The following is a 576,716-nucleotide window of genomic DNA, read 5'->3' as shown; positions in this document are numbered from 1 at the left end:
ACTTCAGTCAGCATAAACAGTAAAAATATAGTGCTTTCCTGTATACTAACACAGTGCTACTTTTGGGTCACACACATTTAGACTGATAGGAATATTTACCTAAAAGGCTTTAATTGCACAAAGTTTATTTGCTTTTCTGTTTCACTTTTTTTTTTTTTTTTTTTTTTAAATCCCATCTCAGCTTAAAACATCAACCTCAATGTGAGTGACATTGTAGCGAAAAGGCAAAACCATACTCTCTGAGAGTAAGCTCCTATTCCCTATTTAAATAAAGAACTTGTATGGGAATCATTACTGTTGCGGGCAATATTGTGACTCTCCCAAATTTAATAAAAATTCGAACGCCTTTTTACATGGGACAAACTTAAAGGTTTACCAGATGACCACAAGAGGTCATGATTGCTCCATGAAAACAGTTTCTCTGCAGTCTAGTGAAAAAGATACTGGTCTGTTATGCGTATTGGATTTACTCACTATTTACACGAGTTAAAGAACCAAATATAAAACTAGCACAACTGAGATTGTTTTGTCTTCTCCATTTAAAAAGGAAAAGAAGTTTCTGCAATAAATTCACAGCAATTTCCTAAAACAGGTACCTTTATCCTGAATACATCTTTTCTCACTTTCCTTAAATTTCTTTTTTTCATCATTTCCACATACTCATAGTTCAACTTTAACACAAGGATGAAAGAAGGGGATATTATTTTGGATATTTTTCTTGTTAGGAGAAACATCTTATTAGTCCAAAAGAATGGATGGTAAAATTATAGTTCACGTCCTTCCTTAAGTGACCTTTTGACCTTCTACAATCAACTCTGTCCCTTGTCCCATTCTTGACTTTAAAAAACAGTTGAAATATCATGGAAATGCTTCTCTCTACTTTTCTTTTCTTTTTTTTTTTTTTCTTTTTAATCTCACTAGCATAAGGAAGTAGAAAAGTTTGAAAACTGTTTAATACTCAGAGCCTTCCAGAGATTCTCTTACCCTGATTACACCTAAAGCTTTTGTCTTGTCCTGGCAAATGCTATCTTGCCAATTCAGAGCACTGTTCAAAGAAGATAATCTTATCTTGGCCCTTTCCCTTGTTTCCCTATATTCCTCTACCAGCTCTTCCTTCCTGGTCACACAGAATATTGCTACCAACTTCAACTTGAGAGGCATCGCAATCTCTCTTGGGTTTGCCCGTGGTGCATCTTCACCCGTCTCGCCATCCTTCTGCCCATGCTGCCAGTCCCTGCTGCCCACTCACTTCCCAAAAAGTGCTGCCACGGTTTCGTCCACCTGCTTTACATAGAAGAGCAAATCACCTTGTCTTCCTTCAAAAGCCTCCTCAAAATCCATTTCAATTATTCAAGTGGCAAAATATCAAACCCAATGTAGTCAGGCAACTGGTTTGCTCTTATCACTGCCAATTCTCCTTACCTTAGTCTTTCTCAGTCTTTCTCATAAGCTCATCTGTATCCAGCTGTAAGCTCTTTTCTGTATGTTTATGATCCCTCCATTCTAAGTGCTCCTAATGCACTGAAATCAAATAAGCACAGTTTAAGGGTTTAAGTGATGAAGAAGATGGCTTGCATAACTTAATGTGGAGACATGGTCACTCTGGGAATGGGTTTGAATGTCAGCAAATTCCATCTGGTTTTGAGCAACACAGTAAACAGTTTAAAATAAAAGTATTATCTTGACTACAGACTGTCTTCATTTGGGGCCTGTACGATTGCAGAGCATGTTTCCAAATCCAGTCATGGTAGAGACAACGTTAAATTTACTGGAATCAACAGCAAACTCCCCTTGGTTTTCAGCAGAGCTGGGATTTCATCCTCAGCTAGCTAGGCAGTTCAGAATCACATCAGCACAAAGAAATTGTTGCAGTGGCCGTAGTCTCATCTGGTGATATCACCATGGAAACCTCATCACAGATCAAAGCTAACAATCCAGTACCATTCAATTAGCACCAGTGTCAGGCTATTCTCACAAGCAGCTACGATTTATTGAAATACTAAAAGCTTGCAGGGCAGATACTGCAAAGGGAAAGAAAATCAATTCATTAATTTCATCTCACTTTTTCTAACCAGCATTGCTGTTAACTAACGTTAGAGAAATAGAGATTCAAGATGAAAAGGAACTATGTTGGGAAAATAAATGTACTGCTGATGCCCATTCAACTTGCAGTACAGAGAAAACATGTTGAATATTCTGCATAATTGTGTACAATTAATGTATGAGAAAAGCACAGAATTGTGGCTTACATTTGAAAGCTGTAATATACTGACTAGCTCTATCAAACAGATTACTTTCTCCTCACATGGAATTGGTTATTTCTTTTGCACTATATGAATCATAGTAATGAATCTAAATACTCTAACTAGATTACTAGACCTTACAAAATAAATTTTATGTTAACTCAAGAGGAATGTGATAAAAAAATACATAATCTAAGATTTCCTAACTTAAAATAGCTACTTCCTGTAGTGCAACAAAACCAACTCCAATGGGTTTACATCTTTATTGTCTTTCCCATGAAAACTGCAACGTATTTTACACAGAAAAAGTTATATTAATTCTTATACTAAATATGAGTGTTTTAATGTAAGATTTTGTATCTTCCACCTTCCATCAAATGAGCACTGTCTGCTAAATCATATGACGCATATGTACAGATATTCTGTTAATGAATGCCCAAGTGTTACAAAAGTATGTTAACTTCCATTACTCTGGTATATTGGTTATTTCCTAGCCAGGAAATAATCTAGCCAGGTTATTTCCAGCATGGCTCTGCAACCAGTAGTGAATCCAGACCCTTTTAGGTAGTTTGAAGTTCAGTATCTCCTGCACATTTCATGAAATGGGGAAAAAAAAAATAAATTACAGTTTAAACTCCTTTTTATTCACAAATCCTACACAAAACCTTGATTCCTTCTATGTTTAAGGGAACCCTCTCCCTGCAAATTTCTCTGTTCATGGCTTCAATCCACCATCAGCATTTGACCCCAAACATCTACTGATTTGACCCCGGACATTTCCCAAAGTGACTGCCTTTCTTGTGGCTGTACCTACTAGTCCTTTGTTGCATCTTCTCTCATCTGTTCTGTCTGCTGATTCCCTGCAGATGGCTACATAAACCCAGCTATGCTTTCTGTCTCGTTATATATTAAAGCCACAATCTTTCCCAGCATTATCAAGTTTTACAGGCATAACTGCACCAGGGGAGGTGGCAAAGAATTCCAAGTGACAAGGGAGAAGGGTGCTACAGAGACTACACTATACCCTGGTTTAGCTAGTGCCACTCTAAGAAATGGTGTTTCTATGCCACTATAACACCACCCTTCTCCTGCCATACATTTTGCCTCTGTTACATGACATGGCCGGCACAGACATGTCACATATGGCCTTACTGTGCTCTAGCTTGCTGCCACATACTATCGCTTTAGGCTGTTGCCTCTGCTTTGAGTGCTGTGCCTGCTACATCAGCTACATGTTACTCATATGGGTTCAAGAAGCCATTGCAAAGAGAAGGGTTGAAGTCCCATCTGTTAAATAATAATAATATAAGTTATTTAGCAATTTGAATTTCTAAGAAGAGCCACAATTTTACTTTTCCCCCAGTTTGCAGGGATCAGGTCTGAAATCGGCATGAAAGGCATGAAAAGCTGCAACAGGAAAGGCAAGCACAGCTAGGAGCTGAAAATGCAGAAAAAGGACTAGGCGTGCAGACCAACAAGTGACCAGAGATTTATCACTACAGCCCTACAAAGATGTGGGCTGAGAGGGGATTGAAGTGCCAGCCTTAGGCTGCACAACCGATCTTGCCCACCTGTTATGGCCAAGGATGGGAGCAAGGTTATATGGCCAAGGACTCATGGCCAGAAACAAACTGAGATAACAGCCAAGTCCCACGAGCTCAGGACAGAGCCAGGATGGGGCCAACAGACACAGCACAGCCACCATAAGCTCCAGCTGTTGTGCAGCCAGGAGACTTCTATTGCCTGCCCTGTCAGAGCAGAACCCCCCAGTCACAGTGGGGGTACCCCTGGGGTTACCTGGGAGCTGGCCAGGAGGTTCTGCTCATCAGTCAACTGCCAACAAGCATAAGCTGGGGAAAACCTTGCAGCCCTGTCAGTCAGTGATTGAGCAGGCAGCAGGGATGTTCTCTTTCAGTTGATAATGAACACAGGCTTTTGAGGGCTGCTAATGTCTATTAGGCTATGGGAGGTGTCATCTTCCATCAGAGAATGAAAATGGAAGGTCTGTTTCTGCAAAATTCCCCAAAGTAAAGGCAATAATAGTTGTGTGGCTACCCACTTCCAAGCCGGATAATTGTATTTCACGTTTATCTGCATTTATCTCTGCATCCTTCTCCTCCAAGGATGTCTGTAGTATTCCTGCACTCTATTTATTAGCTGCAACTGCTCCACAAGAGATATAACTGCACAACAGAGATAGGGCAACAAACTCTCTGCAGATAATATTTGACTAGCTTTCAATAACTGCTTTTATTTTAGCATTTTGGTTCCAGCTTTGTTCTTAGACGGGCTGTGTCACACCATGTTCTCTGCAAGCCTCTAGTGTACATTGCTACATAGCAAGGATAAAATAACAGCAATAAGAAAACCACTCCAAACTCCACATCAGCTTCACCTCAGATGCAAACAATGCCACCTGACAGCTACCCAAACATTTGGATGAGATCAGCAGCAGACTGAAGAGCAACTGTTGAAGTTGAATCCAAGGAAGTCTGATGTAATGGCAGATTGGGTTACTGAAAGAATGAATCAGTTCTTTAATCTTCTCTCAGGACTCCCTCCCAGTGCTCTTTAAGAGATGCATGGCACAGAGACTCTCTGCTTGTGGGTACCCAATTGTGAAATTAAAAAAAAACCCACCATTCTCTAACAAGCATTGCTTCAAAACCTGCATCTTGCCTTCTTGGGATCAATCTCATATTGACTCACCAACTTCATGATGCCCAATCTTTTTAGAAAAGCTCTGGGAAGTTCATAGCACAGGTCCATTAACTCAGGGCTCAGCCTGCCCCAAGCGTACCACAGAAGCACCTGTGCAGAAGTTTCCCTGGGAGCAGAGGGTGACTTTGGAGCTCTTCTTCCCCTTGCGAGAGCCCTCCATGGGACAGGGCTGTGACAGAGCAAAGCCAGCACATCCTCCTAGGGGACAGCCTGGTTGGATGAAGTGCTCAGGCCTGTGTACAGCTTGCAAGTGCTGCAGCGGTGCTGGGCACCGCTCTGGTGCTCTGGCTCTCGCCCTGCCACAGGACCTAACTGGTTCTGCTGATTCTGCAGATACCATGATAACTCCTGTTTGAAGACTACTGCATAAACATTTGAGCCATTCATTTCTGTCTAACTTGACTTCTGTGGATAGCCTTCAGGTGCCTTAATTCTTCATGTTTTATTCATTCCTGGAATGTCTTTATATTAATCTAGAAAACTACCTACTCACCTCATTTAACTTCATTTGTGTTGTAACGTGGGGGTGGGACATGGCATCCAACACATTAAGATGAAATGACAGACCTGCAAGTGGGAGAGGTTGTGACACAAATGTGCTCCTGGGACCCAGCATAATGTGGATACAATGCAAGGCCAGGATGACAGCAGGGACAGTGGGATGCAGGGGCAGACTGGGCGAGTGTCTCATTGAAAATGCCAGACTTGGTAGGCCTGTGTGAAAACACAACTAGGTAATGTAATGTAATTACTAAATGTAATGTTAACATATGCTCAGTGAATGAGCTCTGAAATTCTCTCCCTTGCATTCTTTCTGTACCTTCAATAAGTATTTTCAGGCTGTCACTCACATTTGACATGAACTCTCCTCATCGCCAAGTACCTCCAGTCGCCAACCCACCAAAGATGAACATTACAGTCAACGTCTGACACTGTGCGAAGATAGACAGATCCACCAGTGACTGTGGAGATGCTTGTTGAGCTTTAGAGTGTCCCACAGTAGGGGATACATACACAGGACTCTGAGCACATCACTTCTACCTTTCACACAAGTGTTCCCATTTTTGTTGTGCATTTTTAAGGATCTTAACTAGGGGTCCGTCTTTGATCTTCCTGGGAACTTGAAAAAGACGTGGAAGAAGCTGCTGGGATGCTGAATTTGCTTTAGTCCCTGAAACCTCATGAATAAATGCAGCAAACTATGTTTTTTGACAATCCAGTTATTTGATAGCCTTGATTAAACCTTTTTAGAATGACTGGAGGCTCTGCATGTTATTTATTCATATTTGAGCACAGAAACAGTCACTCATGCATAGAAATCCTCAGTGACTCACGAAATGACGTGCTCACTTATGCATAGCAGTCCTCAGTAACTCACACACTGACACACTCCTGCCCCGATGCACTTGGTAACATGCACAGTGACAGACTGGCCAAGAGCACTTATTTTAGAAACCCTCGCAGGCTCCCACAAGGGCCTCCTCTCCCTTGAAGCTGAAAACAAAACTCCCCAATGACTCCAGCCCACGCTGCCAAACATGCTCATCCACCTCCTTCTCTGAGCTGAGCCTGTTCTCACCACTCTGGCATTTCCATGCTGAGGGTTCCCCTAAGGTCGCTAATGCACTTATGAAAGGAAATCTCATTTTCACTACCTTCACATTTGAATATCTTAACACCAAAGAGCTGCTGTTCTGCTTTTTGTGTTTTATTTTGTTTTGTTTCATATGGAAATTTTACATTAAACAAGCGTAATATGACAACCAAGGGGCTGAGGTGGCTCAGGGGACTTGCTATAGGCTGTGAAGTCTTTTCTTTCTAGGCCAGTGCTCCAATTCATTGTAGGCTAATTTAGCTGGATTTAACTTCGGAAAAAAGCGTGCTTATTTAAAAGGCCTGAGCTCTCTGAACCTAATTAGATTTAAAATTAACTGACCAGTGACAAAAATAACACTATGCAAATAAACTCCACCAAGCAGCCACCTGAAAAAAAACCAACTGGAAGTAACATTCTCTTTCAGCTGGGTAAAGGCATAAATGAAACGCTCTGGAAACATAGTGACTGCCAGGGGCATCTCATCCATCTTCCAGCCCAAATCTGTTACACAACTAGCTCTTGTAGGAAGCCTGGAAGGTCTTCAAGCTCAGAGTGTATCAGACCAAGAGAAGATGGCAGTGACCAAAAGATACTGCTATCTAACTGCACTCATCCTCATGCAAGTAGCAAATTCATAGCCTCAGGGCCTTATTCCTTGTAGACAAATACGTAACTTCGTATAAAGCACATAGCCACATCCTAGCTGTGGATGGCATCAGACTGCCCAATGCATGACAGCAGCAAGAAATACAATAAAACAACCAAACAACTTCTCAAACACTCTGATGGTATGTCCAGTGACCCTTCAGACATGCACTCAATGCAGAGACTGCACATCCACAATGAGTTAGAGGGAATTCCATCTTCTTGAAAAGAACTGGAACTGGGCAAAAACTAGTAAAGAAACCAGATGCCAGGCCAGGATGCTGTTTACAGAAACTCCTTTTTTCTTGTCCTTCCTTTGCACTTTTACCTTAGGTACACCAGTGCTGTAGTTTTCCACCAGAGTTTTAAATAATACATAAATACAGTAAAATCATTGAAACAAACTCTTCAGCTCCCTCTTATACTCCATCAAAAATGCTTTTGCTCAGCTTTTTAACACCACCACACTTGGAACACTTATTATAAAATGAAAATATATTTCACAATACATCACCTGTTGATAAGCTCTAGCTGAGATACATTACCCCACAATAAATAAAAATAAGGAGCTTAGTGAACATTGTAAGCACATGCCTATTTATAGTGACACTTCAGTAACTCTAAATGTACCGGTACTTGAGAAGCAACAGAACTGTTATTACACCTTAGTACTATAAATGAAATCTAACAAATAAAATACAAGTGACAATGAATAGAAACTATTGCCAGAATATCAACTAACAGCAGAGGAACATTAACCAAATGGGGTTTTTAAATCAATCAGAATGCTGAGGACTGATGTCCGTGACTAGAAATGGTTCCAAGTCTTGTTATTCACAGTGCCATAAGCATATGATTCGACACTTGATTACCTGCCTTTAGACATTTTATTTATAATACTGGTATGATATAATCTACAATATGAAGTTCAGTATGTAATGAATTGCTGCATGATGCGATTATAAACACTGTGTGTAATTCTGTTCTTTCTCCATAAAGCTTTTCAAAAACATGGTGAGGGCAAATAAGATGAGAGCTTGAGTTTGTGAAAGAGGTGAGAAGAGAGAGGTCCTGCAATATCAGAGAAGTGAACAGGTGATGCCAAAATTCTCTTTCGGTCCTCTGAACCAACAGCTAAACCACTCAAGTTGCATGCCGCAAAGCAAACAATCTGCTCTTCAGCTTTCATGAGCTGAATAATTTTAGCATTTAGTTCAGCCAGCTCTCAGTACCACTGATATTAGTCTCATCTAAATGGAGCTAAAATTAGACAGGAAAACCATTCAGTTTGTATTTGCATAAGATTTCTACAACTGAATTCTACTGAACAAGGAAAAGCCATCATTAAAGGAGAAGAATTGCTATCTAGATAAGAAGTGACACAAAAGAGGAATGTGTCACACAGCTCAGTAACTGAGAAAAAAACATGGAACAGCTGAAACCCTGAATTTTTTAGCACAGAAAAAGATTACAGCCTCATCTAGGCCATAATCCAACTGCCTTTGAAGTCAACAGGATACTCCTGTGTAGCATCTTTGCCGAGAGAGCTGGTAAGCCTGGGAAAAGGTTGCCCGGAGCAGTTATGCAATCTGCACCCTTGGCAACATTGAAGATTCAGCTAGACGAGGCCCTGGCCAGCCTTATTTGATGTGGAAATTTTCAGCAGGAGACTTTGCTAGGTGACCTCCAGAGGTCACTTCCAATCTAATTTATTGTGTTATTTTAATAAACATCCATTCTAAATTAGAAGAGTTTCTTGTTGTCAATGTATGAGGTTCCAGCACAGATTTTCCATTGCTTAACCACTCTCACTCAGAACAATTATTTTCCTGAATTGCAGTCAAAATTCCCCTTGCTGCAGCTCGTGACTGTTGCCTCTCATGCTTTCACTGTGTGCCCTTGAGAAGAGTCTGTCTCTGTTTTCTCTATACATTCCCTTTAGGTCCTTGAAGACAGCAGTTAGATCTTTTCAGCCTTCCCTTCTCCAGATTAAACAATCTCTGCTCTCTTCATACATCACACAACTACAGCCCCTGAACCTTTATGCTCTCCCACTGTTCTCTCTCATACCGTGTGGAAAGTTTCATAACCATTTGCTCTTGTGCCAGAATGGACTTTTTGCTCACCCTCTGTGCTTGGCACACTGATGGAAAACCACCCTACCCCATTCTGACCTTTCATTTTGCCAGATACAGCACATTTTTTTCAGCCCATGTAACGGGCTTCTTAGTTTCCTGATCACCTTGGCAAAATTTCCTTCCACCTGGCTGTATAAATTCTTTACCTCAAACAAGGATAAATGGGTATTAACTGGTCCATGCTTATAAGGGGACTTGCGGCAAGTCCACAGGAACTCCAGCCACCCTTTCTCCTTCCTTTCTGTTTTAGCATCCTCCGGTGTAACACATCTCTTAACTTGTGTGGTGCGGCTGCATCTGTGCAGCCCCCATCTTAGATCAGGAATGAATTCAGGTGAGTAACTGTACCATGTATTCTATGTAATGTCTTGTGAGACCTTTTTGACACCACTAACTCTTCCCTAGCTCCACTGGAAACACCATCTTTGGTGTACGCTAGAGCCTTCCTTTCTTCGGCATGGACAGCTGGTGGGCACCTGGGCAGGTTTCATGGGACCTGGCTTTAGCTGTCTGAAAAAAGTGACCATCCTGTCCTGAGAGATGGCTGACATTCTTCAGGTGCCCATCTCTCTCTGCTGATGAGGGAGAGCCTGGAGAACAAGCTCAGATCCACAAGCTCATCATTACACAGCTGAAGCTAGGTGAATTAATCTCATATTCTGTGACCAATTAAAACATTCACAATTTTCATTCTCCTCTGTCACTTCCACCTGATAAGCCTCCAGCGCTGCAAGAGAAATTCTTGCCATTAGTTTTTAAGGAAGTCATCCGCTGTCTGACCTTGATTTTTACTCTTACTTTTTCCATTTCTGTCAACACAGGTGCTTTTGTTTATTTCTATAAGGTACTTCTCTCTTCTTCACACAAAAAGCCTCAGTGTCACACATGCAGCAAATTTATCATCATGTGCCTGCCTTTTGACAGGGTCAAATGGAAGAGAAATAAGATAATTTCTGACATTACAGTCTCATAATGAAAAAATACTAGTAGCTTGCTATGAGCCAAGTTCTTTTTCCATCACAAAGAATTACGCTTTACCCCTTTCGTGAGAAAATGAGTAACATCCATCTTGCACCATTCCCTCACCTCAGCAATCTTAATTAACATATTATACCACATTACATGTGTTACAGAAAACCCCATATTAGCTTTACTGAATCTCTTTCATCTGAAAAAAACAAAACAAAACAAACAACTACAAAACCCCCCAAAACCACAAAAAAACCCAACCAAACAAACCCAAACAAAAACAAAACCCTGACAAACTACCGTGATAAATTTCTGTTCAGTTCTTTGTTGAAGTCATTGAAAAAGTGTGAAAACATACAGCTTGAATATCATAGGAAAGATTAATAGATTTTAATAAAGAAGTCGACAACTGAGTGGGCTCCCCAAATCAGGATTCTAATCACTTAACAGCAAATTCTCTTCTTGTTCTTCTCTCTCTTTTTTTTTCTTTTCCCTTCTGATACATTTTCTAAACATTGAACACACAGAATAACCATTTAGAAATTTCTTGGGAAATAATATTTCAGGGCTAAGATTAATGATTTTAAGTATCACTTACAATAGCAGAGGGAAACGAAAAGACACACACACAAAATCTTTCCAACACTCAATTCAAGAGGACCCATTTTAAAATACCATATTTGAACGTGCCAATTCACTAGACATCAGTAAAGATTTTTGCCTCAAGTTCTTTTATTTGTTTCCCTTTTCTTCATATAGTTAAATCAGAAAGGATAAATGTCTACAGACAAAATTATCTTACATCAAACAAATATTGATGTGACTTTTAAGGTCAGTTGCTGCCAGGCCAGGATTTAAAAGCAAATTAAATTTGATGCATGCCATTTCAAAGGTCAGTTAGAAAGGTATATACTGCACCTATTTTACAATGTAACCCCCAGGGAGGCAAACATATTGAATTCTGCGAGGAGACATTGCAATAATGAAGATAATTACAGTAATAGGTAGGTAGGTAATAGGGGCTTAATTAGATCAGAACAAGCATGTTATTTAGAGAAAAAGAAATAGTAGTGTATTAAATTAAAAGTAAATTACAACAATTCAGGCCAGTAGTTATTTCAAGTTGATGGTTAACACGCTTTATTGTATCTTTAAAGGGATTGAGGCACTACAGCAAAAGGCAGTAAAAATGTTTCATTGTCATCCAGCACAGTCCAGTGTCACTGCACAGAAATGTCCTATCTCTCCCAGAATATTGCCATTTTGATAAAGGCTGTGCGCAGACTTAATTTCCTGATTTTCCTTTCTGATCTCAATAATTTTCAGTAGTAGAGAGATGACAGGCATCCTATTTTAGCACTCAAATAGCCTAAGGAATAAATAAGTGTCCCTCCCTGAAATGTGTCCTCATTAGAAAGGAAGAAGTTCTAAGAGATGAGCAGATGAAGGAGTGAGAAGGATGATTTTGAAGATGGTTTGTGTCCACATGCGCTGGTACACCATGCTGCAACGGTACTACTCAGCTTTATCACTGCAAAAAGAACCCCAACCTTCCCTCAGACAACTGTTCCCAATACTTCTTCTTGCTGAACTATTCCCATTTAAACTGCCTAAAAAATGTATATCTGACCAGGAGTCCCTGTGTAATCCATGTGCCCCTGCCCCGTGAGCCCAGAAAAAGGGAACGAGATGGAAAGAGATTGCCCAACATTTCATTGTTCTGCACCTGGACAGCAATTTATCTTGGAGGGATTCTGATTTGTTAGCATTCTGTGGCCCTTTGCGTAGGTGAAACTATCTTTATTAGATGCATGGCAGTGTAGCAGAGTAAAACAGGAGTGAAAAACAATGCATGCTGCAGGGCATGCCTTCAACATGGAACTAGCAACCAGCACAGCTGTGCGGTCATTGCATCATATATAATAGTTTATACATTTTACTTTGTGGCTAGCACAACTTAGGGTTAAGACCACCACCCGTATTTGTGCTGTCATGCAAGCTCTCAACCATACAAATATCTTTGTCAGGCAATGTAGAGGGGTCCTCAGAGAGTCTTGCCCTGTTTTTCATCTAAACAGGACAGTGGCCATCAAGCAAAACCATGACAGTTCTGATTCTCTGTCAGGTAACATGGAATGATGATAGTTCAGAGACACACATATTGTCCCCTTCCATGGCCTCTCTTACAAAAGTCATTGAAAACACCTTTAAAAATGAGGAGGACTCTCACCACTTCCTGCATGTATCTTTGAAACAACAATCTGCAATAGTTCCTCAGAGAGTAGTCCAGTATTGCTAATGGAAATTCTGTAAGGTCTAAATTGGCTTTTCTAATATCCTTTTTTTTTTTTTTTTTCCTCCTTATTCACTTGTATTACAGCCCTAGGCCACTTTGGTTCTGAAAATATTTTGCTGTTCATGAGTGGAGTGACTAACTCCTGCCATCTAGAGGGTGGTTTCTGGAATACAACCGAGGCAGATCCAGTTTCACAAGAGAAAATAAAACAACTGCTTAAAAGGCGTTCAAGTGAGACTAAGAAAAATCTTAGTGTCTGCCTATCTCCTTGTTTTTTTTTTTTTTTTCCTAGATTTTCCCCCTCTTTTTCACTCGTTTTTATGTAAAAATGCCCACTCAAATGAGAGGAAAATCATCATGTACGAGTCCTTTTTTCAGCAGCTCCACTCATTCACGAAAGTAGATTAGCTGACTAGGCTATTTATTCTAAAACACATTCAAACTTTCTGTTTGCAGTTTTCCCCAATGATATATCATGTATTCTCATTGTGTTCTTGCATTCATGGCTGCCTAAACCAGATCAGAATGGTCACAACCATAATAAAACAATATTAATGATTATTGACATTGACTAAGAAAAGTGAGAATGTGTCGAGGGTTAAGATCGCGGGGTGACAACAAAAACCCTGGCAGATGTATTGTTAACCTCGTCTCCTCCCCCCACTTCCCCTTTTTGCCCCTTCCTCTCCCCGCTTCCCACTCAGGACAGGCGATCGGGAGGGAAAGAAGGACAGAGAGAAGAGAGTTAAACATGTTTTACTAATGCTACTAATAAGAATAGACAAAATAATACAAAATATACAAAACCAATCTTGAAAGTCTCAGCAACTGCAGAACTGGTACCCGAAGTCCTGGATTGGACCCTGCAGCCAACCGGAGCTGGATTCAGTCTGTCACTAGGCCTCAGTTTGCAGGGACAACCAGCAAGGTCCTCTCCTAATGTCAGCCATAAGCAGAAGGGGAAAAGGGACGAGATCCTCGTGATCTCCCACTTTTATATGAAGTATTCACGTGAATGGAATGTTATACACAGTTGGTCAGTTTCTTGGTCACCACTTTCTCGTTGCCCCTCTCGTGAGATGTCCATCCGTGCTTATCAATAAGTTCGCATTCCATTGCTATGTTTACCAAAACGTGTCTGGTTCTGCAGGAGAATGCAGCTAATATGAAAGCTTTAGCTGACAGGCAAATTCACTAAAAGGATGTCGTGGTTGAGACGGACAAACGACAAAAGGAAAACTTGTTTTTTATCAAAACCAGGACAGAATGACACACACAAAAAAAGCTATAAGGTCTTACAAAATATCATATTTTCTACTTAGGTTGTTAGTTAAATAGTATATCATCATGGTTACTGAAAATAGTTAAAAATTACTTCTCTACATGCTTTCTTACGAGGGATCCATGCCCAGTTAAGTGATCATAATGAATTTTTGTCTTAGACAATAATGCTGTTTTCTGTGTGTCCCGCTAAGTTAATGTGAAGACTACATCTTGAAGGAAAAGCATGACAAACAAACAATTTGTTGTGGGAGATACAGCCCTGGTCTCACAGAAGTTACAAGTCTTCCTGGAACAGCAATGGTGGCAAGTGAATACCTGACTCTCTCATTAAGCCCAAATCCCATTCCATCGCTAGTAGCCAGCTTTCAGCAAGACGTGCACAACAAAGTACAGTGTGAACCAATACAACTGCCCTGCCTGAGTGAATGGATGGTCAAAGAATACAAGAAATAAAACAGCACCCTAAGACTTATTTATATGAACAATGTATTAAACCTTTCCTAGGTAAAAGACTATGAAGTACATGGGAATGTAACTGCTCTATGATCTTTGCATTCACCTTCATTTAAATATCTACATGATACACCATCCAATGATTTTCACAAAGGGGTTTCTAGACAATAAGCACAAGAGCAATAAACGTGCTTGTAGGAAGAACTTATGCTATTAAAATGAATCAAAGACATTTTCACGTTTCTGCTTGTGTTGTATGTCATTTATGAGGAGTAGTTAGGCAAGGGCTCATGGTACATACAAAGCAAAGGGAGCAGCAAGTCCATATAGCTGTCTTCACCACATAGGATCACAGAACGGTTGGGGTTGGAAGGGAACTCTGGAGATCATCTAGTCCAACCCACCTGCTAAAGCAGGTTCACCAGAGCAGATCGCACAGGAATGTCTCCAGGCGGGCTTTGAATATCTCCAGAGGAGACTCCACAGCTTCTCTGGACAGGCTGTTCCAGTGCTCTGTCACCCTCCATTCCTTTTCACACCTCGTGTAGTAGCTCTCCTGTGATCCAAGCAAAGCAAGCTCCAGAGCTCACAGCTACTGCGGAACTCAAGCGCGCATCCCTAAATTACAGACCTCTAGGCAGCTGAGCAGGGAAATGAGCAGAAACTGCTGAGAAACAGGCTGAGCTCTCCTTCTGAAAGGCAAGTCCATCTGTGATAATGTATGTCTTGCATAACCTCAGGTGAGATAGAGCTATGCACAGTATTTTTTTATTGATGTTACTTCCCTTTTTAGGCTACATTGTATTCCTACCAGTAAGATTATACAATACTTTATTTTGAAAACAGATACAGCCAGTGATGAAGGATTTCAGACATAGCTTTTCAGGTGCCAACCCCTAATCAATTACAATCACAACTAGTTGTTGCGGTTACTATGCCCTAATATTTGGTCTCTCTCAAATTAAAGCTGCAAGAGCTAAGAAAGCAAACAGAATGTGAGGATAGAATGACCACTAAACAGCTGTTCGCATGGGTGTTAGTGTTCAGTATAATAAATAAAGTTTTCCAATGATTTCCCAACCACAGTGAAACTGACAGCATACCTGAAGAGAGGGGAAAGATTACATTAACTAGGACGCCTAAATAACACCAAAATATTTTTTTTTGCCCTAATTCTCTTGAAGACACTGGCTTTTAAGCGCAGATAGAAGTTTTGGCACTTTTTTTTTTCCTAAGATTCCAAGTGCACGCAAATGCAGTTCGCATTATAACACCAAGTGCTCGGCACTGCACATGATACGGGTACTAACTATTCCTGCTTCGATAACCATATATATATATATATATACATATATACATATATATATATATTTTTTTTTTTTTTTTTTTTTTACGATGTCTCCTTCCAAAACTCTGGCAACACCTTTCCCTGCAGTGTGGACAAGGTGCCCTTTCCTGTTTCCCAACCATCCGATGTCCAACCCACAGACACCGCAGGTCTGTAAGGAGAATCACAGAATCACAGAATCACAGAATTGGCTAGGTTGGAAAAGACCTCAGAGATCATCAAGTCCAACCCTTGGTCCAACTTCAGCCCATTTACTAGATCATGGCACTAAGAGCCATGTCCAATCTCAGTTTAAAAACCTCCAGGGACGGTGAGTCCACCACCTCCCTAGGCAGGCCATTCCAATGCCTGATCACTCTTTCCGTAAAGAACTTCTTCCTAATATCCAGCCTAAACTTCCCCTGGCAGAGTTTAAGCCCATGTCCCCTTGTCCTATTGCTAACTGCCTAGGAGAAGAGACCAGTTCCCACCTGACTATAACTTCCCTTCAGGTAGTTATAGAGAGCAATGAGGTCACCTCTAAGCCTCCTCCTCTCCAGGCTGAACAACCCCAGCTCCCTCAGCCTCTCACCATAGGTCATGTGCTCAAGTCCCTTCACCAGTCTTGTTGCTCTTCTCTGGACCTGCTCCAGCACCTCAATATCCCTCCTGAACTGAGGGGCCCAGAACTGAACACAATACTCCAGGTGTGGCCTCACCAATGCAGAGTACAGGGGAAGGATCACTTCCCTTGTCCTGCTGACCATACTATTTTTGATACAGGCCAGGATACCATTGGCCTTCTTGGCCACCTGGGCACACTGTTGGCTCATGTTGAGCTTGCTGTCAATCAGTACCCCCAGGTCCCTTTCTGTCTGGCTGCTCTCCAGCCACTCTGTGCCCAGCCTGTAGCGCTGAAGGGGGTTGTTGTGGCCAAAGTGCAGGACCCGGCACTTGGCCTTGTTGAACTTCATCCCATTGGAATCAGCCCATTTTTCCAGTCTATCCAGATCTCTTTGCAGAGCCCTCCTGCCTTCCAGCAGGTCAACACTGCCCCCCAACTTGGTGTCATCAGCAAATTTGCTGATGGTGGTCTCAATCCCCTCATCTAAATCATCAATAAAGATGTTAAACAGGACTGGACCCAACACTGACCCCTGGGGGACACCACTAGTGACTGGCCGCCAGCTAGATGCAGCCCCATTTACCAGCACTCTCTGGGCCCGGCCCTCCAGCCAGTTCTTAACCCAGCAGAGAGTGCACTTGTCCAAGCCATGGGCTATCAGCTTTTGAAGGAGTATATTATGGGAGACAGTGTCAAAGGCTTTGCTGAAGTCTAGATAGATCACATCTACAGCTTTCCCCTCATCCACTAGGTGGGTCACCTGATCATAAAAGGAAATCAGGTTGGTCAGACAGGACCTGCCCCTCCTAAACCCATGCTGGCTGGGTCTGATCCCTGGTCCATCCTGGAGGTGCTGTGTGATTGCATTCAGGATGATCTGCTCCATCACCCTGCCAGGCACCGAGGTCAGGCTGACAGGCCTGTAGTTGCCAGGGTCAGCTTTGCAGCCCTTTTTGTGGATTGGGGTAACATTTGCCAGTTTCCAATCATTTGGGACCTCCCCAGTGAGCCAAGACTGTTGGAAGCACAGACTTGCTATTCGGGCATTTGCTTCTCTCCCTAGCTCCCGACGGACGGAGCCTCAACCACCCCCGGCTCCCTGTGTCCCTGTTTCCACAGCTTGCCCCTTCAGCCTCCGCTACCCGCTGCCGCCGAGGGGCCAGGGCTCTGAGGGGGCGCAGCGGCCGCGCTCGGAACCTTCCCGCCGCGCCGCGCGGGGCCGGCCGGGCAGCGCACCACTCCGCACCGCTTCCGGCTTCCGCACGGCCGCGGCACCCGGGCGGGCACGGCGCAGCCGGGCCGGGGGCGCTGAGGGGGCGGTCGCGGCAACCCGCGGCTACCCCGTTCGAGCAAGCGAGGGCGGCCGCTGGCTTCCGCGGAGATAAATGCCGAGAAAGACGGAGCACGGGGATTCAGGTTGGAAGCGTGTTGCGACACGGTTTGGAGGCCTAGGTAAAATACTAAAGCAAACAGAAAAAAAGGAAAGATACTAAAAAGCTAAAAAATTGCGGTCTGGGTATATTTGGAAGTGCTAGCCCGCGCGCGGCTTGTCACGTAACATCGGGTCACGAGAACGCCGCGGCCTCGCGCCCGCTGCCGTTGGGGCGGCCGTTAGCGTTACCGTTGGGGCCGAGGTGCGTGTCCTCAGGAGGAGATCGCTCGGGGACCCCGGCCGGCGCAGCAGAGAACCGAGAAAGATGAAATGAGTCATTAACAGTCGCGGCGCTTCCAAAATTATTTTGTTACTAGATGGGATCACTGACTGGAATGACATTACCGTGAAATACTGCTAATATAGACTTTTTTTTTTTTAATAATATTCTAAACGTGCAACATGATGAAACAGGTATTGCTGAGTCCTGAACAGAATCAGACATGACCCAGTGAATTTACCACGATACCTCTTTTATGAATATACCTAAGCTAGAAGCTATTTGATGGTCAAGTACAAGAAGTCTTGAAATACAGAGAGTCCCATTTGGGTGTTAGTATTTGCATGGCATGACAAGAATAACCCAATGGTTCCTTTGCTCCTTCTGCAAATGAATAGCTTCTTACAGCTGTTCCTTATATTCCTGGCAGCAGGGTGGTTAGTGTATCACGTAAGACAAAATAATATGATGCAAGGGAAAGTCGTGCTCAGCATGCTGGTGCAGTCTGCTTTCCTGTCTGCTGCAAACTTACTTTGGGAACTCTTCAAGGACAACCTTCAAGAGGGGAAAATAGGCATAGGCATTGTACTACCTCAATAGAATTTACATGCCAGACAGTGCGTATGTATTTTACATAGCTCAAACAACAAGTAAAATATGTAAGCAGTCTTTGGAGCTGTGGTGGGAGCTCTGCTCTCTTTGCCTGTGTTTACCTTAAATAAAATATGGAGTTTGAGAAACAGTAGGTGAAACTTTTACAGAGTGATACACTCATTAAGCCAGCATGCACTCAACACACTTTAGGGGTTTTCCTTTGAACTACTGCTCAGTTCATACATGGCCTCCTGATGTCTGAACACAGGCTTTCTGTGCCACAGCATCAACCCTTCAGCTGGAGTCACTCTTACTCCTGCTGCTGCTGTGACTCAGTCACAGCAGAGCATTTTGTTCCCGAGTAGAACACTTCAGTCACATGGAAAGAAAACCCTCTCATGCAGAAATGTTTCCAGTTCGGGAGCTTGGATGGTCTGTAGGACAGCACGTTCATTCCTTCCAAAGCTAAGGAGGGCATGGACCTACTGCATCCTGGACAATTTCTCTTACCTCAGCATCATAGGTGAAGAGGAGGGTGCCAGCAGGCCTGTAAGTCTCTGCCTTCAGCAAAAAAAGACTGTTAAAGCAAAAGGTTCACACAGTCTTTCTGGCAAGTAGTTCTTACATGAGTAGCTCACTGTGGGCATTTCCTCGATAGTTGGACTTGTTTTAGGTCCCCCAGAGGCACTTTTTCTCTCATGCACCCTTCAGGGGAACCAGACTGCAGATTCCACTGTGTCTTTTCTGTCTGAGCATTTGGTAATGGTAATGTGGTGCGTAAAATAAATTTTTGGGTCATCCATCAGCCTTGGATTACAGAAGCAGTGCCAAAAGTGGAGGTAGAACATACTGCAGAGGTATTTCAAATATTGATTAGTACCTTTAAAAGGTGTAATACCCTGATATGAAAGGAACTGCAGGTAAACAAAGTTTTTACTTTGATGTTTTCTGGCATAACACTATTAAACTCTATAGAGAAAATTAAAAGACGATCAATTCCCTAAACTTTAGAACTCAATGACAACAAACAACTTAAGTGGAACCTTGGAGGGAAAGAGTGTTAGACTGTTGATCTATAGGGTGTTATTGTTTATTGGATGGTGATTGAAAGCCTGGATTAACTTGATAGCTTTGTTAAAAGAACCTGACATGGCAGTTTTTTTGTTTAGTGCACCTTTCTAAAAACTACCTTGAAGATTTCTCATAGTGTGTCCTCTGTAGTCATTGAGAGAGTGTTTTTCATCAAAATGGCTTGTCATTTTGGTGCTTTCAATTATGAGGTAATGTGAAATAGTGAAGGTATAAATACTAACCATTAATTCGGTTGTTAAATCAGCATTCAAGCAGTTTGAAAATTAGTGTGAAACCTCATATTGGACTCCCAGTGTTAGAAATGTCACACTCTAGCACAATGACAGTTGCTGTCAGGCAGCTCAGCAGTATGATTTTGGTTACAAAATATGACACTAATACAATTTAAACATGGTGCAAAATGCTACAGGATGAGCAAACCGATTTATGTGTGCTATCAAAACCAAATTTTAGTATTTGGTCAGGACAATATATTTCGTTGTCCAGGAAAGTTAGGGTTGTTTGGTTTATTTTATAACACCTTTTGAACAAAGATACTAATTTTTCTTCCATGTTTAAGCTGCTACAGTTCACTGCCAGTTGATACTGCAGCTCTCCTTACCGATCACAGCATGTATGCCTATATGTCTGCATGGAGTTAGGGATGCAGCTGGGGAGAGCAGGTACCTCCCATTTCCTCACACCAGTGGCCCTTGGTAGCAACGCAGATATCTACTGGAATTAGCAAAACGTGGCCTGGGCAGAACTGTCCCATCACGTGGACCAATTTCTGCCAAACCCCAGGTCTGCAGTGATATTCTTCAAATCCTGTAAGTGGAGATGGAGATTTTAAGATGACACTTGAGTCTTAGTTATCAATTGTTTGTCAGTATATTTATGCAGTTTTGGAAATCAGAGGCAGAGCACAGAGCGCTGTTGAGGGTACTTGTAGCTAGAAGAACTGTAGATTAGTTGTACAGTGCAATGTATGTTAGAGCAACTTGCTAGACAGGCCAAGCTTTCAAAACAGAAGCATTGTAGTGAAGTACCAAAATAAGAGCTAAACACTTCAAAAATTCAGCCATCTTCTCATGTGCAGGGAAGTGTGGTTTGATAGCTACGGCAAGAAGAATTGTGTCCGCCTGGGCCATAGACTTGTGATTTTTTTTTGTCATTGGAAAGGTCCTTGCCTCTTCCTCAGCTGCTTTCTTATTCCCATGCTTGCTAAGCAAATACCCGTGCTGCTTCTTTACCTTCTTCCCCCATCAGCTCATGCTAATTTGGGTCTTGGAGGTCCTTGTCGATTTTTTGTTGTTGTTGTTGTTGTTGTTTTTTTTTTTTGTTTTGTTTTGTTTTGTTTTTTTTTTTAGTTTAGTTAGTTTTTAACCTGTATCTGGTTTAGAATATGACACCAACAGCAGTTACATCAGCAGAATTTTGGACTATGATAAAGATGGAGCATAAGGAAGGGTATCTGTCTTGATTGCCTGTATTAACAAAAGCAATTCTAACATCAGACCATACCTTTAATCTTCCAGTCATCCATTTCATGAAGTCAGGATAATATTTGCCTAATTAATTATAAACACAGAGTAAATTAAGCGTATGTGAGTACTGCACAGTTCATTGTGGAGATGACAAGAGAGCAGTGGTCTGATTGATTACCAGGTGGTCTTACCACTGTATTGCTTTAGTTACCTCCTAGAATGTTAAAATAAACACACTGTTGAACCAGATGCAATTAAATTAGCGTAAACCCTTCTTGGAAAACAGCAGTGTCTTCAAAGCAATGCATGCTCATCTCTTCATTATTGCTAATGTGCTAGAATGATAAATCAGCAGTACAAACATCCCTTTGTCATAGCTCTTAAATCTATAATAATAATGAAATTTTCTTTTCTAAGCCTTCATGGAGTGTGAAATTTACATTTTTGCAGTACACCACGATTCGCTTACCTGAAGAGTACTTTCTACCTGATTGAAGTAGTTCATAAGCATGAGAGAGAAGTGAAAATGAGCTGACTATTTTCCTTATTAAACAGACAAGGCAAACTAAAACCAAAGAGGCCCACCACAAACAAACCTCAAAGCATACCAGGTTTTTTAAGGTAAAACACTTCAAAGATAGTTCAGTTTAAGATAGCAAAGTCCTTTCCAGATCACAAGATTCTTTATGGTTCATCACATGACTCTTCCTACAGGACTGAACATCCCCTTGTTCCATGTTTGAAAAGAAACTTTCAGAAAAGGAAATGAATGGAGGTGAACACAGTTAACATGGGAACTCCAAGATGCGGTTTTAGTGCTGGATGTGTCATGCGTATCCATGTATTTACATACATGAGTTTGTGTGCATTCCTTACATACCTGTTTTTTTTCCATCACAGATAGTGAAAAATGCCTAAAAAGAAGACTGGTGCTCGTAAGAAAGCTGAGAACCGTCGTGAACGTGAAAAGCAGATACGGGCTTCACGAGCCAACATAGATTTAGCCAAACATCCTTGTAATGCTTCTATGGTAAAATAACCAAGAGTACTTTATATTACAATGCTTGATTTTAAGTTTTGTAAAAGCACTGATAATACATTTACTGTATTGAATGCCACTAGGATGCCATTCATTCTACCATCCTTCCTTTAAATTTAGGGTTACTTTTTCATCAGTGACATAATACTTGAATAAAACATTTGGTTCCTAATCAGAACTTAATTCAGAGTCCCTGTGGGGTGTATAAATTTATGTATTTTATCTAGAATAAAAATAATTACCAGTAATTTTTTTTTTTTTTTAGGAATGTGATAAATGCCAAAGGTATGTATTTTTCCCTTTCTAAAACCAGTCCTTTAATATTAATTTGTTTTAAATATTTTACAGGGTTTTTTTAATCCTTGCTTTCTTTCCCCCCCCACTATGTGCCTAGACGACAGAAGAATAGAGCTTTTTGCTACTTCTGTAACTCTGTTCAAAAACTACCCATTTGTGCACAATGTGGTAAGTAGAAATAATGAAGGGAAACATGCTATCCTCAGCCCCATTTGTATTGTTAAACTCTCAGCAATTAGAGTATCTTTGTCTTAAAAGTACCTTTGCAACTTTTGGAGGAAGCACCTTTGTTATTTTTGGAGTGGGTTCTTTTAAATCTGCTGTGAATATACTCCTTGAGAAGATAATCCTGCTCGATTACACAGTAATGCATATGCCTCTGACCTCCAGAAGTTTCCAAGTCTCGGTCATGGGCTTTTGTCTTCAGCAGTTGATCTTTAAAAGAATTTTTTGTGCTACCTTTTAGGATTGAGAACATCTGATTGACCATTTCCCTAGATTGACCCTGTGGGGTGTTGTTTCATAACAGCAGCAAAGTTAGAAAGGCTCTGACTGCCAGCAAGGCAGCAATAAATACTGCTTTTTGGGGATGATCTAATTTCTAATCATTTTAGTATCAATCAAAACGACTGCTTGCTTGCAGGGGATGTTTATAATAATTTCATACTTTCAGGTGAATTTTGTTGTTTTACTATTTCAACACATCCTTGCAGAGTTTGACTCTCAGAGCTGCTGACATCTGCAGCTTCCAGTATCTTTGTTTGGACCTTCAAATACCAAGCATTTCCACAAGCAAGGCTGTTAGTGTGCAATGGCAGCATGTCATCCTTCATACGTCTTCTTCCTGTCATCATGCAGTGAAGCACTAAAAACATGTCGTCAATCTTATGGTATATTATACATCTGAAGCTGACTCCTGTGTGTTGAATTTACCTTAATCTGCACCATGTTTCTGGAGGAAAAGCATTCCTAATAACAACCATAAAAATACATTGAGTCCCAGGGTTTTCCAAGACAAAGACTGTAAGAGCTATTTGGTGCTTAATTCTGCATTGATGACAGCCCCTATAAATCAAGAGCATCTTTCCTGGAGAAGTCCCTGAGGAATGGAAGCAAGGCAGCTGTATTGTGGTGCACCAGACCCAGTAATAACCCCAGCACCGCACTTTGCTCAGCTCAGCCCACCACTGGTTCTTCCTCACCCTCCAGTAGCCATTTAGTATCTGAGGTGTGATTTAATACAAAGCTCTGCTGATGCTGCGTACTGGGATTTCATTACATTTTCAGAGTAGAAATTGTTTTTGTCAGTTCTTGGATGGGTTTGCAGGGAGCACCCTTCTGTTGGTTTCTCTAAGTAGGCAATAACAGAGATGCCAAAGGGGTCTGTGGCAGGGCGGCTTAAATCAGTGCTAAAACCCCCTTGCAGTAACCTGGACTAGCTACAAGAGTTTTGTTGCTTGTGAAACTGCACACAGAGTGTGGATGTTTCTGGTAGAGCTCTTTATAGAGGCAAGGAGTAGGGGAAAGTTGTCACCCTAACTGTAGACTGGGGCTTTTTCTCCCACCCATCCCCTGCGTTTGAAGGGAGTTACTTTGTCTAGGAAGTAATCTCTTACATGATTTTAAAAAAGAAAGCAAAATAACAGCCACCACCAAAAAGCCACGTATCTGCAAGTGATTAAATCATCAGGTGCCTGTGTTTATTTCCAGAGGACCCCAGCCTTCCTCAGAGCACGTGCTGCTTTTATAGTGGGACAGAAGTAGCAGCAGTTTTAAATGCAACTTCTGAAGATGTCATTGCTTGACTTTAACTTTATTTTGTTCTTTGGTTTGTTTTGACATTTGAAATTTTTGCCAGTGCATCAAAACATGTAGCAAGACACCATATTGCCTCATTATCTCAGCACTGGGGCAAGAGATTTTGGCTGAAAACAGGCAATTTGATCTAAGGGAGATGTGTGCGTAGGTTTCAGCTTGCAGACATTTGTTTGCATTTTTACCTAGATTTACAATTAAGTACAGGTGCTTTGTCAAAGTACTGCTCTATATGAACATTACTTCTAATTAAAAAAAAAATATATAATCCTCTTTTGCTTGCCTTTTTTTATAAACAGGAAAAACCAAATGCATGATGAAGTCTTCAGACTGTGTCATAAAACATGCTGGTGTGTACAGTACTGGACTAGCAATGGTGGTATGTATAGAAAAATCACAACTTTTTTTGCACTGAGGTTATTCTATGCAACTCTATCTGAAAAAAAAAGATAAAACAGTTTGATAGAATGATAGCATGTACCATACCAAGATCTTTTTCTCATCTTACGATCACAAACTGATTTTTCCCTTATAATGGAAGCACAAATTCTGCATTTTCAGATTCAGCTCCTGCATACTCTGACACATGTGCTGGATGCTAGCAGACGTGTGTTGGCGACAGGTCCCAAGCACATGCACTAACAGCACTGGAGCTTACATGCCCCACAGCCAATTCCCAGTTGCCATTGAAATCCAGGATCATTCTGTAGAAACCAGTGGACTTCTGGTGCTGCCTTCTCAGTATTGCAGAGACCATCATACTCACAGAGAAGAATCTGTACCATGGTATTCGGGGGCAATTTTACTTAAAAAAAACCCAAACACCACACCAACAAAAAACCCAAACAAAAAACAACAAAACAAAACCAAACCCACAAAACAAATGGAAACAAACAAAAAAACCCCAACAAACAAAACCCAAAACAACAACAGCAAAAAACCCCACACAAAACAAAACCAAACCCCACCACATTTGGGCTTTTAGCAGAGATAATTGTAGGTTCTGGCCTTTCAATTTTTGTTCTTAGAAGGACACGTTACTCAGTTCTGGGAAGCAAGGTATGAGATGTTATAGCCTCTGGATTAAATGCTATATGGACTAAAATTCTGTCTTGTTTCTGCCTGCAGTTGGCCGTCAGCTTTTCTCAGTAACACATCTTCCCTTTCCAGTCTGAATTAAGTTCCCAAAACTCATTCCATGTGTTAACTGACACAGTATTTTCATCAACAATTAGTTTGGATTCACCATTGATTTCTTAGTATGTAACACAGTAGTTTGTTACCTAGAAGCTAAGGAGGCTTCTTAAATGCTACAATTAAGGGATAGTTGATGTGTAGATCTTGTAGTTTAATCAAAATGAAAATTAAACAGCCTGACTGATTTTTAACGAGTTATTTGATCTTGGCTGTCTACAGAGCTTGTGTTCTAATATAGCATGGTTTAAAATCCAAATGAGTGATTTCAACTGTAAGAATCTAGTGACATTTTTCAGTTCTTTTTTTGAAATGGCATTTTTGCCAGATTATTATAATCTATGAATCTCAGGTTTCAGTTGGAGGACACAGTTTTCATGCATAAGATTTAAGATATGAAATGTAAAAAACCCCAACCAAACAAAAAAACCCCCAAACCATAACAAAAAACAACAAACAAAAAACAAAGAAGAAAACCAAGTTATTTTGCATTATAGTTAATCCTGCTGATATTAATATCAAGCAAACAAGATGAACTGTGTAGTGGCTTGATAGGAATATAGATGCAGTTCATACTCTTGCTCAACTGGAAGGAACCCAATGAGGGAATAGATACTTGAATACATTCAGGGTTATAGAGTAAGAGTCTCTCTCTAGGTATTGCAGAAGTCTCAAGATAATATCTTTCTGTAATTGCAGGGTGCAATCTGTGATTTCTGTGAAGCTTGGGTGTGTCACGGGAGGAAATGTCTCAGTACACACGCGTGTATCTGTCCTCTTGCAGATGCAGAATGTATTGAGTGTGAAAGAAGTGTCTGGGACCACGGTAGGTTACTCGTACTTAAGAAAATCTAAACAATGCCCTGACATTGCTAAATTTATTGTACCTGTATTCTTAACATAGCATTTTTAATCTTCACTGATCACTCCTTGCGGTATGTTTGTTCAAGGCAAGGCATTCTCGCCATTTTAAAAATAGACCTTGTGCAGTGGGGAATATAAGTGACCTACCCAAGAACATACAGTGCACAACTCAGGGATGTTTATGTAAAGCATTAGCTGTCCTAGCAGCTGACTGCTTCACATAATTAAGCATCACATCAGATTGTTAACACACAATGTTCTGCCATTCCCACTCCATTCATCTGCACTAGTACTGGTATTTGGATTCCCAGTTCCTTGGCAAACAATAGTGATGTCCATCTGTGGAATCCTTTAAAGTGTGTATTTCAGTGTGCATCAGAGGCAAGGGGGTAGGACAGAAGGAGACAGGAAGAAACAGAATTTGATCGAAGAAAAAAACTGCCATAGTCAAATTAAAATGAAAAGGACTAGAAGTAATATTGCTTTATATTTATGCTGTCCTGTATTATAACGTACATGGGATTTTTCAATATAATGGATGGCAGTGTCTAATTTAGGACTTTGTTGAAGCATTTGTGACAGAAGGCAGAACTGGTCCTCAGTCAAAACTACTGCCTAAATTGTTTGCAGAGCAGAACTTGATGTGTATGCCTGTTGCTGATTATTTTGCCTTGATAAATCTTTCAGGAGGCAGAATATTCGCCTGCTCTTTTTGCCACAATTTCCTCTGTGAAGATGATCAGTTTGAGCATCAAGCCAGCTGCCAAGTTTTGGAAGCAGAGACATTTAAATGTAAGTTATTCATAGTCCATTTCACCAGAGCTAAGCAGAATCTCCAGTTGCTTCCTCTGTGCTCCAGAATACTTTCCATTGCTTGTTCCAAATAGCTTGCTTTTGCCACTACTGGAGGAAAGGGCCTCTGTTTCCTTTGTGCTTGGCCTCGATATCCAATTATTTAGACCAGACCCTTTGCCTCTGACCTTCCTCCATGCCAGATTTTATGTGGCAGTTGTTTCCCTGCCTGGCTCTTACGGGGCTCCCATGGGAAGTTGCCTTTGCAGGAGCCAGCAGTCTCTGAATTGACAGCGTTGGCAGTGGCCAGGTCTGCAGAAAAACTGCTGGAACAGCTGCTGCTGCTTTTTTTACTCAAAGCTCTGCAGGCAAGGAGCTCTCTTCCACTCTTCTGACCATATGATGAGTGATTTCTAGATACTTGTTTCTCATAGAAAACCGCTGCTCTAAATATTACTAACTATGTCTAGTCCGGCTAAACTTACCCAGATTGCTGTGAATGACCTGTATGTTGGTGAAGGGTTCGCATCTGTTGATTTTGCAAAAGCAGCAAGTCCTAAGAAAGGCCATGACTCAGGAAGCAGTCATCATCTGATGTAGTAAGACAGAAGTAAATAAGAGAGAAGAATGTAACAAAAATAATGTTCATCCAGCGCATAAACTCAGTGTTAGTTTCTTCACTGACCAGTGGATGTGTCAGTAGATGTATCAAATGTTGATATGTATCCACCTTCACTGAGTAAAGAACAGATAGCTGAAAACCTCATGTCCTCTCAAACCTTGAGTAAGTGTGTGGACAAACTGAAACTGGTAGTTAGAAGAGAACATGATGGCCATGCCTGACTATGTTAGTCCACTCCTCATATCTGGTTGAAACAGGGAAACTAAACAAACAAACAAACAAACCCACCAAAACCCAAACAAACCAAGATTATGCATGTTTGAAATTACCCATCATCTGTAGAAGTATTTCTTTTCTACCCACCATTAACTATTTGGTTTAGCCCATGAGACAAACGTTTGTCCCTTCCAAAACTCGAACACATGTATTTTGGTTATTATAACATTTTCAGTCCTTATTATAGAAATTCGAGGTGCTCTTTATCATGTATAAGACTGTTTTCTTCAGAACCGACTAATATTGTCCTAATTGATTTCTCCCAATTCAGAATATTTGTTGATTTCAACATTATAGTCTGTCTTTAGAAATCTCTCATCTCTTTTTCATCTTCCATCCTTTTTTTCCCAGGCAGCTATTTTTTGAGTCCTGATTAGCTTCTCTTGATATATTCTGCCAGAATATCTTCCTGCATATCAAGATTGAAGCAGCAACAGCTGTTCCACAAGAATGTGTTTTTTTTCAGTGATTGTTGGAAGCTTTTAAATCACAGATGTGGTGCCACACCCTGAATAGAGAAGTTGCTTTTTGAGGGATTTCACTGTGTTCAGCATTTTATGGCACAGTGCAGTTTTGGTGGAGAGGCAGGACTTCTGTCAGTGTATGCTAACAAGATTATAAAACCTGAACTTTTACAGAATACACAAACCACTCTAGCTGCGAAAAGGGTTCTGTTACTTTCCATCACTATCTGAGAGTTTTATTAAAGTGCAGATACTCCAGAAGTGTTTGAATGTATGTACTTTAGCATTTCCAATTCCATCTTTAAACTCATAACAGAGTGCTAATTCCCATGGCTGTCCTGTTCCTGTAGAGACCTCATGATACTTACTACTTCAGATTCAAAACCGTTTTATTGTCACAGAGGTAAAGCAAGGTCGGAGTGAATACTTGCACAGAGACTGATAAAATATATATTATTGCTTCTTGAGGAGCAGCATTCACCCAGCTTCACATTGCTGCCAGTTCCTGTGTGGTTGCCTTTACTGTACTCCCTCTAGTGGAGTAAAAAAAAAAAAGTTGGAAGCTTCAGGACAGGTTAGAGCACCGATTCTGCTCTTTACAGCTGTGTGCCTGTTATAATTCTTTAACTGCTAGATGGATTTTCATATGAAGTTCTGTGCAATGAAGTACATTTTCCAGAGGCCATGACAGAAAATACAAAACAAAACAACTGTTCTAGGTTCAGAAGTTTGCAAGCTTCAAATATTCCCAAATCCCATTTAGAGGAGATAAAGGTATTAAACAGTGCCATGGCAGCCTTTAAAGTGACTGTAAAATACTAGCACTCCTTCTTTTGACATTGTGGGAAAAGGAGAAGTAAGGTGATCACTTAATTCTAAACAGGTTCTGAACCTTCTGTTTTTACAACTTTGGAAACCAAGAAATAAACATTTTTCTCTCTTCAACTTCCACTTTTTGTGTCAAACCACATTATTGCCATGAGGCTTAGACTTGAAAAAATGTAGTAAAATGATTCTGTATGGTAAAATGACTGATTCGTGTTTCCAAAGTGCAGTTGTGTCAGGGAATTAAAATTAATGCCTCAATTACATTATTTCATACTTTTACAAGGTGTTAAAAACAGATCTGTGGTTTCCAAGTACTGCATTTTACATATTGATTTTCTCCAACAGGTGTTTCCTGTAACAGGCTTGGGCAGCATTCCTGCTTGCGTTGTAAGGTAAAGACAGTTGCACGTAGCTGTGATTTGAGACTTGTTCTCCTTAGCTTCAAAAGCTGGTATCAAGCCTTATCATGGCTTCCTCTGCATTATTAAAAACAAAAAAATTCAGACTTTTTGTATTAGTTTTTGAAGTCTGGGTGCAGACTTAGAAGATGAAATGGCTTTTGTCTGTGTATGCCTATAACCATGAGCCCAGTGTTGTGCATCCTTATGCCAGGTGAGGTGGTCTTCACTTTGTCCAGCCTTCTGTGTTTAAATTGGGGCTGTACCAAACCAAACAAATCAACCCTTGGTCTTGAACAGAATTCAAGGTTTTAGGATATGTTTTGATCCAGCATAGAACTAAGACAATGAATTTTATTTTTTTTTAAAGAGTCAAGTCATGGTCTGACCAGAAAACACTGCAGCCTTGATCTGAAAGAAACCATCTCCACAGCTAATCCAGTTTTACACATGCACAAGCTAATTTGTTGACATCAGGCTTGGTTTTACACACTCAGAAGTAACTCTGTACAAAAAGTTACCCCTGCTTCACCATCAGCGTTGCCCAGATTTCTCCAGGTGCTGGTTCATTGCTTGCTCTTACTCTTCATACCCTACATACTTTTCCCTGCAGTGTCCCGTGGCATTGATTTCATATTCCTGATCATTCCTTTCTCCAGATACCTTCACCCTGGTGCTCAACATTGTGAAATTTCTATCTCAAATTCTTGCCTTCAGGTCACTGCATAGTTATGTTCTGGCACACATCTCTGATTGTGTTTTATTTAAGCTTGTCAACGTAAACCAAAGTTTGCCAGGCTCCTTGCGGGCAGGAATGTAATGCAGTCCTTGAGTATGTTACTTTTTCTACTTGTTTATCAGCACTTTTGTGCAGCCTTTTCCCCAGAAAGCCATGAAACTAAGTTCAACACAGAAGTGGTTGCTCTGTGTATAGCATACAGACTCCAAGACTCCAGTTCCACTGCAGATAGAGCTCATTAAATTTTTATCCCAACCAGAAAATCCTACTACTATTAGACCTTTTTTTGCTTGCTTCTTGCTGAAGTGTATGCTTCTATGATTAAAACATTTAGCCTTTTCATTCTCCTTTCACCCCACAGGCTTGCTTTTGTGACGATCATGTGCGAAGTAAGGTTTTCAAGCAGGAGAAGGGAAAAGAGCCTCCCTGCCCGAAATGTGGCCATGAAACTCAGCAGACAAAGGATCTCAGCATGTCAAGTAAGTCTGCTTGCTTCTCTAGCTAACAAGCTGTACAAGTACCATGGGTTACTACTTTTCTGCATAGGAACACTGAGTGAAGTCCAATGACTTTCAGTTGTTTTGCAGAGCTTTGCTGTGTTTGTTTTGAGAAAAACTTTGTGTTTGTTTCCTACTTGTAGAATTGACCAGTTTCTCATTCTTAATTAATGAATTCCAAAACAGCAACAGTTTTTGTTTGGTTTGAGATTTCAGTTATAGAAAAATTGCAGAAAATCACTGCTGAAGCTTTTATTTCCCCTACAAAAAGCTGTCTGATGAATTTTGAAGTGCAGTTAGATGATATGCATACAATCTACCTCAAGCACTCGAATAAATTGCAATATGTATTATGTCTGCAGAGCACATCCAATTACAGGTTTTCTTGGCTGAAGTACCAAAGGTTTATCTTAAAACCTAAATTTTACTCTGGATGCCTTTATTTTTCATACAAACTTGGCTGCAGGGGGGAGACTGTGTGTAGCAGAAAGGTTTAGAGGGAGAGACTGTGTGTAGGAGAAAGGTTCTGTCAGAGTAAGAGTTACATCTGAAAATGTCAGATTTAGAAAAAGGCTAGCTGACATACACTCTTTGCTGAGTAGTGAAAAAGGGTGGAAAAGAATTTTAGATGCTCTGCTCAAATTGCTCTGGAGGGGTGAGAAGATAATGATTTTTCTCTGCCTGCAGCACGCTCTTTGAAATTTGGCCGGCAGACTGGAAGTGAAGATGCAGATGGAGCTTCTGGTTATGATGCCTACTGGAAGAGCCTCTCCTCCAGCAAGACTGGAGATGCAGGCGATCGTGAGGATGAATATGAGGAGTATGAAGCAGAAGACGATGATGAAGATGACAATGATGAGGGAGGGAAAGATTCCGATGCAGATACCACAGATGTATTCAGCAATTTGAATTTGGGAAGGACCTATGCTAGTGGGTATGCACATTATGAGGAGCCTGAAGATTAATTTTAGTATGCTGGCAAGCTGAAAACATTTGGGAGGACCCAAGCGATGCTTCACTCGTGTTGTGTACGTGCCAGTAGGGTAGCTCTATCGGGTACTTACATATCTAAGTTAGAGGGTAAAGAGTGTGGGACTTCTGCAGTAGCTCCAACTGAGAATTTTTTTTGTATAAACCGATATTGGGTTTGGGACTAGGGGGAAAAATCACAAATATTTCTATTCCCCTAAGCAAACAGGGGTTTTGGCCTCAGGTTTCTGAGTGTAATGGTTCAGTGCCACTTCCCTATCAATGCAGGAATGTGGGAAGGCTGTACAACTCATTTCCATTTGCTCATCAGAAATTATTTTTTTACAGTAATTGTTAACGGATTTCATAAAATTAATGTAGTGGTGGGTTGGTGACTGCATATTTTTCATCCGCACAATAAAAGTCAACTTCATTCTCTCAAATATTGATCTCCCTTAAATAGTTGGAAAGCAGGTTGTACACAAAGTGTAAATGGAGGCTAAAATAACTTGTTTATGTAGGTAAGGCAGATCAATGTAGTTCGCTATGTACTTGAATGTTACCTTTCCAGCATTTTTAGTATTAGATATTTATCAATGGAGTTATACGCAGGCATTACAACTGCATGCCAGATAATAAATTTTATTGCAATAAAAATGTTGGTGTATCCTCTCTGCCACTAAACTGTATATGACAATTTCTCATTAGATCCAAAGGTGCCTAGCCTTCAGCTCTTTTCCTTGCACTTGATACAAAGAAATAAGAAAATCACGAGGAAACAACCCTTGTGTATGAGTTGGTACGGTGAGAAAACACAGAGGGGGTTCAGGATGCTGGGGTCATATACTGTTCTGTGCAAATGTGCTGGTACAGGGTATGTGATCAGTGCATCAAAGCTGAGGTGACACTCGCAGAAGTGTCTGCAGTGATTCTGATTTGAAAGTAAACATAGTAATTGCCAGTCTACAAATCTAAGTGATAAAATCTATTTTCCTCCTGTAGGGGAATGCTGAGAGGATAGTGACTTTTAACAGCACAGACGAAGATACAAGGACAGCCACCTGAAATGTTACTCCAGCTTTATAAATGTCATGCTAAAATGCAAGTGAGCTGTGTCTTGTTATCTGTCAAATATCTGAACTGATTGTAGAATTACCTACTTTTGTGGTACTTTCTCTATGGTTTCTTAGCAGCTAAAGGTCATATGTTGGCAGAGTATACCGTATTGAGAATAGTTTTTAACAACGGTAGGATTGCCAAATGAGCATTTTTTAACAAAACAGGATTGAGGAACCTGGTCTTCATACTTCTCTCCTAAATGCTTCTCACACCAAATTCATTAAAGTTATGAGCTGGAATTCATCCACAGTATCACAGTATCACAGTATGTTTGGGATTGGAAGGGACCTCAAAAGATCATCCAGTCCAATCCCCCTGCTGGAGCAGGAACGCCTAGGTGAGGTCGCACAGGAATGTGTCCAGGCGGGCTTTGAATGTCTCCAGGGAAGGAGACTCCACAACCTCCCTGGGTAGCCTGTTCCAGTGCTCTGTTACCCTCACTGAGAAGAAGTTCTTTCTCAAATTTAAGTGGAACCTCTTGTGTTCCAGCTTGATCCCATTGCCCCTTGTCCTATCATTGTTTGCCACTGAGAAGAGCCTGACTCCATCCTCATGGCACTCACCCTTTATATGTTTATAAACATTAATAAGGTCACCCCTCAGTCTCCTCTTCTCCAAACTAAAGAGCCCCAGCTCCCTCAGCCTTTCTTCATAAGGGAGATGCTCCACTCCCTTAATCATCTTTGTTGCCCTACGCTGGACCCTCTCCAGCAGTTCCCTGTCCTTCTTGAACTGAGGGGCCCAGAACTGGACACAATATTCCAGATGTGGTCTCACCAGGGTGGAGTAGAGGGGAAGGAGGACCTCTCTCGATCTACTGACCACCCCCCTTGTAATACACCCAAGGATGCCATTAGCCTTCCTGGCCACAAGGGCACAGTGCTGGCTCATGGTCATCCCGTTGTCCACCAGGACCCCCAGGTCCCTTTCCCCTACACTGCTCTCTAATAGGTCATGCCCCAACCTATACTGGAACTTGGGATTGTTCCTGCCCAGATGCAGGACTCTACACTTTCCCTTGTTAAATTCCATCAGGTTATCCCCCGCCCAACTCTCCAGCCTGTCCAGGCCTCACTGGATGGCAGCGCAGCCTCCTGGTGTGTCAGCCACTCCTCCCAGCTTAGTGTCATCAGCAAACTTGCCGATAGTACACTCAATTCCCTCGTCTAAATCATTAATGAATATATTGAATAATATTGGCCCCAGTACTGACCCCTGAGGCACTCCACTAGATACTGGCCTCCAACTAGACTCCGCACCATTGACCACCACTCTCTGGCTTCTCTCTTTAAGCCAGTTTGCAACCCACCTCACTACTCTATTGTCTAGACCACACCTCCTCAATTTAGCTGTGAGGATGCTGTGAGGGACTGTGTCAAAGGCTTTACTGAAGTCAAGGTAGACCACATCCACCGCTCTGCCATCAGCCATCCACCTTGTTACATTCTCATAAAAGGCTATGAGGTTGGTCAAGCATGACCTACCCTTGGTAAAGCCATGCTGACTGCCCCTAATGACCCTCTTATCCCTGATGTGCCTTGAGATGGCACCAAGGATAAGCTGTTCCATTACTTTCCCAGGGACAGAGGTGAGGCTGACCGGTCTATAATTACCCGGGTCCTCCTTCTTGCCCTTTTTAAAGACTGGAGTGACATTTGCTTTCCTCCAATCCTCGGGCACCTCTCCCGTTTCCCAAGACTTGGCAAAAATGATGGATAGCGGTCTAGCAATGACTTCAGCCAGCTCCCTCAGCACCCGCGGATGCATCCCATCTGGACCCATGGATTTATGGACGTCCAGACTACATAATTGTTCCCTAACCCAGTCCTTATCGACTAAAGCAAACTCCTCCATTAACCTGGCTTCATCCGGGGTCTCAGGGGTACAGGGTTCCCCAGGACAGCCTCCAGCGGAGTAGACAGAGACAAAGGCGGCATTCAGCAATTCTGCCTTCTCTGTGTCTTCTGCCACCAGGGCACCCACCTCATTCATCAGTGGGCCTGCATTGCCTCTGGTATTAGTTTTATCTGCTATGTATTTGAAAAAGTTCTTCTTGCTGTCCTTGACCCCTCTCGCCAGCTGTAATTCTAGGGAGGCCTTGGCTACCCTAGCTGCCTTCCTGCATCCTCTAACAGCAGCCTTATATTCCTCCCAAGTGGCCAGTCCCTGCTTCCATGACCTGTAAACTCGCCTCTTCTGCTTGAGCATACCCAACAGATCCCTATTCAACCACGCAGGCCTTCTGGCTCCTTTCATCGACTTCCTGTGTGTGGGGATGCTCTGATCCTGAGCATGGAAGAAGCAATCTCTGAATGCAATCCAGCTCTCTTGGGGCCCTTTTCCTTCAAGCAGTCTTGCCCATGGGATTTCCCCCAGCAATTGCTTGAAAAGGCCGAAATTAGCCCTGCCAAAGTCCAGGGTTGCAATTCTACTTGCTATTCTGTTCCTGCCACACGAGATGCTGAACTCCACCACCTCGTGGTCACTGCAACCCAGGCAGCCCTCAACCTTTACTGCTTCGACCAGACCCTCTTTGTTAGTGAGGATGAGATCCAGCAGTGCACCTCTCCTGGTCGGCTCCTCCACCATCTGCATGAGGAAGTTATCATCAATGCACTGGAGGAACCTCCTGGACTGTGGCTGGCTGGCTGAATGGTCCTTCCAGCAAACATCAGGGAAGTTAAAATCACCCACAACAACCAGGGCCTGTGACTGTGAGGCCACTCTCAGCTGCGCATAGAAGGCCTCATCAACTTCCTCAGTCTGATCTGGTGGCCTGTAATAGACACCTACAACCGTATCACCCCTGCCAGCCTGTCCCTTGATCCTGACCCATACACTCTCAACTCGTTCCTCATCCGCTCCTGGGCAGAATTTAGTACATTGCAGTTGCTCTCTCACATAGAGAGCAACTCCACCACCACGCCTGGCTGGCCTGTCTTTCCTGAAAAGGCCGTAGCCATCCATGACCACATTCCAGTCATGTGAACTGTCCCACCACGTTTCTGTAATTGCCACCAGATCATAATCTCCCGACCGAACATAGGATTCTAACTCCTCCTGCTTATTCCCCATGCTGCGCGCATTGGTGTACAGGCATTTCAGGGAGCGAGCAGAGCGCACCAATTTCTCCCTAGGGGCACAGGAGGCCACCCGGTCCTCATCCATTTTAGAATGCTGCCCCACTGGGGCAAGCCCAACTACAACCCCACCCCCCTTCGAGCCTAGTTTAAAGCTCTCCAAATGAGCCCAGCTAATTCCTGCCCCAGCATCCTTTTGCCTCTGCGAGATAAGCCTTTCCTGCATAACACTGTCTGGACTGGAGTCTTATAAAACCAGCCATTATCAAAAAAACCAAAGCCCTGCCTGTAGCACCAGTCTTGGAGCCAACCATTTAGAGATTGAATTTTCCCATTCCACCCCACATCGCCACTTGAAGAGGGAAGGAGTGAAGAGAAGATCACTTGAGCCCCTGAATCTTTCACCATCCTTCCCAAGACCTTGAAGTCATTCTTCATTCCCCTCAGACTACGGGAAGCAACTTCCTCCCCATCTGTCTGGAAGACCAGCAGCGGGTAGTAGTCTGTCGGGTGCACCAGTCTGGGGAGCTCTCTAGCAATATCCTTGATCCGGGCTCCAGGTAGACTACAGACTTCCCTAAGATGAGGGTCAACCCTGCATATTGGGCCCTCTGTTCCTTTCAGAACGGAATTTCCTATTACAATTACCCTTCTATCTTTCTTATCAGAGGTAGTCTTCAGTTGTGTAGTCAACCGCCTCTTCCTATATGATCTTGTAGGCAGGCTTGGCACCACCTCCTCACCTACCTCTTCTTCAAGATCCAGGGCCTCAAACCTATTACGGAGGGGCACCTGGGGAGGCAAATCAGGCAGGGAGGGGGGCTGCCCGTGATGCCGAACTGGAATAAGCTTCCAACCCTCATCTTCTTTTAGGTCATTTACCTCTGCCCGACAGCGACAAGGGTGGGGCTGTCTCAGGACCTCCGCCTCTGTCCGGGAGGGCAGGAGGTCCATCTCCTTTTCGGGGGTACCTCCCTGGGGCCTTTCCGACCGGCACGTAAGGGTGTTACTCCACCAGTCGATCTCCCTTTCGCACTCCCTGATGGACCTCAGCGTCTCAACCTCCGCCTTAAGCTTCACAACCATGTCGAGCAGATCTTGCAGCTGCTCACACCTCACACAAGTAGAGTGCTGGCCTCCCTCCTCCGGCAGCAGCAGGCTCTGGCACTCCTTGCAGCCGGAGACCTGAACAGCCACCGTTTGGGACAGAACTTCAGTCTGCGTTGCCACAGTCTTTTTGAGACATGCTTTCCTTCTGGAGGCGACCATGGTCATCAGCGGTCTGGGACGCTGGCAACAAGTCGGTGGGAATGACAAACAACAAGTGCTCTCTGCAACCCGCTGCGCTAGCTGCCACACCCGCTGCGCTAGCTAGTTGCTCCTCTCTGCACCTGGTGGGCAGCAAATAGTCGCTGCCCTCCCAAAGGTTTTTTCAAGGCAAGGGGAGGAGGTGTGGTCGCCGTCACCGTGGGAACGCCCCCCGCCACGTCAGCTGCTCTCTCGCAATGGCTACCGGGGCTTCGGGGGGATCAGGACCGCCGGGAGTCACGCTGTCCCTGTACGTTTCCTTCTGGGCTTTCTAATCTCGGCTAAACCTCGTAGTCAGCTGAACCTCGCCGGCTCTGGCTCTCGCTGCGCTGGCTCCGATCAGCTGACTCAATCCAAGACAAAAACAAACTAACAGCACAACTTAGTCATGGCAGTTGAGATAAGAAACTGTACTGGAGAGAGGGACTTGACCTGATCAGTGCATGTCAAGTGTTTGCTTTCAGAACCAGAGAGGAAACCAGTTAATGCTGTGTCTGAAAGCCAAATCCCCTTCAAAAATTGAAACTCTAGGGCCATCCAGCTTCATGTGCCAGGGAAGACCTGCCCATCTTAAATTATGTACCTGATAGATGTCTTGATTAGTCTTTTGTATAACCAGACTCTAAGTGAGGGAAGTGGGATGCCTGCCAGTTCAACAGTGATTACTTATTTGTGAAATTGGCACCTGTGATAGAATTCGTGTTGAAACTCATGTGGTCCAAAAACTTCCACAGCTGAGTCCATCTGTGGCTGGTCAGTTCCAGCAACAATGGCAGTTTTTTATCTTGGCTGATGTTTCAAATGCAAAACAATTACACACCAATATGAAGTCTTATACAGGATTAAGGAAAGGATGCACATTTCTAGATGTACATAAAATTATAGTTGCTTGTGTGTCATTTAATAATATTATTACTTAACCACACAAAATTCCCTTTAAGGTTCTTGGCTATTGAATTATATTTTTCCCATATGAAATCTGCTGCTGTCACTGGCTGTGCCAAAGGCTGCTGACATAACAGAATTAATCATCATAATCAGAATAAAGAATTATTCATTTTCTCATTGAAATGTCCTTGCACTGATCCCTGGAAGATCAGTCCTCAAGAGCTAATGCGTGTTCTGATGATTGTGTAGTAAGAGAAGGCCACAGCACTGTCTGCAACAGATGCTTGGGATACCTGCTGTAATTTAGCAAGGTCACCGCTCAATCGACAGAGGCATTTGTTTGCTTTTTCTTTGTGCTGCTGTTCACGACACTGAAAATGTCTGTGCTATGAACCTGGCTGGAAATAGGGCCCAGCTATTAGACCTGCAATGGCTGGGCAAAACAAACAAGGTTAAGCTGCTTTAAAGTAATCTTGTGGATTAAAGCTAGAACAGACAAACACAATCACATTTTCTATAAACGGTCAATTTGTGACAGGACAGGCAGGGTATCACGCTACAGGTTGCACTTTCTCATCCTTCTCTGCTTATTTAGTAAAATTAAAAGCACATGGTCTGTTGAGGAGGGGTCCTCAGAGCTTGCTTTCATGTAAAGTGCATCATATCGGTTGTCTCAAGGTAAATTGTAGGAACAGGTTGAAATAGAATGGACACGTATCCTGCCTTTATAGAAAAACAGGTCTGGGACAAACTTTCACTCTCGTCAGCTCTGTTTTTTATCATTGCTACTATCCCACCTTGAAGTGTCTTGAAGGAATGCTAGTAGGGCACTGTCAGGGCTGTATGCTATCATTACACCGAAAATGTAAATTACTGCTCCATTTACTTGTTCCTCCAAATTCAGCAGCCACGTCAGCTGTTAACTAAATCTGAAGGTGAGGATGCTGTGGTACCAATGACATATGTTTTATTGCTCACAGGACCTCAAGCGAGTTCAGACACTGCCACAATCCACCAAGGACTTTCAGGTGACTGCTGAGCGGCTCCTGTCAAAGAGAGACAATTTTTCAAGTGACTGGAGTCCAAGAACTTAGTGCCTGGGCACACAGAAATCCCCTGTGCATAACTGCATGTTTTGAAGACTGCAGTACTGCACAATGTGCTTCCCAGTGGGACAGGAATACAGTCCCGAGATGGCACGTGACACTGACTCCTGCTTTCAAAATCCTGTGCCCGACTAAGGAAATCCTGAGCTGACAGGTGGATATTTTTAATATGTAAGCAAGAATACATAAATTACATACAGTACTCTGGGAAACCAAGATCTTCATGAAGTCTTACACTTTAAGTTTTTTCTACCTCCTTGTTGACTTAAGTAGAATTCAAATTTAAACAAACAAACAAACCCACACCAAACCAGCCAAACCACAGGAATATTTATTGTGCCTGTAGACCCTAAAAAACAAGAGCCCTGACCATCTCTGTAAGCTCTTTTCTGGCATTAGTTTGTTACGGCGACACCACTAGCTCATTATGAATTCATTGGGTGCTTATGTGGATTTATTGCATTTTCATTTATACTCAGGTGTGATTTAGCAGCTGTGACTGGGAGTCTTCTGGTCATTCCTGTTGCAGGTTTTGTTTTCCACAAATTCATGTGAAGATCATTGTAACATACTGAGCAGTTTCGATTGTCAGTTGATCAAGCAGTAGCATGCATTTTGCAGAGAACAAACTTCAGGAATGCTTAGAGTGCTATTTGTTCAGGAAAAACACATCTTAGTGTGTCTTACAAGACATCACACGCATCTATCCAGGTCCTGAGCCTGTTTTAGAGGAACCAATGGCAAAGCTCCCATTTATCCAAGTGGGAGGAATTTAATGGTCTTTAGTATGTACAATTCACCTTAAATTGTACAGAGGTGTTAAGGAACAAAACATGAGGATAAACTGAAATGAGGAAGATGGAGCAAAGCTTAGCATGAGGTTAATGTGCTATGATTAGCATTAACATATTTGTTTTAAGTTTCAACAGCTCCAGTGGAAAGTGCTTTCAAGACTGAAGGAGGAAGCTGTTTAAAGCAGGAAAAGATAAGATTCTACAAAACATATTTAACAAGATGTAGAAATGTAATTACTCATCTCCTGAAAGTCTGCATATAGTCCATAAATATTTGCTGAAAGCTCAAGGTAATTAGAACACAGACAGATTTTATCATCTCTGCTTTGTAGGTACATAAATAGAAAACACAGTAATTGACAAAATCACAGCCTAAGCCATCCAGTTGGCAGCAGCCCTCTGCAGCTTGGACTCTGTCTCTTACCCATGAAATTCTACAGCAAACATATTTTATAACTAATGACACTCCTTTATTAAGATTATGTGTACTGTAATTAGCTACCACACATCTGAAATTTGAAGCAGAGCCTAGTTTTATCTTTCAGCTTCCATAGCCTGAATAGACCAAAAAAAAAAATCAGCAGCAAAATGTTACAGACATGAGCATCATTCCATGGAAAAGCCTCTGATTTCCCCTTGCTAAGCAAACAATAGCCTCACAAGCTTTTATTTCGTCTTCTGCAGCTATTTACTTGATTAGCTACTCATACAATATGAAGAAAATTAAAAAAAATAAAAATCACATTTCAGCCTCTCACCAAATTCAGCTACTTCCAATAAGCGTTCAGTTTTGCTGTTAGCTTATAACCATCCCATTTTTAAGCAACACACAGTGTTTTCTGAAAAGGAAAGAGAAACAACTGCAAAGCGAGAAAACCTTTTGTAGCTATCTCTACTACTCTTTTCTAACACTAAATTATGCTAAAATGTTTGCTTCATTCTTTTTAACCTGACTTCTGAAGCCGTAGAATGTTTCTTTCCACAGTGACCCCCAAACTTAACCTTGCATGGAAATTCACATTTGTTTCATTCTGAAACAACAAGTACTCGGGCCTAAATAATATTTTGACTTCATCATGGTGTTACATGATACATGTTGTGCATTTTTACATTACAAAAACAGTGAGTAAATTTTATCTTAATTTTTTATCAGGGAGAATGCCCAAGATCCACAATTTCTTTAGCAGGTAATATAAATATTTTACTGCTCTAGTTGCCCGTTGTTCTGCTGTTTTATTTTTGGCATAGAGAAAGAGGTTGATTCTTTTGAAAGTGAATCACTGCAAGTCAGGCACATAAACCCTTAGGCTGCCTCCATCTGATTTAAATTCAGCACCTTATTTTGATGGCAGAGACAAGGATGAGTCTCTTAAAGATTTTCCCACCAGCACGGGAGATGTGCAAGAACCTCACTCTTGATATCAGCATCAATTCCAAACGGTGCACTCTCCTGCCAGTTCAAGGTGGTAACAACTGAAAGGTGACCTTTCACTAGACTGCTCTGGAAGCCTGCAGAAACACAAATGCTGCTCTCTCTACTGCTCTTGAAATGCACATTGGCTGGAAAAACAGCTACGACAAAGCTGAATCCCAACAAGAAGGTATTTTCACTCTGCTTTGTCCTGCATGATACTAGAGCGGGTCCACAAGCTTATACAGACATCATTATTACTGGTCTTTTCCTTAAAAAAAATTTTTTAAAAATCTCTTGAGTGTGGATATAAGGAAGAAACAGAAAGACAGCAACAGAAAAATAAACATGTTACACTATCAACAGCTGAAAAACTAAGCGTTGGAATAGGGAGATGTACAGACAACACCATATGCTCACAATTGGCTTTTTCTGCACTGTCCTCTTACGTCTGGAGTACAGGCCAATAAAGCATTATATTGAGCTTAACCTTGGGGTTTTGGTTTGCCAAAGAATCAACAGTTCCAAGGGAACACTATACAATTTCTTATGAAACCTTCAGTGCACACAACCACTACGACCAGATTTGGAACGTTAAGAATAATTCAGATGAAAAATTGCATTCTTTGTGTATTTTCCTCACTTTCTTGATGTTCCGTGTATTTCCAAGTAAGCTTCCATCATGACCTTGACATGCTAATACTGCAAAAACACAGTCTGATCTGCCATCAGAAAAAAATTCTAAGCAGCTGCCCCTCACCAACAGCCAGCCCGTAATTACCTGCAGCCTTTGCCTGTTGCTGTCAGATGAGCTGCCATGGCCCCTCTGACATTTGCAGATGCTGTGTGATCAAATACTCGGTTCTGCTGCTTCTTCTCACCTCAAAAGATAAAATGGTGCAGCATAAAGTATAAATAACATTTATCCTATTTAAAATGTGACAGATCCCCTATTCTGTGCTATTTTATTACATCTAAAGTGAATTTGCAGATGATGATATATATATTCTACTGACCCTGGATGTTTTATCATTAAAACACTAGCACTCTTGTTACAATGCTTTCATAATATATTAATATAACTATCTCAGCTTCTAGAAAACTGAAATATAACCTCACAGTCTTTTATGTGCTACAATTTGTCTTTAGTTATTAAAAATATATATATATTACAGCCATATTAAATTATTAACAGCAAAAGTGAGGCATAGCCCCTACAGTGCCTTTTAAACATATCTGCAAATTGTTGCTGTGTTGGAGGTGTTTGGTTCTGAGATAATCAGCTTGCTTCCTTCTTCATACAGAAAGTAAAGAGATCTTCCCACTTGCTCCATTGCTGGTCCTGTAAGCTGCAGCCCAGCAGGACAGCATGGCCTGGGGTGACAGGCGCTGCTGGGGCTGAGCAGCAGTGTTTGTCCCAAGCAGTTGTCTGACCTGTGAAGCTTCAGGACATGGTGTTTTGTTTCCAACAAAGCCCAGGTCCTTTGGTGAAATATCCTAAGGTGAAAACAAAAGCCAAATGATCTGTCACGTTCTTTACTGGACTAATTCTAGTGTTTGCAGTTTGTTCTAATATACAGAATATTGCCAAAGCACATTCCTGATAAACTTGAGGAATGGTTTTCCTGTAGCTACCTGTTCTAGCCCACCTGCTCCCTAGGAGCCTTACAGTGCTCTGTGGGCTATGCTCCTTTGCTTTTCTCAATCTCTGCACTTCTCCATCCAGCCAAAGAACCTCCTGCTGCCCACTCACTGTTAGGTGCAGCTGAACCACAGGAGTTGATGTCTAGCATCCAGCAGAGCACAGCTGTGTCAGGATGAGCTGGGTGGCCAGCTGTACTCAGCGCTGGTGCCACTGTACTCAGCGCTGGTGAGGCCCCACCTTGAATATTGTGTTCAATTTTGAAATGAAGAAAGACATGTCTTTCTTTTCATAAGAAAAGACTTTGAGGTACTAGAGAGAGTTCAGAGGAGGGTGATGAAGCTGGTGAGGGGCCTGGACCACAAGTCTTACAAGGAGTGGTTGAGGGAATTTGGACTGTTTAGCCTGGAGAAAAGGAGTCAGAGGTGAGACCTTATCGCTGTCTACAGCTACCTGAAAGGAGGTTGTAGCATGGAGGGTGTTGGTCTCTTCTACCAAGTAGCAAGAGAAAGGACAAGAGGAAATGGCCTCAAGTTGTGCCAGGGGAGGTTTAAATTGGGTATTAGGAAAAATTTATTCATGGAAAGGATTGTCAGGCATTGCAACAGGCTGCCCAGGGAAGTGGTGGAGTCACTGATGCTGGAGGTGTTTAAAAGGCATTTAGATGAGGATCTTAGAGACATGGTTTAGTGCTAGAGTTAGGTTATGGTTGGACTCAATGATCCTGAGGGTCTCTTCTACCTGAAATGATTCTATGATTCTATGAAACACAGCCTGTGAACTGGGTGAATGTGGTCTTTGGACAACCATCTCCTCTGTCTGAGCCTGCAGGACCTGGTGGGGGTTGCCTGCTCATGCCCACCTGTGCTCAGACACACGTCTCTGAACTGCAGCACGGGCTGCATCTCTGCATTCTCCCCCTTTCCTCACGTTAGTGTTCCTTCTGGCAGTAGTATTGACCATTTAGTTTGTGAGATCAAATACTTGAAGCTTTGTAAGTTGCTTTTGCAGTGCGTTAAGTGATGGAGAGCTCATGTACAACTCACTTGCATTTACACAGAGCTGGCAGCTGAGAACAGCAGAGGGCAATTCCTGTCTCAGGAGCCTCAGCCCAGGACCAGCGATTGGTTTGCAAGGAGCCATTTCTGCCTAAAGAATCGAGTCTAACCAAGGACCAAGGCAAAGAGCACATGCTCCAGCTGCTTGCAGAGCCCATGCTCCTTCGGGCAATGCCTCTGCACGAAGCCTCAAAAACCAAAGTCAGCAGCACACAGCATTTCTCTCTGCAGCTGAGCAGAAAGACCAACACAAAAATCCATTTGCGTGCTTTGCTTTTCTGCTCGTGACAGGACTTTCCACCTTCTGAGACTCAAAATTAATGAATATATGTAAATGTAGAGTTAGTGACTGTGGTTTAAAAAAACCTTAAGACAAAGGTCAGCTGTCTGTGTGTTTAGTGTAGGATATAAGCAAATGGTAATTTCCTGTCATTTAAATTAAGGGAGTAGTGCAAGTGATACTGGGAAAGTTTGAAATGTGTGGAGATAACAAGTATCTGCTTCCAGTCATTACTATACAAATACCAGAATACCCTGCATTTCTTCTGAAAACAGTTTTTCCTAACGCAGCTTTCTCATACCAAGAAACCTCTATTGCCATGTTAATTTGAAATTTACAGCACCCTGGCTGAACTGTTTCTGTTGCAACTACCTTCTGCAGGGAAAATGAAACTGATATGATGCTTGACCGAAGGAATACCTTTTGAAAATGTGGAAGATTAAGTAGAGGAGCCAGAAGACTTCCCATGTCTGTTGTATACTGCAATACATTTTGAGGTGTTTGTTGGAATTGCACACCATCCTTAGTCAGTGCAGGTTATTCTTGAGATCTGGCTAAACTGGTAATCCATGGTCCATTCTTATTTCTGTCATGGAAAGAGAAGTCTTTAATTTCACTCTTGCGTTCTGTTAGTCACCATGAGACGTTTCATTGTGGCTGACATGGTGAAAGCTGTTTGTCCATCTGTGCTTGAAAGCCGTGAAAGCACTAGCTTTTGATATAAATAAACACAAGTTCTTTAACACTCTGAAGATCCAGAAGATTCATAGAGTTGTCTGCTTTTTCTAACACCACTAATCCAAACATTAGGATGCCAGGTTCATGCCAGTGCACCTTTATTGTTAGAAGAGTAGCTTCTGATCAGATGGTCTTAAGTTTGTGGTCCTAAATATGACAGATCTTGCTCTGTGAGGAAAATATATCCTTCTTTCACTTGTCCAATTTAAAGGAAAACAGTCAGTTACTTGATATATCAACTCTATCACCGGCCCATTCAAAGAGGTAGCATAGTATTAATCTAGTTGCAGATGCATCCAGGTATTTACATGATAACTCAAGTACTACGCTACCTTTGTGATTTCAATTACCTACTTTTCATATGCCTGGAAAGTAACTATAAAATTATCAGCATAAAACTAATAAAGCAGAGAGTTCTATAAAAGTGGCAAGGGAGTTATTGCAATTGCTCTAGGCATTGTAACCTACTTCTGCCTACTCACAGATGGGAAAGGTTTACTCATTGTCTCAATCTTGTGTGCACAGAGAGAAAAGCAAAACATGAAAGCAATCCTGCTTCCTCTACAAACACAGATTTTCCTCCTCCTCACCCCCAGCAGCCAAAAAATCAAATCGGTTTCTTTGAAAGGAAGGGAGTCTTGATGGGACTATACTGGAAGGCAAAGGAGAACTTTATTAACTAAAATAATATTGCAGCTTGGGGGAGAAGAGGAACAGTTTAAAGATGTAGTGCATTTCAGAAACCAAACTGTAGCCATTTTAAATTGCATTTTTGTATTTGATCGATCAGGCAAATGTGTTACTGTGGAGATAAGGCAAAAGTCATCATATTGAGAGATGTTTTTTAGCCACTCGGTCATCTGGTTAAAAGATGCAGGACCCAAGGGCTTTGCTTGTTTATTAAAAGCATCTGGTTTATTTTCAGAAGAAAACTTAAAAAATCATTGCCTCAAAAACTGTGTGACAGAACTGGAAAAACAGAGTTACTGTAAGCCTGTGGAATGACAGGGGTCCTCACTCCACCGCTTACTAAACGTGGCTGTTGGTCACATCAGCAGTCCTGCTGACTTCAGCACAGCTCCTTTACCACCTGAAAGGTACTCTCTGGAGGGTGTCAGCTGCACGGTTCACATGTGTGGGTTTACCTTGTGTAAACAAACCTGACCTAGGTCTGAAGTTGTAAAAAAAAGCAGCCCAAAGGCAGTGGATGAGCCACCGGCTTCCCAAGGCCGAGGTGCTTGAGCAGCATTCAGCACGTGAGCCAGGTGGGACAAAGCTCCTTTGGGTATGTCCCTATGAGGTGGCATAGTCACGGGCCCGGGGTGCCCTAAAGCGGTGTGTGCGCAGTAGGGCCAACATCGTCCCTCAGCACCTGGCCTGACATTGCATTGCCTGACGTTGTGGCTTCCTGATCTATTCACGGCAGAGGCCAAAGCCTCCCCTACAAACGCACGAGCAAGGTCAGCACTCGCTGTGCATGCACCGCTCTGTCCCGGGGTGGGAGAGGAGAGGAGGTTTGCAGCACCCTGGGAGCATCGGTCTCTCTGCACAGGACTCATATATTTGTGCTCCAGGAGTGCACCGTACACGTCAATTTTTGGAAGCATCAGACTTGCTGCAGCTCTAGCGTGGGGGTCTTCTGTGAAATCCCGGGTTGAGGAATGCTAATCTTCACAAACAAACTTCTCGCTGTACTTGGGTAAGACTTCTCACTTGGGCAGAACTCCTTCTGAGGTTGTATCTTTTCTTGAACTGACAATGGGGAGACAGCCCTTACTCTGGGCAACTGCTGCTTCATAATTATGTTGCTTTGTAGATCCCAGTACACCAAATGCAGAGGGAAAGACGAAAAAGTACCTAAGTGTTTTCAGATGTGTTTCATCTCCCCTGTCATTTCATGAAACCTGAAGACAGAATACTATGAAAAGGGTATTTGAGGACTGGGTTGCCTTTCTTTTCAACAACCTACTGCCTACCTTTAATGTTTTCTGAGCTTTTGGCTGTAAAAAATGCACATGGCTGAGAGGTTTCTCTTGGTCGGTAGTCACTGTCACAAAGGAATTTCCTCGAGGCTCCTTTACCTTCCCTCCTGAGCTCCTCAGAGACCTCTGCTGCTGTCCCTGGCAGCAGACCAAGGAGAAGTAGCTTCAGTTAAAGCTCCTCTTGTAGCAACAAAACACCATTGATCAACCACGTTCTGTCAGTGCCAACAGCTTTTTGAAGCTGGCACTTTTCTAATGCCTGGTTTCTTTTTATTCAGGCTTCAGGTATGCAATATAAAGAAAACCTCCAGAGGGTTATTTTTCTTTATTTCATCCTTTGTGCTGAGTTTGAAAAGAAAACCTGCTGCAGCTGAGCACCCCAGAAAACACCAGCCCAGATCCACCTCAGGCTGAGCCTGGGAGGCCCTTTTCCTGGCCTTCAGGTCTGTAAGCAAAGCAGAAGAAATTATGCTGGAATACCAACTGAATAGCTAAACGCCTGGCAGAGTGATCAGGAACTGCTGAGCAATGCAATTACCATGTCAAGTAGGCAGTACTTGTGGGAGAAAGGCAACAGCACATCAAGATATACCCCAGTAAAAACTGGTGATTGATCTGTTCTGCCAGGACAGAGTGAAACGTTGTGCTTCAGTGCTAGAACTGTCAGCAAAGCATTAATGACTGAATGTTATAAACACTGTTTGCAGAATAATAATGCAAACTTCATTCTCCACTGGTTGGATATCTTATTTTCTTGAAAAAGTAGGCAACTCCTTGCAGTCAGAATAAAACATAAGCCACTCAGAAAACTACAGTAAATCCTAGTGCAAACAAGGTATACCACACTTGGCAGAGGACAGGAGGAGTCCATGATGTCCTACATTGCTCCTGGATCAACACATCTGGGTGAAGTTCTCTTCTCACAGGTCAGAGAGCCGCCAATGGCTTGCTCACAGCACTGGGCACACAGGCCCAGAGACATCCAAACTGAGGATACAGGCGCAGGACTGGTCCTCAGCTGCATCAGTGCAAATTAAGGGTGATTCCTTTTGCTAAACTGGAGGCATTCTGGATTTATACCTACGTGCTTACTGGCAGGGCTTGGCCTGTTACAGTGCAAGATCCTAATCTTACTTTCACCCCCACAGGATATTGACTTTAACAAAATACTCTACGCTTCATTTCTCAGCATTGCAAAACAACTTAATGGATCATATACTTAGGGGAGCATTTCCATTAATTTCTAGTTTACATTCTCATTCTTTCGCAACACCAAAATGTCAGTGGCTTTAGCCTTTTCAATACCATTTCCTCCAAGTGCACACAATGAAAAAAGAAGGCAAAATATAAGCTTTCACTTACCTAAACCCATCCACCTTTGAGCATGGAGGAAGAGTTATACAAAGCCTCTTCCACTTATCTTTCCTTTGAGCAGGCTAACAACACCACTTATTTTTTGATGATTGACGTTTGTTTGTTTAGTGTGATCCTGATTCTCTTCTTGCTCACTCATTTATCGAGCATAAAGGTTTGCTATAGCTGACGTCAGTTGCATTTTATCAGCATAAAAGCAGACAAAAATGTAAGTACAAGTGACAGAAAAGGCAGCTTCTGTAAGGAAAAATATGCATTTGCTGTTCCCAAAATGAGAGAAATGGAACTTATACTTGTCTATTTGCAGCTAAATTCCTTTGAAGCATTACAAAACCCCATGAAAATCTGGATATTAGAGACTGTATAATCACTTAGAGAGTTAATGTGCATAAACACATATAAAATGATTGTTTGCATTTTTCCTGCACAGCCTTTTTACTATATTACTGTATAAATCAGACCTATTTTATTTTCACTTGCTAAGTCTTGTACTCTTTTTAAAGCACTTCAGTGAATGAATACATATTTCAAGATCCTTACAGCCTTAAAAACAAATTTACTTGTATTTTCACGGAAATGCCTTCAAGAAATTTTTCTACAAAGGATATTATTCAAGACAGGACCAGGGGATTTAATGACTCGGGATATGATTTCCAACCTGTGAGGTGCATGACAAATCTGAGCATAAAAGGTCACATCGTAGAAGAATAGCAAGTCTTAACAGGAAAACTTGAAGGTCACCGGCCCTGTATTGTTATGGTGGCAACTTTGCTAATGACAGACACGGTTCTCTGAAGATCGTAATTTTTCCTGTCTTGCTCCTGCTGGTACCCGAGAGCACACAGCTATCGTTGCATGGATGAGATCACCAGAAGTCATACCCATGCAGAAACTAGGAGAAAAATCACCCCGGTCATTCAAAGCATATGGATCCAATGAGGCTTGAAAGCTGGGCTGAGTGCAGGGCTGAGGCACACTCCACTGGTAGCAAATGACTGTTTCACCCTGTGTAAGGGTGATCCTGCAAAATGTGGACTGCAAACGGTCTCCCTCATACCAAACGCAAGCAAAGATTGGGTTATACAGAGCAGGGCAAACCAGAGAGAGTGGTATGGGAGATGCTGCCTCAGTATTAAGCTCTGAATTTCGCAAGGTCCCGCAGGGAAATAGCACAGGCAGGTAAGGGAGAAGTTGCACGGCAGAGAAGAGAGATGTCCTTATGAATATTTTTCCTCTAACTGATTAGAGCCTTCCTGTAAAGACTCATTGTACTTCATGTTGACTATCACAGCAGACAAACACTGCCCCAAGGAGTTCATATAGTGCTAAAACGGGTGAAAAGTGCACATGCTCATTCTCTGTGCAAGGCTGAAGACCAACAGCAAAACTGATATACGCACATGGTTCTTGCATTAGACAGCAAAGCCCTAACCATGCTGGTTGTTGTGTACCCAGAGAGCTGCTTTGCAGACACACTGCGTCTTTTGTCGGCAGCAAAGCCTTTGGCACGTGGGACTGATTCTGGATGGGTGGATGGCAAAAAGGTAACACCACCCTCCGTGTAAAACAGACAGTTTGATGGTTTCCACTTGCTGCGCTTAATGTCAGCCAGGGGTCTCTGGGTTGCCCGTGTGCATTTGCATTTGATATGCGATATTGATATGTTGCGTTTGATATAGCAGTCCTGCAGGTGGACGTTCTGCCCTCAGAGACCATGAATGTTATGAACATGAGTGGTGCCAGAGAGGAGGGACCCCACAGCACCCAAAAGTGATTAGTTCTACTTCCAAAGGGGGAATTCAGTGAGAAAACGTGTTACAGCCCTTGGTCCTTGCCAATGACACTAAGGCTCTGGCTGTAATGTAGATATCTGTCTAACGGGCACTGGGCTAAGACCAACAAAATGCAATTCATACAGGCCACTGAACAGCGTCTGGTGTTAATGACTTTCGACTACCACTGGCCTGAGTTGCATCTGTATTTTATTAACACTGTGTACAGAGTGAGTAGAATTGCAGATGGAGTATAAAGTACTTTTTTTTTTCTTGTTTTGCCCATAATTGTAAATATTTAAATTGTACTTGTAGCTGTTTTATGACTTGACATTGACCTTAAACTCTGTGCATTTGCTACAGTTGAACACTGCAATTTCTACAGAGTGAGAAATCACACAGAACTGGTCAATGCTCTCTGTGATGCAAACAAAAATAGTATCATGAGCGTTCCAATTAATAAGTCTTTCCATTTTGTCTTCACGTTTTTATTACTTCCCCAGGTCACTTGAAATGAAATTGTCCTTCAGAGGTCAGGCTACAGCTGCTTTGCAGTCAGCATAGAGAGACTGCTTTAAGAGCATTAGAGCCCTGAACATGTTAGAGCAGTCCAGATGATTTGCATTGCCAAGGAAAAGGTTTCTGTTTCTGAGCTGTTCACCTAATATTGATCTGAAACTGTACCTTTTTTTCTTCTCATGAAAATGTCTGTCTCCAGAATTAAAGAAGATGTACTCCTAGCTTTGATGTGCCACTTCTCCACCAGCTCCCTTACGAGGCATCCACCACACTTTGGGTGGAAGTGATGATGATGGAGTCAATGAGCACTTTGGGCTGTGGGGCTGCCCTGGGTCTCAGAGGGAAAGGAGGTGGGAGACTCAGCCCCAGCTCAGGGATCAGATCCATCATCTGCTCTGCACCACACTCCCCTCATGGGAAGGAGGATGCTTCTGCTCCGGCAGCTCTGGAGCCCAGGAGCTTTTTGTCAACTTGCTGCTTGGTGTTGGCAGGCAATGCTGTGCAGGCTTCTGAAAGCTTGAATCTGAAGTGAGTGTTTTAACAAGGCTCCCTCACACCCCACCAGACAGGAGATGTGGTGTCTCTATATCTCACCCTTCTCCACCGTCCTTTCTGCAGTGACACACATCAGCAACGTGATGGGGACAGGACAGATGTTCACATCACCAGCAGGGATCCCTGCCTCTGGTGGTCTGAGCGGTGGCTGAGACCAGGGCACTGCCTGGAGCAGTGCTGCACTTCCCTTGGGACACCTGATGTCTCTTGCCCTCAGCAGTTGTGGTGGCCGCAGCCAGTGGCTTAGAGGGAGGCCAGGGTGCTGGCCCACATCAGGACTGTCTGTGAAGTACAAGTCGAGCTCTGGGGATTAATGAGGATGTGTGAAAACAGCATATGGCAAAAGTTAATGGAAAAGAGTGCCTCATTGCCTGCAGATACATTATTACTTTTTTAAAAGGCATTTATGAGCAAATAAAATGCATCTACAACTGGGGAAAGAGTATTCCCCCCACCCGGCATGTTCCCCTCCCCACCTTCAAGCAATCCTCTTATTAGAATTTTGACACTGCTTTTCTTTGAAGTGTAACATGTACTTTAGTTATATTATTTCCATTCATGCAGTGGAAATGAAACTTATGAGAGTGTTGATTTCTCAGATCCACTCAGTCTTTGAAATTTGCATTAGATTATTCTAATTACTTAGCCTCGTTGTATATATTTACACAAGCACTTTTGATGTTTAAACAGACCAGGCTATAATGAGATGTGCAGGGGGAAATATATACCCCAATGAAATGCTTTTTTCCTCAGACCACATCTGAAACTAGAAGTTTTTGGATAAAACAGTGGGTCAATGCCTTTGAGACCTGAGGGGAATGACTGTAAGGCTGAAAAGATGGAGGGATTGCAGCAGGCAGAGATGGAGAGGGACTGTGAGTGTGAGGGAAGGTGATGAGGACCTATCATTTTGTACCTTTCATCACCACTGTAACCTGTGCTCCTGGCCATCCTGACGGAAGAAATTGTCCAGCCTGAACCCATGATGTCCGTATCTACAGACACAAATTTCTGGGGACTGAGCAGAAGGAACATCTGCCAAATCCTGGCTCTACTAAATTCAGTGGGAACAGTAAAATGCCTTTTTTGGGGGACAGCAAAAGCCTGGGACTGTGGTGCAGTTGTGCAGGCAAGTCCTAGAGGACCTGTGCTCCTGCAGGCAGGAGGCAGCAGATCTGGGAAGCGTTGCAGCCATTTGCTCAAGTTAATTAATTTGGCTGGCTCTGTTAGATCCAGAATGACAGGCAACAGTGGAGACCAAAGCAGCCCTTACACAGCAAATGTGACCAGGAAAAGCTGGTGAGGAAGACCACATGAAGGACAACCAGATCTCTTGAGGACTAAAGAGGATTAGGAATCCTTCTGTTAGATGCAGGAAATTGCCAGATATCTCACATGGAGTTCAGCTTCACAAAGGCTAAGGGTCATATTTCTATTTGCATGTTAGTATAGAAAGAATATCTGCAATTCTTGAAGTAGTGTAAAGGAGGAATATTCTGGATGACCCTGTTGTTAACTTGGTTTTAAAATGATATCTGGAGCAAGTTATCCATTATCCAACATACTACCCTAAAGACTGTAAAAACCATGGTAAACTGTGTCAATGCAGTACAGATTTTGTATAATAGCTTGAGATGGTGAAGTTTGTAAGTACCTTAAAATAAAAGGAAGCCTGTTCCAAGAAGATACACTTCTATAAACTAAGCAACAGATGAGAGCAGACTTTCTAACTTACATGCTGAAACTGATCTATCCAATTAGACATGCAAATGTCATGTTTTGAATAAGTCTAACATTTTGAATTGTCATAAGTGAAAACAGCTTTCTCCGAAGTCAAGCTGGGTTTTTCAGCTATCCTAAGCTTGCAAACCGTGTAGAATCAGGGGGGGGAAAAAAAAAAAAGAACAAAACTAAAATATTCTGCTTTACTGGCATTCAGCGTTCTAAAGAGGATATTAAGATAACATTTTCCACTTCATAATCTTTTCACAAGCAAATATTTCTAGAAGCACAGCTCCTTCCCTACCTAGGAGTACCCGGGATGGGGCAGCCAGGGCCTTTTGCCTGGGCTGGAAGAGGAGGGTGCTCATTGCCAGTGCTGAAGGGGCAGTCACCAAACATGCTCACACTGTCCTCTGTGGAAAAAGAGGGATTTCATTCTGGCCAATTTATTTTGTCCTTATTCATAATTTTCAAGTTATAGGTTTTGCTGCACTGGTAATGAGATGCTGTGACCCATGTAAGGCACAGTCAGGAGAGAGAGAAGTTAATGATCCTTCCTCACCTTAAAGGACATGAATTTGTGAAGCAATAAGAGACACCAAGAAATTAATAACTTTTCTCCCCCACAAAAGTATGACGAGACATAGCACACACAGTTGGAATCATGGGGTTTTTCTATTAGGGGTAACTACTTCAAGATAACCGTTCTGACTTATGCCACAGGTACTGCTTCATCTCCATGTCTGTAGAGAGAAAAATGCATTTTGCTGCCTATCCAACAATAGCAGAAATGGCCAGTGGTGGACAGGTGTACAATACATTAGGGCTGAAGTTTGCTGCTGATGCCCTCCAAACCTAAGTGGGCTCTCCTGTCAGTTCTACCCTGAAGTCTCAGGGGTGCCTAATGTGGCCTTGCAGCTTCCTTGTGACAATAGATCAATTTTCCATCTCGACCACCATGATCTTACTCAGATATCCTAATTCTCCTCTCCCACTAACAGACAGGCACATAGCCTTGCATTTGGGACAACTACAGTGGGGTGCTTCAAAGTTCACATCCTATAGTAAAAGTAGATTTCAAAGATATTCCTCATTCAAATCCAGAAAATCTGACTAAAAACTGTGTGAACTTGTACTGCCAATTATCAGTGGAGACTTCCACGCATCAGGGGGCCAGCTGACTTTTATCTTTCAACTTCTTATGACATAAAGGATTTGGTAGATTGCTTTATGTTTATGTTTGACAGTGTAAATTAGATGGAGAGAAATCACGCCTCACCTCGCAACTTTATCATACTGTTATTCTTCTGGGAGGTGTTACAGCTTCTTCTACAGTTAAAACCTACAAGCTGCTAAAATTTCTGCCATTATTACATGTTACTGGACACAGAACACGTCTACAGTTATCAAAACTGTGATATGAGGCCAATGGGTATGAGAGATCTAACTAATCATGAAGCTCTGCTCCAGGTTGCTTTCTGGGTTCGTCACAGAGCGAATAAAAGAAACGTTCATATTAGCAGTTCTGGTCTCACCTAGGCATGTTAAAGCTGAGAATGGTTTTCACATTAAAGATACATGGCAATTATGTTTTGAGTTCTAGTTCAATTTTGGAAGCAAATTCTTAAAACAATAAATATTTATGACTAGTATTAAAAGATGCAATGAATGGACAAGTGCCTTGAAGCAGCTTCTGAAGTTATTTTTGCTCAACTTCCTTGCTGTTAATGAGGACAAATATGACGCCTATGCTAAGGAAGAGCAAAGTGTGTGATTTGATTGAGAAGTTTCCTAAAGCATGGATGTGTTTTCCTAAAAATAACGTGAAATGATATAAAAAAAATCCCTTTTGTCTTAAAAAGAAACATGAAAAGTGCATATTTCAGCATGCTTTCTGGCTGAGGATTTCTCAGTCTAGAAAAAACTGATGAGAACCATCAGTTTCTTCAAGGACTTGACACTGCATCCAATTTGTATTGCAAGTGACTGTAAAAGGAGATGACTGCAGCTATTATTTTGTTAGATTTAGTCAAAACATCTCCAGAAGAGGCAGGAGCGCCTGCTGGGAGAATAATTACATGGGCAACAGCTTGTTCACTTTATCTTTTGTAGCACTTTCTTAGCGGGTTTTGTGTGGCTTGAGCACTTGACTTTTTGAATTAAAGAATCCTTTCTGCCATTGTTTCTTTAGATAATTCCTGGATTATTCAGTCTCAGATGTGCATTCCAGGGATGCTTCTGTGTTACATAAGCTATTAGGGAATTAAAATATTTTCTTCAATATTCTCATTCTTACTTGACATGAAATTTTCTGCACCATAGCTGAACAAAGAATTGTCTATTCTGATCGCAATGCTTACACAGACCTTAGGCCCATTTTTGTTTTAATCCTGCTTCTTTGAGCAGGATGAATGTCAAAATTCGCAACTTCAATACAATTTTCTTTTGCTGATAAAACTGCACATATAAGTTTTGTGGAATTTTTTGTTTGTGGTTTGGTGGTGGGTTTTTCAGTTATTGTGGTGGGGTTTAGTTTTGTTTTTTGTTTGTTTGTTTGTTTGTTTTTCTAAAATGTAACAAGTTGTTGTTTAAAGTTTCCAAGAGCAACTTAGGTAGCAGGGAACCAAAGATCTGTTAGAATTTTAATTTGACTCAGCAGCTTTTGAAAAAATGTGTATGAGCCCCCAGAAGACAGCATGTGAAAGTATTACCCAAATATTAATTCTGAGTTGACAGGAAAATCGAAAGCTATGAAAGGAATCACATTAAAAACTAGAAGCTGTGCTTATTCAGCTGACTAAAAGGGGCCCGTGATAGCTGTGGGCGCCTTTTATAAGGCAGGTAGGCAATTAAGAAAAGGTCATAACAGCAAATTCGATCCAGCAAACCACCCTGCCGAGAGCAGCCTGACTGGTCCTCTCAGTTGCTGTTCCTGATAAAACAGACCAGCCTGAATATATCCTAAGCCAGCTCTAGGCTCTGGTTTTCTCTGGTGGGTACAGTAGATGTGTTTTTCAGCTCTCCAGTGTGAATGCATATACACAGCCATGTGTCTCTTTTCTTTAGATAAATTGAGATGAATATAAAGGAAAGAGGAGAAAATGAAGTAAAGGAGGTAAAAATTACCATATCAGAGCCTTTTGGTGCTGGATACAGGGATAAAAATATATTGTTTGTGACTCCAGTGAGAGTCTGCTGTTTACTACAATCTATTTTTTTATTGTTCTTAGGGACTTCAGAAGAACTAACTTTATTGGAATGGTGCTGGGAAAAAAACCTGCATCCTTGGCCAAAGCTTAAAAAAGAAGTTTCCTTGCTGTGGAAAGAATATTAGCATTTTTACAAACAAAGTTTTACAGAAATGAGAAACACATTTTTAAAGAAAAATTCCCTTTGATGCAAATCCTGTCCTATTTACCAGGTCGTTTTAGTATCTTGTGCTGACATACAACTAGCTAACTTGTTCTCAGTACTTTTCCGTAAGAGTCAACTTTAATTTCAAACTTGTACCTTTGAGCATGCTTTGAAACACATTTATAGAAAGTTGGGAAATCCGTGTACAAAAATTTGCCTTCAGGTCAACACAACATTACTGGCTGTTGGACGCTTAAGTTTCCTCTAGACTCAGTAATGCATTTTTCCAATCTCTATAGACATGAAAGACAGAAATGGAGAGAAAACATGCACAGATTTCACCGAGAGCAGAATGTTTTGAAGATCCAGCTCAGATATTTCAATAAGTGAGTCTTAGCTCAAACAGGTCAGTGTTGCCATGTGTCCTGTTTGCATCACCTGCAGCTTGCCTGTGTCATCAACAGATGCTTAAATGTCTATGCTTTCTCACGTTAAAAGGCTCTTACAATCCAACCTGACTCATTATTTCACAAATCTCTCTATAATTAGCAGAATTTGCTGTTTTCTTTTGTGTTTTAATGATTTAGAAAACACAATTCCAAAATACTGAGTGGCACAAAGACTGGATAAAAGCAACAAAAAGCAGCATCTGGGGCAACGTGAGCCTCATTAAAAATCTTTAAAATTCTGCTTTTCTGCTTATCTCTGTCCTGTTGTTCACTGAAAAGCGGGCCTTAGTTCGAATGTTAAGGAACATCTTTGATATCTCGGAGGTACTGCATTTGTGGTTTGTCATATTCCCATGTCATTTCTGGAAGATCAAGAGTAAAGAAAGAAATATGTTATGTATGAATTCCCTGGCGGAATGATATTTGAGCCAAGAGCACTGGAATAACTGTACCTCGTGCCAATAGCACTTCAGAATTAAATTGGAATTTGCTTTGTAAGCAATAATGTTGTATGCTAGCTGGAATCATTTGAATACAAGAAAATTTCTGTATGAATCAACCAATGAAACACCCTACCTCATCTTGTTTTTCAAGCTGTCTTTTTGCCTTTGTGAACCGTGTTACAGCAATGACCATAAATTATTCTCATGGACTTTATGCTTTGGCTTGTTACCTAGAAAGATGACAAAAACCATGCAATTCTGTAGGAAAACATGCACAGAAATCCTAAGGATTATCTAAGGTTGAAATCTTAAGCTTACTTAAGGTTTATTTTAAGCAAAATGAAAACTGTTTTTCTAATAAACCCCCAGCCTCTGATTAAATAAATCTGAGAAGATGATGTTTCAATGAGGCTGAAATTTCACAGCTTCATCTTTGATTATTTTCTTGCCTATTCTCACATTTACATTGACACTAGTGGAGTGCATAGTCTTTTTCCACATGCTTCCAAGAGGTTTGAGGACATGAGCAGGGGGGCATTTGGCCTGGCATGCAGTGATGGAGGAAGAAATCGGTAACAAAGTCCATCTGCAAAAGTTAACTTCCCCAAGATAAAATACCTCATTTATCATCATGGTCTAACAGTGATGTCACAGCAGGTGAAAGCGAGACCCTGTCAGCCTTGTAAATTTTTAGCTTCGTGATGCTCAGTGAAGCCAAAAGGGCAGAAAGGCAAAGAAAAAGTGGTACAAATGCTGTCAATAGATTTTACTGTTCCCAACTCAAATGAGAAGGGCACCCTGATACCAGACTTACTTCCACAGTCTGATGTCGCAGATGGCCCCAGAAGTCTATTTGGGCTGTGGTTGGTAAGCAGTGGTGAGGGGACTGGAGACCCAGGTTGAAGCACTTGGCTCGGCAGCCTTTACTGTCCCACCCGACAGGGAGGTGACCCTCAGATGGTGGGTGAATCCTTGCCCAGCCCAGGCAGGACACAGGCAGCTTTTGTTTGTGAAAGCTGCCTCTGGAGCACATGGGTAGACAATCCAAGCTGAAGTTGGTAGCCCCAAGCAAGTCTGTGTGGTAGCCCCTGCTCCCAAGAAAAAATGCCTACGGGCATTAGAAGTCAAGACTGGCATGGAGAGACAGGATTTTCCTCAGGGATTTTCAGGGACCTACCTCCACCTGTTCTCCAGAGCGGAAGAGTGTCAGTGTACTTCTGTTACAAAGTGACCAGTGGCAAACAAGTCTTTTTCAGCTGGGGGTGGAGAACTGCAAGCAGTGCAGGGTTCCCATCAGTGCTGAGTGAGCCAATACCCTGAGGATCGAGGAGACCCTCATTCGGTCCTCCTGTCTCTGCTACAGAGGCACTTGAGTCCACATGTTCTCCTCTGTTATCCCTGGCAGGCAAGTTTCTCCACCGGAAAATAAGAAAAAAGAAAATAAGATCAGAGTGAGAAACCATGGAAGGGAAATGACTTTCTTGCCTAGGGATGTGAAGATACTATACCAAGAATGTTTTTTACTGATATAAAACTATAATTGCAAAAGCAGAGCAGGCAAAAAGAACCAGAAGTCCCCAGAGAACGGCCTCTAGCAGGCAGAGGAATTACATTCCCCTTGTTTTCCTTTCCCACCAAGTCCAGCTGGACAATGTTACGAGAATCGTGTGAGTGTGTGCTGTTGGTTCCCATGCAGCGTTTCTCACGCATTTAGGTCAATAGGCTGCCCATATTCATAAGCATTCAAATGACCTAAAAATAAAAGAAGGAAAAATTGCTGTAGGAAAATGCCAGTTACCCACAGGCAATATCTAGATACCACTAAATCAAACTCATGTCATACTGTAACTAGGCTACATTTCACTTTGACAGGCAGCCTTGATTTTTTTTTTCGGATGGTTTTTACCGGTAACTAAGGAAAAACTTATAATAGAAGCTTTATTCCTCTTCATTTCAACATAAATTAAATCCTGAGTATCCCAAGAGCTCTCTTTACATGGTGGGAAAGCTCTGGTTTAGATTCTTATGTGATTAAACACTACATGTATAAGCAAAGCAATACACTTAATTAAAAAGCATTAATAACAAAATTCCATCACAGAAATTAATTCATATAGGCAGAAAAATCAGCTTTTATTGCCATCTAACAAGGATCTGCACAGGCATTTTTTTCATTCAATAAAAAAGATCATATTTTCTTTCTTGCAAACACAGTTTTGAAAACAATGCTGTAGAAATCACTGCCCCATCCTATACAAGGCAACACACCGCATCCAGGAGATTAAACACCATCCACATAGCAAAGAGAAATATGTTTAATCAAAGGTCAAATCAAAGGAATGGGGTGGAAAAACTTACCACTAACCAGCAGGAAGTAAGTTTAATTATTCCACACTACTGCTCATCTCATTGGAGGTAATGAGCTCCATGACAACTCAGCGGCAGGCAAATGGAGATTCTTTCTTCCAAACAGAAAATTCAGCTGACATAAAGAAGAAAAGGCATATGTTTCAAAAATAAAAGGAAAAATCAATGCAGGGAAAATTAACAGTCTAATATCTTCACATTTAATGACAAAGATATTTACTAGTTCCTTTGAGAAGTTACAATTGTAAATCAAGTTATGACAGACTAAAAGCATTAGTAAATTTATTCTCAAATCATAAGCTTGCCAAAAATCCTGCATCAGAAACTAAACTGTGAATCCACATTGTCTAAGTTGATTTAAGTTGGGATGTGACTGGATGTGGACTCCAGTCTGTGAACACCAGACCATGCCCAAGTTTCGCTGTTCAGGTATAGCCTAGTTCTCTAGCAGTCTTCTGTGAGTAACAACCACAAAGGAGATGTAAAAAAGGCAGTTTCAGGTGAAGCGAACTGTGAAGTATGAAATAAGCTTTACAAAAAGCCATCTCTGCTTCAAGAGAGTTTATTTTCAGAATTTGTTTCAACATGCACAGGCTTACACACATAGTTGTTTATACAGTTGTTTATCCTGGAATTTTCCAATGTTGAAGACTTAACGGTGATGTCAAAACCAGGAACCTGGTCCCTCAGGAGGGACACAAGGGATCCTCTGAAAGGCAATTCAGAAGAGGAGTCTAACTTGGGTGGTTTCTATTGCTCTTTACAAAAGGTCTTAACTGTTAATTAGGAAATGGAACTTTTCTCAGAAAGGAGTGAAAATACCTTCTTACATATTCATTTATTGAATTGCAGTATTCATTATTGCCCAGTTATCATGTACCAATTATTGCCTAGTCCAACACCTTACAAATTTTTATATATGTACAAATGCACACACACACACACATATATATATTATAAATCTGGAAAAGAAGATATGTGACAAGAATTTTGTACTAAAGATTGCAGCTGAAAACATAACCATGAAATGGCTTCTCAATTCTTCGGTCCTGTCATTCTTCTCAACAGGCTTCCTAAGTACTTGGGACTGTATTACCTTCTTGCCTTTATATTAAATAGTGGCATGACCAGATATCACTTATCAGAGAATACTCTTTCCCTAACTTTGATTCCTGAAAGAATCTACCTTTTTTTTTTTTTGGTGGAGATTTGCCTATGTAATTTAGAAATATGACCTCCAAGAAATGTTTAGAAAGGAACAAAAGAAACAGTGCTTTCAAATGGAAGGGGTTCTTTCAAAATGGAAACAACCCTGGAACAGGTTGCTCAGAGAAAATGCAGGCAGTGGTGCAAAGCCGTACACCCAGAAAATTGGTAGAATACATAGTGTAAGTAGATATTTTAAGCCCTTTATAGCTCCTACAGCATTGTTCATTTTAAGAAAGATGAGCAGGCCAGATAACTATTTTTTTTTCTAATGGGAAAAAAAAAAAGCAGCAGATATTGGGGCACAATATAAAAGCACTCAAATTTTAGGACCTTTAAAGGGTTGGTGCTCATTTTTCCACTTTCCCAAAACAGAGTAGCTTAAAAGAACACATTCTAAATTACCCCCCTCAAATTAATTTCCACATATCTACAATATATGAGACCAGTCAAGATAACATCATAACTGTAAGGCAAATAGACGTTCTATTTTAATAATGTAAAATTCTAATAACTTGAGAGTTTTTGATTAGAACATTGAATCTCTTCTGTAGTACCAAGCTCCTTCTACCAGTGGACAGCTGATTTAGTGACTATGCAGGCCTCTCCTGCATTCTTCAAATCAGAGGTAAGGGGACTTTCAGGATTGTTACTCAAATTTGATCTGTTTAAGGAAAGCAACAGTGATTTTTTCCCCATCTTTTACAGAATAAGTTTTATAGGTAATTGAAGTATCATTTTGGACACATTTATGTTGCAGTGCTGCTTGCTGCTGCTGTTGCATACTCTGCAACTGCTGTAGAGGGAAAAGAGATGCAGCTGCTCCATCGGCAGCAGCACTGCAGTAGTGACCACAAATGAGAAATCTCTCACCCAGAGCACAGAATGTGTGTATCAGTGACTACTGTGCACCTAAGCAAGGTTTATGTTCAGATATTACTATGTAATACCTACCAGATCCAAATCCACCTAGTGAAGACAGAAGAACACTGTTATTATTTATTTACTTGATTGGTTACCCCATTGCTCGTTAATCAGCCAGAAACCACAGAACGCTGGTCTGTGTCCCCAGCATTTGCTCAATCAGCATTGCAGAATCCGAGGCAGCGTGACTTTTTTCTCCCATCTGCGTGAAGAACCTGAAGCACATTCTTGTGCAGTAAACCAAATCCTTCAGTAACCTCTGAAAACAGTTTTAAATTGCTGAAATGATTGTCTTCTAATAGAACTATTTCTGAGAAGCTGCAAAAAAAAGCAGAGACAGTGAGATCCCATTTTACTTTCTCTAGATTTTTCTTCCAAGAGAAGAAACACAGCGACTTGGTGTGGACTGAAGCAGTTTTTCATGAGGACTGTGATTTGGGGTATTGTCATCACAGATTTGGCCATAGATACTTTAAGATTTTATATGAAGCACAAGAATTCCAGAAGCATGGATTTGATTTCACTAGAAGAAACAAAGGAAAAATGGCTTGAATTCACACTTAGAAAACAGTAGGCTTCGGATTTGCATGTTTACTTTTCTATATTGTCCTCTGTTAGCAGAAAGGTGCATTACTGACAATGTATTACACTTTTTGGGACAGCTGAAGAGGTGCCTACATCCTAGGACTAAAAAGTTTCCAGTCATGCTTACAGCACTCATTAAAAGGAAAAAAAAATTAAAAATCCACAGCCCTGGACAGCACTAAAGTTACAAACTAGTAAGGCAGCCTCACTTTTTCTCTGTGGACTGTTTTACACAAGCTATGCACACTGCTTGACATGATATCATCCCAGTTTTGTTTTTCTTTAATTGAAAATAAAGCAGCCCATTTTTAGCTTGGCAGATCTGAAGGTAAAACATCAGTCATATTTTGGCATTCGTGGCTCCCACCTTCATCATTCTGAACCTCTGGCCAGCTGCAATTCAACTTCACAGAGATAGAAAGATCTCTTGTGTGATACCTTTCGGCATATTTCATGAAAGCAGGTAGTCAGGAATGCTATTTGTGCACCTGTTGAGTGACAGACAGCCTTCTTTAGGTACTGGGGAAATTATGTGCTAACTCCTGGGGACAATATTCCACATAACACTGTGCTCAAGGAACTCCATGTTATTAATAATGAGATCAAAACCATACGCTGCTGGGTTTTGTACACATAATCTCTGCTTCACACCTTTCGTAAAACACAAATCAACAGATGGTGAGAACAAGAGGCAGCAGAGATGAGTAAAGTAAGCAGTGCCACAGTACATGGCCTGCTATCTATGCTTTTTCAGGCATCATCACAAAAGAGAATTTTGAAGGGGAACAAAAATGTTTTATTCTTCTTTGTAGATGGCAAAGCATGATCACTTCACATAGTGAAACAGAGCTGAAGAGACAGAACATTGAATGCATTTCCTTTTGTTAGAAACCTCACCAAGGCAGCCACCACGATCAGGGAACACCTAAGCACATACTGTTCTCCTGTGTATTGTATTTGCAAACTTCAAAGCCAGTGACCTGAATTCCTCTGTGGTAATCCATTTAGCTTGCATTTATGATGTTGTGCCTAATGATACCATCCCACTATTCTTTCAAGCCCTATTCCTCTCTCAGGAAAAGAGAAGCACTAGGAAGGATTTGTGTTAGGATAGGTATCACCACACAGAATTAAAAATCCTCCAGGCTTTTGCTTTCTCAGCCTTTTACTCAGAGTTACTTTCACACTTGGTTTATTAATGTTCTGTTTTGCCCATACTCCTCTCTCAAATCCGCTTAGTGCATAGGCTTCCACCAGTTATAGTGTTGTGTTTTGTCTACACACTTGTATAAGTGTGTTGGGTAGATAAATGCAGACATGTATAAAATGGAATGTCAGGAGGAGGGCGGAAAAAAATCCCCAACCAATCAACCCTTCACAAACTGTATACATTTTGGATAGTTAGCAATAGCGTATATATCTTTGTCCTTTACACTGTTGGAATATTTTGTATGTTGAGAGGCTGTTCCCAAAAGAGCACATCAGCTGGATGCATCACTTCGGGCATTTGCCTGAAGCAGCTGGTCAAGGGGATACCATAAAAGAGGACTGGACACAACCAAGGAAAAAGAAAGGGTGGGTGTGGCATCCGTGGATAATTTGGAGGAAACTGGTTGTATTGGAGAAAGAGACTGCATTTCAAGAAAGAAAAACCATGCATCTAGGGATCAGGAGGATAAATATTTTCTTCGGTTTGCTTCAGATTTACTGAATGCCCTGCAAGTGGATGAAAAACTCATACAGGGGAGTACATACGAACAATCTGGAATGTTTTTGGCTAGTTTCTGTGGGTTTGTACCTCTCTTCTGCCATTTATAGAACAATTAATTTCTGTACCTCTCCTGAAGTCTGTGCATCTGTCTGAACTGGCAGCACCACGTCCACCTTTGGAGCCAATGCAGTGACAGGACAGCACCTTGGGAGCCAGAAGCAGTGAAAAGAGCTGAGATCCCATGTCTCCCTATCCTGCAGACAGAGTGTTGGCACCAAGAAAGTGAGAAAGGCTGGAGGCCACCACATAGCTGGACCTACTGCCTGAGCAGAGCAGCAAAGGAGGCGGGTGGTGCCACCAACACAAGCAGACACCTGGTGTCTTCAACACGTGCTACCAGGAGACAAACTGCTCTCCTCATGGACACAGTGAGCATAGTGGCCATCAGTGAGAGTCTCCTGTGGCTAATTGAACCTGCTGGCATAAGTTTTCCTCCCCCATTTTTTCTGTTACGATGGCTCACGTTCGCTATCAATTTTATGTAAAAATTGGATGTAGCAGGTAAGGTAAGAGTGCCTCAAATATCTTAGTACTTTTGAAAGAATTAAACCTAGAAGAGAAATCTTACCTCATGTATTTTGGAAGTCATAAAATGTTACCTTTGTGGTTTTGCTTCTTTTTTCATGGAAACCAGACTAACACACTATTTTCTACCAACACAGAAGCCTGAATTAACTGAAGCCATAACTCCCTGGATACCCTAAGCAAATGTAAGGGCAGACTAGTGTCAAAACACATGCCTCTGTCTCTTTGGCAGCAGCCTGTGCTTGTGTCAGTGCAGAGTGACTGCAGAATCACAGCCTCGGCTTTATTCATCTTCCCTAGACTTGCATTGTCTTGCGAAGACAAAAGAGAAACTTCAGACCACAGCTTGAAGGCATGCCCTTATATGCTGCCTCCCCTTCCGCAGCCCCATGTGTCAGTCCAATTCAGTATTTTTATGAATAGTGTCATAATGTCATAGTTGGGATCCTCAGTCTCAAGCCCTGTAACAAGAAGAGAAGCAAGGCTGTCTTGTACTATCTTGTACCTTCCCCAGTTTACTCCATTTCCCCCTGTAGTCACTGAGTTTCCACATCTATACTTTTCACCAACAAGAACATCAGCAAAACCTGGAGATTTTTTTTTTCTGTCTGAAAATGAAAAACAACACAAAACATTCCTTTTTGTTCATTCCTGACCCAAAGGTGACATCTGTTCTCATCATGTTAAGGAAACAAACCACTAAACCAAACAAGAGCAAAATGCATCATACCTTTCTTCCCTAGGACAACTTGGGAAGTGTTGACTCCTCTCAGCACCGATGTCCTCCAGGAGAGACAACTGGCTCCAGGTGCTTGCAATTCCTCTGGCTAATCATCTCCTCTGGTGTGTCACATCCTACCACCTCTCTTGTGCTTCCAAACCAGAGGGGTTATTTCTTTCATTGTAGGTTACATACAATAAGGATTAACCCAACACAAATACAGTTAATGCTACATCCAGATTGTAAACACTATAGTTGGAAAATCCTCTGTAATGTCTGCTGTACTGGAAAACATATCTTCTGTATAGTATGGTAAAATGGGGATTCCATAGTTGAGAGTTTAAGCAATTTCTCACAGTCCCAGAAAGAACATGGGGTTGTTTGTTTGTTTGGTTTTTGTTTGTTTTTGTTTTGGGGTTTTTGTTTGTTTGGTTTTGGTTTTTTTTTAGCAAGCCTGGGTATTAGCTGGAGGAACATTAAAAATTCTGATTTATATTTCATTTTTTAAAAGTGCCCCTTATCAAAATTATCATTATGGCTCACAATCAGCACTAGTCTTTGCTCATATGACACCAATCTTTAGGATCCTTGAAGCAAGCTTGATATTAATCAAGGCTTTAATTTTACCCAGATCAGGCTCACTGACCTGAAAAGAAGTATTTCTATTAACATTAGTGGGAGCTAGATCAGAGTTAACTAAAAAAGCCCAACAGCTGTGTGAGCTTTTGATTTTAGGAGTGAAATAAACTAGAGGAACACAGTTTGGGTAGTATTGAAGTTTTAGGTTCCTGATCAAAAATCTCCTCGCAGGATTTCAGCCTACATGGCGTAAGACAGAGCTATGGAAAAATACTATAGAAGCTGGGAGGACTTTTATGCTGACATAATGGTTACATCAGGAATAATGAGTGAAACATAAGTTGCAAAAGCTTACAAATTTTAGCAAAAGTACTAATTCAAACAATAAGAGGAACCAAAATAGAGGAAACTGAAATAATTAGATTAGCTTAATTTTAACCATGTCTAAATAAAAACAGGCATGGAAATGTTCAGTAATTTTGTAAGAGGAGCAACCTGTGAATGGCAAAAAGCAGCGTTCTCTTTAACACGCACAGCTGGCAAGAGAAGAGGTAACCTGTTTGACATAAATTGTGTTCATTTCTCCTGCATACTGCCTTAAAAATCCAGTCCTGTTTTCTTTAGTAAAGCTCTGGTTCAGGTCTTTATTGTCACATCCACAACTAAAGCTTCCTCTTCCTGGTTTCGACGATTCTTCTTTTTTCTCCCTGCAAAACGATTTAACGCATCACAGTAAAAATTACCTTTCTGAGTTTCCATCTCTTTTGTATTCTCACCTAGTCTGCACGCCTCATCTACTTATTTCTTTTCCTAATGCATCAAACAAGCTCTGCACCCTGCTATTACCCACTTCTCTCGAAGCACATGCTGGTCAGTACTTGCTTGCAGCTGACCAAGGAGATAAGAGATGGATCTCCTGCTGCTGGTGCTCTCCAGCACTGCCCCTTCTTCCTTTATCATGTTACTTTTGGAAATGAAAAGCTTCCTCTAAAGAAAATCTACAAAGTCACTTCACATCTCTTCTTAAGGCTTACTGATGCCTGACAGTGACTCATTACCCCTGTGCTGTGGTTACTCCCTTTACACTTACTCCAAACTCTCAAGCTCAGCTGGATGTTACCTTTGGGTTTGCATCTGCTAATTTTCTCATCGCATACTCAGGTTACAAGATCTGCAAGGTGAGGCTGAGCTTTTTTTCTACAGCAGTACGTGACTGTTTTAGAAACACTTCATTACAAGATAAGAGGTTAAGCTTTTCAGAGGTGTGTGAACAAGGTCTCAGCTCACGTAAAGCCCAGGACATCTATGGCCAAAAACCAGCTTCCTCACTTGCCCCAGAAAGTGCTGAGCCTGTATTTAGCTCTGAAAACATCCCTAGCTCAGAAGCAGCTCTGTGAGCAGTTAACCACTGATACCTTTCTGGATCATTCTATGAGAATGAAATAAAGTCCCTAAAAGGACTTGGGACAAAAAGTGACAGTGCTGGATTACAATCTACTTTATTAGTCTGATATGCCTAAGGTTCGGTTTCCTCCAACTGCCTTCAGCCATCAGCTGTGAAAGCACTACTGAAGTGCTGCAGGGTCTGTCACAGTGAGGATCTCCTCACTGCACCTCTTTTATTCATGAGGAATCACCACAGGGCAATGGCTTGAAAAATAAATAGCTGTGTAGCTGTACACAGAATAAAATCTGTGCACCTGGTTTTCTTCCCAGAGCCAAACTGCATCACCAATCTGGTCACCAAGGGAGATGGTTGTGCTGTAGAGTGTGACAGTAGGAATGAAGAATGACTTTTGTGGGATAGGGAGGGCTGGACTTTTGGGTAGCCTTGCAGTCTTCTCAGTCTTTTGGGGCAGATGTTAAGGGGTGGCTGCAGGTATATAGGCAAATTTCTCACCAGGTGAAAGTTCTCATGTGAGCAAACAAGCTTTCTAATAAAATTCAAGACTTTTAATTTAAGTATTCTCATAATTACTTGTGGAAGACTCAATGCACAACAAATGACCACTCATATATCATTCATTGCCATCAGCAATTTTCAAAGAAACAGTGCCTTAGAAGGAAGTAACAAATTCATGCAACTAAAGAGAAAAATACTAGGAAGAGTATGTGTATGCTGCTTGGGTGTCATGATCACTTTAATTAGTCAGGGACTGACAGTAGATCATGCAATACTATGGAATCATAGAGGAAAAAGTTGGGTAAATGGCAAGGTCCGTGAGTGTCTATTGGAAGTAGATTTTATAATTTGCTTAAAATACCCTGTAAAGAAAGAAGCAGTTAAGCAGAGAAAAGAAAGAGGCAAATAAAAGGCAGGAGAAGGAGTGGAGCAAAGCATCATTGCTGAGATGAAAAAGAGGTTTGGAAATAAGAAAAGAAAGGCCAGCAAGAAAGGATGTGGCAGTCAGGCACGTAAGGCCACTTCTTGAGAAGCAATGACAAACTGCTCAATCTCAGCCCACTCAAAGCCCAACTCTTTCCTTTCAGACTGAAAGGAATGGATGGCAGGGGCATTTGGGAGCAGGAGATATGCCCTGTACAGATTTGGCAGACGCCACAAGATCTCTAGCCCACAGCACTTGCACATCCAGGTCACTGCACAGTGACACACTACTGACAGTCAACAAAGAGAAAACTATTTACTTTAGAGATTAGTCCCGGAAAATGGGAACGCACATCCAGGACCCAATGGCCTACAACAAAAGCAACACCATTTCTCATTACTGGGTTATTTCACAGAGTAATTAATCTTTTCAGCAAGCTTCTAGGCAGCAGACTCTTAGATTCATCTCCCCTTGTCCCTGCTGAACAGACTCACTGGGCGAGCAGCCCGAGTCATCTGAAAGAGCACAGCCTCTCAGAAATCATGGGATGCTCAGGGTGAGCCAAGGTGGCACAAGCCCTTGGAGTGCTGAATCCTGCCTGACCTCAGAGGAGACGCTCCATTTATAACAGCCTCCTCTTCACTTTCTGAGGCTTTAATAATCATAGTGCATTTCTTGCTTAGAAACATCTTAGTAATGACGTTATATTGCGGTGTTAAAAATTGAAATGTCATTTCAGGAAAACCTATAGCCACCCATGAAATAAAAACATAAACTACAACAAATAAAGAAGTCAACATGAAAAACTTCTTGGGAATAGCACAGAGGTATCTGTAAATAATACAAATGCAGGTTTAATAGAAAATAGTCACACACAGAAATTTCTGAAAGTAACTATGAGAAAGCTGATAAGGGAAAAAACATGAAGCTGTATGTATAAATACAGAGGAAGAACAAGGACCGTATGTGTCATGCTCGGAAAATATGGATTCTAAGTTTACCTCTAGAGTAAAGAATTTGATAACATCTGTATTAAACCACTATAAGGGGTTTCCCCTCTTTCCAAAATATCTTTTCCTGCAAATCTGTTGCTTTCAAGGATCTAAATACTAATCAAAACACAGCACTATAGTACTTCACTAAGTTGGCCCAAACACCACAAATAGGTAGTATTTGGAAAAGGATTTTGTCATGAAAAGCCGATTTCCCATATCACCTTTTTTCATTCAGTTCTTCCTTTTATGTTTGTCTAGAATTTCTGAAGATCCCTCTTTCTCTGTCAAAATAAACAACGAGATATTGCATGTAAGTTTTCCGAAGGCTTTATCTAAGGATATTGCAGGTCATTGTTTAGGGAAAAGTGCAGTCTTCTCGTCTGCCCTTAAAAGCTGGGCACTTGGCAAGACATGGCTGAAAACTCAGGGCCTGGTCAGTGCAATCACATTTTCAGAACAGGTTATGATTACAAAGCTTTAAGATTAGCATCCAGCACAGAAAGCATTCACTTGTACTTTGTAGTGCAGTCCAAGAAGCAACTAGCAGCAGCTTATTGGCTCAGTCAGAGCTGCCTGAGGCGCAGCCCAAGACCCGCAGCCAGGGCAGGTGGAGGGGCAGTGCCCAGGTTCACACCATGGCTCCCAGGAAGGGTTTGCATGTTGGGCTCTGCTTAGTAAATAGATTTACTCCTCTGTGTTCCACAGAGAGCAGAGTTCATAGCTGCACTGCTGAAGTGTTCCACATAAAATAAGGCACCATACACAGGGAAAAATTTGGGAGTCACTGGGGTCAGGACTGCTTTTTGTCATCTTTTCAGGCAGCTACAGAAGACCTCCAGAATTCCCTCTGCTGCATGACCCAGACTGAGGACTCCAGCATTAGAGACACTTAATCACACCTTTACCTGCTGCCTTTAAAGGTTGCATCAATCTTGATATTTCTTTCTCATAATTAGAGCGTTTTTCCTTTTTTTTTTTTAAACCAACTGAACTGGAGAGAGTTCTCCACTTTAGAATGTGGCTACCATAATATACCTCTGCACTGTACCACTGTGCATTGTTTATTTCTCCAAATGGCCAAGAGGCAGACAGCAGTAAAAAAGATCAGCTGCACAAACCCAGCAGTGACACAAATTGCTTAAGTGGAGACCTTCTGACCGATATTTTTCTCATGCTTTCTGATTTTGCCTGTCATCCATGCATCTTAATAGTACAGACAGATTTTAATGTGGTATAATCCATGTATTCCAAATTGTTCCCTGGAGCTATCCAGGAGGTTGTTAAGCAATACGATCATTAAAAGAGAGCGACAGCCTCGTGCAAGACCTAGCACTGGGGAACATCAAGACCTGGGGACTGCCTGAGAATCCTTCCTGATCCAAAAAACTACAGTAGCAAGTGAATGGAGAAATGAAATTAAACTGAAGAGTATCCCAGATAAGCCCGTTCCTTCTGGTTTGTTAAGTTGAATCACTTCTACCCAGTTTTTACTAACCACCTTGACCATAGGCCAGGCCTGATTAACAAACCAAGTGACTACTTTATACACACAAGAAGGAACTCAGTGGCTGAAGCAAAGCCCAGAAACCTGTTCTGGTTTAGCCATTGCCAGAAGAAACCTGAGTCCTCCAAGCCTGCGCTGCTCTCTGCAGCACTGAATGGAGCAAGGGTGAAGCACCAGCCTAGAGAAAGAGAAGGATGTGGTTCTGCATGACAGATCTTGGCTGAATATACAGCTGGGGTCTAAGGTAACTTTACAATACCGATCCTTGGTCATGCCCTTTTTCCTAGAGATCTGCTCTGACCCTGCCCCACTGCATTTGAACTGCACAAGAAAAACTGAATAGCTATATTGGCTTAGGAAATACTCCAGATCAGTTTGAATGCCCACAACAAATTACAAGCAGATGTAAGAAGGGTTAATACTGAATAATGCACATCCTAAACTATGCATTTTGTGAGATTAACAGAACAGAGTGGCTACATCCTGCAGGTTCAAGTATCTCTTCCCAACACATTGGTGCCTGCTAGACAGAGGAGCAGGCAGAGAAGGGATAGTGCCTAAATTTTCATTTTGCAATGGCATTCAAATTACAGCTCCTGTCACTATGTCACTAACAACTGATAATTGTTGCTAGCCCATGCAAACTAGAATTTGAACACAGAATATGTTATAGGGGTTTGTTTTGTTCTGCAGTTCTGCCTTTTTCTTTTTTTTTTTTTTTTTTATGTTTCACCAGACCACTGAGCTACTGTGAGGGTTAGCCCTTGCCAAGCTGTCAGTTTATTGGAGAAAAAACCCCACATTTTCCTCAAAAAACATGGTCAGGGGACCAGAGAAAAAATACAGTTATTTTTTGGTAACAGATCCAGCAGCCTGCAGTGAATCAAAAGGGAACTCTGTACCATGGAGACGAGAAATGGGGATGCCTCAGCAATATTACCTCCTCTCACTATCTCATCTTGAGATATTCAGCACCCTTAGCTGGACCTATGGACAGCATAAGCATCTTGGCTTGACTTTCGTCTTCTCCTCACATGTTCTTAAATGCTGCTCCATGACAGGGGTATGCCGAGGGCATTCTCATGACTTGGTGTGACTACTGGTCTTCAAATGCTGGAAGCAGTCAAAGCTATGGAAACATCAAGGCACAAGTGGGAACCATTTTCCATGGAGGTCAAAGCTGAAACAATCAGGCTTTGCAGCAGGCTAAGGCTGGAGAATGAAAGAGCTAATTCTGTGGACTTAAAGGTTTTTGTGATTCTTCATCTTCTCTGCGTGGCATCAGCCATGGCTCAGTCAGACTGAACAGCAACACCTAGAGCATGAGCTCTGCCAAGAGCCCAAGAGCATGTATTTGTCATTGCAGGGCCACAGTCAACGCCAGGGCTGCACACGGTCACCCAGCAGTACTCATTTGATCTGGATCAGGCCGTGGTATTTTTGGCAGATTAGCCAAAGTACACACCACAGAGTGCTTTTTATGCTGGTTTTGTGAGAATAGCAATGCCTAATCTAACGTAAAGCATGCTAGTACAACATGAAGCTGTTGAACCTGCTGCTTTAAACCAATGTGAACTGGCAGGGCGAGTTTACACTGGATCACTGCTGTGCGCCATGCAGCCAGAACCTCTCTGATCCTCATCTGAAATCTCTAAACTTGGATTTGTGATATAATCAATAGATGGCTTCAGCTGAACTCTTTAAAATGAATCTGCTCAATGCAATTGCACACCACCTGGTACACTGCTACTAACTATGTCAGTAGAGAAGAGTGTTTCAACAACAGCTGGAATTTCTCTAGCCCCTTTCCCTCTTGCTTCAGCAGTAGACAGAATCTCAGTAGGGTGAAAAAGAATGAGCATATGGTTAAACATTCTTATACTGTTTAATTTCTGTCCCTGGGCTTTTTAAAATGCAATTTGTGGTGCACGTTTTTTTTTTTTTTTTTCCCCAGCAAGGACCACTGAGATGGAACACGTACACAGGCTAAAGCTAAAAGACATCCAGTAGAAGAGAGGGATGCAAACAGGATGCATGTGTTGAGGGCCTGGAAATGTTCTATGGAAATATCATGCCTCCTAGGAAGATAAATATGCAGCTGAGAGGCAATGATGTAAGTGTTATGGGAAACAGCAGTTATGGGACCCGTTACCACAGCTACCTCAAGAAAAGAAAACAGTAATTCATGTCATGAAGCAATATTAATGAAAAGGAGGTTGTTCATGGTGTGACTAATGCTTGCAGAGACACTCAGTTCACATGCACACAGGCTACAGAAGCTGGCTGCTGTTCTTGCAGCCAGGGTGTATAAACAACGGGCAGTTGATTGCGGCTGAGGTGTAATCTCAGGAGCACAGATAAAGCAGCAATCTTAGACCAAATAATTAGATGAAAGAATTAGCTTCATTTTGAGGCTAAACAGCAAATGCAGTTGTGATTAATAAAACTCAGCAAAGCAAGCCATGCCATCATTTAAAATATAGTGACTGACGTACTGTATATCCATAGTAGCTGGCCAGGAGGGCAGGGCAAACCACAGGCTTGAATATTGAATTAAGTACCAGATTTCATATGAAAGACAAGGTGTAAGAGAATAGTAGTCAGGAAGTCTCTATTCTCTCCCAAAGAAGATCTCTCTAAAAATAACCCATAATTTTAAGGAGAGAGTCTCTAGGACAGAAGATTGAGTCTAGAAGTAAACCCTTCTGTGTCCTCCCGTCAGTTCATCCGAGTCTGCCCAAGCACAAGATCCACAACGTGGAAGCTGGTCAAGGCAGAACTAGAAGGAAGAGCTATCGAAATAAGCAGCAAATGCATCAAACTACTTCTCCAAAAATGGTGTCAGCCCAAAGCCACTGAGCAGCTGAGGTCAATCGACCTGACCAAATAAGCCTTCCTACTTTATATTCCTGGGTCATCTGCAACGTTGGGCAGAGTTTCTACTGTGAGAGAAGACACAAATCAGACATTCAAGCCTTTTCCACACCGCTAGGTACAATTATTAATGGAAGACAGGACCTCAGCTGCCTGCATGTCAACAGAACCAGATCCAGAGAGACTCATTGTCTTAAACATCACAACATTCCCACCTGAAAAGAGGAGAGGTCAAGAAAGAAGGTGCCAAAGTGTGACAATGTTAAATGTGCTGGGAATGGAATATTAGGCAGAATATTCACAGGCTGCAGCTGAGCAGAAATGAAATCCCCTAAACACTAGAAATCCTTTGAGGAACTAAGAGCCATTAAGCATATATTTGCAAGACTTCAGCTACTGCATAAGACTCTCACAACTTGTGAAGCTTTGAAAAAAAAAGGTTTACAAATAATGCTGTGAGGAAAGAACAGACTCAACAGCTGGAATTTGTAAAACAATGTAAAAGAAAAAGAATCTGTGAATGAGACACCGATTTTGAAATACTACATCCTTCAGCTACAGTAGATACCGTCTGTGCCCTCGGGCATGGAGAAGTTCTTTTGCAAAATGGACACATGGTCTGCTCACAAGAAAACATCACAAGTGCACCAAGCAGACACAGTGTATGTTGTAGCAGAAGCACAATGATGAGTTCGTAAACTGTGATGGACAGAAGTTGCAGGCACTGTTTCCAGAGACAAGCACTGCACCCAGATGCACTGCTGAAGGCTCTCCAGAACTGTAAGCACTCTGTCAACATACAACATCATCTCTCCACTAGGGTTTCACTGAGCCAAAAGACCCACACTCTGGGGCTGGCCATGCTGTCAGGAGAAAGTACCACAAAGACAGCTCCCTAAGTAGCTGTCAAAGCAAGATAAGATTTAATTAAAAGGGATAAAGTATAATCCAGAAAATCAGGGGTTGGTTACTTCCCGCTGAGGACACCAGCCATTTCTAGGCATGTCACCAACAATATTGGACTCCAGACTAACTAGTAACTCTTCTCAAAGGAGCAAGGTATTTACCTAGGACGGTCCTACTGCCAGTTCTTGATCTTTATTGTTTTGAAGTTCACAATGTTATAATTTATTAGAAGAGGCACTCCCTTTTCCCTCCTGTACTTATCATGAAGAATCTGCAAAAGAGTAATATGGAATATCTCAATTTTAACAGCTTTTGGCACATGTCTCATCTGAAAGAGGACTAAGCCCAAGATAAACTTTCTATTGTCCTTGCAGGTCACTTCCATGATTTCTGAAGAACATTTTTTCCCCAGTTGGTCCCAACAAGGTATGACACTAAGGTTTTTTAAAAACTTTTCTAATAGCATCTTATACTGGAGCTGTACAAGAAATGGCACATTAGTGATGCAAAAAGCTTCTAACTTGGTAAAATGCTGTTCTACAAAATGCTTCTCTCTCTTTTTCTTTTCCTTTTCCTTTTTCCTTTTCTTTTTTCCCTTCCTCCAGAAAATAGGCTCTGTATACTTTCTGACTCTTTATTGGTCTTTTCTGTTTCAAAGTGCAGAAATGCAAGGTATTTGTCAAAGCTTATTTACTTGCTTGCAAACCATGGAAATATTATGTGTTATTAAAATCAGGTCAACACTGATTTAATAGTCTCTCTGGGAACTTTTATGTTTAGTATCAATCTCTGCCACTGTCTTGCCTTGTTTAAGCTCAGTGCCTTACGTCAAAAAGGAAAGGAAAGCCCTTTACTGGAGATATTTGGAGTGGAGCCTCCCACACCCTCTCTGGAGTGCTTTGCAGAGATGGTGAGGAGAGATGAACGAAATGGTATGGAGACACACTTTTTACTTACATAGTTTGCGTGGTCCTGCAGTTTAAACCAGGGCAAGCCATCAAACTGGACATAGAGGTGAGAGCATTTACTTTTAGAACAGCAATTTCCAAGCTTGGGTTGCAAAATTAGTGTAGAAAAGGAAAGAGAATAGTAAGAGATTCTGTTAAAATGTTTCTTGTAACTGTCTAGTGTGAAAAGCTTTTGACACCTCCTGAGAATCAAGAGACAGGAATCCATCTAGGAGTCTCCCAAATGTGCAAGAAGACCGCAGCAGCCTTTCTTGCTAGGACCTGAAAAAAAAGAGTCACTTTAGCAATGCTGCAGAGCAGAAGAAAGAAGGAGAAGGGATATAGAACAAAAACCATAGATGGAGGTGCCTAGAAAGTGTGGGGACCACCTATGGTCACTCGTGCCCATCACTATCAGGCCCTGGTGGACCTGGCCGTCCAACTCTGCCTGGCAATGCCAAACTTGGCAGGTGTTGCTGTGGGGCCAAGGCTGGCATTTTGCATAGAGGAGGCACCGGCTTTTTCCAGATCCCACGGCCCTGAAAAGTTGTTAGCACATTATTAAATCTTGTGTCCCTCCTGCTGCTGGGAACCCTGCTATGATCCAGCACCACACAGACCTCTGCTTGGGGTGTGCTGATACCAGCCATGGTGATGTTCGCTCCTCTAAATTCAGCAGTATTCTGATAAGGCCTTGCTCACAAACAGATTAATCAGTCACTGACAGCAATGAAGCCTGGGAGGGGGACTAAGCTTTGAAGAGCGCCTTGGATAACATGCTCTGATATTATTATCTCTTTTAAAAAGTTAAAGTTTCTGAACATATTAATATATTTCAAGTGGGCAAGATAATATACTCTGCATGCTCTCAAGATGAAATACACACTGACTACATGTAATTTAACTAATTATGCAGCAACTATGCCTGCATTGATAAATTCTATACAAAGGTATACACCTGAATTAGCTATTATGTGGAACAGTAACTACATCTAAAATAGGCTTGAAGAGAGGTGTGTGAATACTATATTTGCCTTCATGGGATTCCTCAAGAGGAAAAATATTTATGAAATAGTTACATTTCATTAATTAAGCATCATGTGTTATCGTGGTGGCCTACTTTGTTGGTGTTTTTCTTTTTTCCTTACCATGATGTTATTGAAGCCAACTCACTCATGTTTGCATGTGGGAAACATTAACCTATTGCACACCAAGAAACTGGGTTTAATATTACAAAGATTAAGGGTAGAAAGGTTTCAGCTCATTTTTCTGTCTTCTTCCTTTAATATGGTATCACCTGTGATTACCAACTGGTTTGTTGTTACAGAAAAAGAAAAGCAGAAAGCTTAGATTAATTTTCTGCATTTTTCAAGCAGTGTTTCAGTAATGGCCCATTTAAATTTGCCACCAGTCCCTGTTACTGCCAGTCTAATAATGGAAGAACATTCTTTCTTACCCGCACCACTGGAAGCAAGACTAGATCTGAGTTTCCCAGAGGAACTACAATGCTACGTAGGCTTCAGTGGTCCAGCAACAACAGTCAGGATCCTGCAGAGAACCATCCATAAAATGTCCATCCCAGCAAAGACGGGCATAAATGCTTCAAGCAAAAATCCAGGCAGACTTCTCAACAGAGACCCTACAAAGACCAGAGCAACAGACCTTGGAGAAAGAAAAGGGAAGGTTTTGAAAGAAGCATCCAGAAATTACACACTACTTACTCATGCCTAAAAATTATATCTGAAGCACCTTTGTAAATAGACGTGTATTGCATCATGAACTCACACCTTCGGCCAGCCTATTTGTATAAATGATTGAGACCCTCAGATTGAAAGCTTGGTGTATGTACAACACACACAGGGACTTCTATTTGGTTTAAGTATACACACTTTAAAATTTTATAATACCTGTTCCTGGCTACCACTTTTAGTCTTACAGAACCATTGACTTCTCCTCCTCCTTCTGTTTCCCTATTTTCTTTCTGGCTTTAGGTGAGTGTAGGGGATAATAAAACAGATAGTGCAATAAGTGAAATATAGATACCCAAAGCAGTCCAAGCTGGCTATGCTTCAGCAGCTGAATTGTAATTTGTTGAACTCCTGCTGAATTTTGTGCAAGAGTATGCAGAAAGTGTGCTTCCTTGCTGATTAAGGAACATTTCACATGAACCAGATTAACTGTGTATGACACAAAGCAACCAGCATCAGTAACACTTTGGGAACATTTTGTTTCTAACGCATCTTGAAGGAAAATTGTTTGAGATTCAGCTGTAGAGAAGTCTATAAGCAAAGCTTTTACAAATGCTTTATATCAGTTACAGCTTCAGGAATGCAGCTAAATATGCTGGAAATGCACACACACAAAAATCTGTGCATCTGTAATAGGATTCTATGGCAGCTCTGACCATTTGGCTTTGATGAAGCAATATTTGGAAAGCATTAGGGAAACGCCTCAGGAAAAAGCTCCTTCTCCTGAAGTCTTAATTTTCAAAGAGCACAAACGAGACTCAGTGACTGCCAGAATCTGTTACCTTCAGTATCTGTGCTCCTTTTATACACTTTAGACTGCTGTTGGCTTTTGAAAGCTATCTTAAAATGGAGACTGCCTTGGAGCGGGAAACATTCAAATGCTTCAGAGCTTTATGCAAACACATTGCAGGGTCTTCCTTGGAGTGGACAGTGCTAGCCAAAGGTAGATATGGAATTAGAAAGGAGACTATTAAAATACTGAATATAGACACAGTAGACTGTAAAATTATCCAGTTCAGGAAAATGATAGAGCATGTAATTCATTAGCATTTTTCCACTGAATAGCTAGATAAAAGCTGTCCAAATGTAGAAGATCTTTTAACATCCCAGTTTTGAAAGCCAGTTCCAAAGCCAATTTTTACCTGCAATGAGATCAAGAAAAATAATATTTATATGTCTCAAAATCTAGGACTTCTGTTGTTATAAGTAAATTAATTTTATTGGGGGCTTTTGTCTATTATTTTTCATTTGCCCATTTTCCATTTCAGGGATGACTTCTCACTGAAACACCAAACCAGTTTTGACACCTACATTAGGTGTCAAATTGCAAAGGTGGTTAAGGACAAGGTAGACTGACCATGAAAGTAAAAGAGCTACTTTGCTAAGCAGGAAAAATTCACAAGAAAATTCTTCTTAGGCTGTTGTTAGACTCTTTGAAATTGCGTTAGTGGTCACTCTACTAGTCTTTGAAAAACTTTAAAAGATTGGTACTAATCAAAGATCTTTAGAATACAGTAGATCTATTGTAAAAATGAAAATTTTCTCCTGTAATATATTTCTTTTTTCTTCAGACAGCAAGCAAACAAACTACATTGCACTAATTGGAAAAAAAAAAAGAAAGCCAAATATTCCATGTCTGCACCCTGAAAAAAAGGTAAGCTCAAAGAGAGTGTTGTTACTTAATATAATGGCTCAAACTTCATACCATGGCAGAGTTTATCAACAAAATGCAAATCAACAATAACAGTTGGAAGATAGCAACTTGTTCAGGACAAATTAGAAAGATAAGTCAATTTGCTTCAGATCACCAGAAAGTCTTTGGGTTTTTTTAAGAGCCTGCTGGCAGCAGACCATTTGAGGTATTTGATTGTTAAGAAATAAAGCTTTCATACCATGATAGTAAGTTCTTTACTGAAATGGATTTGCCCCAAAGCCATTAAAATCAATGGAAAGAAAAGAAAATAAAGAAGGGGGAGAGAGGAGGAAGGTATTTGATCAACCAAGCAAAGTGACATGCACCTAGCTATTAACCAGTTGTCAAGCAATTTGGCTACTTTTACTGATTTCAGACACATATTACCATGACTAGTCAGAGTCTCATACCACCTGCGAGGCAGCCTTGACACTTGGCTCCCATTCTGGCCTGTGCAGCATTAAAAAAAAGTCCAACAGATCACACATTAAATTCTGTAATTATGTGCCAATTATTGTGCAAACCTACTATAATACTGTTTTCTTGGAGGTCATTAGAGAATGGTGCTTGATTCTAGAGATGCATTGAAATCTGCTGGGCTGATAACAGTAGCTGAGGATCTGGCTGTATGTATGAAGAATACATCTGAGTTCAGAGAGGGCAGATCTCTCCTCAATCACTCTCACAAGGACTAAAGTTTGTATTATAGATCTAATAATAGAAGCGAAAGAGAAGATTTCAGTAGTACTCTTGATAATAACAGCTCTGTTCACTTATTGGGTCAAGTTAATTTCTGAGCTAATTCTAGCTGAAGCTGTTCAGACTACAACAGGCATTAATTTAATCCATTAGATTTGTCCATTACCTGCTATCTTGGGACATCCTTACATTCTCACTAACCAGCATGAGAAGTAACACATACTATTAGGTAAGTAGCTGCTAATAACAGTGACTTTAGTGAAGTGAAAATACATGCTTACTGAATTTAAATTCATGCAGGAAAATATGCTGGCAATTGCAGCAAACAAAACAACATAGTAATTGTGCTATTATCATACTGCAATGGCTATGAAACCTCAGCATAAGGAACAACTGGAAACCTAAAGGAAAATTACAGATGCCACCCTTGAAGCAGAAATCTACAGAAAATTCCATAAGACCACAAAAGTACTCAAAAATATCTAGGAAGTATCACCAGGTACCTCATATCACCATTTTTCTCATACACATTGAGAAAAACACGCATAGAGCTTACCTCAACCACATAAAGAGAGGTCAATAAGAACTCTGCTCCAAAGCATGAGTGAACCTTTGAAAAAGTCATTTGAGTACTACAGCACATCTGTCATGAGACAACAGGATAAACTGGCACTAAATAGGCATCTCTGATTGTCCTATTCTACCCTGAACTTAAATTTTAATACACTGGTCTTAAAGAACTACAATCTATGCTTGAAAAACATCACATTATGCAAGAACTTTGTCCATAAACCTCTCTTCTAGCCTTTAAATAAAGCTCATAAACTTGGCTGAGCTGATTACCAGCAGCAAGCTTCCAAACTATGGGTGCCTTTTTTGTAGCTCTGTCACTCTTTGTAAAAGTTAGTTACAGATCACTGATTTCTTCTCACAAATGCTACCACAACAGGGGCAGTGCCTGCCAGGACTGATTGTCAGAAGAAAGAGTAGAAACAGAGAATTCTGGAATCAGGACAAAACAACAGAAAAGCAAAAAAGAGCAAAGATTTCTTACTATCTGCTTTAACCATGTGTAAAATATGTACATTCAGAAGAGCTGGAGTTGTAATATTTTGGTACCTGAAAATAAGGATTAGCATTTCCACATTAAAAAAAAAAAAAATCGAGTATATCATATTTCAGTCCTGTTTTAAAAGTGCAGACACTTAATCTCTGTTGATTTACTCAGCTAGCCCTTTCCTTGTTGGTGTTTGCTCAGCACTTGCACTTAGGTACAAAAGTGCCTATTACATTCTAACACTTATATTTCTAGGACTTGTGCTTTTCTCAAATACAGAAGTATCTCTCGTGTTTTTAATCAGAGACGTTTGCATGGCATGACCCACTTAGATCTGCAGTTAATACTGTCAGTATTTTATTTGTTCACTTCTCCAGGGAAAGCAGTTACAGAATGGCAGGACCACCCATCCAACAAAACACTTGCCAAGAAAGATACTGCAGAATCACTGTCTCTCAACACACTTGAGCTGGGCTGAAGAAAGCAATAGTAAACATGCAGCATGAAACTGCTCAACATCAACTGAAAAACAGTTAAGTAAACATTTCCATCTGTAATCTCCCTAACTACTTGAATTCTTGCTAAAGTTTAAATTCTGAGACTCAGTGATCAGTGAGGCTACACAGGCTGAACCAGCTCAGCATTTCTAGCATGCATTTTCTCAAATCTTGCCAAAGGAGTGCCATCTAAGGCTAAATACCTCTTAGATTTCTTTAAGATACGCATGAACAGTAAAACAATGAAAGAGTGAAATGACTTCCAAAAAGGATTTCAGGCCATTTTTTTGAGATTGACTGGAAGGAGTCAGAACTATACTGTGTCATGTTAGTCATTCCGAAGTCTATTTCCAGAAACATTATCACTTGATTGCAAGACACCATTGAGCTTTGTCAGATCTTGGTAAACTCAATGCAATTGTGAAAATCCAACAGCAGGACAAAGTAAATGAAATACAAATACTAGGAGAAGATATGCATTCTGGGTACAATACAGAAGGACACTAATTATGATCCTGTTTTGTCTCCCTTTTAATGGCCTTATGTCACCCAATTCTACCATTTGTGCCTTTGCCAGGGAGACTGCATGCTTAAAATTAGTCTATTTTTGGCCTACAAGGTCTTTTGAGTAACATATAATCAGAAAGTTTCATTTTGATAATGTATTACTATAATATATCATCACAGAGCTGCTATGCCATACACTGCTGTACTTTCTTACTGTCAGGTATTTTGGTGACACAGTCCTTCTGAAAAGCTGCTTCTGGCCAGCAAGTATTTCTAGTAATGTGTTCAATGGAACAAATGAAATGACGAAGATGAGATGCCAGATGGCTTCTAGGTGAACAAAGAAAATCTGATGGTAAGAGCAGTATTTTGATCCTCCTTTTAGTGTACTAATTCCTCTGTTTCGGTTCTGTGTCACATTGTTTCTGAGAAAGTGTTCTAGGATCAAGACTCTGCTTAAGAAAGGTGGCAACAGTAGAGTTGTTTCAAGTCCAGCTGGCCTAACACTATGTTCCTTTTCCGCCTTTCATTGTTCTCCTGTTCTCTGCAAGTGCAAAGTACACTTTTCTCAAAAACAGCTTCTTCCTCTTTGGCAACTCAGGACATTGTTCAATCCAGGGCAGTTGCTCCTAATCTCTACCAGACTGCATCTTGCTGCCTCTGCCTCAGAAATGAGTATCTGGAAGCTGAGCCAGTCCTTTTGCCTTTAGCAGCTGATCTAAGAGGAGATATTGCTTCTCCATGCAAACCTTGCCTCTTTTATTCTGTGATAAAACTTTCAGAGAGGGAAAACACTAAGATACAGTGTGTTCCTCAGTGTCCCCAGTAAGTTATTATAATTAGATTGAATATTTAACACTATTGATCTATGTGTGCAAACTTGTTTAATAAGTGTTTTGGCATCAGTTACACAATAAAAATCAAACCACTTGTATTAGTCAATTAAGTAAGCAAGCCCATTATGTACTTTCTAATTACAGTCTGTTTTAACAGACCATAATTACAGAATCAGAGAGGCAACTAATTTTGATCTTTTGAAAGTGGTATTGAAGCCTGGACAAACACATTAAGAACAGATCAGCTCTAAAACTGGTCTACTAACATCCATGTTAGTACACCCATGTTTCTGTAACTATTTCAGCATTTCCAAGAGTAGTGAAGTTGTTAAATATATTTTGATTTCACACCCACAGGTTCTTTTTTTTTTTAAAGATGCAAATATAGGACAAAAGTTTTCAAATGACTAAATATTTCCTGTGAAACAGCACAGATTGCAAAAAGTCTCTGAAAGAGTTGTTTAGAGAATAACTAAGTGGGTCAGTATTCATACTTCTCTGAAAAAAACTGATTTTCTGAAAAACCTGTAGAACAATTACCCTGTATAAAGGGATGGCATAAAGGAGGCTGGAATTGCATAAAAATAATGAAAGAGAAAAATATTGATTGTCAAGGTTTTGATGACTGCTTAACAGATATCATTCAAAACCATTAAATTAGCATCCATTTTGAGAAAGCAGAAGGAACATTTCCTATGGGAAGCTTATTCAGGAGAAGCAATATATTTTGTTTGAACTGTTAAAGCCCATCCAGGGATGCTTAGATGAAGGCTGCCTTACAAATAATTGTTTTGGGCACTGAACTGCAGCAGTAGCAGTTTTATGCTTGCTAAAGAATATAAATATCAGAAAGCACAGAAGTTACTAAGCTAGGTATGGGTGACAGAAGGAAAGGAAGTTAAAAACTTGCTGAGAAACTTGTGCTACCATCATCCTGCCTCAAATCAACAGTCTGGCAGGGGTTCATGGAGTGTCATTGCATAGAAACGTAGAACCAGTCAGTTGGAAAGACTGTGGAGAACAAATCAAGACAGCATTTGTTGTAGCTAGATGACAACAAGCAACATACCAGTGACAGAAAATTTCAGTGCCTGCATTTAGACAGTTCTTCTAATTTTATATGTTATCAAAAAGTACATGAAGATATGTCTATAGACCTAAAAAAGGATCTAGAAGCACTAAAAAATAACATATCTTACAAAGAAAAAAAAAAGTAAAAACCTCTTATAACTGCATTCAGTAAATGTTCTTCAAGAAGAAAATTCTCTTAGGATGTCCAAGGAAATGAAGGTTATTAAGCAACATGGAAGACAGGGCTTCATGTCAAGAACACTGAAGACAGTGGGGAAAAAAAAAATAAAAAGACCTGTTAACATCAGTGATCTCAAGATCATTCACAAAATACCTATATTTTATTAGTATTACAACACGGTATTTGGAATCAAGCTCTGAGCTGGGACTCACAGAGTGATCTAAGAAATAATTTTATATTTAATACACAGAAATGTTTTAAGTGCTTTCAAATACTTACCATTAAGCTTTTACTAATTTTTTTCCCTGCCTTTTTTCTTTCTTTAAGCAAGAAGTTATACATCCTAAAATCGTTTCAGCCAACTGGCTGCATATTGGCCAAAGTTATCTCCGTATGTCTTATTGCTCTGGCTTTGTAGCATACAGCTTTACAGCAGTTTCACAGGTAGCAGAAACAGGTGTTGTGAACAACCTCAGATAATTTAAGCAACAGTAAAGCAAGTTCATTAAAAGAATTCTCACAACACATTGAAGAACAACAGCAGTAAGTGCCATGAGACAAAAGTACTGCAGTCAATGTCACTGGACAGTCCTCCCTGCCGAATCAAAACACTGAAGTTAAAAATTCTCCAATGGAAAGTTCCAGAATTATTGGATTTGAACTATATATATATATGTGTGTGTGCATATATATGTTGTTTGGTTTTTTTTTCAGTCTAAATGAGCCCATCTGAATCTCTAGCAAATAGTTTTGTAACTGAAATAAATTTGAATATAGAACACAGTAAAGTTATTAAAAAAAAAAAACCCAGACCAAAGAACTGAGCAAGTCAATGGAAGTAGACTGCCAGAGGTGGACAGGCAATGTTCACAATTGCATTCAGCATCAAGTTACCTTCTATATTTTAAAGAAGGTTCCAGCTTCCAGGTTCAGTCTTCTTGAGACACTATAGGAGGAAACACTTGGATTAATTCAGTGGATTGTATACATCAAAGGACAAATTTCACTTCCATGTAAGTTGAGAGAGAAATTGTCTTTAACACACAGAAAGACTGAAATTTAACAGAGTCTACAAACGTTAGCATTTTTGATTTCTCTCTGCTCTTGTTTCTAAGTTTATTCTAAAAACTGTAAGTTATCAGCACTTTTCCCTGAGCTTTGTTGTCTGTGCAATACTATCCTAAAAAATGCCACTTAATTTTCTCCCTACTGCTCTTCTATTTGTGGAGCCCGATCCATGAAAATACCAATAAGAACAAAAGTGATACTTCAATGTAAGTGTTTAGGGCAAAAGCTGTGCTTAACACATCCCCCAGTTCTTTCCCACTTCAGTTAAGTTTTTGCTATCCACTAGCGAAAATACTAAACTTCATACATTCCTCTTTTCTTGACTAGACTTGACTTCATATTTCTCCAGGTATTTGCAATTAGATTTCTGGACATACATCAAATTGCCATTCCTAATTCAATATCTGAGCCTAGCTGGATTTCACAAACAAGATGGAAAGTCTCCATCTAGTAGACGTTCTCACAGCACATTCATACACCACAAAACCCAGATCTCTGCAAGACACTATGTTAACCTCATTCTTTTGATAGCAAAAGGAAAAAAAAAAAATCTATCTGAAAAGTTATTCTGAAAGCTGGGTAAAAAATGCCAGAGGATTCCTAAAGCTGGACAAAACAAACCGTCTTACAAAATACACAAGACAGAGTTAGTGTCAGCATATACGCAAGTGATTCATCTTAACATTTTGTTTTTGAAGTTTTGAGCAATAAAACCTGTTTGTAAAACTAGTGTGCTTCAAACTATTCTATTTCTTGCTATTGAATTCAGGCAAACTTAACAGATACACATATATCAAACTGACATCATATTGCAGGAGTTTCTTCCCTGCCCTCTTTTTTAACAACCCCCATCTTTCCTCCTTCCTATCATTTGTAACCCTGAAATGTCCTTTTTATTTGCTTCTGAGCTGCACTGAGGATTATTTTTATTGCTTTTTTTATTTAAATCTCATCCTAGCTCCTATCTGCCTTTAACTTTCACAGCTAGTCTTCATTTCAACATGCTTAAAAGCACCTTCTTCTCTCCTGATCCCAGGAAAGGCATCTGCAATCCCATCTGCCTCTTGGAACTACTCAGCTTTGCAAGGTACCAACAGCACCTACAAGTACACTGAGAAATGGCTGCAGACATAAAACTGTTTCTCACAAGCCTTTGCTGGGGAATGCAGGAGTTAACGCCCTCCCCTGTCTTAAAATCACCACTCTTCTTTGGCAATGTACACATCCCACCTGACGCAGTAAATATGGACAAGGCACAGATAGTCATTTAGTGAATTTTTTCCACACATCCCTCTGAGATAATGCGGAAATTCTTTGTGAGGTTTTTCATGACTCACATGATCTACTGCAGATACACGTTTTCTTTATTACACTACCTGAAGTTAAGAAAAAAACCCTTGGTGCCCTAACATGAAAGACCTACTGGAGTAAAATGAATATGTCTGTGAAGAAAGTGTAGAATTACAATTAATATTTTAAATAAATATTAGATCAAATATTAGCAAGCCAAGAGTCTGGGAAGAAAATCTACTGAAATGGAAACTGATCTATAACCAACCAAAAACATAGATCAAATAGAAGGAACAAAGTCACAGGAAAGCCTGTTTCAAGATAGGCTTAGAAGCATGAGGGAGTAATAGATCTGGTTTTTAACAGTCCTACTGCAGCTGCATGGGGAAGCACAGAAAGGATATTCACACTGTTAGTTCTGGACAACTGGGTTAGGTATAACTCTGACATCTAATTTTTACCTGCTCAGATCTCTGCGCAGTCATTGCAGGGGCATGAGAGCACAGACAGATGTTCAGCTTGGTTTATAGTAAACAGAACTGAGGAGGACAACTCCCTGTAGAAAAGAACATGGAGTGATGATACTTCAGCTGCCTTCACAAGCTAGCTTCCCAGCTAGATAAAACGAGTCCAGGGAGAGCTCCGGAATAACTGTGTCTGGTAAATGGGTTAACTTACTTACCACAGGGACCTGCACTTGCGTCACACAGACATATTCTTGATTCTTGTCTGTCTGTCAAAGTTAACAGACAGCCCCCTTTGTATAACAGCCCGTAACACCACTGCCTAGGACATCTCTCCTCTTTCATCCCTGTTCCCTTTGCCTGTTTTCAGGCAGGTAAAAAGGAAGGCATAGTAATTTCTTACTGGGACTGCAAGGTATAAAACTTATAAGATGCTCTCCTCATTATCTACCCATTCCTTTTTACTTTCAAGTCATATCATTTTAAGTTATAGATATTGGAGTAGTAGGAATAACACTATCCATTTTTCTGTGGTGGTCATTCCAGTGATCTCAGTTGTTATATGTACTCTATAAGGAGCAGAGATGTGGCTCCTACTTTAAAAACGTTGTGATCTAATAATTAAATCAGTGTCTATTAGAGATGGAACAGTGTGCACTGAGACATCTGCTGAAGCTAGTGGTGGAGTATATGAACAAAATGTCCTGCTGGGTGGTGCAGGATGGTCACTTTGCATCTGCTTGCTCCTGTGTAACCTGGTACTGTAACAGTACCTCCTGTCCTACATCCCACCCCTTCTTTGCAGGATACTGTAGCTTGGGCTAGAAAGAACTATAGTTCTCACAAGGCTTTACCACTTCAGGGCAAGGAAACTTCTCCAGAGACTTCCTGCATACCAGCTGGCCATAGGCACTGAAACATACTATATTTGCAGAGACAAATTATTCCTTTAGTTCCAATTTTATACAAAACAAAAAGCAGTAATCCATTTTCCTGTGATTTTGAGCAAGTTACTTACAAAAACAAAACAGATGGGAGAATTTCAGCTGAAGAGCAAATATACATCCTGCATTCAGACTTCCATAGTGAAATATTGTTATCCCCACTAAGTTGCTTCTACTATTAGTGGGAGTGTTTCCTGTTCTTGAAGAGCAATGTAGCTTTAGCTGAAACCAGAGCAGCACAAAGCACTCTCCAGTTCAGTGAGAGCAAACAGTGAGGTTCTTTCAGTAATAGCAGCAGCCGTGAACAATGGAACACAGGTGCAAGATGCTTAACCCGTCACAGCTAAGATACACAACATGCAAATGCAGGGGTAAGCTATTGTTTTTCTACCAACCAGGAAAGGAATTAAATGTATAAAGCTGAGAAGCAGCCAGACATGTGGCAATACTTGTGAGACACAAAGTTTGTGGCAAGGCATGTCAGAAAAGCGAGAGAAGTTGTTGTGTATGTTCAGAGAAATAGGACTTCGATGTAAATCAGTTTATTTAATACAAGTATGTCCCGGTAAAGTCTACCCTTGTGTCATCAATTTTCATCCCAGAAGTAATCCTAAGAGGTCATAAATATTAAGCACTTAAGTCAAAGGGAAACGTACTTGTTTTTGAATGTAAGCCTCTGAAGTTACTTTAAATTACCTTCTAGAAATATTAGAGTTTATACTACCCATGTGTCACTTGTATCTGGTACCAAGAGACTGAGTCGGAACCTCAGTATCCTTGAAACCAGATCTAAGGGTGATTTATGAGCCTAACAGCAAGATTTATAGAAGTCAGAAAGCTCTCTATAACACCTTTGTGGTGGGTAATAGAGAGGCAAGCAAAATGCAAACAGCACTGCCTCTTTCCTCCCCTGAAATCTCTAAGAGTTGCATCTGCTACAGAGAAGGAAACCCTTAGAGACAATTCCCTGCCTCAGACCCTCTGCCACTTTGGAGTTTTTTACTTTACTTGCCAGTCACAGGACAACGGCCCTGTGAGGTTGTCGAGGATTTTGCTACTTCTGCTTCACAGTCACAGATTCTTCCCAGCACAACTCACCACCTCTGCCTGTGGCTTGTCTGGTCCTTAGAGCTGGGTTTTGCCCCCCTCACTTCCAACACTGAAATTGCATCCTTCCTTCCCCCTCTTTTACTTTGCTGCGTCTCCCAAGTTCACCACACGGTCCTGGCAGCTGTCTTCTTTGTCACATCACTGGAATACCTGTAAGTTCTTGTTCATCAGCTTCTGCATGCAAAATAATATCTGAGCTCTAGGCAGCACTAATAAATAGCCTAGGATAAAGGCATCTGCAACCATCTCCAAATTCACAGAGATAAAGTCAGTACTGGAGCAATCTTCATAATAGCAATTTGACATTATCAGTCAGAGCCCACCAAAGAAGTTGTGAAATCCTTATTAAAGTAGGACTCTAACCAACTCTTTTTCAGAACTGGTATTGATCTAGACAGCCTGCTTGAGGAGGAAGATGGACTAGGTGATCTCCAGCATCTCTTTCAATCTTACTTTGCTATGATTTTCTGTCATCTCACAGAGAGATTCTCCAAAGGTCTTTAAATTTGTGTAGGCTAATAAGACAACTATTTTTAACGAGAGCCATGATTCTAGTCTCACTGCGCAACTTCAAGGGTGCTGAATAATGCTAGGTATGTTATTCGGATCCTGTGGAGCTTTCCCAAGTTAAAAAAGTACTGCAACCATTCCCTGCCTGAAGTTCTATCCAAATGGCAACATTGGCCATTAATGACACCGACAGCTTTTCCACCCTTTCTTCCTGCTATGAAAAAAACCCAAACAACTAAAAGTTTAGCACGGGCTCGTTGTTTGTGCTGTTGATTTTTCACTGTGTCTTCAGTGTATTTAGAAAACCACTAACTTTTCTACATATTTGCATAGGTAATAAGTTTGACCTTTCATGGAGATTTGTTTTTATTAAAATCATCTGAAATAAGTGAAGTTTTCTCCTTTTCAAAGTAATTGGATTAATGCAAATATTTTCAGTGCCTACTTCAAACTAGTATAAATGGTCTGACATTAAATGAGGCTTAAAAGTTCCCTATAAACTACCACTACTGTTATTAAATTTAATTAAGATAGAACAGGAGGCTGTTTAAATGGGAAAGTGTTGCACAAAAATGGCAGCACAGAAAAAGGACTCTAACGTTGTCATTAAAGCTAATTGGAAGCAAGGGTTTCTAAATGACAATGTAATTAACAGGCTAATGAATACCATATTATGATTGTTATTAACAATTAAGTTTGCAAATATACATGGAAAACTAGTTAGAGATATCACACTGTTAAAGCTATTACAAAGTAAAACTCTACAAAAAAATTATACAGCGCTTTATATGATGAACATACAATGCTCCAGCCACGTAGCAGTAATTAAACCTTCTGCCCTCTCACCCTCCTCTTCTGTCAAATTAAATGGTAATTATCACAGAATAGCTATAAAATGTGTGCTTTCAGAAATTTTGTCATTCTAAAATTCTGCATAGAGCTGACCAAAGTAACATTGTTTGATAAGGCAATGATCAAAGTTGGGGGAAGGTCAATGATTGCATGCAGCCTGTGCCCTGCAGATAAAAACAAGCCACCTTTGGGATTCATCACTGAACAAATATTCCACACAGTTGAACCATAAGGGTTCTGCTAAATTAGGCTAATATAGTTTTCTCCATAAAAGAACTTATTTCAGCTTTTTAACAGGAATATTTGTGCTGGCTACTTTTCCATGGACCCCTGCTAAGTAGCAGATGGAACAGTGCTGTCTCATATCTAGGAGACTGCCATTTGTGTGGCAGTTTCTCATCATGTCAGTGCTTGAAGTGAAGCTTTAAGGAACAATGAGAGTCCCCAATGAGGAGGACACCCTTACGAATGACATAAAGGTGATAAAATGAATGAATTACAGAAGATCCCAATGGTGGTTTACGATTTCTTGCTCCAGAAGAGTTCAGATGCATTCACAGTGAACACTTGGTTGAGATAATGTTACTAGAAGATACTACAGTCAAACAAGTACTAGCTGTAACATGCCTTTCTCACTGGGCATGGTTTACATTTCATTCTGTCGCTGAAGAATATGCCACCATTTTTAGAGCATGAAGGCTACATTTGCAAGTTTGGGCTTAGGCAGGTAATAAGCAGCCCCCTTGCCCTGAGTCTAATTGTTAATAGCTGACATTATTACTTTGGTGAGGAACACAGGCTGTAAAAAGCAGCACTTTGATTTTACAGGCTTTCCATAATGCAAAGATAATTGGTTAATAAGGCAGTAATTAAGCAGACTTGTGGCAGGTCTTTGCCTCTGGTTGGTTTCTGCAACATCATTGATTTATGTGCAATTTATAACAGGCTCTTGGCAAACAAGTTTATCTTCTGTTAACTTGTTAACTTGAAGGACTGAGTAAAAACACCTGTTTTTCAGAAAAGACAGACAAATATAATCTCAAATGGCTTAGCATATTCAAATAAGTTTATGTTGTTTTCCCAGAGACTACAAATGGACAAACATCTAGGCCTGAAAGGAATATCAAGTATGCCACATAACAAGAAAAAAATTGCTGGATTTGGATTATGGAGGCAACAAATGCCAGAATTACAGGATTTCATAAGAAACCTGAAAGTAAAAAGTGAAGTGCTGATTACAAACTCAAGACCAGAATTTTAAAGAAAGATTTTACTTAACTAGCAAATTCTAGATGTGAAAATATGACACAAGAGAAAGGTGTGATTACAAAAAGGAAGATGATAATAATCATCATCATCATCACTTTCCTGGAATTGTACTGAACTGATTTTCTTAGATGACTTTGCAAAGAACTTTATAAGCATTTTTACAAGTCAGAAGGTTAAAGTTCCATGAGGAAAAAGAATTTTGAGTGGCCAGATCTGAAGATTCAGATTCAGGCTTTTAAGCTAAAATATAAAACAGTATCATAAACAACAGGCAAACTATTGAATACACACAATTTCCTCTGCCTCTACAAACAAGCATTTCAAGATAAACATATATTTCATTCTTAATTGGTCCATACAAACAGACTGAAGCATATTGAACAAATTATCAAAACACATCTTCAACCCAAGTGGAAAGCAAGAAAACCAAAAACATCTAGAGGAGACAGCAAGAGAAACAAAGACAACAGCAATTTGTAGGAAAAATGGTTTACATAAACTCAAGGTTTATCTCATATCCCTTGACTCAAAAATTGTAATTGCTTCATATTCAAGATTCTTTTCTTCACAGTGACCATTGTGATCCAAAGAAAATTTTACAGCAACTACTCTTTGCCAAGACTGAAAAAATCGACATCCTTATTGTTATCCTTGCTTCACAGTATTTGGTGGAACCAATAAGCTCAGAGCCCCACTCAGTTATGTGAACAGAAGGAAACTCTTAAAACATCAGCAAAACCGATCACACTGAACCCTGAGACTGCATCTTGCAAGATAAGAATTAGATTATTTCAGCAGTTCCCAAAATCACATCCTATCTAAAGATGAAAACCTTTGGCTGGTATATACATTTCTTACCTGTAATCCCTTGGAAGGGAAAGGAATACCTTTGCTTTGAGTTTGCAATTGAAGTGATCTGAGCTAGTCACTTGATTCCAAAATGAAAGCAACAGAACACAGGTGTTAAAACTTTTCATTTATGCATACTGCCCTAATTTCCGAATCTCTCTGCACAGAGACATGTGTTAGCATCGAAGTTGTTACAACATGTTCAGACTTATGTAACACACTTTTTGATTGTTGATAGAAATATTTTTTAAAAATATATTAATGCTACTGTGAAGTATGGCCTAAAGGAATCTTTCTTAAAATTGGCAGCAAAAGCAGAACTCTTAATTCAAACAATTTTGTTTTGTGATCAAGTATTGATGCTCCTCAAAACCAGTGGAAATAACACTACCTGTCCAGCAGACTATAAAACGAATACTTCTCATCTTTACCTCAGAGTAAAGTATCAGCTTAATCATGCTATTGATAGAAACAGGATATGGTTTTATTCGAAGTAATCGCTTGTGGTTTTGTTCTGCTGCAGATTGCTTTAGTTATCTGCAAGAAATTGACTTCTGTGCAGTCCAGAAAATCCATTCACACACTGTTAGCTACAGCAGCTGCTGCCATTCAGCCCAGCTAGCTTTCTGGTAGACAAGACACTTTTCAGCAAATTGATAGCTACATGGAATTATGAGCATTATATCACATGTTCATAGACACAGAGTCGTCCCGTTTTTCAAAACACAATATGTTCCAGTGCAGTTGGCAATGTTGACCTCAGCAATGAAGTCACGAATATGTCAAGAAATGGAGAAAGCCCAAAGAGAGAGTAGGTGGCAACTGCCTTCTGCAAATCCTGTTTCCACCCCTCTTGTCTGTGTAGTCCCAGTTTTGAAGAATGGTGAGAAGGGCCAAGGGAAGATAGAGAAGAGACTATGTGTCCCCAGGCAGAAACTTTTCCCTAATCTGTGTCAATAGATATACATAATAGCTAGTCCGTGTCTGCTGGAGCCACCAGTACAACAGTTAACATTTCTATTTTCTTCATACTGTTGACTGTTCTGAAAAATCAGTGATACAAAAGTATAATTCACACAACTCTCATCCTTATAATTCAAAACTTTACTTCCTAGACAGTATCCCATCAGTTACATCTAGTTAATTTATGGAAAGTTCTTCTAACAGCCATGTAGCCTATGAAGGCTTGAAAAAATAAAAGCTCATATCCTGTAAAATAAGTGTCCATTGACTGCAGAAAAAAATCCACAGTGTATAGATGTAAGATGAGCAAACAAGTGAATTCTTCAACTCTGCACATTTTGGTTTAGTATTCATTAAGAGCCTTCATTCAACAATGGTTTCATTTATGGAAGTGCATTAGGATACTGAATTGTAAGATTCCTTTAGTCAAGAAGAGTAAGCTTATAAAGGTCAGCTCATGCAAAGAAAGAGCAAACATATTACCATACAGTTTCACATACTACTCACTATGAATAGCACACAGTAAATAAACAGTAATTCCTGGCCTTTATATAGTACTTTTCAGTTCCACATGAAACAACACTTGAATTTGTAGTACTAATTCCAAATACATAAAATAAAGTCATCTTAACAAAGTAAGTATTCATCCACAAATAGCAAAAGAACTTGATTTATGATACAGGCCTTCCATAGCAATTGTATACTCGTTTCCTCTCAAGAGGTTACGGACACTGGTGTTTCTCTGTCTTCACAGGTAGAGGCTGGGGTTGGAAGGGACCTCTGGAGATGATGTAGTCTAACCCACCCACTATAACAGGTTCCTCTGGAGTAGATTGCATGGGAATGCGTCCAGGCAGATTTTGAATGTCTCCAGAGAAGACGACCTTCTCACATTCTAAGGTGGATGAGGATGAAAAAAAAAAAAAAGATTGGAAAAATAAATAGCTATCTAAATTGCTAAAAATCCTAACCAACATGCCACCTGAAAATCCATTTTATCTGTTCACTGGTCTCTCTGGCTAAGAGACATTAAGATACTTTTACTAAACTGGAGCTTGTCTAAAAATTTACAACCTTTAGTGAACTGTCCTGAAACATTAAATCACTGAGCTACTCTTAGCATTTACCCTTTTTTTCAATTTTGAAAGAATCTCTTTCCATTTCCTTTCAACATGTCCTTTTGACCTCTCTTCTTTCTTGCAATAATGCTCATATATTTTACTAGAACAGTCTATTATTTTATACTGTCCTACGATGAACAGAGTCAAAGGCTCTAGAAAACCGATTAAGTTGGTTGTGGCTTTTGGAACACAAATATTTTTAAAGCTCCACAGATATAATGTGCATATCTGCTAAGCCTCCTTGCTAATCTACCACACAGAATTGACTGTTCTTTAAAGTCAGCGCTCTCTCCTATCCTTGTGGTTCCTAGATGTGAAGATCTTCCATAAATCCTCCCCAAGAAGTCCATGTTAATGGTTTCACCCACAGGATCATCATCTCTACTCTTGACAGTCACATTTTAAAAGTACCTTCATCTTTCTACATGACAGCAATGCAAAAGTGAACTTTTTGCAAATGAAAAATTATCTTAGAAAACTGACCCTTTCCTGTAAATATATATGCCATACATGCCAACTAGTATCCTATTGTTTATTTGTTATAACACCATAAGCCATTATAACAGCAGAGAATCAAGCCATAGAATATTTTGCTTTGGGTAGAAGTATAATTTCCACTCTAAACATCTAGACCACTGTTTGAAAAGTAAGTTAAGAGTTAATGTAAAGTTGTAACCTGTAGAAGAAAGACTAACTGCTGGAAGAATTAGATGTGCTGAAACATTTTAAAAGCTTAATTAAAAAGTTATCTACTGAAGCTACATTAATTATCATTTAATAGCATTCAATATACATTGGGTAAGTATATGAATAGGCAAGTATATGAATAAATTACTATTGCTTATTATTTTTTCCAATCCTCTGTTTGGGGTAGCTTTATAAGTGAAGGCTACATTTCACTGTCAGACAATAGTTTTTATTTTGCCTCTGTTTAAAATTTTTCTAGATGTATAACCTACTAATTAGTAGCAATAGACCATGTCAAGACCTGAAATGCAAACATGTGATTGAAAACATGACGGTAAATGTAAAAACACAGGCATTTACTTGCAACAGTTTATAGGATTAGACTAGCCAATCTGTCATGCAACATCCTATGATTTATTAAAAATTCCAGGCCCCAAATCTCAAAATATGTATACAGAAAGGCTTAATCGCTTCTGAAAGTGAAGCACAGATATACCTAGGTAAAGATTCATGAACCAAATATACATCTACTCAGGGCCAAACTGGGCATCCATATAATTAAATAGTTGTACTTCCCATGCCTCTGGAAGTTTTGTACAAGGGGCATTTACCAAGAGATGCAAAATAAGGTGTTATCATAATTTTTGGATATGTTAATATTTTGAAAATAATATACAACATTTCACTTATCAGGACACCACAACTGAAAAACACTTGGAGATTCTGTAATAAGATCTAAAAGTTTAACTTTGTTTATGACAGAGAACAGATCATGTCACCAGAAAATGAAAAGTAAATTCTCATTAGCAAGAAAAGCATAGGGAACAAACAGTGAACAACTAGGACCAACTGTGACCAAAATGGGACTCCTAGTTATGATCTGATGTGATTGACTGTTAGGGCTTGCAGAGCTCTTTGCTACCTCAAAGAGAGGAGCTGACAGACCTCGGGAGGACACGAGGGTATTGCTGGGGAAGAGCTTCTGTGTGGAGCTCTTTCCAACACTCCTGTGCCCTCGTTCTTCTCTCAGACCTTTGGTTCGACTCTTAGAGGGCTTCCTACCTTGCACCCCTTCAGAAACTCTGACTGACATGCTAGGGTCCAAGCTGGTAAAAAGCAAGGTGGACAGTGCTGGTTTTCAACATGGGGGCAGAAAGTGAGGGCACCACAGTCTGGACAGGCAGTCTCCCATTCTTGAAAACCTACCAGAAGAAACACTCAGAGAAAATGGAAACGGGATGAGGAAGAAGCCCACACGTTTTGTTATGGTCAAATTATGACAAATTATTCTTCCTTTTGTGACAGGATAACAAGTCTAAATGACAGAGGAGAAGCAGTAGCTGTCTTGACTTTAGTAAGACTTTTGACAGGCTGTCATGTGAAATTAATGTAAGCAAGCAAGGACTCTGCCAGCATGAGAGGGCATAACCTGTTGGCAAGGTGGCCTCAGGAATGCTGCTTACAGAGGAGCAAGTGCAATTGAAAGAAAGGAATACAGGCAGGTCACCCAGTATTATTCAGGTACTTGTGATGCAGCTTTCAAAGCTCTGCTGACAAAATCTCAGACAGTACTAAACAGAAGAAATGAAACATTTTGGAAGGGAAGAGCAGACTGCAAAATGATCTTAAAAAACTGGAGAAGCAGCCCAAACTGCAACACACCCTCACTGAGTGCAAAATCTGAATCATCAGCTGCTCAAAATGGCATGGGGATAACCAGCCATGGCACACCATGTGGAGAGGACAGCCAGTTACAAAGAAAAGCAAACAAACAAACAAACATGGGGCTACATCAAGAGTAGCCTGTGTACAAGACAGGAAGAAAATCTGCTGCTCAGCCAGTTAACAAATCACCAACAGCACCAAGAGATTCTGAATCGTTTGTAAAAATACCCAAAGCATAAAAATAAACTATTTTTACAAACTAACTCAGAGTCACTAGTTCAGACAGAATGGATATTTTAAAAATATCTACCTCCCTGCTCACTTGTCCTTAAATGGAAGAACATCACTTCTGGTCCTGAGTTAGAGCATGCAGTGCTCACTTGCCTCTGGTACTCTAAAAGTTCTTTTTGCCCACCTCTAAGACCTGGCTCTCTATTATGTGTTTTCTCATTCTCACAGTTCCCCTGCATTTGCCACAGGATTGTACCTTCGCTGTGCACCACTCTTGCATGCCATCTTATGCCACATCCGCGTGAAGTTCTTCAGCACACATGCTCACACCTTGGCGTAGAAGGATGCACTAAACAATGTCACAAAAACTTTACAACTCGAGTTTTGATCTGTTTTAACATAGATAACTCTAAAACTATTATAGACACAACCAAAGAACACTCCATATAAATCAGAACATCAGTCATCTATTTTAAGCAAAATACTAAAAGCTGAAGGGCTAATCTCCTCATTTGGAGCAGAGCTGGGAAGGAGAAAAAGTAAATAATGGAGTCCATTATAAGAGTTCAGATCCTAACAAACGCTTTTAGACTGCATGAATATCCAGTTTTACCTCTTGAATTACTATTTGCTTGGCACAGGAAACTTTCAGCTCCTGACCAATGTTTATGGAGAGTGAAGTTGCTTTGAAGTTTGCTTTGGAAGGGAAAAAAGATAGGTGGAGACTAGTGCTATAAGAGTGGAGCTTCTGATTTAATGTGAGCATGACTTCAACAACAACTGCAGAGTCAGGTGGGTAGAGAAATCTCCAAACAGAAATCACAATACAAATAACCACAGGAAACCAGTTTTTCTCCTACTCAGGTGAGGAAGTAGTTATTTTTAAATTATCAGATGAAATATATTAATATTTCTAGTACTTTTAAACACCCAAGTTACACTACCTGTTCCAATCACACGGTGGCCATTTACATTCCCTAGGCAGTCTCGAGAAGGCTACCTGTTTCATATATTTACCCTGCTTCTGAGAAATGTATAAATTAACAAATGAGTAATTGTAAGCTAAAAGTCCTATTTCAGCCAAAGTAGAGCATATAGGATTTGATTCAAAGTTGCTCAGTATCGCTATTGCTAATTGGGGTGGCTGGTGATGAAAAAGGCCTCTGAGACATTGTGGTCTCAGATATTATGAAACTATGAACTTGTAACATCATCAAAATACCAAACCACCTTTCTGTACACTGAGTGCAAAACTTAGCCCTTCCTCCTTGACGAAGATTAAATGGACCTCTTACTCCACTAGGGTGCCGGAAGAGAACTGTGTTCATTAGATTCTTAGGTCTAAGCATCTATTGATATGTGTAGATTAAAACTGATTTCATACAGTCCCAGCTGCATGTACTGTAAACCTAGGAAATCACGGAGTCTCCGCTGGTGTAAGTACATGCAAGGGTTTGCAAGAAAGTGTAGTATCAACAGGAACTCAATTCTCCTCTAAGCCATACAACATTCATTTTAAAGACAGAAAACTAGTTACGTTGGGAGCTGCACGAAAACAGATGCGCTTTGGTAAATCCAGTGGGAGTCACTTCAGAAGGAATCCAGTCATAGAAAAAGCAAATGACAAGATGTTGCCAATAATTTAGATATCTGGGAAGTGAGAAGAAATGTTATAGTTTTCCATATCTAAGGTTTTAGAGAGATTTTATTATCCTTTCTCACATGACATCAGGTCCACTGTTCTGGAGTATGCTTACACTGACTACTTGTCCAAGTCTTTCAAGTTCGCTACTTAGTATTTTCATGACACAAGATTTATGGATTACCATTACTATTTGTAGTTGCACTCTCACAAACTGATATATTTTTGAGGTTAATGTATTTTCCTGAGTTTAAACTTGATTTGTCTATTAAATACATACATGAAGCCTAATAACCACACATCAGTACTTGCATTCTCAATTGCGATGCCCTACAGTCTCTAACTCCCTTTTGTAACAGTAAAGTCTCAACTCTGTTCCAGTGAAAAAACATCTCTACCTATATTGATTAAAATTCAGCATATATGATTTTTATTTATATTTCAGATATTTCTGGATGCTACTGTTTGGTTACTGTACAAGCAGCTTCTGGAGACACAAAAGTAGGTGAAGTTAGCAACAATGAGTGATTTGAGCATCAACAAGGTTTTTCTACAGAAAGTTTCTTTTTTCACATTTTCAACTCTGCAGAGAAGATCATAATCTGTTGAGTGCCTTTCGTCTTTTATTTTAATGCACAGAAGCTTTGATCCAACCATACTGACAAGTTTCTGGCTTATTATCAGTTTGGACATGTTACTGAAGTGGCAAATCAAAGGGCTGCTGCTGCTTTACGCTCCATGCTAGGACACAGCCCAGAAGTCAGTCTTCGGTCTTTCTCTGTTTTGAGCAACATCTTGAGCAGATTGTGAATCCCCTTAAATAGTAACACTAACTGCAAGTCATAAAGCAGGGGTAGCCTGACATGCTGATATTAGGAAACACTGAAATTGCCACACAGCTAAAAGTCACTTCGCAAACTTTTTATCTCTGGGAAGTAGGGACCTTCTAGTTTCTATCCGGATGGGCCTGGCCATGGCTCTGCACAGCTGCAATATCACCCTCAGCAGTTTCTGCTTCTGTGGATCACTGTTCACACCTGCAAGCCAACCCCATTTTGGACCTTGATACTGAAAATCAATCTGAACTGCTCACTAAATAAATCGAGTTAAATGGCCCGACACTGGAAATACTGTTCACAAACATCTTATTGTTTGCTCTTTTCAGTGTGCATGAAGTATGTACAGATAAGTAATCAGGGAAATGGAGCAGACTGGAAAAAAACTGTACATTTCTGTGGCTACATGGCACTGTATGATTTCCTACAATTCATTTCAGTGACTCAGACTAGACAGGCACGAGGCAGAGGATGCAAGAATTCACAGTGAGCAGTGGAGGTTAAAAATGGGGCATCTCTATTCTTATGCATATTGAACATTTCTGTGTCCCACGCAGTGCCAGCAAAAGCAATGGCATACCATTCAGAGGAAACTGCTGCTTCTGAATAACAGGTGCTCTAGGGAAATGTAAGAAATAACAGATGAGAAAAACTGCTGGCCTGAGGAAAATAAGCTATCAAAAACCCCCAGAGCCAAAATGACAAATTACTAATTATTGATAGTAAATTTCAAAACACTACCTTTTCAACAACTAGTCAAAGTTTGGATAACTCCCAGTGCATTCATCCTTCTGTAAACAGTATGTCACATATTAAGATTCCCTACAGAAATCACATTGATTTTGTAATGTAAAGGAGTGAGCAATGTGTTGTGGGATGATATGGGAGTTTAAAATTCCACAGATGTGTCATAATACATGACACCCTAGTAGCCTGAAAGCAATGTGACAAAACCAAAGACAACCTTGAATTCAGGATGAGTCCTAATTTTAAGTTACATTACTTGAAGAAAACTCTTTCCTTTCCCTTGGATAAATGCAGTATATTGTTCAGAGTCTCTTGAATTGTGATTTCTCCTTGTCACAAAAGCTCTGAACATTAAAGGGACCCACTATATTACAGTATGATGAAACTATAAACCACTATTATTAAATGAGAAATATGACACATATGTCATGGTTATTGTATTTAGTATTAAAGAGAAAGAAAGGGAAATAATCTTGATGGAACACACATCATTACTTGGTTGCATTCTTTCATCTATCAGTCCTCTCTTTTGTATGTTAATTCTTTTTAGTAGGACTTATTTATTTGCATCGTCATATGGTTTAAGAGCTAATCCTCATGTAGTCCTGAAAGCTCCAACTCCAAATGGAGCTTAGCAGTTGGTATGGTTTGGCTTGGAAATACTATCTCTTTAAATAGGAATAGTTCATGTTTAGTGGCAATAGTTGATAAATTATAACATGTCAGAAATATTGTGCATGCCTCTGAAAGGTAGATTATTAATGTCTCTCCAGATGTCTCTCTAGAAATTAAATAGTGTTTTTGAGATGCCAGAACTTTTTAATAACCAATACAAAGAGTCTATAATTTGAGACACATTATCATTTAGTATGGAGGAAAAAAAAAAGACATTATCTATAGTCCTATACCAATCACAAAGCAGAAGTTGCCTAGATTTTCAGAAGGGACACATTCCTACCTAGTAACATGTTTAGTATGTGATGTTCTACTACAGCAATAACTCTGCCACAGAATCATTGCAGACTGGAATATTGGTTTATGTGTTGTTATGGCACTGGTGCAGGACAGTTCCTAAATTCAGTCATGTGTATGATTCGTCGAAGACTAGAATTTCCAGAAATACACCTCCCTAGTGGATATCATAGATAGATTTACATAAGTCTCTCATCATAAAAGTTCCCCTCTGTCCTCCGCTCAGGAGTAAGACACTCTGCTGCTGGCCACTGTCACTACAATCAAGGCTCACCTTAGCTCTTGGCATGCAGCAAGGGTGAATGCTGTTGAGATGACTGGGATGTGACTCCTCAGAGGCAGACGGCTGTTTCTCCCTGAGTTAGCTCCTCTGGCCATCAGGCTGGGAGTGGGGGAGCCAAAGTTGTACCTGCTTAGCAGCTCTTTATATCCACTCTGTCACCTAGAGGAAGAAAACAGTTCTTTCAGTTTTCACTAGGTTGATAATTGCGGGTGTAGTAGTTCAGTCCTGCAGCAAAAATTCAAACACAGCAGGAACACTATATAAAAAAATACTCCGGAAGAGACGCTATTCAAATTGCAAATACTGTCCTTTGCTTCTGCCTGTACAACTGGGTTCAGGTTCTCTAAAAATACACATCAGAGAAGACCTCAATTTCAAGATAGCTTTTTTTTTAAAGAACTGCTACCAAGACAGTAGGTGAGAAGAGTGTAGTGCAGTTCTATTTTTAAGCATTCAGTAATTTTGTTTAGTAATTTAGTTTAGCAAGGAAAGTTGGGTCTGAACTGGGCCGGTTAGGGACCATCCTGAAGGTATCTGGCTCTGCAAGAACTGTCATTTTTTTCCAGACTAGAGAAAATCCAGCATTTTTGTACAACCATCCACACCACATTGCTCTGGCAAACCCTACTTCCCTTCCACTTTTTCACTTTTGCTCCTGTAGCAATGCTTCCTCCCCTGGTGTTCAGAAACAGAACTACACTGTCTTCAGAGGAATTAATTTCATGCGAATGTGAGGAAACTTAAGAGCACAACAAACCCAAACTTCTTGTTGGCTGTCGTGCAGCCACACAAAACGTTTGGGTGATGCTGTTTTAAACCAGGATGGTAGTGTTTGAATTTTCCGTCATCCTCTTTTATTTTCAAAATGCCATTAATGCACCTTTTTCAGTTTTCTGTTTGCATGATGTAAGTTATTCGAGCTCTTTGTCACTGCACTTATAATACTAATTCACAATTTAGTAGCTCATTAGTGAGAATAATTGCCAATATCTTGCCAAATAGCCTGTGTCCACTATAAATGAAACTTGCATAAATTATAATAGAAATGGATATTTTGCTTGTAGGAGAGTATGAGAATAATTTATGCTATAAATAAACACCTTGATGTGGCTAGTACTGTTTAGATTACTATAAAATGTCCCTTATGTAATTAGGAAGCAAATTTTTGTGTAATTAAGAAAATTAATGAGAATTAAATGTTGAGGGAGTGCAGGTGGTATTGCCAATCTATTGTAACACACTAAATACTGACACTTGCATTATTTTTATATACAACTACTGTAACATCTAGGAACAGGTTTTATATTAAGCTGGAAAATTATATACTTTATCTTCAGAAATGCCAGCAAAACATTAAAAAAAGAACAAAACCAGAGCGGTAACTTAAAAAAAAATCCACTCTACATACAGTGTTTTCGTTTTGCAGTGTTCAAAGGGAACTGCTTGAAAAGTGATTAAAAAGAAATTGAGTGATTCTTCTCCTTTTCCCACAGAATATAATTCATGAATACCTAAAGCTCTGTTTGTTTATTCTCGGCTGTTTGCTTATAAGTTTTCCTAGCTGAGAAAATTCTGACAAATTATAGTATAAGAAAATGTGTCACATCAAAAAGCAAAGACAAACGGAAAACAATATATTTTCTTTCAGTTTTAAACAGTAACAAATGTGAGATAATTTAGGATCGCAAGTCCAAATATATATGCTCACATGTATACAAGCAATTATTTACTCTCATTCTCTGAAACAGTTGTGTTAACTAAAGAAACAGAGGCGTTTATGACCACTATTGTCTTAGAAGTGCCCTTATCACAAGACAGTTAATAAATGAGTATGTTCCTTCAGTTTAAATATTTATCTAGGCTGGTGTTCTTTCCTGCAATGCAGGTACCTCCTTTTTACCGATGTTTTTGTAGTGTGTCACAGCAACAATGCCAGCCAAGTCTGTACTTTTATTTTCTCTTTCAAATCCCACCCAGATTTCTAACAGCCGCTGGTTGAGGCACATTTCACCTCTCACGTCTGCACAACTGCTTGTAACGTGATATTAACACTCTAACCCAAGGCAGACTACATGGAATGTGAGCAGTTGCTTTTCTGCAGGCACAGATATGGTGTTATGTGGGAGAGCCAAGAGTCCCTGGGGAGCATCAAATTGTGAATTCTACTCTTTCATCTCGTGTCAAATTGCTGGAAGTTTCTTTGCAGTGGTAGTGACTCCAAACCAGATCGTCTACAGGAGCTAATCCTGGTGGCTGCGTTTCACTTTGGTGCCTTCTCTGCTGAACAGATGCTGGACCTGAGTGTTGGACCATAGGATGAGGTTCACAGGGGTGCTAAGAAATGGCAGCAAGCTGCCTCAGGTAATGAATTCATCATGTAGCCATCTAGAACTACTCTCTGGAAGCAGTTACAGTCCTTGTTTCTCTCTCTTGTATGACAGCTGTTCAAGATACAAAAGTCTTATTTAGGACCTTAAACAGATTTTTCTGAATCTGGCTGCAACAGAATATTCCAGCACAGGAAACTAACTGGTATTGTTCACCAGGTTTTATAAATAGTGTTCCTGAAGAAAAAAATATGTTATTTCACCAAGAAACAGGAAGGAAATGTTCAATTCTGGAAACTCATCTTCTCTTCAGTTAGGAGACACAGCATTTTCTAAAACCCTCTCATTTAGCTGCAGAATATTTTTACTGCCTTGCAGAAAGTCCTGTGCACAGAATAACCACCACCACCCATAATAACATAGAAGAGGACAAAAAATAAAACTTCACAGAGACGAAATACAATTTCGCTGTTCCCTCTGGAGTGCATGACATTTACATAGGTAAGTGATGGTTCCTGGAAACCTGAGGATGCTCCTAGAGAGCTGCTGAGTGTCATCTTCAGGACATTAAAGTTTAGCTCAAGGTAGAAACCTTTTTCATTGTGAGGTGACTAAGAAGAACTTTAGGATTAGAGCCATCACGCCCTCTGATTATCATGGGCACTAACCCCACACTTGTCTTACAAGCTAAAATCCACAACTTTTTGAGTCCAGTGCAATTCACAGAGTGCCTTTTTCAGCTCCTTTATGAAGGTTCTCTTCTGGTGCCACCTGGACCTATGACACTTCCTGTGGTCCCACAGCAAGCCAGATGCTGTATCTTTTGAAGAAACTCTTTTCTGTCCTGCCAATCCTTTTCAGTGGCTGTGTTCTTCTTTCCTGGTGTTGCCTTGAGGGGCAACTTCTCTTTCCCTCCTGTGGTGGCTGCCCCAGTAACATACTGTTCAGGTTGTGGAGAAGAGGAGGAGTAGGAGCATAAAGCTACAGTGTTTGCTTCCAAGATATGCAATTCTTCCGATCTCTTGCTGGGAACATACATTACAAAGAGAGGAGGCACTATGCAGAGCCAAGGGCACAAACTGTATGCCTTTATGGAAGCATAAGAGGCAGCATACTTAAATTTCGCTGCTTGGGACAGCAAACAGCTTCCTTTTGTATTTGTCAGTCACTTGCCTGCCTTCTGAATCACAGGCATGTGTCTTTCCCCACGTTGTGGAATTTTCTGTTTCGTTTTGTTTTTTTCCCGAGTTTGAAAATTGCTCAGAAATGGCAGTGGGAAATCCCTACTATCTGCTATTTGCAGTGAGAATAATTTCCATGCTGTATTATGTACAAATATAGTCCTACGTTATTACATAACAACTGAAAGCGAAACAAAATGAAGAGGGGGGTGGAGCGTTTGCTACTGTCACTGGAGCAAACTTCATTCTAACTTATGTGCAAACTTGCTCACGGCTTCTCCGAGACTTGTGAGTATTTTACATCTTTTAATATACTCTCGCTTTCCTTTCTTTCTTTCTGGTATTAAAAACATGAAGGGACTCATACTGCTTAGCTTCCAATTATTTAATTAGTTTTAAATTGTCTTGTAACTTTGTTATAAATATAAAATGCATAGTTTAAGTATTTTATTTAATCTTGTACCTGGCTTCTGTGTCTCTGTTTCTGCTGTGTGAGAGACATCAGCCAGTATGGAAAACTGGTGCTTGCTAGTGGAAATTTGCCATTGTTTTCTAAGAAATTCACAAAGCAAAAACTAGGAGAAAACAGATATTCTGCAGTGAGCCTAGTTAACATAACAGTGACAGAGATAAAAAGCTAGAGAAAAAGTTCTTTACCATCTTAGTGTATACACTTGAAAGAGCATTAAACGCAGGCAGGGACCTGAAAACCTGCAGTCAAGTGAAATCGTACTGAAAACTGTGATCCAGGGATAGCGTAGCTGAAAGCAGTATAACAGGAAGGCATTAGCTGGTAGTAAACCCAAGGAAACAAATAGATTTATGAGTCTGCTGTTAAAAATAGCACTTTCCACCTAATGAAACCAAAAAGCAGGAAGAAAAGTATGCATGGGGCAGAAACTTGTTAAGAACTGTATTGTTAAGACTTGCAAAATGACCTCTGTAAAAGTCATTAATAGGAAATTCTCCTTACTGTGCACAGCCACTACCTTGTGATTCCTTCTGTATGCAGCAGGTATATTTGTGCTGTTTACACTTAAGAGAGTCTGATATCACAGAACAAATTCCTCATTATAATTACCACCATATGTTTTGCTGTACTTTCTGAATAGCCAATAGCACAGCACTTCTTTTGCCCATTATGAATGTTTTTATTTCTATTTAGAGTCAGCAATTCATTTGACATGTACTAGATAAAGAAAAAGGTATCACTTGATAATCTTATCCTGGAAGAAGATAATTATAGATCGACTTAGTATACACAAACTATTTTTATAGATCAACAGGGGTATCAAAGTCATTCTTCAGGACCCTACTGGGCTGTTCTAAACTCTAAGAGTATGTAGTATGACTTTATAGCCTGTCACAATGATTTTCACTCTGCAAACTCAAACAGAAGTCAGCTTTGGCAGCTCTTTAGAGTGTAAAATTATACCCTACTGTATTTGAGAATGTTTGAATTATTTGGGAAAAAGGATATTACTGTCAAATTCATTCTGAGGCTTTCTCAATCTTCACTCAAAATAGAGAGGGATCATAGGGGACAGAGATACAGGCTGATGCGGAGTAAATAGGTAGTATGGATAACATAATGCTAGACTTTTTCAGAATAGCAAAAAGCCCCTTGTCACTTCACCTTGCAGTATCCTGGCTTTATAAGAACGTAAATATCTTCCAGGCTCTGGCCAGTAATACATGTGACACAAACCTCTCAATGTCAGGTGCAGGGTTCTGTCAGCCAAATGTTTCCCTGCTGTGCGCTCAGGGTGTTCAGCTTGCTGCAGCCACCACAGCTGGGAGAAGGACCATCTGGAGCAGCTCCTCTGTGAGACGCATTGTTCTATCAAAATAACCCATTTTGCATGAAGTTGATCACATTCTGCAGGTCAGCACAGTGTCATTGCTTGCAAAGATCAGTAAAGCAGAGCAACCCAACCTCAGTTGTTGGAACAAGCTTGTTAGTCTGCACAGATATACTTATTTTATTCCTTCTTTTTTTTTTTTTTTTTTCTTTTTATGTGACACAGTCTTGTTGATATATACTTTATTTCATTACTTCACCATTAGAAGCCAAAACCTGGGAGTGTGAATACCCTTGCATTCATGTTTTTCACGAGGTCTTTCTGCACACTAAAAAACTCATAATGGAAGATAGTGACATTAAAGGTAATTTTAACTACATGACTATAATGTACTGCCAATTCTCATCATTATAATACATGGCCAATTCTCAATGCCAAATTACAGTGCGTTAGGCAAAGCAAGAGCATCTGAAACATGTCCATTTGCTGTGCATGCATGATAAAATTTCTTGTTTTCAAAAGTAATTGCTCAGAAATGGAGGGGAGAAAGCCCTACTATCAGTTATTTATTAACAGCTGTTGATTACTCAGAGATGTGTATGAAGCAACTTTTTTTTTTTTTTAATAAGTAGTTCCCAAATTTAAAGACATTCTTCTCATGCAGCCCAGATTTCTGATTCCCATTTTACAGACTTCAATAGGACAGGAGTTCACGAATAAATGCTGATGTACTTGCAAGCAAGCTGATACATTTGTCTCTGCAAAGAATAACCTCTGGTAGAAAGCACTATTAATAGGTCCTCATGGGAATATATGCTGAGAACTCCTTTTTGAGGAGACATTCAAAGGGATTGAACTATGTTGGAGGTCTCCAGTACTTAGACCACACAGCTTATTCTTCCATAGACATAAGGACTCCCAATTCCCTATCATTAATCGCAGATCAATCTACCTTTGTGTGGCTTCTGTGCCAAACACTGAAAATCATCCACAGGTGCCCACCTCTAAGGTTCCTGCATGCTGAAGGCCCTTCTGCTTTTGCTGGGCCAGTGCCACTCCCAAGACAGGTGCTGTGATCTCATGCTCAGAGGGAACATCAAGGAAGAACTATAGTAGCAGGACATAATTTCATCCAAGTTGTCTGTACTGTATCACTGTAAGCAGAGATCCCACTTGGCCAGGGATGAGTGCCACCTTTCAGATAATATTCTGCATGACTCTGTGGAGCTCTAGTCTGGGATTTCCTCTGCATTCTTTAGCTGATCTGGGGTCTGTTCACCATCCATGAGAATTCAGGGGCAGCTGGGGCTAGACTTTTATATCATGCTGACAACACAAATAATTAAGGCACCTCAGCAGCTAATAAAAGCTTTCTGTCTTCCATTCATAAATTAATGTACTAATGTAAAATAAGGAGACTGATTCTTTTTTAGCTAAGAAATCAGCAAAGAGCAGCAGAAATATCTGGAAGCCAGCAGGAGATGTACTATATAATTAAACTGTTGTCCTTGCCAATAGGTTATTATCAGCAGGTAACAAGATATATGTATTGTTACAAACCATCTTACAGTATTTCATGCTATAACAGATGAGATATGGCTTTAGTGGCAGCATAGGGTATTCACTCAGTCATTGTTACCATTATAGCTACTGTATATTACAACTTCACAGTTTAATAGTTTATGAATTAACTCTAGTACCGATGCCTGAAAATTCTTTACCCAAAAATGACTCGGTTTTTTTGCCAGTTGAGGAACTGCTTTTAAAAGCCTGCTTTATAAAAATACCTGTAGACTAGAAAGGTTGGCCCTGTGACAGTTGAAAAAATCTTATAGCAAAGTTGCTAAACCAACCCACCCATGACTAGACTTTATCAAATATTCTAGGGTACTTTTTTGTAAATAAAATTCCAAGTGAAGCACATTTACTGTCTGTAATTATTTTTTAGTAGATGGATTGTCATATTCTAAACCACTAGCCAAAAATGGCTCACACTGCACCCTTCCCCAGCTGCAGTCTCTGCCAGAAGTCTGTGAATGTCAAGTGTTTAGTAATTCTCTTCCATAGAGTTTAAGCTATAAATAAGGACAGTGTGGAGAAGTTTATTGTCTCTGCTGGGGAAAGGACTTGAGCTCATTGGTGATGTCAGGTCACTGTCTGCTACAGATCCTACATGCACAGATACAAAATATGACCATGCAGTTGTTGAGCTAATGATTTTGTGAACAACTGGTGCAGTAGAAGATACATTTCATGTACAAGAATAACAACACTGGCGAGGTTTCAGTCCACATAGCTTAAATACCATATTAACTGTTAATATGTTGTTAACGGTTATTAACACAATACCAATTCTGATTCTTTTGATGCTGCACTGGCTAATTAAAGATTATGGCACTTGTACCAGTGGTGCCTGTCTCTGTCTCTGGCAAGTGACAAAGCATCGCTGCCTGTCTTCTTGTAAGGGGATGTGGGAACCTTACCTGCCCTTCCAGGATTAAGGTATTGCAGGAACATGGAAATCTGTTTTCCTGGCATCTGAAAGCTGCAGCTAGTTACTGTCATGAACCTTCCTGAGGAGGTAAAAGGTATCAACATAAGCACACTTGTTTAAAAATTACTAATTCTATCTGTTTGTATAAGCCATATAGACTTTCCCCTGAGTCACGTAGCCTCAGCTTGAATGTCATATCAGGCTGTGCCAAAGTATTTTAAAATACCAAACATCTGCATACCTGTTAAAACTGAGTGCACGCTTTTAAGAACACAGGAATGTGAGTCACGGGAACTCTCCCAGGCTAATCTGTTGTAGCCTGTAACAAAAAACCAAAACATATGGTTTATTTCCCTGTTAGTGTACTTTGGTAATGGCATAGTTGCTAGGTGGAGTTTTTCTTTATGCTGCTTCTTGACAAGGTAAACAGATCAAAGTTTTTCACATTCCTGAGGCTAGATTAGTTCTGGTACTAGTATTAACGTGATTAGTTGTACTCAGGGCTACCGCATGCGACATAGATCACTGCCAAGCAGCAGAGGCGATGGGAAGGAGGGAGGCACTGGGAGCCCACCTGGGATTTCACTGGTCCCTGTTCTCAGCCTGGGGTTTCCAACTGTCAGTCTGCCCTGTGATGACCAACACCAGATGCTGGTGACAGCAGAAGTCATCAGATCAGGGTTTACTTGCTGCATTGCTGGTTACAGCTTTCTCTCACTAATTTTATTTCATTAAAAAAGACTTAGTTACACTGGATCTTATAGTAGTTAGTTACACAGGCACAAGAAATGTGATTTTCACACTGGCTAGAATATGTATATATAAAATAAAACCCAGGAAAACCAGATATGCTGTATTTCATGTATTCTTCTTTTGTATGGCCCCATGTCTGATTTGCTGCACATTCCTTGCACCGTGTTGTAAATCCAGAAAAATTTTATCTTTTATTTTGCCCTGTCTTTATGGCACAAAAGTCCTGAGGGTTGGGAATTTTACTATACACATGGAAAAAGACTGGAAGAACCTGATAATTTTGGGTCCAGTATGTGATACCTGGAGATAGATTTTTAAGATTGTTTAGTATTCCTTAGGACTGTGTATGTTCACATACAGCCCTCAGCGTGTTGTATTGCAGCTATGAGACATCAATGCTTTTTTGAACTCACCTTTATTTCTTCAAATCACAGCATCTGCACTGCAGAAACCTGTATCTGAGCTAGCTGACTATAACAGTTTGAAATATGTGCTTGGGGAGCATGAAGCGTCTCATCCTAAGGGCAGATACCCAAAGCAATCTGAAGTCAAGATTTCTTGTAGGAGAGAACTCAGAAAATTATCACTTGTGAAAAATCTAGGTTAAGGAACTTGTCCAAATCACAGGGAGATAGTGAGATGAAGGCAGGGACAGGACTTCTTTCCTCAGGGCTGCATTCAGTTGCTTTTGTCATCAAGCCCATGCTTTGCTTTCTGTCATCTTCTGTCCTCTTTTTCTACACATCTTCCTTTGTCAAGGATGTTCATACAATTTTTTCATGAGCTTGGTCCATTTGGTGAAGAGAATCCACCTTGTCCATAAAACCTGTGAGAGAAAACGGAAATCGTTGCATCATACTGTGATTAAAGATTTAATACTTTTTAAAAAATTATGTATTCATGAGAAGACAGTGAGCATGGGAGAAGAATATGCTTCAGTGTTGATAAATCTCCCACTTCCGCTACACCCAGCCTTTCCTCCTTCCTTTCACCTTCACCCTGTCTTAATTTTTTACTGTGCTGTCCATTCAGTCATGATAGTCAAATTCCACTGCTCTGTACCAGCAACATCTGAGATGGAGCGTATTCATTGTGAAGAGGCTGCTGGAGACGAGATACACAGTGCCAACAAATCTCTTTTGCAATTATGTAAACTAAACCATATAAACTGACCAATTCATGCCTTGCCCAAGTTTGTGCAGATTTTCTCGGCTGCCAAACTTGAACACATAACTAAACGCACAGCTTTAATTAAATAGTTATAAACATTTTCTTTACATGAAAGAAATGCATATTTCTGCTAATTTGTTTTTGGAAATGACTGAACTACTCTTGATGGGACTTAAAATAACTAGCCTAAATAAGTCATTCAGTGCAGGAAATTTCAGCTCTAACAATTTCAGCTTGACCAAACTAAAAGCAACTGAAATGGAGCCTTATTGTTTTAGACCCAGCTGCAGAAGGCCCTAACAAAACTGTGGGCAATAGCTGCTTTACATATATATTAATAGAAATAGGACTGTGTTCCCAGCTCATATCTTTGGAATTATTGCTGTTTAATTTAATCTCCTACGAAAATAATGCTTATGCAATCACACATCTGTGTGCATTTGCATGTTTCTGCCTCCCTCCTCCATCACATTATTTTTTAATTCAAGGCTTAATTTCATTGAACAATTTGCACTGGAAGACAGTGTCTACAGGTCACCTCTTCCAGCCTCCCACCTGAAGCAGGGCTAACTAACATTAGAGCAAGTTGCTCCAATCTTCATTGATTTTTTAAATACCTCTGAGGATGGAGCTTCCACAACCTCTTCTAAACTGCCTCCTTCACAAACTTATTTTGTTTCAGATTGTGTTGGGACTACTTTTATAAATAATACTACTATTAATGTCCAAATAAAGTGTTCTGCCACCATGTTTTTGTCCTTTTCTATGTATCTCTTCAAGGTCTTGCTGTGGATACAAAACCAGTTATTTGAACAAAAAAAAAAAAAAGCTGTTTTCTCCAACAACCCTGAGACTTGGAACACTTGAAAGTGAATCTAGAAAAAAAAAGTTTCTAAAAGAGAAAGGAAATGTTCCAATCAGATTTCATTGTGTAATCTTTAAAATGATAATAAAAAGAGGAATGAACTGGTTAGACAGCTGCTGTAATCCTCATGATGAACACACTGCTTAAATGGAAGTGGTATAGTGGATTGCTGCTGACCTGACCTTGGTTCCAGGTGGTTTACCTCACTTGTTATTTTCTAATTGATTTTGTAAAATGAGGGGAGAACAAAAGTAAAATTGCATATTTGGATGGTACTGTGTCTACATAAAAGGCAGCTATTAAAAACAATTGTCATATCATGGTGTAGGAATAAGGGGAACTCTTCCAGCCCTAGAATTAGACTGATTTTAATAACTTCATTACTAGCTAATCTGGCTACAACCTCTCCTCTGAGTGCCATCACAAGTCAGAAAAAATTATCCTTTGATGACCATATACATTTTCCTGGGGGAACCCTCCTTATACTGCAGCATTCAAATATGACAGTGTAAGAGGGGTCTCTACTATCTAGATAAAAATAACACTTTTAAAAAGTATGCGTCTCATGTTTTCCATTAATTCAGAAGATTTAAAGGTGACTTGCAGATGTTACTTGCCAAATTTCAGCAACATCCTGCTTTGAACGTTCTTAACAGATGGGCTGAGAGCTACTCAGAACTCTATTGCAACATTATACATATATACACACACACTCTTATTTCTCCACTTCTAGGTCCCATATTGTACCTTCCTGATCCAGATCCTGTGCATCTGTTCTGAGTAATGTTCCAGCAGGCAGGATGCTGGGCACTGTGTGGCCAACACAAAACTCTGCTGGAGCATTGAGCAGGCTGGAGAGCCAGGTAAGTGTCATTTAAACATGACATCTTAGGAAATTTCAGCAAAGCTTTAAATGCCATTTTTACAGTAATAAAACCAGGTAATACAGCAAACAGTGTTTGGAAACATTCCCAGTATTTTAGATGAGATCACTAGCACCCTGTACTTTCCTGCTTTGTTTTTTGCACTCATTGTTGTTCACTTGTACCAGAATTACATAGTAATCAGGCCTGGATTTTTTCACATATGTGTTTTTCACAGTGGCACAGCAAGTTCTAGCAGACTTTCCCTCTTGCTTGGACTTAATGTCCATGTCTGTGTTGGTCTCTTCTCCCAAGTAGCAAGAGATAAGACAAGAGGAAATTGCCTCAAGTTGCACCAGGGGATGTTTAGATTGGATATTAAGAAAAAATTCTTCCTGGAAAGGGTTATCAGGCATTGGAACAGGGACATGATGGAGTCACCATCCCTGGAGGTGTTTAAAAGGCACATAGATGAGGCTCTCAGGGACATGGTTTAGTGCTAGAGTTAGGTTATGGTTGGACTCGATGATCCTGAGGGTCTCTTCCAGCCAAAACGATTCTATGATTCTAGCTGAACTTTCACAACATGCAAGGCTATAACCTCTGACCCTCAAGGATATTTAATACAGGAGGAAAATCCTTGTAAATGTCCAGGCAATAAGAGAAGTTGAAAATAGTTAATCATGATAGAATAGCCTACTATGAGGAAAAAGCTGAGTGGATTCCATCCACTGAGAGTATATTATTGTGCACTCTATAACAGTTTTGTAAAGATTATTTTTTATTTAAATATTTAGTGATCAATAAAAATATGAACTGGATGTTGCTTTTGTAGTTGAGCTATCTTCTCACTTATTTTGAACTGGGATTATTTATATAAAATAAAAACCGCAGAAGAGCTAACTAAGAATATTCCGATAATGCTAGAAGTTTCAGAACAGTTTCCAGAGATCAGCTCAGAGAGACATCACTCACTGCAGAACAGACAGGTAGTTAAAACATTACCAGATATTTAGCAACCAAGGTTCTGAGTTTGTTTTCCAGAAATCAGACTGGCCTTCCATTACCAACACGACACTGAGTAACTGAATCTCTGTCTGTTGGCCATTCTGGTATGAGTTATCTCCACATGCTAGAAGATGCCATAAACAAAAAGTTAGAATGGAGCAGCTGGTCCTTGGGAACTTGACAGGGAAGCAGTGAAAGAAGGTATTAATCACAGGCTCACAAATAATTACTTATCCTTAGTGTACCCAAGGGTCCTTCTGCATGCACTGAACTAGCTCCTATCCAGTGCTAGCTTGTGGGCTGCGTGATGCTCTTAAGTGATGTTGAAGAAGGTCATTGTTAAGGAGATTTCTGAATAAGAGTTTATTCCTCATATTAACCTTCAATATAAACAGTTACACTAACATAAAAATGGGAACAACGTAAATAAAAGGCGGTGACGTACGTGTCACCCAGTGTCTTGCTCCACTGATTCTAACAGCTCCCAGTGCAAGCAGAATTTTTTTGTTCTCTTAAAAGTTTCTACAATAGTTTACCATATGATTTGAAACTAAAAGTTGAAATTAAATTACACACTAGCTGATTCATTATTCTTAGTGCAAGGTTCTCTAGCTGAATTTGAAAGTTCAAAATTTACTTCTAAAAAGATCACTGAAATGCCACCGGTACATGTAATTCACTCACTCACTCATGAAAATGAAATAAATCAGCCCTGACCTTGGTTGTTAATTTATTTTCTTTTATCTGAAATGCCTGTTCCTTATTCAGCTGAGTCAACGAAAATGTGCCAGTTTAAAGCAAGTGTTAGGCCTTTTTATCTGTTGAAGAAATAAAACTCACTGCACACAACCTTTGACTTCTGTTGTTCAGGAGATGCACATCTGTAGAAGGACAGCACAATGCCACTGAGAGTGCAGCCTTTTCAGTTTTCACCATTCTCTCCTGTCTCTTTTCATCATCGTTGCATTAGGCACTTTTTTTTTTAAACACAATCAACTTTAGATCTGTAACAGGAACACAATTTCGGTGCTTTTATTATCTAATTCATGCTCATATTTGAATGTAGTTTCACATACAGTAATTTTTTTACATCTTTATAATAATCTAGACAGTTGTAAACCAGATTTATTCTGTTACACTGTGAACCTACCAAGGTTGCTTGGCAAATAGAAGCCTCCAAAATAGCTCCAGACATATTCACTAGCCTTATTACCCCTCAAAGGTATTTTTAAAACAAACACCAACCACATAATTCTTCAGTGTCAGAGTCAAAATTCATCAAAGTCATAAAAAGAAAGAAACTAGAGGTGAGCGTGGCAATTAGTGTGCAACTTAATAGGCATTTCTGTGAATTACTCAGTAACAAGTTTCTATCATCTTGGGAAGTAAGATAGGCTGTAACAGGGTAGACACGCTCACTATGTGAGAAACTCCCAAGAAAAGTGAAAGCAATCCAGGGAGTGTTGCTCTGTTTCTTTTCTGAACAAACTGCCTGTTGGAGATATGCCTCTAAGTTAAGCTTTGCTTCAGTATTACAGTAAGCTGCAGACTTGCCTTGTTCTGCCCTTATCCAGCATCTCCAGTCCTTCAGTCAATGAAACAGCCTAAGCCTGAATCAGGCCTCTTTTGCAAAGCTGAATGAAGATACTTTCTCTCCACAAGCTTTCCAGATGGTGGCAGGAAGCAAGGGAAAAACCATGGAACAGTCATTCCAAACCTGATGAAAAATACAATTTTCATCATTGCTGCCAAGGAGAAATGCGTGCAATAATAATATTTTCTGTTCCCTAATTCCAGAGTGAGAATAACAAACAAACTCTCTTCCATTGAGAGGACCATTTTCTATTTCAGAAAAAACAAATCCTTATATGAAGGTTAGTATTCCTTTTCTTACCTACTCAGCTCACCATCCATGCATTTAGTGTAAGATTAATTCAGTTACCGTATCCTGAAGAGGGATAAGACAATAGAAAGGAGAAGCCTCTATTTAAAAAAAAGGGAGTAGCGTAGAAAATTGTCAGAAGTCAGTATTGAGAAACACAGCAACACGCAGAAACAGCTGCTGGAGTAACTGCAGAAAAAGTTGGTCCTGCAGGAGAATATTCCAACTAAAACTCCAGTCCAGAAAAGCTCTTCAGCCTAAAATTAGTGACATGCTGAGAACAACTGTGCACTTCTCCCTCACTCAGGCTGCAAGATGATGAGTCGCTGGCAACCTCACCTTTTTTTTCTATTTGCCTTCCTGTGCATGTGTCAAGGACAGCAGGCAGAAATACTACGTTAGCAGTAGCATAGACTAAGTCAAACCTGCAGCCTTAGTTCTTGCTGGCACGCTTACTACATCTGCATTGTTACTTTCAATGAAGTTTGAAATATTTATTCTTATAGGCTGAACATCCTGGTGCAAGGTTTGTGGGTTTGTTTTGTTCATTTGTTTGGTGCTTTTTATTTTTTGTTTGTTTGTTTGTTTTGTTTGTGTGTTTTGTTTTGATTTTTTTTTTTTTTCTGGGAAAAAACCTTTATATTTGACAAAGTCTTAACGCAACAATCATAAGGTGTGTCCAGCACACACAAGAAAGCTGTTTAAAGGAACAGCTGCATGGAAACCTTCAACTTCTAGCTTCCTTGCTGACAACCTTGGTGCTGTACTTAGCTGGCAGGACGGATTAAATTGCATGAACAACAGTCGTAGCAGTTTTGCTTCTCAGCCCCTGTGGAATTCCCCTCCCTTGTTTTTGTCAGTATTATGTCAAATAAAGGAAGTTTTTCATGCACCTGAGGCAGGCACCTTCTAAATGTTATTATTAGCCTCAGCAGTAGCCATTGTAAACTCCTTTTCTACCTCCCAGCAGAAAAGATTTTGGTAATTCTACAACTTCTTGACATCCTCCCTCCTATCCTCTTTGTCTGGTGACTAGATCAGGGGCAAGGTAGTGGGGTGTAGTAAAGGCTTGAGCCTTGGAATATTGTGCAAACAGACTGCAATGCCTGAAGGGCCGTGCAGATGAGTCCTAATGTTCCTGGTGTATCTTGGCAATCCAAACTGTGCAAATCCATCTGTCATCCATGCACTGCAAAATTTTGTAAGCCGAGATCTCAGTATCCACTTAACTGATGTAATCTGCTCATCTACAGCCTTGGTGTTTGACCTGCCCACAGCAAACTGGTGAGCTAGGGATTAGTAGTAAACTATGCCCTGAGGTGGAACTATCTCTTTGGTACGCTGTCTTAACCTCTAGATTGTCTCTGAGCGGATTTTTATAATAATGACCTTTCCATGCCACTTAGTCATTTCACTTTCATATCACTATGCCTTGTTGTGAATCACCGTTCTTTCCCAACATTCACTAATAGTTTACTGTACCAAGAAATAATGGTCTCCTGAATGAAGTTGCTCCAGGAAAAGTTTATTCACAGCTTTTTAGCTGGAGGAAAGGGAGGAAAATGTCAGCATCACAACTTACTTGCAAACCAAAGCAGCTTCAAGCGGAAGTGTATTAGCACTTCTTTTTTTGAAGAAAACAAACTCCCTCTCCAAATGCAATCTAGAAGTTCCACTTCAGTCAAGACAGGTGATTAATGAAGTCCTTTTGGAGCAAACGTGGGATTTTGTTGCATTGACTTAAATCACAAAATCTAATAAATATCCTGCAGTGGAGGCAGGGAAGGAGGAATGAAAGACCTTTCAGTGCCATTTGTATGTACTGATTTAAAGAAAAACAGCTATGGAAATACAGTTATTTATTTGAAATTAATTCTGTTATTTATAAAAAACCTAAACAGATATATATATATATTTATATATATATATTAAACAGACATTCTCCATGCAGGTATTAACAGTTAGTTCTTGTCTGTGCTATCAGTCAGTTTCCAGCTAAACTCATAAAGCACAGGCTCCTATGAAAGTAATTGGTTCTACTGCAATATAACACAAAGTACCAGACCGTTTATGTCTCACGGTACTCTTTGCAGAAGAAGAATTAGTTGCCTTTATGTCTTGGCTAAATTCTTATGTGGATAAGAACTTTTCCTCTCTTTTGAGTCCCAAGTATGTGTTTCTTCATGTCTCCCTGTTGCACCTTCAAGCAAACTTTTCATCAGAAAACCTTGATTTGTATGCTTTGTACATATATAAAAATAATGAGATGACTCCTTTGACTTCCAATTTTCTCCAGAAGCCCTGTGGATAGCTACATGATTTTATTTAAAAACAAACAACAACAACAAACGTGCAAACACAATATTATTTACTGGACTATAACTTTGAGCCTGCAGTTATGCTATTTTTGTTACAAAGGCATTTATCACCTCACTATCCTGCTCCACATAGCCAGAGAACCGCTCCATTGTCCTGCTCGCTTGCTTCTATTCAGAATTCAGAGTGCTAAAGGGTTGTGCCATAATTTGGCTGATCTTAGACTTTCCCAGCATATTTTGGTCAGTTTATTCTTTCCAGGATACACCTCTCTGTGCTACTAAAGAGGTCTGATTTAAAAATTCTCTAGTAAATAATGTGAATTTCATTTTGCATTATGATATTAATTCAGAGAGAAGACTAAATAATATGTCAAAATTGAGATCCAACACTTCTCTAATTTGCTGTTGATTTGTAGATAAATTTGTCAACATAATTTGAGAGGTATGCTATGGCATTTTGGACTTATAAGTTATTTCTATCTGTGCAGAAGCAGTCTTTATTTGCCTTATGGCAGAATGTGCCTTTCACTTAATATAATTACTCAGTTAATTAGAAATAATTCATGCTTCCCCCTCCCAGCTACCATTTTTCTTTCAAACATAAATATCCGGGATGTGAGGTTTTTTCTATTGTAGACATCCCATGACTCTCTTTCTCACCTGTCAATACTATGTCCCCTCCTTAGATTAGTCAACAGAAGATCCTACCACACAGGATAGTCTGTCGGCCTCAAATTCCATAACAGCAAATAGTACATTGCCTGCCTCATATTTTTGTCAGCGTCAACAGATGTTTTTTCCTCTGCCCTGCTCCTCAAATCCCACTCATATCAGGTGTAATCAAAATTCAGTAGTATCTTCTACTTACCCATTCTGCCCAGCAGCTCCCCTTTCAGAGATTCCTAAGAATATGCTGGCAGCAGGCAATGGTTACATGCCCTTAAAAGTTTTTATTTATCTTATTTTTCATATCCTTTTCCATTTTACAAAGTGACAGGCTGCATGCTGTTACTAAAAGAGATTAAGCTGTGGTGTTTAAAAGGCATTTAGATGAGGTTCTTAGGGACATGGTTTAGTGCTAGAGTTAGGTTACGTTATGGTTGGACTCTAGGAAAGAGATCCTGAGGGTCTCTTTCAATCGAAATGATTCTGTGATTCTATGATATGCAGTTGTTGAAGAATCCTCTGTAGAAATGTCAGGTAGTAGGTAAAGATCTTTTAAAAAATAAATTTAAATAAAATCAACTTTTGATTCTGTTTTGAAACTAGGAGCCTCTTCTATTCTGTGACATTAGTACCATGACACTGGATAATAAACCAATGCAGTGCCTAAAGACCATTGAAACCTGGCCTAGGTGTCACTGAGATTTTAACCGCAAAGTGGTTTAGTAACCAGTCTCTCAAGAACAGTCCCACCGTGTAAGCCCTGAGGAGAAACTAACATAATTTCCAAGGAGCAGGATGCTTGTTCACCTTACAATCCACAATGGCATTCAGGAGAATTCAGTTCACTTTCTGAAATCTCCACAAATTCTATGCATGACCAGGGCCAGTAAAACAATATTACTGTGTCTCAGCTCCCCAGCAATAACAATGATGTAACAACTCCTTCCTTTTTGTATTTTGTCTAAATGGCTGAGGAGTTTTGTAATGGAAAACATTAGCCTTAATTACAGATTTACACTGTTTAGGGTATAGTACACTAGTTTACATCTTAAGGGACATTTCCAGTTGCTACCATTAGACAAAAAGTTGTATAGCATTAACGTAAAGTACAGCTTTCAAAAAAAATTTCAGCCTTTCAAAAATGCAGGCGACGATCTCAATGTTTTTCTCTAAAAATGAGTTCACACAGGAGCAAATAGCATCAGTTTGTTTCAGCCAAGTTATTATCTTTCTTTCTGATAGCAATCATGCTGACATTCATGTAACTAAATAGTATATACAGTTATTGGAATTAATTACTATTATTCACTCTACTTTCAAAAAAGACAGAAGTCAGATACACTGAGTTGGCTGCATGTGAGTGAAACTTTAACTACAATTTGGAAATGACTCAATAAGTATCCTTTAACTGAGCTCATCCTCTGACTGAATGTTAATCAGTATCCTCTGCAATTGTTAAACAAAATGATTATGAATGTGCTGTGACTTGAGAAAGTCACACCATTAAGAGATCATTACAAGTAAAGTAAATAACACAGCTTCAGGAAAACTGCTGAAGCTTCCTGGTATTTTTTTTCCATTTATTTTGATCTCCTGTGCTTGGCTTTGTCTACTTCTCCCAGCCTCTCCAGACCCATGTAGGACAATTAAAAACAAGTAGAAAATTTAGAAAAATTTGCATCTACCACATCACACCAGAGAAAGGAGGAATAGGCAAATTCTTCTTTTGCCAAAAATCTTCAAAAACATGTATGTACTGATTCTGACATTCAATATGCTGCTATCGGGTCTGAATATGACTATTGAAGAAAAATTATACCAGACCCAAAACATTGGTGGAAAACATCTAAACAGATCTCATAGCTCTATAAAAAACTGTAAGGCTTGTTAAAGGGATACATTAAACTATTCTATTTTGATCAGTGCATGAATCAAAGTGCTTGGTTCTGTTTCTGCGAAATTACGTAGTTAAAATGTTGGTTTGTACTACATTCACCCTTTTCTAAAAATATAATTTGAATATACAGGAGTTAATACCGTATGGGAAGACTCAATTTCAGAAAAAGAGATACGTACCTTTATGCAGATTGTAGAATGACTTTGAGATTAAAAATTACTTTATTGATTCACTCCAGCATTCATTTCCTGTTAAAGTTGAAACAAAAGCTTATCACAGAATACGCCCTTATTAAATATTTATGGTAAAACTTGAATAAAATACAAAGAAGATATTAAATTTGTCCTGACTTTGGGAGACATTTTCATTGACACCTTCATCTCAGGAGTATCCCCGTCCTCTCATAAAGGCTGGAACTCTTCAGTGTAACATTTTTCTAGATGTGATGAAGCATTTGGGTTCTAATATTCCTGAATGATGAGAGAAACATGGCAAGTCTCTGCCCTCACAATCCTGATTTATGAGAGAGATTGGCTTATTCCTCCAGCCAGAAACATAGTATGCATATATATGGGAGGAAGAGTGACATGCAAGTTGGAGCTTGCAAAGACAGGAGAGAGGAAGAGAAGAATTCAGGACTGTTCTCAATAATCAGCTGTGTATAAGAAGATGCCTCAGAGCTCAGTTGTGGGACAAGACACTTTGGATCAGGAGAGGAGCTTGGTTTTAAGTAAAAAATATATGAAGTTGTTATATTTACATGATTTTCCTCTCAGTTTCAAGTGGAAGACTCACACAACATCTGTGTTATCTCTAGAAGTTATTGCAAGGTAATTCAGTATAGAATACTTCTGATTACTAGCTTGAAGATGAAGGAGACCTTCTAGAGGTTTTATTCAGCACCATGACTTTGGTGGTGCTGGGGAATGTGAAAATAGCACCAAGAGCTAGAAGGTAATCTTCATAGGCTGAACTTAGCCCTTGCTCTGGTGTGAATGTGATTTTTACCACATCTGTTCTGTAACTGAATGGACACCTATGCTGATTAATTAAAAACTTTTTGAGAATATAAAATAGTCAAGCCATCATTATAGGCATTGATTTCACGCATATCCCTGAGTTTATGCCATCATTTCTCCCTGTAGGAGCCCTTAGCTTAAAGTCAATGTGTTTGTTTTCATTTCCTTAGCAGGCAGAAAGAAGGAACTGTGATCTAGAGAGGATCTAGGGAAAACCTAGTGAAGGGCTATGATGCACTGGCTTTGAATTCCCCACAGGGATGAGTAAATCCCAATGAAAATTCTGTTACAACTATCTGGTGCTATCATTTGCGTTTCCTGTAGCTGATCAGAACACAAAGCGTACTTCTCTATTCTAGTATTCAAATTTATCTTGAGCTTTGAGAAAACAATCTTCAGCAGTTGGATACCCTGAGGATATATAATCCAGGTAGCTCTACTGACTTTCCTGCTCTCTCTCTTCTATTATCCCATACTCAGAACCACTTGACTTGTGCATTGTACTCAAAAATCCTTATGCTACTAACATTTGTTATCTCAGTTAGGGGTTATCTAACAGTACCTGAACATGTTATAAATGTATGGTGATACAAAAGAAATGTCTAGAGCATGTATGTTACTGATACTTCTACTCTTCAAGGATCTCTGCAACTTTTGTGAAATTTTTCTCACGTTTTGCTTTTTCCTGTCTTTTTTCTTTTTTTTTTTTAAGGACAAAACCCTCACTCTTCCCTCCTCCTTTTTTTTTTTTTTTTTTTTGAAGGACAAAACCCCCTCTCATCTCCTGCCCTCATGTAATGAAAATATCTATTGGATTCATAAGATTTTATAGATGCCTGTAGATTAGTTTGCATAATTTAAATGACATGAATATTTCAGGTCTCATTTTAAACTGGATGCAATTTCAAGACACATGGGTCATAGCAAGGATAAGGTAGTTTTCTAGTAGTTTTCATCTGGCTAAAGATGAATGACTTGACAATAATGCAAATGTATGCGCTGTGCATATTTGACAATTTTTAACAAGAAACGAATAGATAATTTAAATACCAATCTAGGTAAGATATAGCACTGAAAGTGAACTGGTATATAAATGTCAGGAAGGATAACTCAAGCTCTGTGTTACATTTAGTAAAAGTGACTTTTCAACAATAAGGTGATCCAACAAGATAGACGGCTAATAGCAATCCTCTGTGCTTTCTAAGATCTCAAGGTTTTTGCCAGTATCTTTCCTAACAGATCAGTGCCCATACCACATCTAAATGATGGTGGCCTCCAAGAAATGGGACAGACTGATTTATCTCAGAGTGATTTAAGACACCTGTTTTGTACTGACTTAAATATTAGCAAGCAAAAAACACCCTTCAATTAAATCATGGATCTTAATTTTTATTTATGTTTATACTTCAATTATTTTCTAAAGAAAGGGTCCTTTTCTCTAGTTTGCATAACCACTAAAAACTTTTTGCAAATGAAAGAAAACTTTACTTTAAACTTACTACCTCATATTTCTAAGCAGAAAAAACCAATTTTGTAAGTTATACACTCAGAATCTTTATTGTTAGAGTATTTTTATCTGATAAGATGGTGTGTTATGCATTTTTTGCTTTCCAGTTTGATTTATATTTTGCTTGCAACTTTTGTCAGTCTCCATTCCAAAGAAATGGGAGTAAAAGCAACACACTTAAAGAATATTTGAATCTTGCCTTGTATGACTTAAATATGAGTAGCTAAATGATTTCTGATACAGAAGAAAAAAAGAAGCATTCACAAATGGGTTATTCTTTTTGCTCAGTATCCCTCAGATTTTCTGAAGGACTTGGAAGCACCTGTGGAAAAAATATGCTAGGCATTTGAGTAGTATGAATACCTCACTTACTGAAACTGCTAGGCTTTGAAAGCAAAAGGTAGAAAAGCCAGTGGCGGGGTGGGGGAGAGAGACAGCAACTTGCAGCCTCGATATCCAAGTGTCAAACAAATGATAGTATTAAATCTGGATTAACCAATTTTCAATAAAGACTTTGAGGTGACAGAGATACTGTAGAGTGGCAGGAATTGATAGTTCACTTTGGTTAAACCAAACAAATGTAATATTTAAAAAAAAAAAAATAAGAAGGAAGTTTTATTTTCTGGGATTAAAATGGTACTGGACCTGTTCTCGCAGAGGTATTGAAACCTTCTAGGCGTGTGATTTCAGGAGAAGGAGTCTAGTTCAGTAGTTCAGGAGTTCAAGTTTTGGAGAAGAGAGCTGAGGCAAAAATCAGTGAGCTCAGTTAGAAATGTATAAGTTCCTGATTTCAGGGAAGGAAAATGTAAAATTCTTCAGTTACACATTTCAGCCATTCTCTCTGCTATGTTGATTACCCAGTTTGCATGTTTTGTGGAAAAAGCACTAGAAACACTGGTAAAAGAGCCTTGATTCTTAGAAAAGGAAGTGTTCACATTGATGAGAATTCTGGTTTTGGTTAGGGAGTTGCTGTAATCTTTAAATGAGGAAGAGTGTGCAGGTACATTCATTCTGACCTGAGACAGGTGTAACACAACCTCGCTTTGTTCCCACATTATTCCCATGTGGAAACAGGCACCCAATGTTATCAGTTAAGTTTAAAAAAAAACAAAACAAACCAAACAGGAATGCTTATGTCAGCTGGATCCTTGTCTTCTCGAGGTCTCACACTGAAATACCCAGAGATTTGTTACTGATAGTAACAAATAATTACTGATACTATTTGTTACTATTGTTAGTTACTATTATTAGTTACTACTATTAGATACTATTTGTTACTGATAGTAACTGAGTCATACAGAATGCAATCACAAGACTTCAGTGAGGAGCTAAGACTTAAGGTCTTAAAACATTTAGTCAGGGAAGTTTCAGAAGGCAGGTGGCAGCTTGGGACTCATCTATGAGAATTCATGTGAATTTTCCTTACTACTTTCACTTCAGTTGCATTCTGCCACCTGTCTTCATGTGCAGTGTGCATGGTGCCTATTTTGGCTTTGAGACGTGAAGATGCTAGGCTGTATGTGAATGGCCATATTTTTACTTTGCTAGCTGGTCTTACAAAGAAAAGGAAGTAAATTAGCTTGCAATATAGCACTTCCATTCAGGAGAAATAGATATATTCCTTTGGTGGTAGACAAGTAGTAAGTAGTCCTGGTGGGAGAGCAAAGAAAAGCCTATGTAAACCAGCAGGGTATATTGCCTCCAGCAAACCCTGTATTGTTCAGGCAAATGGTATGGAACACAGTTATTAATTTCTTTGTGGTTTTGCTGGTTTGGTTTTCAGTGTGTGTGTGTTTTCTATTGTGCTCTTTTGTTGTTGTGGTGGTATTTTTTCAAATGAGAAAGAGAGGCTATGATTCTGAGGTAGATCAAACACTGTATCAGCCTTTGCTTAGAATGACACAGAACTAATTTGTTGCTTTACCATTCAAAAGTGATGAAAAAAACTTGCTTGAAAAAAGACTGTATTATCTTTAGGTTATCCTCCTCTTACGCCTTCCCGCAAGGTGGATGTGGCACATTTACTAGACTAGTTACCTTCAGCTGAATTAGGCATTTATTTCAGTGGGAGCTGCTGAAAGCAGTCAATTTTGAAAATGAGACTAATTTTGTTTTTCATTGATTGTTGTTCATCTGAAGATGTGTATGTTTCATTTGTGGGAAGTATTGATTTTTCTGGCAGATTGCATTATCTCCCAAAATGTTTCTTTTACTTAGACTAATCATAATTCTGTAAATTTTTATATTTTTATATATATGTATATATAAAATATATAATAGACTTTTTGTAATGTGGTCATGGGTTAAACTTACAATGTGTATTTCGTCTCTTACCGTTTATCTTGCATCTTGTATGAGCATAATGGAAACAGTTATTATCAGTTAATTACTGTCAACAAAGTGAGTTGCTTTTTGGCTTAATATCTTGTGTGATAAATCAATGAAGTAAGCAATCCCAGAGTGCAGGCCTGTAATATTTATCAAAGAGTTTACCCCTTTTCAATAACGTTATTCCACACATCTTTATAATATAAAGGCACCCAGGGATTTATTTGTGCTTTGCAGTATTGCCAGTTATTTTATACGCAACTGTTTTTAACATCCCTATGAAGTACTTTTTTCAATCTTTTTAAAAGCACTTTAGTTTAAATGAAGGTGCTGGCCAGTAGACTCATTTTACCCTGTCTGAAAGAAAATGTGAAAATTTCTGCATGAGTGCTGTGCTGCACTGTTAAGAACTATGACCGTCATTTATTCTTTTTTAAGAGCTATGATACAGAAACCAGCTTAATATGATTTAGTACTGCTTCAGCTCTCATTAGTTTGCACACACGCAACCTCTTCCATGCCTCTGTATGTTCTGGGTTTGGCTGCCAAGAAATTAAGGAAAACCCATCACCCATACAAATTAAAGAAACCTCAAACAATGACAACTACTGTATTGCATTCACCACGTGCATACACATAGAAAAAATGGTTGGGTGTGCAATGTCATAATTTTTTACATTCCACAAGATATATTCAGAATTTACATGAAAGTGGGAGGCTTCTGTAGTGTGAGCTAGAGCTTTTCCAATAACCAATTTTCCTGTATTCTAAAGCAAGAAACTAAGGATGATTGCTCAGCTGCTGTAAATCTTAGTGCATTGTTATTTATAAGTGATTTAGAGTAATATAAACGAGAAATAATTTCCTTTCCAAATTTGTTTGCCTTTCCTGTGCAGAAATATGGAACAAATCTATAGTAGAGATGCTTTGCTCTTTTTCTGAATCCCGATACTAAGTTTTTCTGACTTTTGATATGCTTGCAGTATTTCTTTTGGAAATTTCTGTGCTGCTTTCCTCAGCTGTTCAATAAATCTGTTTTTCCCAGTTTAACATTTTGGTGAAGTTCTCAGCAACTCTGGAAACGGAAATAACTTCACTGGTTTCAGTAAAGCTATGGCAATTGACACACATTAGGATTTCAATCTGCTGTTTAAAGAATAAAAGCACAAGAAAAGGTAGAATATTTCAGACTACATCCTGGCTGTTTACCTCAGGATACAGTAAATTCCAGTAAAAGTACCTCTGTAAGAGAGGTACATAGATTATAATTTTCCTTTTTTGAAAAAAGTCTGAAAGCACTGCCTCACCCTATCATTTTGAGAACTGCATTTTAGTCTTCTCTTACAAGTATGTTACAGAGCTCTATTAATATATTATATTATTCGCAGCCTCTAAGCTGAGTATTTTGCCAAGACTGAGACAGTGTTTGTCCAGCAGTGAGAACTATTTATGGTCTTAGGATTTCCAACTTGTATACATCAGCATGACATCCTTCATATGTTTTACTATTTAAGTTTGTCTTTGGCACTGGTTTAGATGTTACAATCCTACCCCTAACCACAGATATTTTATCCCTGATTGTATTTTGTTCCCTGTTGGATATTTGTTGCCATGCCATAAAAATATCACAAATAATATTTACAGGCAACGCCAGACAGCATATAAAGAACAGGACATATTTCGCTAAACAAACTCCAGCGCCGACTAGTTCTGCTGGCTCTTTTGTGTGTGTGTGTGTGTGTTTTTTGATGTCCTTTGCATTTCAGATTGCCTATGATTCAACTGCTTGCTTAACCAGAAGAGTATTTTCTGAAAGATCTTTTCACTGATTATTGCATATTGTAGAATCAGGGGAGCTTGTTTGGGGATAAATGGACAAAAGCCAACCTCTGTGCCCTACATACGACTTTTTTGGTGTGGACTTCCTCTTTGCTTTACTTGTTGCTTTTAACTCATTAATTTTGCCACTACTAAAACCTGGGACTTTTCTGTTTATTAATCACACTATTTGTCAAGCAAACCGAGCATTAATGTCATATACGCTTGCATAAGGACAACAATAAGTTGATCTTTCATTTTAAAAAAAAAGTATGCATCAGCTTTCTTTTCTGGCCGGATTTTGCCAGCTGACAAAAAATGCTAAAAAGAGATCCTGAATTGACAATAAAGGAGTAAGTCTAAAATACGGAGTAAGCAACATGTCTGATGTTCTGGTCAATCATGTAAACAAGGACCTCGCACCCCCATTTCAAGCAGAATTATTATTGGAAGATGCCTGCAGTCATGGAGTATGAATTGTTCTGGGAATATGACTGACAGATTGTTGGAAGCAGACAGACTAAAAGGAAAGCTCTTAATTTATAATATTCATACTTATATTCAACTAGTAATATTTATCCCTGAATACTGCAGCACCGCTGCTAGGTTTCACTCCTACTGTGACTGTAAGGTTCTTCGGAAAGCTACAAAATCTTTATTTGCACCAAGGACAAACTTCCTCTCAGGCCTACAGCCAAGTGTAGGACATCCTCATAAGGCAACATTATGAGCTGCAGGCATTAAGTACGTTTTTCAAAAAAACAGGTCAAAGGAAATATTTAACTTTTTACATTTCAAATTCTGATGTTTAAGGTATTGAGTGGAATAGCAATGGCTCTGTGACCTTTCGGCAAAATTTTCAAACAGGTATTGCGAACTTTACTTACTGGCATAAATGCCAGTTAGCAAGAGTGTATATGAGAAGGAAGTCCTACTGGAGGACTGTCAAAAGCAAATGAACAAGTATTTAAGCAAACCAAGAACACATAAATGCATAAGTGATTAAACTGAGTTTCCTGCCATGCTGATTACTGAGAATACTCTTTTGAAGGTCAACACTACTCACATACAAGCAGAACAAACCAGGTAGAATAGTACTCCACAGGAGACTTACCACTACGCAAAATAAACAAGGAAAGCTGTAGTTCTTGAGGGGAGGGGGGTAGAGGGGAAGTAATCAAATAGAAATAATATTTAAAGAATGCCCAGATCTAAAATGGCAGCTGCAAAAATACTTTTGCCTGTCTAACTCTGGCTAAATAAAAAACTTCTGAGAAGGCTCTTTAGCTTTGTCAAACAAAGGCTTGAAGACATAACAATCTAAGGCATGTCTTGGCTCTCATCCAGGTGAGCATTCAAGCATGTAATTCGGTTTAACACTCAGTAAATTCCACTGACTTCCTTTCTGGATCAGTAAGTAAAACCTAGAAAGAAACCTGGAAAGCTCGCTCTTCGCCTTCAGACTTTGAGGAGAAGAGCTACTGGTAACACCTGGTGGAGTTTGAGGGCTGATTTCCAAGGCTTCCATGGGAAGGGGAAAAGAAACTTAAATGGCTGTGGAATCATGATGGACTCCAGCATAATGATAACAAAGCAGCAACTTCTTAATGGTTGCTGTATCAGTGTTCAGAACAGAACTTACCAGAGCTGTTAAATATGGGAATAGTCTGTAGAAATTAGGAAAGGATTTAAAGTACTGATACTAGATCCCATCACAAAAAACCACTTTTTTTTCTATTGTTTTTATAATGCACAGTGAAATTGCTCTCAAGTTGTGTTTATAGGACTGCATATGTAGGTAGCATCTGTTACCAAGTTTCTTCTTGTCTGAGGGTACATTAATGTGGTTCCCTGATTTTATTTCTGAATTCTACCTCATTAGAATAAACACATTCTGACACTAATTCATATTCTTGGGTTTTGTTTGTCTCCCTTTGGTTGCTCTCTTTTAAGTGTCTGCAGGAACTCAGGAATGAAAGAGCAGAGAGAGCCTTCGGTGAGTCTGCTCCTTTGACTTGGAGCGTTTTCCAGCATTTACTCCATAACAAGGCACTAAGAACATGCCTTTCCTCTAAAACTTACTAATGATACATGAAAATTTGATTTCAAAATTACTTATTTAAGGTCTCAATACTGAAACATCTATGTAGTTCAGAAGTATTAGTTTCTTTATGGGCTCCATTCATTTTTTAGTTACTTCCACTAGTTTACAGAATCTTTTCTCTCCATGGCTTCTCTCCTGATCTTTTTTTTTTTTTAAAGCTTCTTTTTACAAGAATACAAATGGGAAATATATCTTATTTTCTTTCCAATCTTATAAATTCTGACATTAAAAATGCTCTCTATGATCTGAGCACAGAAAACGAGCTCAAATATTATGCACAATATACAACCTTACATAGATACAGCACTCTAGTTGTGCAGCTACTTGGTGATTTGTCCCCTTGAAAGGGATTGCCCTAGCACAGAGCAAACAGAGAACAGCAGAACAAGAGGTGTAGGATTAAATTTTGTTGGAGGAGGAGTCAGAGTTCTCTAAAGTATTCTTCAGTTATTGTGGCAAAGGAGACACTGAAGGAGAAGAATTGCAGAAACAATGCAAATGAATGGGTGTAGAGCTCAGCTCTGCATGATGTAGATGGTTCTTGAATACGGATCTGGAAAAAAACACTTTATACTTGAGATGTTGCTCAATAAAACTTCCAAGGACTAGAGAGAACAGGAGGTAATGGTACAATTTTGGAGGAAAATTTGCAGCAGTAGCAGAGAAAATAATAGAAGATTTACAGCTGTTTGTTGCATGAGAAGTGAAAGTTAAGAGTTGAGGACATCTATTTGTAGAACAGGGAAGAAGTAGAGACTGAATAAAATAGGATAAATAATGTGCAAGAGGACGTCTATTGCACCAGAGAATGAAGGTGAGAAATGGGCAGAAACAAAAATTGCATGCCAACAAACAAGAGAAGAACAACACATCATACAGCATACACACATGTCCAAAAAATAAAATTAATTAAAAAAAAAAAAAAGTGAGGGAAACCAAGAAGCCAAGGATGAAAAATGGAATATAGGGTGTCACAAGAGAAGACAGGCTGAGGAGGATGATTTGTTTACAGGAGTAAGCGATAGGAAGACTTGTGATGCCTATCAGCATTGTTGAGACTAGCCAGAGAGCCCAAAGGCAAAGGGAGAAAGGACTGACCAAGAAAAAAGCCGTAAGCTAGAGGTCAAAAAGTTAGGGATAAACTGCGAGTAACCAAAAATCAAGCATATTAGACTTTGTGGTGGTGGTGGTGTTGATTGTTTGTTTTTCAGGGAGGCGGGAAGGGATTTGCAACTAGTGGAAGATTATTCAGACATTCCAGGATTCTGAAAGAACTGCACATAATATTCTGGTAGTGGAATGTACTACTGAAGGTTGAGCCACCACTGTGATACAGTTATGATCAAACACTGGCACTAGTCAGTTCCCTATTTCCTGTGGAATGTGAAAGTATTAGAACCTTTGAAAAACTTCCCCTCTCCTCTTTTAATGCCAAGTATGATGTTATGGGGCATAGAGCATCTCTTTGCTCAGTTTGGGTCAGCCATGCTGGCTGTGTCACACCTCAGCCTCTCACGCACCCCAGCCTACTCTCTGGGGGTGGCAGGGAAGAACAGTAAGAACAAGAGAGGAACTTGAAAGTCCTGTTCAGCAATAGCTAAAACATTGGTGAGTTGTCAATACTGGCTTAGTCACAAGTCTAAAACCCTACCAGCTACTACAGAGAAAATTAACTCCATTCCAACCCAACTTAGTACACTAGCCTAGTAAAATGTTAGCTGAGAGAAGACTGCTGTCTACTTACTTGTCAAAGAAGGATCCCAATGAAGTAAAGAGCTGTTGTGGGCTGGAGAACAGTGTTGAAACCATATGCACACATAGACAAGAGGTGGTTTAGGACTTGTGGGTTCATGTTCTAAATTCTGTAATGAAAAATAAACATACAGTTCAAAAGAAGCAATACGAATAGCGTGCCTTTGTAGATAAAGCCAACTTGCTTAGGAACTAAACTTTCTTAGTTATAAGTATCACATCTCAAGCATTCACTGAGAAATTTATAAGCAACTCCTAATAAAGAAATTTAGATATATGATATGTAGCCAAAGATATGGAATTTTAGCTTTCAGTGCTCTCCTTCACATGTCATTTAAATATTGTAAAAACCTCTGAATATTTTCTTTTGACTAATAGATGATTGTTTTTGTGGCAACCAGAACAGCAAAATCAGCGATTGTTTCTGCCTTGGTCAAGTTCTGTCATTTGCTTATACACTTCCTTCTTTAAAGAGTAAACAGTATTACTGTGTCTTAGATTTTACTTGGTGGTAACTGCCCTTGCAGTGTTTCACTTTAACTTCTTTATGAGAAAAACACACTCCTTTCCCAAACAAATAATTGTGCATTTCATAAATCTCAGTTGCATTGCGGAATAACATATATGTGCTTACAAAGGCTTTAATCCTTAACCTAGAGTTGCAGGTTATCAAGACACAAGCTACAAATAAAAATGTATTATGTATTTAAATATGAGCTGCTCCTTTGTCCGAAGTTCAAGCTTCCATAAGATAAGGGTAAGTATCAGAGACATCATAAAGACAGAGAGGGATCGGTTAATGATTAAAGAGAGTAAGAAATGAGAAACTGACACTAGCAAAAGGAAATTTTTAAATTACAACAATGTGCGTTCAAGGCAGGATAATAATTTGTCAAAGCACGTAGGTGAGCTAACAGTCCTTACATTGTTGAATAATAACTTGGATGAAATAATGAAGGAATTCAAGCAGAAAATGACCCTGAATTGTTGAAAGGAATATGTTAGGTGGTCTACTGCACATTAAGAACCTCTTTTTCTATGAACAAATTTAATACCCTTTAGAGTATGCATCTAGTATATTTTGTATATATTTCACAATCAGTACAAGTTCTGTATTACTTCTAGAAACTGTTTATTTCAAATTACCAATGATTATTTCATTACTGTAAGTTAGCTACCATATTTAAGAAAACCAAAGATCAAGGAAACAAATGACAAACTAATGATAACCCTGGCCCATTATTCATTCGGTACTGTGATGTATTATTCTCCTCATCTTGAACATTTTGTTCTACAGCATAAATTTGATGATGCACTTGGACTCAAATCAGCTTTTTAAGGCCGTGTAATACTAATTATGAAACACAAAGCTGGTAAGTGCTTATGGATCCAACACAGGTCTTTTCTGTTTTCATTTGCAGCTACCTCATCTTGTTTGTTAAAAACTGGCTTGTAAAATGTTTCTAATACATTTAAAGTAATTTTGTTAAAACATGTTTTTAAAAATCAAGCATGGGATTAAAACATGTTTTCTTCAGCTGCAGCCAAGAAACCAGATTTTATATTGCCTAAAGTGTACTTTGAGTTTCCCCATAAGGCTACTTTTGAACTTCAATTAAATTAAAAGAAAAAAAAAGTAAAAGAAAGAAAATAGTATATATTTTTAAAGACTGTCAAATTGAATCAAAACAGTTAGTAAGGAGATTTAGAAAACAAACCAAATAAAAAAATCATGACAAATTTCAGATCAAGCAATATAATTGTGAAAAGGTTACAGCTACAACCTTTCTGTCATCCTATAAAAATAATTTAGCTCTTTTTATCATAGCCAAGAAGTTAATATTTCTTTCCCATTACAGTCATGAATGTTTGAAAAATATTATATTTATATATACTTAATATTTTGGTTTTAATACTCGTATATTTTAGATTTCCATTTTTTATGGAAACAGTAGCAGTAGCAGAGCCTTTTTTTTATACATAGTAGTAGGTAACAATAATATGGCATGTTCCATACTAAAATAGTTCAGTAGATGGATGTTCCTTGCTCTGGCCTTACTTCAATTTAGATTATCTATTTATCACTCATTTACATACTTCTTATTTAACGGGTTTTAGACACAGATGCACAGAGCGTCTTGCACTGCTTTGCATTATTGAGTGCAGAAATTTATGTATTGATTAGGTTACTATGCTATTTCAGCTAAATCTTTGCATTTTGGAAATAGAATACCTGCAATGTATTTAAATTTTTTCTATTTATGAGAGTAACAAACATTTGTTGCAAATACTCTTCAGAGTGACATGTGACACATGTATTACTTTTCTGGTTTTACCAGTAGATGCTTTAAAACAGGTGGCTTTCAGCAAGTTAGCTGCAAACCTACCAATGTATGGATTGACCTCCCATTTTGATATTTTTACCCCTGCACAGTACCAGGTCTTGTTGTATTATGTTGTCTGGTCCATTTTAAACTATCCACTTGCAATTTAGCATATAAATAACCCACTGCTAAAGAAACATCATTTGAGGCAGTTAACATAAGTGTCTTGCACATATGATAAGAAATAAAACATTGAACCAGAAGCACAGTTGCTGATAATTAACCTGTGCAGGAACTGTATCAGCTGAAATCAAAGGGCTTGTGATTTTGGAATGAAGGTTCCAAGGCTGTGCACAGTGAAACTTGTGCTTACGGTCAGTGCACAGCTCACACCTCATTTCCATTTGTCAGATTTCACTGTCAAAATTCTTAAATGCATCACTTCCAAGTATCAGATGCACATACACTATGTAAAGAAGCATAAATAGATATATAAATACTATATTTAAGATCTATACACATAACTATAGTTTTTGATGTATTCAATGCAGAGTTTCATATATATGTAACCACAACATTGTGGGTAATATTATAGCTGTAGGTAATTCAAAGAATTTGGGTGGCAATACATAGGCAGGGGAACGATCTCCAGGATGGAAAACAAAAGAGAAATTCTTTAATATTGTCCCTGTATTATATTGCGGTCTGCAGTATGAACAGAAAAATAAACAGAGAGCCCAGAATGAGTTCAGATTTTTGCAGTGTGTCTTCAGCATCTGATTTTCTACCAACTGTTTTGTAAAATGATTATATGTTTCTCAAAGCTACAAATCAGTTGGTCTTTTAATCTACACACAACAGGTAGTCTTGCCTTGATTGAATGTCTTGTCAAATTGGTTAATTAAATTAGTACTAAAGCAAAACACTGTGAAATCAGGTTGTGACAAGCTATTATCTTGGTTGTGTCTTTCAGAAAACACACCTGAAAAGTATTTGTCTGCAATATCAGCTGTATCTTCTGAACAGCCATTTCTCTTGCCTTTTAAAGAATGAGATGCGACTAATAATCTTCTTCCTATGGTAACTATAAAGTCGATGTTAATTAGACAGTAAATACAAATTATTTATTTTTACTATCCCAGCTGTTACTTGCCTCCAGCTGCTTTAGAGAGTGGATCCTCTCCTGCCATGATGTGCAGTCCCCCATTGCTTCATAGGCCACGGTCCCTTAAACTTTATTCTGTCTTTCTCTGACTAGAATCAGTCTGGCCAAGAATGCATCTTGGCCCTAATCTCTGCAATAAGCCTCAAGTGTTTGGAATTGATGCATTTAAAGACCTCAATCAACTGCCATATATCTTTGTGATGAACATGTTTAAACACATACACTGAGTTATGTATATGAGACGTGTCCTTCCATTCTCACTCCAGTTTACTGTCCTAGAAAAGTGGCCCTTCTTCTAGGGTCCACGTGCCCTATTTGTTCTCTTCAGACAAATCTCTTTGCTGAAGTCTGACATTTCTTCTCTCACTCTTCCCCTGGCAAAAATGTTCTGTCCTCTGATTCTTGTTATGAACCCCATTTTTTTCCTTTTCCAAAAACATGGTAATTTTTGAGCCTTTACTTAAGGCTTAGATGTTTATCAACTGCTTTTTTAACGAACTTTCCAAACCAATTGATCTGTCTCTCCCTACATTGTTGTATGTTATTTATAGAACAGCAGTACTGAAAGGCATCCAAATTAAGGATCCAAGAGGGGACACATTAAAACCGCAATTCACATTCCAAATACCTTGCAAAGGAGAAGGAAATCTTCCTTCACTCTTTAGTGGTTCACTTTGAGTAAAATCTTATCCATAGCAGAAAGAAGCATTCCTGTATACAAGTAAATAAATTTAAAATGACAAATACTATTTCTACAGGGCTTACAGTAGAAATTCTGTAGTAGCAGCACGGGAAATTTTCAATATAGGAGACTTTGAAATGTGTGGGGGTTTTAAATACCTTAAAGGAATTGTAATTTTACATTAGTAGTTGAGCCTTTCTCTTGCATTAGGTTCTTTTAATCTGGCCTTTTTAAAAAACACATTAGCTGTTTATACAGCGTGTGACTGAGATGTAGTGTTTATATAGCTATATGATTTTATGATTTGTCAAAGATACTTGCCCCACATAAATACCATTTATAAATATACATACATGTAAACAATGTATCTATAGTATCTAAATAATCTCTAGCTCTTTTTTTTTTTTTTTTTTGCATAAATGAAGTGCATACCTACTGCTTAGCTAGTGGTCACTGTTTTTCTTCTGTTCTAGTGCTTATTTACCAAAGACAGCAGCAGGTCACTGCAAATGGGCAGAAGTTCTGAAAGATTTGGAGCAGATCAAGACATCCAAAGTAAGTTTATAAAAATGTCTGAATTTCATATAACCATAGGAAAAGACATAATCTCATATTTAGCACTGTACTCATCTATGAAGTGACAGGGAGTGGGAAGAGGGATGGTGTTGGTATAATGCTCTTTCATGGGTAGAAGCAAAGCAATAGAAAGCTAAAAGGAATTGAAGTTGACCAAATACTGCAGCCTCTAGAATGAAATATTATTTTCTTTCTCACTTTTCCTGATAAAAGGGTCAGCGGGCTTGGGAGTTACCTCCTTTGGAGGAACTATTGTGGGACTCAATTCTGACGAGTTCTTCTCATGGGGAAGGCCGTCCTGCAGGTTACTGCCTGACTTGGACATCCCTGACTTGCTGGGTCCCAGCACCTGGATGGATTTGGCCTTTGAACTTGGAGTTAGTCCATGTCTTGCAGAGTTAGCTTTATTGTCTCTAAAACTGTTAGCTAATGTTCATGATTCTAACTCTTGTTTTCTTTTAGGACATTGATGTCAGCTTATATACCGCAAACACAGATGAGGATGTAAGTAAACTTCAAATGTGACCACAACTGGTCTATAATAATACGGTAGTTTCATTTCTTTACTAGCAACTTTCTCCTAAAGCAAGAAGTTTCAGAAATCCTATAATTTGCCTTGGAAGAAACAGTTCTGTTAGTTAAAGTACTTATGATAAATTATGCAGGCATGTATTAATTATTTTTGTTGAATCACCTTTTATTAAAATTAATCAATTGAAAGAGATTATGCAAAATCATCTTATCAGAACAAACACTGCTAAAATAATTCTGGTATTCATTTGTAATTTAGGGGAGGGAAAAAGTGGCAAAGAAAATACTTCCAAATATGATTATTTAACACCACGTGCTATTCAATGGAATAAAATACCGGAGAAGTGGAATATGGAGAGTAACTGTCAGCATTTACCTGTGCATTTCTCTGCTTTTGCCATTCATTAGCTTAGCAGCAAATACCTAGGTATTCTCAAGGATTTAGATTTATAATAGTTGGACATTATAATTTAGGTACTCTCAAGGATTTAGATTTATAATTGTTATGGATAATAATTTATCCTGCAAAGGATGAATTATGTTAATTTGTCAATATAATTCCTAACGCAATCTTAGAAACTGATGTAAAATATTATCATCTTAAATGCAGTTTCCGTACATTCAATCCTAAAGAGATTTTTTCACAATCTGTTGCCATGGAGCTCAGTTCGCACTCCATGGCACATGTTCATCCCACCAAGAAAATGAACCCAGCCAGTACCCCACTCCTAGAAGTCATCTTTGTGGTGGAACTCGATGGATTAATTGCTGTGGCAGCAGCCCTGCTTTTGAGACACTGCTTTCCTGACACAAGGACTGTACTGAACACAGACAATATGTGAATCTTGTATATAAGGAGTTAATAAAAGATTTCTTAGAAACAATGGACTGACTACCTGAGTGCAGAGCACTCTTAACTTGCATGCAGAATGCAGTAATGCTGGTGTGTTCAGTGGATCTGGCAAGCCTGAGCAATCACAGGCCAACGTGTCTGTACAGTTAGTCCTGCATATGACAGGAAAAAATGTCACAAAACACGCTTGTCCATATCCGCACACACGTTCTCTGAACTGAGCCAGGGAGGCTAAGCCATTGTAATGGCTGATTTGATACCTGGTAATGTCAGGAAGATTTTCTGAAAGTCAGACAGCCTGGGACTGATTCTTTGCTATATTATTGACTTGATAGAGAAATCAGTAGCTCTGCTTCTTTTTCTTCATTTGTGAAATACAGGTAATATCTACTTTCTGTTCTCCTTTACCTATTCCGAATTCTGATCTCTGAAAGAAAGTGCTAGAACTACTAAGAATAATACTAATTTAAATCTACTACTTTTAATTATATTCCAGATTTATTTCCTAATTAATTATTTTCCTATATTCTTCATCAAGACGCTATGTTTCACTTCATCTTAGTGAACTGGCTGGCCTTTATGTTGTTAGCTCTCACAGCCATTCTTTGCAGATATTTAAAAGTATTTGAATAATAAGAAGAGATCTCCAGTAAATAAAAATCTGCCGCTTTGTGGTAAACTTTAACTTACATTTACTTATTCCTCTTTAATAATGAAACTATTATAACTTCATGTTTTTCAGAAAGAATGCCAAGAACCTATAATGAGATGCTTCTTCTTAGAGATGAAAGTGATTGTTCAAGAATGTTATATCAAAAATTGCAGTAAAACACAGGATGTATTGAACATATGGAAAAATGGAAATGCAAGCTTAGAAAATAACAAGGTAAGTAACACCAACACACTGTGGAAAAAAACCCCTACAAATCAAAAGTGTTTCTTCACTAGCAGAAATACCTCTTTCATAATATAAAAGGTGGGATGGCACAGATGAAAGCAAGTGGGATCCAGTAACTTCTACGTATAACAACAAAAAAGCTACACATACAATGATGAAACAGCAGAATTCACTGCTTTTCTGAAAAACACTCACAATTCCTATTGAAACAAATACTTTTGACTGTGCATGCATACATATGTCAGGGTGTTTGAATGTGTATATAGAAATAAAGTTTGTAACTTCAGTATCCAAAGTCAAATATGCTCAGAGACATACAGGAAAGTATCCTAATTTTCTAAGGGACAGCCACTTGAATCTCTCAGTGAAGTGCGGTATCTGATTCTACTCAGAAAGCAAGCCAGGAGCTGCATGGAACATAAGTACCATGGAAGCTTTCAGCAATGCTTTCTGCACCCATTGACTGCATTGGAATTGTTCTCAAAAACAGGACAAACAAGGGTTAGTGCTCTGTCAGAACAAACAGATCAGTATCCTGCTTTACTATTGCATTTTCTTTTTCAGTCAAATTCCACAACATCAGCAAAATGCAAAGAATGTGAAGAGTATGAAGAAAAAAATTTTACAGAATTTATACAGAGTTTTGTAAAGGTTATACAGAGGGAATGCAGACACTGACCAAAAGACACAAGCTGGGAACCAAGATTCTTCCATGAACACACCTCAGACAAATTAGATTATTGCCAACAATAAGCTACAAAGAGCTTAATTTACAATCCTACTTACATAGCACAAGTAAACAAAGAATAATAAAATCCCTATTACTCACGATGTCTTCATAACTGAATGCATATAAATGATACTACTTATGAAATATAAATGAAAGGAATTTAACAAGGTTTAAGGCTTCTTCTTGCCTTAAAATGTCCTTATTTTTTTGTAAGTCCACCAGAAAAGAAATCCTTCCAAACTTAACAAACTTTCAACAAAATTCTCTTGGAAGATCTCAGGAGTATCTTCAGTGGGAACTTCCTCATGAACATCAGTTCAGGGCTGAGTGGGGTTTCAGAACAAAGCTCTTATTTTATTATTATTACTATAAAATTATCATACCCTGTTAAAGCATTTGGCTACCTTTATGATCTGAAATCTATCCTTTTACCATCTGTATTCAGATCATCCATCTTGTTCATATGGCAATGTGAGGAAAATAAAGACATAAAGAAATGAAAATCTTCCAAAACCTCGGCTTCTTCTGAATGCTTTCTTAGAGGTGGTATTTTCTTGGTCAACTTATACTGATCAAGAATCAATTGGATTTGTAAAAATGGGGGAGAAATTGTCAAATACAGTAAAGAATGAAACATCAGTTTAAATGACTGAGTTATCTGTACCATGGCATAGGCAGATCACTACCTCTGAAAGTGAAAAACATATGGGGAAAAACGGAGTGAAGTTAGAACATGAACAGAAATCATGGGGATTTCTGGGAAATTTACTGAGAAATACCTAGGGCTAAAGAAGCTTATTTTAACTTTAGCATACAAATTTCTTCTGAGTCTGAATCAGATTTTTCAGAGATGAATGGTGACTAACTATGGGGTAAAAGCTTTGAAGTCTCTGCCAGATGGTGAATAGGGAGGGAAGCAGTTGAAGAAATATCAGGAGTTATCTAAGATATGTGGCATAATCTTTAGAACATGTCCTCATGGACAAAAGAAATGAATGCCTTCATCCTCAACTGATTCATGATTCCATTTGTAAAAAGATAGGTCCAACAGAAACAGATAATAATAAAGTTCCTATCAACTGTGACTATATCACTGAAGAAGAGTTGAATCCTTCATCCTCCTCCTTCAAAATCTGATTTCCCTGGGGAACATAAATGGTTTTATATTCCAGCGGGATGCCTGCACAGTTCTTCGAAATTCTAAACCCAAGTATTTACTTAAGATTTATCTACAGCTAGTCTCTCATCATATTCTAATTCCTTGGGCTAGAAAAGAAAACAACAGCATGGTTTCACCCCCAGACTCTAATTCCATGAAGTCCTGAACCACAGAAACTTTGCCTCTTTGTTTCTTTTCCTAGTGAGACTCAATGCTCTTCTGGGCTTTCGACTTCAATATATACAGGTCAGAGTTCAATCACCCAGATAAACTAACTTGCTATATGTGGCTTAATACATCCTCCAGCAACCTCACTTTCTTATGTTTCACATCAAGCATTCTACAGAAAAAAAAAAAAAAAAAGATTACCAGCACTTTCTTTTGAGCAGGAGAATGTTAGTCAAAGTTACAAGCTTTAACAAAGTTTGCATCTGTCTGAAACTCTTCTGCTTTACACCACTTTTCCCTGTGCCATTAGCTTCTTCAGCACAAAAAAAGAGGTTCAGTTCTTGTTTCCTATTTTGTGGTTACGGTTTTATACAAAATACTGCTTTATTTAAACCTGGTGAAACAGAGCTGAGAATTAGCCAAAGTTCAGTACCCTAATTTCCTGTATCTTTCTGTAAGTGGCTGTGCCTTTCAAATTAAATAAACTTGCATAATATGTGATGTGGAAAACTATGTGATGCTCAGGGGATCAACATGCAGCATATATATAAATATATTTTCAATAAATATTAAAAAACATACAGATCTATGGTTTATTTTATATTGTGATTATTCAATCTTCCTATCGACATATAATTTCTGATATTTTGTTTGCTCTGTCCAGATGTTAAATTTACCATTATATAACCTATCTAATTATTTATCTATTTTTTTTCTAATAGAAAGGGTTTTTTAAAGTAGTATGTTATCTAATTTATATTTATGAATGAACATGCTCAGTTGTTTTATACGTTGATACATCAATAGTGTTGCTTTTGAATAGACACTGGTCAAACTGTAGTATGACATATGCTTTATGACAGAACATATTACATTATGAGAACTGCGGTTATGTTAGAATATAATATAAAAATGTATAACCACATTTGTTTATGATACGTAATAAAACAATCTAATAATAAACTAACGTTGCTTTAATACAATATAATCACACAGATTTCTGTGTTCATTCCATACTGTTCATTATCAATAAAATTCCTAACTCTGCCTAGTCAACCAATAGAAATTTGTATGTGGTTTGCATTGCACATTTGATCTACTTTGGCAGTTACATAGTGTGAACATTAACCATATAAAAAATCCAAATGTCATAATTTTTGTGGTACAAGCAAGTTAAAATGTTCCGTCTACACCTTGCGATAGAGAAACATTTTAATTTATACCTGCATTTCACAAAAATCAGGTATTGCTTTGTGGATCAAGACATTACTATGAAAAGTTAAAAGACTAAAAGATGTTTTGATCTGGTTTTCAAACCATTGAAAATTATTTGCACTGAGTGTTTTAGGCTTCTAGAACATGCAGGTTTACGACTAGACATCTACAGGCTCAAATACACCTATTTCTACCTAGTATTTTTGCTGTATTTTCTTATTCATGTCTTCCATTCCAAGGACTTTAAGGTAGAGGCATTATTTTTGTTATATTCATTTGAGTCTTCAGGAGTAATGAGATTTTATCAGCTTCTAACTGGAACAGCTTAGAGCTTATCCACTTTCCTGCACCAAACAGATGAGCTTCTTCATATACTGTTGCTTATTTTATGTGTGTATGTCTGTGCACAGGGTTGACCACCATATGCTGTAATCAAGAGATTTTCAGCTTGTGGTCCAGAGGGCACTCAAGCAAAAAGTAACCAAGCAAAACAAATCTATTGTCCACCAGAAAATGTTAAATGGTTATCAGAATAAAAATGCATGGGGGAAAAAAAAAAAAAAAAAAACACAAACCAAACAGACAACCCTCAAAAAACAACAAGTTCTAAGGACTGCATACAATTAAAATAAAAACATTTTAACTACTCTGAGACTGGTTTCTAATGCACTTTTTTCACAAGTTGTAGTTTAGGAAAACAAAGAACTGCAACTAACTTTTTCTATGTCAAATTGCTTTCTCAAGATAAAATTATAAAATACAGTGATAGTATTGCTGAAGGAACCCGCATTAGTCCCAAATACAGTATTCCTGTTGTGAGATGAACAGAAGCTTGCATCTTTGTTTATTCAATGCCTTTCAGAAACCAACTGTAGGGGGCTTTTCAAAATGAAATATTGCATGTCACTCATCGTTACACAACCTTAACAGCTGTGGTATCACAAATGACAGGTCTCATTAAAGTGACAAAAGAGAATTAAAGAGAAATTTTAAATATGGTTTCTAATATGGCAAAAACAATAATAACATTGTATCGTAGCAGTATGCTATTTGTGCCACAGGTAAAACTGAGCAATCATTTTATTTGAAAATTACCTTTCCTAGATCTTCTAAGACTTGTATATTTCCCTCAGTTATCTTGAAATCTGTAGTCTTGCAGTAATACAGGACATATTAGTAATCCCAGTCTGGGATATTTTGAGCCATCACATTCCCAATGAGGAAAAATTTTTGCTCCCACCAAAAATAAAAAAACCAAACCCCTAATATTTCTTATAATTGAAAGACTCAACTGTTTTTGAACGGAGTACTGAGAAGTCAAATCATTCTTTTGGCCAATCCCAAAGTACTCAAGTCACTTACTATTTATGCAGTTAGTAGTACCTGGAACTCCGCAGTCCCCTAAATCAGCAATACTGAATAGCAGGTGTTTACAGCCATCAACGACGACAGCTGGGAATTTCTTCTCGTTAACCTTAATTGTGACTTTATACATAACATTTAGCAAGATCATTTTTTTCTTCTTCTTCTTTTACTCACAAGATAACAAATGAAAGATTAATCTATATTTTCTTTATTTGTTCCTTTGGCAAGCTTGCTACAACTAATTCAAAGAAAATTAGGTCATTATGAATAATTAATGCAACTTTTTAGGTTACAAGCTTCCTGCTTTCATGCATCATTCAATATTTTAAAGTTTTTATTGATGTCTTCAGACAACATTTCTCTCTCTTACACTATCTGCTGCAGGACAGTGACTGGGCTTCATTTTACCTTACATAATCCTCCTAGCAGTAGGCATCAGGTGAAATCCCTTGGCTGTACTGTATTTTTATCACTTGATATAATTCCTTTTTAGGACTATAGCCTCTAGTATTTTATATCACTAATAAATTATGAAGATCTACCTGGGACAACTTAAACAGAATTCATTGAATTTCTTAAGTTATTTGTAAGTTTTAAGTTCTCAAGCTATGACATATAAGGTACAGATGTTAACTATTGCCTTAAATACTTACAGGGGGTTTTGACAGTTTAATGCCCCTTTTTTCCCCTCATACTCTTCTGGGATTCTCTAAAAGCACTGGTAACCCTGGATAGTCTATGTTTTGTTTCAGCAGTGGTGAAGGAATCTCAAGCAAGTAAACTTCCACAAAGCAGGCACCAGTTCTGTCAGTAGGTGAGAACAAGCTCTTCCAGATAGGTGCTTGTACAGGATCTCCATTGTCCAGTGACTGGTAGTAAGACCAAACTATGGAAATGATGCCTTGTCGTCCTCAACACATGGGAATAGGACCCGATCACTAACTGCCAAGGGCTCCTGAAACAGTTCTCTGCAAGTTGTAATTTCTGACTCCGTGCAGTGGAGCTTCTAGAAGTCCCATTAGCAACTGAGTAGGATGTTGATGATGGCTATCATAGAATATGAGTTTTGTGCAGATAATTTTCTTCTAGGCAAGTTGCCTTAAAATAAAAATTCTAAAGTCCTGCTCTCACGACTGTATCAAAGAGTTTTACATCTATACGAAAGGATGAAGAATTATTCCTTGGCCATAAGGCCCACTGGCACAGTACAGCTTATTTGAGGGTGACCACATGAATGTATGAATCTGCATGTAGTGCCAGAAAGCAAGGAATATTTTTAAAGTGCACTGGAATAAAGGGACAGGACAAAAAATGATAGCACTGTTGACAAATATGCTATAAGGAGTCATGAGGAAGGTGTAGAAAGGAATTTTTTTTTTCTCTGGCCCTTCAAGTTATTTAAACCGCTAGATATTAAAGCTGACAAGATTTGGAATTTAGACAAACAGATATCTGTGACTCCTCTCACTACGCTGTTAGCTACATTCTTCCAAGCCTGCAAATCATGACCAAAATGCCCATTCCACTATAACAAAGTGTACTGTATGCTGAAACCAGAGCATCCTCTCGCTCTGCCCAGCTACAAGTAGCATTTCAAGTGCAAACCATCTTGGTACTAGTGATTTCTAACACCTAAGAGTATTCTGTAACCAACACAATCAACAGAATCCTGGGAAACAGAGATAAAAGAATAACAGTTATTTCCTTGGCTGAATATCATCTCCATGGATGTTGTGATTAACAAATCTTGAAGTTCTGCAAAGCAGGGAGTAAGAATTAAGTAGCATGTGCATTCAGACACTATTTTTAACAGCAACCTGTTCCACATTTGTTTATGAACAGTATAAACCAAGGTCTGCCATACAAGCTTCTCACAGTAAAACATTTCTTGCTTTGTGGTAAAAAATGTTGTATGCGCTTCATTTTACAGCCTTCTCCTCCTTAAGGGTGTTACACTTCTAGTTACACTTTTAATTACACTCATCTCCAGCCTAACTGCTGTCAACAGTGATGCCACCCTAGGTTCTGTAGCTGAAGCAGTACCGAACAAGAGACATTAAATGTCTTGAGATGCATATTCACTCCTTTTTTGTGCCATGTACATCCCCATAGAAGAAAAAAGGTTTACTCAATGCCATTACAGTTAACTCCTTTCAGAATGCATCATTCTTGTGTTAGGGAAAAGAAACTTCCTTAACACTCTCACTGTCAAACTGCTTTAATTAAGCCCCTCAATACTCACAGTAGCTATGCCTAAGACAGTAAATACAAGCTTCAGTGCAGGCAAATCACCTTCAGTTATAAAAGCTGAGTGCTTAAGGTCGTCCTTGCATTCTTGGTCATCAGACTCTGAGTTTTGTTGAACAAGCCACTCCAGCAAGGCATGATTAATACCTCCAGGCAACCCTAATTCCGTATCAAAGCTTTCTGTTAATAAAATATGGTGTATCAAATAGGTGAGCTATAATACAATGATTGCAAACAGATCTTAGAATTACTCAGTGGAATGAAACAAAAGCCTTACAATACCTTTTATCCTCCGAAAAGGTAAAACAACATTCACCCAAAAAACAGCTTTAGCACCTCAGATCCTGTCAGACAGTATTCCAGAACAGTTTTTGCATAATAGTTCTGACACTGGAGCATATGTTGAAACTTGAACAGCACAGCTGGACAATATTCCTGCAAGGAAAAGATGTTTATTTCACCCAATATTCACTCACAGCTGTTGCTATGACAAAAGCATATCAAGATTGCTCAGGAATTTATTTTTGCTAAAGATTCTTATTAGCTGTTTTTTGGTTGTAAGCAGAGTTGCAAGTAAAATTATTTTTTACTTGGAAATATATTCTAATAGAAGCACTTATTACATCTTCAGAAATAATCTTTCAAACTAATTCTTAAGTTACAGATTTATTATAAGACTACTGCTGTACTTGTGAAGAGGATAACAAATGTATGTATATCAAAAATGTGTATTGAAGTAATTTGCATTTTTGTCATAAACTAGGAAAATACTGTGTGCTGATACTAGCACGTACAAACAGTGTATAGATTACATTCCCAAACTTTCTCAGGACTTCAGGGATACTTACAGTGTTTTTATTCTATATTCCAAAAAGAATTACTGGAATTTTCAACTTTGGCTATTTAAAAAATTTGCAACTTTAAGTTAGGCTCTCAGTTAATCCAGCAAAATCAGCTCAACAGTAAAAATCTTGGCTACATCTGAAGTAATTAAAAATTTTCCAAAATACATTTGTGTAAAGGCAATACAAGGTAGTGGTTTTGGATATTCTTTTTTTTACAGTTGCTCAAATACTGTCTGATAGGTACCTTTGGCAATACTTCTGCAACTAATTGTATAAACTCATACTTGTTTTGCAAATACAATAGTAAAACTCACTTTATGCTTAGGATTGTCTATATTTTCCCTTGACGAAAAGACCTGAAAGCTCCTTTTACTTAAAGTCAGAGACTTGAGCTATTTAAAATACATAAAAGTGATCTTAGAATTGATGGAGCTTTCAACCCCATGTTTACCCCATCTAAAAATACTGAAACGTTTTTCAGAATATATTCTAACAGGGAATGTTACTGTAAATCTTAGGTCAGAATTTCTGTAACTTCACTGTAAGCATCCCAACTGTCAGCAATTCAATACATTTCTATGAAGAAACCCTGTAACATCATGGTTGAGGCTAGAGAGTTAAATAAAGAATAGAAATATAAATAAATAAAAATGTTGAGAAGCAAAATAGATTAATCATATCTCAATGTGAATATGATTCAGATGACTATAATTTAATTTTCCATTTTGTATATTCCTTTTTTGTCCACCATCTCATTTATACTCTCCCTTCCTGCATTTCGTTCAGATTGGGTTTAGGCCAGGGTTGTCAAACTCATTTTCAGTGGGGGCACATCAGCTTCGCGGTTGCCTTCAAAGGGCTGAATGTAATTTTAGGGCTGTCATACATTTATACACTCCTAAAATTACATTCAGCCCTTTGAAGGCAACCGCGAAGCTGATGTGGCTGCCACTGAAAATGAGTTTGACACCCCTGGCTTAGGCTTTTAAAGTGATCTCTTAAAAGGGAAGGCTATACCTTTAGAGTTAGACTGTGTCTCCAGTACACTGACTTCAACTTGGGTTGTAGAGAATGGCAATATCCTGCTTTGCATAACAAAGAAGATGCAGAGCAGTAAGGTGACAATTCCATGGGCTGAAAAGTAGAATTTACAGAAGGCTGTGCATCTCTGCTCTTTTGCTGTCATCACCAGCCTTCAATTGCTGTGGACAGATTAAATTAAGACAGTTTGCTATCATGGATATATTGCTTCAATTCCTTCTTTTCAGATATTTGAAAGAATTTTATGAAATCCAGAAGAAAATAGAATCAGAGAGAATAACTGAAATGAAGCATTGTTAGCAGCTCTTATGCTATAAGGTTACATTTCAGCCCAAAAAACAATTCTCATGTTCCCAGCTATAGAGAAGTGGGAAACACATGAACAGCCTCTTGATCCTGGGATCAAAAGAATGGACCACTAATATGTTTCTTAATTAAAATAATTTAAAAGGACCTTTATACTTTGGCATCACTAGACAAAATTAATCAACTTCTTTGTATCTCCAATGAAAGAAATATTCTAACAACCCTTCTTTGCAACATAGAATTTATAGAAGTGCAACATTCTTTCTTAGGCATCCATGTAAACGTACATGAGAGTCAATGTTAAATGACAGATGAAAAATAAATGAAATACTAGAAGTTCTTGCCAGTTGTACACTAACTGTAATCAACTAGCAAAGTTGAGCACTGAGCATCTTTTAATCCCCTGCTATTGAAAATACGCAGCTAGCTCTCCAGCCTTCGCTATAGAACAGTTGCCAGGAGGTATGTGAGCTCAGAGGTGTGCAAATTACAGAGATCCCTAATCATACTTCACTGCACACAAATGACCTTTGAATTTATTATTCAAGCCTCGACATGTACTACTCAGGGCACTAAATACATTTGGGAGTTGCTGTGGATTAAAGATTGGCTGTGACAAACGGAACTTTTCAACCAAGTAACCAAAGGGAAAATACTGATTAAACAATGCTGCAGTTCCACACAGACAAAGCATGCATTCAAATAGCAATCCAAACTATATGGATTCCCCTGTGCCTCCATTCCCATGTGCATGCAATCCCAAGGAGGGACCAGGTTAATGAACAAACGTGTGCAGACCTTTCCTCCCTACAGAGCCATCACACTACCACAGAGGAAAACACAAAAGAGTTATGACTGTGAATGTTGTCTGACTATAAAAAGAAAACCTACTCTGAAAGATTTGTCTGTTCCAGCTCTCAACAGTATTTGAGGTTTACAATTTGCACAACAGACTTTAATATTTTACTAGAACACAGTTTAAAAAAAAACATAGTTGTGTCGCATTCTGACTCTTCACATGCTGGAAGATTTCCCAAATAACTTTTAGGATATCAAAAGGGATAGGCCAAATTAATAGTAGCAGTAAAGAGAATCAGAGCTTGACCCAGTGAACTAAAATAATCTCTTCTTGGAAGTGTTCAAGTGATACCAAGTTTATAAACAAAACCTTCTTGCAACACCTGCAGTTTTGCTTTAAAGCTGAGGCCATCCATAATACAATTATCATATGTATTTTTAAAAAAATAAAATCATAAGTAGCACTAAGAAAAATAAAAATAAAGAAGAAGGCATGACTGGGTTCCTGATCTCGGAATAGGAGGGACTGAAGAAACAAGTAGCAAAAGTCTGTCTTTAAAAATATTGTTTCTAGTGAACTTGTAAAATATCCAGCTCATAAGTGCCAGGTTGATTTGGAGGGTGGTATATTTCTTCCAGGACCAGCTCTTCAGCATGATTGTGTTTGAGAGCAAACTGCTGTTTGGATCTCTGTTCTTCTGGGATGGGCTGTATGGGACCAGTGTTCATGAGCAATTGCATTGCGTGGGTTATTTATATACATCTATTTTTCTGTCTTATTAAACTGTTCTTTTAGCTCCCCTCCTTTTTGATTCTCTCCTCCACCTCACTTTGCAGGGGGAAGCATGAGTGAGCAGCTGTGTGGTCCTCATTGCCAGCTGGGGTTAAACCACAACAGTCCTTTTGTTGGTCAGAAGTGAGGAAAAGAATGAGCATGGGAAAAATCTCTATCTATACACAACAGTTCCACAGAGATCAAATGGGATAGCTTCTTGCTTTCTAATCTGAAAATGCTTCTATCCAAATTTGGCTAGACCTCGAGAGCACAAACTTCAAACAAACAAACAAACACACCAAAAAAACCCCACACAAACAAAATAAACCCACAATAAAAATCCTAAGTCCTTAAAATAGCTTCTTTGCATATCAGGGTATTTGCCATACTTGTGTATGAAAAGATTCTTGCAAGCGGGCAAATACTTATGAGAAGCATAAAAAATTTCCTAAGTGTCAAGACTCTGAAACATTCCACAATCAAATATCTAAATTATAGCCTAAAAAGCCAAAAACATTTTGTATTAAAATTATATCTGTATTTGCATTGAAAAAAAATATTCTGAGGATTTAAAAGTCTTGAAAAAAAATTCATTAGGAATCAGATTTAACCACATATGTAACAGTTGCAATATCAGCCAGATAACTGGTCAGTTGTAAACAGTGGTTAATACTTTCCTGGAATACACTATTTTATAACAAAAACTCTTCATATGCAGATCTACTAAGTCCTCTCTCCTGTGTAAAAGGGTCAAATTCTGCAGTAGTGTGTCATTGACAGGCATTTACACCAACACAACCAAGACCAAAGTTCAGCTCAGTGTCTTATCAGTCAAGTATAAAGACCCATTTTATGTTGAATACAGTATTATATGAAAATTTATTTATGACATAAAATCAAGGCTAGCACCTATCAAACTAGTAAACTTATCATGTTAGATCTATTGAAAAATAGCTGGAAGGTGTATTATTTTTATTCAATATGCTTCGTGTCTTTTCCCAAATGGTCCACATTGAATACACATTTAAATGTAGGGTAGTTCAAGATTACAAGACCTCCCGACTTGCTTCTCTCTCATGGGTGTGTAGCAAACTAGAAAAAGTAGTATTACCAGCAAATGCGGCGCCCAAGTTATGTCACATATTTCATCAAAAGGGAGAGCTTAAGAATATCTGTTTGAGAAGACAGACTTTTTACCAGATCACAGAACAGAGACGAAAGGGCTCACAATCCATGTGCTTAGTATAATTTCATACCCTATGCCTAAGCTAAACAGAGGAATTTGTTAGGCTTCTGTTCCAGGAGAAAACAAAACAAAACAAAACAAAAACAAAAACAAAAAAAAAAAAAAAAAAAACCAAAACAAAAAAAAAAAAAAAACCAAAAAACACAAGCAAACACTGAAATCAGTGGTTAGCAAAGGAAAATCACTCACCCCACCCTCAGTGACTCCAGCATGGAACTATCATTTGCTGTAAATACACAAACCAGAAATGTAAAAGAGAAGCAGCTACCACCTGCTTTTCTTCTAAAAGAGATTTTGGGGGATGTAATCAGAGTTTAATATTTTCCTACGCTCCATGTTTCAACAGGGCTATGATAGATGTCGTATGAAAATACTTGTGTGTGCGTGTGTGTGTGTGTATGACGTGTTCTCAATCTTAAGGAATAGCTTTAAAGAGAACTATTTTTTTCCTATCATATTCTCTACATTTTAACTAGATTGCACATCTGCTTGATGATCAATTAAAATTGGAATAAATAATTTCCAATTTTCATGGTCACACCAGGATTAATATTTTGATAGAAGACTGCAACATTTTAAATGTAAAGATAGATTAGAAATACTTTCGTGTACTCTTTCCAGATTCAGTCAAAATTCCTCGACTCTCTTCGGTACTTAACAACAATATGGACAATTAAGCAAAATGGAACAGTACAAAGAAAATAGTCCACTGTGCATTAAAACACAGTCTAGGAATCAAAGACAGATTGATCTGTAATTTCAAGATGGTTCATTACTCAAATGTAAACAACCACCAACTGATACTTTATACCTGATGATGGAATATTTCACCTTGGCATACGCTGCTGTAGCTAGACACTGGAAAGAGATTATTTTGGGATCACACCTAAGACCACTCCCTTTTTTTCAAGTACTTCCCTTTGAACAAGTTGTACCTGAAAATACTTGAGCATATTTCATCATAAGATTATTTTCCAGTCACACCCCATTAAAAAAAAAAAAAAATGTTCAGCAAACATTCATTAAGCAAACAAGAAAAGCCCTTAGCCTTCACCAGCACTCTATTTCCCTCAAGCCTTATTTAAAGAATGCTAATTGAATGGGCAGCTCTGTGCAGCATTAAAGTATTTTTTCAAGATCTCTATTGAGAATTGCAGCATTTTAAAAAATCAATTAGTTACTTTCACTATGATTATAATTATTTTCTAGCCTGAAATCAGTTTGTAATATTTTTTTTCCATCAGAATGTTTTTTATAGTAGGAAAGAAGTTCACTAAGTGTTTTAAGTAACAACATGATGATTCATCACTTAAATTATTGGACTAACTTGTAGTGGTGAAGACTCAGAGCTACGTAGCTATGAAAGCAAAATTCAATGTTGCTGTTTGGAGGCAGAAAAAGGATTGTATTTTTGCAGGGCAGAAGAGATGGCATGGGGAGCTGGGAGAGCGAAAAGGCTGGGAGAAGCCAGAGGAGTATTGGGAGGGTACTCAGGTGTAACTGAGTAAGCCTGGGAGCAAGCAGCCAGATCCAGGGAAAGACCATTCATAAAAATCGAGGCTTAGGTCTTGTGCCTGAGGGACAATCTGAAAGGTGCAGAGAGGGACAAAGATTTTTCCTTTCCCCTCTCTTCAGCCTGCCTCTCTTCTGGCATGCTGTCTTTCCACTCCACCTCATCCCATCCAAGACACAGAACTCCCTCATCTGCCCTACCTCTAAAGGTACCTTCCTACCTTAATATCCACCTCCCATTCTGCACCTCCAATAAACTAGTTTCCCTCCCAGCAGCTTCTCTAACAAAGAAAGTGCAAGGACAGACTCTTGGTAATGTGGGTTGAAGATAAGATAGGACCAAACACAGAACCCAAAGCATCTGGTGATCCCAGAGAATGTAGCTTTCTGACGCCTTCCTGGCAGTCCTGAGGCAGATGTGGTGGTAGGGACAATGTCTGCTTTGGACTGGGGCTACTGACATGGGCTGCCACTCTCTACCTCATCCTCGCATAAACTGACCCTAAGCAGAAACAGATGGGGTCAGAATAGATTGTTCACACTGGAGCAGTCCATCTTTGCCATCTCAGGCACAATTATAAACAGGCAGTTTGCAGCACCCTACAGGCTCATAGAGTAGAAAAATGTTGATGTATCCTTGCCTGGGCAAGCTGTATGTATATACAAAATGTGGTTTCATGCTGAAATACTTTTAACTGTCCTCATTTTATCTTGGAACAGGCTGACTGTTAAAAAGCAGTAAATGCATGGAAATTTGATAGTAGCTTTATCACATTTCAGGCCTTGAAGGGAAACGTGCATACAAGCGCCATTATTATTAGAGGAGTGTGCTATCATAGGGAGCTCACCTAAGACAGATACCAACAGATGTCACACTCGCTTCATCAGAAATAAATAAGGGAAACCAAAACCCATTAACAATCATAGACAATCGTATATGCTCCCAAGTGCCCTTAACCAACACAGATCCTTAAGGCTTGAAGTCCAGCCTATGTTATTCACTTGACTTTGATAACCATTGAGGATCTCTACCCTGGAGTTTCCTGAATATTCCCTTTGATAGCTGAGTGTGCGTCCAAGCCCGAGTTCAGAGTTGCAAAGAGATCCAGGTGAATCCAACCTCTAAGTCAGTTTTTGCCCTCCTCCTAAGTCTTGCTACCTAGGGAATCAGCTGATTCACCCCAAACTAGAGCTAGAGATGTTTGCTAACAGGCAAATCATAGAAATGGTATAAAGGCTGTGACCTGAGACACAAGACTACACGATAACAGAAGAGTTCCCTCAACACCACCCTTTCCTGCAAAGTGAATCACTGCACTTTATTTTACTATAGTGACTGAAAAAGGGAGCTATATAATTCACTTCAGCAAGGAGGTTTCTATATTGAACTGAACAGGCTTTCCAAAACTAAGTTTGGATGTTTTTCTCTCTCACTCCCAAACACTTGACAATGTCAAACTTCTTTCTTAATATTTTGAAAATACTCTGTGAGTGGTTGCTAAAGCACCTTCTGGGATCTGAAGAAAGCATCAAATTCCTGTTAGGGCAATTTAAGATTTCTTTGGTTTGCTGTTTAACCAGGAAAAAGACTACTGCAACATAGCAAGACAATTAACAGGAAAGTTGGTTAGGAGGATGTGTAGGTTTAAGACTTTTGTTCCTAATTCTCTGAGACCTTGTTTCCCACCTGTTCAGCTGTGAGCTTTGCTCTCTCGTCCCCAGCACTTAGAGCTCTGCTTCATACCATGCCATTCTCCAGCCTGTCCAGGCACCGTTTCAGGACAGACAGAGAAAGAGCTTAACAAATCTGAAGCAGGAGTTAATCAGGCATCTGACCTGGGAGGTCCTGCAAATTCTCATTATTCAGTACTGAATATAATAGTTCACCGAAGGGGGAAAAAAAAAAAAAAAAGAGTGAGTGATAAGGAATTATTCTTCTTAGGGGGAATAAAAGAGACATAATTAACAGTAATGCCTCTACAGTACTTTGAATATTTAAAATGCTGTATACTTTACACACTTATAAAGTTGATTAAAAAAATAACAAGCACAAGAAAAAGTAATAAGAATGTGGTTTTCAGACTAATCTTAAAACTGAGGAGTCAGTCTGAATGTCTACAAATCATGGCCTGAATCTGAGACTGGGATTTCACTTCAGTCTCCCATGAATTTCCTCACTACAATACCAACAAGATTACTTGAACAGGGAAATGTATTTCATAATTATTACGTATTATTGTTATTATTGCTGCCCTTATTCCTGTAATTATGCAAGCATGTTAATGAATTCAGAATTCAAAATTTATAGTTATTACATATCTATTTTTTGCTAGTAAGCTTATTTCAAACATATCTGTGTCCAGACTTTCACAATAACCTTCTAAACTTCAGTATCAGTAGAACTCATAGTTCATTACCTGGTTTGCTAATGCCCAAAACTCATTTTACTCATCTGTGATCCAAATATTAGACATTACTCTCCTCTATTTTAAGACTGCACTACTTGCTACAGAGCCACATCAATTATAAATAGTAAATGGCCTTTCGAAGGTCTTAAATTTTACTTTTATCAGGGGACTCCCATTTAGAAGAAAGAACAGTGCTTCTTGTTGCTGCCAGTGTTCATGTTATGGCTAAGGCAGTCATAATTCTGAGTATTGGTGATGCTATTCTGTGAATTGTGACAAAACTGATTACAAAAAGAAGAAAATATGATGGAATAATAATGACATTACTTATTTTGTATAGAGATAGCACTGGGAAAGCAACCAGAAGCAGAAGCTTATTATGCTGTGCATTGTACAAACAACACAGGAGACAGTGACCGCCTTGAAGAGATTACGGTCTTGGTAACTTACAAAGATTGGGCAGTAATAAATATTGAGTACTACGATTTCCTTTCTTGATTTATTGGTGGAGGATGACTGTATCCCCCCTTACTTATTTTAGTTGATGAAGAAATACTTCAAATCACTAAGCAAAGGAAGGAATTTTTGGTAAACCTACAAAGTCTAAACTTCAAGCCCCTGTCAACATCTGTTAGAAAAAATGCCGTTTCTCATACAGAACAGTTACTGTATCTACTCACTTCTACTCAGTGGTAAATACCTGGGAGATATGCTTACAATAAATTGTTTAATGCTATCAGTTACGTTTCATGTTTTCCATGTTTAGCAGACTAGAAGAGGCCTAACACGAAAGGTAATAGCCCATTTCACACATCACTGTCCTAAAGAGAGAAAATCAAGAAAAAAGGAATATTTCTCAACTCAACAACCCATTTACATCTGTGAAAGTAAGTTTTCTATCTCTCTTCTGTTACCCCTAGCATTACAAGCAGCACTGCTAGTACAATAAAGGCCATATTTTGTTTGAAGTGTAAGTAGAGAAAGGTCAGATTTTTTTTTGTACAGGGAGTTCAGTCTTGTCTGTAGAGGAAAATAGCCAACACTGCAGATTACAATGTTGTTAGACTTCTTGAAGATCACAATGACCCCAATGAAAATTTTTTTTCCCCCCTATTTCATATTTCAGCGTTTTTCTCATGAACTAAAAGCAAACAACAATGTGAGCAGTTAGACCCCGCATGAGACTTTGTGGTCAGCAGAAACTTTGATAGCGAGCCCAGAGGGAACAAACCCAATCCACACATGATTTCTGATGCTTTTCATTCCTCACCACTGAATTTGCTGGTATCTCTTTAAATGTTGTGCAAATCTGAAACATTGGTTTCCCTCAGTTCCTAAGTCAGCATCTGTAATGACTTAATTGCAAACTTACTCTCTAAGGAGTTTTCTGTTGGTGATGATATCTTCCCACTCTGTTATTGCTCTTCTCACTCTATTCACTTTCTCACTGAGTAGTGACCACACCAATTCAGTAGTTACTGTAGAAACCTAAATAAAGTAATAAACTTCAGATCTTTTAAAAATAAAGTTTTCTATCAATTTCATCATTCTCTATTAAATCCAATTTATTTTGCTACAGATTTTGTTTTATCTCAGATAGTCCAAGTCTTTACTGGGGAATAAGGTTTATTGAGGAATCCGTCCACAGCAGAAGGCACATGTTCAACAGCTGGCTTTGGCCTGTCCTCCAAACACTTACGATTTCAAGCTGATGGGACAGTGTAAACAAAGGCTTTGCTTCGGGCACAGCTGGTATTTCCTTCTTTCTTCAGTGCCCAAAATATGATTCAGAGCAGAAGCTACTGCTACTATTTGGAACAGAAATAGCAGATAGGTCATAGACACCACTCATGGTCTAGAACATTAAAAACATGACTGCAGACAAATAAATGCATATGAAAGCATGTTTGTATCCCTTGGTTTCTTTTACTATTTCTGTCATAAAACAAGCAAAAAAAAACTGAAGGCTCACAGAGACTTGTCTCAGTGTGAGAATTTTCTAAGCTGACATTTGAAACTTTAGATCTTGTTCAAATTGTCAAACAAACTTATTTATCGAAAAATACATATAATGCTGATATTTTTCATCAAAATATATTTGGGGAAAAATGTCTTTGTCTTTTTTTTTTTTCAATTTGTTTACAATCTTTTAATTTATTAAATCATATACAATTGAAACTGAAATGCTTTCAGTGAAAATCTGAAAATGCACATGTCAGGACCATACATCACTGGAATGTATTAAATGAAATCAAGATTGGCATTTAATATTTTGTCACCTAACTCCCTTCAAAATAATTTTTGGTTGCTCGAACCTTAAACATGACTGAGTCTGCCTCAAGACTCACTGAAAGTGGTGGAACTGCTCCAGTGTTTCAGTGAGGCTTTGACCAAATTGCATATACTATAGAAATAGGAGATATTTTAGTCACTCAGACATAAAAAACCTGTTGTTTTTTGTTGTTGTTTGTTTGTTTTTTTTTTCTTTTTGAAATGGAAGCAACGATTCATTTTCTGCCATGGACAGCTCAGAGCATAGCCTAATTTCAGTTGTTCCTTGACTGAGCAGAAGTCCTCATTTTGTTCTTTATACATTGTACATTTTATAAGCAGAGCCCTTGTAGGCACAATTACAAATTCATTGACTCATTCTTATTGATATTTATAAATTCATGACTGAAGTTTTTGCATTGCATTTATATACTATGGAGACAACTCATGATTTTTCAATATCAAAAGTTTGAAGGGTTTGGCTTTTTTTAGAGTTTACTATTATTCAAATTCCTGTGCTCTCTGCTTCTAGACTTTCACTGATGCATCAATATAAGGGCACGAGGGTTCTAAATTAGCTTCTATAATCCCTGAACTGGTAGCTTCTCTTGCGATAATGGTACTTAAATACATCAATCCTGGTTTTCCTCTTATTTTTGTTGAAATGAAACAAGTAATGAGAAAAAGCCTTCCATCCCTAAAGAAGTTACAAAAGAACATGTTATACATCAGTAAGAAAGCATATTTATTTATCTGGCATTCTTTTATGATACAGCAATTGCTTAACTGAGCTATTGCCAAGTGCTGCTGGAAACAGACTGGCTATCTGATCTCTGAACTTTCCACAGACTTGGGATCTATATGCCTCTTCAACTGAGATCTTGATCAAGTTCATTCACTGGATGCCTGCTACAATGTAAGTTTTGCATGCACATCTGAGAGGTTAGTGAATGGTAAGTCCAGGTATATTTTTAGTCTGGTATCAAATCTGAGAGGAGATGCAGTAGCTCTCACTAGAGGGGCAGTTAAACTAACCTTCCACTGTTATGGACAATGATGTCATAGTTCCCTTTAGGGTAAATTCAAAGAGCTTAGCTCTACGCAAATTATACTATCCTCTTATGAGATCCTTTGGTATGAAGACCTTTAGACAACAGATCTCTGTCAGGAAGCAGTATCTTGTAGTTAGTAATCAGTAGGAAACAGCATCCTAACATCTGCCACCTGCAAATTATCCAGAGGAGACCTTCACGTAAACATGCAAAGAGGCCGGGTGGAATCCACATGAACGCTGCAAGATCTTGTGATGAACCTATAATTACACTTGAGGTCCATATCATCTTGCACCTGAACACTGGCAGACTGATGACAGACATTTAAGTTCACACATGGTATTGTACAGAGACAACAGTGGATACACGCTCAGACATATTGGCAAGTAATACTCTGTGAACAGTGTTACTGCTCTTTGTTCCTTCCCTCTGTAGATGTGTGTTGCTTTAGCTATGTTTTCAAGGGTGACATGTTTTCATTAATATACTCTAAGGGAAAAGTGTAGTTGATTCTGTCAAGCCTGCATTCAGAGAAAGCAGTTTACATGGACCACCTTAAGTCACCTGAAGAAAGGCAATCCTTTGAAACCTGGTGCAAACTATATGAACTCTCTCTGTACCAGAGAGGATCAAGGTTTTCAGCAAATCAGTCCCTTACTTTCTTACCCCCACAGCAATAAATCTGTCTTCAGGCAGATGGCTAATACTCATCCAAACATCTTACTCTTATATTAATTGAAATGCCTGTTCTCTCTGGGTAAGCAGAAAATAAAATACAGAGTCTGAAGAACTCTCCATTTTGCCCCCAGAAACTGCTCTTCTTTATGCTCTGTCTTGAAGATCACAATGTGTTCCAGGTTAAGGTTCTCAAACTTACAGTGAATCCTTTGACTCTTCCTTGTGCAGAGGGTGGAAAGCATATCACATCAGAGACAAGTTTGATGTTGTACAGCAGACTGTTACAGGTGATAAAATAACTCTGTAAATATATTGCTCACTTCTAATTATGACTGTGCTGGTTCTGTGATACCTTTCAAGTAGAGTGATGACATCCCAGAAATAATATACTTCCACGATCCCTGAATGAATTACAAAAACCCTCACAGAAACCAGAGGCCTTAGAACAGTCAAAGTGATCTGACTTGCTTGCAGGCCAGTTTTATCCTGTGCAGTTTTCCAATATAAAGACAGTAGGAATGAGATCTATCCAGCCTCAGACACTCTGTCCTGGTCACATTGATCTTCCATGCTTCTGAGTATCTGAAGCTCTGTCTTTTTAAACTGCCTTTAAAAATAAAATTATTGACATTATCTCATAAAGAAGAAAATCTTTGCGTTTATTCATATCCTCTAAAGATCTAGCCCAACATCTTGCCTAAAAAGTTCTCTTCATTTTTGCTAGTTGGAAAACACTGTCAGTCTAAACTAGCTATAATTTTCTTTGTTATTTCACTGCTTATTGTATTAGTCTATGAAGAGATGCTTTTTTGTGCATTGATTTTTTTTCTTCCTTGTTCAACTGAGTTCTGGCTAATAAGTATCTTTTCCATCTGGTGAGAACCTCAGAGGAGTTTAGACAGTAGTAAAGACAAGGGTCACAAGTTTAGGCATTGATTTTGTTTTTAAGGAAATAGTTGTCCTGGAGCTGTCTTCTAAAAATTAATACATGCCAAATATAGTAGCTGAGGGAAATAAGGAACATTTCTTGGACAACACCAGTTTCTCTTCATTTCTGTTTTACACACAGATGCAATGGTCTCTCACACAGTCAGCTGAATGCAATCCTATTGCCTTTGAACTGTATTTCTCTAGTATATTATAGAGAAATAATTTAAAGATAAAAGTTTAAATTGCCTTGTGGAAAAACACTACTGTCATGAAAGTGAAGGGAATCTTTAAAAAGGCAGGTTAAAAGAGCATTTTGTTATGCTCTGGAATCATCTTAATTTTTGCCATTTTAGTGCAGGTTCTTGCAATTCTTACACTTCCTGTCCTGTTCCCTCTTCTCAGAATTACTCCTTCCTGTGTGTTTCAGAGTCCTGCTGGGCTTCATCTTCTCAAATATCCATTATTTTCCACAAAAATCTGCATCACAGCATTTCCTTCAAATAGATAAACCTATTTTCAGAGCTTAATTAATAGAATCAGGATAAGTATATAGATCTCAGTAAGACAGATACTATACCAGAACTTCCCTTCAGAAACCTGATCTAATGCTTTTCAAATTATCTTTTCCTTTACTTTTCAAAAAAGTAAAAACTGCGATACCTTGAGGACATGAAAACTCTGGGAGTTTCACTCCCAGAAGCCCTCTAGCAGAATAGCGCCAGCCCTGCTTTAAGTCACTCTGTAAAGGAGCTCATTTTTAGTCTACACTGGTCGAATCCTTTCCTAAGATAAGTACTATATAGGTATTACAAATGCTAACCAGTGTTGTTGGGGCTTTTTTTATAATTTAAAATGCAATATGCAAATCTCCCATGTGAAGCCATGACAAAACTGATAACTATTGTGTTGATCAATGTTTTTTGATCTCTAGGGAGAAAGTTTTTTTCTCTCTCTAGAAGGAACAGATGTTACACACTCTTTTTTTTTTTCTTTAATGTATTCTTCTAAGTGCAATAATGGCTCTTTTGTCCTGACCTGTGACTATTCTATATGGGAAACAAGAAGAATCTGGGTGAGGTGTGTTTTGTCCTTGTCATGCTCAGCTGCCAGATACTCTCTTAGTACTGCAGCCCACACAGCCAGTTAACATTCATTGCCCCATCTCCAAAATACTCAGCTAACAATGGAAAGGAAAAATATTGCAAAAGTACTTACTCCCTGCTTCACCACCACCCAGCTCAAGATTATTTCACTCTTCTCTGTCTGTTACCCAACCTGCTTGATATAAAATAAAATAGAGTTGGTGCCTCACAACAACATATTTAAACCTTTTTTTTTGTCCTGCTGCTTTTATGGGGTAGTCCCCAGGCTTGATGGGGGTTTTAAAAGGGGACACACATTCCTGAAGAACACTGAGGCAAAGATGACTGCCTATGTTCCATGCAGGAGGAGGACCTGGGAACACCTCTGACAGTCCTCCTTGGAAGAAATTATTTCCATTTAGTCCTTGAAATTTCAGAATGCAAGGAACAACCTATCTGAAAGATACCTGGTATCTGTTCCTCTCTCGTCCCCAACTGGTGGTTTTATTTTAAAAACTTCTTACAGTTCCAGCAGCTGTGTGGCCAACAGTGGAAAGCTGTGTAAGTCTGAACCTGCACCAGAGATCCCTTCATTGCACTTGAAGAAAAGAAAGCCTAGGAAAGAAATTTAACAACAGCTGAATGTGCCAGCTAAAGGCAGAATCAAGTAAAAGGCAAACTCCCAACTTCAACTCGTAATTCATGTAATTCATGTCTCCTGAAGACCCTGCTGGAAGCACTGAGAAATTGCTTTCCTACCTATATAGCAGAGAGATCTAAAAATCAAAAAGTTATCAATCTCTCATACATCAGAAGCCACAATCATATAAAAAGGATATTGGCACCTTGATATATATCAGTTAAAAAAAAAAAAAAAAGCAGTAAGAATCACCTGCTGACTAATTTATTTTACAGCTGTCTTTGCTAGGCTGTCAGAAAAGAACAAGCTTTGTGGGTTTTTTTTTTTCCCTGCTCTCTTTGTTTGCAAATTAAGCAGACACTAAGGAAGCTGCAGCATCCAATCTGACAACATCCTGTCCCATTCTGTCAGCCAATTCTAAGAAAAATTCCACCTCCAACAGACAGCTAAAAGCCTACTACCATTTTCCTGTCATTTCTGGGAAGTTTCTCCTCTTTTGTGTGATCTCAACTTCTAACTTTTTACCTCCCCACTTACAATTCTAACAGGAGTATTGTCACCTTCTGACACGAAGTGGTCTGTGGAGCCAGTAAAACATTACATGGTGACCTACATATAAAACCTACAGAGCCGACAAAACAGCACAGCTGAATGCTTTGAGATGCCCGTGTCAGTTCTTGTAAAGGAATTATTGGTGTTACCACTTCGCATGGAGTTAATGTTTTGCAGAAGCAAAGGTGCACACATCATGTAGACCTGGAAAAAAAAAATAATCTCTGTGGTGAATTATTATTCACATTTTCTTACCTGAAATGAAAACCCTTGCTTGATGACCTGCTGGCACCTAGACAGAATAAGAATATAGGGTAAGACCTCATTCAGCCATCCCTTTTCAGAATCAGGTATGCAAGATCACAGAAAAGAGTAGGTCTTTGTTGACAGCTACAAAAAACTAAAATAAACCTTCAATGAACCTTTTCACATTTTGACAGGCACACAACTTGAAAGGAATGCTAGTGCAGCCTATTCTTTTCTGATGAAGTTATTTGTGTGACACCCCTTTTCCGGTTGTCAGCTTCTCATGTGTCAGAGACAGTACCATATATAGAGGAAGCGCAGGTTGTACATTTGTGGGGGATATAGGCAGCCTTCTTTGTTTTAATGCTTTTCAAGAATGTGTATTTCTTTTAAAAACTTTCATTGGATTTAGGGAAAATAAAAAACTATTTGTCAGTTCCTTCAACATGGTGTTTGTACTGAAATAGTAATTTTCTCTGTAATCCTAGTTTCTACAGCAAAATGTTACATGAAACTGATGAAAAACTAAGTGCCAAAAACACACACTAAACCTTGAAACACATACTACAAATTGAAAGGAAAGTGTTTTGTTATAACTTTATTGATTGCCACACTTACCTATTAACCCAGGTTAGACAGTTCTTGTTTTACTTTGAGCTGCCATCAGCAGAAATTTTTGTGCACTGGTCAGTCATACCTATTCTAAAAAATCTTTGGAGAAATCAGGCAGGGAAAAGAGGTTACCCAAAAAATAAAAATCTTTTCTGTATTACCATAAGTAAATGAAGATAGATTTCTACACCATCTCCATGAAATCCTTTCTAAAATCAGTGAGGTCTTGGAGAAACACACAGATTTAGTTACACAGTTTTAATGTCAAAATGGAGTCTCAGGGCTACCAAGTTCAGAAAAGATGAAAAGAATTTTTTTCTGAACGTAACTCCACTTTGAGTCCTCATTAATTAGTAAGGAGAAACACAGCATTGCCTGGATATTTGACACTAAAAATTCTTTACCAAAATTTCTGTAGTGATAGGATTGTATACTCTTTTTTCTATTACATTAGTAGCTTTTGTAGTCCATGTGTTATATTGGTTTTTCTCCTGAGAATATGCATGGCAGGTTTGGTATGACAATTTGTTCCACTGATTTTGAAGATAAGGTATAAAGGAATAGACAATGATTTGTTTTGTCAGTGAACCAAGGCTGAGAGACTTACTAGTCTTTCTAGAATCCAGAGAATATTTGAAGTGACACATTAGGTGATGCTTTTCTGGAACACATTTACTGATATTTTTTCATCCATAGTACTCAAAGTGGCTGTGTCGTGCTGGTAGTTAAACACTTACTACCCTCCATCTGCAAGGCAGCAGTGCAGGTGTTGAACTAAGCCTGGAAGGTGATGATACAGACCCTATGCAGAGTGGACAGCAGAAGGAGAACGAGAATCTGGAACCTCCCGGCTGCCTGCTTGCTCTGGCAAGCCACACTGCTTTCCAGCTATACTGGATTACCGCAGGGAGACCGAATGGGATTGTTAAATTGTGCACAGTTGAAAGAACTATGGGCCAATTACCCTCAGCTGCTGAATCTTCCAATATAACACTGCCTATCAGCATCAGTGCACACATTAGCAAGTTCCCAGGAAGAAGGTAGAGATAGATCTCTTAGCATGCTATCCTCTAAAAGAGAAAGCAGTGGTGAGGGGTGAAGAGTTAAGGCGTTTTGAGTATCTTACATCCCCCGACACGAAAAAAATACACACTCGAAAGGTAATCTGAAAAGGAGTATTCTTAAAGTAATTTTGACCATGACAGATAAAAACAGGATACATGCTGTCAGTACAATCAGTTCTAACTGAAAGTGCAAAATATGCTTTATCATAGAAAGTGTAATTCCATTTCACAGCCGAAGTCTGTCTCTCAGTAATTGAAAATGGACAACTAATTAACCTGCCATTTTTTAAACTGAAAGGTGTTTACAAGACAGTTGCTTCATTTAATTAAAAACTACATTTTTTAAAAAAGGAAAAAAATAGTCTTAAAAGTATGAGGTTTTAAGTTCAACTCTAGTTTTGCAAACAGAAGAAATCTCTGAAAATTACATAAAATCAACCAGAGTCTTTTTTTTGTAATGTTAAGAAGTCAAATGTTCTCATTTAATACCTCACAAGAATGTATCATTTGTTAACAGAGACTTAGTAGTCAGAAGTAGCATACACAACACAAAATAGATAGTTACTCCTGGCTGAATGTATTTGTGCTGGAAAACCAGAGGTAGTTGTTAATAGGCCATCTTGAAGAATTCCAGAAGTCATTTTGGTGGCTGGTCATATTCCAGGGTAGCTTTCTGAGGTCAAAAACATGTGTCAGCCACTGAGAAAGATTTGACAGCAGGTTACTTGGAATAATGTGTAAAAAGCAGTGGCATCCAGAAATAATAATTAAAAAAAAGTTTACCAGTGATATTGCATGCCCAAGTTCTCCAACCTGCATTGAGAAAGGTTGTCTTGTCCTTCAGTGTTCAGCTGATCTAGAAGATGAGACTTGAAAACAATCTGGAAGAGTCATTTGTAGAATTTGTGAAGCCCTGAATTCAAAATAGAGTTTCAAACTCGAAGCAACTTAGATAAGCATGTCAGTGATATAGGCAGCTCCTGAGAAGAGAGGTTCTAGACTACACATTGTGGAAGGGAAGGACTACCATTCCCAAAAGCTCAGAAAAATATTAATCTTGAACCTCAGACCACTGAAAAATGCACTTACTTGTTAGCATCTTTGAAGATACCTCACTTTGCAGAATTGTTAAGGGATTGCCTGTTTTATATTTAAGATACAGAAGTGTTATTCCAACCAGAATATAGCATAAGAGTTGGATCAAGACTTGCTGTGCAGAAAGCATACCACAAGCACTAGCATTGCTTTCTTCAGCAACATCTCCAGGGATACTTAAAAACAAATGTCCCGATTGATCTGTTATGAAATCCATAAGAAATTTAACAGGTTCCTACTCATTTTGAGGTTGCAATTTGGATTAAATCATGCTCAGGCATAAATGGGAGAAAACACAAACTATTCACTTGACGAACACTACATCCTTTCTCATCCCTCTCACCATAAATAAAATGAAGAGGTATTCAAGTCCTACTTCGAGACCTCTGTACCCAGCGGTAGTTACAGATACACCAAAAGGTAAGTATGTTTGACAGAAAAGGAGCTTCAGGGAAAGCAGTCAGCTGTATCCAGACATATGTCAGATCCTTTATAAAACTCTTGGGTATGCCAGTTCCATGCATTAATTATCTGCAATGGACAGCTGCTGCTCAGAGGTTCCAGCCTCCTTCCCTATCCCTCTCTCCACAGATTTTTCAGCAAGCCAGGTGATGGAAACAAAAGTAATTGTACCTGCTGTTATTTTGTTTCTCATCATAAGGCTCCAACAAGGAGCAAGAGCTTTCCCATGAACCAGCTACCAGCTGTAAAAAGATATGCTGCAGAGTGGACACTGCCAACAAAATCAGTTTGCCAATGTCAGAAAGTCAAAAGAAATGTAAAATGTCTATACTTAAACACAGACTGACTGACACTGAATCTCTCCATGTTTTTCATTTAGACAAAACACTTGCTCATTATATTAGCCCTGGCTTATTATTTCATGCAGAGGTGCCAGGCAAGAATTCCAAAAAGCTACATTTACCCTTACCCTCTGAAGCTCTCTTCCCTTTCAGTTTATATAGGCTAGGTAGAGATGGAGCAAGCTACATGAGGAGTTTCACAGATGGGCTTTCAAGATGGTTGTGCAGATCTTCAAGAAGATACCTTCTCAGCTGGTGCTTGTTAAGAGGCAGAATGTATGTATGTCAAACAGAGCATTACAGCACTGAAGAGTTTCTGGGATGCAGAGCAAGTCCTTGAAAGCTTTCTGCACATTTAACTAATTAGAAAAATAATTCCCACTGCTGGAAAGAAGATAGACTGGTGCTTTTCCCAGCGCTGCAAAGAAGAAAAGACTGCTGCTTTTACAAGTCTATGACTGGGTGAAAAATGCTACTGTTGACAGTAATTAATCTCCTACCAGTCCCACTTTGTCCAAGATGGAACACATGATCCCAGGAATCTTCATTTACCTGCACAGTTTTTTGGAAACTATTTTATAAATGCCACAACAGCAAAAGGTGAAATAGTGGAGTTATGCATTATAGAGCAGCTCCCAATATGGAAATAAAGCATACAAAATAAGCAAAGCATTCCAAATAGCTCAATGAAAGTTTGGGACAGACCAAGTCTGTGTCTGGCATTATCATTCTGAAAGTACAAATTTGCCTTGTTCAGCATCAGAGGCATGGCTTCTCTCTTTGCTTCTCAGAAAAAGTTCGATCTATGACGGCAGAGCTAGAATCAAGTTGCTCAGCATTTCTAAATATCAGATGTCAGGAAAACAGCTGTTGAATTACACCAGGTAATACAAAATAACCCATCCACTGCTCCTGCTCTCATACCTTATGGCTTGCAAGTGATTTTTTGGAAAGGTCTCTTAATCCTCCTACCTCAGCACAACTGACTCAACCGAACAGCTGAGAGAGGGGTCACTTAGGAAGTCCTATGCAAGTATTAAGCTGTTTTATAAGATTCTTAAATGCACATTCACCTTTGAACTTTTTTCAAAGGCAGAAATATCCTGAGCGGGAAGTTGAGCATTATAATTTTAAAAATCACTGAGCCCTTTCCTCTGGCATCATCCATGCAAAGGAAAAGCAATCATCATTTTATAACCTACTTGGAAGGGCAGTGTTGCTCAAGCACAGGCCAGCTCTGACACCATTTACGGTCAGTTGGAAACACGGCAATGTCCAGACCCATGAAATTTGCCATCTGATACTCACAAAGCCTGTAAGCCCTGCACTCGCTCCTCTGATCTGAAGAAAGGACTCAAGCTGTACTCAGGCACTGAGTTTTCATGCTCAGTGCTGATGTTTGAGTAAGCTTATTATTTCAAGAGGATTAACTTGGTATTAGTATTAACATTGTGGTTGCTCCTTAGATAATCTTCCTTTTCAGTATGCTGAGTTTCTATTTGTGGATTAGTCCTATTCTTTATTACCATTGTTGCTGTTTGGACAGTACTACTGAATTATTTTTATTAAGTCTCCATCTCAAAGTCCAGAGAATACCACAGTAAACCAATAACACAATAACAGTAAATGCATATACTATGGGGAGCACATGACACAAATTTAGTTTATGTCAGAACATAAACTAGTGTGATACTAGCAACAATTAAATAGTGAGATTCTTTTCTAGAGTTTCCAATGTACATTAGCACCAGTGAAACTATTAAACACAGTGTTAATCTATAAGTACAATACTCTCAGTCTGAATATTATAGTTGGTGCAAGTTACATCTGACAGCTATGGATTTACTGGCAGAGGACTAGACTAATGCCCTCCCATTTGCTGCCTTCTTCCACTAGGTACAATACAAGCCTGGTTATGAAACATGGCCAGATAGTTTGAGATGAGAAAATGGTCTTAAGAAACCAAAGTTCATAAGACTTTGATTCATTTAATGAGATTTACAGTTTGCTCTCTGCTCTTCCTGTTCAAATTCAGGACTTGTGATAAAAATTCCCTAACCATAAAAATCAAATACCACTGCCCTCCCCCCTTACATTCAAGTACTGAAAAGGCACTCCAAAGTCTGCAAATTCAGCATAATGTATATTTATTAATCAATAATCCATGTGCAAACTGTAAATTCTCATGCAAGCTTCTGCACAACGCTACAAGACATTTTGTAAAAGCTATATGGACTTTTCACCTTTCCTTCTCCTAACTTTTAAAAGAGTACATCAATTTCAGCACAACTTATTTCCCAAGTTAATTCTTCTGTGTAACTTTTGAATGCTTTATTTTATGGCATATGGTGATTCCTTTCTACTATGATAATACAACCTGAAATGAAATGAATACAAACTTACTTTCATGAATGCTGAGAAACTGGGGACCAGAGTTTGACAGAAAAGCGCTAACTATAACACAACTCATGCTAAATTGCAACAACTCACTATGCTTCATCTTAAAAGAAAAAAAAAAAACAAAAAAAATCCACCTTAGGATAAAAGACAGATTAGCAGAACCATGCTCAACTGCCCATAGCCTCTATCTGTTCTATACAGTTTCATGCTCTTTGATGGAGTCTCAAATCACCCTTTTAACGTGCTTCCTTGCAAGGAACAGAAGTCATCACAGCACTTTGATGAAAGGAGTCCTGAATTCAGTACTTGTATCACACCACTTCTGAGTAAGATGCTCCTTTCAGCCTTTTCTGATACTGTTTTTGTTTTGTTTTGTTTTTAATCTTCATTTTTGAGGGGAGGGGAAATTCAGCATCTTAGATATTTGGTCTAGTTATACTCCTCCTGAGTGTTACTACACCTGGCCAGGCTCTTCACCATGTAAATCCACCCTCCAAATGCTTCAAAAAGAAGCAGAGAGGACAATAATACCAAAAAAGTGACTGTCAATTATTCAATACCAAGTGCATGGCTATAAAAACACAATGCCGTCAACACCTCAGAACTAGGGAAGTAGTTTTTAGAGGTTAAAAATGTTATGTATTAGTTTCAAAATTAATGCTTCAAACCCAATTATTATAGAAAGATTGACAATATTTCCTTGTTTTATGAAACATCAACATAGACTGAACAAGAGGAAAACATCATCCCAGAGTTGGATACTATGACCACTCAAGTCTCTGAGTACCTGGCCTAACAATCTGGTTTGTTTTAGCATCATTTCTACAGGCTTTTTGGTACAAAGGCTCTTTCTCCATTATACAAAAGTTTAAAGTGGTAGGCAAAGAATGATCTTAATTTCTGAGCAGGGTGTGGCAGAATGCAAACCCCCCTCTCTCCCCCCACCTCCTTCAATATGGAGGGAGTAGGCACATCTCCCTGTCTCTGCTACTTGAGGCTGACGGCTTCTTTTGTTTGGCCCAGAGCACCCTGGCCAGGGCCATTAGGAGAAGGGAGTGCCGAGGCGCCAGTGAGCCGCTGGGCGCCTGTGACCAGTGTGGGGGGATGTTTGGAGGCTTCAGGGGCGCCCCACACACGGTGTGGGGGTGCAGAGAAGCTTCTAGAATGCCTACAGTCAGGTCTGATCAGCCAATAAAAACGGGACTCTCGTCGAGACTGAGCCAGTTGTTGCCGGTCTCTCGGAGCTACGAGCAAGATTCTGCTGCTGAGACCCCGCCTCCCCGGGATGGAGACCCCACTTGCCTTGCCGCCACGTGCGTAAGTAAAACACTCGCACAATTGCGAGTGTATTATAAATTTACACTCGCGGAATCGCGAGTGTACGCTTTACCTTTATCTCTCTAAGAATAATCCAGAAACCGGATTCAGGCAAGTGTGTACTCCTCTGGGACTCGAGGGTGGTTCCAGCATAGTTTTGGGTGAAGCCACGTGTATGTACTCTGTGGACCGCCTGTTGTACTAGTTGTTACCCCTTAATAATTTTCCTCAACTGATACCCGAACCTATATTTAAGTCACTTTTGGAGTGTTAAAACCCTGTTTCTCACTGGTTTAATAAAAGTTGTTTTGGACCCTGTTGTCCCTTAAATCAGCCTCGGGGTGCCTCCGTGACAATTTTGGCGCAGCGAGCAGGGTATCAGATATGGAGGAATTATTTAGAGGGTTGTTTAATGTCTCTGCAGTAACCTGGGGTCTTGCCGTAATGTGGATCGCGGTGTGTTTCAGTTTGGGTGTTTGCTTAAAGGTAGCACGGGATTTGTGTAAAATTAAGCAGCGAATGGAGGAAAACCTTTCGCGGGAAAGTGAAAAGTTTGACTCTCTGATACAGGACTTTTCTCGGCAAAGCATACGGTCGGATTTGTTAGAACAGAGATTTGGCTTGTTAGAACAGAAACTTGTTTTTTTGGAACAAAAACTTGAGTTTTTGTTAATTAATATGAGAACTTCCTCTAGCGTCTCCCCAGTTCAGGTGTGCCCCTCGGCCCCCCCGTTTCTCGACAAAGATACTGATTCTGAAAACAGTGTTGATGAAGGGGGGGTAGAAACAAAGGACGTGCGTCCTCTTATTAGAACTGAAACACATACGGATGGACGAGGCAAAAATCCACGCACGGCTACCCATAGCACGCCATATTCAGGACTGGAGCTAGGAGATTTACAAACTAGATTCTCACGCAAGCCGGGCGAGACAGAGACTGAATATCTTTGGCGCGTTTCACTTACCGGGGGTGATAGGATATTATTGAGTAAGGACGAGGCCACAGGCTTCTGGGGCCCAGGGGTATTTTTAAGTGATGGTCCGGATGGTAATCACTCCATCACATCTCGTGTAGCTTACTGGGCTGGCGGTATAGATCCCAGGGAACGTGGGGAGCCAGTTGCAATTGTTGTAAAAGACTTATCAGATCTTGCTGAGGGAGTTCAAAAGGCGGCTTGTATACAAGCAATGTATGAAAAGGGCCGGCAGTCCCCCCCTATGGCGGCGCCGGTGGATCCGGTCCACCTTCGGCTGCTTATTAAAGGATTACCGGATGCCTTAAAAATATATGTCCAGTCCCTTAAGGAGAAAATTCAGGGGGCTATTGATCGTAATAAGCAAAATCCCCGAAGTCCTCCTGAACATGTATTAACCTGGGCGGAAATTTTACACAATGTGGTTACACATGGGCGCGAGATGGGGTGGGTAGACCCAAGCGGCGGCCCGTGCAGAAGCCGGACGGTCCGGAAGACGAGCCGAGCCGAGCCTCTTCAGAGGCCGCCCCCCCCGTCCCAGAAACCGAAGCGTTTTGGCTGCCGGTCAGATCAGAGCAGCAGCTTGCAGCAGAGCAGCCTCTGGCGCCGCGCGGCTGCTCTGGGTGTGCCCCGAACACTGCTATATAAGCTTTCCACCGAGCACCTACAGGAGCTGGTGGAATACTTAGAGGGAAGATCAGAGAACAAAGAGGAGGCACCGGTAACCGTCCCCCTCCCTGAGGACAAGCGAAACATTAACCCTTTCGTATCCTCACAAAGGGAGCCAAAAAACTAGTAGAAGCGGATGGGAAGCAGGACCGCCCCACCCGCTTTGTATTTTCTTGCCAATGGTCCAGTGATAAAGAACCATACATACATATCCCCGTTGGTCCAAGGCGAATAAGTGTGAAATTTCTCATTGACACAGGCGCACAAATCAGTGTTTTGAACAGGTGGCAAGCTGACAAACTTGGGATTAAACCATCAAGGAAAGCCATCAATATAGTAGGGGTAACAGGTGTAGCAGAGAGATGTCCTTTAGCTCGAACCCACCTTTTGCTACCTGGGGAAAAACGGACAACAGCTGTGGAAGTTGCCCTGAGTCCTTATAAGGCAAACATATTGGGATTTGATATTTTGGCAGGTAGACGGTGGTGCTTACCTAATGGGGAGATTTGGAGCTTTGGAAACCACAGAGCGGAGGTAGCCCGTATTAGAATATTGCCACTTACCTCTGCACCCTTGCAGTTCGAAAGAACTACTGACGTTAGGATTTTGCAACTTGCTCCTGCTCTACCCACATCTACAATAACCTGTACTCCACAGTACCCCCTGCCAAATGCAGCAAAACGGGGCATTACGGAGGTTATTAATGATCTTGAAAAAAGACAAATAATTAGCCGCACCCATTCTCCCTATAATTCTCCAGTTTGGCCCGTTCGCAAGCCTGATGGGCGATGGCGCCTAACTATTGATTATCGAAAACTGAATAGTAACACTGCACCACTAACAGCTGCCGTCCCAAACATAGCCTCAGTGGTGACTGTAATACAAGCAGCAGCCCACCCATGGATGGCTGCTTTAGATGTTAAAGATATGTTCTTCATGATTCCCCTAAGGGAAGAAGACAAGCCACAATTTGCTTTTACCTGGGAAGGGAAGCAATACACTTTTAATCGGCTTCCTCAGGGGTACAAACACTCTCCTACTATTGCCCACAATGCCCTTGCTGCACTCATTGACACTGTACAGGTACCCTCAGGCATTTGCATATATCAATATATAGATGACATCTTAGTGGGTGGAAACAATAAGGAACAGGTGGGGCAAGTAGCAGAAACTCTTTGGAATTTATTAACACAGAACGGATTAGATATTCCACCGTCCAAGTGCCAGGGTCCCAGCCAGGAAGTTAAATTCCTAGGGGCTTGGTGGATAGGAGGAGCCATAGCAGTGCCTGATGATGTTCTGGCTACTATAGACAAGGGACACACCCCAAACAGCAAAGCGGACCTACAATGCCTGTTGGGTACATTAGGGTACTGGAGAAAACATATCCCAGGATTCTCAGTGATTGCCCGTCCCCTATATGACCTACTCCGAAAAAACAAGAAATGGAATTGGACTCTACAACATACAGAGGCCCTTAATGTTCTAAAAGATGAACTTAAAACCTATCAGAAATTGGGCCCACTACATCCACAAGACCCATTGAGAGTGGAATGGGGGTTTGCAGAACATGCCTCCTATTGTGCCATATTCCAAAGGGGTCCAACAGGGCCAGCTAGACCTTTGTTGTTCTCTTCCACTGCATTTAAGGGAGCTGAACAACGATATTCGGAGTGGGAGAAGGGGCTTCTCTCACTTACCAGAGCAGTTAAGGAGGCAGAGAAACTGTGTACGTCACAGGAAGTTATTGTACAAGGCCCTTTCCCTCTGTTGAATTCAATCCTTAAAGGGTTACCGCCCCCTGAGGGGGTGGCACAGAAAGCAACAGTACGAAAATGGTACGCCTATTTAGAGGGAGTTAGCCAATTGTTACTACTAAAGGAGGGTTCTGTAAAAGTTTCAAAACTTCAACAACCTGTGAACGCTGATCCGGTCCTGTTGAGCCTGCCTTATAAACCCTCTCCTATTAAAGAAGCACCTAAGCTAACTCAGGACTCAGACACACAAGGAGTCTGGTTCACTGATGCATCAGCCCATCGGGTAGGGACAAACTGGCAGTACAAGGCAGCAGCATTGGAGATTGCTACTGGAAAAAGAATAACAGAGGAGGGGGAAGGTAGTGCTCAAGTAGGAGAACTGCGTGCTCTTTTATTAGCAGCAGAAGGAGGAGCCTCCATGATTTACACTGATTCCTATGCAACCTATAAGGGTGCCACTGAATGGATATGCCAATGGGAATCTAACCAATGGGAAGTAAATCGCACCAGAGTGTGGAGAGCTGAAGATTGGCAAAGACTATTAGAAATTGGCAGGTCACGACCTTTGAGTGTGGGTTGGGTAAAAGGACATGCAAAGGATGGAACCCTCGCTGCCAAATGGAATCAACAAGCTGACTTTCTAGCCCAGATCAGGCTGGCTGAAAGCATACCAGAGGAGTGGGCACGGTTAGCTGAATGGTTACACCTTAAGCGAGGCCATTCTGGAAAAGCAGATCTTTATTACGAATGCCGATCCCGGGGTTGGCCAGTGTCCATGGGAATATGTGAAGCAATTCTCACAGCCTGTCCACAATGTCGGATCAGACTTAAAGCTGATCACCCAAATCAGGCCCCGGCCCTACATATCAGGCAGGACAAGACTCTCTGGAGCACGTGGCAAATTGACTATGTCGGGCCACTGAGACCCTCTAATGGAAAGAAATACATCCTGGTGGGGGTAGAGGTAGTATCAGGATTATCAATGGCCACTGCTGTCAACACGGCCACTGGAGATCAAACCGTGCAAGCGCTGTGTGGGTGGTTTGGTATCCTACCCACTCCTGAGAATATCCAGAGTGATAATGGCACACACTTTTCAGCTGCCGTGGTTCAAGACTGGGCTAAGGGAGAAGGTATTAAGTGGGTGTTTCATACACCATACTATCCCCAAGCCAATGGGATCGTGGAACGAACCAATGGTTTGATTAAGAAGTATGCAGATGTATCACGACACAACTGGGACAAGCGATTAGCACAAGCTGTCTTCCTTATCAATAACCGCTGGGGAAGCTATGGGAGCCCCAAAATCAGGGCGTTCTGTCCTGAAAAGCCATTGACAGACAGCAACTTGACAACCAACACAGAGGAAGAGCATTCCTCAAAAATACAAGTGGGCCAGCCTGTCATGGTGAAATTACCATCTATTGGTATTGTACCCATGACTCTAGCAAAACCCAGAGGGTTATATGCCTGGGAAGCCCTTGATGAGAATGGGAAAACCCACCGTATTAGTGCTCGGTGGATAGTTCCAGACTACTAATCCTGAAAGCCCGGTTCCTCCTCGAGGACCGAGGTCTGTTCTTGTGTTTTCTTGCAGGGCAAAGGACAATGACGGGGTGGAAGAGGATCCAGATGCCTTGGAAACGAAACGACACCAGCAATGACGGGGTGGAAAGGGATCCAGCTATCACCAGCAAGAGATGGAAGAGAATCCAGATGCAAGCCATTCAGAAGGAAGGCAGTCACAGGAATGGAAACACTAACGAACTGTGACTGATGTTTGGGACTCAATAATTACCTTGGGCAATTGTTGATTGTTCTAATTATTTCAATTCTATCGTTGATTGTTATTAATAACTGCGTTGCAGGGGTAAGTCAACCCATGAGATACGGTGATCCACAGTGGACATTAAGGCTCACCGGCAGAAGTGTCCCCTTTTTACTTTGGAGGCAAGAGGTGACTGCACCACCACTCCAAAGTATCAGACCATGACTGTAGTCACGGGGTGGATTGTGGCAGAATGCAAACCCCCCTCTCTCCCCCCACCTCCTTCAATATGGAGGGAGTAGGCACATCTCCCTGTCTCTGCTACTTGAGGCTGACGGCTTCTTTTGTTTGGCCCAGAGCACCCTGGCTAGGGCCATTAGGAGAAGGGAGTGCCGAGGCGCCAGTGAGCCGCTGGGCGCCTGTGACCAGTGTGGGGGGATGTTTGGAGGCTTCAGGGGCGCCCCACACACGGTGTGGGGGTGCAGAGAAGCTTCTAGAATGCCTACAGTCAGGTCTGATCAGCCAATAAAAACGGGACTCTCGTCGAGACTGAGCCAGTTGTTGCCGGTCTCTCGGAGCTACGAGCAAGATTCTGCTGCTGAGACCCCGCCTCCCCGGGATGGAGACCCCACTTGCCTTGCCGCCACGTGCGTAAGTAAAACACTCGCACAATTGCGAGTGTATTATAAATTTACACTCGCGGAATCGCGAGTGTACGCTTTACCTTTATCTCTCTAAGAATAATCCAGAAACCGGATTCAGGCAAGTGTGTACTCCTCTGGGACTCGAGGGTGGTTCCAGCATAGTTTTGGGTGAAGCCACGTGTATGTACTCTGTGGACCGCCTGTTGTACTAGTTGTTACCCCTTAATAATTTTCCTCAACTGATACCCGAACCTATATTTAAGTCACTTTTGGAGTGTTAAAACCCTGTTTCTCACTGGTTTAATAAAAGTTGTTTTGGACCCTGTTGTCCCTTAAATCAGCCTCGGGGTGCCTCCGTGACACAGGGTCAGTAGTAGATATCACAATACAAATAAAAGCAGCTAAATAATCTTGGGGAAGTATAGTAGCATATTCCTCTGGAGTTCACTTCATTATTTAGTGATGTTTTGTTTAACGCTGGCACATCTGAAACTCAGAACCAAAGAATGTTCAACTGGATACTGCTCTGACATGGCTACCAATAGAGGGCTTTTAAAATAAGTCATTTTATAGTCCCCTTATGTGGATTCAACAGACATTTATATGAGACTTAGCTGGCTCTCATGTAGCCAGCTTAACATCCATGCATTTCTAGAGGTTTTACACGGCTATGGCTTAACATTAGCAGAACTTCTACACCCATGGGTTCTGGCAATTCTGAATTTATACATTTGACTCCTGAAAAATTACACCACAGTCTACATAAAGTCCTAGCCTTAGAAAAATAAAGAGAAAATTCTATATGGCCAACGTAGAGTCAGGTTTTACAGTTAAGAATAGACTACCAGCAAATGCTGCCCTGAAGGGAAGCAGCAGTTGATAGAGAACACCAGAGACTTTGGGAAACAAAGCGGAGTAAAAGGACCCAAAGATGGCACTGACATTACAAACTGTCAAAACTCAGCAGCTTCACTGCACAAGGACAGTAGTTGCTAAAGTGAATAACTTTCTCTGCTGACAGGTGACTTCCTGAAAAACACGTTAGCATCTCACAAGGACAGCTTTCTTTTCCAATCTCCTTTTTTCCCTTCAGTCTCCCCTCCCTCTTACTACAACTCTGCTAAATCATCAGGGGGGCAGGGAGGCAGTAATAAAACAGTCGAGAAATTATACCAGTTTTATGTGTTCTTACCTTTCTTTTTTATCCTTGGAGAATATTTATATAAAATAAAGTTTCCCTTTGTTCTAGTAACAGCAGCAATGCAATAAAAGTATACAATGGTTCTACTTTGTCAAACACAGTGTAATATATTTCCATTCTAAAAGGCTGTCTACTTACAGTTCTCCACAAAGTCTTTTTTAATGCAACACATCTCATACAGACCATAAAATCTCTTGATTGTCAGAGCAAAGAGAACCTTCAGAGATAGTGTTTGTTCTTAACTAAAAATAATGTTTAATAGCTTAGCTTATTGTGTGGTTCTATTTCTGCTGGTCAAATCTTTATATCATTTCAAGATAACTCATTAAAAGCCATGATAAATTTACATTTCAGCTTTAAAAGACACAATCCCGATGCACTCAATCAATTTTTATTCAGACTTCTTCAAAGAAAGATACCTATACACATATGCAGAAGAAATCTGAAATAATTAAGCAGAAGAACAGTTGTGTAGAAACTCCCACTTCATTGAAAACCATTTTAATTTTGTCCCTACCTGTTTTTATTAACTGATCTGAAACCAAAATAAGTATGGCTTAAAATGAAGGCTAGTCCACACAGCCTTTTGTGAAGGCTTATTATGTTGGTTAAAGTGCAGCTCATATTGAACAACAGAATCTGTGCAGGAATAAATGCTTAGGAGCGCCTGTAGCCTGTTCAGGAAATGTCCTGTTTAAAAGTGAATGTAGCACCAAAGCAAAAGAACATATTGGGAACACAACTGCAGTAGCATCAGGAACGTGCTTGGTTCCATCTGTGAGCATGATTAAGTCCACACTGGCAACAACATAACTCAGGAAGGAGGTTTAATTTCACCACACAACTCACCACCCCCTCTGACTGTGTGGTAGGCTCTTATTTTGTCCTATCATGGAACCTGATTTTTATCTCTGACCCACCATATCTTTAGTTCTCAAAATTACTTAATTGCTTTGTGGCATGCTAGGAAGTTTGTACATTGATCTCCCTTAGCACAGGCTAGCAGTGAGAAAGAATCCAGTGTGCCCATACAAAGAGCTGTATTTCCATTTTGCAAGGAAACACTACCGGTAGCTGGTGATTAAGGGCTTATGCATTGAGGAGTAACAAAAAGTATATATATAAAAATGTTGGATCATATTCAGAGCATTTTATTTTGTGCAAAGAAACCCAACTTAAACTGTTTATACAGGAAAAGCTGTCAGGAAAGAAATAGTTAAGTATATACACCAGTAGCAAATATCTTCTAACCAGCTCCAGCTGACAGCAGCTTTAGAATATTTTTGTTGCAATTATCTATTCCTTTAAAGGAACCAAAGTAAACTCAGAATGTACCCTGTGCCAGTCTTTTCTCATTTTAACACCCATGAAACCAGAATGAACTCTTCTGTAACAAATCTGCTTGTGGCAGCTAGGTAGCAACACGGAATATGACCTCCTGTGCTGTGTTTTTCCTCCAAACATCCTTCTCAGGCCATGCTGTGGCTCATTTGCTTCCTGAAAGATTTCACGACCTGCAGCATTCTAAAAAGACTCAGGTGGACATTAGGAAAATCTTCCCAAGACTAAAGATAGAATGTCACTGAGATAAATTTGCCTGGATTTCGGGGGGGTGGAGTGGGGAAGGAGGGTGCATTTTTTTTTCGGTGGTATGCAGTGACCGACAGTAAATTAAACATCACTCAGGAGTGTAACAGGGAGGTAGATGGGCTCTATAAGCCCCTGTTTTCTATGATTCAATATGCTGTCCCATCAAAAGGAGAAGTTATTCAAGGGTGATTCACAGCTGCTTAGGAAGAACAAAAATAAGTCCAGTCTCAAAATTTATACACGTTATCTACATACTGCAAAAGATAAAGTGGACAAAGATTGAGAAATCTGGATTTAGGGACCCAGCCGTGAGAAATCTGTGTTGTTATATAATATTAAGTCCTACAAATTCTAATATCAGTTCAATGAAAAACTAGAAAGTTCCATGTAATGGACATACTTTTGTGGCCTAGAATCAAGTAGGTAGAAAATCAAACTGTCACCAGTGGCCCTAGATATAAACGATGAATGAGCTGTACTAATTAGCTTTAACTTACAAGTGCAAATCAGGTTAATTAAAAATAAGCTTTACTACCTACAGCACTGAACACATCCCTTTTCCTAATTCAAGTACAGATGAATGGATACAGCAAATTTGAACTACATGTGTTCACTGGGTTAATTAGAAGTCAGGCATTCATCTGTACAACCAGACGGAATTTTTTATTTCTACAAGGGCTGTTGGCAACTTGGGATTGAGAAAAAGATGAAGAGATGAAGAAGCAAAAAAAGTATCTGATGTCTGTTAAAGTTCAAGGTTCTTTTACACCAGGAAATCTAAACCACTGCTGACGTGAGAAATGTTGACTCACAAGCAGAGTATTTGTTCTAATTTAAGATGTTGAAGTAACCTAATACCAGTGCAATTTTACCTTCAATATGCCGAGCTACAAACTGCAGAGGTTCAGTAGCATAATTAACGCAGCCCTGTCACAGGAAGCCCAGGCCACAGACAGGACAGACAGCGGGACACAGTGCCCTCAGCAGCCCCTCTGCATTTATGGATGGTTGCTGAGACAAGTCGCTATTGTCCACTTGAGGAAAATCTATGCCCCAAACTCAGACTTTGAGCTGTAAGTAGTCTTCTTGTCCAGACACTGCAACTTGTCCTTGCAGACATTCCAGTGTGCAGCTGAAGCAGCTTTGCTGCGCTTTGTTCTAATCTCTGCACCATGGGCATTTGCCTGCAAGCATAAACCCTTTCCTGAATTAGTTTATCATCCTCTTGCTTAGGAAAGTCAGTAGCACTCGAAGTAAAATGACTAAGTAAATCTGTATCTAATTTTTAAGATGATCTTATGGGTAGAGGCTTTAATTATATCTGCAGAAGTACTGGATTCTCTCTCAGCTTTCCAAGAATATTCTTTTAAGATACTACAAACAATGTATTCTCTAATGTGCTACAAAATCTCTTCATAAGGGAACTGTGTGTCAGGAAAAACGTTAGGCAGACCTCCTCTGTTCGGGGAAGCACATAAATCACCTTGTTTGGCAAAAAATCAAGTACAGCCATGTCTTAGCAGGCCTCACAAGCTCTTCAAGTGAAACCTAAACCAATAGAGGCAGAAATTTGATTCTAATGCTCCTGCCTCCTTCCTCCCGAAGTGCACTAAATAGTGATTTAGATGCAAGAAAACACAATCTGCAGGACTAAATGTTTTTCAAGAATGGCCCCTCCATAACAACACAGGTCATTCTATATTTACATATTTACAAAGTACACACAAGGATGGGAATCCAGTATGAGACCAAGAAGCTGGCAGCTGTAAACCCTATCCCAGGCTTAGTTATTCCAGTGGGACTGTGCAATACAGTCAAGGATGACAAGGGTTCTGTTCTGACAGGGCTACAAACTCTGTGCTAGTTTATTCATAAAGCTGAGATTATTAAGCAATAATTCCTTTCATATCACAGCCACTGCTTTGCCTGTAAAACCAGCTGATTAACTTAACATATCCCAGAATGCAGAAAAACAGTGCAAAATATGCTTCATCATACCCTTCACTTAAAGGAAAACTGTTGGTAGCATAAAACAAATTATAAGCACTAAGTACAAGAGAAAAACAAACTTTATCTCACTGTTGTATTTTTAACAAAGATTTATCAGCAATCAGCATGACAGCAGGTTCCAAATCTTGCCATGCTGATAATAGGATGAGGAAATGAAAAACCTATTTGATTGCAAGGAAGGAAGGAAGAAAATTTTAAACAAAACTATAGGTCCCAAGTACCCTGCATATCAACAAGATGAATTTTCTTTAAATAATAAATAAACAGGCATGTAAAAGGCACCCTAATCTAACTGCAAGTACCCTAACCATGAGTATACTTAATTGTGTATTTATCATCAGCAAGCTAAAGCTGATAACCTAAAGATAACTAAAATAATGTGTGTGGTTTTGCAGCACCTGTTTTAAGGGAGAATCAAATCTTTTGGGCTTGAACTTCACCATATTCAGGAGACAGATCAGATCATGGGTTCAAATAAAGTCTTTCATCATCAGAAAGCACCTGACTTTCCAAATCAACTTCATCTCAGACTACATCAACTCAGCATTCAGTGCTGAATTTAGAGTTATACAGAACTCATCACTTTAATGTCAAAACAAAATCACCAGCTGGATTCCTACTTACAGCAAGTGACAGAGGCTGAAAACGTTCTGAAAATTCACTGTCAGTATATTCTGGCATTAATAGACATCTCTTTTTCTGATTTCTATTCTCACTCCTGTCTTGCTTTTATGTCAGATGAAGAAATATGCCACTGACATAGTCAGGTTGGTACGCGCAACTTTGTTTTGAAGGAAGTGAATGCACTAAAATCTAAGTGAGAAGCCTTATTTTTGTTCACATTATGTGTACTTCTAAAAGACAGAGAAGCTGCAGGAACCCACATGGTCTAGCCACTCTATCTCTAAAACACACGAGGAAATAAGTGTTGTTATTTTCTCAGGTGACAGAGTTATGAACACATGAAGAAGTGAGCTCTTTTGACATGCTTTACATTGTGGCTTTACTTGAAACAGAACCTTATTTGCCTTTTGACATGGAATAATTTGGAACTGAAAGATGGAAGAGTTTGACTCAGTTTGGGTATGCCACAATAGCTGACATCCAATTATGAGTGGGAGAAGAGGGAAAAAATATACATAGGAAGATGTTCTCCTCTTCCATCCTTTGGAAATTTTAACACACATTTTAACACTTAAAATTGAACTTTACTGTGTTTGTATTACACTTGAATGCTCGTTTGCAATCTTGTGCTGAGCAGTTCCATTCGAGTCTTCCACAATGGTGATACCTCCCGAAGTATCAGAGTATGACCAAGTATTTTGCTACTATTAAGACTCCAGACAAGGATTCAGTGTCATTACAGCCAACTGGTTGGGAAAAGCTAGAGGAAGTTGGTCTTTACCTCCTCCCATTACTGTCTATTCGCCAAATTATTTACTGAAAGGCTGTAGTTGTCTCCCTAAAACTTCTGCTGGAGACAGTCATAGGAAAAAAAAAAAAAATATATATATATATATATATATGTAATTCTCTCACCCGCTCCCTCTCTGCAACACACAAACCCACTCTGTGCACCTCTGTTCTGCTGCAGCACTTGGTGGAAAGAGTGGGGTGTGCTTTCAAATGGCAGAAGAGCAAAGGAACTCAACCCACCAGAAGCCACCTTACAAATCCTCTGTTGATGTGGAGAAGACAGGCAAGCATATTGCCCTCCTTGGAGAAGAAAGTGGTCACGGAAGAGGCAGAGACAGGCAGTGAAAAGCAGGGGCAAAAAATAGATATCCTGTACCATTGCACTTTGCTTAGAGCTAAGAGCTATAGTACCTTATATAGTGGCAGAATATCAATCCTGCCCAACTCCGTTTTCCTAGAAGAAATTTCCTTAGTTTATACAACTCTGGAATCTTCACTGACATGTAGGGAGGGGGTCTCTGAGGCAGATAACTGACACAAAAAGTAAAGAGTAAAGATGCCAAATTCAGACTTCAGGAGACTCTGCACTTCAGTTTTGGTTGAAACAGTTGGAAAGACACTGAAATATGGAAAAGGTGGAAATACCATTAGTACATCTCCATCCAATACTTTTCTCAATATAAAGAAATCTCAGTTAAGAGGGAGACAGCTACGAAGTAGAGCACGCTATCAGTCTGTCATTAATTATGTCCACTTCTGCTTCAGCATGAGAAAAGCATGTGACAGAGCGCTGGCAACAGTTTTTCTGCTTTAAATTAGCACTACACAATTCTCACTAGGCTAAATAGTTCAATAACATTTTAAATACACACATATTCACATTTATTTCTTAAAGTATATCCTGGCCAGGCAAGTTTTTCTTAACATTAATGAGGACTCAGATAGAGTTACACTGTCTTTATGAATGCTTTAAGCAGAGGAGAAATGCCAAGAAAGGTAATTAGGTCCTTAGTGTGAAGTTAAGTTGTTACACTGCAGGCATGCAACAAAGGAGAAAGTAAAAGTTCTAGACAAAATTAATTGTCTTTCATATGCAGTGGTCAAGGATATAAGCTCCATAGCACCAGGTAAGAGAAAGCTTCAAGCTAGTGGAAGCAAAAAATATAATGATTATAACTGGTAATTGTCATGTCCACCTCTGTACGTGAAACTGAAAGCAGGCAAATCACCGCCTTAGTAATAGCTCACTCTAAGGAGGAAGAGTCAGTATCAATATCATGTCAATATCATGTGTCAATTATCAGCCCAACTGTCCCGTGTCTGTCACTACATACACCTTTTTAAAGGGTTGCAACCACATTTTTGTCAGTTGTTTTCCTCAGCAAACAGGCCTGTCTGTGCTCATAACACATTCTTCCCTGGTTTTCACTGCCTTTTTATACAGTGTAATAGTTACATTTCATAGCTTAGGTGTCTGCTTCTTAATTTCTCTCTCCTCCATAGCTAAGAGCAAATTCTTCCATTACTTATAATAGAAACATGCATCTCCACACTTAAGTACAGAAACAGATATTGATCCATAATTGAATTAAATGAGAGTCAATTTTGCTTTGTTTGTACAGATAAGTAGAAATGAGAACTCTTCTGTGAAAAGCAGAGAAGTCTTTTAAAGACTGTAAGAAAAACAGTTCAAGTGGCCCCTCAGGACACAGTGCAGCTTCGGAAAATAATCTTGCACTGCTACACTCAACAGGATGTTTTAACACCTCTCTGCACAGGCTCCTTGAATTTCTATATGTGTTGTCTCAAGCTATTCTGTGGACGGAGAGTGCACAAAACCAAGGCTCTGCCAACAGGTACAATGTATTTTGTGGAAACCACATTACAGAAGCCACTTGTGGAATTCAGTGCACAATGTGAATATGCACTTCCCTTTTTCCCAACATGTCTGTGTTTTCACTTGAAACTATTGTCCACCGTAAATTCCTGTGTTTGGTTTGGATCTCTGGACCTGAGACTGCCCCATCCTTCATCAAAAATCCTCATGCTACAGTGCCAGTGCTGTACAACAAATATGGATGTGTCTATTAATGTTGGACACAGCATCAACAGCTTCAGACACTTTACACACCTGATTGCCTACACCTCACATGTGGTACATAAGTACAGACATGTGCAGTAAGTCATGCGCTTCTGCCACATACTGGGTTCATTGCACATATGTAATAAAATTACTTTATCTGATAGGGTGGCTAAGCATGTCACAGTGTGGTCAAAAGGAGAAAATCCCTGGCAAATGCTAACTCTAAAATACCTTAATTTTGGCATTACAACCCTGGTGGCATTGTGGGACTATACCATTCCCATTAAAAGTCACAGTGTCATACAAAGTCTCCAGACCCAGGACACCTGAAGAATCTTCTCATTCTCTGGTGAGGTCTGGTGACATTGCCAGAGCCCTGGTAGTCCATATAACTAAAATGCATTTCAGAATCTTGAGCCAAAATTTGTGTCACACATCAATAGAACCTAGTTAAGTACAGAGCAGGAGATTTTGAAGCTCTTCTATTCTTCCCTGCAGCCTCAAATACTTCAACTCTTACCACCACAGAGTACCCAATGTCTTCATTACGTCAAAGTCCTTGGTACAAAATTAAGACAAGATTGCTTCTAGGTAAGCCACAGTTTACAGCCATTTCAAGTGAGAAGAGAAGGATAGATAACACCATTCTGTTAAATATACCACCACATGGCAAATTAATTTATAACATATAGCTGAACAATGATTGGAAAAACAAGAATCTTAATTTGTGAGGGTGCCTAACTTGTACAGTAACTGTTGTCTAACTACAATGAATTGTTTGCTCTTATGCAGTCATGACTCATGGTCTGTGAATAATAAAAATCAATAGCATAAGAAACTTTCAATGCATTGCTATATTGTGCACTAGAATAAAAACTCTGGCCTCTAGCCCTGGCAAAAGTTCATCTCAGTTCAAGAATACAAGAATTAAGCCTTATTTGTTTAAGATCCCATGTATGTCAGGTTGCTACAGCTTGCATGTCACACAATAATTTAATGGACTGTGTGTGTGAAAGAGAAAGCACTGCTACACAGAGGTGTTTACTAAATTCTGGTACTTGAACAAACTTTTTATATAACTTTTACATTTGATATGTCACATGTGTATTCACTTGAGGCAGTATGTCCAGGAAAAGCGAAAAAACAGCATAATAGTGTTCAAAATCCATACACCTTGTCAGTCATCATTAATTCTGTAACCAGGCTTAGAAAGAACTGAAATCTGAGAACCACCGTTGCCTGAAGTGGCAGATACAGCTGTTCAAATCCCACACATCAAAGGGCCCTGATTTGGTTCCTGACAAAGAGGTACCAGGAAAGTGCAAATAACGTAACATTGTCCTCTACAGGGCTTGCTGAAACACGATACCCTGTTGTTAAGCTAACCACCTTTTACAAACAGCAAGAAAAAAAATATGCAACAGTCTGATCCAGAAAGGTCTTTGCACAACGTTAACTTTCCCTTGCCTTGATGTGTAAATGCCAAGTGAACTCCCACCATCACCCTCCAAAAGAAAAGGATTCATCCAGATACCACCCACAATAAGTGCTCCTGTGAACTCTAGAAACTCCAAGGGCAGGAAATCAGGGTGGAAAAAAAAGTTACAAATCTATAGATTTCGAAGCATTCATTAATTCCTAACAACAGTTTCCTTTGCCATTTTGTATTATTTGTTGGGCAAGGTGGATGTTTAAAAAATAGAGTGCAGATAGTGCCAAAGATGTAACATTTTCAATTTTTACTTCCTGATGCAGTATATTTGCGGTAAGAGAGCCCATGGAGCCCAGAAAATCAAGCTGAGCTGACAGGTTATGCTGCAAGAGCCGGCACAGCCTGTGAACCCACACGGGCAGTGGTTCAGCAGTTCAAGGAACTTAACAAATGCTGCCGGGTTTGTAGTCAAAACAACAATCCACCTATATATCCTTGAGTCTATCACAGGCAGGTTGTTCTCAGCTGTTCTCTTCCATTTTGTAAGAGGCTTTTAAAAAAGGAAAGAGAATCAAAGGTACTCACTTTTGCATGCCAATAGGTTACACGATGGAGAACCCCGAAGTTGTGCAGCTCGTAAGGTTTCCTTGCAGTGTTGTCGTCCTTGAGTGTGCTGTACAAACGGGGTTGATGCGGTCCCGCTTTGGAAACGCCAACTCCCTGCTAAAATGGCCCGTCCTCTGATGCCATGGGGAAGGCATGGACCCCCCAAAAAGAGCCACCCCCGCACTCCCCACCCCACAACCAGCCCCCCAAGCCTGCCAGGGTCTGAGGAGAACCCTCCTGCGCCTTCCCTCAAAACAACCACGCTGCAGCTGCAAGACCTTGTGCCACAATTTGCACTAGAAGAAGCTGATATTTCTTTAAATAGAGAGCACTTGGAGCTCTGACTTTTTAAGGTAAAAGGAGGGAAAATGTTGAAAACAGACCTCTCCTTTTTGCCTAATCTGTCCTGCCTAGACAGAAGCTCTCCTTCAGGGTTCCCCTCAACTCACTGGCAGATGGCGGTTTCCACACCACACAGCCCTCCCGGGGTCCCCGGAGAGCAGCCTTGTTTCTGCCATGGCCTCAGGGGCTCCGGTTGTGTGTCCCCAGGCCTCCCATAGCCTCCCGCCAAGTCTCAGCCTTCTTCAGAGGAGCTGCCTCCCCTCCACACATAATGCAGAGCTTCTGGAAGGTTCCTCTTGCCTGCCCACACCTTCTAGAAAGTTCTCTTGCCTCTGCAGGGAAATAGCCCTGAGGAGTTTCAGCAAGAGGGTCACCCCTGGGCATGCCCACCTGTGGGGTGCCCCCCCAGTGAGGAATTGTAAGATCAAGATATGGAAAACCCTCTGGGTCAGTCCCTAACAGACAGCAAGTCTGTGAGGTGGGTAGGAGAGCTCCCCACATGATGGCAGCCGCATACAGAGCCAAGGTGGTGCAGAGGAAAGTGCAATCGTGGCTCTCACTGTGAGTTTTTTCTTTCCACTTACCTGACTACCTCTCAGGCTACAATATAATTTACCAAGGTACATCCAAAACCCACCACTTCTCTAGATGCGAATGATGTTCCTGCCTGCATATGCTGTCTGTGATGAAGCGGCTCTGTGAGGCACTGAGGAAAGCGCCTGGAGCAATGGTTTTCCTCCACTGATTGATTGCCATCGGAGGGATGACACTCAAGGTTGTTCATTAGTGATTACATTTGCAATATATTTGTAAGGGCTGAGAAACCAAAAAAACCCAGTCCATCCCAACAAAAAAGAACTCTTCCGAGTTCAATCCCAAGGTGTTTTAATATTCCTAAGGGGAACTAATTTTGTTTGGGATGGCTGCTAAAACTCTCCCTTTAAATAGCTATTCCACTGCTTTTTCCAGTTCTTAGAGCTTAAATGACTGAGAAGCAGAGGTCATTAAAAGCAGGTTTCTCAGAAGTGCTGAATATTCACTATTTCACTGACAGGCAGCAACCTCTGAAGAGTGAATTTCCTCATTTATCTTTATTCTTTCGACATGAAAAGAACCCATTTTGGCAGGGTGCAGGCCAGGGGAGAATCGGGGCAGCCAACCTGCTGCTGTATATTTGAATGCCGTTGCTTTTTATAGCCATGCAGATGTGAAAACTGGCAACAAATTTCTTGTCAGCACTGCTGTAAATAGTCTGTGATTTCAGTGCAAGTCTAGGCAACTTCTTACAACTCCTCGAGACTCTGAGAAGTAGGTCCCCAAGGAGAGGAATTCAGTACCTGGTATTCCCGCTATAGATTTATTCCACAGTTTAATCTTACAATCTGGATGTTTAACACAATTTGGCTGTTCATTTTTTCTCCTGAAATGGTGGTCTTGCATTCTCTCCCACCGCTGCTCAGGAACACGGGGCTGGCAGGTGTCCAGCTGACGGCCATACCTGCTGTGCTCTCTGTGTAGCTTGCAGTAACAACGCTTTTTAACCTCTACAGGTTAAACCCGTAAGGCTAAACCTGTAAGGGTTTAATCTTTCTAACCTTTACAGGTTAAGAAGCTCGGCATTACAGCTTCGTACATGCTTTCTTTTGAATTAGCACATGGAGAAGGAACCAATAGAGTCCCTATATGAAATTGAAAAGTGCGTATTTTATTTACCTTTCATTTTGTTAACTTCCTTTCACTGAGTAAAAATTTCAAGTAGATAAGCAGTTTGACCAACAGCCAACATTCAATCTCACTGTCTTGTCAGCAAATGGATTAAGGACTACAGTTATAAATTACTTTTTTTTTTTTTTTGTTAAATATTATTCCAGAGTGAATGTTGTTGCTGGGTAAATGCAAGAAGTGCTTCCTGGTAATATTTTTGGTACTGAATTTTTGCAGACTAGCAACATTAATTCAGACTTACCGAGACAACCTCATGTTCACTTTTTTCAAACAGTTTTTATCTCGCTTTTCCATACCTTAAGGATTCTTGGAAATACCTTTTCTAATACATCTTAGGCTCCTCTTTGCTTTTTTAACAACAATTTTATTTTATTTTTTGCCCCTGAACAACACTGAGAGCTGGCAGCTGCTGTGACTGATTCAGATACCCTGAGTTTGACCATAGGTCTCTAATCTAAATTATTTCTCAGAACTCCCCATCTTGTCCCTTCCTAACTGGAGAGATCAGCATTTTTAGAGGACACTTCACATATTCCTTAAACAGTTGGATTTAAGAGATCTCTGGCTGTGGCCATTTCTCTCCTGCAATGTAAATGACAACTAGTCCGAAATTAGATAACACATTACATAAACCCATGCCTCTGTCTCCGCTTTAACATAACCACCCGACTATGTATTTCAACTTGCTGGTTTTGAATTGCCTGTCCTAAAGCTAGGAATCACCTCACATGGACATGATCTGTGCGAAGCTGGTCAAGCTTCAGCTTGTATTTCTCATGCTAAATGATTCGGATTCGGGAGTCAACACTGAATAAAAAGTCATGGCTGGTGAAGAATAGTATATGAGACCAGCGGTCAAATGATTTTATGATTTAACTTCAGACCAGCAACACATTATTGTTAAATTGATTTGATCATGGTATTGTTTGGTTTATTGTAACAGTAGAATACCTTCACAAATACGCTTTCTTGATGTTATCATTGCTTTATAACAACCATCTCTATCAGTCGTGATAGGATCTGACATGATACGGAAGAAACGCACAACTTTTTTTCCCATATCCATCTTTCTGGACTATCGTTTGTCTTGTTCTCTTTGTTGTGTTAAGTTCAGATATAAATAACCTGTTATAAAGTTCTCCGCAGGGAAAAGAAAAAACAAATGAATATGGAAGTAGAATAAAGAAAAGATTCATCTTATACAAACCAAGTCAGTTAAAAATTGGACAGTCTTAATGATACCTAATTCATCAATGAAAGAAATGCAAACATCTAGATTTCTTTGGGAAAACATATATTGATGTGTGGAATTCATCACAATTCCTTCAGCTGATCAAACAAAATAAAGCATTATTAGATCTAGATTGCAGTCTCAGAACTGTGATGGCAATATATTAGATCTTGCATCATTTGCAAAATCTCAATACAGTTAGCAACTTGGAAAACTGTGATCAGCAGTATTTTCACTGCTGAAGTCTACATCTCACCCTCAAGAACACATCATCACAATGATGGTAATCTGCTGTAAGATAAGGCAAAGAGAAAAACATGTGATGTCTCTGTATTCCCAGTGGTGCAGAAAATATGCATAGTTATGAAGAAAAATATATATTACTGTGCAATACACTGATCCCCTTATACTTTTGTCTTTTTGCTTTATTTCTAGACAGTGGAAGAGATGAAACTTATCAGCCAATAAAAACTGTAGCAAATACCAGACAAAGCAATAGAGGAGTTTAACATACCCACTGGCACCCCAAGGTAAAGCTCCTGTGACATGGATTGCTTTAGGAAAGCAAAGGTATGTATGAACATCCAGCTGCTTAAAATAGGAATAGACATAACCCAGTTCATGTCTACCTTGTGTGCTGAACTGGAATTTAAGCTGCCTTAATTGCTATTCATCTTCATTTTGGTGTTTCAATAATACATCACATTAATAGCAGATATTATGACACATTTCCTTGTCAAATGTAGTCTTGTACTGAGCAGCGCACTGGGAGAAAACAATTGAGGAAACTGCTGAAGCAAAAAAATAAAAGGTCTTTACTACTACTGAAGAGGGCCGAGCTTGCTACTCTAGTTTTTAACTTTTAAGCATGCTGATTGAAAATGCCAACACCCAAGATACTTAAAGATTTTTTCATTTGTTTAATATCTGATGTCATTTGTAATAAAATGTGGGTTTTTTTCCCCCAAATAAGTACATTAGGTATAAATTCTACACTCACCCATGCCCCTATCACAAATTGAAAATAAGGAGTCTCCCAGAAAAACCATAACAGTTATCTCTCACCTGCAGCTTCCCCTTAGCTCCCTGCCCTCCTCAAACAAACAAACGAAAAAACAACACAAAAAAACACAACAACAAAACAAAACAAACAAAAACACAACAAAAACAAAACAAAACAAACAAAAAAAAGAAGATGACAATTCATACCTTCCAAAACAAAACATAGGACAAAAGCAGAATACTGAAGAGTGACATACCTTGTGTTCCAAATTAATAAATTATTTGCTCAATTAACTGATTTTAAAATTCACATAAAGACTTCACCAAAATCCTGGGTTGTGTTGTGTTACAAATACCATTGTAAGAATGTTATTTACAAAGCATTTTTTTAAATTTTCCTGTTGTCATATTTATTGTTCTATTTGTATTTCATAAACATAGATTAATTCCATATTTGTGGGTGCACACTTGGTTCTTACAGCATATGTCACTTCAAAACTTTATTGGAGGACCAAGTAATTTTCTACTAAAGGGTAAATGAAATGTGAAGTGTGCACCCACAAATGTGAAGTTTATCTATGTTCATCCCTCCTTGGATGCAAGACGCATACCTGAGTTAAAGAAATGGAACAGAGAAGTCAGAAGAAAATGTGCTCTATTCCTGATAGATAAAATAAATGCGTATTTTTAAGAAGGTAAATGGAAATTATACCTGACATTTCCTGAACTGCATTTGATTATCCTGCAGAAGATCGGGTGGGTAGTTTCATATCTTTTTGGCTCATCTTTAGAATAGTTTTCTTATGGGTTCAAGGCTTTGGTTCTCTCGCTGGAATCCATACCATAACTTTGGCTTCTTAACAAAGTTTCCTGAAAACTCATGTTAAAACAAATTTTTCAGGCCTTAGAGAAGGAGGTGTTCTACTTCACATAGCCTACATGTGGAAAGGCTAATCTGCCATATTATCCCTACTGTGGAATAAAATCCAAATTGATTGAAAGGGCCTACATTTTATGAAAGTGCTCTAACATTTGCAATTGGATGGGTGTATCAAAAGCAAAGCTGTCACGCAGGATTTTCTCTTGGTGAATCTGATCCCTGATTTGGAGGTGTCCCCTTGCAGCGTGACTTGCACATAACATTTCCTGAGTCTGCATTTCAAGAGTACTCTATTGAGCAGTTCTGCAAGTGCTCAAAGGGCAAAGCTCATACAGTAGTTCTCCTAACCCAGTTCTCCATCCACATTCCCAAGTTATTACAGCAAACAAGAAACAAAAGTAGGAAGCTAGATTGTAAAAAAATCTGGCAGATCAAAACGAGGTACAAAAAGATTCAAGTGGTGTCGTATCTCTACTATTCTGGCAGTGCTTGGGTTTTATTGAAAGATGATTCAGGTTCAGAATCAGAGTTAACTTCACAGAAGGCACTTCTCACTATCTGGCTATCTTTTGTAACACCATCCTTTCTGAGAATGTGAACTCATATCTGCTTGAACAGATCATTAATCATTAACTAAAAAAAAGCCAAGAGGGGGCAAAGCAAAACAAAAATCTCAGGCTATTCAGCAGGCCAAAGGATTATGACAGCTTTTATAATCCATCAGTCTTTGGAGATCTTTAAATCCTCGGTGCTCAAACTGATGCAAGGGTTCAAATGTGGATTTGGCTGCTGCAGGTGGACCACACCTATGAGAACAAAGACCTGTTCATAGGCCCAGCACTAAGTAGCACTGAACTACTAGTTTTTTAAGTAAAAAAAAAAAAAAAAAAAATCTACTAAAGCATAGTCACAGTATGATGAATAATTAAAATATTTAAAGCATTTCATGATGTTCATCACAGAAAAAAAATAAGTAGCGTGAAAACCCTAGTCCTAGAGATGTGCATTATTTGTATAGAAGACACTCATACCAACTGTAAGCAGCAGTCAACTGTAAAATAATCCATAATTAGGAAATGTGTCTTTTAGGGTACTAATCATAGGAAAGCACAATTTTGAGTTAGCATCATTGTAATTACAAGTTAAATCCACTGACATGGTCACAAGAGCTTCCCTTCGAAACCTGGCACTTCATAGCAATCTATTTTTCCAGACACTTACACATGGTAACTGGAAGTTGCACCTTAAGCATAGGAATCAGTGAGTTATCTCTGATGTTCGTCTTGTCTAAGTCAGTATCAGGTATGCAGTCTGCCTCATGCTCTTGAAGAAAACAATTGGGTTTTTTTTTTTATTCTAAAATTCCCCTTTGTGTGAATGGTTATTCTGTTGCGTGTGTATGCAGACAGTTAGTAACTTAACAGGCATTTTAGTGCCTTAGTACTGCTAGAAGTCGTAATATTTTCTTTTTAATGATGTCCAAACAAACTATCTGTTAAAAATAAACTGCACAGTAGCACAGTGGGAAACAAACTGTAGCAGGCGCAAGATCAAAAGAAATTAAGTGCCAGAGCTCTGGCCCATGTGCTTGTAAAAACTGATTTGACTTAATAAGTTTAATGCAAAAGGGAAGTGCATTGTGTGGACTGCTTTTCTGTTGATTTTTTAAAAGTGTGGGAGCACATCTTCCCTGCTGATGTCCGTTAACTATGCTCATAAATACATAAACTGTCTGCTTCACATTTTTTTAAACTATTATCAGCATTTCATAGCTAAGCACACTGACTGGATTCACACAAACCTGCTAACAGCTGCTGCTTTCCACTCATATTAAATGCTCGCTTCTTTTTCCCATATTGGTATTAAAAAAGTAAAAGCCCTCTTTTTTTTCCCCCTTTTTTAAACAAAAAATCCCTCTGTTTCAACAAAGCATGGAGGTGGTGTATCATAAGAAGGTAAAGGTAGCTGTTGAGAGCACTGCTTAATATTACTTAATGGTATTTTGTGAGTTTTTTTGTCTCGGTTTTGTTTATTTTGTTGTTTTTGTTTGATTGGTTTAGGTTTTTTGGGGGTTTGTTTTATTTTCAGGGTGAAAATTAGCTTAGTTTGCATCAGAAGTTCCTGTAGAATAGTGTAAATATTTAACTTATCTAAACAAGCGAGAACTTTCTGTTTATATGAGGCCTTGTAATCAACCTCTCAAAGGTGTTTTAATCTTTGGATGTGAAACAGAGAGACACAATGCTTATAAATCATAAGAAAGTTTGCCTGGATGCATTCTTGTACTCCTTACTTTCTCAGTTAGGCACTGTCTTGGTCCCTTTGCAAGGGTATAGAAAGTGACATGACCATTTCTCTGCAAAATCATTTTGCCTGTATGAGAATGTATGTACATGACACCTGCTTGGCTGATCAACCACTGGTCTTAAGCAATCCTGTCATTTGTTCAAAGACATTTTTCATATTCATGTTGATAAGCTGGTAGTCTATTTCCATCATAACCGCTACCACGGTCATGAAGCAATAAAGTGAACTTCAAGCGTATCTGAGGTGAATGTTGAATGCACTCTAAAATGCAGAGCTCAGGTTAAAGACATGACCTTCCTTATCTGTCCTTGACTAGTTGGAGATCAGTCAGTTCCCTGATTTTATTACATCTGTTTATCTCCTGGACAAACTCTAACTCAAAAGGAAGCCTACAGAGGGTGGAAGCAAGGATAGGTAGCCCAGGAGGAATACTGAGAAATTGTCCGAGAATACAGGGATCAGATTAGGAAAGCTAAAGCCCTGATGGAATTAAATCTGACCAGAGATTTTAAGGGCAACAAGAAAAGCTTCTATAGGTACCTCAGTGGTAAAAGGAACACTAGGGGAAATGTGAGCCCTCTCCGGAAGGAAATGGGAGATTACCCAATTTATGAACATCCTTCTAACACATTCTTTGTCACTATTTCCTGATGTTTGGGTCCTGCTTGAAAACTATTAAGAGCCAACAATATTTCCCTTAACTTTGGCTTCTCTAACCTTTCCCTTACCCCTCCCCTCCCCCCCCAATATCAAAGAGAAACTACATTCAAAGTGTTGAGACTCTACTGTGGTTTAACCTACCCTGATTTAATTAGCACCAGAGAAAACAGAATTAAGCTGTTATTTATGCAATGTATTTTTTTTCTTTCATAATTGCCCAAACAGGTTGGAAACCAATGTCTCACTAGCAAAACCAGACCCCATTCAGATGTTTCTGAATCTTTTACTGCATATATCCCTCATAAAGAGACCACGTTAAAGGCAAATATTTGCTTTAGTGTGCAAGTTGCCTAAACTACAATAACTTACAGGAAACTGCCATCACCTTTTCTGTGTACTAAAATTGTATTCAGAGACCATGAACAAGCTCTCCTGTACGGGGTCTTGTATGAACAAATATTTTTTTGCCATTCACAGTTCTGAGCCAAAGCCCAGGAATGTGAATGCTTCCAAATCCTCTCTCAAAACTGGGTTCTTGGAGTTAGTTTCTCACCTGAAGTACCCCACTTCTGATCCTTCACTTGTGCATGATGACTTTAGGATCAGACTTTAAACTTTCCTCTGTTTCAAAATACGTTAAGATTAATACTGAGAGAAAATCTCTAAGGAGTGATATCACCCCAGGGGCGAATTCTGCTGTGGCAATCAGTGCTTGTGTGGATGACAGTTGTTCTAATTCTGTTCAAGTCAGCAGTTTAAACTCTTTTGTCCTGTAAGCTATAGCAATCAGAAAGTATTCTTGCATGGAAAATGGATATCCACATGCACTTTGCTGGGGAAAGATAAAACATGGCAGTATCTTGCCCTTGTTCTTATGCTGTCATTCTCACAGCCTTACACCTGCCCAGAACCATTAGGGCATGCTCCTAGGGGAACAGATTGCCACCGGCACATAATTCACCCTTTCCTTCCTCCAGGTTGTAGCCTTTGGTTTACACTGCAGACTCAAAGACACAGATGCACAAAGCCTGACAACCTGTCAGCAGACAGAACTGTCCCGACCAAGGCCGGCTGTGGACTGTGCCAACACCATTATCAGCAGGAACAACCAGCCAAGGCTTGAGCCCTTATGGCTCCTGACAGGAACAGCAGACTGAGCCTGGGAAACATCTTCCCTTTCCTTTTCTCTCTCTCCTTCTGTTTTTTCTTTTGCCCAGAAATAACTTTCACCATTAGAGGCAACACATGCCACCAGACAGACTACAGGCCCTGCTAAAGCTTTGTTCATCTCAATCTATCTTTGTGCAACATCCCAATAGCAAAACTGTTTTCATCTGCTAGAAATGTTCTATTTTTTAACTGATCTTATTTAACTGCCTTTTCCTACCCTACAGTACATCAAAAATATTTAAGTGTAAATATAATATGCATGTGTATACATACATATACACATATTAAAAAAAAACCTCAGCTACTCTTCAGCTTCTTATGCCAGTTTATTTAGAGTTAGTTTGCATCTTCTCCAATGCCAAAAATCTTTCCTGTATCAGAGCACGTGTACTTCTCATTTATGTACTGGGTTAGCACTGTACTTGGACAGCCTACACAGAAATGCATAGGGCCTGTTTATTTGGGCAAAGCAAGCAGCACACAGTCCCATTAGAATCTAGAACCTTATTGCCCTTAATTCTGTTAACAACAGTTGTCACAGACCTACTGAAGGCTGAGATCCACACAAGACCAAACAGTAAGTACACAGCAGAGCTCCCACTGACTTGCCAAGCAGAAGCAGCATTTCTGTACATATATGCTCCATGTCAACAACAGACAGCCTGGTGCAGACCACCTCAGATTATGGTTCAAAAACATTAGGTCATAATTCTCCTTAAAAATGCCCTAAAGTAACTTTGGAAGGGGAGCTGATGAAAATGCACTTCCACTATCATCCTACTTTATCATCTCATTACAGTTGTAGGTTGTTTTTTTTCCTCCTTTTCTCTCTTACATTGTTATGAGAAAAAAGTAGTTCCCAGTTGATACAGAAGATAAAATCTGTAAGCATGCAAAATGAGACAACGTATTTTTTAAGACCATCACTTTTATTAGTAAGAGGCAAAATTTCTAGGCTAAATGCTAACAGCTTTATAACTTATTACCATAATAATCATTAGTTCCTAGTGCTTTCTAAAGGTTATCAAGAACCTTGCAGGTAATTAACATCTCACTGAATTTATCACAGTAAAACAACTAAACATACTAACATATAAACAGAGAGAGTAAATTATGCAACAATCATAGTACTAATAATACAGAAGGTGAGCCACATTTTATTATATTCCCAAAAGAATGTCTGTTTGCTACACTTCAACCAATCGTGGAGAACTTACCTTTTACTGCGATGACAGGTCATAAAATAAATCTAGTTATCAACAATAGCTGAAAACCAAAAAAGCACAGAGGCAAGCCTTACATATTTCCCAAGGTCTAGAATTCTGCATTAGGATGATGAAGACAAAATCCCAGCCCAAACATACCATGTGGCCTTTTTAATAGTCTTCATCCTGAAAGATGTTGATGCCACCTCTGTTACACTGAATAACTCTCTATAGATCAATAGTTATGTGAAAGAGGCTTCCACGCGTATGTGAATGTTTTGTCTTTAATTAGAAAATGCAGGACCCACCTGGTTCTGAGATGAAAGTTGTAGTAAGACCAGAAACTACATGAACAATTAATTTATGGCCATTGCAGGCTTTTTACTGTCATATCAGAGCTTTTCTTAAATACTTGCTCCAAGCAGTGATGAGACCCGTGAATGGGCTTCCACTGACTCCTTTAGCTGGGAACCCACTCTCAGCACCACGCACAATCTGCCCTCTGGGTGATGCCATCACAATGAAAATGAAAAATGAATAATAAACAAAAAAGTCAGAAACATAAAAAATAAACATCACATTTATTTAAATAAAAATATACACACAGTGTACAATGGGCATGGCTTACAGACAGCAATGAAACAAAAATGCGAAGTCCTGAAATATAAAAAGAGTTTAATTGCTATAGTTGTGCTTCATTTCTCCAAACACACACACACAAAATGGACTGAAGTCCTGTTAATGCTTCTTATACATGTGCTTCAGAGCATGAGACAGGAACATCACAAGGAACAGCTACACAAAATGAAAACAAGTACCAAAGTAACTTGGAATTTTAGAAACTTTAAAGCCAGAGTAATCATAAGGAAAACAAAAGTGCTGAAAACTTCCAAACTACTTTGCATGCATGGGATGAGTACAAAACACCACTTCCAGTAATTAGAGATCTAAGTAAGAGCAGTATGGGCCAAATCTCACCGCTACAAACCCCACAGGTCCAGAGTGCCCTATTATCACACTCAGCTTTCTACCACAACTCTTTCTCCCTGCCAGCACACAAACCGGATAGATTGGTTCACAAGTGTCTTCTATTTTATTTATTCTTAAGTATTAAGTTTCATGTTTATTTGAGCCAAAGCAAGCTTGTAATCCCAGATCATGAGTATCATGCTGAAATGGCTGTTATATTACTTATTCAGTAGATGCTATGAGAGAAAGAGCAAACAAATGTTTGAGTGCTTCAGTGTAAAACTGAATGCTCTGGCAACACAACAGTCAATGTGTTGCATGATTAAGGAAAAAGACAATGTTCTAGAGACTGAAGTCTGGGAATTTTATGGGTTTTTTGGTGTTTTTTTTTAAGCCACGCAATTTATAATTTAGGTTTGTGTTTTGAAGAACAGCAAATTATTTTAAAGTACTTTGATTGTAAACATTTGCTTTTAAGACAAATAAGTGAAAAGCAAGATGCAAATTCATGTCTCATGGCATTGCCTGCACAGTGTATTTCTTTACAATAAAAAAGCATAAATATAGATATTACTGGTTTCAAGTTTACACAATAGCCAACTGACACGATATACCTTTAAGACTCTTAACTAATAACATACATTAATTCACGGAAGTAATTTTGCTGCATAGTTTTAAATGTGATTTCTTTCTTTATTATACCAGCTGATGTTCAGTGGATTTTCAGCTTTTTTTTTTTTTAATAAGCAGACCATACAATTTCCTGGAACTTGTGTTTAAAGTAGAAAGAAAAATAAGCTTATTTTCTGAAGCTCACCATAGGCATATTATATGGTGGGCTTCAAAATAATAAGTTGCACTTCTTTATACCTGAATGACTAGTCATGATTTAGAATACCATTACACTTTATTTCACTGCAAACAAGTGCATTTGCATCAGGATTGATTGATTTAGAAAGTTTGTTAATTTCCTTATTTCACTTACATAATGCCAAAATTCAGACAATACAAAAATTAACATTGCAACCGAGTCAGCTAAGGCTCTTTCTCAGTTAATATTTTGTTTCAGCTGTCCTCCTAAATTATTTGTTCTATATAACATATACACGGCTAGCATTCCATCAAAATGCACAGCTTCACATAGACAAAAATCAGATAACAATTAAAAATTTCCATTTCCTAATTGCTCTGTAAAAGCCAAAGTATAAACATTAATTAGAACATATTTTAAATTCCCCACAAGAAGGCTTGAGAAAAAAAGACCTTCCTGCTTAATAATTTCAGGCCTATGCATGTTAAGTTTTGTAACATATTACATAATCTCTGAGAAAAAGTTACTGTAACTCTCCTTTCCTTATGTTTTTTAGGATTTTAAGCTAGCTCTCTATTTAGACACTAGTCTGTGGTAAAAAACCCCATATAAGCATTGTACGAATATTCAAAGCTAGAAGCCCTTACTTCAGGATTCCTTGAGGCAGATCTTATTTCTACAAATAATATCTTCCATAAGACAGGATTTGGCTTTAGATGCCAGATATATTTTTGAATGTTCATACTCTAGCCCTTGAGAACTGCCCTCCTCTCAAAGCAGGTTATTTTATAGCTTACAAAAGTTTTAAGAGAGCAGATTTTCCGTGAATTCACCACCAAGATCAATGTGTTTCCCTTAATCCCTTGCAAAACAAATGCTGTAGCTTCCTCATAGAAATTTATTTGCTTAACTTTACCCCTCTGATATTCACAGCGAACTACAAAAATATGTGCAAGACCTGAGGGATGATTTAAGTCCCCTGTTAGTCATCCAAATAATGTACAGGGCTTAAAGCGGTTTCTACAAAGACTGAATATACTCCAAGTAACGTAACTGCCAATGTGCAGCAAAACGTCCTCTATTTCCTCACAAAACGCAAACCAGAAAAACCACTAGTTATGAGTCCATGCTGAGCAGAGAGCTCAGTTTTGATGCCATGGCCTTTGCCTGTGTGGACTGCAGGAGCGCACAGCAGGCAGCCACCAAACAAGGAAACATCTGAGCCTGTTTCAGTACTGAAGCAATAAGGCTCTTCAAGGGCACTCAGAACCGGGTCAGCGGGTTTTACAAGGGTCTCGTGACCTACAAAAAGATGTTCCCATCAAACACTGGCATTAAAAAGTTCGGCTTTATTTAGCACAAAACCCAGCCGACTCTTCTGTAATGGCCCAAGCCCAGTGAAGTTTCACTACAGCATACAGATTGTTTTTTTTTTCCTTAATTATCTGTAACAAATAATAGAATATTTAATTTCACAATAACATACTGGGAGTGGCTCTTAAAACATAAAGGACAACAATTAAGCACCTTTTTTTTTTTTTTCCCTGCTCCAAAAAATGTGGCTTCAATGTGGAAAACATCTTAAATATCAAGGTAACTTGATAGTCACTACAACATCTTAGAACACAAGTGGGATTAAAATGCTGAGGGATAATATAGTGAGAGACTATTTTCCTGATAAGAAGGAAATGGATAGAATTTCATATTTTGAAACTGACAGAATGCCTATGGGACTAAGAACTACAGGAACCTGCAGTACCCATGAGTGAATATCATCCCCACATAGACTTTTACAGATTGTTTCAGAATTACTATAGGAAGGCAAGCATTCTCTGCTGTGTATCTGTGGAGTTCTTTCAGAGGTGCATGAGGAATTTAACACTATTTCTAAACCGTACATGTAAGCTCTTTGAGCTAACAATACACGTGGCAGATAGTGAGAGCTACTGTGATAGTCTGACATAACAAAATGTTACTTAGGAAGATTTGCGTTCTATAAAGTCACAAACAAGTTTTGTACAGCTCAGTTACGTAACAGTAAAACACCCAAAACCAAATTAATGCACACATCTATCCACCCAATGACTAGTGCCTACTTCTACTGGTACATGACAGCAAAAAAAAAAAAAACAAACCATGCTAGTATATTCTTATCTGCCTGAGCTTATCTATGATGCAACACCAACGCTCCTGACATCTGCTGTTGGAGTAATACATTCCAGAAGAACAGAGAAGTCATTCATGATAGCACATTATTTAATATAAACAAACAACAAATGCACAAAAATACTATTTAAATTACCTAATTTACTTTGGAAAAAAGTTCCAATTAGTTAGGTAAATATATTGTATAGGTGAACTCGTGACTTCACTGAAGTCAATGAGCATTGGAACAAGGATCCCTTCTTGATGTTCTCCTACATGCCCCAAAGCCTGGTCTTGCAAATATACAAGATCAGTTTAACTTTATTCACATTATGGATAATTTTCATGTAATTACCCAATTAGAGTTTGCAGGATCAGGTTCTTAAATATGTATTTTTAATAGTACAGTTGTGGATTTATACCCAGCAATGGGCACTAATGGAGTAAAAAGAACAAATTATAACTTACGGTGCATCAAGATTTCTTGGACTTCCATAGGAGCAAGCAAACATTGACTTCTTTATCCATGGCAATTACAATTTCCTACAGATGCCCAAATTCCCAGCGCAGTTTCATTGGGGTAAGATTCTCACACTTCTGTTCTAGAGATTTTTTTTTTTTCCTCAAAATGAATGCATTACATAAAGGTCAGTAAGCAGTTAACACTTGGTGTTAACACTGTGTTTCTCTCTGAGAGGCAGGAGAAGGCAATAAATAGATACAATTAGAAAACACAAAAGTTATTTGCAAGACAAATTTCAGGACTAACACAAGCTGGCAGAAGGATTAACATTCATTTTTAAAGCTGATACTTCATCCTGGTGTGTCTGCATACAGCTTTACAAATTCAATATAAATCAGCTGCAGTGGCTAACTAGTCCTAATACAGCAGGTTACTCATAATTATAACACTTATCTTAGGCTCTGTAAAAACATACATATTTTTATAGCCTAAAGGTACATTAACTCCTGTATATACAACCCATTTTTCCAATCACTGAAGAAAATTTAGTTTTAAGGGTTTACAGTAAACAGGAACAAGACAGGTCAAATTCAGGTCACCTCACTTGAAGAATTAATCCCCCTGATTTCAATGTGATTTTTGTGAAAGTGAAATAAGTGGTGTTTGGTGTCGGTACAGAAAACCAAGAATGATACAGCCAAGTTAACTGCAAGGAACCAGAATGTAATAATTGAAATTGCAGACTGTAATCACTAAAAACATATTAAGAAGTTAACATGCTTATGTAAAGAAGCTACATGTAAATACCAAAATTATATTTAGCCCAGGTATTAAGATTAACATCTTTCATAAACCCTTCTGTGAAGGATTTAAACATTAGTGATCATGACTTTGGTGCTGTGCTGGTTCCAGAAAACACTATTTCCAATAGCAAGAGACCCCTTGAATCAAATCTCAGTTTTTGGTTCAGAGTCAGAATGCCACCTTCCAGTTTGCTAACTGTGTTCCTATAGCAAATGACATTTCCCTTTTTAATCTTTGGTCAAACTACTCAAAAAACTAATTCCAGTTGGCTTATGAGTCATATTAAGCTTCAATTTCACCAAGAAAAGTTGAATATATTTGGTTTTTTAGAATATTCAGTCCATTGCTTCTTCATGATATTTCATAACAACTGGAGGTTTTTTTTAATGTAAAATGATAAAACCTGATAAAAATAACACCTCAACTGGTTACACATTCCCAATTAATAAGTCATAGAGAGCCATTTTTATATGCACTAATTAGCATAGTGATATAAGTTCCTGATTACATTTTTGTTTAAATTAGGTGTCAGCTTTTCCATATGTCCCTTCTGGAGGTCTGTAGTACTTTGGGAAAGCCATCAGCTGTATCATGTTGAATGCATACTTTCTGCATTTGACATTCTTCAGTACATTCTCTATGCGGCATCCTTCTCTAGTGAAAGGGGGAAAAAGTACAACTTCATGAAACACAGAATAAATAAATATGCTTTATTTGTTCATTGCAGAGTTTCAGCAACAGTTGAAGTAAAAATAACAAAGATTCAACTCTACATTTTTGTTTTCCACAAGTGATGATACATCTTACAAAATTAAATCCAAGGCCAGGCCCAGTTACATTTATTGCCCTCTAGAAATAGGTGATAAGATTTTTTTTCCCCCTAATATACTTGCCCTTGAGGTTTAAAGTTTAGTTTAAAAAATGTAAATACTCTAATGATACATTTTGTTCTAATTCCAGAAATATATTTGCCTTTTAAACTTTCTCATACTTTTTTCAAATTGTTTACTATATATGTGCGAGTACACGTTGCCCTAAAAATGGATATTCTAGGAATAAGGCATTTTATTAAGTCTGGCCCTAGAGATTTGTGAAGGAAAGTTTCATCTCTGCTTCATTTCCTGCATGTTCAGCTTTGCAATGAAAAAAGAAAAACAGAAAGAATGGCTTTTCAAACAGCCCAGTCCAACTCTCTGCTTTATAAAGGAAGGATGTTTGTTCACATACAGTACAAAAGTCACAAGTGCCAAAGTGGTGCATCAAGACATAAACAGGACTCAGTTAAAAAGAATAGAAAAGTGTCTTGAAAGCAAAAGCAACTAAAGCAACAATTACAAACAGGTTAATTTCATTACAAAACAGAACTTACTCTATTCCATTTAGTTAGTTGACAGAAAAGGGTTAGTTGTAGCAAAGTAATAATCATTTGTTAAACAAAAAAGATCCCATTAGCTAATAACCGTGAAAGTAACACAATGGAAGTTAAATCTCACAAACCACCACCCTGTAATATTTGTCTAGGGGTTAGTTTGTGTTGTGCATTTTTTTTCTCTTTTTTTTTTTTTTTTTAATTTTTTTCAGACTAATGACTCTGGAAAGAGGGATTCAAGCATTCAGGATTTCACATCTTCTTGTATACAGCGACAGCATTGTAAGTGGGCTTTCTTTGAGCTAATTACAGTGGGAAAGCTTTACCATGAACAGAAAGAGCAAATCAATTCACTCAATGCATAGTATACTTCTTAAGAGTTCAGAAAAAAATAATGAAAACATAGTACATTTCAGACATTTGTATATTAAAGATGAATCCTTGGAGTCTGAGATTGTAGAAATAATACAGCATAATTCCTTTTTCTAAAGTTAGTTTGTTGCTGTTTGTAGAAAAGAAAGGAACACGAATGAAGTTTATTGATATTTGGCTAATAGCAAAGCGAGACTTAAAATAAGCCACACAACCAGCAAGTGTGAGCTGACAAGCAGCAAGGCGACAGGATAGAAGTGTCGAGAAGTTGGCTTGTTATCAGTTAGACAGCCTGTTTCGGGATCATCCGATTCATTCAGTGCTCCCTGGGTTTGTCTGCTGTTAAACAGGGGAAGTTAGGAACAAATAGAAGAGTATTTAAACAGCAAAGAAAGCCAACGTAGCTATTTTGACAAAGTGAAACTATATAGCATAAATCTATTTCATCAAAATGGCTAAGTGCTTGCAATATATTTATTGTGTTCTACAATCAATATGGGAAGCATGAAGACTCAGCGGCCAGTACATTACTAAGACTGCTAGGTCCCTCAGAGTAGTATTCACAAGATTAAATAACTTAAGCGATGAGCTAACTATGAGTAAAATGAGCATACACACCAAACAGAAATGAAAAGAAAAAAAATAGAGGATATAAAAAAAAAAGCAGCAAAGAAGAGATCACAAATATGTCACAATGCAACACTGACAAAACAGTGTCTCCATGACGTTCACACGTTTTTCAGTCCTGCTTCATTATCTATAATGAAATAGGCAGAAATAGAAAGGGCACATGCTATCTTTTTTAAAGAATTAACTATTCTGAAATAGTTTTAAATGCTGGTAAATTGACTTATCCAAAAATTCATCAGTGCTGGTGATTCAGTTTTGAAGTCAACAGCAGTTCTTTTTATTTAAAGGCTCACACCTACATTTCTGTGAGAAAATTACCTTGTACCTTGTTCAGTCAACTAGGAACTACCTGCCTATAGCAAACTTCTACTCAAGTGCTCTAAGTTGTGTGCTCACCTTCCTACCAGAGCAGCAAGGCTACCTTCAAATGATTGTCTATCTATTCTACTGTAGTCTTGATAGCTGCTCCGCAGGTAGATACTTTGACTATACCTCTTTAATCCCACTGAACTTACTTTCATTTGCATATGCTCAGGACTCTGTCCTTTGGATAATACTGATGAGATTTTTGTTTTTCTATTTACTATGAATATTCCAGAATAAAAAGATAACTCTCCATTTTGCTCTGTGGATTCAACATCCAAACATAGCAGATTACAACACAGTGCTTTTTCAGAAGCACGTGTCCCAAGTACGCTGTTGTTTCAAGAATGAAAATGCTGGCAGACCATAAAGAGACTAGGGCAGCAAAGGTAATATCACACAGTCTCAGGTAAAATGAGAAAAGTACAGCTCTAATGCCACTCCAGTAAAGACAGCAGCATCCACTTTATCTATCAGACAACCTGCTTTCTGACCTGTGTGTCAAAAGGCAATGTTGAGTTTCTTGAGGCTGGATAGCAAGAGAGGGGCAAGAACTGCATTTAGGTGGGATCCTGGGGCTGACCAAAACCATTCCTTGCACAATTTTCCTTTTAAAGAAGCCTTTCAAAATAAATTTTTAATTTCTTTCTTTGAACATTAATCTGTATGTTACACTAATAAAGACGATCCATACTATTTTAAACAGCAAAATTAAAGATAAAAATTAAAATCCCTAATATCTGAACCTAGGTCAAAGCAATTACTGGTGCCAGTGTGCCTGCTGTTTTTGGTCTACACTTCTGAAGTGTCCATGGATAGAATGCAAACACTATTTTTGACAAAATACTCTCATAAACTGTCAAGGAACAAAGCTAACTGTATGTTATGCTGGCTTCGTCAACACTGTGGCTTACATAGAAATAAGTAATTCTCTGTTCTGTATTGGACCACTCATTAAACACCTTTGTCTCAGGGCCTACCTCTAGAACATCATTCTCCTCCTGTTCACAATGGCAATGTTATCAGTTGTGAAGACTGTATTGCCCTTTGTTAATGTTGTCCTTTACCATATATTTCTGCATACTTTAGAAAACACATTACTTGCTATTTTTCCTTTTCCTTTCTTAATCTCCACAGAATCCCACAATTCTGCCTCTTCAACCCTTTTGCACTGTTCCCTCACTCCTTTTCTATGATTTGAGGTGAACCTGCTGGTTTCAGCTTACCCCCGTGATGCCTACAATTGAGAGTTCTAGCACAGCCATGAGTCCCTCCTGTTCCTTCCCAGTCCCAAAGCCATGGGTGCTTCTGCACTGTCCTGATGGGTGTCTTCCATCCCAGACTTCGCATGTGCACCTTTCTGAAAAGATCCACCTGGGCAGCAACTAAGTTTGGTGTTCAGCAAGTGTGTGCAGCAGGCATTAGCCGCTGTCAGGTACTTCACTCTGGAGAGCCGCAGCTTTGCACACCAACAGTTTACTCCAAGCAGGCTGAGTGACATGCTTGTGGGCTGCCCCTACAGGGATGAACCCTCCTACTTCTGTGGTGTGCCCTATTTTGTTTTGCTCCGTATCTCATTGACAGTGTGACTGTCTTTTATCTATGTTGCTACAAGTCCCATTAGCACCGGTGAGTTTTATGTAGATGTAATGATGGAAATACAGATTAAAGCCATTTGTTTTACTATTTTTTTTCAATAGAAAAGCCTACAGTACATTTGTTCTTTGATATGCTGAAAAGAATGATCAGTGTCTTTCAACATTAAAAGTACTATCTTACCCCCAGGAAAACCACAGTGAACAGCTGATGCACAGGGACTTCTGTTCCACAAATTAGTCACATCACTCCATACATGATTCAATAAGACATCCTCAAAATAGAACAAGAGGATCCAGCTCCATTATTAGCTACCTAAGAACAGGCTGAGCAGAATACCTAAACATGCTTTTAATTTAAGAGGAATATTTGATCACGGCCAGCTGCCTTGCTAAGCTCTGCTAATACTTTTCAATGCACTGCAGTGACAATGTCTTCTAACACGTCTTAAAGTGTTCTCCACAGTGACTAATGTACCTAGTTAAACAAAGCGAGGCCCTACACTCAGCTGTCAGCAGTGTGACAACTCTGCTTCCCCTGGCTCATCAAAACCTGTATAAGTTTTACTGCAAACAGCATGAATCCAGCTGGTGCCATGTCAGCTGGATTTATTTGGCTTCTGACTGACACTCAGTTCAGTTAGAACAGAGCGGTATCTGACCTTATTATGGTGTGACGTATAGCCTTAGCTTTGGATGCTCTATCACAAACCATACTCTAAGAGCTCTGCACTCACACCAAAGGGCAAAGACAACAACTCTTAAAATATCCAGTAAGTTTGTATTTCTCTCACACACACAATTTTAATAGGAATAGTGAAAGTTTCTAAATCCGTAACACAGTCACGAACAGCTCTCTATCCTATAGTATGTTTTTATTCGTTTACTTTCAAACTGTTCACTTGAGGCTTATAACAGAGCACAAATACATCATAACAGCCAAGGGTGTTGTAAGTTTAAGGAGGATATAACCATTTCAGTCTGCCTTCTATCTCACTTGATGTTTTATCATCTCAAACTCCTATTGGGATAATGCAGCATGCCTATCACATGAGACAAAGGCAAAACAGCAGGTATTTGCTATTGCCTTTTAATTCAGATGATAAATTGCTTGAACCTCTAAGCAGTGGAGCAGAGATAATGAAAATGGCATGAGGGAAGAGGATGCCTCACAAGAGTCCTTATAAAGTCAAGCAACACGTACGAGGGTGCATTCTACCTGTTGATTATCAGTCACACTGCTCAGCCAGCCCTGTACAAGATTCTGGAGGAGACACATCTTAACACTTTGGGATATATGCTTCTCTTGTTAGAACTTTTCTAGCTCCAGCTATTAACATTACTGGAAATGCTAAATTATCCTAAAGCAGTGCTTCAGGTAGTACAGATAGGCAGCTTTCTAGCAACACAAGGATCTCATGTGCTAGCAGTTACTTCAGCCTGAATTCGTGCCTTATATCACATGCACTTTGGGGAAATTTTCCTTTTTTGCAAACAGACTCAAGCAAGCAGTTTCCGGGCCTTCCGGTTTTTTTTTTTGTCAAACTCCAGTGCTGACACAGAGAAATGGCAAAAGTGAGATGTTTCTCTTTAATCCCTTCCAACAACAGCAGCAAAGATGCCTCTTCAAATAGAAGGGATTGCTAACAGCTCTTGATCTTACACAATTTTGCCTGCTTACCTGTTGTGTTTTTGTTTTTTTTTTTTAATTTAAGACTATCACAATCCAGATCTTTTAAGAAGCACCTTCTCTGCTTCAGCTTCTCAGCTTCTCTTCAGCCCTCTCAAATATTTTAAACAGAATACTGTCTGCTTTTTAGAGTGAAAGCAGATTAATTTCTACATTATACATATTACTATGATTAACTGAAATGCTCCAGAGAAAAAGCAACTGTTTTAACACACAGCACTACAGTTCTAGAAAGTAGCCCTAACTTTTTCAAAAGGGAAAGATGAGATCCTTGCGAACATCTCCTGGCCATTACCAAGATGCTGCAACACAACATCTGGAAAAATAAAATGTGATTGAGAAGGAAATAAATATCTCAGCCCAGTCCTGTAGGATTGCTGAATCAGAACAGAACTCAGAAAAAAAACATAAGGGAATACTGGGCAACAGTCCTTTATGTTGTTGATACAATGAAGCTTCCAACAATTTGCAAAAAAACTCAAAAAATGTTTCTGCATTTTTTTCAAAATGGAAGGTATAGGAAGGGAACCAGAGAAATTTTCTGTATCAGTGACCTTGACAATAATTATTTTTTCTGATGCATACTGTTGTCAATAACTTACAAATTTCCTCAAATCTAGATCATATTAAATAAAAGATACTAGAAATCCATTTTTGCTGCTCTATTTTGATTCAAAACAAAGAATTGGTACTACTGAAATTGAAGAGTGGTCTCATATCTAAGAATACTGATTAATTCAGTCAGTGATCTGGAGACAGCTGCTATTTAAACATACACCAACAATACAAACAATCTAATATGTTTATCAAATTGTCTTACTAACCTCCTCCCTTTTTGTTTTACCTTTTGTACCACAACTGTTCTTTTTACTTTTGTCATCATCCTCTGTTTCCCTACTCCTCCCTTCTCTCCCCTGTTTGGTTATAACACGTTAATTTTCCAATGTCATTATTTAGAAAGTAAAAGGGAAAGCACATCATATAACATCAGGCTTGTCCACTAAGTTTGACCAAGCAGCAGATTCATGATGTAACCATAATGACATGACACCTAGACCTTGAAAAACAGTTAATATTCCCAAAAAACAGCAATTTGGGATTTTTGTGCTTAAAACAATAGCAGTGTTACTATGGGTCCTCTGTCTGTACAGAGTGAGATTCAATTTTGAGAAAACTGGCCAGAAACAGCAGGGTGCTGGAGGCTCAGCTGTGGTCACAGGTCACCATGGTTCAGTAATGAGGAACCGATTAATCAACACACTGTTCTTGCAGGAATACTTAATAAGAGACAGGAAGACGCTTTCTGTGCACACAACCACATCCAGGAAAACCCTATTATTTTATGCAATCGCAGACATGGATACTTTGGAAGGAATGGTCAACTTAAAATTCAGTCTTCACAGTTACTGTCTTTCCCTCTACTATATACATGTTCTCATTAAAGTCAAACTAATTATAAATGCCCAAATTTCCCACTAAGTTTTATCAGTTTAGCTATTATTGAATTTCCTAGGTCAAGTGAAAGAGAGGCACATCCTACAATCACAGCCAATAAAACAGCACAACTCACTCCTGTTCTGGGCTGCAGAAACATCTCCCTCCAACCCTGCTCTGCAGCATCCTTCTTCCTGAAGTGACAATGTGGATTCCTACATTTGAAACGTGTATTCACAATTTATTCTCTGCTTATATGTCCTCTTTTAGATTAAGAGGAAGGCATTAAGTTAATTCTGAAACAAAATTTAAGAAAATACCCATACTTACAAAAAAAAAAAAAGTGCAGCATGTGCTTATCTATGATTTGCTAGTGTGCAATGATGAAACATCAGAGCACCGTTCGTTCATTCACATAGCAGTCTAGTAACAACAAAAATAGTTCCCAAGTGAAGTATTTTGGTATTTACCAAAATTAGAGAGTACAGCTAGAGCTCAATTATTGTTTGCCATATAACAAATTCCCTGAAAGTACAGTATAGGTGAACTGAGGTCAGCTTATGACATCAGACCATACCTGACAGTTTCAGCCCAGTAAGGTGGAGAGTCTAAGACAAATATTTTGACTTCTTGTTTATGAATGCGATTTTTGTTTCAACATTGGTCCGCACTGGAGGAAGTCAGAACGAAAATGCTGAAATATTAAACACTAGGTTTTTTAGTTTCTTTAGACAGTATTTTAGATAGATCTGAAAAATAGAAAGATGTCCAGCTTGGTACTTTCTGTCCCAAAACTGCTGGCTCACCAAAGAGTAAAAACCCTACTGTTTGTCCATGTTTACTTTTAACATATCATTAACTCTGAAGAAGACATGAAAGTACAGCTTCAAGCTTTATATCTAATATGTGTAAACCATATGCTATTTGACAATAAACATCTCCATCAGCATTAGTTTCAGCACCTCAGAAATCTCTGCTGATTGCAGTAGAACTAATATTTTCCTTTGTGACTGATACAGAACACCTGCAAGAATGTTTTTTCCCCTGACATTAAAGAGTAACTATGGGGTAAAATAGTAGCATTTACAAAATCCATACAGTGGCAATATAATAATAAAAATAAACAACACATTCCAGTTCGAAATCACAACCATTTTCCTCACTGCTGCTTTTAAGATACCTACATGAGCGCTTTAAACTCACCTGTAGCAGCTGCCCCCCACTGCAGCTGAACAACAAAACCAAGTTCACATTATGTGCCTGTGTCCTCCTATCTGCCAAAAGAGCTTGCCAACCAGAGGCCACTACATGGGAACAGTCCCTTGGTTTTGCAAACTCCCAAACTGCCCATGAACCACCTAGAAGAGTGTTAAAATCCACTAAAACTATGGCAGGGAACATTTAATAATTTCACTGTATTAAAAAAAAAAAATCACTGAGATCGTGTCCTAGAAATACCCTCCAGCAGCTTTTACTTTATAAGTATGGACAGAGGCTTCAAGTCTTGCAAAGTCATTCTGGTAACTGCGGGAGAGATTAGCTTCAGAACTGAGGAATGATGGGTTTGCAGGAGAGCTGCTTCTTTACCTGTCAAGACAGCTGAGTGGGTTTGGAAACACTATTTTCACCTCTATTATACTCCAAATAAAGGATTTGCTGTTTCATTCTATTAAACTATTTACCAATACCGCTGTGCAGTATTACACATCAATTCTACAAAGATTTCTCTTTTTATCAAAAAAATATGGTTCTAATAATCTTCCCAGACACTCTCGTATAAAGTATTTGGATTACATATATGTGACATTCTCAGGACAAAATTGCAAAATCTTTTCTGACAAACTACTTTTGCAAAGTTTGAAATTCAATCCAACTTGCAACCAATATCAAAGCAAATGTGATGTATGTCTTTGTGCAGGAAAACAATCGAACAAAAAACCACAACCAACCCACAACCCCAATCTCAGGTTTCTTAGTGATCTGAGCATGTGTGAAATAATGATAACCACATCCTTCAAGTAAGCTCTGAATACACCAGACATTTCCCTTCCATAAGGTTATAGCACTCGTATAATTGGCCAGTGAGTCACACTTATTTCCACTCTCTTTCTGCCACAGCAAGGGAGTTTTTACCAAGGGTATGATTATACATTTAGCTCACATAGCACAGAGAAACATAAACCCATGATAAATTTTCCCTTTCATATGTCTAATCAGGTTTTAAATACTTTCTGTTGATCATGAAAAAACTTTATGAATCAACCCTTTTCTTTTGGCAAAGATTTTTTTTTAGCCTTTTTTTCCCCATAGGGAAGATAAGTGGCAAAGCTGACTTAAGCAGCAGAAAAGGCTTGCTGTACAACTAAACAGTCATGCATGAAGAATGATGTGTAAAAACTGACACTGATTTCTAGATGTGCAAATGTATGGGTAGGATGAAAAAAAGTCACAGAGAACTGTTGGTGTAAACTGAGTATTACTTCGTTTCATCTGTAATTTGGATCATATTAAGGGAGGATGGTCTTGAACAGCAATAAGTATAAATTTGAATACTGTGTTCTATACCCACAATTTCAGTATATTAAAGGAAGAATGTGACTGCTTCTGACTGATGACACCAACTCACATAATCTCTTTGTGGGATTAAACAATGGGTGAGACATAAAATAAATCATAGGAAAGACCTGAAAACTATTCTTCCATTTCAAGTAAATAATGCCAGTTCTTAAATTACTTTCAACCAACATACTATTTTTTTTAAACACAAAACCAGCTTGAGATCTGATCCCAAGCATTCTTTGAGTGCCAGTATCACACACAATATGTGGGTGTATTAAGTAAGGCAAGTTAAGTGCACATGTTGATTCCTTGATCACAAAAGATGCCAATTTACTTCTTGACCTGAATTAAACTATCAAATATATTTATTTTATTTCCCTTATTTTGTATGCTTAAAGGAAAACACTTTAAGAATCACTTCAGGAAGACATTATCTCATGGTGCTCCCACTTTAGATAAAAGTTGCCCAATTTTCCAGAAAAAACCTGTCTTTTGAAATAACTTCAGTATCCCTAGAACACAACACTGAATGAGATTGTGCTGCAGGCAATTTCAGCACTTCCTATTTGACTCTAAGAATGCAATTCTCACAACCCAGTCAAGTCTGAAACATTAATCCTGTTATTACTCATGTTCCTGGTCATGTTTTTAATCACCACAAAAACCGATAAGGCTCATTCACATGTTTATAGTATTTGGCTTGAAAAACTGAGCCAGAGGCCAGGCAGTTGAACAGAAAAATCTACAGCGCAGCCAAAAAGCACATAGGTTGTTAATTAGAAACACTTCATCCCCCAAATGCCCATGACAACGGGAGGACATAAGGAATTCTGCTTCCCTTTTAATTTCTAACAAATGCTAATGCTCTTCAATTATCTTGTAAGGCATCCCACATTAATGTCATGGGGAATGATGCTGCCTGTCCACCCAGGGAGATGTGTCAGCAGTCACAGGCCTCTCTAGCATTGCTCACGGCCAATGAAATACAAAAAGTGCAGCTGCCTACTCTGGTCTGAGGGGGTTGCTGCTCTCCTTGTCCTTTGCTTAATGCGCCGTTTCGGTGGCTGTGGGACAGCACTTACAGGTTTCTAGTAACTAAACAACTTCCCTTTCTAGCATACATTTACTGCACCAGTAGGATCACAGCAGATACCAAGACTTTCAGACTGCTTAAAACTTCCTCTGCTGTGAACATAAATACATGTGGACAGGTATGTAATGTTCTTTTTAAAAATATCTCAACCATTCTCATAGTTTTACTCTCAATTAACCTTTACTAAAAACTAAATCAGCTTCACATCATCTCACTGGAGCCCAGCCGACACATGGAAAAGATGCTGGAACCACGCTTGTCTCATTTTATTACTATTTAATTCTGTGTTAGTTAAAAATAAATTCTGTAATGTGCCATTAGTTAGCTGCTACTGACAGCTTAAATACAATCAAACAAACACAAAAGCTGAAATTAAACAGCAAAAGTCATTTTTAAAAATTATCACTGCCAAGCTACAGGCTTCTCTTGTTCTCTGATTAAGACACACAGGGGGCAGAGTCGGTTTGTGCACGGTTTATCTACCACTAGATTAGTAATATCATTCCTCCTCTCTTAAAACACAGTTAAAGCAAACAAGTAGCAGAAGGGCTCTAAATGAGTTTCATTCAGTTTTGCTCTTTGCATGAGTATTTAAGGATGGCAGATACAAGATGCAAACACAGCTCAAGGCATGTGAGTGCAGGCCAGCAAATGCACTTGCCAGATGAGTATGCACATCAATGCAGACAGAATACTTCAGTGTATGAAATAATAAATGACATTTTCCCAGATATGGTATATTGTAATGAAATGTCTGCAGAACACTGTAGAAAAATTAAAACATGATAACCCATCCTAAAATGGAATTACTTACAGCTACTGGAAATTTCAGTGGAAAAATGACAGTTTTACATTGGGCCAATAATGTTCTCTTGAGTTCTGAATAATTAACGACTGAAGAAGTCACAGGTAACCTGAGGGCAAGGACAGACTTCTCTACCAAACTTTTGTTTCCCTAAAGAGGAGATATTTTATTTAGAAAGCTTCCTCTCCCTTTCATTCAAAGGATTAACTGCATATTTTTTACTATGGAAAATTAGCCATGAGTAAGTTCTTTTGAAAAAGTAAATACCTCAAATCATAACGGTGGAAAAACTAGCACAACATTTACTGAAACACTGGAAAAGTCTTCGGGGGGAAAAAAAAAAATCTATTTACTTAAAATGGTTAAATAGTTGCAGAATTTATAGTGTTTCCAAAATTATGTAAGCTAAAAATAATTACGTCCAGAAGAGCTGTCAAATTTAAAGTTTGCCACCAATATATGTAAACAGCAGTTTAGGATAATGGCATTCGTTTATAGCTGAAGATTTTACCGAGGTAGAACGGCTGGGAAAATTTGGTCACTTCATATTATGCAATAGAGCTAACCCAGAGTGGTGAGTCTTTGGGTCTTTAGGCCAAATTTAAAAGGCCAGGTTTCTCATATGTCTACAGAACATCCACAGAATGCCTTGAGAGACCTTAAATCGGGTGGTTAACCAGCCTTCATGGTGTGTACTGGGAATCTGAATTCTTAACCTAGATATTCACACTGTAAGTATCTGAGGTTCTACGATAGAAACAGCCTGTTATGAGTGCTGCAATGAATTCAAAGGGCTTTGGGAAATATTTCTCCAATGGTTAATTGACCAATGTTTTCCCCCCCACACCTTTACAGAGCTTTACAGGTGCCAGCCCACACTTGTGCCACCACTGTATCATTTACAAAATGAACCACGCAAGCCTCAGATTTTCTTTCTAGCACCATAAATACAGTCCAACACAATGGTTAACAACATAAACTTTCAAATTCACTTGACTGCAGACTATTTTTAAAGGGCAGTCTTGATTTTCCTCTGTAATGTCAATAAAAAAAAAAAAAAGGTTTATGAGCAAGTAATTGTCTATTTTTGACTGTTACAATGTGGTACAGAACATTAAGCTTTGCAACAGATTAAATGTCTTTTCATTTCTCTTCTGGCATTCCATACCCAATGGAGTATGGATAGCAAGTTTTTATTTTTGCCATAAAGGATCATTTGACTTTTTCCTCTCCATCGTAGTGTGTATTTCATTTAATAAACTTTATAATAAAAAGACCACTACTAAAACTACTTCGCTATTCAAGGATTACAATTCAGAGAGGGTTCATTTAGTTCCATTAGCTTTAACATCTGTGTTTTAAGTCGCAGATAGCTTCAAAAGTAGCTACCGAGGTAATACATTGCTTCATTTACAAAGGAAATTGGATGCTTAATGCATTTCACAATGCAGCAATAATAAAGCGGTAGTATTTGCATTAAGCAGCCCACAATAACAGCAGGTGTTGGTCCTATCTGGGAAAAAGTCTTTTGACTTCTACTGGCCCAGAGTGGGCTCCTTAGCTCACCTGGTTACATGTTACCATAGGGATCAGTCAAGTCCACACTATAGAAAGCCACATTTTGGAAGGTTTCTCACCTCATCCGTGCCTAGAGAAGCCAAATACATGGAGAGAAGATGCTTTTCAATTTAACTAATTGCCTGGGCTCTTAGTGCAGAACAGACTGGGCAGCAAGGACTGATCCCAGCATCACGAAGATCCACATTCCCTTCCATGCTTGCCATATGACAGGTGCGTTTGCTTGGGGCAGGGGACGGGACAGTGAACACCAGAGACCTCGTTCTGATAGCAAATTTCTAGCCAGTGTTTGTTGGTGCAGTTCCTTTGACTTTCCCAGAGCTAGTCCAGTTTTACTGCAGGTAAGGCTGTTTGTTGATGAAAATATTAAATGGATGTGGCACAAACCAGTATTTTAGAAAAGACATGTCCAAATTCAAATATGGGGGAGACAGTGGCTATTATTACCACAGTGCCCAGTGCAGACAGGATTGTGAAACACATTCGTTTTACTTTCCAAACAGTTTCAACTGTTTGAATTAATCTCTGTTTCAGAGGATCAGTCTCTTTGTCTGTCTTACTCATGGTTTCCAAGAATTATCACATCATGATAGCCACCACAATTACATTTTCTTCTTTTGGATATGTATTTTAGGTGGCTCTGATTCAAACCTAAGAGCTGAATTCTAAATGTTCTTACTATATTAATTGTAACAGCAAGCAAAGCAGAAAATTTCAGTTTTTAATCCACTCAAGAGACAAACAGTCTCAGTACAGAGCCATGTCTGGAAAACACCTGTACTATGTCCAAGCACTTGTATAAGTGTGCAGGAGATAATAACTATGAGTTCAAGTTCATTACCGCCTCATTTCGATTTTTACATTGGAATTAAACTTAAATTGAGAATGAAATGAATCTTGTTATCCCTATTGTGCTGTACAGAGGAAGATTCTTTGTGACAGCAGGAAGAATGATTGTCTTTGGGACTGAAAACAGAATTTGAGATACCTATGTCACAAAATTTTAAAAAATTCAGCTAGAACTACAAACACATTTCTAGACTACTGTGTTATGCTTGCTCAGCACCCTCCTAGCAGCGAACACTCACTGTCTGAAAGTGAGAAAAAAGGTCTGATTTGAAAAATGCTACTACACTCAAATTTCATTATCCGCCCTGAAACACCGAGAGCAATAGCTCTATTGCATTACATGAAGTGACCAAATTTTCCCAGCACTCCTACCTCAGTAAAATCTTCACCCACAAACAAGTATCTTCACCTGAAGATAGTAAAGCTATGAGGCAAGACAGAACTTGAAGGTTTTGGGTCTTTTAACTAAATTGTAATTGCCAGTCAAAGCATACGAAAGAATCAGAAACCACAGTGATACAGGGATTAAGTACTCTAGAAACTGTTTGTGTTGAAAAATATTTGTACATTTTGTATTTTTGAATATTCATTTCATTGAGTCACATAATAAAGCAGCAACACGTGACAAGATGTAGCGCACCAGTTCCTACATTTCTACATTTTCTTTGACTATGCTTGTGTGCATGTTGTGCACTATACCATACAGACCACCACACTCAGGAAGCAAAACTTTGCTGTGTGCAATGTTACCTTGTCAAAGCATGACCAGACGGTAATTTCAATCTTCTTTAGCCAGAAAAATACTTTACTGATTTCTAAACTAATCTAATCTAATTTAATTTAAAAATCAGCAAAACCTACCAAATTAAAGAAAAAAAAACCAGTAAAATATTTTTCTGGTTAAAATTATACAAATTACAGCCAGCCAGGCAAAAATCTTGGTCATAAAAAGTACTCTGTTATTTCTGTAGAATCAAGTGAACAAAAAACATGAGATCACATGTACCCTAAGGCTTCATGAAACAGCATATTTCTTCACTTGAAGAAAGAGCTGAAGGAAGTTGCAACAAGAACACAAGACAGAATGCAGCAAGGCAGGTAAATTGGGGAAAGCCAATCCTACAGAAACAAACCCAACATCCCTCTAGTTGCTGGTTCCTCTTGGACCACTTCCACTGTACAAAAGGGAAAACAAACAGCACAGCATCAGCCTTACAAGCACTAGCTCACTTTAAGAATGAATTCAAGCAGCATCTTCGCGTGACAAATGGTGTTATTCTGTGTAACAGAAATGTCAAACTATATTTAAAGCAACTGCCTGCAAATTTGCTGATAATACCGTTATAGCAGCAATTTTTTTACAGAGAACGACAACGCAGGAAGAGACTTTCTCCCCGAGGCAGCGCTGCAGTAGGAAAGCAGGAGAGGCCTTTGGTGGGTGTGATGTTGAGGGGGCACTGTTCACCTGCACTCGGGCAGTTCACACACCCCTGGGGCAGCAGCCAGGGGGAAAGAGGCTGTGACTGTGAGTGTGGTACAGCAGCATGAACCCCAGCAAGAAACAGTGGGGGAGAAAGAGAATTGCTAATGTGCAGAAGAGTGAACGTCAGTAAGTCACTGAACCTGATAAGCATTGCTGTTGCACATTGAAGTACAGCAACACAACTGTTATTTAAAATAAACCAGACAATGAGACTCTGTTTCAGACAAAGTAGATTCAAATTCAATTTCCAACAAAGGAAAAGACTCTGTGGTCATGAGTGAGTTGACATCTCTATATCATTTTCACTTTTCAGAGGGACAAAGGTGGCACAAGTGCACTTATTCATCTCCCCTTCTGCTTGTCAATTACAAGCTTTTTGAGTCAAGAACATTTGACATTAAGAAGTGTTTGCATATCTGCTCAAATCTCAGCTCTTGACCTACTTTGAATACATTTAACTAGTGCTTATTAAATGAAAGGCATTTAGTCCACAATGCAGCTCACCATGCTAGCGGTTGCTACATGGGTGAGAAAGTGGAGAATGCAACACAATTAAGAAATGATAAGGTATTAGAAAGCTCCACATTTTCTTCAGAAAACAAACTCATGTTACATCTTTTCTTATTGTAAGATTTAAATGAGAGAGAAATCTTAGAAATACCTAGCAACACAAACTAGTAGCAACAAAGAAGTGGGATAGAGCATATTCCAAGTGGATACTGATGACAACAAAAAACACTGAACATATCAGACATTTTAAAACTCACGAATAAATATTGTAATGAGTCAAAGCTGACTCTTCTGGAATTCCAGAATCAATTCATCGACCTTTGAGATGGAGATATTATTTTAACTGCTTGCCTTTTAAAGGCACTGTGATGCTACTTCGATAATTTCAAAACCAGCCAATAATGCCTTTGACATAGTGCCAGTTTAGGCATTTTTATTAGCTTTCCTGAGGCATTCAATGTAACAGCCATTTTATTAGCTGAAATCAACTTAAAACAGAGGTCACGCTACTCTTGGTTTAACTGAGCTAAAATGATAAAATAAAATTAAAACCAAAGTCCCCACCAACCAAACAAGCAAAGCAAACAAAAAAACACAAACAAACAAACCAACCCACATAAACCCCCCCCCAAAAAACTACACCAGAAAACCCCACAGAAAAAAAAAATAAGTCCCCCCCTGCCTCCTCCCCTCCCAAAACCAAACCACCTACCAAAACAGACTACAGGCATTGGCTTTTATTTCCTGGCTGAAATGCATTATGAAAAACATTCCACAACAACCTACTGTGGACACTCCCATGCGATCACAAAATCATACGACAGTTTGCTGGAAGTTGTTCTGCAAACTTCCTGTCGCTGATTACTTTGTATTCTGTAGCTGATCCACTGCCAACAGTTATGAATGAGTTATAAATGGATTTAAATTAAAAAAAAAAATCAACAACTTTGGAGCAGTGAGGAGTGTTTTTTGCAAAATGTATAGAAAATTTAACATTATTTTGACAGGAATTATATAGTTTCATCAGTCTTGCTAGTTTACCCAAGATGCAAACTCTTAATCAGATGATCTCAGAGCAAGATCTTCCTTATAAACATGTGACCAGATTGCTCCTCAATACTTTTTTTTTAGTAATTATTCATACCTGACAATGCCGACTGTTGACTGGTGTGGGTTTGTGGCTGAGGAGACAATTTTTGTTTTTTATAAAGCAAGGGGTAGCTCACTGATCTGCTGCTGCTGACTTTTTAGTCCCTCTTCCTCTATAAGCAAAGGTTACATGGAAGTGCTTGGTGTGAGGGGAAGGAAGATGCATCTGGGTATATTCTTACAACCTTTGCACACATTGACTGAGTTTAGCTAAATTCAAATGAGGAATAAGAAACCTCAAAGTTGATTATGTTCATACCGGTGTAAGGAAACGTACAATCAAGCTGCAGAGGAACACTGCCAAAGGGGGGGTTGTCGCAAAAAATACAAGTTGCTTATACATTGGAAAACCTGTTATGACGAACAAGAGGAGCTGAAAGAGTAGGAGATCCCTTATAAATGCCCAATCACGCAAAAACTTCAGTTGGGCCTCAAACAATTATTACCCAAGAAAATCTATAAGACATGAAAAGATACAGAAAACTTCTAACCACCCAAAAAAAGAGACAAAAACCCAGTTTCATGCTTCTTCACTGAGCTAACTACATCAATATGGTAAGCTTTAGTCCTGCCAATAACAGTATTTATATTTAAGTTACAAGTGTTGGTAATATTTCAGGAGTTATCGAAGCACTATTTTCTCTTTTAAGGAATAAAAGAGAAAGGCTACAAACAAATGACTAAAAAAGAACAATGATACCCCTAATGCCACAATACTGTGAAACCTTTTACACAAGGATAAATGAAGCTTTCGAGTACCACAGGCAGAGGTATCTCTTCCCCCATTAACAGGCAACCTAACTAGGAGCTCATAACAGAAGTTTCAGGGAGCAGTGATTCCCTTCCCAACTCCCTGATCTCCTCAGTGTATGGGACTTAACCTCGGCTAAACCTTGCTTGGGATCCCAGGACCCTGCACATATAGAAACTCTGCTACAGCACTTTCCTGAGGCATTAGGAGCACCTCCAACAAAGGAGAAAAGCCAGGTGCTTCTCCCGCTGCTGGAAGACAACATGGACATGGCAACATCCAGGTTGGGACAGATGCACAGCCAAACCTGTGCCCAGTGATGCTGGCATCTGGTATGTTCAGAATCACCATACAACCACAGCACCACTAAGTCCCAGGGTGGCAGAAACCGACTTTAACTGTTAAAACAGTAGGAATTAACCATGGAGTGATTCGGCTGTGCATTTTGTGAGGACTCCAAACTCTCCTTTGCATTAACTCCCTTATAAACACATAGTTCCTATTCATACAGATTATAATACAGGCTTAGGCTATTAAGAATGCAAGTTCCCCAGATTATCTCCCAAATTTATCACAACGATCCAGAGAACAGGATAGCAATATAATGCTTCTGGCTCCGGTTTTGAGGGTAGTTCCAGCCAACTACAGATAACATCATGGAAGTAGGAAATCCACAATAAGGACATAATAGTCCATATGGGAACTCATTTGGTCATGCCAGTGCAACCAGCTACCAGAACTTGGACTGCAAGGAAACACTGAGAGACATGTTGCTGCGAGGCACGCCAGTGCAGGTCTGCCAGTGGTTGCTGTAATGAGGAGGACACGGTTACAAAATGTCACCATATCTGAGCTATCACAAAGTAGCAATAAGAATCCACTACTAAATCTCACTCCTAAACTGAGCTGAGCAAAGCTACTGCCAAAGGAGTTCCTCAAAATATCATACACTACCGTGATGCTGCAGAAGAGAATGAAACAAGGGAATGTTCACTGGAAGGAGGAAATAGAGCAGCAGACTGAAGGAAAAACAAACAAAACCCAACAATAACAAACAAACAAAAAACCCAAACCACCACCACAACCAACAACAAACAAACAGGGAAGTTATGGAAGAAAACTCGAAGAGGGATGCTGGATGATGAAGAGATGATGATTGTTCAAGGAGGGAGCATTCCTACAAAAGAAACTAAGTTGGATGAAAGGATTAAGGATTTAAGCCTAAAATGACAGCAAAAATAGACCTATAAATGTCTGTTACCTGCTCTATACATAAGCCAACTAGAGCTATAAGCTGTAAACTATAAGCCAAACACTGCATCATCTTTCTCCTGAAGAAATGTAGAATCTTCTATTACAAAACAACTTTGCCAAAATAGCAACTAGTTGCTACTCTTCTCCGTGTCCCCTCCAACTTCTCTACAGTTTGTATGTGGCTGCAACTGCAGGAAAAAAGTTATGAGCTGTTACTGCTCATGTTACACTATTCTGAGAATAATACAGTTTTAGAGGCAGATAAATTCTTGAAGAGATTGAATTTGTGATAATTCTAACCAGCTATTGTATGCTATTACTACCTGCTTATTCTCATTTCCTGTTCTTATCTAAATTTTAGGCTTGGCAGTGTTGCCTTTCCTTAGAGATTTAGCTGTTCATGCATTACCACAATAATTCAGCTGTGGCACATGGAGTTTTAACAGATAATAAATATACGTACAGGACTTTTCCACATACTCTCTCACAAAACCTTAATAGAAGTGAATGATAATAGGAAGAAAATTAGTATTACTCACCCTGAGTTTCTGATTTCAGGTAACACTGAGCCTTTCTCATGGAAGTTCTGAATAAGCAATAGCATAAGCACTAAAGTACTAACTGAATGAGAGAATTAATGAAGTCTTCCATGGATGACTAGAGGAATCTCAAAAGTGAGCATCAAACAATATTTTGAGACTATGACTGCTTGCATGCTAGATTTGCCAAAGCATGGCAGGTGAAGTCCAGGAAAGTTATAGTCCTGTAACCTAGGTATGACAAACGTGACAGAAACATTTTACATTAGAAGGGCTTTTTTAAGTGCAAACTGTGCAAGCACTTTCCTTTAATTAATCAAGATGCAATGTTTAAAGTCACAGTTGCACTATTAAGGAACCAAACACAGACTGTGGCACTGAACTAGAAAGCAATTTGTTGGAGAGGGCTTTTTCATTTGGCTAGTTTTGAAAACTGAGCACAGTATGCACCTGGTAATTAAATACATATCTTTCTCACTGTCTGTACTGAATAATTAAAACATTCACTGAGAAGGAAGGCAGAGCTCAACTCCCTACGCTCTCATTTGGATCAAGATATGGCTAATATGGGGTAGTTAACAGATCATTCACCCTGTTGATATCACAGTGAGGAATAAAAAGTACAAATCAGAGCAGCAAAATCAGAGTAGGGTGAGTTTTTTATTTAAATTCCTTTAAATCTGGTTCTCAGTTGGAGAACTGTGTCACACACATCCTTAAGTGAAAGGGCAAGGACTCCCTTCAGCAAAAACACCACAGGGAAGCAAGGTTTCTTTCTTATTGTCAGAATGCTAAAAACCCAAACACAGCCAAACAGTTTCCTTTTCAAAGGAACTTTTTTTGGGCTCTAATACACTGCAGCTGGTAAATTAGTATGCTTGACTATTCAGTAGTTAAAAATTACTGTCAGGATCTGAGTCTTCTTGAAGTACCCAGCTTTCCAACATAATGATGGAGAAGCAAGCGCATATCAAGGACTCACCCAGCTAATGCTGGTGTCAAAATTTAGAGACAATACAGATTGCTTCTGATGGTACTGCCTTTTCCCCAGGGAGTGACAGAAAAACAAAGCATTTCCTTTAGAAATTCTGGTTTACTGCCTGTTGGAAAGTTACATGTTTCGGTGAGGTAGCCTGGGGTCACATGTCTAAATACTCCTTGCAAAGCGGCAGAGTTTTTTCCTGTTTTCCCTTGAACACTCCTTTCCTCCCCAGTGATTAACCCAAGATTATTATTATAGGCTGCAGGGGAAGGGCAACTATAATTAAATTCAAATAATACTTTCCATTAAGATTCTACTTTCAATTGTTAATCCAAGTAGTACCTCCCTGCTGAAGAGCAAGATTTGATATTCTGTACCAAGGTAATAAAAGTACTGGAGACATAGCTATCATAAGAGCCATCTCCTGCTAGAATCTCAAATCACCTCTTCCTAACAAAGACTTGTTAAAATGCAGAGGGTACACACTTTGAGGATTCAATCTCTGTTGGATGTCTGCGAGGTCAAGGGTTAGAAAAGACTTTTCCTTGCCGTTCTTCTCCCTGGCAGATGATAACCGCTGCAATACAAAGCAAAAGCAATGAGGCAGGGGGACTGTCTCTGCTCTTCTCTCTATATTGTGACTGAAGCCAATGCCCAAGCTCTTGAGAAGAGAAGAAAGACAAAGCAGGGGAGGAAAGAGCTACCAGAGGGAAATATTCAAGCAATAGTCTGTTGAAAGAGAGGAAGATAATAAAGTTCTCATGAGAGTTCTCAGGGCTCTGACCAGGCTGTTGATCAGAAAGTAGTCTGAAATTAGAATTTGGGAAGAGGTTGGAGAAATGAGATACAGGAGAAATGAAACTTCTGCAGTCAGCTAGAGAACATTCCCCTGCAAAACATGGACTTGAACATCTGATCCAAATGAAACAGAAAAAAAATGTGAGGGACTGTATTACAAAACTACTACCAATTTTACTTATTTAATTTGGCCATGTAGAAGCCTGAACCTCACCAATGACATTTCTGAGCCTGCTATGGTGCAAATGAAGTGTGTTTGGGTTCCCTCCCCCCTCTCCGCGCCCTTTTTTTGTCTTTTTTTTTTTTTTTTTTTTTTTTAAGTCTTAAAAAACCCCATAGAATTGCTTCAGCGACACATTATAAAGATCATTTTTGTGAAACTGAGTAGTCATATTAGAAAACCTTAGACCTAACACAGCCTGTTCAAGCTACTGTTTGATATTTTGTCTGCAATGGTTGTCTGCCATTCTCCTTCCACGAGGAGACTCAGAAACAGACTTTTATTCTAAGGTCCAACAAGGTGTCAACTGCACTGATTCTTATTGCATCTTGTGGCCATCTCACTCCATTTTGTTTTCTTTTCCTCTGCACACCATTGCTATTTTTAAAAAGCAGTAATTTAGTTTTAGAAAACAAAATTGATGGTTGGTTCAACACATCAAAATTGGACTTAGCTGTTACTTAATGCCAGGCCCCTTTCAATACATTAGGTAACGTAAATCTTTCCATCTAAAGTTTGTACCTCTAAATATAAATGTTCAGTTTCTAAAGAACCATTGAATGATGAAAAAAAATCTACACTGGAAGCCAGGCTCTCCCTTTAGAGTTTGTTTACACCGCACTAATACTCTCAGAAAAAAAAAGAAAAAAGGTCAGATTATTTGGAAAAAGAGAAAAATAGAAGGTTAGAGGAGAATGTGTTTCGTCTTCTATGTGGTCCCTCACATGCTGCATTTACTGCCACAATCTCTCAGGCACAGGGTGAAATCTGGGAGGTGAAAGATCTGCTGGTGGATCCCAGTCCCTCATCGTGTCCCTTTGCTCCTGTTTCCCAGTCCACATGTAGGCCTTTCCTGGCCAAGGTCTGTCTCAGCCTAGAGCTGTGGATTCCACCCAGAACATCTGAAGGTCCCTGATTAAAGAGCTATTGCACCTACTCCTCCTTCTCAACTCACACATCATTAAGATCATCTTTAAGAAAAGGTTCCCTCAAGCAGCTCTTTAAAAGGGAGCTATTTGCTTCATAATTGGGCCATCAAAAGTCCATACCTTGTCCCAGACCATCCATTCTTTGTATTTGTGATTCAATCAGATTTTTGATAGGCAATTTGTCTAAAATAATCCAAAATATCCTTGACTGTTGTTTCAGGTGAAAACAGTGTGTCCTACATTGAGTCCAATTTTGCATTTAATATCTGAAATATCTGACAGGCATTGTGCCCTGCTAAGAATGATTATAGGACTGAAAGTCTGAAGGCTTCACTGTTGACAGTGAATTTGTCATTTTGTTTGGTTTTAGCTTTGAGGCTTTGAGGAAAAAATGCTCAAAACCCAGGAGATTCTAAGGTTACCCACTAAGGTCTCCAAAAGGGGCCTTGTCACTGAAACATTACAATTAAATACGTTCAGAAAAAAAAAGTCAATTACAGAACTGCTTCATAGTGTTCTGCCTGCCAAGGTCCAACCTCCCTTACGTAGTCGTCAGCTCTAAAGACAAAACTGAGAACTGTGAGACAGATACTGCGATGAACTCGGGTAAAGCAGTTTTGTCTCTTCACTGCCTCTTGGAATATAGTTGACACGAATGACAAGAAAGAGTCACATATTGGTGAATGGAAAAATAAGAATATTGCTGTTCACAAAAAAAAAAAAGATGATTTGAAAGTGGCAGCAACATTATAAATATGATTCTAGTACGATGTGAACTGCAAGAACTTGATACAGAGGGGATAACATACTGATTTTCCTCATTCAGCACTATGAATGTCACTAAAATCAATGGAAATCACATACACGTACCAATAAAACTATAATACGTAGAATTATTTATGGAATAGCCGCTTCACATACACATCAGTTGCAGCATCATAATGGTTAGACTTATACCCAGAAGACAAAAACCATATATTATTGTAAGTGATACAGCTTGAATTCCTATCATCGTTTCACCACATTTTTCATAAGCCAGAGGGACAACTAATGGAAGGATTTTTTGCACAGTTTTTTTTTAAAGAAGCAATAAACATCATATTGTTTATCACTACAAGGCAGTGATTCCACTTCCAGACTAAGTGCTTAAACAGTGGCTACTGGCAGTATTTTCTAAAACAGTACTGTGCAACGTACATTGAAGCAAACAAACTGAAACATCTGAAATTGCCTCTGGTTTGCTCAAAATTCCAGGAACATTGAGAAGCTGAAAAGCAGCAGCACACACAAGTCCAGCATCTCCAAACATTTGGTGGCAAAACAAAAGAGCACTAATCCAAAAGCCCACGCTTCCCTTTTACACCAACCACCAAAGCTGTGTCAGCACTGGCAGGAAAAGAAAAAGCTTTGCAGCTACACAGGCACCTTCATAATTTTCATATCTCAAAATTACAACATTTCGGCTGCTTTTGAAGCGCCATTTACTTTTGCAACTCACTTCGTTTCACAGTACTCTCTATCTCCTACTGTTAACTCTTGAAAGAAACCTTTCAAAGATCAATCCAGTCTGTTAGGATTCTGGATGTTAAAATTGACTTTTTCTTGTCTACTTGCTCTTTCAAAATGCTTAAAAGTGATTTGTGGCAATCATCATAATGGGATTTGATGGACAGAGTTTAACTAAGTAATCTAGAGAAGATTCATTGGGGAAAACGGATAAAACTGTAAATTAAATGGTGAACAGATATTTTCTCTGTCTGCTCTTAAAACAAAATAGGTTCTTTTAGACATGAAAATCTTTCTAAAAGCTCCTACATGTAGTCAATGAAAAGCTTAGAAACGCCCAGCATAATCTTCCAAATAACACTTTGCAATAGTAATCAAATAAAAAGAAAAGATGAAAGGGCAAGCATCACGGCAACTACCAAACAAGTCTGGTGACCTTATTCACACAAATCTCAAAAACACAGCTGCCAAATTTCCCTCAAATACAATACAGGAGCTTTAGATGAAATGCTATTATTAATATATGTCTTCCTGTGGAAACTATGGCTTTCCCCCCTCCTCTCTTTTGCTGGGCTGCTCTTTCCTTCCCAGTTTGCTCTCTCAAATTGCCTTTCTCTGCCGTTCACCTTTCTCCGCCCGCCACACGCAGAGCGCCCAGCCGGAGGGTCCTGCTGTGTGGGAGTGGGAGGAAAGCCCAGCACTGCCCCCACCGCTGCCCCCCAAGCACCTCCAGCCCCAGATGGGCAGCGGGGAGGGAGAAACAATCCCTGCTGAATGTCTGGAGCACCAAAGATAACAAAAAAGCACCCAAAGACAGCTCTTAAAACTGTCTGATCAGCTCTCAATGGTGGGACCATAGAGCTGAGTACTATGTATCCCCATTTGACATTTTTATTCTTCTGTTCTGACTTTTTGGACTTTACTCATCAGGCCATGAGAAAAGAAAACTTTGCAGCTCTTTTTTTTTTTTCCTTTTTAATTAACCTCCAGTTGTATGAACAGTGTTATACAGATCTAGTTATTATCCCAATGCCACAGGTAATTTTGTGTGTTACTGCCACTACTTGGCAAGGCCCTTGCTTTAAGTCCCAGACAATCCTATCGTCAAAGTCAAAACTTATCACCTTCCATCCAACATAGCAACTTCTTCAGTTCAAGGTTGTTTCAAACTCATTTACAAGATATTGGCAGGATAAAACTTTTCCCTGTTTTAAACTACAGTAAAAACATAAAATTAAAATTTTTGTGATGGTGCTTCAAGCTCATATACCCATCTGCTCATTTACTTTAAGTTTTCTCCAGATTTTTTCATGCTTGTCACAAATTCTTTTGTGACTCCAGTTTACCGTTCTATGTAAATGTATCTAATGTGTTAATCTTCTCAGCTCTCAGATCAGTTATGTGATAGAAAAGCACTCAAAGTCTCTTACATTTTAGTCTACAAAAACCTACTACACTTTTGTAATAGTGAGTGAGTTTGCATGAATAGCAGGGCTTTAATTCTTTTTTTTTAATCCAGTTTATATCTGTGAAACTTTTCCAATCTACTACTCAATGCTATTCTAACATAATAATGATTTTATATAATCAGTTTGCCTGCGTGTTGTAATTTACTGTAACTTACTTTTGTATTTGGTGGAGACATAAAAGAAAAAAAAAACATTTGAAATGCCAACACAAATGAAATTTAACACAGAAAACTGAGAAATTTTTCATTAATGATAAAACATGTAGTTATGAAAGACAGCACACAAGAGTCATTCGCTCACTGAAATATTGGAGAGATGAAGGGATTTATGCAAGTTAATGACACAAAGAAAACAATCCACCTCTGTTTAATATATCACGCTACACTAGCACCTTGCAAACCAGCTCTGCTTCTCAGCCATCTCAGTCCTGCACACTCATTCTTTGTAGACATTGCCTTTTTCCTTTAGAACACCCATCCTTTCCACAAGAAAAAAGGACCCTACATGTGTGAACCTACAGTATTAATCCACACATTAAACACCTAATCTGACAATACTAAATATTAAGGTCAAGAATTAACAATCACAGACTTTAAGTGCCATGGGTTACTTAAATATGATCTTTGCAAATCCAACATGCAAACAATTTGTGTTTCACATTAAGTGTTTCTTTGGAGGTTGACCAGAACACTTTCTACTAGTTTTGCAGTGACCTTTCCTATAAACTATTCGAATATTTTGGATACATTTAAAAAACTCTTAGAGAAAATACAATGTAGTACTTATGAAAAGCCAATTATGAAAGTTTCTTTAGAAAACATAGCATCTGGATTCACTTTATGATCAAAACTTGTTTGCTTTATTTTTCCAAATATTCAGAAATCCTTACATCTTTTATTTACACATTTCTGCTAACATCAGCCTCAATTTCTGCATAGCTGTAATTCACAATGAAACTTTTTTTTTTTAAAGCACATTGAAGATTTAATCAGATACAATGGCAACCATCATCAGTCTAAATATACTTGGGTGTTTTTTTCTTTTAATGACATGAACTAATAAGACCTACCATCTGTAACAACAGCTTATGCTTCTTTCACAGTATTTGTCTAAATTTATGAGTGTGTAAACATTTCAAAACTATTCTTAAAATAGAAAATAACTTCTGTTTTTTAATAGGGTCATATAATGTTCTTAAATTCTTAAGCCTTATGAAAGCCTAAGAAATGGTTAAAATAACTCAGTCAAATTCTGCAGTTAGCAAAGTGACACTTCACAGGGTTTCACGCATCTATCTCAGAAACTCTTAATTAGTGGTAAAACATGCAGCGGCAAAGCCCTTGCTGGGCAGTTCTCTGCTGGGTCGGGCCTGGGGCTCATTGCCCACCTGCAACCAGCTTTGGACACCAGTCCCACAGCTCCCGGCCGAGCTCCCAACACAAGGGACATGCAAGAGTATCTCCACATACCTTCTCATACAATCCAGTGCCTGAATAAAGAAGTCTTTGTGAAGCTGGTGCTCGTCCCTCAGGATGGAGCACTGCTCCAGTGTCACCGACATGGATGTCCGGTCTTTGGCACTTTTGCAGCAGGTGAAACGGACTCCATTCAGCTTGCGGCAAATCTGAAACATGGGCAGACGTCAAAGGGTTGCCTTTTCACACCTTGTGTTCTCTACACACTAGACAGGAGGTGAAACTCCCACAATTTTGCAATCACAGACAACAAATACAGAAGTACAATAATTCTCAAAAATAAAAACTGTATTGCAAGGTAGTAATTCAAACCTGAATCATATGGCTGCTGACATGTGTGTCTTTGCAGTTAAATCAGTTATTAGCACTGCCTCGGGGAATTTCATGTTCTAAGGATTACACCCATGTTGGTCTGATACAGTGCTACAAAAGGTGAAAAGGTGCTGAACTAAAAGGTCTAAATTTATCTTTTGTTTATAAATTTGTAGCATTAACACAAAAAAAAAAAAATAGTACCAAAAGATTATAGCTACTGATCCATAGCCTATTTCCAATGTGTCCAAATGACATATTCTAAAAGCAGATCTTCAGGGCTTTCATCAGCAGGACAAGCCTACAAATAACCTGCCCACAGAGGAAAAAGGAGCCCTTATTGATTTTAGGAGAGCTGCACACAATCTTGTACTGCAGTAGCAACCAACTCTGTAGCCTGCCCATCCCAACACCCCTCAGGCAAGTGAAGCAAGAAACCAATGATGGATGCAGAAAGAAAGAAAGAAATCTACTATTCTTAGTCCTACGCATTTTAAGCAAGTTGCTAAAATGTCTACACTTACCAAGCCACTGTATCCAATTTCCTGCTCTTGAAATAAAAGCTATTTGTGTTAGCTGAGACTATAAAAGGAAAAGTTGTTTCATTTTTTCCTCACTTTCTGTGACAATCACCCTATTCAATTAAAGCTTATTTGTCTGGAGACCTAATGACAGTTGAAAAAGATGAAGAAAAACTTTGAAAAAGATGAAGAAAAACTTTTTAAACTCAGACATGTGAACATATAGGGTTCTTCATAGGTGTATGGATTCAGACATTTCTATGTACTGAATTTAAATATAGTCCTTATTTTCAACAGCTGAACTGTTCAATGCGTGACCTCAAACCATTAAAGCTTGACACAAGTGACTACCATGGAGTGTCTACCTTCATTCTACATTTTGACACAACTATAAGGAAGAAGGGAAATGTGACATATTTCAAGGACAATTTCTCATTTTAAGAATAAAACTGTGCTTGTGCCAGCCCATTACTTTATACTTTGGGTTGAAACAGTATTTCATTAGGAAAAGAAAAAATTGAAGGAGATCTGGTGTGCCTGTGTATGAGTCTACCTTTCCTTCGATATGCTTTGTCCTAAGAAAAGATAATACCCTCTGCCCAGCTGTGTTTGCTCCTAGCCCTGGACAATCTCAGCTGTAACAGCATCAAAAAAGGGAATAGTTATGAGAACAGGGTAAGGCAATAAATTACAGCAATTAGGCCTCATCCTAAGGAACTTTTCAAATGTTTACTCGGGATCTTGCAGGATGAAACTGGAACATGACCTTCATAATCTTACTTCAGCAAATAAGCACTTTTCTACCCATTAATTGCATTCTCAGATATTCTATTAAAATCAATGGCCCAGACAAGACTCACAGTCTTTAAGGTCTTTTGTGATATCACAGTGATGGTAAATCTCAAAAGTTGAATCCAGGGAATTAATTAACTGAACCTAACTGTGAACCAAAAAAAGTACAGGTTAGTAGAAGAGAATCTCTGAGTGCTTCTTCCTTCCCGTAATCCAAAATTATAAATTTAAGTCTGTTTCAAAACTTGAGAAGCTGCACTGGGATTTTAAAAATGTCCTGTAAGACTTTTCAAAAGAAATATCAAGTAGAGCTGATAATGCTGTGAAAGCAGTTAACTGCTTAATTGAAGAGATTAATTCACTTTACACTAGCCTCTTCTGAAGTTCATGAGTCATATTGTGACTATTCAAACTGAAGGAGTTGTAAGAAAAAAACCCAGATAATTACTCTGGATGGGTGATGGCCTCTCATGTGAAAGGGGGAGCTTGAATCCCACATCTGGGCTGACTGACAGCATACAGATCAAGTGTTGGCTACTGTGAGTCAGTTTGGACCTGAGCAGTATTCTAGGCACAACAAGCAAATGACCATAACCACAAGCTTATTTTGCACTGAAGTTCAATAGAAATGTTTTGATCATTTTAAAGTGGAGTAAATGGAAAACAATCTGTTAATTTAAATTAAAAAAAAATTTAAAAGTCTTTGCTTCTGATTTAAGAAGTGTGGGTTAACCTGATAGGCTGGCCCAGATAAATCCTCAGAGTAACCCAGTTTACTAAGCAGCAGCAGCTAAACAAAGTAAATAATTAAAATGGGTAAAAACAGTGATCTGATGCTCTAAAAATGTAATAAGGGACAATACTAAATACATAGTAATATCATATCAGAATGCACAGTTTATGATTAGTGTCCAGCTTGAATTTTATCCTAAATTTTACTCATTTCTTCCCCAAATATTCTCAAGATACAGGAGAATAAGAAATAGACATATCATTTGTTAGAGCCTTAGAAACTCTCCCTAATTAACATGGATTCAAATGATTAGGATTGTGGTTAAGTTTAAAGAAGGGATGATAAAAGCATATAAAACCATGAAGACTAAAATAAGGATAAATCAATAGTCTGATTATTTCTCCTGATATGACACAGAAGATCAAGGGTTCAGCTAAGGAAATAAAAATACATAACATTTAAATCTCTGTCCCATTATATTTAGAAAAATAAATATTTGTAATATCAACTTGCAAAAGTTGACTTTTAAAATGCAGATGTATTCTCATAGTCCATTACAACAGGGATCGCATGTAAGTGCAGATACATATGCACATGCATGTGACATTCATACATCTGCTGCAATAACCAGGTGATACCCTTACAGCAGGGAATCATGTATTTCCAATAAATAAATGTAACGTAGCATAACAGCATGTAGATCAACGGGTCCAGAAACACTCATTTCATAAGGTTACAGTAAGGTAAAGAGAAATAGAACACATGAAGGAAAAATCTGAAACAGTTGTCCAAAGAATGCTTTTTATCCATGAAAATATTTTCAGAAAATCCTGAATAGATGGTAGAAGACAATTTTCTATATCCAAATATTAAGTAAATTCTGTCATATTCTTTGAAGCTCATTTTACACTATCCTGTACAGATTTACCTTTTATTTATTCAAAAAAGCAGTGTCTCATAGTAACTGGTACTGCAAGAAAAGCTTCTATTTTTACTCACAAAATATTTATATGGCAATAGCATGCGATAATATTTATTAACCACAAAGTAAAATGTTATTAACAATATAAAAAATACAGCAGTGATATTAGTACAAAGACACAGTTAATATTGTCCTGTTCCTGGTCTTAATGAAAAGTCATGGAAAATTTTATTAATATTTCATATAAAATATTTATTTGCCTTGACGGGTAAATGCATTTCGAAGTTTCCCAAAAGACGAGGTCTTGTTTCGGTTTCAGTAGAAACCAAAGGCTCATGTCTCTGTTTGTATAAACAGGTAGAGCCACCGAAGGCACTTGTCTAAATATAACACAATTACCTGGCTGAATTTCACATTCCTGAAAAGCTTGTGCTCTTTATAAACACCTAAGGCTTGTTTGTTTGTTTTCTTAACATGTATGTGGAAAAACACAGAACTGAAAAACAAAAAGGAATGATGTGAACAAGGCAAATTATTATCCATTGTTCAATAAATATTTTTCTTTGTGTTTGCCTTGTGTCTGAATGTCTGCCCTTTGCATATAGAGTTTATTTTGTGTTACCATCAGTGGCCCTGGAGTGGCAGTCATAGTGATGCTGGCTAAACCCAAACACAACCACACCAAAAAACCCCAAACAAACATAAAATGTGATTGACTACAAGTTGTACTGATATAATTAAACACTTTTTTATAGAACATTAGTACCTTAATTATAGAACACAAAAAGTTGAGTGCAGCAATATCAAACAACCACCAGGGCAAGTAATCATGTCCTGAATACAAACTCAAGGCTTATGGACACTGAACAATGAAAGCAAGATGTTTTGAGTAACCAAATTTTATATTGTCAAAGAATGGAAATGATTTTAAACACAGAAGTTTTATACTGTAGCAGAATACTCTAATGTTTCTCTCATAGGAGGCCATAAATCTACATATATGCATGATCATCTACTGAATTGATTCTGTCCATCCTGGGGATGAGGGGATTCCTCTGCCTAAAAACAGACTCAGTCAGTTAAAGAAACAACGTGCTCCAAAAGAAAAATCAAACCTCTTTTAGCCTGTTACACAGTTCCGTGAGATGAATGAAAAAACCAGCATCTGGGACAAAAAAAAAACCAAGCAGCAGCACAGGTCATGGGCCGCCTGGCAAGGAGAAGCTCTGCAGAAAAGGGACTGGAAGACGTAGGGGACAAGAAAGTGACTGAGACCATCTCTCCCTTTAAATTCTAGTCAGTTCTATCAGTTCAGAAAGTGAAAGAATGAAAATATCTGTACTTTAAGTGTAGGAAGAGATATATTCATGAGTGGGATGAGAGACTGTCAGAATGGAAATGCTGAAGAGCCATTTCAGCACATCTACCTACTTCAATCATTGAGTTTTCCAATCTTACCCTCCAAACCCATGGCACTTAAAATATCAGCAGGTGTGTGAAAAGTAGTTCATCATGTGAATGTATTTGAAACAAGAGAGCTCACCGTTGCAGCCAGCCACATGATTTCTATATTCTTCCTCTTTTTGGCCTGGATATTTTGATGGAGATTTTCTAGCAATCCCTTTAAATCATTTTGTTCTTGAAAATGTGGCAGACCTGAAAAAAAGGAATTTTAAGGTTGCTCATTATGGAAAGGCTGATGAGAGGGTTGTGTTGCCTAAAGAATACCCACATTAAAGAACATTACAGCCTTATTTAGGAAGAGAGGATGGAAAGCACCAGCTAAATGTTTAGGGAATAAGCAAACCTCATTTCCTTCTTGCACCCTGTAAGATCTTCACCATGGAAAATTAAAGTGCCTTAGACTTTTATCTTGTAAATGGAAGGTGAAAACACTCAAATCTCTGTTGTAGTTCTGTTGATCAACTATTATAGACATTTAGTGGAAATAAATAGAGAAATAACTGAGTGTATTAAAACCTGCTTTGACAGGAGGATTTTTTTATTTTTAAGTAAAAACATTCTGCTTTTCAAAACAGAACATTTTATTTTCATTTTAAAGTGATGCTTTAGTTCCTAATATAGCATAATGGGGAAGATAAACAGCACTAAATATGCCCCAAAAAATTGTAGGGTATTTCTCAGTCTGAACCTAACAAGACTTTAATTTTGAAATAGAAAAAAAATCCAAAATTCTACCTACTTGGCCTTGGTATGGCAGCTGAAGTTTTATTAATTGTACATGTCTAGAGGGAATTCAAGAGTAAACATCTTAATTGGCTCTTTTGCTTTGTGTCTGTATATACTTTTTTCCTTTATGTTAGCTTTATGTTCATTAATATTGAAAATCAGTAGAAAGAACCAAAAGCTTTTTTTTTTATTTCTTCTTATGATAGTGACTAAGAAGAAATTTAATAATCGTTATCACCAAAGAAAGTCTCAGAACCAGTGGAAAAAAAAAAAAAAAAAAAGAAACCAAATTGATAAAGTGATTCATTTTTTCAACAAGAAAAAGTAGGATGTGTCAATCCAGTGGGGAAAAACCCTTACCCCCAGCCTAAGATTTATATTCATTTCAAAGAGTAAAAATGAGACAACTACCAATGAAGGTCAAAATCCATTCTCCTAACGTGATCACAGCTGAAATGATCCCTCTTATCAACAGGCTTTTACCTTTTATCTCTGATGAATTCTGTAGTTTCCCTCATTTGTGATTCCTAGTAAGAAGTAATTCAAATATACTCAAAAAGAACTATTCTAAAAATATGTAGGTTGTCTTTCCTACACTGTGCTGCCAAAAAGAAAAAGTGCAGAAAAAGTACAATGAAACTAGCTTTGTAATAATCTTAATGAGGATGGTTTTATTTGTGTATTACAATTCCTGATCATTCAAATTAGATAATATAGAGTATATGAAAATACATCACAACTTGCTAGACTATTACAGTTATCCTGCATCTGTCCCTTTAAAGCACATAACATAGAATGAGCACTCTAAAAAGATGCTTCCACATTATGAGAATGTATCACTATGTAAGCATTTTATTCCTTCAAAGCAGTTTTCCTTTGGTTCACAGCAGAAAATGCACCATCTCAGAGAGATGACTTCACTGTAGGTAATCAAGATTCTTCTAATTTATAATATTGCCAAATGAGCTGCACGTTGACTGGCTGTGTACAATTGCTTCAATTCCTTGTGCCACAAAGTAGTATTAAACTGTCATATCATTCTCTTATATTTTAAAGGGGAGAAGCTTGAAAGTACAAAACAGACTCAGACTTTATGTCGAAAATGCACATACTGCTACATACATTATGATGCTATGGAAGAAAATCTTTTGCTTGCAGGATCTCTATACCTTGACTGCCTCCCTCCCACAGGACAATACTTTGCAACATTGATGTTGCTGTGGGTGTTACAAATCAAACCAGCAACACCAAACACCACTTGCAACAGCCATTTCTCTGATTTTATGCTTTCAGCTGTTTAAATTGAGTTCTAAGCTGTTCTCAATTAATTATATACTACTAAACATCCATTATGTATTTTTGAACCCCTACCATCATTACCTAGTCTATAAAAGCAGGACTATTTTGGCACCTAAAACACAACTACATTTGGTTGGCATTTTTTGGTAGGAATCTTTCTGGGACCACATTGTTCTTTATTGTTTTTAAAATTTCCTATTAGAGAATTTAAGAATGAAGAAACAGGAGAGTGTCAGAACACATGTTCATCTGAAAGAAGAAAGTCAGTGTTTGGCATATGCAGTCACATGCAGCTGAAGACTTTTAATAATCAGGAACAGAGAGAAAGCTAGAATGTTATTGGCAATGGGAATTAAAGAGATGGGAGAAAAACTAATAGCAGAGGTGGGAGTGGCAAACTGAATTCTTTGAAATGGAATGTACCATTGGAGCAGGAGGCAAGTGAGGCTGCCTAAGGATGGCGGACACAATGGCCTGGCCAACAGGGCTTCGACTCCTCACATTCCGGCTTTATGAGAACTATTTGTAACTAACAATTCCATGAATTTTGCAGCACAGATTTGGCACTATAGGAAACTGTCTGGAAACGTGTGACAAAACCATCAAGGAGCCATCAAAACTGAATGGCTCTCACGTGCCTACAACAGGGCTGCTGCCAGCTTGGAGGGGTTTATCTTCCTAAGAACTTGAGCACAGAGGTGGAGACATGGGGGAGAAACCCGAAGCCCTCCCACAGCTGAAGCTCAGAGTGCTTCACTTCTTTCCAGGGAGCTGGTTTAAAAGGCACATTCCTCCAAGCCAAAAGTGTGATTCCGTATAACGGCAGGGAGCTACTGGGAAGGGCAGTGGGACCAAAAGGTGCTTTGTGGTCTGTAAAAACTTGGACAACGCCGAGACTCAGATCTTAGAGGCAGAGAAAAACCCAGGTGGCAATTAATAACCAGCAAAGATGAGATGAGTTTGACAAGTACAGTTCTCAAAAGCCTGCACAGTCTGGAGGAAGCCCAGACTCACTAATAATCCTTCTGGAGGAAGACAGTACAAGGTTGGTTTCTGTTAATGAAAAGCAGTCAATACTTTCTGCACACAAATTCTTGTTTTCTGTAATCAGATCCATTTATGAGGTACCAGATCTACCTTAGAGCTACCCCCAGATGAGGTTAGTTTTTCAGGATGCTTTCTTGGCACAATTCCCCTAAATCAATTACTAAGTGTATGAGTTTTTCTGTAGAAATCTTAGAACTACTAGAGATGTGGGTGGATGGAAGGGCATACTGCCCACCGTTTAAGAACAGAGCTTTCACTTCTGTCAAAATTATTAACGAATGGAAATTAACCTGATATTAAAGACAAGCATGTATACATATAGAGGGACACATTACACATAACTATGAGCACATACATGGAAATGGATAATTTGCAATAATAATCAACACAAAATTTTCTGTAACAGAAGCTCTGCATATAATTTGAACCAGCAGTATTCATCATGAGGAGTTACACACATTCTGTAGGATGTCAGGTCTTCAGATTAAAAAGATTCTCCCCCACAACTCCTCATCCAAGGGGAAGAAGAGACCTAAATCCAAGGTATTTAAAATGAGGCTGTACAATTCGCAACATTTGGGAGTATGGCAATAAGAATACTTTAATAGGATTAGATTGATAAAAATGGTATTTTCAGTGTTTGCTTTCAGCAATTGTAGTAACACAATAGTAATGTTTATGATACTGAATTTCTATAAAATTGGAATATAGGGTCTATTTTAACGGAACCATGCTACTAATGCCTGTGACATTATGATGTGGTTCATTGCTTGTATTTGCATCTGCAGATTTCTCAGTGGTTTGCCGTACCTTAATACATATTCAGAAGTAAGAATCGACGGAATGACTGAAACTCATGAAAATTCCGCTGAATATTTCTGTACAAATATAGTAGGTACAGACTGTCCTCTACTTCAAATATTTAAAAGCATATTATATTAATAATTTAAAAGTGCTGTTTAGTTCATCATTACCTTGTTCCACTCTCCCTGTAGTTTCTCCTATGGCCTTGGGCCTGCAATCACTACTTGATTCAGCAGGGCCGTCTACAGGCACTTTATGGAACAAGTTATGGGATTGAGGCCTAAATCTAAAAGCTGCACACTAATACTTTGCTAATATGATTTCCTTATAACCTTTCATCTATCAAACGTTTTCAAAGCTATTTGGGTATTGAATTATTTTGTACTCACAATCAGGAGGCATTTTTTCTGTAAACAGCTTGTAATATTCTTTTAGAAGTTGTAAGTTTTCCTGGTTAATGTTTTCCTGCAAAGTGGTATCTCCAAACCTATAAAAAGCAAAGTTAAAAAAAAAAAAAAAAAGCTGAATTATCCTTTAGAATTATTTCTCTGCATAAAGAAATAACTTCTTTTTTTTTTCCTAATGTTGGATGTACTAGATTTTGTCAAATGTATAGTTGCTAATCTCTCATGTGCTTTGGAACTAATATTTGGGAAGAAGGTGATTACAGATTACTCACGAATAATTCTTCCAAATATTTATGGAGAAAGTAATCCATTTACAGACAAACATTCAATAAAGCACGTATTCTTTTTCCCTTCACGAATCCTGTATAAATGCAAGGGGCTCTTAGTGGGAAAGAACACCAACTCCTACATCTCTTACTGCTGCTGTTGCTTAGATATATTAATTCCTACCAGAGCTGAATGATATTAAGGCCACACAAGATGGAAGACGTGCAAGTGTCAGGACGAAACCCTTCTGAAGAAATAATTTCTGCTCTGTTCTGAGAATATTTGCTATAAATAGTCAAATTGATTACTTCTCTGGGCCCTTTCTACCCTACACTGTTCCTGAGCTGCTAGTTATCTTGGTTCCTTGTCCCCGAAACCAATGAGAGAACCATTTCTCTGCTGCTGAGCGGTGATTTTGCTATTAAGCTTCACCGAGCGATGCCCCGCGGGTTCAGCAGACTTCAGCTGTCAGTGTTTCAGTTCGGGGGCTGCTCTGCGGGGCTGCGGCCAGGGCAGGCAGGTGCTCCGGGGCCCCTTGCAGCAGTCAGGAACACAGGACCCAAATCCTCACCATGCTGCACCTCACAGGAACCCCCAACAACATCAGGATGCCATTATCCTTATCCACGAACTGACTCCAGCTGTGGGGGAAAATATTTTTCTCCCCAAGACCAAAATCTCTGCAACAGCCAAGTTTCACATGAGGAAATAATTAAAAAATAAAATAAAATTAAAAAAAAAAAAAAAAAAAATCTCCTGATACCTCTACTATTTCTACTACGAGAGATATGATTCTAAACACAGGAGTCCCTTAGGCAGTTAGGGCCAAGTTTTTGGGACACATCTTCAGAATAGCCTTGAAATGAAGAAAATGACAGAAAAGGAAATGGATGAGTACAGACAGAGAGGCATGGACTGTTAAATGAGAAATTCAGGGAGACAAAAGGGGACAAATCACAAGATACCAAAAGGTCCTGCTACATCATGCAGAAAGGAATCAAATATTTAAATGGCATAAAGAGGGAAAAAACTTGGCTGCTTCCTCAATATCCATCGCAGCACTGCCACATGAGAGTATTTATTTTAAATCAGATATATTGTCAACTGTGCTTTATTGAAAGAAGAGATTCTTGCACCTAATAAAGTAACATTTTCTAGAAATTTATCACAAAACTTTCTATTCTCATGTTCATTTTCCCATCAAAAAAAAAATCTCAAAGACAAATGTGCAGGTCTAGGAGTTAAGCAATATTTTGAATGAAGTCTTATGTTTACATCTGCGAGTGTATGCAGAAAAGGTATTTCTGCATGGAATAATCTAACTTGATTTGCTTGAGAGATATATATATATTATATCTATAAATATAGATTTTTCTTTCATTTATTGCTTTCTTTGTGCACAGTAAAATCACAATTGTGAACAAGGCTGCCATTCTTCCTGCCACTCCCCCCGCAAGCCAGATGTCTCTTCACATTGGCTCCTCTACAAGTCCCCACATATCCAGGCTCTTTCTACATCTCATCAAATCTTTCTTCAGGACATTTGTAACATTCAGTCCTTCCTCTCTATCCTCCCATGAAAGCTCTTGCAAACTTGCTTCTGTGTTACTGCAAACTCCTTTTCTCGATCTTGGAAACTGTAAAGTGTCCAATCCACAACTGTCATGGCTGATTTTGCTGGTTTTGTGTGCTATCACTTTGGCCACGTTACTCCTCTCATAGCATCACTTTCCCTTCTTTATGGCATCAAGAATAAGCTATTTTTGTTTTCAAGTAGGTTTCAAGTTCTGTAACCAACTACTCAATTCTCTCACTGCTAAAATGCCAGTTTCTACTGTCTTCTGATTTAATCTATGTCTCCCATTTCTATTTTCTACCTAGATTTTCTCCCCCGTCACCACAATTTGGAGAAGACTTCCATAAACATCCACAAAGTTACCTGAATGGCATTCCTTAGGAGTCTTCCCTAGAAGATTCCTTTTACTTTGCTGTCTACAACGAGCAGGACATAAAACTCCTGTTGTGCTATCATCTAGGTTAATGGTTTTTCACTGTCTCCCTCCATTTCTCCCCCTACCCTTAGATTGCTTTTGGTCTTAGAGTTTGTACTGAATGCAATCTAAAGATAAGTAACTTGTCTCTTGGATGCAGCAAAAACAAAAAAACCAACCAACCACAAACAAGATAACAACAGCACACCAAAAAAATTCCAAACCAAACAAAAATAGTCCACAACAAAACATGTAGCCATCTTATTGCTGATAATCTTGTACTTTTAGCAGTGTACGAACTTTAATTTAATATGACTGACAGATACTCTTCTCTTCGGGGAGAAAATTAATAAGTTGGTGAAACTTTGACTAATATTGTCCTAATCAGTTTCCAGCATTCTTTTCATGGGAATAGTATTAACACAACAGAATTTTAACATGAACCTTCATGTTTCTACAAACATATTACCTATTAATAACCACCACTTCTCAACCTTGGAAAAAAGCCCTAAAAAGCTGAGAAAAATGACCTCTTTCTAGCTTATGTCTTATCCAGCATCTTGAACCCCAACCTTTAAGACAATACTGCCTGAGAAGGCCAAAGTACACGAACAAACTTCTACATCTGTAAAATAAAAATCCATTTTAGATCTGTATCCAAGGGAAACTTGGTGTTGACTTTGTGAAATAAAGTCCTGCATGTGGTCATATCTTCACTTGGACTTTTCAATTATTTGGCAATGCTTCACAGCTTGTGCTTATTTCCTTAAATACTTTTTTTAATGCATCATGTCAACATGAGGAGCTCCAAGAGCAAATAACAAAACTGATTTCTTCTTAATCCTGAGAGATATCGTGTACTAACATGGCATACTTGGATGGAAAATTATAAACATTTTTTTCTTACCTCTCCGCAAGTGTTTGCTGTTCATTGATTCCAACATTAAAGAGTACTGGATACATGCGAAGTAGCTTTCCTTCTTTAATCTCTTGTGGCAGCAACTCAAACATCTTTGCTGGAAGCTGGACCTCTATAATGTAATGTTCACTATGGAAAAGTAAAGGAGAAACTTATTTTCCCTTATGATAGGATTATTGATTGGTTTTCTTGAAATTACAACCTTCCCAAGTTATCGAGAAAATGCAGACTTATCAGGTTCCCCCTTCTTCCCTTAATTGTATTGAATCATAAAACGGGATGATTTAGCTTGCTTTTTTTAAGAGCATAATGAAGCTATATTGAAAAAGACAGGTATATATAATTCTACACTCTTGATACTGAATTCTTTACTGAAGTGAAAATAGGGCTAAAGATTAAAGCAGTAAATAAGTCTTCTACTATGAAAGTATCATTGATAACACCTCAAATCTTAAAATGTATCTTGCTGAGTTACAAAAACAACTGCCTTTTAGAAGTCAAAACTTGACCCTGTATCCACTTTAAATGTAATGTGGCCTTATGGAGCAAAAACCTTCCACAAAAACCCAGAGTAAAGTTCCCATTTTCTTCAGTAGCTGGATTTCCCCCCTGAGGATATAAAGCACCACTGTAACAACATTGACTCTGTGAAAATAATAATCGAAGACACATTACAGAAAGACAAATGCTACTTCAGAAGAAGGGATGTGATAGACAGCGGTTCTGCTTTTATGGTTGTGTTTGGTCTGACTTGATGAAAAACATGTTGCTTTGGCTGTCAGTCCAAATTCTGATCTTGAGGAACCCTCAAGCTGAATTTCACCTGTCTTTGAGGACTGATGCCTGACACCACGACAGAAACAACAGCATGCTGCTAACTTCAGTTTTATTAGCTTCCTTACTGTTATTGGAGCAATTAGTCTAATTAAAAAAGAGCAGACTAGAAGTATTCAAAGAATTCAAAACACTGAAATCTGGAGGATTTGTTTGACATTAATTTAACAAAAAACTCTCAGATTTTATGCTTCTACTTAAGCAAGAAACAGGAATACAAGCAGTAAATTTTATCACCATGTAGTTTTTCTCTTTTATGGTTAGACTCAGTGGAGAGATACCAGGGGATTTTGGCACGAGATGGATAAGGTGGCTGCTACACTTTCCAACGAGAAGGAAAAATCAGTACATAACTTTCAACATTAAAAGACCTCTCAGGAAAATAGGGTGGGGAAATCCAGTATGCTTAAGAGACTAAACAACAAATCGTCACCTCTTTCAGAACAAATTGTATAAATTTAGGTGTTAGATATTTAAATGTATATTATCTCACTAAAACATGCCTGCTTAAGGAATGTCTCCTTTTTTACCGTCTTCTCTAATATTTTTATTATCGCATATGAAGATGACAAACACTTGCAGTCCCATTAGAAGGCTTCTAATAATTAGCGCCACGCAACTGCAAGCCATGGACTACAGCTACTTGCAGCTGGTTGATATCACACACTCTTCATTCATTGCAATAAACACAAAACAAATAATTTGCTTTGTAACAGGAAAAAAAAATGCACCCACGGTCAGTCACTGCATCTCAGCTGGAAGGTGCTTTACCGAGCTCAGCTTTCAGCTTCTTAGATCCCTCCAGCGTGGCTGTAAGTGCCAGTCTGATCATGGCCTGTGTTGGTACCAAATCCTGTGATGCCTCAAAGTTCATATGCACAATCCAATACATTCTACCAAAGGATTTTATAAAAGTAAGCATTAACTACTTTTGCCTATTATAAAAGAACATGAGTGCCTGAACAGAACTTCATTTCACCTGGATGCTCAGGGTCAACCACCCACATGAGCAGGTGAGCCCACGGCTAGGCACTGCCACGCTCTTTGGATTACCACAGTATCACAGCATGTTTGGGATTGGAAGGGACCTCGAAAGATCATCCAGTCCAATCCCCCTGCTGGAGTAGGAACGCCTAGGTGAGGTTGCACAGGAACATGTCCAGGCGAGTTTTGAATGTCTCCAGGGAAGGAGACTCCACAACCTCCCTGGGCAGCCTGTTCCAGTGCTCTGTCACCCTCACTGAGAAGAAGTTTCTTCTCAAATTTAAGTGGAACCTCTTGTGTTCCAGCTTGATCCCATTACCCCTTGTCCTATCATTGGTTGTCACCGAGAAGAGCCTGGCTCCATCCTCGTGGCACTCACCCTTTGTATATTTATAAACATTAATAAGGTCCCCCCTCAGTCTCCTCTTCTTCAAACTAAAGAGACCCAGCTCCGGCAGCCTTTCTTCATAAGGGAGATGCTCCACTCCCTTAATCATCTTTGTTGCCCTATGCTGGACCCTCTCCAGCAGATTTGTTCCTGTACATAGAATCTCAGTCTTAAGCACTTCCCTAGAAAAGCAATTCCAAGCAAATACTCTGACTCTGCAAGATAAGAATTTGTAGCTTAATTTTATGTCTTGCATTTCTATAGTATTTAAGTCTCATCTTATCAAGCCACATCATATAACAAAGCTCTATAAAAATTGTGGGATTTTTAAACAACTAGTTCTCCCACTGTCTTCTCTTTAAGGGTGACTACCAATACTGTCTGATAGGAGCTGTCATCACAGCTCTAAACATGAACGGGGCTCCTCCATGTACGCCTTAAAGATTTTTTATTTATTTTTTTTGTTTGTCTGATACCGATTCCACTCAGTGAATACCTGCCAGTGAGTACAGTACAGCAACCATAGGCAATAACTCCTCTTCATAAAGACGGACTACTCCATCAATTCAAAATGCTAGAGGCAGCTTAAAGCTCGAGTCTCTTTCAAGCTCAGGACCTCCTACCACGACAGTTCCGTGCACCGCAGTGATGGCAGCAAGCCAGTCAATGTAACTGTTGGAGATTTCAAGATTTTTTGACTGCTGTGATTTACAAAGGACCTATTTCTTCTGTTTTATCTACACACCATAATTAGTCCTAATTATTCCCAATGTGTTGCCTATCATACTCTGGCCTTCCTGCTATTTATTTCAATCCCTTCTCAGAAGGCCCATAGGATGAAAGTGAATCATCCCGAATAATTAAGTAAATCAGTGGTGAAAGCCCCCTTCAGAGAAAACATATCTTTTCTAAAAGTTGCTGCTTTTAGCTGAATTTAATTTACAGTCTTCTTAAGAATAATGATACTATTAAGGAAGTGATTTCTGAAAAAGTAAAAACATTTGGAGCTTCAGACTAGAATAACAATGAAGTTGAAAACCCCATTCCTCCTGTGTAACAACTTTGTTAACCCTCTTATAGCCACAATTCATGACGTACTTCAGTTTATCTCCTGATATTCAGCAGTATTTAAGTGTGATGCATAATGTACTCGTAGCTTTATGCAAGGATTCATATGGCCAGTGCGATCTTCTGCAACTAAGATAGGCTTTATTTTTCAAAAGTGACCACTAAGTTTTGGCACCTGAGATTTTCAGCTTCCATCTTAAGACAATCAAGGCCTAACACTTAAAGGCTGGTTTCAGTTGTCACACCAAAATACAAGTTGTCATCACCTCAAAAATAAGGTTTCTTCAGTCACAAAAAATATTGACCTTTTTGCTTCTTTTTGATTCAGTATCTATATATGAAAAATGAAAGAGAAACTCTGCACAACCCAGACATTATTTTGATTTATTTGTATTAATAATTGGAACTTTCAGCTTTTCACCAGGAAAGTAACCCTGAGCACATATTACTACTAGTTTTACAAATCCCTACTACCTCGTTACATCTCCACTCACCTCATGAAAAGTAAAACTACCACACTTTCCACAGAACAGAACTTGGCAACAAGAAAAGCGTTGTCTGGTTTTCACATGCTACACGTTAAAATTACATGCCATGGGCTCCAGGAAACAAAGTTCTTACCGCCTTCCAGTTATAATAGGCAAAAAATCTTCTGATTTGGCTTCAATGACTTTAAACATTACTTTCTGCAAATCTGAAATTCCCACAGCCATGTCTTCTAGCATCCCTGCTTCTTCACCTGTGCGGAAAGATTACAGAGGTTATTAACAGAGTAGACAGATCAGTCACTGAATAGGTTATAATAAAGCAATATGGGGATTATATTTTCCAGTCTGTGCATCTCAAAATCACAGCCCTAAATCCACATTAAAGTAACCTATATAAAAGCAGACCGATTTTTTAGGCCACAGAGAATTGCCAGCAGTTCTAAGTGATAACTATGAGTATTAAGCACCTCTGAAAATCAGTCGGCTCTGTATGTGCATAGAATAACCCCAGAAAAGCCATTTTTGTCTGTTCTGAAAGTGTTTTTAAGGACTGCCCTGCTGATGGAGGACAAAGGTTTAGAGAATAATAACGAGTAGCATGCAAAAGGCAGTCTGACAGCAATCTCCAAGTGAGGACTATTCACTAAAGAGCTGCACAAATGCTAAATCCCACTACTCTGATAAAAATCTCTAATTTGTGGAAGGATTCCAATACATCTAGTTCAAAAGCATTTTGAAACATATGGCAGTTTCTCCCTCCAAATGTCCTTTTAAATATCTATCAAATGATGGCACCTGTAACAAGTTAGGAATTAAACAGTTTTCGAGCTATCACCAATACTGGCATGGTCAGGGCAGAGGCTGATAGAGTCATTAACTATTCAAATCTGCTGTTTGGGTTAGCTCTATAAATCTGTTATCTTGGGTCAGGCCAAATGCCTATACAAATAGAGACAGCTTTTATTAAAACCAAAAGTTTCACTAGCTGTACTGAGGAAGGAGTCTCCTGTATTTAAGACAACGTATTTCAGCACTTTGCATGGAATAATTAGCAGCTATTGTCCTCAGAGGAATTGTGAATAAAATGAATAATTTTTGATGCAGAATTGACAACACAGTATCTATGTGTTCATCCGTGCTATTATATGGAAGTCTACTGTCTCCCAAGGATAATACTTGTTTATTCAATAAGCCAAATTACTAGAAGCAGAACAAAGGTTAAAATAAGAATCTCCTGTGTAAACTTCTGGCCTGGATGCGTAAGGAACTTTGTCCAAGAACAATACTTACTATATGTACTAAGGAGTCCTTCATATTGCACAAGCAATCCAACAGTATGAAGCTGTTGTAAAAATCCTTGATCATGTAAACCTGTGTGCAATTTTATTATAAACCCACAGACCAATCCAGCGAGCTATAAAGACAACGAAAAAATGAGAAATTAACAGATGGACTGTCAGAGTTAAAATGAAGATTGCCATCATTATACACAACAAAAATAATACTTAGATATTTGAGAAACCAGCACAGATATTTCCATTTAGTGACTACATACATAATTTCATATACGATCGAGGCATTTTTTTGCTGTACAACACAGCAAAGTATTCCCCTATTTCACATTAGAGAAGCTTCATTTGTTTTGTGGGGCTGTGTGTTATTCACATTGACATGAGCAAGACCAGAATCTTCACTGACAGGCTACAAACACAAAAAGCTGTGAATTATGATGGATTTGAAAGCAGTTAGGCACCTAATGCAACCGAATCTCCTTGGCAGTTGCACCCTAACTCACTAATTTTGTCAGGAAAAACATATCACTTTAAGGGAGAAATTAGGCAAATCATTTAGAAAAAAATCCGGAAAATGGGATCTACAGGAGGAGGTCCAAAGTGCTTCGGTTATTTACCAAGACAAGGAAGAGATATGCTAATGGTCTTCAAACACACGGAGTACTGTTACAGACTGAAAACAAGTAATATGTTCCTCACTTCCAAAATGATCAGGGGGAAAAAAATACCTAGCTGGAATAGCAGCAAGGAATATTCAAGGTTAGATTTGAGAACTTCCACCTACAGGTGACGATACTGGCATATAATCTAGGAAGACTAAAAATAGCTTCATAGATCCTTCTTTGTGCAAATGGGGAAGATTAGGTAACCTATTCCAGCCCATTGCAGACCTACTTCTCTCACTCAATGATAAAGTCACTATAGATATCCATTTATTATTCATTTCTCTATCACATTATAAAATATTTAAATGGATGTAATGGAAAACATGAAAAAGTTGTATTAAATTGGAAAAAGAAAAAAGAACAAAAAACAAAACACAAACAGTGGCATGAACAGTATGCTTAGCCATAGCAACAGTAGGGGATAAGTGACACAAGACAACCTACTGCTTGGCTGAAGACGATGTCTCTTCTTAGGGTCAGCATCAAACATTGTGGCAAACCGCAGGCCAGTTCCTGGAGCAGAACAAACGCCATCGATTGCTTCGCCCTGGTCACCACCTCTCCCATGCAGTCCTTCAGCGTGATCACCAGGGGATACAGCTGCTCATACCAGTCACCTACAACAAGACAGGTCATCTGATCCAAAAGAGAAAATGTGCAATAAAAACCCTTGTCAGGATGGAAAGAGGGCTGCAGTGCCTGCATAGATCATCCTACACTTTAAGCAGACCCTGCAGCTCCACCCTAACAATTGGGGTACAGCAAACACCACTGGAGAACTTGCTCAGAGACAGAACTCCAGCTTATCCCCTGGAGCTAAGTCCTTGGCCTGAATCTAACTATATCCTGAAACAATGACTTTTCAACAGACCCAACTTCTCTGCAAAACCAGAATTCAAGTGTCATAAACAGAGCATGCAGGGATACATGTGAAAATTCCTTCAGCGGGGATGCAGGGTCTTTCCAGAGCTGATGACTTGCTCTCTAGGCAAATGAAGCGCCATCAAAAAATAAGGGGACAGGAGCCTATATTTGAGAAAAAAGTGGGTGCTGGAAAACAAAACAGAAGAATAAATAGATATCTGGAATAATATAATCTGTTTAATGTATAGGCTGGAAAAATAACAACCTTCAGTGCACATTCCCTTCTCTTTTTAGCTTCTCTGTATATTGTTCTCTTTAAATATTTAGAGATATCAAACTCTTTTTTTTAGCTACTTTGAGCAGAGTGATTTAGAACTATTTTGTGATACATTTTCCTCAGTTAAAACATATGTTAGGAATATAAAAAAAAAAACAGGCTGGTGAAGTATTTGACAAACTAGACTCCTTAACAGATTACAAATTAATCAAAGTGGTAACTAGGAATGGAGAAAAATCAGAATAGCTTACTCAAACTTACCCAATTACCCAAGCTGTTCCTGAATTTTTAAGTATTTAATAAAATCAGACCTGTATTGTAGTTGCATAGGGTTTTGCCTACCCCTCTAAGTTGAAAAAAATTAAAACCAAAAACAAACAAACAAAAATCACCCTCCTTCAGAATCTACATCTCAGTTTCATTGTTACAGTTTAAAATGAAAGGGAAATCAACTCTCCAGAGCAATCTATGTAAAAACAGGGAGTGTAACTGACTTAATACAGTCCATTGCTAACCCATATTTCCTGAAGATTAGTGTAATTAAAAATCAATGATAATTAAAATCTGTTCCATTTCAATTGTAATTACCACTTTTTCTCAGGTAACATTCTGAGCCAGGGCAACGAAAGACTCATTAGCAGTGCAGAAGTGCTTTACGCAGGAAGACATAGCTACCTCTTGCAAAGTCAGTTTGGCTATGCTCCAGAAAAATATGTAAATGATTAGAATTATAGCTGAGAAAATTGGAGAGAACTTTGCAAGCCAGGAGAAACTGCAAAAAAATAAGGCACAAGAAGGAGGAACCAGGAACAAGGACAGAGCAGTCACAGAGAACAACCTGGGTTCCCTTCCAAACATTATCTTTGTGGTCAGACAATGTGTGTTTTAACACAGGCATACATATTGACATGAGAGTAATACAGCCTGAAGAACCTTCCCCTGGAAAACTGCAGTTACGAAGTTAGAGCCATCACGAACAAAACAGAACAGAAGCCATCTCCAGTTTCATGCTCCAGCAAGAAGAAGTGATTTTATACACGTCGTTGACTAAGAGAGAACTGAAACACCATGTGCCAAGGTCCGGTGCACATATTCTAAAGAGATTGCTGAAAACCATGAAAAGCCTGCAGAGGAGAGCTACCAAGATTTAGAGTTTAATCTCTTTAAGCCTACGAAAAAGGCTAAGCAGCAACACGATTTCCCCTTCTCATAAGGAGAAAATAACAAGTACTAATTGGGGTGTTTATACTAGGGAACAAGAGTAAAAGAACCACCAAAGGCCAGAGGCTGCTGTGAGACACAGTCCAATTCAGAAATAAGCTAGACAGTAAGGTATGGCATGCTGGAAGTCAAACTAGACAGACCAGGCAACCTAAATTCTCCCTTCTAGTCTTGAATTATAGTAATTTATTAAATTAATCAATAAATATATGGCAAGGAAAGCAACCGCAGCAGAATGAGAAGATGTAATGCATGCTAAACCAGTGAACAGGGCTGTATGTGCTAAGAATAGGGTTTGTTGTTTGCTTTTGACTTGACCAATTAATGAAAAAGATCACACCTGGCTGCTTTAAAGTAGACCTGAAGGTACAGCTCACAGACACCTGTTCCATTTGCATGAGAAAGCAGAGCTGGATGCAGACACAGCCAAGGATCTTACAAGTACACTGACAGCCAGGGCAAGAGAGAAAAAGTTGAATTCCTACAACCAGCCACACTGTGTGAACCTGCTGCTACAACTTCATGTTATGTGGAGAGGGCTAAAGAGCTTTACTGACACTCTATCATAAAAAAGGGGGTCACATATTGGCCACAAGATCTTTTTCTACTGAGTTGCCACATAATCAGTCAAATCACACTGTGTATTTCTACGTCTTCGGGAACAGAACTTTGTGTTTCTCCTTACTGAACTGCATCCTGATGTTTCAGTGCTCCATTGCATCCAGATCCACTCTAATCCTGCTCCCACCGTGCTTAAAGCCTCTCTCAGCTTTAAGCACCTGCAAATTTTATAAGCATCATCCATATTTCATAAGCCAAGTCAGTAACGAAAACATTGAATAATACTGGACCCAGAACAAATGTAAGTGAATCCAACTTCATGCATTCTTCCAGGCTGGCAGTAAACAACTGATAACTACCTTCTGATTTTCCAAATTATTTTGCACATATCTTGCAGAAGCTTCAAAGATCATTTTCTCACAAGAATTTTGAGGGAGACTACATGTTTGGAATCCTAACTTATCAACATAAGTATTTTTGTCAGTAATAGTTGCATTAAGAAGGAATTAAAAGATTTGAAATTCTCTGGGCCATTTTTTCATTAAATGACATTGATGCTAAATATATCAAAAATAAATCCTACTGAGTATTTAATGTCCAAAAGAATACAGAGCTTTACTTACATAGGTATTTTGTTTTGTAGAAAATACTAAAAATTTGTAGGAAAGTTTAATGACTAAGGAAAGATTAATTATTTTATTATAAAGTATAAATAGAATTGTACTTGCCAAAAGAAAAGAAGATAAAACTATATCCTCATATGATTAAGTTATCTATAACAATCATCTACTCCTTGCTTACACTGAAAATTCTTGTTCACAATTAGTAAGGATGTCCAATACCCAGAAGGTGGAGCTAGTCTGCAAATCTAAAAGAGGACTTGCATTGTTTCCTGAAAACAGAATATTTATGAATGGACTAGTATATTCCCATGTTTGTCCTTTTATTTTAAAGCAAGCCTAGTGTGTTAAGATCAAAACAGAAGCTGTATCACAGACTAGGTCTCAAAATGGACAACTCTAGGAAAAAAAAAAATCTATATAGCTGCTCTATATTTGATCTGTTAAAATTGCCATATGTCACTTGTTATGCAGGATATCTTGTTGCAAATACTGCAGGATGAATATAAACCAGGGTCATTCACTAACAATGCTCAAAGCTTCAAATATCTATCAAAAGCACTTACAGGAAATAATGCCATTTCTAAGTCAGTCCTTCAAACTGAGAAGTACTGTGAAACTGAAGTTTATGAAAGAAAACAAAACAAAAAGACAGCACTGTATTTGAAGCTTACAAGTTCAGGAGAATTTGGAAAATACTCTTCTATGCAAGGGATAAATATGCCACATGAACAAAACTCATAAAGATATATTATTTGTAAAGGGAGCTTTAAAATCCTGGTCTAAATTCAGGTTTAGATTATCCTTATCTATCTTGCCACAACACTGCTGACATGCGAGGAACCTGCTTGGTTACGAGCCACTGCTTACACGTCCAAAAGAGTTTGGGAGAGATGCAAATGCCCTACAACTCCTTCATGAGAAAACAGGCAGCCAGCTCAGCAGCGGTTGTTGCTGTGCAGAAGAAGCCAACAGGCCAACCATGGCTCAAACCTCTGCTCCTACAGAGACTGATGAGAACTTTGTAGAATGACTTGGGAAAGGGAACAGAACAAATTATTGCTTTTGCGTTTAACATGTTTAAGGACTTAGACACATATTGATGCTTCAAGTGTCAAATTTCAGTTACAATGGCAAGATTTGCATCCTCAACACAATGGAAACTCTTTTGAAAAAGACAGAATAATTAGCTGAATGAGTAAACGTCTTGAAAAATACATAAGGAGCAAAACCATAACAAGATGACTACAGGATGACTGTCAGGTTGCTAAAATGACAAGGGCAGCCTGTTCTGTTTGGAATATTTAACATCCAAGCTAAAGAGTCAAAGCAAGGAAACTCAATTTAAAAAAATCACACTAGTTGGTCTTTGGAAAGGCAACTAAAACAAGGCATAAAAGCCAAACACATTAAAATGGGAAATGGAAGGATGAAATTAAAAGTAGTAATATCACCACTATGCAGTTAGTATGAGATTAAAACGAAAGTGTCTGCACAGCACAAGCACTGAGTAAAATACTCCACTTCCCCTGCTAATGGAGAGTTGTGAAAGTTCAGTTTCTGACAGGATTTGCCCTTTGGATGCTAGAAAACACCCTTCAGTCCCATCTTCTCTTAATCAACATGTCTGCATAGGCCAATGACCTGCCTAGCACCCAACTAGTCATTTCTACATGTTAATATTCAAGTCGCAATATGTCAAACTGCACGTTAAATTTGATGAAGTCTGGCAGAAAGCAAGCTCCTGCTCTTTTCAAAATCAGGCCCATAGAAGTGCTTATTAAAATGTGCCGGCAATCAAACAGGAGAAGCCCTGAGGCTTTGCAATAGCACTTGTATCTCCTTTCGCACTGGCCACAAAGAAAAAAAAAAAGAGTCTACTCTGTCACTGCTGTCTGTACCACCTAAAAATCAGTGGAAATTCTGGTGGCTTCAAGTCACCTCAAAATTTAAATGGTAAGAAGCTAAAATCTAAACAGGGAATTAAAAGCAGAAGAAAGCAGAGCATCATACTCTTAAAGGAAAAGAGGGTCCTAGAGACATATGGTAATTAATGTAACAGCAGCTACTCACAGCTTAACTTTGTACTGTACTTAATCACTTATTCTCGTAATACCCAAACATACAAATAATCCATTGTAGGACTGAATTAACAGAGGTCAAACAATGTAAATGAGCTGTCTTGACATCACAAATTGAAGGTTAGACAAAGTGTGTTTTAATGAAAAAGGCAAGTAAAACTAACTAACCAACCCAAAACAGCAATAAACCCCTCAACAACAGCGTGAAATCATTAACCACAGAGTCTGAATTCACTCACCCAGGAAAGAAACATTCTTTTCTCTCTCTTTTTTTTTTTTTTAATAAAGAGAGGTTTAAAAACTTACTTAATAGAGCTCATATATTCAACTTAGCATCATAAAAAGGTCAGTTTCCTACCTCATCTTGCCACCCAGCTCTTGGAGCCCACTTTAACTCCAGGATGAGGGCTAGGCTCTGTGAGAGAGGATGAGGTTTTATCCTCATAATTCTGCAGCACTTCTCACAGGAACATCAAAAACCTGCCTAAGACTTCCTGGTATTTCTACAGTTAACATAATAGCAGGCTACTTTGCACAGACTTGGTGTCTTGAGGAACAACTTTGAATTTTGGGGATTTACTGTTCCATTCTAATCATCTGAGATTTTCTGTGCTGTCATACGGATTAACAGTGAACACGGAAACCATCTAATCATGCATACACAGGTGCCTCAGCAGCTTTAGTCACAATGATAACAGAAAAACAAAGTGATAGCAACAAGAGACATAAACCTAATGCAAATCTAATATACTCAAAACATAGGAGTAATGGATAAACCTTGCTCTAGAAGTATTGTGCAACCAAATATTCTGATGCCTCATTATAAAAATAGTCTGTTGATTGGGTTAAATAGTTCTCTTATCCCTTACACATTTTTAAGTTTCTATCAATAGCTATTCTCTATTTGCTGGGCTACAAATAGCCCAGTTAATGACCCTATCAAAAAGAGAAGGATCATACAAAACTGAGAGGGAAAATAGAAAAAAAAGTGCAGAAATAAGAACAGGAAAAAAAAAAATGTAAAATGTGAGGAAAAGGAAGGGAAGAGAAAGTGTTCCAGAAGTATCTTTGTTTCCTCAGGATAAAAAAATGTCTGTTACTCAAGGGAATACAGACCAAGGGAGAATATTTCATCTTCTTCACTAAGTCATAATTTACAGTAAAAGTTCTTCTACTGAAGATGCAACCAACCAGAATGCAGTTTTATTTCACATTTCTACCAGCAACTGCATTGGGAGGGATGCCTGAAAGGATGCCATGCTCATCCCTAGGGCACTGAAATACAGAAAGGTTTAATCTAGATTTAGAGAGTTCTCATCAGGTATCAGGTTACTAAAGAAAAATTAACCCATATATGCTAGTAGCATTGTGTGTATGAACATGTTTTCCTTCATTCCAGCTAGGAAACATGGCACTGTTCCCCAGGTGCTCTTTGTTAGCTATGCTGAGGTTACCCTTGGCCAATTCATCTGCCCAGCAGCAAAGCTTATGATTCCATAACTCACTTCGGGCAAAATCCAGGTGCCATCACACTGCCAGCTTAAATGTTTCGGATAACGTGGTGGATTTTGCGTGTAGCAAATTAGGGAGCAGTCACGCAAGCAGAGACAGTGGAGGAATGGCTGGGCAGTGGTTCTGATGGGATGGTACAAGGAGCAGTGAGAAAACAACAGCCTCTTTTGCAGCACAGCTAAACAGAGAGATCTGTCAGGGGTCGTATAAGTGAAAGAGAAAACTACTGTGTTTCTCTGGCACCTCTAATTCTGCAGGACAGGCTTTCACATTCTGACTCCCATGGAAAATGAAAAAGCAAAAATGAAAAGAATTTAATGCTGTCAAGTAATTCCTCCAAGGCAAACCAGTCTAGAGCTAAAAGAATAAGAAAATCCTTCTCCTTTAAAACCCATCTACTCTTCCTGATTTATCCTGCAGAGAAATCATAATCCTGCAACTGATGAAACCATAGCATGTTACCTTGGTAACTGATACTCAAATTCAGTCTTAAGAATACACTCAAATGTCAGACTGCATGAAAAGTTACACTAAGAAAGGTATAATTCATGTTGAAAGGTAAGTACCAGCAAAAGATGCCACCAATATTTCTGACTACAAAGGTTCCCCACAATAAATGTAAGCACATTGGGGAAAAAAAAAAAAAGAATAAGATCACACAATGCCAATACTGAAGTTGCAAATATAAACCTACCTTGAGAAGCTCTGAACATAACATCTATAGTTAGAGCAGCATGCTACTGCCCCAAAACATCAAATTACTGTCATAAGATTTTCTACCATCTAAAATTAGCATGTGGTGCATTCTTTGATATCTTTTCCATTGTTATTTGCCTGACAGTTTTTCTGTATTAAAACAGACAGGTCCACTAATGTCAGCAAACATTTCACCCCACACTCTAATGCATACTTTTCAATTATTTGATCAAATCCTTGGTTATTTCCCATTTTTCTTGCAAACAGCAACACAACTTTTAGGATCACCTCCAGCACCAAAACAGTTTCAGATATAATGATCTGTGTCCATACATTTGCAGCATTAATGAAATAGCTTATACTCAAATTATGGCAAAATATATAACCACAAGATACTGCAAACTTTTAATGTATGTAATGTTTGTGAATTGTATGTAGCATAACATTCTGTAATATTAGGAAACTATCTATGGGTCTAAACACACTATGATTTTATGTCTAAGAAAAAGTTATGAAACCATACAACCAGGATTCAAATATAAAATGGTGCAGAATTAAGGCAGAAATTATAACCCTAAACTTAGAATCTCAGCATCTATGGGTGCTTCACAGTGCATCCTCGGGGCCTCATGTCAAACCTGAGAGATGCAGAGAAAAAACAAACATATAAACCTCACACTTTCACAAAGGAGTCAAGCATGAAAAATTCTGGCCCCAAAAGCAATGGTTTTGAAAACCACTAGGCAACCAACTTTGACATACACCTAGATAGTTCTTCAGAAAGCTCTATCTTTCAAGTAAGTCCTATTAAAAATAAACAAACCAACAACACATTTTAAAATGCCTCCATTTCTACATGATCTTGAAATCCTATAAGTGGTAAAGGCACTGCACGACACTCATGTAAGCACCATTAGGAAATCATGTTTTCCTCAAAAAGCAAAACATGAATACAAAGCAACCTGCCGCACAAATCTACAGTTTCCACGTGACGGGTGTCACAGAACCCTCAGCAAAACTGAACAGAAGCACTGACTTTGCTCTCACAGAAGGGCACTTGTACTGATTCAACAGAAATAGAGAAGGCCCTGAAATGAGGGAGAAGAGAATAATTTATTTTGGTGCCATAACTTGGTAATTTTTGCATCCTTGGGTCTGTCCGCTCCAGAAGACTACTCTTCAGCTGAATGAAGCACCTCTCATTTTCTAACCATTACAATTATCATTATTACCTTTCATTCCATTTCATGATTGCTTATCATAGTATTTGAAGTAACTTGTAAGGGTTTTTTTGGTTTTGTGAGCTAAAAGCTCTAACCAATATTTCATTTGCCTGTGTAGGCTGTGAGCCTGAACCAAAGCTAAGAGCACACTTCTCTACAACTACAGTGAAAGACTGAAATGGACTGGTTAAATACATTTATACAGAATCACAGCAGAGATGTTCAGGGCATTGAAGAGAGCAAAGGAAAAATCACTCTGATGTTGCTAAGCATGTCAGAAGACATCCAAAAAGAATGATTCTAAAGCATGCCTTTTTTCATGACTGGGGAGGGAGGGGGAAATCTCAGGTTTTGTTCTGTAACCGAAAGATCTCTTGACACTTGGAATACAGGTAAAAACCAGTACGTATGTGTCTATGTAGACACACACAAATGCACTGCAGTAACCTCAGTGAAGTTTGGGTGAAAGTGTACTACTACTTCACCTGCAAAACATTTTTAAGAGACATACTGGATTTCTGCTAATAATAGCAGAAAAGCTTGTTAACACTAGGGAAAGGAGAAGGGAATTAGGTGCAAGAATAAATATTCAATTTTGTTCTTTTAATCAAAATCAGTATGCTCGGGTTCACTTTCTTCAGGTGCTTTCAAGTTGTCAACTATACCAACCTCACTTTTGAATATTTGTACCTTCTTACATGAAGGAGGGTTGAAAAATGTAGAAAGTTATGTTGATACTTTGCACCGGCAAGCATTCACTAGAGAAGAAAGATGATATCATCTAACTCTCTAACATTATGGGGATACTCATGTGGTAGACAGAAACTCAGAGAAGCAAACAGAACAGAAATACTCTGGTCTCAGGACTATTTATACAAAATCAAGTCCAACACATTTGGCACTGAAAAGAAGCATTCCAGGCTGCCAGCACAAATCCCTCATGCTGGTAAAAATGCTGACATTACAGCTGCATTAAAAAAAAATAAAAAGTTTTAAAAAATCAATACTATAACCAAAATCTGTCGCACAAGCTCTCCAGCACTACAGAAATTATATACAGCTGAAAAAAAAGTTTTAATTCTTGTTATGTAAGAAAGGAATTACAAATTATTTCTAGTGATGTTAAAAACCTGATATAAAATCACATCATTAAAAAAAAACCCACACACATAAAGGGAAATATAGGACAAAATACACAATTAAAACCCCACAAAATTATACAGAACTCCATATAATAAAGTGGTTATGGGGTTTTGCTTTAGTGTTTTGGTTGTTTTTTGGTTTTTTGGGTTTTTTTCGATTGAAGAGTAACACAAGCATTGGTTCCGATTTCCTTATACTTGGAATCCCACCTCTATCACTAAGGAGCTGTTTCATCTATTGTAACACACCTGCACATCAGAAAGTCTCTTGTCACACTTACAAGACAGATCTTGACAAGTCTGTGCTTTCTCTAAAAGCAATAAGGAAAATAGCCATAGCAGATCAGAAGATTTAGTGGCAAAGACCAGCTGTGGACAAGTTTTCTTCTCATCGTATCACGGACTTGCTCTACTTAGCCCTCAGTATTGACACAGATTGACAACTGTATTAGGGAAAAACTCATTTTAGCAAATCAGAAAACAAAAACCAGTATTTCACTCGAAAAACGTAGAAGGGTTTACAAGAGAATGACACTGAAACAGAACGTTCACCTTTCCTTACAAGTTTCCTGTGGGGTAAGACACACTCCAATTTTTTTTTTTTCTTAAAATGGTATATTCAAGTAAAATCTAAAATAAATTAAACTGCATCAAAGGAAAACATCGTGGTTTGAAAAACTTTTCATCATAGCACAAAAAATTGAGCATGGCAAGCACTTTGAGCACACAATGGAGCTGTAATTTGATAAATAGCTTTCCGTCATTCAAGGCTACAACCGTGCAAAACCTTGCTATCAGCACTCTCATCAACAATACTATTGACTGTCTCTCATTTTTCAGTGACTCTTTCCATTTTCATTTACTCCAGACAACTTTTTTTTTTTTTAAATATTGCTTACCACCTGTGTGCAACACCTTGCAATCTGCTGCTGAAGGGTCATTTTCACCTTCTTTAATGTTGCTGATGTTGTCTTTCTCAAGCAGTCTGTCCACCATGGCAATAACACAGTTTAAACTCTTTCCCACATTGGCCCACACCCTGTCCTGAAAAGAGCATAATTATCACTGCATCTTACTGAAGAAGGAAAAAAAAGAAAGTATCAACTTATTATTAACACTTTAAAGTAGAGACAGAGATATGCAAACTACTGGAAGTATTATTAGAAATATTAGGTGTTGGCATATTACGACTTTTCTCATTCTTCAACCTACCACTAGTTTAATCCTTTTTCACTGACTTTTTTTCTCATAATGTCAATGACTGAATTGAAACTGTTTGACTTTTTTAGACATAAGAAGACACACGTGCTTCAAATTCTACAAAAAAATGCATTCAAAGTTATCTCTTTCAGGTCCAGTCACAGGGAAATGAGCAGTTTGTCTATTTGACATAATACAGTAAGAGCACAGACACTAAAAACCTTGCCAAATCACATCTCCTATGCAACTGTCAGTTTTGCCACAGTACTTGGCAACCACTTCCTCACAATTTAACATACACTCTATTACATTACTTACTTTGTTAAAACTGTTAAAGCAAATGTAAAATTAAAGGATTAGAATTAACAACTTGTTGTCATGACATGTTTATTAAGTAACAATTAAATTTTGTTGCACGCCTCTCACACAAACTGCAACCATCACATTTTATTTTTTATTATAAATAGGATAATTACAGAAGTAAGAGAGTGATAGATGGAAGGTATGTGAACTCAAATTGCTCAGCATGGCTGCAGCCACATAATTTTCCTTTCCTCATTCTGCTGGGGGACTTTAATCCCAACACAAAGAGTGTTAAACTCTTAATGAACATCTGGAGATACTGCACAAGCCACTCAAATAGGAGCCCTTGTTTCATTTTTGAAAGAACACTTCTATCTTTTTAAACTACTTATTAACTCAGCACTGAGATGATGTCTATATAATATTCACACAAACATTCTCCGAGGGTTTAGAAGTAACATTCATAAACACCTGTTGACAGAAAGCTCACTTTTATAACCATATACCTGGTCTTTTTTACATATGGGCAAGTGAGACAGAGGGAGCAAGGGCCTGTCCCATAGCTCTTCTCCACATAGAAGGTTCCTAGGATTAGGAGATATTCTTATAGGCAGACAGAAAAGATAAATGTGGCTGCTGTTCATTGTGATGTTATCCTGCCTGGAACAAAGATGGTTACATTTTTCCAAGAGAGCTGCTGAAATTCTGTAGTTTGGTAAGAACAATTCTCAAGTAGAAATGCAGCTTCTGATTGATGAAAATCAAGTGACTCCCTATCATTCTCTACGAGAAGAAACGCATCCACTTCATATTCTTTCTCATCCCTTATTATTCCCATAACATTTCGCTGTAGCCTAGCACACTTTCCACCTATCGTTCTGCTTCTTAAGTGGTTTATTCTCAATTTGCATAAGAACTACCTCACAAGTGATCATTTTGCAGTATGTGTCAGGTTAAAGGACAAAATACAGCCACAGCCTCTCAAGTAGGCATCCTTACAAACCCTCTGTGTGAAGTGAAGAGGCATCAGAGGAAAATAAGTCTTATTTCTTGATACACTGAAGTACTGAGACTCTAAATTGCAGCATGCTTCTCCCCTGTGAAGTTTTCCCACGGGTTCTGTGGAGCTAATCGGAAGACAGGTTTACTACTGTGGTGTGAAAAAAAAGAACAAGCCAACCAACAAAAAATAACAGAGAAACAAGGTGTGAAAAATGCAGTTGTGATTTGTGCTAAGATGTTTAATGTTTAAAGGTATAACCAAATGAGGCACGGACTCTGAACTTGAAAAAGGGAAAAAGGTGGTTAAGTTCTATGTATATAAAAAAAAATTAATTATGAAACTTGTTTAGGAAGTTATACTGATAGAGGGAACTAATATTTTAAGGGTTAAGCAACTATATTATAAGGGCCTACTAACAAGCTAACATTTAAACCACATAATTAATATCTATTTTAGAACTATATGTAACCAATTGTGCTAAAAAAACCAGGACTTCATTAAATGCTGAGATAAGAAGTTTTACAGCACCAGCTGCAACCTTGAGGAGACAAGATAGCCAAGATTTACAGCAAAAAGGGGGCACCAGTCCGGTTTCAGTCGGTTTGGTAGCTTGGGTTCCAGCCAGTTCCTCATAATGAGCCAAAGATAAAAAGTCCACTGTGACGAAGCTGAAGGAGCCTTCATCCAAAGACCCCTAAAGACCCTTCCTCAAATTCACCAAGTGACATTGCGCAGGCGCAACAGGGGAGGGTCAAGGAGGGGAATATGTAGATGGTTATATGAAACTCATTTTAATAAAAAGCGGGAAAGGTCATGAATATGTATAGGCGTTCCTGGGGTCATTATGAATATGTAATACCTTACTGTATTTAAACACACTTCTAATTGTTAAGAGTGTGCGTGTTGGGCGGAGCGAATCCCTCGCGCACCCAGTGCTGTTTTGCTTATGCTCTAATGAACACATGTTTAAAAAATACAATTAAGGAATTGGATTAAACTTTGTTTATCTATAGAAAAAGCGTAAGTTATTTATTTCAAAGGTCTCTGGCTCCCTCTCACTACTGCTTCTTTAAGCTCAAATGTCAAACAGGGAAGGTAGAAATCTGTTGGGACAAGGCAGACTGGGACAAGTCAATGGCACAGTGACCTTTGCTACTTCTCCTGAATTTCAGAAGCTGTTTAGGCCTGTACGGAATCCTGGCACATGTGGCTAGGTGTAGGTAGTTAGAAATGGCCATAGTTGCACTTCTCCTGCCACCTCTGCTGTGGCACTGGCAGGTACACATATGTACTCAAAATGACATCCACAAAAGCCTGGCCTTGGCTTCACAAGAAGCTGGGCACTTTTCTTATGCCATTTAAAAAGGAACCTGTAAAATAATTATCTTTCATCTTCCCAATTAAAAAAATGTAATAAATTACTGTCCACTCTGAAAGTCTCATTAAAAGCCAACTCAACTCCTTCGTCTCCTGCCATTGCACATGACTGGCTGTCATCTTCCTAAGCACTGCTGGCCAGTGGAGCCCCAGAGTCCGTCTTTTCATTTTCTAAGGATTCTCCTGCTTTCTAAATTCACTATCGAGCTCCTCAGTCATGTCTCGTCCTTCCATATATACCACTACAGTTGCGTGCTTTACTTGTGCCAAGTATGACACAGCAACTGCATTCCTGAGTGCTCTGAAGACACTGTCTACTCCACGTGGGTTCACAGCCATACAGCACCTTCAGTACTTTTGAGATATGCTCATAGACAAAGCATTATGTGCACAACTAACACCCTGTTGTGAAAGGAGAATGCTTTAGAATGGAATATATTGTACACAGGTCAGTATTTCAGACCTGTGCCCAAGTACCGGGCCAGTATTTGTACATAACTTATTGGAAATATCATTTTATCTGTGCTTTGTAGCTCCAAGCAGGTTAAACAATCAATCAGAAATGTAGAGCAGAAAAGGCTCCAAGTTGCAATGTGACCAGCTTTTCTTGTATTATACACAACTTGCTTTGCTCCCTCCTGCAGAGGGATTCCAGGATGGCAGAAGCAGCTGGCAAGAGAAGGGAATAGCTAGCCACAGGCAATCTAAAACTCTCAAGTTAAATATTTTTCCTTCAACAGTAGTGCTTTACTACTGCCTATGTGTAGTGGACCAATATAAATAGCTCAATCCGTACTCCTGTCAGCTGCACTGGGATGAATATTTGTATTTGGTATCAAAGAAAAAAGGTGCAAGACAGCATTGCTGTTGAGAAGGTGGCTTTGGGGAAAACACTGGTTACTCAATGAAAAGGTACCCTGCAGAGTTAAGAAACTGGGTGTTATTCCTTAAAGATATATGTGGATGTTGGGGAAGGGGGTGGATCTTGCCTAGTTTTTAAACATCATGCCTTGAATTCACTTTTGTAATGGTTGTCAGATAACACAGACATTGGAAGCGGATAGAACAGGGTCAAGCTTGAAGACTTGTTGGATGTTATTGATTTAGATTTCAGGCAAAACAGATTGAAATTCCAATTATAAAACGCAGTCTAGTGCTTGATAATAATGGAAAAGAAATAACAAAGGAAGATATAGTACCATGCATACAAAGCAACATATCCCTAAGGTAGTTTGTTGGTTTTTTTTCTTTTATAGTTTACTTTAAGAGTAGATTAGGGATTTTTTAAATTTTACAGGTGTTTATTCTTTCTCTTTCTATTATGTTAATAATAATTTCATCATTAAAATTCACATTGTTCATTGCCTCCCTTGACAGAAAGAACTGAAAAATAATGGAAGCCTAATGTTTCAAATTTAGAAAAAACCCCAACATTTCTCTAAGATTTATACTGTCTCAGTGACTCTGACTCAATTTAACTCAGAAAACACTTAAAGATACACTTCATTTTAATCAAACAGGTAATCTTACTAATTCAGCAGAAAATATGGATACACTTTAAACTTATGTGCTTAAATATTTTAACAGATGAGGGCCAGGCACCTGGCAGAAATCAACTAAAAAACAAAAACGCCAACACCAATAATGCAATATAGTAAAGCCACCTTCTCTGTAGAGACAGAAGTACTAAATTAAAGTACAACTTGAAGAAAAAAAGCCATTTTGCTGGTGCAAACATTTCTCCCTTTTATCAAATCTATTGTGATATTTATTTTTCTGAGTGTTTCAACAGCCCGGAACAAACATTTTGGCTTTTATTTCAAGGAAAGAACAACAATTATAGCTCCTCAGGTTGTTGAGAAAAGTTGAAAACATGAATTCAAGGCGCTAAACCCAGAAGACAAATATAAGAATGAGTTATTTATTGTTTCAATCTCATGACTACTTAATGCATGAGGTTGGAGATAATTGTCTTTTCTCTAGAAGAAATATATTCTTCTTCCTTTATTTGTGGTATGGATAAAAATTACAGTTCAGGTGTAAGGTACTGTAGCTCACACACGTTATTAATTATTCACAATACAGATTAATACGCTGGCATCCTTTATATTTGTGAGAATACAGTGATGAACTGAATAAAAATAGCTTGAGTTCAGGGTGTCTATGACAAAGAAGCAGATCTATTATGAACACATCCACCAAAATAATTAATTTACGAAATATCAGCCATATAAATAATACGTATCTTTGAAAGCAATACATGCTAAGAATGTTAAAATCTGAAAGACATGTTTAATTCTTCTATACAATCATAGACATCTTCTAAGAACAGAGTCTAAGGGAAAGCAGCTCTGTTTTGCTGAGAGTGAATTCATGTGTGTTTCAACTATTTATATTTAGTCTTGGGGAAAGAGAGGAAAAACAATTCCTTTACAACAGCGTTTGCTGTTCCAGTCTCCTTGAATCTGCCTAACTAGCAAAAGGAACTCAAGAGCAGAGAAAGACTATTTTCCTGTCTGGGCAAGAAGATGTTCATCATCTTCACTGTCATACGCACAATCAAGCAGTCACAGAGAAGTACACTGTACTAAAGAAAATTCTGTCAAGTTAATTTCAAAATATACAATGCATCTGAAAAAAATTATTTCACAGTTTTTCACTCCTCCTCTCCCCCCTGGCCCCAATAACATGTGACAATGGACACTAGGGCTTGCATTTTTTTAACGCTGATTTGGAGGGTTAAGGCTTGAATACCAACCAATTGACAACTTACCCACTCTTCCTCGTCGTACTCAGAATGATGGGGTATCGAGTCCTGTCTTTTCACCTGAGAAGGATGATCCCGAGGCTGTGCATCGCCCCCCTCTTCTGCACTGCTTCTAGGCACAGCTGGTTTCTTGAGGACACAGCCAGGTCGGGCTGTGTATAGTGCTAAAAGGGCACTTCTGACCAGCTGATCCTTAAACGAGTGCACAAATAACTCTGTCTAGGGAAAAAGAAAAAAAATCAATGAAAAGGTTAAACCAAAGAATGCAATGCTGCAACACAGCTATTATAACACTGAATTACCCTTAGGCAGAGCAGATATTTGTTTCAGGTCTGCCTAAGAGGCAGGAAACAAAGTAGACCAATAAGTAACAATTCAAGGGTTTTGGGGACATCATCACGTTCTAAAATCCCTTTGTTCTAAGGATTAACACAAAAGCACAGAATCTATCACAAAGATTGCAATATTTTCACACAATCCTAAACCGGAGTTCCAAGTTTTACCTGCAGAGACGAGGCCCTACAAGAACCAAGAGTATCCAACCACTACTCAATAATTTCCAAATAAGTGTCAGAAAAAACATGATTAACAAATTTAAGGATCTTCTTAAAGAAAAACACACTGCTCTACACTGCTGATATTGCAGTCTCTGCAAAAGCAGTGTTTCCAGAGAAATTTTGGCACCTGCAGGTATCAGCCCTGATATCGGGGCAGGTGATGATACCTGACTTCTAGCTTTATTTTATTTAAAGCAAACCTTGAAGCAGTTTTTTCCAGTCTCTCTGAAGTCTCTCTGATGTTATTTAATCAATGTATCATTTTTTTAAATCCTAAATACCCAAATTTAATTATGACAAGTCAGTGGGATTTAGTTGCCTTCCTATCTATCCAGAACATATTGGATTGTCACGTGCAGATTCAGATGATAAACCTGCTTTTGTGAACGCGATCTTAATTTAACAAGCATGTGGAAAAGTACATGGACAAGGGTCAGAGCAACCAGCCCAAACAAGTAGTCACACAAAGCTTGGAAATGCTAGAAATAAAGGTTGTCCAGCCAAGCTTCATTCAGCCCTTTCACGCTTCTTATGTAAAGCAAAAAAACCCCAAAGAAACAAGTTTTTGAAGCTTCAGCATCTGCCTTCCTGGAAAGCTGTCTCCCATTTTCTGCACTTCTTACTTCTGCTCTTAGCCCATTCCTTTTTGCTAGTACTTGCTTCCCTTTTGTATGCTTCTGCTCCCACTCATCTTCCTTGCTTTTCTGCCTCAATACTCCCACAACAGTCCACTGACATTTAGACCACAATGCTCTAAATAACTGATGATTTTCTTAAAGCTCCAGCCACTGAGGTTAGGTACCTGCTTGAGAAGTTTCTGCTTTTTGCCATTTTCATGACATTGAGGAAAAAGCCATTTTTGATCCTCAATGGTTGCACATCGAAAGGCTGAAAATTTGCTGCAAATATAGTAAAACTCAAAAGTCTGGAAAATAAGAACCTTATGGATATTTAAGCTAAGTTATGATTTTTTAAACTAGCATCAGGACTTCTTCCAGACCCGATTTGGGATTCTTCAGTGATTAGGCCTGGCAACACTATTCGCCTCCCTGGCTATTTTACCAGACTCCTCCTGTGTCCTTACTATCTTGGTGCCTGAGGGAAAGGGTGCTTAAACAAGAGATGATTTTCTCATATGTAGCCCTCCAGGACTGCCTCATAGTAGTCCTGAACTGCACTATAGGAGAATTTACGTTTTCTACATGCCAGCCTTCACATGGTGCATGCTCAGAGAGTCCTTGGAGAACATGGCTAGCAAACCCTATCAATCTTCCATAAAGAAGGGGCAAAGTGAGTCTTGCAGGGTCCTCTTTTCTTGCATAGTTAACAGCAGAACTTCTCTCAAAGACTGTTCTACAATTCAATATCAAGAGAGTCTATACTACTTGTCTGTCCTTAAAAATGACAACATCAAGGTTTTGCTGAGGTTTTGTACCCCCGTCCTCCCTCTAAAGTCTGCTTGAAATCATCTCTGGTCCCTGCATCAGGTGCAGTGAACTGAAAAGCGCTTTACATTTTAGAAAGTTGTAGTACTGGAAAACTTGAAGTGAGGAATGGTCACTATGACTGCAACGTATATTAGATAAGTATCTGAAAATTTTAAGTAATTTAATTTCAATATAAATATTTAATAGGGAAAAATATTTAAAAAAGCAAACTGACATGGAAGTGAACCTCTCTTTTGTATAGAGAATGAAATGGTTCTGTAATTAAATTCCATCAAAAGATCCCATTAGTTTAACAACAGTCTACATTTTAACTACATTTTCTTACAGCTCAGTACAGCTAAATTTGCAGAACATCACTATTTAGAAAATTGTATTGAAATCATATAACAAGTATATGCAAAGAAATGAAAACTTTGCAAATTCTTAAAGATATTTGACTAAAGAATATTTCTGCAAACAAAGATAGGCAGAGCTGGAAAATGAATTTATCAAGCCTTCTGCAAGCTGCAAATGCTGATAGACTTGTTGACAGCTAAAGGCTTCCTTAATCAATTAACAGAGAGTGTTGATAAAAGGTTAGTCTCAGGAACACACTACAGTAAATTGCAAATCACACATGGAGAAGGAAAACCATGCTTAATATGAGAAAATAAGCTCAATATAAGAAGCAGCAGTGGACTTATTTTATTTCATTTTCTACTTTAAATGCATGCAGCCAGTCCTTCCATTTGTAACACAAATATTTAACTGTAATTCACATTATTGATAGCTCAGATATAAGCACTGCTGCCTAATGATTTTAGAAAGAATTGTTCCACATGTCAATCTTAACATCGTCTTAAAATAAAAAGTTATATGCTTTTTAATAAACCTGAGGAATTTAATCACCAGGCAAATAATTTTTATGACTGCTTCAAAAGCTGTTTAATTTCTAAATTTCTATCCAGTTAAAATGTAGCAGAACAATTCTTTTTTTACATATAAAAAGTATGCAAAATGTAGGAAAGCAGAAACACCTCAAGAATACAAGTAGGCATCATGTACTTCTATCCAGAAGAGCATGTCAACCTACCTTAAATATAACCAGGGGCTTTCTGCTAGTCCTGTTCTGCACCAGATTGGACAGACAGATGTGTTATCTTAGGACCTTGAGATGATGCTTTGTATGGGGGATCTAACTGCAGCACCATGTGAGTTCCCTCAATCTGTGTTTTTGAAACTTAATATTGCTCTTCCCTGAAGTTCTATCTTGGTCTTGCCTTTTCTCCCCAATTCTCCTCCCTTCTGTACAAGCAGCTGTTCCTCCACATGAGTTTCCTCAGCAACGGTCTCACCCCTCTCTCAATTGTAATTTTTTCTCCTCTGAGTAAATTTGGGAATAGACAGGGAGGCAGATATTCCACCCTTCAGGCAGCAGTGGTTCAGACAACTGGATTCATCTCTTCCAAGAAAAAAGGCTGAGGTTAGATAGAAACTATGGGCTGTCAGGTGGGCTATGTCAGGGAACTTGTGATCATAACTAAACAGCAATTTAATCCTGGCCCTGAAAAGTCAATATGAACATACACAATTAAATCACCAGCTAGAAACTGAAAATATCTGTGACTTTTCCAAAGATTATCTTGTTTAGCCCTCTTGTGTAGTCAGACTCCACAACAGGCCATGGTCCCAGCAGAGGGTTGGTATCTCAGCTGCCTGCAGCCCCTCCAAAATCATGCACTCCTCCTGCCCAGACAGGCAAAGGTGGGAAGGGCAAAGCAAAGGTTATAGCTAATTTACAGATTCCTTCACAACCAGGTCTTGCATCTTCAGAACACTTTTTTGTTTGGCTTGCTTTACTTGCACACGCATTTTCCTTCAAACTAGTTGCTAATAGAACACCTCCACGTCTTCTACATGCAGCTATAAAGGGCCTCCCTTCAGCACCACAGAGAAAGGCACACTATAACTGCCACAACCTGCCCCCGCTTCCCCCCAATCCTCCCTTTCATTTCCAGGCTGAATTCTACTTTCCTATATATCCCTGACATTCACAGTGACTCCAATGTTCTCAAAGTTACTGTGGATTTACACGTCTGTAACTGAGAGCAACATTTATCTCCCCCCCGTGGCTCCAATGCAATTCCTTCACAGTATGTGGCCAAGTTCAATATTCAGATATGAAACTCTCCCATTGAACAATGTACTGCTGGGATAATAGTGCTCAACAGACCACAGGGGTTGCCAGTTCCCAATAGCTGAAGATATATTGAAATGATTATTGATAGTGTTATTAAGCCATATTACAGAAGGTGCAGCCCATGAAGCAATGGGAAACTTTTTTCAACCCCTCTGGTTAGAGCTATAGTGCTTAATATTTCTATAGGATGGCATATGCTTAAAAGTACTTCAGACTTTAGCTAATCTCCAATATCACTCTGTGAGACAGGTGGAAAATATTATCTTCCTTAGTTTAGAGCTAAAGTAATTTAGATGAGGAACAGTCTGCAGCTCCAGAGGAATATAATAGGAGAAAGAGGATTAAAATTTGAGACATCCTGGCTCCAACTTCCTAGCTGCTTCTTCCAGACTGCATCACACTATTATTCTAAACCTTATCCACAAACCTGCCTTCAACTACCCCCTACAAGCAGTAGCTTAAAGTATCAGAGAAATAAAATAACTGTTTATCATCCCACAAAATTGTTTACAGTAATCTATTTTTGATAAACCCCAGTATTTGGCCACTAGAGGATAACAGAGACACATGAAATTAAATTAATTATATCTTCAAATAAAGACAACCTTTATAGATTTCATTAATTCTCTACATGGAAAGCCTACAGAAATGCTAAATAATATTCTTTTTCTGATAGCAACATTTTGAAGCTTGTTTTAGTAGAGCTTATTTAACATTTCCTAATGCTATGAAAGTCAATTTAAGCAGGAAAAAAAAACCAGCAGTTGGAGACTTGATTATTCCACTTTCCATTGCAGTAAAGATTTGAATCTTACTTTTTCTGAAAGCATCTTTAAAGAATTCTTCAAGCTGTCTGGAGAATGTTGGCTTGCAGAATTAAGCAGCAGGTCTGCATGGCTTGATATGAGAGGCTGTAGATGATTGATGTTGCTGAGAACTTCTTTTGCCTTGGCTGTGTTTTCAGGTGAATAGTAAATACACTGGTATCCAGTACTGTAACCACAGAGAAAGAGTCACATAATGCTAAAATCATTTATGTTATCAATAACAATGCTTAATGTGCTAAAAAACTTACTGCTAGTACTGTAAGAAATGTCGGACACCTACACTTTACTGATATCATTAGAAATGTTCCTTCCTTCAAGGGTAAAAACATATCCATGCCCGAACAGTAGAGGACAATGGACTGCAGACCACCAGGCACATGACACAGTACTGTTCAACCTAATCATCCCTTTAAGTGATTGGTCTTAACGTAAGAAAAACAGATTTTTATTTATTTTTTTCTGGAGAAACGAAAGGTTTGACCAGATCAGATAATGATCAAAGAGCACAAGGCTCCTTATCTTTCCACTGAGCTCCCCACCACATTATAAACTATTATACCTCACTATATCCTTCAAAATGGGTCATTAATGTTTAATCGATCAGAGGTCCAGACTGCGTTTTGATTACCACCAGCGATGTCCAGGAAGTGGTGCTAACCAGAGTTAGGTCTAATAAAAGCCACATGTCTAATCTTCAAGGAAAGACAGAAAAACAGGGTGTGGGAATTAATTACTACAAAACCACATAAATGGCATACTGTAGACTTACTAATTTCCTTATAACTGTTCACAAACTACAGCAATTCTTTTGCATTGTTTCTTTTCCTTTTGAAGACTTGTCCCCCTTTTTTTTCCCCAACACCTACTAAGCACACAGTATCCTTTTATGTTATCATTCAAAAAAACCCATTTTAACCAGCACGCACACACCACTAGTTCTTCACAGTAGTATACATCTCCCCACCCAAAACTCTTGCACACAGTCCTTCCCTTTATAAAGCCCTGCTTCAGTCTTTCAGAAAAACTAACCAAAATCTTTTGCAGTTTCAGATGAACCTGTAATGTTAACACAGGTAAAAAACAGGGCCAGAGCAATCTACATACTCCTCATTGCTTCCATATGCATCTCCCTTCTTTCCTCTTGTGTCTTTTCACCATACATCCTTCAGCCTCTTCTACCCTTTCCCCACTGATTTAATTTCTTCCTAAATTTCACATAAAGATCGGAATTTTAGAACTTGTGCAATCCTTTGAACTTCATGCATTGCTTTTCATTTTAGTCTTTTTCCAGATCTCTTCACTCCCCCATTTCCCCTTTGTGACTTCTAGTGTCCCTTCCAGTTCCTGAAATGCAGTAAAGGACATACACACATTAAAAAGTCCAAATTAAGTAACTTCCATAAAACCTAAAAGGCTTAAGTCTTTTGGTAAATAAGTACAGATTCAAGTAATCTTAAAATTAAATCTCTTGCTTAGATACTTTACTGAGTTACAGTCCCAAATTCCACAATATCCCATCCTATTTTTCTGCCTTTCACCAATGCCTCTGAGTCAGCAAAACTTTGTCATGATTAGTTATGCTGCCAGTCACACCAAAATTACTACGTCTCCTCCCAGTCTGCTCCATGATTTGCTAGACTGCTGAGTCCCGAGGTCAGAATTCTGAATATTTCAGCAAAATGAATTGTATAAACTGTCTCTCCTAATTAATTGTGCAAAAAAAGCCCTGTCCCTCTGAGAAATGAGGAGATGGCCACAGCTCTGCCTTCAAGGTGGCAACGTCATCAGCAAAATGAACTTCCCAAGCCAGATCTTTCTCTCCATCCACTGCAACTCTCAACCTGTCAGGGCTCAGTAGACAGGGCAGGGACACAGAGAAATAGTCTATATTAATTGTAGTGAAGACATAAGCTTAAAAGTCTTGATACTACACAGCACTGATTAATCTTCTCTAATTCCCCTTCAGGCTTCTCCCTCCCTTCACCAACCATCCTTTTTGCATGCTGGATCTGGCTAACACCATTATCGAGCTCTCCAGGCACAGACACCCTCCTTGGACTCCCCTCAGCCTTTAATTCCCACATCTTTTTCACTGCTCTCCAACAGCACTAAGCTTCACTGAATATTGCAGCAGAAAAGCTATAGACAATGCCATAAGAAAAGAAAAAAGGAAGAGAGATACTTAACCTGTCGGTAGTTCTCGTTCTAATAAAGTCAATCATGTCTTTTAAATACAGGAAATTGTGAAGAGAGAATGACTCTTTCTTCAGAATGAAGTGTTCTATCAGGCCTCATTATTTGGCTAATTTTAAAATTTCACGAACACCAGAAAGCATGAGATGATTCCAAAGATTCAGTTTCTTTCAGAATTTGTGGACAACTTACATCCCCACCTCAATAAAGTAAATACTCTTCAGAAACAACATGTTTGGGAGTATCTAATGTTTCCATTTGTTGCACCTCGACACTGTTGCATCTAAGGCTAGGCTGAGATTTTCTGTGGCCTTACCTTTCATGAAAAGACATTACTACTTCCAATTCACTGAAATGAGTTTCCTTATAAATAAGGATTTTTAGAGCTTGCTGCCACACATAGTTACGGTACTTAGAAGAAGCAGCTGCCCATGTAACATACAGAGAAATGTTTTACCGATGTTCTAATACAGAAACTAGATTAAGAGAATTACAGATAAGAAACTTTTGCATTAAGGAAAAGGCCCCATGGGTAGGTCCCAGTGTGGAAATCAGCAGCACTATGAAAATCTACCTTTGATATGTAAAATATATTCTTGGTCATGTGCCTTTTGAAAAAGTCTATAATAATGTCTTCTGGGTTAAGTTTCAAAGCTTTCACTAAGCATATAAAATCACACTTAATCACTTCCATATATTGGCACCATCATTAACTAGGTACACATGGCTGTCAGTGGTCATTTCAGTTTTAAAATTGCTTTAATGACATTGTCATGTAATTTGAATAAAGATTACATTGACTACATCTGCAATTTTAACAAAGTTTTTGCCTGAGAAGAAATACTGCAATATGTTAAATGTCTAATTTTTAATGACACTCAGATCTGGTAGCTCCACTCCTGCTGTTAACTGAGTCATTTGTGTGATTGAGTTAAATTGTCACCATCTGGGACTGGGTTAAAATCTTTCAACAACGAACATTTGACCTCACATTTTTCACGGTCAAAACCAGACATTAACATCTAGAATCCAGTTAAAGCATACACAGCAAGAATATCTACTCCCACATAACCTTGAGCTTATGTACATTCACAAAGATACCAATTCATTGGCTTATTTAAGCATTGAAGGTATTATATATAAAAGTGGGAAGTTATGATCAAAAATAAATTGATTTAAAAGAAAAAAAAAACAATAATTCACTGCATTGGAAAATGAAACTAAACCATATGATCAGTGCTGAGGTTCAGAAAACAAGTCTGAGGTTGGAAGTTCAAATTTTATTTATTTTTTTTTTTAATTTCCTTAAGTTTCCCTTGCAAACTTAGAAAGTGTAACTTTGAATACTGAGGAAAATGAGATCATGTTATTAGTTCTGTCTAATCTATTTTTACTTAGAAAGTCCAAATCTTCACAAATCCTTATCAAGAAGCAATGGCTAAAGGTGTATGCACAGAACTTCTCTTGCTGCTCTTCTATTTCCTCTTCACTCCTAACTGACCCCTGGAATAACTCTATCAACTGGTGATGGGGCATGAGTTTCAGTGAAAAGGATGGTCACAATGCCCTTCACCAGCCCTGTAGAGACCCAAGCGTGTCAGATGCCACTGTGGCATGGATGAATTTCAGAGTGAATCTTCCTGAGAAGACTCACTCCAGGAAGGCTGAATGCCTAGGGAAAGCCTGCCACAGCTATTCAAAATCATTTTAGAGTACCTTTATACTGCTGGAAAAATTCAAGTAGCCTTTAACATAGGGAGAAAACTTAATCAGGGTGACTGAGCATGGTTCATATTAGAAGAAAAAAAGGTATTGTGCCGCACCACCAGCCTGAGGCTAAAAGGTGCCTTTTGGTGGAGCAATTTCCTGGCAGCCTGCTGAAGGGTACGTTACAAGAAAGGCTGGCAAAGCCATAGATCCACTCTCCTTCTTGCCACACCCAGAGCCCATACAGGTGAAAGAGCTTCTTACTCTCCAAAACATAGGATCCTTTCTAACCTTTGCATGCAGTCTCGCCCAACTCCACCTTCCCTCCTTCTTCTCTGGAGACACTCAAAACCTGCCTGGACGTGCTCCTGCGTGATCTGCTTTGAATGACCCTGCTTTAGCAGGTGGGTTGGAATAGGTGATCTCCAGAGGTCCCTTCCAACCGCAACCATTCTGTGATTCTTTATCCAGCCCCAGTCCCCTTTCATTTCTGCCCGCTTAAGGAAATGCCTCAGGCAACTCTGTGCAGAGAGCCTGGCAGTTGGAACATACTGTGATGATACTTTCATATCTCAATGAATAGCACAAACTTTGGCAGTTTCTCAGCAAAACTTCCAGCAAAAACGTTCATCTCCATGAAGTCAAATCTCTCTCACATACACACACAAAAAAGAGGCAAGTGAGGACAGAATAACATCTCTGTGAAAAGCGTTATGCATGACAGGCTGTGATTTCTCTTTGAGAATAAAGGTTAAAATTTGGTCAAACACAAACCATTATTATTTCAACATCTCTGGGATTTTCTGTGAAACAGTACCATTTCAGGTTCCTCAGAGAATAGAAATGGTTTGAAGGTTATAAAATTCAGGTAACAGGAATAATGAAGATAACAGCTTTAATAAAAAGGCTGGTACTTCACTGAAGGAGCACAACTCGCACCTTGACCAAAAGTCTAAGCTTTGTCAAACAAAAAAAGGTTCCTTTGGACAATTTGAATGCAAATCAAATTATTATGGCTAAAAAAACCCCACCAAAACCAAACAAAACAGAAAACACACACACAAAAACCAACCAACCAACCAAAAATCCCATCACCGAACAACGATCATCAGAAAAATCTTTTCAGTACTATTTCAGCTTTAAGCTTGTGCTAATTTAAAGCAGGACCATTTCTAAAAAACTTGCTAGAAATGGTGCACAATACCACAGTGAATCATGGCACCTAATGCAGCTTGTGGGACACCTCTGTTTTCCTGATGGTTAATACTGGGGCATCAAAAATCTTGTAATCTTAAGTCTGTGTGTTTTGGCTAAAGCACAGATCACGAAATTAGATTTTCAATAGTTAAAAAAAAAAGTCCTTAGCATACCTTGAAAGATATTTATAAACATTTCAAGCAGTGTGGCATTTTACGGGTATAAATTACAGAATGTCTGCCTTAAACATTCCTGCACAACTGAGCTCTAAAAATAATAATTTGCCCTTCCATTTGCTAGAAGTAGTAATCTATTACTAACAGGCCAACAGAAGAATGAATTTGAATAACTGATTTACTGTCTTCTCTAGCTAGAAATAGAGAAGGAAAAAAATAAAAAGAACAAACCAACAGAGCATCACACAAAAAATTTCTAAAATAAATATATACCATATACAGATAATGAATATCCTGCAACGAGTTAGCACACCTTAACCATCACACTTCATTTATTTGAATTTAAGTGCTACCACGCCTAAACAAGATTTCAAAAAGGCATCCATTGTTCTTACTGGTCTTACAAAGTTCACTACAAGCTACTAAATGCACAGACATACTAGTGTCACGCCTTACAGACATGCCTGATGTTTGAATTGGTAAGGCCCTTTACCTCTCTCTTTGGTGGAGATAAAGAACAGTACAGATTCTGACCAGGTTATAAAGCAGTGGACCTGTCTTCCGATCATATACCATTAAGTCCTGTTTTCCACCTGAAATAAATACGTTTTTCCCTTTTGAGACAATGTTTTTAGAAATTTACCTTTTTTTTTTTTTCCGCTTTAATATAACTAGCTTGGTCATAACAAGAGAAGAATTGCAAAACCACTGCATTTTAATAAATATTATTATACAATACCTTCCCCTCTTTTGTCTGCACAAACATATATATTCTACGCAATAGAAAATATGCCAAGCCTATCTTTAGATACACATTTTCCACATGCTTCTGTTTGATAAATTTCACAAAACATACGTTTCACTCTTGTTTGGTTTTGGCAACTGGAAATGCAATTATGCTCTTGCAAGGTGTGATATATAACCTTGCTACCAGTTAACAGTTCCTCCTGTTAATTCCACAAGTGTTTGAGCAAGGAATATTTTATGACACGCTGACACTGTTTAATATTTCAATAAATTGTTCTAATAATCATCCTGAAGGTCGAAGGCATGCAGAGCATTCTGTCATGTGCATTAACAAGGATGTCTTGAAAGCTACTGGGATTGACTTGAGAAATAATTTCTTCCCACATCTTTCTCTAGGTCTTTAACTCAGTTTGCCTAGAGGAAATACCTGCTAAATTTGCAATTTTTTTACTGTTCATTTTATATTCTGACTGATATCTCAAGGTGCCATTTCTTCCCTCAACCGAATCTTCAGAAAAGCTGCTCCCGTTGTAAAACAGAAAATTTAAATTGTAAAAGCTGCCCCTAGAAATGCTATCTGTCCTTAAAGCATACTCATGTAGTTAAACAAACATATGCATACAAAATAAAGTTGTCATTGCCACAGTAAAGGAAATTTCTCTGTGGTAAGAATCAGAATGGTCCTTTCGTATGTCTGTTTAAAGTAGACCCACTCTTGAATATCCAAATAAGTAAGATTATACTGAGAACTTGCTTTCTCCTGTCTCTCAACTCACCTAAGTTCTTCTAGTTGAAGAGGAAAAAAAAAAAAAAAAAAAAATAGTGGAGCTTTCTTTGAGGTGCCCTCATAGACAGAAGGGAAGATGAGTTTTAGAATTGTCCTCCTTTCTATTTAATGGGAATTCATACACTAAATGACCATTTCTTCAGGTCTGATAAGTGATTCACTAGAAATTGCAGTCCTCTGGTTTAAGTGCTCAGATGTAAGTTTGTCAGCCTGAGTCAGGGTCTCTTCTTACCTGACAGGACAGTAACATAGTAACCCTCGTCACATCATCATAAACACAGACTTTCGCTCTTCCAGGAGAACAAACACACAGAAAACTGCACTGTCGGAGTAAAGGTGCAGTATCCTGTCCTTGAAAGTTACCAAAACACAGGTGCTTCTGAGGGATGCAAAAAAGTCTAAAAAGCAGGGCAAATAGAGGTGACGCATAGGCACTTTGAAATAGGTATGAAAAGCCTTCATAAAACCTGCACAAAGCTTTACCCAGCGCTCCTGAATACAATCCTCTACCAACTTAGAGGTCTCCACAGTTTAAGTCATTGAAATAAGGGTGAAGGAAAATGAGGAGCGGCTGTGCTGCACAGAGTATCCTTTGCCGTTCCAGCCTTTTTACACACAACAATGCACAAGATCCAAAGAAAGGAGGTCTAGCCCATCCTCTTCTCCCCTCCCCTGTTAGGGGCAACTAAGAAACAATGGCATTGGCAAGTCATTCCTATGAGATGCTGCAGTATATATGTTCCCCCAGGAAGAACTCATGAAGGACTTGTTCTCTTCTCTTTAAGGCATCCTTCCTTTTTTTCTCCAGTGAACAGAAATTCCAGATAATAATTTCAAGTTTGCCTCATATCTGCTCTCCATTTGGGGAAATCACATTCTGCCAACGCACATAGGCTGCAGGACCATGCACTGAATATAATGGATTCCATTTTCTATGGAGATTGTGATGATTTCGATTAGCATACATAGACACAGTGCTGCCTGCATTCCCTTCCAAACGCTGTGCCACTGAATGCACAGGGCTGGCACAGGCAGCCCAAGCACTGAACAGTCACAGCTATGGGTGCTGCCAGCAACAGCTGTGGCTGCTCAAAACTTAATAGCCATAGCAACAAACCCAAATACATCCAATTCTTAGTCTGCAAAATATGTAACTAAGACTTCTGTACCTGTTCAGTGGTGAACAAAGCATTTGAGTACAGCAAAAAACTGAAACCCTATTTAAGGCCTTTACCTTTGCTTAAGTCTCATTTTGGCTTTCTGAAGAATAAGAAAAAGAACATTTATGTACTTCACAGGTACGCTAACAAGATTTTTTTTGTTCACATATGCCCAGGGTTGTCAGAAATGAAGATGATACCTTAAGCCACTGTTTCTTTACTGAAAAATTGTGTATAGCTACTTTCTACTTAGCACAAGAATTACTGAAGAGAAATCTCATTCTGAACTGTGTGTTTTCAAGCACTGATGTCCATCAAGCTTCCTGGAACACAGGAAGAAAATTTCCCAATTTTGACCTTAAAAGAAAATAGTGCTTCAATTTTGCCATTCAGTAAAGCAGGGAAGAAAAAGGAAATATTTTATGAATGAATCCTTGTCCTGTCCCACTAGATTTTAATCTTCCATGCATTCAGCAAGATAAAATGTTTTGTTACTCAATGAGCTCATAACATCTTAATGCAACTTCAATTATATTTTCCTAGCTACTTCAAATAATACTTACTTTCGTCTTTCTGCCTCAAATTTACTCAGCAGTTTTCGGAGACCACCATTCTTAAATCCTTGGAAATGCGCTGCCGGGGCTCCCACGGTGATGACGTCATACAGAGCATCTGGAACGGGAACAGATGAGCACAGAGATTCGCACGCGCCCACGCTCAACGTATGGCAACACTACGATACCTACTCTACAAGATGTGAGGACAACAAGTGTGTATTATTTCCAAGGAATAATCAATAATCTGCATCTCAAGGAGGCCCAAGAACTAATCAATCTTTCCATGTAGCCACCTGCACACTTTAGAAAGTTTACCTGATTTATTGCTACACCTAAATTATACGCCACAGTGCAGAACAGTATTCTAGCTCTGCAGTTTACAAAGCCGCCAAGTAAATTGGCCCTTTGTGTATTTCACTTTATTACCCCTTCTATTATTTAACTTGTAGTCACGCTGAGACGCACATATTTATGCATTTTAGAGTCAAAAGAGACCATATTATGATGGAATAGTCTAACTGCCTGAATAATACAGGCTACAGAATTCCAGTTAATGATTCCTGGTCTTCTGGTTGAATGAAGGCATCATTTTATTTATTTATTTTTTTAAAAGAGATCTAATCTTGATTTAAATACTTCAAGTGACAATGAATTCGCTGCATTCAGAGAAGTTGGTCCAATGACTAATCAACCTTACTAGTCCATTTCTTTTCTATTTTGAAATTCAGCTTCCACTTCAAGATATAATTACCTGTTTAATGCTAAATTGAAGAGCACTGTTCTATGACATATACTTAATTTTTATATATGCTTATAAGTACAGAGCAAGTCAGTAGGTTTCAGCTGAAAGATACCGGAATGGGAAATAAACTATACTATTGGAATTCTTGCTAAGACAACATCTGATGTCTTGCACCATATGTGATAAACCTTTTCTAGGGATGTACCTTACAGAAGTGGAGATGGAACACCTTTTTAAAAACAGCCTCTCACTTTGTGCCTGTGATGGATTGTCAGTGCAGAGACTAAGATTTAATTACATCTCCCAAACCACAATAATTATTCCTTCAAAGTTGAAATTTACATTTTCAGAATCTACATTTGCATTAAGCAGTACCTGTGTTGTGCCCAGGCTCACTGGAGGTATTAAAAATACAGGTCAGAATGCATCATTCTTACAATGTACTTCTAAAGGAAATATTAGAGGGCTTTTTTTTTGTGTGAATTATTTTATTCATCAAGGAAGCTTCCCATGTAAATTAAAATCTAATCCTCTCCTAAAATAGAACTTATCTTGCATTCTGATGATAAATATCCCTAGAAGCAAGAATGCTGTACAAATGATTCACAGTTAATGAACTATGTTTTACTTCCAGAGCTGAATCTCAAAGCATATTCACTCAAATTGATTTGAACCCTAATGAATCGGTGACTCTTCAATTTCCACTTAAAAGTAGAAGTGACATAATTTCATTAGCCTTAGGTGAGCTTCAAGATTCTTAAATAGTCCATTCTTTCAGGTCCTCATGGAGATTTATCCATAATACATAATCTTGGGCTATTAGAGGTCCACTGGTACTTGAGAATAAGTAGTTCCATTGCTTAAACAAGGGTCGCTTGAAACCAAAATAAGAGACAAACCCATCAGGTTAACTGAATATGTTTCGAGATAATTCACAAAACTACAGAAAGGGTTTATAAACCCTAGTACTTTTTCCAACTATGTTTTAAAAACAGTGACTCTATAGCTACTTGGGGGGGGGATTTACCTAGAAGGAAGATTTTGTTCAGCCTATGGTCCCCTCTCAGCATCACCAAGGAACAGCTGCTTGAGATGCAAACACACCCAGAACAGCTGAGCCCCATGCAAACCAACATGGGACAGTGAGAAAAAGAAATGTCTACAGCCCTGGTGATTGGCATGGAACAACCTCCCTCCCACTTTACAGAGCACAATGCACTAGGAAGTGCTGCAAGACATGGGAGGAATGTCTTGGGATGTGCTACATTTACATATCAGCACAGCTCCTGGGGAAGGACATGCAGTGTCAGCATGAGTGTGCTGATCCAGGAATGCTCCAGTAACTCAGAAGCATCATCACCTTGGATGCAGCAGGAGCAGCAGGCTGCTGCTGACAGCTCTCTGGAGCGGAGACAAAGCTTAAAATGCAGCAGTGGTAGGAGCTGTATCATATTGTCCACGTGCTCCCCCAAATTGTTAATTAATAACAAACCCTCAACCCTTCCTGAAATAATTGCTTCAGAATTTGAAGGAAGAAAATGCAAAAGATCAGAGTGTAAGGAAACCAAGCTTTAAATAGAGCACCATTTCATATTAATTATTCTGACTCAAAGATACCTCCTGCTTATACAAGTGAAACACTAACACCAGTTGCACACTTGCCAAAAAACAATTCCTTCATCTTACAGGAATATAAATTACCTGCTCATCACTCCTTCCAGTATAAAACACAGAGCTTTTGCAACATTGTGACAACCACATAAACCTAAGGTTTATCAGACCAATTTAAAGAGTTGAGGGATTTTTAGGTCAAGCACAGTTCACTCTAGAATTTGAAGCAACCTGCTTGCCTTCACAGGAGGCAGACATTGCCTCACACTGGCCAGAAGCAAAATGAGAATCTCTACCACTCAAACTTTTTAAAAATGAGCACGCTTAATGTATAAATAGGGACAAAACAAAAGCTATGGCAATATATAAATTTGACTTCTGTAGTATGATGAACAGCAAATTGTGCTGTTTATCAAATAGATAGGGAGACGGTTGTCCCATCATATAACAGTATTTTGCTCAAAGCTGTTCCTACTGCAAGTTTAAACACATAGGTATCTTCTATTCCACGTCAGTACACAACAACAACCTGAATCAAAGTTCAGTAAACCTGCTATTGAACATGTTGAACAAAAAAGCACATATCCATGTGCATATTTTAAATAGATGGAAATAAAACGTCTCCTGCATTCCCAAAATGAAGATACCTGACAGTGTAAGGGTTAATGACGAATTTATGACTCATCATCTTGTTTAATCACAACCTCTGTGAATTCTTATATGCCCCCTTTTCTTTTGTGCCTGTTGATACATGAAAGCACAGATGAGAAAGATCAACTTGATGTGGAAGTGCTACTTGTCCCAGAATGATTAGCAATTGCTACAAACTGTTCAAATGTATGTATCTAGTGCAAGATACAACTATTTAGTGCTTATAAAATGAAACTTAGTTCAGTAAACAGCTGGGACAGTGGCTATGTAACAGATACAGAAACTATTTATCCAGCTGAAGACTAATAATCACTTACTACTTTTTGTTATGTTTATACTGTACTGCTACCAAAATATCCTAAACATATTGAGGAACCCATTTTTTATACAGAGAAATAAAAAGATCTCCCCATAACTTAGGTGTCAGTCTTCCCAAAACAGGTGTAGGTAGAAATTCCCTGATTTTAAAACAAATTATTTCTGTATTAATGTGTTTCAATCTCTAGAGTGTAACAAGAACAGTGTTATCTAACTCTCATGTCAGTGTTGTGAACAATAGCTAAAGAAAAAAGGGAGTGTTTTATAATAATAATAATAAAAATCTAAATTTAGAAGATTATTCTAACTTTTATCTCTTTCTGTACCCTTTTCAATTATGGATTAACCATATGCCACAGGCAAACTACTTTTGGAAGAGAAAGGAGAAAAGTCATCAAACCCAAATAAAACTCTAGTAGTATTAGCACTGTGGGTGATTCAGTAAGTGGTGTACTCCAGTACACTTTTTTGTTTGGCAAATGAACATACAATACCCCGTTCCCAGAGAGGTTTTCTTGAAAATACATAAATTTAAGGTTCTGGCCACTTGAAGATATTACAAATATAAAAATGCATTTGAGTTAATTAACTTCAAAACATTAGTTAAATTAAAATTTTTGCTCTCATGTTCTGTCACTATAAATCCCCATCTTGATAAAATATTTGAAGGTACCATTGTTTAGTAAAAAAAATGATGAAATACTGAACCAATCCACAATATCTAAATTCAGATATCCCCCTGTGCCAACTTGGAAATGGATGAACATCAGCAATACACAGTATAACACTCCTATAATGATTGTCTGTACTTGCTATTTTATAATCTGATCAGATGCAGAGTGTATAAGGCAAAAAAACTTATAGACTGTAATTTTCATGTTTCTACAGTGACAGCAATTTTAATAGATCTCAATTTATCAACAAATTACTCACTGTACTATGATTTGCTCGTATGTACACACAAATATAATATTTTCTCTATAAAGGATGCTGCTGAAACTACATGCAAGCAGCAGCAACACATTTCTGTACTAAACAGACATTACAGAAAATTATCCCCCTTTCCAGAAGTTATTAGAAGTTCATAGTCTTTTCAGCACAATCAGTGAGATATTTGCACTTAATGCTAAGGAAATGCTCACGTGGCACAGCGCAGCACTGAATAAGGTTATTTAGGCAGAAGCAGCGCTGGGCTCATTCAGGCTTCCTAAGAAATAGGGTATATTATGTTCGGAAGTAACACTGTCCTTAATGGAACTGTGCTACTCACATCACCTCGGATGGTAAGTTCATCCCGGCAACTTCTGGTGTTCTATCACTATCTCTGTTGGCACAGTGAGGGGGGGAAAATACCTTAGAAACAAGAGAGGTGAGACTGGCTTTTACACTACACTGACATTGTGGAACACAATGAAAAATTAAGCTGATGCTCTAGAAGCACGTGAATCTTACAGAACGTTGTGCAGTGTGTCAGTATGAATCATTACACTATTAGGTCTGAGCTGCTACAACCGAATATTTTTAACCACGCATAGGTAACCAATACATTTTGGTGAACATATATTCTGCATTTGCTTCTCTATTTGAAGCGTAGAGAAAAAATGAGCACAACACCCCTGGAATTTGTCTTTTAGGAAAACAGAACAAAAACCAGAAACATTAAAAAAAAAAAAAAAAAAAAAAGGCAAAAAAACCAGACAAAGCAACCAACCAACACCAAACTTAAAATAAATTTAGTTAACCACTCCTTAGTTTTCTAAGATCTGCAGTCAGTATCCAGAACTCATGGCTTCAGAAGATGAGGCAGAGAAATCCCTTGCATAGCTTTAACTTTGGACCTGACTCCCAAGTTTCAGCCCCAGACTCAGAACTTCTGATTAATCTGGGCAGCAGTGTGTCTGGCTGCAGGTTTCACAATTTGTGGGAAAATGTGGAGGATGGGCAATCCGGCCACTTCTTCAGTATCATGGATTTACTGAAGTGTGGTCCTCTACAGACGGTACCTACTCAGCTGCTCTAGAAATACTCCAAACAACATCTAAAACCAAAAGCTTGGGTTTTAGAAGCAGAAAGCACAAGCCTAACAGAATGAAATCAAACCCTTCAGGAAAACAGGAAGGTTCCAGATATATACACAAAACAAAACGGAGGAAATAACCACACACGAAGATTCTAGAGCCTGTTATATAAAGTGAAAAATTAAACACACTGAACCCGTACAGTGGCACACAGTTGTAAGTAATGAATTTGGAAGCTTGGTTTTGATTTTATTAAAAAACCAAACCAATTGGCAAACTAAGAAAACAAGCAACATCTAGTCATACCAGAAACCCTCTGTATCAAGCCATACTGTATGAATCTGACAAGCCAATACTGTACAAACTCCTCTGATTGGCAAAACACATGCAACATGAAATGAATCTCAGAATTTTCTTTAAGTCACTATTACCTATGATATTCTTTTCTCCTCAGCATTCTTCCAAACCCATGTAAGCCCAAATCACACAAATTTACTGAAGAAAATATAAATCAATTTATGACTACTACTTTCTGCGCTTTTTATGTGTAGCATCTTCATGCCTGGCCTATAAATTTTAACAATACTGTTGTCAGTCTCCTACCATTAAGCGAAAAATCAAAAACGACCAAGATTCAACCCACTAAACAGAATACCTTTCAGTCCTCCTGTGGTTTTAAGGTTTCATCTGAAAGTATGTCCATCTAATGTTCACTCTAGAAACTGGACATATAAACTAAGATATTTGCACCTTAAAAAGGGCTAAATGGAAACCATACCTCTAAGTCACTAGTTTAATTATATTTCAAAGCGTACTTTGTCATACTTAGGGAATTTCTCCACAGCATATACTTCACCTTTCAGTCGAGGACTGTGCACATGCATTCTTTGCAGATGGAGATTTATTGGGATGAATTCTAAAGTTTTTTCTCCTTTACTACAGCTCGATTTGAAGGAAGAACCTGAAAAACAAAAGTTTAAAGAATCATTATCTTAAGCACCCAGCAGATGTTTTCTTTTTAATGCAAGGACAATACTTGTATGCTAGCAGTCTTCTTTAATTTACTTTTAATGTGTAATTGTATATTAGGAGAAGAATAGTTCACTAACTGAGTCTCAGCATGTATCCACACTGCAAGCAACAAAACCCAGCTTTTAATTCACAGAATAAGCTAATTTTTTATTCTAGGTGTCTGAAATAGGTCTGCAGTCTGCTGGAAACAATGCCACAGTTAATGTGCATTATGTTTATTTTGTGCTAAAAACACAGGGGTACAGAGCTATGATGGTACAGCATTTTCACCATGTAACTTTTTTTCCTTAAAACAAAGGTATTACATTGATTAGGCTATGAATTCTTTCTAGAAAGTTCAAATAAACATAAATTAACTCAAGAAAAGCTATGAATTAGTTTGTTTTTGTTTTTGTGTTTTGGTTTGTTTTTTTTTTTTTTCCTAAAAAGCCAGAATGACAAGAAGCACAATGCTCTGACAGAAAAAAAAGAATCTGCTCATATACTTCAAAAGTATGAGATATTGAGTAACACTATGGTGGTATAAAGGAATGTAATTGAAGTCTGACAGTATGAAAATGCAATTTAACTGGAGATACTTGATACAACAGATATATATATAAAATAAAAGAGTATAGATTAGGAAAAAGAGGTGGTGCTACAGTCTCACTCAGGCAGCCCAAAATTTACTTAGACCATTTTTTTCACCACGCTATCATTTTGCCAATTATTAATCATTTGGACTAAAATTCCTCTGACTCAGACAGGATTTAGTGGGAAAAAAAAGTCTTTGGAAAGGACCCATCTTTTCTTGCATAAAAGGGTAAAAGAAATATTTGAAATTCTTCTTTTCAATTTACTCAGTCAAGATTTGCTAGAAATTTTACTGTTGAAACTGCCACAGATTCCACTATAACTAAGCACTGAGCCTCGCAAAGCAAATCACATTGCCAGAGGGCACCAATGATGCTCCAAGACCAGCCAAGCCTGTTTAGGCTGCTATCTAGGCTCAGTAACTTAAAATAATTGTTTAACAGAAATTAAGGGCAAAGGTAGCAAGAAAAGCAAGTGACAGGAGTCAAAGATTCAGATGAGGTAGGAAACCTGGGGATACAGTCTGAAACCAGGAGTCACTGGTGCTGATGAAACCTGCATCTAGAAAGTAAAGAAAGACAAAATTACAGGAGCAGTGAAGGGAACAAACTGTATCAGAAAATAAATCTGAATAGTGCAGGTGAGGAGAATGTAAATAATTATGAAAGAAAACAGAAAGGGGGAAGATTATTTATGAGAATTCAGCTGAGACCAAGATCAAAGCTTAAGGAATAATGGGATCCGAGACAAGGAAATATTGTCAGACTAAGAGAAGACTAAAATAAGAGCAGATTACAAGGGATAGGTGAAAGAAGAGTAGGAGGGAGAAGAGCCTGCCCTCCCTGGAGTATACTGTCTTGAGCTGGAACAGAACACATGCAGCATTGCTAAGTCTTGTTATTCCTTTATTCAGGGAAGATCTGTGAAACAAGAATCTCCTACCCTCTAGTGTCAGAAACATATGGGATAATAACCACCCACTGCTGTCAGTTATTCTGTTAACCCAGGTATGAAAGATCCGTGCAGTGGAATTAATACTGGCAAATGCAGATAGAGATATCTTCCATTTGACAGTATAGTTCGGGGTGGTTCTGTGGTTTTTCGTTTTTTAATAACTTGCTAAATTTTACTTAAGGACCAAGAAAACTAAATTCCCTCTTTTTAAATGGTTGTTGCAAGATTAAACTCTTCCAAGTTAGGAAATACCAGAATACAGATGCAACCTCCATCTGACATCCACCTAAATAGGAACTGAGAAATAGACTTCAATGACATATCACATACTGGCTTTTCCCAGCTCATTGAATGCTATGGGGTTTTGTTGTTAACTTTAGCAGCAGTGATTTAACATTTTGTTTCCAACTTTACTTTGGTATCTGGGTTAAAATATATTGCTCATGCCTCTCATAAACACAGGATTATTAATTTCTTCAAACCTGTCTACTGCATGCATGGCACAGTTTCTAAGGGCGTTCCAAATATTTATAGAATAATTTAAACTGACTGAGTAAAAGGGTTATAATTTTATCCATTCTAATGGCAGAGAATAACTTAAGATCAAAGTCTTTAAGAAACAATGCATCAATATGAGATATGGAGGATCTCATTCTGCAGAGCATGCAGTAAAATGCAACATCACATTCCATTTTGGAAGCGCAGCTCCCACTGAGCTGAATTACATCCATAAGTGCTAGGTACTTCTGCAAAACAACCTGCATCTATTAACCACTTCTGAAGTCTGACTTGCCTAGTCCCACATAGGAACCTTGTGACAGAGGCAGGGATAGTGTCCAACTTTCCAGAGCAATATTCAATGTCTTAACCTAGAATGTCTTTCCTTCTTCTCCAGCTGCATGAATAAGAAGAGTTTTCAGTTTGATGACCAAAATGAGGGGGAAAAAAAAAAAATCGGGGCGGGGGGGGTGGGGGGTGGGGGGGTGAGTCATTTCAGGTCAAACTAAAATAAACAAAAAAATGTTTCAAAGCTCTATTCCCTCCCAAAAGCCCCAAATCTGTCCTTTAGATTAACTTGAAATTATTTGTTTTGATGTTACCTAACTCTTTTAGATTCCTGTTGTTATATTCACTTGAAATAAAAATACTTGACATCCTCTAAAATAGTCTCCCATTTTTAAGGATAAAAGTGTTCACCAAAACAATGCAATTTGAAATAGTTTTAACTTCCTTAAACCTCCATTTTCACTAAATATGCTGCTAAATCAAATTTGCTGTCTAAGGCTAATGCAGTCTCCTGACACTTTCACTGCCATCTCTCAATTTGAAAAATAAATGAATTGGTCTACTAACAACAGCATCTCTCAGAAGTAATATCTCTTGGAAAACCCAACATGTGATTGCACAGGAGAAATGTGGGAATATTTTGAAAAAAATTACTTACAGATGCTATCTCCCATTCTGCTTGCTGCTTAGGAGTGAAAAGAGTCCTCCCTAGCACTGACACAAAAGGAGATTGGAGATACTTGTTCCTTGATGACATATATGGAGTTGGTTGTTTATAATTGTTTGTGACAAGATACATGTAAAAAGCCCCTTGTTAAAGGAAAACAATTGTTCAGTGAGTAACAAATCAAAAATGCTAAACACGCTAACATTAACCCAGTTTTTGATATACGAAGGAGAGAGAAGAGTGTCACAATGAGCCAGTGTTTCCAGATCTCTCTGGCTGCCAACATGGTGGTGAAGCAGAGGCAAAACCACTCCACAGCTTTCCAAGAAGAACGTGGCCCATTGGCCTTGTCTTAAGGCTTTCCAAAACATCAACTCGAATTTTGCATCTGACGCCAGATAACAGAAGACTGATCTAGTTTAAGAAACCAACCTTGTCAAGTTCTCAAGGAGAAATACCGTTGATTGCAAACTAGCCCTATGAGGATGGGTGCCTGTTTCTGAGCAGATCCAGATCTCCAGAGCTCTGCAATTTTCAGGTTGTTTCAGACTAGAGGGAATTGGCTCAACCCAAACTTGGGCAATATGCTAACATAAAGTAAGGAGCCTACACAGGCTAAGCTATAAAGCAAAAATCTTTCCTGGCATGAGTCTCTCACAATGGGAAAGTAAACACCACACTGAAATATATCGACCTGAAAAATTTTAATTAAAGTTGCTCTCACATCTCCAACCTTATAATTTTCTACCTTGTGAGTACTTACACTTCCAGTCCCTACAATGTTCTCTTAATATTATTTTCTGTGGAACTACAGTTTGAAGTCAAATCTGTGTTTGTTTTGCTTTCTTATCAAACACTATAATCTTATTTTCTATCATTATGTTGTCTACCATTTGTAGAGAAGAACTGTCCCAAATAGGAATGGAAGAGGAATCAGGACATCATAAAACATGCATTGAATTTTATCCACATCCATCCTATTCCTTTCAGAAAAAAAAGGAGTAGGGACAAACTTCAGAGAACTTCACATGGGGATATTAATGTCTGTTTCACAGAGAATTGCAGTTACTTGTTGCAAATGATCTAGGAAGAAAAAAAATCTGGTTAAAGGCAAGTAACAGACAGCAGAATCATAAGAGTCTGTTCTAGATTTTGTTTTACTTTTGGGCAGCCAAATCCTCCATTGTCTATGGGCTCAAAATACAGATTTGGGGTTTCGGTCTGGCTCTATAAATGTATACACAAGACATGCCCCCTCCCACCTTTCTATTTATAATTTTTAAAAATGTTAGACCTCTATGAAACAACTTCAAATGAACACTCACTGCTCATATGATTTATCATCCAACTTAATTTGTGATTCTATAAGAACGAAAATATTATACTGCAGGGTTAAAAGTAAATATTGTCTTCATTAGAAGGACTGTGCTATTATTTGGCTTTAGAATGCGCACATAGCCCAATGATCACAATAAGTTTTTGAATGTCAAAGTAAGTTTTACACAAGATGCAAAATCAGGGTTTTTCCAAGCATCAACAAGTATCTGACCAGCAGTGTATTAGTGAGGGGGAAAAAAAAAAGTTAGTGAAGAAAAGAGATTTAGGTGTGTACCGAGTATTGGCCTTCAAATTAACACCTCCTCATTATTTCTCATCTTCACTACAATTATTAGGTTGTTTTGGTTTTCTGCTTTGTTTTGTTTCCAGAGAGATGTTCCTACTCTTTTTCCGTCCCCTTCAATAAGCTCAGGTAGCCTGGTCCACTAAGTTCTCTCAAACCACAGCTAAGAGAAGTCATTTAACATCACCACTTCTCAAACTCACTTGGCACAAATACAGGCCTTGCAGGATTTATGCATAACAGATTACATTGCCTTGTATTTTTTTAATCTCAAAAGGTAATTTCAATATTCTCCTGCAAGTGATAATTACTAAATCGATTCCTTCATAATCTATATTTATTGCCTTGCATATGATACTTCGTGGAGCACTTTCAAAATTTAATTAGCAAAACATTAGACAAATACATATATTCTTTAAAACACAGAAACATAGGAAGTATCGTACCAGATCAGGTAATCTGCCAAAATCACAACTGGAATATTTTCATGATGATAAGCAAGCATAAATACATGAAATTACACTTCTGCAACCAAAATGCAAGTTATTATACAACATTTTGTGTAACAGATGAGTTTCCCCCCACCCTCCCACCCCCACCCCGTTTAAGCAGGTGATCAACTGCTCCCAAAACACTTAGTTTCAGTTACAGACTGATTTTGGTCATACATTAAAGCAGGATGTCTGCTTCCCTGTGACCAAGAAAACTATGCCAGAGCAATCAGGTGTGAGAAATACCATGCTTAGTACTGCAATAGGAGATGATGTATAAAGGATAAAAGTACAGTTTTAATGTCTATTTTGGAAGGGAAAGATTTGTCTCTCACCCACTAGATGCAGCAGATTCATTCTAATAAAAGTAAATGTGCCCATTTATCTATAAAAAGAAATTATTCTGCTATGCTTTTTTATTTGTATAGTGAACTAAAACAAAATTGCTTCTTTTCTCAGTACACACAAAATAAGTTTTGTTTGTTTGTTTTTACAGGACAAGAAAGCTAGAGACAATTGAGAAAATACTGTAAATTCTCCCTAAATACCTACCTGATATTTCAAAAGATGTTATCAACATTTATACCTCCATTTTTACAAATGTTCATCTCCATAATGTATCCCTTTTTCAAAAATATTCTGGGTTGCAAACTGATGTATATGTAACACAATGCACAGTGTTTCCATACGACATGCACCACTACACCTACACACACACAATTGTGGAAATAAGGCTATAGTGGGAACTTATAGCGGTGAGAATATAAAGTGAAACAGCATATGTAAGCAAAAAAGAAATAATTTATTCTGAAGTATTTTCTTGTTCTTTTTAGGAGTAAGAATTACAACAGGAGGAAAAGACCAGCTGCATTATCTGTGTATTTGTCATTGATACCATCTTATTGAACTGGATGCAGACGCTATGATACATTAGAGTCCCTGACCACAGAATCCCAGCAGATATTAACTGAAAAAGCACCCACTTCACATGACAATACAAGACCACCGTCTCCGCATGAAAAAAAGCAAGGCACTATGTATTGCTATTTCTGGACTGAGGAGAGGCTGCCCATCCCAAAATAACTGTGCTTTTCTGGCACAATGTGGGTGATGACTACTACAAGGCACAGCTAGATCTTATCATTATCCTGTAGACTGTTAAATGTAACTTAAATTAGGTTTCAAGAAAAACTGACAAAACTACCCCTAAGGCTGGTTTCAATTGGCAGATGGCATTTGATACTAGCAGAGTAGCACAGTCAAGGGAATGTGCAATTAAAATACAACCCTCCCCCCCTTTTTTATTTTTCGCTGTGTAACCATGTACCATGTGAACTGTGAAAAACTGCAGGAATGCACAAAAACTTAGAGGATGAAATAGTGCACCTTTGACTATCTCAGAAATACAATTACAAATATTTCATTTTTATGTGTTTCATTTCTGCTGAATATGCCAGGATTTAATAACAATCAGCCTCATTTATTCTTAATTGCTCCAGAAGAGGAGAGGCTCCATTCATACCTGTGTGCTTCCCAAGCTCTGCGAGAGTGTCCTGGTACACGCGCAACATCTGATCACAGTGAGCAATAACACTTTGGCGCATATTGTCCCAGTGAGGAGCAAGTTCTCCCAAGTCTTTAAGCTCCTGATTTCTGTATCAAAATGCAAAAAGAGTAGGCGCTAATTAATCCATTAACATTCATCCAAATTAATCCAAAACGCATTTGTTAAAAAACATCAGAAGCGCTTCCTAATTGAAATAAAATCACTACCCTGGGATTGTTTTCATAAAACTTGTAAAATCTGCTGATTTCAGCTCTGTTTTTCAGCCACACAATAAAGAATGTCAAACCAGTGAATAATACAGTAATTTGTGTTCAAAACTTCTCTGTACAAATGCAACAGCCTGCAAACTGAAATATTATTTCTTCCCTGGAGATAAGAAAGCTCCCAGGCTCCAGAGCGCCCTGTTCACAGCAAGTAACTTTTTGTGAAAATTAAACACCATTACAAAGAACACAAAATACAGCTGTTTCAATACACCCTACTCTATGGATACTTCTTGCACATAATAAACACAATTCCAGTAGCATTTCTACAAGTGTTAGTTTAACAAACACACCATCCCTCACCACATTTCTTTAGTGTTAAAAACAAAATGCACAAACAAAAAAAAACCATTAGCCTCCTAAAACTTAATCTTCAGCCTTACAGTAGTGTTCATCAGGTTGAAATAGCGGTGTTTTGGTAACCAAACGTCACTGAAAATCCAACAGGAAATCCTTTAGCAAGTTATCAGGTTTCCTGTATACTCTTGAGATCTGACCTGAGTGAAATAGAGATCACTTTAATTTCCTACACAAACAAGCATAGTTACAGTACACCAGGCTTTCTGTTTGTTTTCCCCAGTTGCAAAGTCAGTTCATTCTACATCTGTCCCAGGGTGCTTTGGGAGACCTTCTTAAGTGAAGAAAGTGAAAATGAAAGATCTTCTGTCTTCAAACACTTGGAACTGTTTGGGAAAAAGCTCATACAGCACAATCAACTAATTTTCCTCATTTTCCTCAAAGTATAAAGCAGACTGTTTCACTGCAGTTCTTGGAAGTCTCAAGAAAAACCCAAACCAACAAAACAACCCCAAACCCAACAACTTCCAGAGGACAGCTCTTGCATATATAGAAAAATTACGGAGAAAAAAAAAAAATAGAAAAACAAGGGTAGAGGGATCAGAAAGTGAAGGATCAATGAGACTGCAGCACAGGAACATAACTCCCAAAAGTAAACTAACAGATTACAGGAATATCGTAGTTTTTAAACTTAAAAGTTTATAGTTTGTACTAATAATCACAGCAACAATCTTAAAAAAAAAATCCTGAATTTGTTTTAATAATACTATAATACTTACACCAGGACCTATTTCAGTGAATATCTTTAAAAACACACTTCAACCAGTAATCGTGTCAAGCAACAATTGTGCAACAGAAATAACTGATATTTTGATAGATATTGGTTCCACAGAGGGCAAATTTGGCTCCTGATTCACCTTTCCAGTGCAGTCATGGAATTTTGAATAGCTTGGCAGCAAAGCAGTAAGCTCAGAGCAAACTCTGTATTTTTAAAAATAGAGCTATTCATCTTGTTCCCCCACTCTAAAATCCCCACTCAAAGTCTTTACTTTACCAGGTGATTGCACTCATCACCATGACAGATCCTGTGCTCAGCATCAACTTCAACCCTTTCTACAGAACTGAATCCAAGCTTTGTCTACATCTTGCTGTTCAGCTAAGGCACAAAGGAAAATCCCACCCAGGCGCATGTCTCAACTGTCACTGTCTCCTGCCTTGATTACTTCAATATCTTCCTTGGTGGACTCGACAATCTTGCCCCATTTGTGTCTAACTAGAACGTGGATGTAAACAGGCTGCCTCATTCCTCCTCCTCCTCCACTTCAAACACTAGCTAATTAGCTTATTTCTGAGACTCTCTCAGGCACTGTTTTTCACATCCACTTTTTCCTTTAGTAGACTAATTAAGCCAGCTTTCACTGAGCACTTCCCACTATGGTTGAAAGCAGTTCCCCTGTTAAAAAAAAAAAAAAAAAAAATCAAATCTACTTATTACTCTTTCTTGAAAACTCTTTTCTGCCACTACGGCAGAAAAACTCAATACTGGATCCCAATCTGCTGAAAACACTATAGACCATGCTGATCAATGATCATTGGTGCTAACATAACTCAATTTGAAAGAGATTAAAAATTCCAAGACCAAGTTCTAAGCCTCCTCAGGATCCCACAGCACCACTAGAAATATCATGAACCTTCATTTAAGGCTCCTACTTAAAACCTCAACTTCTTTGACTCTGAATAATTTATTGATTGACATAGCTACAATTCATGGGCACCTTGTCCTCTGGGGGACTTGAGTTGTACGCAGCCTTCCCCTGCTGTTGAAAAGTGCAGTCACTGAGCAACCTGCTACAGGGACACACAGGTTTGGGGAAGATCCACACCTGGAATGAAACATCTGTGCTTTTCTTTTGGAACATCAGGCAACCAGAGAGTTGTAAACACTATGTGACTGGATACATTTCTACAATTACTAGTAATTAAATACCGTTGCCATTAGACTCAAAGTAAAACTACCTGCAATTTTTTTGTTCCAAAAAAATGTTCGGTGAAGCCTATTATCAAATGATAGTTGAGCGCCCAAGGCTCAGATTAATATTCTGCCTTTTGATTTATCAATTCATGCTTCTTTTTTTTTTTTTCCCCCAAGAACACCTTAGGTGCAAGATTCTAGTAAACTACTGAAAGTACCTGAAAGAGGCACAAATAATTTCTTGTATTATTCATGTTGATAATCTCTACTTAAACAGTCTCTGCTTTGTGCCATGCACTCTAGCGATCACAGTAACAGAAATCTCTTCCATCACTTTGGATATAGGGGATATAAGGATACAATAACAGTTTAGAAGTCTAAAATAAACTAATTCAATGCTGAATTGAGTAATGAGTACTTTGAACGAGCAGTACGCATCATGTTCAAAAATTACTTGAAGAAAGCCCTAACAGTGAAATCCTGTTCCAAATTAACTTGTTTTTGCAAAACTACCACTAGCTTCCACAGTCCAGACACCATCGTGGAAAGCATAGGGAAAACCTGTGGTCATTGACAAAAAAAATCAAAATAAATCAAAACAGAAGCAAGCTATCAGGACGAGCAAGCAAGTGAGAAGAAGGCACTCCCTCAAAGAACTTTTCTGAATCTAATTATTCTGCCTCAGAAAAAAGAACAGCAGGAAGAGCCACTTGCATCTTCAAGGACACAGCACAAATCTTCACAAATCGGAAGACTAAGTTGAAAAGATTACTGTATTTATATAAACAAGAGATATTTTAGAGGACATACGATAAAAGCACATAAACCACAAATTCTGTATGAATACAATGAAGTAACGCTATATTCATTCAGCAATTCCCAGTGAAGCAAATGACAAATACAAAATCAGAAAGAGGAAGAGCTTTTTGCCTTCACCAAGCAAAATTAGCTTCTGAAATCAACTTTCACAAAACATCAGAAGCAAAGTGCTCATCAGGATTCAAAACAAGATGAGACATTTTTGCAAATTATATTTGCAAAAGTTTTTTAATATTATAAAGGCGACAAAGTTCTGAATATTTATCAAACAGGAGCTTTGGAGTAAACATAAATCATAAGCTCTGAGGCATGCCTCAGTCACTAATAAGTAAAGGAAGCTTAGAAGCTTCCTTCTAAGGAAAGGATCACAGGAATTATTTTTCCTAACAAGTTTTACTTTAAACTGTACATGTCTATGGATAAGCATTTCTCTTTTTTTTTTTTTCTGGTAAAATAGAAGCAGATAAAATTACTCTCATTTTTCTGTACCACAAGTTACGGTCCTGTGATATACAGTCAATAATCAATCAAAACAATACAATTTCTTTCCCTGAATCAAAAAATCATAGCCTTTTTACTACAATGTTCCTAAAACAGACAAATTATTACTAAAGAGAATTTAATCCCTTCTGGAGAAACTACCACAAAAACAAATAAAAGGATATTTTTCTTTCAGAATAGTTTTCATTTAGAAGCTCTGGAAAACGGGAGCAGTTTTTCTCTTCTTATTTCAGGTTCTGGTAAGTCCAACCTGACAGGTAACTAAAAAGTAGGTTGTAATTATCTTTTGCATTCTTTCAATATTTAAAAACAAACATACACAGCAACAAAAAACCACAAACAGATCAACAAACAACAACAAAGCCCAAAAAACACACACCATCAAACATATTTGAAGTATTTTAAAACCTGTTTCTTCCATGTATATGTGGAGAATAGACTGGGATTCGCAAAGGTGTGAGAATATTTTATACTGTTCCCGAGAGCTGCATTTTTTGAAGTTCATTTTGCATTTCTATTTACCACCATCCCATTTTTATTATCTAAAAGTGTAGACAATATGTAAGCTAAATTAAATTCATTTCTTCCTTCCTGCCTTAAAACATTTTCCTTTCCTTGGATATTTTAGTATCCAGGGCTTATCTCTGAAAGATTCAAAATCTTCAAACAGTATGATCATTAGAGGTTAATTCTATGATTTCCACTTAACAGCAAAGGATAATTCTCCTGCATCGCATGATTGCAAAGAGACTAAAATTCAGTAATACTCAGAACGGCATCGGTGGCATTTGCACTTTCATCCTAAACTACATTTCAGTAACTAGCACTGGTGCGCAGAATTATTTTAGATGATGTTTTTCTTTGGTTGTTTTTTAAATTTTTCTGTTTCATCAGGAAACTGCAATCGGCTTATGACAATATTGCTTCAGGTCTATGATATAAGCAAAGATATTTTACTCTCATAGTTTTTTACTTATAATTTCATTGCTTTCAGCTTGGAATCATATATGTGGCAAGATTAATTGCATCATTAAACTGCATGATTACTGAAGTGTTTAACAAGTTTTGTGTGCTTCTGTTTTCTTTTTTCCCTAGTGCTTCATTCAAAAGTAACAGTGAGGATGTTTATGACACAAGCAACATAATAAAATTGTACAAAGTTCATTTTCATAAAATAACTTGTTTTGGAAAGGACCTTTAAGACTGTTGAGCCCAACCTGTGTACTGCCAGGTCCACCACCATCATGGCCTTTAGTGCCACACCTACATGTCTTTTAAACACCTGCAGTGATGGAGACTCCACCACTTCCCTGGGCAGCCTGTTCCAATGCCTGACAACCCTTTCCGTGATGAAATTTTTACTAACATCTAATCTAAATCTCCCCCAGCACAACTTGAGACCTTTTCCTCCTGTCCTATCACAATTCGTGTTAGGTAGTTACTTGAAGTAACGTTTTAAAAGTCCTTAAGTGGATAGAATATTAAAAGTTCCCATTTAAACGTGGTTGGTTCAAACAGCTTCAAAAGTCATGTTCAGTTTACTCTGAATAGCTTTTTTATGCTATTGCCTATATCAATACAAAGTTTTTGCAGTGTGCTTGCTCAAAAATAAGTCATGTAAAAAAACAACATGCAAAAGTCCAGAAAAATCAATGCCTACTCTGAACACATGGTATTTCTACCTAGGTCTTTACTTCACAACAGAAGCTGTATGTTAACAGGTAGTAGAAAAACACATCTTTCAGATAGTTTGAATTTCGATCTCACACTATAATGTTACAAGAAAGAAACTGGAAAACAGACAAACAGCATCGGTTTGCATAAGAAAAAGCTACTGCAGCTAGAACAGGGCAGCCCTTCCTGATGCAGGAGGAAAGGCTGAGTGCGCTTTGTATTCCGGAACAGGGGTTCAAGGAAAGTTCAGAAATTTATCCTTGAAATTTGTTTATGGGTTGTGACCACAAATGCCAGGGGCCAAATTCAGACATAAATAGGTGGAATTTCCTTTTAGCCAAAGCACAGTTTGGTCCCAAGGAACTCAAAGGAGCTTTAGTGGCAAATATAAAAGACTCATATACCAGTACAGCTAACCACACTGTCAGCCAGGAAAATCAGAACCACTTGCCTCTACCCTTGAGCAACTTTTACTTATGTTTCTTCCTCAAAGGTTTTCTTTATTTTGGTGAGTATTGAATAACCATAAAAACAAACAAACCATGGTGATTTTTTACTGTGACGTTATCCAAGGAGGTGAATGCTATAATATGAAATAACAGCAAGCAGCATTACTTGCATTATGTCTTTGGAGAGGATAACGCAGAAGTAGTAAAAGTGGTCAAAGTAATCCAGTAGCATTTAAAAGATATTTACCCATGGGGCAAATGAAAATCTAATAAGTGGTAGAAGTGTTCAAGTCAGCAAAATCTATTTTTATTGCTTACTAAAAAAGCCTTATACATTACTATTCTTAAACAAGATCGGGTCATAAATGCTTAAATACAGTATTAAATAAAAAAAATAAAGTATTATATGTGGAGAGTTACTGGCTGTGTGCTGTGAACAAGCCAGGGCTTGATGCGGCTGTGTTACATGGAAGGATTTCCCTGAGACACCAGAGACAAAAGGAAAGTAAACAGAAGCTGCTCTGCCCTCGACCCAGGCTGCAGGAGGGGCGTTGCCGCTGCGCATGAAGAGTCTGTGAACAGTGCCCTGCAGCCAATCACCATAGTGGGGGGGGGATGAGTGACTGTGAGTGTAACCAATTGTAGCCTGCACTTGCCGCATGGCCTTTTGGTATAGAGTATATAAGGCTTGGAAAAACGTGGTCTCGGGGACATTGATATTCAGTGTTGTTTAAGAGTTCATTAAAGAGTACGGATGGTAAATTCACATTGAATTAGACTCCTTACTCTCGCCCGGCCCGCCCGTTCGATCAAAGAGCTTATGCCGGCGTCTGGATTCGTCGAATTTGCTACCGCCACATTTGGTAGCAGAGGATGGTTCGTTAGCAGAGCATAACGCTTCGGATCTACATATGGTAGCAGAAGGATGGATCGTTAGCAAAGCATAACGCTCCGGATCGAAATTACTGCGGTGAGCAGCGTTCATAAAAACGGAGCCAAGCCGGGGTGTGGGATAGTGTGCTTAGTCCGGTATCAAAAGACGGGCACCAGTCGAGCTGGCCACTCGCATCCTACGTTAAGACCGCGCTGATAAGATAATGGATATTGAAACAGCCGCGGCACTGCTGACGACTATTCTCTCTAAGAGAGGTATTGAATCGTCACAGGAAAAGCTAATCACATTGATTTTTTTAGCTCAGAAGTGGGGACACTTTGGAGAAGTTCCACTTTTGTTTTCCCCAACGGAATGGAGATCAGTGGGGGACACTATGTGGGACAAAACTATCAGAGGGGAAGAAGAGAAAGAAATTAAATCTGTGAGAGAATTGTGGAAAACCGTATTAGAATCATTAGAAATTATGAAATCGGAACAACGTGCCGCCCTAAGAGCCGCGGAGGCGCTTGTCCAAGAACAAACCTGGACTGATAAAACTTGTCGTCCAAAAGAAAAGAGGGGCCTGTGGGCTACTCTGTGGGGTCTGCCTGCCGTTCGGGGTGGTCGCGGGGTCCCGGCTCAGCCAATACTTTCACAATCCGATCTGCAACGCGGATTAGAAACTGCGCGGCTCGTAAACAAAGAACCGGAAGTTTCCCCCTCCGAGTCTCTGGGGCAATGCGCCAAGAAGGCGGAAGTGCAACTAGTCGACTGTCCGGATGTGGGAGGCCCTGAGTGCCGCCCTCCTCCTACCGCTCCGCCTCTGCCCTGCCCCGAGCCGGACGCCCCCCCTCCCTCCGAGAAAAGCGTGGGGGCCCGGCCCGGACCGCCCGCGCTGCCGCCGCGAGGGCCGGGGCCGCCTCAGACTTTGCCTCCGCAAGCACCCGCGGAAGTTTTTTGTGAGCCTCCTCCTACATCATTGGGCTCACCCCAAGCAGTAGAGCAGTTAGCCAGCAAGTCTCATCTACAATGCAACCAGTTGTAGCAGCAGTTCAGCGATCAACAAATAAATTCTGTAAATCATCATACAATTCCTGTCATCGCTGTGGAAGTAAAGAACACGTCCGAACGAACTGTACTGCAGCAGTTTGGTGTGACAGATGCCAGTCTAACACTCATGCTACAAAAATTTGCCGGAGATCGGGAAACGGTCAAGTGAGCGCGAACGGAGTGCGCGCGAGGACACAAAGAACATCTCCGAACCTGTATCCCAATCAGCGACCAACTGTGAACCAGGCTTCTTTCACCTCAACAAGCCAAGCACCGCAGGAAGCCTCGGAGTTGATGTGGAGACAGCAGTAGATATAACATTGACCAATACTGCAATTCATAGAATACCAACGAATGCTAAAGGACCTTTATTTCGACAAGATAGTCTCATTGGAGGCCTATTGATTGGCCGTTCTTCTGCTAGTATCAAAGGTCTTATAGTAATAACAGGTATAATTGATGCAGATTTCACAAGAACTGTTCAAATCCTGGCCTACACTCTGCATCCGCCAATTTTTATTCCTTCTGGGAGTAGAATAGCTCAGGTAGTAGCACTGGAAAACTGCCTACCAATGCTTCCAGGAGTCCCTCCAGCATCCTCAACAGAAAGGCATGATAAAGGATTTGGATCGACCAGTCCTGCAGTTTGCTTCACCTCATCAATGACTCAGCGTCCCATGTTACGTGTGCAACTATTTCAATCTGATTCTACTGTTGTTGTAGAGGTAAATGCAATGCTTGATACTGGAGCTGATGTCTCCATCATTAGTCAATTCAAATGGCCACGAAATTGGAAACTTCAAAAATCAATCTCTTCCACTGTAGCTGGAGTAGGGGGTCAAACTACTCCAAATATAAGTGTTGATCCCATTTCGATTAGTTTCCCTGAAGGTCAATGTGTTACCCTTAGGGTGTATGTAATGGAATTGCCAAGCAGCCTTGAGGCGCTTATTGGCCGTGACGTCTTGGGGCAACTTGGTGCCGTGTTAACTACTTCACCTTTTCCTTAGTGGTCACTGGAAAGCAGTTGCCCAACCCTCCATTGACCTGGCTAACAGATAGCCCAGTTTGGGTTGACCAGTGGCCATTAACAGAAGAGCGACTGCAAAAGGCACGTGAATTAGTAGAAGAGCAATTAATTGCAGGCCATATCAAGCCTTCTACTAGTCCATGGAATACCCCAATTTTTGTAATACCAAAAAAGAGTGGAAAGTGGCGATTATTACATGACTTGCGAAAGGTAAATGATCAAATGCAAGCCATGGGTGCTTTACAGCCTGGATTACCATCACCTGTAATGTTACCAGAAAATTGGCATATTCTAATTATAGATTTAAAGGATTGTTTCTTTACCATTCCTTTACATGAGCAAGATACACAGCGTTTTGCATTTACACTGCCTTCAGTAAACAAAGCGGAACCAGCTAAAAGGTATGAGTGGGTAGTGCTACCGCAAGGTATGAAAAATTCTCCTACACTGTGCCAAATGTATGTTGCATGGGCACTTCAACCTATTCGTGCATCATGGAAACAAACAATTATTTATCATTATATGGATGATATTCTGTTCTGTCAACAAGCTGAGTTCACAGAAAGTTCCATAGTCCAAATTACAATCAAACTCAAAGAAAAGGGGTTGGTTATAGCTCCAGAGAAAGTTCAAAAGTCTGCACCTTGGAAATACCTTGGTTGGTCCATTTGTGATGCACAGATTCGTCCACAAAAAATTGAATTACATACTGATTTACAAACATTAAATGATGTCCAAAAATTGTTAGGGGACATACAATGGATTAGAAATTGCATAGGCATTACTAACAATGATATAGCACCTCTTACTTCACTTCTAAAAGGAGGTGATCCAGCTAAGAAAATAAGCTTAGAGTCCGTGCATCTCAAATGTCTTTCTGATATTATACAAAAAGTACAGACAAATTGGTCTAGCCGAAGACTTTCTGATCGACCAATTTCCCTCCTTATTAGCAATCTAGAACATCCGTGTGCAATCATCTGCCAGTGGCAAAACAAAAACGGGGAATTCCCCGTAGATGTTGCTACAGATTCTTCCTTTTGTGCCACTGTCAGATTGAAAACAGAAAATGATTTGCGATTATTAGAGTGGATTTTTCTCAGTGTCCAACCAAAATTCAGTATTCAAACGAGACCAGAAGCAATTGGAGAACTGATTCGAAAAGGAAGATCTCGAATATTAGAAATTAGCGGTCAGGAACCAGATGACATCAGTATTCCGATAAATGGAGCCGATTTAGAATGGTGGCTGAGACATTCGATGCCTATACAGAATGCATTATTAGGATTTATAGGCAAGGTACATTCACGACAACCAAAAGGTAAACTATGGCAATTCCTTAGAACAAATCAGTGGTTAGAGAGAAGCAAAGTAAAAGCAAAACCTGTTGAAGGCCTTACAGTATATACAGATGCAGGAAAACGAAGACACCAGGCAGCATGTGTCTGGCAAGAGAATAGTCAATGGAAACGGCATTTAATTGAAGGTTCAAAAGAGGATTCATTGCAGACTTTAGAGCTCACAGCAGTAATATGGGCCTTAAATAATTGGCTGAAATCTGCTTTAAATGTTGTCACAGATTCTTTGTATGTAGCAGGTGTAATACCCAGAATGGAAAATGCCCTGTTAAGACAATCGAATAATCCTCAATTAGGAAAATTGTTTGTACAATTGAGAGCTATTTTAAATCAAAGAAAAGAACCCTGTTGTGTGATTCACATCCGCAGTCATCAATGGAATCTTGGTCTAGGTGAAGGAAATCAAATTGCAGATAGTTTAGTAAGTTCAGTACAGCACATGCCTCCAACAGATAAATTCCAACAAGCGAGACAAAGTCATGAGAGCTTTCATCAGAATGCCAGAGGTCTCCAAAGACAATTCGATTTAACTTTAAATGAAGCAAGAAGTATTGTACAGGCATGTCCTCAGTGTGGAAGCCAGATGTTAGGTATAGGAATTGGTGTCAATCCTCGAGGTTTAAAAGCCTTAGAATTATGGCAAATGGATGTGACACATGTGCCAGAATTCGGAAGACTTAAATATGTGCATGTCACAATTGATACTTTTTCAAAAATGATATGGGCTACTGCTTTACCAGGGGAAAAAGCACTACATGTATGTAAACATCTTACAGCTTGTTTTGCTGTAATGGGTGTCCCAGAAAAGATTAAGACAGACAATGGCCCTGCCTATGTTAGCCAGAAAGTTAGAACTTTTCTAATGAAATGGGGAGTGAAACACGTTACAGGAATACCTCATTCCCCAACAGGCCAAGGAATCATCGAGAGAGCACATCAAATGATTAAAGGGTATTTGAGCAAACAGAAGCAGGAAGAGTTAGATTGTCAACAGCGTTTAGCAAAGGTGTTGTTTACCTTGAATTATTTATGTCTAACTGGAGATCATGAGGAGCCTCCTGTGATCATTCATCATTATCAGATCAGACTAGGAAGGAAAAACACTTTACCGGAATTCATGGTGAGATATCGTGATCCCACCACTGGATTGTGGAAGGGACCAGTACCTGTTATTTTTAATGGTAGAGGGTATATGTGTCTCTCCACAGATCAAGGTCCATTATGGGTTCCAAGCCGAGCAGTAAAGCCGGAGTTGAAACAAACTCAACCAAGTCAACTCCCTGCAGCAGAACCCTCGGAGGTCACAGAGTGAGGTGTAACCTTTGCATTGATTTAGCTGTGACATGTATGCGTACTATAGTTATATAAGTAGATCTTTAAACACCACTACCTCTTGAGTAAGTTTATCAACACCCAGCACATCGTTTGTTATAAGTTGAGTATCTTTAAACCAAAGTTCTTGGAATTTGTTTAATCAATCCATTGCGATATTTAAACGGCAATGGAATACCTCAGGTTTATTGCAAAGTGCACTGTTTATGTTGATTGTTGTTGTTATTTATATGTTATGTATAAGCTGTTTTTTTATCACATATCAAAAAAGGATTAGAACACACAGCTAATCAATCCTGGCTTGTCCAAAAAGAAAAAAAAAAAGGAGGAATTGTGGAGAGTTACTGGCTGTGTGCTGTGAACAAGCCAGGGCTTGATGCGGCTGTGTTACACGGAAGGATTTCCCTGAGACACCAGAGACAAAAGGAAAGTAAACAGAAGCTGCTCTGCCCTCGACCCAGGCTGCAGGAGGGGCGTTGCCGCTGCGCATGAAGAGTCTGTGAACAGTGCCCTGCAGCCAATCACCATAGTGGGGGGGGGATGAGTGACTGTGAGTGTAACCAATTGTAGCCTGCACTTGCCGCATGGCCTTTTGGTATAGAGTATATAAGGCTTGGAAAAACGTGGTCTCGGGGACATTGATATTCAGTGTTGTTTAAGAGTTCATTAAAGAGTACGGATGGTAAATTCACATTGAATTAGACTCCTTACTCTCGCCCGGCCCGCCCGTTCGATCAAAGAGCTTATGCCGGCGTCTGGATTCGTCGAATTTGCTACCGCCACAATTATAACAATTAATGTTATTTTTATAACCCATCATCGCCATGAGTAAGTATCAGTTCATTCACTGACTTTATTAAAAGCAAGATTCTGGTCTCCCACATGCTGTTCTATTGGCATAAAAAGATCATAGAAAAGCAACAGATGGGGTGAATAAAAAAGAAAAGCAGCTCCTACTGCAGGACAACCAACCACTGTAAACAACGCCAGGCAACCCTCTCAGACAGGCTGCTGAAGAGAGCATGTGTGGAAGCACACAGGACAGCATGGGGATGCAGCACAAGCTCACAGGGCCACTCTCACACATTAGCCCAGATGATCACCCATGTGCGAGACAAGTTTAATGGGGAAAAAGGTATATTCTTCTACACCATCTATTACCAGCAGAAAAGGAAGATATGCTTTAAGGGAAGGCCCTGGACTGCATGAAATATTACCTTTTCCCCCAGTCATATCAGTAGAACTTGCAGGTCAAGGCAGGCTGCCATTTTTAGTCCCTGCAGTGGGAATTTGGATATACAAAGGATTTGGGGAGCCTTTTCTTCTCTTTTCCAAGACTGTATGTACTGTAGTGACCCTCAGATGCCCCTCCTGGTTACAAGGCCAAACATGAGCAAATGTTTCCAACTTGCATTTACTTTGGTATCCTTTTCTTATGCCAACTAATTTACATTAATGTGATTTATATTCTCAGTGCTCCTTTTTAAGCACAAATGTCACTTCCCATTGGTTGCATGTTTGTCTGTGATATTAGCAGTGCCCAGATAGAAAGACAAACACACTACAATGTAGTTCACACCCTTGTCATGTGTTGTTTCTTTATAAAATGTTAACTTTTCAGAATATTTATATTGTTAACTAAATGTTGATGCTTCCACATTTAAGTCACATCCGCACTCCAATACACTCATGAAATCACTGGAGTCTTTAAAATTCTGAGCAATCAATTCTGTTGTTCAGTTACAGCTGTCAATTATTATCAGCCAAAAAGATCACTATGTTTTGCCTGTCTCATACTACAAATTAATATTTTTAGCTCATCACTTGCATTATTCCAAACCAGAAAAATAAAATTTAGTGTTTACTACCCCTACTACTTCTTCCTTACCTTCTCATATCCTCCTTTATGTGCAGATTGATCAGTTCTTTAGGAACATGGAAAGAGAGGGTGGTCTCAGCCATCTGTTCCCGGATCCGCATCCACTTGTTGTCAGAAGTAGGGAATCTATACAACTTACAGATGGGGTTTTTTAACACTGCAGAGAGGAAAAATTATATCATTACTGTACTGTGGTTGTATGACACTGTGAAAATTTATGACAGCAATTTCATCCAAAAATAATGTATTATTTCCCCCCCTTGCTTCCAGAATTAATTTTAGAACCATTAAAATTGTATTAAAACCGTTATTTTTTTATTTATTATAGCAGCATGTAAAGGACAAAGAATTACTGGTGTAGTATATAAATCACATTTTACCCACATAGTAGATATCCTGTGAATTTAGCATTTCAGTGTAGTGAGAATGTAAATTACCTTCTCTGTTCTTACACTTAAGATATAGTCAGGAAAAACAGAATGCTCAATTAAACAATGAACTCACACATAGTCAATGTCACCACTTACCATCTGCTAGAATCGCTCACATTGCTAAGAAATTACATGGCACAAGTGAAGCATCCTTCAGCGTTAAGCTAGATCTGATGCTTCTCGGTGATACGTACACACAGGAGTCATTAACACAAATAGATGGTGTGCAGCTACATTAAAATCAGCTGACACAGTCAAGAGGATGCCATTTTAGAGCCATTTTAAAGGCAACTTGATCATTGACATGGTCAAGACTGCCACTACACACTGTTACATACACTGTTCTTATATCACTGCTGTAACCTGACATAGGAAAATTAACCTACTCCATGTCTTGGGAGGTTTTGCTTAAAACCCACCACGTTGTTTTATCTTGAAGCTCTCACATGTTGGCTATGTTTCCATTCATTTGCTCTATAATAAAAAGTGGAAAATGTCTATTTTCTCCTTTTAATTTTTTTTCCACCTCCTACTTTTAACTGATTTTCAAGAAAAAGCAAACAGGAAAACATCTAAGAAAGAAAAGTTTTGTTTGACTCCATTCCTAAGCTTACAGAGAGACAAATGATTGCCATTTAACACACACACACACACACACACACACACACACACACACACACACACATCCACTGCTTCCTAACTCAGAATGACTTTGGACAGCCATCCAAATCCTCCAACAGTACTTTTCTATCAGCCTTCTGGAAAAATCTGTCTTGGATCAGCCTCCCATTGATCTGCCACTGAATGGTCTATAACTCAAAGGAACACATTTCCCATGTGCGCTGTGAGGAAACTGTTGCTGACAAAATGACACCTACTAATAGAAATTTCAGCTTCACAACTCATTGTCACCGTTATTGCCCATGTAAACTGATTTATAGAGAATGAAAAACACAGACCAAGTTATCGAAGGTACACAAACTGTCTTGTCTATCTAATTAAACTGTTCTTTAACAGAAGTTCTTCAGGAAAGGACTAAAATAGCACCACAGATTCACAGATATCTGCACTAAAATGGCTGTTGGCAACTCATAAAAAATGTTATAAATATTCATATTTAAGTAATTGCAGATGTATTGTTTTCTATTCCCATCAGTCTACTGAGATCTCTAATCACCAGTCTTGATGGGAAATCGGAAGTCTTTTTAGAGTAACTATGTTTTTATTTATTAGCGATTTTTACCTAAAAAACCAAATTCTGAGTTACTATTGTGAAATTATGATTGATAGCCATAGCATATTAATAACATCAATTTTTGTTTACTACTAAAACCCCAAATACCACAATGCTTAAACACCTCTACACGCATTTTACAGCCTGCGAATCCTCAGCGCACAGACTTACTATTGTCCACTACAAAAATGGATCTCCAAGTTCTGTGGCTGTGAACAACTTACACTCAGTGCCCGGGCTTTATTATATTACTTAATCAGAACATGCTGTAATGCTTTCCTATTTTCCTTTTCTTTTGCTGAGATTCTTCTAATTAATTAAATATTTTTTTTCAATACTACTGACAGCCTCTGTCAATCTACAAAGTAGATACATGGCACTGATCATCATCAATTAACAAGACACAGAAGGACAACCTTCAGAAGTCAGGGGGAGCACTCAAGAAACTTGGCTAATTCAGGTCTTCCCTTAATCACAAACCTGCCAAAACAGATTATAAGTTTCAGTTGTGGGGTTGGTTGGTTGGTTGGTTTGGTTTGTGGTTGTTTTGTGGGGGCTTTTGGTAGTACAACCTGTTCATTAGGAAGTAGGCTGATACTTTTTTAACATTTCAAGTGACAACGGCTCTTTTATCTATTTTACCTTTTAATTTCTACTTCCTAAGAAGTTATCCAAGGATGTTTTCCCAGGAACTGCCTTTAAATTTGCAGTCAGAATCTATTACAGAATTTATTACATTCAAAAAGCTACATTCGTCTGTGAGAACCTAATCCACATATGTATAGCTCCACAGTGTCTTTCCTCCCATTTCCCCACTTTCATCATCACAGTAAAAGAAAGAACACCCCCCCCACACACAAAAAGCCCCACACAAACAAAACCAAGCACACACACACATTAAAAAAAACCAAACACAACAAAACAAAGCCTAAACACACTAAACAAAAGAAATAACATGACTGCATCATGGTATAACATGGGCAACTAGGAGTCACTCCAAACATGTCGATCCTAACTTGTGACTTTTATCATTGTTAGAATTATTAAACTACTCTTCAGGTACTACCTCCAAGACTGAATTTTCAGATGGAGATAATCTCAACTGTGCTGAAAGTTTTAAAAAAGGGCCAGAACATCTCTCCATGGGTTTATGAAGAAAACTTCATTTACAAAAAACAGAGAAAAGTCTCAGAATTTTGTTTTCACAAGGAATCCAAACAAATCCTATTTGCAGTATTGCTAATGCTGGAGATTGTAAAAAAAAGCCACACAATATGATTTTCTTACACAGAAACAGCGAAATCGTGTGATTCCATCTCAGATGTGTTTGTCTTTCTAATTACAATAAGAACTGCTTTCTCATTACAACAAGTTGTCTACAAAATAAATCCAGAAGGCATGTAAAACCACACAAATATTAAAAACAGCAAAACTAGGTTTGGCTCTTATAAAAACCACTTATTAAAACGAACGCAAGTTTCATAAAGGTAGTTCTTCCTGAATTTAGACACTGATCATAAAAAGTGCTGAAAACAAAACAAAAAGATGAGATGAACTGCAGTGCTTAAAATGAGGGAAAAAAAAATCAAAGCCTTTCTCTATAGCATGAAGCCTAAAAGCCAATGTCATTTATTTAACCATCCGTATTTTTGGATATTATCATTTTTAAACTTAAAGACGTCTGTGCTTCTTATTCCATGCAATATCCTTCACACTGCTTCCCCTGCAAGTAAAATAAAGTAATAAAAGACTGAATACTGTGGTTTTTTGTTCCACTTCGAACATAGATCAAAGCACACCACTACCATGTGCTAATTTACTAACAGTGCTTCTATTTATATCTTCCTTTGTAGCGTAGGTGTATTACACATTCCATCTCAGGAGGATAATTTCAACTTTCTTAATTTTTACTTAATTTCAATTACCTTTATTCCTTTTTTTTTTGTAAAATGCAATATGTTTACACACAAACAATTGACGAACTCTCCAGTGTTGTAAATAAATAACTGAATTTTAAGACATATAAATTCAATCTCTTGGGGTTTAAATGGAATAGTGATAAGCTTCTATGAAATATGATGCTCATTCCCACTCACTGAGTAAGTGCCTCATAATTCACTTGAGGGCTGCTAGTTCCTTACATTAAGATTTAAATTACAGAAGAGTGCCAACATGCATCTATGCCTACAGGCTTGAAGATTCATATCGGGGTATTTTTTCAGTTTCGTAAGTTTTGAAGGCCTCATGAACAACATGAGACAGGAAGAATCAGAAATCTTTACAACAGTGTACACATGTACTAAGCACATACGTATAGAGAATATATACTGTACTATAGATAGCTCTGTATGTACACTGCAGGGAAAGTAGTGCAGGCAATATTACAGGCAACCTGATAACATCAACTTCTGCCACATTACTGATATTGTTCCTTTTCCCCTCAGTCCTTGTTTTTGATTGCCTCTAATCCTGCCACGTTGAAATCTGTCTGGCTTAAACAGATAATTTTTCAAAATTTTCAGTTAAAATGGTCCAGTTGCACATAGAATGAGGCCAGAAAAAACGCAGGATGGTCTTTGATGTCAGAATTATGAAAGTCCTGTGCTTTATAAATTTGAATTTTGACAGTAAATCTTTTACAGAGATGTGCATTTTACCATATCCATGGCTATTCATCCAGACCTGACAACAATATAGTCTTGAGAAAGAAATCCCGGTATGTAAAAACTCAAAACTTAAACTTAACAGCTCACTCATGCACCAAGGTCTACCTTTATTGACAATTCTGGCATCCTTCCCAGTTTCTAATACCAACAAAACTGTGCACATGTCATCCATACAGACTGGATGAATACGCTTCTGGGCAGAGCTGGTGTGGGGTGAAAAACACTTCAGGGCAGCACTGGTAACCACAGCCCATCTCCAGGCAACACCAAGGGCTTTGAGACACAAGAAGCCCAGGCAGAGAGACCTGCTGGGGAAGAAGTCGGACTGGTTGGCCAGTACTAAAAAAAACAACCAAACAAAAAAAAGCTAAAACTTGCCAAGAAAATGTGAATTTGATAGAAAAAGTGGGACTGACACAACCTGGAGGCAGCACTGGAGTGAGAAGAGGAAATCACAAGCACAGGAAACAGACTGAAACAAGGACTTATTAGAACAAACTTCCTCTGACTGAAAACTCTTTCCAATATCCTGCGTGCTGTCACTTCTTGTACGTGCATCTGTGGTTGTGCTCTTTCCTCTCAACTTTCAGAGGAAAAATTAAAAAAAAAAAAAAAAAAAAGACAAAATCCCCATAGCATGTTTGACTTCATAAACCCTTGCAATTTTGGGTGTGTTTTTTCGTTCTTGTTGTGTGTTTGTATACCAAAGTAATAAATGTAGAAATGTTAAGCACTGTCTAGGTATACTGTAGAATCACATGCAAATACTCTCGACGAAGCGCTCTAAATTTCATTATTCATAAAAATGGCATCTACTTTGGAAGTTCCAGCAGTTCCAACAAAATACATTTGCCAAACTACAGTACTTACCCATTAAAACAAAAACAAACAAAAAATAATTTGAAAAACCCTACAAAACAAAACCAAAAAAACCTCAAACAAAAAGACACAAAAACAACCACCACAAGGAAAAACTCCAATCAAACCCACCCAACATGGGGAGCGGGGAGAAAGAACTAAAAAAAAAAAAAAAACACCACAGTTGTGAATCACTAACATTTTGTCTGAACAGAAATGCCATTTCTTTAAGACCCACTTATCTGGGTGACACACAGAATCAGAATCAAAGAACAGCTGCACTGAGTTCAGCTGGCTCTGTACCTTGTCTCCAAAAAGAGCCATAAATAGATACTTAGAGATGGAAGATACTCTTCTCTGCCTCCAGCTATTTGCAATTGAGGAATTTCTGGAACCATATGTAGTTTCTGGGAAACTAGTCATTCTTAATGAATATCTCTTTCACAAACTTATCTAGCCTTACATTGAGCTGATGAAAAGGCAGTTTTGAAAAAGAAATTTTTCTCTGCTTCTGACCTAGTCTCAAATCATACGAAAAAATTACAGCATTCACACATACATGGAAAAACCTATTTTTCGGAGGTTTTTAGTGCTTCCTTCGGACTGCAAAAGTAGTCTAATAAGTCTCCTCTCCTATCAGTGAAGTCATATGAAGAAGTTCCACTCAAGGTTTTAAAACTTCAGTAACGTTTCTCTTCAACTGTATGCAACAAATACACAGAATTCTTGACAGTACTGTGGTTGCACAGATGACCCATATAACTTATTTGTGACATTGTTACTGCAGAGTAATGGAGATTCATAAACTTGGGCTAATAAAACTTTTACGGTGCAGCATATCAGCATGTAATATTTCTCAGTTTAATGAAAGAGAAACAGATCTGGTGGAACACTGTACACTGAAGCCCAGAGTTGACCTAGAATTGAGAATGCGTTGCCAACAGCTTCTGTCATTTTAGGACATTCAGCTTCCAGATCAAACTGAAATTGCCACTTCATCAGCTATGAGAGAGATTAATTCTCCAGGGTATTTAGTTGCAAATAATGCATAATTACTTTAACGGAATGTCATGCAATGACATGATGAAAACTTATGAGGTTAATTCCATGCCCACTGAAGTCACTGACAGTCTTGAAAATCATTGAACAGTAAAAATGACAGAGTGGGAGATTTTAGCAGTGTTTCAGAAAGCATAATTGACATTTCTGAAAGTTTTTGCCATGCTTCGCAGTAAAATGATACCATCAAACATGTACAAAACATTAAAATATTAATCTTAAAAATGTGTTCATCATTTGAAGAATCTTTTAAGAACTCTGCCCCAAATCTTTGGGATTTCTTCAGGATCTAACATAGTGTTGCAACAGTCATCTTCTATGCATATTAGAATACTTACCTGCATTTAATGAAGGCAAGTTGTCTTTACCACTTATGCCTTCAGGGGCTGTACATTCACGAAACAATGCACACTACAAAAGAAATGCAACCACAAATGTAACACATTCGGGTGTCACAAGGAAATTCATAGCAGTTTATAAATAGCAGACTGAAACAAACCATCACTGATGATATAACTTCCCAACCCTTATCATTTGCATTTCTCTTTTCATATTTCTGTTCCAGTACACTGCAACACAATCAGAATTATAGCAGAGGAAATGGCAAAACATGATCAGCTATTCCATAATAAAACAGGAAGGTTTCCTACCAATACAATGGCAGAGGTTAAAATAATTTTTGACAAGATCTGTGCTTTCAGGGAGGTTTCTTTTAACAATGCAGTTTTCCTACACACAGTGGCAGGAAGCAGTTTGTGAATTTTTAAACAAGAGAAAAGCAGGAACCACCAAAAGTCTTTAAAATGTGCTTATGGTTTGTGATAAAAGTAATCTGTTATACAAGTGAATTAGAAGATTCCTCCTTTATGATTAGTGAAAAAGTACAAAAACTTTACAAAAAAATCAACCCATGTAAACCTATGTTAATGTACTACAGGGTGAATATTTTTAATGCTACTTCCTCGCACAGTCAGGAGAAAAAAGGAAGGAAAAAAAAAAAGCACACACACTAACCCAAACACAGCAATAGATAGCAACACAAATACACCAATAGGCAGCCTCTAAAGGTGACAGGGAGCTCTGATCCTGGGGCTTCCCCAGTTTCTAGATGTTCTCTTGCAGAGCTGAAAGCAAAGAGCAAGACATAATGTACTCTCTGTGAACTGATGTCTCAGATTTAACTAACACCTTACTCCTTCACGAGAAATTACCTGCATGTAGTTTATCTAATGAGTCAGCAAACCTAATTCAGAAATTATTTCTCTGAATTCAGTACCTCTATATTCTCACAATTCCATCCTTACCATGAGCATATAAACCAAGACTCTCTGATGCAACACCAAGATGGAACTAATCCATAAGAACCAAGAACTCTTTTAAAGACCCCAGAAAATACAGTTCTCACAAGGTCAGTCTTTCTTGAGAACTATTACAACCTCCTAGAAAGATGCTATTAAAAGCTTCTGGCTCCCCGAAGCTAGACACAGCTCATTAATTACATCTCAAATAACTGTGAGATGTCTCTTTCCACACTTGGAAACAGACGGGAAAAAAAAAGAAAAAAAAAAACAAAGGAGAACACTGAAAAGACAGCTCATGTTGTATCTTGTAGAAGATTTATAGTACAAAACCAGAAAGATTTCACAGTGTGTGTTGGCTTCTTTGGAACTAGTCCCACTGGTCCATTGTTTTAAAAGGGCGCTGAGGTCCCTTGGGAAGAACGGTGAAAAAAGAACTGTAAAATCTATCCTCAGAGTCTGGTCCAAAAGGCATACTGTTTTAGCAGAGCAGAAAAGATGTTCAGAATAAGACCCTTCTCTCCAAAAATACATTCTTTTACGTTACTTCCAAACAAACAAAAAAATGCAGTCCTTAATTTTACATTCCCCACAGCATTATCTCAAGTCTCTTTTTTTCATAAAGAGCAGAATGCACCACAGTGTAATAGCAGTACACATGCTCCTTCGCAAGGGGATTCACCTCTTCTTTGGCTTGCCTGTCTGTCATCCTTTCCAGGTTTTCAGTATAGTGGGCACGGGTTGCACATAAAAATCCACATGAACAGGACTTCAAGGGCACAAAACAGAGGAACTGTCCAAAGGAAAAAAAAATCAGATCTATGGTGTCTTTATGGACAGTTTTTTTGATCAGGAGTGATTAAATATGGTCAGTTGAGGTGAAAATCAACTTTTCCTAAAGAAGGGAAGGGACTAGGAAAGTGAGGATAGAGTAGTACTCTGCACGTTTCCAAGAAGTATTCTTAGTTTAGGGAGATGAGGTGTACATAGTATTTTATTCCAGAAATTTTTGATTATGTATTTCAGCCGATTCAGAAATAGTAATTTAGGCACCTGGTACAGCTGATCATTCTGATTAACTTTGTACAATGAACTGGGGTTTTTACCTTTTGATCCTGGGAGTCTGTTGTGACGTGGTCCGTTTCTCCATCCTCTAGCTCTCCCATCTTCACAAGATTGACTTCAATGGTACCAACTGTCTTTCCACCATCAGAAGTCCTAGGAAAAAACCCACGACATTAGGTAATCTACAGCATCACATTCCTTGAATAATATTGACAAAAATATTGTCAGTAAACATTTAGACCCCTGTCTAGTCAGTATACCCACAGTCACCTGTATGGAACTCATTATTTCAAATCATAAAGCAAATTGTAACAAGGTATATTGTATTTTCTCCAAATTGTTTATAGCAATGAAAGTTTTCATCATGAAACTGAGGATGGGTAAGTGCTATAAATGGTGGAAGAATCCACAAACATTGAGAATTTTTCATTCTAAACATTATTCTGTCTGTCAACCATCAGGCTGTAAGGTTTTGCACCAATACCCCACTTATGACCTGCAATCTCACTGCACAGTACACTGCTTTGTTGCCTAACATGATCTGCAAAGAAAGGACAGGCTCAGTATATTAACAAACCTGCTGCTAAACCAAAATAAACTAATCTGAATATCACTTTTCCTTTGTAGCCCCTCTGCAGAGTAATTATTTAGAATCAGTCCCATTTCTTTAACTACATGGAAAAAGATAACAGCATTTCAGGTTAATTCCTCTATTATCGTTTCTGCAAATAGTTTACTTCCAATCATGCAAAAATAAATAGCTATTCAGATTTACATATCCAAACAAAGAATACTGCTTACTACCTTTGGGAAGAAACAAAGATATTCAAAAGGATACCAAATGATTTTTCAGCTTTTACCAGTAGCTAAACATTACTCAAAATACCAAGGCTAATGGCACAGTCTATCTCTCCTGGCTTATTCTGAACAGCTGGATTTTTTAAAAGGAAAAAAGGGTAACAGACCATTTAACAATAATGAGGAAAGTGTAACAACAACCACCACCAAGCAAAAATTGGCAAAAGGAAAGGATGATAATAAGTTTAGCAGAATTGCAAAGCACAGAGAGGAAGAAGAAAGAAAATAAATGGGTTTGGGGCAATACTGTGTATAATCTCAGAAGCAAAGATGAAAAGTGATGAAGCAGAACAAAGGGATGCATAGAAGAGGGACTAGAGGGCTGACAATAAACAAGAAAAAATTACTTTCAGAAACAGTAATATTAGAAAAAAGTGTTTCCGTTGAAAACTGTCACATTCCTAGGACAATCCTCGCTACAGGAAAACATCCAAATGCCCTTTCAACACAGACACCCTTCCAGAACGTAAAAAAACCCTGTCCTTACCTTAAAGGAAGGGAAAAAAATCCCACAACTACCCTTTTCCTCATTTCCAGACTAGGAGAAGCCTGTAGCCCACAACACCTGCCTGCAGGCTGTGGGACAAGGCACAGGTACCACCCTGGGCCCCACTGGTGTGGAAGGGGCTGGAGGGCTCCACAGGCAAATCCCCACTGCCGTGAGTACCCTGAGTCCCCCAAGCAGCATCGTCCCAACACCCAGTGTCTCTTGGGCAGGGCAGACCCCGCTCAGCTTTGTTGAGCTGCATTCTGCCAAGGGCAGGCGTTCCTGGAGCGCTCACTCATGCCCCAGGCGGGGGGACCCCATCTCTGCATTGGGATCCCACAATTTTACATAATCTATATTTCTGCACGCAGTATAAAGCCTTAATTGAGCCAGAGAATGCCAGTTCTTTACACAGTCAAGCACATGCATTAGTCTTTTATTAGAATCATAAAATAGTTTGGGTTGGAAGGAGCCTTCAAAGGTCATCTAGTCCAACCCCCCTGCCATGAGCAGGGACATGAGGCATGGATACTTATTTAGCATGCTAAATCAAAACTTTCATTTTTTTAGAGTAAAGTCTCCAAATATAGGTGCCCGCAAGTTTCAGATTTAAATAATTATTTTGGTTGCAAACCATTATGCCTTAGCAGGCAACTCAGTAGAATATGCTCATCTTGCAACTATACAAATTAAATATGTTCTTATATAAAACTTTGCAAAATACACATTCACATTTTACATGTGCCACTATTTCATTTGCTCCAAGTCAAATTCATTAATGACAATAAAGGACTGACTAAAAATGAACCAATTCCAGATAGCCCTGCAACCAAAGAAGCCTACATTAATTAACAAGGAACACAAAAGAAATAAAAGTAACGAGGAAGAAGGGTTCCATGTCCAAAGGGTGTTTATGAGCAAAAGTGCATAAGTTGTTCTCATAGATTTCAAAATTCTGAAGGACATTCCCCTGGCTTGCTACAGCTTAGTGGTTTGACTTTGTTTTCTCCTTCCTGCATCAAACTAGCACGCAAGCAGGCTACTGCAACAAATGGACTACAGCATTGTCAAGGAGAAAGGGAATATAACAGATCCTGGCAGATCACATGTAACTTTAAAAATCAGAGTAAATGTGTGGCTAGAAGACAGAAAATTTTTCAACAGCTGAACAAGTCCCCATCAAAGTGTCAAATGGACAAGCTCATCATCCAGCTGACTTAAACATGCAATAGCGCTTTGCTGTTATCCTGGTCTGAAAGAAAAACACTGCATTCACTTCACTTCCAGAAGTAAAATCCTACCCATCATTTTTTTAGAGAACACATTTTTCTCAAGGCCAAAGAGACCTGCACGTCTGAGACTGACCTACATAAAACAGACCTGATTTTCAATTACATCATGGCAAATTAAAAGTATAAAACAAATGTTGAGAAAAACAGAGCTCAATTTTCAAATGAACCAGTACCAGCCAACAAGGCATATCGCTCCAGTAAAACAAAATTGAAATGCCAGTTATGTTTTCTCAATCCTTGTCTCTCTTTCTTTAGAACACTAAATATTCCTCCTCGTTACTGTTACTACAGACGTGGAATCAGTCTGGCAGCGAGCACTGCACTGCTTGCCTGCATGAGCAGCGCTACGTATTTGGATGCTTTCTCCATACGTGTTTAAAAATACAACTTATCTAATTTCACTTCATGTCATTTTTTTTTCAATGATTTTCTTCTCAAAATACCTCTTGTTCTGGTCTAATACATACCTAATATTGCAATTTGAAACATATAGTATCTACAAGCGAAAGCAAAGCAACAGAATATAACTAAACAGTGGGACTGTTGCATTGTAGTTGTACTCCTTCCTCCAGTGTTCTTATCTTTCCACATGGAAATATGAAACACAATTTAAAAGAAAAAAAAAAAAAAAAAGCACCACAAAACCAGAAAACCAACAAACATACAAGGTTTCTTTTGAATGCTAGAGACACACAAATCAAAGAGCTCTATAAATGTCCAGAGAGAAACCGTCATTAGCTGTCAGACACTGTGTATTTATAATACCACTGGTGTATGAGAGTCTTCAAACCACAGACAGTTAATGCATTTAAAACTATCAAGCAGCATCCTGAGATTAAAATTCTGCTTGAAAGAAAATTAAAAGTGAGAAACAGAAAAGATGCAGTACGGAAAACAAAAAAAAAGCCTAGGGATCACTCTTCAGTAAGATAAAAACCTATATTATTGTACTTCGCATTAACAGAAACAGGACTGCAAACATACGTGTATACACGTCACACCAAAGCATGAGGAAAATAATTAACTGGTTTTAGGATACTTCATAATGCATTAGGATAGAATCAGCTTATTTGCTGTAGTTTAATAAAGCTGAAAAGCACACTCTGCACACACATGGTGCTGTGAGGACTGTCCTTGCATCAATTTGCTTACAGTCATGAGACAAGATACCTGACAGACCCACAGGACAAAGGATTACACCTTGGTAAACCTGCACAGGGACAGTGGGGATGGGGAATATATCAATAGAAATTTTTTTAATAGTGACACTGTGAAGAAGTCCAGATATAGCTCAAAATCTAGCAGGCTTACAGAGTTGGAAAACTGCTGGGGTTTTTTTAGCAGCCTGGGACTAGGAGCACCAATTGTTCATAGAGGACGTGCATTTGGAATATGACCAACGGAAAGGAGACAAAGTGTTGGAAGAGTGATTTCTAAACCAGATTTAGAATGCAGGATCATAGGATGCAGGCTTCAGTAGTAAAGCTGGCAATGTTTCAGTCTATCCCTGACTGTTCATTCCAACATGACTGCATACTGCAGTGCTCGCTCCACCTACCACAGCCATAACCCTGTGACAGCTTGCACTCACCTATGTTGTAGTCACCAAGGTCACATCTGCTCATGAACTTTGGGGAGATGATTCTGAGTGAAACAGTATGTTCCGAACTTAATAATGATACTTCTATCAGTGTTAAAATCAACACTGTTGCTCTACTCAGAGCCAGACCCAGAGACTTTCAAAGCCTTCACGCAATCTGCTCAGGTTTAAAACTACAATTACTTACTAATGCCTGTAATATTAATTTAAAGTTCATTACACACACGGATTTTGTTACCATCCCAGGTTCTTACGGACCACCAAGACAGTATGAGTTCCCTCAAACATGAAGGAAGGAGCTAGCCAGCACCATCACAAGCCGCAGGAACAACTGCCCACCTAAACACTTCTGGTGATAACAGGTTGACCCAGGCATCCGGAGACAAAGAAGGTACCAAGGTAGCAGCGGCAAAGCAGGTGAATTAGATGGATTAACAATAGCAGCAGTTTGCCTCCAATACTGTTCTCAAGTCTCACTGCTGCACATTGAATATGCAAATTTAAGCCTGCTAATTAGTTCCCATGGCCATACCTTTCTTAAAAAAAAAAAAAAAAGAAGGCTAAAGAACACAAAGAAAAAGAGGCAGACTGTGTATTTCCATAGCTGTGTTAATTATAAATGACAAAGTGACAGCCGGAAAAACAAACTGCATGGTTTTCAGTCTAGCAGGCAACCCCTTTCTCTAGTGCAATATACACAACAAACGCAACCAGTACAGACTAAAATACAAATCGTCATAAAATAATTTTCTCCATTGATGCAATGTATTTTGAAATATGCCAGCAATAAAATATTGACTTAAATGGAAATGTTTATTCTGTGAATTGGAGGGAGTCCGGAGGAAGACCACAAGGACAATCAGAGGGCTGCAGCACCTCTCTGGTCCGGGAAGACCTTACAGCAGCCTCCCAGTACCTAAAATGGCTCTACAAGAAAGCTGCAAAGAGATTTTTTTTTTACAAGGACATGTAGTGATAGGACAAAGGGTAATAGCTTTAAAGTGAAATAGGGCAGATTTGTGTCAGATAAAAGGAGGAAATTCTTCCCTATGAGGGTGGTGAGGTACTGGAACAGTTGCCCAGAAAAGCTACGGATGCCCCATCCCTGGAAGTGTCCAATGACAGGTTGGATGGGGCTTTGAGCAACCTGGTCTAGTGGAAGCTGTCCCTGCCCATGGCAGGAAGGGTTGGAACTAGAGGATCTGTAGGGTCCCTTCAACCCCAAACCACTGGATGACGCTATGAATTCACAGAGGAGCCTATTGCAAACAATACCATTTTTAAACAAGTCTACTGGTACTTCACGTTCTCCTGCATTCTAAGGTAAATAGACAAAGTTTTGCACTGTTTAATTCCTTCTTGGTTTTCATGATTTCAGTGTACTGTTGATTTAGCTTCATGTCAAAAAAAGTTCTGCCTCAACTCTATGGGAGATATGCCTGGCTTACAAAGCCAAGAATTGTTCACCTGCTTCCTGTGGTGGATGACATGACATGAAGCAGCCAAGAAAATTTCAGGATGGAGTCCAAGCAAAACTAGTTGTAGGCAGACTTGTACTGAATTTTACTAGGGAAAGATAGCAAAGATCTAGTATTTTATAGTCATAATTTGCTAAGGAAATTATAACTACATAAATGACTGCAAAAATTAGCATGCTGCTTTCAAATTCTCTCTAGTTAGACAAACATTGTGATGTAACTCCTGTTTAAGTGTAGTTACATGTCTTCTGGACCACTGAACTACAGGGTGTTTGGGAGACAGTGTGAGAAGGGAAGAAAGTTAATGGGCCTTTTTTAATGGAGTCTTGGCGTTACTTTTCCGAACTTTCTAAAAATAACTATGGTTTATCTCCTTTATTTAAAGGAAATAGGTTTCCTCCTGCCTAACAGTAATACAAATAAGACAGCTAAAAAAGCAGGTTGATAGATAAATATTGTCCAAGAAGTCAAAGCAACATAGAAAAACCAAGAAACAGTTATTACAAGCGGAAAAGTTTTCTGCACAAACAAGAAGGCATCAGCTACTCCTATGCATCTGACGGATCATTACTTCTATTAATTCAGCAAAAAATCCCAGAAGTCTGAATGCTATTCCCACCAGTAGAGAAGTCAGAACAATAAAGCAGGAGCAATTCTGCCCCCCTCATCCACCCTTCTCAAAAAAAAAAAAAAAAAAAAAAACAAACAAACGCATATTGACCTCTGATTTATTAATTTAAATGTGCACAATATTTAAAGGTTTGGAAGTTTTGAAAGCTACCACAGTATGAGATGTGTTTAAAGAAAGTCTGTAGAATACATGATCAGACATCCATAGACATATTCGCTCAGATACTCTGCATAATTCACATACTCCCATCCTCACTCTTGGTTTTGCACTGTTAGGTCCATCACTCTAAGGTTCCTGCTAACAGGAGGCAAAGGATCCGAGTGGTATTGATATTATTCCAGTTTCATACTGAAGTAGCCTACTTACACTTTTGTACTTACCTATGAAGAGAAGCATCTCGGACAGATGTACCTTAATTTCACAAAGAGCATAAAAAGAGCACTATTATCTTTGTCCCTGGCTCTTCTTAAATGTAACTTACAGGAAATCATACCAAAATCACCCAAGATAAAGAGGACCTTCCTGGAAACAGGGCAAACTACCACCACAGGGGGAGCAGCTAATGGAACTACTAATTGCTAGCCCTTTACAAAAGACCATAGACCTCAACCAAGGGAAAAAAAACACTTTACGCTGTTATTAAAAGAAAGACATGACAAAAAGATACTCTAAACTGAACTTAAAATGTGAATCAACTGAAAAAAAAATCAGTATTAATTACTAAAATAGAAATGTATGCTTAATTTTTTTTTAAATTGGATGCACTGCAATATATAGGTGATATTATGAAATATTCTGCCATTAAATATGGTTTTTGTTTTATTCAATAGCCCCTTGTATCTGTTCATTATCACAACCCTATGAGAGAGATTGAAAGCAAGTGGCATTGTATTACCATTGTAAAATGAAACAAATCTACAGAAGGCATTTCTGGTTTTATAAACTTCGTATTGGAAACTGCAATCCCAACTCTCCAGTAGCCAAATTCCTCTGTGAACACCAGTTGCGTACACTGGCAGCACCAAAGCAATTCTGTAAATTTACCTGTTCAGGTTTTGATGATTAGATATGGGTGCACGCATCTACAGTAAACACTCAGTTATCAGTTTAGCGCACCTTTAGAGGCAAGAATGGAAAACTAAAACTCATTTTACAGAAGTTTTGTAACTTGTGTCCCTAATCAATATTATGGCGCCATGGTGGGGAGCGAGTGGAAGCAGAGCACAGTTTGTCAGCAGTAAGGAATTGCAGTTGTATGCCACAAAATAACTGAGAAAAAAAATACAAGAACATTCTTTTAAAGACACTTTTACATTGTTACATTGTACCTCAGAAAGACAACACAAAAACCAAAACAAAACAAAAAAAACACCACACACAAAAAAAATCCACAGTGAAAAAGTAACCAAATTACACCAGTATTTAAAGAGCACAGCATAGAGCTATTTCCGGGTCCTTAAATATTCACTTCAGATCTAACAAACAAGTAACTTGAAATCACAGGCACTCCCTGGTCAACTCCCATCCAAGGTATATCAACAAGAACTAAACAGAATTGCACGCTCTGACAAAGCCCTTGTATATCTTCTACCCTTCCCAGGGCTACTAATATAATAGGACAAACAGAGGAAAGCAGGTTTAGATTACTCAACTACTCTGGTTAAACTGTCATTGAAGAAATGTGGATGATTTTTACTGATCTTGTGCTGCTGAGTAGCCATAATCAGGAAAGAAGGAAAAAAAAAAAAAATAATCGCACATTTAAAAGCTTAGGATATTTTTTTCTGAAGAAAAAAAAAAGCACACCACAAAAAAAACTCGAACACACACACACACACACACACACACACACACACACACACACACACACACACACAAAAAAACCAAATACCATTTAATGTATCTGCAAAATAATTTGAATCGGTATATCTGTCTTCTAGTGATAGCTGCACAAAGCAGACATGCCAGACTAAAAATACTAATCAAAAGCAAATCTCAAAAGTCACAGAGGTTCAGCTGAAACTAACTTGGCAATCTATCATCTATTGCTTATTAGTTATCTGTCTGAACTTTCTGTTTACAAATTAGATGGATTAGATACAAGATCTTTATTCTTTTCAAAGTTTCCTGAAACTCTACACTCTGTCAATCCGAGGGGCAAGCAAAGTTTGTCCCAAACAACAAAAGTCCCAAACAAAAAGAAATGTCTTTATCTAGCCATTTCCATATAGACTAGTCAACTGCAATTTTATCTGATAATTTTTCTTTGTTAGAAAACAAAGTTATCTGCTTGTTAGGCGTGACATGGTCTGTGTTTGGCAGAAGTAAAATCACAATAAAAATCAAGGCATTGTTAACTTTGCCCTGTTAACTATACACACACATGCAACTACTATTGTTATAATAGGAAGGCAGGTGCAGTAATAAAACCAAAATATTTCGATAAGTTTCCCTTTCAAAGAAATGAAATGTCCTTGACATGGTGAAATTACTACAACACCACTGAATGGGTCATAATTTGGACCTTCAGCCAAATCAAGGTTGGCTTCATGTGCACAGGATAAGGAATGTAATACAGCAACATTTCTACAGCATCTATGTACAATATTCCAGACAGAATATATACCAGCAGCTGCCAGGGTATCTTCTATTATATACCTCAGTTTTCCCAGTCACAGCTTATTACCTCCCAAAATTCTGCCTATGTAGAAACATGGTGAGTTTGGGCAGTTGTTTTGTGAAGCTTACCTGTACCTACCCAATAATGCTAAATAAGTCTCCACTGTGCTCGCAAAAATCAGCTCAACAAAATCTCTGCACTATATAAAGCCTAATGAATAAACTGAAAATCACAGCCTGAAAGGTTTCCCCTAACCTTCAAAAAGTTTTCATCTGTATCTTGATTCATATTAAGCCAACTAAGTCAGTATCACAGGTGAAAACTCTTTGTTTTTTTCCTTTAGTGCACAGCTATAAGAAATGTCTGCTTAGCCCAGCCCTAGTTTTTGAAAACTGGCTCTGACTCTCCTGCAGCTCCATAACGTGTCACTAGAGTTGCACATCACCCCCTCACTGTCATTTGACTTTGGCTGCATGTAACAATGAGTTTAGGAGACTGCAACCGATCTCATGTGAGAGGAGTCTTAAGTCATTAGGTCCACTGTCTTTAAATATGGCTAGTAACCAAACCAGCAAACTGTACAGTGTTAATTCTTCAAACCACACACATCAAATTAAACTGAGAACCTTATGCTCCTTTCTAAAGAGAACTTTGAAAGAACACCCCCTACTTCAAGTTCCCTGCAATGCTTCCATAGGTTATCATACCAAAAAATTACTAACTTTTTCTAACCTGACACATGGCAAGCTCCAGTTTAAAGAATTAGTATTTCATTTTGACTTTTTTTTTTTTTTGTGCTTGGTAGAAACAGAAGAACTTCAAGCTGACACCTAATATACCTGAAGTAATATGGAGTTTCAAACACAGTCAAGCAGCAATCATCAAATGCCATGGGTTATTAATTCAACATTGTTTACAAGAGAGGAAAACACTTACCTGAGGGTGAGGGTCAACTGTTGCTCCTTTGACTTCACCAAGTCTCCTACTCTAAAAGTTGTACAGCCCAGGAAGCTTCGCTATAAAGCAAAGAAGAAAAGTTTTCATTGTTACTTTTTTTTGTCTCACACTTAGAATTCTTTCTTTGGCACCTAGAAAAATATTACATTCCAGTATACTAGTTTGACAAACTATCCAGTAGAAATTTTTAATGCACCTGTAGTATGGTTATCGGTAAATTGTAAACTCTCCTTTTACAGGCAGGAACCTCTCTCATTAAGAATAGTCTGACAAACTGACAAAATAATAGGCTGTAAAATATACAACCACAGGAAAAAATTTCATTTAGTACAATGCATTTTGCATCTTTTTCTTTCCATATTTCTATTTTCTAGATTACAAGAAATGCCAGGTTTTCAGGGTTTTACCAAAGTTGTTCTTGCTACAGTTTCTCCTCAATCCTTAGGCATTACCATCTATGTATTCCAAATACGAATGTGCTTGCTGAGAAGGTATTTTTAAAATTAGTTCAGCACCAGTTGATTAATAGAAAAGTTACATTCCTCTAGTTTATGGCAGTGTTTGTAAATACTTTTCATTTCTATTGTAAGGTAGACCTATCCATCGCAGTAAAAGTGCAGAGAAATGTGCTAACAAAAGTAGAATGTCTAAAGTTAAGTTACTCTACACAAATATATATTTCTTCTATTAAAATCACCTTCACACAACATCAAGAAAATAGTGCAAAGAGGAAAATAAATTCATCTGTTCTTGCTTTTTGGTTATTTTTTGCCCACTGCTCATAAGTCACTGCACACAGCTAAAATCTTCTTTGGTCAACTTGGCCAACAGAAGTATTCTTGCCCTGGGAACAATGGGAAAGAAAATAACAGTCTACATCCACCTTGTGTCCATTTATCTTTCAAATACACAACTCAATACTACCTGCTCTGAATAAATTCTAATGAGATCGTAAGATTATGTTGAATTTTTGGAAAAAAAAAAGTACATTATACTAATTTTACACTAGTGTTGGAGTAGCAAAGTAAAATTCCATGGTACATTATATATGAACTTGGAATATACAAATTCAGAAAGAACCTAGTTGCTCCGAGTCAACACAGGCTGCATGCAGAAAGCAACTTTCCCCTTCAAGTAAAAAAAAAGATGATAATTTATTGCTACTGAGAGGTGTAACTTCCTCTGGTACAAGAACCCTGCAGCCTGTTTTCTTTCAGGAATGCCAGCTGAATGTTGAGTATCAAAATGCTAACAATAAAGCCCTATACTAAGATAGGTTTTCTTCACAGTATCACAGTATGTTTGGGATTGGAAGGAACCTCGAAAGATCATCTACTCCAATCCCCCTGCTGGAGCAGGAACACCTAGGTGAGGTCGCACAGGAATGTGTCCAGGCAGGCCTTGAATGTCTCCAGGGAAGGAGACTCCACAACCTCCCTGGGCAGCCTGTTCCAGTGCTCTGTTACCCTCACTGAGAAGAAGTTTTTTCTCAAATTTAAGTGGAACCTCTTGTGTTCCAGCTTGATCCCATTACCCCCTGTCCTATCATTGTTTGCCACTCAGAAGAGCCTGGCTCCATTCTCATGGCACTCACCCTTTATATATTTATAAACATTAATAAGGTCACCCCTCAGTCTCTTCTCCAACCTAAAGAGACCCAGCTCCCTCAGCCTTTCTTCATAAGGGAGGTGCTCCACTCCCTTAATCATCTTTGTTGCCCTACGCTGGACTCTCTCCAGCAGTTCCCTGTCCTTCTTGACCTGAGGGGCCCAGAACTGGACACAATATTCCAGATGGGGTCTCACCAGGGTGGAGGAGAGGGGAAGGAGGACCTCTCTCAGTCTACTGACCATCCCCCTTGTAATACACCCAAGGATGCCATTAGCCTTCCTGGTCACAAGGGCACAGTGGTCGTCCATGGTCATCCTGTTGTCCACCAGGACCCCCAGGTCCCTTTCCCCTACACTGCTCTCTAATATGTAATTTCCCAACCTATACTGGAACCTGGGGTTGTTCCTGCCCAGATGCAGGACTCTACACTTTCCCTTGTTAAATTTCATCAGGTTATTCCCCGCCCAACTCTCCAGCCTGTCCAGGTTCCGCTGGATGGCAGTGCAGCCTTCTGGCGTGTCAGCCACTTCTCCCAGCTTAGTGTCATCAGCAAACCTGCTGATAGTACACTCAATTGCCTCGTCCAAATCGTTAATGAATATATTGAATAATATTGGCCCCAGTACTGACCCCTGAGGCACTCCACTAGATACTGGCCTCCAAGTGGACTTCGCACCATTGACTACCACTCTCTGGCTTCTCTCCTTAAGCCAGTTTGCAACCCACCTCACTACTCTATTGTCTAGACCACACCGCCTCAATTTAGCTGTGAGGATGCTGTGAGAGACTGTGTCAAAGGCTTTACTGAAGTCAAGGTAGACCACATCCACTGCTCTGCCATCATCCATCCACCTTGTTACATTCTCATAAAAGGCTATGAGGTTGGTCAAGCATGACTTACCCTTGGTAAAGCCATGCTGACTGCCCCTAATGACCCTCCTATCCCTGATATGCCTTGAGATGACATCAAGGATAAGCTGTTCCATTACTTTTCTAGGGACAGAGGTGAGGTTGACCCGTCTATAATTACCCGGGTCCTCCTTCTTGCCCTTTTTGAAGACTGGAGTGACATTTGCTTTCCTCCAATCCTCGGGCACCTCTCCTGTTTCCCAAGACTTGGCAAAAATGATGGATAGCAGTCTAGCAATGACTTCAGCCAGCTCCCTCAGCACCCACAGATGCATCCCATCTGGATCCATGGACTTATGGATGTCCAGACTATTTAATTGCTCCCTAACCCAGTCCTCATCGTCTAAAGCAAACTCCTCCATTGACCTGGCTTCATCCGGGGTCTCAGGGGTACAGGGCTCCCCAGGACAGCCTCCAGCAGAGTAGACAGAGACAAAGAAGGCATTCAGCAATTCTGCCTTCTCTGTGTCTTCTGCCACCAGGGCACCCACCTCATTCATCAGTGGGCCTAGATTGCTTATGGTATTAGTTTTATTTGCTATGTATTTGAAAAAGTTCTTGCTGTCCTTGACCCCTCTCGCCAGCTGTAATTCTAAGTAGGCCGTGGCTATCCTAGTTGCCTTCCTACATCCTCTAACAGCAGTCTTATATTCCTCCCAAGTGGCCACCCTCTCCTTCCATGACCTGTAAACTCTTCTCTTCTGCTTGAGCACACCCAACAGATCCCTATTCAATCCCACAGGCCTCCTGGTTCCCTTCCTCGACTTCCTACGTGTGGGGATGTTCTGATCCTGAGCATGGAAGAAGCAATCTCTGAATGCAATGCAGCTCTCTTGGGCCCCTTTTCCTTCAAGCAGTCTTGCCCATGGGATTTCCCCCAACAATTGCTTGAAAAGGCCGAAGTTAGCCCTGCTAAAGTCCAGGGTTGCAATTCTACTTGCTATTCTGTTCCTGCCACACGAGATGCTGAACTCCACCATCTCGTGGTCACTGCAACCCAGAAAGCCCTCAACCTTTACTGCTTCGACCAGACCCTCTTTGTTAGTGAGGATGAGATCCAGCAGTGCACCTCCCCTAGTTGGCTCCTCCACCATCTGCATGAGGAAGTTATCATCAATGCACTGGAGGAACCTCCTGGACTGTGGCTGGCTGGCTGAATGGTCCTTCCAGCAAACATCAGGGAAGTTAAAATCACCCACAACAACCAGGGCCTGTGACTGTGAGGCCACTCTTAGCTGCGCATAGAAGGCCTCATCAAATTCCTCAGCCTCATCTGGTGGTCTGTGATAGACACCTACAACCGTATCACTCCTGCCAGCCTGCCCCTTGATCCTGACCCATACACTCTCAACTCGTTCCTCATCCGCTCCTGGGCAGAATTTAGTACATTGCAGTTGCTCTCTCACATAGAGAGCAACTCCACCACCACGCCTGGCTGGCCTGTCTTTCCTGAAAAGGGCGTAGCCATCCATGACCACATTCCAGTCATGTGAACTGTCCCACCACGTTTCTGTAATTGCCACCAGATCATAATCTCCCGACCGAACACAGGATTCTAACTCCTCCTGCTTATTCCCCATGCTGCGCGCATTGGTGTACAGGCATTTCCGGGAGTGAGCAGAGCACACCGATTTCTCCCTACGGGCACAGGAGGCCACCTGGCCCTCATCCGTTTTAGAATGCTGCCCCACTGGGACAAGCCCAGCTACAACCCCATCCCCCTTCAAGCCTAGTTTAAATGAGCCCAGTTAATTCCTGCCCCAGCATCTTCTTGCCCCTGCGAGATAAGCCTTTCCCGCGTAACACTGTTCAGACTGGAGTCTTACAAACCCAGCCATTATCAAAAAAAACAAAGCCCTCCTGTAGCACCAGTCTTGGAGCCAACCATTTAGAGATTGAATTTTCCCATTCCACCCCACATCGCCACTTGAAGAGGGAAGGAGTGAAGAGAAGATCACTTGAGCCCCTGAGTCTTTCACCATCCTTCCCAAGACCTTGAAATAGTTCTTCATTCCCCTCAGACTACAGGAAGCAGCTTCCTCCCCATCTGTCTGGAAGACCAGCAGCGGGTAGTAGTCTGTCGGGTGCACCAGTCTGGGGAGCTCTCTAGCAATATCCTTGATCCGGGCTCCAGGTAGACTACAGACTTCCCTAAGATGAGGGTCAACCCTGCATATTGGGCCCTCTGTTCCTTTCAGAACGGAATTTCCTATTACAATCACCCTTCTTTCTTTCTTATCAGAGGCAGTCTTAAGTTGTGTGGTCAACTGCCTCTTCCTATGTGATCTTGTAGGCAGGCTTGGCACCACCTCCTCACCTACCTCTTCTTCAAGACCCAGGGCCTCAAACCTATTACGGAGGGGCACCTGGGGAGGCAAAGCAGGCAGGGAGGGGGGTTGCCTGTGATGCCAAACTGGAATACACTTCCAACCCTTGTCTTCTTTCAGGTCCCCTACCTCTGCCCGACAGCAACAAGGGTGGGGCTGTCTCAGGACCTCCGCCTCTGTCCGAGAGGGCAGGAGGTCCATCTCCTTTTTGGGGGTACCTCCCTGGGGCCTTTCCGACTGGCACATCAGGGTGTTACTCCACCAGTCGATCTCCCTTTCGCACTCCCTGATGGACCTCAGCGTCTCAACCTCCTCAAGTTTCACAATCATGTCGAGCAGATCTTGCAGCTGCTCACACCTCACACAAGTAGAGTGCTGGTCTCCCTCCTCCAGCAGCAGCAGGCCCTGGCACTCCCTGCAGCCGGAGACCTGAACAGCCACCGTTCGGGACAGAGCCTCAGTCTGCGTTGCCACAGTCTGTTTGAGACAAGCTCTCCTTCTGGAGGCGACCATGGTCATCAGCAGTCTGGGACGCTGGCAATAAGTTGGAGGGAATGACAAGCAACAAATGCTCTCTGCACCGTGCTGCACAAGCTACCACACCCGCTGCACAACCTGGTTGCTCCTCTCTGCACCTGGTGGGCAGCGTTGGTCCCAAAGGCTTTTTCAAGGCAAAGGGAGGAGGTGTGGTCGCCGTCACCATGGGAATGCTCCCCGTCACGTCAGCTGCTCTCTCGCAATGGCTGCCGGGGTTTCTGGGGGATCAGGACTGCCGGGAATCATGCTGTCCCTGTACGTTTCCCTCTGAGCTTTCTAATCTCAGCTAAACCTCGTAGTCAGCTGAACCTTGCCGGCTCTGGCTCTCGCTCCGCTGGCTCTGATCAGCTGACTTGCCTATAAAAGGTACAGTTCAAATCACAATTCTCAACTTAGGCAAGCACCGAAAACAGTTTCTAATTTGGTGAATTAAGTCACCAGTTATGGCTTGTTCCTATCAATAACACAGGTTTAGATTTCCTGTGCTTTGGTTGGCACTTGAGCAGCAAAGGGAAAAAGACACAAGCTGAGAGTCTAGGGAATGCTGGGCAAACAGTGGATTTGTGAAGTGCTCAACAAGGAAGAAAAAAGGACTATAGAAAATAGATAGAGAAAAATACCACAGCTGTACAAGCAAAGGTCATGGTTAGTTTTGACTGTCAAAATGAAACATATGCTTTTACATGGTCTACATCCAAGTGTGACACATGGTGATGCGCACACAGATAGTTCTGTCTTCCTTCAGATCACTCAACATGACAGTGTTTCTTCACTAAATCTCTACGATTAGCTCAGATTAGTTATCATCTTACAAAAACATACCCTTCTTAATACAATATGAACACATTTTGCAGCACAATGTCTGCATAGCAGCCTTTATTCTGGCAATTCATGGCACCTGAGTGCTTGTATTTGCAACGTTACCATCTGGAATGAGAGATATTTGAAATGAAACTGATAGAGGTTGGGTCACTTGGAGCTTCTTTCTGTAGCACAATAGAACTAAAAACCCATTTAATTCAGAGTACTCATATGATCAGGGCTAAGAAGCAATTACACTACTTTCTTATACAATCTAAGAGCTTTGGTCACTGTACCCACTATCCATAGTGTAACATCTAGTTTTCTAGGGTCATGAAATTAAAAGTGAATAATTCTATGGGCTTAAAAAATTCCACTTGTCTGTTTCATATTTTTGTGCTTATTTAGACTAAAACTTTCATTGCCTGACAATGCAATTAGGAGTTATTTGCAAAGTTAAATAAAATTCTGAACGATGCCATGACCCAAATGAAGAGAGCTATGCTAATGTTCAAGGGGTCTGATTGCAAATAATATTGAAGAATACTTTTTCCAAACTGATTTAAACACAAATAGTCTACCCTGGGGCCTGAACTGGCAGTCTACAAACCAATCTAACTTTGTACATGTGACTTGGAGAGGCTTGAAAAGTTGGCTTTAAACAGAACTGCTGCTGTAATGCTCATTATAGAGTAATGTTCCTCTGTAATGTTGCTTGTGGGATACTTATGACTATAAATCTTAAGATATCTATCTTAGAGCAATCTGATGAATCATCTCAGTTAGCCAAAAGTCTCTATAATAGCTATATGAAAAGTTGAAACACATTGATTATTTCACTAAGATTGAATTTGCTGCCAAGCTACAGATTTTTCAAATGCTAGCTAAAGTCCTGAAAACTGCGTCAAGGGAGCCCTGCTAATGCAGGAAAGTCAACAGCTTAGGCTAAAAAAATTAAACCACAGTTATTTTAAATGTTTGCAGTTAAAGGTCTGATACCTGTTCCAGATAGCGTTTGGTCTTTTATTCAGCTCTAGCAGGACCAACATTTCCCACTCCCATAAGGTCTTCATGTTATCTGGGTGATTCTAGCCTTCTCAGACCTAGAAATGACATCCCTGTACCTTTGCCAAAAGTCCTCCAGACCTACGCAGGAAAACGAGTCCTCCACACATCACCAGAGTAATTTCTTAAAGCCAACCCAAAGGCAGGTCCTACAGCAGAAGTTTTTATAGCTGGCACATGAAAACCAGTAGATGACAGGCCAGGTTCATTGAGGCAACATGATTCCAAGCTCTCAGTCTCATCCAGATCGCTTGTATGGCAGTAGTATGAAGTCTAGATAATTGTGCTTGCCTCAGGATAGTATCAGTTAAAAAGGATTTTCAGGAAATATGTGCATGGGATAACATAAATCACAGAGATTGTTACTCCTGCCTTGATTTTTTTATTAATTTAACCTAACTTCTTGCCAGCTCCTGTTTAGCAGCTAGGCAGAACACCATTTCTCTTCATTAGGTGTCTGTGTCTGCTGATGAGGTGAAGAAAAACAAACAAAAAAATCAATTCATGAAAAAAATTAACTTACTCCAGCATCTGCTCTTGGCTCCTTGTGATCAGGTAGGACGCTTGTGCGGACCTGTGGGACAAAGAAAAAAAAAAAAAGGCAAACCAAACATTACTTTTGTAATATAAGTAAGGAGGAGAAGTACTCATACATCTTTTCCTCATACCTTCTACACTTTAGAAATTAATTTAAAGGGAAGTATATGTGTGCATGTGTGTGTATATATATGTATACATACATAATTTAATAACAATTAATGATTTAAGTGCAATATCTTCTGGTTCCTGGGGAAAAAAGCGTCTCACCACTACCCATTTATCATTCCGAACTTTCCTCATCCTCTAAAGGCACAAAGGTTGTGCTCAGTTGCTCCTTTATTAAAACCAAATTGCTTGGGCCTAGCTTGTCAGAATTCCTCACCTATCTGACTTATCTTTGGTTATCTGGAACCAAAATTTTCAAACAGAAATGAAATAATGTACTACATTAAAAAGTACTTTTGCCAAGTAAGTACTTGCCTTTGCAGGCTGATCTGCAACAGACATCCTGATCCCCAGTCTCACACAATCCCTGACCCTGTCTCCTCCTACCACTTTCTAAGCATCTTTGAGGTGACAGATACTTGTAAGACATCTAAAGAAGGAAAGTCTCCATATTCTCCACACACAGTACCTCCAGTTGTCCCTGCATATTCTGCAGAGCTGCCATTGTACACAACTACTTCCATTTCACAAGAAGTAATATGGGACAACCTGATTTCCTTACTTCTATGGTTCCCAACATACAGTACAGGTTGTGTGTGTTTAGTGTCTATGTAGTTCTATTGTTGAAGGGTGATTGAGAACAGAGAACTAATTAAACAGTAAAAATGCAATAGAAAAAGCGTAAGAAAATCTCTGTAACACTCCTCTAATATGGTCTGCCTGAGCCAAAACAACCCATTGGATGAGTTTGCTGGTAAAAAGATGCCAGCTTCAGCAACACACGAGGGAGGCATGTACTGAGCATTCACATCTGTTTGATTACCTAGCCTAAATCACAGATATCCATTTACCACAAGGGCCCTCCTAAAGAAAAACCTTTGGCTTTATTACAAAGTAAAACTCAAACTCATTATGCAAATCTGTCGGCAAAAGACTCATTTTGTCCCATGTCCTCAAATGTGTCCTTCAAGTCTTTTATTCTAGCTGCAACTTACGATAGAAAAGAAACCCCTCCTTTAAAACAAAGATAATTTTACTTGTTTGTTATCCTAAACACAACATGTTACCAGAAAGGGCCAGTCAAAAAATCTGCCACAGATGTGACAATGTAGAACCTCAGTCAGTTCTCTTACCCCTTCATTCTCTACAGTGAGAACATTTTTTTCCACAAAAGCCTGAAGACAGTAAAGAAATGCTATATTAAATTTAATGAGGGCCAGCATACTTTAGAAATCTCTGGGAGTCCTCATTTGGATGCAATTTTGCACTTGTATTTTTTCCACTAATATAACATCAGCAACTACGAGGTATTGGGCTTTCTACAAAACACTAGTACAAAATTTTCAACACAAAATCAGTATCTAGAATTTACTTGTAAATATTTCAAGTCATAAATGAAAATAAAATTAATGATATCTCCTCATTAGTGATACTTGTCTTACCCTTTTGGGGGTGAGGAAATATCCTAGAGCAGGTTTGTTTCTTAAAAGAAAAGACGAGGTATCTATGACAGGCCAAAAATTCTATGCCCTTTTAAGATGCTAAAAAGCTGTTCTATATGCTAGCTTCAAACATATAATATCTAATAATAAAAATATAATAATTAGCCACCTTCTTCATCACTGATTTATAGGAAGGTGTATTTCTAATCCAGAAACAGTTCAGTAAATATTTTAAAACATGTAATTTTTTTTCCTGACACTAAGGTGTGCTTTAAATCAAGAGGAAGCTCAAGTATCTCGTTTGCTTATTGAAATCAATGGAATCCAAGGTGCACTTAATCACAGAATATTCATTCCTTCTTTTGCCGGGTGAAGCCTCAGTTCAGGAGAACTTATTTCTGTTTTTTCTGACCTAGCAGAGAAGTGGAAAGGGATGTCAAAACCTGACAAACCTACAGAATGAGCCTTCCATGTAACAAAAACACATTTCATAATTCCAAATGGAGTTGAATAGGAAGAAACTTGTTGCTTGTTTGCAGTCCCTACCTCACTAGTGTCACAATGAAAGAACTAGAAAAAGTATCCACAACCTTCAGTTTTCAGTTCTAAAATACTTTTTAGTTCAGCTACATGGTTGCTTTGTTTGGTTTGGTTTTAATCACTTTATAACCAGTAGTCATACAGCCAAATATACATAAATACTGCATTTGGTGGGACTAGCAATAGATTGAGCCTCTCTTCTCTCTGAAATATATTCTTTTTGAAAAGAAACTGGGTTTTTTGATCCAAGCCTGAGCTTTTATTTTTTTTGAGAAACAGTTTTAAAATATTCATTAAAAAGAGAAGTTGTATATATGTATACAAATACATATACAGGAGGTAGGGTCTGGTCCCTTTCATGTTGTCTGTTGGTTGAGTTCCCAAACATACTTAAATTCTCACAATACTACAATTATCGGAGTCCCTCTCAAAGATGCCAACATGGGCCAGGTAAGCATCACTACAAGCACAGTTTGCAACCAAATAAAAAACATGAGAAAAAACTCAGTTCTAGTCCCAATCCACAAAATGAAAGAGGAAAAAAAAAAACAAAAAACAAAAAAAGAGAAACATAAGGGATTGGAAACATCAAATATTCTCCCAGTACGTTACCTGATTAAACAAACTGCTGTGCTTTTAAAGACCTTGTCATAAACCAAACTTTTCCCTAATGGCCCCAAGAGTATTCTAAAACTACTGCAAAATATAAATACATACAAAAAGGCAGGTTTTGATCTCAAGCATCCACTATTTCATTATAATTTCAGTTCTCTCATTATTTGTTCTACATTTTCCCCAAGGAAAAAACGCAAACCTGTGAATGGTGAGTTTATTTGGAATCGGGGTAAGACTGAACTTCCCTGGATTAACACAGACAAGAGACATATGAAAAGACAAAAACAAGTGAAATTAAATACAGCTTGTAAGCTAGGTCAAATGGAAAATGTGACAAGTTTTCATTCTAGTTATTTAGTCTGTGAAATAATCTAGATATCTTATATATGCTACAGTTTGTCACACCTGGAAGAACACCAGTGCACTAGAGTAGATAATCATTTTTCTTTAAATCTCATATAGAACCACACACAATGAGTAGCTATCCTTATACTTTCTAGAGCATTTATCGCAGACACATCTAAGTGTTAAATTGTTCTAGGCATAAATGTTAAGTTCAGCTTTAATTAACTGTCCTTTCATATAAGGCAGCTTTATATGATGAAAAAGAGTATTTCTTTCAGTCATTCACAGCAGTCTAAGCCACATCCACACACACTGTCAAAGTGCAGAAGACTGAAGCATTATCATTACTGAAACTTTTGCACCTGCCCTTAATTAAAGCCTTTGCATTTCAGTTTATTATTGAAGGCCACGTTTAGAAGGCAGTTAGGTTTTACAAAGACATCATGTTATATCTTTTTCTCAGTTACCCTAGATGTACCTCATCAGATCACCAGTGGCTTCCAGTGACTTCCCAGTACTTACTGCTGTTGGCTGCTAAATGCACTGTTCTGTCACCACTGTTACATTGCTCACGGCATCTCACAGTAACCAGGTACACACCACAGTAGGTAAAGTACAGGATAACTGAGATTCCTAAAAGCAGTCACTAAGAGGTTGACTTACGTTCTTGAAAAATTGACTTGTACTCTTTCAAAACAGTACCTTCCTAGATGGCTTTCAACATTTTTTCTCTCAGTATAAGTCTAGCAGTGGTACAAGAACACAATATGTGCAGACAATTTTACCTTCATGTTACCTGAAGGTGCTCTGGGACAGTGACCATCTGCACCCTTTTTTCTCCTCCAGCCCCTTATGCCCAGCAGGTAAGCACTGAGCTCTGCTAACACAATCCCAGAACCCCACAGACAGAAGTATGAACAGTCTGTCCCCCCCTCTTCACCACCCCTCAGAGTCAGGGAGCACATTTCTTACAACTTTTCAGTCAAATAACTTGTAGCTTCATGTATATGTGCTGGATCAGCTGAAAATGCTGAAATTGTTACTAGGTTCTGCAACAATATTGATCAGATTTTATAGGATAGATCCCATTCCACCACATGCAGCAAATTAATTTTTAGAAGACGATACTGATGAGACACAGGACATTTACCAGGTATTTATTTTCATCATATAGATTAACAATTTGCTAAATAGTTCAATCAACATAATGTAGTCAGCAAAGTAAAACACTTTCATCAATACTTTGTTAGATACCTGCTTATTAGATAGAAGACATAATGCTAATACAGCCTTTTTCCAGACTTTATTGCACAATTATTTCTAAGAGTCCATATAAAGCAGAAAAGAAAAATCTTTCCCAATAGGTGTGCATGTGGTATTGCAGGGCTTACAGTTCCAATGAAAAAGTTGCTATGCAGAGAGATGGACAAATGTTAAAAATAAAGACAAAAACAAGTAAGGGGAATATAAGCTATATCACCTTACTGTAATGCTTTTGCACTGGCCTTACATACACTACATTTATTACACAATGTATTAATAAAATTAAAAATATAAAATATTGTATACATGTATTTCCATACTATCTGTTGTATTGAAAGTGGGACTTTCCCTACTATATGTTTGCCCTTATTATTTGCTGTATACCAAGTGACAGTTTCAGCTATGTATTTATCTGAAAGGGTCAAGTAGAAGGGCAGGCGTATCTGCATATGGTTGGATACTTTTTATAGACAATGTTTGATTGTGAGTCTCTTGCAGAGCGTGGAGTCAGAATCATTCACTTGTGCAGCACTAACACTATGTACTAGCTCCAGGCACACTTCCCAAAAGCTAAGATGTGGATAAGAGAAAATACAAATTTATCAGTCTCTAAGAGTCTCTCATAAACTGCTTTTCTTCTCAAATTCTCTGCAACTTAATATCTTTCTCTTGCCTGGTAGTCTGCATCTTTGTGTGCTTTCTGAAGATGGGGAAGTGCACCTCATGTCCCAACACATGGTGCAAGATTAGCATTAGGAGATCCCCCCCAGCAATGTCTGAAGTTAACAGAATTTAACAGTTTATGTAGCTGCAAAACACAAAAGCCTTCAGTATCTGATCATGAATACGGTTTTGTTTGTGTATTTCTACAGCTTGGGCATATGATCAGAATTGCCTTCAAAAACTGAAATCCACAGTTCAGAAATAATAGATGACTTAGGAACATTGAGTAATGACCGCATCACAACAAACACACCACCCCTGCAACATCCAAATGGAGGCTGGAATAGACCAAGTGACCAACAAATATGTACACTATGAGTGCTTTAGGACATGGTACAGAGAATCAGATCGGATCCACCAAGGCTTATTATGACACCGACAATACTCCTGCACTGGTCCTCAGCAGCTGAGACGGCAGGAGGAGCTGCAGCCTGGGCGCAGGGCCCAGCTCCACATGGCTCCCAGCGGCTACTGCTGATGCTTGCTCTGCAAATCACCACAAACAACTAAGAGCTGACTGTACAGGAGATGTGCTGGGAGGAAAAAAGGCAGCTCTTGTTAATACTCTTTCCCCCACAAAGCACCAAGATCACATACACAGCTTCTTCCCCAGTACACTCCAAAACTGAAATGCACAAAGCTGAAAAACACACATTTGAAACACAGTTTTAACAACTTTGCTATTTCTAGGTCTATCCTCTTCCATAGCTATTCAAATGATAACGCATCTTTGAAGGTAAAGTCCCAAGGTTTGATTTATCTCTTGGAATCCTGGGGAATATGAAAAAACTGACATATCTACCCACATAAATCTAAATAATCCTTAATATGTTTTCAGTGTGTATAATGAAAAAAACTAAAGGAGGAAACCGTTTGTTTACCTTGTTAACATAGTACATGAGTATCTAGCATGAATGCTACATTCAATTTTTTTAACCTATTTGAAACAGCTTTTCTTCTTCCACTGCGAAAGATCTGTTGACTGTAAGGTTATGTGAGAAAGTAGAAGTGACAAAGAAAAATGGTCTTTATAAATTAGAGATAATTAACGTTTCAGTCTTAGCATCATTAAAAATAGATGCTCTTCTGCTACTAGCAATTAATTTGCTTTTTATTGTAACTTGGGGTACAGATACTCTGCCAGTATCAGTTGCTGCAGCACATTGTTTTTCAGGGAGAATAAAAAGTCACAAATTGCTGCACCCAGTTAACTCTCAGCGAAGAGGTAATGAAGACCTATGCTGCAAAGCATCCTTGTTTTGTATGATGAGATCACTCCCTTGCAGACTGCAAAAGATGACCTCTGCACTGTGGTTTCAGTGCACACAGTTCGCATTCCTGAATAAACACCTATGAGTGATGGTTGAAGCACTGCAGGGGTTTGAAACACCATCCGTTCCCAGCTCTGCACATCCAGCCATGACAGCGAAGAGACACAGCACCCACCTGCCCAGAGTCCCCCCCAGAGACAACTGCTGATTGACAGAGGCAGCATCCCGTGGAGGGTGGGTTGGTTGCTTGGTTGCTTGTTGGTCAACCTTCTTTTTTTGAAGTCACATTTTTGCATGCATTACCATGACTGCATGTAGCAAAATAATGAAATAACAGGCCCTTTCCTCCATCTCTCAGTTCTTCCAAATAAAACCCAACCATATGAAGAAACCTTCTGTAGTCTTATATAGGTACTGAATATTCCACACATTTCCTCAGTTATAAATTTTATAAAATATAACATCAAGTTTGAAATATTTAAGCATTACAATAAGGCAGTAGGTCAGCTGCTTTTCCCACCCCCACCATAATTTCCAGGAATCACCCCTTTAAAGTCAGTTACATACTGGGAAAAACCTGAAAAATCTGAAAAGTAAAAATCCCATTCAAAGTGCTTGCGATGCCTGTGCTTCCCTCCCTGCTTTCACTGTGAAATAAAAGTCACAGAAGACAAATTCTAGTTTCTGTCAGCAAGCTACTGATGGAGCATTCCTAAGCTTTTTTGGCTATTCTTTTATATAGGCCAGCCAACAGGGAGTTGTTACTTGCTCAAATCTGAAAACCTCAGGCTGGTTCCATTATCCAAAGATCACCGAGCCAGACTCCACAAACTAAAAAATGTAGCAGCTAACTGCAGCCAGGGAAACCCATTTTCTGACAAATTACATCCCAAAGAATACTCGCTCCAGAACAATTAAGAAAATAACATGTAGAAATGCATATACAGGCTTTTCTCTCACACTTTTCGTGTCCCCCAGCCCCATCTACACAAGCATATTGCTTGAGCAAAACATGACTGATCTGGCAATCTCTCAGTCTGTCTGTTTGAGCACCTTGGTCCCCCCCAGCAGAATATAACCCAAATGTTCAAGCTGGAATTTCAGGGAAAAATACTGTCCTAGAATGAAAGTATCCATCACTACTCACAGGGCCTGAGGCAGCTGGATAGAGGGGGAAAAAAAAAAAAAAAAAATCTGATTTCCATATAAGTATTGGAAAACCTGTGTCCAAAAAAAAGTGCTAGAAAAGCCAAGGAAAGAACTTGTATTCTAACCACTTATTTCAGGGGATGCTTGAGAGGATACAAGCCAAGGCTGGTGAAAAGTCTATACAGTTGTCCAACAAACAGCCAGTCGGTCTCAATTCAGTTTGTGATGCACAACATAAATTAAGGCAAATATTGCTGGACCGATTAGATGATGAGTTAAACAGCAATATAAAATTACTAGAACACAACCTTCTGCAACAAAACTTGCCTGAAAATTGCACTATGACTCTGAATATCTTGAACACGATGAATAGAAATTCCTATTTTTTCTTTACTAAATAAACAGTCTATTTTTGAGTATGCTAAAATCTGCATTTCATAATTTGTATCTACCGGCACAAAAATCATATTAAATTATTCTCAAATCTTATTATAAATTAAACATGACATCATTTACACTGATGAGCCAGTTACTTACAAGAAACAAAGTTTATATTTGCATCTAGCATAGGTATTTCCAACATTCCCAGTTGCTCAACAGATTGCAACATTTACTTAAATGGTAGAAGGTTATACACATATTAAACAAAGGAAATAAAAAAAAATCTCGCTATCTTCAACAAGTCTGGACCTTTCAATACTTTCTACAAAATACCCCTGGGCCTTCTGACTCATGGGAGAAGCTGAAAGCGAGAACTCAGAATTGAAAACCTGCTGAAGGAGTCATGCCCCCAGGAGACACGCTCCACCTACGTTCCCTCTGGAAGCTGATGATGTCCCTCTGCCAACACCTGAACGCGTTGCCTGCTGGGGCCTTACATTCAGTATTTTGAGCGAGCTATTTTTATGTGAGGTACAGCACTAACCAACTATCCTCTCCCATAGAAGCAGAAAATTGTCATAAGATTACCCGAAAAGAAAGTTAAATATTTTGTCTCACACACACACTTGTTTTAAGGCTTAAACACGTTTTAACTTGAGTTTTTACATTTTGAAGTGAACACTTCAGATCAGTTGTGCTCAACCAGTTAGTCTTGACCTTCTTCATTTCCCACCGGGTGTCCTACCCCAGGGAATTCTAGCAGTGGATTTTCCCTGCAGTTACTGCTACAAGCAGTTGCAGCAGTATCACCACCACAAAGAACTTTTGCAAAGACTTGAAACAAATACAATAGTTTCCCGAAAACCTGTGTCATGTTTACAAGCAGTGCCCATGAGTCAGTATTCTGGATGCCCGTAGGATACACTCAGAGAAGCAGAGAAAGCTGCTTCAATTCTACCTGCTGCCCTGAAAAGCGGTCATAAAAGTCTGAAAAGCAATCAAGAGCCTGATACTTTAATAAAAAGAAGTATTAGCAACACAGGGCTCTAAGAACCTCCAGATCATTTGTTTCAATATCTTACGGTAAGACACTAAATAATAAAACTCTCTTCACACATTTTTTTAACTCAATCTTGAAATAATTTGAATTTTTTCTCCCACTCTTCTGACTGGAGGGTCATTCAAAAAAAAGTGATTGATATAATAGTTCAGAGTCATTTTCTAATTTGCAGCCCAGCAAATGGAGACTTTATATTCATTTGCTCTTCTGCCAACATGGTCTTTTAGCTAAGTAATTATTTTCTATTCCTCATACTGGTCTCCTGATGTATTCATAAGAAAGGAATCATATGCTCTCTCATACTCCATTTTGTTAGGACAATAAGCCAAACTTTTCCAGTACACTGTCACACAATAGGTTTTCTATTCCCCAGATCATCCTATCTGTTCCTTTCCTAATTCATGTCTCTCGAACACAAATGATCACATTACTGACAGCTTTCCAGAAAAGGCCTAACTAGTGTATATTGGATATAGTTCCCTGGATTCATCTGTGAATCCTGTTGGCTTCTCTCCACTGCACTAGATCCTCTTTTCAGTGACACTTTGGTCAATTAATTTACCTTCATTGTCCTTCATATAATTTATTTCCAACATAAAATCTTAGTTTATCCCAAAAGTTCACATCTGTAAAAAATACAGGGTCATGTACTTGGAGACTGGTTTTCATCCCATTTCTATTACTACAGACTGAGTGCTTTGAAGCAGCTCCGTGGGAGGAAAGTTGTCTCAGCTGGCAACCTCTGTTCCCTTAGGAGACCGGGTGCGCACACCAAATTTTCACTAATAAGGGGAAGTTGAAGTACTCTTACACATATTTCCAGAAAAGTGGGGAAAATAAGATCTATCAATAAGGATTTTTCTTTTGCTCCTATGACAGTTTGTGATAACGTTTGAAAAACAGCAAAGGCTATTACCTAACAGATAGTAATTCACTTCTGGTTTGGGGAACTCTGGGTAAAATCGCTCATCAGATTTACTGTGGCAGAAGGCATAAATAGAGGTTAGACAGATGAGAGGGAGCATGTAAGTTTTTTTCAGGCCTGCTATGAACTCTGTGTTGTCTTAGTAGATAGGATCTATCTATTAATAAAAGTTCACCTTAGCATGCTTTTAGCTGTACTTCCCTAGGTAATGGCCCTTCCAACCTGTAGAACTGCAGTGCTGTCATGCAACTGACTCTTGTGTCCAGGGCTCCCACTTGCTCTGTCTCTGTTACTAACAATCCACGCTTGAGGGGACACGGAATTTTCTCACAGGAACCTCTGGAAGCTCCTGGGAAAATAAACATTCCCAGCTATCCAAATATAAACATCCCTTACTATCCAAATATAAACATTTCTAAAACAATCTACAAAGAAAAGATGCACAGATTTTTTCATTTGAGAAAGCATTTGGACTAAAACAGTTAAACCTGCATAGCCTGAATTAAGTTCCTAAATATATAAATACCCAAACAAATAACTTACTCGTCAGTCAGTTTTAAACAAACAATCTGACCTTTGCACAACCTCTCTCTCTTCTGAGATGAGAAACTGAAAGGGGTTTTATTTATTTATTAAATAAATACACTGCTGCCTTCAGAATTGATTTCAAGATAGATGTCTCATCTCTTTCACAATCTAAATTAGTTTCTGCTTTAAAGTCAAGAAGCGGGTATCGCTACGGGCCTGCTTTACCTCTTCAGCAACCTAAACAACATTTCATACCTACAAGACAAGGCAAAAAGTAGATACTGCACAGCTCCTTTACTTCTCAATACAAGAGAGTAACAACGACAATTTTATGTTAATAGTATTTCATTGTTTTATCACTGAAATTTTATTCATAGCTACCTCCATTTAAAATGTACATGACTTTTTTTGGCACATGAAGTCTCCCTCAGGAACTCAAGAAAGCTTGTGCTCCTGAAAGCTCGTCTCCTCCATCATGTCTGCTTGTCTAATACAAGGCTACCTACCCCTATAGGCCCTTAGACCACCCCAAAATTGCCCTAAGTAAGAAAGCAGACACTCTCCCTGTGATCTCTTCTGATGTTTCAAAGCCAGCCCATCTCCATTCTAGCCCACCAGACACATTTTCTGTGAGGTATCCAAATGTCAGCCACAACACCACAGCTTATTAAATGAAGTTGCTGCAACCAGAAGATGGGAAAGCTACAGCACAACCTTCGGTGACAGCTTCCCCCCGCCCCCCCCCACTTTCATAGTTCACACGCTGCTCCTTCACTTGTGATGCACAGGATCATTTTTCAGTATCGTACCCTTTGTTGCTTCTAGCTGAGCTCTGCTCAGACGACAGCCCTTGCTGACTCACCCTCTCCTTCCTCAGCAAATGACACAAAATACTGTAGGACTCAGGCATTTAAAGTCACTATTATCTCTCAGGATACATACAAATTGACAGCCAGAATGAGAATCGGAAATTTCAAAAAGGAATGTATTTGAATGGCACTGCACAGAAACTCTGGTTTCAAAAAACATTCTGTCAGTAATCACCCTTAGCTAGTCTTCTTCCTAAACCAGTCAACTCATTAAAAGTCGAGTTGGTTTGGGGAGGTGTAGTTCTGCTCCAAGTCTAGATCAAACTGGTTTACAAAAGATACCTGTATTTTAAAACATGAGCAATTCTCAGAGAGATCAAAATTAATGTTAGAAATCCACTAGAAAGCGAACATACAATAAGAATAGGGGATAAAAAAAGCACATGCACATTTTAGCAGGGATGCTTTTATGTCATGTAGATTAGATGACACAGAGTTAATTTCTGTCTAAAAAAATCAAAGGAACATATCTTGCCATAGATGATGTAAATTTCTATAATTTTTAATGGCTGACTACAGATATCACAACTTTTTGAGAAGGACTTTTGAAAACAAGTTGGAGATTGTACCTACTTATTAAACATCACATAAGCTATGCTTCCAAAAACGTGTTAGCAGCCTTAAGTACCAAAATGATTTTAATTCATCAACTGCACAGCAATAGCACTAGTTTCACTCAAGCACAAGTAATACAGTAAAGCTTGGCAAATACAGGCTTTAGCAGAGTGGCGTTGACCTTTACTTCATCCAAGTAGAGAGCAGCCTACAATTTCTCCTCACCTCTTCCCCCACACTCAGTAGAATCTTTTCCTTTGACATAGGGAATAATTATTTATAAAAGAAAAGCATTTTAATACAAGATGAATTATATGAATGGTAGTTAAGCATGTAAAAATATGGTAATCTCTTCAGCTTGAGGACATGCTGTGATATAGTGCCCTGAATAGAACAGTATTCTAATATGCTGATAGGATGGTGGTAGTTCTAGAAAAATAATGTTTAGAGGTTTCCCTTTCCACAACTCATATCTAAAAGTGAAAAAGATGTATGCAACAAAGAACAGCCTATATGTGAAATAATGTTGTATTCATAGAGCATCTCCCAACTCACAATAAATTCTGTATAAATAATTACAGACCCTCTGCATCCAACGTGATTATGATAGGAGTGGCTCAAACTCAGCCATCTTGCAGGTGGGTGCTTTAAACAAAAATTAGAAGCAACACAATATCCCACTAAATAAAACACATGAATCTTTCTCTAACTAGTTCTAGTAAGCATTTAAAGACGCGAACTCATTTTACATGAATGTCACGGCTTATGTGCCTGCTTTTGTAATTTCCAATGCTAAAAAAGCCACATCTAGCAGTGCAATTGTACAATTTCATTCAGTAGCAAACCCCAAAAGCCCAAACCAAAACCAACCAACAAAAACCAAAACAAAACCCCAAACCACCCACAAACACCTCTCTGTGCAGGTTTATGACTTATTTCTTATGTTATTGGTAAGAAGTCAGGATGTTTATCTAGAACAACAACAGCCATTTACAAATGATGAAAAAAAAACTATGAGAATGTAACAAGGACAACAGATACTAGAGGTATTTAGATCAACTGCTTAACATCTGTAATTTATTTCACCTTTGACTGGAAAAAATCAGAAGAGGATAAAACAGCTGACAAGAAAGTGCATATATAGAAAATTAAATCCAGAATCAGTCACATTACAATGTCATACTTGCTCTTCTAGCATCAACTACTTGAAATGCATGTATGTGTGGGACTAGCGTATTCTGATATTACAAATTTAGTCAGTCTCACCAAGTAATACAGTATTTTGAGTAATACTCCATTTTATCTATTTCTCTCATGTCATTTTAAATTACTAATAAAACGCAACAATGAACAGTTGATTGTGTTGCATTACAGATTGTGTTAAACATTGTATTAGTTGGGTAGCTTTTTCCCAGCAATACCCAAAACAATTTAACTAAAAACCAAGAAGAAATCTGGATATAGAACAGGTAAAATAAGCCAAGAAAGGGGCTACAAAAAGCTATTTGTATACCAAACTGAAGTTGAGGGAAATGAGAAATGGGATAAAGAGGAAAGTCCTGATTCAGGAAAGCATTCTGTTCTGAGGCATCATTCCAGCAACTCTCTAAATACCTTTGCTATCCCAAATGAAAGCAAAAGGGAACTTAAAAATAATTAAAACCCTTTTTTTTTTTTCAGTTTTACAGGCAATGGATTAATCTGAATGAGAAAAACTGCTTAATGATAAATGATACTTTTAAAGAATATGCATAATATAAAGAGAGCATAACTTAAGAGGCAAAAAAGACATTTTATAAATGATTTGAAACTGCCTATAACAAGTTATTACATCTTTCTGAAGACTGAAAAATCCCAAACTTGGTGACTATTTTGCACAGCAATAGTATCATCAGAATTTGTTTGAAATAAATACTTTTTCCCCAATCTTAAAACATCCCATAACTCATGCCTAGATTTAGTCTACCATTTATACACAGTTATTTTGTCAAAAGAATAAAAGGTGGTCAAGATGCTTTTCAGTATTTTAACAAGATCTTATTAAAAGGGGATAAAAAATCCAATGGGTTATTAATCTGATAGGTTAATCCCCCTCCACACCACCCCCCAGAAAAAACAAAACAAAACAACACACCTGCAAAATTAAAATAAATATCCCAATACATCTTTGCTACAATTTTTTCTAAGTGGACATAAATTTAAGCCTCATGAGAAATGGTCTTTAGTCAGAGGTACAGGAATAAAAACAAGAGGTTAACCCAAAGTATACAAACTGCTTACTTGTACACCTTCAGTGGACACAATCTAAAAGAGGTTATTTTTTTCTACTGCATTCCATGATTTGATGAAGTCACTCCGTTCAGTTTTAAACACTAAAAATCTTGAAATAATACCTAATTAAATACTGTTGCCAAGAACCTAACTTCAAACCTGTCAGCATATGCATAATCACAGAGCATTTAATAAAAAGCACTTCACTAAATTCCATGTATCTTGTTTTGGAAAAGATCAGGGTGTAATAAAACCAACATTAGTGATGTTCAGTACATCACCCCCTGCAAAAACTAAAACATACTTGGACTTACTTGAAAGTCCACATCTAAAAATCATAGAGAATATTCTTTTAAGAGGAAAGCCTAGCATTGATTCAAATTGCATGCGAGGCTTCAGCTCAAGATAATATTTGGATTAACAAAATGTGCATGACAGGCCTGATTTAAACACTGCAGCTTAAAACGCTCATCCTCCTACACAGAGATCACGGCACAGAAAGGCAATGAATTATGCACCATTCTCTACACCGTCATCGCTCCACAAACGCATGAGCAATTCCCAATCGCATATATCTTGAGAGAGACAGTTTAAGGGCATATGAAGGTCTCCCAAAATCCCAAGAAATCCCAAAGATGTTCTGAGTTAATGATATATGAGAGAAGAATATATGAGAGAAAAAACCAAGACCCCTTGAATGAAATTCATGACGAATGTTTCACAAACACCAGAGTGACAAAATTACAGATCTCTGCGGGAAGAGGGGAAGCTCACTCAACATGCAAAAGAACGAATACTTACAATCTAGAAGTTTTTTATCTGTGACCTCATGGAATTTCGTTTCTTATCTACATTCACCTCTGGAGAGCCAGCTAACATCTATTTAAAAATAAATACCTTTGCCCTCTTGAACTGGAGTCCATATCACAAGTCCAGGATACCAATACTCAGCTCCTTATGCCCTTTTATTTCTGTCATGATGACTTTTAATTCAATCATCACAATTTAATTTGGCTGTTAATTTCTCTTCCTACATAGCACCTTTGCTCTTAGCACATACCGATTCCTTCCCACGACAACTGTGCACAGGAAGTGCTGCCCCCGTGACACACGTGGCTCCTGCAGCAGCACCTCGCTTCAACTCTCACCATTGCTCACAAGAAGACACAACGAATAGTATTTTTAGCCTTCGTCGGAGAGAATCGATTCAGATTCCACAACACCCAGAAAACAACCTGACCCTGCTTTTCTTCAAAACTCATATGCCAACTGCAGCGTATGTACCTCCTAGGGTCTTTTTCTCCTAGAAGAGAGAATGATTTTCCTTCCCTCAACACCAAGATGAATGCAGAGAGTTGCAAGCCCCTGCAGAGGAACAGTAATATTTACATCTCAGCCTTGACAGCACCAGTAAGGATCACGTACCAGAAGCAATTTTCCAGGATTTATGCACTCCCCTGAACAGAAAGTTTCCTGAGCCAGTCTGCCAAACTTGCACTTCTTTCCATTCTTCACTACCAAGAATTTAACACTGACGTGTGCTGCAGAAGTTTTTGTTTCATGTAACTTACTATGAAGTTTTACAACTGATGTATAAAACAGAAGTAAAATGTATTGCCCTATTTTATATTATAGGCATAAAAAGGAAACATATGCAAAGAAATCCCTTCATAAAAAAATATTACCATTTCCCCTTTTACAGTTTTATTTGTAAACACAGCTGGTAGATGCCATTAGAAAAGACCCGTTGCTGCTGAAGGACATGTATCAGAACTGCTTTTTGGTGCATCAGTTTGTTACTTGCACAGATTATCCAAATGACAGATCCTATTTTACTTCTAAATTCAATTTCTGCTTAAAAATACTAATACTACATAAGTTATATTTAAGTGAATGTAGTTCTTTCAAAGACAAAAGAAGCAACAGTTGGAAGTGTCAACATCACCATTAGATCTGTGGCCAGTGATCTATGAAACTTTCTGTGTTCCTTTGTGGATTGAAGGTCCTTTTATAATCACAGACTTCACTTGACAAGTGCCCACACTCAAGAGATCTCCTGCCAGTACTACAGTTGTCATCAACAACCGAATAAAAAGAACTTCAGGAAAAACAGTTCCTATAGTCAAGTCTGGAAGATTTTGGTTTTTTTCCTGCTAAAAAATGCTCTTTAGAACAACAAAAAATTATACAAGTTTTTAACCTCTCATTAATCTACTGTGTTACAGACACTCAAGATGCCTCAAGAACATAGCTACTATTTTATTTCATTTCATCTAAGAAATAGTGTCATCTCAGTGAACTGTTCTTTCCAATACATAAAATCTGCAGTTTGACCATCATTTTCTCTTGAAAACATTTCTCTGTAATGATAAGAACCCATACCTAATTCATACCATGTAAGAAAACCAAACTTCCTGAGTAGAGGCTCAGTGTTTCCAGCACTGCCTCCTTCTACAAGAGCGACAACAAAAGCCACTTCCAGTTACGCAGTTCAATTGTATTAACAGCAATATTTTTTCCTCTCAGTTTTTTCTTTCCTAAATTTCCCACATCCTCCACTGATAACAAACAGTCCCAACACATTCTTTATAAATCCTGCTCTGCTGGCAAGTCATGAATCATCTGGCAAAAAAATTTCTCTTGCATGCAGGGCACAGCTAAAGGCTGCCCCATGGCAAAGGGCCAATATAGCACATAAACTTGCTCTCAAGACACTAAGAGTCAGCACAGTTATGCTCAACTCCTTTCTGCATAATTTTTTTTCTTCTTTAGTAACCAGAAATTGAACAAGGCTATGTGTTTGACTTACAGCAGCCAGTTCATCATCATCAAGTTTCACAAAGGGAAGTCCCCTCTGCTTTTCTGAACTTCCACACATGCAGCCTTTTCTAATTAAAGTCTTCAGAAACTGGATCTGCAGAGTTTCAAATTCAAAATGGCAAAAGTTCACAAATATGCCTTTCAGCTTTCTTTTAATACTCACCACAACATGTGGCCAAACATATTCCCGGGTGTTATGTATCAGCATTCCTAATAAAGTTCCACAGAAATTCTTGTTGCACAAATATTTAATTGCTGTACTTATAATACACATCATTCTCCATGAAAACACACACACACACACACTGGTCTGAATCAAGCGATTGTTCTGTAATCTAGTCCTGACTTTCCTGCTTCTTACAGAGAATAAGATCTATTCTCTCCCTGTATGAAAAGAATTTTCTCACAAATGGCTTTGTGCTCCTGCAAATTACAGGAATTCCTGTACAATAGATCAGGAGAGTCTAACACCCACATTTCACGTTGCCGGCAGGAGGGAATAATCATGTCCACACATTTGCATATTAAAATGAGCAATAACAGCACACTCAAAAAAAATCTGCATGAAATAATCAAGGTGAAATTTCCAGGGACAAAGTGGCAACAAAGCAGGACAAACCAAAATGTTCCAGTGAAGGTTATAAGGTTATACATAGTAACATTTAAGTCACAGGTATCTCAATTAGGTAGCTAAATTAAATGTCAGCTTAAATCACATTCTTCTCATCGTGTACAGTAATCATCTGTAGAATTCCCACCCCAATATATCCCTTCCTGCAACAACAGCTTAATAAATCCAGAACATGGAACAATACTTTAGGTGCCAATTCTGCGACAGATTCTAGTTCATTTCAGGTAGACAAAGAAACTCTAACCACAAAACCATCCAAACAAAAATTCTGCTTCTGTTACCATTATTACTATGTGCTTTTAAACATTTGAGGGAGAAAAAGAAACATGTTACAGTCCTGCTGTTTGGTTTAGATGTTGAAAAGTGCTTTTAAATTCTAGCACTTTCGATCCATCCTGGTCTGCACTCCGCACATGGAAGAAGCAGGGGAAAAATCAGTAACTTTCCGTTTTACATGCATTTCAAGACCACCAGAGATATGACACAATGTTCACGGGGAATTTAGCTACAGAGAACTAAAAATATTGCTCTCCATGACCGACACTTTTACAAGGAACACAAACAGTGCAATTTCAAAACTCCTCTCCGGTCAACAGAGTCAGAAAGCCTCCTTTAGGCAGTAGCATGCACACTGCATTTAGGAAGAGGTGAAAAAGTATGCCCAGCAAAGTGCAAATAAGTTGTCGCAACAGGATGAGAACTCAATTCTAATGCCACTGGCAGCCCACTGGCATCCTGAGGCAGAAAGAAGAAACAGAATCACAATCACAGAATGCTAGGGATTGGAAGGGACCTCAAATGATCATTCAGTCCCGTCCAATCCCCCTGCAGGAGCAGGAACACCCAGTTGAGGTTACACAACAATGTGTCCAGGTGGGTTTTGAATGTTTCCAGAGCAGCAGACTCCATAACACCCCCCTGGGCAGCCTTTGGGGGCGTTGTGGAGCCACTTGATTTTCCCACTCACTTAGAACGCAGAACTTCAACATGAGAGTGGCTATCAGCATTCCCTAAAAGCAGGAATATCCTTTAACCAAAAACAAAGGACTCAAGCTGAAGCTGTTGAAATATCCCAGACTCGATGCAAAAACTGGAAGTGGGAACAAGCAAACAAGGCAACAAATAGGGTATTAAAGACTTCAAACTGCTCTAAGCTTCTCAGCTATTTTCTCTTTACAATTACTAATGGCAATATGACAGAACTTTGTTAGACAAGGGAGCTTCCTTGCAACCAAGTATTGTTAGAAAACTAGAAAGGGTACGCTGATGGAAGCAGCTTGGCATTTTTTTAGCGTGTTTTCTGCTAAAAGGGAAATTTAAGTATGTATAATAACATCCCATGAATTTCTCTGTAAAATACCTAGGCACTTCCCCCACTTGATTGAGGCAGAAGATCCTCTTTACCCAGCTGCTATCTTGGTGCCTAGCACCTTCAGACATTAAACTCAGTTACCCGACACACTGATCCTAGCAATTTACACAAACATACCTCACCTCATGCACTATGGGTAATTCCATAAAAATCAAAGCCTCTGCAGAATAGAAATAAAATATTTGTGACTTGCCTGCGATAACACAGTAAGCCTAGGGCAAAATTAAGAACATAGTTTCTTGTCTCCCATTCCACATACCACAGGATTACTGAGCTTCCTTCCCCTGTTCACAGCTGGGGGTATCCCCCTAATGAATGCATTTATGTATTCCAACCACTGTAGTATTTTAATACCTCATCAAAGCCCAAGACCTAATCAAAACCATCCCTAAAACATGTGTCTCAGCCATAGAATCCAGCTGGGCAGAGCTACATGAAAAGCCAGGCTATTCAGAGACTTCTAACGTGTAACTCCCATACCGTCTGTCATCCAGCACACTATTTAAGTGATTCATCTCCTCAGCGGCTTTAGAAACACGGTCAGCAAAACACAATGGGCCACTCGGAGCTGGGAATATTTTCTTGTTCTGAAGAAGAACTTGGGTGCTGAATTAGGAGAGAAGGTAGACTACATGAAATTATTTTAAAAGCTATGGCCGCTTAACTACGACACCAGTCTGGACAGTGATACATGGGAAAGGTTTATCTCACAGGGGCAAAAGGATGCTGGGACACGAATTAGTAGGGCTCATTCGGAGAGCTTTAAACTAGATTCAAAGGGGAATGGGGTTGTGGCTGGGCTGGCATCAGTGTGGCAGCACTCTAGAATTAATGAAGACTGGGATGCCTCCCATACCCCCAGAGTGAAATAGGTGTGCTCCACTCGCTCTCTGAAATGCCTGTACACCAATGCGTGCAGCATGGGGAATAAGCCAGGGGAGTTAGAAACCTGTGTTCAGGCAGGAGATTATGATCTGGTGGCAGTTACAGAGACATGGTGGGACAGCTCACGTGACTGGAATGTGGTCATGGATGGCTGTGTCCTTCTCAGGAAAGACAGGCCAGCCAGGCAAGGTGGTGGAGTTGCTCTTCACATGAGAGAACAACTACAACATACTGAGTACTGTCCAGGCACAGATGAGGAGTGAGTTGGGAGTTCTGTGGGTGAGAATTAAGGGGCAGGCTGGCAGGGGTGATACTGTTGTGGGTGTCTGTTACGGGCCACCAGATCAGGGTGAGCAAGTCGATGAGGCCTTCTACAGGCAGCTGAGAGCAACCTCACAGTCACAGGCCCTGGTTGTTGTGAGGGATTTTAACTTCCCTGATGTCTGTTGGAAGAACTACTGAGCCAGCCACAGTCCAGGAGATTCCTCCAGTGCACTGATGACAACTTTCTGATATAAAATGGTGGAGGAGCCAACTAGAAGAGGTGCACTGTTGGACCTCATCCTCACTAACAAGGAGGGTCTGGTCGAAGCAGTAAAGGTTGAGGGCTGCCTTGGTTGCAGCGACCATGAAATGGTGGAGTTCAGGATCTCGTGTGGCAGGAACAGAATAGCAAGCAGAATTGCAACCCTGGACTTCAGCAGGGCAAACTTTGGCCTTTTCAAACAACTGCTAGGGGAAATCCCATGGGCAAGTCTGCTTGAAGGTAAAGGGGCCCAAGATAGCTGGTTAGCATTCAGGGACTCCTCCTACCAAGCTCAAGATCAGAGCATCCTGACACATAGGAAGTCAAGGAAGGGAGCTAGGAGACCTGCGTGGTTAAACAGGGAACTGCTGGGTATGCTCAAGTGGAAGAGGAGAGTTTATAGATCATGGAAGGAGGGGCTGGCCACTTGGGAAGAATATAAGGCTGTTGTCAGAGGATGCAGGGAGGCAACTAGGAAAGCTAAGGCCTCCTTAGAATTAAACCTGGTGAGAGGGATAAAGGACAACAAAAGGGCTTTTTCAAATACATGGCAGATAAAACTAACATCAGAGGCAGTGTAGGTCCACTGATGAACGAGGTGGCTGCCCTGGTGATAGAAGATACAGAGAAGGCAGAGCTACTGAATGCCTTCTTTGTCGCTGTCTACTCTGCCGGAAGCTGTCCTGAGGAGCCCTGTACCCCTGAGGCCCCAGAAGAAGTCAGGCGTCTGCCTTGGTTGATGAGGACTGGGTTAGGGAGCAGTTAAGCAATCTGGACATCCATAAATCCATGGGTCCAGATGGGATGCACCAGTGGGTGCTGAGGGAGCTGACTGAAGTCATTGCTAGACCACTCTCCATCATCTTTGCCAAGTCTTGGGAAATGGGAGAGGTGCCTGAGGACTGGAGGAAAGCAAATGTCACTCCAGTCTTCAAAAAGGGCAAGAAGGAAGACCCAGGTAACTATAGACCACTCAGCCTCACCTCCATCCCTGGGAAAGTGATGAAACAACTTATCCTTGGTGCCATCTCAAGGCATATCAAGGATAAGAGCGTCATTAGGGGCAGTTAACATGGCTTCACCAAGGGGAAGTCGTGCTTAAACAATCTCATAGCCTTTTATCAGGATATAACCAGGTGGATAGATGATGGCAGGGCGGTGGATGCGGTCTACCTTGATTTCAGCAAAGCATCTGACACAGTCTCCCACAGTATCCTTGCTGCTAAACTGAGGAAGTGTGGTCTGGATGATCACCCAAGTGAGGTGGACTGGGAACTGGCTGAAGGGAAGCAGCCAGAGAGTCATGGTCAATGGGGCAGAGTCCGGCTGGAGGCCTGTATCTAGTGGAGTGCTCAAGGGTCAGTACTGGGATCAGTACTATTCAATATATTCATCAATGACTTGGATGAGGGACTAGAGTGTACTATCAGCAAGGTTGCTGATGACACCAAGCTGGGAGGAGCGGCTGACACGCCAGAAGGCTGTGCTGCCATCCAGAGACCTGGACAGGCTGGGGAGTTGGGCAGGGAAAAATTTAATGAAATATAACAAGGGCAAGTATAGAGTCTTGCATCTGGGTAGGAACAACCCCAGGTTCCAGTATAAGTTGGGGAATGACCTATTAGAGAGCAGCGTAGGGGAAAGGGACCTGGGGATCCTGATGGACAGCAGAATGACCATGAGCAAGCACGGTGCCCTTGTGGCCAAGAAGGCCAACGGCATCCTGGGGTGTATGAGAAGGGGAGTGGTCAGTAGGTCAAGAGAGGTCCTCCTTCCCCTCTACTCTGCCCTGGTGAGACCACATCTGGAATATTGTGTCCAGTTCTGGGCCCCTCAGTTCAAAAAGGACAGAGAACTGCTGGGGAGAGTCCAGCACAGGGCAACAAAGATGATTAAGGGAGTGGAGCATCTCCCTTATGAGGAAAGGCTGAGGGAGCTGGGTCTCTTTAGCCTGGAGGAGACTAAGGAGTGACCTCATTAATGTTTATAAATATATAAAGGGTGAGTGTCACGAGGGTGGAGCCAGGCTCTTCTCAGTGACAGCCACTGGTAAGCCAACAGGTAATGGGTGCAAACTGGAACACAAGAGATTCCACTTAAATTTGAGAAGAAACTTCTCAGTCAGGGTAACACAACACTGGAACAGGCTGCCCAGGGAGGTTGTGGAGCCTCCTTCTCTGGAGACATTCAAAACCCACTTGGACATCTTCCTGTGTAGCCTCATCTAGGTGTTCCTGCTCTGGCAGGCGGATTGGACTGGATGATCTTTTGAGGTCCCTTCCAGTCCCTAACATTCTGCGATTCTGTGAACTACCTTTCTTTTATAACCTCAGACCTTGTCAATACACTAAAAAGCAGCTACTTAACTAGTTTACTTCTAAACCAGTAGGCTAGGGGTTTTTAATGCCAAATTTTAAATTATTTTAGAAAACAAAAACACTGAAGTTAAATTCAGTGAAATAAATTGTTATTTTGTACATCACTTTTTCAAAACTTCTTTATTCAGTTTGTACAATACAAATGTTTTCAGGGAAGGGAAAAAAAAATTCACCCAGAGGCCAAAATTTTGGATTTGAAAGCTAAGTCCCATGACTATGGGTGCCAATTAAGGTTTTTTCACTAGCTGCACACTTCATTTCTGTTGTCCAGTAAAAGAAGCAGGAAATACAGTGTCAACACTTGAAAAAGTGAAAAATGTCTTAATTCCTTGTATTTAACAAGGTTCTTTTTGATTTTTTTTTTTTTTTTAATAGCAGTGCCTCTTTTGGGCATATCCCACACTAAATTAAGCATCTTGACTCTTCATTTCTCTTCCACCTCTACTTCCCTACACTCAATACCAAATACCCAACAATGCAGTAATATCACTGTCATTGAAACAAATTGTGCAGCAGCAGCTGCTTTACTGTTAAGATAACACATGCAGTTTCTGCAATGGTTTCCATTCTAGGAACACCAAATACTGGCATATTTTCTGCCCTAACAATATCTAAGCTGCTAATGGCTATTTTCTTCAAAGCTAGCAAAAACAAGGAAAAAAAATATAATAGGAAACAAGAAACTGATGTCAAAAGTTCAGAATTTTTAGACCACAACAAAAAGAATGAAATTACAGTATCCTTTTAATTAACTGCAATACACTTAATCAGAATCATCCTTTCACCAAGATACTTCATGGGAAAATGGATTCAGCTAAATGCTGGACAGTCTAAACGCTGGACAGTAGCAATTTAGTAAGGAAAGTACAGTCTGAAAAAAATCATTCTTAATGGGAAAAGAGTCAATAAGTGCCATGAAAAATGTGATGTTTAACAGGTATTTTCCAAACATGAATAAAAATATCTCACACTTGTGAAACAGATATTGGTTAAAACAATTAAGGGCAGTTCCTAGCTGTGCTAAAGTGAGTTAGAAGCAAACGCAGGTCACTGAAGTTACAGTGCTACAAAACTACAGGCTTTGAGTCTATGAAAAAGAATCTAGTGTAAAATTGGGACTTCATTTACATTAAATCAATAGTCATTTTGAATTTAACAGCTGAAAAAGTGGCATTTACATGGTTTAAAATGGCTTAACAAAATTGGGGGAAACAATTGGAACTGAATTTTATTGCAATATGCAGTACATATACTGCAGATTAAGTGTACATAGCCAAATCATGCCAGAAGTTAATGTAATGAATTATTGGTCAATGTTTTCAACCAAATTTTAAAAGTTTAGTTACTTCAGTGCTGTTTCTTACATGAAAAAGATTCTCTCACTAAGCAGGCAAAGGGGAGGATGTATTCTGAAGACTCATGATGAAAATTCAGGAGTCTGTTTTACCTCTGACCAAAATTGAACCATTTTTCCTTTAAACACAAGAGCAAAACTGAACCATTTTTCCTTCAAACACAAGAGCAAAATCTTTGCCTTTGAGAACTCCAAAACTGCAAAGGAGAACCTGTTTCACACCAGAAATATACCTAACGCTTGAAAGCTCTATTTTCTCCATAGAAAAGCAGCCACTTGTGAAACAAGATGAAATTATTCACTGAATTGCATTTTTCTCAAGATACTGAGGTCCTTACTGAACTTATTAAAAAGTTTGTTGTTGCCCAAGTTTAAAATGCTCATGAGAGAACAGTGTTTCAAATGTACATAAACCAAATTTGATCATAACAGCTTCATTATTTCATCGAGACAGCTTTATGTTAGGATGGCCCAAAGGAGATGTTCTATTACTTGACTAGTCTTCCATCAAAATGAAAGCAATTCAGTGTTTTAAAGAAATCTGCATTAATTTCTGACATGTCACTCTAGCTCAGTGTTAACACTAAAGCTGCCTAAAGAATCATAGAACTGAAAAAGGCAAAAAGCTAAAGACTGAAATACTCTGACATGTGGCAGGATCTAAGACCATTTTACAGCTTTGATCAGCTGGGTCACCTGGAACCACCTGCTGCCATTTGGTTCACACCAATAGGCTGAGCCAAACAGACACAAAGTCTTGCCAGAACCATTTTGCAAATAGCTGTCGTAGGCACTAAAGGGAAATATAGCTACATTGCCCAATGTAAAAAGAAAACCAAAACAGTGACTGGCATGTTTAACCTGGAAAAGTATTTGGGAATATAAAACACAAATTAATATAGAACAATGAAACCAGAAGCTCACCCTGCATGTCAGACTTTTAAAATTAACAACATAACTTTAGATCTCAGAAAGACCTCACAGATGCCAAGCCTCTCAAATACGCTAAAGGAGGGAAGAAAGGAAAAAAAAAAATATCACCCACCACCCCAGAATCCCATCAACGATGACTCAGACCTTTGCAGCTCTGGTTCTTTTTCTTCAAGTTCCATCAGTTCACAGCATCTCATGCTCTTCAGAGTTAGACTTCTCCAACATCAGAAGGCTGACAAGGACAGCGGATAGTCTAGTTGGCATCTTACTAAAAGCTGCAACTTATTCTAGACCTTTCCAGTAATTTAGGATTTAGTCACGATTTCACATTCCCACTACCTTGGTGACCGTATTACTGATAGCTGCTTCAATTTATATGTGTGTGTTTTTCTTACTAGAAAAATACACGTGTTCTTTAAATGGAGATCGAGCAGACTGATCTCTTATTTTCCTTCAATAAGATAACAGATTGTCTAGACAAAGGAAATGCCATAGCTCTTATCTTCTTCAAGAAAGCATTTGATATAGTGTCTTTTCAAGTTATTAGTCAGTTGGAAAGAAATTAGAGAGATTAACAGACTGCCTAATCAGGAAATGGTAGAGTTGAAACAGTAATGAAAGTTCCTTGAGACGCAGTCGCTAGACTAATTTTATTTCAGGTTTTCACTGAACACTATGGCAAAAATTGTAGAAGCTTTATAATGAAATTTAAAAGGCAGAATCTATAAACAAAACCGCAATGCGATACAGAAAAAATTACACAAGGAAGATATGAGTAACAGTAACATAACTATATTAAGAACAAGGCAATGCACTCAATTAGTAACAACTAGCACTTCCTCTACAAGTTAGAAGCACATCAGTTCAGAAAAACAGTGGTAGAAAAACTTAAGCATAACATTAAGAAGCAGGCAGAGTATGAGACATCAACAACTGAAAAAAAACCCAAACCACAACATGCTTTTCAGATATATCAGGAAAGATATTTCCACTTTACCAGCAATACTGCATATACTACCATTCGTATTCAAGAAACAGGATTAAGGATACTGGTAAGAATGGAGAACCAATTCTAGGTCAGAAGACTGAAATAGTTCAAACTTATTTAGCATGAGAAAAAAAAAAAAGCTAAAAGGTGGTATGATTATTCTAAATGGATGCAACTCTGCATTATCATCAAAGGAAGGAGAAGAGGAGCTACTAAACTAAGGCAGTATTCCCCAGACTTTAAAACAGGGGCTGTTTGAAACAAGAGAAGAGCAATGGACCTTCCAATTTCATGGTTTTGCTTATATTTGAAACAAAAGACATTCTTAACATACACCGATAAAATAGATAAAAGTGATTGTCTGGATACTGAGCAATACCAAATCCATCCAACAATCAATCACTTTGTGACTCAGTATAATTTTTTTTCTCTTTAAAAAAAAAATAAAATTATTTCCAACTTAACTGAATGTTCCCCTTCAAAAGACCATATTTTTGAACATATTTGAAAAACTGTAAATCCCTTTGGAGCTTTACCCCTCTTGAAACCTTGGTTTTGCCCCGAGGGCTATCACGGCTTTGTTGAACCACAGCAGAGATACCCTGTTATGAAGCCTGTGTCATTTTTAACAACCTAGTCCATGTATATCCAAAATTCATTGGGACAGATTCAGACAAACCCAAATTCCTGTTTGGTCCTGAGGTGCACGAATGAGTATTTTCCTGCTTGTAATAGTTAAAGTATTGTGCTAATTACATACATCCATATGAGTACAGGTTCAGGATTTCATCCCACACACATTTTGCCTCATTTCCTCTCAGCCTAGTCTCTCTTTCTAATTACTTTTCTAATGGAAAATTAAAATAAAATAATAAAATAAAATAAAATAATAAAATAAAATAAAATAATAAAATAAAATAAAATAATAAAATAAAATAAAATAATAAAATAAAATAAAATAATAAAATAAAATAAAATAATAAAATAAAATAAAATAATAAAATAAAATAAAATAAAATAAAATAAAATAAAATAATAAAATAAAATAATAAAATAATAAAATAAAATAATAAAATAAAATAATAAAATAAAATAATAAAATAACCTCACCACAAACCCTCAAAAAATCCCCAGAGAAAACCAAAACATCAAATGATCGCACTTGAGCACCTAAAAATGACTACCTGATTTTAATTCATTTTAAAAAACATTGATATATTCTTTTAAGAGTTTAGCCTTAAACCTTTACATACTTAGACCTAAGTCGGTTTTTATGTCCAGCAAAACTCAAAGCAGGAATTTAGAAAGGACATGCTGACACAGCTGAACTTTCATAAATTTCTCACTGCTGTATTAAGCACTTAATTTCCTTTCCAGTGGTCCTGTATTACAAATATTCAGAAGCACAGGATCACAGCCTTCACAGACTTGCCTGTGACACGAACAGGAGTAACGAAGACTTGATTTGTATGCCAGTCGAAAAGTTTAACTGCTTAAGTTGTTAACTAAAAAACAGGGGCTATCGGTTGAATCCAAATTGACTGTCTTTTGCCTTTTTATTAATGAAAAATCTCCCTTTGTCACATGTTTACTACTGCTTAATCTCTTTCAAAACAAAAACCTTCACTGTTTTTCCAAGACTGAAAAGTCATTCAGATTCTGTGCACCTTTTCTCACTGTTCTGAATGGTCAGGTTCAACTTCAATATTAAGATGGTTTTAACTTACTGAAATAACCTATATAATCCTCACCCCTTCTTCAAAACAAAACCAAACAGCACGAATACACAAATTTTACACAGTATAGTTTTTGAACTGAACTGTCTGTTTACAAAATACTGAAGACATTACGGAATTTCTAATTGCAGAATTAGAATCAAATTCAACAATATACTTCTCTCCAGGCATACAAGATAAAAATTATGTTATAGTAATCATCTATGTGTGTGAGTACAAAGAAAGGTAAACAAAATTTTAGAGCAACTGAGACTAGATACAGTGATATTAACTCGGTGATATGTGAGAGAAGCTGCATATCACATTAGTAATATTTTGGAATTCAGTCCAAAATGTTTCAATTGAAACAGTCTGCCCTGCTGAATTACTACCTCAATACAGCCATAGTAGGTTTTTTCTGAAAAATAATTTATCTTGATGCCATGTCACTGATTGTCTATAAACTTGCCAGACATGGGTTTCCAGGTTCTGTATTTCAAAGGTGCTCCCACATGTTCTTCAGTCCTCACAGTATTTGTCCCACTGTACAAGTACCTGGTACAACTGCATTGAAACCTGGGTTCCCCCTCCCCCCGCTTCTATTCAGGACCTATCAGCCACATAACTGAATTTCTCCAACTTGATTTTGTAAAATAATCATCAAGGCAAGGACCGGACATCTAAATACACCTCTTTCCACCATCTGCCCAAAGATTCCCTGAAAACGTGTGTCATTGTGTAGATCACTATATCCCCCCCGCCACCCCTCATCAGATTGCAATCAGCTACAGTGAAAGTTCTAATATAGAGACCAAAAAAAGGAAAAAAATAAAACATTTTAAACCTCATGTTTGGTTCCCTAAAAACACCTTAGTCAATCCAGTACTATTCCCTATGTTTCAGGTATTTTTCCAGTACAGCATGTAAGATATGATTTCCTCAGTGACTACTATAGGAAATGAGTAGCAACAGCCTTAAGAAGATTAGTTGTATTCTTGGCCTGTTAGAGGAATAACTTGTCATATCGGGACTGATGTGATATATCTATGCTAAGACAGAAAAAGCAACAGATAAATTGACACAAAACACAGCCTGTCACAAATTACATAAAGCTACCTCTGAAGGTGATGACAAATTTTAAAGGAATCAACTCTCTCAGTCTTTGCACCTGCTGAATCAACAAAAAATATTCAATGAAATCCAAGTCAAAAAGTTCTCTTTTGTTCCATGTTCCTCTCTTGTTACATCACAAACTACTAAACCTGCTTAAAATGAACTGTTATTTTTAAAGACTTTCCAGAAATCTAGACATTAGCCAGTAGACCAAAGCTGATTAAATTCCTCATGTGAAGCTTTCATTATAGCTCCTCTGTGAAGTCTTCAGAGGTGATGCATCTGCACCGTCAGGTTCCTGCCACGCTGGTTGCTCCAGCGCAAGCTGCATGTGTCAAACGAGGCTCCTACACCACCAGAAGGTGCTGGGGAGGCCATGGCGAATCAGGTTTGACTCACTATTGAACTAACTCGTTACATATCTGGAACTGCAAGACAGGAACTTCAACAACAAGCAACATAAGCGCATCAAAAGTTCACAGGGAATTTAACAATTTCCATGAAGACCGGTGAAGCATCCATGCCTCCTTTTTCTCCTTGTTTTCTTCAACAAATTCCCTTTCAGACAGCATGCTGATTTACATATCCTGTTATTACTGAAAATACTGGTTTCAAATATTATTTCTGGAGCCATAGTTAATTTCTCATATACATTTACAGTACAGAAAATTTTCATTAAGAATCAAATTTCAGAGTCAAGTTACAACCAGAGTTCAATTCAAACTCTATAAAAATATTAACAGCTCTGGGAGAAGGAAACACAGCTTGTACTGATGTACCAACATCTTTTTCCATCATAAAAGCTATTGTAATTAATGTGTTTGTTTAAGGTTGGCAAGAGAATTCAGTTAAAGAAAATGTCATTGTTCAGCGTGGAAATATTTTCCTTCAATATATCCTTGCTCATCATGAGGATTTACTCTCTAAACAGAAGTTCAGTTGTTCCCTGTGTTCTGACCATGTTCTTGATTCAAGTACCTATCTATACCTGCCTGTGAAAAGCCTTCCAGTACCTTCAGCAAGATATGACTTCAGCTCTTACCTCCAAGCAATGTGGTGTTGTCATCTCTTAGTCAAACAGTTTATAACTCCAGAGCTGAGCACATATAAATAAGCAAAGGCTAAGGGAGCTGGGTCTCTTTAGCTTGGAGGAAACTGAGGGGTGACCTCATGAATGTTTACAGATATATAAAGGGTGAGTGTCACGAGGATGGAGCCAGGCTCTTCTTGGTGACAACCAATGATAGGACAAGTGGTAATGGGTTCAAACTGGAAGACAGGAAGTTCCACTTAAATTTGAGAAGAAACTTCTTCTCAGTGAGGGTGACAGAGCACTGGAACAGGCTGCCCAGGGAGGTTGTGGAGTCTCCTACTCTGGAGACATTCAAAACCCGCCTGGATGCCTTCCTGCGTAACCTCATCTGCGTGTTCCTGCTCCGGCAGGGGGATTGGACTGGATGATCTTTCGAGGTCCCTTCCAATCCCTAACATTATGTGATTCTGTGAACTTATTTTTAAGCATCCCCTCTCTCCCACCCCTCAGTTGAAACTACATTCACAAATTACAAGAAGGTCTGTCTCCCTGGCACAGCGCTTCCATGAACATGGACCTTCTGCTGCAGGTCTGACGGACAGCATACCAATGATAATGTCTGTCTGCAAAATACTTCTGAGAGTTTTCCTAAAAACAGTAAGCATTGCACAGAAATCTAACTTATTGATATGTGTACAGATGTGGCTAGGTCTCTGACAGAAATTGTAATGGACCTACCTGGTTTCCACAGCATTAGCACACCAACCCATACTACAGACAGGCTTGTCCAAGCTCTAAAGCTGTCTGAACAGATCAAGCATGAAGAGAAGAGCACTGTGGCCTTTTCTTCACATACCCCCCCACACTCAATTTCTGTGTAGCACAAAGACTCCGAGCCTGAGTTAGAGCTTGACTGTTAGAAGCAAGGTGGGCAGGAGCTGAAGGGCCTTGCAGGTCATGGATTCAGCATCCTCTAGTTTACTCCAAAGGCATTTCATTCTCTTCCAGCATATGTGTTACATATAGGGGTTTACGAAAAAGTCAGTACGGAAAGCTTGCTCTCAAGAGGCAGAGACTGCACACTTCACAAAATTTTGCAATGGCACTGCACACAAGACACGATGTCATAAGAACAACCACCATTAGAGATAACTAACATTCAGGTATATTTTCAACATTCAAATAATTACCTGCAGCCACAACGCTTTTACTTTAAAAATAGGAGGGTTATGCATGTGAATTTCTTCAGACTAACAGGGCAGTCACTGCCCTTTCCTGCACAAATGTTTTTGAGTCAATAAATTGCTGCAAGTTAATATTCATTACCAAAATATTCTGAATACTTCCATAGGACCCCAAAAGAAACAAGTGGGAGCACTCATTAAGTGCTGCAAACAACTCCGTGTTTGAACTAACACCACCAGAGAAACACAGCAGTCACATGTCACCTCCATTTCCAGATACAGACATTAGAAGAGAGGATTGATTAAGAGAACTGGAAAAACTCCAACTTGCAATCTGAAGCTAACAAAACGTACCAATAAAAGCCCTACTACTTTAGTTTTCTTCTCTAAAAATGGAAAGGCTAAGGAGAGAGTTAATATAATTAGTGGCTACAAGGACCATATATAGATTTAGAGACAGATTAAAAAAAAAGAATTAATTAAAAAAAAAGGAAATAGTTCATACAGTAGTCTGTATTTCAGCTTTTTTTTCTGTAAACATCCTGAAGAATCTACACCTTTAAAAGTAACACCTTTTCTAAAACACTGCTTGACTGTAAATACATGTATACAAGTTCCTCCTGTATGCACAACTGTTCTATTAACATGTAGATGACCTTCAATGCTACTCAGAATTTCAGTACCGACAGTTTCAATTTTCCTTGAGATGTTGTCACTATCGACTCTAAAAACAACATACAAAAAGAGTCTGAACACTAAACAGCACACACTGCTCATTTAGACCAGGGAGACAAACTCCAAAATTTTCACCCAGCTTATAAAATAAACCATTTAAATGCAGTCTTCTTAAGTGAACTGAAAACTGGGAGAAGGAGGAAGAGATCAAAAAGGAACAACTTAATCCCTTTCCCAAAAAATGTGTTTAAATACTTCATGTAAATACATGCACCTTTCAGAATTTCAGCCTCCTCTCTTGCAAATGCTGTTATTGCCCAGATACAAACTCATATTCCAGGCTGCAAGCAAGACCCCACCCTCAGATTCCCTGTCAGCCCAAGCTCCAGAAACTGTGTGCCATGTGGAAATTTTGACTCACCCAGTCAGCTAGACCTGGCAGGTTTAAAGTAACATCAGGCCAGGGATCTTACTAGAAACAGTCCCTTTTTTCGTAAAAGCACCTCCCAACTTCACCAAACAAAAAACAAACCACTGCAAGAGAAATCAAACATAGAAGGTGAACATTCCTGGGACTTTTCTGTCAAACACATAAAGAAGGCTGTTTTGTCTAATATCACCTTTTAAAGCAGGTTTCATTTCATGGAATAAAATAAACTAACTTTAGAAATTTGGGCCAAAAACCGTATGTCCCGCAAAAAACACTGTAGGTGAGGCAGTATTACAGGTGAGTGGTCTTACAGCATTAAGCACAGCTAATTTGGGAGAAAGTTTTCTCTAGAAACAGCTTGATCTAAGAGTTTCAGAAACACTAAGAAAACAGGATGGTCCATCTCAGACATACAAAACAGGCTACAGACCTAACAGAAAATCAAACTGTGAATCTGGAAAAGCAAACCAGCAGGAGGAGCAGGGAAACACGCCAAAACCAAGGCACATAATAGTTTGCTTTTGTAAACTAAATGATGTCTAGTCACCTTGTTACTGTCTCTCTAACTTTTTCAATAGATAGCTCATGGGTTTGAGAGGACAACATTTAGGGTAGATGCTAAAAATGGTAGTATCCCATTCATGTGGAGTTCAATGGAGTCAATGGGCTCTTTGTTTTCTTTGTACTGAACATACTGCTGTTATGTTTCATATGTCTAAAAACAGACATGAATACTATAAGCCCTCTGGTTCTTCCTAGAAGAGCCTGTTCTTGGGGCCAGTGAGCTCCTACCTGAGGAACACTGTAAGAAATGAGCAGAAGAAAGGTATCCACCACTGTCCTACTTGAAAAGACCCCCATACTAGTGCTAACTCTAAATCAGCAGAGATTTATCCATCAGGGGAGGACTGCCAACCAGGTCAGGGTTGCCTTGATGGACAATGAGACTCTGGACACAAGTCTCGCACAGTCTTGTACATAAACAGAAGAAGTCTTTCAGAATGCCTCACAACAGAACAGGGTATATGTACTTATACATTAATTTATATTGCAAGGACAGTCTTTCTTCTGTCATACGCAATCCTGAAAGCCATTTGGGTACAGTTAAATATTCAGAAGCCTCCTTGTCACAGGGGTGATGTTATTTCAGAACAGGGTAGCAATAATTGGGCAGTAACTGTCTAGAGCTTCCACATTCAGAGATAATTTCTTGAGCGAGAGCCTTGCAATTACTTCTTTTTGAAAAGCTGCCAAGTTATTCCCCAGGAACTGAGGCAATGAGAATCTATAGCTATAACAAATCAAGGACCTCCATGCTCCATTTCACTAAGGCAGCTGTGTGTCAAAATCCAAGCCTTCCGAGCATCTCGAAGACATACTGACTGCTGCCTTCTACAGAAAATAAATCACATTTATCCCACACGACACAGATTTTCTGTCAGGAAGCAGACAATCACGTCTGAAGTAATCTCAGCAGAGAAATGGGCCTCCCCCAACCCAAACTTCTGAATCTGCAGTTTAAAACAAAATGGATCCATACAACTGCGCAGGGTGCAGATGCTGTTGCAATCAAATGAATAAGCTTTTATATCTCAGTGCACCCAGAAAAAAAGTTCAGTACTGTTGACAGCTTCTAGTACTCCCAGTAAAACCTCTGAAGGGTAAAGTAAGGAACATAAAACAGAGGAGCTGAGGTCCAATGCTGTTTCTGGTCCTCTTCCCAGATTTTGGTGCAAGTATTACACACAAACTTGCTCAACGGTAACACCTGCATAATTTCGTGTTAATAGATCCAGAAGAGATAAGGCAGCAGCCTCTGCTCCCACTTCCACTCCACAGAGATCCAGGGGTTATCTTTGTATCACCTAATAACAATTCAGTGACAAATGCCCATACTCTTATTTTGCAACCAAAAAACTGAGCAATGCATAAAACCACATAATAGTGAGACACACAAAGTAGGACTTCAGCCTTCACCAGAAATGATTGTACATAGCAAGTCAGCTCAATGTAATACACACATCCTCAAAGACCTGTTGTCTTAACTCACAAGAAAACATCCACTAGAATTGGTACAAACATACTACTCTTTGGTGTGTTTGACATCATGCCTGCTTATCTTGTAGACAAAACGCATTTCTCTAATTTGCCCTCAGTGAAAGTCCTCTAAATTTCACGTGAAGGTGGCACAAGTGTAAGTCAAAACTGATAGAACAGTCTTTGCTAATTGATATCTGTGATTATGCTCTAAACTAAGTTACCTTGATAGCTCTATGAACTACTAGAACAGTTATAAATACTGTGCCTTATAGAAATGTGCTGAAACCTGCAAAGGAAGCTGGGGAAGAAAAACAAAACTAGCGGAAGGAACTATAACACTATGGTCACACACCCTCTAAAATTCAAATAAAATACAAAGCCATAGTGTTCCCTACTCTGAATGGAAGGGGAAAAAAAAATATGTATGTATATACAGCAAGACTGTATATATGACAAAGAATTTCAGGATAGGAAGACTGTAAGAATAAACATCAACAGCTGTGTGATACTATAAAAATCTTCAGCTATGTTTGCTTTAAAAATACCAGGACTGTGATGAAAAGAACTCCGGGAGAGAAAAAAAAATCTACCAAATTCTCAACATATCAGAATGCTGGGGGAAGGGGGGGGATGGGGGTGGGGGTGTGCTGGGGGAAATATACATATATATAATAATACCTCATGTCACTGTGCCAGTGTTTTCATGGTAATGATCCATGATCTCATCAAAAAGTATTAACAACAAATCCAGGGTGAAGGAAGTGAGTTCACTTCTAAGTGAAAGGAAACCTGTCCCATAAACCAGAGAGTGCCGGAACACTACAAAGAAGCTGATGTTCTCGTCAAGATGGTAACTGCTTTGTACACTGAAATGTTGAGTTCAGTTGTTGATGTTCATGATGTTCATTCACATATATGAGCTGTTGAGATTTTTCAAGAGCTTCTCCCACCTTCTCTCATAGTGTCTGTCTTACCCAAATTGAGAACCCAAAGCATGAAATTTTGACCATGCCACAGACTAAATTTGTCCTTCCTTTTCCTGGCTCTGCAGCCATCACTATGCAAGCTGCACACACTTTCTAAAAAACTGCATGTCAGAAAGCAGGGTTTTTTTCTTCCCTTTTCAATCACACAAACTGTGGTGAACAGGGCAAAACAAAGAACAGATCAAACCAAAATCCTCATTTCTGGCATGAAAAAAGCAAAGCATGGAGAATTCCAGCAATATGGGAATTTTTTTCTGTAATATAATGAATAATGACTACATAAGGAGGCTATGATTACTGTAAAGTTCAATGATACATGCATTTCTAATGGCATTGGAATTCCTAAATGATTACACACACCCTTCATGTTTATTACTCAAATCTTTCAAACACAGCATAATACAAAACATTTAACTAGTTTACTTGGAGCAATTTACTCTACTCTGCTAACAAAAACTTCAAGAAGATGAAGTCTCATGTTAATGTCCAATGCATACGATTCTTACTTGATTTTTAAATAGAATTATTTACTCAGCTTTCCTTCATAGGTACAAAATTTCAAATGCAAACATTTAATGGTTCCAGCATATCCATACGTGTAATGAACTCTTTTGTGAGACACGGTAGATGGAGAAAAATCTGTTTCAATAGCTTGAATTTGTTCTGGTTTCAGTTCCCCAGAATACATGCCCCTTAAAACTTTTAAAGCAAAATCTGTTTCCAAACTGTTTTTAACTACCTGCTTTCAAAACACAAGAGCAGACTTACCACTCTTTCATTTACATTTCTTTTCATCCTTTCAATCCTTATTGCATCTAAATATACTAAATGTTACGCAGAAATATTTTTGCACTGTATCTGCTATTTGCCTTGCTATGAAGGGAGATGGTTAGGAACATGAGAACAGATATATTTGATTTTCAAGATGCTAAAAAGTTAAGATAACAAATATTATAAAAATATAAATCATTTCAGGAAGGCACTGATTTATTTCCATTAGTAGTGAACCAGGCTTTGAGAGAAATGGAAATTCCTTAGTGCAGATTAAGAGGCAAAAGCTATACTATAAACACTGATTATTTTTTTTTCCTTCCTCCCCTCAATACTTAACACAGTTTCTACAGTTAATTCATTTCTATTAATGTACAATCCTGGCTAGAAGTAAAGGAGAAGGCATGAACATTTTTTTCCTGCAGTGTAACGACAATTACTTGTAATAGAAAGAGTATTCTACAGTTGTATTTTAGAAAAGCATAAAAAACATGAAAAAATAAACAGGAGCTCACAGCTGTGATTTTTTTAAGAAGTTCAATGTATCCACTTAAAGTTAGAAGCGCTTCTATGTTAACAAGAGAGACATCCATTTTACAGGTAAAGAAGGTACTAAAAATGAGTACAGCAGGAAAAAATGGGCCTTTCCATACCAGAAAAAAACATCATCTTAATTTTTCTTCTTTTTTTCACCCACAGGAAGTGCCGCTCATTTATAAACAACACATCATCTATAGGTAAACACGCCAACTGTTGTATGTATCATGGTTATAAGTAGCTGCAGATAATGGCAAACATATCACTATTTTCTTGCATGTCAGTTCCCCCTTCGTACATTTTAGAGTTTGTACTGTTGTGATGGGATTAACCTGACAAAAAAGGGAAATCACCAAGAACAGACAAATCCTGCCCTTTGAGTCAAACATTCCCCCTTTGCTGCATTTAGTACAAGGAAATCCTTCATGCTTGCACAGTGCTTGGGCTGCCCGCGGGGGCTGTAGTACCTGGGCTGCTGGGAGAGCCAGTCACCATTTCGGGGAGCACCAGTCAACCCTCTCAGGGCTTTGCCCAGGGGATGCCCAGGTCCAAGGCACTGGGAAGGAAAGCAGATCAACCATCGGAAGGGACAAAAGCACATTCCTTAATTTGAGCTCATTATTTTGGCAGTTAGGTGGCTCCACACTGACTACAGAAACATTGTGCCAATCTTTTCTTTCTCTTATTCACTGTGGTGTGCACATTTCAGAGGAAAACATCCTGGCTTTCTATACTAGGCATTTACCCCTTGAAACCAAAAAGTCATCATCAGAAATGACACGGCAATGCAAGAACAGCCTTGGATTTGTTAAACTATTCTGATGTGTGCTGTGTGCTGGTCTAGCGAGGGATGGAGCAACGAAGTGTATCTATGAATATACGTATCCAAAGTACTCGTGGCAGGACAACACATTTCCAAGTTTCTGGACAGTGCTACAGAGGTTAGAACCATCACACCTATGTGTTGCTGAAATCCTTAGCTGGTTAAAATAAAATCTGCAAGAAAAATATTATCATTTATTATTTGCGCCCCTTATTTCTAAACAATTTCCACAGCATCCCTTTACATTTTTACCGAATACAACTAGTCTCATAGCTATGTAGCTTTACAACAGTTTTTTAAATAGTCAGCTCTTGGAGCAAACCTTTGCCTGATGTGAAGCTTCAGTAGCATTTCATTAATAGAGTAGGTAGAAAAGGAAAACGGAAATTAACAACAGTAGATTACAACTTTCCTTGAAGATACAGCAATGGGAGAAGTTTGCCTCAATTAAGAAAAAAATAATATAAGAATAGGAGAAACAATCAGAAGAAAAGAGAGATGCTTTCAAAGAGAAAGATTTTTGCAAAGCTAAATCCTCCCATTGAATTTTCAAGGGCTTGGGAGCAAAGAGCAGTAGGGTTACAAATGGACTTCCAGTTAAACACACCTGTAAATTCCCTGGTCTTGACACTCATCCTCAATTCTCCTATGGATTCACTAAGATATATAAAACCTTCTTATACCCTCAACCACTTCAAAGAAAGATTTTATTTCAATCTAAACCTAAATGAAAGTCAGCAGTTAGGATTTTCCTTTACATATCCAGACTTTTAAAATACACTGAGAAAGACTGACAATAACACCTTAGGTGCGTTCCACATGCCCATGCACAGGAGAATAAAAAACATTTCCTCCCACTCCAATATCTTTAATAATGGCATTTAGTAAAAATACATAGTTTGACGCAAAAGGCAAAACTTAATCTATCATCAAGTATATATTAGGGAAAAAAATACATTATTTGTAAAAGAAATGTGACTATCTAAAGCTTTACTGTAAGTATTTCTGCATGTAGGACCACGGTACTACATAGTACTGCTCTATTAAGAAGAATGTGATAATAAGAGTTTCTAATTTAAGGCACTATTTCTCTACAAATCCTGCAGACATGACAGTGAACAGAACTGAGAAAATTAAGAAAAGCAAGGAAAAGCAAGTGCTTTTTCTTTAAAGTAAGTAGAGCACTTTCCCACTGCTTCCAGTTTTAAAGAAAAAGAAAAAAGGTCCAGTAGTTCTAGTGTTCACAAGAGTGGAAGAGCAACTTGGTACAGCCATAGTGTTGGCAGCTGTGAGCAAGCTTCCACGTTTACCTCTGCTAAAGCATTTGACATGCTGCTCTGCAGTTTCCCTAACCTTCAAGTCACTGACCTCTTCCAGCAGAGATGGCAAACACCCCACCAAACTGTGTGGTGGTCTTGTGATACAGATCCATGCCCCACGAGGGTATGTGGAATGCTGTCACTTCAGATTTAGCTTCACAGCTGAACTCAAAATGCCTCTTTTGTGACAGACAGTCTTCATTTCCCGCTCACTCTGGTGTGGTTTGATTTTAACAAGGATACATGCAATATCAAGAAACACACAAAGAAAAACCTTGTGCAACATTTCATTCATAGTGAGCAAGTTTAACAGAAGATTCAAACCTCAACAGTTAAAAGACAAGTAGTTTGAAGCCTAATCTAAAATTGTTACTTTATAATGTATGGTCCCATATCTAAAACCCTACTTGTAACCCTACTACTCTTGGAATTATCAAATGAATTTAATTTTACTCTCAGTGATTAAGAGAAAATTTGAGAAATCACAAATGCAAGACCAGGCTGTAGAATGTGTAATATTTCAATTGCCTTATTTATGCCCTGTTTCTCCTTGCTCTCAGGAGACAGCATCTGTGTGGTTGTTCGTATGTTCAATATCACATGTGAATTCCAGTATTTATATCCAAAGGAGATTATATATACCTGCTGGTATTGAAGACAAACAACAAAAGCATCCCTTAAGTCTCTAACCCTAGTTGGTATATGAAGTTTTTGCTTTTGAAGCTTCTCCTCAAGCTACCTGGTTTCCATCTCTGCCTAAAGGGAAAAGGAACCGCCAAAAGGCTGCTGCAGAGACCAGATACAGAAAGTTGTTTGTGTCTTCTGCTTCCAGTGCTTCTCCACATGTGGATCAAATAGAGCTGGCCTGACTCGCTGAATGTCACACCAGAACATTACAGTACTGTTTACCTCAAGATCTTATTGCATTAAAACAATCACAGTCCCATCATACACAAAGCAAACATTTCCAAACCCACTTTACAGATAGTAAAGTCAATGTAGTAAGAATTTAAGCTATAGGTGTAACTGCATTAAACGAACACAAATCAGATGTAGATGTGGCAACAGAAGAACCGATCTTAGAAAACAAGCAAATAAAAGCCTCACTGTAGCTAAATGTTACAGTACTTACCCAAAAATATATCCACATTGCTCTCCACAATGAAGTTCAGAACACTTACCGCAGGACACAAGTCTGTATATTTTAAACAGAGAACAGAATGACTGCTGCCACCCAAATGCCGCTAGGCATTTCTTCCTCTTAATGTAACACAAATGGATTTATTTTTTATTTTCTGCAGGTCTGCCATGTGAGAGTTGTATATGCATGCTTACGGGAAAGGTAAATACCCTTGTACAAAAGTGGTACCGAGACAATATTTTAACAGCATATGAACCTCTAATTCTGATTTTCTTGGACAATTACTTGAAGAACAGGTACAGCCCAGCATTAAGACAAAACCCAACTAGCAAAAAAATCTTGAAGACAGTGCAACTCCAGCCAGTGAAACATAAATCTGCCCATAGCAATATTGGAGGAAAATCTTTGCGATGTAGAAACGGATGTCACTGTATGTTTTTCAGAATGCATTAACCACTGCTTTTTATGCATGCCTGACAACCCTTTCCATGAAGAATTTTTTCCTAATATCCAATCTAAACCTCCCTTGGCACAACTTGAGGCCATTTCCTATTCTATCACTTGATACTCAGGAGAAGAGACCAACACCCTCCATGCTACAACATCCTTGCTTCATAAACACACACTAACTTCTTTATTCCAACTATATCCAAGTAGGAGTAGCACTACTAAAAGTTTCTATTTACATGAAAACCAATCACACTAACTTAGGAAGGCTAGACAAAACAAAACAAAAAAACCAAACACACACACACACAAAAAAACCAAACAAACAACAACAAAAAAAAAAAAAAAAACACCACACCACACAACACAACAAACCAACAAAACCAGTTTCAGTTTCATTGTATTAAAAAGCCTCAATTACAGAAAGCCTGACACAGCCAAGATATAATTATGCTTAACATCAGACAGACATGCATAAAAAGTGAAAAGTGCAGTTAGAACATCCAGTGTGTCAAGCACAGTGAATGTGATAGCAGCTACACAGCACCTCAATATAATTAAACTGCACTTCTTACATAACTTCACTCTTGCCTGTCATTTAACTTAAATTAACTATCTGCTTTCTAGTCCAGGAATGCAAGAATTGCAGGGTTATTTCTAAATATCTTTAAAAAGTGCAGCACAAGTTGCAAGTCAGCAGTGCAAAAAAAAAAAAATACCACAGTTGTGTCTCACTGGGGAGCATCCCCTTTCACTTCAGCATTATCAGCTATAAGCACAAACTGAGCAGTAGCTATTTATTTTTGTATTATAGTAAAAAACAATGGATTTGAAAATGAGATCCAATTCTCTTGTATAGACAAAGACAGATTTAGGGAGGAAAAAATGCACTTTACCCTATGATGTACCCACTGTCTTCTCCCCATGTTCTCTACAGTCTTCTATTGGTGGCAGTAAAATCCTGCTGAGTTTTATTAATGCACAGAATTTACTTCCTTTAGTCTCATTTTAAATGCAAGGTAAATAAGTATGCATTTGAATTGCAGTGTGGTAAGGGATATTAGCTACTTGGAACTGGTTAACTGAAGTAATTTGTAATATAGCCCTGGTGCTGTGGGAATTACTGTAGCTTTTGGTAAAATTCTGTAAAATATTTTGCAGTCAGATCCAAGGTTTATTCTGCCATCAGTGTGCACTTGTACAAGCTGGTGAGTGATCTGGAAGCACGGTTGAGAACAGCAAAGCACACCTTGGCTTCCCCCTCCAGCCCTGAGCGGATTCCTTGTCTGTTTGCAGGAACAGTGCAGCTATGTGTTGCAGGTGTAACCTGTGGCAGCAGTTTTTGAAGATCAAGAAAGCCAGTTTTATTGTAGCCTTGATAATCAGAACTGTGAAGCCACAGGACTTAGAATAGGCTTAGTGCCAAAGGGACACATCACACTTCTTGAGTCAAGAGGCAAGCACTGATATCTGTGTGGCTGCAGCTACACTGTTAATGGCATCAAGTCACACCTCATTTAAACCTGACTTTTTTGAATCTATATACACCTCCAGAACCAAAATAGTCACCTGAATTAATAGAATAATGTATGCCTTCCAACTATAGTAAAGGAAGTCATGACATCAGTTTTATCATCACTGATATTCCTGGATGTAAACAGAAGTCCAAATATTGCCACAAATGAAGTCATGACCTTGTGTGGTTCAGGGTAATTCACACATGCTACAGTCTACCTTGATTTAAATCTTAAAGCTTAGTTCATTTTTTCTTACCTACATGCAGTTCTAAAAAGGCTGAAATTTTCACAAGTCTAAATAGATGTAAACCAAAGATGGGACTAACATTTTCCCCTACAAAAAGGTACTATAAACTATAGATCTGGAATGTTTTACATAGGAACTACACAGCTGCTATTTACATAGTGTCTCTCTCTCTCATGACTGACAAGCTACATTAATAGGATTATCTGGGAGAGACTCTAGTCCTGTACTACAATTGTAAAAAACACTTAAACGAAGTTCTTCAAAGTTTGCAAAAACCTATCAAATTACATTAATCCTCCAGGTTAAATCTTTCACATTTATCTTGCCCTGTATAAGAGGCAGTATAAGTCTGCAACTAGAAGAGTAGGAGTACAGAGCTTTATGAAACACGTCCACTTTTTTCGCTTACAGGTAGGATATTATTTTCCATCATCTATCAGTCACAATAGAAACTGGAATGAAAGGGACAAAGTAAAACTCCTTTCACTCAATAACTGTAGCTGTGTACAGGTGACAACTCTATTGAATAAACAGCAGATCCCATTTTAAGCCCCCATAGTCTACACCAAAACCCAAAATTAAAAATATGCGTACAAGTCTCTTCTCCAGGTATTCTTCAACAAAAGAACACCTGAAAAGTCTATAAATCAAAAGAAGTCCAGGTTATTTGTCTAAAATATTCCACACATTCCCATTAAAGAGCACAGTGAGGAGACAGTTCTAATCTGTTTGTTCACAAAGGTCCAAAACTTAAACAAATGTATCAACTATTTTCTACCTTAAAAAAAAAAAGTCCTCTGAACATACAACTTAACTTTTGTAAGCAGTTCAAAGACAGTCTCAAGTTGTAAATTATGCCTTTAATTTCCTTCTTATGGATAATGAACGCATATATAGTAATGACATGAGCTTGTATGGTCTTTAATCATATTGGGGGCCTATTACAGACACGTAAAGAGCAATTCAGTAATCAAATGAAGGTGTCAAGAGCCATTCTGGATGCCCAAGAGAAAACTATCAGCTGGACTCCAGATGCCACAGAAGAAAAACATACATCTTCCACAGGCCCTATGGTATCTCCTAGCTCTGTAAGGCTGTCTTAGATCACCTATGGCACTTAAAGAGACTTTTAAATCACTCAAATAGTCCCATTGACCTCCATATATCCTGTGGAGTGAGTGACTGTTTCTCAGCATAAGAGGATGACAGCATAACCAGAAATGCACCACACTAGAACCCAACATGATTCAACCTTAGCAGTGATACAATGATTTTGGACCCTTACAAATCAATAACAGCGGCCACAGGAGAGCTGCAGATACCACCATGCAAGATATTAAAATACAACGCGATTATCTCATACATCAGGTTACAGGCTTTATTATCATCCTGGTTTGGGCATATCAGTATTAACATAATATTTCCAGAAACATATTTCTGAAATACTGTTTATAGTGGTGTTATCTCAATCTATTTCATATGTTCTATGCTTTCAAAAAGCACTCAAGAGTTATCTTCTATTTGCCAAGAATACCTGAGCTGATTCATGTAACCAATTAAATAATAGCAAAGCGCCCATGTTAAATGCATGGTTTTCTTTCTCTAGTCTCTAATACGGTAACAAAAAATAAAGTACATTTTAGGTATAAGAAAAGAGCAAAACCAGTTCTACACAGCTATTTGCACAGTTTGCAGACTTGCTAAAGATAGCCAAAGAAAAACATGGCAAAAAACTTAAATCTCAGTAAGATTTATGCAAGAAACAAAACAAAGCACTTACTGTGTCTTGCGATTTATCTTTGACATCGTAGACTGTTAGTTTTATTTTAGTCTCCTCATAGATGGGGTATTCCGGTGGGAATGTCACACCAGTCAAAAACAGTGGATCTCTTGTACCCTGTGTAATGCGAGTAAACATTCGGTAAGGTAACAGCTGTGCAATGTGTAGTACAGGCCACTATGGATGTACAGAAACTGTGGGCTCTTTAAAAGAAGTCAGCTTTCTACAGCAGAGAGATGTGAACAGCTACGTATTATCTAGTCTGTAAAAAAAACCTGGACAACTTTAGAACTTTCTCAGGAAAGTTTTCATAAAGCTTTCTGGAAAGTTTTTTTAACTGGAAAATATATTAATTACTTCTGAAACAGAGCCTAGCAACATGACTTCAAACAGTTCAGCCAGCAGGTATCAGTATCTGGAACACAACCTGTAATAAACAATCCCTTTCTTTCTCCCATGATACTTTCTGAAAGTATTTCAGTTTCATATTAATTTAAATGGGAAAAAAAAAAAAAAGATAACTGGAACACACAAAAAAGTTCCAATAAAACATCTATAGAAATCCTATAGAAACTCCCTGTATTATGTTAAGGTTACTAATTTGTGGGGACAGGATTACAATGCCCTTCTGTAAGCAGAACTAGAGTAAAATAACATTCCTATGATCTGTAACATTATGATTATGTTTAAAAGCTGTCACAGAAGCAACTCTATTATAGCTTCAGATATATAAACAATTAAATGAATCATATAAAACGTTGCTTGTAATTTCCGAGTGTTTAATTACAGTTACCTTCCAAAGACTACCAGGCTAATATCCTTAAATTTTCTATTAACTAACATGAATAATTTTATACAATAAACGTTTTGGGGTTTTTTACTCAAATTAACTGTTCCATGCTTTCACCTTCCCTTCCCCAAAGCTTGACTATGAAGGAAGCTTTGACCCTAACACAATAAATTCATGCATTCATTCAGAGCTAGGACATCATCTTAGGAAATGCATCAACTGCTATAACAAAACAAAGAAAGGCAAAGCAAAGCCACCTTCTGCATAACATCATTCCATACAGTCAGTAACAAAACATCCTGACCAGATACAAGATATTTGAATTAAGCGGTTTCAGGATGGTTGATCGCTGAAACCGTAACAATTTAATTAGTAGCTGGTTGAAACTGTAAGATCACACAAAAATCTCATGAAACATTCTAAATGTATTCAACAGTCAAAACAAGCCTTTGGTAAAATAGCACGTGTGTTTACATTGAGACTTCCTTGTTCTTAATGAGTCTCTCCAGTAATTTAAGCAAGTTACACCTACATTGTCTGATCACAGTTAATTTTCTCTGTGAACAACCTTTAATCATTCTGACACTGATGCTCACAGGGCAAAGCAAAGACTAGTAGAGCAGCCTCAGACAATTTTTGCTGTAATATGTGATGGAAGTTACTAATTATTTTATATCAAGTCACAGACATTACATACACACACTTTCCCCTAGTTAAAGAAGTAAGCTACTATTTTTCAAATTACAAAAGCATCAACTTTCCAATCAAAAAAATAGCACAAGAAACACAGATAGGATAACAGACCATAAAATACACCTTTCTTCTTCTGTAATTTAAAAATACTTTGCAAAGTCACTGTACTCTTAACTTAGCTTCACTTTGCATTGCCTTATCCTCTCATGAGAGTAACTATTCCTTGTTTCATTCTAGACCTATGTCTGGAGAACTGGAGTAGTTTCTACACTTCTGCTGGTACAACAGAGCTTTCATGAAAGCCAAGTTCATTTCTAACTGTTTACCCTGGTTAAATGCCAAGAACTACAGAACACTCTTAGGTATGCTTTGCTAACTGCCAGGGTGTACCTAAGACTATGCACTAACTTGTTTTATTTCTCATTCACTTTCTACGGAAGAAACGAGCAATTCATTAATCAGCACGTTAATTGAATAAGAAAGACTCTCACCTCCACGATTTCAGTGCTTGAATACCTCGTCAAAATGTGCTCTGCTGGGTGTAGCACTGAGACTTGTATGAACGTATTCAGCTTCCGATCACGGGTCGCAGACACTAGATCCTTGCATGCTGGAGACAGTACAAAATAAAAATAAAATACTCAAAAGAAAACTCCGGGAAAACACTGTCACAGGCACAGGACAAAGCAGACCACGCTCCGGTTCCACACTAAACCTCTCGAGACAAGCTGGTTTAACAGAGGAAGTCCCTTGGAAGTAACATACAGAAATAGGAAGTCACATGCTGCAGAACTGAACTGAGATTTCGTTTCCACTAAAAATACTTCAGCTTCTGCAAAGCTCCCTGCCAGAGGCTCATTAGCTCCACTATACGAATGTGCATGCGCGTACGCACACACACACATTGCAACAGTGGGTAATTTTACATAAGCATTCATTTAATTTGCCACGAAATCTCTCTTAGCAGCCTAACTTGATCATCTCTTGTCTGACAATTTTCACAGTACATGTGAAACATGTTTTCACAGTACATTTTAAACACATTCTAAACCAGTTAAACGCTATCAGTGATTAGGTTATACAGTCTCATACTATGTTATGAACTTTTTAGTAGAATTAATCATGGAGTAAAAATCTACAAAACTAAAAGCAGACAGTAACATAACCAATTCTTTTGTCAGTGAATGGCATAAGAATGAGAAGAATAATTGTATTCTGGCTATATGACATCACTATTAAAACTCATTTTACCTGATAAATATAGGGAAATTCAGTTCTGGTTTAGTAATTTATTTTTATCCTGGGCTCACAGTCATGCAGGTGACTGAGCTGACTCTTTATATGAACACACTTCATGCCTTCTAACCAAAAAGATGAAAGCATAAAATCAATAAAAAGGATAAGAAAAGAAACAAAGGTATTGTTGGCTGCTCTGCAGAGGGGATGCAGACTAACGGGGCATATATTGCCTCAAAAGCAATACCCATCCACCTCACCTTCTTCAATAAAGAATAGGCAACAGTGAACACTGTGACAGGATCTATCCAATTTTTCTGCAAGTGTGACAAACCACACTGAGATCTCAGAAGCCTGAGGGAAGAAAAGCCTCTGGTTTCAGAGAGGCTAATTGTCAAAAAAGAGCTGAGGACATTTTCTAGGAGTCACTGTTAACTGGTGGCTTCCTCAGGTGCAGCTGAGAGTAACACTTTAAAAGGCGAGTCATATCATCCTCAGTGCAAGCAAACCTGTTCTGATGAGAAACCAAGGCAAAGAAAGCTCTGAGACACACAAAAGGCCAACTCAGCTCAGTTTATATTTTTTGTTGGTTTTGGTTGGTTGATTTGGTGGTGTGTTTTGTTTGGTGGTTTTTTTTTTTTTTGGTGGGGTTTTTTGGTTGGTTGGTTGCTCTTCTTTGTTTTGTTTGTGGTTTTGTTTTTGTTTGTGTGTTTGGAGGATTGTGGGGTTTTTGTTGGTGGTGGTTTGGTTGGTGTGGTGGTGGGTTGGTGGTGTTTTCTCCTTTTCTCCTTTGAGGAAATAAAAGGAAACTTGGCTGAAGCTTTTTTACCACTCTCCTGTAACAGTTAAAAGGGAACAAGAAAACAAATCTAACCTTTCCAGAAATTTTGAAGTTTTTTGCTTTAGCCCAAATTTCCAATGAAAACTTTTAGTAGACAGTCTCAAACTGACCCTACCATAATTTGATGGTAAAAGTTGGATAAGTGATGGAGTCTTCACGAAACAGCTGATGTAACAGCACCAGACTTGAATAGCAAGTTGCCAGCAATTCTTTGCTACTAAGGCTCACCCCATTATCAAAATTACTCTAAATATTAGCACTACTTGATATGACTTTATGAATTATACAATTAGATTTACTGAAAAGCGGGTACCAAAGCACAAAAGGTTGGGCAGACACCTGCCTATTGGAACTATATCCTCTCTAAAGCTGATCACAAATGCCGTACCAGATCACTGAAACTTCCAGATGCAGCCACATCCCCCGAAAAACCCTCATCTTACACCACCACCCAATCCTTAAACATTCTACTCAATAACAGGGGTTTTTTTAGCATATAGCACACTGAAGCACACCGCTTCAGAGAGATAGCAAGGGAGTTCATGGTCACTAGCAGAAACTGAAACACCAACAGAGATAGTCACATTTTTCACACCCACCAGAAAGGAAGGGTCAGCCAGCTCAAAATTCAATAGGCCTCCAAGGCTGACAATAGTACACCAGCAGAGAAAACCAGAAAGCGACAAACTTAAGAAAAACAACAATAAAATCCCCCCAATACACCACCACTGACTCTGGTAGGAACCCTACAGCTAACTCTTGTAAAAAGTACTAACACATGATAAACTGAGGTAAATTTCCCACCAATAACAGTCTGATTTACTTGTGGGATGTCTCAAATACATTAACCAGATGTGGCGAACTCTTCTAGCAGGCAAGAGCACAGGTTTTTATCCTATTGGTAAGTCTTTAACAACAGGAAGAAAATTTGTGTGAAGTGGTCACCACCTTGGTGATATCTGAGCATAGAAAACATTTAATTTCTGTGATCACTGGGCAATCCAGTCATTAGATCGTGTTCTTGTAAAAAGGCAGTCTAGTTACTTGATCATGAATTTCATTAGTTAGAGTTGACATGAAGATAATTTATCTGCATATCTCCGATGGGGAGGATCAGCACAAAGTATCAGAATACTCTGGGAGACCCCAGTGCAGAAGGACAAATGAAAAATGAAATTAAATGAAACCTGCATCTACTATGATGACAAAGTTATTTGTCTCTACATTGGGTTACTGCTGCTCACAACTGCCCTTTCAGTCAGAGAGGATGTCCAGTAAGGTTGTTGCTGGCAGAGAACTGAAGATTCAGTATGACACAGAATTTGTTAGTTTGAGGCACAGTGCATCACTTCCCTTAAAAACAGCCCAACTGAAATGTTCAACAAAACATAAGGACTACTTTTAAGCTGATGCCAAAGAACAGAAGTTTGTTATATCCTGTTCACAGCCTGGCAAGTCCCACAGCCCCATACTGTGCTATTGCCCTTTGAAATATTTTACTTAGCAGTACCTCTGAAAAATCCTAGGTCTTCTCAAAGAAATAGTCATCAGACTTTGGGCAAAGTGAATCATTACATAGCGACAAAGGTGAAATACCAGTTATATGTTATATATTTAAATATATCTGTTGGGTATTATTGACATATTATTCAAAAATACAAACATGAAAGGCATGCTAAGGCTGTTTTCTTAACTGCAAACATACACAGTGAAAGCAACAACAACATACTTTCCATCATCACATTATTTTTCAATACTTGACTATGCTTGAATTAATTCTGGAAAAACTCATCAACAAAACTCAGTGAACTGAAGTGACAGCTTGTACTTATATGCCAAAAGTATATGAATCTACTCATTGTGACTGTTGACTCAGAGTATAAAAGCCTGAGTAATCCATTCCCCTGGTGATCCCATCTCCACTAAGACTATCGGTGTATAATGAATGTTTAAGGAAGAACTGCATTAGGAATCATTTATGCTTTTACATCAACAAAGAAAAAATAAAGGATGGTAAGAAGAAAGAACTCTACAAAGCAAGCAAAGAAAAAGAAGGAAAGGCACAGCAAATTAAACACATAGAGCAAGACGAAAGGCTGGAAGAATTGTTCTGGAATATTTTTACAAATATATACTTAGTATTTTGCAAAAATCTGCTGTCTACATATAAAACCGCCTTACCATTTAAAATGCCTTAAAACAGATAACATTTAATTGATGTTATTCTTCAATTTTTATTTTCTAAAGGAAAAAAGGCAAACAGAATATTCATTGTTATCCCATTTCCATTACTATTGTTTTTCTGTTATTAAAACTATAATATTATTCTTACATGAATCATAGTAAACAAGTGTTCCTTCTCTATTAGTCATGTCTGTACACTGTCCTGTACCACTAAAATGCACACAAACCACGAGTACTGTACATGCAAACCACACAACTAGATGTTTGATTCCTGAGCCCTGCCACATTTGGTATTTCTCCGTTTTCTGTGCTGCACTGGCATGCTGGCTGTGCTCTTTATCCTTTGGTGTGCGTGTGCATATAAAGACACCAGAAGAGAAAGACTGGTTACTTTGCTCAAGACCAGGTTATGCTGTGAACACAACAGAATCTTGCTTCATGGTTTCAGGGAGAATTTTCTGAAAACATTACCTTGATGGAGGAACAGCACACAGAAATAACTAACCCCAAAATAGTCTGGAAATTCATTATCTACCTTCCCTGAAACTATAACAATTCTGACCAGGCATTCAGCACTACTCCCAGTCCTGAGTCCACTGGAGGCAAAATAAATTAATGCGGCAGAGAAGCAGGGAGATGCAGCATCTCCCAGAACTGAAAAATTCCAGCAGCTGGAACAAATGACACAGGCAGAGGGAATGAAAGACATCATCAACTCAGATTCACAGAGTTGCTTGGGAAAGATGCCAAAGTCTAGCCCAAAAACTGGGAAACTGAATTGAAATGGCAATGTTTATTTTTGTTAGTGAGGGAAATTACAGCACATTGGTGCATGTCTTCCCAGACTATGGATTCACACAATGTGTTTCCTAGCCTACGTGGCAATTTGTGACGTAGCTTTTTCTCTAACTAGTGACGGAAGTGGCTGGCAAGGGACAGTAATTAACCATCATACCCCTGTTGTCTCCAAGGCACACTACTCTGTATGCCCACAAAACAGAACAGAAAATTAGTTGTATCTGACAACAAGTGGCATGGGAGAAGTCTGTGCGTCTCACACACATATATATGTGAACATAATGTTCAAAACATTTTTCATTTCATTGGCATTGCAGCAGCATTTTTATCCCAAAGCAACTTACAAATAATAACGTACAGTCTGTCTTGATAAGATTAATTAGCTAGGGTGCAGCTATTCCTTACTGAGCAAAAGAACATATTAAATAAGAGAACATTACATTCAGACCTGTACTACATGCAGAACTCTAAACAGTACATTGTTTTCTTTCCTCTACCCCAGTGGGTCTTGAGGGCATAGAGAGGCATGGATAAGAAAGAGCACATCATTGCTGCTTCTGCCTCCGCTGAATTCCCAGTGCTACCCAAGTCCACTGAAAAGAACCTCTTAACAGTCAGGCACACATAAAGGCTTTGGAATAATCCCACTTCAGAACATACAGGAAAGTTTTGGCCATGGGTTTGTATTAGGAGCCTAAATGTAACTGTGAGAGTGGATGAGAACAGGAGAGTGACGTGCTTCCTGCATGGCAAAACATACCTGAAAGCAAATGAGACAAACATTTGCGGACTGGTATTAGCAGATAATGGTGTTAATGAGCACCCCTCCAGCTAGTGCTCTATAATAAGTATTATTAATTGGTTTATAAAAATACTATTAATTGGTTGTCCCATTCATTTATCAGTAGGAATGCTTCAGTTTGCTAGGGCTAAAGAACACATCTACCTAGGGACCAAAAGAACAGAAGCGTTACTCCTGTAACAATTTGCAATGTGGTCTCCCAACAAAATTCACTGTACAACAATAAATATCAAAGGTCACAGAAACTGTAATATCCACATTGCCACAAAATGAGTGCACAGCTACATAAACAGACATGTATCAGGAGGGAGACCCATGAACAGTAATAACTGAAACAGATCCTCAGGCTCAGGTAAGCTCTACAATGAAAAGAATCTGTATGGAATAGAAGACTAATTTAGAGCAATGTATACAAATAAGAAAAGATTCACTGATTTTTACTGAAGATTCCTCTGGCAATGACTTGTATTAAATAAAAACAAAAAACAACAACAAAATCCAACCAACCAACCAAAAAACAACAAACAAACAAAACAACAACAAAACCCAAAGAAACGAAAAAAAAAAAAAAAACACACACACCAACATATCTGTTCTCCGGAATATACAGCTGGTTGTTAGAGTTACCTAGTTATATCTCAAGGAAATGCACATAGATACTACAATTAACATCCTTCAGGGGATGCCTGTAATAAACAGAGGAAAGAAAATTTCTACCAACAGTCCAAGGAAAAAGAGATGATAGGGAAGTTGTATCAGGTGAACCATAAAGAAAGATACCTATGACATGTCTACAAATACAGGTTTCGTGAGGGGAAAAAAAAGAGATAAAAACACCACAAAAACACACAACCACAAACACCACCAATATTAGTATATCAATATGCTGTCGAGAAAAACATCAAGTATTACTCATTTAATTTGCAGTTAAAAGAACACAATTATTTAAGAGTCACTGAATTAAGATACACACGAGTGCTGCTGGGAGAAAATGGGGTACACTGATGGAAGGCAGGGACAAGTCATTATTCCCAAGAGTTGAGACACCAGCTGCATATGAAGTGATAAATCTGGTTAGAATTACACCAGTGTGAAAACCCAAAGTGATCTATTTCAGAATAAATTCTGCCCACCCTGGGTTCTTCAGTACTAGGGAAATTTTAGGGTTTGTGTCTTTTGTGCCTTACTGAAAGCCTCATGCTGGACTAGAGCATAACGTACAGCACTTTCAAACTGCACCCTTCTGCTTCCTCCAAGAAGATAAGTGCAAAGGCTTAGACCTTGATTTTGCATGGCCATTATCAGCAGCAGTAACAGCTATTTCCTGAGCATGGGTTTCAATTCTTCTGACATGTTAGAACAGGCCTATTTCATATTGCAGCTTTGCTATTCAGCCTGGAAAACCTCAGCTATTTATAGAGTTTAAGTATGATAGATGCAAGAGTTTCAGGAAAGTGGCTGACCGGATCAACGTACAGCTCACAGGCATCGTATTTCCACTGCAGAAGCGAATGCATGGTTACACATGCTCTTGTTATGCTTAAACTCCTTTAATTTTTGAAACTATATCCGAGAATATGAGCGTCTGTGTATCTTTCTTGCATAGTGCTGTGTTTAGTTATAAAAATGTAATTCTTAAAAAAATACAGCATCTCCTTACTGAGCAAACTGCTTCCAACAGCACAGAGAAGTCTGTTTTTATGAGGTACTGCAGTACACTAGTGACAGCAAAGCAGAGCTTTTGCTGTTGCTTTAGATTCTCAATTATCTTCTTTATCTTCTGTCTAAAACTATTCTGCTCATGGCACTGCCTATTAGTGGTATTTATTCTCTGAACCTGAAGGTGACTTCAGTTCTCTGATGAGGGAAATGAGGAAAGAAGAGAAATAAAAAAATTAAGTCTTATGAAAACTTGCTATATGTTATTATGTTCCAAAATATATTCATATCAAAATAGATTTTGATACTGCTATTTCAAGGCTGTAATTTATTTTGGTATTGTTGGTATTTTAGAATACCACAAAAAGGTTTAAATCTCCTGGAAATACAGCTAAATACCATTTCCCCCTTCACATTTCCCAACATTGTTATATCAAGGATCTAATAAAGTAGTAAGCTTGCTGTAATTTCTGTCAGATGTTTCCCACTACCCTGAAAACAGAGTGGTTACAGGTTTAAGTGCCAGCTGAAAAATCAAAAGAATGGCAAATGGTATACAGAATTCTCTTTTCCTTTTAACTGTGAGTTTCTTTATACTGTAAGCTCATAGCAAACACCTAGAACCTGTAACAATCTATTTCAGATTTTATAAATAAAATACATTCTGCTGGTTTCCTGACTTTTTGAAAGAAAATAAACGTACAAAATATATCAGTAATACCACAAGAAAATGAAAAGAAACAGAAGTGCCAAGCCTCTCTCAAAGTTTTCAGTGTGCCATATCTGTTTTTATTATAGCAGCATACATTGCTTGCTTTGACATAAGCCTTTCTACACTGCTATACCAGTTGTCAAGTGAAGCATTATGTGGTTTTGATCCTCAGTATGCAGAATTACTTTACAAGACTGCAGAGACAACCTTTTCCTCTGATATGTAAAGAAAATTCAGCTGTTGCTTAGCCTTACTCCAAATCCATGTCTTCATATACATCTTTATAGCATACTAGCAGGCTAGGCACGGAGAGAAGCTTCCCCTGCAAAATACAGGATAGCAATCAAGCAACAGAGAGGCCAGCAACTACAGCATACAACAAGCTTCAGAAGGTCCTCTACACAACCTGAAATCTTTTAGGGTGCTTCTTCACTGCACTACAGCAGCTTTGAGCAGCTGCAAGGAAGCTGCTCTGGATTCTGGGTAGAAGTCCAGCTATAGGAACCCCGAGCTCAGTAAGGAGTGATCCACCTTGCTGCTAGGGCATGTCACACAGCCTGGACAAGACTTCAGGATTTCACAACTGTATTGCTATTCCCACCCAAGCTAGCTGGTGTTAACATCATTCCAAGTACATCTACACAATAGTACCAGTTCAAAGGCTGCAATAGGGATGTCCTTTTCACATAAACTTCTCCAGAGCCAGCTCCCTAATTAACTGTAAGCTAACCAACTATGTGGTCATAGCCCTGTTGCCCATGAGACATTCCCACTGAATAAAATTATTCATTTCTTTCTTGAAAATAAAATGTTACATAGGAAAGGCAATCAAGATGAAGATGCCACAAGATGCAGAAGAGACCTATATTAAAAACCAGTCATCAAATGCTTTGGGTTGGAATGGACCCTTCGAGATTGTCTAGTTCCAAGCCCCCTACCGTAGGCAGGGATACCTTCCACTAGACCAGCTTCCTCAAAGCCCCTTCCAGTCTGGCCTTGAACACTTCCAGGGAAGGGGCATCTGCACTTCTCTGAGCAACCAGTTCCAGTGCCTCACCACCCTCATGGGGAAGAACTCCTTCCTTATATATCTAATCTAAACCTAACTTTTTTCAGTTTAAAGATAATACCTCCTCATCCTATTCACTACAAGTCCTTGTAAAAAGTCCCTGCACCTGGACTGGCACTGTTTAACATTTTTGTCGACAACATGGACAGTGGGACTGAGCACACCCTGCTGTGTGGTGCAGTCAATATGTTAGAGGGAAGGTATGCCATCCAGGGCGATGTTGACACTGGAGAGGCGGACTCATGTGAAGCCACAATTTAACATAAGAACAATAGCAACTCACAAAGAAGAGACTGACAGTAGTTAAGTCTTGCAAGCAAAGCTACTGCTCAACAGTCTAACTAAACATCCTTTAAGATTAATTTATCTGAAATGTCTTCCTGTGTATATGCCAAGGATGAAGCCTCCAGAAACAGGTGAGGAAATGACATAGTTTCGATCAATTTCACAAAAATTCCTAAAAAAACCACCAGCACCCAAGGGAGCACAGCAGAAAGGTAGAGCACTGCAGGACTCTTCATGTGCAGTGCTCAAAAAGCGCCACACATGGCCTTCAGAAAAACTAGGTTGGGTAAAATTGAACTGTATGATTGTAATTTCTTTTTTCCCCAGTTGGGATGCTAAACTTTAGTCTGATTCAAAATTGGTTCTTACTGCATCGGCACCTGTCATGTTGAAAATTACTAATGAGTCTCTATCTATAAACAGAGGGTCCTCTCCAGAAAATAGAAAGTAAAGCACTAGTCCCTTCAATATGCCAGAGGTCATCTTTTAGCAAAACAAAAACCACGCTCTTTGATATGTCTAAATGGAAACCAGACTAAAATGTACTTCAAAGCCAAGGCAAATAAGGGCAAGACACGCTTTTAATCAAAGGAGAAAACAGATTTCTGCAATCCAGAACAATCACTTTTAGCCCTGTAATGTTTAAATTTCCTAGTCAGGAAATGCATGATAAGTGCTGTAGTTAAAAGAAGCAGACATTCTAATATAGGTAAGAGCTGTGTAAAAAGGTGACAATACAGGATTAATACCTATATTAGAGATCCAAGTAAGAGGCAATGCTTTACTCCTCAGGAGATTTCAAAACAGTCATTCTGACAAATAAATAGAGATTACTTTAACAACACAGGATCTGCATTAGATAGCAAAGTATAACTCCTTTATAAAGATTTCTTAAAAGATATCTTTGTATCTTCTCATGTAAATGACAGAGCCCAGAAATAGTAAAAGCTCACAGATCAAGGGTTGTGTCAGAGGACAAGTTTCAAGTAAACCATCTCATTTTGTATTAGTTTACTTGCATATCCTGAAGAAATAACCTTTACTCCTAAACTTCCCAAAAATGTACACCTTGACTATGAGTGACTATGAGAACTCTGTTGGTACAGACAAACAGCTTTAAAAATGCACAGGGTTACAAATACCATACTGACTGTAGAAGCTGTGACACTCACAGACATCATTTTCAAGTAACATTTTTAAAACAGCATATACATTGGTATTTACAGTTTTGTCAAAATCAACACTGAGCTCATCTCCTCAAAGATATTGGCCCGTAATTATTACTCTAAATCGTTAGCTCACAGATTTACAAAAGGTCTGCAGCTTGTACTTTAAGACAGATCTAGAAGGAGGAGACATTAATGATTTCTACAGAGCAGCAGAGCCCAGCGTACTATCCACTAAACCAGTAACCTGGATCCTTACACCATAAACAGACTGTCATTTCCAACAGGAGTTTCTTCAAAGGTGAAAAACTGCTATTTACACATGATACATATTTGAAACTGACTTGGTTTTGATACATTGACATATGTAAAGACAGACTTCTTCCACAGAGATAATTTGAAATTATTTCAGTTCCTTTGTACAAATAAATATTAGCTGAGGATTAAAAACAATAATAATAATGTCTTTCATTTGTTTCTGTACAGACAACTCCTGGTGGATTCAAGATTTAAGTCAAGAATGACCAGGGTATTGTGGCTCTTCATCTCAATGGGAGCATGTTCAGATCCCATTTCAATTTTTAAAGCAGTTCATTTACAATCCAACAACAAACAATCCTCAGCTTCTTAGGTGTGAAGAATTCTGGTCTTCAAAGCATAATTGGACAAAATTCTTCTTACCTCATCATAATGAAATTCTGTCCTCATTCAGTCCCTCAGAAACCAGAGAGGATTTCAGATTAAAGTGTCAGCTTTGACTTGTTTTGAACATTTGAACTATATTCCTTCCACAAGGCAGGCATTTTTTTAATTTAGTACAATTTATTTCATTTTAATTTCACATTCCACATAACAGGAAAGAAAAAAAAACACAACTAAAAATATGGTTAATCACAATAATACAAGTGTCCGTAACTGTACTAGAAACTATTATCAACAGGAAGTGGGGCTAAAGCAATGATGAAAAGCATTCTTAAGCACTTTGTTTGTTTTCAGCAAAGCCCAGCACCTCAGGTCGGTCAGCTTATCACAAACACAGTAGCCAGGCTGCATCCCAGTGTTGTGTAGAATTTTGTGTTACTGCATTTAGAATTCCAGTTCTTTCCAGGCCTGTAGGGGAACCTCATTTTCAAGTCAAATCTCACCGCAGGACATGTTTCAAAACTTTCAAAAATAACTAAATCTTTAAATAACGTGCTCAAAAGAGGATTACTTCAGCCTTCTATTAATTAGATGTTTTTATTTTTATGGAACTTCTGTTTCCACAAGTGATAAAAAAAATCCATTGGGAAATGTTTCATAACATGAAAGTATTACTGCAATTATTACTATAGGCATATTTAGAGATGTATTTAAGAACTGCCAATTAAAAGACAAATGTTCAGTTAACGCAATGCAGCATCATTAGAGCTAAAAAAGTCAAGAGCTATCATGCTTTGAATTATTTAAAAATGTTTCACTTAATGTATCATTGGCCTAATGAAACAGAATTGTTTCATGCCTATTTAGTCACTGTCATTCTGCAAAACAGGAAGCATGGACTACACAGCTACTGAAATCTGTAAATAATTTGCTTGCTTTTTGTCTATATGATCTACACTCCATGTATCTATACTCTTTTGGAATCAGTAGGTGACTTGACTTCAAAGAGAAAGCCACACACGAAAAGAGATGTGAGGAATTCCCCAGACAATTCCTCATGAAGCCTTTTACAGTCTGGGCTAAAGGTTAGAAAAGACCAACTGCAAAAAGTGACAGTAAAAAGTTGAGCGTAAATGCATAAAAAGACTGAGATGTCCATGAGTGGGTTTTAAACAGAGTCTTCTAAGCCTCCACACACCTTCTACCTAGCTTTGGAGGTATTTAAGCTTTCAACTGTAAGAGGTCCCTATGTGCCTGCAGGTTGACTTCTGGGCATGTCCCAATTGCCTCAGCCTTGACAACACCAAGCAGCTCTGAGCTCATCTCTGGCCCTGTCAGGACCTGCAAACCACACACCTCTCCTGACAGGCGTGGGCTGGCTGGCAGTGGTGGGGCACAGCTGTTCAGCCATGCTCTGCAAAAGCATCACTGCTGATTTCCTTCACCACAGACCTGGCGGGAAGGCTGAAGGAGAAAGGGTGCCAGTGCCCCTTTGAATTCAACAGAGCACTGGACCAGAAAGAGGTCAGCTCCAGGGCAGATCCCCAGGTTTCTCATCCTGCCCATCTCTAACAGAGCAGCTACAAACGACAAAAAAGTTGCCAAGTATCGTAGAAGGGAGCGCATACAAGCAGACACAAGTCTTCCTCTTGAGGCTGTTCCATCTGGGTTTAAAAAAGGAAGACTTACTAGCAGCAGGTGTGGAAGAGAAAAAAGGTAGTTTGAAAGGCAATCTCTGTATTTTACAATGTATTATTTTATATTCATTTGTCCCTGAATTCAGGTCACTGTCTGCAGTCACTCCAAAAGTCAAGTACACCCCACCAGGAAAAGGGCACTAATTGCCAGTCATCCTCAGTTTAGTTTGTCTTTGATCCAAATTCTTTTATTTGCAAATAAAAGAGTTTCAACTCAGATAAAAGTGTCCATTTCAATTGTATTCCTGGCCAACAACACTGCCACAAATACATATTTAGTAAACATTCCACTTTAAGTTTGCATTTTGCAAGCACTTCCACTAGTAAGCCTTCCCTGTGAGAACATATAGGAAAAAAAATAAATAAAACACTGCATACAAATATACACAGAAAACAAAAAATTAGCACTAACCAGATATTATCCCATGCCAAGAGCATTCACAAAGCTTTAATTGCACATTTGCTCAACTCTATCCAGTCCCAACTCGTTCTTTGCCCACAAAGCAAGGCAATCCAGCCTGCTGTTGTTACCCTTATCTGAGGCACACTAAACACAGCACAAAGTATTTAATAACAATGAGAGAGTCTAAGTTCCCTAAAACTTCTTGAGTCTGCATAGATGGCAGCAATTTTAAAGTCTAATTTCAACATAATTATCAAGAATTATTTAGACATCCTGACAAATTTCTAGATCAAGCAACAGATACCTTACTAGCAGCATATAGTACAGAATATGACAAGAGTCCATGGCAAACCAATCACTAACAAGCTCTAAGAGGCCTCTAAATCCTGTTACATGACAAATCCCTAACACACAGATCAATGAATCATTTTGTTTGGAAAAGACCTCGAGCTTATCCAGTCTCCTCCCCACTCCACCCAATCAAGGTCAGCTACAGCAGGTTTCCCAGGACTGCATCCATTTGGGTGTTGACAATCTCCAAAGATGGAAACTTCACAACCTCCCTAGGCTATCTGTGCCAGTGCTTGATCACCCTCACAGTAAAAAAAAAAGTGGGGGGGGGGGGGGGGTGCATTCAGATTTAATTTCACATATTTTAACTTTGGTCCATAGTCTCTTTTTCTTTTGCTGGGTGCAACTGAGAAGAGTCTGGTTCCCTCACCTTCAATCTCTGCCAACAGGCGTTTAGAGACACTGTGATAACATCCTCCATGAGCCTTCTCTTCTCCAGGCTGAGCAGTCCAAGTTCTCTCAGCCTCTCCTCATATAAAGGATGCTCCAGTCCCTTGATTATAGATGTTACTCTTGGCATCCCAACTGATTCAGTCTAATAAATCCAAGACAAAAGACCTTTCTCATACCTGTCTAGAAGAAATCCAAGGATTTTAAGGAGCACTGGACAGAAAAAAAAAATTCAAGCACTGAAACACAAAACCAGGAGTACTAAGAACAGCTCTTAAGCACACTTACTGGTATACACAATCTGTTTTTTAAGTAGAAATAAACTTTAACATTTTAATGCTACCAGACACTGCAGTTTGATAGGAAAAAAAAAACCTTCTACAAGGAGACAGTGTGGTTTTAAAGGATTTATGAAAATTTAGTTTATTCTTAGTAATGAAGCTGTGGAGTAGACAAACGTTTATTGCTGAAAATATTCTGCAAACAGTGTATGCCTTCTAAGTCTACCTGACAATGGCATGGTTAAGGAATTTTAAAAAATAAATAAATAATAATAATAAATAATAATAATAATCAATTGCATCCTGAATAGTTAAAATGTCAGCTTCCTGGGAAGTAGGGAAAGGCTGGAAAAAGACGAAAGTGCCAGGACTGCCATCCAAATCTCTGTTGTAGGTGAGGAAGTCTTACAGAGCTTTCTATAAGAACAAAGGAATAACTCATCCCCATTTGGCTTGTTGCTCTCTGTGCATAAATGTCTGCAACAGAAATTATACTCAATAAGGATGTGAAGAGCCCTCTTCATTCAGACCAGTTTCCTGGATCCACAGAGGAACCAGTCATGCACTTATTACGTATGAGATAAGCACACAGCCACCAGGTCATACGAGAGCTGTACCTGTGGTCTCGTTGGCAACGCAGTGCAAGCATAGGCTCAGTGCCAGCCTCATCTAGGAAGATGCTGCTCATACAAATTCCTTTCATAGCCAAGAATTGCTGGGGAAGCCGCTGTTCTCTCCTTCCCAGCTCAGCCCCTGGACTCACACATACCTCTCCCGTTTGCTCTGTTCCACCACTCTGGCACCCTGAAGACCAAAGCTATAATAGGTAACATGCACATGTATGCAAATATACACCGCACCCCCCCCATTAAAAAAAAAAAAAAAAAGTCTCACAGCATGAGATCTAAGAGCTCTTAATGGGAAACATGCTAGGGAATCTGAAGAGAGTCACTTGACAGAATGAGGTTCAAAAACTGACCTGGAAAGAGTTCATCAGCTGGCAAGACAAACAGGGGAAAGTACGCACAGCAGGAGGTGTATTTTGGGGGAAAAGCAGGAAGAGAAAAAAAGGTGCCAAAAATAACTTCTCTCTGACTTAATGATCTTCAATTCTACATTCCTAGGAACTAGTTTAAAAATACCTTGGAAACACAAGCTTTCAGTTCCATCAGAATAATTTAAAGTTTTACCTGACATTCACCAGAACACCTAATAGTTCAGAAGCCTGTCATTATACTTATAAAAATATTAATGGACAAATGAAGGTAGCCTATTGAGTAGTTTGCTTTTTAATATCTCTGTGCGAAAAAAATCAATAAGATAACCCAGTTTTGCCAGAATTGCATCAAATTTCTACCTACATCTATAGATTAAGTAACTCTGGAACCCTTTTCCTAAGTAACTTGCAACAAGACTTAGAAGTTGTTATAAAGGTTTCTGATTGCCTTGAGTATTTTACCTCAGAAACTAGAATTCATTCAGGCAAAGCAGCATGAGTATACGTATTGGTAAGGAGTGAGGTAGATTAACTCATATTAAGAATGAGCTGTTGTAATTAATCTGCTTCCAGTACCCAACCTCACTGGGGAACTGAACTAGCTCTCAACATCACAGAACACATTACCCTTTTCAGCATACACACAACCTTAGCCCTTTGAAATTTCAGACAGAAGAAATTTTGCAAACTTAAGTCAACACTTATGAATTCTATGAGAAAAATACAAAAGTATCATTTTCAATATCCAGAAGAAACTGATTTTACTAAGCAGTCTATCAAAATTTTATTTACTTAATATTTGAAAAAGAAAGGTCCTTCCTTGTCTTATTTCCCCTTTTTTCCCTGGCCTTGTAAATGCAGCAGCTTGCTAACTCCCAACAAGATTTCAGAATTTGTACATTTCTGACAGAATTTAATCCTATTATCTGCTGCATCGCTCAAGAACTAAGATGATAAACTCCTGTTTCTCACAACGGTTAAACTAAAAAAGAAATTAAAAAAACCCACACACACAACACCTTTAAATCGTTTAAACAGTTTTTCAAAATTCAGGTATCTACAAAAACTCCTCTCTAAACAGATCAGCCACAGGTATTCAAAACTTATCTCTTGATAAGCATTTATATGAAACCATGTGTAAGTCACTGGGGTAAAAACTTTATTCTATTAGATGTAAAAGTTTCCCTTAGTCACAGCCTTGATATATACACATCTGTATTTACAAGGCTGCCACGCACTTTCTAGGAAGTTCAAATACTTCTTTCTTTTTTTCTAAAAAGCAAAAGCTTCCAGAAACAGAGGATTCTTAAATTTAATAGAGCAGAATGCAAGAAAACTCTCTGAAACCCACTTTGCTCCTGAATTTACTAATACTGATACCCCACAACATCCTCATACTACTTATCACTCACATGAGTACATCAGTGATTTCTCTATTCCATCATATTGGAATATGCTCCATCAGTAATCATCTGCTTCTTCATGCTGGTTCATTGTGTGCTCTGACCCACTTCAGAGCAAATAAACATCCCTGCATTTAATGAGCTCACTATGGTGACTAACGGCTACATGGCATGGTGTAATGTAGAATCTCCATCTCTATAATTGAATTTATACAAGTCATAGCTGTTTAATGAATATCATTAAGTAGCAATGGATTCCAACAACTTGAAAATATTTCTGTGACTACTTCTGTCAAGAATTCCTTCTTACTGACACAGAAACTGAGTAGATACCTCACACAGTTCACAAAAATGAGTAACGCTATACTAGATACAATGGGTTGTCAGCAATGAAACAAATTGTCATATATATGAATTACATCCATAGAATAGATATCTATATAACTTTCTATATATGGATATATAGATATTCTACAAAGGAATATATTTCAACTATAAAATGTTATGTTAGAGACAATTTCTCAGATTCTCTCAATATGTGAGTAGCAGGAAGAACACTCACTGAACAGCTTCTAAATTGTCATTACTGGGAATTTTTGAGTCCTTGCATATTCAGTGATACAATTAGTACAGATTAATATTTAAGGTTCATGAGAGCATGCCGCTTCTCTAGCTACAATGCAAATGAAGACAATCCCTACGCTAAAGGGATTGAAGGATAGATTTCTGAAATTACAGTAGTGCCTACAGCTACAGATTTGAAAATGTGGCCTAATTATCTAGGACTAAAACTGAGCACATATCTGGGGACAAAACAAAACAAATCAAACCCCACAAAACAAAAACACTAACCGCAACACCAACCACACCACACACAAACAAACAAAAAACCCCATCAAAACAAAACTGAAGAAGTATATGTTTTTTTGAAAGGACTCTGGTTTTAAGCTTTTTGGTGGTTTCCCCCCCTCGCCTAATTTTCTGGGTTTTTCTGAATTTTTTTTCTGTGTATACAGAAAACAATCTTAAAAGAAGATATAATGTAAGTTTAAAATTGTATGCTAGCAAACCATGATGTCATAACACTATTGTGCATAAAGTGCAGTATATTCAACTTCACTCAACTCCAGGTGATCCCACTTATCAATTTGTTCAATATGTGCTACCCTGCCCCATCACCAAACACTGACAAAAGAGAGATGACAGTATGACATGAAAGGTGATGACCATTTACTACCTTAGAACATTTCTGGAAGATGGTTGTACTTGTTGCCCTACTTGCACTGAAAGAGATTGAAAGTCAGCTCAAGTTCACCTGCATGAGGTGGGGGGGAAAAAGGAAACTACTCAAGTTTGTTTCAAACCACAAGTCCTAAGGCAATACCATTCAAAATGTACCATCAGTCTACTAGACAGGGCTTGAAATTGCTACCTCTTTTGGAGGGTCCTTTCTGTCAATAAAAAAGTTCCTCCTAACAATACTGAGTTGCTAAGAATAAAAAGTGTTTACAGCATCATGCTGGAGTGCAAAAGTCCCAAAACCACAGAAGCCAGACAAGTAGTTCCCAAGGAAAAAAAGGAAAAAATTATTTATGATCACAATACCTTTTCTACTTCCTAAATTTATTCTAAATTAACTTATCTTTAAACTATTTTGTTGTTGAAGAAGAAACAACGTCTTATATCCATCAGTGAAACTAGGAAAAATCCTGACTAGCTAGTTTGGTGGAACATGACATTTGTGTGGGACCAGAACAAATTCACATGAAATTCAGCAAGCTGTTTCAACAGAAAACAATGAAATGTAAAAATAAACAAACAGCAACAAAAAAGATAGACACACCAACCCACCATTTATTTTTATATTTCTGTTAATATTTTTCCTAACATGGTCAACACTTTTTTCAAAGGATAAACACCCTTCAGCATAAAGCAACACTTTCAGATTTACTCAGAAGTGTGATGATGAGTACTGTTTAAAAAATTTGGTTAACAAAACCAAATATCCATTATTCACCAACTCTTGACATGATGAAACAGAAGGATAGCTGAGTTCGATGGAAACATTCTACTAGAATCAAGACTTTGACTCCAAGTTTGTGGAGTGGATAAGAAGAGGATTTCTGCTGATCACTCTCTTAGGAAAAATTGCTGCTGGTAAAACTCCAGATTATGTTTCAGGATTGAAAAAAATCATTTAGTCATGGTCTTTGAGCAGCACTGGTGTTCAACTTAAGTTCAGTATGCAGAGTTGACTCTGCTTCAAGACCTTTTCCAAATGATGCCATCACAGTATTCCTTTGGTAAAAATAAGACACTCGAGGATGAATACTTCTGCATTTACTGATAGACAGCTCTTGTATCAACTCACCATTTGGGAAAAAGAAAAAATAGCCCTGAAAATTTTAATATTGTATTTTTTCAACTCTCAGTGAAACTTTCTATGTGTACTATTGAATGAGATTTTTTGAAAGGACATAACTGTGAGATTTACATTATTCTATACCTTCAGTAGTACCTAGATTTTATGCAACAACAGGACAGTCCATTGAGTTTCACTGCCCTAACATACCTCTCCAGAAACAGAAAGCTTTTGGAGATGCTAGACATGTGCTCTCCGTGCCTGAATATGCCTACAACATGTGCAGAGGCATTCCTTTCTAGATTACTATACTACACCCACAATTCTAGGATCTCTTGCCCTGTCTTACTGTCTTCATACATCTAATCAACTAGACAAATCTGAAAACACTGAAATGTGTCAAAAGGAATTCTACTGGACATCAAGGGAAGAGTAACCTTCCCTTTTAGAATATCTTTTAAAATGTATTTCTCCACATTAACATCATCTGAGCTCTGTGGCTACCAACTGTTTCTCTTGCTCTGTTCCGTTATTTTTCTGATTATTGTGTTTCCATGTGTTGCTTTATCTGTTCAGCATCAAGTAAATGCAGATACCTTTAGAGATGCAAGATAGTAAAAACTTCACAATAACATGGATTCATATGCATAATATAATTTATTTCCCACCAGTATTACATAATACTTCACCTAACTTCACAAAGTAGCTACACTAGAACCAATGTGAAGTCCAAGACCTACACCATATTTAGTTAGATCAAGGACATTTTAAAGAAGCAATCAAAAACAGTAACTCCAAAATAAACATCTATTAAAGAGCTAACCCTGTCCACTTGAAAGTCATGGGAAAGATTCTTTGCTTTGCTGTTTGTTAAACTGTTTTCTGTTTAGGCCCAGGATCTGTTTTTTCTCCCTTGGCTCTGCTCCTCCTCTCCATTCAGTACTCTGCACAGACTGGAATGTGCTACTGCCTAGCGCTTCATAAAACAGCATGTGCAACAGAATGACTTGAAAAGGCAAACAACAATAAAAAGCTTGAAAAGTAGAATTTCCCAACAGTTACAATGTTCAAAAACCAGCCATATTTCCAAAGAGCCATCAGGAATACAGACAAAGCAAAACCAAACCAAAACCAAACCACCTTAGTCCTTAGTCTACAGGAAGTTCTAATTCCAAAATAAGGAATGTTACAAGATCAGGTACACTCCCAAAAATGCTGAGAGTATTGCAGTGGAAGGTGTAATTCAGAAGAGTTTTATTGTTTGCTTCAACCTCAGAGAAAAAGACAAACAAACAAAACACAACACCTTATAATAAAATAAAAAGGTGGCAACATTTTAGATGTTTATAAAGATTACACTTTCCAGTGTGTTACAGATATAGAATGCAGCAAGTTAACTAGCACAGCAGAATACCAGCCTCCAGCAAGTGTTTTTAGTAACATTATTTCAAAATGTAGTTATTAGAATTCCAAACACTGAAGAGAAGCATTTAGATATACTGTCCCTAAGTAAAAGTCATATATTAGGCAAGACTCAAAAAGCTATATTCTGTTTCAGTTACTGGTGAGTTCTATTTCTTAATGTTATTTATTGACCAACTAAGACGAACTACAAAGTACAGTTATGTGATAACTGATGGGGTTTTTTTTACATAGTTAAAAGCACATGTACCTTAGATGAGATAAGAAATGTCTATTAGTATACATATTCAAAATAATGTTTGAATCTCTCCGCTACTTAACTAATAAAATATAGTTTATATAATGCATATGAACAAAGTTATAGCTATAAGCCATTCCTTCAGGGACAGAGACCAGTTCTACGGGTTATTAACTGTTAGACATGTCTTGCAAATTTTAAATGCCAAAGACCAGTCTAATCAAGTTAAAAGTCTCTACAGAGCACTAGGATTCCTTTACCTAAGTCAGGCACACACCACAGCAGTGTGGTTGCTTGCAACAAACCTCTCATTCCCATGCCTTGGTTCCCCTCACAAAGAGGTCTTGGGAGTCCCTGGTTATCTAAAGCTAATGCCAAGCCTTTAATTTTACATGAGCCAAGCCTTCAAAAGGCGAGATCAGCCAAGCAATGCCTTTGACCTTCCCGAGGCCATAGAGCAGTTCTCTGGCTCAACTGGCATGGCAAAGGCAAGCTTGTTTCACAGATGCCTGTCATAGCACGACTTCCTTCCAGTCTCACCAATCACCAGGTGAACAGCACAGGCAGCATCTTGACTGGCTGCCCTTGCAAGAGGTATTTGAACTGTCTGGTTGGGCCCAACAGCACATGCATCCTTACCAGCTGAACTGTTCCTGCCTCACTTCTCAGCAAAAGGTGTCTGGGTGTCTGCTGTGTGCGTGTACATTCGTACACATACAAGTAGCAGAGTGGTGGTGACTGGGGTGGCTGAAGCTGGGAAGTGTTGGCATGGGTCTATTTATGTTCCAGTAAGAAGGATAACTTATGATAAATTGAAGTATTCCATGGACCACCACTGAAGGTGGATTCCTCCCATGCAAATACATTGAGCTTAAATATTTAGTATTATTTTAGGATCACGATACTAAGAATCAGATTTACATAGTTGCCTACACTGCCAAATATCCCTGACTTACAGCATTGGCCAGGAACATCAGTCAAAATGAAAGGTTTACACCGTTATTTGTTACCTGAACAGCAGCAGAAGTCAATGTATGAGATCACTCACAGAGTGCAACGACCCAATCAATAATGCTGCAGGACAAACCACAGAACATAAATTCCTACCAGAAACAACTCAATGCAAAGCACAAAATACTCACAGAGTGAGTGAACAGAGCAACGTCCAGCATGAGCCCAAACAAGTCCAAAAATGGCTCTACATTGTTTTTACATTTCTGCCCGCTGACATTATTTATTACTAAAAGCAACTTCTCCTCAACTACAGCTCACTTAATTTGCAGTCACAACCTGTAACACCTTCCTCCCTCTTGTACACCACACCAGGTCCATTCTGGGAGTTGTTCGCTGCTGTAGCATAGCAATTACCAGCCATGTCTAAATACAACAGACACACTCACAAACTACTCAGCAAATTTTCAGTAATGCTGTAAGCATCCAGTTCTTGAAAGGCATATGGGTATAGCTACCCAGACATAGTTAAGGGAATCTAGAAATCATTTTGTCAGACATAATTGCATCTGCCCCAAAGAGCACTTTAGGGTATCAGCTTTTAATCGGCATAGTTACAGCAATGCAAAAGCCAAGTAAAACCCAGTTCAAAGGACAGGGTCAGGAAACAGTCTACCATGATGGAACAAGCAGGGTGTGTCACCAATGCCATCATGTTTGCTGTGTTGGGGGGTTTCTAAGTTCTCCAAATAGGGGAGATTAATTTTTATATAATACCCTGCTTACCAATGTCTCTTTTCCTCTCTCACATACACACATGCTTTTGCGATAAATGTTTTAAAGTGTTTCTATCATAGCAGATCTAACAGATACTGAATAGCACTGAGTAAAAGTTTCTCAGTGTACAGATATGCAACATGAAATGCAAATGAGCAGGTCACATGCATGCAAAAATCATAAATTGCACAAGTTTTGATCATTTCAGAATGCATGCAGCATACAGCATCAGATATTTCCAAAGATACATTATTTGCAACTGTGTTATTTTACCATATACAGGAGTTAGGAATAATCAACTAAACCTACCTACTGTTACCCCAATTTCTGTTGTGGAATTATTGTATTTAGTGCTTCAACAGCAAATAATTATTTCACTCTTTCAAAAGCTTCAAATTCAAAGCTTTTGCACTGAAAGAACAATGACAGAGTTGACAATTTTCCTTCCTAAATGACACAGTTTGGATTACAAATGTTGTACGCTTTAATCTTTTACTACCAATACATGATCATTCAATTAGCTTGTTTGACTTACTGAGCAGTCTTAAACATGCTGTATACCTCTGAATGGAGAGGGTAGCTTGACTCAACAGAACAGCTCCTGAAAAAAGTTCTCTTATACTATGTAGCAGAGGTGCCAAAGTCATTTTCACCAGGGGCCACATCAGCCTCACAGTTGCCTTCAAAGGGCCAAATGTCATTTTAAGACTCTGTACATGTGACTTCTCCTACAGTTATACAGTCCTATAATGACTTCGGCACCTCTGCTATATACTATACTAATACATAATCCTCATATACCAATTACTTATACAAAGTATAAAAGAGAAAAATCACTGAACACATTGATTCTTCCCTATGAAATAATAATCATTACTTTTATTTAAAAACTTGTTCTAAAGGTACAGCACTTTAATCTGAATAAAATATCTTTTAAAAACTTCACCTCTTAAATGCCTTACCTCAAATGAGTAATATTTCATAAACAGCATCCACAAAGCTACTAGGCAGATTTTCAGCTTGGTAGAGCAGCATACCATTAGAGAACTCAATAGACCTTTAGCCATTTCAACCAATTCTGAATCTAAAGCCAGCATATCAAAGACAGGCACAGGCACAATTCCTACTTGAAGGAACCAGGGTTCTATTTTTTTTAAAACAGGTAACATATTGCATTGTATACTATGACACATGTATATATATATATTATATATACACATATATATAACTTTTCACACACACAAGCCATTGCAATTACAAGGAGAAGTCAAAAATAGTATCTTACCGAGACTGAACTCGAGTTTCGGCTCATTTGCAGTTCTCTGAATACCTTTTAAGGTTAAGAAAAAAAAAAAAAATAGAAATAATCTGATTTCAGCGACCAGCTTTTCAATACATAGTAAGAGTTTCACGTGCCTCATTCATACCTCTACCTACCTGTTATTACCATCAGAATAATATTTTATGTTACAAACTCATAGTGAAATAGACCTTTGCATGAAATATGTGCCTGAAGAAAGATTACTTTTGAAGAAAACTTCTGTCTTTTTAATACAAACTTTCTGTTGCTGGGAAGGGAAACTAAATTAAAAAAAAAAACCAAACACACACAAATCACACCACCACACCAACAGACACACCACAAAGCCACACACAGATTTCATGGGTGGGAACCTTTAAGATTTTTCCATTGTAACAACTAACTATGTATCTGTTGGAAAAACAATAAATCTAACAGCTCACTTGTAAGTAAGTATGTCATTGCATTAAAAATTGCAACAAAAAACATGGTGTGTGAAAGTATGTAAATCAGGTTAATCAGTAAATATATCACCATGTTATTGACCTACATATAAACTCTAAAGCAACAAAATCAACTTTTTTTTTTAAATAGCACATTAATTCATTTTCTCACATACCAAGGACAAAAGGAGCATTTTAAAGCCCTCTATTGTGGAATTATGTTCCAGTGCATTTTTTACTGCAAATGACAATATTTTCTTACTGTGCAATAACAACGGAGTGAACCATAAAGCTGCAACAGGAGAAACAGAAAAGATAGTTACATAACACTGAGTTGTTCACCCTCTGCAGGAAGTAATTTGATCACAATGACAGTATCACGGAACCTTGTAGAAATTTAACTGTCTCTTGTTGACATTTATGTGTTCGCTCCAGTATTATTAAGTATTTGCCAGTAATGAAGAAATTAGTCAGATGGGAATGACCAAGCTGACATATGAACTGGAATGCAAGATCTCTGTTTGTTTGTTTGTTTTGGTTAAAAAAAAAAACCACACCCAAAAAAAAACAAACATAAAACCCCCACACAAACAAACAAAAAAACCCCCACACAACCTACACACAAACACAACTACATAGCTTTTTCTTGCTCCATGAAAACTTGATGTTGCTGAATAGGTCTAGTTTCACGTTGTTCTCATTACCACTGCTAATCATTCAAGTCTATGCAAGAAAAGTTACAGCTGCAATGCTTAAAAAGGCCTTGGTCAGAAAAAAAAAAAAACAAACCACACTTTTTTTTTAAAAAACGGAATTATAACAGACTTCTAAGTGGAATTCTACCACTAGCAGAGTCAGCGCACTGGTCTAGAACAACTTTATAAACATGTTGGATACAGACTTGGCCAAGTAACTGAACAAATGAAATTCAGTGCATAGCAAAGCAGTGTAGCCCAGGCTTGAGTACACCAAGCGTGACTCAACATATGACTACGTGCTTTCAAACCCACAGAGTGCTTTTATATCACAAAGAACAATTATGTGATACTAATTTAAGTACTGCTAAAGCCTTGTATATTTACCAAAGTTATCAGGTTGTATTTTAAACAGTATCCCATATGTTCATATAGAGAAACAAAAGAGGAAAATAATATTTTTAACCAAACAATTAGTCTTATAAAGAAAACAAATCGGAGAAGAAAAGTTGGAAACACAGTAATCCCACATTTCTTCCCCTGAAGGTTATCTGCATCCATCAAAATACGCCAGGTAATGATATTTAAAGATTATCTGCATCAATTTGCTTCCTCTGCAACTGCACTTTGTCAAGCAACAAGTTAAAACAGCATTATGTACCCCGTTTGTGACACTACCTGTACTGTTACAGATAGTAGCCAATTTTTATTGCAGCACTCAGTAAAACAAGTATATACACTTACTTGTAAACTGTGGCTCTCCTAGACTGTCTACTTGGGATGAAGGGAGAAACTGTTGTGCTTCACCTGACGATCTCTCCTCTTTGATTTCCATGATCAGCCTCCGGAGCTGCTGAATTTTGTTCCGCAAACCTTCAGAGTTTGCCTCTCCCAGTGCCACAGCCCAAGATTCACAGTCTGGCCTTGACGCAGCTTCAAGGTAAAGATCTGGTTCTCCACTCTGAAACTCTGCACTCAAAAAACATAAACACGGGGTTTAGGAACTCTGATTCAAAATGAGGATCATGAAAATATTAATGTCATACACACACACACAATTAAAACCGCCACACACACATTTCTTTTCATAGCCACAGAACCACGGGCCCCATCTACCTCTTGAATAAAAGCCCTGTTGTTTCATATTCTGTGCAATGCTAAGTCTAATCACAGAGTGGTTCCAAAAGCAATTAACATACTGCTGAACTAGCTGGTAGAATCAAACCAAAATGGGAAATCCTTTTCCGCACAGATTCTGCAGCCAACAGGCAGCTATCAGAGCTGCTACCTTGAACCAGAAACTGATTTAGCAGGGGTAGCAGACATGGTTCTGACAGATGGTGGGATTCACCAAGATGAATGTGTCCACCATGTCTTATTACAGCTCTGCTTTGTGTTCAGCCTCTCTTTCATCCTTGCCAGGACACTGCTCACCAATACATGCAGATAATTTAGCATGACATTGCTCTTCTGTGAAGATGCAACAGGTTATATGTAGGAGCTTCTGACCTCATTACTATCCCTGTGTTGCCTGCTGTTCTGCCTCAAGTCTAATTGTTCAAAGAAGTTTCCTAAGAACAAAAGTAAAAAGGTAGGGGGGAAAAAAAAAGCTGAAGCTCCCACAGAAATGCAGTTAAGTAGCAAGAGTCAATTGTTTGATTAGAATTAGCACAGGAAGAAAAAAACACCTCTTAGGCATTTACAGTTCTCCAATATAGATGGCTTCATCGAGTCACTAATTCAATGCGACACACACTGAGAAGAACAAACTGGGAAAGAAAGAAAAATCAATGTTTCCTTAAAAGAAGTTACCAACTGATTTAGAAACATTAAACTCTATAAAACACCTGTGCTATGGTATTAATAAAGACTGTATTATTTAGTTGGACATCAAAATCTTTATGACCTAAATAGGGCATGGATCACATTACTGGACGGAAGAGAACACTTAAATGTTTTCATACTTAGTACAAAAATCCAAATAACACAGAAAAGTTTTTTTCAGTGCAAAACAAACTTCAATTCCCTTTTACTAACTTGAGGATCTAACCCTGCACACTTACCCACATATGTTATCGCAAACCAGTTTGCAGTTCATAAACTGAGCATCTGGCACTTACAATTAACTCTGCCTTTACTGTCATAGGGGGAACAAAAGATAACAACTTGAAGTCTGGAAGCCTCTTAAAATTGTACTGGCACAAATCCCAGTAAAGGTGGGACAAGTTTTTTGTCTGGGGGTGGATCTAAGAAAATTTAAATGTGTGGCTGCAGCTGCTGCTAAGAATGCTGGATAAGGTTTCACAGACCAGTTGGACTATAGAATTCATGAGGAAAGACTAGGAAGAAGAGTGGAAAGCCAGGGAACATCTTTCTGGCTTCACAGGCAACTTAAAAAGTGCTAATAATGTTTTGAACACTTGCCTCCAGCTCTGGCTCAGGCAGAAAACCAGGTATTCAGTTCCTGAGACAAGAACATTCAAAATTTGAGGGATCTGCAGATGTTCATCAGATCCTTGTTTACACAAAAAATACATGTTTTTCTTGAGTGACTAAACCTGAAAAGGCTGAGCTTTGCTGTTTATCAAAGATGCATTTGGAAACACGGACATTTCAGCTGTAAGCTCTTCTGTGGTCTGCTGCTGCAGCTCAGCCAGGAAGGCAGTAACCTTCAAGCAGACCGGTAATTAGAAGAGCTGATAACTTTTCTGTTGCTCCAGTTAGATCTACAATGCCACAATTGTCTACTCCCTTCTGCCACTGACTCCAGTGATTCAGAAGTTTGTTCTTATTTCATAGTATTTTGAACCACCAGTGAAAAAAAAAAAAGAAAGGAGGCATGCAGACAACCAACATCAATGCCAAATTAACCACCAGTCATTAAAATTACAGAAAAAAAAAAAAAAAAAACCCACACACAATGAAAAACAACAAACAGGCAGGCAAAAAAACTATTTGTATGACTCAGCCTTTAAAAGCAGAGCAAATTTTAATAGAAGCAGTACAGCCAATACACCTCAGCCAAGGAAAGTGTCAGACAAACAAACCAATGCTTAACCAAAATACAAATATATCAAGGTGTTCTTTTCTTTTTTGCTCTTTATTTTTAAATGTAAATAGAAACAGTGATCATGCCTTGAAATATCCTACCAGTAGCCAGATAAAAAAACATCTGCTTTGGGAGGAAATCAATGTTTTGCAATTGAAATCATGCTATTTGTATTTACCTCTTAGCTGTGGAAATCAGACTGCCAAGCACAAAAGGCATAGTGAATCACCCTTAATATGCATGGAATCAGAAAGGGAGAGAGAAATGCAGTAGGAGTGGGCATAATTCACTGTATTATGATCTAACAGGTGCCATTTTTGAGATGTGGATATTCATTCTAAACTATCACTTCAAAACACTACAGTCTGCTATATTTAGATCTTTGGAGTACTCTGACAACCAAGTTAAATTCTGGAAAGCATATGAAATTATCTGGAAAATATTAATCACTGCAAATGCAGAAAGTTTTATTTTGCACATTGAACAGTTGGTAAGTTATATATTTCATATACTCTTTCAGTGGATGCTATGTTTATTTACAACAAGTTCACATACTAGAAAAAACAATGTCCAAAATGCATATGGGCAAAAACGTCTGTTGCAATAAAGGAGCACAAAGGTTTATTTGTATAAATAAATTTCATAATCTCTTTCCCTTTCTCTCCAGATTATCACATTGGCTCGGATAAATACTGTAAACACTAACAAGCTCAGAAACTTAATTTCAAGTTTCAGTAGGGAAACAAAACTTAGTTGAAATGAGTCTTTCTGAAAATAAAACTGAGAGACCCACAAATGTAATGAAGACCTCAGGTGAGTGGCAGATATCAGCAGAATTATATTTGTATTGAAACATGCTAAACACAGGAGTATTCATGGGTGGACAAAAGCACTTTATACTTTAAGGAGTTCCTATAGAAAACACAAATACGCAAGCATTCTTTGTTATGCTCTTTCATTGCTAACATGAGTTACGATGAGATAGCTTTGGAAAAAAAAAACAACACTGACCTTTTGAGTATATTTACTATTGACTTCAACAAGTTCAGTTCTTTATCTGGTATGCATCTCTAGTTTTACTGTTATAATTTTTGAAGAAGACAACATGTAAGATTTAAGAACATACAACACTAAGAAAATTTTCTGCCTCCTTGGGAATCTGCAATAGCAGCATGGGAAGTTTCACCTTAATGCTGCACATCCCCAGTGGGGTTTCAGGTTCAGTGGCATAAAGCCAAGGAAGACATTCACACAGTGAAACACAATGATTTTCTTTGCAAAACATTCAACTTACTAGCACTAAATTCAAAGCAAAATAGTACATCATTCTATCTCTTTCTTCTTGAACTGAAAAAGGTCTTCATAGTTATATTTATTTATTTTTTGCTTGCATAAACTCAAAAAAACAGAAACAAAAGGAAAGATTTTGAAATCAGACTCTGGGATATTGATGTAAGCCACACTAACCTGATACTGTTCATCCTGACAGTGTATTTGTATGTATCTAATCAAAAACAGTATGTAAGTCAACACTTTAACAAAGTTTAGTGCTCAGCTTGTTCCAAGATATCTCATTTGTTTCCTGGAACCTAGCACAGTGTCTAAAAGCAAGACTTAAACTACTGTACTACTTACATTTCTACAAGAGCAAATCTAAAAATGTGTGAAGCTAGACATACTCTTCATATCAGCCATTAAACACTAGTATGCAATTACAATCAATAACCAGTATCTAAACATTTCTTCTCATATCTTCACACTGTTAGTTCAGTTTTGAATTACCCAGTTGAAAATAAATCAATGGTTACAGCTAACAGCCTCAGTAGGGGTGAAAAGAAAAAATAAGAAGGCCAAGTATTACTAATTCTAATGCATGGAGTTGTTGCTAAATGTTAGCACTGGCACTCCGTGGGAATGGATTCTGTGGCAGAGCATGGGTGCAAAACAACTTTTATTAAACCGGTGAGAAACAGGGTTTTAGCACTCCAAAAGTGACTTCAATACAGGTTCGGATATCAGTTGAGGAAAATTAAGGGGCAGCAACTAATACAACAGGTGGTCCACAGAGTGCATGCACATGGCTTCACCAAAACAATGCCAGAGCCGTCCCGGAGTCCAGGAGGAGTGCACACTTGTCTGAACACGGTGTGGGATTATTTTAAAGAAATACACGTACTCATAGTGAATACAGAAGGTGCACACGCACAATCCTGCGAGGGTTAATACACGTGCAAATGTGCACGGAATATTACACATGCTTATGTGGAAGCACAGGAGGAAAATACACTCGTGATTGTGCGAGGAAATAACTTATACACGTGCTCATATTGAGCACGGAAAGTTACGTGTGCAAATGTGCACGGAAAGTTACGCATGCAAATGTGGAAGCACGGGAGGAAAATACACCCGCGATTATGTGAGAATTAATATTACACATGCTCGTATTGAGCATGGAAAGTTACACATGCATAAGTATAAATATTTTCGCAAACCTGTGAGAAGTTTTACCCACACCCATGGCGGCAAGGCAAGCGGAGTCTGAATCCGAGGGCGGGCTCTCAGCAGCAGCATCTTGCTCGTGCTCCGAGAGACCCGCGACAATGGTCGGAGTCTCGACGAGAGTCCCGTTTTTTATTGGCTGATCAGATCTGACTGTAGGCATTCCAGAAGCTTCTCTGCACCCCCACACTGGCTGTGGGGTGCCCCTGAAACCTCCAAACAACCCCCACACTGGCCGCGGATGCCCAGCGGCTCACTGGCGCCTCGGCACTCCCTTCTTCTAATGACCCTGGCCAGGGTGCTCTGGGCCAAACAAAAGAAGCTCTTAGCCTCAAACAGCAGAGAGAGAGGGAGATGGGCCTACTCCTTCCATACTGAAGAAGGGAGGGAGAGAGGGGGGGGTTTGCATCCTGCCACACCCTATTAAAGACTCAAATGGAGGCAAGAGCCCAAGAAGCAGACAGCAGAAAGCAAACATGGCTCTTTGTAGAGCCTTTTCTGTTCAGAACTCTGCTCACCAACAACTCTTTTACTGAAGCATGATTGCAACAAGACTTTCTCCCACAGAAGGTAGTGTACAAAGTCATGGTCCCATAGGACTTCTGCAGCTCAAATAAAGGATTAAATCCCCCTGTTCAAACAGGACTGCTGTCAATAAGGACAAAGCACAAAGAGAAACTGAGACATCCCCAGCGGCACTGGAAAACCTTTTCTACTCTAACCCAACTGTCTGAAGTCAGAAGTGTATTTTGGTGTTAGCTCCATCATCCTCAGATAACATTTTTTGGCCCCATTATTTTGTAACAATACTTCAATCTCTCATGGTTTTAACTTACACAATAGCAAGGGCCTCTTTTTTTCTGCAAGTACTTTGATATTTCAGTTGTTTTAAAAACGAAAACAAGTTTCTTGTTAAAAATGTCTTAATGATATCCTTCTTAAAGTGTACTTGGTTGTAACTTAAATCATAATCTCTCTGGAGTTCTGTGGAACCAGAAATAACAAGTTGAGACACCAAAAAAAAAAGTGTAGGCAGTTATTGGAGCTGACCCTTGTCTTTTAAAAGACTGCAGTTCAATTGAAAGGCTTTTAAAATATAAAAGAAACACATTTCCAAGCATAGGGGGAATACACTTTGATTTAAAAGCTTTTTCATTTGTTATTAATTTTAGCTTTTTCTTAAGGCAGCTTTATTGTTTTGATTTATTACACATGTAAAAGTGACAGGAAAACTGATACTCTATGGCTTGTTTTACTTTCATTAATGACAGCTATAAGCACAGATCACATTGAACAGGGTAAAAAATAAATTATTGTCAGGATTTAAATAAAAATATGTACAAAGCACATTGTCAATGTCCAGAATGACAATCTCTCCTTTTCTAGAGAATCACTTCTTCCCTCCTATGCCAATATGCAAAGTAAGAGTTCAAAAAGGTTAAAGGTTGCTTCTCTCTTTTCACACACACTAGCAAAAAGTAATTCTTAGTTGCTACCTCAGCAGTGGAAAATGGTTGAGAATAACAATGAGACACTGTCACTCTAAAATGTAAAGCACCATCACAGCTAACTACCATATGCTGTAACAAAAGTAGAATGGAAGCTTTGATACATAAATTATATCCGCAGGATATTTCTAATACAGACATCAGAGGCTTTTAATTCACAAAGCTGGCTGAATTCTATATGCTGATGCATTTCATGTTCAAATTAGTAGTGATGAAATCACCCTATGGTTACTCATGATGCTACGTTAATCTTCCTTTGGAAGTCACATTTTCAATCAAAGATAAAGAATTTAATTAAAATTTTTATCTCCCGTGTTCTTTTTTTTTTTCTCTTGCAATGCTGGCACAAACTTGCATAAGTTGCCATTATAATCTCCATTTAAGTCCCCACAAAAGCTCAGAGAGAGCCTGAGGTATTTGCAATTAATACAGCATGGTAGCCCAGGTTGACTACAGCAGTATTATTACATTGTTTCATTTAATACCTGCAGGCTTTCACACATGCCACATTGCTTCTCCCCTTTCATTAAATAAATGCCACATCTACACTGGAAGTGAGGCAGACCACACAAATATTTGAACACCACAATGGCATCTCAAGATCACTGAACAGAAATGCTGCAGCATTCTCTGAAAGTACTGACTCCAGCCTTTGAAAAGCAGCAGACTGCTTTTGTGGAACGTATATCACGTCATTGGCTGGACCACCAGTTTACCTTAAAAAAGGCAGGATTCAGAGATCTCAATTCTCTGTCTAGGTATGCACAAGTAACCTTAGAGTATGCCTCAGTAATTCTGTCTCTAAAACAGATACTGACCTGCCTTTTCCAAGCCACCAATATTGATGGAAACAAAAAACTGCAAGTGGTTTACATGCCACAAATGGCAAAAGGAAATGCTTATTATCTTAAGGGTTTATGCAGGCCTTTTATTTACCTGATACCCTGGAATACATTTGAGATGACTGACCTTCCATCAAAAGGTCCGTCTTCTTCCTGTGTTCCCTCCATTCCTCCTCACCAGGCCTACCCGGCTGCTGGATTTCTCACCTCCCTAGTTCTCACTGCTCCCTTACTCTCCCTCCTCAACCACTTCTATGGTCTCCCTGGGTGCCTGGAGCAGCTCCTGCCCTCCCATTCTCACACCTTTTCCCTCACTCCTCACTGAGCAACCTTTTACCCCTTCTGAAATAGGTTTTCCCTGGAGGCATCAGCTCACTGCGCAGGGGGCCTCAGCCGTGCCCTGCGGGGGGTCTGCTGGATCCGCCTGGAACCGGCTGTGTCCATCACGGGTCACCCCAGCTGCTGCCATGCAGCCCCACCACCAGCACCTGGGCACGTAAACCCAGCAGGATGACCACCCTTAACAGGGCATCCAAAGCCCCCCAGAGATGTAGCTAAGATTATATATTTCTGCATCCACTGAAGCTACAATATCTGCATATATTATAGAATATACGCCTTTTAAACACCTCCAGGGATGGTGACTCCATCACTCCAATGCCTGACAACCTTTTCTGTGTAGAATTTTCTCCTAATATCCAATCTTAACCTCCCCTGGCACAACCTGAGGCCATTTCCTCTTGTCCTATCACTTGCTACCTGGGAGAAGAGACCAACACCCTCCATGCTACAACCTCCTTTCAGGTAGCTGTAGACAGCGATAAGGTCTCCCCTCAGCTTCCTTTTCTCCAGGCTAAACAGCCCCAGATCCCTCAGCCGCTCCTCAGACTTGTGCTCCAGGCCCCTCACCAGCTTCGTCACCCTCCTCTGCACTCTCTCTGGTATTTCAATGTCCTTCTTATGGTGAGGGGCCCAAAACTGAACACAGGATTCAAGATGGGCCTCACCAGTGCTGAGAACAGTGGCACAATCACTTCTCTAGTCCTGCTGGCCACACTATTCCTGATACAAGCTGCAAGTTTAGATGGTGCAAACATGATGGTTATTCCTGAAAAGAATCCATGGCAAGGCAGCTAACATTTAATAGCTTGAATATTTCAGTGCACAGCAGCAGTTTCCAGGTTTAAGATCTGGTTGGACAAAAGCGTTGACATGCTCTCCTTGTCAGATCTGCTGGAATTTCACACTTGTCTGAACTGACACATTCAACTAGATCCATTTCACACCAGTGTCCAACCTGTTCTGCTAATAGCAACCAGTTCATATTATGCGGGCATGGAAGTAATCAGCCACACAGAGAGTGATATAAGGAATCTTTTTTAGGTGGTATGTTTCTTATTTTCATGGTCTGGTTTCTGACACATTTTGAGCTAGGCTGCTTTAGGAGCACTACACTTGAAGGACTGACAGGACTATCCACTGCCACTGCCCAACCTCTTCTGTCCTCCACTCATGTCTCCATGTCCACTCCACAGGGAGGCAATCAGCTCCACAATAGCACTAGAGATGGCATGCAAATGTCCTTATTTTTCCCTCCATGTTTACTCCACTGCCCTTTATTATGTTCTCTTCTTAGACAACCCAGTCAGTCTCCATTTCTCACTCTTAATCATATATCCCAGGATTCAGCCCACCACTCAGAGAAAGATGGAGGCAACAGGCCAAAAGCTCACACCAAAACCCCCTCATGGTTCCAAGCTGAACTGCCAGCTGATTTGCTTCATCTTGCAACCTGCAGATGAAGCAAATGTTCCTTCGCAGCCAAATCACAAGTTAAATCTCAGACCAACTCTATCTCCTTTCTTTTGAGCTTCTACCATGTTCTGGCACAGTTCTCCTCCATCTGTCCCAAAAGGAATTTGACATATGAGCAGGTACATCCTGTCCTGCTTCCACCCAAATCCTTTAAAGCCCTAGATACAAATTTTAGAGCTTACCTGGGCTGCCAGTGGATGTAATCTTGTGATGATGCACCTAGTTTTTTGTGACCAAAGCCCCCACTGACAAAGATCTCTCGTCTTAGTTTCCAAGTTCTTCCTTTGTCTCCTTTTATGTTCTCAGTTTTGTTCTCTCCTACAATGTTATTATTTAACTACTTCTGTAGTAGTATTTTATCTTTGCTCAGTATACAGTATATCACCCTCATTTGTCTTCAGTTTTGTTCTAATACCTCATAATAGTCTGCTTTCTTTTTCTTTTCCCATGCAACAAATCATCAGCCAGGCTCTTGTCCTTGTTCTCTGGCACAGGAAAATTGCCAAGTTTGAAATCAATTTCTCCTCTACCTGTCTGCCTCTTCCTTTATCTTCTGTTGTATTTCTTCAGTCACACCCCAGGCATTCATCATCATTTGTTGGCTTTGCATAACTGGAGTTTTCTGTACTCCTTCCTCTTTTCAACTTTAATATGTTTTTAGAGTCTGGTCACAATGACACCCTTACCTCTAACCACACTACTGACCTTCTAAGTTTGTTCTAGAAAGTCTGTCTCTCAGACAGCAATTTGTGTTCCTTACTATGCAAGCTTATTTTTTCCTCAACAGATATTCAGTTTCTTTCTCCACAGGCTGCCTGAAGTGCTCACTCACTACTCTCATCGTTGTTTACTTCTCCAGTTTTTGGACATAAAACTTGCCACTCTCCCTGCCACAGAAACTGTCTTGTTTACAGGCTTCAACAGTAATTGAAAGAATCCTGGCAGCAATTACAACTGTATTCTTTGTTCAGTTCAGCACCATTATGTTCAAGCTTTGTAAAAAAATTACCAGAAAGGAACTGACACAACTGTATTTATATCCAAACTGTAACACTATCATCTCATAAAGCTGATTATCCCAATCAATGAATTGGAATCTCTATGGCCACGACTAGAAAAATCTCAATTCAAGACTGAATGGTGATCATTTAGCTGTTATAGTTAGGCAAAGCTTCCAAATCTGGCAAGAAGTCCTTTCTTATACAGTGCCTTGACATGAGACACAAGACATAAGATTTAATTCCACTGCTAAAGATGCAACATTTGAGCTCCTCTTCAGAATATTACCCAGAAAAGGAAAAAACTCACAATGAGTACATTTTAAATCACTGCCTTCTCAAATGCAATCAAACACTAAGAATCACTTCAGCAGCTGAGGACAAGAGTCAGCATGATTAATCCAACATTTTCCTTGAAGTGGACAGGAGATTTTAGTGATTAAAAAAAAAAGGTAGGAACTTCTACTAAAAGCAAAGCTGGCTATCAAGTCCACAACTGCAGCATAAGCTTTTTCCCCCCGTAGCTAGTTTTACTAGCCTACTAAACTGTTCTCAGACCATTAGAGCTAACAGAAAATGGCAAATTGCTCCAAGGACTTCAAAACCATGCAATGGTATCAGAATAAATCCACATCATAAAAAAAACTCCTAACACAATGGCTATTTGAGTTGTTCCTGCAGAGAAAATTCTACGTCAAAATTGTCTCTAAATAAAACTTCTTGGATTTCTGGGAAATAACTTTTTTTTCCTACCATCTTTACCAGTTTTGTTCACCAAGAGTTAATCAGAAGTGAGGGAAAACAAAAAAAAAAGGAAACCCCTCATTTAATACTGAGTTTGGCAATGTTTAATCCTTCAAGAATAACATGAATTGGCTATACATTAACATAAATCCCACATAATATCTAATGAACTTGAACATCAAACCTCTATTCATTGTCAGAGGAAGAAGATGACATATGACTTTCACTTGATTTTAGAAAAAGTGAAACAATAGCTTTTAGGAATTTCTTTTTGGGCACGAATTCAGAGACAAGCAGTATTTAGATGTATACATCTAACGGACAACAGGATATATTTTAGCTAAATTTTTAGTTAGATTTCAATGTCATGGCAGGTTTTGTTGTTGTTGTTGTTGTCATTTTTGTTGACAGGAAAAAAAAATACCATACTGAACATACTGAGCTGTGTCTTACTTACTGAGAACTATTGAAACATCTGTTTTTTTCCTGAACTCCACAACCCAGCAGCGCTCCAGGATTACCACTTCAGAGGCTTCAGAACTCTGTGAACATAAAGATGACAAAGCATTAGAATATGGAACCTGACTGTGAAGTCCTTCTGTTTGGCTACTCACAGACAACTCAATGTGTAGATATAAAGACAACAAAGCATAATAATCATTAGGCAGATGGATACAGGCATTTCTGTAATTACTCACCTGTGCTATCCTACTTCAGCTCAATGAGCTATAATGGGAATAAGCTGTTAGAAAAGACCACACAGGAAAACAGGAACTCAGTAGTTAGTTTTTCCATATTGTAGGTTTCCAAAAGTTTAGATGCCATCTCATTCCTACGCAAATCAGGCAAGCCCAGCTCATTCTAACTCCCATATTTACTAATAAGGCTGAATCAAAAGTCATTCTATTCAAATATTACAATAATTTCAAGTGAGCAAAATAACATGCAATCTTACAGTATGCATTTCTCTTCAGTTTTCATTTAAAAGGGATTTCTTTATCATCACTTGAAACTTTGAATGTTGTCTCTGGCTACGCAATTCAAATGACATTAGGTGATACGGATCTATTGCAGAATGCAATATGATACAAATTACCGCTATCATTTTTTTTGGAGTGCTCTGCAAAGAAAATGCAAACCCTTCTTCTAGGTTAGTAAGTGTGACTCATTTTTCAGAAGAGTGACACTATTAATCACTGCCTCAGAACTAATCTCTTTTCCCTTAAAACTTTCATTATCCATTTTTTATCCCTAACATCTGGCAATAAATAACCCTTAGAACATGCACCCATACACTTCTGCATTACAGTTTTGCAGCATGAACATCACAGAGCTCATTCTTCTACTTCAGTGAGATTCTCCAGGGGCTAATGTAAATTTTTATTTCACCATTCCTTTCTCAGGTACTGCTTTATTCCAAGTGATCCTAAAGATGAAAATTTTTTCGTATTGTAGTCCAATTTTACTAAAATCCTGGAATTAGGTTTCACAGATTTGACACTAAATGAATAACTTAATTAAAAAGTCCACAGTTAAAACACCTGCCTCATATACACACGTTTTCTTGTCTAACTCTTTCTCTGCCACTATTCTGTCATTTGGCCTGTCAGATTCAAACTTGAATTGTTTTGCCAAGAGTGTCAACACATTTTTTAAACGGGTGGCTTGATACTGCATTTTCTCACAAAAAGACCCTTTACTTACCTAGTCATGCCATTGTCAGTCATGAGCAAAAAAGTGAAAATTTAATACAGTAAGACTGCAAGACTTATAGTCAGACCGACAAATATCAAACGGGTCATGTTTCAGAAAGTCTAACAAGGATTTCCTTGAAAAAGCCTATATTTATTCACCCCACCTTTTACCTCTTATTAAGCAAATACTCCAAACCAAGTTATCAAAGCACAAATCAGTGACTGGCACTTAAGGACTGGGTTTAATGATAGACTTGGCAGTGTTGGGTTCAGTTGGACTCAATGATCTTAAGAGTCTTTTGCAACCTAAATAATCATATCATTTGTCAACATCCAAAGGTGACAAAAAGGTCAAAATAAAATGGGAGATCAGGGGAAAAGCACACAATGTTGAAATATATCAGAAGTCAAGAGAGAAGGTTTAACAGATCAAGAAAAAGCAAACAGACCAATCTAGAAACCACTTGTACATCTACTTCTTTGAAATATTATTCAGGCTGAGCTGGTCTAAAAGGGACATATTGTCCTGTGGACTGAAAAACAGCTCATGAACTGTATTAAAAAAAAAAGGGGGGGGGGGGGGGGGAAGGGGAGCAAAGTAGAGAAACAGCACAGTGAGTTTTAGGACATATACAAGTGCCAGGGACTTTTTTCTTTACAGAATTCAGCAAATTGAGTATATGTGGTAACCCTGACACAACATCCAGGTACTATTGGGTGAAGCACTCTTAGAGGTTCTATTGGGAAAAGTAAAATACAGGGAAAACAGGCTATAGTAGTTCAAAAACCTAACACCAGACTAATTAGGAAGAGCTCTCTACTACAGTAATCCCGATGACTACTTTCATTTTAGATCTTGAAGCAAGTTATCAACACCAATATAGTATCTCAGATAACCCTTACCTGAAAAGCAAATAAGGCAGTTTGATTCTTTCAAAAGTTGGCAATATTTAAAAAATATATATATGACCAAAAGAAGGGTTTATTTCAGAAGTTAAAGGTCTGGCACAATTTCATATTCAACTGTGAGTACCTGAATGACTCCTATCTAGACTGTCCAAAAAAATATTCATAGAGCTCTTCACAGATTTTCCCCTTTTTATTCCTACAGAAAACGCTTCCTCTGCTGATATTCATTCCCCACAGATGAAACATGCAAACCTGATAACTCCTTAGACTTAATATTTCCCCCAAAACATGTATCTCCAGTAATTGGAAGCCTGTGAGAAGCAACTCCCCATTGCATGACTTTCAGACAAGTCAGGTACTGGGAAAGGCCAGGAATGAAGAATCACAGCTTGCATGTAGTTTGCTACAGGTGTCAGAACTTAAAGGCTTGATCTTTGGATTTGCATATGAAAGGCATACACATTATACAAATTGTGAAGTAGTTACCAAAAAATAACTTCCAAAGAAATAAGAATTTGTATGAGTGATGTTCGTCTTATAATCAGTTGCACACAACAATAACAACAAACAGAAGAAAGGAAGGTTCAGAGTGCTTCCAGCTTTCTGCATTGTACGACAGGAGATACTGCAGTTCCAAGAGCCTCTTTAGGGACAAGTTACTCCACTCCCTACACCAGTGGAAGCAGGCATGAAACAATTCTGCAATTTCAAATGAATTTGAATGCTTTTCCAAGATACACAATCAAGTACAGAGATCAGAAGACATGGAGTTACTTTTTCTGTATCTGTGAGAGAACAAAAAGGGAAACAAGAAAAACAAAAGCTGAAAGAGCATAAAGCTGCCAGAAAAGCAAGCACATGCTGCTGCAAAACATCTCCCACATCCTGACACAAAACTGAAGAAAAAGACCTTCAGAATTACTATTGCTGCAGACTTCTCATCATTTAGATGAGCTTTGGTCTATCTGTGACACAAAAAGCTAACAAGAAATCTATTTACAAATGATATTACAAAATTGTAATCAAGGGAACCATTATACATATCTGATAGAAATCAGCTTTGTTTTTCAGTATCTGAAGAGATCAAAACTGTCTCTCTTGCTTTAAGTGCATACTATGAGCTTATGTGGGCTAGTTGTTACTTCTGTTTTCTAGGTTTGATTTTAATAAAAGGGTAGCTTGTAATAATATGGTCTTTAGTATGGCAAACACGATCAAAATCAGATCTGTAGTAATCTGTTACAATCCAATATATTGTTTTTTCCCTTCCTACCACTGGCAGTTTTGGATAATTGTTATTAAAAAACCTTACTGGATCAATCAAAATGCCAAACAGCAACTAGGCTTTGAATGATTGCATCTTTCCTAAAATACTGGGAAAGTCTACAGGCAGCAGAACCCACCCCACAAATCAGGAAATTGTTTTAAAACAATGAATTGAAGATGAAATTAAATGATTGATAAATCTAACTTCAATATCCTAGTAAGAGTGCTGAAGTAATGCTAAAGAGTGCCCCAAACATAGAATTCACAGAAACCCTTTTAATTCACTTTGTCAAATGACTGGTCAAGTTTTCCTATCAGTATGCAGTTGTAAATCCATACTGCTGTACTAGTGAATCCACTACCCTCTAACAGCCATGAGTTTCAAGTCAGTAGTGAAGACACCCCTGTTTCTGTGGAGTCCATGCCTAAAACTGAAATAAGCGATAGTCACAACCAGAACATATGAGTGGGTGTCTGCTGTGTAGTCATACCTATGTAACTGTACACAACCTCTTTTAATGTAAAGGAAGCTAAATAATATTAAACTGGCAACTGCCATTCGAGCACCTAGCCCCAGATTCACGACCGAACTGAAGTACACATTGAGTGCAAGATATCATACAGCCAGGGAAGTTTTCTGATAGACTAAAATATAGCATGTTTGCAGGTACAAAGCATAACAACTACATTCTACAGCAGTGAGGGAAGCATACAGTATTTCAAGTTACATTGCTAATTTTTTCAGGTGCATCTGACTACCCGCACTGAATTTGTAACAGGGATTTGTAACTATGTTATTGAAGATTCCAGGCTGCTACTTGTCTTTGAACTGGGCAGAAAAAAGCTTTCAAAAAACAAAAGCACTGAGAAACTTTTAAAAAATGACAAAGTGGCATGTTGGAGCTATTTTTATATTTTCATAGATCTGACCTGATGTACTATTGAGGAGGGAGGAAATGTTTCACTATGAAAGGGTTTTGCAATAGGAGATTTGTAGCTGGAAGAGGGATAATCTACTGTTAGCTCTATCAAGTCAAGAACTAAACTGACAGTTAAAATTATAAGTGACACACAAAGCAATTCCTCTGTGTTAAAGTAGTAAGTAGAAAAGTAAAGCTATAGCGTTGTGGAAAAAAACAAACATTACAGAAAGTAAAAACTCTTCTAAGAAGACATTATAAAAATCTTCCACAGTCAACTGGGGGCAGGGGGTGAGTGTAAGTGAGTTGATGTATGTGTGTGAATCTCACAGTTGATTTTTTTAAAGTTTATTTTGGCAAACTTGACATAATGAAATCAAAAGCTTTACAGAGCAGGAATGCTACATACATCAACCTACTCATGCTTTTGAAATCAGTTATTTTCTGTCTGCATTTATAAGTGTTCCGATAATAAAATGAAGTTAAAGAGAGAAAGTTTATTGAAAGGTAACAAAACATAACTAAAATAGACCAAACTATAGCTACACAAAAGTAACAAAATATACTAGGCCAGGGAACAACAACAGAATTTCAAAAATTGAATGACAAGAATTGGTTTCATTTCTTCCTTGCTATCCAGGAAAATATTTTCTATAGAAGAGTTTGCCTGAAGGGACTGGTAGCAGCAGGTGAAGTTTACCAAACTGTTTTGAACCCATACCATCTCTCTCCCAAACTGCTAAGTCATAGCCATCCACCACTTATTAGAAGGCTTATCTGATGTCTTTACCAGAAGCCCTGGAGGAAAAGCTAGTGACTGAAGAAACCTGAAAGACCAGGTTTTTGGGTAACTTTCCTGGAACTGGCAAATGAGCAAGTCAGATTGATATCAGCTCAGTAACACACCTATGTGCTCAGGTCATGCTTTTGACTACGCTATCAGCATTACCACCTACGTTTGCTATTTCAGTGTTAGCACAGATAAGGTTCTTTACTCTCCAGGTAAAGCACAGTTTTTTTATATATACATATGAACAAGCAAACAGCAACAGGATTTGTCAGGATAATTTCATTGACAAATAGAAAAGCTAATGTTCTTAAAATGTAAGCAGGTACAATGTATTTCTACGGTAACATATCCATTACCAAATAGAGCAAAACACACTGTTCTAATTTTGAGTTATTAAGAAATGACTGCATGACACATGCAAGCATATAATTTGCAGAATTAAAAACACCCTTTTAAATGTTGGCAAGCTGCATCCAACAGTCTGATATCTCCTTTAATATCATCTATTCTTGTGTCATATTAATATTCGCACCCTGCGTCTATTAAGCATTGTGAAGCCTATGATCCAAGCTGCGTGATAAGTGCTTTCCTAGGCACCTGATGAGCTGCTTCAGTTATTCCAGACAGGCTGTAAAGCAGCAGTTCATTGCAACCACCTTTACAAACTGTCAGCTCACTGAAAGATACTCAAATCATCTCTTTCAAAAAATGCCTTACCCACTGTGATTAATCCATCATGCAATGCTACCAGATACCAGCTTCACGCTGACAACATAATGCCACTAATCTCCATTCACTCTGAAAACGGTTGTTGACTTACGTCACTGAACAAATCCTGCAGAACAGATAGATATTTTAATAGACTATTACCTTTAACAAATGTGATATACCTAACCAAAAATAATTTTCTTTCTGGTTTCAAAATACATTAGTAGCAATAATAATAATAATGTACAAAAACACACTCTTGTAATTCATACTCCATATTCACTCAGTTTATTATACACACGCATAATTAAAACATGAATATTAAACACTTTCTACATACAGCTTCAAACAATCTCAAATTAGCCTTCCTACCTAAGAAGTTAATTATAAATAATTAATATCTGAACGGTGTAAGTTTTTCAAATTTATATTTTGGTGCAAAACTCTGGAGCTGTATCACAACACATACATTGAACAATAAGCTTTTTAAAAAAATTCTTACTTTTTGTTCTACAACTTTCTGGCTGTCATTTTTAAAAAAACCACTGCATTATTCATCTCTGGCTCAGTTCCCAATATATTGCCTTTTACTTCAAAAATAACTTAAAATAAGAATTAAATGTTAACTGTATTTTAAAATTAGGTATGACAGCTTAATTACAGCTTTTAGCAGTTTCAGCAGTACCATAGAAGTAAGTAAGGCAGAATACAAAAACATCATTGCTACTACTTATTATGTGTTTGCAAAATGCATTAGCTTTGGATTTTTCAAGGTAGACAATAAAGGATGTTTCTTTCCACTGATAAGAATTCTTCCAATTTTTATCATTTTATTCCAAGTCTCATAATATCTGGCATAACTTGCAGTAACTCTTGGTTCCTGGAGCCACAATATCACAAGCTTTTATTACAAATCTCAGGATTCCTAAAAAAATAAAAAATTCATGACGTCCCTGGCTACTACCATTTTTTTTTTTTAAGACAGAACATGTTTCAGAATACAATAAACTGGAATTGCAGTAAACCAGAATTTTAACCAGCATAGTACATCACCACTTAACAGCTAAGTCCATACCCTAAGTTAAAAACCTCCCTATCATTATGTTAACTATAACATAGCTACTAGCTATGAAGAGATACCTGAAAAACCCATCACTTCTGGCTTTCCACGTCAAGCTGCCCTGACCACAGGTTGGCCCCAGACAGATCACAGTAATCCTGTGAATTTTGGTATGTCTGAGCCCAGGCACACTTCACACAAACCCAACATGCAGTATTTCCATGAGAACAGCTGTATCAGACCAAAGACCCGTTATTGTGCCTCCAACAAGCATCCTAAGAGCCCAAAGAAGAGGAAAAGCAGAGCAGTCACATGCTGTACTCTCGGTCCCTGTTTTCACATCCAGATTTTTAGCTCCGAGGTGTGCTCCATTCACTGACTCTCAATGATGCCCCTCTTTCTCAAGTGTCCAGTGTTTTCTTCAATTTTTTCAAATACATGTCTACTTTTAGCATGCACAGCATCATATGGTAAGCACCTCTGGTATGTCCACTGCTTGTTCTGTGAAAAACCACTTTGTTCTGTTTGCAACCCAGTTCCTATTGGCTTCACCTAACATTCTGAGTTATTGCACTGGAAGAGATAAGGAACTGTTAATCCCTACCTCCCTCTTCAAGCCAATCATGATTTTGCAGATTATCAGCGACTACCCTAGTCATCATCTCTCTTCCAGGCTGAAGACATTTTTTCTTCTTCATTCCCTGTCCTGATGACTCTAATAGCCCTTCTGTGAAACTCTCCCAGTTCCTCTACACCCTGTGAGCTAAGAACTGATGGACCTTTACAGATAGATCTCTGCTTTGTCCCAACAACTCCTAACATTCAATTTAATTTTTGACCACAATTGATCATCCATCTAATCTTTTCATGCAACTGTAACTCTCTATAGACCTCGCTCTGAAGGGGAAAAAAAATTTAATTAGTGCAAATCCCATTGATTCTATGGGAAATTTTCATTATTTTTCTTCACGTCACTTCACATTTATCCACGTTGAATTTTATCTGTCACTTTATCTCCTTATGACTTAGACTTCTAGAGTCATTCTAAAGTAACTCATACTTGACCCCCCATACCTTTTCTATTCCATAAGTTAGTATCAAATTTTCTTGTGTCATTGCACCACCTTCGCCTCACTGTTTATGCAAAAATGACAGTACCAGCCTCAACACATATCCCTGCTGATGCACTGCTAGAACTGGCTAAGTAGTCATAGCTCCTCCAAGGGTGTCAAACTCACTTTCAGAGTCCTAAAATTACATTTAAACAGTCCTAAAATTACATCCAGTCCTTTGAAGGCAACTGTGAGGCTGATGTGTAAGTGAGGTTGACACTCCTGTCCTAGACCTTATATTTTACCCAACTGGTCACCCATGCTAGACTTCCTCTCTCGCATTACAATGTAGTGATCAGTGTTATTTGTATCAAAAGGTGAGAAAAAGAAATAAAAAAAGCACACACTACATTGAAAGGTAAATGAAGGGTGTAAGTGCATATAAAGTAAACAACTATAGTTGCTTTTACTATCATTTTGCATGTGCTTCTGGAAGTGAAAGATCTTGTCAGGGATCATACAGAACACTCACTGATTTAAGTGACACACGAACTGCATGTACAGTTATTCAAATACATTTAAAACATGAAAATCATAAATGACAACACAAATTGCAGCAAAAACTTGGTATTTAAAAATATGTATTTCAAGTGCAGAGAAAAAGATCAAAATGCATTCCACTGGTAGGCCTCCAGCAAGTAATGTGTTGTGTGAATTTCTGTTGTGGAAAACCTGCTTTATTCAAGACCTGGTTTCAGGATCTACAGATCATGATCTGCTCTGCAGGATTACATTTCAGGAACTCTCTCACTAAATAGGATCTATTAAAGTATTCATGTGACAAATTGTAGAAGCTTGGTAATTAGAATACAAACACTAAGCAGCAAGGATCATTTTTAGTCAGTTAAATATCAAAGGAAAAGGTGGCATCTCAAATATTAAGTCCATCCCACTTTATTCTTAATAAGCAAATTTTGCATTTAGATTTTGAAAAAAAAAAAAAAAAAAAAACACCACACAAAAACACACCCATACCTCTGTTAAAAATGTTTCTTGCTATACTAGAATATCATGTATTCCTATTTCAGGATATTTATAAGAATAGTAAACTAAGCAGGAACAAACATTTATTAAAAAGTACATTCATGCAGATAATTGACGCAGGGCAAAACCAGCCAGGTATCAGTAGAAGGACATTTCTCTCAGAACAGTTGCTTCATTTCTAAACTCTCAGGCCATCCTCAAGGGAAACCTCCACAGCACTTCTCAAATACAAGCTATGGAACAGAGGATGCAGTTTTCCAGGCAACTGAACTCACAACAGCTAAAATTCTTAACTCTGCTAGATACCAAATACACCTAATGGGCCATAAAATAAAAATTATGGGCCCAGTGTGATCTCTCCCTACTCACATTCGACCAGCTATAAACTGCCCGTCTCTCCCCCTTAGGAGTCAACTGCTTTCTCATCTCTTCCCTCCATCAAGAACACCCTATTTGCTTTTCTCCTGCCTCCTCTCCTAGGAGGTGCCTTTCTTTTTCAAGACAGGAAAACTGATCCTTATTTAAGTGAACTCTGAACAACTACCATTTAGCTTTAAATACTGAAGTTTTGATTTCAGACCTCAACAAAAGGCATTTATGATCAAGTCCTTGTCGCCTCTCAGCTGTGTCACTTGGTCTAATCAACTCCACAGCCTCTATTGATCTTAATTTCTCACATCATCACAGATACACCATGACTATCATCGTTCAAAGTAACATGCACAAAAAGAAAATGGAGTAGTGAGCCCTCAGAAAGATGAACATTTTTAACAGTTAGCAAACCAAGATCAATAAATCAGTATGTGTGACCTACTTCAAGTGGGCAGAACACAGCAAATTTAAATTCAAACTAAATTTAGCAACCTGAAGTACAGCACACATAATATTTTCAAAGATACCTATCAAAGAGTAGCACTGGAGTTTCTAACCTTTTACTAGAAATTCTTTTTTAAATAATTATCAATACATACGATAAAGTCAACTTATCTGTAGTTAGACCTCTTCACCTTCTTCTCTGCAAATACAATCTTTTCTTTTTACATTTTACGAAAAAAAAAAAAATCATCGTATTTTTAAAAAGAACATCATAACATTCAATCCCAGCCCACGGCTGTAAACTCCAGCTATGCAATCACTATGTGAAGCCAAGAACACGAAAAATGAGAAGATTCACCTGCAGAAGTTACTACCAGTCTTCCAGAAGTCAGCAGAAGGGGAAACCAAAGAGAGGTATTATAAAGTTAACTTAGTCAAATGCAATTATCCAGAAACTGTCTGTTGATTACAGCATCAACAGCCCCTAAATATTTATTTATTGTCCAGGTTTTGTTAAAAACAAGACCAGTCCTCTTTTAGAGAATTTGCCTTTCAACTAAAGTTCTTCTAAGTACATTCTAAGTAACTGCATGTTTTCTCAGACACTGTGCTCCAAAGCTGATAAGGGTGACCAGCGGAACGCAGAAGAGCCCCATGTTTAGATTTACTGCTACAACAACCAAGAATTCTGATAAATTTTGTCAACTCCGCTGCAAGGAGGACACATTTGTAAGGAGGGGCAGACAGAAGAGGTGACTAAAAGTGACTGAGTATTCCACCCCATACGCATCATACATCCTATAACAGAGGTAGATCACAAGGGACTCGCTCTCTTCAACCACGGTTCGCATCTGAAGAGGACCCTGCCTGTCGTCCCTGCAATCCAAGGCCTGGTTTCAGGCCCTACATCCCTCAATCCAGTTCCAGTTTGCTGAAGAGTCCTGCCCAGGACTTTGAGGTGTCTGCCCTGCAGCCGCTGGAGCTACGCCAACACCACGAAGGAGAGGGAACGCTGCTACCCCAGGATATTCAAGATTGGTTTTGTATATTTTCTCTATTTATTAGTAGCATTAGTAAAGCCTTCAAAACTTTCTTCTAAATCGCAAGACTCTCTCTTCCTTATCCTTCTACCTCCTTTTCCTATGCAGAGAGGGTGGGGGGAGGATTAACAGAGAGCATCTGCCACAGTTTGTTGCCTTGCAACAAACTTTGACAGATGTCCTAGTTTTGTTAAAAAACAAGTTTTTCTTTTAGTGAATTTTGCCTGTCAGCTAAAGCCTTCATATTAGCTGCATTTTCCTGGAGAACCAGACACATGCTTTGGTAAATCTAGCAATGGAATGCAAACTTATTGATAAGCACAGATGGACATCTCGCAAGAGGGGCAATGAGAAACCGGTGACCGAGAGACTGACCAACAGTGTATAACATTACATTCACGTGAATACTTCATATAGAAGTGGGAGATCACGAGGATCTCATCCCTTTTCCTTTTCCCTTTTTCATTATGGACGACATTAGGAGAGGACCTTGCTGGTTGTCCCTGTGAACTGAGGCCTAGTGAGAGACTGAATCCAGCTCTGGTTGGCTACAGAGTCCAATCCAGGACTTTGGGTGCTGGCTCTGCAGTTGCTGAGACTTACAAGATTGGTTTTGTATATTTTGTATTATTTTCTCTATTCTTATTAGTAGCATTAGTAAAACATCTTAAATTCCAACTCTCTTCTCTCTGTTCTTCTTTCCCTCCGGATTGCCTGTCCTGAGTGGGAAGGGGGGAGAGGGAGGGGAAAGGGGGGAAGTAGGGGGCAGGAGGTTAACAATACATCTGCCAGGGTTTGATTGTCACCCCGCAATCTTAACCCTCAACACAGATTTATTGGTGGCCCGCACAGGGAAAGAGATAAGAGAAACCGTGACATTTATTTACACCAAAATACTATTTCAATAGATTTTATGTGCCTTGATAGGGTATAGAATCTGGGGTCTACAGTTCCATGTGCTGGCTATAAACAGCAAGCATAAAATTGTTTAAGTTAAATGGTAGGTAACAAGCTCTAACGTGTCTTAAAATAGATATCCTTCATGGAATCATAACAAAAATATTCAAACTACTGATTCAACACAAGGGGACTCAATCTTCACCAAAAACTATATTACAACACCCATCTTCTTAAAGCATTCTGCTTTAAGCATGGAGGCTTTGTTCAAAATAATAGACTATTTAAACTAATTCAGGTTTTTATACTCATTGGGAAAAGACAGCTAAACAATCAGTGTGTCTGTTGGAAGTAAAAGCACTAAAGTTTGTGGTGTTATAAATGTCTCTATTACAAGGTTGCAAAGCAGTTCCCAGGTAATGCTATCTAGTAGTACATTAATAGTCACACAAACAAACTTAAGTTTCAAGCTGCAAAGAACTATTGCATTTCCTAAACTAACAACACATGCAGATTTATGGTTTTAAAGGAAAACACTGATTCCTAGAGAACAAAACCTGGATTTCTAGGAGAACAAAAAAAAAAAAACACACAACACCACAAAAAAAAAAAAAAAAAACACACCCACAAACAAAAAAAAAACCAAACCACACAAAACACCCACACACCACAAAATAAATTCACCCACCAAAACTCAGAGCCACATAAACACTTTAGTGAAATTAAAAGAAATGGAAAACAAAAAGTTTCTCAATAGTAACAAAGAGACATCTTCCAGAAAATACAGTAAATTTTCTAGTTCAGCTCGAAACACTATCAACTTCTTTCTAGGCTAGTATTCAGAAATCAAAGTGTCAGAGGGTTCTCGTAAAGACTACTAATGAAAATTTTAAAAACACTTTACGGTGCAGGGGGAAGATAAATTGTTGATAACTTGTGTACACTAGGTGTATTTTGGACAACTGACCTCGTTATTTTTACTTATAGCACTAATAAGACAATTTAGAATAGTCCATCCTGCATGTAAGTGAGAACAGAGCAGTCTTGTCTAGTCCATTTTCATCAGTGTGTTTAGGGGCCACTTTTACTGAATATTCTTAAATAAAAGTAGTTGACAGAGGTGGAAAATCTTCCTAAGTGACTTATAAGAATACACATGGAAAGGACTTGGAGGTAAGAGTTAACACAGAGACTCAAGAGACAACGAACTGCTGGCTCTTTAGAAGTAGACATGCCTTCTTAGGGGAAAAAGAAAACAAAACAAAACAAAACACAAACACCAGACCTGTCTTTAACTTCCACCATATGGAATTGGGAAAAAAAAAAAAAAAAAAAAAAAAAAAAAAAAAAAAAAAAGAGGCAGGCTATTTCACAAGGCTATCTTTGGGTACTAACTATGAAATTAATGTCAGATTTTGCCACCACTGAGATAATTGTCTCAATCTGCTTCTAAATTCATTCCAATCGTATACATAGCATACTAAAAACTATACCTAGTAAAGAAAACAGGCCGAACCAGCAATATTCTGAAACCTTAGTTGTCTTCCAGTTAAACAATATTGCTTATCACCTCAATTGTCAGTATCTTACAAAAATTCAAATTGTTATTTCCTAACCAGATTACTTTGACACCATAAAATAAAAACCACACACCCACCACTCAAGCATCTACAGACAACAGAACTCATAAAACTACACTTAAAAAAATACTTCAGTAAACTACACAATAACAGCTGCATCGGCACACATGTCCATCTAGCCCAGTATGCATCAATGGTGGCAAACAACAGCAAATGGGGAATTCTTTCAGACCAGGGCAAGCCCATCATCACACTTCTCTACAACATCTCCAAGCTTCTACCAGCCTTGCCCAGTTACTTTTCTGAACAAATGGGTAATTGTGTTTAATGAATTTGTATCAATTCCTTCACCATACTACATCTGTCAATATGTCCACTTCTACATTATTACATTTTCCTCTTTTTTTTTCTGTTATTACCTCTGATTTCACTTTAAATACCCTTTTATAAAAGCCATTCCTCTAGTTTGTTGCAGCCTCACAACAACCAAAGAAAAATAAACCCCCCAGTAAGAATGTGTTTGAAGACACTTGTAAATATACAGAAAGCATAATAAACAGGTATGTTTAATGCACACAAAAGGACAATATAGATGACTAAAGAGTTCCCGCCAAAAACTATACAAATTCCTTTCATTTTTACCTCTGAAAATTTAAGCTAGGCTACAAAACACAAACCAAACGATTGCAAGAATCAAATATTAACTGCAAATTAGGATGCGAAACTTGTGACACAATTTGGTAAGCAATGCTGTGCAACCTCATTTGGAAAGACCAATTCTAGCAGACTTCACAGCAGATCACCCTCAAGTAAAACCTACCTTTATTTCCGGCATCCTGACAACACAGAGTCAGAAGAGTCTGTGCATTTGAGTTGTCCAAACAAGAAGCTACAGCTTGCTTAAAAAACCATATGTAAACAAACATTCACTGTAAGCCTGATGACATACTATGCAGAACTACCTTCATCTTATCTCACCACAAATTAGAATTGTTTTCAAGACTAATCACATAGACATTTGTTTCCTGGGAAAAAGTAACAAAGAGACAATCTTGACACCATAACATAGCAGAGACTTGCTGGGAGGAAAAGAAAAAAGTACACTTTGCATCAGGGTACTTGTATTTTTTTTTTTTTAACTTGTTGGTTCACACTGCACTTTACATAAATTAGTCTAAAAGCTCACTTGCAACCAACAATGATTTTGCTACGTGCTCACAGTCTTTATCTTGCCCTTCTACATTTTCCTTTTTCTTTGGTCATAAAAAGACAGCTTTTAGTTTCTGAAACATTTATTTCAAATACTCAACTATAGATAACAGTAATTAACTTTCTGCAAAGTATTTTCAGAACAAAATTAAAATACATTCATGGCTGTTATTAGAAGAAAGGTGCAGTTGAAAGCACTGGATTAGAGATGAGGAAGCTGCACAGTGTTCTGGAAATGTCAAGACTTATTGCAATATAACAGCCTAGAAACACTTTCCAGAGGCAAGTTCAACCTTCATCTGGTCTTCACATTCTCACTTGAAGCAGTAATTACTGGAAAGGGGAGGAAAAAGAAAAATCTGTAGATGGCATTTTTAGCCCTGATCTCAAACAGCAAATCAAAAACCTCCCAATTTACATTATAAATGCCTAAGTGCAATTTCAGCCAGAGTACCCCAGCCTCCCCAAAAAAGCCACATGCAACACTTCTTCCTTACAGACACTGAAATAAGCAGTAATCCTATTTCAAAAAGCTGACTCCAATCTACATGCAGCTTTCAATTGCGTACAAACACCACAAAGTATGTCCACAAAATACTGTAGCTACACATGTAAAGTATCCACCTGCAAACAGATGCATATACAGTGCTAACACATACAGTTACATATTTGACCCTCCATGGTTTTAATACATTATGGCTTTGCCACGCTGCTAAATCCTTCAAAACCAGCAGTCCACATGCAAAGCAGGGACAATTAGCAGCAAAGTTTAATGTTAGTTTTCATGTTTCCACTTACTAGATTTATTTTCTGTGTAGAGCAAAACAGAAAAATGTTTCCCAAAAAAACACTTTTTTCAAACAGTTCTCTCATTTAACAGCCTCATGACCGTTTTGGCATTTAACCATCCATAAAAGCCATTTATTGATTCATGTACCATCTCCCTGTAACTGCTATGCCTTAAACAGAGTGAAGTGCTAGATATTGCTCAGGAAACTGAACAAAATGACAACACATAAAAGGCAACCAACAATCCAGGGTATAATAAAATAACAGCACATTAAAAGAATTAGTACTATGTTTATATTCGGTTGCATAGAAACCCTGTAAAACTTCTTACAACATTGACTTCAATACCCAATATGTCCATCATTATTACTACTACTTTAAATGTCAAAGCAACTAATAGTGACTTTTCAAAGTGTTACAGAAAATGTACGTTTATCTTACTAAGGCACTGTAATCACATTTGACAAGGGACGAGAAGAATGTACCAGCTGAATACTTAAAAGGGAATTTACACAATTAATGAAACCATTTTGTTTTGTCCATCTCAGTTACACTTTAGGATTTTGTGAGCTTGCAAACAACCCAGTAAAACAATACAGTGGGCTCAGCAATACAGCTGCACATGCATTTTCTATCCCCTTGGTCAAACAACCCTAAATGCCCATCAACCAGTACCCCAGGATGAATACTGTCATGTCTGCAATGTCAGGGAATCGAAGGAATGTGATTCCCAATGATAGTCTGATACTCTTTCCTCGAACTTGTATTCAGAGTGAGAATGCAAACCACCTATTTCTCTTTAGGAATTTTACGGAAAAAATAAGCAGCTTTTCTCCCTTTACTGGAATCTCTACAGATCTCTTCCAAATTCCTTTTCAGGGGAAGCCTGCACCCAGCAGCTCTCTCTTTACTCACCAAGCACATTAGCTCTGGAGCCTTGTTTCTATACGTCTACACAAGCCATGGGTCCTGGCCACTCCACAGCCTGCAACTTTCCAGAGTTTGGGGTGAAAGGGTGGATGAGGTTGAATGACATTTACCTTGCCCATGAAGCCCTCAATCAAAACAAAATGTGTAGTCAGCGTAGTCAAAGCTGTTACTTACTCCTGTCCTTGTTACATTGCCATGAATTTAAATCCAAACTAAACTATTCAGTAATTAGGTAATTGTGTTTGACATTTGGGAAAAATTTCTAGAAATAAAATAGGAGATATCTGTAATTCTGTTTGGGTGTTCTCATCTTTAATAGCCTTCCTCCTGCATGAGTCTTGTTACTATCACTCATCACCTGTAACAACCAAAAGAGACTTGATAATCACAGAAGTCCCATCTTCTTGCATAAAACAAGAGTAGCATCACTTTGGACAAATGGACAGCATGTATAAATCAATATACAGCTGTTGCGGAAGGATAAGGTCATATGACCATGCAACCAAAGTAAATTTTAACAGCCTCAATACACTGCCCCACGAACAATGATCTGGGCAGAGATGTTCATGAATAGACAAGGAGGAGAGAAAGAAATAGGTGTAAAAGTGAAGAGCAGAGAGCTCAGCAGAGTATTTGAAAACTGAGCACTGGTGCTGCAGCTGGTTGTAGTGTTTGTGGTCAGGGACAGAGGGAGAGAGTGTTTGCACGTGCCTGTTAATCATTAACCATGTGAGCCCGTGTGCTTTGGAAAAAAGACAACCCAAACCTTCGAGCTGGTACACACGAAAGAAAGTATAAATATATAAAAAGATCAAGCAATATGGGATCAAAGAACATTTTACATTTTTGCTCTTCACAATCGGAATTAAACACTACTAAATACATATCTTAAGAGCAATAAAAGAATCCTACGTGCAGAACTAAAGTACACAGGACAGAAGAGGACTTAGATGATCTGGAGTTAAGTGTCATTTCCAGAGACAATGAAGCATTCTGGAGGGCTTTTTTGTTTCATTTTTCTAAAAATATCAATAAACCAAATAAAAGAAACGAAGTTTAGGATTTTAAGCTTGTAGCTATAATTATTCTGTTCTAAGGACTCAATATAACTGCAGTAATTTATGAGAAAAGAAGAATTAAATTAGGTTCATTCCACCTAATCTTTCTCACTATTGCCAGGGACATTCACAATCCATCTTCATTAATTCTTTACCACAGAACATACCATCAGATAATTTTCTCACACAAGCAAGAAGTCCTCAATTAAAAGAGAATCACCTTTCAAGAGCATCTCATCGAATGCACAATTATTAAAGATGAGAACTACAGCTGCCATTCGGCCTCCTTGTGCTGCTTTTAAATGGACACACACTGAGGACTTTCTTAAAACGCAGCTAGAGTTTAATCCAGGCAAGTGGCTGGGAATGCTAAGCAGCAGTATCATACTCACGAGTTTACACACACACTAAAGTAAATCTAAACTTTGAAGGCTGGCTCCTTAGTGACAAAAAGCACAAAAACCAACAGTGCTGTTGTACCAACATTGAAAAAAAACATTGGAACTCTGTGTGATTTATTTCATATATGATTTTACATATATACATATATATATATACACACACACACATATATATAAAAGATATGTTTGCTTGTTTTGTTTTTCTTTAATCACAGTGCTTAAAATTGGAAACTTGCTTTTGGGAGAAAATGCAATGTTTTTACACTCAAAGTCCATGCATTTTCTGTAAGCAACACAGCAGAAACAACGAAGTACATTAAGACACTTCTTATTTTCCATAATTAAAAAATGCATATGCAAATAAACTTTTCAACATAAATATTAATATAATGGACTGCTTTTTTTTTAATTGGGCTCTCAGAAACAATTCTTTTCTTGTATACACACTGTTTAAATATATTATGCTAGTGCTTGCTGGTTACGCAATAATTACCCCAAATATATTAATCCCAAATTATTATGTTTCTTGCATGAATTCAAAGCTTTGTGTATGAGATTTTGAACATATATTATATATAATTCAACTCAATACTATATTCTGATTCTACCTCATTATTGTTTGGGTATTTTTGGATTGACTTTGGTTTTAGTTGGTTGGTTGGGGTTTTTTTTGCTTCGTTATTTTGTTTGCTTTTTGAAACATAATGCCTAAAACAACATATTCAGTTTTTTTAAACATTAATTTTGCTACTGCAATGTAGCACCCTGCAAAAGAGTTTCACATAGTTTTTTTTATCTTCAGGCACTGCTATCCATCATGTCTTTAGACCTTAAGCAGCTGAACTCTGTCAGAAACAACAGTAAAGGCCAACTTGAGTCAGGAATGCCAATGATGTTAACAGCCTCTTTGCATGACAGGATCCTCCAGCCATTCTCACATTGATTGATTATCTCACACTTTAACTCAACATTGCCTGAAAAGCCTACAAATTGTACAAATAATTATTTCTACAAATACAAATCACTAACATCAAGTAATGTTAATACAATACCATAATAGATTATGAAGAAATAAAGGCTAGATTCAAGCTTTGGCTGTCTTGCTCTATTTAATTTCCTGTTTGCATTTTCTTCTAGTGAAACTCATACTATATTAGTGGGGGAATGCAGTGAAATTATAGTGTAATCATCACTAAATTAGCTTGCCCAGCAAGCACACTGCAGTAGACAGAAATATGGAAGGGCTTTGTTTTTTTCCCCTCCCTGTTCATTCTACAGACTGGATAGTAACACAAAGGGGTGAGGACACAGGGGTACATGAAGCACAGTGGAGGACCCAGGCAGTCTCCCAGACATTGACAACTCCTATCACCATTTCAGTTCCTGTGCAAACATCGCCTGCCAGGTGATGCACACCCTGCACTCAGCAGAAAGCAGAGGCTCAAGCAGCAGCAGCAACGCTGGAGCAGAGATGAGTTGATAAAAGGGCACGGATAAGTCCAAGTACAAACAGACCCAGAGAAGATGCACATTACAGACACGTCCCTCTGAGAATGAAAATGCACATACTGTAGATTCCCAGCTTAAGTTATTCTATGTGACAAATTGCTGTAGTGCTTTCCTGAGTCAAGGTCTTCTTTCACATAGGGCTCTGAAGCAGCACAGTAGCATTACAGCTACTGTTTTCTATTACAATACTAGTCAGCATGCCAGCACTAAATGCCTGCAAGTCTCCCCAATTCAAATAGCCTACATGTTTTACATTTCTCAGGTCTTCCGTACAGAGACAGGACTTTGCATCACAACCAAAGACAGGCCATGGCAGCCCAGCCTAAGCGACTGCAGGCAGCTGTGCTGAGCTCCTTCCAGCTGCTCCCTGGGCTCTGCACAAATGCCATTGCTGATAAACCCTCCCGAGAGTGGTGCCAAACTCTATTTAAACTTCAAGAGGTCATTCATTGCTAATTCTTTGGGTATACCAGAATTTCAGCCTTAACTGAAGCTATGCTAACCTACATAAACCCCACGCTTTGGCATAATGGCTACATTATTTGATACACAGATATCTTTCAATGTTTTCACTTTGCCAGGAAGAAAATTGTGTGCTTTACAGAGTAATTGCATTGTGAAATCACTTCTCTTCAGCACATAAACTGAAACAAACTATGCCCAAAATACAAAGACTTAAGATTAAGTTACTAAAAGTATCATCACTCTCATGGCTATAGTATTTGAAGCATTTTTGCTAGTTTGTGACAGCAGTAAAAAGACACTGTCACTCTGAAAAATTATTTATTATAGGTAATGATATAGTAAAAGAAGTTCGTAAGAAAACAACAGACTGACAATCATGTATTATCACCTTCTGTAAGTTTTATATACCAATAAAGAGTTGTTAGGAATAGAAACATCTGAATCAAAGATGCATTATAGAATCTGCTGCTGTTAAGCATTTATCAAAAAACACAAAAATATAGAAGTGAAAGGTTCCATTTGGTATTTCCAGTCTGGGTTAAACAACCTGATATGACTTGGCAAGTATAATTAAGTTCTGTCATATTGAGATCACTCTGTTTCTGCATCACAAATTCCAGCTAAGCCTCTGGACTTCCTCCATTCAGGTGTTAATTTTGACCCAGTTCTGGCCTCATTAAACACAAATGTCCAAACAACCTTTTTTTTTTTTTCTTTGGGGGGGGGGGCGGGGGGAGGGAATCTCACATAGCTCAAGGACTAAACTCCCTCTGGTTTTCAGATTAGCAAGAAATCAGCCACCCTACATTTCAATACAGTGTGGTGACAGACAATGTTCCTAGGCTAAGTGTCTTGTTCCCATTCTTACTCCTTTATGTTGGGCAAATGGGCTGTAGCAGGAAGAAAATGCTGTAAAGGCAAACATCCAACCTGTAGAAAACATTTCCTTCCTGCAGAAACAAGTGAACATATACCCAGGAGCAAGATCCAAGGATTTTGAGGTTAAACTTGGGGACTCCTCAGATCAGCCCAGCCTAAACTACTACCATTTTGAGAAAGCCTCCCTAAAAGCTCATAGTACACAGACCATACTCTGTCAGGCTGACTTCGGCCTTAGCAGCAAATACAGCCTGAGGTCCTGATCCCCAAATTGTGCAGATCAGGAACACAGCCTGAACCTCCACAGCCAGTCCTCCCACACACCCATGCAGTCTTCCCATGGGCAGAAGATGGTACCATAAGGGTAAAAGCTTTTCTGGGACATAAAACACACTACAGCATCTATTAGTTTTGCTGTACCTAAGCAGCTTATTTTGCTGTTTTAACTTCTATTGCATTATTCTCCGTAAAAGCTTTTTTAACTAAATGTCATCATTTCTTTCAACACGGAACATATATTATCAAATGAGGAAACTGCTTTGGTCTTGACAAGAACACTCTAAACTACAAAAAAAAATGGGTACAGACAGCAAGAGGGCTGACATCTAATATGTTATGTTTGGAGAAAAATTTTCTGTTAAAACAGAGGGAATGCAGAAAGAAAAATCAAGTCAGAGCACATAAAGCTCTGTGAGGCATGAACATTTATACACACATACTTCACAATAATACGATCCTACTTACAGGTTTGTTTTTCCCATCACTGGGCAACAATTCGAAAGAAAGTGGTAACAACCCTTGCAGCCTTCATTCTCAAAAGCTGTTAATTTTTCTACCAAGTCATTTTTTGCTTTTCTTTTATTACCTATTTTACTGCAGTATCAAAAGCAACCATTACGTAACTCTTCCAGGGCTAAAACTCCAGCTCATACTTGTAACAATGCCAGAAGACCCAGCTTCATATGACAGCATCCAGTGTAGTACAAATCAATTAAAAACAAACACACACCACCACACCACACCCAACTACCCTAGAAAACACCACAAACACACTCAACATAACCACAGAAAAACACAGTTAAACATTGATTAACATCACCACAAGCAAGTTTGGTTACTCTATTATGCAATCTATTCTCTATTATGTTATCTACTTTCACATTTCATTTCTTCCAAGCTCTCACTATTATCATCCAAAAGAAGCCCTGGTGTGACCTACAGGTTCTCAAACTGGGGAAGCCAGAGATTTATTTGGAATAAGGGATTTTGAAGCAGCCTGCCAGAAAATCCAAGAAATACAGAGTGAAGGGAGCACCATAGTTGAGCCAGTTTAATCACCATCCATACGCAGGCGTATCACAGTATCCAGTTTTTCCCGTCCTCCCAAACAGCAGCCCCTTCCTTCTGTACTTCCATCTTCACTGCCACATGTTCCTTGTGACTGTTCTGGTAATTGCTCTATGAGACTCTCTATAAGCAGCATCAAGTTCTTGCCTGAAGACAACTAACCCCACCAGACATAAATGTAAATGTTTTTGTACTATCTTAGTGCACTGAATCAATTCAAGAACCATCAGAAGAAAAACAGTGGTGGGCATAGAACTATACTACTGGGACCAAGGGAGAAACCAAGGAGTGCGATGACTTCCCTTTACCAGCAACACACCGTCAGTCCCCTCACATGTGCTGCATAGGTTCACTCAGATTTAAACCACTAGTTAAAATGATCTGATCGGTATTATTTCAAGCTTACTACGGGGTTAGAAAAAAAATTGTTTATATTCTCTGTTTCTGGGTCAATGGTTTTCTGATGTCTCTTAGAAAAGTATTTATTTTAAATTGAAAACACAAACTCAGAACATGATTTTTCAGCAAAGAATAAACAAGAAGTGACACAAAGGGTATAGTATTTCCAATTTAATCTATATTAGAACTTTAATTCTTAACTTCCTGGGTTCTTTCCCATTAAAATCTCAATTTGGCATTCCAGTAAAATGTATCTTTTCAACATAGACATGGTAGGCTTTAAAGCTATGAATTGCAAATTCAGTAAAGATAAAAACATCCTATTAAAAGATCACCCTAAATTAAGTAATGCCCTTGAAGTAGCTTGAGCAAACAAAATGTAAAGGGAGACAACTAACAAACCAGAAGTCCAGTAAGAGCCATAAACCCTTGACCAACACCTTGGACTCCGGGCTGGAATAAGCCCTGTCTCTATTCCAGCACAGCTGCCAGCAATTTCTGAATGCACAATGCAGTCAGCTGCTTCAGTGATATCTAAGGCCCTGCAAAAAAAAAAAAAAGCACTTAATCCCAATTGCTGTGAGATGTCATTGTAAATCCAAAGAACATCTGCCTCACTGCTAGCTGAACATATATAAAGTTTCATTTTGGTGTAAGATAATGTCAGGTTGCAATCTGCTTTTTGCTTCACCTGTTTTCCTTCAGGAAATAATCACCATATTAACATTATGAATTTCCAAAACATTTGCATAAAACAACAATTAACTTTGAGAGAACACACATGCCAAAGCTAAATTTGGCAATTAAATGGTTCCACTATGTTGAAGGGGTAAGACTTTGAGACATGAAAAAAGACATGTATGATTACAGATAAAGATCACAAGAGCATTCTTAGTAATAGGACTAAATGCCAAATAGTACATTGAAATGTTGCCTACAGTGGCAAAGCACTTAACTTATTTTTATAACATTTTAAAATAATTTTCTATGCAATATGTGGGATGACAGCTCTCTAGGTCCTCCAAGGCTAACTCTGCTTTACTCCTGTTTAGAAATCTCCCACAATACAGAACCCAAAATTCTGTAATTTTTATAGCCAAAACATGACATTTTATTTCACTTAATCATTAGATGGCAGAATAAAACCAGTATTTACAAATTAAGAAATCCACAACACTTTGAATTGTGTAATTAATAGAGAGCATTCAAATCCAAGCTCAGTTCCCAAGAACACACTTGGTAACTACAACATCATTTCAGTTTTGATATTTGCCTTCTGGAACTGTGCCCACACAACTGATGGTGACCGAAAGTGAACAGGCAGCCTAACATAATAGAAATGCAGCAAGCGGAAAATCAAGTCCCTAACCAAACCAGTATAAAAGGAATTCAGGTTATCCTATTATTTCACAAGAACAGCTATTGAGATTATTCTAGAGTTCAGAGGCTATTAAGGTTTCAGTCATACAGACTTGTCATACTACCAAACTTTCTCCCCATTGACCAGATACATTACAGATCTATATTCCTTTAGTATGTCTAAAACCTCATTAATTTTTCCCTCTTGACTAACACCTGTCTCCCCCTCTAACTAAGAAAGCTTTCTCTACAATAGGGGCATCAAACTTGTTTTCACAGGGGGCCACATCAGCCTCACAGTTACCTTCAAAGGGCCAAATGTAATTTTAGGACCGTATAAATGTAGCTACTTCTACAGGTACAGAGTCCTAAAATGACATCCAGCCCTTTGAAGGCAACCGTGAAGCTGATGTGGCGTCCAGTGAAAACAAGTTTGACACCCCTGAGCTACAATATTAAATGCATCCACTGTTATCTAAGGATGACAAACAACAAAAAGAAGTCCTTCTTTTCAAAATCACTGCCACTGCTATGGAGAGATCCAAGTGATATCCCACAACAGGCCTGAACATAAAGTGAGCAGCTCTCCTTCTACAACTACTAAGACAAAATAAGAAGATAAACTAAAGATAGATTAAAATCTGGAGGGTGCCTTTGAAATGCTTAAGGACTTGAAATCCACAGGAGCAGGATCTGTTATCTGAGAGGCTGAGATCAGGAACTCCATCTGGGAAAATCCTCCCTTGAGCAAGGTTCATAATTCACAATTTCAAACAAAATGAAGTAGGCAGGAAAGAAGTTTTCCAGGACAATTGATCAGTATTAACCCTCATTCTTGCCAAACTAGCAGACTCCCATTAGAAAAATCTCCACTCTATGATCACTAAAATGATACCAGCTTTTAGAGATGTCATTCAGTTGTTTTAAGCCCAGTTACATTCCAATCTGTTGTGGTTTGGGTTTTTTTTCTTTTGTTTTTTGTTTGGGTTTTGGGTTTTTTTTGTTTTTTTGGGTTTTTTTTTTCTTATTATGACCTTTAAGAGTATCCTGTGTTTTCTAAGACAAAAAGAGGACTCAAGTGCAAACTCGTGAAACTTATGCAGCCAGTTTTATCGAACTAAATTGTAACCTCAAAAACAAAACAACAAACCCACCACACACCCCAACCACCAAGCCCACAGAACTGGATGAGTCATTCTTCATGAACTCATGAATTGAGGTCAAACAGTGTATCCTTCAATCCCACTTAAGTCTGTCAGAATAGTCCTTTAAATAAAACTTTAGAAGTCATAGAAGTAACAAAAGAATTATTCCAAGTACAACAGGTGCAATAGTTAAGGCTTCTATGTCTCCTGTTACATTCTCATCATTCTTGACCTTATCAGCCCTGCATCACTGAAGTGTTTTGCCTTTTCTTTTTCTCTCTAAGTCCTACTATCTGATACATATTTATGATTACCTGCTTTCCTCAGTTCCACCCCATTTGGTCACACATGTGGGGTTTTTTTTTGATGTGGTACCATTACTTTGCTACATGACCACTGCGTGCTTTTTTTAATCTGAAGATAATACTTGCTTCACTTGATGACATGTAATGTAAAGATACTGAATTGCATGGAACATTTGCAGACTTAGAGTCAAAGGTCAAAAAGAACTACAACTGCTAACTTTTTCTAGCGTATTTGAAAAGGAAGTCAGCAATTCACAAATCGTTTAGTCTGAGGTTAAGATACAAACTTCAGAAAGACCTACACTGTACACCAAAAAAAAAAATCCAACTATTCTATAGAAACATAGGTCTGGACCTTTTTTCTTTTTATTATTATTCTGACAGGTCCACAAGTGAGGAAAGATTTCCATGTTCATCTCAAGTTTACAGCAGAATGCAGCATTTAGAAAAACAGTTTCTATTTTTAGAATTCAAAAAGGAAGACTTATCTTCAAAATCCAGCTGGTGCTTTCAAAGGAAAAATGAACTGTTCCCAATTTCCTGACAACTGCTCTTCAGCCCAAAGCAACAAGACCTAATCTTCCCAGAAACTGGGCTGTCCTTTTTGCATAAGAGGAGATAATCTCTCATGTCTTTACAAGCCACTATGAGTTCCATATAATCTATTGAACTGTGGGTTCCATATAATCTATTGAGGTCTGAGAATCTGATCAATTTTTGCAAATACTGCACACTTCTAAAATTCATGGAGAACAGCTATAAAGAGAGTACTCCAAAATACAGACTATTTGAAAAATAATAGCCAACAGTAGCCCACAGCAAGTGCAAAAGAAAACAAAATTGAATGAACTGCAGGTGTCTCATTAGTTTGCAAATTTAGTTCAGCTCCACTTTGGATATTCTCATCCTCCTCATGCATGAAAGTGCAAAACTAAGGACACTTCTCATTCTGAATGAGAAGCACACACATGACAGTTCACCTTACTTGTGATAAGCAAACAGGAAAAAAAGGATTAAAAACATTGCTGCTTTTCTTTCTTACACCCTGTCTCAGTCTTTCAAGTGGCCAAAACTGATACCTGTGTGAGCTATAATGAAAAAATAGCCTACGAGACTAATAAAAAGAGAAAATCCTTTCCCAGTTTCAGTGTCATTTCAGCCAACACGAAGCATATAGAAGCTGATGGTAACACTACTAACAAACTACCACTGAAAATGGGCCTGAAAAAAACCAAGGAACTACAACCTACTTTTGTAAATAAATATCATCTAATGTTCCCTATTGTCCCAACTTAACGACTCAGATAACTTTTGTGTTCAGTGTAGTATTGAAAGGCTTCTCCAAAGCACATCCTATAATCCCAAACAAAACATGTCAAGTCAGCCAACGTGATTTCTATTTTTCAAGAAGTATGTTTCTCAGATTAACGTGGAATTTTGAAAACAAAACAAAACCCACCACCAACAACTACCAAACATGGTGAAGTGTGGCAAACTCAGATTAAGAAGTTAATCCTAAAAAAAAAAAAAAACACAGGTCTGAAATCATACCTTCAGATACTCCTAAAGTCTGCTCTGCCTAATAGTCTTTCAGGAAGGTTTTTAAAAGAGTAGAATATTTCAGTTGGGAGGGACCTACAACAATTGTCTAGTCCAACTGCCTGACCACATCAAAGCACGTTGTTAAGGGCATTGTTCAAATGTCTCTTAAACACTGACAGGCTTGGGGCATCAACCACCTCTCTAGGAAGCCTGTACAGGTGTGTTTAGCCAATTTGGTTCATGGTTTTGTGTTACAACAATCTACCTTTCAGAAAGGACTTCATTTTTTTCCTCCTCACAGACAAAGCAGTCAAAAGACAAGCAACTAACACAGTTTTAACTGTAATAAAAAGGAACAGGTAAGTATATCCATTTATCTGGAACACAAGTCAGTCTTGTATTTACCAATAACAGATTCAGGTCTCTCAATCCTACATTAACTCTCCTGGTATTTCTTTTGTCTGCTTCAACAGACAACACGCTCTTTGCATTGCTTGTGCGTCACAACTTGAAATCCACTATAGCTCTCCCATCTGCAAAAATTAGTATGAAAGACCATTCATCCAATGTTGTAAACTACATCCAGATCTTTTCTTAGATAAATTTTAGATGAAAACACTATAAAAGAACACAGGGTGTTTTTGTGGGGTTTGAGTTTGTTTGGTGGATCTGGTGGGGTGAGTGTAGAAAAACTGTTCAGCTAGCTTTACATGACATAATTCACAGAGTTTCCTGTGATATTTAGCCAAATCTTCTCACATCTTGCGAGAGAATGTGACAAAAAATAATCCAGACATTAAAATAAAACCAACTGTGTAGAGAAATGGATAATCTCTAGGATAAATCTACAATTCAGAGAAGCTGTACTGATCTAGGACTATACCAAACTGCAGTCACAAATTAACATACGAAATATTAAAGACTTAATCCAACAAATCACTAGCAAATCCATTCTAAAAGCATAACGAAATCATGGATTCCTTATACAAGCAACTACTAATATAGCCTCCCAATTTATTCACATTCAGCTTGAAAAAGAAAACAACTGAGACACACACACTAAAAGTATTGTTTAGGGCTTTTTCCCTGAATCAGACCACGTGTGCACACATGAAGTAGGCAAACTGTTAAACTACCCTGTCGCCCATCTTAAAAACAAAACAAAAAACAAAAACAAAAAACAACAACGCAACAAACAAAACCTAAACTGTTGTGCTAGTGTTTTGTTAGTAAAAAAATGTCATTTTCTACACCATCAGCCAAAGAAGTTCTGGACAATGTGTATACAAAGACCCTGAAGAGTCAAACATTGGAAACTTGACCAAATTTCATCACTAGTCTGCTGTGACACTGTGGCCACCAAGCCTTCTACACAGTTTGACAAGGTGAATGTTACCATCCTGCGGAACCTCATCTAAGCCTTCCTGCTCCAGCGGGGGGACTGGACTAGGAGACCTTTTGAGGTCCCTTCGAACCCCTAACATTCTGCAATTCTGTCATTGTGCTCTATCAAAGCAATTAATGTTTATCCACTATTGTGAACATACTACAGGGAGATGATACATAACTCAAGTTCTGCAACCAAAAGACATTTCAGAACTGTGTTACCATAATTGTTGCATTTTGGGATCTGCCACAATGAATTCTAGTGCTAAGAGAAGCAATTTGAATTTGAAGTTTTAGGAGAGACTGCACTGAGCTCTGCTCCTCAGCAGAACCTGCTGGCTCCCGCTCACCCTGGGCTGAGGCATAAAAACAGGCAACTCAGTTCTACTCAAATTGTTGCGTTAGTGCTAAAGCTAATTTGTAAAGCCTTGCCGAAGTTCTCTATTACACATGCAGTGTCAGGTCATATATATTTACAAAGCAGGTGATGCTGTTGTATATGAAGATACAGGCCTAGAACCTGTTAATAATCTGTTGGCTCTATTTGAGCTGGAAAACATACAAAATCTCTAAGAATGATACATCATGTGCTCACAGCACAAATGGCCTTTTCTGCCACACTACTCCCATAAAATACCACTACCCTTAATGAAGAAAAATACAAGTGCTCACAGTATTAACAGTGACACCACCTTTCATCTTCTTTACTTTGCCTCACCCTTCTTCTCCCTTTACGTTCCTCTGTTGTCAACATTTGACATGTACATCCCTAACATTTCAGGTTCAAATCTCACCTTTACAGATAAGCTTACCTTGGAATAAAGGGATAATAATGAGACTTGCAAAGTTTTCAGCTCTGAAGTGAAGAAACTTTGAGAGACCTTCCAGAAATATTTATTTCATTCACAGCTATAAGAGAGCTAACATAGAATACTAGTGGGAGTGCTACTCCCCATATATGAAAGAGACCAAAACCCAAAGATTAGTGGAAATTAAAGGAATAAGATGCATGGACTACAAATAAAATGGAAACCAGCTTGAATACATGTAGGAAAACACACCTGTGGGAAAAGAGCCCAAAATATAAATGTACCTGGTAACAAATATTGCTTAATGATTATGAAGAATGACAAATACAAATATTGAATGTGCTACAGTATTACAGAAGCAGAATTGTTTGTGTGATATGTAAATATCACACTCATCACTCTTTGGGGCTGTAACAACAGTACAAGTTTTCTTTTATGCCCCTTATGAGAGTTTTCTGCCCTGAATAAATAATTTTCAACCATTGATAAAATGTTTGAGTCTTACTCATTTTGCTGCTCTCCTACTATTTAACAGGATCTATTCATTTTATCTCCCTCTTCCTCTGGTCCAAAATACACTCTTCTTTCCCTCAAGGGATAAACACTTCCTCTTCAAAGATCGTCAGCCCACCAGAGCTGAGATAGAAATTATTTTGAAAATCATTACGACTTCCAGTAAGACAACAATAAAGGAGATGTAGATAGAACATCCATTAATGAATTGTAGGTGATCATTCAGTGACTCACAGGAGTATAACCAGACAGAAAAGCCAAATTCAAACAATTTGAAAGAGAATTTATAATCTTTCTGAAATGTTTGAACTTCACGATGAGATATTTACCTTAGGGAAAAAAAAAAGTCTTGTAATTATATTCCGATATTTTATACTGAATTATTATAGAACTTCTACAGAAATGATCTGAGAATTACAAGTAAAATATCCTTACACTATTTTCTGACTCATTTTTCCATCTTTTTTCATACCATCTTTTATTAAAAACATATTCACCACATTATACCATGGATTTTAAGCTACCCTTTAAAGATCCTATTTTTATCTTGAAAAAAATATCTTAGGTGTGAAAAGTATTCAAAATTTAGTGACGTTGGGCTATAAGCCTCCTTTAATATTTATTACCAGACCAAGCAAGCTTTTTGGTGTTTTGTTTTGTTGTTGTTGTTTTGTTTTGCTTTGTTGTTTGTTTTGTTTTTTTCCCGAAGACATAATTGGAAAATCAGCCCTAAGTTCTGGGTAAACAGGCTTCTGCCCTTCACTTGCAAAAGTGAAAAGTGATAATCAGACCCATTGAAACATACAGCATGATACTTAAGAAAAAAAAAAATCCAATGAAAGCTAAAGTACTTGTACTAAAACATGTTTGGCACACACACAAAAGAATCCAAAAATTAAGAACAATAAACAAAAAGGGAAAGAGCATATTTGACTGGAATACTCAAGTTCTGTAATTCTCTCTCATCTAAAAAAAGGTTTCTGTGTGCAAAGTACTAACCGATGAAGAGAATTGTTCCAGCAGCACTACAGTTCACTGTAGGGTTCCAAAAAACTTCAAATTCCTGGTGCCATGCCACTGCTGACGCATTGTAATACAAGAGCCAGCCTTGCAACAGAATCACTTAGAAGAGGAGAAAACCTTTGAAAACTATAAATGCTAAAGAGGTGTGACTGCAGACAAATGAGCCACCTAGAAATCATCTTAACTTTTCTCAGGATAACATCATCTCACCCCTGGCCCCAGGTTTTGATTTTACTAGATTGAAATAATACTCATTAAAAAACTCCAAAGCTACTTTGAGAAACAAGCATATAAGGAAAAAGTTCAAACTGGTTATTTCAAGTCTTCTTCCCAGATGCCTCTAACTCCGGAAAATCTGCATTCCCGCTCCTCTACTTCAATGCATAGGCTGGACTCCCATGCAACTCTGCTGTAGTTCACAAAAATAGGAAATCAAACCTCCATTTTTCATCTCTTTCATGAAGGCTGAATTCAGAGAAATAAGAAGAGAGGAAATAACAATAAGAAAATCAGTTTCAGCACTGCTGTAATGGCTTGTTCCAAAACATGGGTTTAGACTGCATTTGCTTGAGTACAAATTATTTCTCTTGCACGTTAAAAGAGAAATATAATTTATATATAATTTATACAACTATACTGCTTATAAACCCAATGATGAAGTAATAAACAGTGCTTACTAGGCCTAACTTTACACTGACATAGAGCTTTGAAAACCCTTTAAAAAAAATCCAAAGAGTGCATATTGAAAAGTACAGAACCTCAAGGTATACTTGGAAATACTATGGTTTGTCCCTCAACCTAGCCAGGTTTTTCAGTCAATAATTCCATGCTCACTTTTGTCACAACATAACAGTATATGGTGTACACACATCTGTGGGTCAAATACATCTCTGGCAATTCTTTAGGGACTCAGGAATTACACTAAAAATTAATCTGATTTCAGAGTTGAAAATTTTGGATGAAGTTACAATCTGTACGTACAGTAGAATCACTGTTACAGCACAGGCTACTTTGTTGTAAAAATTCTTCTAGGATGGAGACAGAACGACAAGATAAACTTGTAATATCGTTAGCTATTCCACACTTTACAATACATCAAACAATTTTCTTCCTTTTATAACTTCAGTTGATATAAAAGCATAGAATTAGCAGAGCCCCTTCTTGCTAACAAAGATTTCTACCAGACTTAGGTGAAAGTCACTATATCCTGAAAACTATGCCAGTAAACTTGAAGACTATGTACATCATCTATCAAAATAAACTAGTCCACATAAGTAAGTTCCCTGTGATACATAACCCTTACTACAGGGTTACTGTGAACCCATCCAGCAAGACACCAGCACAATGTTTGCATCTTTCCAGCTGTGCAACTGAGGATGGCAATTGGAATTTAGAAGAGTCAATGTCAGAATCGAATGAAGTCCAACTTGCTGTTTTGTATTTTCCACATACAGTGTCCGATTTCTGTCCCTCTGCAGTTACAGCCTGCGTAAAGCAAGTCCATGCACCCTCTGCTGCCCTTTCCTGCACAACATTGCGAAGTCTAGCCTTGCATATCAAGACAAAAATCATTACCCAATGAAATTTACACACGAAGCCATTAAATACAGAACACCTTCATTTTCCTCACATAGTCAACTAAAATAATATTAGTCTCTAACATGAGAACAGGAAAAGAGGAGTTTTCTTAGAAGCACCAAAAACTAGGGTAAAAAGAAGAAATAAAACAGTGGGGGAAAAAAGTTGAATTGAGATTGGCATAAGATTTCTGTCTCTCTCAGCAAGTCTGTCTAGGAGAAAAACTGAAGAGAAAAAAGTTATTGTCCAGGTGGTCTCTCTGGTCTTTAGAAAATCCTGCATTTTATTTCCTATTTATAGACAGGAACCAAGCAGTAATTCCCTCTAGAGGTTTGAAGAGTGGCTCTGACAAGATTTACATAATTTAGGCTCCCTTTGGCTATGACTTCAGATCTAAATAGAACATTTGAGAAATGTGACAATACAGCACAGTACAAGCTGTCACCATAATAAAGATAACTGTTTCCATGGGTTGAACAGAAGAATCTGAAGTCTTAAAGTGGATCTGAAATCCTCAAGGCTCATTAAAATGTGTAGCCAAATCTGAAAGGCTATCTTATTGGTTTGCCTTAAAAGAAGGTTACTTGTTCCAAAAACTAAGCTTAAATACTAATAAAAGAATTTGAGCATTCCTACCTCTGTATGCAATTGTCAGTCTCCACACTGCCACAGTTCCTGTGTCCAGTTCTGAACAGCATATAGGGGTCCATTTCTAATTCCCCCAGCCAACAACAAAAATACCCTAACACAGAGCATCAAGAAAGTATAAAACACAGATTTTCCTTGCAATACTTCCATGTCATCCAAGCAAAGAGCAGTAATGAAGAGAAGACATTTTGTAGGCCTCAATGAAGTCAAACAGCAGATGGTAAAGAACTTCATTATCCACACACAGAGAACTCCAGCCTTTCATCCTCCTCCTGTACCACTAAAAGCAGTACCACCACAAGAGCTTCAGAAACCATTAATATTTCATCAATATGACCAGTCACAGAAGGTTACTCACATTACAGATTAAAATTGAGGTACCTCAGATTAACCATGGAGGATGCTACCTTAGCTGATAGAAAAACATCTGTAAATTCCAAGGATCCATTTAGTTTTAAAACCTTCTCCAGAATTGAGAGAGGGAAACAAGAAATATCTCTTTGTTGCACTTAGTGCAGACTTGCCACTTGAATAACAAAAGAAGGCATGTAGTTTGCCAAAGCTGCATACAGATCTCTTGGGTTCATATACTCGTAACCTAAAAAGTGTATTAGTAGACAGAGCCAAGTCTCCAAATTACAAAAATACAGGCAAACGCTGAAAAATAGCAGCTTACAAGATCTCACGTGCTTTGATACAAGTTTATGCTGCACGTTCTGAAAAGGTAAGAGGGAAAAAATAAGTCTGCTTTCTAGTAGGCAATATTTTCATTTAAATTGGGCATCTCTTCCCACTGTTTTACATGACAATACCCTACATTCCATTACAGTCCAAATACCTGTTTGGGGTTTGTTATTGGGGTGGTTTTTTGTGTTTAGTTTTTATGTTGTTGTTGGGTTTGGTTTTGTTCATTTGTTGTTGGTTTGTTTTGTTTGGGGTTTTTGTGGTGTCTTCTGTTGTTGGTAGTTTTTTTAAAAAGGAACTCAACTAATACAATTGTGATTTACTCTTTTTGTCTTCCTGAATTATTTATCTTTCTTATAAAAAATTTGAATGACATACAAGAGTATTTTAGAACCTTTCAACAAGAATGGCTTGAATTGGCCACTAAACAGCTGGTCAATCCCACCACATGCAGGCACCAACCACTTTAATCATCTCATTACAGGACTTCTTAATTCACATAATTGCAAATTCCATTGACATTTTACCTTCATTATTCACGTTATGGTCAACAACAACAAAATCACAACCCATCAATAAGGGTTACTAGCAAAATTTAAAACTCCTGTAAGTTAAATATTTCAATGGTAATACCTAAGCAAATAAATACTAACATAAAAAACAGTTCTCATTTTTTATTTGAAGACTTAAAATCTGATACAGTTCAAAGGACATACTACTTGAATGTGGGATGTTGACAACAGTAGAGAGGAATCTGCAATTAAAACAGAATCAACAGCTTCAGAGAAAGAAATATCAAAGCATACATTGATACTATACCTACCGCATTTGGAAGGCCACCATGGTGCTCATTCACTCAACAGCATTATTCAGCTTCTGCCTCCATGGAAGTGGAGGACACACAAGCAGAACACTGGAGTTACTGCCACATGAACTGGTTACCAACTGGTATTGCCTCTTTCAGATCAGCAAGGTCCTGTTACACCATTTCACAGTCAACTGAAGATAACATATGAAAAGAAAAGACTCCTTACTCACAGCCTCTGTCACTGCTTCTAATGACTTAATCTCACCCTTGAGTAGCTCACATGAAGTCTGACCTCAAGAATTGCTGGGTGACAGAGGAAAGTAGAAGATCTCATCCTAAATCAATGGCTATGATTTCTCCCCGGGCTCCTGCTTCATCATTTCTGAAAAGCCAAAGGTTCTCATGCTAGCGATGCCTATATAGTTACCAGAGCATGGATTCAAGAACATGTCTGGTATGTCCCATAATTCAAGCTTATCATATTCATGTGGCAGCACAGCTGAGTTTTTTCTGCCTCATCACATTCTGTTCGAGCTTCCTCAAAATCTGCACTTCAGCGTATTTGTGAATCCCTACAGACTGAAGTTGGGCAATTTGCTCAAAGTGGAGCAGACAAACACACAGAGGGGCTAAATTAACAGTTGCCTCTGCCAACAAAAGCCTTGCTCAGAGGCTTTAAGACCCTCCTGACTAAAGATGTTGGTCTTCAAAATGAGAGTCTCAGAAGAACAAAAAGACTTGAAACAGGAGTTTCACTGTAGTTAAAAACCTGAAATACATTCAACAAGTAATATGCCTAGAACCACCCACTTCACAAAAAAGGCACTAATGATGTGGCATTATTCCACAATTAAATAATTTAAATTTCTTATCTTATTTGGGATATTATACTCCTACTGTGTTTAATGAAATACATTTCTCAAAAGCAGTGACTGCCTGTCTGTCTGTCTTTGAAAGCTCTCAAACAGCTGAAGCACTTCTTCCTAGTCATCTATTTTCTAACTTTGATCTGGGCAATAACACAGTCATAACATAAATGTGGCTCTACAGACCACAAAAGCATTCTTTAACAGCAGTCTCAGTCATCTGGCATGTGGCTTTGAAGAGCTTTGGGGGATTCTTTAATAGTTTTTTAATAACAGGAAAGTTGACATTATGAAGTACTTTATGTTTCCCTCTCTTCTGTATAGCAATTTTCATTTCTGTTATTTCATTCCTACCATAATTTTGAACCATTACATGAAAATGCATTATAGAAAAGCTAAAATAGCAAATGTCAATGGCTGGTATCAGGGACCTACTGTTTAGCAGTCACATCTATACTTACAAAAGCTATACTTGGGATACATTAGGCAACTCTGTATTTATTTAGCCAACAGAGGCTGAAAACAGAGACTTTCAAAAAGAAACTCCATACACTAACCAACTTAATTTCAATGTGCTATGATTTAAAAAACAAATAATTTAAAATATTATTAAAGAAATCACACCACCTCCACACATAACCACAAACTACAGTCTATGACAACAATCTTATACGCTACTGGTGTTTAAATTGTACTAGAGATCCCTAAAAGTACGATCAGAAAAGTTTTACTGGTTCCTGATCTCGGTCGCAAGCCACACACGTACTGTTCAAGACTCAAAACTGTTCCAAGTCTAACTTGAACACACATAAGATGTGCATCAGAAAGTTAAGACCTATTTAAATACAGTGTCTTTACAACCAAGCTGAGTGAGAAGCCTCAGCATCCCAAACTATTTTTCAGAGCTCAGCTACAAGATGAGTTAGAAACCCTCTGCTTCTGTTTCTCTTGACATTAAATAGGTTTTTGTGAAGAACAACACAAAAAGTAGTATCTAGCCTGTTCTTTTCAGTTCCAAGACTACCAGTAGGGTATGTACATGAAACAACATTGAACCAAAGAAAACATGACATTTTCACCACTTACCACTATGCTAGGTAAATATAACATAATGTTTAAAGATAATAAGGAAGCAGTCAAGCTTCCTTATTCTGGAGTTACTCTTTTCAACTCTTTCACTATCAGACGTAGAAAGAAACAGTATTTTACACACGAGTGAATCCTTTCTTTAAAAATCCAAATACACATGTAAACTAACTGCAAGAAATTCATCATTTCTGAAAGAAAAATCCACACAATTCACAATTCCTCACAAGATACATGAGAATACTTTTCTGGCCCAGGTCAGAAAAATTAAACAAGATTTACCCCTAATGGTTCCCATTTTGGAAGGCTACTAGAGACACGAGGGGAAAAACTATTTTGGGAATGCATACAGTGAAAAACTATTGTCACGTTCACAGAAAAGGAATGAAAGCCCATTTATATCTCCTGGATTCCCCCTTAAAGTCCAGTGCTGCTGAATGCAATAAAGTTTCATTTTAAATTTTCCTTCCATACAGAGTAGGAAATAAATAAATAAATAAATCACTTCATCTACTCACCTGACACAGGTTATCTTCCAGCCATGTCTGGCTTTCCCTCTTCTGGAGACAACATTTATTCATAAGGCACCAACTGTGCATATATTGAAAGAAGAATATTACCCTTTTCCTCAAATTGTTGCTCTTAGATAAACTTGAATTTTTGAATTAATTGCTTTGATCAAATACCTTGATTAAGGTTTCTATTTGCTGGTTCCAAGACCAAGCTATGCTAAATGATAGGACTCAATAAAATACATACCATATTAATTTAGATAATGATCCTACAAAGAACATTATGAACATATATCATATAAAGACAGCCTGAAGAATTTGCACTCTTTGGCAAATTATTCACACAAATTAGGATAAAGTCCTTGTTTTTCACCTAACAGAACCATCCAGGGTGATAACACTGGTATGGAAGAACCTTAGAACTGGCCAGTGTGGATAGTCTTAGAAAAAAAACAGGACATCTTCCAGCTGCAGATGTCTCAAACAGGTGCAGCCAGAGAATGAAAATGTTTCCTTCCACTTGTTCCACTCAGTCTACCTCTAGATCTGTTCAAATAGCTGCTTTACTACTCTTTCAGTTTTGAAAAAGTTTTATTCAAAGTTCACGGCCCTACATACCATGTTTACATGGAAAATTAAGAAAAAAAATTTTGAAGTTACAGTTTTGGCTTTTAGTAGGTTCTCAGTTGATGAATGCAGGTTGTCAAACTCGCCAGGTCAGCAGTGTGCCCTTGAAAGCAAAATTTGTGATTCAATTCCAGATAAAACAATAGTTTGTACTATCTCAAAGCAGAAAATCCTATATTCTTCTCAGGTCTGAACTTTGAACAAAGTGCAATTCATACCACGGTTGGACAAGTAATTTTGAAGCACAGCATGTTTTTCCACTAGAAGAGGGGTGTCAAACTCATTTTCACCAGGGGTCACATCAGCCTCACATTTGCCTTCAAATGACATTCAGCCCTTGGAAGGCAACTATATTGTAATATAGCTTTCATTCTACTCAAATTATTTATCTTTTCATTTCAGCAAAAGTTTATTTGGGGGAATGGAAGAAAGGGACGATTTGGGGACTTCACTAAACGCATCAAATACAAAATAGAAAGTAAAACATTCCTAATTATTGCATATATTGGTGACTTGGTTGGAACTTATCACAGAAGTTAGGGCTACTGCACATTTTTATTACATTTAGAATTACTAAGTCTTCCTCATCCACAAAAGGATAGCAAGGAGCAGCGCAGCTCTGCCGGGCACACATTTTGGCAGAAGTATTTTCACTGCACTAGGTTTTGCTAGTTTATTATTAAACCTGAAAGAAATGGCCCTGGAATCAGTAATTCATTTCAATAGGCCAGTGTATTATTACACTTGTATATGTAGATTTACAGCAGTGATTTCACAGCTATTGTCGAGGCCATTAGAAACCACCTTTCTTCAATACAGTGTAGGTCTATTAGCACTGCAATAGCCTCAAATTCAGACAGCCAAATCCTGTGGAGAGCTGATTTCTAACACCAGCTATATTATTTCTATTATCTCTTTATAAAGAAAAAGATCTTATTGCATCCTATCTATATCTGTTACTACTGGGACTGCTGTTCATTTCTTGTTTAAATGTATCCATTCATTTTTCACATGCAAAGCTCACAAATGTAATTATTCAATATCTTTTTAAAGTATCCCAAAGAAAACAAGTCTGCTTACACATTGAGAGCTCGACCATAACAAATGAAAGTAGACTGTCCCTCTTTTCATATTCTGGTGTTATTTGAAAGTTCAATAGTAATCCCCCCAATAATAGATTGGGATACCTCATCTGTGCCTGGAAAACTACTACCTAGGCAATTTTTCCATTTCCAGTGGCTCATTTTTAGAATCTCCCTTTACTTCTAAATGAGGTTGCCTCCAGAAGAGGAAACAAAAAACATCTCTGAAGGTAAGATTTACTGGGCTTCAAACTCAATTAGCTACTACATAATTATTGACTAATATAATTCTTCCCTGTTTTACAGTCCAGTGAACATAACAGAAACCACACACATACATATGTGTATTTGCAAACTCCTTAACCACCTCTCCTCAATCCCTCTCACAGTCTTCACACACAGGCTGATTCTTAACACATTCTTCTCTCCTGTTCGCCTCTTCTACTGTAAAAAGGAAGAATGACTGAAAAAAATATAGAAGCCCATGTGCATTTTAAAGTGAAACTCATTAGCTTTGCTGAAGTCATTGAAGTTGCTTTGATAGCATGCCAGTGCAGCAGAAAGTAACTAGGTGTAAAATCACTGCAGAACATCAAGCAATCTCTACTCCATCAATCAGGTCCATACCACAGAGAGCTAGTAGAATCTGAGCTACACAGCTCCACAGAAAGTTAAACACAGACACATGAAATGGTACAGAGAGCTTCACTGCTTCACTCCCCAGTGTATCACCTCAATTACCTGAAGAAGAAAAGGCTGATACGGGTTTTTTGAGGACAAGATAACATCTTTATATCCAGAAGAATTTTCTTTAGTACAAGGGAAACACCACTGCTGTGGTACAGCTAGAACCCAAGTGTCCTCTATCAGAAGACAAAGCACAATAAGGAATAGACATTGTTTCAATAAGTGAACAATTACTTTAACAGCACGGAGGCTCCGGTATTCAGCATGACTCAAAGCATTTAGATACTTTGTTTTGATAAATACCTCAGTTTACAAAGGAAAATATTCAAATTGAAGTGTTTACTTCACAACATAATGTTGAGCATTTCAGTAAACTGTCAGTACTAAGAAGGAGAAAGAGACAGGATAACTATAAGGATTAAAGCAACTAACTTTACCAGCAGATTATGAGGATGCACCAAGAAATACAGTAAACTAAAAAATGCTCGAAAAAAAAAATCACTACTCTGCCCTCAATTACAAATAATAGATTCAAAATATGTCTAAGTAGCACTAGGCATCATCATTAGAAGCCTCAGCAGAACAACAGAAACCCATATTTAAAAATGCCCCGAAAACGACAATGACAGTAGTTTAACTGCACAGTACCTTGAGGAATGTCTAAACAAAATAGATCTTAAAAAAAAAATCATACTGGAGGGCAAAGAAGCTCACAGCATGTAGCATATGTTAACATCCTTGACCTGAATCAGATTATTTTAAGCCATTTATGAACTTTGAGTACAGAAAAAAAACCACACTGAATTACTTTTTAGAAGGTGTTTTGAAAAAAGGGTAAGATACTGGCTGGTGTGGGATGAGATACACGCTGGACTATCCTATTACTGGCTTTTCAGCCACCCCCTTGAGATGGTATGCTGGATCCCAGTTCTGTCACTCAGAGAGAAAGCAGTAAACGGGGAACTCTGTGGCATTTCTCACTTACCTAAAAGAAGAGAATAGAAAGAACTTTTGTTCTATGCATTGTGTGCCACACATTGTTCTCCTATAGAAAAGCTGTTTAATAGGAGTAATTTTGGAAGTTTGAATGTTTGGTTTGCGATGCCTTCAAGTGTTTCTCGCAGTTTCCCTCATGCCATGTCCTTCCTGGTATACACACGCATGCACTTGCACACATAGACGCATAAATTCAAATACCTGATGTGAAAAAGTAACATTTCTTTTCTTCAGCAACCATTTAGGACAAAGGCAAAGCAGTCTGCTGCATGTTTAAAGAACCTCATGGGCCAGCTGATCTAGGGAAAAATAGTCTCAGATCACTGAGAGCAAAGATAACGATTCTCTCTCTAATGTAATCAGCATGCTGCTTAGAGCACAATTTACTGTGGTAGTTGCAGCAGAGAAACAAACCTCATCCAGTGTAGCACATATGCAAATCAGCATTTCAATTTAAAACTAAGATATCTCAAAACAATATTTTGAGAAAAAAACCTCCAAATTGGTTTTTGTTTGGTTGGTTTTTACCTTTTCAAATTTTGGGAACATTTAGCACTGATTTTTCCGCTTCTAAAATCCAGTTACCATGAAGATCAAACTGATGCTTATCTGCTTATATGGAGAAGTATGAGATGGAGAAGTAAGACACTGTTTAATTTGATATCTAGAGATTTACCATGTTCTCAATGTCTATATCCTGCTTCTTTGCAGATGCAGAGCTCTGTGCAATGGAGCACGAAGTAACACCACAGTCTAAAGACATCGTACCTAGAACAACTCTTCAGGGCCATAAACTAGAAAGTACAACAAAGCAGAACAGAGACTGTGCTAAATGGTAAGGTTAGCTTGACTTGCTCACGATACTATGGATATTACAAATTATAATAGAAAAAGTATCTTCATTCCCACTTCTGTCCTGCACAAGGTACTTGTACATGAACCTGAGTGACTATCAGCTCAAAAAGTGCTCAAAGAAAACAAATTAACAACCCCACCTATCCCCCATAACCATCAGATTAATTCAAATTTTTCCTTCTCTCTTGTACAACTGCCCAAACTAGAGACACATGTAAATGACAAGTTTCAAAGAGGAGAGCTGAGGAAGTTGTCAACACAACAGGAACTAAAATGAGTGAGAAAGAAAACTGATGTACTTTGCTGACAGTCTGTGAAGACTTTACGTACCACAGTTACAATAGCAGTGGCCTTTGCCTATTATGCCAGAGCCTCATGTGTTATTAACGGATGCAGATCTGCTGGCTGAAGTCAAACAACTAATTTAAAACCCGTCATGGTTCAGCTGCCTTTTTGTCCCCTGGTACTTTTTGAGCTTTTAAGCCTTTTGGATGGTGGTATTTAAAACACCACTATTGAGAGCATCATTCTATTACTGGCAAGTCTACAAAATAATAAAACTAAAAATGAAATTAATAAAGCTCGAGATATAAGAAGTTTTGTGAGAGTCCATGGAAAATTAAATAAACCCTTTTGTTTAAAGTACTGTCACTAGTAAAACTGACACCTGACTGGGCACACAGTTTTTACCTGGCATGGCAACTGACCTTCCACAAAAACCCCACCTGTCCTAACAACAGATTTGTACCAAACCTGCTGTTCAATACACCCCTACTGCACAACGTACTACTTGCAATCCAGGAGTCGACCTTTTGCTTTAATCATTCACTATTATTTCTCTATATGGCGTATGCTAAGTAGATGCAGTTTTCCAGTCCAATTTTTTTTTCTTCAAGTAAAGTTTTTCCTGTGTTCACAAACATCATGTTTTGTTTATTGGGTTTATCCTCCCATCTTCATATTCTTTCACATCCACACATTTATAAACTGCTTACTAATGACTGCAGATTGTTTATCAGTAACAAAGTTACATATAACAAACATCTACTCATTTATGGCCAGATTAGAGTATGAACTTCGCTTCACACAGAAGATTCCCAAATTACTTTGTACATGAATTTAGACAACAAAATCTAAAAGAAGCACAAACAGTTTGAAGAACCCTCAAGCTACCAAATGATTATTGAAAGCAGTTGTCAAATTTTCCATACTGCAAACAACTAATGATTCTGTCCTAGATAGATCAAAGACAAAATACAAAAATCAGGCTTTAAAAACAAACTAACAAAACAAACAAACAAACAGCATTCACAAACAGAAGGACAAGTTGGGTAAGAGACATGCAGCAGCATTTCTCCATTTGTTAAATTCACACATAATTCCTAGTAACAGCACTGCTAGGGGGAACTGGTTTGGTTTTGTTCTTCCTGGAGTTTCTTCTGTAACATAGAGCTTACCTGTGGGAGCTGCAGCTTGTTCACCTTCCCAGCCATCCGTGCCTACAGACTGTCTGCCAGGTGCCAGCACTGACAGCCCGCAGTCCTGGAGCCCCATAGCTTCCTTCTCTTACTTTCCATTCACTTACATTTAAATTCCCATCCACTGCACCAAAGGCATTTTTTAAACACCAGTTCCCAAACACTTCAATTTATGACTCCAATTCACATTTTTGTGAGCAGCTGGAAGTTTTTTTTTTTTAACAAATTTATTATTTTGACAGGTATTTATGTGACAACTGATTTGCATCACAATATTTCTAATGTTTACCAGAAAGGAAAAACTTGTTTAGTCTATTTCTTTCAAAGGGTACTGAAAGAAAACTGATCAAGACAATAAAACTCACTCTACAGCAAAGGCATAAGCCCTGGAGAGGAAGACAAGTTATACTCAATGTAATCTTTAAAAAACAGTTCGACACAGAGGCCTCACGTAACTGAGAGACTGCAAGTCATAGGCTTCCTACTCCAGGGAACCAGCTCTGGGCTCCAGAGCCAGGGCAAGGACGGGTCCTTCCAAAGACACTCAGGAGGGCTGGCGGGGCAGGGATCTCCCATCTGCCTTCACAGAATGTCAGGGATTGGAAGGGACCTCATAAGATCATCCAGTCCAAACCCCCTGCCAGAGCAGGAACACCCAGATGAGGTTACACAGGAAGGCATCCAGGCAGGTTTTCAACCCTGCCCCAACCCAGGGAAACCTCAGGAAAATGTTTTGTACGACAAGTTTCCTTTATTAAAAATTAAATCTAGGAGATCACTAAATTGGAGGTCCACCGGCTTTGCAGTTAAGTGTAGATTTAATTCCACACTGCATATTTAAACTGAAGGAAACACAAGAGCTTGCTGTCAGTAAGTCAACACAAGTCACAGCAGGTTATAGCAATAAGGTCACTGTCAACCAACTCAGAATTATATGAAACAAATTCATATTCTTTTAGCAGTATGAGAAACAGCAGTCTTACAGACTGTCCTGGTTTTGTTGAAAACAAGTTTCTCTTTTAGTGAACTTGCCTGTCAGCTAAAGCCTTCATATTAGCTGCATTTTCCTGGAGAACCAGATACGTGTTTTGGTAAACCTAGCAATGAAATGCAAAGATGTTGATAAGCATGGATGGACATCTCACAAGAGGGGCAACAAGAAACAGGTGACCAAGAAACTGACCAACTGCATATAACATTCCATTCATGTGAATACTTCATATAAAAGTGGGAGATCAGGAGGACCTCACACTCTTTGCCCTTCTTCATCCCTTCTGCTTATAGCCAACATTAGGAGAGGACCTTGCTAGTCATCCCTGCAAACTGAGGCCTAGTGAGAGACTGAATCCAGCTCCGGCTGGCTGCAGAGTCCAGTCCAGGACTTTGGGTGCTGGCCCTGCAGTTGCTGAGATTTTCAAGATTGGTTTTGTATATTTTGTACTATTTTGTCTATTCTTATCAGTAGCATTAGTAAAACATCTTTAATTTTTCCAACTCTCTTCTCTCTGTCCTTCTTTCCCTCCCAATCGCTTGTCCTTAGTGGGAAGGGGGAGAGGAAGGGGCAGAAGGGGGAAGTGGGGGGGAAGAGGGAGTTAACAGCACATCTGCCAGGGTTTTATTGTCACCCCGCAATCTAAAACCTCGACACAGACATAACCCAATTGATCTTCAGTTCCAAATATCAAGAAATGCTCTACTCAGAGGTGAAAATTGGCTGGCATTAGAAGATAGGCTACTGAGTTAGCTGGTTTATTGAAAAAAATAATTAGGCTCAAAAGATTAAATGAATGTTAAATTGGGAGCATATTATTAAAATTTCATTTAGGAGGTACAGTATTTCTTACTGCATGCTGAACAATGAGTAGTGTTGAAGTCATTCAACCCCTTGAACAACTAGACTCCTTCAGAAGATCAAAAAAGCAATCAGTTTGTTAGTTGAATAATTTTCATGTTTTCCATCTTTAAAACATCCTTTCTAACAATCAAAATATTCCCCACGTAAATAACAATTTACTTCCACAAAATGGCAAAGAATTAGTTCATTAGTTACTAGTCTTTCTGTCTTGATTAATAGCTAGGGATAATTATTATAACATACAGCAGTAAGAGGCAAAATATGTCAAGTTTAAGGGCTTCTTATAAATTGTAATCTAATATCAGTATGCCTAGTAACACTGATGAGAAATGAGAAGAAAAAACGTCTGTCAGTACAAAATGAGAAAAGAAGTTAGCTAATCCAGAAAAGGATGTTGGGATGAAAGGGAAGAAACTGGACAAAATGGGAGAACAAAAAGAGTTACAGGGTGGGGGGTAGGGGAGAGAAAGGCAGATGGAAAACAGGATTTCACATAAAACTGGAAAACTGGAAGAAAGAACCTTTCCCTCAGGAAACAGGGAAGCCAACACTGATAAAAAGAATGAAAGCAGAAGAAATTAAAAGACCTGACTAAAATAAATCACGCTTAGTCCCAGATGAGGCAGCCAGTTTAAAAGAACAGCTGAAATAGATAATGCCCCTACAACCATTTGACAAGAACAAAGCCCAAGGAAAGGGCTAAATAACTTACATACCAGGACAGAAAAATCCAGTTTAAAGTGTTTAGGAAACAAACCATGACATCTGAAAAAAACGACCATCAGTCCAACATCATATATACAGCCAAGTGCTCACAACACAGAACACATTTGCCCTTACAAAGTCTTCAGATTTGGTACGGTGGACACAGGAATATGGAAGCGCGACACTTCAGAAGCATCTCTTCCTCACGGTCCTTTTAATCAAAGCAAGCCCACATGTAGCACATTGCATTTCCATCTCTTATAGACATCAGAAAGGAATTCGGACTCAAAATACAACAGCTGCCAGAATTCCAAGTTTTTTTGGTTGACTGGTTTTAGTGGGTTTTGGTTTGGGTGTTTGGTTTTGGTTGGTTGGTTTTTTTTGGGGGGTGGTGGTTTTGGTTGTTTGGTTTGGTTTTGGTTATTTGCTTTGGGTTTCATTTGTTTGTTTATGTGTGTGGTTTTTTGTTGTGGGTGTTACAGTGCTTGTTTGGGTTTTTTGCAGGTTTTTGTTTGGTTGGTTTTTTGTTTGTTGGTTTGGGGGTTTTTTTGGTTTTTTTTTTTTTTTTTTTTTGTTTGTTTGTTTGTTTGTTTTTTAATTTCAAGACCTGGAAAGGCTCGGTTACTATCTTCCTATGGTCTGTTAAACACAAAACAAGACCTACTACAGAACAGTACCACATCCCTATACTTTGATAATCCTTAATTAAACAACAAGTGACATCTATGCAGAAACAAGTATCTGAATTACTTACATGAGTATTGCTATAACCATTACGATGATCACAATAACACAATTTTAAGGTAGGTGGTTCTATTTTACATTTGTTCCTTCTCTTGAAGGAGAAGATACTTTAGGTTGTCAACAGTAGATTGCAAGATCTTCTTTCAAGCTAGTGAAATAAAGTGGGAAATCCAGTGCTTTTATAAATAAGTTTTCCCCTCAAAAAAAAAAAAAAAAAAGGCACAACAGAATTTACTGCTACTGCCATACTGCCGTAAATATACCTAAAAACATGTCCCAAGAATTTATAAATAATCCTCTGAGGTGTTCCTAATCTACCCATTCAAAGTTATCAGATTCCTACCTCGACACACAAAACATCTTTTTAATAATTTCAGTATTCGTGTTCTTGCTGGCTTATTTTGATTAGCCGTCTTTCTCATTTATGCTTGATACACTCAATGTAATGAAGCACACTGAATTTTATCTTTCTGTTCAGTACATATTTTTAATCTTCATAAATATATTCAGCACATACTTTATTTTCCATTTTCTACTGCTTTATAATTTAGTCTTGTCCTTGAAGAAATAACCTCAATTTCATTCTTTTATCAGTTCTACGATATTAAAAACAAGTGTTCTAATGATGTGGAAAACTGTCATCTAGTTAATGTTTTGCACTATTTGGACTTTTTCCCACTGTAGAGAATATTTAAGATAATTAGTTTGCATTCAGAATGTGTACATCTCAGTCATCTACAAAACCAATTTAACACTTACACAGCAATGTTGAGTTTAAATTTGAATTATCTCAAATATTTTATATATTAAGGGCATAACCCTAAAAACCTTAAGCCCGCAGTACTCGCAGGGAAGTCAAAATGAATGACATATGGGAGTAGTCTGGAGAGCCTTACACCTTATCTGCCTCTCAGTTATTGTAACCTCTACTACTGGGTGACAAATACAAAGTCACACTCAAAGTCTAAGCTGACATATCGCTGACATCGACTTACTAAGTAAAAACAAATAGATTTTTTTCTTTGGTATAACATTTTAACTAATAAAGCAAGGTGGACTGTACTACAGAACTTTCATCTTAAGACTACAAGGAAATACAACTGCACATTAATTTATTTCAGCCATAAAAATCTAATGTCACCAAAAAGGACAAAAGAGAAGATAGTCTGAAGCAAGTGATACCGTCATCTGGACCAATGTGAAGGAATGTTCTTTTTGGCACCACTACTCCTAACAAAGTTACTGGGCTATATTTGCTGAACTTGATGCTCATTCAGATCTACAATTTGAAAGAACTTCACTAACATCACACCATTCCTTTTAAACATTTCGAAGAAAAAAATGTATGCTAGCACTGATTGCAAGATAAAGATGCCTAAATTATGCCTTCAGATAGCTCTGCCTAAACACAAATATTTGCTTAACAGAAAGCTAAACAGAACTAAACTTCAAAAATGCAAAGTTTGCTTAACCTATATTAACTTTTAATTAGAACAGAATATATTCTTTTGCATAATACAGCCTACCAAAACAGTCAGTATTGGGGAATTCCCCAAATTTACTCATACTTTAAATAATTAAAAATGCATATGCCTTAAAAAGAAGAGTCTTATAAAAGTATATCAAAGGATACTTTTTGAAAGACTGTTCAGTTAATAAAGAAAAACTTCTCTTTACGCCTATGAACTTCTGAATTTTAATCTTTCTACTTGAAGGATCTAAGGATTTCAGCAGTTACGGGGAAGTTTCCAGATACTTTTCTCAACCAGCTTTTAGAGGCATTACGACCAAAACGGTCATAAAATCTTAAATCAATTACTAAATTGGAGCAATATGCCATTATTTTCCTTTGCTGAGAACCCAAAGGAGCTTAAGCAGGTTCAGCGAGGTGTCTCCTCTGGAGCATAAACTGTGGTCCTGTTGTAGGAAACTCAAGATCATTGTTACTTTTAAGATAACAATGTTAATTTACATGGCTAACTAGTACCTGACAAGTCATATTCTGAGTGCTGTAGGTCAAGCAATCTCTAATGTGAATGAGGTTGGGGGGAAATGGGAACAGTGTTTGTCCCTTCCTTATCCCTTTTTTTGCACCCTTGTCACTTGTTACTCTCTTACCTTTCTCACCTGCACAAGATACAATAGAGGTAAGCCCACAAAAAATTCACAGAAAAAAATCCACACTACTGGAATTAACATACTTGATTCTTACTTCAGAAGTAGTCAACATACATTTTCAACCCTGCCCTTCCTTTTTTGTCATAACAGAGTAAAGTGAGTAATACTAATTAGTGGTAATATTTTAAATAAAATTAATATTTCATATATGTCATATTTGTTAAGTTTATCTATGCGTCTGCACAATCACAAACTGATATTCAGCAACAATGGAGTTCAAATACTAAAACACTGTCAAAGGAGTGCTACTCTCCTTCAGGTGCAATTAAAAATAGCCATCTCTTATGATCAGCTTATTACTCTGAAGACACCAGCATTCACAGAGCATTTCTGCTTTAAAGATGAGCAGGTGTTCAACCACATGTCTGATGCATAAAGCTCTTCTCAAAAATTCAGTAATTACCACCACCAATTCCTGCTGTATATAGTATCAACACCACCCTTTGCCCTGGCTCACTTCTCATTTAGACTTATTTACCTATTTAATGGAGGTATCCAGATGCAGAAGATCTCACTATGATGGTAAATCACATAGAAGCGTTGTGAGAGATACTGAGAGAACAATCTTGACCTTCTGTCCAATTTTTAAGGCATGTTTGCATAGATGCATGTAAATACACACTGAAATGGCCGCCACATCACTTGCTCCTCACACTGTTGTCTCAAGGACGGTGGAAGTTGCTAGAAAGTGGTTTAACTAATCTTCTTCTAGAATACAAGTGTATTAGGCTACACTTCAGCAGAGTTAATCAGAATTAACATCTCATTATGATCCGATCTGGTGAATGCAAAACAGCCCATGAAGACAGTCTGGCAAGTTGTAGCTAGAGCCCATGGCTTCCATGGGTCTTGAAGGTGGCCTGGCCCAAAGGTCAGCACTATCTGTGGCCTTCAAATCCCACCATCTAAAACAGGCAGGTCTGAATCTTTCAAGGAAAAACAAAACAAAAAGAAAATAAAACACAAACTATCTTTTCTCCCCATCTGTGTTTACTTCAGTTTTACAAAACATCTCACTCAAATTCTACTCCTCCATTTGTAAACGTTTCCTTATTTATTTGACTAGAAAGTGTTCCTATTCCCGGGAGGGGAAGTGCTTTTCAGTCTTTTTAAAATTTGAAATTGAAAAGGTCATTCACAACACAGAATGCTGAAGATATATTAATGCAAGGCAATGAATCAAAAAGAATGAGAATATCTGACTCTAAAAATTTCTAAAATTTAACTTCCTTTAAACCACTACCAAAACGTAGCATTTTTCCCTTGACATTGTTCTTCAATTCATACTTTAGTATGTCTTTTATGATTCTGAACAGCATAACAGCCAGCAATACATCAAAATGAAAGCTGCATTTCAGATATTCCATTTCCCTATTTTACAAGCTACAACAATATTACTTAATAGGCAAGAGCTGGCTTCCTTCAACAGTCTTCTATTCACTTTGGATAGAAAAACAAACTCCTGCACAAGTAGAACATCTCAATATTTACAGTTTTGGAGCTCCTGCATAACTGGAAAGAAATGAGAAGGAGCCAGCAATGTTTTAGAACAATACTTCATCGAGGACATATTTCACACTGTTCCACATTTCACTGGCGGTTCTGAGGAGGTAAAAAAAAAAAAGCAGCTTCTTTCAAAAACAATATTTAGTGATTCCCCTTGGAGGGAACTTTAAGCAATAAAGTTCACATACAACACTCAATACCAGACTTTGTGGGGGTTTTTTAGCTGCACAGCTCTAAAAATCACTTCCAGCACCAACAGTATATGCTCTTATGTTTAACCAAGCACAGTTTTAGCATATTTTAAAAGCAGACAGCAACATTTTAGCTCTCCCATAGAAATGAAAAGAGGCACGGAAAGTAAAATTCAAGAATGTTAAGCTGTAACCACGAAGATTCCATCATTACACCATTCCACCAAAAGGGTATTTTGACCTCGCTGGCAGGTTTCAGTGTATATCTACAGGACTGTCCCAGAAGACAGCAGTCATAGTTTAGGTAGCATCCGGGGAAAACAACTTTAACCTTCTTTTGGGGATGGGAACTCCTTGCTGACAAGAAGCAAGAAGACACAGGTAAGAATAACCACCTTAAAGGGGTGAAATGTAGAATTCAGTGCAAAACTGCCTTGTCTTTAGTGGTCTCTTCCACAAAGCAGGGAGACAGGGGTACCTGAAGAAATAAGCACATTATAGCAGGGTCACCTGGACAATCCTGACTTGTGATATGCAGGGAGAGATGAAGCAAAGACCAGAGAGCATCTACTAGAAGATCATGGAAGTACAGTTTGCATTTCCTTAATCAGAATTTCTAGAATACATAAGCTGACTTCCGTTGAGAACTTATTTTACCCTGCAGGTTTACACACAAATCACATTGCTTTCAGGTTACATTCAACACCATATTCAGGCAACAATGTTTAAAATGTGCAACTGTCTGGTTTAGGAATACAACTGAAGTGATCACTGTCAAGTTTCTCTCAACTTCGAGCTTTACACTCTAAAATAAACACCTTCTAAAAGGAATGTGAGAATAATGCATATAATCAAAAACAGTAAGCAATTCAGAAATCAAGTAGTAAATTACAGTTCCACCTCATCCTCAATTTATCCATTTTGTACAAATTAAAACATACTCAAAACCTCTTTCGAAAAAGGATTAGAATCACATTTCTCTATTCAACAAAAAAGCATTTGTATAGAATACTGTAGAATGCAGTTGAAAACATTCAAGTTCGCTTGGCTGTATGCAAAGGATTCCCTGTTATTTAGAAGTGACAGCTACAGAAATCACTCTGAAGAATATTCAGATTTTGAGTTTCAGAAGATAACAAAATTGTCTGCATTAACAGGTCAGACACATATCTAACTTATTTCCAGCACCAAGCAGAAAGAAACCAAAGACATTTCCCTCCCAAAAGCAGCCTGAACAAAGTTTTCAAAAGCAAAAATAGCAATGCAGAGGTTAAAAGCATGAATTGGTCACAGATTTAGACAAATACATATTTGAATCTGCTATGGGCTAGGGGTCTGGGAAGCATAGGCACTGGAAAAATCAGTCTCTATATGAACAAAATTTAAAAATAAAATAAATAAAAATAAAATGGGAAAGAGGGGATTTCTGTCCATGACACTCCCGTTCCCGCTCTCATGCTGCTTTAAGTGTAAGAGATCTTCATGTTCATTCAACCTGGCTGAACACCAAAATAGCACACCACTGAAAAAAACAGGGACATGTTGTTGAATAAGATGTGAAAACTCATCCTAGCCTTTTGCTAGAAATTTTATCAGGGCAGGAGTGAGGCGGGCACAGGGGAATGTGATCAATTCTTCCACAAGGTAGAGAGAGACCCGTCTGTCCCAATAGAGAAATTCAGAATATTTTGGGTGTGAACTTACTCGAAAGACCCCATGTGGCCCCACGGCATGGAAAAGGATTCAGATTAAAACTACAAACAGGAAAATAAATACAATACACCATAGGACCAGAATGGGAAGAAACATCATTAAAATGCTTCTCTACAGGATAAACACCCAGTTTTGGTGCTCACTGCCATATTCGGAAGCTTTACTTAACTCCATGGGTCCAATGCAGCCAGATCATATAAAATACAAGTTGTGGACAAACAGCCCCACACATCTTTGAGAGTTATTATAGGTTTAACATTATATCAATGTATGTATTATAATAGGCTACAGCAAATAAACAGGTTGGTAAGTACCTGTATCATCATGTCATGGGAAAATTGTTCAGGTGAAATACAAAGCCTTCGTGTCTGTCCTTGAGAAACACATAGAATCATACGTTAGGTTATGGTTGGAATCGATGATCCTGAGGGTCTCTTCCAACCAAAATGATTCTAACCCTAGCACTAAACCATGTCCCTAAGAACCTCGTCTAAATGCCTTTTAAACACCTCCAGCATTAGTGACTCCACCACTTCCCTGGGCAGCCTGTTCCAATATCTGACAATCCCTTCTGTGAAAAATTTTTTCCTAATATCCAATTTAAACCTCCCCTAGGGCAACTTGGGGCCATTTCCTCTTGTCCTATCACTTGCTACTTGGGAGAACAGACCAACACCCTCCATGCTACAACCTCTTTTCAGGTAGCTGTAGAGAGCTACAAGGTCTCCCCTCAGCCTCCTTTTCTCCAGGCTAAACAGCCCAGATCCCTCAGCCACTCCTCCTCAGACTTGTGCTCCAGGCCCCTCACCAGCTTCGTCACCCTCTGCACTCTCTCTGGTATTTCAATGTCCTTATTACGATGAGGGGTCCAAAACTAAACACATTTTAATCCAAATTCAAATCAAGATCTTAGATGTCTTGTGCCATTTCTGGCACTGTTGGCTAACCAATGGTTTTTGTTAAAGTTTTTGGAACACCTAAAACAGTCATGCATTCAGTTTTTGTTAAGTATGCAAAAAAAAAAAAAAAGCGCCTCTATTTTTTTTTCTACCCTCATTTTTCTCTACTAGGACTGAAAACCTTTATTTTCCTACTCTAGAAAATGAATTATTAGTTCTGTTAACAGTATTATATTTTTCTGAACAGTTTGCCAAAAAATATCAATAGATGAATAACATTATTTAAAAAAAAAAAAACAATGGAAGAGTAGATCAGCTTTAATTTTAAGTAAAATTACTTACAGTGAAGCAGTTTATTAATGGTCAAACTGTGAACAAGCATCAGGCTGAAACTCAAAAGAAAAGTCTGTTATATCAGGAAACAGCAGTATGAGTTCTGTTGCCCAGACTAGATCAAGGACTACCAGTTAAGTCCATGAGCTCTGGCTTCAGCCATGGAAGTCCAAGCCATGAAGGGAACCCAAGTCAGATGGTGAGCAATCCAGAGAACAAGATTTTTGTGCTACCACTTGTCCACATGCACACCAAAAGAGAACCAAAAATAATAAGACAAACCTCAAAAAAACAGCAAAGCCCTGCATCTTTGCAGATTCCCAGGGGTAGAATCCTGCTCAGATGCTTTTTCTCCTCCCCCAGCTTCAGAGTTTCCGCAAGTGGTGGAAAGCTCTACTGACAAAACTTGTGCCAGAGTAGAAAGGGTAGAAGACTGGGGTCTTCACATGTTCCATAACATAGAAGGATGAGAAATCCATAACTTCCTTCCACAGGTCTTACATTTCTGAGTCTGTGACACTATTTGAATATGTATTGTCATTTCAAGATTATCAATTTTAAAATCAGTACAATTTTGCAAATCAAAATCCTATATCCACTACTTGTGGCTTAGCAGGTGGGGGGGAACCAAACTGAAAACCAAGAAAAGCTTTGTACTTTAATTGGGAAGATGAGAAGGTGAAAAACAGTATTTTCTTCCTTTTTTAAAATCTGCCAGATGAAAATTAGCATACTTGTGTTGCATTTCTTAAGAATAATCCTTCTTTCTCTGAAGAGAATAGTTTAATGAAAATCATTTTTATTTCAGAAACTAGCAACATGTCAAATAAAAGCAAACCAAATAAAAATTTATCTTCTCTCCAGGCCATAGACTGCATAAGTTCTCAAGCAAAGGCTATCAAGCTTCCTTACAAAGGTCAAACGTCAGTGCCATTTAAACCCTCTGATTATTATTAATAGCCTACAACTTAGCCCACGGTGCCTTTACTATAATGTACCAGCATTTCCCAGCATTAACTCGCAGTGTGAGTGAGGACATGTCAATGCAGCAGCCAACCAGGTGAGGGCTCAGCTGGCTGCCCAGCAAGAGCGCACCAGCTCGGTGAGGACCAGGCTGTCACAGAGATGCTGCTGCCATGTCAAGACAGTCACCTACGCTTATGTCCACACAAGCTCCACATGTACCTTTGGATTGCAGCACGGACAGAGAATCACCACTTTTCAGGTTTTTATTGGCACAGATTTAATTCCCCACAGGCAATTCTCCCAACTCAAGATCATTTAGCATTCCAAGTAATTGTGTAAAGTGTTCAGCATTAACATATAAAAACATACTCTTGCTCCTTCTATTCACATCTTTTTGAACAGGCTAGATAAACACCTCCATTTTAATAGTAACTGTTCAAATGTTACTTATTTTTTTGCCACAGGAATCCTGTTTGTGTTCTAGTTTCTCAGCACAGTGCTCAATCCTAAAATTACTTCAAAACATTAATATTATAACTTATAGAATGGAGTAGAGTCTTTCTTTTTCCACTTGCAAGTTAACTGGAACTGTGAGAAAGAAGTGCAGAACAGCTTGTTCCAGCCAGTACCAGAAAAAGTCTCAGATCCTGCCTTGCTAATTCATCACACTGTGATGACTGGTGACTGCAAAAAGAAAGATCCCATGAAAAAACACAGCAAGGACCCATACCTTAAAACCATTTAAAAAATATAAGATGTGTTTTTAAAGTTTTCAGCGAGGCTTGCAGGATCAATTAGAAGACTTCACCTGCACATATGTCCACATCATGGATTAGAAGAGAATGACAGGCAGGAAAAAAAAACCATCAGGGAACACAGAAGTTCTTGTCAGGAGCTTGACAGATGTTGCTGTGGTCATTAAAGAGAAATGCAGAAGAAGTCAGAAATATTCTAAACAATAACTTGGCTTCTGGTAACTGCCATGCGTCCAGCATTCCAGACATAAGTCTTAACTCCCTAAAAGTTTAAAAGTCAGTATAAAATGTTCCAAAAGAAGAATACAGAGCCAGTGCATGCAGCAAAAAAAGGAGGATACATCCAGAAAAACCTATGCCACCCTAATGCTCTTCCTCCCCTTTTTATTCTGCCTCTTCAGCCACTTTCACTTAAAACAAACCAACCCCCACACATTTCCTTACTGCTAACATATCTCAAAGAATTAATAAGCTTGTGAACAAACTTCGGAGTTGCTTGAGATGGCTGCACAAAAATGGCTACTAAAATAGTGCTGAGCAGAGTAGAATCTACCAAAGCTCTGATAAAACCCAGACCAAGTAACACCAACTACTCACACTGATAAAAAATCTTGTTTGTTCCTCAAATACAGAAAACCTCATCAGTAAAAACGGATCATACACTCTTTATGTAAAATCCATTCTAAAATGCCAAATGTTGGCCTCTTAATGAAACTCATTATGCCCGTGGACTACACTGACATTCATCTTCAAAATGTCCCATTAGAGTTTAAGTTTGTTTATTTAACCTTCCTATGTATCCAGGAGATATGCATAAAATCAAAGACTGTGTCAGCAAAAAGCAGTTCCACCTACTGATTTTGTAATGGCGGTATGTTCCTGGTTATTTTAGGAAAAGGGGGGAACTTTTTTTTAAAAGGAACCAGTGATGTTTTTTTCTTCCTTTCACCTCAACTTTGTAACACATCAACAAGCCACCATCATCAAAATAACTCCTGCAAAAACGGAGATGGAGTGAACAGCTGCTGACTCATCATAACCACTGACAAATCTGCTCAACAAATTATTAGCACTCCATCACATAACCCCTGATACAAAGAAATCAAACCACCTGAGGCTGGTAGGACTTCAGAGCTTGCCACTCAGGTATCTTGCTGTAGTAATACCTGCAAATGCACTTAACAGAAATAGAATTCATTGTCTTCCTCTAAAGAGTTGCTCCATTAGCACTAGAGTGTTAGGCTATGATAAAAAGGAGATATCACTGGCAATGCTGAGGCTTATCTTCTCTCATAGGAATACTTCAGAATGTTCTTATATTACAAAAGCTTTTATACCCTTCTGAAACAGTACATGGATATCCATTTTCATTTCACAAGCTTTTGTGTTCCACACCTGTTCTATTCTTTACAAATATTGCTCTAAAGGAAAGGTCAATGGCAAAAGTCTACGGATACACTCAGTATCAGGCAGACTTTTCAAATGGTCAAGATGAGCCAAAATCTAAAAACTTGAGGAGGCCAAGAACAAACAGAACACCAGATGCATGTAACAACCCCACACACACACACACACCCCAACACACCACCACAATAAAAAACAACACAGAAAAAAGAAAATCACACCAGACACACACAAAATTACCTAAAAAAAAAAAGCATAACTTCAGATACAGACTGTTTTTCCCACCTTTCACTTCTGAACTTCTATTAGGTAGCTACAATAAAGCTCAAAGTATCATCAAATGCAAGTTTTCAATTAATCCAGGTAACATTTTCAGTTAAAAAACAGTGTTCAACTTACCCTAAAAAACTAACTTCAAGTCAGGTAAAGATCCTGGTCAATCCTTGCCTGTGATTAGTGTTACCCATCTTCTACGAGCAGGCACATAATAGTAGATTTTAAATCTTTGTATGAAAGAATCCCTTTGTACTGGACAAATCGGTAGAAATTTGTCCTGGTTTTGTTAAGAACAAGACCAGTTGTCTTTTAGTAAATTTTCTTTTCAGCTAAGTTCTTCTGAGTACCTTCTGAGCAACTGCATGTTTTTTGACACATTGTGCTCTGAAGCTGATAAGGGTCATCAATAGAATGCAGAAGAGCTCCACGTTTAGATTTACTGCTATAGTAACCAAGGATTCTGATAAAATTTCACCAGCTTCACTGCAAGAAGGGTGCATTTGCAAGAGGGGCAGACAGAACATGTGACTAAAACCGACCAACTAAGTATTCCATCCCATACATGTCATACACCCTATAAAAGTGGGTGATCAGGAGGGTATCACTCTCTTCAACCATGCCCGGCATCTGAAGAGGACCCTGCCTGTTGTCCCTACGATCCAAGGCCTGGTTCCAGACCCTGCAACCCTAATCCAGTTCCTGTTTACTGCAAAGTCCTGCCCAGGACTTTCACGTGCCTGCCCTGCAGCCACTGGAGTGACACCAACACCACATGGGGCAATCCTGTGCTATTCGGGGAAACTCAAGATTGGTTTTGTATATTTTGTATTATTTTCTCTATTTATGAGTAGCATGAGTAAAGCATTTTAAAACTGCTTTTTTTTCCAGCTTGCAAGCCTGTCTTCCTTTTCCTCCTATTCAGCTTTCCTATGGAGGGAGGGCAGGGGGTTAACAGAGAGTATCTGCCATGGCTTATTGTTGCCCTGCAGTAAATTTTGACAAAATTATAATACAGAATAAAATAAGTTATAAATATAAAATAATAGCAATGTAAAGAGTTAACAGGTTTTGTAGAAAAAGTCACAAGTCACAAACATGTTAGGGTTATCTGAAGCATTGGTATAGTATTCATTAACTTCAAAAAAAGTTTTACAAGGTCCTTCACCAATTGTTTGGAAAAATTACACTGTCAAGTCATAAATGGCAGATGTCTTGCATTAATAAATATCCAGGAACAAGGATGTGTATAGTGAGGTGGTAACATTTCCTCATGCCAACAAGAGAGCCTCAAACCTAAAACTGAAGGCAAAGCTGTAGGTTCTCAGCATACTCACCTAGTGATAAAATATAAGTAAAATTCAGTGCTGGCAAGCGCAAACTTGTCACATTTGGCATAACACACAACCATTTCTATAACACGGGACTAAAAATTTGGCTGTCACCACTCCGGAAATACATTCTGGTGGCACTGTGGAGAATTCAGCTCAGTTCTCAGGGCTGGTCAGAGAAATAAAAGAGGGTAGTAAATAGTAGTGCTTAGTGAAGACATAGAAAGAAAAGGCATTGTTTGGTCTGTAACAGCCATTAGTAGCTGCTGACAAGCCAAATGTGAGGCTAGAAAAGCACTACAGTCTTTTTGATAAATTAGAAGTACTTGACTTACTCAGGAAAAAGAAGGGAAAAAAACCACACACACCACACAAAACACACAGACACCAAAACAAACAACCCACACACAAAACAAACTCATTAAGTCTCAAAAGTGAGAGATGGGTATAAAAACCAGCATTCTCCTCTTTGACACAGCCAGCCAGCCATGGAAGCACAACCACCTTTTGCCACTATTTAGCTGATCTCTTTCCCTCTTCTTCCCACCACCTTTCTAAAACACCTTTTTGTCCCAGTGTGACCAGGACCTTGTCCTTATCACACTCATCCCCATACAGATACCAAGATGACACACAGAAGTCACCCCTCACCCCTACCACAACCATGCCAGGATACCTGGGCTACAGTGAAGCCCTCAAGAGCAGGAAAACAGCCCCTCCCTGAAGCACTTTTCAGCAGCCACAGCCCATCCTAAGTCAACCCAGTTCAAATGGACAGAAGAGAAAGGGTGTGAGCAGAACAAAACAACCCTTTATGCTTCAGTTCCCAAAGAGGCAAAGAACACAGCAGAGATCAGGCTGCTCTTAAACTTGAGAGCCACTGCAGTAGCAAGCACTATGAACAACAACAAAAAGAACTAGTTAGGATCACCTGGGTTGCAATTCAAAGAACAGCACCCTAACGTATGCATATGTATTGCACAGCTCCTCTCCTCTCTTCTGCTAAACATAGACTTCCTTAATGAGTATACATTGAGGCAAGCACAGACCAGCCAGAACATCTTTGATGGTACAAGGGGCTCTACCCATGAATTCCTTGGGCTGGCTGGCATCAATCACTTTGCAGCTGCAAGACGACTCGAGCTGTACATATCCTCCTCTGGCTTCTCTCCTCCTCTCATCATCTTACTCATAAAAGACTAAATCAAGGTTAATCAGCAGCCCCTGGCTTCAAAATCCTGCTTCAGGCCAAAAATAAAAGCAAGTTTTGCCCTCAGTGAATTACTTCAGTAGAGTGTTTTTTCTTCGGATTAGTTACCATTAGCATAAGATGTTCCTTCGGCTGGTAACCTAAAACTATTATCTGAAGAGATTACTGCTGCCATCTACTGACAACTTCCATTATAAACAAAATACAAAACAATTCAAACAGAGATTATATTCTAACATTAAACAAGTGATTCAATAGAAAAGCCCAGCATGCACAAACTGGCAGGCAGGCTACATCATCCATCCAATAGGATAATGGAGTATAAATAATACTCCATATCAAGCACAGACCCCTTTCAGTGAAGGGGGAGTTTAGCAACAGTATCCTGACTAACTGGTTCACTGCCTTACACAGAAGAAAAGTGATACATCCCATTGTTTAGGGGGATGAGGTTTTGTTTGGTTGGTTTGTTTTTTAAATAAAAGGTGAGGGTTTCATCCTTTGACTACTAGTCAGTACTAAAGAAGTGTAGGCATAATATTTCAAAGATCCATCTTGAACTTACTTTGACATTTTCTCTTAGGAATAATAGCCCAGTTCAGACTAACATAATCAAAAGTGCCAGTTCTGTGCTTGGTTTGATAAGGTTTTATCTTCCTGAGGGGCTCTTCATTGAAATGTATTGTGAAGTCAAATGGTTTCACAAACCAAGCAGCTCTTCCAGCTACAGTCAGTATCACCAATATGGTAATTTGTACTACAAACCACAAAACATTGCCATGATTCTCTTCAGTGTAGATTCACAAACTGAAGCAGGAGTTGTCACTCAGTGTAGCATGTTAATCCACTGGTATCACTGGTATTCTTCCATCCCTGGGTTTCTTTCCTGTGTTAAGGGCTTATATTCAATGAGACAATTGCCAAGTATTTCAGTTGCAGCCTACTCATCTAGAGACTGCTACACCTTATCCACTCAGCACTTGAGTTTCAAAGCTTTTTTATTTCCAATATAGCTATCAGGTCTCCTCTTACCAAAACCAGCTATAAGAGTCATGTCTAAAAGCTGCTGTAGCTTGCATGGCAAAAAATGTCATCCAAGTCTCCCAGAATAGCTATGGAATATAATACAGTTCTGCTCCCACAAACATAGATCAAATAGTGAATGCCTGCTCAGCCCCAGGAGTCTCTCTGCAGCCATGGGTGAAGCTGCCCAACAAAAACATCGGCCAGAGGCACACTCTTTGAGAACCACCACAGGGTTCACTGCAGCACCAAACAGCAAGAGCCAGTGAATCAAGACAGACTACAGACTGAACACGGATGCTATATAACTTTGGTAAATAGAGTTATCTACACAACCACCTGTTCTAAACAAGACTGGTGCTTGATTACTGCCAGTTGTGTAATAGTAGCATATACAATTCCGTATATTATGCACAATTGCTGCAGGAACAGCAGAGAACACAAACAACTACTAAAAAAAAAATCTAGCTAATTCCCTTAGATAACACTTAAAAATTGAGTTATTTACTCAGATTGTATGATTCTACATATCACCACAGCAGATCAAGGACCACAGGACCCTATGACATTCTGCACTGGATAGACACAGAACATAGATGTTAAACCACAAGAAAGCCTGAGAGTTTATACATCACAGACATACAAGCCAACAGCAGCCTACATGGGAGCAAATTAACACAAAAAAAAAAAAGCATTATCATTGTGAACTTCTTGTAAGCATCAGAGCAAAGAAGATTTGTAAAGGCAGAACTTAAAGGAAGATAATGAGATTATACTTCTTGGTGTCTTGTTTTATTACTTCCTTGTTGGTCTCATGGATTGAGGAAAGAAGGCACTGGGTGCTGGAAACAGCTCAGGTTCAGAAGAACTTTAAATGAAGAACTGGACACTGGGGTCTTCACAGTGAAAACAAACATCTTACAAAAAGAAGGACACAAGAGTCAGATGCAGAGTGAAGTTTAAGAGTCAAAAAAAGTGCCTAGGAAAGCTATTTTTGCAAGAGCTCTAATGGATATAACTAAATCTCATCTTTCCCAAGATAAGGAGAATGATGTTTCAGAAAATTAAATGCAAAATAAGATTTCCTCAGTCCAAAGTCTCAGGTGATATAGACCACTCTTTCCATCTCTCTATTAAAAAGAATCTGCCAAACACAGACATAACCAGAACATGAATACTCAGAAACACATTTCTGCTGAAAGCAATGCTAAAAATGGTATGAGTAGCAGGAAGAGAAGAGATATTCACTGCAGCCATCAGAAGAAACAGGAGGAAAAACTTGACAGAAAAGATTAAGCAGCTGTTTCTCACTGAAACTGAATTCATGGCTAAATGCACAGGAAGAGGTCTCTGAAAGGCAAGATTAAAGCACATTTTGGACAAACAGGTATTGAGACAGATCTAGATGCAATTTAAAGCTGCATGTTTTTCAGTGCTAAGTTACATTTTTCTCATATATGCTTCACCCTCTACGTACAGCACATGACACATCCCCCCAAAAAAATAAAGTTGAAGGAAGAAGTTGAAAATGACCAGGAGAAAATAGAGTCGCAGTCAGAGGGAGAGCCAGCATTGGCAGCAGCAGACAGTTGTACGAACAAGAGATGCTTCCTAGCTCTTGTTCAGAAGAGGTTATTCAAAGGAGATCAGTAAAAGCCTTTTCTGTGGACTGCAAGGGATCGCAACAGGGCTGGGGAGGATGCTAGGATGGAAATGCCATGGCAACACTGTAAACAAAGTAGTAATAGACTTCACATATCAAAGGGAGTCATAGGCACAGCTGGGGAAGTAGGCAAGTCAAGGACAGGCACGAAAAATGAAGGATTAAAGGATGCTTATGCTATGAAAAAGCAAGAGGCAAGAAAGACATTATGGAACAAGTTAAGCAAGAGATGAAAGCAAACACAGAAGAAAGCCAGGAGACAGAATGGAATTATGAAAGCCAGCACAGGTGATAAGAAAGGTCTGCCTCCCACAGCAGTGGAAGTGAAGGGAGGGTTTCCCTATCTAGAAGCAGGAAGGAGAAGCAGCAAGATAAATGAGGGAATCCAAGAGGACAGAGAGGCAGTAGGGCTTGCCAGGATCCTGTTAAGCTGGGAAAAGAGATATGAAGTCTTTTACTTCATAGTAAAAATTGGAGCAAATAATTATTCTCATTACTCAATGGTTATAAATTGCATTTTCAAGTACTGTTGGACAGTAGACTGCAACAACAGTCATCGCATAGACCTCAATGGTACTACACAGACTTCTCAATAACAAAAGCTCCATGTGCCCTTGCTACCCCAAGAAGACATGGAGTTCTGGTGTTGCTGGGCTTGCAGTGGTCTGCAGGACTCCTAAAATATATGGGTCTGAGTCAGGTCCACAACCGCTTTGGAGAAACAGCTACCAAGGAAATCAAGAATTAAGCTTGTCTATTATAGTTAATGTTTTGCCCCAACTACTCCAGACAACTTCATGCTCCTCACATTATCTCTTCATGACTAGCGTGAAGACAGCAGCTTCCTCCCTCCTAACCCTATGCTGGCATTATGTACATCACATTTAGGGCAGTTTTAGGGCCAGGGTTTAAAGCATTTGATTAGCAGAGAGTTCTCTGTGTAGCATTCTTCAATTCAATACAGCTAAACACATCAAGAAATCTTGAATTAAGGCATGCAAACAAATCAGCATCCTAAAATGTCTTTAGGTGCAACCCAACTGATTGTTTAAAAATAGGCTCAGTATAAGTGAGGGACTTTAAACATATACAAGATATCTCACTGACATGAATGCAAGACCTACAGTTACCGGACACAAAGCCTTACTAAGTCTGTATGACAACATACCTTCTTCTCAACACAAACAAATGAAAGTTATTAACTGAACACTGCCCGATATTTAATTTATGTCTATACACATATGGTTATAGACATATAAAAACCTCATTGCAATAGCAAGAGGACATCATCTCAGTCCAGTGCAAGCAGAAGTCACGTGCAAGGTCGTGGCTGAGAATGCTCAGAAACACACTAAGACTTTTGAGCCACAGAAGAGGGAATACAGCTTCCAGATCTGCCTGTGCTGCAGTTTTGTCACTTTCTATTTCCTCCTCTATTTACCACACTTCCTACTGTAAATCAAAATCTTACAAACACAAGGCAAAATACACGTTTCACTGAAAATTACTGAGGGAATATTACAGACACAGATTCACTTACCCGCTTCTCAGTTTAAAGACACTGCAAAACATGGTCATAACCAATGTCATACATGTAGTATTTAGCCAAAAAACACGTCAGCAATGACATTCAATACCAAAGCAACGCTACACAGTGCGGCAACACTTATTCTGGCTGCTCAGACCTTGAAGTGATGCAGAGCATGTTCCAGAAAATTGAAATCACTGCTGAAAAATGGCTTATAAAAAGTACATCCTTAGCTAGAAGAGATACTTTTATTTCAACATGCCCTGGAGACATCACTGACTTAGAGACTGCTAAGCCACATACGTAGAGAAAACCTCATAGTCCAGCAGATCAGAAAAGGCACCACAGCTTCCATAGAAACAAAGAAATCTCATTCTGTAAGAACATTTAAAACATAACAAATTGGAAGAAAATAATAAAGCCATATAGCTATGCTGAAAATACATGGTGTGTGCCTGCCTGAACGCAGAGAAGATTCACTGATACATTCTCACATTTTTATGGCAGAACTTACAAACAACTATGCCATCATAACCTGAACAATATTTTCCAGCTGCATTACAATGTAATTCACATAAGAACCTCAGAAGTATGTCATTATTCTATTATTTCTACCTTGCATGTGGCTCTCTGGTTGATGAGTCAACCTAAAAATCTTACTTTAAGACTCTTCTGTCAACTGTTAATAATACATTACACTTGTGATAAATGCTGTAACAAGATAACTTATGTTAAGCATTCCACAAACATTGCAAGAGAGCTCATGATTGTTGACAACATAACCATTTAGATTTGCTCATTAATCTTGTCTGCAAAGTCTTAAGCCCAACAACACATTTGGTTTAAGGAAAGGTAATTTATTACAGATCAGCCTCAAAATATTCACCACCTTTTCCTTGATCCTCTCTGGCATTAGGTGTACTATAGCACTCCAATATACACCTGTGTAGTTTAGTCTGCCATTTCCTCAACATAAATCCCTTGGGTTTAGGTGGTTAGGAAACAAGCATATAGATTCACAACAGTAGGAATGCGCCACACAACTTGCTACCACAACACAGTTTAGATTAGAGGAAAAAAAACACAGGTTCATAATTTTGTGTGTGAAATATGACTGCTAATTTAAGATACTTTCAGCAATCATAACAGCTTTTTTTAAATATGGTCATCCATATAAGTAAAATTATTTCCTTCTACATTATAGTTTTGAAAGATTGATACATCATTAAAGTCTTAAAAGGTAACTTCTCACACACAGAGCAGCATGAGTTTATTGAACCAGTGAATGGACAAACTGACCTAATAGATCAGAATGGTTACTCCTACAGGATCATTAAACCACAAACTAAGAAAAATTCACGCAATAGACACTAGTGACACTCCTAAAGAATCCACTACGGACTACTGATCAAAAATCCACTTTTGAATAAATTGCTAAATTCATATTCAAAAAAAGTATGAATGCAAGAGTGTTTACTCAATAGAACATAACAGACTCTCTGGAGCCATTACCAAGATGCAAAAACATAACCATACTTTTTAGTCTATGTCTTTTTACATACAGATCGCAAAGAAATCTACAAAACTGGCTAAGTGTCTGAATTACTATTTGAGAATATTAGTATAAGGGAAAACGAACCGCAGGTGGGTTAGGTAGTTTGTTTCTTTACTTTAGCAGCAATCACTGCAAATTCACACATACAGAGCAAATAATAAAACCAACTAAAAACAGAGCACTGAACTGGCTTCAGGATTAAAACAGATTGAAAAAGGTTAACATAATCTGTTTACTTCTTTCTTGGAAATCAAAAGAACAGAAAATTATTCTGAAGGACCTATGAACAGAAAGCAAAGGAAATGACACAGTATGACAACATTTTACATGTTCTTAAAAAAAAACATCATCACATACACATCCCACAAGAAGAAACTAACGCTATAAATTCTGGTCTGTAATTAAAAATGAAACCAGTACACAATACTGCTAATCTAAAGTCCTCTCTTATGCCAATGAAAAAGGCACAAAAGTATGTAATATTTACATGCATTAGCAATTGTTGTCCATCAATCTTCACTCCTGCTTCCCACTCACATGAGTTCTGCAGTAAAGTACCTCCCAGGCTGGAACTGGGGAGAATCTAAGTCAGGAGTGTCAAACTCATTTTCACCAGGGGCCACAGCACACTCATGTTTGCCTTCAAAGGGCCAAATGTAATTTTAGGACCGCATAAATGTAGGAGTAGTTACATTTATATCATCCTGATATTACACTTGGTCCTCTGAAGGCAACTGCGAGGCTGAGGTGGCCCCCAATGAAAATGAGTTTGACACCCCTGCTGTAAGTAAATAACCCACATATTTCAGGCAAGACACACATTGCTTTCTAGTTCTAAATCCTAACTGTTTTGAAAACACTACATGATAATACTGCTTTTAAGTATTTTGGACTAGGATCTGTAAGAATTGCTCCAAGATCAGCATGTTGTCAAACTTTCATCTGAAAGGCCGGTTGCAGACACTCAGTTCCCCAGCCCACTCACACTAACCACAGCTCTAGGCAGTAGAGTTTCAAAACTACTGTGGTGGGCTTTGTGTTTGTTTTGCAATAGTGGTGTTGGTTTGGTTTTGTATTAGTATACTGGCAAACTACATGCCCAAAATTCAAACTATTATTTCCTATGTCAAGCATTTCTAGATTCAGATTTCTAAAAAGAGATAAGGAAAAAATACAGAGTACACTCTTCTGTCCTCACAGCACACAAATTGCTTTGGTTTCACTTAGTATGTCTACAAATTGCAACCTTTGAAACAGGGATTTGAGATTCAAGAGAGATCAGTCTTTGTCAGAGAAGCCATCCTTCAAAGTACCCGACAGATGAAGCCTCTGAAAATGGCCATTTCACAAATTCCTAGGATATAAGCTGACTAAGAAGTCTAATATTATATAGTTTAATCTATTGTTAGTCACTGCCTTTTAATCACTCAGTGGTCTTTGTACTGAGCCTAGTAGGTTGTGACATTTTAAAACTGAGCACCCACTATATCTCGCCTTGGTTTCAGTGACCAGTCATTGGGTGATAATCATTTAAATTTGTCCAACTTGAGCTTCCAAGTTTCTCTTGTTGTGACCTGCCTAGTTAAAGACACTTTTCGAAAATATTTTGACATTAATCAACTCACCAATCAGTCCTCTCTTCTATAATTCGAAATTTGTCAAATCTCTTGGTTCCTTCCATAAATTGTGCAAATTTTGAAAACCTGTTTAAACAATGTAGCCAGAATGAGATGCAGTTTTCTGGCAGTGACCTAGACAGAAATTGGAAACACCCATGTATATTTTTAACTGGTTCAGTCAAACCACAACATCTCAAGGGGAATTCCATGTGTTTATTGCAAGCCTAAATCATTTCAGTAACAAGCCATTAATTCTCTCCATTGAGAGTAGAGAAACGCCTTTTCAAAAGGGTTGGATATTAAGAGCACTGCATGAATGCCTCATCCTCCAAGTATCTCAAAAAAGAACTTTGCATTTGAACAGGCTGAGTGGACCTAGCTGGACCAGCAAATCAGCCAACCCAGAGATTGCCACATGTTCCTCATTCCATCCACCTGCCCCTCATCTACGCATTTAAAAATACCCCTCACAAAAGAACACCACACACCACGTGACCCCAAGTAACCCACACTAATGCCTCTAGTTTAGTCTGGCTCCAGAAATTTATAGATTTAAACCAATGGCTACATTTGATTTCAGTAAAACTCTCCTACTCGTCACAGTTGCAAAGTTGATCAAAATATTTCCCGAAACTGTTTTAGAAAAATGACAGAGGCTCCCATGAAGATAGGACATGTGGAAGAACACTGAACAGAAAAGAGTAGTTTGAAACTCAAGGCTCTTTACTAAAAATAGCTTCTGCAAGTCATACAGGAGAATAGCAATACATGCAACAAAAGGGTGTCCATGAGCTTGGTTCTATCTACATAAAACTTGCTGGTCCTTTTACCATCCAAGGGAACACAGCCATATGAAACTCAAGCCAGAGAAATTTTTACGTCATACTGTCTCATTTTGTTTGCATACATACAGAAATCTATCACATGCTCCTGAACAGTGCTTTGAAAGCAAATACTGCTTTAAAAGTATGCCATATGTTCACATTCATAACTATATTAAAATAAACCACTATATCATACTGAAAAATCTTTCAAACAGAATATGCAATCTGTCAAGCAGTACTATCATTTCCATTCAACTGTTGATCCATACAGTATAAAAATATCTGAGGAGTCAACTATAAAATACTTACTGCTGGAGAGGGTCCAGCGTAGGGCAACAAAGATGATTAAGGGAGTGGAGCACCTCCCTTATGAAGAAAGGCTGAGGGAGCTGGGTCTCTTTAGTTCGGAGAACAGGAGACTGAGAGGTGGCCTTATTAATGTTTATAAATATATAAAGGGTGAGTGTCATGAGGATGGAGCCAGGCTCTTCTCGGTGGCAAACAATGGTAGGACAAGGGGTAATGGGATCAAGCTGGAACATTAGAGATTCCACTTAAATTTGAGAAAAAACTTCTCAGTGAGGGTGAGGGAGCACTGGAACAGGCTGCCCAGGGAGGTTGTGGAGCCTCCCACTCTGGAGACATTCAAAATCCGCCTGGACACATTCCTGTGTAACCTCATCTGGGTGTTCCTGCTCCAGCAGGGGGATTGGACTGGATGATCTTTTGAGGTCCCTTCCAATCCCTAACATACTGTGATACTGTTAACAGATAAGTTTCTCAAGCTTCACACTACTTCCTATTCCTTACAATCCACTGCTATTTTAAGGCAACTACAGAAGCAATGTTCATAATATCAGACAGAAAGGATAAGAAAAAGTGCAATTCCATGCTTAATGCTTGTTCATTCCAGAGGATAAGTGGCCTCAACTCCTAATAAAGCCTCCATTATTCCACTGGATTGGTGAGGTAATTCTGGATTTAGACAGATGTATGTTATGAGGAGAACCTGGCCATAGACTATATGATTCAGCTGAAGGAAGTTGATATCATGAAGAATAGCTAGTGCCATAGAAAGCAAACAATGGATTTTTTTTTCATCTCCACTATTCTAATAATAGTGGGGTTTTTTTGTCCCTAAAAGCACAATGCCAATAGCTATCATGAAAAAGGATTACTCAGGTTCTTAAAGATTAGACTAACACATGAGGAAAAGCAGTAGGAAAATGAATTACCTTATTTTTCATTAGAAAAAGCAGATTTCCTTTCAGCCGGCACCATCTCTCTCTCGGTTCTGTATGCAAAGAAAAAAATTAATAAGAACAACCTTTTGTCTTCATATACTAAATGCTTCTTAAAGAAGATGCATTAGCTATAAAGGTCAGGGAAAACAAAAAAACACACATTAACCAAAAAAAGCCAGCATCACTCAGCAGCTGCCTATGTACAACATGCTGTTAAATGCCAAATAACTTCCCAGAAGGTTTCTTCTACCCTGCAGCCGAGAGAAGTGGTGACTGCAGCACACACTCCTGTGTTTTCTCTGCTTTTCTCCCTTTTCCTCACATGGGAGCAGAAACAGCCACTTTAGCAAGGAATGGCTTTTGCTTCCTTGACTTTGAGATGAAAGATAATCCTTGTTAAGACACAAAAACATTTACTATTGCACTTCCATTAGAACACGCTAATCTGAATTTGCAATATTCAGAAAATAAAAAGTAAGCAAATAAGACCCAAATATTTATAGTCACTTTGCTATTACTATTTTACTACACTTTTTAGAAGTGCTTAACCAATGGGAATAACAACATATTTGCATGTATAGATGTGGGTATGTAATCAAACTTTTAAGAACAGAGAATGTTTCAGAATTTCCCTGTGGACTTGTGCGGAAAAAAAACAAAAATACTTTAAAAAGTTATTCTTCCCAAACTAGCCATTTTTTAAATTGCAGCATTTAAAAAAAAAAAAAAAGCACTTGTACATATATATCCATAGGTACAGATGCAGACATAAACATGTTTATGTCTATAATAGGTAATATGTATCTCACATACACACACACACAATCTCTTCAGACAAACCCTATTTTTTAGGAGAACAAGGAACATTCTTACAAAAGTTATATTTTTTTTTGTATTTTTGAGACAGTAGCCAACCTCAAATTGCCAGGGAGCTGCAAGAACAGCTGTACCCTAAGGTCATGTTATTCCACAGCTCTCTGTTTGGACTCTTGTACTTCCCTCAAAGCCGACCACCACTAGAGACACAATATTGACCAGGGGGGTGCCTTGTTATTGTAAATAAATAAATAACATTTTCTTCTACTCTTGATAACTTCAATTAAGACATTCCAATAGGCAGCATTTGAAAACAGTTTTTCACCCACTAGAAAGTGGAAGGTTTACACAGGGATTTAAAATAACTCTCTTATAATTCATGGTTTTTTTCAGAAAACAAACTGAAGTTCCTGGCTCCTTCCAGACCTACTGAAGAAAAGAATGTGATATAAATTGATGTACATCCACCAACAGAAATCTAAACACAGTTATCAGACTTGAGTATGGTGTTTTACAGTAGAAGTACAGGACTCCGCTGAGACTAAATTCCATCCTTCAGAACCCCACGGGCATCAGAAGAAAGGAATCCCAACACAGTCACACCACAGATTTTTCTAATAAAAGGTATTCTAACATTGAATTGGGAAAGTCTCTACTATGTAACTGAAAAGTAAGTAAATCGAAAGATCAGTCGGATTAATGACAAGTCTACCAGTGGATGGTATGTAGTGACCCAAATGCCCTGAGAGCAGTCTCCTTTCTCTCGAGGGTCATAACCTGACTGCTAGGAGCCAGAAAGAGTTACTGGGCAATAGGAACAACCTATACATGCAGAGTTTCTTCAACACTTTCTTAGAACCCCTCACCACTGCCCATGCCAGAGACAGTCCTTGATACTGAGCTAGAGGAATGTTTGGTCTGTCTCTGGTCAACCTAAAGTTCTTAGCCGCAATAACAGCATTCAACATATTCTTAAAGGAAGGAAAATCCAAGACATTCTCAAACATGTCAGATATTCACTGGATGGGGCCTGATATGCTGCCTATGGTGAGAACACCGGGACAGAATCCTGTGGAAGAACCCCAAGGCAGGCAGGAGTGGATGCCCACAGGTAATATATCCAGAAAGTTAGCTGCATCCTCCAGAGGAAACTGGTTATTTGTCATGAGAAAATGTACAAAATAATCTGGAAGTGTGGCAGGAAATTTTTTCAGTCCCTTATCATAACTGAGTCTGTGCTGGGTTGTTTTTTTTGTTTTGTTTCAATAAAATAAAAGTAAATACAAAAGTAAATTACAATAGAGATCAGTTGATACAAGCGAAAACAAAACATTTGCTGTTGCTGAAATTACTGTATTAAGACTGATTTTAGAGCTAAACATGAGCTATTTCCTAACAGCTACCAAGGGAACAGACATTTATTCAAGCTTACGGGAAACTGAAAGATATTTTAAAAATGATCATAAAAGCCTGAATAAACCTGCAAAGAAGGTGGGAAGTGAGCCACAGAAAATCTATAATGATAAAAGAACACAGTTTTGGGGGGTGGAGGAGCAGGTCCTGAGGAACTGGATATCTAAACTTTAAACACAGCAACTAATGACTGGTGACTAGGAGCGACTAGTAGTGAAAAACAATCTTCACAGGAAAAAAAAAACGTTAAGGATCAAGCACTGTTTGAGGTACATGACAAAGAAAACTTTAGAACTTGAGCAAAGTGAAGAGCTGGCTTTAAAGTTCTTTATTTAGAAAGGTATTTAGCATCACTCAAGCATCAGTAATGAAGAAAACGGAGAGGTGTGTGTGATTAGTGAAGTTGTAAGCTGACAACTGCAGAAAACATGCACATCAAGCACGGGTAGTTTTCACTGCAAGTCATTTTTACCTATTAATTTTTCATTCCCAACCACTCTGCAAATCTTCAGTTTTCCTTCCTTGTCAAAACAATCTGTTGGTCGCCTGGCCAGGAAAGCCAGATCTTTAGCATTGAATCTCATGGGGTTGCCAGGGAAGAGGATGAAGCTGAGTAAGAGATGGAAGAAGACGATGATGCTAGTTAGCTTGTTGACGCTGAGCAAAATCTAGGCAGCAGATATGAAGGTCAACTGAAATATTAAAAACAAACAAAAAAAACCACACAAGAGGTGCTACTATTTATTGTGATTTTTAATCTGTTGTACAGTTCACTGTCCTTTCTTCCATAGTAAGGGAGTAGTGTAAACAATAAGGAAAGTTCCAAGTCTACGCAGGTGACATCTTCTCCCCATACACTTTTTGAGAAAGAAAAACATAGCCTCCCAGTGTCTCTATGACTTCATGGAGAAGCTGTAGTTTTATGCAGTATTTCCACAGTTTATCAACACTGCTATAATACAGGGTATTTCAAAAAGACCGACCATTTCAAAAAGACTTCAAACCGCTGTATCTTTGAAATTGGGTCCATCCTTTTGAAACCCCCTGTTTATTTTGGTTATATACATATAAATAACTAGAAAGCTCAAATACGTATTCCTGGGGCAGGGGAGGGAGAAAGGTTGCCTTGTGCTTCCTCCTCTTTCACAGGAACAATAAGTCTAACAAAATACAAAGCATTAACCACAGAAGTTCACCATGTACTTAAGTGTCCATGTCTATATTGATACTGCTTAGTACACTTCCCTTTTGTTCATGGTATATTTCTAGAGTTGTCAATTGTTTTGGAACATTTTCATATTTTTAAGAAAACTAGTTGTTTGCTCAAAAAAAAAAAAAGAAAATCAGAACTACACCTACTGAACTTAGTGAAGAAACAATACTTGACACACACATGAGAGAGCTTTGTTTCTCTCAGAGCCCCTTCTCCATTTACCTGAAATTATTTAAAGATTAGGTTCAGTAGCTGCAGTTTTGAACAGTGGATGTTTGGAAACAAATATTTTTGTCCAAATGGCAGCTAATACAGCACAGATCCACACTGTTGCAAGGAGAAGAAAAGAAGGCTGGAAAAGCAGTTCTAAACAGATCCTTTAAGAGCATTGAATATGTGGGAAATTAATATCCAACCCTTTTGTAAAGGCCTTTCTCCACACTCAAGCAACAGAAGTTTGTCAGATGGTTTTAACATTCCTATAAAGTAAAACAAACAAAAAACACCACCAAAACCAAACCAACAAAAAAAACCCACCAACCACCACACACACAACCACCAGACACCAAACCATACAAGCAAAAAAAAGTCCCATCATCCAATCTGCAGTACATGGGCTTCCGAAGCCACTTTAAATCAGAAGTCTTTGTTCTTCAGAAGACAGCACTGACATCTTTATCTGATGGAGAACTACAACTCTTAACAATTCCTGATCAAGCTCCTCTCAACTGTTGAGCTGAAAGACAAGTTACATCTTCTGCACTGTATCTTTCTGTGGGCCCTTTGTATTCCCTTCCTTTGTTCATGTTTATCCCTCAAATCAATAACTTGTGCTGAGTCCTTTTATTTCCAATCACCAAACCACAGCCAGTTCCAATAGCACTACAACAGCTAAAGCAGATCAAGCTCAACTATTACTTTGTACATGTGAAACGCAGACAAGCCATTAACACGAGCTTCAGAAGGCAAATCTCTAAGTGACTTTTTTTTTTCCCCCTCTGAAAGTTCTACAGTTCTGCGGAGAACTGCCATAAGACTGAAAGCACTTTTAAGTCTCCCTTTCACTATCAAATACTCTCGCAAGCAAGAAATGGACTACATGCAAGCCAACAAGTATCTAAGCAGCTTCAACTTCTCCATGCATTCCCACACACATTTTCTTTCCTGTTTTTCCATTAGCATCAACAGCTATACTCATATTCTTAAGTAAGTCTTCATGCCTTTGACTTCATTTCATGATCCTGTTGAAATTATAACCTCATAACCTCGTAGCCAGCACAGAGCCTGACCTGGTATTTACAACATACAAGCACGCTGCTGTGCCCAAAATGAGTTACTGACTCCGATGGAGGCTCCATGATGGTGCTGCTGGTTGCCTATGTTCTGTAAATTGATAGACTACAAACTGTGGAAAGATGAGTCATGCAGCACGTACAAAAAGGATATTTATCACGCCCTGTAATCTAATACCACGGTGTGTTCAGCATCTAAAAACAAATCCATCGTGGAGACAGGGAAGATGGTGGCTTGGCCACACGATACACAAAACCTAACAAGCATGACCCTTGCAAGAGGCCCTCTAGGGCATATAGTCTACAGGGGCTTTGGGATGGGCAATGCACCTAATTCCTACTAGCCTCTGTATGCTGAGTGGAATTGGTACTTTTGTTGTAGGGCCACAGACTGCATTTTGACAAAAGGGCAAACAGTGTTTGCAATAAACCCATTTGTTTTTTTAAAATAAGCATAGGCTCTGCAAGATAAACAGTTTATGTGATCTCCAACTGCACTGTTGTGTTAGAGGCCAGTCGCCTCTCAAGCAGATACCTTCCACACCTTTCACATAGCTCACTGGCAGCCTTCTTGTTTTAGAGAACACAGCTCTAAAAATTCTGCAGCCTACTTAATTATTGCTTTATGAATTAATCTGCTCCAGTGCATTTTATAAACACCTTATAAATCTACCCCAAACAGCATCTTCAGCTACATACAGTTACTTTAGATTGCTCTGGTTTTTTTATTAGTGTGGAGGAAGTCAGACGCTGGAAGTCTAGTTCCAGATGGAAGAATCATTGAAAACCATTAATAACTGAACAAAACCTATGCTATCAGAGCAAAGAAAGTTTGTGGCTAAACTCTACTTATGTTTAAATGCAGTAATTACTGCAATGCACGGACATTTGTACTCTACACAGAAGATCAGCAGACAAGTTGTTAACTGCCATTTAAGAAAGCTTTTGCTTTGATCAAAGGAAAAAACAGGGCCAGGTAAAGAGAAGAACATTTTGGGTTTCTGGAAAAGCTGTTAAAAGGATTAAAGAAACTCCTAGAAAAGATGTGAATATTAATTTTGTTACTTTTTTCCCCAGGAGAGATGGTAATGGTCAAGAAATCCCTTTTACCACATCTGTGCATCACTTGCTCTGCCTATGAGCCACAACATGCAAATCATGTGGGACAGTGAGAGCAGTACGCATCAGTTCAAACCCTCAAGACAGCACGTCTCAGTACATATAAGCCAGTACCAGCCTTGAAATGCAAGGCAGCTGGGCCAGCAGAGCTCCACAGTGCTAACAACTAAGGTGCCTGGAAGTCTGCCAAAGCAGTTAAACCAATCTGACAATGTCTGAATATTATTCAGATCTAAAGGGCATTAGAGATCATGGGATTCAAACTTGGGTTTAACTTAGAATGCCGATGGCCGGTGTTGACACAACAATAAATTAAAGGTAAAAAGCCCCAGTAGAAGTGTCTGTCTTCAGCTGCAGTACTGGTTCTCCTTGAAGGAGCAGAGAGACTTTTTAGCTCAAAAATCCTCTTCCCTTCTGGCTCAATTTTGGAATAAAGCTGTCAGCCAGGAAAACTACTTAGTCATATAGTGCCTTTAAATGTTTCTCTTAGCTAATCTCTTTGCTAACATGAACTCCAAAAGGAAAGATATTATCTTCGGTTATTTAATACTAGTGGTTCAAGAGATAGGCATTATTTAATACTTGCGGTTAGAGAGAGGCACACTGAATCTAACATCCCTCTCAGCATTTTTCCCCACACAATCACCACAACCATAACTCATAAGTAAGCCAGACCAGTCAATTACTTTGCACATCACCAGGACAGAAAAAGGTGTAGGAGTCTATGTCCTTGGAAGCAATCATTTTTGAATAGATGACGGTATGTACAGCTCATGGACCACAAAATTTATGAAGCCTTTGTTGAGCATCCCACATCTCCCCACATTTGTAATTATAGGTTTCATGATTACTTGCTATGGACATGGAACCACCAGAACTACTTGTAACTGTTAAACACCAGCCATATAGTTGCATTTTTTTATTATCACAATAAGAGATATGTACATTGGTGATCACTTGAAGAGATATAAACCCACTTCGTACCCAGTTCATAAATGCTAGAAGTCAATCAAAACTAGTAGCATGTTGTACTGGGTCTGAGTAGCAAGGTTATGGTAATGAAGGGGCTACAGGAGTGGCTTCTTTGAGAAGCTGCTAGAAGCTTCCCCCATGTCCGACAGATCAAGCGCCAGCCAGCTCCAAGAGTGACCGAGCACTGGCCAAGGCTGAGCCCATCAGCAATGCTGTCAGCACCTCTGGGATAACATAGTTAAGAACAGGAAAAACCGCTGACAGCAGCAGCCAGGGAGAGGAGTGAGAATACGAGAGAGAAACAGCCCTGCAGACCCCAAGGCCAGGGAAGGAGGGCAGGAGGTGCTCCAGGCACTGGAGCAGGTTCCCCTGCAGCCCGTGGTGCAGACCATGGCAAGGCAGGTTGTCCATGGAGGTCTACACCGGAGCAGATTTCCACCTGCAGCCTGTATAGGATCCCCATACTGAAGCAGGTGGGTGCCCAAAGGAAGCTCTGACACTGTGGGAAGCCCAGGCTGGATCAGGTTTGCTGGCAGGACTCAGGACCTTGTGGGGGACCCACACTGGAGCAGTCTGTTCCTGAAGGACGGCACCCTGTAGAAAGGACCCACGCTGGGGCAGTTCATGAAGAACGGCAGCCTGCAGGAAGAATGCACATCAGAGAAGTTCATGCAGAACTGTCTCCTGTGGGAGGGACCCCACGTTGGAGCAGAGAAAGAGTGTGAGGAGGAAGGAGCAGCAATCTGTGATGAACTGACCACAACACCCATTCTCTGTCTCCCTGAGCTGCTCAAAAGGAGAAGGTAGACAATTCAGGAGTAAAGTTAAGCCTGGGAAGAAGGGAGATGTGAGGGGAAGGTGTTTCAGGATTTAGTTTTATTTCTCATTACCCTACTCCAATTTGATTGGTAATAAAATTAATTCATTTCCAAGTCGAGTCAGTATTGCTTGTGACAGTAATTGCCAAGTGATCTCCCCGTCCTTATCTTGACCTATGAGCCTATTTGTTTTATTTCCTCTCCCCTGTCCAGCTGAGGAGGGGGAGTGATAGAGCAGCTTGATGGGCACCTTGACTTCGGCACACCAAGACTAGCATGAAAAAAAAAACCTACACATTGAAATCATTTGCATCTGCTCTGCAGCTCCTGCACCTTGTACCACTGAGCTGTAGCTGCTCAAAGCAGTAAGTACAAAAGGACACTAATGCTAATACAAAACAGAGTAACCACTCCCATGGCTGCATGCACTACCCCAAAACATCAGTTTCAGCACTATTTTTTAGGGTCCAAGTTTATTTACATATCTTAAGCACAGTTCAGCATTAAAGAAATTAACGCACAATATTTTGCAGCTTTCATTAGTACTGCATTTAATTCTAGGTATTTTGGTAAAGTGTTCAAGCATAAGCTTTCTAATGATGCAATCCCCTAAACCTCTCAAAGTCAATAAAATTGTCTGCCTCATTTCACTAGTTCAGCAATTTCAAAAAGAAAAACGCTAAAATTCATGTCTGTAAGTCCTCAGAAACCCTGCCAAATACATTCTACATGTCCCTTCTCTTCCTTTGAAAAGGTACAATATTTTTAGTTTACACCATGTTGTACTAAGAACTTCTTTAATCTTTGGAACACATACAAAGTGCAGAAAACAACCTTCAAAAGGAAAGCTTCAAAATTATTCTACAATTTGTCTTCAAGTATGATATTGCTTTTGAGCAAAGAGTTATTACTAATTCCACATACTGTTTCTTTATTTCACCCATACAGTAATTATTAGGTCATAAAATATAGATAAGACATTTTGCCCCTCCCCCCTTAAAATTCTTCATTCTGTCACTGATCCCTGCACAGTCAAACAAAACACCAGGTTTTCTTTCTCAGATTGAGGAAATAAGAGCACAATATAAAGCCTGTAATAAAAAATGATATATCACAGGAGTTTCAAATAGATATATTGATATATCTAAATGAAAAGCCTTGAAATCTCAACTGGATTTAAGTTTTAGCTCAGAAATCATTAACAGGTGATCAGCCAATTAGGGAAGAAAACTACATTGGGCTTACATAAATTCAAAGACTGGATTCCAAAGTAGGTTTTAGAGGATGTGCAGATGGCAACCTTAATAAAAAGGTATAAAACAGTAGAGAAACGTGCGTGTGTCTTACAGAGTGTTCCTTTCATTATTTTTTTTTTCCCCACTGAGGTAAGATAGGCAAGATCTATATATCAGATATCACTAAATACTACAGAAGGTATCTATTGGTAATACAAAGCTATTTCTTTCTATATGAAGTTAAAGATTGATATCAGCTGGCTGCATGCAGTCACATTAGCTGATTTTACCCATGGAAAAACTTCAGTTTATTTCTAACTTTCCAATCTCTTCATTGCTGTTTCCTGACATCTTATTTCCTACTGGCAAGATCAAAGCTAGCCTGACCATAAGTTGCTTGTAATTTTCATTTCTGCTTTGGTAGGCTGCCAGTACTATTGTAATCTATTTGAAGAGATTATCATCTTAAACGATTTCAACTGTTGTGGCCTTAGCAATAAGGAAAAAAAAAAACCACACACACAACAAATAAACAACAAACAAAACCAACAAAAAAAAAACCAAAACAAAATCAATACAAAACATGACAGGCCCACAATATTCAGCAAGTTAGTGAGTCATGCCACTTCTTTGGACACCTTTACTGAGCGTATAGAGGAAAGGTAACAGGAATATCAACAGTTCTGTTTTTCACAATAGTATCAGTGGTCATTTCAGTTGTATTTTATGCTGAAACACACACATACCACATCGTAATAACTTTTATGCCTTTATATTCCCCTAAATTCTCAGGTCTGCCACCCTTGCCCCACAGTGCTCTAAAAACAGAGGAGTTCCAGCCAACAAGACTGTTCCTAACCAGAGCCAGCCTTCTTCCAAAGGAGTCATGGCCTGTCAGTGCCATAATACCACACCACACAAACCCACCAGCACCCCTGTTTCAGTACTACTACTGTCTGCAAGTCCCTTTTAAAGTCTTAAAAACAAGACGACTTGAAAAGTGAAGTATCTATTGAAAAACAAAAACAAAAACACAGAGAGATGAGCTCCCCTGTTTGGAGACAGACAATGAAAAATAAAATGCTGGCCTGGTTCAAAGGTATTCCCTTCAGCTGGAAAAAAACAACAACCAACAACCACCACCACAACAACAAACACGCAAAAAAAAAAACCAACACACACATGACAGAACAGCTTTGTCTTCCCTTCAGCTGACAGACTTCCCAGTCAACAAAATTCCTAAACAATTCATGTAGTTTCCCAGCATTCAGATGTGATCTTTCAGGAAAAAAAAAAATCCTGCATTTTGCTTCCCCTAAAAGGAATAATACAAAAACACCTCCTGCAAGCAGGTATAATCTGGCACACTCCCTGAACGATGTACTTCTACCTACTGACACTGATCCAACCCAAAAGCAGCTCTGTGAAAGAAGTCATTTATGAGTTGTCAGAACTGCCTCATGTGGTTCACAGACAAACAAATTGTACCACACAAGGCAGAGGATTGAACAAGAACAAAACTGCTGCGTTCACCAGCACAGCCAGCTGGTCGTGACTCTAAAGGTTCAAAGTGTGACCTCCCTCAGGCTGTTCTTGAGCAGCCACTGACCTGACAGAGGTGCAGGCTCCTGGGGAAAGGGAGCACTTCTTCCCCATGGCAGCACCAGCCCCAGTGTAGCCACACAATCAGCTTCAGGAACTTCTCTTGATGGAAACTAACCTCATCAAGCTGCTCCCTGATCAGACTGGCTACGTGGCTGCAGAAACACCACTGCCAGCCCAGTGCAGAGAACAAGAACGTGCCCTACAGGTCACATTTCTGCAGGCATGTCAGCTTAGTGTGATGCTGTAACTGCAGCCCTAGGACAAATTTCACACATAAAGGACTTCAAACATAGTCCTTACTCAATGAGATCCAGGTAAATCCAAGTTAAGCCACAAGCTACCCTCATATCTGCAACCATAATTGCCAGGAACACAGTCTTAAATTCCTCTTTCTCCCCCGTCTGCTCTGGTGACTGCCTGCCCAGCCACACCACCTTCTTTCCACTCCCAAAGGGCACAACTGCACTGGCTGTAACTTTCACTTGGGCCAGCAAGAAAGCGGGATTATGGAATTTATCCACTTTAAAACCAATGCTTGAAAACAAGCGCCACAAGATTAAATCAGTCTTTCAAAACCCTATTCAAGAGTGACTGCATCGATTATTGTTTCAAAGCCATTAGCTACACACAAATGACCCTGTTAATATGAGTTCAGCCACTACTATGACACTGTGGTTTCAGAGCAGGTAGTCTCCAGCTAAATAGCAGCATTGCAGTCACTACTTGTTTACCAATTTGTTTACAGAGCAGATTCCTTTCTCTCATCTCCAGGAATGTAAACACACAAACCATTTGTAACCTGCCATTTCAAACAAAACAAAACAGAGCAGAAAACCAAAGCAAACCTGACTACAGTATAGATCAATTCACTTGGAGCTCCTACACACTGGACAGTAAGTAAATCAGTCTGGAGAAGAGAATGTGCTGGGACCACTCATCTCTTAAAGAAAGGGACAGAGAGAGGACACAATAACCAGTTTCAAGAAAACACTGCACTATATTGAAAATGTCAGAGTACTCCATTCTGCAAGATAAAGTATTTGGGTAGAATGTTCACCTCTACAAGACTATTTCCTGTCTCTTCCAATACCTATAAAGATGGAAAAGGCAGAGGCAAAAGGTGCAAAACGCAACTGCAGATGCAAAAGGCAACTTAAAATACAGCATTGCTATGACACCAGTTTTACTGGCCATTTTTACTGTAACGGATAAATTACTGTACTAAGACTGCAGCTTGTACTCTGCAAGATGCAGGAATTTTTTTTAATCTTTAAAAGTTGTTTGGGGACTGTGAACTTTTTATTTCTTAACCTTTGTTGCTTTGCATCATATCCTAGAATCAAACAACTTCTGTGCTCTTGGTATCTATATTGACAGCTACAAAAAAAAAAAAACCTCACGGCTGAGAAAACCATAGTGATGAGAGTTTCTCTCTGCTTCTCCCCAATCCTCCAAATTTCCTTGAGGTCCCTTCCAACCTGGTATTCTATGATTCTATGAAATGTATGATATCTGGGGCTTACCCAAGTTATAAATATTTAAAGATTTTAAACAGAAAATTTGAGAGACTCAGGGTTCATTTGGGTTCTACAGATTTTAGCTATTACTTAGTCAAGTCACCCACATGAAGTAAAATACAACATTAATATCACATTTTAAGATTAGAGATGTAAGATATAAAGATTTGGAGTAAAATCATTTCACCAAGTTTCAGGGAGCTCTGGAGTTCACCACCATTTTTCTTTTGGTGTTAACAGGAAAGAATCTCTTCCACTTCGCTTAATAGCATCTGTTCTGCTTTGGCTGCATTCTTACCAGTCTTCAAGAAAATAACAGAAGTGTTTTTCCTTAGAGAAACTCTTTCAATACATTTATGAAGACCCAGCAGAAGCTTCAATTTTACTGTCCCACAGTTAAGGAGGCACCATGAGGTCTCCTGCCCCTGAACCTTCCAAAGGAAAGGGGTTACAGGGTTTCCTTCAATTACCTCTAAAATGACAGAAGGAAAGCATGGGAAAGTGAAGGTGTTAATATTTGACAATGATACTTAATTTGAATAATTAAATTTCAAAAAAAATACCAGAAAAATCTTCTTATGAAGTACATTCCTTAAATATATTGTTCCTAAAATTTCATAAATATCTGGTTACCTACCTTTCTCATTAAAAACCTAGTATCACCGCTGAACAAATAAATCCAGGAAATTGTGACTTAGTGCTGTTATATTAAGGAAATGTAATAAATTGTTAACTGTATCTCAATAATAATGATTCAATTTTTACATGCAATAGAAGTCTCAGCTCAGCAGAAACTATTCTGTCATCAGAGAATGAGAATATTCAAGAACAGATGCAAAACAAAGCTACAGGAGGGAAGAAATGCAACAAAACTCAAGTAACATTCAAATCACTGAGGACATTACCACTTCATACTGATGCAGCAGCTACAGCAATAACAAATCATTTATTGACCTTTTGCCTTAAGATCAACCACATATCCTCAATTAGCAGATAGGAATCAAGTCTACATATTTTGAAGTATGAATAAAACATCTCAAGAAGACTTAAAAACTTCCAATTTTTCTTAAACCAAGCAGCTGATGAAATCTCTCTAAATTCATCCAAAGTGAAAAAAGATTAGAAGTAGGATGCGATACTTAAGAACCACAACTTGATCCCACGGCCAAAGGACAATACACATGACAATGAAGCTCCTCCTACATACCTACTTCTCACATACTCATTTCAATTAAGATTAGGACTGTTCAACCTGTATATCTGCAGGTACAGAAGCACTCTTCCTTGCCGTATCCCCAGTGACCTATGGGACTGCTGATTTTGTGGCCACAAAACTCCCCTCCGTTACAACCTGTAAGCAACACAGATACCACGTGTGGGAAGTCAAAACCTGCTAACGCCTTCACGTGCACACAGGCAATTCAGGAAGAATAACAGTTTCCCCTCAAGTTAACTTAAATTTCCTGTTCTTGGATGTCCATCATTACACCACCTGTTTTCAGTAATACACAAGTTTTCTGCTAGCTGGAAACACCAAGGAAATTTTTAAAAATCCTATAAAATAAGTTGCAATTTATTTTCAAAGTTATTAAATTGGGCAATAGAGCCCTATATTTAACTGGATTGCCGCACACAGTTACCTACTCTGTCACATGCAACACTACTCTCTTCAGCTATACGGGGTCATTGGGAGATGTTTTGCAAATTTTTATTTTAAACAACCTTAATCTAAGTTGGACCTGACAAATACCCCGGCTACATAAAACTCACAAAAAATACTTAGTTTTTCAGATTAAACACCTCACGCAAAGATAAAAAGTTCACAGCAGTAACTTCAAGAAAAAAAAATTAGGCTGTCAGAGTTACACATTGAATATTAAATTCAAGAGGTGGTTCTATAGCATATTCAGGTTGCTTAGGTATAGAAGTGTTTGAGTAGAGTCCATTATTTCAGTGGTATGCGACAATTATCATGAAACACGTGTGTCTGAATTAAATGAATGGGTTTGTATTAAACATGAAAGATAACTATGATTTTTACTAGAGACAGTCCAGGGTTGAAAGTTTCTGTGATTAAAACCAAAGGTCCATGGCAGTATCAGCAAAGCACCTTGATGCAGAAACTGGTCTTGTCCCAGAATGTGAATGGTCACAGTCTCTTTTGCATGCCTAGTAAAGAATTCACACGTGACTGCCCAGGCTGGAAAAGCTACTCAACATCTAACTGAAGGATTATCACCTACATTTTAATCAGACTTCCACACCTCGGAAGGGTTCTCTAGTTCTAAATGAACTTCTGGGAAACCAACCTTAAGCAGAGAAACAGAACTCAGAAAGGTATCAACAAACCCAAAGCACCAAAAAGTCCAACTCTAAAAAGGCTAAAAGAAAAGAAGATCCCTCAGAGCTTCATTTCGCAAAGCTCAGCAGCGCAGAGCCCAGTCTCTCTAGTTACAAACAGACTGTTCCTTGGTCACACTTGCATTCTTTGCTTTCTTGTCATTCCCTCAGAGAGGCAAAGCAGAACACCCACAGCCTGGCCAGAGCTTTCAGTAAGCTCTTCCCACCACTCTGGGTGACAGTAAGCTTTTGACACGTAGTAAAGGTGAGAAGGCAGCACACTCAAACCTCAGGGTCCAGCTTCTTCCAGCTCTCTATCTAACCAAACCCAGGTAAGGCAGCTGCTCTGTGGACTAACAGCTCTGCTGCAGCTGGTGGACACGAGAACTTTCTGCAATTGGCACATAACAGTCTACAAAACTTATTTCAAGTACAACCTCAACAGATTCAGGATTTTTTCCCCCCCATTCTTGAATTTTCAGACCTTAGTCTAAACTATTCTGACCACCTCGATTCAAGGCAGAGAAGCAACTTGTGCAGGACCTCAGAAAAAGAAGTCTAAGAAACTTTAATTCTGCTGGTAAATAGCTGTTGCCTATGCCTGAGAACACCTTAAAACTTGCAGGTTACAAGCACACATACACACACAAAGAGGATTTTGCAAAAATGTTCTACTTAATTTACCCAACATAGGTTGCTGTGGTTTCCCCACACACACCGTTTCACTGTGGTGTATTAATACAAGGGAGACAAAAAACCATACATAAATGACTCAAAAACTGATTTCTTCCCTTATTTCCTCAAAGCAGTCAAGCAATTACGAATATGTTAGTTGGAGGTTATGCATAGTGCCAGGTTTCTCTGGTTGTTTCTCAAATTTAAGTGTCTCCTTCCTTTCCCGGCATACAGATTTTTAAAATAAATAAATAAATAAAGGAAGACTGAAGCTTCGCATTTTGTTTGGAAAGCTATTAAGTCAGCACTTTCTTTCTACATTCTAAGTGAAAATGACCAAGGCTTTAACACTTCTGGCCTACATTTCCCTTTGGTTTTAAATTATTATTCTCCACCCCGCGCCATAAGGAGCACCACAGACCCACCAGACTTCTTTACTAACCCATTTACTGTTTATTTCCTTCTCCCAAAAACCCTTTGCTAAATTTAATTAGTCTGTGGATACATCAACTGATTTCTCCTGTGCAAGCAAAATACAAAGGTTCAACCTCTATTTGGATCCAGCAAAATAGCATACCATTAACTTCAGATCACTCCATGGGGAGATCCATGGGCACCTCCCCTGCCACTAGCACAAGCACCGAGAGTCACATCAGACTTTTCCCTCAGGGGAATGGAGGAGGTGTGAAGTCTGGAGGGGCAGCAGGTAAGGGGGATTATTATTATTATTGGCTTTTATGCTGCCAGTTTTGAAGTGCATGAGAATGAAAGACTGTTCCAATGATTACCTTTCAAGCACAAAAAATTACCAAGGGTCAGAAACCTGCCAGTTTTAACATCATCTGTTTTAAAGGCCTCAAGTCCTATTAAATATTTCTCTTGACAGGGAAATGAAAGGTTCAGGGTAACTCTTTGTAACTGTAGTAGTGGCATTTCAGCTTAATGGGATTTAAACCTAAAAAAAAAAAAAAACAAAAAGCTACTCCCTGTAAAGCTTGTAGAGGTAATCCAAAGAACGGACTACAACTAGTTACTTACAGTTCCTGCCAGATACCAGTCAGTCAGCCCAGAGAGCACACACTGGACACAGGGATTAACCCAGTCACATTAAAAACCAAACAGAAAGAAACCTCCAAGTTATGAAACCTGTTATTATATGCAACAGAATCTAATTCTTTTCACAACAGATATTAACAAGCTTAAACCTAAAAGCAGCTAGACAGCTTTTTCTTGATGGCCCCAGAGGAATGTTGCTCCTACACCTGCCTAGTTTAATGGCAAGAACCTTCTGTAATTTCCAGACTAAATGTCTTAATGTCCAAATTATCCACATTATTATGCCAACACTGACCTTTACCTTACATTTATGGTCTCCTCTTTTGCCTTACTGGAAGTGTCAAAGCAAGCTAAGTTTCAGGTTTGTTTTTTCAGCTCTTCTCCTGTAGGGAATGCTTTCTGGTCCTCATCATCCTTCCCTGAACTCAGCTCTCAGAAAAAGCACACAGGACCAAAAACATAAATACTCCAAATACAAAATTTGAGTTGAAACTGCAGTATTCAAAACCAACCTCACCTGTTCTTGGCCCCATTATTTGTTTTCAAATTAAGAAAGTTGTTAAACCTCTTAACCACAATATCTTCACCCTTCCTACCATTATCAGAAGCACTTGTTCTCCAGTTAACAGGTATGAAGGTAGCCTCTCACAATGTGTCCAGTAATTTTGCTCTTCACACCTTTACAATTACCTGTTTCCAGATCCAGCTCTGGATCTACATCAGAAATGTATCAGCACCCAGCAGAACCTCTTATCACCTTTCACTAAACTGACATCAGTCTAAGCAGTCTCACTTTCACTTACATTGCCTCTAAATCATTAGAGCAATGCACCATTTATTATAGTGCTATTCAGCAGACTATTTCTAGCTTGCTTGAAAAGGTCGTATCCTTCAGTATTCATGTTCTGTCATGACTGCTATGCTGTCTTATGGCTGTGATATCCAGTTTAGCATTCTGCAATTCAAATTATTCCATTTTATACCCCAAGCTCCTGATATTTGCACAGAAGTGTTTCAGCTTTGTTTGTGCTTCAGCTAGCACAGCCTTAACTGCATTCAAAGCTGGCATAGTTAAAACCACTAGTTAAGTTGTTTGACTACTATTCTCAGAAATATTTATTACAGTTAACTTTTGTTCTAATAATCATCTACCATTCTGCACAGTTACACTGCTTTATCTGCTGTGCTGTCCTGGGTTCTCTCTCTCTTTTCATGCATTCTTTAAAGAGAGGAGAAAAAACCAAACAAAAAAACCTCACTCACACAAAAACCACACAACCACCAAATACAACCCACAGTCACAGGCATTATGCAAATAGATCACATTTCTCAGTTTGAATTTCTTCTTGAGCAATGATGAAAATTCTCAATGCCAGCAAACTGCTTCTCTGGGTATTACAATCTGAGGTCACCTTTTTAAAAGATTTCTCTTCCAGCAGATGTATTTTAAATGGTCAAAAAAAAAAAATCCAAATCCTTTTTGTAGGACCAGCTCTCAAGTAATCCATGATTTTGTTTTCCTGCTACATCTCTGCCCTTTTCTTCTAAGGCCTGGGAGAATTCTGTTCAGTGCCAAGCGAACCTCCACACAGCCATGTGGCTTCTTCAGCCCACTGAACTCTTCCAAAAGAAACCTTCAATATTACCACTGTCTGGAGAGTCACAAGGGTACATCTCTACCTTCCATTAGCCAAATTTCTCTTCAGCCATGATTTTTAGAGCCACAAGCCTCCTCTGGTATACTGAACAGATAAACTGAAGCAAATTTACCATTCTGTCCAGCACATCCATAAACTTACATTTGTACAAATCCCCACCTCTCCATTCCACCAGTATGTCAAAGTCTTATGTGACCTCCAGCCTGTACACATGTGGTCTATCTCTGACAAAAATAGGTTAGCAGGCTTAGAAAAGAGGCTCATTGGAACTTAATAGCTCCCCCACTTTCTCCTCCCCTTGCACCCCTCCCAAAGTAAAATAAGTTATATTACCTTTGCACCAGGGGTTACCTGAAGCTTCTACTGATTAATTCTATAACCATTAATAAGGAGACAAAAATAAACCTCACAGGAAAACTGAGAGCAGGTTTATTTCCAAATTTTCTCTCTCTTTAAAAGTTACTAAACACACCCCTCTAGGCATCAAAAATCCAAGCACCCTACTAGAAACTGAAGATAGAAAATATTCAAACTGGAAATGGGCTTTAGTCACTGAAAAGTATGAGACGCTTTAGTTTATTCACAGCAAAACAATGCAGTCTGAACTTAGAGAGCTGCAGTGGTACTACCATAGTAGAAAAGCTCCAGATCTCAAATGGTGGCTTGTCACTTTTCTTAAGCAAAAATCAAGAAAATCATGACAAAGTGTGAAAGCAACAGCCACAGATCTGTGCTTCCATACTCCCCAGGTGTAAAATGAAGTCAGAAGCAATTTAGAACATGAAACAATAGATAGCACTATCTCTGTCACCAGGAGATATTGACAGAAAAACAAGCTCTACTTACTGAAAGAGAATATGAAATGAAAGAAAAAGGCGCAGAATATAAGCAAAGACAAAAAGTTGTGGTTTTCCATGGAACAGAGAAAGTCAACACAACAAGTCTGTTGCTCTGGAAGACAAATTCCTAACCAGTCCATGTAACACTTAAAATTATTTGAGATGATAATATTTGCAAGATGCTTTGCTTGAAGTTCAGAAAGTTATGACAGAATACTGATTTTACTAGGACTGTTTATTAAATGATAGTAGTTCTATGAAAAGAGCACATCTTTTTAATACGTATTTTCTGAAGATATTTGGTCTTCATGTTTCCATTCAGAACAACAAATGTTATTTACATATACTTGAAGTATGAATATTTTTCCTCATTTTACAGGACCCTCTCAATCTCAGTAACATAGTTTGTAATTACAGTATATGACTTTTAAAGAAAAGTGGCATCTCTCCTTGGAATCTTTCCTCTTAAAGACCTTACTGTCTCATCACAATGGAAGAAGAGACACCAGTAGCCAGTATACTTTTCTTCTTTATATTACTATATGATGACAGTATGAGTTTGTTCTTGCCAGCCCTTGGCTTTATATACAGAGAAGCAGCAAACAGGAACATGACCAAACCACTACATGGATTCAATACCGAATGTATTTTGGCACCAAATCCAGAGTTTGTGGACATTGAATTGCTTCAGCAGTCCCGCAGACTGAGCCCCATGTTCTTCCTGGAAAGCCAAATTTATGCAGACACCTTTCTCAAAAATACTTTGAGTCAGGTTATGCAAAATACTGAGTATACTCTCTGGGTCTAGACTGTACAACAGAAACTAAAACCTCTAAAGTTCCAATATAATCTCTTGAAGTACTGAAAACGCCAAATGTCCATTATCTCCACTTCAAACGATCCAAGACCATGGCAAACAACTCGCTCCTTGAAGGAAGCCTGGCTCTATTGCAGGCATTAACCTAACCCTATTTCTTGTCTACTTAACTTTACTTTTCAAGCAGCTGTTTAACTTCAAGCACAACGTCAACCACAGATATTTCACCCTGACAAAGTCTGACTAACTCATCTATAACATATAATCAGACAAGTCTAGTAAAATGAGAGAAGCTGCTTTGAATCATATTAGATTTTTTCAAAGCTAAAATAATTCTACTGTAGGCAATTTACATTTGGTTTCCAAATTATTTTTCAGCAAATGACAGAGCTTGGTTAGACTTGCCACATCTGCTTGAACACAAATACGTGCTTACCTAACTTCTTACTAGCAACCTTGGCTTCTTGCCATTTTTAAGCATCTTAGTATTTTAAATGCAGCTTGATGTCCCTCAGACTGGCTATATTGGTAATACACAGGCCAGCAAACTTCTGCTCTTTGACTAGCTTTTCACTATTATTGATTCCTTTTTACTAATACTTAATTTCACAAAATGATAAAACAACAGAAGTTGCTGAGAAGTTCCACCCAGACCTTATGTTCAAACTGCTACCAGTTCTCCGTCCAGAACTGTTATGTCCCCAGGTCTAGTTCACTGGTGCAGGTACAAGACAGTCAAATGACAGCCAGGAAAGAAGCTGCATGCGTGAATCGATGGAGTTACAGGAAAAAATAGTTACTGAAAACCTAAAGTAGGACTGATCATATAAAGGATTAGTGGGATATATAAACACATGCGATACCTAAATTAATCTATCTGGGATTAAGGGACCAACTCACCGATAGGACTTCTGGGCAGTATTAGGTGCATGACTGAAAAATCATTCTGGATTTAGCCTGGGATTAGGCAGCAGGTAACTCTCAATACGCCTGATTGCATCTCTCTTTTTTTCAGACACAACAGGAACTAACTTGTACCAACCTACAACTTGTTTATTATGAATTATATAAATTGTAAAAAAAAAAAAAAAACCTGACAAACCTATTCAACTGCAAATGGCCCCTGTGCCAAAGGGAGGAAGTCTGGAGTCCAGATGTGTGTTCTTAAATAGAGGCTAATAAGGATTACTGGTAAAACCGTTAGACTTCCTAATCACTTCAGCAGGTTTTGTACATATTATAGCAATTTCTACTGTAGCCTACAGAGGATAAGAGGATAGGAAATACTAATGCATCAAATTCTGCTATTGAAAAGGAGGGGGAAAAAAAAAAAAAAAAGACAAGTTGGTCCCAAAATGAAAGAACAGATAAGGAGAGATATTAATTCAGTGCTCTCATAGGGTCACAAAGTCAAAGAGACAATGGAGGGATTATTTACAAATATACAAAGTACAAATCCCTACTAAATTATGAGACTCACCAACATGTAAATTATAGATAGCTCAAGATTTCCTTCACAGTAGATCTCTGTTGATGCATATAGGACCAAAACCTGCATATTGTAGGGTTTACTGTTGTTGCACTTTTTGTTTTGTGCCGAACAAGAGTGAGAAAGGCACAGGGGAAACACAAAGCTACTAAGCACTGTGCAACCAGAAACATAACATAAACAAATAAAGGTAACGTGATGCTGCAATGGGCACCTAGAGTTATTTTCACAGGATTTGTATTGATGAAAAATTGACATTAAAACCATAAACAGTCATTTTACAGCTAGCTTTAACTAAAACAGCAGATCTCTCATGCAGTAAAAGACCACACTGATGCAGACAGCACATATCTGCCATGGTTCTCTTTAGGCTGCTACATATTGTAAAGCCTAGATTCCAATGGTGATTGTTCCATAAGGCCAAACAACTTTTAAACAGCCCTCAGAGCTTCCCCATTATGAGCCAGGACCAGCCTGAGCACAGAAACAAAAATAGTTGGGGGACTCAATACACAATAGTAAAAAATTAAAGTAAAAACAATCATACCCAACTACCTTACCTGAGCTTGATGTGCCAAGATACTGACTTTAATAAACTAGTGTGAATTGCTTCAGGTTTTTTCCCCCCTTTTCCATGAGATTTTTATTTTCTACAAATCTCACTCTCTCTCAAACAGGCTTTGTTGAATTCAGCAGTAACTAATAAGTTTTAGTACTCCTAATTGCCACTCCTTCCTACATCCAGAAGGCACCAGCCCTATAGCAAGGGGACAACAATAAATATCTGCTGATCCTCAACACCTGCTATTCAGCACAAATGAGCACTGGTATCAACACAAACTAGAACACCTGGCTGAGACCAGCATTAGTGGAAGAGCCAGAACATCATTTGCTGCTGCTGCCCAACACTAACAACAGCCACTTCAGTAAGACATGCAGAGCTCATCATCCACTTTCTACTCTTATTTCCCATTTCCCTGTATTAAGCCAACAGGCAGGGATCTTAGGCTGTTCAGTAATAAAACTTGGGTTTAATGCCTGAATGTTCCTTTTAAACATGGATGAATCATAATCCCTGAAGGTTATGGTTTTCCATACTTGCAAAACCAGTCCTGATGGGATTAATTCTTGTAATAGCATAGCTGATCACCACCATTAAGCAAATAAAAACCCCACATAATCAAGCATATAAATGTATGCAAATAAAGAATTTCCTGAGATCTGAAAGGACTCAGTGCTGTGTTTACAGAATTGCATAGTTTTATTTCTTAGCCTCCAATTTAAGTAAAGCGTTCAGAAACAAACAAATAAACCTCTCTGCCCACCTGGAGTACAGATTGTCTAAATCCAGCTGCTTCAGTATCTATGCTGTTTTCTCCTGCCAATCTTCTCCAGTCATGTTGCCTTTATGAGAGCACCTAATCTGCCCCACTGAGCCTGATTACAGGCTAAAGATGGTTAACTATAGACTGGTATCATCCTGTTGGCAATACAATAAATCATTCCTCAGTGAAGGTCTTTACAAGGTGGCTCTATATTCCTCAAAACCTTGGTAGATACAACAGGCCCTGTAAATCACAGGTAGACAGACGTTAGTGCTGTGATCCTGTAAATGCTTTGCCTTTTAGTGACTGATCACTTGATCAATGAAAGTACAACTTCACCACACTTTTGCTTCTATTACACCATAGTTCTCTACAGCACACATTTTGGTTAACTACAAAAACAAGGAAGAAACCTAAATGCTACGTCTGTTTTGGGCATATTAGAAACATTGATGACATTCTTAATGAATTGTGATCTAGAGCAGTGACTTCATCTTACTCATGGGACTTTCATTTCAAAGGGACAAAATTCTGGTTGTACATGTGGAGCCTTGGAAGAATCACAGAGTTCTTAGACAGAGATTACAGGTTTGACATCTTGATTTATTTATTTTCCTAAAAAGCTGCAAACATGAGTTGTGTATGAATGCTCATGCCGCTCTGAGAAGAAGTAATTTTTCCATTTCCAGGATAAAAATGGCACTATAAGTGGCACATTCTCTCACTTTCATGAAGAAACTAATCTCTGTACAGACTGCACTGACTACAAAGGATAAGAATAGAATAGCTAACTAACAAACACTTCCAGTCAGGAAAGATGCAAAACCAGCAATTTATTTTTCAGCTCCTTACATTCCACTGCTGCTACCAACACAAATCAAACTGAGCTGAATGGATAATGGAGCAGAAAGAAACAACTGACCAACTTGCTGAAATTTCTTCGGAAGAAAGTTTATATCTAAGTATTATTGATAGAGAACACAAAAACACCGCGGAGGACCAGTCAAATTTTATTAAAAGATTCCATCTGAGGAAAAAGCAGAAGTTTAATTTTGAGAAAGTTTCCTAGTTAAATTCACATTATCAACAGAATACTTCACGCTGAGGTGAGCTACAATTTCACTTACCTTTGAAAAAAAAAATTTAAACTAGAACTGTGAGTTAAGTATTCTTCCATTGATGTGGCAAGAGCTGGAGAGTGTATTGAATTGTCTATTATGTATTCCCAGCAGTAAGGAGATCAAAAATGCATACACAGAATGCAAACAATCTAAGAGCTTCCATGGAATCATCACTGTGCCAAGATAGAAATGGCTTCTGGGTACATGCAGCTTGAAGAAAAAGATGAAAAAATGATAATCACATCATGGCATAACACCCTCTGACACCGGGATAAACATACACATGACAGCTGGTGTTAAGAGTCTAAGTAATGAAGACTTACCTTTCATTAAGGGCATTAATTGTGGCACCGTGGAGAAAATCTGACTAACTCCAAGATACACACCTAGAATTTCCAAAGCAGTTTCAGATACTATTCTTCCCTGTGTCCTTACTGGTGGCTACTTAGTTCTGTTAAATGGCTGCTGCATTTCACCCCAACATAAAATACACGTTTTAAATAAAATAAATAAAAATAAATCAGTTCATAAATAGATAAGTAAAAATCCAGCAGCAGAAAAGTTTAAGTATCTCGTTGCACAGTGTTTGGAAACATTTTGAAGATAAGAAGGGGAAGGAGGGGAGTAGTATCTAGATTAAATATTTCACTTCTCTATTCTGGGCTAATCCTTAAAAGAAGCTATAATGTGGCTCGTAGTAAATCAAACCCTCATCTCCTCAACAACAAAATGGTCCTACATCCCCCTTCACCCCAGGGAGAGAGGTGCTGGAAGCCAATCTAAGCCTGAGAGAAGCAATTTACCCAAAGCACCTTACGCTTGGACTAATCTGAGTAGCACAGAGACTCTGAGGCATCAGCTCAAAACTGACATAAATTAGAGAAATCTCAATCGAGCCTGAAGAGAGAAATATAACAGTTTAATCCTCCACTGTCCCAAAATCCAGCCCTGTCCTTCAGATCTTGCACCCTGGAGATGATGATCAGTGCTGGGACATCTATTTAGTCAAGAGAAAAAGAGCCTGGAAGACAAAACCTACCTGGGTTTTCTCAGTAACGCTGCTCTGCCCACAGCGGTGCCAGACAGACGTGTGACAGCAGAGAGCTGTGCCACCAGCTGCCACGCAGCAGAGATGGGGGAACATCCTTCTAGGACATTCCCTACATCTTAAGACATATCAGCAGCATTTATGCTATTTACTCTAAAACAGAGCATTTAAAAGACAAAACTACAGAAAGGATAGCTTGCCTCCTAATACCAACTTGCAGGAACCATGTTTTACCACAACTCTTTGACACTCCTGGCCAGAGCTGAGCTTGCCTCCTGTTCTGGCCAGCAGTTTGCTGCTCTTCTTACATGGCAGGCATCACTCAAGATTATTTTGCTGAATGCTTTGTTCATTTATTTTGTTTGCATTCATAAGTCTTAGGTTAAGTGAAAGGCTTAGTACAGATTCAAGCACGCAGTCCATATCTATTCAAATATATGTCAAAATTCTGAAATGCTACCATGCCAAAATACTTCCATCAAATCCCTTATCCATAAGAAAACAAATAAAAGGAGGGCTAGCTTGAGGTTAGATTGTACAGTCATTAAATGTGCACAGCTCCCACTGACAGCTGCATTCTCTACTTCTTCATTTTATTTCTATGGATGCTGATAAAACAATTAATATATTTGACTTGTAATTTGCATATTAAAACTAAAGGAAGAAAACCACAGTAAAAAGCAGTAAAAAAGAAAAATACAACAGTAAATTTTGGCCCCCAGAACATTGGCCCAAAAAAGTATAATTTGCCTGGTTTTATGTCTGTAGGGAACTCAATCCCGTGGTACCAATTCTGCCCCCTTCCTTTGTTGGGTCTGCTAAAATATGCTGCTGGATTGAAGAGCACCAGTTCACCGGGAGCTGCTGACAGGAACACGCAGATTCCAACTCTGTACTGCACTTGATGCAAACTTCGCTTTCTGTTGTTTGAGGGGTTTTGGGTTTTTTGGTTTCAAAGATAAATTATGTATTTCAGTTAGAGCATTCAGGAAACATTATTGGGTACCAAGTCATCCAGTGCAATAAATACACTGCTGTCCTGTATCAACTGACTATAGAATACTCCTATCGCTCTTTTATTTCATATAATGGAACTCAGTACTACCTGGAAAGCCCTTACATGCTCTTGTGTCTTTCTTTCTCTTGTCACTTCTTACCAGTGACAGAAAAAGTATTACAAATACAAACTTGTTATCACCCTCCCGTGGCACTTGGTGACTGGACCCAGACTAGGTGAATCCAGCATAGTCCACCTAGAGTGGGGAAAAACACAGCAAACACCCTTCACTTGAAAAGATACTGATTTTAGTCACTAACTTGCACTTTTTTTGCTATCATTAGATTATCTTTTAGTTCATGCCTATCTCCAACATACATTTCCAAGTCTTCTGATATCCTATGATCATCAAATCTGCATCTGATCACAGAATAAAGCTCTTGCTCTCCATCAAATAAATGATTTACCACTAAACATTACTAATATCCAAATGCCTTGTGACCAGTCATACTGTCTCAGTAGGATAAGGAATCAGTCATAGTTTTACAGATTAAGATTGCTTAAGTAAGATTACTTATTCCTGTGTTGGATCAAAAAATTATAATCACTCCCCATTCTCTTCAAATGAAAAAGGGTAAGTGGATTTTTTTTAATTAGCATTTTGATTATGGCTTGCACAAGATTTTTGATAGTCACAAGGCCATTTATTTGTAGACTATCCAAATAAATTACATTTTATTGATAAACTATATTAAAAATTTTCAACTATTTATTTTATATTTGAATGTCATATCTAAACAGGCATAAAAATGTAAATTGAAAAAAGACTATTTTTACATGCAATTCAGAGAGGTTTTTGTTCAGACTTTTCTTTATCAAAAAAAAACCCAAAAAAATACAACAGCTATCTGTCATGCCCTGAAGTGAGCTGCACTTAGGTTTTATAAAGAAAAACAAAGGCAGAAACTAGGAGAAATACAGAAATGTCATCTTTTCCCTTGTTCTCTCAGCATGTCTGTCATTTCTCATTTTTCTGGTCTAAGAGTTTCTCAAAGGTTTGTGCAATCAACTTATTTGCAGCTGCCCTGCCATCACCACCAAACCAGAAGACATATAATGAGACAGTTTATCTAAACTTTGTTACTTTTCATTTGATTTCCTTAGTCTAAAACAACATGCACACCTACACTTCTAACTTCAATCTTCTTTTTCTTGTCACTGAATTAATAGAATTTGTCAGAAAATTTTGCCTCAAAAACTGAGGAAGAAAACACAGATGACAGCAAAAGGAACAAAGGAACTGTCGCTTCACCTTCAGCTTTCCAGGCTATCAGTGCCCATCAGTCCTAAAAAATTCTCATCATGATCCTTCATACTTCCTACTTCAATTATCCCTGGCTCTCATTAAGGAACTACCTAGCCTTTCTTCTCACAAAGCTGGGTTTCCACCATAAGTTCTCTGTAGAAAAACTACTCTGTTCCCAAACCTTTCCAAGATAAACATAGCATTTTTCCCCAGAAATTCTCTACAAGGCTCTTGAACAGTTTTATGTATTCCACACAAAAAAAAAAGAAAAAAAAAGAAAAAAAAAATTCCATCCAGAAACTCTAGTTTTTTGAAAAGAATTAACCCTCCTGCATTCAGTGTGAATTGGGACAGAAATCCACTTTTCAAGACACAAAGAATAAAGAGAAGAAATGTTGAATAAATGTATCATTTCAGCATATGACACTACATAGTTCTAACCAGATGATGAAATAATTTTTCATGATATTGTGTTACAACTAAGCCAAAGAATAGGAAACTGGACTGGTTAAGTAGCTACGAGCATAACAAAAGCACCCCTGCCCCCTGGGGCACAGAGGCATATGGGAACCAGAAATCTTGCAAAATAATTCTTAAAAAAAATATATTCAAGACATAACTCACAGCAAGACACTGAATAGAACCACTAATCTGTTCTGTTTTTAAATAAGGATGCAGATATAAAACGGAGGACCTTAATTGAGGTCAATTTCTTAGTCTGATCTGAACCTACTGTTCCAGTTAAGCCATCAACTTTGACCAGCAAACCACCCTGCAGCATCAAATGCTTAAAACCACACACATCCAAAGGGACAGTTTTCATAATACGTCCTGCTTCTACATAGGCACTTCTGTGAATGAAGAATAGAGTTGTAAAATACAAAGTGCCAGGGACAGGCCAGCACAGAAGTATGAAATGTGCCAAACCAAAGTTCACTGTAGCGCTGACAGTGATTTCCACTTCCAGCTTTGTTTTTCAGGATCAAGGTAATTTTAAAATCGATGAATATAGATCTTAAACTAAATTCCTTCCAATTTAGTGTTTATTTAGTTCAAATGTAATCTAACTTCTGGCAGACACATACAAACGAATATTTTATGCCTTATCCTTTAAGCAAAGAATGATTAGTAAGCACCAAACTCCCAAAGGAACTATGAGAGATATCTTACCTATATCATCTGCAAAAATGACTGTAAGGTATTTCTTACGACCCTGAATAAAATATTAATGTTCCTTAATATTACTCTTAACATTAAGAATCCTCACATTTTAAATATTAAATCCATAACTAAAAGATGGAAAATTACTTACAAAAATGTGTTAGATAACTGCGCCCTGTAACAATATGAGTTTGAAGTTGAATCTAGTTGCTATTATCAAGAATCACTGCCTCACTGAGCCAAGGAGATACACATGGACAAGCTCTGACTCCATGTACAAAATTATGTCAAAGACGCACAAGGTAGTAGTACAGTTGGACACAACAGGAAAATTTGTTAAATACTCTTAATTTACTGTAAGCACAGCAGCAGAAGCTTCTTAGGAGAATGCTGATTTCTTCCTTTTGGTTTCACAGGTACCTCTGGCGTGTCTATGTTTCCTCCCTTGCTGCCCTTCTGGCACCGAGTTTTATCAACGTTCATTTATACACAAGCACTCAGTTCTGGCTTTTTCCTCCAACTATAGTAAAACAGTCAGCGACTAATACATCTACATACACCGTAATATATGAATTAATGCTGCTATTTGCAAATACCACATCACATATTCAATAACAATTCAGTAAATCAAGTACAAGTAAAAATGCTATTTCAAACTGAAAGCTTAAAGTATTCTATTGATTTATTCTGATTTTTGGCTTACAGGCCAAGGCAGCGTCCGCACCACCATCAGCTGCACAACCTCATGCAAACAGCATCTCCTTGCTTGCTCAAGTGATGTACGGCTCAAGCTCACTCAGAGACAAGGAATGACTGGCCAGACCAAGATATTATTTGTAACAATTTATCTATGAATTTCTTTGAATATTTTGAAAATGTTAAAGTCCTGGAATAAGACCTACTGAGACTATATTCCGTATACAGAGCTTCAAGATCTCACACACAACCAGCAAATCTCTCAACTGATTCTCTCGTCAACTCACATCTTACTCCTAAGTCTTACTTATTTTGAATAAGAAATTAACAGGAGGAAGATGTCTGGCTTGATACTATCGTCCCGCCCATATACAGTATTATTTTCTGTGGTTATGACATGCAGGCTGGTAAAAACCGGGATGACAGATACTTAGCAGGCCATTCTGAACCACCTAGCCAAATTCTTGGATAAATTGTGGAAAACAGAAATAAATAAATCATAGTAATGCTGTCAGCTTACTAAACTTGTTAACTTGTCAGCTGACTAAAGCTCCTATTCCCAGTGGAGGTCTGAGGAGAATGGATACCACAGGAGCTGGCAGAAAAAATTGGATTCACACTCATTTTGTAACACTTTCACCTCTGAGAGCAGAAATCTCTCTCAACACAGTAACCAAGGGGAAATGTGGCAAAAAGGTATCATCAGGTTTTGGTACTGTAGACTAAAAATCCTTCCATATTTCCTCCTTTCAAAAAAAATAATTGGTCTTTACTTTCTCACATTGCCCAATATTGAAGAGTCATTCATTCCACATCACATGGAATACAGATTAAGGCTTCTTCAAGCTTCAAAATTGTTGGCTTCACAGTGGTCTAAATTCATCCCCTACTACAATAAGGTACAGCTTATGTAATGCTTCTTCAATAACAACGCATTTTCCATGTGATTTAGGATTTGTTCTGCGGTATGCTAATATAAGTTAACTTTGTGATTCTCAAATGTCTGCCTTTACTCTGTCAATTATAAAGTTATTAAATAATTTCACCATGAATCCATACATTTTATTTTTTTAATACTTTTCCAGAACGTACACTGGGTTGCTTACTATGCATTCTTTCCCAGCCCAATTTAATAAATAAATAAATAAATACAAATAAATCTCTGTTGGCTGCTGTAACTAGATAAATTATTAAAAAATAGTATTGTGTTGGTTTGGTTTGGATTTTTTTCCTTGATTTCTAAATACATAATCATATTTTCTAGCAGTCATTATCTCATTAAAACTATCATTATCCATAAATGAGACAAAATACATTTTTCTATAAGAAAAAGTCTTATCAGACGCATTGGTAGAACTTCAAAAAAACAAAGTTTAACTGGTTATGTATCATCAAGACCAACTAAGAGACAAGGTAGTTTTATACCTGTGGAGTACTCAGTAAATACTAACAGAAAGGTCATAAGATATTTATCATCCAATAAGCCGAAGCAAATGCAATTCTTGCTATAGATCTCATATTTCTCCTTATTTAGAAAAGGCAAATGAAATATTTTATGATTTTTTTAAAAAAGTAATTAAGTATCCGCTAGTTAGGATTAAAAAAAGAAAGCTTTTGCGTACCACACAGTTTATACATTTTTAAAGTAATGACAAAGAAAGTTGAGAAAGTTCCCTTTCTAAAATGTTGCACTTACAGGCAAACTGTTAATGCCTGTACAAAGTTTTATGGTTTTCCAACATTTTTCTTTGATAAATGGGTTAACCAAATGGGATTTTTTTTTTTTTAATTAAGTTGGTCCCTTGCCTGGAGCAGTCAGAGTTGTTTACCCACAAGGACCATGAAATTCCCTGTGTTTGATGATTCAATTATCTCTTCCTTGCCCGATAATTCTTTTAAGGCATTTCCTTTTTGTGTGGCATAGCAAACAAAAAAAAAAATTCTCTCGCTGTCTTCTTCTGCTCAATTTTATGAACTTACTTACACTTCGTATCCCCTTCTTCACATATGGTCATATTTAAGTTGATAGACTAAGGTAGTACTTATTTTAAATGTAGTATAAATGATTTTATTTAGTTTTAGTTACCTGAGCCGCTGCAATCCATCACCTGTACAGACACCTGCTACCTACAGATATTAGAAGATGGGAAGCAGCAAGCTTATCATTCCCTCATATACACAGAATTTCACTTAACACAAACAGGGACAAACCAACCTTTGAGGTAAGATGGGAAGTAGCCAAGCACACAAAGACATAATTGTTAAAGATTCGGGAAGGCTGCAGCACTGGGACTGTTCATGGTATATTCCTTTGTTTCCCATCTGGTAGGACAAGTTCTGCCAGCCCTGATGTTTCATGACTCCCCAGAGGTTCCCTGCTCTGCAGGCACTGGCTCTCCTCTGGTTTCTCCCTGTCGTTCTAACACAGACACATCTCCCCTTGCCTGTTCAAGGGACCATTTGAACAAAATGTAAGTCTGAGCCTCAGCCCAATGAGACTTCCAAGAGAGGACCTGTAATGCCTGCCACGATACCAGCACTTCTGGGTCCCTCTGACCATCTTGTCCCTTCTGTGGATTTTCAGAACCAACACAAGAAGGGCTACATCACCAATAATTTTCAAAATGTAGTTTCTAAATGAAGCTAAGAACATTTTTTTAGAAAACAAAACTCAAAGCCAAGATGTTGCAGAGTGTTCTCCTCAGCTTAAGTAAACCTACAACACTGCGAATAGGGTCAGAATCCGCTCCCATCACTGAGGGGAAGTGAGAGATATGTGACATTGCTGACTATACAAAGACTCTTTTGAATTATTTACTACAGCAGAAATAACAAATCATCTGGATGTAAAGCTACAACACTGCTCCAAATACAGAAATGAAAAACCAGGGTCATAACTGATGGGCTTATACTGTCTTTTAAAGCTGCTTAAAAATATATCTTCTGCTATGTTTTCAGTATTCCTGCACTTTGTAATTCAATATTTCTACTTTAACCTTCAAACTATAGCAAGGGACATTGCTCTTTCAGAACACAAAAATAGATTCTCAAAGCTGATGTTTTAGAAAGTATCTGACAAGAACACAAATTGCCACAGTATATTATGTAATTATTAATAATTAGTAATCACATTAATATCCATTGTAGTTATTAATATTTAAATTATTCCTTCATCGGTATATTATTTAAAATAGTCAGAGGTGCACATGTTTTGGGGTGCTTTGTTGTTTGTTTTTTTTTTTTTTCCCAATCAGAACAGTTCAGGAAGACAAAGCTATTCATTATTATCCTTGTATTTAAGAAACAGGTAACCACAAACGTCAGGTAAAATTCCATTTTACCTGCACTATGCTGTTTTGATGAACTAGATTAGACAGAGAAGGGAAAAAAAATAGAAAGCTGCTCCAGGCAAAATGCCTAAGCATGTCATTTTATTGTAACATACCAAAATTGGTTGTTGAGGTAATTTCAGTGCATTGAAAATGAGTAACTCTTCTGAAAAATACAGTTTTTCTTTCTTCTCTTGTTGATATAATTATTAATAAATATTCATAGATAACTCTAGGACACCTCATTAGCAAGCTGTTCAACAAGCTGAGCAAGCGCTGAATTAGGCATTTAAAATAATTATTATAAATGTGTCTCCTAAAAGTAACATGGAAACAACTGTAGCATGTTTCTTAGTGGAGTATCAGAGTTACTTAGATACAGTAGCCAACAAATGCTACCACCTGGAAGAAGACTGCAAAATTTGGCTGGACTAGAAAAATCAGCAGATGATTCCACCTGGCTTAGCTTCCCCTCATCTCCACTCCTCGGTAAGAAGTGACTAAATAAAAAGCTTTCACCTTCCTTGTAACATCATATGATCACAAACAGCAAGGTAAGAGGCTTACTTTGGTAGTCTGATGCATCTTTGATCACAAAGCATGTCATGGGCATGATACACTCAGTTGCATCTCACTTTGTCACAAGATCCATTCTCAGGAGTAGAATTTTAGAGAACAAGCTGCTGACCTTCAAACCATAGCCAAGTGCTAGCCCAGAACAGAAATCTCAGGAAACTGGGTGACCAACCTCCAGGTTGAGGGCTGAGACCATCACACCTGCACAGATCAAGCCTCCTCAGCCTTTATGAAACACCATCCCAAAGTGGACAAAGGGATTTCAGTCTCCCCATGATGGCTGCAGGTGAGAGTGCTGGACACAGGATCAGACAGTCTATTTCTGGAATATTTCTTAGATAGATCTAAAATAAACTGCCATTTAATCTTGCTTCAGTGTCTGTACCCCATTCAGCCTGTGAGTCAGTAACTATTATGCTTTCGTCAGGGATCCTCTCTGTCAGGTTCCCACACATCTTTAGATCAATCTTCAGCCACAAATTGTAAGAAAACTCCTATTCACATTAACAGAGGCATTCACAACCTTTTTTTTGGAACAAACTGGTGTTTCACACGCTTTTCCTTTTGTGCAAGGTTACCAGTTTGCCATTCAATAAAAAATGCTAATTGAGGCAAAACAAACAAATTATCTGCGAATGCCAAGCCAAAGAGATCCAAACTGAGACATGGTACCTCAAGTCACAGTTGGAATTCAAGCAACCACTAAGATTCTGAGCTGCCAAGGACAATTTACACAAGGTTTCCTTTGCTGCAGTCTATGAATGATGAAGTTAAGCTGAATTTTCAAAAGGCTACATAAACACAGAGGAACACTACCTATAGTGTCCCTCAAAGACCCACAGACACACATGCAGTATGGCTCCAAGCATAGGTTTACTGACACATCTACCTTTTCTGCCAGTATATCTTTCACATTATCTTCAAAATACTGCTATTACAAGTATCAATGATACTAACACATGACAGTAGTAGCAGAAAAAGAAAGGGAAGTATTCCCTCATGAAACACTCCTATAGTCTTTTACAGAACTTCTCTATCTTCTACTTCACAGGAGACATCAGTATTTTGTACAATATTCTTCTGCCAAGCACACTGAACTGTTACGACATATCTCAAGCACGTACAGTCTTCATAATTTACTATAAGGTTGATTACTGATCAATTTTAGTGCAAAGTACTACACATATTTACATGTATCTTTTGACAGCCCAAGTACATTTAATAATTTCAGCATGCAGATAGCTTTGCTTTTTCCAATACACAGTTCCAAAGAAGCTACTGTGACCAGGCTTCTCACTTTTGTGAGAGAAAGAAAATTCAATTTATAAAAACAAAGCTTTCATGGTGGTACATCAAACTGCTCTCTAATTTCACTTGCAAATATGTAACAAAGCAGTTCAACAACTATGCACACAACCTTTATAGGTTGGGTTCTCTAATCTCTTATGCTTTTTATGCTTTAGTAGGGAAATCTGTCTCTAGGCTATCACATCTTGATGGTACAGAAATTGATTGTAAGGTTTTCTGTAAATGTTACTTTCTCCATCTTGATCAGAATTATTATTATGCTGAAGGAAAACTTCAAAAGCATTCCAAGACACACCAACGAAGGGTGTACTTTGCTCACAAACAACTGTCCTAACTCTCATTCTCACTGAAGCTCCCTTGCAATGCTTCAATTACATTAAGATGCATTTGGGCTTTTTAAGGCTAATAGATCATACCACTTTTTAAAAGACACTTTTCATACACACTCCAACTTTTAGACTACTAATTTGAAAATATAAGATCTTATCATCAATTGAAAGTATATTTTTATAACTATAAAAATAGCAGACTGACGTTATTCTTAACATCAAATGCATTATCTCCTGCTCTGAGTACCAAATTCTGCTCTCATTTAACGTGTAAACTGGAATAACTCATTAAAGAGATTAATTCCAAAATTATGTCACAGCAACTGGTTCTACATTACATTTACATTACATTACTTCACATGCATGAAGAATAAACTGCAACAGTATGTACAATCAATAAAATTGCCCTAGAGATTATGTACGATTTGTTTTAAAAAACAACATATACATATCAGATCATTCTATGTACATGATAAATGGTCATAATGCAGCTATAAAATAGTACTATGAGGTCTCACCAATCGTTCAGTTTCATCAGTCAATAGATTTTTGTCATACTATTATAATAATATACATCTCAAATAACATTAAAAAATACGTTTTTCCTAACCAATAAATAATTACAGACACAAATGAGTTAACCAAGATTAAACTGTAGACTGAATGTACAGTATGCCAGCTCTCTTGCAGTACCTGTGCAAACATATTCTCTTAGTCAAACAATATCATTCAAGACAAAATTAGACCATGAAAAATAAGTGACCTCATACTTAGCAGGAGTATCTGCAGTAAAAATATGCATATGAACTGAGCCATGAGTGTGGCAGCTCTTGCTGGGTTTAAGAATCCAAATCACTTAAGACTTGGTATTTTACACTGCCATCTAGTGTAGGCTATATTCATATATTCCAAGCTCCCAACTACCAGCATCTGAGGTATCCAAAACAACTTCCATAGAAATAGTAGCCACTGCTTTTGTTTATTTTACTTGGAAACTATCAATTCCTAGAAGGCAAAGACTACACTAGGCAGCTGAAACAAAATACCAGAAGTGAATGATATCAGACACCAACAGTAGGAAAGCTGAGAAGACTCCTAGAGATAGAACAATTCGGAATTATATACATATATTTTTAACTCAGTGGCTAAACAATCAAACATTATGCCTCTGCAAAAAATTTTAATGTAGATTCACTGAGTGAATGCAGGTTTAGCATCTGTGCTTATATAGAAACTAGAGATCAAATTAAACAGTATTTCTCAGTAGCAGATCTAAACTGAGAATGCTAATTTCAGTGTCTTTTTTTTCCCCTATTCCAAGATTTAATCACTGATCACCACCCAACACGCCTGATCACGCTGCTCCTGCAGAAAGAGCCGTTGTGCAGGACTGAAGGAAACTTTGCTTTACGATGAACCTCCCCCATGGAAGCACCGTGTCCATTGCTGTCATTTCCCGCTAATGCAGAGCCAGCGCCACACGGCTGGTTCTACAAAAGCCACACGAATTGTGTGTCATGACTGTAACACAGAAATTCCAGATACAGTGTAGCTCTGTAGCTGCCTTTAGGAGGGAAGACAAAAAAGAAGGAAAAGATACCTAACCACAACCCACACACATCCTTGGCTAAAGCAAAAAGGCACTTTTCATACACACTCCAACTTTTAGACTACTAATTTGAAAATATAAGATCTTATCATCAACTGAAAGTATATTTTTATAACTATAAAAATAGCAGACTGACGTTATTCTGAACATCAAATGCATTATCTCCTACTCTGAGTACCAAATTCTGCTCTCATTTACCACGTAAACTGGAATAACTCATTAAAGAGATTAATTCCAAAATTATGTCATTATAGCAGAGAAAATAGTTTAATCCTATTAAACCCAGTTCTACTGATACCTGTTTTCTTTGACCACTTACACATACACAAAGCAAACAAAGTCCAGGCAGAGCAGTGATGTTACTGCTGTAATAGAAACACTGTACAACACCAAATTGTTGACGCATTCTGCTTAATGCTCCATTTGCACAGCAGTAAATACACAAAATATCAAGTCACATTTAGCACATAGACTTTTATACCCATTTTCATGTTCTTGACTCATTTTTGTAACAGAAATATGCACCCCAGGTTCAGTGCATCTTCCTAGCACTGCTATAATATGGTAATAACATAGTTTATAAATAACCGAACAATACAAAAACCTGATGGTATATGAAGAACTGTGAGAACACAATAAAAATCTTATTTCCCACAAGAGTTTCTCCTTCTTAATTGTCCATTACACATCCACCTATTATAATTACATGAAAAACTGGAGTCTTTTTAGTGCCTTGTATTAGAGATTTCACTCTATTTGCTAAATTCATGTTTTTGCAGCAAGCAAGAAGCTCCTATTGATGAGTGTACAGCTAAGAGAATGAAAGAAATGTATAAAAATGAAAGTGTTTTAGTTATTTATATATGTTAAGTTCAAGGAAAAAAATGCTTCTCAAACAGACAAAGCCCAGATTGACTGTACTAGTGTACTGAGGATAAATTTTCACTGAGGTCACAGTATAGGGCAAAATTTCACAGAAACAGGATATACAATAAAATTAAAAACATCCACCAAAAAAATGCAACGGATTTGATTTTTAATGCCATGAGCTTGATAAACAGCCTCACATTTAACAACTTTGACACCACCCTATGTCAAGTAAGCACCTTTAGCTTCTGTTGTCTTCTGGCTTTTCATTAAGTAGAGTCTGTCAACATTAAAAACAATCTAAAGAAACCTATGGGACAAATTCACTGACAAACAGGAAGAAGAGGCTTAGTTTGTCAGGCTGAGGCAAAAAGCTTATTAGCATCCTAACCTATGGAAATCAATATTAAACCTCCCGTGAAGCTACAAAATTGAAACTACTGTAAGTGAAGAACTGTCTTACCCAGTCTCTTCTCGATTCAGAGGGCTGGTAAATTCTACAGAACCCGGACCTCAAACACCTTCGAAACAGAAATAATGCTACATTTTTAAGTAGTCATACTACAGATACTGATATGCAACATTTTAAAACCCATTGTTGAATTGTATAGGCAAACTTCATCACGGTAAATTTCAAAAGTTTACAGAGTGAGTGAATACAATTTGTTCTATTCACTCCCCCGTAACAGACAAATTAATAAAAGTACCATGTACAAGCATAAGATGCCCACTTCCCTTTCTCAGCATACCTTGCCAAAAAGGTATACAAGATTTTGAAGACAATGTATCCTCTCTCCTAACAGCAACTTTCATAGTAGAATGCATTGTATAAATCTGGTTTGCTGTTTGAGATTCTGCCCATCTTTAGTTGATTTATGATGACAGAAGAAACAGGAACCTCTACTGACCTGGACAAATTAATGGAACCTACCTTTGCAGACAATGGGGAAAATAAACTAAAGAACCCTCCGTCATTAAGTTACAGGGTTTTTTCTCTTGTTAACATGCAGCTGGCATGCAGCTAATGTAGTTTTCCAAACAGCAGAAAACCGAAATTCACAGATCTCAACTCCTTTTTAGAATTGCCAGCGTGAATTTTGTACTAAGACGAGCAAGTCTTTTTCATTAAAATCCTCTGTCACTGTGACCACATCTATGAGCTAAAGTCCAGCACCACACTCAAACCTTGCACAACCCAGCCAGCCTTTTAAGTTTTGTCTCAAGTTTTCTGTAACAGAACAATTATCCAGGACAGGAGAGCCTGTTAAGCTATATTTACTTGGTAGAGTTAAGGAAGAAACAGGCAGTCCTTTTAAAAACAAACAAACAAAAAATTCTTAAGGGCTGCAAGAGCAAAATCAACTGTGACTGCTCCTAAAGAACGAGAAGGAGAATCTTGCACAAAACTGTTGAGAGACTTCCAGATCTGTAGGTGAAATCAGGGAGTGTGGGGAGGGCTCCTAAGCCCAGGGCAAGCGGTAGGCAAGACTGAAGGCTTGGCGAGGCCAGGACTAACAGCTCTCCCCAGATAACACTTCACCCCTCCACCCACCCCGCATTTTGACATGTAAACTTAGATTTTTCAAGTTAGTTTAAAAAGTCAAGGAAAAGTATTTAATTGAATTTTATTTATATCAGTCCAGATGACTTTGGAAGAAGGAATCCTTTCTCAAAGGTGTGATAAATAACATTCACCATTCATCAACGGTAACACGAAAACATTGGTTTACTAAATCTTTTGTATTACGTTAAACAAAAATAGCTCTTCCTAAAAATTTCCATCAGTCAGAGCATGGGGCGTACAGGAAAGGTTAGGAGAACAAAAATTAAAGGGAGAAACAAAGGTAACTGCCAAAGTGTTTAAGAAAGCTAGATCAAATTGTCATGAATTTTTAAGAAACACTAGTGCTGGGAGCAACTGTCCACCTTTCAGTTTGTCTCTCTTAGCCAACTATCTTAATTGTTCTTGTAAATATGTTATATAAATACAAAAAGTATTGTTTGCATATTTCTCCGCAAAAGTAATATGCTAAAACTATATATCCATCACAAGCTAAATAATTCATCAGACATATCAGTCCCGCTACTTTCCTCAAAATTCACAGTGAACTTAGGCCTAGGCCTATTCAAACAATTACTTGACCTGCAGACTATTTTGCAGCCTCCACTCTTTACTGTCAACTAGCAGCACTGTACTCCACAGGCTGACCTCAACACTCCAGGCAGATCTTCTAGTCCTGGGGATTTCTGTTGGGGTTGTTTGCTCTTGTTGGGGTTTTTTTTGTCATCTTGCAGTACAGTAGACTTCCAGGTACTAAGCACAGTATTAATCATGCATTTCAATTCACAAAACCTTCACCGAATGTCACGAAATCTTCAGGTCAGATCAGAAGATAAAAAGATGGTGATAAAGGAGGCACCTGGATACACCTACTCCAACTGATATACCTTAGCCTTAAGAAGATGGAATTCTTTGATCAAAGAGAACCAAGGCAGCCTCACAGATAATGCTCTCCAGAGTGCAAAAGAGAGATCAGCAGCACTTGCAAGGTTTGAAGAACCCATGGAGAACTGGAACTTGAAGTTTTAGGTAGTTGGAAAGATCCAATAAAAGAAAAGCTTTGTATTACAGAAAGATTTAATCTTATCTTGAGCACTGTAGGAACGGTCAGAAAGCATATGGAAAAAAAGTCAAAATAGGGCTCTGAAGTAGTAACACAGCCACACGCTCCCACTAATGTCATCAGGGCTGTAAAAATCTCAGAAGACTAATTTCTGCTCACATTAATCTTGTCACTTGTATCTTCATTTTAGTGGAATTATCAGAATGTGTGAAGTACAAAGTCCTGCATGGATAGTTACAATAATGAGGATTTACATGCACAAACCTCATCCAATATACAGGTTCACATGACAAAAAAACCCCAAGATACTGCAGGGCTTTAAAGCTAGTTCAAATTTAATCAAGAAATTCAAAATAACATTTTAAAAAATCAAGTGATTGGAACATTTCCTTTTTAAAAACTACTATCACATTTGTAAATATTTGTCCAAACATGGGAAGTTTTGTTAAGAGCCAATAATTTAAATCAACTCTTTCGTTCATAAAGACCGATAAACAGACATTTCCCCCATCATTCTTGCTATGTAGACATCCTTTCAATGTAGATAGAGGGTGTCTGTAAACCAGTGAAAAATTAGTCTTGTTTTTGAGATTCAAAGACAGATTTAAATGACATATATATATGGCCTGATTTTAGTGTATCTATTTTAACACATCATTAATGCATAAATAAACAAATAAATTTCTTCTAGTGAGGAAGAGATACAGAAACCTAACTACAGATCAGATGAAAACATAGCTCCACAAAGACTTCATCCCATTATTTTTACTTCAAATAAGGCACCGTTTAGCTTTGGGGACCAGGCAAGCAGACAGCACAAGCTGTCATGCTTCAAAAAAATCTGTGTGTCACTTTTGGGAACAGAAAAGAGAGAGCTCCACTTGATCACAGTTCAGAAATCAAATACAATTTCTCCTCCTCCCCGCCCTTTTCTGGCTGATACCATTTCAAATTACAACTTGCTCAACTTATCTACATGTAAGACCTTTCTTGTGGTTTCCATCACATTTCAGCAGACGCTGTTATTTGCAAGATGGGGATGGGTACCCTGTAGCTCGATTACTCTACCAAATTAACCCCTTAGTGGCGCCTACGGAGCCTCATAGCCGCCTCACCATTCAAGTACCCCCAACTTTCAATCATAACAGAAAACCGTTGCTAATAACGTCCTCAGCCCCCGCAAAGCCCCTTCAGAGGAGCCCCGGCTGCAGCGGCAAAGGGGGCGGCCAGGTACCGCGGCCAAGGCGGCACCGAGACTCCCTCACAGGGAGCGCCGGGGATGGAAGAAAGTAGGAGAAATCTCCAGCGGGTCTTAGCTGGAAGTTCTCCCGGCACGCCGAGTCCCTCCCCGCCCCGGTGACCCCCGGAGAGCGGCGGCGGGCCGGGTGGCGGTCCCTGGGGCGGCCGGGCCGCCTGCCCTCAGCCCCGGCCCTGAGGAGGCGCGGTGCCCGCGCCGGAGGCGGGGGAGCAGCAGCCTCCCGCAGCGCACCGGTCGCCTCGCCGCCCGCCGGCACCGCTCGTCGGGTTGCGGCGGCGGTCAGGAACTGAACGGCGGCCCCCGACGAGAGTGCCTTAGGGCTACGCACGCCTTGCGGGCTGTAACCTTAAGAAACTTGATAAGGGAATAAAAGGGAGGGACTTCGGCGGAACCCATTCCCAGCTTTTAATCTCTCCTGACGCGCGGGAGCCAGTGGGGAAACAAGGAAACAAAACCCTCTCCCGGTGGAAGGAGCACCCGCTCCCCGCCCGGCCCTGCCTGCCCCGAGCGGCGCTTACCTGGCTGGCAGCTGGCTGCCCGCCCGCTGGGGCGACCGGCGCGGCACTTTCCCCCGGTGCGTGCGAGTGTCGCTGGGTGGCTGGCGAGCCTGCTATTTATAGTCCGGAGCCTCCAGCAGCGCGACAGCGAGAGGAAATGAAGGGCTGAGCGCCCTGGGAGCCGCTCCGGGCAGCCAGAGCCCAGCCCGCCCGCTGCCCCGGGGAGGGCGAGTTGCGGCTGGCGGTGGCCGCGGGCACAGGCGCTCCTGTCCCCCGGCGCCGCCCTCGGACCAGTCTCCTCCCAATGTCACCGCAGCCCGGCGGCGACTCCCCGGCTCTGCGGCGGCCCCGCAGGTAGCGCCCCTGAGCCCGCAGCGACGAGGGGAGCCGGGAACTGCCCGCGCCTCTCTGGCAGCCCTGCGGCCGGCAGGCAGCGCGGCACAGCACGGCACGGCACAGCCGCGCAGAGGTGACCCGCTGCTGCTGCTGCTGGAGGAGGCGAGACCGACACTGGGGTGTGGGAGGGAAAAGCCGCCGCTTGCCATTCACCTCCTGCCGCCCAGAGGGAGCCCGGCCTCCACGGCCGCCTCTGCCGAGTGCTAGGGACTGAGAGGAGGCGGTGGGATCTCACCCGGCCCGAGGGGACGGTCGGAGGAGGTCCGGGGGAGGCCGGTGCCAGCGCTGGGCCCAAGCTGGCAAGCTGCTGACTGGGTTGGGAAGCCCTGGGCACGGTCACCGACGGGAAACGTTAGTCGCTTTCCCCTCGCAGCACTGGAAATACAGACTCCCAGGGAGCCCGGCGAAGGGCTTCTCAGAGCCGCTGGGCTGGCTTCTTATCAGCTGCAAAAGTTTGGGGGGGTGGGCGATGAAGTAAATCCCTTCCTGTCAACAAGGGGGTAGGAGAGCTTCCTCTAGCCTCTGGAAGGTACTAATGGCCTCCGTAAAGCCGGCCTGGGAGCCGCGAGCCCCTGCTCCAGCTCTGCGGGAGCACCTGGGGCTGGTTGTGTTGAGGCAAGGCTGGGGTGGTTTTTGTGCTTTGCTTCTTATAAATAAACGACTTTGCATCGGAGCTATGCAGGGCTTTAGGTACTCGATCCGACTTGCTCATGAAAGCCACTTCAGGGGGTCCTGATGGCACAGCTGACCCCTTCAGCATGCACGAAACACAGCTCATAAATGCTGCATCTATGGTACGTCATCCGAAAATTGGTTCAGTGTGCAAGGCAACAGAGGAATTAAGTAGTTTCTAATGCATCTTACTCACTTGATAGTAATCTTTTTGCAATCCACTTTTTTATTTCTCTTGTTCTTAGATAAATTCCGGTATTTCAAATGTCAATTAATCCTACTGAGACTACTTGTGTACTATAGCAGGACACCGTCTGGGATTTGAGCTGCGTAAGCAACTCCTAAACCATCATACACAAAACAACTGAAGTTAATGCAGATTTAATAGCTACTTTAGCTTACTCAATAGCATTAGTTACAGGCCTGGATTTTAGGGTTTTCTGTGTCATAACAGCGACAGTCATCTATGTTGTACCAGGACAAAGCCCGACAACGATCTGTGAAAAGCAAAGTTGATACAGCTTCACGAGCTTGAAGTCAAAGTTATGCAGAGAGACAAAGTTCTGAGTAGAGGGCAGCTAACCAAATACTCACATTATAAGTCAGATAAAAATTGGAAGGAAAATGCTGAGAAGGCACAAGAGGGAAAGATTTGGTCTTGTCCAAACACTTAAATGTAAGAAGTAATACACAAAAACCTGTCTTGATGGAACTACCCATTTATGTAAAGCTACTCATGCATAAATGTTTGCAGAATCAGGCTCATATTGAACAAACCGTTGTAACAAAATGAAACTGCCTTAAATTCAGAGATGAGTCTCTCGAGTATCTCTCACGAACAATATTTTGCTTCTCACAACAGGAATTTCTTCTTAATCTTCTTCTTGTTCAATTTTTAATGCCCCATAACATAACACGTAGCAGAAAAGATCCTGCCGGCGTAGGAATTGATACCAGCAAACTCAGAGTGCTACCAATGAAAATCTACCTTGTGAACAGGGAACGTGCAAACCTCAGCTAGATGTAAATCAAGAGTAGAGGGTGTTTCTGTCTCTGTGCTCCCTTAGGAACTGAACACTACTCAAGTTAGGTTGCGGTTACTTTTCAAATGAAGGCAATTCCAAGCTTCTTAGATGTGTTCAGAACTGAGGACAAACTGTAAAATTAATGTCCTGTTAGATTTGGAATGAATTGTTATGAGAATGCCTGCTTACTTATTTCAGTCATGAAACCTTAAATACATATAGCACTGAACATACAAGGAGCAGTTATCAAAAGTATGGTCCTGAAGCACACTTCATCTTGGGCAAAGCTTTGTTGTACAGCTGGTCACACTGCAGAGCACAGGAAGGAAAAAGGCTGAGTTTTAGATTACTCTGATGTTAAGATGCAAGATGTTACTGGATTCAGAAACCTACCATATATCAGTATGGGAAAAAAAGATAAGATAACCAAAGTTTTATCCCCTTCTGAAATGTTTTTAAGTGGATATATAGCCTAAAACTCTCTTTCATCATACAGTCAAAATTTTCAGAGCTTGAAATTACACTTAAGCATAAAAAATGTCTGATGTTCCAAAGTACTGAGTTCGAAATTATTTCAAATGTGTTTCAATGCTCCCTACCTCTGAAAATCACATTTCTTTAAGTGCCTACATGTGGATTTAGGGTATCTAACTGCATCCATCCAGGCTTGAAAAATTTAGCCTACATATACCTGTGCTTCATAATAAATGTATCAGAAAGCTTCAGACAAGCTATAAAAGCATCCTCAAAAAATGCAATGCAGTCTTGAGCCATTAGCAGATGAGACACCACCCAGACAAAGTACTTGGCTGTATAATTCAACTCATTCTGGTATATGGAAAGTATCATCTGACTGTAGTAGCAGCAGAAAAATTAAAATGAAAAATCTAGTGGGGCAAGTTTTTTCCTATTACTTACTTACTGGTATTTCCCAACATTTTCCAAATCAACATGTTTCTTTCTCTAAAATCTCCCTTTCTGCTATCTCCCCAACTCCTCTGTATGACCTTATGTATTCCATCTTATAAATATTAAGTATATCTAAGCTTCCTGGTCTGATACTATTCTGTGTGTCTGTAGAGTCAAATCAAGAGTCCCCTACTTAGTGTCAAAGGTGAGGATAGGGGGGTGAGGGAGGGAGCAAACAAGAAATTAAACTGTGACAGACTTCAGACTTCCCAAGGGAACAGTGCATGGAGCTATTGGAGAATATCCCTGCTCAGCTAACCAGATCCAGTCTGCCTAGCAAGGTTTACTATTTCCAGGCCAAGGAATCGGATCAAAGGGAACACTAAATCATTAAAGAACTTCAGGATGAGAAAAAGAAGTAGGATTTAATGGCCTGTCAGGAGCCGGAGCAGAGCCTCTCTCCTGCAGAAGCTCTAGCAAGCAATCTGAGTCTCCCAGTGCACAGGGGGAAATAACAGCATTGACAGGAATTTACTAAACTTTCAAGGAAAGGCAAAGGTCTGAGCAAGAGGAAATGCAAATCTTTATTGTTATAGGCCTTTGCTCAGAGTACATTTTGATGGATAGAAATGGTTTGTTTTCAAGAAGATCTTTTTGTGTTACCTTCAATCAGTGTTCTGTAAAACAGTTTACTAAGGGAAAGGAGTTAACGTACACCAAACGCAATTGGGACTGTCATGCTAACCTTGTTAGGAAGCAGAGCTGTGTCAGCCATAGTAGTTAAATTTAGGCTCAATATCAAAGGGGGACTGAAAAGGATCTAAAGCATTCTGTATTCCTGAGCACTGAAAATCATTTGAGGCACAGCTAGGGTAAAAATCCAAGGCTGCGTGTTCACAGGACAGTTAGCATGAATGAGTGCATAGCATAATTGCATTGCTTTTTCATACTAGCCACAATACAGCAAAGAATATTGAATTTATACCTGCTTTTTAACTGCAAAGAACTAGGGAAGCAACAATTAAGTCCTGATGAAAGCATAAACCATTCCCATACCAGTGGCTGATCACTCTCAGCCCTTAAAGCCACCTCCTTGTAATGGAACCAACAGCCCTGCCTGAAACCAAAGGATGCTTCAGGCACTGAACGAAAACCTAAAGCACCAAATGAAAATCAGCAAAAACACATCCTAAGCAGGACTGAGCTTGACTGGTACAGCTTCCTGCGTACCAGTGTCACTATAGATGACAGCACAACATTGAAATCTGTGAACTATGCCAGGATCTTAACAAACAGAATCAGTGACCGTGAACTGCAGTGGGGCTCTCAATGCCTCACACCTTGTTACTTACACTCATGATGAATGCGTGCAAAAAATTGTCCTGCTAATCTAATCATGATTTATACCCAATACACATTACAATGCAGCTGCAGAATGATTGCAAAAGAAGCAAGAAGATGGTGAACGAGGTTCTGCAAGGGAACTGAAAACCGTGCCTTACTGAACAAATCCAGGTCTTGACTGTTCTGTGTGGGCAATCAATTGTCCCAGTGGCTCCAGTGAGGCTTCTGCAGGCCCCCGCCGACATAAAACGCCCTGCAGGATCAACACCCATCAGAGGAAGTATAATTGATATAACGGAGGTGAAGCTGAAATTGAGACAAATATCGTACTACCAAAGACTGAAGAAAGCAGTGTCGAAGGAAAACACTTCCTCAGTTATCTGAAACAGTAGCAGACTTTTCATCAAAAAACAATGAGGGAAAACAATACAGAACTGCTGGAGAAAACAACTGCAGAGATACTATCAGACTGTGTACCAAATGAGAGATGGGTGGCAGTGCAAATAATAAAACACCTCAAACCAAAATGAAGTCTTGTGCTGAGTAGATTGCACCTCCTGCTGAAAGACAGATAGATTTGCTTCCTTTACACTTTGGCAGTATTTATTGTATTGGTTGTACCAGTAGGGAACAACTGTAACAAAGTAACCCAACTTAATTGTTTTCCTGTGCATTGGATACATCATGCAAATATTTATCATCAATGCTCATTTGACCAGAATTTCACTTCTTGCCCCAGTGGTAGGAAAAATTCAGTCAAAAATCCCAGAAAAGCACTAATCCACTATTATTGTTCTCTTTTTCAATAGCAGTTTCTCCAAGTTTGCTGTGCAATGTTCTGTACAAAAACAAGGAACAACAAGCAAAGTTCCAATGGACAGCAAACATGATTTTATCACTAATGTGATCTTCAAAATATCCTATTGATACAACACAAAATGCTGAACAGCATAAGCCTACTCTACTGTTCCAAATATGATAATAGAGTGACTCTATTGTAGTAGATGCTATGTCAGGTGGCCTCTCACAGCTTGCATAACCACTCGATCACGTGCTTTGGCCAATTTGACAATAATGCAGTTGCGTGCCCAGGCCTAACCTGGATCATATTTGCCAGGCAAGACAGATATATTCAGATCTTATATTAAAGACTGTGTGGGCCTTCAAAAAAAAAAAAAAAAAAGGAGTTTTAATTTAATTTTCTGCTTACTTTGCACCAACATAAATGACTGTACAGCATACAAGGTCTTAAAGAATTGAGATCAGTGAATAAATTATTGTTCTGGTTCCATTAGTACAAGTTCTGTGGACACGAGGGGTCATTTTGCTGGCCTTTGCACTGGACAGAAGCCATAGCTTTTATCATCAGGACTACTACTATCATATGCCATCTTTCAGGTCAAACACCCTGTTAATGGATGTTGGACACTTAACCTCTGCCAAAAAATCACACAGCTCAATTTTATCTCAGAAGGCAAAAATACTTCAATATCTTTTGGCAATATTTGTTTGGGACAGAAGGTGAAAGGCCAAGCCAGCAGTTAGTTTACTGTCTAAAACAATAAAGTCATCAGACCAGCTGAAATGCAGGCAACACATGATCCCCTACTTGCTGACAGGATTTTGCCGTTGCTTTTTTTCACATTCCCTCTATAGGCTGGATTTCACGGAAGGCTTGTGCAATACCAGACCTAATTTAAAGCACAGTGCTGATACTCACCAGGAAAAAAAAAAAAAAAAGGCAGTTAAAAAAAATTATTAAAAAAAAAAAAAGAAAAACCCACAATCCCCTTCATTGGTTTGAGGTGCTGTTTCATAGGTTTTTTTATTTCCCACAACCACCACCTGAAATTACAATTGGGACTTCCTGTTGCATGCTCAGAAGTTAAAACTGCAACCATTCCCCACTCACAGAAAGAATATTATCAGTCTTCTCACTGCCAAAAACTCAAGAGAAGCTGTTTTTGTCCTGAATTTAATCTCATGTTCCCTTTGCCTCATCATTCAGAGACAGAACCATCTTCTGGGATAGCAATGCCTATAAAAAGAGTGCCCCTGCCAATGGCCAGCTGTTCCCATTTCTCTCATTTTCCAAAGGGACAAACTGGGAGAGAGCAGCTGAGTTCATGTTTGCATTACCCTCCACTGGTGTAATTTTTTATATCACAGTATATTGAAGAAAACGTTTTGTCAAACCAGTTTGTTTTATTGGGGTTTGGGGTTGGTTAGTTTGTTTGTTTGTTTTGTGGGTTTTGTTTGTTTTTGTTTTTTACTTTCCATGGTGAAAATTAGGTTTCATGCAATAGAAAACGAAGCCCTTAGAGCTTTCCAGTGCTTTTGGTGGAGTAGTTCACACATTAGTTCACACCCTTCTTTGAAATAGATTTTGGCTCCATTTGTGGCAGCTGGCTGAAAACAAGCAACATCTAAAAACCTGAAAATTCGCAGATGCCTGCCAGATTGAAGAAGCAACTTTATAATTGGTAGCTTGATAAAATGATTATGTGAAATCCATAGTTATTTAATATGTCTTTCCTTTTACAGCTGCATACATATATCTTCTAATGCATACCCTGAAAATTCATAGCAAAATGAGTCCAACAAAATAAAGAAAACTAAAGAAAATAATTTAAGCTGAAGCTTTAACGGATACTCTCTTCAATATGAAAGTAAGTTTTTAGAGCTCAAAAAGAATGTTCAGAAATAATATGTGAATGCAAATAGAAAAATAATCTTTAGAAGATGCGTTTTATTCTATTTACTGGCCGTTCCCCCTTGCGCTGGAAGGGACTCCAGGCCTGTGAGACAGGTGGAGCTGATAACTGAGGGAGTGCTTTGCGCAAGTCCATTACTGTGTTCAGCAGCAGGTTTCTGAAGCAATTTTTGCCTTTAACTTGGATCTAGACAATTTTCCCAGGGCATGGTGCATACAAATAAAGCCTGGGATGGCAAACCTCACAGCTCCTGAGTGGGTTTCTGACATGGATGCTCACAGACCCTTAGAGCTGGGGCAAACCCTGGTGCCCTGTGCCATGACTCTCCAACCCTCCCACGTCCCCGCAGGGAAAAGATCAACTAACTTAAAGCTTCCAGCATGCATTTTTTTCTTTCACCATATTTCATCCATGCATCAAGGGGAATGTCGTTGCCAGCAAAAGTAGATTAACTACATCAAATAGCAAATGGCAAAACCAAGGACTGGGAAGATACAGCCAGTGCTCAAGACAGTGAGCAAGCAGGTTTGAGTAGCAGGTAGCAGGCTGTAGCAGCAGGGGAAGGTATAGCAGCTCACCAGGGACATCTGAAGCAGGGGCTGGCTCCCAGGTCCATGTGAATATCAGAAGCAGCAGAGGCAGGGAGCTCCTGCCTGCCTGCCATAGAGGTAAGGTGCCACCAGCCAGCTAATTGGCAACATCTCGTCTCTTGAAGGGGAAACCTCTTCTTGCTCTTGCTAAGCTTCTGCTGTGCTCCTGCTGTCACACTTTTCCTCTAAATTAAGAAAGAAAAATACAGTTCTGACATTTCTTGTTTGAAAATTTGCTAGCCCCTGTTCTAATCAGCAAATGCTTGAAATCACAGCCACCTTGATTTCAGAGAAGTTTTACTTGTAGGATAACTTTCTGTATTTTTGTGTTGGCTTATTCATGTACCTGTAATGTGCCCAGGCCTATGCTGGACAATGATTTTCCTTCTGTTTCCTGAGCATCAGCAGACCACATGCAGGCTTTCACCCCTGTTCTTTTTGTACTGGTCACAGCAGGACTTTAAAAATGATCTATTTTACTACACAGATGAGCAATCACTTTGAAAATCCTTTGGAGCATTTTCCTACCCGCTGTGCTTCAATTCACAACTTGATGCCATTCAAAAATAGCAGTCTCTTGTCTGTGTATAATATTGCAGCCTGTCTTAGGGTAAATGCTTAATGTAAAATCATCACCGCTTAATGGTGTATTCTTTTCCCTGTGCTGCAATTTAAAACAGTGATACAAAGAACATTTTGAAGAGCTTGATATATGCCTAGCTGATAATGTCCCTCACTTCTCGTTTCCTGATCTTTGATATATTTTGGATTTTGACCCGTCTGTCCTGTAGAAACTTGTATGTAACATGAATTGACTAGCTAAGAGCTAATGATGTTCACTGCTTAAAGTGGGCTGTACATTCTGCTGGCCAAGGTCTGTTTCTTCCACTGTGTTTGGAATGATTATCTGCCTTGCATTGTAAAGTAAATGAAATAAATGGAAATAATTAGTACGTGGTGATGATGGTGAGGACAGTGGGGTTCAGTTCCAGCTTTGTCACTGACCTGTTGCATAATTTTGAGAGTTTCACTTAATTGGTATGGATCTGACCCACTTATAAAATAGCTGTAATCTCCGTCACTGCCCTCACAAGGTACTGTACAATTTGGGCCCTGGTTATAACTGGTCTTTCAGCACTTGTGTGCCATGCAGGATATAAAAAAGAATTTTGCCCTATGTACCTTACTTTGACCAAGAACAATCAATTGATCTGGGGGAAGCATCAGGGGAAATTCTTTGCTTTGTGTGCCGTAGGGCAATAGATTACCTCAAAGAGCCTGTGAGAAAGTGGAATCATCATATGAAATTGTTGACCTAAAAAACGTCACAAAGCTTAGGAAGGAACCATATTTTCTTTGAGTCTTTCTCAGACTAGTCCCTGCTTCACTCTCCATCTCTAGGACAGATTTGCCTTTAATTAATTGAGGCAACACAAGCTCAACCAACAGGCTGTACACAAGAGCAAAGTATTATTATTCATTTTAAGAGGAAAATATTTAAAATAAGTCATGTGTCAGGTCATATGAGAAGTCAAGCCCATTTTTATCAGGAATTAATATCTCTCAGCTTCTCTGGTTAGCAGTAGATTGGTATCAAGAACTATCCCCTGCTCCTTCCTGAGTTTTATCTAGATTGTCTTGCTACATGCAAATATTCCACTGAATTGAATAGCTTTACTCTCATGAAGCTTTAGGACCTCTTTCTCCAGGTCAACAGTAAGAATATTTAGCTCTCTGCTTTATATATTTGTCTGGAAACATTCTAACATCTTGCTGCTACCATGAAAAATAAAGCATTCTGTGTTGTAGGGCAGAACCAAATAGAGCAGATAGCTATAGCACATCTAGTTAGAGAGAAACGTGTTTTCTTGCTCATTCTCAAAACAATATATATTTGGTAGGTATGTAACAGTAATTCCAGAGTGCATTAATTTGCTTGGTTGACTGCTTATAGATAAATGTCTTCAGAGTAAATACTATTTCAGCTATTTCCGAATTAATTAACCTATGTGACTGGCACTGTTTTCATAAAGGCTACTTAATAAAAGCTAACTTACTTCTGCATTCAAAGTATAAATCCATTACAACATAATGTTTGTATTCATGCATTATTTTTTTGGTCTCTTTTACTATTTAACTAACATTAGTTGCTAAGCAGATGTTAATTTTAGAGTTATAAAAACATGCGGTCTTGGAAAAGTACTTGAGCAAGTGTAGATGGTGTCAATATGTAAAATAACTCAGTAACCACTTCCTCCCTGTTATTTTTAGGGACAAAGTGAGATCAACTGGTGGACACATACATTGCTTGTAAGTCAAGCAAGAAAATAAATACAAAATGCAGCTTCTTACACAAGTATTAAGTTAGGTGCATTTCATACATTGAGTCAGAGCCTGTTTACTTCTTTTTTTTTTTCCCTGCAACAAATTCAGAGAAATTCTGTTGGATCCAGCTGAACTGCTCTGAAACTGCAACATCTGACTAAGCACAGGATTCACCCACTCTTATTGTAAGAGATATGTATGTAAGTGCCTGTGAACCAATCGCAGGTAGGATTTACCTCGCACCTTTAACATTTCTTGTTAAAATTACAGAGCAGAACCTCGGGAAATGTGAACCGAGTAGCCTAACTCTGGTGTGGGCTGGGGAGGGAGTGAAAGATGAGCTGAAAAGGAAGGATGGGGGATGGACAGCAAGTCAGAGGGAAATGCTGCAGATGCTCTTTGTCACTTCTCCACCCCCAGGCTGCCCTGACCATGTGCCTTGTGGCTGCCTTGTCTTTTCTGTAGGGTTACTAAAAGCAGAGGGTTTGATGTTGCTGGGATGTTGGGGACAAGAGAGGAGAAAAGCCTGTGCTGCACATGGCACAGGGGCTGTTTTGTGGAGGGACAATAATCCTTCAGATCAACCTCAAAACATTTTGTGAGCATCCAAAAGTAAGAGTAGCAGAGGTGAAGCACACGCTGGCTTCCACAGGGTTATTGTCCAGCAGCTTTTGCCAATGGAATCTGGGGGACATTTCCTTCTGCTGTGGAAAGAAGTTCAGGTTCTCATAAAAATGTTTATTTCCTACTGCAATGTGTATTGGGGCAAATACTGATTTTCTTTAGGATTTTGTGAAAATTTCATTCCAGAATATACATACAGTTTACCTTTCCTGCCCTTTCCATCCAAACAGTGGTCTGTCTGAGGTCGCTTGCAATTTCCTTTAAATGAAGAAAGAAAAAAAAATTGAGAAGAAACAATGGCAAGGAAAAAACTATGTGGGCACTATGGAATTCTGGGTTTGTGTATTACATTTTTGGAGATAGACTCTCCTTTAGGTGAAAAAAGTTCCCTCAGAGGAGAAAATTTTTTCAAACATTTCTTGGATGTAAGAAATAATGGATGTAGGACAAAGAGATTCCTTGAGTCAGAGCTGGTTCACCTTTGCCATGCTTAGAGGACATGCAGAATGAGCTCGAACTTGCCTGCAAAAGAGAAGGTGAACATACATCCCTCACGGCTTGAAGAGCAAAATTAACCTGCATGTGAAACTAGCTGGAGTGGAAACATATATACTAGATAATATTTATATCATGACACTACTTCTAAGATAGCCATTCATTTTCCTCTCTTCCATGAGAGCAGAAGTTAAAATGAGGAGGATGAACAAGCATTTCACAATTAGAGGTGAGAGTAGGATGGCAGTGTACGAGGAAGAAGCCAGTGAAATTGCTACTACTAATGAGTCTCCAAGACCTTGAGTCTATCAAGTGCTTTCCTTTTGAAGAAACTGCTGAATGCCATCTCTCTTGATTACACCTGCAGAAATGGATTTCTTTTCACACTCATTTTCATATTAAGTCTTAGAAAGCAAGGGAAGCTGAAGTATAAGCAACAGATTTCATGAAGGAAATTGGAAGTATGCCAGATCATCTTGCCATTTGCCATTCAGATGTTTTATTTTTCTTGTACATTGAAACTTTTCTTTGTATAACTGACATTCAGACAACCATATCAAAATTTGGGAAAGAGGTATGACTGCAGAGATAATCCAGCCAAAATCTGAGCAAGGACTGAGAAACACAGTAAGATCTGATGCTCTTCAAGGTTTCGCAGTCCTTCATTTAGCACTGACATTTATTACCTCAACAGCCATTGGCAACAGCATCTTCACTTTCTTGCCAGATGCATTCTGGTGCCTGGTGTTCTCCTTGTGACACAATTTGTTAGAAGCAAAGGAGGCGGAAGATTAAAACAATGACCATAGTCTTATCAAGGAATTCCTCCCTCTGACTATAGCCTGAGAGTTACTGTGCTATTATGCTTTCTATAAAATGTAATAGGATACTTTAAATCTCTGGGTGCAGTTTCTCTAGATACATTTGTTGGAAAAGGGAACACAAAAAGCTATCATAACATGAAATACTATCAAAATGGGGTAGTGTTGATTTAGATACTAAGATTATGCATTTCAGGACAGATGTAGTCTCCTCTGATCAGCACTGAGGCATTTATTTCCCTGTAGGATTTCTAGGAGGAACAGTGTCTAGAAGAATAGTAAACAAGTCTGCTGTTTGGAAATGATACTGGGATAAATCCACACGCCACTACAGTACTGTTAACAAAGGTAATAGTATAACAATAAAGAGGTTAAAATGTCAGGAAATATGTCAAAATGTTTCATTAAAATTAAATCTGTAGTTGCTGATGAAGTACACAGAATCTAGCATTTTTCTCACCTGACATTTTATTTATGTCATTTTCCAGATCAGGTACTACGCATATGAAAAATATTTATTGCATTCTGTGGTGCAGTACATTCAGGCAACCAAGTATCTACGTGTACATTTCAATAAAATAAGAAATACATTCCTGAAGTTCCTTTATTTACTGACCAAGCAAAACTCCTAAAAATGAAAGAAAAACAAACCATGTCCAGACAAAGCAGTAGTCTGAAATCTTTGATATGCAGTGTTAAAGCAACGCTGGCTTGTAAAGAAAGACATTTTTAATATTTTTTTTTTAAACTAGGATGGTGGATTTAGGGAAAAAAAGTAATCTGCATCTGGTGGCTGGACTGAAATACATATTATAATTATTTTTGTGGGTGTTCAGAAATATTGGCAGGGATTTAAAATACCCATAATGAGCAGAAATGCTACATTTGTTGATGGCCCAGTTTTGGTCCATATAAAATGATAGCATAATGGCTGTAGGAAATACCTATAGTTCCTTTCAGGAATCTGAAATAACATGAAACCTGTCTTGGTTCCCCTGCATCACTGTGTAATGCGATGCTTATATATGCCACTTCAACTGTTCTTATTTTCTCCTCATTGGATTCTCAAACAAAATCCAAAAAGAGGCTTAGAGAGATACAGGATGAGACACAACACAACTGATCTTTTGTCCCCCATGAAGGAAGAATATGGCAGCTTGTTCATCTTCAATGTGAGCAGTAGGTAGCGTGGGGTGTCCCTCTCTTCTAGATGCCTTCCCAACCAGTAGCTGCCATAAACAACGTTGTAATATTGTTATGTTGTGAGCACGCTAATCATGTCACACGTTTGGATGATAGTGTAAACAGCAGAAGTGTCTGTTATTGCCATAATAACAGTATCAGCGTAGAAACCAAGCCAAGGAAGACAAGGGGCTAAAGAAAATAAGGTTGTTATACAGAGATCATTCAAGTTAAGAGATGAAGATCCACCTCCTAGAAGATGCATTTTCCTCTGCACCAACCTAGTCAAACCATCACTGCCTCTTGCTGAGGGATATTTCTACAGCACCATTTATCATTCTGCTCTAAATCGATAATTTCATTGATTTATCTGGCTGTTTGATACAACTCTCATTTATTAGAACAGTGAAGAGATATGGGAGTAGGCAGAACAATTGAGGAGAGGTGAGAAGAAGTGTGTAAAAAATAAAGCATTTTATGGAAAAGGTCCATGGAATAATAAACTACTTGTTTTTATACATAGCATACAGTTTAATAGAGAAATCTTAACGCATAATACAAGTCAAAAATCTCATAGAAATAACATGACTTTTTAGTGGGAATAAGTATTATGTTACAGCAATTTCTAGGTCATTCTATTTTATTTCTTTAGAAATGAAGTTATTTTTCAGTAATGAAGTAATAAAATGGAAAAAAAAATGCAGCCAACCATCTTAAGTATAGACGCATTAAAGGTGCTAAGCAGAGCAGTGCTAAGCAGACCATTTTAGTTATTATCACTTTAACAGTGTAAACTTTTTAGTGCATTTTCGTTGATTTGAGTTACATTACATATTATGAATACGAAAAATAAACCAGACATATAACTACATGCAGTTGTGTAGTCAAGAAAAAAACGCAAGTCAACCGAGTGAGCCGTCCTCCAATATGGCAAAATAGAATTTACCCTCTTCTGCTTGCCTTACCACAAAACACCATATTTCAAGTATAGACAGCACTTTACCACTACCTCACTGCCTGTAATTTGAAGAGGTAGTCATATGTAAATATATCTTTGCCTCTTTAGCATAAAAACTAGGTAAATAATCTTCCTCCAACATCTCTGTTCCTTCCTGGCCCCATCCAAATAAACAAGGTAAGTTTGCTCTGAAGTATTCCTTTTATTTGCCTTTCAGCTAAACGCATACTGGTATGCTGTAACTTGACTATGCTTAATGAAAACCACAGAAATGACTACATAAAGACCAGCTTGTTCAACCTCTTCTTGACAGATGAGCTCATACCACAGGGAAGCAAATTTTGCCATCTTTTGGCAGGCTGAGAAGTGCTTCACCTTACTCACCTTCCTTGTGACGTGTGGGGGACCAGGGGCACCGAACGGAGGAGCAATGGCTGGGAGCAGCAGTGGCAGGACACAGCTCCACGCTGCCGCTTCCTCAGGAGTCCCAGGTAAGAAGGGACAGGAGTGCTGGGGAAGAAGGAGCCTGGGAAGGAACGATGTGTGACAGTAACATCCCCTTTCCTGTAAAACCCTCTTTTTCAGCCTGTTCAGCTCTTCTGGCTGGAGCAATGTTTGCAAACTGGGTGTTACGGTCTCTCTGCTGGAGGGGTTGGCCCCATAGAGCCTGTCCTCCCAACACCCTTCCAGCTAAATCCAGACTCCTCATTTAGGTAATCCTGGCAAGATTTCCCATAACATAGGCATATACATTGTCCCTGATGGATGGTTTGGCAAGCCAGTGCTAGATGGGTAGGTGCAAATGGATACAGAGTTTTAGTAATGCGTTAATAAAAAACCCTATTAAGATCAAAATACCTTCCACAAGGTTAACATTAAAAAAGTGATGTGTTGAGTTAAATTACACTAAGCAATAAATGGCAAATGCCTGCTTATATCTGTAAGTGGGGCTTTCATGAATAATCCAGCATGCTTGCTAATGATAATGAAAGTACCTATGTCTTATATTAATATAGTAGAATTACTTCCCCCATAGTCTCTGTAGGCTAAGAGCTTTGCCTATTGTTGCACACCACACTAGGCTGAACAGCTGCTAAGGCAAGGCTTAATTTTTATGTTGGTAGTCTGCTGCAGTTAGAGGTGAGTTCTTGTTATTTGCTTTCCCAGAAGGCCACAAAAAATGGTACTAGACACCTGTGTCATAGTAAAAAAGATGTTTTATATTTCTCAACTAATTGTTATCTTTTAACAGCATATATCTAAAAATAAAAACCAGCCAAAAATTTGTAAAAAGCAACTCTACCTGTCACCTCTGTGATGCTGGCTTGGTGGATTCATTAAAAGGGGAGGCCTGGCTTTAAATGCAGAATTCAGCTGATACATGTAGTACCACACTAATTTGTAAATTTACATCAGGAAGGGTGAGGTCAAATAGAGAGCTGGTGGGGAATAATCAGATCTTTTTATAGAAAAATTACACCGACAAGAATAACCTTCCCTTGAATTACAAAAGTAAAAGCTGCATGGCAGTGAGAACAGATTACTGGTTAGTCAGTTTATTAGGGCTTCTAGAATTTGTAGCTTACCCAAGAGGCATTTTAGGTACAAGCTAATCAACTGGAAAAGATATTTGATGAAAAAGGATATCCTAGTTGATAAGTTCACAAAGCATTAGTGAAGCCTCATGAGTCTGATAGACAACAAATTATTGTTGAAACAGCTCAAATCTAAAAAAAAAAAACAAAAACGTTTTTCTGTGTCATTTCTTTCAACTTGTTCTTCTTTTTCACCTAAAATCACGGAAGTATCTCTGCAGTTTGCATTTATGGTCCGCATCAGTGACAAGTTTATTCTCCTACCATTTCCCTCGTACTTTTTTCCTGTCTGAAATAAAACGGGCAGGGACTACCTCTCTCAAACACTGGCAGATTTAAACTGGAACAGCCTGCTGCTCACTGCTCTAAGACCATTTTACGTTGCTCTGGCAGCATAAAAGAGACTTAAATGGATGTAAACTTACACTCAGTTTAATTCCCCCGTTATATTGCCAGTGATGTATAAAGCAGCTTCAGAGTAACCAACAATCCAGCCCTAAATGCTAGCTGTTACAATTTTATTGCATGCACAGTATTTCTACAAATCTACAACTTGGGATATGTGGTCCTGTTGCCAAGACATAGGAAGATTTACAAATTACAGTGTGGTCTCTACAGTATTATCTCTATCTAATATACTCATGTGGGGTCAAAGTATTCAGAAACTTTTCATGTTCAGCAAATTGCAGCTAAGCATTTTAATTCAATGTCAGTCTGTTGGACAACTCTCCAGGACACATGACAATATGCCAGGGTTTATTTACTTTGTTTGCTAGACAAAGATTTCTCTGTGAACTGCTCTGGATATATATTTTAGCCAGAGGATCTTCATAAAGACTGTGAGATTGACACTGTTCTCCAGAAAGGTTTCCCTTGGACCTCCAAGCATAGCACAGCCTGCAAGTAGAAATTGCTTTGCCCTATCACCTGTATAACATTGCAGAAGAATATAAGCAAACCATACCGGTTTGGACAAAGGATCCAGTTAATCTTGTATTCTGTTTCCACCAATGGTCAAAAGCAGAGGAAGAGGATAAACATATATGCCTGAGGAAGAGGATAAACATATATGATCCTTCCCCAGAGTCTCTTCCAGCCTTCAACCTTCTGCAATTCAGGGGATTCCTGAACCAAACTTGGCTTCAGGGCACTGAGCATCTTTCCTCTACAGGTGTCCCTTACATAAGTGCATAACATCTTCACCCAAGTGCATGTAAACTGTTTGTGTTCACAATGGCCTGTGGCAAGGAGTTCCTCAGGTCTGTTACCCATTGAGAAAAAAAATCTCCTTTCCTTTATTTTGAATTTGGCTTCTGAGAACTCTGTTTGATGTCTTTTTGTTCTTGTAGTGGAAGAAACTGTGAACAATCAATCGCTATCCACTCTCTCCTGTCACTCATTGGCTTATATCCCTCAGGCATCTCTTTTTCAATATAAAAGATTCCCATCTATTTAATCCTGCCTTTGACTGAGGCTGTTCCAATAACTTTGATGAGCCTGTTGTCATTTTCCAAACCCCGCCAGTTTCCCTACATCCTTTGAAATGCAGGGATCATAATGGCATGCAGTATTCAAAGATACTTGTGGGAAATGCTTCTCTGTTGTGTTCTCTGTTCTTTTCCTCACAATTTCACTTTTTTTTCCCCTGCAAAAATATCCATAAACCGTCTATCACAACCTCAGGATCTCATTTCTGAGTGTGCCGACGTTTTGATTGCGGGGTGACAATAAAACCGTGGCAGATGTATTGTTAGGCCCCTTTCTCCCACTTCTTCCTCCAGCCCCTCCCTCTCCCCACTTCCCACTCAGGACAGGCGATCGAGAGGGAAAGAAGGACAGAGAGAAGAGAGTTGGAAAAATTAAAAATGTTTTACTAATGCTACTGATAAAATAGAGAAAATAATACAAAATATATAAAACCAATCTTGTAAGTCTCAGCAACTGCAGAGCCAGCACCCAAAGTTCTGGCCTGGACCCTACAGCCAACCGGAGCTGGATTCAGTCTGTCACTAGGCCTCAGTTCACAGGGATGACTCACAAAGTCCTCTGCTAATGTCGGCCATAAGGAAAAGGGATGAGATGTTTTATATGAAGTATTCACGTGAATGGGATGTTACACTCCGTTGATCAGTTTCTTGGTCACTTGTTTCTGGTTGCCCCTCTCGTGAGATATGCATCAATCCTTACCAGTAACCTCACATTCCATTGCTAGGTTTACCAAAACATGTATCTGGTTCTCCAGGAAAATGCAGCTAACATGAAGGCTTTAGCTGACAGGCAAATTCACTAAAAGAGAAACTTGTTTTTAACAAAACCAGAACACAGTGTCACTAGTAAACTCAGCGTTGATGTAAACTTATGGTTTATTTTTCTTTTCACAATTGATTTACCTTGAATTTCAGCTGCTACTGTGTTATTATTAAGAACATGGGGTCTTTTGCCAGTATTTCTTAACTGGTGTTTTTTACTGTCCCACATCAATTTTGTCTCACTGCTCATCACCTTTCCCTGATTGTTTGTGAATATATTGTACAGCATAGATTGTAGCATAGATCCTGCAGAACTCTCCACTGCCAAATTAACCACTTGCTCTTGTCTTCCAATAACTGTCTTTTAACAATTTTTTTTTCCACACAAAGTTCTCTTCCCTTATGCTGTTGTTGCAAGGTTTCCTTAACAGACTTTACCCAAAATCTTCTGGAAATCCCGACGGACGACATCAACTCAGTCACCCCAAACTGAATGTTTAGACATCTCCGAGAGGCTTGTGAGGCATGGCTTCTCCTTTCAAGAGGGATGTCAGCTCTTCACCAAGGTACTATATTTTTCCACCATTTTTCTTGTAGGTCCTCACTACTTCCTAGTTCCTCAGTTCTAACCTGGAAGGTTTTAATTTTTCCCACTATGAATACAAAGGAACGGCTGTATTTGAATTATTAGTCTTTTATGGCTTATTTCTTTTTTAAGTCTCTTATGCCGAAATGGGTAGCTCACTCAGACATGCCTACAGGATTAGGACACTTTGAATATGTTGTCAGTAGCAGTTGTCTATTGTTCACATGGTTCAACACCATTGAAGTAAAGGTGATCTTGGCCACTTGATTTGATATAACCAGGACCAAAGTAATTCTTGCCTCATGTTACCACAAAGGCTGAGTACTCTTTGTATTTTTTTCCCAGAATACAATTTTTACCTCTTTGTGCAACTACTAGTGAATTCATTCATTTTGCATGGAAAGCAGCCTTAATTTAAGATTGACTTCTTCACTCCTGATGTTTTATCTCCTGTAGTCCAGATGCAGAGCCTCATTCATTTGGAATCTAATTGCACCACATCGATACCTGTTCCACTGTTCTCTGCTCCACTGCTTCAATGAGCATGTGCTGCAAGCCTGACTCTCTGTTCTTCCAGTGTCTACAGTCTTCATGTTGCAGGGTGCCTGTGCTTGTATTACAACTGTTATTTCTTCCGCACCTGCATGGACCCAGTGTCTGCAAATTCCCAATCCACACAGATTACTCTCATTTTTGGTAGGTTTCTTTCCTTTCTTTTTCATTTCTCAGTGACAGGCACCTCCATAATTAGGAAATCATCTTCCTCTTTGAGAAATGGGTAAATGGTATTCATTTGAATTCATATGACAGGAGTCAAGGATTTACACTGAATCTGCTCATGCACAAACAGATGTGAGTAACAGTGTGCAGACAGAGTGCAGCTATTGCTCTGTGCACCACCTCAAGGCAAGCTATTCCCACAGTTATCTTGCTATTTTCTCATTAATCAGTGATAGGCTCTGTGGACATCCAGGAATGCATTTGGAAAAAGGAAGCTGCCTAGGAACAGAGAGGACCACAAAAGCTAGTGAGATTACACACCCTTTACAATTCCTTTGCTACTCCTTGGAGGCTAAAGAATCCCTTTCTTAGGGGGCTCCACGGGCAGCTGTGGTGCCAGGCACTTGAACAGGGATCCCCAAGGTGAGGTGAAGCCTTCACCATGGTCCCCTTTTGCTTTGTGCTCTCACCCAACTTCCCAACCTCCACCACTGGTTTTGAGCAAAAGCACAACTTCAGTCATTTGCTTCTGAGGTTAATGATGCAAAGTCTTTCCCTGCATGTTACAATGTGGGAAAAAAGCCCAACCAAGCAATGCAAAGGAGCAATCTATAGAGATTTCCTTCCAGTAATCATTCCTTTTTAAATTCTGCCATGGGAAGGAGTGATTTGGTCCACGTGTCTGTGGGAAGGGGGAGGAACAACTTCAGAAATCTGCTGTCAGTGGTCCAGCTCAGTTCCCATGGCAAGAGCTGAGCCTGCCCCTACTGAAACCAGCCAACTGAGCAGCACTGTGGAAAATGCCGCCCTACACGTCTTTTTCTTAGACAGGCAGTGGTGGAGCTGGTCATAAAATTTCTGACATTTCCCTTCTCTTGAGGGAAGACAGCAAGACCCGTCTCTCAAATTGCATTGATGGACAGCTCTCTTCTCCTTTTCTCATTACCATACCCTCATTAGAATTCAGTGTAAAGATTAGTGATAGCAGGACTGGTTCTGGTTGGACATTTTTAGGCCACAAATATGCTGTTACATAATCAGATGATTTAATCTTTTCATAAAGATGCATTTCTTTATTGTAAGAAGACACAGGGTTTGTTTGCTACAAGAAGTAATTGTTCTACTTTAATAATAGAAGTCTGGGTTGTTTATTCAGAGTCAAGGTTTTCATGACTCCTGAGCCAGTAATGCCCGGTAATTAGATCTGTAGCTTTTGACTCTTCATTATTTAGTGCTGCTGTATTTGAAGGATTACATTTATATATTGGTGAGCCAAAGAAGATTTTTCTTTTATGAATACTGAACATCTGAGAGGTTTTTTGAATTAATAACAGTGGAATTAATGCTTTGAAAGCATTTTTATTAAAATTGTGATCTCAGTGGACACTGTGCACTGGTTGAAAAGTGGGACATATGTTGGAGAGGAAATTCAAAGATTTTTTACATTTTGTTTAGTAACAAGTCAAGGCAAGATGTCAAAAAGCTGCCAATTTTTCATGAACCAACATATTATGAAACACTTAGAGGTGATAAGGCTCAAAATTCTTTTAAGTGTGCAAAAGAGAAAATGGTAAATTATAAGGAAATCCTTTTGTCCCTTCCACAGCAAAATATTTTCATAAAGCACCTTCAAGAATGTGATGAGGTTGATATATTCTCATAAAATATTTTAATGCCCTTCAACCAGCTCTTTCCAAAGGAAAAACCTTTGGCTGAAAAACAGCTGTATTGTGCAGCAAGACTGTGGCAAACCTTTGCAAAGGCATGCCGAATTCAGGAACATTTTTCTTGAGATGTGCTTCTTGAGATGTGCTTGCTCTCACGTCAGTGTCTTGATCAAAAGACTGTTCTTCTACCTTCGATTTGCTTTCAAGTCACATGGCTTGGAGTTTCTGTTGAACTTCAATTTTGGACAAAGCTCCCCTCATTTTTAACTGCACGTCTATCAGAAACACTTATTTCCCCAGAGCTGATTTTGGTTTATTCTTTTCCTAGACCACTGGAAACTGCCATTCACCTTCTGAGGTTAGTGGAGAGTCATAAAATGGTCCAAATATCCTTAACTGCTTGTTGTGCTGCACAGGAGTTGAGCAGAGAACTTCTAACAGGAACCTAAACTACAGAGGATCAGGTACCTGGAGACACTGTTATGAACAGATCATATACTTTCAACTTACAGAAAATGTCAACAATGGATCTCACTATGTAATAAGTATTCTGATCACTTTTCCTTAAAAGTTTTGCTACTATATGCAGAATCCAAGTGCTTAATAACTGTTTCAATCGGGTGCAAAAATGCTTCTCTATTGTCAATAATGGTGAACTCACAGATATTTCTTCCTTCTATGAATATTACTGCAGTTCATTCTTTTTGATATTTTGAGATCCAATTTGTTACAGAGTGTGTGCATTCTTGGGCAAAAGAGATTTCCCTAAGGGCAGGATAACAGCTAAATTAAATGTAAATGCAGGGATTGCATTAAGATATCATACAGCACAATACTATAAATATTTTGTTTAGGCCTTTCTACATAGTGTGTTATGTTGTACGTGTGAGCACAACTGACCCAAATTTACACTGTTCCAATGCAGATTTATGTGATGCAGGTGCTTAAAAAATACAATACAGTTCCAATACATGTGTAACATCCAGAGAGAAAATGTTATTTCAGGATAGCATTTCTAAACCAAATGGCAAACGTATACAGTTCCTCTGTATCCTCCAAGCACAAAAATAAGGAAACTGTTACCACTTACTAGTCTTCCTATCTAATGCTACATCCTTGGCCATAGCTTTAACCACAATTTAACAGACACTGTTCTTCAATCAGTGTTTTTATTTGAAAATAATGAAAAATAAGCTTATTATTGCAGCCACAGCTAGACAGGGATCCCTTAATTTCTAGTAAAAGGATATTAGTAAGTATGACCAAGAAAAAGAACAGTGTCTAAAAATGCATTTTATTGGTTGCTTACACATTGAAATACACAGATCATGCCCCAGATCTGCTGGACCTAAAGCCTATATGCTCATTCATGCCTAGCAAGGACAAGAGGCAAGGCACACTTTCTAGTTATTGAAGAGAAGAACAGGGGATCGACTTCTGCTCCTCCATCTCACAGCTCTTCTTCTCACCTCTGCTGATGCTCAGAAAAGAAAAATAAAAAAAGAATACAACTTTTTGTGTTGTAAGAAACAACTCTATGTACCATATATTGTGCAACAAAATGTTCAAATATCCATGACATTTCCATGTATTATTTAAGGCTTTTTTTCCTGATTAAATTTTCATCTCTAAGACCCTGATTGCATTTTGCTGGATTCATGTATTTCATAAACTCCAGCTTCTTGGGTTTGGCTTTGTTTTTTAAAAAAGCGGCAGATAAGTTGTCCTTTTAAAAATCCAGAACACATATAATCTGAAACAGTCCATTTTCATGTTTCCCAGGGCTAAAGCCTTTTTTACAGCTACTTAACCTCTTCTCCTGATTTACATAAAAGGTTTATGTGCTACCATCTAATTCCATGGCAATTTATTTTCCCTTCTATATAGGAGTAAAGTAGCAATCTTTTTCTTTTTTCTTTTTTTTCTCCCTTTTTTTTTTTTTTTGTTTCTAATTGAGTAACAAATCTGTGTTTCTGTATTATGAACTGAATGACCTGGCTGATTGAAAAGGCTCAAAATGATTCCTTAGTAAATTTTGTATACTTCTTTTTTTTTTCCCCCAATTTTAAAGAAACATCTCTTTTCTACAAAATGATCCCTCCAGATGAAAGTAGTGTTGCTGCAGTGGTTTTGGACATTGATTTACAATAGAGCTGTATATTGTTTGAAAGAAGGAGGTCTAGAGGGCAGTGCTCAGAACAAAGTTGCTATGCCTTTTATAAAGTCAATAACACATCTCAAAAAGCCCTGTGCTACAGAATGGCTTGAGTTCCCTAATGGGAAACCTAGTGACCTTCAGTCTTGTGTGTTAATGTACCTGATATTTGAACTTCCCTCTCCATACTGTAATCATGAAAACAGTTTAAGCCAACACATATTGCCTTGCAGTTGATTAGTGAAGGCCACATAGGGTCAGTCAGTTGCCATGGCTGAGCCACGGGAAACTGCTCACTCCAAACCATCTCTCCACAGCCTGGGCAGTTGAGCCTGCGGAGGAAGGATGCTGGGGAGCTGACATTCTGCACAGAAATTGCCTCCTACTCCTTTCAACACAGTCTCCTATTTCCCTTGTAATCCCCACACCGGATTGCAGCTGGAAGTAGTAAATCTAAATCTATTCATTGTACAAATAGACCTTAAACCAGTGCATGTCTCCTGGTCGCAGAAACCTGCATGCACAGAACGCACTGAGGAGGCGTCTCCCAGACAGTGGCCCTGTGGCATCGACACCCCTTCCCCACCCATCCTGCCTTCCTCTCAGCTTCTGCACATGTCAGCATTCCCCACCACTTCGGTACACTGCAGTGTTTTCATCACATTAACAGAATATCAATGAATATGGAGAGGACTTCAGGTGGAACAAACGATTCCCACTGACCTAGCAAAGGGACCAGAGCTGGGAGAAGCTTTGCTTGTTCCATTTTATGCCTTTACACAAAACCAAGAGGCAGCTGGCAGCCAGGCAGAAGCAAGCCCAGGGCCTTTGTCCAGCAGCTACCTCCCTCTTTGACTTCCCATCTCTTTCTCTGTGCTGCTGTTTATGAAATTGTAATGATAGTAGTAAAACAAACGCCAATAAATAATGGATGGAGGAATACATCTTGGGATGAATAAATTATGGGAGTCACGCTGAGTTTCAAGAGTAAGAGTTGTTGCATTTCATGCTTGAGAAGAGTTGTAATTGGGGGTTTCTCCTGGATCCACCAGCTCTTGCTCTGGGGTGCCCGAGGCCCTGGGAGCAGGGTCTGCCAGGAGGGAGCAGCCCTCTGCACAGGCAGGGACACGGGCAGGGCCTTGCTGCCAGCGTACGGGCTGAGAGGCAATCTCCTGCCACTAGGCCTCTCGTGGGAGGCAGGATTCCTGGCTGGAAGAAAATACACATTTCAAGGGAAAAAAGAACCAGTAGTCCAGATTAGTCCAAAGTACCACTCCAGTTACTGCTGCATTCAGACAGAGCTGAGCAAGGCATCTGCCATCAGTGTCTTGCCAGCCTTCTTATGAGCGCTTCTGCCAGCAATAAGCCAAACCCCACAAATTAATTGCCTCACTCTCCCTTTTCCCCTATGGGGTTTTCCACCTCTTTCCTTGTATCTGAAGGAGAAAAATGAACATTCCCTTCTAATGTAAACTAGCATAGCTCCACAGGCTTCACGTTTTCCCAGCAGAGGATCAGATGTTGATACAGCGACACCAGAGAAATGGAATCAGACTCATTCCCTACTCAGAGATGGCAGAAACTGTTGGAGAGTCTCTGACAAGGGAGTTGAATAAAGCCCAAGCTTCAAAATGCTTCAGACCGTCTTTTTTTTTTTTTGCCTCAAAATGGGAATGAGTGTGAACCAGTTTCTGCACCAAACTGCAACCAGATATAGACCAGAACAACTTCACTCACAGCCGGACCTTCATTGTGAGGAACTGCAACATAAACTGGTTCAGCTCTCTGCCTGTGGCAGAAAGCCCAGTGAGGAGGTTTGTGCTGTGATGGCAGCTATGCAGACAGCAGAGAGCAGATTGCTCTGGCAGCCTGTGCTGGGAGGGCGCTGGGGCAACCTGGAGGGATGCAAAGCTCGAAGGCTTTCCTGGAGGACACCACAAGTATCTCTGGTGTCAAAATACACCTCCACCTCTCTTTACCAGCAGCAGATGAATCCAGCCTATTGCTTAGGGAAGATGTTATACCATCTCATCTTTACCAAATGTGCATATACCAAAAGATTGAACAAATAGCCATCAGTGGAGACCCAATTCAAAAGATGGAGCTTTCAGCCCTCAGCACAGACTGAATCCATTTGAGTACACAGGCTGAGCCCTAAACACCCCCTCTCACCACAGACCAGAAGCAAAACTCTGTCAGCACGGGCTGGTCTTCAGGTGGAACCAGCAAAACATCGCATCATCCCTTACTGTACCCAGTCTTGTGCTGAAATCCACCTAGTTGCTCTGAAGGAAATATATTACCCAGTTAACCAGCATACTCTCACTTTTTTCCCATTTTACTAAATTTACCAAATTTTTACTAAAAATTTGAGAGCATCTTAACAAAACATGCTTGTCTCCCTATGCTCTATTCAGCAAGGGAATTTCTATTCCTCTTCAAAATAATATATACACTAAAATACATACTAACTCTAAAAATGAACTAATATTTTACAATGTAATTTTAACTGTAGATACTTCTGTTAACTATTTAGTTAATTACAGAGTATACATATATACACACAGCATATATAGTCTGTATTATATATAAGAGTGCATATTATATGTAATACAGATTTTCTAGTATATTATGGTATGCTATAGTATGCTACATATTCCCTCTATATAGTACATACTACACATAACATGTATAACTACATAAAATTAACACATTTTTTGCATTGAATTTTATGGAAATATAATACTTTGAGATTATTTGTATATGCTGTATGCACTGTTTGTTAAGATAATTCCCTATTTAAATCAATATAATTATTTGGCAAAGCATAAACATGGAACATTGTGCTTTCTGCAGAATCATAAAAGAATCATTGATCTCTCAAAGCAGATCTATAATAACAAGCAGAAATCTCTCTAAAGTATGCAATATAATATACAATAAAACAATTCAAACACAGTGAAGCTGGACTATTAAGTAAGATATTAAATTTATAGTAAAGGAACTCAATGTAAAATTATTGACAACATTGCTGTCACGAAAAACACTTTTTAGCCAAAATGTAATTACTAAAATAGGGCACAGAGGCAAGAGCGTATTTCAAGAAAATGTGTTACTCTTTAAATTCAACTTTTTCTTTTCCTAGCTGATCTCAGCCTCAGGTTCTGAGGCCTTTATAATTGCTAGGGGTTATTAGGTTTCATTATTGCCTGATAACAAACACTTAATTACCTTGGTGATAATTTCAGTACAAAATGCTCTAGAAATGCAAACTGAATGAATCATCATTAACTCAGACTGTAAAATAACTAGCTCAAAAAAATTGTATTGCTTCAAAATACAAAAAAGCAAGTTGGAGGCCTCCTTCAAAGTCAGACCAAAGAGAATTTTCAAAAGCCAACAGTAGCTAAAGTTCGACTTCGAGTAGACAGGAAACTTTCATTTTACGTAATACAAAAAAAAAAAACATATAACAGGTTTCATATCCTACTATGAGGTATGTTGTTCCTTTTGTGATTGTTCCATTTTTATGGGGAAAACCTGCTGCTAAACTATGTCTAACCCGAGGACTTGGACGCGCCTCCTACTGTTGCCCATGCCCCAGCCACATCCTGATTCCTCTTTGTTGTGTTGTGGCTCCACTAAGCCCTAGAACCCTTGCTGTGTCCAGGGTTTTGGACAATGAAATTTAGACACCCGAGCCAAAGATAAGAACTGTTATAACTGCTATACTTTAGCTATGTCCCTAACATAGGCAACTGAGCAAGCAGGATTTCTCAATGTGCATAATTCCTTGATGCCTTGATAAAGTTGAGGTTCTTATCACAAGGCCCCACCACATTTACCAGGTTTTGGCTGTAGTCTATGCATGAACTATGGATATTACTGGTGCGTGAGCTATGGACATTATTCTTTCTTGCTTCCTTCTACCCTCTCCTGTACTCAACCCATAGGCTGAAACTTATCTTTTGTTTACACTTTTCATACACTTTTCGGATTGGTTTATATGGAAACTGCCCTTCAAGTTCAAACTGTGTGTATGAACTTGTGTGTCTATTTCCATTCTATTCCTTCAAAATGGTTTTCATATCCTGGCCACATTTCATCTGAGTGAGGAATCACCAAAATAATTTGTTTTCTAAAAGTTCAGGCAGTCAAGTAGAAAGGGAACCCTACTCAGGGTCTAAACTGAGGGAAAAATAACAACATGCACATTATTAGACACTGGAGGATCTCCATGGGGGACAGAGAGACAGAGACACCTTTGAATGAAACCACAATCAGGAAAACATTCAGTTAAATTTGTACTTTCTAAAATCTATGCTAAAATCAACCGATTTTGATTGAAAACCAGACTTCATTAGTTTCAGTGCTCAGAGAAGTCATCGTTGGGTCTCACCTTGGATCACACTTCATTTCCTCCCTCCATGCCACACAGAGGCTTTCAGAGAGGAGTACGCAGCTTTTCAGTCAAGAACAGTGAAATTATTTAATGTTGGGTAGTTATACTCTACCATTTATGTAATTTACTAGCACACACATGAGCTTTGTCCTATGTTAGATCTAGGAGTATAGTCAGAAGAGGGCTTGCTTTAAAACTAAATGACAAATTATTGCACAAGATTAATGGAACAGACACTGATCAGAACTACAGACCATGGTCTGTACCTTGTCCATACTCCTATGATGTCCACATTCACCTCACAACTTTTAGTTTAAAGTCATTTCCAATGAGTTGGCATATTCAAAACAGAAAAGGCAAACATTTTTTCACTCTTTAACAGAAGTCTCCCTGTTCTCTGTAGTATCTTGTGAGCTCTGACATCGAACTCAAAAAGAGTTACCTCTTACCCACCTGTAAACTCTGCAGTGAAGTACAGAAATAATTTTGTATTGAGAAAACCTGAAGGAGTTTAAACTACTCAGTGTATTCCAAAACACTTGCACACAGGGCCAGCTGGACGAGGGCTACTGTGGGCTGCCTCTGCTCCCTGCCCAGCCCAGCAGTGCCAAACAGGAACATCTAACTTTCTTGTATGCTACATCACTCATTGTGTGCCTCCTTTAAGAACAACTTGGGATTTAGGACACAAAAACAGGGTTTTACCCATATTTGCTGCAGTTCCTGGAGTACACAAATGCCTGAGTCCAGCAGTCTATTTTGCTTCAAACAAAGGCAGGCTTAAGCTGGTAGCTCACACCCGAGGATTGCTTAATGATGAATCAAAATATTTTTAAAACAGATGCAATATTGGCAGCAGAGTGTGTTAGTTAGTCATTTTGGGTTGAGGTACAGGTAGGTGAACAAGATTATTTATCTTGTCTGACACATACCTTCTGCCTCACTTGTATATCAATTTCTGCCTGAGCTATTTCCAAAGCAAAGCAGCTCCAGTGTGTGTATTTGCACCCCACATCACAGAGGCTATCTTCATTTATTGTCAGATTTTCTAGAGACCACTCAGCCTGAGTACGTGTTTTAGTTAAACCAGCCATTAATGCAGCTGGAGGATGAACTTACAAAAGTATCTGTTATGGTAGAAAGTAGATTCTGTGATAAATGCATCTAGCACTTTAGACACTTTAGATTCCTCTGGGACAGCTGCAACATCTTTGAGTGATCGCTACATCATCAAGCTGTGGATCAGAGGTTAATTGGAAAGTTTGCTAATGCAATGGTTGTAATGGGGCTGTGAAGAACAACTATTTTACTTGGATGCTCTAACCCTTACTTTCACAAAGTAAGAAAACTCACTGGTATCCAGTAGCTGCTGGTCTATTCTGAGATCTATGTGGAACTGGTTTCCAAAACTGGTTACAGATACTAGGAGCCTTTTATCCTCTAAAGCCATTGGACCAAATCCTGCCTTCCTTATACAGATGGATTAAACAGCTCAAACGCCCATCAAATTAAATGGGAATTAAACATGAGCTTCTCCTCAGCAAATAAGGAACAGACTATAGGACTGAACTCCAAATCAGAGGAAAAACTAAGATGTTTTCCTTAGGGGATTTTCTTTATGTATTAAGCAGGCAAACTGTTTAATAAGTTCTGACATGTACGTTAGTGCCAGATACCTGCACGGCTGGCACACTTGCCAAACAGGCAGATGCTTTTCTTGTACTGGGCTCAGTTTCTAAGAAACAAAAAGTATCTCTTCAGGCTTGGGCTCCTGAGGTGCAAAGGACCGATGAATGATGATGACCACCTTGCAGGGGGGTTTCTATGCTTTCCTATAGTGAGTGTCTTTCCCCTTCTGGAGTTCAATTACTGTAAGAGAGCACAAGTTCCTCCAGCCGGCACAGCAGAGCAGTGCTGAATACTGCTTTCTAGCAGGTCAGGAGACACAGGTTTTATTTTGACCTTTGTGACAATGGTCATCAGTAACTAAGTTTAAACACAATCAAATTTGCCCAGCATGCAAGAAGAAGACAGTATAAGTGTGTGTGATTCAGGCATAAATCTTTATTTAGATCCACCTCTACCACAAAAGTGATTACCTGAGCACGAAACATCTCATTTTCTGGGCTCTGCAAGGTGCGATGAATATTACAGAGACCAGAAAATGCAAAGCATATAGAAAAAAAATTAAATTACAAGACCACATAATAGTAATCTAGTTTTCATTTTAATGTAAAAAAAAAAATAAATATTGAAGGCAAAGGGTGTGGGAACGGCAGGATGTGCAGGTGCAGCTAAAGAGCCTTGGACAGGTTATATAGAAGTATGTTTTTTTATGATTGTAAGGAGTGATAGCCCAGGCCAGTGAGAATGATATCTCGGGTTGGAAAACCACCCCCATATGTATGAGGTGTGAACATTGGGCCTGGGCATGTGAATGAGTGGGTAGAACACCACCCACAAGATATGCATGGTAACATGACTGGAAACAGACACAACATGAGTGTGGTGTATTTGAAATAACTATTATTGAAAAAAAAATCCTGTCTAACCTCTTGGTCCAGACCTATATCTGTAAACCTATAAATTGAGAACTGTTAATAAAAGTCAGCTCAGCCTGGCTCAGCTCTGTTCTGCCCTGCCTGGCTCTGCTCTTGCTGCTGACAAGAATTCCGTGTCTGTGCGTCTCTGCGTCTATAGGAATCGTTCTCATTGCCACAAAAGGGCACACATTTTAATACCTACTAGACTCTTACTGCAGACTCTTCTGTTATAACTTGAAGCTGTGAATCTTTACATGTCTTCTGTGAAGGACAAAACCCCTGAAATGTCTGAAGGTGTAAAAAACCTTCCTTTGTAGGAAAGAAAGATGTATCTGAAGAAGATTGTCATGTCAAATGTGACTGATAACATGTCAAATGCGGATGGCGAGTTGGCCAAAAAAAGTGAAAATAGAAATCCCCTCCCTGTCAGTGGTTTGCAACAGGGCCCACTCTGCTCTCACTCCTACACAGGAAGGCAGGATTCTGGTTAGCAAGAAGTTTTTGAATTCCGTAACGAAGTCATAGTATCCACTATGGAATACAAGAAAAAAGAAGCAGCATGGCAGCTTGTGTAATGTAATGGAATATCCCTTTCATAGTACACTTCTTTTGTGCAGACATTGTGCTGCAACCTAAAAGCATTTGCATCAAGGGTATATCAAGGGCTGCTGGCTACAGAGGTTGCAAGGGAAGGGGGAGAGGCTGAGTGCAGAGGCTCCTTCTCTGCAGCTGTGTGCACTCAGATGACACCACTGGGCGGACCTCCTCAGCTTACATACCCCAGCCTTGGGTTTTTTCCCATCGGTTTGGTGCATGCAGCAACCAATCAGAAGAAAACCCTAGGTGGGAGGTCAGTACGAGGCTTTGTCTCTAACAGCACTTGCAAAAAGATGTGCTTTGTTGGAAGTGTGCGGCCGGGGCAGGAGGTTGGAGCCTGCCATGGGCGGAGGAGAAGCCCTGGGGCAGGCGTCTGCCTGGCCAAACAGCGAGGTCTCACACATGGGAAAAGCTCTCCCCTTTTCTCGAACTCCTGAAGTCGTGCATATGTAAAAGAATCAGGTTTTAATTGTAATCTATCACAGCTGTCAAAACCTCTGCCCAATTAATTCCAGGATCCCTGCTGTATATTGTAGCAGGAACTTTATGCACCTCTTTCTAAAATTATAAGGCAGACTCTGGCCTCCTCTTCCTGCCTTGGGCTCCTGCAAAGAACAGACACTGAAAAATGGACCAACTTCTCTAGAGAAGAATCTCACCACAGGCAGCCTTCAGGAGGCAAAAAGGTACTGTAGCTTACCTGCGGCACAATATCTGTACTGAAGGCAAGGAGAAGCGGGATGGGGCTGTGCTGCACACCAGGAGAACCTCACCAGCATTAGATTCCAGCAGAACCATTTCTGTTTTGTACCTGAAACTAGTGCTGCATCCCGTGGACAGAAAGGATGATGGTCAGTCAGAAAAAACAGTGCTACCTAGTTTTCTAGATTCCTTTTCTTATGGAATTGTTGATGGTAGCTATATAAAAATGCAATTATTATAGTAATTATTTTAGTGATTTACAATAATTATATTGTATTATAATTGCATTATTTTATTCTATTTTTATAATTTGTTTTATTGGATAAAGGCTGTATTTCTGCAAATGTCCTTGATTGGTCATTTTTGTGTTCAGGGCTTTTTAAAAAGTGATAAAACCATTCAAACAGGCTTTCTATTTATTGTTTCAGCAGTTTTCTATCTCAGGTAATAAATTCATAATGATTTTGAGTGGCAAAATGTAACATATACATACATATGCAAATTTAAATATGTTACAACCATATAACCCTTATTATTATTTTTTACTATTCTACTGGTAAAAATAATGCTGAAAATTTATTATAAGAATCCATATGAAAGCAGTAGAATAAAGTTAAATGATCATAAAACCAATCACATATTTCACAGAAAACAGGAGTATAAAATCACTTTGTGTGAGGTTTCTCTGCTGCAAAGCAATTTATCATTTAAGAAAAGACAGGTTTCTACTGTGTTTAAGCATCTAATGTGTTCAACTTCTTGTGACCCATGCAGGAATGGGAATAGGTTTTATTATTTTCAATTTCAAAAAGCTTTACTCATCACTGGTCATGCTAGCACAATCTTTTAGTTCCAGTGGTAATTTGCCAGTTCTGGTAAGTTTGCAAGAGTTATCCTTTCCTCCCTTCCCTTTTCCATTCAGAAGTTTCAGGCATTTTACATACGCTTTCATTTAGCTGTAAAATATTTCCATTTCCTAATACCCTAGGACTATTTCATTGGCCAAACTTTTGGAATGTGCTTAAATTTAATGCATAAAACCTGCAATTTAGGGAAGTAAAAACAAATTTAATGCTACACTGCTTTAGAGAGACTTTCAATTAATTCAACTGCAGTAATATTTCAGATGTGTCTCTTTAAGAAGCAACTTGGAGCTCACACACTTCACAAAACATTGATGTGTGACCTACGCTGCTTTTACTCACTTTTTATGGTCCTTGATTTATAGCATTATTTGATTTGTGTTACAGCAAAGATCTATGAACATCTCTGGGCAGTAAGTTCAAACTATATCAGCCATGTTATTCCAGTTTATTTCCCATATTTTATTACAGGATACTAAACAATGGAAACATTCTTACTTAGCAGCCCTACACTTCATCCTATAACTCTCCTCCTAAAAATATGAGTTTTATCTGAAGTGGAATTCTCTTGCAGCCATCTGCATAAGCTTCCCAAAATACAGCATTGCATCTTCAAAGGACACTACACCCTCCTGAGTCACTTTTGTGCAATACAGTTGAAGGGAACTTCTTCTGTCCAAGCTCTACTCTTGTAATATCATGTGTTGTTATTTTAAAAATGCATATAACTATTAATCTAGGCAGGCCAATAAGGTGCAGAACTACAACCTTCTAGAATTTTTAATGTTACAGTATTTAGTGGTCTACAGTTCTATTACTAAGCTAATCGAACCGCTTTCTCTAAAATTAGATAATAGCTTAGTAATAAAAAGTGCTGCGGATCACCCAATCTACATTTCCTTTTTAAAGCTGCAGTCTATGACAAAATGGAAGGAAGGACTTGTAGCTTTTAACCTGAATTTAGTAGTCTTATGTGAAACGGTTGATATAACCTGTTACTGAGATGGGGAGAGAAGTGAGCATAGGAGGAAATAAAGCGAAAGGAACCAGAGGTGCAAAACATTCCAGTTCTCATCAGGAAGTAGCTGTTGTTCACATAAAAACATACTGCTTTAAGGATCTGAATATCAGTCCCCAGGAAATTGTAAAAATATCAGGCGAGAGCATACCTTCTTCGAAGCTCAACATTTACAGAATGTGTTTTCTCCCTTCACTAATTTTCTTAGCTCTTGGCTGCCTTCCCAGGCAGTAGTTTCTCAGGATAGTGTGTTGTGATTTAAATGCTATGCTGGGTTGTAAGCTAACTTAAAATGCAAAGTAAAAAAACGGTGCTTTAAAGTCAGTGTTCCTACCTATTACACGTACTGTTTCTTCCAAACAATTTGTGAATTTGCTCACAGCAGTCACGCTGTTTCTCTGTGCAATTACTCCGTTAGTGTTCTGACAACAGACCTATGTATAATACTGAGATCCTTCACTCTTCACCAAACTCCCTGTTGGGGTCTCTGGAAATTTCGCTTCATTGATGACTGTTGGTACAAAACCTTCACTGCCAGTTTTTCTGTTCTCCTTAACCATCACATCTAAAAACCTGAACACAATTTCTCCCAGACTCTCTCAGGAGAGTTTAAGCAAATGTCTGCTTTTCTTTTATTTTTCACAAAAATAGTAATAACGTAAGTGACCTGGTTACACCACCATAACTCTGGATTTATTCCATTGACTTTGAAGGAGTTAATGTATATTTACCCCTGTATTACTGAGCTGAAATCCAGCTCAGTGGGGCTACTTGTGTGGAGGATTTGGTCCTTGTAAAATCTCATCTACATTGTTTAACAGCTATCACATAAATAGGAATGAAAACATAATCCTGAGCTGAAATCTAAGCAACTCACAATATTTTTTAGTACCATGCTGTAAAGCAGGAAAAGGATTTCATTATAGTAGCTGGGCCAACTGTCAAAATGATAGAATGCACTTGATTTCAAGCTTTGGTTTCACACACTAATCAAGCTGTATTAGCATAATGACTGCTAGTCTTTCTCCTTTTCTCCAAGTCTAGTATGTTGACAGAGCAAAAAGGGGTCATGAATTTGGATGTCTGGTATAAACAAACCAAAGAGACACCTCTGCAAAGCTTTGTGAGGGCCACTGCTTCATCTTCCTCAGCAGAGAGACCATAACTCCAAGAACAGATCAAAGGATTTGCTGGAAGGCTCAAAGGGAAAAGATGATGATTTACCTTTTAATCCTGTCTTCTTTCTTTTTACTGCAATCTCTCTTTTCTCCCTATTTCTGAGTTTGTCCTGGGAAAATGCCCTTCTGTGGTGGTCTTAACTGAAGGACAAAACCTGACAAGTCAGGGGCCAAGAGTCATTCAGCTCTCACCTTACCAGGTCTTCCATCTGGCACCAAAAATATTGTTCTCCTAATATTTGAGAGTTTAACTGTTGTCTCTTCCAACAGTTTCTGGGCCACTTGTGTTTTGGATGCTTGTCAATACATGCTGCTCTGTCACGCAACTGGCAGCATGGCAATCTCCAAGCCCTGCAGATGGAGACACATCTTGAATTTCATCCACAAAACTTCAGGTAGGTAGCAGAGCTCCTAAATCATTGCTGCGGTGAGTTCACAGCAGCACCAGGTAAAAGGCAGGGGGAACTAACGACATTGTGAACTGGGAATGGCAATTAGATATCTGAGGAAAGAAAGAAGAGGCATTAGTAAGTATAATTCAAAACTGGATATAGGACCAGAACCCTTTAACCACCCTGACAGTTACATCTCTGCCTGTAAAGAACAAACCAGTTATTCACAGCAGCCCTTGAGAAGAGCTAAAAGCTGAGAGCACACTGAGGAGGACAGAGGATGATAAACTATTTTGGTCTTGGAAAGCAGACTCTTCTTTATTTCAATACCAGTCAGACTTACTCGTTTGTTCCCAGAATACTGAAAACAAAATACAAGTTTTCAACTCCTTGATTAAGACCTACTGGTGTTAGAATATGTTAGAGGAGATTAAATCACCATAAAGCAGCAAGAGAAAGCCTTTTTTCTCTTTTTTTTTAATCTATGTAATCCTACAATGTAGCCTTAAAGAAGGAAAATATTTATCTGGCATAACAGGCTGGGCACTGGATGTTTAAGGACAGCTCTAGGTGAAGAGGGTTCTGCCTTACACCCCTCTTTGTGCAGGTGCTAAGCCTGGTCCTCGAGGGGAGCCTTGCAGGGATGCTGGAGGGACTTCAGGGAGAGCGGCTGGGTGGGACCCCTGCCTGCTGACCAGAGGAATGAACATGAAGGAAGGATTCTGAGCAGCAGGTAGTTACGAAATGAGACAGTCTGAGGTTGCAGGTAACCTGTGTGGTGTTTGGGGTGGGATGAGGGACCATTTCCTTATGGAGAGCCCTAGTGGAGCTCTGCCTAACAGAGTGGGGGATCTGGGGCTGTTTAGCCTGGAGAAAAGGAGGCTGAGGGGAGACCTTATTGCTGTCTACAGCTACCTGAAAGGAGGATGTAGCATGGAGGGTGTTGGTCTGTTCTCCCAAGTAGCAAGTGATAGGACAAGAGGAAATGGCCCCAAGTTGTGCCAGGGGAGGTTTAGATTGGATATTACGAAAAAATTCTTCCTATAAAGGGTTGTCAGGCATTGGAACAGGCTGCCCAGGGAAGTGATGGAGTCACCATCCCTGGAGGTATTTAAAAGGCATTTAGACAAGGTTCTTGGGGACATGGTTTAGTGCTCTAGTTAGGTTATGGTTGGACTCCATGATTCTGAGGGTCTCTTCCAACCGAAATGATTCTATGATTCTATGATTGTGGGATGCTACTTGGCATGTATGCCTTCCTACAGTGTGCTCTGCACAAGGCTATCTCAGCAATTAATACAGAGAAGAAAACATCCCTTCTGCTAAGTGGTTGCTTGGCCCCAGATTAGCTGTGTAAAACATATAAGCCCACCACAGAAAGTGAAATCTAGCCAGAAACAGGCTAGCCCTCCCTGAATCCTGAGCAATTTTTCTCTGCAGTCACTTTCTAGAGAGCAATAAGCTGCTCAAATGCAAGTCTTGTTACTTAACAGGGGGGAAGAAAGCGTTTACCTACCATTACCAAATAATGAACAGTTGAGAACAAAACTGAAATATAGCAAGATGCTAAATACAGAGAATCTTGACAGCCCACTATTTAGTCTCCATTCTAAAATTAACTGTTAAAAATGTGATTATGTTCTAGGTATATGACCAGTTGCAGGAGGAGACATATTGTTGCCTGTCATCTATAAAATAAATGATTTTTACGTGTCACAGAGGAGGTAAATGCTACTGACTTCTGTACCAATTGAGCTGAGGTAAATGAGTCAGCATGTTGGAGGGATGGGGCTCTACTCTCCATCATTCTGTGCTTGAGGATGCTGGATGCAAGGCTGGAAGTAGGCAGAAGCTCTTCATTTCTTGGGGCTGTGCAAGGAAGGCAGTCCCATTGCCCACTTAAGACTTATTCCTAATAAAACACTTACATAAAATAGCGAAGAGTATTTGGTCCTGACAATCTATACTTCAGCATAATATGGAAATTACTGTAGTAGAGAAAGTTTTCAGTCAAATGAAAAACCTTATAAAGGATAGTTAGAATTTTTGGAGGGGAAAAAAAAAAAGTGCTCAAAAACAGTCCTTACTGTTTACATGACAAAAAGCCAGAATTAGTGGCCTTCCCTGTAGGCAATTTAAGTAGAAAGGGCAAGGATTCAATAAACATCGTGACTGAACTGCCCTTTAAAGTCTCAGAGATGGTGACTGAGCACAAAGGCACTTTGAAAGAACTGTCTAGGGGAGGTGAACATTGTCCGTGCCTCTGCTGAATATCTTCTGTGAATAGATGAGTTCAGTCTTGAAGCCTGCTACTAGCGTCTTTTATTTACTCTGGTGAATAACTGAATCCCATGTTTAACAACCTGAAATAGAAAAAAAAATACATGGAGATATATACTTTGCTGATAATATTGCCTAGTGACATATGCAGGCACTATGGTCCAAATTTTCAGTGCCTGCATGTGTAGTTTCCTACTGTTTTACTCCTTCTTCTTAGGCCAACCGCATCACACATTTGTGAGTCATCCTTTAAAGCAGTTTTCTGACCGTCCTAGCATCGAGTCACAACCGAGAGCATCACCAGGAACAAGGACATGGCATATCCTGATAGTCTGAGCTGTGCCACTCTTTACCCCAATGCACTCCGCCAGGTTCTAGAAGTGTCAGTGAAACTACATCACCTGCCCTGAACCATGGAGAACCTCCTATACGGACAAAAAGCTCTTGAAACCACTCATGCCCATGATGTGGGATCAAGTAAGCAAACATGCTGATTTTACAGCTTCCTTTCAGTAAAGCCACCTGAAGCTGATTGCCTTCCCGCCTCACAGTGTACGAACCGATCATCTTGCCAATATAAGAGGTTCAGGCAGGATCTCTCAGCAAAGCGTGTTTTATTAACAGTCTTGCAAACCTGGGTGTTTTACCTAAAGGCAGGCACACGGAATAGGGCAAAAAGCCCCAAAACCCAGCCGCAAATTCTCTCTACTGTTCCCCACTGGTTGGCTACTGCAGGGTTTACAGATGCCCGTCTCAGTTTACCTATCTCATTCATCTAATTCTAACAATGCCCTCCCCTTATTGATTTATTTAAAATATGGATTCCTGTCTCTTTGGCTACCCTTTCCCCTGGCTTAACTTTTAAAATACACTGATCAGTTTGCATTCCGGGATTAGTTCGAAGAGAGTTTGTTTTACACTAAAAATTCGTAGTCAGACGTCTCTCAGTCCTGCCCCCCACCCGGCGCTGGGATCAGGTGTCAGGTCGCCGGCTGTGAAAACAACGTTCCTCCTGCAATGGCTCCGTACAGCGGCGCCGCCAGGATCACCGGCACCAACGAGCTCTGACTGCAGCCAGGGCCAGGGCTGCGCGAGCCCCTGTGCCATCGCCCCCCCGCGCACGCGTGGCCGCACACGCGTGGCACCACCCACCCCCAGCCCCCCCTCCCCAAGCCCGGCCGGCTCGCGCCGCCTGCGTGCGCGCAGCGCGCCCCCTGCCGGCCGCCCGCCGCCCGCGCAGCCCCCGCCGCAGCAGCTGGAGGGACCCGCGGCGAGCGGCGGAGCTTTCGCGCTTCCGCTCTTCCACTACAAATCAGCAGCGCTTGAAACACTGGGGGCTGGGGGTGCAGCGAGCCTCTGAGACAGGCCTGTGTTTTCTCAGCAGTCCCCAAATGCAAGATGAAAAGTTTGATTTTAGGAGTTTGTCTCGAAAATGGACGAAGAGAGAAGTTTGTCACTGTCTGCTTATTCAGAAATAGTACCATACCATTATAAGCTTTCCAAACGGGTCAGATTATAAAAGGATAAGGTGCTACAAGGTGGGCAATGCCAGCCTGAGCCGAGCTGCCAGGAGCTGTATTATGAACACAAGCAGGCTGTGAGGAGCCCTTCTGAACTGCCTTCTCCAGTTTCAAAGGTCAGAGGCACCCCTGGAAGTGCCAAGCCAAACATCTTACGTGTTCTTTATCTGCTCAGCTCATGGATGGCCTTTACACCAGCTGGTGAGGCAGATCGCGCTTACTTCTGTGGTTAAAAAAGAAGTAAACGCCAATAGCAATTCAGCCAGTGCTCCCAGCCAGGCCACTGCCCCCTAAAAGGGCACCCTGTTTTGTCCTGTCACCCTTTCCAGTTTCACAGGGAGAAAGAGCAGCAACTAGTGCAGTCACAATGGTGCTCCTTGTGACACAATTAAAACACCCTTGAGCTACTAATGTCGTTTAGGCTGATGACCAAGGCCAACTTTTCACCAGATTCTCTGTTAATCCGATGAAACTGGCACTGTATCTCCAATCCTCATCCATTTTGCTCATCAAACCCAGAGGATTTTGGATCCCATATATCCACCTACCAAATAAGAAGCCAACAACTTCAAAATTAGAGCTTCTTTTGCCTCATACTGTGTATGGATTAGTACACAAACTCCGAAAGGAGAAAATCAATGTCATTCTGAATCAGAGGAAGGCAAGGAGGCCTGAAAAGCACATTTTACACACTCCTGTCAATGTTTAAAGGGCTCTTTTTAAATTTACACTTCCTGATTTCCTGATTACAGTGACCTCCGTAATAATTTACATTACAGTTTTTCCAATTTCAGCAGGGATGAGACACCTCAAAGGAAAGGGAGGTTTCAGCAAGTGATTCAGAAATGTGTATTATCACTTGTATCTGTTAAGGCTTGTTCTGTCAGGTATATGTTTGGTTTTGCAGTGTAGCGTGTAAGTGTCTGCTAAGTATCATCTCAATTTACCAACATGGTCAGAAAACACAAGAGTGGGAAGAGGAGCGGGTCCATAACGCTGCATCTCCAAACAGTAACAGGAAAGGTCTTTTTACACCTGAAGTTTTCTGCTGCGTGTGTGCTGCTCAGTTCAGAAGACATGATCCAGATGATTGTCCTTACATTCAAATAGCAAACTCTTGGATTTGCAGGAATAGTATTCCCTCCCCCCCCCCCCCCCCCCCCCCGTTACTGTTTTAAATCTTTTTTAAGCCTCCTGGTTCTCTGGTTATGTTAGATGTCTGCTAGCCTCACTAGAATTCTTGACATGTTTCTCCAGAATGACCTTTCTCTTATACTGAACAAAAAGCTTCAGAAAGTAAATATAAGGTCTTGCTTACCATTTCCACTTTTATTTTTCTGCAGGCTACATCTGATCAGAAAACTGACACCACCCCCACTTCACAGGAATTTTTCTCATTTAGGAAAAAAGTAAATAAAAAAGCACAGAGAAATCAAGTCAGAACAGATACCGGTTGCACAGTGGCCTCTCTCCCAGTCAGTAATGAATCACTTCCTCAGTGCTGTGAGAAAGAGGCATCTAGTTGCTGAACGTGCCTGATTTCATAAGAAACCAACTAAGAGACATGATGCCATGCTGTACTTGCTGGAGACGATCCAGGAGGAAAATAATATATATATATATATATTTTTTTTTTTTTTTTTTATAGATATACAGGAACTTGAATGGCTAATAGTTGCTTTTATTATTTGTCCTACAGACTCTAGGCCATTTTGGAGGTTTAAAAATTAAACCTGGAATAAATGAGGGCACATTCTCAACTACTCCAGCTTCCAGAAGATCATCCCATATGAAATGCAGACTGCTGTACACCTCAGAAACCCTGCATAGCCCCGCACAAGGGGTTTGCTTTTACCCTAGTCCACGTCCTTGTGACTCTCTTGGCATGCAGGTGCCCCACAAAGTGTATTCTCAGCTGCCTCCTCTGGCACTGATGGGTCAGACAGTGACCAACACAAAACATCTATCCCAAAGTCTTGCACCAACTACTGTTCATTATTTTGTAGAGATTTTATGAAGTGTAAGCAGCCTGGCACAGGTACCCTGCTGGGGCTGTAGCTGGTCCGCCTGTTCCCTCCACAGACTGAAGCAGCTATGATGCTCCTCGCCTCTGTCTTGCACAGTTATGCTGTGAGGCCATCAACTGTTGGCTTTTACAGTGTTTCAAACACGTAGTGTGCACAGTACAGTGGAAGATTGATCATGCCACGCACATAGCTTGTATACCAGTTTTGCAAAGCAGCCTGTTCTTACATTAGCTAAAGTGATGACTCTTTCACGGTAGATATCAGCGGAATGGAGATCAGAGTCCATGTTTGCAACTTTTGGATTCCTCACGCTGAAATAGGCCACATACAGGCAGTGTTGTCATTTTTTATTAATCACAGGTAACATAGTTCTGGTCACTGCTATAGGCTGTTTTGTTGCTATATATAATCTTGCAACTTTCACACAATTTTTGCAAAGCAAAATGAGAATGGGCAACTAATCCTCCTCAAAATGTCTTACAGCTTTGAGGAAGAGAGCTTTATCTATGTGTCTAGAGGCTAATTGTTCAAGTCCCAGCTGTTCTGCCAACTGTGGTTAATATTTTTCTGCCCTTCACAACCCAAGACATTACATCCAATTGCACAGTAACTATTATTCCCCAGTTCTGCAGAAAAGGGAAGTCTAAAAGTGATTTGGACAGCACTGAAACCAGGACTGGCAGCTCAGTAAGGGCTCCCACTTGACTGAAGGTAGGTCAAATCAGATGCTTCTAGAATAATTCACTTCCTGTGTATTGACTTAACATACAATTTCAAAATTTGTGTTAATATACCTCTTATTGCTGTACATTTGTTACTTTGACTAACAACACCCAGCCCTTTAAGGATGAGCTATGGCAGCCTCCATGTTCAGCTGGGACTGTGAAGGGTGCACAGGGCTGTGCTTCTCAGGCTGCAGCATGCACTCCAGTGCTGGAAGGTCAGCCACCTCAAACCACTATACAAACTGGGGCGCAGGCTGGTGCTACTGACTAGGGTGGCACCCGATAAAAAAAGAGAAAGAACATTGAGCATCCTTTGTCCTAGGCAGCTTTGTTTGTATTCCCAGAAACAAGGTGACTGGGTCTACGCAAATTCCAAAAAGATTAGGACTTAATGTAATAAGCCTCTTCTCAGAACACCAAGTGTGGCAAAGGAACGATACAGCCTGTCACCTCTTGATACCGAATGAAATCCTGCCTGGCTCAAGCAGGGATTAAAATTTATTCTCAGCTAATTGATGTTTGGAGTCACTACACTAGATTAATTAGTCTCAGCTCCAGCTTTTGCCTCACGTATTTGCCTGCGCAGCTTTGAGGTAGTTTTTTTAGGTCAGACACAGACTCTGGTGGTATGTTTGGGCAGTGCCAAGCATGGAGAAAGTGCTGAGCCCCCCAAAAAACTCCTGGTAGTAAACCTGCCATGAGGGGCTGCAACCCATTCAGTCTGAATTTGGAAAGACTGGCAAAATTATACCAATCTCCCAGGGCAGGCTGGGGGAGTGTGCCAAGTAGCAGATGGACAAAAAAGACAGGGGTTATTATCATGTAATGTTGTGGGCTTTGGTCTAATTTTGTGGGGGTCAATATTTTTTGCTGGTATTGATGTTGTAAAACAGTGAGCTGCCATGATCAAGTATGTCCTTTTGTCCCAAAGCACAACAAAACGAAACGTAACCACAATTGATGGAAACTATAGAAAAGGAAATAAATTCAAATTTAAGATAATTTCAGTAGCTGTTATGCCTACCCATTTCCATATTTCTTCTTTCTAAAGTAAGTGTATGCAGTGGCAACTGGAAAAGAAAGTGGTTTAATTCCAAGCTGGGAGGAAAAGGCAAATTATTGTGATCTTGTTAATTAATCAAAATTTTAATGAAACAAGATCACAGTCAAAACATGTCAATAAATTATAAATGTTTCAGTTCTGTTAATTTATGCAAAGGTATCTAAAAGAAGAGCAAAAGCCCAGACACTTCATTCTGCAGATGTTCAGTAAGACATTTAAATGTTTTCCAAAACAATTCTCACTTTAAAATAAAGTTTCTTCAAAGTAGAAGATATAATTGTGAGGAAAGAAGAACTACCAGACATAAGTATGTTTCTTTTTAAAAACTGTTTCAACAAAATATTTTTAATTAGCTTTGAGTACACATGCTTCTTTAAAATTATCTGGATAAAAAAGATGGGGATCAGAATGATTGAATGATATTAGAATAAAATTCCAGTTAAAGAAGGACAAGGGGTGATTCTTTCTGATTTAGAGCTAGGAGCATGTTAGTACCATTCTTCCCTTTGGGGGACTGTTTACTCTCAACCAATACAACCCTGTCTCAGTTTACGAGAAATTCAGGATGAGCTGCTATAACAAACGGCCAATTGCAATTCAGTTGGGATTTCATCCTCCTCCAGAAACCAGGCATCATAAAATTTTTACATTAGAAAATACATCCCGTTACTGCACTTTAGGGTTTCATATTATTTCAGCTATTTCTTCCATTACCAGCCCTCAGTCCACCAATTCTGCCTCAGCAGCCTGCAAGCAATGTATCTCTCAGAGCATGTCTGTGTTGTACCTTGAGTGTTTCCAGAGCAAAAATTATGTTGTTCTGGCTCCTGTATGGAATCTGCAAAGTGTTTCTCCCTGCACATTCCCCCATTATGTCCATTAAGCAAATTTGTTCCTGCTCTTCCTTTAACATGGCAGAGGGAGCCGGTTATGATGAAAGGAACAACTGGTACCACCCGAATCCACCTTTCTACGTCCTCAGAAGGTCACTGTATTCATGACTCACAAATGAGTTGTGTCTTTGTGGATATTCTTTGTATTCACAAGGATTATGTGTATCGATTAATGTTTCATAAGTGAACGCTGACAACTTTATCTCACTGAACAACTCCAAAAGATGGGGCTGTAGGCATACATCTGTACTGCCTGCGCTATAATCCTGTTATCAGTCATTACATCAAGGTGGTCACAGCAGCAGCAGCTGGCTAGGTGAAGGAAGGTTGTTAGGGAAGCATGCAGTAGGTTTTAGTGGCCTGAATTGGAAGTAGAAAAATGTAACTGTAGGCAGCTGCAGATAAGATGGACTGCATATGCCATGCACTAAAAATTACTCATAGAGTCCAAAAATAATTGATTTGATCCAGTAATACTCAGAGGCTTACAAACTACTACATAAAACTTTAATTTTTAGGGTCACTGTCTTCACTACACTGAAAAGTATATGAAATACAAGAAGAAAAAGTGAGTTTTCACTGCACTCTCTCGCCCCCTGAAATCTCCGGGGAAAGCGCAAATATTTCTCTCTCAACCTTCCTGAGAAGGCCAGGAAAGGGAGAAAGGGATATTTGTACAGAGGCTACATTCTCGCTCCAGTACCAGCTTTACCAACAGCTAATGCATAATACGAAGTTTATCCTGACAAGTCGTTTGAATATTGCTCTCTGAAAGCATGAAACTGATAACATTGCTGTGTGCACTGGAGCCAATTCCCAGCTGCCAGAAGCTCTTCCAGGAGCTGCTCCTTCAGAGAATTTGTAAACACCTACACACACCACTGAAGAGGATTACAGAGATCTGTGAAAGGGGAAATAAAATGCCTATAAAAAGAATTATTTTCTTTCTGAGGTTTTCATTTCTGGATAGTAGAAGTAGAAATATGGTATTGAAATGTATTTTCTTGATTAATTGGCTTCCGTCTGCTGGCAGATAAGCTCAGCTTATTTCATCCATCTATTCTGTCATCTATTATGATTAGTATAGCTATGTTCCATGTGATTTCAGGAAATTTCAATATATTTCCTTACACTGAATTTTTGTACTTCCCATTTTGCTGGTAAAACAGCAATATGGGACAATAATTAATAAGCATTGTATAATCCTCAGGTGCATTTAGTACATCGCTCTTCTTCTATAGACTTTCATTAGACATCTAAATAGAAAGAGCAAGGGAAACTACACATAACATTTGCAATAAAACCATCCAAATTACTATCATTTAAAATGTTTATGTAATAAGTAATAAAATGTGTGATCGTGACAAATAAGGAAAAATAAGTTGGCACAAAATTAAAAAACCCCAAAAGGTCATAAAAATGAGCCTTCATGTACAAAAACCTAATCATGTCACACAAAAATGATTGTGGTGATAAAAAAACCACATCTCAGATGATTTGTTCCATCTGTATGTTATTTTCCACTAAACACTCTATCAACATCATGTGGTAATATCAAACTGCTGCAGGATTATGACTTAGCTAGATGTTTCCAACAACACAACAAAAAGTAGTCCCTGTCTCAGCCCAAAGTCTTGTGCCTGGGCCAAGTAGTAATGGCTTGGAAGCTTCTGATGTAGGATCAGGATTTCCTTGTTGGAGGGGAGATTACTGTGACCAAGGTATTTTCCAACTGTAATTAGGTATGTTGCATCTGGATTTGATCAATAACAGGGCTTCACTTGCTATTTTTAAAGAAATAACTCCAGAATATTGTTTAAAACAAATTAAAAAAATCCAAATAGTTTCCTTTCTGCACAACTTTTTGTCCCTATCTTGTGTTCTGTTACCTGGGAACCTTGCTGTCATAAAGCATCACCTCAGGGCCCATTTGAAATGACACACTGAAAGTTAAATACATCAGGAAGCAGCTACTCTGCAGCACAAAGGAAGCCTTCAAGATAGGTTCAACATGTGCAGCTCCAGCTGATTTCAATAGGAACACAGCTTATTGTCTCAAAAAATTTTGTATCATGTGTTTTAGCTTGTAAATTTAAAATATTTCTCCTCCTCTACCTCCCCTTCTCTCTTGCAACCCCAATTACACACCCTTTGGACAGGATTATGAAACTTCAGTGAGGCTGTCTTCTTCTTATGCACTGTCACCAGCATATGGGCTTTGAAGGCCAAGCTACCTTTCATGGAAAGCTGACTGAACTGGGAGAAACAAGTGCACTGGAATTTTTCCTATTGAAATTCAAATAATATGCCATTTTGTAGAATCATAGAATCGTTTTGGTTGGAAAAGACCTTTAAGATCATTGAGTCCAACCATTAACCTAGAACTGCCAAGTCTACCTTTAAATCATGTCTATAAGAACCTCATCCACACATCTTTTAAACCTCTCCAGGGATGGTGACTCAGCCACTTCCCTGGTCAGCCTGTTCCAATGCCTGGCAACTCTTTGCACTCTTAGAAACAGATGATGACATAAGTAGTGTTTGATCTGATTTCCTTTTAATGGAAGATATGATACCAATTGATCCATGTATTTATGAAAAAATGCACATAGTCGTTTTTGATTTTAGTCAACACTCACTTGCAGGGATACGGTAAAGAGAATTAATTTTTTATTTCAGATATACAAAATCAGTATCTTTGGGTTTGTTATCACCAAGCACCATAGAAACATGAGCTCTTTCCCACCGTAAAAATATATCTGCTTTGCCAATGCTAAATAATTTCCATCTTGGTTCTCTGAAAATGCAATTACAAAAATGATTCCTACTTCAGCAACAGAGCCAATCCTGAAGCATTATCAGAGTCACATCTGCTGAATTTTAGTGATAAAAGCAAGTTTTCTTCATGCCAGACTCTAGAGCTGTCAACAGGTAAGAGCACATGCTCTGGAATTCAAGGACAGAAGTCTGATATATTAAATGAAATATTCACTAAAGAGTGGTGTCTGTTGGGTGCTGAGAGCCCTGTGGTCCTGGTTCATGTCAGCGGCTGTGCAGGTTGCTCTGTAGTGTGCAGTGTCACTCATCAGAGACTTTACAACTCTGACTGTCATTTGTTATCAAGCAGAGTTATATGCAGCAGAGGCTTTGTTAATGAAGTATAAAGGCTACTTCTTCACACAGACTCAGGATGAAAGTATGCTTATTTAGTTCCGATTTTATATATTCTTTGTCTGTGTGCCAGTCACAGCTGTTAATTAAAACAGCAGCTCCTGTAAATGCAAAGATGGGAACTAGGGCTCCAGGGCTATGTACACGTGCATTTCAGTAGCTTCTAACAAAAACTACGTAAGAACTTCACTGAATCAGCTAACGATTACAGCAGAGGACTGCAGGGCCTTTCTGAAACCATCTTCAGCAGCGAAGGAAGAGAGAGCCCTCTTCAGCAAGAGGGAAATACGGAGGGGAAAGTAGCTGTAGCAACTCTTCATTTAACAGCTTCTTAGCCTCCAAAATTCTCTTAATTAACAGAACTCCCTCCCCTAGGCTCTAATCACTTTATTTCCCCGTCAGCTGGTTAGTCAGGTGAGAGGAAATATTTGCTGTTACATGTAAAATCTGAGTCCTCCTACGGTCAGCAGAACTCCCACTAGTTTTGATGGGATCAGGGTTAGGCCTTGACCACAGATCTCTATATCTGGCCTTGGGAATGATCAGAAGTCAACCATCCAACTTTGTAAACATAATAATCAAGACAGCTCTTGACTTGCTTTTGAGTCAGCATGAATCAGCCACCAATACACTCACTCAAACAAAAATGGAGCCTTGGTTCCTGTCCAAAATCATGGAAACGAATGTTTCTGCACGACACTCAGGGCCCTTTCCTGCAGCACATGTCCAGCCCAGCCCACGTGGGAGTACTGCCTGAGGAGGATTGCAGGAGATCAATGGCACAGTGATCTCAATGAGCCTATACATTCCCTCCAGAAACTCTTCTGCTGGCAATGGAAATCAGGCTTCACCTCGCGGAGTGAAACAAACAGCTCAGTTTCGCTGCCTCTACAGAGACAGTGGTATTCAATGGTTTAACCACTAAACCATAAACATAGATGCAGAACCAGAAGCATAAATATCTGCTGGAAATAGTACACAGGAGTTTCAATTTAGAAGCTGTTGCTTGGCTGTGTTCAATTAAGTAAACTAAAAATATTTCTCAGTAGTCATTTCCCTTTGCTTTCCATGCCTTCAGCCGTCAAGATCAGAGGAGTTGTAACCACATCGATGGTAATACTTTCACAGTTCGCAGGATATATAGAATTTTCATATAAGGAAGAAAGGAATTATATTATACATCAATAAGATAGTAAAGGCACGAGGAAAGGCAAAGAGGAAACTGATTTAGCAGAGCATTTCAAATGTTTCAATAAATCATAAGTTTACACAGAAATGTCACTTCAGCAAGTTTCCCTTACCCTGATGACTGAGTGACAATATATTCTTGGTATGTGGGTATGTGAAAGGTTGTAATGTGCTGCTATGTTTGCACAGCATTTCTGAGGAAAAATACTGATTGGAACACAAATAATTTCAGTTTTTACTACTACAGGTCTTTTCACATAGCCTCTCTTAATTCAGCATAAAGAGTATTGTAGAAAGAGAAATAAAATGTTACAAATGTACAATATAAGGCAGGGATCTCCTTCGGAGTCCCTAAAAATATTAAATTCAGAAAAACCTGGACTCCTATTATGTTGAAAATGGAACAACTTTATGCTCTACTGATTTTTTAATGCAGCAAATCTTGGAGAGAAGATGTAAGATGATGCCATGCAGAGATGCAAGAAAATATTTTTTGAAGTGGAAGAATCAGATAAACCATGAATCACCAGTGTCGCTGCTAAATCTGCGCATGTTCTCATTGCTATTTTTAGATCACTGACCACCATCCTACCATCCTTGCCCAAGAATTTTAAGCGCTGTTTTCAAAGACTCATAAACAAATGAGACAATCGAGCAGGAGAAATAAGCATAAACACCACAGTACTTTCTGACTTTCTCTTCTGCTCTGAGCTGCAGCTTTTCATTTAAAGCACTATTCCATTGCAAAATTTAGAGGTTTAAGCCAGAAACTATTTGCGGATTCAGTTGATCTACGGATGGATGTAAAAATCAATAGGAGTGGATATAGATCATCAGGGATAAGCCAGCTGGCAAAGATATTGAAAATACCATCTAGTTTTGTTTCCACAGAAAAGATTCAACCATGCCAGCAGGAGATATTGTAAATAGTACATTTGTTGTTGTTTGATAGATAACTCTTTTTGGAAGATAGATTCCAAATGGTGTATCTTTATGTACATTCCTTCTACATTTGGAGATTGTCTTGCTACAGATCTAACTTTTAATGGTGCTAAATTCAACAAGATTCAAGAAAATGCATGCTAAAAAGAGCAAACAAAAACTTCTTTTTTGAAATGTGCTGCCGTTGTACTACTGTAAGCACTCTCTATCTGAGTCATCTGGACATAGCATCATTTTCTTAGCCTTTCTGTAATAGCCCAAGACAGAATAAAAATATAAGAAAAAACGTTTACAGTAGACATCAGAACTAGCCTTGTCTTTTCCCCTTCACCCTCCCAACTTCTACTTTCTCATCCCAACCCATCTTTTCAGATGTTTTATAAACATGGGATCAGAATGATTTGGGTTAGAAGGGACCTTTGGAGGTCATTTGGTCCACTGCATGGAGCATCACCAACTTCAAAGTCAAATCAGCTTAAAAATTACACCAAGTTACTGAGGGCCACATCCAGTCCAATGTTGAATATCTCTAAGGATGAAGATTCCACAACCTTCTTGGGCAGCCTAATTCAATGATTGTCCAAGCTCAGAGTTTTTTTTTTCTGGAGTCCATGTGGAATTTCCCTTGCTGTAAGTCGTGCCTATCAGCTATTTCTTTCCTTTCAGTGTGCACTTGAGAAGAATCTGTGTTCTTAGCCTCCTCACTAAACCATAATGATCCATAGTTTAAAAGGTAATTTAAAAAACAAACAAGCAAACAAACAAATGAAAAAAAAACCCAAACAAACAAGAAAGAAGAAGTAAAGTGTCTGACCTCTGGATTCTTTCCTTCCTTGAGTCTGCATACTATTTTGGCTGCCTTTAACAGCAATTGAGGCAAAAACTGGGTATAACATGAGATTGCTTTTGTTGCTTTAGGCAACCATGACATTGCAATAGTCCTTGCTACTTACATCCAGAATTTCTTCCAAAATATAGTTTCCAGGTACATAATCTTAAGGGCTTAAGTCAACTGAGGCTTTGCTGACACACAGACTTCATGATTGCATCCTGGCATCTTTGATCAGCCTACTGCAAGACAGATACCTGGTTGGCAGGGAAACAAGTTTTCATTGTTTACACCAAGATCTACATTGTTTAGTCTGAATTTTTAGAGAAGATTAAGATGTCTTAATCAGTCTGAAGTCCCTGGAAAGAAGCTCTTGAAAGAAGTTAGTGGCTCTCTCTGAAAATGAGGAGAAAAAACACTGGTTGAGAGATGCAAAGCTATTTTCTGCATAAATCTCATATAGCCCAAGGGAGAATACAGAATGGCATAAAAGGAAATGTCTGTTTTTAAAAGAAAACATTGCTGAAGCAGTATTTCCTATAAGTGAGATTATAGCTAAAAGTGGGTAAGTACAGATCTTCTCAGGTGTTACTGTGGTGAAGAAGCAGATAACTCAGTGAAAATGGACAAAGAAAACTCTCAAAGATGTGGGACACACACTGTGCTACTGCATTGATCTCTGATCTTTGTCACCCAGTTAACACAGCAATACGAATGACAGCAGAATGAGAGTTGTCCTCTACATTCCTTTTTGCTATAGTTGAATGGTTTTCTGTTTCTAGGTGGGAAAAATTAGGTTCTAGGAATTGACAGTTTGACATAACAGTTTAGATTAGCCATGGTACCTTGTGAAATAATTAGCCTGGAAGTGAAGAATCAAGCTCAAGAATGTGCTAAATGGAGCAATCATCCAGCAAAGTGAACAGGGAAAGGATTTTGCAGTTATAGTGGAAGAATCATTGAAACATCCATCTGTCCAGTACATACATGCAATAAAGGAGGCGGCAAATGAAATACTATGTTTCTACATGCTCTGCTGTGTGATCAGAATTCTAAAAAGAGGATGTACTGTATAAGTCCCATAGTGCTTGCTGCTTGGGGCACCATGCCTTTTGAGAGCTACTAAAGCAGTAAAAATAATACCGGGTCTCAACATCATAAGGCAATTTCTGTGGAGCTAGAATGACACTTGTATGAAAAAGAAGACTTCAGTGTGGCCTAACAGAACTGAAGATTGTGAAAGGGACTAGTAAAACTGATAGAAATAAAGTTTTCATGCTAGCAAGACATTACAAGCTAGGGTAGCTAGCTCCAGGTAGCCTACTCATTGTTTGACTCATGAACTCAGACAGCTATTCCATTCAAACACCAGCAGTCATACAGAATAAATTACCAAGTAACCAAAACAAACATAAAATGAATTAAATGACTGCAAGAGACAGTTTGTTTATTTTGGTGAGAAGGCAGAAAACACACCTAATAAAAAAAGTAATCTGCGCGTGCAGACCTCTGACTGTATCTAATACATCCCGACACAGCACTGAAAATGCTCAGTTTCACAGTTATGAAATAATAGGCAAGCTGTTTAGTACAAAACAAAGGTGGTGTTTAAACAAAGAATGGCTTATTGATTTCTAATCAATTTCATTTTTATCTCAAGCACATTCACAAGCAGTCTCTCCTGCAGTGGCTCCTTAATGTAACGCTCTGCCCTGTCAGTAGAAAGGTCCCATCCCTCGAGGAGCACACAGGACTGCTCTCCCCTTCGCTCTGGGGTCTGACCCAAAGGACAGTGTGCAGGGACAACTGGCAGGAGGTTTTCTTCAAATGTCTACCCCTGATCTGTACTCATGTAATGCTTGTGCTGCTGTGGATGTACCCAGTGCATCTAAACAAGCTCCTGTTCTGTGGTACAGCCCCATCTGCTGATGTGATTATTCCCTAGATAACAGGACAATTCTGCTGCCTGAGTGTAAGCAAACATTTCTGTTTCTGTAGGAGTGCCGGTATCATTAGGAAACATTCAAGGACAAGAGTGCAGGGAGCAGGGACATGCAGGGACATGACACTAAGAAACCTGAAAAACTGTAGCTCAAGTTTGCCCAAATGACAAAAGAGGATTCTCAGAACTTCTTCAGAAGAAGCGTGACATAAACTTCTAAGTAGCCCTAATCCAAGGCAAAAATACACCTCTTAGCACTCTCTCAAAGTCACACCAGGGATGAATTTGACCCCAGTGGAATGCAAACATAATCAAATGACATTAAGGGCTTTAATTAAGTAACGCTTAACTGTAGTTATGTTATTTTTATTGTATTACTGTATTTTTGTTATGTATGACTTATTCTTCATTCAGTGTTATTATGGTAATATTCCCTAAATTGTGTAAGATTTTATTAGCACTTTGTCTTATTTGATGGCTTTATTCATGCACCAACTCAAGAGATTTTATAATTGTACTTTCCATTACTAATATATTCCTATATGAACACCCGAGTAAGGAGTTACAACAATATAATTGGAGGAAAAGGAACCTAATTTTTTTTTATAGTGCAGAGGTGATTCTGCTTCCAGCAAGCATGAAGGATATAATAGCTCAGGAGCTCCTACAGAAACACAGAAAATTTTTTCAGTGGTCTGCTAAGTCCTACATTTCAGACTAATCTCGAGAGAGGAACAACTTCTAATGATTTTGATGACGAAGCTAAGCTCCACCAGTATTCCCCAGAGAATCATATTTAGCTCCCCTGCTGAGCTACCTCAAACCCCCAAGTTTTTCTGTCAGCTGAGGGAAAACTATTTGCTCCCTCCGCTAACTCCCTCTCTCAAAATAAGGCTCACATTTGGTGTTCAATGTGAGGAACTGCTACTTCGGCACCATACTTTCAAGCTGGCAGATGCTAACTGCACAATAAAAATGCCTATGTCTTCAAACCTTCTGTGCTAAAAAATTCATCAGAGAAGATGGAACTATCATATTTAGCAGCACCCCACAAGCAAGCAGCCAGGTAGCTGAACAAAACAAGGTACTGTTGAAGGAAAGCAGCGGACAAATGAAAGTTTAGTCAGGCTTTTTTTCCCCAGGCAGAGTAACACTGACATCTATGTATGGACACAGGGTTAGAAGGGGAAGACACCTTGCATGCCTTAGCTTTGGCTACACAGCTTCTTCTACTATCTTCCCTGAGCAGAGGCACAGCTAGACCCCATGCTGAGAAACCCCAGATGTAGTGGGAACACTCCCTCTCTTCTCCATGCTTGCAGGAAACAAGCTGTCTGGTAGATACTCAAAAGACTGTCCAAAGAGTCTCGGAGACTCATTTATCTCATGACACACTGTACGTGCTCAAGCCCAGACTGTCAAAGCCTTGGATTATGTTTTCAATCATTCAGGATTTTCATCTGTTCTTCGAGAAACAATCATTCCAGTCGTGCCTAAAAGATTCTCTCCTTCTTTACCCTAAGGAGATATTTTACCTTTCTACAAGAAATTAAACATCCCCTTTGTACAGTTTACTTTTTAACTGGGGAAAAACAGCAGGAACCTCTTCATCTCCTGTCTTTTCTTTCCTGCTTATGCACTCTGGCTCGACAGGCTGGCATTTAGACCTCTGCAGAGGTCTCTTGGTGACAACCATGCCAAGCAGATGAGCCTCCTGGAAAACTCTTCCTATGGTCATCCCCAGCAGATTAAGCCATTTGGAGCTTCCTCCAGCAAATGCCTGTGTCACTTCCTCCACAGCTTCTAGGTCACACTTTTTTCTCCTGATTTTTAACCACACTTACACTGTGGACTTATTTTACTCAGGGAAGTCAGACAGCTCCCAGTCGAAACTGGATTTCACACACCAATATTTTTCAAGCTGCACCTTTAAAATGAAGACAATTTTAATTTTCTTTATATAATCCTTCCTTGTAATTATTATTAGCAGCAAAGAACAGTTACATTAATACAGACAAGCTGAATAAGCAGGTTGTTATAAGTTTCTTTGAGGGAAAGGGAAAGAAACTAGTCAGCTCATCTTTCTCAGTATAGGCATTGCTCCTGTGAAGGTTGCTGACAGTAGAGAGACAGGATAACCAATGGAGACAGACAGGCAGACAGTGGGGACAGACTCCCCTCGGCCCCCCATGGCCACGCTCAGTACATCCGGGTCTCCCATATCAGCTCATGTTTTGTTATATTGTCTGTGGACAGTCTCTGGGGGGTGAGAAGAAAGAGAGAAAAACCTCTCTTTCCACCTCGGGCAATGAGGTATGGAGAATCCTCACTCCAAGCTCCAAATGGGATGGGAAATGGCTCAGCCTGACAAATGAAATGTCATCAGTGCTTCAGATGAATCCATTCATCAGCAGAGGTGTGTTTCTGCCAGCCACTGGCATACCAGCCTTTGGAGGAAAGCAAGGGGAACGGAAGAGACAGATATGAAAAATAGTGGTTTTTCCATGGTTTTGAAGAGGTGGCAACATGCAGACATCGGACTGCAGGACTGGCCACACCACTGACTGCCAGCTATTACCTTCACCTTAAAAACTGACATTGCGGTACCTCTCATTTTGCAATTTTAAAACACGAGACCAGTTTACCGATGCGGTTTTGGAGAACGTTATTTTCCTACTGAACAGACCCGTGACAGAAAGTCCTGTCTATCCTGACCTGCTCCGCTACTCCTCAGCCACACAGGGAAGGAACTGCATGTGAGCGCCGGCTCCCGCTGCAGCCAGCATGTGCGGCATTGGAATGAAAGAAGTTTAACCAACTGAAAAAGCTCCCAGCTGCATGGGTATCAGGAAAAGAAAGCATGTCATTAAGTAACAGGTTGATACACAATATTGGCTAATGTCCAAATGTATTTCTTCTCAGACAGGCAAGTACCTGCATTAAGTAGAAAACTTAGTGAATACATTAAATACTGGAAATAACAAATTAGTATTATTTGCAACAAGTGGTGATGTGGCCTTTTTATTTTAAGATGGCAGTGGCTTTTCTACTAAAAACTTTGTGACTGTTACAATTTCTAATTACCATACTACATCTGTGTTAAATTATCATGAGTCTAAAATACTAATAAAATTAATTGGAGGAATTCACAGCATCAAAAATATGTTTTACATGTCTAGACAAATCTGATTATCATCATGCCCTTCAGAAATATGTATTCCCAGCATGTCAGATTTCACATATCATTACCATGAAATGCAGGCTAACTTCAGCCCATAGATCAGAGAAAAATTATTAGGATGAATCTGGTGATTTATTTCCATTTTAAGAGATTAATTATGTTAATAACAAGAAAGATAAGGTATTTGGACAATTGTATTAGATGGTTCTGAATAAAAAATATCCATTTGATGTTAAATGTATTTCTAAAAAGTATTTTCAGTATCATAAATAAGTAAGGTAAAACATAACCAAATAAAAGTTTTCATTGCATGGAGTTTGCTTAATTGGTAGCAGAGTATTTTGAGATTAAATTGAATTGCTACTTAGCTGAAAGCAATTAGGGGCACAAAAATCATAGCAAAGGTGCAGTCCCAGAATCTGCGGAATTACAAATTTGTCACATTAATGGAGAAGCCTGTCACATTAAAGGAAAAAGTAGATCTAATTCTGCTTCTGAAGATGGTATGAATTTTGCCAGTGATTAGTGTGAACAAAGCAAATCTGACTAAGTGCACCTAGACAGAAATTCAGAATAACTTGGTGTTTCCCTGTTTTTCATCTAAAGCCAGGATGGCTGGATTCTTACTGTCTTCCCCAAAAGGCAATTACAGTTTCACGGTTATTGGTGTATTTATTTGGGGCCCGTTGAGACAGCAGGTTATCTGTCTCTACTGCTCCTGATCCAGAAGTGGAATTGTAGAACTCACTTAAGAAATACATAGATTTAATCCAGCTGAAACTGGGAAAGGCACAGCAGCCACTCAGAGCAGAGGCCAGGTTGTAACAGGGAGCTTCAGGCCCGAATCCCACTCAATCAGCCCAGACGAGGATCCAGTTGTGTTAGTTACTGAAAGCTCCTGCTAGTAGGACTGTTTCATTATCTAGATAAACATGATGCACGAAGGCATGCCAGAAGCATCATATTACAGAATTCTCAATTTCCTGTGAAAAACTAAGGCATAGAGGGCTTAAATATTATGCTAATGGTTACACAAAATGAGAATTGAACATACATTTCCTTTCTACAGTGAGCTCCTGCCCCACGTCACCTAGCATGCAGAGGACAATGTAAAACAACAACTGGGTTATGAATGCTTAACCCATGCAACCTCTTAGGTACAAAGCAAAGCCCTCTGCAATTAGTAATTCTTCCCAAAGTTCTGCAATATTACGCCACTCGTGTGTTAGTCAATCCCATTCTGAGGATATGTTGTTGGCTCCATGGACATGAAAGGAATTATGTTGCACATAAAAGGCATTGTGCTATTACATGTGCCCTAAGCTTTGTCCTGTCTCACTTCTAATTAATACTAATCACTGCTTTGCAAGGACAGGGGTAAGGCTGCTCTTCTTTTGAATCCCTTCTTTCTTTAAATCTTTCCTGTCCCAGTTAAGCTAATCAACATTCTTACAATATATTTTCATGTGAAACTGTCACTATTCCATAAATGTGTTACTATCTACCAATTACCATTTTCTAACACTCATAACACTTTTTTATTTTTCATTAGCACTTCAAAAAATTCTCACATTCTACAATATCGCATTAAACTGGAATTCTGATTATTTCTGTTGTGCTAGCAAGTGTGTCACTGGCACTATAACAGTTATCTTTTTCCTATTTTAACTATCCAAATGAAGGAAAAATCAGTTCCATTTCATTCTTTTGAGATTAATCTCTACTCCTTTTATTTAAACATTCCTATTTATACTTATTTCCTATGCTACACTATTCCACTGTAATGAAACATCTTTTCATGGCATGTCCTCTGCAATCTTACTGTCAGTACATAAGCCTGCAGAGTGCAGCAAAACTGAGAACAAGACTTTAATAATCTTGTGTAGCTGATATTATTTATCTTCACCCCATTCTGAAGTTCTTAGCCCTGCAGTGACAAACAGTCGCTGTGTGGGTGAGGTTCCCTACTTAC

The 576,716-nt window shown here is 38.9% G+C and overlaps 3 protein-coding genes and 1 long non-coding RNA gene across 21 annotated transcripts; 3 read left to right on the top strand and 1 right to left on the bottom strand.

The window, feature by feature from the left end:
* Nucleotides 1-17,548: 17,548 nt before the first annotated feature.
* Nucleotides 17,549-32,553, top strand: ZNF330 (zinc finger protein 330). Of its 4 annotated transcripts, none has more exons than XM_071808043.1 (10): nt 17,549-17,714; nt 22,003-22,132; nt 22,407-22,426; nt 22,536-22,606; nt 24,553-24,632; nt 26,147-26,273; nt 26,999-27,103; nt 29,639-29,685; nt 30,792-30,909; nt 31,615-32,553. In XM_071808043.1, exons 2-10 carry the CDS (start codon nt 22,013-22,015, stop codon nt 31,890-31,892), a joined length of 966 nt encoding a protein of 321 aa, XP_071664144.1. In that variant the 5' UTR covers nt 17,549-17,714; nt 22,003-22,012; the 3' UTR covers nt 31,893-32,553. The 4 variants fall into 4 exon arrangements, with proteins under 4 accessions (XP_071664144.1, XP_065693126.2, XP_071664145.1 ...); XM_065837054.2 differs by having other exon boundaries at nt 17,549-17,750; XM_071808044.1 differs by lacking the exon at nt 22,536-22,606 and having other exon boundaries at nt 17,549-17,750; nt 26,232-26,273.
* Nucleotides 32,554-92,520: 59,967 nt separating this feature from the next.
* On the bottom strand, nt 92,521-520,763 carry INPP4B (inositol polyphosphate-4-phosphatase type II B). Of its 13 annotated transcripts, XR_011738872.1 has the most exons (34): nt 520,283-520,756; nt 482,038-482,174; nt 479,328-479,386; nt 411,524-411,608; nt 400,356-400,580; nt 398,459-398,503; nt 374,999-375,117; nt 373,025-373,141; nt 329,261-329,311; nt 321,467-321,546; nt 311,606-311,717; nt 309,540-309,612; nt 302,963-303,110; nt 289,411-289,541; nt 282,621-282,725; nt 276,431-276,539; nt 267,889-268,066; nt 262,896-263,108; nt 257,139-257,283; nt 246,487-246,659; nt 245,376-245,499; nt 244,219-244,336; nt 240,312-240,452; nt 237,129-237,226; nt 232,943-233,055; nt 228,114-228,268; nt 131,260-131,377; nt 120,919-120,987; nt 110,484-110,896; nt 109,559-109,636; nt 109,307-109,396; nt 106,730-106,861; nt 101,505-101,672; nt 92,521-94,224 (listed from the first exon to the last, which is right to left on the bottom strand). XR_011738872.1 is itself a non-coding variant. In XM_071808035.1 (27 exons), exons 2-27 carry the CDS (start codon nt 482,147-482,149, stop codon nt 131,371-131,373), a joined length of 3,036 nt encoding a protein of 1,011 aa, XP_071664136.1. In that variant the 5' UTR covers nt 482,150-482,174; nt 520,283-520,756; the 3' UTR covers nt 131,220-131,370. The 13 variants fall into 13 exon arrangements, 11 of the variants coding, with proteins under 11 accessions (XP_071664136.1, XP_065692329.2, XP_065692326.2 ...); XR_011738873.1 differs by lacking the exon at nt 106,730-106,861 and having other exon boundaries at nt 92,522-94,224; XM_071808035.1 differs by lacking the exons at nt 92,521-94,224; nt 101,505-101,672; nt 106,730-106,861; ... (2 more) ...; nt 110,484-110,896; nt 120,919-120,987 and having other exon boundaries at nt 131,220-131,377.
* IL15 (interleukin 15) lies at nt 104,215-141,383 on the top strand. 3 transcript variants are annotated; one of them, XM_071808040.1, is made up of 7 exons: nt 104,215-104,341; nt 112,839-112,968; nt 134,565-134,671; nt 135,912-135,993; nt 136,477-136,518; nt 138,141-138,284; nt 138,861-141,382. In XM_071808040.1, the coding sequence occupies exons 2-7, from the start codon at nt 112,906-112,908 to the stop codon at nt 138,972-138,974; spliced, it is 552 nt and encodes a 183-aa protein (XP_071664141.1). In that variant the 5' UTR covers nt 104,215-104,341; nt 112,839-112,905; the 3' UTR covers nt 138,975-141,382. The 3 variants fall into 3 exon arrangements, with proteins under 3 accessions (XP_071664141.1, XP_065692843.2, XP_071664142.1); XM_065836771.2 differs by lacking the exon at nt 104,215-104,341 and adding an exon at nt 104,926-105,309; XM_071808041.1 differs by lacking the exon at nt 104,215-104,341 and having other exon boundaries at nt 112,861-112,968; nt 138,861-141,383.
* A 30,384-nt stretch (nt 520,764-551,147) lies between the features above and the next one.
* Nucleotides 551,148-555,704, top strand: LOC139827928 (uncharacterized). The gene is made up of 3 exons (XR_011739067.1): nt 551,148-551,516; nt 554,862-554,986; nt 555,591-555,704. It is a non-coding gene; the product is annotated as an uncharacterized lncRNA (long non-coding RNA).
* The last annotated feature ends 21,012 nt before the right edge of the window (nt 555,705-576,716 follow it).

Source organism: Patagioenas fasciata, chromosome 4 (assembly GCF_037038585.1).
Source record: "Patagioenas fasciata isolate bPatFas1 chromosome 4, bPatFas1.hap1, whole genome shotgun sequence".
In the NCBI taxonomy this organism is placed as follows: Eukaryota; Metazoa; Chordata; class Aves; order Columbiformes; family Columbidae; genus Patagioenas; species Patagioenas fasciata.
Note: the sequence above shows the minus strand (reverse complement) of the source record. Positions and strands in the feature narration are given on the sequence as shown.

Bases quoted from the DNA above. Each gene is read 5' to 3' on its own strand.
- ZNF330 (XM_071808043.1), top strand. From the start codon at position 22,013: ATGCCTAAAAAGAAGACTGGTGCTCGTAAGAAAGCTGAGAACCGTCGT. The intron at 22,133-22,406 runs GTAAAATAACCA...TTTTTTTTTTAG, and splicing joins ATCCTTGTAATGCTTCTATG to GAATGTGATAAATGCCAAAG. The intron at 26,274-26,998 runs GTAGGTTACTCG...TAAATCTTTCAG, and splicing joins AAGAAGTGTCTGGGACCACG to GAGGCAGAATATTCGCCTGC.
- IL15 (XM_071808041.1), top strand. From the start codon at position 112,906: ATGCTGGGCACTGTGTGGCCAACACAAAACTCTGCTGGAGCATTGAGC. The intron at 134,672-135,911 runs GTAACTATAAAG...CTTCTGTTCTAG, and splicing joins CTAATAATCTTCTTCCTATG to TGCTTATTTACCAAAGACAG. The intron at 138,285-138,860 runs GTAAGTAACACC...TTTCTTTTTCAG, and splicing joins CAAGCTTAGAAAATAACAAG to TCAAATTCCACAACATCAGC.
- INPP4B (XM_065836253.2), bottom strand. From the start codon at position 482,149: ATGAGATTCAATGCTAAAGATCTGGCTTTCCTGGCCAGGCGACCAACA. The intron at 246,660-257,138 runs GTAAGCAATATT...GTCTTGTTGTAG, and splicing joins CAAGGTGTTGCACACAGGTG to GTGACTGGTATGAGCAGCTG. The intron at 245,500-246,486 runs GTAGGTTGTCTT...TTGTCTTTATAG, and splicing joins ACATCGTCTTCAGCCAAGCA to CTCGCTGGATTGGTCTGTGG.